The 576,716-nt window shown below is 41.1% G+C and overlaps 5 protein-coding genes, 1 non-coding gene and 1 pseudogene across 16 annotated transcripts in view; 4 read left to right on the top strand and 3 right to left on the bottom strand.

Annotated features, from left to right (window-relative positions):
* Window positions 1-3,473, top strand: part of DDX3X (DEAD-box helicase 3 X-linked) — a 13,185-nt gene extending 9,712 nt beyond the window's left edge. For 3 of the 5 annotated variants that reach the window (XM_040999743.1, XM_040999767.1, XM_040999760.1), the window contains 3 exons: window positions 196-349; window positions 584-723; window positions 901-3,473. In XM_040999743.1, the coding sequence (XP_040855677.1) occupies window positions 196-349; window positions 584-723; window positions 901-980 (374 nt within the window). In that variant the 3' untranslated portion in view covers window positions 981-3,473. The remainder of the gene's footprint in view (window positions 1-195; window positions 350-583; window positions 724-900) is intronic. The other 2 variants (XM_040999750.1, XM_040999776.1) reach the window with 2 other exon arrangements.
* A 25,533-nt stretch (window positions 3,474-29,006) lies between these two features.
* On the bottom strand, window positions 29,007-29,177 carry LOC121171800 (annotated as a pseudogene).
* Window positions 29,178-64,975: 35,798 nt separating this feature from the next.
* On the bottom strand, window positions 64,976-65,082 carry LOC121171829. Its single transcript, XR_005886166.1, has one exon. It is a non-coding gene; the product is annotated as a U6 spliceosomal RNA (small nuclear RNA).
* A 35,967-nt stretch (window positions 65,083-101,049) lies between these two features.
* On the top strand, window positions 101,050-102,753 carry NYX (nyctalopin). Its single transcript, XM_041003038.1, has 2 exons — window positions 101,050-101,098; window positions 101,221-102,753. Exons 1-2 carry the CDS (start codon window positions 101,050-101,052, stop codon window positions 102,618-102,620), a joined length of 1,449 nt encoding a protein of 482 aa, XP_040858972.1. The 3' UTR covers window positions 102,621-102,753.
* A 24,481-nt stretch (window positions 102,754-127,234) lies between these two features.
* Window positions 127,235-442,472, bottom strand: CASK (calcium/calmodulin dependent serine protein kinase). Of its 6 annotated transcripts, none has more exons than XM_040999655.1 (27): window positions 442,183-442,472; window positions 379,621-379,733; window positions 321,371-321,476; window positions 284,665-284,742; window positions 279,619-279,691; window positions 231,661-231,763; window positions 225,883-226,058; window positions 219,854-219,976; window positions 213,412-213,495; window positions 205,232-205,331; window positions 201,463-201,480; window positions 194,582-194,703; window positions 180,388-180,465; window positions 179,499-179,579; window positions 176,689-176,877; window positions 170,198-170,276; window positions 163,722-163,807; window positions 162,550-162,618; window positions 159,987-160,055; window positions 158,537-158,572; window positions 156,693-156,889; window positions 148,439-148,554; window positions 141,347-141,427; window positions 141,162-141,242; window positions 138,751-138,953; window positions 131,897-131,980; window positions 127,235-128,642 (listed from the first exon to the last, which is right to left on the bottom strand). In XM_040999655.1, the coding sequence occupies exons 1-27, from the start codon at window positions 442,239-442,241 to the stop codon at window positions 128,466-128,468; spliced, it is 2,781 nt and encodes a 926-aa protein (XP_040855589.1). In that variant the 5' UTR covers window positions 442,242-442,472; the 3' UTR covers window positions 127,235-128,465. The 6 variants fall into 6 exon arrangements, with proteins under 6 accessions (XP_040855589.1, XP_040855596.1, XP_040855614.1 ...); XM_040999662.1 differs by having other exon boundaries at window positions 141,347-141,412; XM_040999680.1 differs by lacking the exon at window positions 159,987-160,055 and having other exon boundaries at window positions 141,347-141,412.
* On the top strand, window positions 238,349-246,013 carry GPR34 (G protein-coupled receptor 34). Of its 2 annotated transcripts, XM_040999719.1 has the most exons (4): window positions 238,349-238,446; window positions 239,079-239,170; window positions 239,252-239,301; window positions 244,283-246,013. In XM_040999719.1, exon 4 carries the CDS (start codon window positions 244,373-244,375, stop codon window positions 245,495-245,497), a length of 1,125 nt encoding a protein of 374 aa, XP_040855653.1. In that variant the 5' UTR covers window positions 238,349-238,446; window positions 239,079-239,170; window positions 239,252-239,301; window positions 244,283-244,372; the 3' UTR covers window positions 245,498-246,013. The 2 variants fall into 2 exon arrangements, with proteins under 2 accessions (XP_040855653.1, XP_040855644.1); XM_040999710.1 differs by lacking the exon at window positions 239,252-239,301.
* GPR82 (G protein-coupled receptor 82) lies at window positions 267,744-270,837 on the top strand. Its single transcript, XM_040999732.1, has 3 exons — window positions 267,744-267,811; window positions 267,952-268,757; window positions 270,377-270,837. The coding sequence occupies exons 2-3, from the start codon at window positions 267,986-267,988 to the stop codon at window positions 270,505-270,507; spliced, it is 903 nt and encodes a 300-aa protein (XP_040855666.1). The 5' UTR covers window positions 267,744-267,811; window positions 267,952-267,985; the 3' UTR covers window positions 270,508-270,837.
* Window positions 442,473-576,716: the final 134,244 nt, after the last annotated feature.

Genomic DNA, 576,716 nt, shown 5'->3' with positions numbered 1-576,716 from the left:
GTCATGCATCAGGCACACAATTTTTCCAGATCTCAAGTATCCGAATCCATTTTGCAAGGAATGCCATTAAAACAACTTATATTATGAGTTCAGGTATTCTTCAGAGCATTCTAAGTTGGTTGAATAGGAGATAATGTCATAGGAAAGTTAGTATTGAAAACCGTTGTTCACTGTACTTTGTGGAATTCTTCTTAGGCCTTGCCACCTCATTCTTTAATGAGAGGAACATAAATATTACCAAGGATTTGTTGGATCTTCTTGTTGAAGCCAAGCAAGAAGTGCCATCTTGGCTAGAAAACTTGGCATATGAGCATCACTACAAGGGCAGCAGCCGTGGGCGTTCTAAGAGGTGAGATGCAGGTGGTGTGGAGTAGGAGGGGGTGGCGCGGTCACCTGAATTGCCCAGCTCTGGCCGTACCTCCAGTCAACTTGAGCATTGTGCAACCTTTCATAAACTGTCTGGAGTAAGGGGTGCAGCTCTCCCCTGTTCAGGTCTTTGGGAACTCTATGAAGGGAAAGATGGCTAAATGGGGAACTATGCTATTTCATCTTGAAGTGAACCAACATGAATATTTCCTTACAGTAGCAGATTCAGTGGGGGATTTGGTGCCAGAGACTATCGACAAAGCAGTGGTGCGAGCAGTTCGAGCTTCAGCAGCAGCCGCGTGAGCAGCAGCCGCAGCGGCGGAGGCGGCCACGGGGGCAGCAGAGGATTTGGCGGAGGTAGTGTTAATTTTCAATCTCTTTGTCTTTGGGAAGGGCTTTTACTTTGGGTCATCACGGGGGAAGGAAGCTCAACACTGCAGATTACCTTTTGTACCTTACAGCTGAGTTCTTCAGGAGAGAATTGTATTATCGAATGTCTGAATTAATTTCTTTCTTTTTCAAATCTCTCACCAGGTGGCTATGGAGGCTATTACAACAGTGATGGATATGGAGGAAATTATAACTCCCAGGGGGTTGACTGGTGGGGTAACTGAGCCTGCCTTGCCGTAGGTCACCCTGCCAAACAAGCTAATATGGAAACCACATGTAACTTAGCCAGACTATACCTTGTGTAGCTTCAAGAACTCGCAGTACATTACCAGCTGTGATTCTCCACTGAAATTTTTTTTTAAGGGAGCTCAAGGTCACAAAAAAGATGGAAGGAACAATCAGCAGCCCTGTTCGGAAGATGGTTTGAAGACTTCATTGCTGTCGTTTGGATTAACTCCCCTCCCGCCTACCCTATCCCAAACTGCATTTATAATTTTGTGACTGAGGATCATTTGTTTGTTAATGTACTGTGCCTTTAACTTTAGACAACTTTTTATTTTGATGTCCTGTTGGCTCAGTAATGCTCAAGATATCAATTGTTTTGACAAAATAAATTTACTGAACTTGGGCTAAAATCAAACCTTGGCACACAGGTGTGATACAACTTAACAGGAATCATCGATTCATCCATAAATAATATAAGGAAAAAACTTATGCGGTAGCCTGCATTAGGGCTTTTTAATACTTGCAGATTGGGGGGAAACAGACAACAAACGTCTTGAAGCATATTAATGGAATTAGTTTCTAATGTGGCAAACTGTATTAAGTTAAAGTTCTGATTTGCTCACTCTATCCTGGATAGGTATTTAGAACCTGACAGTCTTTAAACAAGCCATTCCAGTCATGATGAGGTGATGTATGAGTAATACATGCATACATTCAAAGCACTGTTTTCAAAGTCAATGCAAGTAAATACAGCAATTCCTCTTTCAATGTTTAGGCAGATCATTAATTATGAGCTAGCCAAATGTGGGCATACTATTACAGGGAAAGTTTAAAGGTCTGATAACTTGAAATAGGTTTTTAGGAGAATTCATCTACTTAGACTTTTTAAATGCCTGCCATAAATGAAACTGAAATGGTAGAATGGCTGACCACAGCAATGACCAGCCCTCACTTAGGGCCCTGGATGATTTTTGGTCTAATAACGCATGCTAGTGTTAATGTTTTTTGGTCAAGAGGGTATGAACAGGAAGAATTATGCAGCAGGCTTTATTTTAAATGCCGATTCACATTACTCTGTTCAAGCTGCGTTGAGATGTTAAACTGGCTTACTATAGACTTTGTAAAAATGGCTCCAGAAGAGTAACAAACTGAAATCTTTGAGATCACACAGGTTGGAAATATGTACATAACTGCACAAGGTGTCAATTCTGCTCTACAGTGCAGTTCAGTCAGTTTTAGTTGCATAGGTTTCCATTGTATTTATAGTCTGTTTATGCTAAATCTGGCCAAAGATGAGCATTGTCCACCACTAAAATGCCTCTGCCACTTTGAATTCTGGGCTAATTTTGTGGCCAGAATGCGGTGATCAAAACGCTCAATCTTTTTACAGTGGCATAGGAAGACGGCAAAAATTTCCTAAAGTGCAATAGATTTTCAAGTGTATTGTGCCTTGTTCTAAAACTTTTATTAAGTAGGTGCACTTGACAGTATTGAGGTCATTTGTTATGGTGCTATTTCAATTAGTCTAGGTTTAGGCCCTTGTACATTTTGCCCATAACTTTTTACAAAGTACTTCTTTTATTGCACATTCAGAGAATTTTATATATATGTCTTGTGTGCGTGTCCTTAAACTTCCAATCTTATTTTGTCTCTTGGAGATTGTTGAACGCAGCTTGTCTAGGAAGGGGATGGGACTAGATTCTAAAATTTATTTGGGACCATGGGAATGATAGTTGGGAAGAAAACTATTTGCACACGACAGATTTCTAGATACTTTTTGCTGCTAGTTTTATGTAATATTTATTGAACATTTTGACAAATATTTATTTTTGTAAGCCTAAAAGTGATTCTTTGAAAGTTTAAAGAAACTTGACCAAAAGACAGTACAAAAACACTGGCACTTGAATGTTGAATGTCACCGTATGCGTGAAATTATATATTTCGGGGTAGTGTGAGCTTTTAATGTTAAGTCATATTAAACTCTTAAGTCAAATTAAGCAGACCCGGCATTGGCAGTGTAGCCATAACTTTCTGATGTTAGTAAAAACAAAATTGGCGACTTGAAATTAAATCATGCCAAGGTTTTGATACACTTGTCTTAAGATATTAATGAAACACTTCAGAACACTGAACTGAAGTGTCCAGATTCTCAGATGTTTGTTGTGTGAGTTTTGTTTAGTTGTGTGTATTTTTTTTTTCAGTGAATGTCTGGCACATTGCAATCCTCAAACATGTGGTTATATTTGTTGTATTGGCATAATCAGTGACTTGTACATTCAGCGGTAGCATTTGAGCAAGTTTTATCGGCAAGCAATATTTTTCAGTTAAATAAGGTTTCAAAAAAATGTAAGAATGGATTTAAACTTGCTGAATGTAAAGATTGAACCTCAAGTCACTGTAGCTTTAGTAATTGCTTATTGTATTAGTTTAGATGCTAGCACTGCATGTGCTGTGCATATTCTGATTTTATTAAAATAAAAAGTTGAACTGCACAGTCTCCTTTTGTTGTCAATTGTTTAATTTTAGAGGTGGAAATAAAGTTGTGCTTTTGCCTGAAAATTTGTAAAATGTAGTTCTTTCTGATGGTGCTATTGAGATGCTTAGGACAATGATTGTAGTACTGAAGCGTAATGGAAGATGAAGTGAAGCAGGATTTCTGACAAAAGTCTTAAAGGCCCTTACTGATGCGCAAACATTGCAAACTGGCCTATGCTTTAATCCACCTGCTGAGACTACTTGGGTGAATTTGATATGAAAGGTAAACACGAGGAGTGGGTTGGATATGTGCGTTTTTTTACATGAGTGTTTCAATAAGGATGCTGAGTATCTGCTTAGGGATGCTATTGAAATTACAGGTTAGATTAAACTATACGAAGTGTTTGGGGGGTCAAATATTGGTGATTTTGAGTGGCAGCACTTTGGACAGTCATGGTCTAAGACAACATTTTGGGACAGAAGTTTGAAGCAATCGATATTGGGCATGAAAGGGAAGGTAGGGTCTTGGTGGAAAGAAGTGTTAGGATTGCCGGATTGAAGATCTAGTGGGAGGCGACTCGATGAAATGGAGTTCTAAGGCTAGATTAAAAGGAGTGAAGTTCTAGTAGAGATGCGATGATTGGTCTAATGTAAGCACTAGACTTGTCTTAACCCAAGTTCATGCGGGATATTATGTCGGTACATACTGAGGCCTATTGTCATGGTTCTTTTCATGGTGTTTTCATGTTGGCAAGAAAGTTAAGGTTTTTAGTTTTAAATTGGGATAATTTGAAAAATGGATGGGCAGATTTATCTGCTGCTTTTTGGATGGCCACATTGGGAACCATTTGCTAGATGGTGCAATCCGGGAGCTTCATGTGCTCTTCCATGCAGGAGTCAGGGGTCCAACACTTGGGCCATCTTACCTGCTGCTTAGGGCATTGGCGGGGAGCTGTATTATTTTTGTTACTAAAGGTTTATTGGCTAGTCAGAGAGGAAGATTTGTCCAAGTGGCTGCAATGTCCAGAACTGAGCCGAGCTGAAGCCAGGAGCTTCTGGTATGCCACATGGGTGCAGGGTCCCAAGACTTTTGGGGCATCCTCAACTGCTTTCCCAGGCCAGAAGCAGGGAGCTGGATGAGAAGTGGGGCCCATATGGGATTCTGGGGCATGCAAACCAAGGACTAGCCACAAGACTGCCGCAGCCCCAGGCCCAGGGAGCTGGATTATAAGTCAGCTAGAACATGAAGCAGTGCCAATATGCATGCTTGCGATGTAAGCTGGTGGCTTTATGCACTATATCCCAACACTGCTTGAAAGAGGGATAAATCGCCAGTTTACTCCCCAGATGGCTACAATGGCCAGAGCTGGCCCAGTCCAAGGCCAGGCACCAGGAGCTTCTTCCAGGGCACCCACGTGGGCACCGGGCCCAAGGCTTTAGCCCTCTGCTGCTTTCAAGGCCATTAACAGGGAACTGGATTGGAAATAGAGCAGTTGGGACCCAAACCAGTGCCCACATGGGATATCAGCCCTGATATACCACCATGTGGTACCCCCCCCCTTTATTTAATAAAGGTTTATGTATTTGAAAAGGAGACTGACAGGTTTTTCCTCCATCGGTTCGCTCCCCAGATGGGAAGCCAGAAGCTTAGAAGGATGCAAGCACTTGAGCCATCATATGCTGTCAGGTGCATTAGCAGGGGGCTGGGTTGGAATTGGAGCAGCTGAGATTTTTAACCAGTACTCTGATTTTGCAAGAGGCACCTTAGCCCACTGCACCTGACCTCAAAAGCTCCCTCAAGCTTTTATTTAAATGCTTTTACATCAGAGCTGTGTTCGTGCACATTTGAAAATGTCTAATTGTTGAAATGCTTAAGCCTCAGCCTTGTGCCTTTGCCTTGCCACTGTGCTCTGAGTGCCTGCTTCAATCACCATCCACAAGCTTGCCCACAAGCTTGAAGTCCCATGACTAGTAGTATTGTTGACACTCCCTGTCAGAACGCAAAAGTTCCAATTTTGGCGGCAACAGCACTTGCAAAGCTTAAGACTATCTTTGAGGTGTTTTTTTTTTTTCCTGTTCTAATCAGACATAATTCTAAATATGTTTCAGCTTGCTTTGTTTCATATCTTTTTAAAAAAGATTTATTTATTTTTATTACAAAGTCAGATAAGATATACAGAGAGGAAGAGAGACAGAGGAAGATCTTCTGGCCATTGATTCACTCCTCAAGTGGCTGCAATGGCCAGAGCTGAACTGATCCGAAGTCAGGAGCCAGGAGCTTCTTCCAGGTCTCCCACGCGGGCGCTGGGTCCCAAGGCTTTGGGCCGTCCTCGACTGCTTTCCCAGGCCACAAAGCAGGGAGCTGAATGGGAAGTAGGGCTACCAGTATTAGAAGCAGTGCCCACATGGGATCCTGGCACATGCAAGGCAAGACTTTAACCACAAGGCTACCATGCTGGGCCCTATAACAAATCTTAAAGTTGAGTAGAGTGATTCTTCCTGCTAAACTATAGTTTTTGCAACATTCATTTAGCCCTTCCAGTGCCTTTTGCTCTCCATATAGATCTGTGAATAAGCTTTCTGTATCCATAAAACTTGTGCTGGGATGTTGATGGCAAATGTGCTAGACCTATAGGTCAGTGTTGGGGAGAGCTGATGCTCTTGTGTTGCTGAGTCCAACCCTTAGTTTTAAGTTGTGTGTCTCACAGGCGACACTCTGGCCTGTTCATCTGAGTCATGTTCCTGTTTTGGATACATGTTGTGGAGCAGGTGACTCCATGAAATGCCACATTTTTGTGAAGAAAGTTCCTGCAGGAATCTTCACAAGTCCAGTTTTAGTCTCGGCGATCTTGGGCACTTCAGGCTAGCCCTCCTCCTCCCAGTGAACGTGACCATGAAAACTCAGGCCAGTGTTTCCATTGTGAGGCCCTAAGCATCTTGTGGAAGGTGCTCCTGTCTGGGCAGAAATTGCAGTACCAGTTTAGCTCAATCGTGGAAGAAACTTCATACCTTTTCTATTTATTTCTTTATGCAGAGTTATGGAGAGAGAGAGAGGGTGCTTCTGTCCACTGGTTCACCCCCGAAATGGCTGCAATGGCTGGAGCCGAGCTCATCTGAAGCCGGGAGCCAGGAGCTTCTTCTGGGTATCCCATGTGGATGCAGGGATCCAAAGCCTTAAGCTATTCCCTGCTGCTTTCCCAGGCCATAAACAGGGAGTAGGATTGGAAGTGGACCAGGTTGGACATGAATCAGAGCCTAAATGGGATGCCTGCACCACAGGGTGGAGGATTAACCTGATGTGCCCCTGTGGCAGCCCCAGGTGGATGTTGTAATAGATGGTATGTAGCCAAATGCGTAGAAAGTGTTGGCTTTATATTGTCATCATCTGATACCAGGAGAAACTCTAAATGGACTTTTTAAATTAACGTGAAAATATAATCAAAACTGTAATTGTAACACATGAAAAAGAAATCTTTTATGATGTGTTGGAGTAGAAAATGAAGCAAAACTAGTACTCAATAGACTAATAGAAAAGATGGATGAAATAAAGTTCACTTTAAGGCAAAAAGAAACTTGTGTGGATAGTACCCCCAAACATGCCCCACCCGGACAAACCACCAGGAGCAAAACATCGATGTAGATAAACAAAGAGTGTCTACAAACAAAACAAGAAACAGATCAGTCATGAAAACCAAAAAAATCAGCAGGGGATGCTTATAAATATTCACAGGGAAAGGATTTAAAAATGCATATCGAAGATACGGGAAGGTGTTTAAGCTCCGTCAGAAGACACCTATACTTCCTTATCGGATGAGGTGAGATCGAGAGCCGTGTCCCAAAGCAAGCAGGAGGCCACGAGCACTGTGCTGGTCAGCTGGTCAACTTCAGCTGTGGATCACAGCCACGCCCTTGTCTCAACGCTCCTCCTTGTTGGGCTTGAAACTACAACAGCCCGCTTGTTAAGAGTGCTAACAGTTGTCTTTGGTATATACATATGAATACCTTATCTCACTGCCCACATTTAGAGGCAACTTTCCGATGGATGTCCCTAGGAGAAAATGAAAACACCTGGGTGGGGGTAGCAGGAAGGGAAGGAATAGGTTAAGGGTCATAAATACCTAAAGCCTTCACTCCTGGGAATGGGCCAAAGTAGAATCAGGTGGAGTTTTCCTGATGTGTAGGACAAAATCCTGTTTCTTAGAAGCCAAGCCTTTTGAGTCATTGATGCCTAAGGGCAATTGCTCTCTGCAGTTCTCTTACAAGCAGTATTCAGAACACTAGATTTCTTTAAGGTCCCTAGAGAAGAAAGAGGATTGTGATTTGCACATGGCGGTTGCCTCTGCATCCCAAATGAAGGGAAGACCTAGGTGTGTCCCATTTCACAAACGTCTATAGGAAGTTACAATAGTTCATGCAAGTACCAGGATTCCTGAAGGAACTTGACATTAAAATATTTCAAGTGTCATTAAAATTCTCAGATATTATGGTAATTAAGGTGATGTGTGTTGAGAAATTATGCTCAAGTAGCACCTCAAAGGTAATCTTAAAATATAAATAAATAAATCTTTAAACACATACACACATCAGGCCTGGCACAATGGTTCAATGACTAAATCCTCAATTTGCAAGTGCCAGGATCCCATATGGGCAACAGTTCATGTCCTGGCTGCTCCACTTCCCATCCAGCTCCCTGTTTACGGCCTCGGAAAGGAGTAGAGGATGGCCCAAAGCTTTGGGACCCTGCATCCACATGGGAGTCCCAGAAGAAGCTCCTGGTTCCTGGCTTGGGTGTGAGCTCAGCTCTGGCCATTGCCACCATTTCGGGAGTGAACCAGCAGATGGAAGATCTTTTTCTCTGTCTTTCCTTCTCTCCATAAGTCTGATCTGCCTTTTCAATAAAAATAAATACATCTTTTTTTTAATCCATCTTTCCTTCTCCATATTAGTTAGGTTAAGGCTAAGCTATTGGATTTTATCCAAGCCTAAGCCTTGGATTTTATTCTTTGCCTTTAGGGCAGTGGTTCTCAAAAAACTGCTCTCTCAGGGCTCGGCAGCATGGCCTAGCAGCTAAATTCCTTGCCTTGAACACGCCGGGATCCCATTTGGGCACCGGTTCTAATCCCAGCAGCTCCACTTCCCATCCATCTCCCTGCTTGTGGCCTGGGAAAGCAGTCAAGGACAACCCAAAGCTTTGGGACCCTGCACCAATATGGGAGACCTGGAAGAAGTTCCTGGCTCCTGGCTTCGGATTGGCGCCACTTAGGCCATTGCGCTCACTTGAGGAGTGAATCATCAGATGGAAGATCTTCCTCTCTGTCTTTTCTCCTCTCTGTATATCCGACTTTGTAATATAAATAAATAAATAAATAAATAAACAAACAAAAACCACTGCTCTCTCTACCAGGACACACAGCACTAACTCCAGGGAACTTGTTAGCAATGGACAGGCATTGGCAGGGGATTCTGGGTGGCTCCTGTTTGTTTGCGAACCACTGCTTTAGGACATGTTATCCCCACCACTAGACGACAAAGCACGGAAGCCTGCAGGGGGCTCGCCAGCTGCCCCCACATGTCAGGACAGCGACAGCACGCATCGCTTTCGCCACTATAGCAAAAATTGCGCTGCATGACCACATGCCATGACCGCAAAGGAAGCCGGGAAGTGTAATCTAGCTGAGTGCATTGCAATACTACAAAGAGGAGAATGTCTTTGGGGTTAGCCAACCATCTCCAAAGTAACCAGCAATTAAGGACACCACGTTTATCAGATAACAAACCCCCTGCAATAGAGGTGGCTTTCCTGGAATTTCCATTTCTGCTAGTGCTGGCCTCTGGTGTCACGTGCTGGAACCACATAATTTTCATGATTGAGGCCTTGGAGCAGGTTTGGCATCTTCACCATCTAGTCTTCCGACCTCATCACTCTCTCATTGACTTTTATTTCGTTTTCCTCCTCTTGCTTATTTTTTCAAAACCTACTTAGTGTCTGTTCTAAAGCTGTTAGAGGGTTTGGGATGACGTTAATTTACAGATTAACTCAAGGGTAACAGACGTACACAATGAGTTCAAGTTGTCCTTTTCTGATCTTTTTTGTTTTTAAGATTAATTTTATTTTTATTGGAAAGGTAGATTCACAGACAAAGAGAAAGACCTATCCACTGGTTTATTCCCTAAGTGGTTATAATGGCCAGAGCTGAGCCCATCTGAAGCCAGAAGCCAGGAGCTTCTTCCGGGTCTCCCACGTGGGTGCAGAGTCCCAAGGCTTTGGGCCGTCCTTGACTGCTTTCCCCGGGCCACAGGCAGGGAGCTGGATGGGAAGTGGAGCAGCTGGGACATGAATGGATGCCTGTATGGGATACTGACACTTGCATGGTGAGGATTTAGCCGCTGAACCGTCGTGCTGGACCCTGGTTTTCGAATCTTCAGTGATGTTTTAAAACTTTTTAAAAAAGACATATTCATTTATTTGAAAGTTAGAGCATAGAAAGAGACAGAGAGATAGAGGGAGAAACAGATATCTTCCACTCACTGATTCACTCCGCAAACGTCTGCAACAGTCAGAACTGAGCCGATCTGAAGCCGGGAGCCAGGAGCTTCTGAGTATCCCACGAGGGTTCAGGGACCCAAGGCTTTGGGCCGTGTTTACTGCTTTCCCAGGCCACAAGGAGAGAGCTGGATGGGAAGTGAAGCATCTGGGACACGAATGAGCACCCATATGGGATGCCAGCCTTACAAAGAGTCAGTTTTACCCTGTATGCCACACTGCTGGCCCCTTGTATGAAGTTAGTTCACACATATTTTATTCAGTTCTATTATAAATGAGGCCTCTTGGGGCCAACACAGTGGCCTAGCAGGCAGATTTTCCACCTGTGGCAATGGCATCCCATATAGGTGTTGTTTCATATCCTGGCTACTCCCAGTCCCCATCCAGCTCCCTGCTTGTGACCCGGGAAAGCAGTGGAGGATGGCCCAAGTCCTTGGGACCCTGAACCCACGTGGGAGATCCTGAAGAAGCTCCTGGCTCCTGGTTTCTGCCTAGCCAAGTTGCAGCTATTGTTTCCATTTGGGTGGAAGATCTCTGTCTCTCTTGCTCTCTCTTTCTGTAGCTCTGCCTTTCAAAGAAATGAATGTATGGGGTTTTTTTTTTGTTTGTTTGTTTGTTTTTTAAAGTTTCAAAACTCCTGAAGATCTGCAAAAGAAGCTCCTAGCTTTGGATCAGCTCAGTTCTGGTCCTTTGGGCTATTTAGGGAGTATGCAGTGGCTGGAAGATCTTTCTCTCTGTCCATCCTTCTCTTCGTTGAGCTGCTTGGGCCCTGGGCCAGCCTCTTGCCTGTGGGAGATGAGGCAAGAGCTGCTGAGACTGCTGAGTCTTGGGCCATCTCAGCTTACATCAGGTCTTGGTGGGGAGTGGTGTTCCCATTGTCTCCTGGTCATCAGGTGCAGGCCAGGCCAGGTAGGTGTGCTTCCTGGGCCTCCCAGTGTCATCGTGCCATGAAAGGCTCTAGAACATGGCGCCAAACTTTTACTTTTGCTAACCAACAAACGCCGCCTGGCGGGCGGACTGCAGCAAAGGCCTTGACTTCTGTGCCGTAGTGCCTTACTGAGAAGTCACAAGGCTGCTTGCTTCAGTGTCTGCCCTGTGCACTTGCCCTGTACAATTAAGGGATGATCTATGTGTGGCGCCATGTTACAGGTCCACGGTCCCTAAAAACATGTAAGAGTAGGCTGTTGCAATAAATCAGAGGCCGCCCCCACAGCCCTTCCTTTACTCCTGTGGAAGAAGGAAGCTCTGCTCCACCCTGAAACTCTCATGTCACTACCACTTACGACTGCTGCTTGTCTGAGGCTGCCCTAACATTGCCCATGTCCCTTCTTTAGCAGAGACCTCGGAAACAGCTACCCTCCCTGCTCCCCTTCTGCCTCTGCTGTGACCCATGTCCATTTCTGCTTCCTGCTGGAACCTGTCTGTGGCCATAACTGGGGCAGGTGGGTTGCACGCGTGGCTGGGCCTCCCCTCCCCTCTGCACAAATGGTGGGTTACGTCGCCACCCCACTCAGCTGTTTCCTCTGCATCTCTTACGATGCCTGAAAACTAAACCCCTGTGCATCTTGGCTATCCCTCCTGGGCTGCCTCTTCTTGCAACTTCTGAGGATGGTTCATGGTTTTTCTCTCAAACATTAGGGTGTGGGGGAGCCTATAAGCTAGAGGGAGAGGCAAATCCAGTCATCTTGCGAGACACAAAAATATTCTCACATTTATTTTCCATCATATGAGAAATGCCTTGCATGATCCTTTCTGCAAATATTACAAAGTTTCATGTTTTAAAACAATATTTTCCTGCTAAAGAGCACACACCCTCCTCCCAGGGGGTATTTGAAAGGAGGGAGATAGAGATCTTGCATCTGCTGATTCATGCCCCAGATGTCTACAGTAGGCAGGGATGGGCCAGGCGAAGGCCAGCGAGCTGGGAACTGGATGTGGGCCTCCCACGTGGGTGGTCAAGAGCCAAGTCCTTGAGCCAGGACTTGCTGTCTCCCAGGCTGCGTATCGGCTTCAAGCTGGGAGTGGGAAGCAGAGCAGGCACTCAAACCCAGGCACCCCTATATGGGGGCAAGGCGTTTGAGGCAGCAGCTGAACCACAGTGCCAAACGCCTGCCCTGACTGTAATGTATTTAGCAGGAGACGTGGGACAGCAGCTCTGTGTGTGGGTGTCCTTGCTGGAGGTACAGCTGGCAGCTCAGTCCCGGCACACAGTGCGTGATGAAGCTTGGCATGTGGGTGGGAACATGACGTTTAGTCCTCCACCCGAGCTTTCATCATTCCTCACCCCCAGCCCCCGTTACACGGTCACTCCAGCCACCCTGCCACACTGCTTTCTGATCTGGTGGGGTCTTGCTTATCGGCTTTTGCACAACCTGTTCATTGCTGTAAAACACACTGTGCCTTCCCCTCCCTTGGTCGATCTCCAGTCTTCAGCGATTGGATCAGTCAGGAGCCTGAGAGGAAACACAAGCATGTTCTGCAAGATTTTTTTTAAAGGATTTATAAACACAAATAAATGAAACAAATTTGAAAGTCATGTTTTGCAGAGAGAGAAAGAGGGAGGAAAGAGACAGAGATTTTCCATCTACTAGGTCACTTCTCAAATGCTGGCAATGGCCAGAGCTGAGCCAATCCAAAGGGGAGGCCAGGAGCTTCTTTTGTGTTTCCCATATGGATGCAGGGACCCAAGGCTTTGGACCATCTTCTGCTGTCTTTGCAGACCAAAAGCAAGCAGCTGGATCAGAAGTGGAGCAGCCAAAGTACGAACTGGCACCCACAGGGGATGCCAGTACCACAGGGCGAAGGATTAGCTTATTATGCCACCACACTGACCCTTGGAAAGACTTTTTAAATCAATTAATCTGAGAAAGGCAGAGAGAGAGAGAGAGAGAAAGAGAGAGAGAGAGATCTTCCTCCATCTGCTGATTCAGTTCCCAAATGGCCACACTAGCCAGTTTGGGACAAGACGAAGAGAGGAGCCAAGAGCTTCATTTGGTGAGGTTTTCACCAGTGTGTTGCTAGTAAATGCCCTAAAATTTTTTTTTAAAGATTTATTTATTTTATATTGTAAAGTCAGATTTACAAAGAGAAGGAAAGACACAGAGGAAGATCTTCTGTCTGCTGGTTCACTCCCCAAGTAGCCACAATGGCTGGAGCTGAACCAATCTGTAGCCAGGAGCTTCTTCTGGGTCTCCCACACGGGTGCAGGGTCCCAAGGCTTGGGCCGTCCTTGACTGCTTTCCCAGGCCACAGGCAGGGAGCTGGATGGGGAGTGAAGAAGCCAGTGGAGTCCTGGTGCATGCTAAGCGAGGACTTTAACCTCTAGGGTACTGCACCAGGTTTGTAAATTTTTTTTAATTTTAATGTTTTTTAAGATTTATTTATTTATTGGAAAGTCAGATATACAGAAAGGAGGAGAGACAGAGAGGAAGATCTTCCATCTATTGATTCACTCCCCAAGTGGCCACAATGGCCCGAGCTGCGCCAATCTGAAGCCAGAAGCCAGGAGCTTCTTCCAGGTCTCCCACATGGATGCAGGGTCCCAAGGCTTTGGGCCATCCTTGACTGCTTTCCCAGACCACAAGCAGGGAGCTGGATGGGAAGTGGAGCTGCTGGGATTCGAACCAGCACCCATATGTGATCCCAGGCATGCAAGATGAGGGCTTTAGCTGCTAGGCTACTGCGCCGGGCCCAAGATCTATTTATTTTTATTGGAAAGGTAGACTCACAGAGAGAAGGAGAGACAGAAAAATCACCCATTCACTGGTTAAATCCCTAAAGGGCTGCAATGGCTGTGCTGAACTGATCTGAAACCAGGAGCTTCTTCTGGGTTTCTCATGTGGGTTCAGAGACCCAAGGCTTTGGGCCATCCTCTACTGTTTTCTTAAGCCACAAGCAGGGAGCTGGATGGGAAGTGGGGCAGTTGGGACATGAACTGGTGCCCATGTGGAATTCAGGCACTTGAAGGTGAAGGATTAGCCAATTGAGCCATTGCACCATGGGCATCTTACCCACCCAATCCAAAGCTCACCTTCCCATTCTGTGTTCCACCACCTATACCACCATCAACACAGACAATGTTTTCATCGGCCCTGTGGGAGCTGCAGCCCCTCTCCTTTCTGTTTCGCCAGCCCTGTGCTTTTGACTTTTCTGGAGCAGCCTGCCGATGGAATCGACCGTGTGGATCCTCGTGCAGGGCCCTCTCTCCCTCGGCGTGCCTTAGTTCTTCCACTGTGTTGCTAAGTGCTTCACAAGGCTTCCTTTGTAGCGTTGGGTAAATATTTCCTTGTGCGGTGTCTCCCAGTTAGGCTTGTCTACGGATACAAGGAAGGCTGTTTGAGCGGTCTCCAGGTGTGTGCGCTTGTGTACACGGATGTTCTAAGTGTGTGTGAACAAGCTTCTCTGTGAAAATAATTTTTACTTCTCCAGGGTGAAATACTGAGAAGTGACACTGCTTGGATCATGTGATAAATGTTGGTTGAACATTTAAATGTTGGTTCTAAGAAATGAACAGTAGTTTCTGGAGTGGCTGGACCATTCTAATGTCTGGGAGTTCTAGCTGTCCTGAGACCTCAGCAGCACTTGGACGGTCAGTGTGTGTGTTTAAAGGTTTCTGTACTTGAAAGGCAGAGTTACAGAACCAGTTACAGAATCAGAGAGGGACACACACACACACACACACACACACACACACACACACACACAGTGATATATACCCCTGCTTGTGGCCCGCGAAAGCAGTAGAGGATGACCCAAAGCCTTGGGACCCTGCACCCGCGTGGGAGACCAGAAGCAGCTCCTGGCTCTTGGTTTCAGATTGGCTCAGCTCTAGTTGTGGCAGCCATTTGGGGAGTTAACTAATGCGTAGAATACCTCGCTTTTTCTCCCTTTGTAATTCTGACTTTCAAATAAATAAATACATTGTTTTGAAAAGATGGGAGGGAGAGAGAGAGAGAGAGAGAGAGAAAGAGAGCTTCCATCCTTTGGTATGGATAAAGGGCTGGGCCAAGCCAGGAGTTCCATGCAGATCTCCCATGTGGGCACAGAGGCCCTGCACTTGGGCCATTTTCCATTGTTTTCCCAGGTGCATTAGCAGGGAGCTGGGTCTGGAGCAGGGCAGCTGGAACTCCGATATGATGCCACAGGTGTGTGGCTGCTGCACCACAACACCGGCCCCTCTGGTTATCTTTCTAAGTTTGCTTTGTTGATATAAATAGAGCTGCTCTAGCTTTCATCTGATCAATAATTGTACAGTTTTTTTTTTTGAAACTTTTGCTTATACCAACACATAGAAAATAGATTCTTGGGCCCGGTGTGATAGCCTAGCAGCTAAAGTCCTCGCCTTGAATGCACCAGGATCCCATATGGGTGCAGCTTCTAATCCTGGCAGCTCCACTTCCCATCCAGCTCCCTGCTTGTGGCCTGGGAAAGCAGCCAAGGACGGCCCAAAGCCTTGGGATCCTGCACCCGTGTGGGAGACCTGGAGGAAACTCCTGGCTCCTGGCTTTGGATTGGCGCAGCTCCGGCCGTTGTGCTCATTTGGGGAGTGAATCATCGGATGGAGGATCGTCCTCTCTGTCTCTCCTCCTTTCTGTATATCTGACTTTGCAATAAAAATAAAAATCTTTAACAAAAAGAAAAGGAAAATAGGTTCTTTACAGATAGGATAGACTTTGTTCTTTTTCTTTTTTTTCTTTTTTTCCCTCTCTTTTTTTTAATCCAACCTTATGGGGTCAGCACCGTGGCTCAATAGGCTAATCCTCTACCTTCAAGCGCCGACATGCCATATAGGCACCAGTTTGTGTCCCGATTGCACTACTTTTGATCCAGCTCCCTTGCTTGTGGTCTGGGAGGGCACTGAAGGATAGCCCAGTCCTTGGGCCTTTGCCCCCATGCGGGAGACCCGAAGGAAGCTCCTGGCTCCTGTGTTCACATCAGCTCAGCTCCAGCCATCGCGGCCACTTGGAGAGTAAACCAGTGAGTGGAAGATCTTTCTCTCTATTTCTCCTGTCTGCAAATCTGCCTTTCCAAAATCAATGAATAAACGCAGCCTTACAACTTTTTGCTTTTAACCAGTGGATTGAAACTATGTGCATTTAATGTCATTAAGATCCGGGTCTGCCATGTTATTTTCTGTTTGTTCTCGCTGGGTTTTTGTCCTTCGGTGTCTCATTTTATGCTTCTCTTTGGATTATCGTCAACCATTTCCATTTAATTAATTAATTTATCATTATTATTATTTTTAAAGATTTATTTTTTTATTGGAAAGGCAGATATACAGAGAGGAGAGACAGAGAGGAAGATCTTCCATCCAATGATTCACTCCCCAAGTAAGCACGATGGCCGATGCTATGCCGATCCGAAGCCAGGAGCCAGGAGCCAGGAGCCTCCTCCTGGTCTCTCATGCAGGTGCAGGGGCCCAAGGCTTTGGGCCGTCCTCCACTGCTTTCCCAGACCACAAGCAGGGAGCTGGATGGGAATTGGAGCTGCCAGGATTAGAACCGGTGCCCATATGGGATCCTGGTGCGTTCAAGGCGAGGACTTTAGCTGCTAGGCCATGCTGCTGGGCCCCTCCATTTAATTTATTTACTGGATTTTGAGTGTATTTCCCTGTAGAGTTTATTTTATTTATTTATTTATTTACTACATCTAGGGATTGAGACACATACGCGTGCGCACGCACACACACACACATTCATTCTCCTTCGCAGTCTACTTAGAAGTAATATTTTACCACTTCCCTGGAGTGGTGAAAGCTTCCCACCGGCTTTCCCGTGTTCCGCTTTATGCTGCAGATAGCCTCCGTATTAAATTTTGATGCTTTCCAAACTCCGGGCGCCGCTTTCCTGTACTGCGCTGCTGGATGTTGACCCAAGAGGAGAAAAACAGCCCACTGTGCTTACTCAGTTGGTTACCATTTCTATAGTTTTTCCTTCCTTCCTTAAGTTCCCCTGGTATCATTTCCTGCTTGCCTGAGAATCTTCTGTTTGCCAGCAGCCTACAACGGCTTCCCTTCGCCTGAGGACGGCCTCATTCTGCTCAACTTCCCTGAAATCAATCTCCAGCAGAGAGAGCATTGCGGGTCAACAGTTTTTCTCTTTCAGCACTTTACAAATGTCATCTTGAAGCCTTCTGGCCTCAGGGTTCCTAACGAGAAATCGAGAAATCGTGGCTCATTTGAGTCATTGTTTCAATTATTATTTTTTTCCTTGGCTTTCCAGAAGTTTGGTTGTGGTGTATCTGGATGTGGAGGTCTTTGGGTCCGCACTGCTTTTTGCTTCCCCAACCTTTACGGATCTTTAAGTTCATGCCCTTCATGGCATTGATGAAATTTTCATGCATTATTTCTTCAAAAAGTTTTTTCTGTACCACGCCTTTTCTCCCTTTCTTGGATTTCCAGGACATGAACATAACACTATTGTCCTCTGAGGTAGATTTATTTATTTTTTGAAGATTGATTAATTTGGACTCAAGATTACGGAGAGGAGGGAGACATAGAGAGAGCTTCCATCTGCTGACTTGCTCTCTTGGCTGGCTGCAATGGCTGGAGCTAGGCTTGGGCAGAGGCCAGGGGCTAGGAGCTGCATCTGGATGTCTCCCATTTGGGATGCAGGGGTCTAAGCACTTGGCCCATCTTCTGATGCTTTTCCCAGGGCATTAGCAGGGAGCTGGATCAGAAATGTAGCAGCTAGGACTTAAACTGGCACCTATGTAAGATTCCAGCATCTCAAGTGGTAGCTTTACCTGCTATGGCACAAGACTTTCTTAGAGATCTGCTAAGCCATGAAACTTGCTATGTTACACTGCAGCCCTTGAGCTAGGTGTTAGGGTTCTAGTGCCAGTTTGTTTTTCAAATACCTTACTTTTTTTTTTTTTTTAAGATTTATTTATTTTTATTGGTAAGTCGGAGAGAAATATCTTCCATTACGCTGGTCCACTCCCCAAATGACCACAACGGCCGATGCTGCACCTATCCAAAGCCAGGATCCAGGAGCCTCTTCTGGGTCTCCCACGCGGGTGCAGGGTCCCAAGGCTTTGGGCCGTCCTCGACTGCTTTCCCAGGCCACAAGCACAGAAACCAGTGATCATCTGGGGTGCTGGCGCCTGCAAGGGGGAAGGTTAGCCAATTGAGCCATCCTGCTAGGTCCTCAGTAAGGAAGCGATTCCAATCTGTTCTGTGTGCTTGCTGCCCTGAGGCCTGTCTGGGATCCAGACAGTGGTCTGACCTAGGTCAGGTTCAGAATCACTGGTGTGCTCTTGAGACCCACGGTGATCCATTTACCATTGGGCTCAGTATTAACTTGATGTGTAGCTTGATCATGACTGTTAGCTATTTAATAAGGATCATGGCACCAAATGTTAGTTATTTAAAACAGTTTAAGTTCTAGTTCATACAATATTATATTATTATGCGCAGCTAATTCCCACAACCTGGTTCTTTACCGTGAGCTGAAACCATGAGACGCAACGAGGTATCTTAGGAGGTTTAATCCAGCGGGGCAGGAATGGGTGTGTGTGTGTGGGGTGGTGGTGGTGGTGGTGGTGGTGGTAGAGCGGTGAGGAGGAAAAGGGGAAGGGGAAGGGAGGCCGGAAGGAGAAGAGAGAGCACCGCACCCGGAGGCCCTTTTAGTCTGCAAGGTGTAGGGGGCGGGGATTGGGAGGGATTGAGGGCAGGCACCAGGGGATTGGTGACTGCAGGTGAATGCCTGGGGATGATTGGTGAGTGGGCGGGGCTGAGGAAGGGGCTGGGAGATTGGGGGTGGGATTCTCAGGTGGAATGCCAGGTTACATCTAATTGGTAACATCTGGCTGGACTGGCGCGAATTCGTCAGCTGTGAGGAAGAAGAAATGGCGCCGGGTCCAGGGTGGGATATTCGAAGGAGTTTCAATGACCCCTTGCTCCAGTCCCCTTCTCTTTGCAATCGCTCCACTCTCCCTACCTTCAGGGGTACTTGTTAGGTTTTAAATGCATTTAAAGTTCTTATTTGCAGCTGATTCCCTCCGCTGAGTCCTCTTTTACCTTAAGCAGAAAACCCCAGATGCAATGATGTACCTATTTAGGAGGTTCTTTTATTCCAACAGGGTAGGAACGGGAGCGGGGGTGGATGCGGAGAAAACCAGAAAGGACACATCTCCTGCCATGGTGGCAGGACGGGGGCTGTCAGGGCAGGGGATGGGGACAAGATGGAGGACAGGGGAGAGCCAGGTAAGAAGGGAGGGGGACAGAGAGAGGGGAGGAGAAGGGAGGAGCTGTGAGCGGGCCCCATGGACTGGGGACTGAGATGGTCTGGGTAGGTGGGTGGGAACTGGGGGTGGGGGAGGACTTTGAGAGATGGGGGATGGGATTATCAGGCAAGACACCAGATTACAGCTCATGGGTGGATAAGCGAATTGCGTGAGCTGTGAGAAAGGGAAGCAGGAAGCGCTGCCAGGTCCAAGATGGAATGTTCGAATGACTGCTCACATGTACCCCAGTCCTGATCCAGCCAGTGGCAAGAAACCCTCTGGATCTTAGACTCCCGGTGCCGCCCCACATGAGAAATTCCTGCAACTGAATCAGCTTCCCAGGTCACACTGCAGAAGAAAAAAAAATCACCTACGAATTTTGCCATGTTCTTTCCTTTTCTTTCTTTCTTTTTTAAAATTTTTCTATTTTTTTTTAATTGGAAAGGCGGATATACAGAGAGGAGAGACAGAGAGGAAGATCTTCCATCCGATGATTCACTCCCCAAGTGAGCACAACGGCCAGTGCTATGCCGATCCGAAGCCAGGAGCCTCTTCCGGGTCTCCCACGTGGGTGCAGGGTCCCAAAGCTTTGGGCCGTCCTCGACTGCTTTCCCGGGCCACAGGCAGGGAGCTGGAAGGGAAGCGGGGCTGCCGGGATTAGAACCTGCGCCCATATGGGATCCCGGGTGTGCAAGGCAAGGACCTTAACCACTTGCGCCACTGCGCCGGGCCCTTCTTTCTTTCTTTAAAGATGTATTCATTTTAATTTGATAGTCTGAGTTACCGAGAGAGTGCCAGTCCCAGATCTGTCTGCTGGTTCCCTGCCCCAAATGACCACAACAGCTGGAGCTGCACCCAGGTCTCCTACATGGGTGCAGTGTCCCAAGGCTATGGGGGCCATCCTCTTCGGATTTCCCCAAACTATATGCAGCCAGTTGGAAGGGAAGTGCAGCAGCCGGGACACAAACCGGCACCCTTAGGGGATGCCAGTGCTTCTAGGCAGAGATTAACCTGTTGAGCCACTGTGCTGGCCCGTGGGATTTTTTTTTAATCTTTTTTTCTTTCTTTTGAGATTTATCTATTTATGAAAGAGAGAGAATGAGATCTTGGTTCACTCCCCAAATGCCCGCCATGATCAGGGCTGGACCATTCCAAAGACAGGATCCTGGGACTCCATCCAGGTCTCCCATAGGGTAGCAGGGGGCCAAGTATTACACCTCCCAAATGCTTTATCAGAAAGCTGGATTGGTATCAAGGAATAGCCAGGATTCAAACCAGGCACTCCAGTATGGAGCATGGGAGTCCCAAAGGACCCCTGCTTCCATTATGCTGTTTGTCTTCAGCTTCTTGGGGTGCGGGGAGGGGTGAGAGGTCCTTTGGCACCTTCTCATCTGCTGGGGGAACTGCAGCTGTAGACTAGGGGTTGCTTAGTGGCCAGGGTTGGAGATGAAGGCTACTTCTCTATTAGCTCTGTTTCCTGCAGGCTTCCTTCCTGTTCCTGGGTCACAAACAGGATGCTCAACCGGGAGCTCTCTCGGCCTCCATCTGCTGCCTAATTCTGGGATTTGATTCCAGGCCAGGAGACCTGGGTGGTAAAACATCCTTAGGAATGCTCTCCTCCTCTCCCCTGGCCCACCCCGCCCCAGCTGGCTAGGGCATCCCTTCCAGCTGGTGTCATTGTGGGTTAGCCTGCCATCGCTTCCCTTTGGCAGGCCTCAGAGGAGTCTTCATTGCCTCTGGTGGGAGACTACACCAAGGGAGACTCATGGCCCAGCATTTTATGTGGAATTCAGATGGACAAGAAATTTGCAAAAAAGCAGAGCCCGGGGCCTGGCGCTGTGGCCTAGCATCTAAAATCCTTGCCTTGAACATGCTGGGATCCCATATGGGCACCAGTTCTAATCCTGGCAGCTCCACTTCCATCCAGCTCCCTGCTTGTGGTATGGGAAAGCAGTGGAGGATGGCTTGGGAGATTTGGGACCCTGCACCCACATGGGAAACCCGGAAGAGGCTCCTGGCTCCTGGCTTGGGATCAGCGCAGCACTGGCCATTGTGGTCACTTGGGGAGTGAATCATTGGACAGAAGATCTTCCTCTCTGTCTCTCCTCTGTATATCTGACTTTCCAATAAAAATAAATAAATCTTAAAAAAAAAAAAGAGCCCTCCTGTAAATCCTTCCCTTGACTTCCTTTCATGTCCCTTAGTTCAACCTTTTACATAACAAAAGGGGTCTTAGTACCGGGCCCAGCATGACAGGGTAGCATGATAAAATAATGGTTAAAGTCCTCACCTTGAACATGCCGGGATCCCATATGGGCGCCGGTTCTAATCCCAACTGCCCCACTTCCCATGCAGCTCCCTGCTTGTGGCCTGGGAAAGCAGCCGAGGACGGCCCAAAGCCTTGGGACCCTGCACCCATGTGGGAGACCCAGAAGAGCTCCTGGCTCCTGCCTTCGGATTGGTGCAGCAGTGGCCGTTGTGATCACTTGTGGAGTGAACCACCGGAAGGAAGATCTTCCTCTCTGTCTCTCCTCCTTTCTGAATATTTGATTTTCCAATAAAAATCTTAACAAAAAAACAAACTAAAACAATGTTAGCACCGTGAATCAAAGCCAAGAAGATAATGTCCATATGATACCAATAATGAAGTTACGCTTCTAATGTCAATTTTCACTAGTGTCCTTTTTCTTTTCCTTGTTTCAGTATTCTATCCACATTGCATTTATTAGGTCTCCATGGTCCCTGCCAATCTGACAGCTGTTCGCTCTTCCCTTCGTTTGTTGACATTACAAATTTTGAGAGACACAGAGAAATAGACACAAAGGACTCTTGTCCGTTCGAATCCCCAGGACTCACCATGATTGGTGCTGGCACAGAGTGGAAATTGGGAGCCAAGAACTCCAGCTCAGTCTCCCACAGGAGTGGCAAGAACTCAATCACTGGAGCCATCACCACTGTTGGCCCTCACTTCCCCAGGGCCTGTAAGGACGGGATGCTGGAGCCAGGAGCCACTGAGGCTCAGGTCCCCTGGAGGAGGATGTGGCCCGTTTAACTGCTATGCTGAGCACTTCCGCCCACTGAGAGACTGAGACACAGACAGAGGGACAGATGGCGAGAGCACCTATGACTGGTTCCCTCCTCAATATGGTGGAGTCTGGGCCAAGCCAAAACTGGGAGCCAGGAGTTCAATCCAGATCTCCCACAAAAGTAGCAGGAACCCAAGTGCCTGAGCTGGCACTGCTGCCCCCTAAGGGTCCATATGAGCTGGATGCTGGAGCCAGGTGGCAAATTCAGGCACTCCACCATAGGAAAGGTGCATTTCTTTAAAAAAAAAAAAAAACTTTATTTTATTTTTATTGGAAAGTCAGATATACAGAGAGGAAGATCTTCCATCCACTGGTTCACTCCCCACATGGCCACAATGGCTGGAGCTGAGCCAATCCGAACCCAGGAACCAGGAGCCTCTTCCAGGTCACCCACGTGGGTGCAGGGTCCCAAGCCTTTGGGCGGTCCTCAACTGCTTTCCCAGGCCACAAGCAGAGAGCTGGATGGAAAATGGAGCACCTGGGACAGGAATCAGTGCCCATAGGGGATCCTGGTCTGTTCAAGGTGAGGCCACTGAGGCATCATGTTGCCCCCCTTTTTAAAAAATACATGCATATATTTTAATCATGTGTATGTGCCCAGGTAAGCTACATCTAGACAAGCCACATAATATTCCAGCACTCACAAGTTTCCTTTATCCTCTTCTTCTTCTTCTTCCTCTGCTTCTTTTAAAGATTTATTTATTTGAGAGCCAGAGCGTCACAGAGAGGGAGGAAGGGGAGCTGGGTGAGACACTCTTCCATCGTTTGGTTTACTATCTAAAAGTCTGCAACGGCTGGGGTTGGGCAAGGCTGAAACCAGGAGTCAGGGAGTCAGCGCAGGTGTCCCGTGTGGGCAGCAGGGGCCCAAGCACTTGGGCCATCTTGCACTGCTTTCTCAGGCGTGTTAGCAGGAAGCTGGGTCAGAGGTAGAGCAGCTGGGACTTGAACTGGTGCTCCGATAAGGAATGGATGCCCTAAACACAAGTGGTGGCTCAGCCTGCCATGCCACAGTGTTGGCCCACACACATTGTCTTCACAGGCCTGCATGCCCTCTGAGTAACATCGGTCCAAGAGGCCAAGCTGCTACGGTACAGGTGGCCCCCTGAGGGCTGCTGCTGCCCTCTTGGTAAAGGCATCGCTGAGAAGCCCTTAGGAGCCTTCTCAGAACCCTGCCAAGTGCTTGAGCTTACATTGTTAGCCCTGACGCTTTGTCCCCTGGCCCGTGTAGTCGAGCTGATTGCTAGGGAGGTATAAGCACACGCACATGCGTGAACATGTGTGTGTGTGTGTGTGTGTGTGTTGGGGACACCAGCCAGTTACTTGTTTTTTCAGTTGGTTGACTTTTAACAACAGAAAAGATTTATTTATTTCTGTTACAAAGATTTACAGAGAGAAGGAGAGACACACACAGAGAGAGATTTTCTATCCTCTGGTTCACTCCTCAGATCATTGCATCAGATGGAGCTGAGCTGATTCAAATTGGGAGCCAGGAACCTCCACTTCCTCTGCCCCCTGGGTAGCAGAGGTTCAAAGCATTGGACCAACCTGTGCTGCTTCCACAGACCATGAGCAGGAAGCTGGACAGGAAGCAGGGCAGCTGGGACACAAGGCAACACTCATTGGGGATGCTGGCGCTGCAAGTAGAGGATTAGAATACTATGCCGCTATGCCAGATTCTTCCCACCCTCCTCTTCCTTATAACTCCATTTTTTTCCTCCAGAACTGTCTCTCAACTATGACCATCCCAGAGGATGTCCTGGAGTCTGAGGGTGGCAGGTGCCAGGTGATAACTGCTGGCAGCAGCTGGAAGCTGCCTCTTCTGGGAGGGAGTGGCCATCAACAAGTCAAACTGGGTGCCCAGGCCAGCTGGGAGGACAGGAACAACCCAAGCAGTAGCTCCCAGGAAGTGAGTGGGGGGTGCACTCAGGATCGGTTCTCAGGCCACACAGCTCCTGGCTGCCTCTTCTGAGTGGTGGGGTGGGGAGAGGCTGGCGCTCAGCTCATGGGTTCCTCTGGGGGAGAGAACGCCATTGCTTCCCCTTGCTAACGGCTCTGGGAAGCTTGTAAACATTTGAATTCCTCTCTCTCTCTCTCTCTTTAAAAGATATTCTCTATATTTATTTTTAAAAGATTTATTTATTTTTATTGCAAAGTCAGATATACAGACAGAGAGGAAGATGTTCCATCCGTTGATTCACTCCCCAAGTGACCACAACAGCCAGAGCTATGCTGATCTGAAACCAGGAGCCTGGAGCCTCTTCGAGTTCTCCCAAATGGGTCCAGGGTCTCAAGGGTTTGACTGTTTTCTCAGGCCACAAACAGGAAGCTGGATGGGAAGTGGGGCAGTTGGGACATGAACTGGTGCCCATGTGGAATTCAGGCACTTGAAGGTGAAGGATTAGCCAATTGAGCCATTGCACCATGGGCATCTTACCCACCCAATCCAAAGCAGGGCTATCAGGATTAGAACCAGTGCTCAGGCCCAGCGGCGTCGCCTAGTGGCTAAAAGTCCTTGCCTTGAACGCGCCAGGATCCCATATGGCCGCCGGTTCTAATCCCGGCAGCCCCGCTTCCCTTCCAGCTCCCTGCCTGTGGCCTGGGAAAGCAGTTGAGGACGGTCCAAAGCCTTGGGATCCTGCACCCACATGAGAGACCTGGAGAAAGCCGCTGGCTCCTGGCTTTGGATTGGCGTAGCACCGGCCATTGTGGTCACTTGCGGAGTAAACCATCGGAAGGAAGATCTTTCTCTCTGTCTCTCCTCCTCTCTTTGTAATAAAAATAAATAAATTAAAAAAAAAGTTAAAAAAAAAAAAAGAACCAGTGCTCAAATGGGATCCTTCCCAGCACATTCAAGGCGAGGACTTTAGCTTCTGGGCTACTGCACCAGGCCCTAAAGCCTTCTTGGCACCCCCCAGTCTTGGATCAAGTCACCTACCCCTCCCGGGAAGTGCAACACAGTGTCCCCGAGGCCCGGAGAGGCCCGTGCCTGGCGCGCGCTGGGGCCACAGTCCCCTCTTGCCTCACTCTCATTGCTCTTGAGCCTGGGTGACTCAACACCGTTCCAGGAAAGGACAGGATCAAAGGTTCACACGGCCTTACTTCCGGCTGGGCTCTGGAGCAGAAGTTGCAGGCAGTGCAAAGAGGGCTGGCTGAGCAAAATGTGGCAAAAAGCTGGGGAAACAACCCAAGAGGAAGTGACTAGAGGAAGCATTCATTTGAAAGCCACCAACGAACAGATGCCATCTGCTTGCTTCCCAGCCCTGGGGCAGGGAGGGGGCACAGCTCCAGGAAGTAGAAGGCTGCTGGGCTGAGAAACACGTGTGTGTGTGTGTGTGTGTGTGTGTGTGTGTGTTGTAGGGCACACGTTAGCTTACTCTCAGGGACTCACACAAGTTCTGGGATTGGCTGCTGTTTATGTGGTCAAAAGGAACATAACTCAAATTTCTCTAACCCTACTTTTGTTTCTTGGCTGACATCAGGCCACGCATTATGTCCCGGCTCAGTCTTTCCCGGGCCTTAGTGTCAAGCTCAGGGTCAAGCAAAAGCTGGATCTCTGACCTACTCCACAGAGAGTTCATGCTGAACAGAAAGAAGAAGCAGGTCTTATGATTTAAAGAAGAAAGAGAGAAAGAGAGAAAGAGAGAAAGAGAGAGAGAAGGAAAGAAAGAAAGAAAGAAAGAAAGAAAGAAAGAAAGAAAGAAAGAAAGGAAGGAAGGAAGGAAGGAAGGAAGGAAGGAAGGAAGGAAGGAAGAAAGAAAGAAAGAAAGAAAGAAAGAAAGAAAGAAAGAAAGAAAGAAAGAAAGAAAGAAAGAAAGAAACTGAAAAAGTAATGTGGGTCTGGCAGAATGGCTTAGTGGCTAAATCCTTGCCTTGCCAACATCAGAATCCCATGTGGGCGCTGGTTCATGTCCCGGCTGCTCTTCTCATCCAGCTCTCTACTTATGGCTTGGGAAAGCAGTGGAGAATGGCCCAAAGTCTTGGAACATTGCACTCACGTGAGCGTGTGGGATACTGGAAGGATCTCCCGGCTCCTGGCTTTGGATTGGCTCAGCTCTGGCCGTTGTGGCTATTTGGGGAGTGAACAAATTGATACAAGATATTTCTGTCTCTCCTTCTCTCTGTACATCTGCCTTTCTAATAAAAATTAAAAAAAAAAATCTTTTGGGCCCGGCGTGGTGGCCTAGCAGCTAAAGTCCATGCCTTGAATGCGCCGGGGTCCCATATGATTGCTGGTTCTAATCCCTGGTGGCTCCACTTCCCTTCCAGCTCCCTGCTTGTGGCCTGGGAAAGCAGTCGAGGACGGCCCAAAGCCTTGGGACCCTGTACCCGTGTGGGAGACCCGGAAGAGGTTCCTGGTTCCTGGCTTTGGATTGGCACAGCACCGGCCATTGCGCTCACTTAGGGAGTGAGTCATTGGATGGAAGATCTTCCTCTTTGTCTCTCCTCCTCTCTGTATATCTGACTTTTCAATAAAAGTAAAATAAATCTTTTTTTAAAAAAAGTAATATATTTAAAGGTACACACACACACACACACGCAAAGGGGGTAGGGGGAATCTCATTTGCTGGTTAACTCTTCAAGTGCTTGCCGTAGCCAGGGCTGGGCCAGGTCGAAGTCATGATGCCTGAATTCCCTTTCCATCTCAAGTAGGTGGCCAGGACCCAACTACTCGAGCTGTCACCTGTTGCCTCCCAGGGTGTGCGTTAGCAGGAAGTTGGAACCAAGAGAGTGGAGCTGGGACTTGAACTCAGCCACGATGCTATAGGATGAGGACGTATCCCAAGCAACATATCCCCAGCTTGCTGTACTGAAGGCTGGCACAAGGGAGCCCAAGGCACTTTAGTTTCTCTCCGTTAAAAACAAAACAAAACAAAGCAAGACAACCTTAACCCTCATGGTCCCCTCGAATTGAGAATTTGAGTAACAGACTGTCAGTGTGTGCCCCACACCAACTGCTCAGTCTCGGTTTGCGACCAGGTCCCGGAATGCTGGGCGTCGATATGAATTCTAGCCTTTTGATTTCAACACCTGTCCTTGGTGGGGGTGGGGAAGTATAACCACTTCCAGATAGGAAGTTATTTTGGCAAAACACAGAAAGAAGATGCAGCTTAGCCTGGGAATACTAAAGCAGTGCCACCTCGGTCTGACAGTTCCCTTCAGAGAGACAAGGAAGCCAAGAGCAAAAGTCCCAGCTGCTCAGGTCAAATGGAAGCTTCCTGTTTATTTTTGTTCCTTACAGCCTGGAGGGCGGGGCCGGGGCTGGGGCGGGGCCCGGAGCGGAGAGAGAAGCTGTCCCATCGTTGTTCTCAGAATGAAAACCCGTGGGATCGGGCCAAATCGTGGTGTGGCCTGCTGCACCTGCCGCGCCCTCTCCTCCCACCGGAGGACAAGGCGGGGCTAAAAGCTCCGCGATAGTGATGGTGTGTGGGAGTCGCCCAGATACCGAGAGCGGGCTCATTCACACCAACCAGCGTCCTGTGAGATGGAGGGGCAGAGGCAAGCTTGTTATTTTTTATTTTGTATTTTTAAACGTATTTCACTTGAAAGGCATATGTACAGAGAGAATCTTCCACCTGCTGTTTCACTCTCCAAATGACTACTGTGGCCAGAGTTGGGTTGGTCCAAAGCCAGGAACCGGGAGCTTCTTCCAGGTCTCCCACGCTGGTTCAGGGTCCCAGGGACTTGAATCATCTTTTGCTGCTTTCCTAGGCCATAAGCAGGGAACTGGACAGGAAGTGGAGCAGCTGGGACATTCACTGGTACCCCTATGCGATGCTGGTGCCTCAGGTAGTGGATGAGCCTGTTGAACCACCACACTGGCCCCTAGTGTTTTTGGTTTTCTTTTACCCGTCAGAGCAGTGCTGAGAGTCTAAATGATGCAGTCACCGTCAAATAGGGACTCACAGGCTGAGTCAGGACCTGGCTGACTCTCGGGTCCTCCCCCGCCCCGAGCTACTTCCTCCTAAGTGTCTCTAATCACTCGGCCTCCTGCACCTCCAGCACTGCTGCTGCCATGTCTAATTCCTTGGCAATCCTCACACCCATACCTGCGCCATTTCTGCCATCTCCACGCTGGGGCTCTCTGGGGGGCAGGTGATCCCCTTGCACCTTCCAACATGGCAGACAAGCCCAGGTCATTGTCAAGGCAGGCGTGCTCCACCTTGGTCACACCTGTGGCGCAGGGTGAAAATCCATCCACCTAGAACGCGGGGATACTAAAAGGCATCATTCAGGACTGGACAGCTTGGGAAATGTGGTGGCTGCTTTTTTTTTTTTTCTTAATTTCTTTCTTTTTAAAAAGATTTATTTGTATTGGAAAGGCAGATGTGCAGAGAGAAGGAGAGACAGAGAAAGATCTGTCCACTGGTGCACTCCTCAAGTGGCTGCAACGGCCGGAGCTGAGCCGACCCAAAGCCAGGAACAAGGAGCTTCTTCCAGGGCTCCCACGTGGGTGCAGGGTCCTAAGACCTTGGACCAGCCTCCATTGCTTTCCCAGGCCACAAGCAGGGAGCTGGAAGGGAAGTAGAGCAACTGGGATACGAATCCCACCACCCTTTATAGGATCCCAGCACTTGCAAGGCGAAGATTTAGCCACTAGGCTACTGCTTTGAGCTCATGTCAGCTGCTTTGCAAAAGCGATTTGGCATTTTTGCATAAGGTTAACCTGAGATTTTCCATATGTCCAAGCAATTCCACTTGTCGATACCTCCCTGAGAGAAATGAGAACATAGGACCACACACAAATCTATGCAGCAGCAGCTGCAATAGCATTCCTCACTAGAACCCCAATGTCACAGCCACCCAAAAGCCTTTCAACTGATGAATGGATACTACACTTGATCTTAGCCAAAAGGCCGAGAAGCGATCAACTGATGAATGGATAAACAAAATGTGCTGCAGCCACACAATGACCTATTACTTTGTCATGAAAAAGCAAGGAGTGCACATGGTGAAACTAGAATGTAGTGCTACATTTTTTGGCATAAATGGCCACCCATTAGTGTGACTCAATTGATATAAAATGTCCAGGATAGGTGAATCTCAACTGACAAAGCAGGTTAATGGCAGCCAGGGACTGGAACTGGGGGTGGGGTGGGAAGTGTTTGCTAATGGGTATTGGCTTTCCTTTAATGGAGATAAAAATGGCTCTCAGATTAGATTTGTGGCCATGCCACAAAACTGAGTATACTAAAATCCACTGACATGTATTTTATTGTTTTAAAAAAGTGGTATTATTTGAGAGAGTGGTGAGGTGGTGGTGGCGTGCCCATCTGTTGGTTTGCTCTCCACCTGCACACAGAGGCTGGGACTGGGCCAGGCCAAAGCTGAGAGCTGGACAGACAATGCAGGTCTCTCCCTGCTGGGTGGCAGGGACTCAACAACTACTTCAGCCATCAGGAATGGACCCCCTCCTGGGGTTGGCATCAGCTGGAAGCTGGAATGGAGAGCAGAGGGGAACTCAAACACACTCCAATAAGGGATTTGGTGTCTTCCTTCCTTCCTTCCTTCCTTCCTTCCTTCCTTCCTTCCTTCCTTCCTTCCTTCCTTCCTTCCTATCTCTCTTTCTTTTTTGGAGATTTATTTATTTTTGTTGTAAAGGCAGATTTATAGAGAGAAGAAAAGATAGAAAAATCTATCCACTGGTTCACTCCCCAAGTGACTGCAATGGCCAGAGCTGAGCCAATCTGAAGCCAGGCGCCAGGAGCTTCTTCTGGGTCTCCCACATAGGTGCAGCGTACCAAGGTTTTAGGCCATCCTCCACTCCTTTCCAAGGCTACGAGCAGGTTGCTGCATGGGAAGTGGAGCAGCCAGAATATGAACTGGCACCCATATGGGATCTCGGTGTGCAAGGTGAGGATTTTAGCCACTGAGCCATCGCGCTGTGTCTCCCAAGTGGTGTCTTAACTGCTGTGTCAAATGCTTGCCCTGATAAATTGTATATTCTAACAAGATGAATTTCATATATACACTTGGTAAACTGTTACCAAAAGGTATCTGTGCTTTGGCCCACCTTCATAATTCTGATTCAGCATATTTGTGATGGGAGGCAGGAAACTGCGTTTTCACTATATCTCTTCAGTCCTGGAGAGAAGGTAGTTCCTAAGGAAGCAAGTAACATCCCCTAGGTCCCCGAAGAGTGCACAGTTGCAAATGGAAACCCAAGGATTTCTTAGTGAGGTTGTGGAGGTCAGCACACAGAAGGCCAGGAGAGGGCTAGGGTGTGCCCTGCAAGGGCTGGGTGAGTCCATCAGAGCCAGGGGTATGGACTGTATGCACACACAGGACGACCACATACCAAGCCTGGGGAATGGGCTTGCTATGCTGGAGAGGCTATGGTGTGTGCTGGGGACCGTTTGGGCACTGCTTGTACTGACCTGGAAGCTGAAACTGGAGGAGGTAGGTTTGGAGGGAACGGGATGAGGTCATTTCCAAAAGCCAGGATGCGTTACAGCAGGGGCTGTGGCGTCAAAGGCCGCTGCAAGTGACATAAAGAAATCAGAGAATACAGGCACAGGACTAGCCTAAGACTTGTGTAAAATTGCATCATGGGGAAGGACTGGCAATAGGCAGCTGGTTGAGAAACAGGATGGAAAGCAAGAAGTGACATGAGGAGGGGTTAGGTCGAGGTACTTGGTGGGGGACTGGAGCAAAAATATCCAGCTTACAATGAGGATGGGAAATTGTTGCCAGATTGGCAAATCAGGCATGTAGGAAAGGGAAGAAGCAGCAGACCACATGCGTGGTCACGGGTGTGAAAGAAAAAAAATATATGCCTGCTTCCAGGGCGAGGCCAAGACCTGGTTTGAATTTTACTTCTCAGGCTTGGCACAATGACTCAATTGGCTAATCCTCCCTCTTCAAGCGTCAGCATCCCATATGGGTACCAGTTCGTGTTCGGCTGCTCCACTTCCCATCCAGCTCCCTGCTTGTGGCTTGGGAAAGCAGTGGAGGCTGGCCCAAAGCCTTGGGATCCTGCATCTGCAGGGAAGACTTGGAAGAGGCTCCTGGCTTCAGATCAGCTCAGCTCCAGCTGTTGCAGCCACTTGGGGAGTGAACCAGTGGATGGAAGATCTTTCTCTCTGTCTCTCCTCTGTCTCTGTAGATCTATCTTTTTTTTTTTTTAAACAAAGATAAATACACTTAAAAAAAAATCCCACTTTTGTCACCACAGCTGTGGGACTTGAGGCAAGTCCCACGAGCCCTCTAGATTTTCCTTTTTCCCAATTATAAAGCTCAATTATACGAGCTACCTGCTAGGCTGTATTGAAGAGCAGCTGAGACCATCTGGTCTCTCTGGCATTCTCCACAAATGACGAGCTTCCCCGGGGCAGCCTGAAATCGTGCACTTGAGAGCAAGGAGTGGTTTTTCTAAATTTCTTGGGCAAATTCGAAATCACTACTGGAAAGCTCACATCCTGGCAGCACTGTGGTGATAGAGGAGGTAGCCCCTCCTATTCCACCGCTCAGGTCACATGGCTTGTTTGCGCGTGAGGAGAATCTGATCTGTGGAAAGCGAAAGTCCAATGGTCACCCTTTCTGGGTCCCAGGAATTGTGGACAAAATCATGGCGGCTGGGCTGGAAGGAGCGTGGCCATGAGTCCCAAGGTCACTTTCCTGGGCTTATGGCCAAAGAAAGGGTGGAAACTTGCATAAGCTGATGGGAAAACCAGAAGCAAAGGTCAGATTCATGTTAAGGACCCTAAGAGGAGACTATCCCACGTCACATCACCTCCCCCCAAGCAGCCACCTGGAGTGGCTTGGGGGTACAGTGTGGTGATCTACAGGAAGGCAGGGGTGTTACTGTCCAGGGCTGCCCCCCCACCTCATGGTGCTGCATGCCCTGGACAGAAGGTTACAGACTGACACTGAGGAATCAACATCTGTTGAGCTTCTAGAAAGTACTGCCCTGGGAAATAGATGATAGGGGTAAAAAAAAAAAAAAAAAAAAGAATTCTTGGAAACTCCTTGAAGCCAAATTTGGTGAGCTCACTGATGAGCAGGGTGGAGAGCCCCATAATTAGGGACGGCTAGGGCAGAAGCCTGGGATGCTCCCGGGCGGAGGAGAGGCTGCAAGATGGAGAAGGTGTGGCCGAGACAGGAAATCCAGCAGGAAACTGGCCTAAGTGCTGTGTCGAAGAAGGCTGGGGTGGCAAGAGCTTCAGATGTCCCGTCCGGGGAGAGTTAGGCTGATCCCTAGGGAAAAAGGCTGTGTTCAGAGGTACGCCTCTGGGCACTGAGGTCTGCCGTTGGCTGGTGGGGGTGGGTGTAAGCGGACACTCCCACACTCTCCCCCCGCAGGCCCCCCCCCCGCCCCCGTCCTGCCAAGCACTTAAGCAGTCTGTTTTGTGCAGGTGCCCAGAACAGTGCAGCTAGATCCCAGGCTGCCAGGAAAGCAGCTCTTCTTTCTGTGTCTCTTCCAGGCTCTCACTGGTAGGGCCAGGGCTAACGCAGTCAGCAGATACTGGCTCCTGGCTACAGGGCATCAAAACACCTCCAGTCGCTGCCATTGTCATGGCAACCAGGGTGGAGTGGCCCGATTCCGGTGCCAGTGTGGCAGAGGCCATGGGTGTGCCCAAACGGCCACACCTACTGACCCAAGGGCAGTGGGCAGGTCACCTGCACTGTCAGGCCTACCTAGTCCAGATCCGTAACTGGGCCAGGAGCGTGGGAGGGACAATTAAGCAAGGATGGCAGACAGTGACTGCACACACAGCACCCCATTCCCACATGACTTACTGCCACTTGTTCTTCCTGTGTGCGGTGCTGATTTTCGTTTTGCCCTGGCAGTTCAGCTTACAAAAGAAATGAAAGAGAAACAGCTCGTGCATTTGGCCTGAAAGGAGGTTTTGGGGGATGGAGTGACAGCAGCCCATGAGTGGGAAGGGGACATTGAGGGAGTCACTTCCTGATGCTCCCAGGTGCAGCCAGTGTTACAGAAATGCCACCTGCTTTCTGCGCGGCGTACTCACCCCGTGACGCAGTGTGGAGGTGGGAGAGCCAGCCTTGGTTTCCAAGTCGTTCTAAATTTCGTGATGTGAAACTCCTGTGTCTTCTGCCAAATTCTGTGTGTGAACGTTGTTTTGTCAAATCACTGACAGTTTCTGACACCATCCAAAGCTGCTGCCATCTGCTCCTAGTACCCCCAGCCTACCTTCCCCTTCAGTGCCCGGTAACATAATCTCCAAGCTCAGTTTATTCAGCCGTTTAAAAAAATTTTTTTAATTTGAAATACACAGCGACAGGCAATTATGTATATATGTATTTTCATCTAGAGGAGCTGTATAAGGAAGACTGACATACCACGAAGGAAGATACAGTGCAGTTATGCGTATGTACTTCTGAATAAAAGGTGTATCCCTACATGAAACTTAACAACATCGTGATACTAGGATGCTGGACTTTCTGCCATTGTCTGTATCTACAATGTCAGGATGCACTTCAATAGCAGAATATGGACTTGCGACTGTTGTTGAAGGACTATATTGCTGTAATATAGGGGAAAACAGTAAAAGGAAAGGGGGAACGGGGAGGGTGGAAGGGGAAATCCTTGAGCCTATGGAACTGTATCATGGAAAATAAAAACAATTGGCCCAGCGCAGCAGCCTATTGGCTAAAGTTCTCGCTTTGCAACTTTCAGGATCCCATATGGGCACTGGTTTGTATCCCGGCTGCTTCACTTTCCATCCAGCTTTCTGCTTGTGGCCTGTCCACTACATAGTCTGGAAGAAGCTCCTGACTCCTGGCTCCTGGCTTCAGATCAGCTCAGCTCCGGTCATTGCGACTGCTTGGGGAGTAAATCAGTGGATGAAAGATTTTCCTGTCTCTCCTTATCTCTGTAAATCTGACTTTCTAACAAAAATAAAAATACAAAGAAGAACTACAAAGTGACAGAGAGAGCGGGAGAGGGAGGGATGAAAAATACAGTCTATGGAGTAGGGAGGACATTTTAAAAATTAATTTATTTGATTGTTGATGCTATTTACATAGTTGAGAAGGATGTATGCCCATGTGGACCACTGATTAGTGTGGGGACGGTCGAGGCATACGGGAAAGTGGATGAGACTTCTGCTTGCCACTTTTTTTCCCCCTGTGCCTGGAGGAAGGGTGAAGAAGGTGTGAAGGTTACTCCCAGCAGCCCAACCACATCAGTACCTGGGGAAGGGGGATGGCCACTCACTGTCATCCCACGGTCCCTGATGTTCCCAGGGTATTGCTCAGTGGTTTTGAAGGTTCCGAGATGCTGTTGGTTTTGTTGCTTCAAGGATGAGGAATTCCTTCCGAGGTTCATTGGCGGACACGGTCCACCTTAGAGTCTCCATTCACCCAGGTACTTGCTGTCAAAGGTCTAATAGGCCTAACTTACTACACATCGCAGCTTAGCCTGACTACCTCCAATAAATTCAGAACATGGTAGCCTACTATTGGGCAATATCATCTAAACCCCAGCCTATTCTATAATGAAATGTTGAATGGCTCATGTAATTTGCCAAATACTAACAACCAAAATGGCTGTATGAGTGCACCCATACACCATTGCAAAGTCCAAAAATCCTAATTCAAATGATCCTCAATCAGGGACCATCTGTACTTTGCAATGGCCAGATCACAGGACAGGCACATGCTGTGAGAGGTGGCAGGGGTGGGGTGGGGTGGAGCTGCATCCTCTGTGCAGCCCAGTTTGGGGTCCATGCTTAGCCAAGTCACTTCTCAATTTCAAAAGCAGTCCTCAGTGTGCCAGCATCCTACCCAGAGTTCTTCTTCCGCTGCCACCTGCTAGAAAACAGATAACACCTAATATGGAAATGTCAACTTTTAAGACATGGTTTGACAAACATAAAAACAAAATCACGTTTCTGTGTTAATGGACAAGGTGGAGGTAGGAGGGGCATGATTAAGCACTGATTAATTGTGTGGTAAATCTTTATGGGGCACCTACTGCGCATGCAGGGTCGGCACCAGGAGGTGGCAGGAAGTGGTTGTTACAGTTGGACATTTGCCTGAGGAGCCACAGCACTGATACCAAGTAGAAGTACCGTTAGGCACCGCAGAGCAGCGCCTCTGCCAACAATGGACCATAAGCTATATTGCTGAGTGATGTCACGGCCATCTCAGCTGAAGAACACTCCCCGTGATGTTCCCACAGTGATGGAATTGCCTAGCAACACAGACTTCTGAATGTGTCCCTATCATTAAGCAACACGTGACTATATTCAGCGGAAGAGAGGGAGGCAGCAGTAATTCTTGCCCTACTCTCTCGATCAGGAAAAAAGGAACTTTATTCTCTTCAGTGCCCGCAAGGGCAGAGCTAATCACGTTCTTTATCCCCGTGCTGATATTTCGGAGCAGGCAACACATACATCTTTTCCCAGGAGAAAGCAGTTTCCCTCCTTTACGAGCTCCTTCCCAAAGAGAACTCGTGGGCCTAGTTTCTTCCTTATCTTTCAGAGGTTTCCTATGCATTTACCAACATATCTAATTACACCTTTCTTCTTTGTCTTCTATAAATGTTAGCCTTCCATATGCTTTCCTAAACCTTACAAATCTTTCTTGCCTCAGTCTAGCTGGAGTGGCTTCATTACACGGCCATACCACGGGGTTTGGGGCTAGCCTCGGATGGCTATTTTGCTTGCATACCAGACTTTATTAGAAACCAAGTTGCAACATATGTGTCTGTTTCTAGATTGTCCCACACATGCCTACATGCGCTGGCATCCCGTAGGGGCACCGGTTTCCATCCAGCTCCCTGCTTGTGGCTTGGGAAAGCAGTAGAGGATGGCCCAAGCTCTGGAACCCTGCACCTGTGTGGGAGACCCAGAAGAAGCTCCTGGCTACTGGCTTTGGATTGGATCAGCTCTGGCCATTGTGGTCACTTGAGGGGCGAATCAGTGAAAGGAAGATCTTTCTCTTTGTCTCTCCTCTCTGTATGTCTGACTTCCAATGAACATTAATACTTTTTTTTTAAGGACGAACATTTAAAGGTGGAGTTAGCAAGTAGAAGGGATGAACACAGTAATTTTCATTCATCTTGTTAACTTGCTCTCCACGGAGGTCATGCTCATTTACATGCAAAGCAGCTAGAAATGAATGTGTCATCTTTCCCACAGCCCTCTAAACACAGTATATCAGATCTCTGTTGCTGTGTAACGAATGACCAAAAATTCAGTGGCTTAACACAGCACCCTTTTATTAGCTCACAGTTTTAATAATTTTTAAAGATTTATTTATTTATTTATTTTAAAGATTTATTTTATTTTCATTACAAAGTCAGATATACAGAGAGGAGGAGAGACAGAGAGAGGAAGATCTTCTGTCCACTGGTTCACTCCCCAAGTGACCGCAACAGCTGGTGCTGCGCCAATCCGAAGCCAGGAGCCAGGAACCTCTTCCAGGTCTCCCATGTGGGTGCAGGGTCCCAAAGCTTTGAGCCATCCTCGACTGCTTTCCCAGGCCACAAACAGGGAGCTGGATGGGAAGTGGAGCTGCTGGGGTCAGAACCAGCACCCATATGGAATCCTGGCACGTTCAAGGAGAGGACTTTAGCTGCTAGGCCATGGCGCCAGATCCAGATGTATTTATTTTTATTGCAAAGTCAGATTTTTACAAAGAGGAGGAGAGATAGAGAGGAAGATTTTCTGTCCAATGATTCACTCCCCAAGTGAGCGCAACGGTCGGTGCTGCGCCAATCTGAAGCCAGGAGCCAGGATCTTCCTCCAGGTCTCCCATGTGAGTGCAGGAACCCAAAGCTTTGGGCCATCCTTGACTGCTTTCCCAAGTCACAAGCAGGGAGCTGGATGGGAAGTGGAGCAGCCGGGATTAGAACCAGCACCCATATGGGATCCTGGTGCATTCAAGGCGAGGACTTTAACTGCTAGGCCACCGCACTGGGCCCTAGCTCACAGTTCTGTAGGTCAGCAGTCTGCCTGGCATGGCTGGGTCCCCTTGTTAGGGTATCAGAAGGTTAAAATCAAGGTGTTTTCCTGACTGAGGTTTTGTGTGGAAGCTCTGCGGAAATACTGCTTCCAAGCTAGTTTGTGTTGGTTGGTGGGATTCTGTTTGCTCTGGTTTCAAGTCTGAATTCTGTCTCTCCTTGTTGGCTGCCTGTCAACCAGGGGCTGGTGGTTTGCAGCTCCTAGAAGCTTCCTGGATTCCTTGCCATGGGGCCTCCATCCTCAAGGAGCCTCAGGTTTTTGTTGTCTGACTTCCCTACTCTGACTTGTAAGCTCAGTGTTTGGAGGATCTGTGTGATTGCGTCAGGCCTGCCTGGACAATCTTACAGTTGCCTGATTTGGAGACCGAATCACAACTGCAAAGTCCCTTCTCAGCACCACACAGGTTAGTGTTTGAGCAGGTAAGTGGGAAAAAGTGCACTTAATAGCAGCAGGTGGTAGGCTGCTATGGGCCCAGCTTGGAATTTTACCTGCTGCACACACTGTTCTCATACATTTTGGGTCTTTCCCACTATGAGAGCCACAAATGAAACTCATCCATTCTTTCTATTATGCCTGAAAGTCTTCACATGTTTAAGATCCATTTGCACATGTGCTTTTTTTTGGGCAAGTACATTTATATATTTTTCTTTGTTCCTTTTCCCACTAGATGCCTGTGAGAAACAGCTTCACCAGGCCACCCAAAGGGTACGCTCAGACTCAGAAAGTGCAGTGAAAGCTGGATGGCATTAATGAGTCTGTGAGATTGAATACCTGATGGGCCAGCACACCTCGGGTGATTTACAAGCAAGCTGTTTATTTTCACCCACACAGGCCCCGCCCCTTGTTCCTCATTGGCTGAGTACTATAAGGTTACAATCTTCCTACATTTGCTTCAGCTGTTTTTGACACTACCCTCCTGTTTGCCCAAGAATTTTCAAGTGCACGTAACTTAGCTGTTAGGCCAGATGGTTGTCTACTCACAGCTAAATACCTTACATTGAGAAGGAATCAAATGTTTCCTTCTCCTAGTTTGTTTGAGTTGCCTCTTGAAACATTCATTCTTTACAACCCAGGTCAAACTTGTACTACGCAGGGGACTTCATCAAGCTCGCTCATTAACTCCACTTGACCGCTTTCTTGTGTTATTCTGGGCTTTAGGGTTTATTACTTATTCTTGGCTCCTGAGCTGAGCTGGTAAGCTTCCTTATTACAAAGATCTAGTGAGATGCAAGTACAGATTGAGTATCCTTTATCCAAACATTCTTGGGACCTGATTGGATGTTTCTGAATCTATGAATATTTAGGTACATATAGTGAGCTGTATTAGGACCCAGGTCAAAGTTCAGCCCTCACTGATATTTCACAAACACTTTATACACATAGGCTGAAGGTAATTTTATGATATGTTTTAAATAATTTTTTGCATGGGGTGGCCTGGCATGATGGCTTAGTTGGCTAATCCTCCCCTTGTAAAGTGCCGGGATTTCATATCAGTGCATCTCAGTCACTTCACTGATGATCCAGTTCCATGCTTGTGGCTTGCGTAAGCAGTGAAGTACGGCCCAAAGTCTTGGGACCCTGCACCCACGTGGGAGACCTGGAAGAAACTCCTGGCTCCTGACTTCAGATCGGCAGAGCTCTGGCCATCGCAGCCGTTTGGTGAGTGACCCAGCAGATGGAAGATTTTTCTCTCACTGTCTCTCCTTCTCTCTGTAAATCTGCCTTTTCAATAAAAATAAATAAATCTTTAAAGAAGTAATTTTTTTTTTTTGCATGAAACAAAGTTATGTGGTATGGCATTTTCTGCTTGTTTATACAGATAGAATTTTGGATTGTCAGATTAGGGATGCTTAATCAGCACCAAGCTAGCATCTGCAAATGGAGAAATCGATGCCTTGAATAGGAAGCTGAAATTTCGCCTTCTCACCACATTTCCCACGGCAACACACACCTCTGACATCCTTGTCTTTGTAATTTCCACCAATTTTTATAATTACTAAGTGAAATCAAAACATGTTGATTAGGTGTCTGCCATATGATCACGTACAGATTTGTTAGTTTTTTTTTTCTCTCTCTCTCTTTGGCAAAGGTTCATTGTGAAATTTGTCTCCAAATGTGTGTAACATCGTTTGATTTAGCTTATGATTAATATCGGATTTTAAAAAGGAAACACAGCTCATATGTTTATTAGAAAGACAGAGAGACCCTCAGCGACAGGGAAGCCGAGAGATCATTCCTCCGTCTTTCTGCTCTCCAATGCCTACAATAATAGCTGGGGCTGGACCAGGCCGGAGTCGGGAGGCTGAAACTCAATCCCGTTGTCCCATAGGGTGGCAGAAGCAAGCGCCTGAAGCATCAGCTGCCGTCAGGTATGTATCAGGAGGAAGTAGGAGTTGGGAACAGAGGTGGGACTCGATATGCAACGCAGTGTGCCAAGCCACATCTTAACCACCACACCAAATGCCTGCCCCTAATTTAAGATTTTTGTCGGAGAATATGTATTCATTTAAAGAGTCAAGTAGAATGAAAAGGGCTGTAATGAAGCCCTGGCCTAGCCTTCCCTGCTTCCTGTCTCTTCTCTTTCAAAGACGATAGTTTCAGTCCTTTGCTCTGTGTGTGTGCATAGTATGTGCATATGTTTGTACATAATAATGTGCATTGATATTTATTTTCTTTCCCTTCCTTCCTTCTTTCCTTCTTTCCTTCCTTCCTTCCTTCCTTCTTTTCTTCCTTCCTACCTACCTTCCTTCCTTCTTTCTGACAATTATAGAGAGAAGGCGAGACAGATTCTTCCATCTACTGGTTCACTCCTCAAATGGCTGCGATGGCCACAGGGTTGGGCCAGGCCAAGGCCAAGAGCCAAGAGCTTTTTCTGGGTCTCTCACATGGGTGACCGTCCTCTGCTGCTTTCCCCAGGGCATTAGCAGGGAGTGGAGCAGCCAGGACTTGAGTAGCCACAAATGGATGTTTTACCCACTACATCACAACACCAGCCTCTGTTATAGCCTTATCCTTTAGGTCAATTGTTCTATCATGTCCTTTCCATTTTGCTCATATCATGACCTTTCTTCTGCTGTTATAATCTTGCTTGTCATTATGTTTTGAACAGGACTTGGTCCTTCAAACTCATGTAGACATGTCAATCCCATTATGCTAACAGTTTCAGTCAATCAATGCTAATGCTTGATAGATGAGCAGCAGAGACATGATCTGATCCATGCATCTCAGAAGTGAGCCATATGCCAGGTTGTTATGTCATCGGGGTCGTGCCCTCGAAAGGTGGTTCTCATGAGAGGGGTGGCTATTGAGGCTGAGTCTGGCTTGCCTTCCCCTCCGTGCTCCCTGGCCCACCATGTGATTGTCCCTGTACCACCCTCTGAGCTCACCTGATGCCTAGTGCAATGAACCTGCTGATCTTGGACTGTGAACCTCAAATACGCCTTCAGCAATTGTGCCTTTCAGCTATTTCAGCTAAGAGAACGGAAAGCTGACTAACCCACCCACCCTCTTTGTTCTTTGGGCTCCTTCTATTTAAACGTCTTTTCAAAAACCACTTTAGGAAGGTTTGGGTAAGTGGAGGAGGGGAATACATGTGGTTGTCACTTAAACCAGAATTCCTTAGTTTTGATTGTGTAGCACCAGCAACCCAACCCCAACAAAGACTGTCTCAATGATTGGTTTCCTTTAAATTGGGTCATCTGACCCCTCCTCATAGAAGCCCTTCCCCCTACTCTCGCCCCTTGCTTCCCCAAGGTCTGTATCCCATATGTGCTTAGTAACGTCCATAGTGGCTGTGGGTCTATGTCCCAAGTTGGAAGTCTGATCACATAACCAGACAAACGTTTTCACACTTGATTTGTGACTGTAGCGAGCTGGCTTGATCTTTAAAACTCTCATTCCTGCATTTGAAGTGGAACATGCTTGGTTTCCAATATATGTCTGTTCCCAGTGCCAGCTGTGGAAGCAAATCATTTCCTGGGCTGTGTGTTGAGTTACTTTGTAAAATCAATCAGGATGATAATACTCATCTCCTAGGGTTGTCAGGACTGAATGCAATAAAGCGCGTAGTTCATCAGTGCCATTCGGAGTGTGCTAGAATCCTTGGTCCTGTGCTCGGAAATTGTATACATAGAATACCAGGTTTAGTTCTATGTTTAATGCATGACCTACATTGAAGTGAAAAACACGGATGAAAATGATTATAAAGCTCAGCAATAAAACACATGCTGCCAAGTACATTATTTGGGTTGTCTTGTTTTTTTTCTACCATTTGTCATTATGGGCCTAAAGAAAATCCATATGGGTCCACACAGATTTGTTGGGAGAACTCAGCTTGCTTGACAATTACTTATTCTTCCTCACAAGTTCACAGGGGTGTTTCACCCCTTTCTGAGTAATCAATCTGAATTCTTAGGGGAGGTTTTTTTTTTAAGATTTATTTATTTGTTTTTATTACAAAGTCAGATATACAGAGAGGAAGAGAGACAGAGAGGAAGAGCTTCTGTCCGATGATTCACTCCCCAAGTGACCCCAAACGCTGGTGCTGCACTGATCTGAAGCCGGGAACCCCGGGTCTCCCACGTGGGTACAGGGTCCCAAAGCTTTTGGCCATCCTTGACTGCTTTCCCAGGCCACAAGCAGGGAGCTGGATGGGAAGTGGAGCTGCTGGGACTAGAACCAGTGCCCATATGGGATCCTGGCGTGTGCAAGCTGAAGACTTTAGCCACTAGGCTACTGAGCAGGGCCCACAAAATTTTTTTAAAATCTTTTTCTAAAGACAAATAATGTATTGCTTCTCAGTCTTTTGGCTAGGATCAAGTGTAAAGACAAATAACATAAAGATAATGTCAGTATGGTAAGAAGGAAGAAATATTTAAAAGAATCCAAGCTTTATTTGTTCCCATTTGAAATTGGAATAATCAGCGACTAGCACAATGGCTAAATAGCTCAATGGCTACATCCTTACCTTGCAAGTGCTGGGAGACACAGAAGAAGCTCCTGGTTCCCAGCTTTGGATCATTTCAGCTCTGGCCATTGTGGCCACTTGGGTTTGAACTAGCAGATGGAAGATCTTTTTCTCTGTCTCTCCTTTTCTTTTCTCCGTAAATCTGATCTGCCTTTCCAATGAAAATAAATAAATCTAAAAAGAAAAACACAGCAAGAGATTAGAACAGTTAGAATGGGTGATGGGTGCAACAGTTAAGCCACATGCCATATTGGAATACATAGATTTGAGTCCTGGCTCCATTTCTGGTTCCAACTTCCAGCTAATGCATTCTCTAGGAAGCAGTAGATGATGGCTCAGCGGGGGTTGCTGCTACCCATGTGGGAGACCTGAATGAAGTTCCCTGCTCCCAGCTTCAGCTCCTGCCCAACTCTGGCGAATGTCGGTATTTGGAGAGTAAACCAGTACATGAGAATTTTATCTATCTGTCTCCTTTCTCTCTCTCTGCCTTTCATACAGAAACAACAAATGAATAAGTGAATAAATAAATTAGAATAACCAATAGATGCTCTCCAGCAATTGTTCCTAAGAACTACAAAATTTCAGATTTTCTTCTAAATTCTGTTCCAACTTTCTCTGTCTCTGTCTTTTTTCCATTGTATTTGAGAAGCAGAGAGGCATACAGAGAGAGAGAGAGAGAACATTTTTCTTTTTAAAAATAAAATAAAATTTTATTTTAATAATGTTTACATAATGTTATATCCAGATTTTGAGATCCCCAGACATCATCAGGAGTCTGAAGTCGATGCAAATGCTTGAGGGTGGTTTATTCAGGCTAGCCTGTAACCCAGCTTAGTGGGACTGGGGAGGGGGCAGCAGCAGCAACAGCAGCAGTAGTAGTTGAGATGAATAGTTTTCATCTATTGGTTTACTCCCCAGTCACCCTCAACAACCAGGGCTGGGCCAGGCTGAATCGAGGAGCCCAGAACTCAGTCTGGCTCACCTGTATGCATGGCAGGGATGCAAGTGCTTGTCATCATCTGCTGCTTCCTAGGTGCTCATCAGCAGGTGGATGGGTAGGATGTGGAGGAGCCAGAACTTGAACTAGGCGCTCTAATGTGGGATGTAGAAATCCCAAGCGACACCTTAACAACGTGCTAAGCATCTGCCTCCTGTCTCAACTTTCTTTTGTTTCTCCAAACTCATCATTAGCATTTTGAGCAAACTCATCAGCACTCTTGTGTCCTTTATGGAGCAAGACAATGAAAACATTTATTTAGTCAACCAGTTAACTTCTACGGTAGCAGACAAAGTTCAAGAGTTTTCGTATTGACTATAGCATTTTCATAAAATCTTTTTGTAATGTTAGAAATTACTTTTAATGTTTCAATTCTGTTAAGTCAAAGAGAGCAAGTTTTACTCAATACTGCTTCTTTTGAGGTTGTCAAGCAAACCTTTCTGTAATTACTCTACTTCTTGTTGTGCTGATGGAACTATGGGTTTGAGCCATGTGAAAACTGATGTTTGCATGACCTGAAACCGTTAGCATATAAGGTAATAGGGCAAGTGTTTGGTCTTGATGGTTGAGACACCACTTAGCATGCCTGTTGTTTGCACCTGGCTCTGATTCCTGACTCCAGCTTCTTGCTGATGTAGACCCTGGGAGGCCACGGTGGTGGTTTAAGCAGTTGGGCCCTTGCCACCTACCAGAGACTAGGACTGAGGTCAGGATTTCTAGCTTCAGTGCAGCCCACTATAGGCTCGGCAGTTGAGGGCATCTGCGGAGTGACCCAGCATAGGGAAATCCTTTCTCTTTCCCTCTAGTTTTCCATCTCTCTGCCTCTCAAATAAATTCATTGAAAGAAAAAACTTCTTAAGAAAAGGTATCTTTTTTTCCTGATTGAAAAAATACTCTTCCATTTTAACAGAAGAATTTCATGAAAGTTTTTTCCCACAGTCTACAGGGGCTCCAGAACAGGCAGAGAACTGATGCTTCTTTGGTTCTATTCATGAAGCCTCATATCCTACTGGGCAAAACATGGAGTCTGTTTATTCACTGAGTAAACAAAATGTCAGCTTCTAAGAATGATATATTCTTCTGTTATAATTTTTTTTTCACTACTAAAATAAAAATGATATCTGAATGTTTCCCCCAGTACTTCTAGCAGTCTGGCAACTCTTGACCAAATGAGCCAGGTAGACTGACAGCACCCTCCTGCCACATGGCAGGCAGCCAGTGGAGGTGCTGGTGCGGACTCCGAGACGCCCCTGTTTAGTCAGTAGGGCATTGTCACTGCTCTCTGTGCCTGCTGTTGATCTTAGCGTCCGTGTTGTGGCTCCTGACACTCACTTTTGCCTCTCAGGTCTCCTGCTATTATTTTCCCCTGATCTTTTCCTTGATGCTAGGTATCTCAGCTCGGGTTTCAGATTTTCCCTGGGTTGACCTTGACCCTGGCTGGCTCTGCTGTAGCTGACTTGCAGGTGTCCTGCTTGGGTCTGGCCTGAAGATGGAGCCTGCAGTATTGGACTAACTGGCCATGTGTTCCCAAGGGGTAGCAGTGTAAGGGACACGCTCTGTTTGTGATGGGGTCAGCGGGCTGGAGGCTCTCAGACCCCAAAAGCCTGGCCTTGTGAGAGGCCTGCCCTACCACCCTGCTCCATGCATGCACGCTGGCTGAGGACAAAAGGCTCGTGGCCCTTGGTCACAGAGCATCTGTAAGAATTGCCTGGTGCCTTCCCCATGGGCCTAGTGCATCCGGCACTGCAGCGTTCTCTGACCCAACTCCACCCAGCCTGTTTATCTGAAAGCCGTGCCACCTCCACAGGCCGCTTCCACTGTGTTGCCCAATGAGGCTGCACTTCTCCATCATCAGCCTTCACGGAGTGCTCGCTTCATGCCAGGCACCGCACTAAGCATTTTGCACAAATCATCTCCTGAAGCCCAGTCACAAGCCTGCGAGGGATTTCCCTTCAGGCCATTTCACAGAGGAGGGCACAGCACCTTCTGGAACTTCCATCGTTGGGCAGCAGTCACCAGAGAGCTGTTTGATTCATGTCCCCCAGCCAGACAGAATGACTCATCTGTCTTAATGCTAACTCATCATCCAGGTCATAGGTCACCTCTGAATTTACCTCCTTCTGCCCAGAACATTTCATTCCTTGGTCACTAGAGCTTTCACCCTGTTGTCCTCTAGCCCCCTCTTAATGCCTGCTGCCTGTTAATATTCAGCAAGAATTTTCCTTGTCTCAGTAGGACATGACTTGTGTCAGATAGAAGGGAGGACTCTGGGATGCCATACAACGTGGACCAACAGTCATTGTGCTCCAAGTTGGGGGGTGGGCAGAGGAGAGAGCCGAGCACTCCTTTCCCCACTTTCCTTCCAAATGTTTCCGTTCTCCTTGTTGAAAGACTGCAATTCATTTTTTAGCACATGCAAGGTCATGGCTTAATCAGCTGTCAATGTCCTCTGTTCTCCAAAAACCACCTACCATCCTTGCCTCAGCTGATTTGTGTAATAGCCTGGCCAACTTCCTCCCCTATGGGGTTCCTGCGGCTGCTGTAACACGTGACCACAGAGTCAGTGGCTGCAAAGCACATCCATTTCCTGTCTTTTAGGCAGAGAGCTTAGCAGGCCTGTCCCCAAGGTGGTGGCTGCATTCATTCTGGAGACTCTAGGTTCATTCATTCTGGACCCAAGGCCCTGGTTTCTCCAGTGACAGGTGGCCCACGTTCTTTGACTTTAGTCTCTCCCTCCATCTTCAAAGTCAGCAGCTGGGATCCTTAAATTTCCCCCTCTCTGTCTCTCTGGGACCTCTGCTTCCATGGTCAGGTTGCCCTCTCTGCCACTCATCCTTCAGCTTCTCTCCCTCAAGGACTCTGATTACACTAAGGCCTGGCTGCATAATCCAGGATCATCTTCCCATGGTCAGATCCTTCCCTTAATCACATCTCTGTTGTCACATAAGATATTTTATTTACAGGTTCCAGCAATGGCCCAAGACAGGAGACAGGAGGTAGGAGGACCTTGGTAGGTACCAAGAACCTGGCCAACCCTTTCTAAAATGGACTGTGGGACCCTGAGAATGCCAGCCAGGCATGAGAACCCTGAGGACCTGAGGAAAACTGCCCTCCTTCTCAGAAAGCTAAGGGCCTTTCCTGATTCTGCCTCTCTCTGCCCATCTTGCCCTGGCAGGGGCCGGGAGGACACAGAGGCCTGGGTGCTGGCTGTAAACCAGATCGTCTTACCCCTTCCCATCACAAGAGTGATGATTTGCAAAGAAAGTCAGCATTTGCACACGTGCACCTACCCCGCCTCTTGGCCTTGCCTATCTGCTAATTCTGCTTCTCACCTGGAGACTTGCCTATTGACCTGATGCCCATCCTTGGTCTAACTTGTCACTTAATCAAGTCCATTCTCTAGCTCTTCCTATATCAGGAAAAATCCATGTGCCATCTGTGGTGCCCTGGATGCCAACCACTGCATCCTAAGGATGTGTGCGTTGCTCAGGGAAAATGGGCTGCAATTGTTTCTCCACTGTTCTCTCAGCCCCTCCGTCCCTCCTAAGGCATTCTGGTTGTAATGTGTGGCATGCATCCATGTCCCCCAAGTAGGGCCTAGATGACTCACTTAGAGCTCAACTTTGTGGATAACTAAAGGGCTGTTTTTTTCTTTCCTTTCTTTTAAAAAATGATTCATTTATTTTGATTGGAAAGGCAGAGTTACAGAGAAAAGGAGAGACACAGAGAAAGATCTTTTACCTGTTGGTTCACTCCCCAACGGCTGGAATAGCCAGAGCTGAGCCAATCCAAAGCCAAGAGTCAGAAGCTTCTTCCAGGCCTCCCAGTGGGTGCAGAGTCCCAAGGGTTTGGGCCATCCTCCACTATTTTTTCAAGCTGCAAGCAAAGGGCTGGATAGGAAGTGGAGCAGCTGAGACAAAAACAGGTGCCCATATGGGATGCTGGTGCTTGCAGGTGGAGGATTAGCCACTGAGCCATTGTGCCAGCCCCTTGCATTACTCTTATATGCATACACACACTCCTAGTCTATAGGAACTATGAGACCAGCTCTTCACGGTGGAACCTATTCAGACGTTGAACATGTGTTCAACGTCATAGGTTTAGAAAAATGCAAGAATGCAAAAAGTCATAGGTTTAGAAAAAACATAAGATTTAATTCAATCTTCAAATTTACACATCATTTCAGCTTGAATTAAGTCATTTTGACTTTAAGTTCTAATATGTGCATTTTATTTTGAAGTTTTATTTATTATTATTTGAAAGAGAGAGAAAGAGGGAGAGAGATTGAGAGAGAGAGAGAGTTCCCACCCACCAGTTCACACCTTGAAAGCCCACAGTTGCTAAGGCTGGGCTAGGTTGAAACCATGGGCTGGGAATTCCCATGTTGCTGGCAGGAGTGCATGACTTGGGCTACCACTGCTGCCTGCCAGGATGTGCACCAAAGGAAGCTGAAATCAACAGCCGGATGCAGCGTTGAACAGGTGCTGCAAGCCCCCAGGCCAAATGCCCACTCCTGTGCATATACTTTCAATAGTGACACATGGATGTGAGAACCTGGAAATGGGGAAGGCCTCACCCAGAGGTTGACCCTGTGGGACAAACTGTAATAATAGAGCTCAGAGTAGCTCAACAGTTACTGTGAATTGCAAACTGCTTGTTTTCAAGCTCCAGCCTTGGCCTGGCCGCTCCCCTTCGAAGATGCTACGATTTTTTTCGGTCTTGCCTTTTGTTTCTATTCTATTGTTTCAGTGAACTGAACACAGCTTGTTTGATGAGTTGAAAACCTTCCCTTTTAGGATAGCCTAAAGTAGTAAGATAATAGGATTTCTATTCTTTCTGGTGTTTTTTTCTGCAGCTTCCAAATTTTCAACTTTTTTCTCCGCATTTTTGGATTTTGCAAATGGCTTTGGTATTCTGGAAAAGAATTCGAAAGACAGAAAATGGAGAGGTTTCGGGTGTTGAGCAGGGTAGAACTCTTATGGGTCAGGAGGTGGATTCCTATAAACCACAGCACATTTTCAAAGAGCGGATTCAGTCATTCAGTGGCTATTTACTGAGTGCCGACTGGGTGCCAGGCGGGGTTCTGGAAGTCAGGGGTAGCGCCAAGCTTTGACTTTCTGAAACCAAATATTTACAGTTCTCTCCTAAAAAAGCCCACAGAGAACTGCAGGATGGAGCCAGATGGACAACGGTTGCCAATGAGGAGAGGCTGCAGGAGGAGACTGACTTAACTCTGAATTGTCTTGGGATCAAAAAACTGCATCTTAACCTAGCTGTGAAGCGCTCCTGACATTTTGCACACAGGCTTAAGTAACAAGCTACGTTTCCCCCGGTTCATCAGCATCTGTCAGGATGACAGTTTTTGAGGTGAGTGTTTGTCACATACTGATACAGTACTTAAGTTTTTAAAAGTCCATTAAAAAAGATATATTTTATTATTATTCTATATTTGTTTAATTTTGAAAATCAGAGTTACAGATAGGAGAGACCAAGAGAAAGATTCCCTGGTTCACTCCCAAAATGGCCAAAATGGTGGAACTGAACTGATTCGAAGCCAGGAGTCAGGAGCTTCTTCTGAGTCTCCCATGTGGGTGCAGGGGCCCCAGGCTTTGGGCCGTCCTCCACTGCTTTCCCAAGTGCATAACAGGGAGCTGGTTCAGAGGTGGAGCAGCGGATCCTGAAGTGGTGTTCATACGGAATGCTGGTGTTGCAGGCTGAGACTTAACTTGCTGTACCACAATGCCACGACCCTAGAAATACATTTTGCAAAGCCTAGGGGTGGGTGGGGTGAGGGCAGGTGTTCAGTGGCCTCTGGTGCTCTGGTATTTGGTACTCCCCGAGCTGCCATGGGTGGTACTCTGGGTAGCTGGATTTGTGGGGCTCACTCAGGTGGCAGTCAGGGTCCAGGTTGGTCAGGGAGGGTCATGCAGGGCTCGCATCACACCTGCTGCTCTTGAGCTGCTTCTTGCGCAAGAGATGCAGGAGTCGGGCCTGAATGTGGACTCCTAATGCTCCCAGCCGGGTCAGGCGTTTTTTGCAGTGTGGCTAGTACTTTGAAAACCTGGATGACCTGCCTATTTAGTGCTTTATTCACAAGACTGAAGCTTCCCATGTTTGTCCTAAGCATGCAAGCAAAGCCCCTGGGGCCTACCGAGGGGCCCAGCCAGGCCCACCTGCAAGCAGGAGAGCCTTTCCCTGCAGGTGTGAGCGGGCTGGTGTTAGAGTTTTAGCAGTGTCCTCCTGCCTCAATTCCAGGCTCCTGGCTTCAGTCTGGCTCAGAGCTAGCTGTTGCAAGCATTTCAAGGGAGGAAACCACTGACATGCAATGTCCCTTTGTTTCTGTCTTGTGGTTTCAATTATAGATTCACAGGGTAGACCAGTAGCCATCTCCTCTTGGGTAAATCCAATACAGGAATTGCAATGGTAAGACTATTGCTCAGGGCCAAGAGCAAGGGCTAAACTGATTTATCCTCCCCCTGTAAACCACCAGCATCCCATATTGGCACCAGTTCTAATCCCTGCTGCTCTACTTTCCATTCAGCTCCCTGCTGGTGGCCTGGGAAAGCAGTCAAGCAGCCTAAAGTCTTGGGACCCTGCACCCGTGTGGCAGACCTGGAGGAAGTTCCTGGCTCCGGATTTCAGATCGGCTCAGCTCTGGCTGTTGTAGCCATTTGGGGAGAAGATCCGTGGATGGAAGATCTTTGTCTCTTGTAAGTCTACCTTTCCAATAAGAATAAAATCTTTTTTTAATTAAAAAAGAATATTGCTCAGAAAGGATTCTAGAACCCCCCTACACCTGGGGAAGAGAGTAAGGGATGTGACTGAGGCAGCACTGATGAAGCACAGAGAACTTGCCAGCTGCTCAATTGGAATGGAATTCAAATGTGAGAAGGAAGGGCAGGGTGCAGAGCCGCAGGCAGCTGGCAGAATCAAGCTCAGCCCAGGCCTGATTGCTCCGCTCGCCTAGCTGCCAGGGGCCTGGCCCCAGCCGTTCAGACTTGAAGCTTTCGGAGACTGATCCCTGATCTCAGCCTGACCGGGCGCTTCCTACAAAGGCTCCGTTGTTGCCACGTGTTTGTATGAGCGTGGACCGAGAGCTCACCACATTTCCTCCTGTCCAAGTTCTGGAGGCCGCCTGCTGCTTGAACTCATGTTGATGTGGTCAGTGTCCCACAGTTTCCCCCTGAGCAGCAGGCCAGGCCCCCCAAATTCAGAGGGCCGCATGTATCACTGACACCCACAAAAACCCATTGATCAACAAACACATTGGCTCACCGTCAGCAGGTCAGCATTAGTAACGGCTGATCCATGGCCATGAACGGCTGCTGTGATGATCCGATCCTGGGGTGGCCTTCTGCCCCGGGCTTGTGCTAGGTTCTTCAAGCACAAATGCAAAGACGCCCAAGGTGGGCAACACTTCAAGAGTTGAGGAGGGCAGTTGGAGGGGCTGAAGTGCTTGGTGAGAGAGAAGGCAGCGTTGAACTTGTGTCCACTTCTCCCGCTCAGGACGTGTAGATATTTTTTGCTTCTCTTGGAGTTTCAATTCATGGTTCTGGAGGTGCTCATGGAGTGGAGTGATTTTAATTTTCGTGGCCTTTCAGAAATATTCAGCAACATTAAACAATTTATATGGTTCTTCTTTTGGCATGCATGTAGGTCTGGTCATAGTGTGTGAAATATAGCAGCCTTTTAAAAATATTATTTGACTATTTAATGCTAATTAAATTTTCAAATGCTCAAATTTAAAGGCCGGCATGGTGGTATAGCAAGCTAATCCTCTGCCTAGCAGTACTGGCATCCCATATGGGTGCTGGTTCATGTCTCGGCTGCTCCACTTCTCTGACAGCTTCCTGCTTGTGGGAATGCCAGAGGATGGCCCAAGGCCTTTTGCCCCTGTACCCATATGGGAGACGAGGAAGATACTACTGGCTCTTGGCTTTGAACTGGTTCAGCTCCAGCCATTGTGGCCATTTCAGTAGTGAATTAGCAGATGGAAAATTGCTGTCTCTGTCCCTCCCCCTTCTCTCTATGACTCTTTCAAGCAAAATAAAAATAATCCTTTAAAAAGTCAACTTTATTTTCATAAAATTTGATATTTATAAATAATATTTGCCACTTAATTTAAAAATTTTAATTGTGGTACATACACATAATAAAACATCTTAACAATTTTTTTTAAAGATTTATTTATTTTTTATTACAAAGTCAGATGTACAGAGAGGAGAGACAGAGAGGAAGATCTTCCATCCAATGATTCACTCCCCAAGTGAGTGCAACGGCCGGTGCTGAGCTGATCTGAAACCAGGAACCAGGAACTTCTTCCAGGTCTCCCATGTGGATGCAGGGTCCCAAGGCATTGGGCTGTCCTCGACTGCTTCCCTAGGCCACAATCAGGGAGCTGGATGGGAAGTGGAACTGCCGGGATTAGAACCGGCACCCATATGGGATCCTGGCGTGTTCAAGGCGAGGACTTTAGCCACTAGACTATGCTGCCGGGCCCTTAACAATTTTTTTAAAAAGATTTTTTTTATTTACTTGAAAGGACGAGTTACAGAGAGAGACAGAGAAACAGAGAGGTCTTCCATCTGCTGGTTCATTTCCCATACAGCTGTGACAGCCAGTCCAAAGCCAGGAGCCAGACCAGGAGTTGCTTCTGAGTTTTCCACATGGATGTAGGCACCCAAACATTTGGACCATTTTCCACTGCTTTCCCACACACATTGGCAGGGAGCTGGTTTGGAAGTAGAACTACCAGGATTTGAACCAGTACCTATATGCAATGCCAGCAGCACAGGCTATCCCACAGTGCAAGCCCTATATATCTTTTTTTGATTTATTTACTTTTTTTATTGGAAAGTCAGATATACAGAGAGGAGGAGAGACAGGAAGATTTTCCATCCAATGATTCACTCTTCAAGCAGCTGCAACAGCCAGAGCTGCACCGATCCGAAGCCAGGAGCCAAAAGCCTCTTCTGGGCCTCCCACTCAAGTGCAGGATCCCAAGGTTTTGGGCCATCCTCGACTGCTTTCCCAGGCCACAGGCAGGGAGCTGGATGGGAAGCGGGGCTGCCGGGATTAGAACCAGTGTCCATATGGGATCTTGGCATGTGCAAGGCAAGGACTTTACCAGCTAGGCTACTGCACAGGGCCCACATGTCCCTGTCTTGACTGTGTTTGGCATATGGTTCACTGGCATTAAGTACTTTCACACTGTTAGGTCAGGCAGCACTCCCTTCCAGCTTCAGAAGCCTGTCATTGGGCACAAATCAGCCCGTCCGCTTTAAACATTAACAAGCCCGACAACCACTGCTGTTTAATTTTATTACATAATAGTGAACCATTTCTCTCTCTGCTTTCTCTTTCAAAAGACAGTTTATGGGGCCGACCTGATGGCTCAATTAGCTAATCCTGTACCTTGCAGTATCAGCATCACATATAGGTGCCAGTCAGTGTCCCAGCTGCCCTATTTCCCTTCCAGCTTCCTGCTTGTGGCCTGGGAAAGCAGCAGAGGACGGCCAAAGTCCTTGGGACTCTGCACCTGCGTGGAAGATCTGGAAGAAGCTTCTGGTTCGTTCCTGGCTTCAGATGACCTCAGCTCTGGCCATTGCGGTCATTTGGGGAGTGAACCAGCGAAACGGAAGATTTTTCTCTCTGCAAATCTGCCTTTCCAATGTAAACAAACCAACAAACAAGGAAACAAATAATGACTTATTTATTTAAAAGGCCAAGTGATACAGAGAGAAGGGGGAAAGCCAGCTGCAGAACTTGCTTTTGCTGGTCCACCTCCTCAAATGGCCTCATGGTCAGGGCCAAAAGTCAGAAGCTGAGAACTGCATCCAGGTCTGCCACGTGAGGGTCAGGGGCCCGAGCACTTGAGCCATCCTGCTGTGTCTTGCGAGCAGCACCAAGAGGGAACTGGATCAGAGGCTGAGCAGCCAGGACTCGAACCAGCACTCTGACATGGCACGCTGGGGTCGCCAGTGGTGACTCTACCAGCTGAGCCTCAGTGTGCCCCCACCGTGGACCGTTTCAAAGAGAAATCTTACTGAAATATAGGAAACTATTGAAGTATTTTAATTTCACTGCCTACTTTATATAAAATATTTGATGTAAATATATTGAAGGTATATATGATTATAATGCAGTTATATTTTACTTTCAAACCCTTTAGATAATTATGAGAAGAACATAAATTACGTGAGATTTTTAATTATAGTAGTATATTTTGTAAGCTTCTGAAAAAGATAATGATGTGAATTTTATGGCATGTGTATGCTAGCCTGTGAATTATGCATGTCTTTATTTTATTACTTACACAGACTCACAGGACACATGGATACATAATCATAATTCATTCTCATACTCGATGATATTTTACAGACTTCCAGCCATATAAAAATCACAGCTTTACATATATATTGATTAGTTTGATCTCTGTGGATATATACTTGTCAAGATAGGAGAACATGTTTTACGTTAGTTTGCTAGGCTGGTGTATGATTGAAAGACTTTCAATACAGAGCACAGCTGAAGCGGAGCTTTACCAATACATCAGGCATAATCTGTAAAAGAGAATATATACTACCAAAGGAAAAAAAATAGAATATAGTTAGAAATATATGCAGTATTTCTAAATTAATTTTTTTTTTACAAATCACATGAATTTTTTTGTTTCTGAAGATGGATTGTTTATGCATTTTTTTCCTTTTTTAAAATTAATTACATTTCATTTTATGACACAGCTTCATAGGCCCTGGGATTACCCCAACCCCTCCCTGGACCCTTCCCCCACTGTGGATTCCTCCACCTTGTTGCAGTATTACAGTTCAAATCTAGTCAAGATTCTTTTTTATTTTTTAAGATTTATTTTATTTTTATTGGAAAGTCAGATATACAGAGAGGAGGAGAGACAGAGAGGAAGATCTTCCATCTGATGATTCACTCCCCAAGTGACCACACGGCTGGAGCTGAGCCAATCCAAAGCCAGGAGCCAGGAGCTCTTCTGGGTCTCCAGCGCAGGTGCAGGTTCCCAAGGCTTTGGGCCGTCCTCAACTGCTTTCCCAGGCTACAAGCAGGGAGCTGGATGGGAAGTGGGGCTGCCAGGATCAGAAGCAGCACCCATATGGGATCCCGGCGCATTCAAGGCGAGGACTTTAACTGCTAGGCCACGCTGCCAGGCCCCAGTCAAGATTCTTTCATTGCAAGCATGTACCATGCATAGATTTAAGCATCTTATTGTCCAGATAAATTCAACAGCTTCTTGGGGAGACCATCTCTGATCTGAAAGCAGAGCTGGCAGAATATCATCCCGCAGGGTCCTCTTTTTAAATTCATGTCATGGACAGTTGCCAGAACACCAAATAAAAATGCAAATATCCAGTTACATTTGAATTTCAAATAAGTAAGGACTATATTTTTTTAGTGTATGCTTGTCCCATGCAATATTTGAGACATACTAAAAAAGAAGTATTCATTGTTTGTCTGAAACTGAAATGTACTGAATGTCCTGGACTTTATCTTGCACTGTGACACACAGCGGCCTTGCCCCAGTCAGGCCTAATCCTGTGCACATTCTTACTGTAACTCAACTTTATGCAATCTGTTAGCGGTTTCATTTTGGAAGCCTTTTCACTGTGAGCTGATAACAGAAAAAATACCTAACGCTTCTGGGTGTGGTTTAGCAAACGTTTCTCAAGTGAACATACATGTCAACAACACCCAGAACGGCACCCACATCGTGGGAGTCCCTCAGGGGTCTCTGCTGACCACAGGCCCCACCTGTCTTCTAGAAAAACTCACTTTGGAGTAATCATTTCCTTGCTTTTCTCTCTTTTTTTTTTAAATAAATATTTATTGCTTTCTTTTTTTTAAGATTTTATTTATTTTTATTGAAAAGGCAGATATACAGAGAGGAGGAGAGACAGAGGAAGAAGATCTTCTGTCTGATGGTTCACACCCCAAGCGGCCGCAATGGCTGGAGCTGAGCCAATCCGAAGCCAGGAGCCAAGAGCCAGGAGCCAGGAGATTCTTCTGGGTCTCCCAGGCGGGTGCAGGGTCCCAAGGCTTTGGGCCATCTTCCACTGCTTTCCCAGGCCACAAGCAGAGAGCTGGATTGGAAGCAAGGCTGCTGGGATTAGAACCGGCGCCTATATGGGATCCTGGCAGGTTTAAGCCAAGGATTTTAACTGCTATGCTATTGCGCCGTGCCTGCTTTCTTACTTTTTAAAATATTTATTTTTATTGGAGAGGCTGATTTAAGAGAGAAGAGATAGAAAGATATTTCATCTACCGATTCACTACTCAAATGGCCGCAACACCCAGAGCCAAGGCAATAAGAAACCAGGAGCTTTTCAGGTCTCCCATATGGGTGCAGGGTCATTAGCTGCTTTCCCAGGTCATAAGCAGAGAGCTGGAAGGATGGGAAGTGGAGCATGAGGGACATGAACTGCTGCCCAGATGGGATGCTGGTGCCATAGGCAGCGCATTAGCTTGCTATGCCACCATGCTGGCCCCTCCTTGCTTTTTCTTTATGCTGGAATCATCTATGCACACGTTCTAAAACAGTGTGGTTTAGCTTTGGTCAGTGTGGCACGTTTAGGAAAAAAAATAGTGTTGTGTGCAAATTTTCTTTTTTCAAGGTTTATTTATTCCTTTATTGAAAAAGATACACAGAGAGAAGGAGAGACAAAGATCTTGCGTCAGCTGGTTCACTCCCCAAGTGGCCACAATGGCTAGAGCTGAAGCGACCTGAAGCCAGGAGTCAGAAGCCTGGAGCCCCCTCAGGGCTTCCCACATGGGTGCAGGGTTCCAAAGCATTGGGCCATCTTCCACTGCTTTCCCAGGCCACAAGCAGGGAGCTGGAAGGGAAGCGGAGGACCGGGGCATGAACCGGGCATGAGCCAGTGCCTGTATGGGATCCTGGTGCATGTAAGGCAAGGACTTTAGCCCCTGAGCCATTACACTGGGCCAAGAGTTAGAATCTCTAACCACCAAAGATCATAGGGCACCATCATGCTCCAAATCATGTGGTTTTCACGACAAAATCAGCCACCACGAAGTTTGGGGACTTAGATACCCACTGTTGGTTTGACTTTTGATTCCACGGACTGACAGTGTGCCCTGAGCTTGGCTGGTACACTCATTCACTCCTGCATCTGCCACGAGCTGCTTGGGCACCGGGGGACTGGCTGGTCTGGGAGGGCCTCAGCTGCAGAGCCAATCTTTCGTCTACATGGCCACACATGCCCAGTAAGCTAGCCTGGGTTTGTTCATGGGAAGGTGGTGCGGTTCTAGGAGACAAAACACACAAGTTTATGTTTTATTTATTTGAAAGGTAGAGAGAGAAAGAGAGATACAAAGAGAGAGATCATTCAGTCACTATTTCACTCCCCAAATGGAACTCCTTCTGGGTGTGACAGGAAATCAAGTTCAGGGCAGCCATCATACGTTGCCACCTAATACGTGCATTGGCAGGTAGCCGATCAGTAGCCGATCCAGATCTGCGGCTGGATCCCAGACCTTCTGATGTGGGATACAGGATTCCCAAGTGGGAGCTAAACCCACCATGCCAGTGTGTGTCTCCGTTGGTTTTTTTTTATCTTCATAACAACACAATTGTGATAAAATACATCGAACATTACCCGCGCCATTCTGATTGCTGGTAGATATATGCTTCGGTGGCATTAAGCACACGTTTGTGCTGTAAACCATCACCACATCCCCAGACTGAAGTTCCTCACCCATGCCACAGCAGCTCCTGCTTCCTGTCTGCCCACTCCTTGTTGCTGCTCTTCTGCTTCCTGTCTCTGTGAGTTCAACTCTTTAAAAAAAAAAAAGATTTATTTTATTTTTATTACAAAGTCAGATATACAGAGAGGAGGAGAGACAGAGAGGAAGATCTTCCATCTGATGATTCACTTCCCAAGTGGCCACAACGGCCAGTGCTGGAGCCAATCTGAAGCCAGGAGCCAGGAACTTCCTCCAGGTCTGCCATGAGGGTGCAGGGTCCCAAAGCTTTGGGCCGTCCTCGACTGCTTTCCCAGGCCACAGGCAGGGAGCTGAACAGACCTTTAAGCCAGGACACAAACTGGCGCGTCTATGGGATCCTGGTGTGTGCAACGTGAAGATTTAGCTGCTGAGCCATCACGCTGGGCCTGGATATCATGTGGCTTTAATTTCAGCTTGTCTGAAGTTTCCAGTCTGAAGAAAAGGGAGTGCAAAGTAGCCATCCTCCATGTTCTTGATCTGCCTTTTCTTTGGCCTGCCTTGCGGCATCTGCCGGCTTACGTCTATCCGCTCAATTGGATCCACCTGCAATGATGGTGCGTGCACCTCCAGGAAGCAAGGCTGGAAGAGGAGGTGGAAACAGTTCTTGCTGACCCACATCAGTGTTTTTTTTCCAAGTGCAATATCTATAATTAGGCCCCTAATGACATTTTTCCTGGAGAAAGAATGAAGTCAATTTAGGAAAAGGGTTTTACAGCCCCAATGTGCCTGTTTCTTGAGATTCAAGATAACTTAAGGCTGGGTCAGTACTTTTCCACCTTTTCTGTAGGAAACCTATTTTTGGTAACACCAAGTCTGTTCTTCGTGCTTGGTTCCTCTTAAAGTAAAGAATAGAAAAGTTTTTGAAAGAAATATGTAAAAAGCTATTGTTTGGGAAAACACTTTTAATAAGAGAAAATCTTAGAAACTGAAGTCTGCCAAGCACAAGCCCTCATAGTCTTGATTCCATAAAATAAAAAAATATCAGAGCTGGCGTGATGGCTCAATTGGCTAATCATCTGTTGTTAGTGCCAGCATCCCATTTGGATTCCAGTTCATGTCCTGCCTGCTCCACTTTCCATACAGCTCTTCTTGTGGCCTGGGAAGGCAATAGAGATTGAGCCCAAAGCTTTGGGTCCCTGCGCTCACATGGGAAACCCAAAAGAAGCTCCTGGCTCCTGGCTTTGAATCAGCTCAGCTCTGGCCCTTGTGGTCACTTGGGGAGAGAATCAGCAGATGGAAGATCTTCCTCTCTGTCTCTCCTTCTCTGTGTAAATCTGCCTTTCCAATAAAAATAAAAATAAATAAATATTTAAAAAATGAAAATATCTGTGTGAACAAAAGTCCCATAGCTAAAGAGATAAATGAAGGCTCTCCCTCTCAAATCTTTGAAACAGATGTTAGATCACAGGCTAATCTCTTGAATATGCAAAAAGCTCTGACTAATCAATGAGAAAAGCAACTAGTAACAACAGCAAGCCGGCAGTGGCCAGGTACAGGAATAAAAAAAGAAAAAAGAATGGGCCCGGAGCAGTAGCTTAGTGGCTTACCTTGCATATACCAGGATCCCATATTTGGTGCTGGTTCATATTCCAGCTGTTCCACTTCCCTTTCAGCAATCTGCTTGTGGCCTGGGAAAGCAGCCAAGAATGGCCTAAGGTCACAGGACCTTGCACCCACGTGGGAGACCCAGAAGAAGCTCCTGGCTCCCGGCTTTGGAGCCGGTCAGTTCTGGTTGTTGTGGCCACTTGGGGAGTGAACCAGCAGATGGAAGATCTTTCTTTCTCTCCGTCTTTCCTTCTTTCTCTGTAAATCTGACATTCCAATAAAAGTAAATTAATCTTAAATAAATAAATAAGATAGGTCTTGGGGCAGAATCTATGTGGGAGTACGTGGGTTCTCCCATGTGGAACAGCAATCTCCATTGGCACATTCAAGATCTGTGGCTGGGAACAGGCCTGGATGGGGAGCTCAGGGGACGCCCCAGCTGGGTTGGGTTCCCACAGACAAGAGCAAGAGTTGAAATGGGGGCATTATCTGGGCTGGACATGGCTGTAGTCTTCCCCGGCATGGGTGTGGACTGGGTCTGGGGAGTGCCGGACTAGGCTAGACTCCAGCACCCACTAGTACTCATGATAGCCAGGGTGGATGTGGAATGGGCTGGGCTAGGTCTCGTCTCCTGCTGAACCACATCTGGAAACCGTCTGAGTGTGGACCAAGTGTGGTTGGGCTGTAACACCCAAAAATAAGCACCAGATTGGGTATGGGCTGGTTGTGCAAGGCCACTGTTCCTGTTAGAACAAGAGGTGGACGAAGTCAACCTGAGCCAAGGATCCGTCAGTGTGCGCAAAATCTGCCCACGGGAAGGTGATCTGATAGAGCAGTTTGGGGAATTCCTTTGCTAGGATGCAGTCCCTGCAGGTGAATGCAAGAACAAAGGCAAGGAACAGCCTAGACCAAACCAGGCTACAGTACCCCCGCAGCATACAAGTGGATCAGATCAAGCGGACAGGCCAGGCTGCTACTGGGCCAGGCCAGTTTATAACATCCACGGGCAGATCTGAGAACCAGGACGGGGTGCAGGAGGGGCTGGGTTGGGCCACAATCGATCAGTTTACGCTGGGGCTGGGACAGAAGGCTGGCAGGGCTGGGATAGGCTGTAGCAACCACTAGCAGGAGCTGGGGGCAAACTGGACTGAGCCAGGCTGCAGCACCTGCTGGTCTATGCTGAGGTGAAGTGAGCCATGTCAGTCTGGGGGTGTGGGTGCCGGGACCTTGAACCCTGGGGACGGGGGAATCATCGGGGTCCAGGTCTCCTAGCCTGGGTTTTTGAATCTGCCTGCCAGTGGGTGCCTGGTCCATGAGCCCCGGGAGTGGGGAAGTCCGATTGGGTCCAGATCACCTGGCCTGGGCTCCTGAGCCCACCTGTGGGAACTGGTCCTGCTCACTGGAAAAGTTGGTGCCCTGGACGGCAGGCCCTGATGCACGTGGAGGATATAGCAACCCACTGGGGCCTGCAGAAGACATCTGTTACTATAGCAGAGGAAGGAGAACAGAAGATTGGACGACTACCCCAGCCTAACGATGACAGCAAATATCTGGGTGAATGGAGACTCTAGGGTGGACTATGTCAGCCAATGGACGTTGAACATGTTCCCTCATCATTGGATCAGCGAGATCAACATTTCCAAACTATTGAAACCACCTGGGCAGAGCTCTCGGAGCATATGCCCATCAGCACCATGGGTCGATATTGGTTGGCATTTTCCCATCCCTGGGTGCTAGGGTGGTTGGTAGGCTGGGTATGGCTTCTCCTCCTTGTCTCCCTCTTCCCCCCAGACACAGGAAACAGAAATGGAAAGCTTGGAAACAATGACCACACCTACTTTTCCCTGACCCTCAGTCCTTTCCACCCTGGTCAACCAATGTAAGCATCATCTAAAATAAAAATAATAAAATAAATAAATAAAATAGAAACAAATGCATTTTTAAAAAAAAAAAAAGAAAAAGGAATATGAATGGTTTCTAAAATCTGGTAAGATACTAAATATAATTCGTACTTAAAGACCTATAAGTGAAAAACGTTTTAATGCAGCTAATGGGCAAAAAATCACATGATAGGGAGAAGCAGTTTTTGGTGTGCATGCAAAGTTGCAACTCCTTCAAGAGGTAGTTTGCCGATATGTAGCAATTCAGCAATATTTAACAGAACTTTTGAAAAGCACCCTGCTGATTCATGTGTGCTCTGGGAGATACAGGTGGTGGGTGGCTGAAGCACCCGGGTCCCTGCCCACCCACCCACAGGAGAGACCCAGCCTGAATCCTGAGCTCCTGGGTTGGCTCTGTGTACATTTTGGGGAGTGAATCAGTGGGTGTCTCTCTGTCCCCGCCTTTCAAATAAACAAAATAATTCAAAATTTTAAAAGACACCACCTCTTTGACCCCCAAAAATCGATTTCAAAAAATTTGGTGACTTTTTTTTTTCATTCAAGAAAATGGGTGAACATAGCTGTGGAAGAATGTTTGTGGAAGTACTGCTTGTACTGTTTGAATGACAGGGCTTGGTTAGTTACAGCACGCGTGTGTGTACTGTGGGAGCTCTAAGGACAGTGATGTGGAAAAATTTTAGTAGTGATCTTCGTTGAAGCTTTTCTCGAATGTTCTTCCTTACTTCCCCCTCCCTGCTGAAAGTGGGGCTGCACTTGCCGCCACCCTTTGAAGACAGGTGTGGCCACACACTTGCAGCCAGTGATATCTGAGCAGAGAAAAGTACACGGATCCTTTTCTAGGTGAACACCTCACGTGCTGACGTGTGACATTCTGTTTTCCCAAATCAGCGAGTGCGGGGATGTGTCTTAAGATGGCATAGGCTTTCTGAAGGACTCTGTTGAATATAGATGCCGCCCATCCGTCCGCCATTGGACATACACCACGAGTGAGAGATCAACATTTGCAATTTTTTTCTTTTGAAAAATTGATTTATTTGAAAGATAAAGTGACAAAGGCAGCCAGAGATCTTCCTTCCCCTGGCTCACTCCTGAAACAGCTGCAATTGCCAGGGCTGAGCCAGGCCAAAGCTGGGAGCCTGGAGTTCCACCTGGGACCCGCCCCACCGTGTGGATGGCAGGGACGAGTGCTTGGCCATCACCTGCTGCCTTCCAAGAGCATCAGCGGCGAGCTGGGAGGGAAGGACAACCAGCATGCAAAGTGGCACTCTGACGCGGGATGCAGGCATCACAGGCAGCAGCCTTAACACGCTGAGCCATTTGGAGTTTGAGATTCTGAATGCTTTTTCTTTGAGTTTGAGATTCTGAATGCTCGGCATATTCTGGCCTGTCCTGACTAATACAGTCTCCAAGGTAATTATTAAATGCAAAACATTGCAGTGCAAAAAAAGGAATTTCGTTTCAAGTACGTGCATGTGTGTTTGTATGCATAAGACATTTCTGGAAAGATTCGTGGGAAACAACAGGGCTTAACAAAAGGGTTGAAAAGAAGCAGAGATGGACTACACAATCTTTTCTTTTAATTAATTTATAATTTATTTAAGTATATAGATATCTGAAAGGCAGAGTGACAAGAGTGGGACACACACAGATCTTCCATTCACTGATTCACTCACCAAATGGCTGTGATATTGGAGCTGGGCCAGACTGAAGTCCACAGCCCGGAGCACTGTTGTGGTCTACCATGTTGGTGTAGGGATCCAAGCACTTGGACCATGGATGGTTGTGATATGGGATGCAGTCTGGAACTTCACCTGCTCCACTACAACATTGGATTCCCTTTAATTTTTTTTTAAAAGATGTACTTATTTGAGAGACATTGGTATTATGGTGTGTTGTGTTGGCTTTGTAGTTCATTACTAATAGCCTGCTATGACTATTTTTGTTTAATATAGTTGCTTTGTGTGGGTAGGTGTTTGGGAGGGTTCTCTAAGCTATATTTCCCAGAATAAAATTACTCGGTTAAGGAGTCTGGATACTTTTATAGTTCTTGCTATTTATAATCATTGCATATGCTGCATTGTGTTTTCAGTGTCTAAAAAGTATTTTCTTGGGGCTGGAATTCTGCTGCATCAGATTAAACTGCCACTTCTGACATCAGCATCCCGCAGCAGAATGCAAATTTGAGCTGTGGCTGCTCTGTTTTCTAGCCAGCTAGTGCACCTATGATAGCAGCAGAGGATGGTCCAAGTGCTAGGGTCCATGTGATCTCCCAGAAGGAGAGATGGGACATGGGAGATTGCCCAGAAAGAGTTCCAGGCTTCTGGCTTTGACCTGACCCAGCCCTGGCTCTTGGGGCCACATGGGGAACAAACCAGAGGATGGAAGATCTCTCTCCCTCTCTTTTGTCTCTCCTCTTTAACACTGCCTTTTAAATAAATATATATATTTTTAAGCAAAGGATCTAAGTGGTCAATTTTATTCTGTGGATTTCTTACCACATTTGCAAAAAGGGAGGTAGAATTTCTTGACTCCAACAACTGGATCCAGAGCGCCTAGACACGCCATTAAAAATCTGATTTTTAGATTGTAGAATTAAATGGTATGTGCAAGATCAAGGGCTGGGAGTGGGCCCAGTAGGGAGTCTGTGGGCATCTCTGATGGGCTGTGACTCCCACTGGTGAGCATGAGAACCGGAGCTGGGGGCGAGCCTGGCTGGAAAGGCAGTGGCACTTGCTAGTATGAGTGTAGGCTGGATAGTGGGGTTGATTGGGTTGAGCTAGGCTCCAGTATCCATGCAATGTGTATGAGAGCTGAATGGGATGTGGCACACGCTGGACCATCTGCTGCACATACTAACATGCACAGGAACCAGGATTGGGGGTGGGCCTACTGAGGGTTTTAGAGGGTCGCTCCAACTGGGCTGCAGTTCCTGTTGGTGTACGAGGGCAGAGTGTGTGGTAGGCAGGATTAGGTTGTGTTGCAGCATCCATTGGTTTGCGTGTGAGATAGGGCTGGGGACAGAACTGACTAGGTGATTGCAACCACCAGTGTGTGTAGGCTGATGTAGGCGATGGACTAAGCTGGACCCTGTACTGGCTGGCACACACAGGAGTCAGGTTGTGTTTACCTCTGGTGAAGTTTCTTTGGGGATTCTTCCCAACTGGATCACTGGACTCAGAACTGCAACCCCAGGGAAAATCACGGAATCTGCGGTCTGACTGTGGAGTACACGTGTCAGAACTGTGTCTCCACACAGCTGCTGAGGCCTGTGCAGTGGAGGGCATGCCTAGATAGCTCATGGGGGACATGACAACCAGTTCACTGAGGCCTGCAGAGGGCATCTAGTACCACGGAGGGCAGAACAAATTGGACATTTCTCCCGGACAAGGATCTGGGCAAATTGAGATTCTAAGGTGGACTATGTCAGCAAACAGATTTCCTCATCCTCGGAGCAATGAAATCAACAGCATCTCAGAACGATCAAAACCATCTGAGGGTCTTCACATCGGGGACCCTCAGATGACATTGGGTGGCCTTCCCCATTCTGGGGTACTGATGCAGTTGGGCTGCTGGGAGCAGCCCTCACCCCTTCTCCCCCACTTTCCCCAGATATCAGAGGGAAAAAAGAGATTGGAGGCAAGTTGTCTCACCCACTTTCCCCCATGCCTCGACCTTCCCCCCTCATCAGTGGTCCACATAGGCATGCATCCCTCTCAACTATGTAAATTTCAGAAATAAAATGTATCTATTATTTAAAAAAAAAAAACAACTCTGGCCTTTCTGCCTCCATATCTTAGTTCTTTTTTTCCTGTGGGCTTCAAGCTCAGCAGCCTCTTCCCAGGAGAGTTGAAATGGCCGCCAGTGTCTAACATTCTGTCCTCCTTAACTTTCAGAATCTTGGCAACGTTACAGACCCTCTGATCCCCAGGGTTCCACATCACTCTCTCCCAACCCCATTCCAGGAAGAGTTAACTGTCTTTAGGAACACGAGCTGGTCTGGCCAGCTGGTCGGCTCCTTATCACAGCCGCACAGGGTTGAGGAGGGGAGGGGAAGTTCCTGTAGGAGTGCAGAGACTGTCTTCAAAATCCGGCACCCTGGAATGCGGATGGTTTTAAATTATAAGAACCCTGCAACAGATGTCTTTCTTCTGAGCGTCTCCTTGTCTGCCTGAAGGCTGAACAACCAAGGAAGAAAACAGTGACCTCTGGTCCCTTCTTGGAGTTTCCATTGTCACAGGAAGAGCAGCTTAAGTCTGTCAACACACCTGGAAAGAATTTTTGTCACCACCATTGTTCTCTATTTTGATCTCATAGACCATCATTTACAATCCATTGTCTACTCTGCAAGCCAAACAAACTAGGTCTCAGGCTGTTATATAGTCTCCAAGTCCCCCGAGCTGTCCCAAACATCATTACGGCTCCCCTGATAGTCCCTGGCCTCTGCCCCCCTGTAAACAAGGAAGCATATGGGAATGGATTTTCAAAACTTGTGCGTGCTTTGCAATATTTGTTTTTGCACTCAAACAAACTTATATTTTAAATTCCACTTCTTATTTTTTTTTATATGGAATGCTTCACGAATTTGTGTATCATCCTTGCACAAGGGCCATGTTAATCTTCTCTGGATCGTTTCAATTTTAGTATATGTGCTGCCGAAGCAAGCACAAATTCCAGTTCGGAACAGAGTTTTTGGAGTCCCCTTCTTGAAGTTTCCAGATAAGTTTGAGCTGTTAGATTATCACATGGCTGTGATTTTTTTTCCCCCTCTTTACCACCTTAATCAATTTGTATGGCTTTGTTTGTATTGAGCTCTTGTTGACAAATCTTTTTTTTTTTTCTAGCAAATCTTCAGAGGACAAAAATTTCTCTTCAACCATACATCCCCTAAGGTGTTGTTATCTGAAGAAAAGGGTGAGATGGGGACTGGAGCAAAACAACAGATGCCCACTGGATTTCTTATAATCCAAGTGCTATCAAAGGCAGAGGTTAAACGTTTCAAAACAAACCGGTGTGATTTACTGCTTGTTTTTATTTTTTAAGATTTTATTGCCATGTGTTTTGACCATTTGGTAGATGGTGCTTTTGCTTTTTCTGTGAATCCAAACAATCTAAGTTGGTGAATAAACACTGTAAAATTCCACAGAACTAAGGAAAGGATGAATCTTTATTGTCTAGCGTAGGATCACAGTTTTTTTTAATACGCTTGTTTGCGAATGGTGTGATATGTGTGCACTTGAAAAGATTATATTAACTTGTTTCATGTTTATTCTTTCTCTGTTAAACTCCATCGTTTATGGAATTGTCTTCTAGAAGTCATGTACAATTACTTATTGAATAAACTATCAATCACATAGTATTTTCCAATTTTTCTTTTTTGCCTATTTTTTCCAGAAGTGGAATGTTGAAGATTCCTATGAAAAGAACATTTATCTTTTTTTTCCCCCTTGCCTTTTGGCCATTATCTTTTATGGACATTGTTGCAATGGTTTTTGTAACATGAACATTCAGTGTTTTTTTTTTTAAATTTTGAGTCTCATAATTTGATATACATCTGATCATTATGTAATAACCCTATTTATTGATTGTACTGCCTTTTGCTATGACATCTACTTGGTCTGCTCCCAAAAGAGTGATCCCAGCTTTTCTTCTGTTCATGTAGGAATATCCTCTTACCCTGCGCCTCTCTCGATAATGTTTTGGGTTTGCATGACTCCTGCAGGCAGCACATTATTGGATTTTGTTGTTCAGGAGTCGGCAAACTGCTTTTGTTTTACAGGAAACTTCAGCCTGTTTACATTCAAATCCTTTAAGTGATGACATTTTGCCACGCCCCAGTTCCTTGTAAGTTTACTTGAGTTTTTATTTGTTCTCTTCCTTTCCATTTATGGTATTTCTGTAGGGTACTTTCAACTTTTGGTTTCCTTTTCCATTAGAAGACAACCTTAACTAACCTGTTTTTCTAGCATCTTCAATTGTACAGAGCTGTTTTGTTCTAACATTGATGTAGCTATTCACTCAGGATACTTGGAATTCTTGTGTGGAGGGTTTTTTTAATTGCATAAATTTTATTTTTGATACTTTTTACATATTTGGCTAAGGTGTGAAGGGTCAAGGGCTTTAGGAAAGTGGGCGTGACCATTGCTTCGATTTGCTCTTTTTTCCTTCCTGTATCTGGGGGGGAGCAGAGACATCTCTCTAGCCATGCCTGTCCCAGTCCTGGTTCTCATGCTCACCAGTTGGAGTGGCAACCCAGAGGGAAGTAACCACTGTTTCCCTACTGGGCCCACTCCCACTCCTGGATCTCGCACTGTCCAGGTGGTATTGCACTTTAGCTCAACAAAGTTTTCCCTCTGTGCCAGCATCTGCTAGCTGATGCTGCGGCAAAGCCTGACCAACTCTCACTCCTTCTGGCTTACGCATGTACCAGTTGGTACATTCCACCCAGTCTGGCTTGCCTCCGATACAGCTGCTCAGCACGGTCAGTGCCGCTGTTCAGACTTACCTGGACTCTGCCCTGTGGAGATGTTAAAAGCCCAGCTCTCTGCTTCTCCCTGCCCCATCTATGGTTACTAGGTATTATTATGATCAATTTTATAATTTAATATTTTATCCTAAAAGAGATTTATTTATTTGAAAAGCAGAGTGACAGAAAGAGTCAGATCTCTTATCTATTGTCTTACTCCCCCAAATACCTGTCACAACCAGGCTGAAACTGGGAGATGGCAACTCCATCTAGATCTCCCACATGAGTGCCAGCAGTCCAGGCACTTGGGCCAGCTTCCTGCTTTCCCAAGCATATCAGAAGGGAGTTCGATCCAGAGCAAAGCAGCCAGGACTACAGCAAGCACTCGAATATGGGATGCCAACGTCATTGGCAGTGGCTTAAAGGGCTGTGTCACAGTGTGCACCTTGAGATTTTATTTTATTTTATTCTGAAAAAGGCAGAGAAGGAGAAGAAAAATCTGTCTTTCCAATAAAAAATAAAAATGATTGCTTTTAAAACTTATTTGTTTAGAAGAGAGGGAAGAAGAGAGAGAGAGGAAGAGGAGAAAAAGAGATTATCTCTCATTCAGTGGTTCACTCTCTAAATGTCTGGAACAGCTGGAGCTGGGCCAAGATGAAGCTGGGACCTTGGAACTCCTTCCAGGTCTCCCAAGTGGGTGGCAGGAACTCAGCTACTTGGACCAGCACCTGCTGCTTCCCGGGGTGCCCATTAGCAGCAGCCTGGATCAGAGGTGGGAGCTGAAGCCAGGTACTGCGATACCGGATGCAGGCATGGCAACCAGCATCGTCACTGCTCTGCCAAACACCCGCCCTATGATCAAAGCATTCTTGGATGATATGGAATAAAGTTCTGTCTTTGTTGGAAAAGCAGCCCGTGGGCCATTGAGGTGGTAGAAAGGCAGCAGGTCTAGATAAGGACAGAGCTGAGGCAAACAGGGAGCGTGAGAAAAGACCACATTGGGCCAGTGGGGAGCAAGAAACCACAGAACTGAAGGAGGCGGGGATGTCCTTAGCCATGGCTGGAGGTAGGCTGGGCAGAAGAGATGGGCAGAGGATGCTGGAGAGGGTAGGGGAAAGGATGGCTGATGGCTGCTGCCATGATACGCTGCATCACAAGACACTTGGGTTAGCAAGGGACAGCATCTAGGACAGTGCTTCCGGAAGATGGCTACACAGCCAAAACCTTCCTGAGCCTTAGTGACGTCATAGCTGTCCCTCACAGCACAGCCCCACGCATGAACAATGCATGTGCGGTGATGCTGGTGTGAACACCTGCCATGCTGGGCATTTTTTATAAAGCATGGTGTGGAGTTGTTTCTGTGCAGGAAGTACCATTCTGCTGCGCTAAGTATGTGAGTGCTTTATGTTGCTGCTATCCTACACTTTTCATGTTTACGTTAGCCTGTGCGCTCTTGGACTTAGGGCAAATTTTTGTTGTGAGGAGAATCCTTGTGTGTGCTACACCGGTGTGTCTCCTATGCACCTGCCTCCAGAGGCCACAAGGAGCGACCGGACGGCACTACCTGGTTCGGGCACTCTAGATGTTTGCACTGCAAAGCGGCAGCCTGATAGTACAACCCTGGGAACCGCTTCTCCGTACTTAGGCAATGGGGGCTAGCTTGCTTCAGACTCCTGGGCCACGGCCTCATTGTTGGCGTTGGTGAATCCATCCGCAGCGGCCACACCTGGCGGCTGGGGCAGAGTCTTGGTTTGGAGAAACTACGGATGGCGAATTTCAGAATGCGTGGGGGCTGAGAAGCATAAAACAGGAAGTACGGTGAACTCTGGAGCAGGCTGGATAAGCAGAAAGTGCTGAGTCACACACAAACATGCCTTGCACCATCCCCGCTTTTCGGGGACAATCCCTGAAGATGGGACAAAGCATCCCAGGAGTTGCCACTGCCAGGAGCTTCGGGCTCTTGGAATCCCAGTTCCAAAGAGTATGCATGCCTGGTGCACTGGGGCGGGCGGCTGGGTGCTGGATGCTCAGAGAGAGGCTGTCTCATTCCTTGCCACGTTCCAGGAGACGGCGACATCGTGCTCACCATCTGGTTTCCGGGGAGGTCTTAAGACACTGGGTACAAATGTCTGGGGGGAGGGGTGGTGGTCATGGAGGCAGTCACGTTGCTGCCCGAACACCCTAGCTCAGCATTTCACTTGATCGCAGCTGCTTTCTGGAGTTTGCGCAATGTTTAATGCCCACTCGCTGACCTTACAAAGAGAAAAAGGCAAAAAAAAAAAAAGGCTTGCCTTTTCCTGCATACATTTGCTCTCATCTGGGGAATTGGGACTTAATGTGGTTCATACGTTTTAAAAGTCTGAGCCGGAGTTCACAAGTCTTTGGAAACTCTCCAACTTTTTGGATGAAAAGCCGCGATCGGTGGTTATGACGTCATTACTTTGAATTACGCCTTTGCAGAAATCTGCCTGGCCGCAGAAAGAGGCAGGCGTGTCGACGGAGGTATTTAACGTGATGATTAAGGTAATTAATGATAGTTTTCACTTCTCTAGCATGGTACCTCTTCAGGGTCCTCTTTAAAAGTGCTTCCACAGGTTTTAATTAGGGCGAAGTCAAACAGCTCCATTTTACAAGAGGAGAATAAAATGTGAGAAGGGTCTGCTTGGGAGGATTTGGGCCCAACAACGGGCTGAAACCTTCTTCTCTTTGGTCAGTAACTGACATTCACCGGCTGTAGCATCAAGACAGCACAGGTTAGGGTCCGTGAGAAACCACTGCTTCTTCCGCACGACCTCTTACGATGATGTCGTCAAACAAAAATGAAGGCGAACAAAACCAATAAACCCACAAGGAATGTAATGCGCCCGCAAGGAGATTCTGATTCCCGGGTGCCCCTTTAATTGAACCGTTTTGCTTTCTGGGTTACGGATGAGCTCGTTGCTGATTAAACAATGGAAGGGAGACTTGCTGATTGGACCACTTTTTTAACGGATCATTTTCACTGTTGGATGAAAGAAATATGGGAGAGTTCATAGGACTGTATGAAAGGAGATACAGAGAACATAGAAACGTTTTGGGGGCAGGCATTTGCCTATGGACTGGATCACAGTGTCTGCTGCAGATTTCAGCTGTGGGAGTGAAGTGTGGGTCCCGGGGGTGGCAAGAGATGGCTCAAAAGGATTGCGTTCTTGTGGCCCGAGTGCGAGGCCTGGCTTCAGTGCCCAGCTCCAGACTTTGGCTCCACCAGGACAACTGCCAGCAGTTGGGGAGTGAATCCGTGGACGGGAGCCCTCCAGCTGTCTGTATCTTCTCTAATAATAATAATAATAAAAATTAGAAATGTTTCTTTATATAAAATATATTTAGCTACATATTTGAAAGGGGCCAAATGAGGAGAGCACACTTTAAAATGTTTACTCTTTTTTGTTTATTTGGAATGAAGAGAGAATATGTATCTTATTTCTCCTGTTTCTCTCTGCCTGGGCCTGCAACAGCCAGGGCTGGGCCAGGCCAAAGTAAGAAACTTGGAACTCCATTTGGGTCTCTCCTGTGCATGGCAGTGACTCAAGAACTCCAGCCAGGATGTTGCTTCCCAGGATATGCGTTAAGAAGAAGCTGGATGAGAAGCACGAGCGGGGCTCGAACCTATGCACTCCCGATATGGGTTGCTAGCATCCCAAGCAGCAGCTTATCTGGCTATGTCACAATTTCCACCCCACAGAGTCCACTTCTGAAAAGTTACTACAAAAACATTTCACGGGACACAAAAGCAGCAAGACCCCATTTGCTCACCACCAAGTTCCCACAGCTAAACAACTTTCTGCTGCTGTTAGTTTCCACCCCCCCCCCCCTTCCGGCTGCAGTTGGAGCATTTCAGAGTGCGTCACAAACACCATCTCAGTTCACCACAGGTATCTTTGTGCTTTGTCCTAGCGAGCAAAACTTCCAAAACTTTATGCACTCTACAAAACAAACACCATTAGCGCACTCTACACAACAGTTCTTCAATATCTGATATTTTCTTTTGAATAGTGTGAAACTGAGTAAAAATGGAATTGTTTGTTACGTCTTTTTTTTTTTAAAATGAAACAAGGTATATCCTTTCTTCCTCCTTTCCCCATTCCATTCATTTGTTGGGGAAAAAAAAGTAGAGTTGCCCGAGGAACTTTCTAGTCTATATGTAACTGATTGTATCTTTCATATCTTTTAACATGTTTCACCATCTCTCCTACTTCTTTTTTTTTTTTTTTTTTTTAAGATTTGTTTGTTATACAGTCAGATATACAGAGAGGAGGAGAGACAGAGAGGAAGATCTACCATCCGATGGTTCACTCCCCAAGTGAGCGCGACGGCCGATGCTATGCCGATTCAAAGCCAGGAGCCAGGAACTTCTTCTGGGTCTCCCACGTGGGTGCAGGGTCCCAAAGCCCTGGGCCATCCTCCACTGCTTTCCCAGGCCACAAGCAGGGAGCTGGATGGGAAGTGGAGCGGCCGTGATTAGAACCGGCACCCATATGGGATCCTGGCACATTCAAGCGGTGGTGGTTAGAGCCAGAGGTTTGATTAGCTCAGGGTTCTTTGTGTTTTGCTTTGTTTGGGGCACGAATAGCTCAGAGGTACATCACATCACATCAGGAGGCCCGTGTTGGCTGCTGGGGCCACTGTGGGAACATGTTAAGACTGATGGGTTGTGCGCCCAGCACGATAGCATAGCAGTTAAGGACCTCACCTTGACTGCACCAGGATCCCATATGGGCACTGTTTCTAACCCCGGTGGCTCCACTGCCCATCCAGCTCCCTGCTTGTGGCCTGGGAAAAGCAGTCGAGGACGGCCCAAAGCCTTGGAACCCTGTACCCGTGTGGGAGACCCGGAAGGAGTTCCTGGCTCCTGGCTTTGGGTCAGTGTAGCACTGGCCCGTTGCGGTCACTTGGGGAATGAATCACTGGACGGAAGATCTTCCTCTCTGTCTCTCCTCCTCTCTGGATATCTGAATTTGTGATAAAAATAAATAATCTTAAGGAAAAAAAGACTGATGGGTTGTAGGATCCACGACCTTTATGCAGGAGAGCGAAACTGTTAGCGCACTGCTTCCGGGGGAATTGGCTGTGACTTTGATAAAGAATCACGGACTACTGCAGTTGGCTTCCCTGAAACACCATCCATGAAGCAAAGGCAGAAGAGATCCGGGATGCTTTCCTTTTAGTTAGCAGTTTTCAGAACGACACCCAGGAAGTGGCAATGTCGCCACATCAGGGTTTTCCTGTTTAAGTATTGTTATAACCTCATGGATGTAAAATAAGTATTAATTTTCTTTGTTTTTTTTTTTTTTTTTTTTTTTAAATTCATCGCAGTCACTCTTCTTACACATGATTGTCCCACCTTTGGCAAATTTGGGCAACCTTCCATCGATCCTGTGGGTGTCTCCGATGTCCCATCCTTTGAGATAACACGCCTAGATTCCAGCATCGTGTTGTAGATCGCCTGCTCCCGAAGTGGCCAAGCCGTCTTTTCTGTAAGAAGTTATGGTCCCTTTAACTGGGGAATGATGAGACACCAACTTTGGATGAAAAGGAAAGAGTCGTGTTTTCAGATGATGTTCCAAGGAGGTGTCTTGGGGGTTGGGTGGGGGGGGGGTAGCGAGCAGCGTCCCTTGAGGAGGATGCCAGGTGACAAACGGGGTATCATCCTGGCATCGGAGCTACCTGCTGGGTCAGGAGGGCAGGGCCCTGGGAGATCATCCCCAGGGTGTGTGACCTTTGGCAAGTCAGGCCCTCCCTGGCAGCCCTCTTTCAACCAGCCCTACTGCGGCTCCAGGTGTATGACTAACATTTCCGGCTCCGGAGCACCCTGGGACTTTTCTGTGTGGGTGCAGCACCAGCGCCAGGCGAGGGAGCAGGCAGGGACCCCGGGACCGCCCCACCCTTGTTCTAGAGCCACGGCGCCCTCTGGCGGCCGCTCCTGGCATGGCGCCCGGGAGCCCCCGCCCCCTCGGCTTCCGGGGGGTGAGGCTAGGACATCGTGGCAGAGGTTTCGCAAGGACGTGACCTTAAAGGGGAAGATTCCCCTTGTTGTGGTTGCCAGTCGGGGCTAGCGAGTTGAACTAGTCTTCGGAAGGCCGGAAGGGGCGTGGGTGGGAGGCACTGGTGCCGAGACGCCCAGACCTGTGGCTCTCCCTGGCCCTCCAGCGCTGCCGCGCCACTGCGCCCCAAAATGGAGGCTGAGCTCGCACCCGGAGCGCGTCCCGGCTTGCCCTGCGGGCGACGTCACTGGGGCGGGAGTCAGAGGATCCTGTCGGCTGCCTCTGCCCCTTTCCCTCTTTCGGCTGCAGAAAGGAGATTGCAGCGCTAAGCGTGTGCCTGGGAACTGGGCTTGACGTTGCAAGGTTGCTAAAGAGACAACAAAGGAAGCAGTAGGGTGTGCGAGTAGAGTTGGGGATTCTAGCCACGCAATGGGTCCAACCCAAGGTCCAAGAGGAGTGAGTGCCTCTCTCGTCTTATTTTGTGCATCTCAAGCAGGCGGTGGGGCTGGGGGGTGTCTGTGCGGTGGCCATCGCTGTCTCTGGCTGCAGTCTCAGAAAAAACCAGGGCTTGGGAGGCACGAGGACTGATCCAGGCTCCCCTAGCGCCAGCTATCACCCTGGGGACACCCTGTCATCCTTCTTGAACTTCTCTACACATGAAAACTGAGGGGGGTGTGGACCAAATAATGGAGCTGTTTTCTGTCCCCTAAGAGGCGTAAGAACTGAGGGCTCCTGTCACCATCACTCAGCGACAGCACCTAAAAGGTCAGAGCCAAGGCCAGGGGCCAGGGGCCACGTCGTCTCTCTCTCCCCAGTTCTCCTTGAACTTGGATTCCCTTCAGCAACCCCCGTGGTGGCACCTGGGACAGGAATACACGCTCATGTACCAATATTTAAAAGTTGTCGCTCAGGCTAGTCATTCCCTAGAATATGTTCTAGCTTCCTGCCTTGGCAGATGTGCCCGGTCACGCTCTGAGAGACAAGCCCAAGCCTGGAATTCGTATATTTCTCAGTGTTCTGTGCTGCACGCTCAAGGTCATGGTCTGTCTGCCTTCTCTAGCCAGACCCTTAGCTCCAGTGACTTCTTGGCCCCGGATCTTCCTTATTGCTATCTAGCTTGAGGGCAGTACTGGGCAGGCGTTGGAGGGAGCGGGTGAAGGGTGATGGGGGTGTGGACTTGGTTCAAATGCCACCATCTTCAAAGAGCTGCAGGGCAGGTGGCTAGCCCTGAGCAGACAGAGCACTGGGAACGGACCATTTTCCCGGAAGTGGTAGCGCTTGTGCTAAGCCTAGCAGGAGAGCTGAGCGATCGGCAGGTGCAGTTACGGCACAGAAAAAGAACAAAGTCCCAATGACTATTCATTTGGGGGCAGGATGTCTGAAAGGATCACCAGGGCAGGAAGGCCAGAGGGCCAATCTATGTCTTCCAGGCGGCCAAAGTTTTGGGTGGCCACCAGTGGCAGTAACCCTGAGGGCCAGCCTCACTTGTCGGAGCAGGTTGAGACACCGAAGGCCACCCAAGGCAGCTCTGTAGCAATCAGTTCCCATGCCCTCCCTACCCCATGTCACCACCGTACCCAGCACCTCCTTACCAACAGCAAGGTGGAAAGCTTAGCTTCTCATGCCTTTCATAAGGTATTTTGTCTCCCTTCAGCAGGGCGTGCGCTAACAGATGCGCATAGAGAGAAATTCTCTCCTGCTTCTGTCCTTCTTCCTCCTCTTTCTTCTTTCTTTCTTTGTTTATTTGAATGACAGAGAGAGAGAGAGAGAATGAATTTGTCAGCTGGTTCACGCCCCCCAAATGGCTGCAATAGCCAGATGTCAGCCAGTTTTCAAGGCAGGAGCACGGAACTCCATCCGAGTCTCACCATGGGTGCAGGCGGCCAAGCACTTGGACCATCCTCTGCTGCTTTCCCAGGCACAACTGCAGGGAGCTGGATGGGAAGTGGAGCAAGTAGTGGACGCGACCATTGATGGCTTTACTTGCTGTGCCACAAGTCCAGCCCAAAAGTTTCCTTTGAGAATTGGCGCATCCACATCGTCCTGCCTGGCAGCCAGAGGTTGCTGTCAGATTGTCAGCCGCTCACCTTGAGCTGTGCACTTAGCGTGGGAACTGGCGGGGAATACCGGCTCGGCTCTGCAGCTGAGCTCGGTTCTCGGCAGGATGACATTCCAGTTGCCTACGGCAGTGGATTGATTGACAGCTCCCTTTGTTTCCATTGGCTTTCCCAGGATCTGTTTCGGGGGCGGGTGGGGGGGGGTTTAGGGGGTCCAAACTGACAAGAAGGGTTTTTCCTAGTTTTCTGGGCCCAGGTTTCCTTTTTCTTTAAATAAAGGCATGGAAGTGTAAGGCAGATAAAGGCATGGGCTGTAAGGAAACATGCGGAGGGAGTGACTGTAGAAGTTCCTTCCAGGTCTGGGCGGAGTTGGCTTCGTGGGCCTCTCCTTGGATGAACACCCAGGGTTTAGGCTGAAAACTCTTCCTCACCCATGCAATGGCTCTGTTTCCATGTGATGTGCGTATGCAGCTTTTCCAGCAGGTGACCTGTAAAGGCCAAGTGGGGGTTTGTGGGCCACCTGGATTTCCCATGCTGGCTCAGCACGCGCCTCCTCTCTCTTCCTGCCTCTTCAGGGGCGGGCGGGGGGGGGGGGGCGGCGGGCAAGTGTGTCAGCACCAAGTACCAGTGTGGGGCGCAAGACTACCGCAGCAGCTGGGGCCGGCTCCGAAAGGAAAGCCCTTTCTCTGATCTTTGCCAACAGGGTCCCCCTGGCAGTGTCTTCTTGGGGCCCCGTGTCAGTCAGTTGCAATTCCTATTCCGATCCTCCCTTTCAGAACACCCTCTAGCCTAGCCTTCCTAGCCCGGCCCCTGTATTGTTTTCTGGCTAACAGAGGTTGTAGGAAGCCAACTCCAGGGCAGCCAGAACTTAGCAGTTTCGCATGGGTACCTGGAAGCTCCGGTCCCACTCCCAACCCCTAGGCCTGGTGGATCTGCTGGGGCCAGAACAATGGGTGAGGGGTATCCAAACTAACAGATAGAAAGACCAGAGGAACCCCTCCTTCCCCCCTTGCCATCCTGGATACTATTCCATAAAGCAGTGCTTGTGGGATGTTAAAGGCTTCGGAATTTCCGTAGAGCCCTCTCTTGTTAAGATGCCCTTACTGAGTGCAGGGGTACAGGGTACTGACCCTTGAGATTCCAGCCACAGTTACGGTCGCGAGGGTCTCAGCTCAGTCCTGGTGGAGCTGAGAAAGCTCAGCCCACTTGAGAACAGGGTCCTGGTGGTGGTGGTGGTGGTGGTGGGTGGACTCAGACCAGGCGTCTAGTGTATTGGCATGGAAAGCCCCCCTGCAAGATCATCTACCACCAGCCAGCCCGCAGCAAGGAAGTCAGTCCACAGCCTCCATTTCGGGAGAGCATCAGGCACTTAAAACTGCCCTGACCCTCCTCCAGCTCTCACAGTTACATAACTGCGTCCTTGTTGAGAATGCTGACAACGCTATTTGGGCGGCAGGAAGCCAACTGATGGCTCCGTATTGCTTGTGGCTGGAGTTGGGGTCAGGGAACTGGGACTGGCGAGGGCTTTTGGCGGGAATGGGCCAGGCAGATGGAGGGGGCAGGAGGGCTGGGGCGGCCGAGGCCTGGGGCTAAAGCCGATTGGTGTTGTCAGCAAAATCTGTCCCTGGCTTTGGTGATTCGAAAGGCAGACACATTCTTTCATCTCTGTTAATCCTCATCTGATATAGAGGATTTTCCTACCATTAAATCAGAGAAAGGAAAAAAAAAAAAAACCACTCAAACCTGCACAAGCAGCTACCCATCTCACTCCCTGGATCCCCCTAAACCCACCTTCATCTTTCATCTGTTGAATCATTAGGAGTCTCTGTGGCTTGCCTGATTCAGGACATGGATGGGCTGGGATAGCGGAGGAGCGCTTCCAAGGAGGAGTAAACAGGTGGTTTTCCAGGATGGTAAGCAATGTTCCAGGGTGGCAGTGGGGCGAGGTGGGGGTGGGGTATTCAGGAAGGTTCTGGCCGCCCAGCATTTTCTTGCTGGCTGGAAGTGATGCCATATGAATTACTGTCAAGATTTACACACATGATTAGGCTGTTGGTTTCGGGGGTGGGGGAAGGGCAGGAGCTTCTGCCTGGCTGTTGCTATTGATCCCTCTGACCCCCTCCAGCCTGCCCCTCCCTCAACCAGGGTCATGAGCTGGGGTGGGGGAGGAAAGGATGTGGAGAAAGGAAAGGAGGGGTTGCCAGGGCCCCCAGGTCATCTGTGCTTTGTTCTCTCAGGTAGGGAGGGCCGCACAGCCAGGGGGCGTGAAAGGCCGAAGGATGCTGCGTCTGCTTCTGCTTCTGGGTGGTGAGTTCTTGGGAAGAATCAGAGAAAGCAGTGGGTAGACAGATTTGTTTGTTGGCAAAAAAAAAAAAAAAAAAAAAAAGCTACTGAGCACATGATAGGATGGGTGGCTTCTTGGCAACTTTCTTACTTAAGTTTCAAATATGAATTGATAGGTTGCAGTAAACCCAAATGACAATGGTTTTTAAACATGCTATTTTAAGCTCATTTGGTTACACACACACAAAAGTCCCTTAAAGGAATTACCATTCTAAAGGAAAAAGAAAAGGTGAAGTATAAATTGAGATCGTGGGATTATGGATGCTTACCCTTCTGCTCAAAGTTCTTCTTTGCCCTGTTGCTATAGGCAAATTTGATAAACTAAGCAGACCCATCAGAGAACATTCTCCCCGATTTGGGGCTGCTCACATCTGAGATACCAGAAGGAATAAGCTCTTGTTCTTTTTTATTTCCAGCAAACAGTTCTACAGAAAGAACATTATTATTTTTTTCCCTGCCCCTTGAGGGTGAATTTAATTATTTGACGTTGTAGTGGTCTATGGCACGGGCTGCTATATGGGTTGCTGGTAGAGACATTTTCCCAGCTCATCCTAAAATGGTACACATCAGATTTCCTTATTCTCTTTATTCCATCTTTTCCAAAAGTAGAACTCGCTGTATGCAGCCCATCAGCCAATGGGTATGCGCTGTGTACTTTCAATTTTCTCCAGGGATATTTGGAGGACTATAAGCGTATGGTCTTTGTCCTTGAGAAACTTGCATGCTTTTATAGGTGGTGTAATAAATAGATGAGGAAAAAATTGGAACAAGGCATAAGGAACACTGCGAGAAGTAGGACACGACTTCCTAGCTCCAGGGACTGCCAAAGGACAGGGGTTGGCATTTTGATAATTACTAGCAGCCAACTTCTTGCCATCATCTCTACCTAGAGATGATGGGAACCATCACTGACTCATTGGGACAGAACGTTTGCTTCTAAGACTCATTTCTCTGAAATGTGCACCAGGAACTCAGCCCTACGGGTCTGCACAGAACGGAGGTGATGCTCAGAGCCTGCAAGCTGCAGAACCGGAACTGTCCCCGCTACAAGAAACCTGAACTACAGCCAGGCTTCTTGTGACCAGCCCCAGAGCTCGGCGGTGACATCATTGGCTAACAATAGATGCACTTAAAATGAATGAATGCCTCCACATCCCCGAATGCTTTAATTTCAAACACACTGGAGCCATGCAGAGGCTGATCCTCGGAGTTGCAGGCAGACAACTTGGTGCTGCAGGAATGATTGGTGCCCTGCCCCCTTAACTGAATGAGTCTCATACAATTCCTTGGAGGGAGGGGATCAGAAGCGACACAGCAGGGGAAATCCTGACAGCAAGAGCAAAACGGCAGTTCTCCTGACCCAGCCAGGCTGGTCTCCTGGAGATGATGACAATCATCTCACTGAAAAGAAGAAATTTCCCCAGCGCCTCCCTCCACCTTAACCCCTTACTTTGCTTTCAGGACCCTTACATCTGGCTTACTCTACACTGTTGAGTCTCCCGAAAAAAAAAAGTGTGTTTATTTTTATTTTATTTAAGAGAGAGAGAGAGAGAGAGAGAGATATTTTCTATATGCTGATTCATTCCCCCAATTGTCTGCAACAGCCAGGGCTGGATCAGGCCAAAGTGGGGAGCCAGGAACTCCGTCCGGGTCTCCCATGCGGCTAGAGGGGCTCAAGCATTTGTCTGCTTTGGCAGGGAGCTGCTGCCTTAGCAGGGAGCTGGATTCAGAGTGGAATAGCCAGGACTTGAATTAGGCACTCCAAGAGGAGATACCAGCATCTGCAGTAGCATTTTAACTCCTGTGCCAAATGCCTGTCTCTACCCTGTGGGTCGTTAAAGAGAAACCAGATCTGTGTTTCTTCACCTTCCTGTCTTAGTGTTTAAGGCCCCAAATCTATATGTAGCTTTTCCATGAAACACGATCCCATTAAGTTTTTGAACAGCCCTCTATTCATAGATTTCTATATTTTTTTTGCACCAAAGTAGTTATCTTAGTCAAAAACATTTTTATTATACATTTAACAGACATATAGACTCATTACATATATATGTGGTCCTATATGATGCTTCATTGTATACAGTTGTGTGCAATGTCCAATCAGAACAAACACATTGATTTGACTTTTCAAGTATCTGACATTTCTTTGTAGTGGGAACATACCCATATCCCATCTTCTAGTTCTTTAATAGAGAAGTATAAATAGGTTAATATTATCTATTTTCACCCTACTGTGTAATGAGACCCCAGAACTTCTAAATCCTGTTGACACCTAGTATGTGTCAAGTGAAACTTCTTATCTCTCCCTCCTTCGTCTCTGATAGTCACATTGTATTTTAAACAAGATTTATTTATTTTTATTGGAAAGGCAGATTTATAGAAAGAAGGAGAGATAGACAGAAAGATCTTTTATCTGCTGGTTCACTCCCCATGTGGCTGCAATGGCCGGAACTGAGCTGATCTGAAGCTAGGTGCTTCTTCCAGGTCTCCCATGAGGATGGTTTGGGCCGTCCTTCACTGCTTTTCTAAGCCATAAGCAGGGAGCTGGCTAGGGAGTGGAGCAGCTGGGGCACAAGCTGGCTCCTATATAGGATGTCAGAGCAAGAAGGTGGTTATTAGGCAATTGAGTCATTGTGGTGCCCCTCCAGCTGTATTTTTACATATAATTGAAATCACCTCCCTTTTTTGGTTTGATTTCCATATGTGAGTGAAATTATGTGATGCTTGTATGTGTGCTTGACTTCCTTAACATCATGACCTCCAGTTCCATCCACGTAGTCGCAAGTAACAAAACTTCATCCTTTTTCCTGGCTGAGTCATTGAGCAATATACCACATTAAAAAAAAATTAATTCATTGGTGGATCGACACGTAGGTTTCCACTTCTCGGCTGTTATGAATAGTGCTGCAACAAACAAGGGGGAGCAGATGGATTTCATTTCCCTTGGGTGGACAGCCGGGAGTGGGGCTGCTGCATCATCTGGTAGTTCTATTTCAGCTTCTCAGCGAACATCCATGCTGTGGTCCATAAGGCTGCGCTGTTTACATCGCCCCTGACAGTGTGTAAGGCTTCCCTTTGTCGCGGTCCCTGCCAACAGTTTCTGTCTCCTTGCTGACAGTTCATCTTACTGGAGTGAGGTGATGCCTTGTGGATTTCAATGTGCCTTCCTCTGAGGAGGGGTGACGTGGAGCATTTTCTTCACCTGTCTGTTGGCCATTTGGATGTCTTTCTTTGACAAATGGCCCTTTAGATCTGTTGTACTTTTTTTTTAAATTGGGCTGTTCCCACCCCCCACCTTTTTTTTTTTTTTTTGCTATTGAGTTTTTTTTTTTTTTAAAAGAGATTTATTTATTTATTTATTTTGGAGAGGCAGATTTAACAGAGACAGAAGGAGAGACAGAGGGAAAGAACTTTCATCCTCTGGTTCATTCCTCAAATGGCAGCAATAGCTGGAGCTGAGCCCATCCAAAGCCAGCGGCTTCTTATGGGTCCCCCATGTGGGTGCAGGGTCCCAAGGACTTGAACTATGCTCCACATGCTTTCCCAGGCATGTTAACAAGGAGCTGGTTCAGAAGTGGAGCAGCCAGGATACAAACCAGTGCCTATATAGGATGCTAGCACCACAGGCGGAGGCTTAGCCACAGCACCGGCCCTCAGTTCTTTCTATATTCTAGATGTCAACTAGTTGTCAGATATTTAACTTCAAATATTGTCTCCTAGTCTTCAGATTGTCTTTTTGCTCTATTAATTATTTTCTTTGCTGTGCAAAAGCTCTTTAGCTTGTTGAAATCTCATTGGTCTGTTTTTGCTTTTATTTCTGGTACTTTTTGCATCTAATCTATAAAATCCTTGCCCACCCTCAAAAATTTCTACATTTTCCCCTACAACTCCCAAGTTCAGGTCTCACATCTACATGTGTAATCTATTTTGTGTGTAAATGGTGAGCTAGTTTCCCTCTTCAGCATGTATGGTATATTCAACTTTTCCAACACCATTCCTGTGTCAACAATTTGCTATAGATGCATGGATTTATTCCTAAGGTCTCTATTCTATTCCTTTGGTCTATCATTGATCTATGTATACGTTTTGTGCCAAATACCATGCTTTTTTTTCCCCAAAAGATTTATTTATTTTCATTGGAAAGTCAGATATACAGAGAGGAGGAGAGACAGAGAGGAAGACCTTCCATCTGATGATTCACTCCCCAAGTGACCACAATGGCTAGTGCTGCGCCGATCCAAAGCCAGGAGGCAGGAACTTCTTCCAGGTCTCCCACGTGGGTGCAGGGTCCCAAGGCTTTGGGCCATCCTCGACTGCTTTCCCAGGCCACAAGCAGGGAGCTGGATGGGAAGTGGGGCTGCCGGGATTTAGAACTAGCAACCATATGGGATCCTGGGCGCATTCAAGGCAAGGACTTTAGCTGCTAGGCCACGCCGCCAGGCCCAAAAGATTTTTTTTTTCAAGGCTTACTTATTTTTATTAGAAAGGCAGATTCATACAGAAAAGCAGAGACAGAGAAATTTCTTCCATCTGCTGGTTCACTCCCCAAGAGGCCGCAATGGCCAGAGCTGAGCCAATCTGAAGCCAGGATCCAGGAGTTTCTTCTGGGCATCCCACATGAGTGCAGGGTCCCAAGGCTTTGGGCCTTCTTTGACTGCTTTCTCAAGCTACAAGCAGGGAGCTGGATGGGAAGTGGAGCAGCCGGGATTAGAACCAGTGACCTGTATGGGATCCTGGCACACACAAGGCAAGGACTTTAGCCACTAGGTTACCGTGCTGGACTCAAGCATGCTGTTTTAAATGTTTATCTAGTTATTTATTTTCATCTAATTGAAAAGATGAGCAACACACACAGAGACAGAGAGAGAAGGAGAAAGAGAGGTAGAGAGATTCTCCGATTTGTTGGTTCACTAACCAAATGCCTTTTCATCTGCTTCTATTATTCTGTCTTTCAAGTAAGAGAACATTCATAAGAGATAGCTTTGGCTATTCAGGGTCTTTTGTGGTTCCACACAAAAGAGAGAGATTGTCTCATTTGTTGGTTCACTAACCAAATGCCTGCAATCACCAGGGCTGGGCCATTGCAAGAAAGAGCCCAGAACTTCATCTGGGTCTCCTACATGGTTGGCAGAGACCCAAACACTTGATCCAGCATTGCCACCCTGCCAGGATGCATTAGCAGGAAGCTGCATTAGATGCAGGACATCTGAGACTGAAACCAGCATGCTGATGTGGGATGTAGGCATCCCAAGCAGTGGCTTAATCCACTGTGCCAAAATGTGTGCTGTCTCCTTGTGCATATACTGTTTTAATTGCTGTAGCTTCGTAGTGTAATTTAAACTCAGACAATATAATGCCTCCTGCTTTATTCTTTTTGCTTAAGATTGCTTTATTTGGGGCCAGTGTTGTGCTGCAGTGGGGTAAAAACCTCCTGTGGCGATGCTGACATTCCCTATGGGAGTGCTGGTTTGAGTCCTGGCTTCTCCACTTTCAATCCAACTCCCTACTAATGTGCCTGGGAAAGCAGCAGAATATGATTCAAGTGCTTGGACCCCTACCACTCATGTTGGAGGCCTGGAAGAAACTCCTTGATCCTGGCTTTGGATGGGCTCAGCCCCCACCACTGGAGGCATTTTGAGGAGTGAACCAGTGGATGGAAGCTCTCTCCTCCTCTGTCTTTCCATCTGCTTCTGTCATTCTGTCTTTCAAATAAATACATGAACATTCAAAAGAGATAGCTTTGGCTATTCAGGGTCTTTTGTGGATCCACACAAAATTTAGTATTGACTTTTGTCTAATTCTTCAAAATGTCTTTTGGGGCCAGTGCTGTGCCATAGTGAGTAAAACTGCACCTGAAATGCTGGCATCCCATATGGGCACCAGTTCAAATCCTGGCTGCTTCGGATCCAGCTCCCTACCAATGACCTGGGAGAAGTGGCTATAACAAAAAAAAAAAAAAGACTTGACATGATAACAAAATTAAAGTGATTATAAAATAGGGAAAGAGACCAATGAGAAAAAAAAATCAGTAAAGAAGTCTGTATTTGTGCCCTGTTCATCCCCATATTTTGAATTTCTGATGGCACAATTGACCTCTTTCCATGTTACCTGTCTCTTTAACTTTTTTCTGTAGTAGTTATAATTTATTTCAACCTTCATGATAAAGACATGCATATTTATATACCATGCTTATAACATCAGAATCTTCTGAAATGGTTTGCATAGTTACTCTTACCTGTGAGTCTACCTCCTGATAGTTTCTTCTTCCTTGTTAACATCTTGCATCTTTTCTTTTTAAGATTTATAGAAAGAGAAACGGATGGAGGAAGGGAGGGAGGCAGAGCGCTAGAGATATCTTCTGTCTCCTGGTTTGCCAGGAGGCAGGAGCCTCCTCTGGCTCTCCCATGTGGATTCAGGGTCCCAAGGTCTTGAGCCATTTTGCGTTGCTTTCCTAGGCCACAAGCAGGATGGAAAGTGGAGCAGCCAGGACACAAACCAACACATATGTGGAATGCCAATGCCACAGTCAGAGGATGAGCTTGCTATGCCACTGTGTTGGGTCCCAGGCGTCTCTTTCTTTCCACTTGATGAACTCTCTTGGCTATTTCTTGTAACAGAGGTATGGTGGTTAAAATTTCTGCTTTTGTTTGGGAATGTATCTTTCCCTCCAGCATATCTGAAGGATACCTTTGTGAATTCAGTATTCTTGGATGGCATTATTTTTATTCCACTACCATAAAAGTCTCATTTTATCCCTCCCTGAACTGTAAGTTTTCTGTCCAGAAGAGTGTGGTCAGGTGAACTTCAGCCTTGGAGAATCCCCTTCCCTTGAACTTGGAGCTCTTGATTATATACATCTTGGGGACAGATTTGCAGTGATATATCTGATCAGTGGTCTTTTTTCCCTTAAAGTTTTATTTCAAATTTATTTTTATGGGCTCAGCACAATGGCTCAGTTGGCTTATCCTCTGCCTTGCATGCACCAGCATCCCATATGGGTGCTGGTTCCTGTCCCATATGGGTGCTGGTTCCTGTCCCATATGGGTGCTGGTTCATATCCTGGCTGCTCCACTTCCCATCCAGCTCCCTGCTTGTGGCCTGGGAAAGCAGTCAAGGATGGCCCAAAGCCTTGGGATCCTGCACCCATGTTGGAGACCCAAAGGAAGCTCCTGAATCCTGGCTTCGGATCAGCTCAGCTCTCGCTGTTACGGCCACTTGGGGAGTGAACTAGCGGATGGAAGCTCTTTATGTCTCTCCTTCTCTGTGTAAATCTGCCTTTCTAATAAAAATAAATCTTAAAAAAATTGTTTGAAAGGCAGAGTGAGAAGGAGACAGAGATCTTCCATCTGCTGGCTTATACCCTAAATGGCCACAACGGCTGGGCCTGGGCTAGGCTGAAGCCAGGAGCCTGGGGCTTCATGCGGATCTCCCACAGACATGGCAGGGACCCTAGCACTTGGGCCATCCTCTGCTGCCTCCCAGGAGCATGAGCAGGGAGCTGGCATAGAAGCTGAGCAGATGGGACTCAGACCAGTGCTATTGCATGGGATGGCACCATAAAGGCAAGGGGTAGTGGCAGGGAGGCTCAGCAGGACTGAATTTTACGGGCCTGACGCTGAGGGGCAGTCCGCTCTCCTTTCTCCCCACTCCACACCCCTTGGAGCTGGAAGGCGGCTGACGCAGGCGACTGTTCCCTCTTCCTTTTTTTAATGTGAGCTTTCTTCTAATGAGGCACTGGACTTGCTCAGCTGGCTTCTCTAGCCATTGTGCAGGTGACGTGATGTGTGTCAAACTATTCATGTTGGTATGCCTGCACGGAGGGCATCGCTGGAACCTCCTACGCAGCCGTCATCCTGGCCCTGCCCAACTCAATTCTGTTTTCCACAAACGTTTTGAAGTGTCACCATAATAGTTAAGTGGATGAAGCCACTAAGAGTAGGTAGAATTGCTATTCAACCTGATAACACCCATTCGTAGTAAGTACTGGTGTTTCAGTGAAAGCTTGCTTATAAGGGTAAGTTTTGCATTTAAAAAGCAGTTGACAGGAAAGTAAAATCGCAGTTAGACGCCATTCACACACGCACTAGAATGGCTAAATCTTGAGTGTAAAAACTTTGTTTTTATTTCAAAGAGCAACAGAGAGAAACAGAGAGGCAGGGAGAGAGAGAAAGCAAAATCTTATCTTTTGGGATTCATTCCCCAAATGCAACAACTGGACTGTACAGACCGAAGGCAGGATAAGTCCATCTGAGTCTCTCACAAGAGTGCCAGCAGACCAGCTGTTGGAGCCATCACCTGTGCTTCCCAGGGTATGTGTTATCAGGAAGTTAGGTTTGGGAGCTGAGCCAGGGCTTGAACCCATGTACTTTGATATGGGATGCAAGCATTCCAATTTACATCATCACTGCTGCCTAAATCCCTGCCCCTAGAAATGCTAAAATTGAAGACGGTCAAACACCAAGCGCTCGTGAGGATGTGGTGCAATCGCAGCTCCCACGCACTGCTGGTGGGGATGTTCAATGGTGCCAACACGTGGGGGAAGTGTTTGGCAGTTTCTTCGAAAGCTAAACATATTCTTGTCATAAGATTTGGCAATCCCACGCCTACAAAAATGACACATGAGAACACATGTCCATAAAAAGCTTTACATGGGACCTGGCGCGGTGGCCTAGCAGTTAAAGTCCTCCCTTGAATGTGCCAGGCATTCCATACAGGCGCCAGTTCTAATCCCGGCTGCTCCACTTCCCATCCAGCTCCCTGCTTGTGGCCTGGAAAAGCAGTCAAGGATGGCCCAGGGCTTTGGCACCCTGCACCCGGCAGAAGAACTGAAAAGAAGTTCCTGGCTCCTGGCTTCGGATTGGCGCAGCACTGGCCGTTGTGCTCACTTGGGGAGTGAATCATCACACGGAAGATCTTCCTCTCTCTGTCTCTCCTCCTCTCTGTATATCCGCCTTTCCAATAAAAATAAAAATAAATCTTAAGAAAAGCTTTGCATGCATGTCTTTATATCAGCTTTTGTCACATGATGCTACCAATGGGAATGTCTATCAACAGATGACTGAAGATGAAAGGGCTCCCGTGTCAGAGAGCACTGCTCAGCAGGAGAGCAGCCACTCACACTCAGGACAACATACGCGAATCTCACAAGCACGTCGCGTTCAGTAAAACAAACAAACAAATAAACCAAAAAACAAAAAAACTTTTGAGGCAGGCCATTGATGAGGTTCTAGAACAAGTGGAACTAATCTATGGGTTGGAAAGCAGATCAGCAGTTGTCTGGAGGTGGAAGGGTTTGGGGGATGGACTGATGCTAAGGCGGCAAGTGGCATGTCTGGCAGTATGTGTCAAGTTCATGAGTGTCACGGCATGGATCAGTAGTTCCCTGCTTTGAACAACAGTACTCCTCCGTAGGAATGCGGTGCTTTGCTTAGTGTTCCTGTTACTGGGTATTGATCCCAGGTTGCCACGTGTCTTTGTGCATTTTAGGCTGTGGCAAAACAAGTGCAGCAGCCTACTTGGTAGAGAAAAGAGGTTTGTTTAGCTCACACTTCCACAGGTTCAAGAGCATGGCGCTGCCATCTGCCTGGCTCTGGTAAGGGGACTCACGGTGAGAGCCTGCCTGTGCAAGAGGGAGAGCTTGCCATGGTGAGGCAGGAAGCAAACCAGCTTTGGGGGGCATGCTGGATTTGCTTGCAACAACCTGTTCTTGTGGAACTTTGAGAGTGAGAGGGCCCTGCAGGATGGCTCAGTGGCTAAATCCTCGCCTTGCACATGCTGGGATCTCATACAGGCACCAGTTTGTGTCCTGGCTGTTGCACTTCCCATCCAGCTCCCTGCCTGTGGCCTGGGAAAGCAGTGGAGGATGGCCCAAAGCCTTGGGACCCTGCACCCACATGGGAGACCCGGAAGAAGCTCCTGGCTCCTGGTGGCAGAATGGTTCAGCTCTGGCCATTACAGCCACTTGGGGAGTGAACCAGTGGGCGGAAGATCTGTTTCTCCTGTTTCTAAACCTGCCTTTCCAATAAAAATAAATTAATCAATTAAAAAAAGCGAGGGGTGCATTAATCCCTACTAAATACTACTCCCCTGCTGCATCACCTAATGACCTCCCATGAGGCCCTGCTTAAAGATTCCACATCTTGGGGTGGGGGGGAAGAACAACAAATTCCACATCTTTCAACATCATCACACTGGGGACCGAGCTTCCAGCACATGAACATGAGCATGAATGCAGGGAACATGCATCAGTTCGGGGACTGATGATCGCCATCTAGTTCCCAGAGCCTTTCTGGGAAATTGTCTTCTACTCTTCAGACAGAGCAGGTCTCTACCCTCGGGTTCCAGATGTTTCTATGCCTCATGCCTCCCTTTAGCCAGCCAAGCTACAGCTGGAGTCCCTGAAGTTTTCTTTTTGTGTTACCAGAGCCGGTTGCATGATGTGAGGAGCGAGTTCTGGGGTCATGTGAGGCCGCAGGCTCTGACACAGCCTCCCCACGGGCATTTCTGTTTCCCTCAGCCAGTTTTGCTTTGAACAATCCAGCACGGGGTCTTGGCGTGAAAAACCAGTCAGGGGAACATTTGCCAGGAGTGGGAGGGGAGCGATCTCAAAAGCCAAAGTGGCTGAAAAGATTTTGCTGAGACCAGGAAAGTGACCATATTTTCCCATGCTATTTTGGTTTCACGAGGCAACGGCTCTTTGAAAACAATGAGGACGGAGAAACATTCCAGTCAGCCTGTGGTTGGAAACTCCATGAGTAACCATTCTCCAAGCAAAAGCTCCGGGGTGAAAAATACATATTTGCAGGGGCAGAGGGATGACTAGAGAAGCCTCTCTCTCGGTCGCTCTGTGTTAGAGGACATTGTTATATGGGGCACCCGAACACTGCTGGCACCACCTTCATGCAGGGCCGAGGGTTGACCAGTTGACACAAAAGCTTGGCCCTGTTTCTTGTGTTTGTTCACATTCAGAGATATCTTGTAATATTTGATTAAAATTAAGGTAAAATTCACAAGAGATAACATTTACCATTTTAAAGGAAATGACTCAGTGGCATTCAGTACCTTGACCATGTTGTGCAACCTTCACTCCTAGTCCTAAGACATTTTCATTTCCCCAAAAGGCAACCCCAGATCTGATAAAGTTACTCCCCATTCTGCCCTGCCCAGCCCCTGGCAACCACGAATGGTTTCTGTCGCGTAAGGACTTGCCTGTTCTGAACATTTCCTATAAGTGCAATCATACCACAATTTGTGGTCTTCTGTGACTGACTGGCTTGTGTCACTCAGCACGATGCTTTCGTCCTTATTGTACCATATACCAGTCCCTTATGGCTTTTAAAGGCATAGTACTGTTCCACTACATATAACCCTTGTCTGTTTTTTCACTCACTGGCTAACGAGAATGTGCTGTTCCCACCTTTCTTGGCTATTGGAAGCAATGCTGTTGATTCAGGTGCAAGCATTTGGTAGAACATCCACCTTGCACTGCCTTGGGCGTGGACTTGCTAGGTCACATTGTAAATCCGTGTGACACCTTGTGACATTTTACACCACACAGACGAATGCCATCGTTATACGCACATGTAGCATACTTTGACTTCTGCATTTTCACGGGCTGCGTGTTGGAGCTTTAAAACTACTGCTGCTCGACCTCGTCCCTGAAGATTCTGATGTAATTAGTTTGGTGCATGGCCTGGATACGATGGGTTTTGAAGCTCTTCATGAAGAGGGGTGAGGGAAATGGGGGAGGGTGGAGCAGTGGCATAGCAAATTAATCTCCTGTCTCTGCCCGCACACCGGTATACCAAATGGACCACCATTCGAGTCCTGGCTGCTTCACTTCCCATCCAGCTCTCTGTCTGTGGCCTGAGAAAGCAGCGGAGGATTGCTTAAGTCCTTGGGCTCCTGTATGCACGTAGGAGACTCAGAAGAAGCTCCTGCTTTCAGATCAGCTTAGCTTTGGCTGTTGCAATCATTTGGGGAATGAACCTGCAGATGGAAGATACTCTCTCTCCCTCTTCCTTCCCCTCTCTCTGAACTCTGACTTGCAAGTAAAATAATACATTTTTTAGGAAAAAGCTCCTCACGGGGCAGTTGTTTGGCACCTGCATCCTGAGTGCCTGGCTCTGCTAGTGATCCACCTTCCTGCTGATGCACACCCTGGACGGCAGCGGTGACAGCTCAAGTACTTGGCTCCCTGGTACCCACACTGGAGACTGGTGTGAGTTCCTGGCTCCTGGCTTCGGTCCATGCTGACTGTTGCAGGCACTTGGTAGGAAGGGCAGGGGTGGAGGTGAGCCAGCACCTGGAAGATCTTTCTTTCAAATAAAAATGAAAAGAAATACTTTTTAAAAATTGCTGAGATGATTTTTTTCAAAAAGTATTATTTATTTGAAAGGCAGGATGATTGCTTCTCGGCCTTTTGGCTAAGATCAATTGAAAATCATGATGCTATAGACAAGGTGAGAAAGAGAGTGTGTGTTCCTCCCTCTGTTGGCTTATTCACCAAATGGCCATAGGGCAGGAGCTGGGTCAGGCTGAAGCCAGGAGCCTGGGACTCTTTCTGGGTCTCCCACGTGGGTGGCAGTGGCCCTTGCACTTGGGTCATCTCTCAGTAATTTCTCGGGCTTACTGGCAAGGAAGCTGGGGTAGGAAGGGGAACAGCCAACACCCAAATCAGCACAGGATGCACGTGTCATAAGCAGTGGCTTCATTCACCGCATCATATTATTTTTTAAACATTTATTTATTTTATTGGAAAGGCAAGTGTACAGAGAGGAGGAGAGACAGAGAGGAAGATCTTCCGTGCAATGATTCACTCCCCAAGTGGCCGCAATGGCTGGTGCTGCACTGATCCGAAGCCAGGAGCCAGGAACTTCTTTCTGGTTCTTCTGCCGGGTGCAGGGTCCCAAAGCTTTGGGCCATCCTTGACTGCTTTTCCAGGCCACAGGCAGGGAGCTGGATAGGAAGTGGAGCAGCCGGGATTAGAACTGGCGCCCGTATGGGATCCTGGTGCGTTCAAGGTGAGGACCTTAACCATTACGCTATCACACCAGGCCCCACATCATATTATTTTTACTGGAAAGTCAGATATATAGAGAGAAGGAGAGACAGAGAAGAAGATCTTCCATCCGCTGGTTCACTCCCCAAGTGGTCGTAATGGCCAAAGCTGAGCTTGATCCAAAGTCAGGAGCCAGGAGCCTCTTCCAGGTCTCCCACGTGGGTGCAGGGTCCCAAGGCTTTGGGCCGTCCTTGACTGCTTTCCCAGGCCACAAGCAGGGAGCTGGATGGGAAGCGGGGCTGCTGGAACACAAGCCACACTCGTATGGGATGCTGGCGCTTGCAGGTAGAGGATTAGCCAATTCAGCCAGAGCTTCCCCTTCTCCTGCTTCAGGTGATTCTAACCCACATCCTTGACAGTGAACTGTCCTGCACTTTTCTTTGCAGTCTACTGCTGGCAAGTGTCAATATTCTGACTGTTGATGTGTCATTTTCCACTCACAGGGAAAACTTTCCATACGGTGCTCTCAGACATTCTGCCTCAATGAGGTTTGAGCCTGGACCAAAGGTGGCGCATGCGGCCTCGGCCCGGCGCTTCTGCAACTATCTCAAGCACTTGTAATGCATCTCTTCCTTGCCACTGAAGATGAGGAGATGAGAAACATGTTGAGATTATAAAGCAAACGCTGCATGAGAAGACAACAAGAAGGGTGGGAGTGAGTGTCCTTAGGGTTTCTGAGAGAATGAGGACAGGAGGACACACCCTCAGAGTGAGTGTGTTAAGATGGAATATTCTGGAAATCCCCACATTTGAATCCTGGAACTCTGAGGGAGGCTGAACAGGGGCCAGGGCTGAGCCCAGGCGCCTAGGGCTCCACGTCTGCCTTCTCCATCTAATTCCTCAGAGTGAGAACAAAAACACAGCAGTGACTTTGAAGTTCCAGATGGGTCCTTCCCCAAGATAGTGGCATGAGAAGAGAGGACTAACTGCCAAATGAGTTTAGCCTTCTCACAAGCTGTAGTTTCTGTGTTAATTTTGTAAATGTTCTCTGGCCAAGGTATTCCTACAGAACTCAGCTTTGCATAGCCAAGATTTGCTTGTGGGATGAACAGCACTAATTCTGGGAGAGGTTGCATTTCACTTGAAATTGGAAAAATCAGGGCTGTCCTAAAATTTGGTGATTAAATCTTGTATGTCTTTTGTCAATGAATGTCAAGGATTTTCTTTTCTTTTAATTATGTATTTGAAGGGGGGGGGGAGAGAAAGAGATCTCTTATCTCTTGTCAAATGGTTATTGTAGCCAGGGCTGGGCCAGGCCAAGTTGGGGACCTGAAACCCCATCCAGGTTTCCCATGTGGGTGGCAGGGACCAATGGAGAAGGGAGCCTGTCTTATTCTGGCTCTTATTCAATACTCTATTTTTTTAAAAAGATTTATTTATTTTTATTGGAAAGACAAATCTACAAGAAAGGAGATACAGGGAGAAAGATCTTCCATCCTTGGCTACAATGGCTGGAGCTAAGCTGATCCGAAGGCAGGATCCAGGAACTTCCTCTGCATTTCCTATGCAGGTGCAGGGCCCCAAAGCTTTGGGTCATCCTTCACTGTTTCCTCAGGCCACAAGCAGGGAATTGGATAGGAAGAGGAGCAGCGAGGACACAAACCGGTGCTGATCCTGGCACATACAAGGTGAGGATTTAGCTATGAGGCTATCGTACCGGGCCCTTGTTCAAGAATTTTGTTGCAAAGCACTGACTCCTTGCTAGGTGGTTGAAGTGGAGCAGTTTGTTTAGAGATGTTAGGTGTTCTCAGGCTTGCTGATTGGGAGCCATACTGCTCAGAGCAATCCTGTACACAGATCAGTACTTGAACGAACACCAGTGCCTTCCACGGTCTGCACTGGCAGGCAGCTGGAGTCAGGAGCCAGCACCAGTATCAAATCTAGGCGCTCTGAAATCAGTGCAGTGGCTTAGCACGCTAACTTTCTACCTGCACACACTGGGGTCCCAGAAGGGAACTAGTTCTTGTCCCGGATGTTCCACTACCCATCCAGTTATCTGCTTGTGGCCTGGGAAAGCAGCAGAGGTTGGCTCAAGTCCTTAGGACCCTGCAAGAAGTTCCTGGCTCCTGGCTCCAGATCAACTCAGCTCCAGCTGTTGCAGCCATTGGGGAGTGAACCAACAGATAGAGGATTTTTCTCTCTGCCTCTCCTTGTTTCTGTAAATCTCCCTTTTTAGTAAAAAGTAAAATTTAAAAATATACAGACACTCTGATATGGGATTGCCATGGCACTGGGCACCCCAATCAGTATATTAATTACCAGATCAAATGTCTACCCCTGGTGCCTACTTCTGAATTCAGGTGACATTGGGTGTGTGACTGAGAAAGCCGAGTTACATGCTGGGGCCTTAACTGCAAGAAAAGTTGGGAAGGGAGCTTAGACCTCTGTCTTGAAGATACAGGACTTACAGTGTAGGAAATGTGCCTAAATGTAGAGTGTTTAAAAAAGGCTGGACCAGGCATGATAGCATAGTGGTTAAAGTCCTCGCCTTACACACGCCAGGATCCCATATGGGCGCTGGTTCTAATCCTGGGGGCCCCACTTCCTATCCAGCTCCCTGCTTGTGGCCTGGGAAAGCAGTCGAAGATGGCCCAAAGCCTTGGAACCCTGAATCTGTGTGGGAGACCTGGAAGAAGTTCCTGGCTCCTGGCTTCGGATTGGCACAGCACCAGCTGTTGCGGCCACTTGAGGAGTGAATCATCGCACGGAAGATCTTCCTCTCTGTCTCTCTTCCTCTCTGTATATTTGACCTTCCAACAAAAATAAATAAATGTTTAAAAATGGCTGAGTTGAGTCCAGCATGACAGCCTGCCTAGTGGCTAAATCCTTGCTTTTCATCCATCGGAATCCCATATGGTTGCTGGTTTGTGTCTCAGCTGCTGCACTTCTTAATCCAGCTCCCTGCTTTTGGCCTGGGAAAGCAATAGAGGACAGCCCAAGGCTTTGGGACTTAGCACTCACATGAGAGACCCGGAGGAGGCTCCTGGCTCCTGGCTTCAGTTCAGGTCAGCTCCAGCTATTGTGACCACTTGGGGAGTGAACAAGCAGATGGAAGATCTTTCTCTCTGCTTCTCCTTCTCTCTGTATATCTGCCTTTTGAAAAAAAAAAATCTTAAAAAAAAATGGCTGAGTTATCAGAACAGGTGCTTAGCATGCAACATAAACAGAGATGGTTTGATTGCAAGAAACCAAAATGCACTTGTCCCTGCAGGTGGCTTGGGTGGATTCTGAAATGGAAATGGAAGTGTTTCAGCAACAAGTCCAGCCAGGCCTTCTGGGAAGCAGAAAGTTGGCCAGCAGCTTCCCGTCCTATGGGCTTCCTGAACTCCATGTCTGAATTGTTCTTGTCAGATCTCATCCTCTTAGCCTGGGCTACCGGCTGCATGTTTGTGTCCAACTCCCCCTCGAATTCATATGTGGAAACCTGCTTCCAGGTGAAAGGGTAGTAGAAAGTATGCCTTTGGGAGCGAGGTCACAGGCAAGCCGCCCTCAGGAATGGGATTAGGGTTGAGGGAGACTCCTTGCCTTTGCTACCACATGAGGATGCTGAGAGAAGACACTGTCTCCGACCTGAGAAGCACAACTTCCCACCCTCCAGAGCTGTAAGCAACATGCGTGTCTTGTTTACACGCCACCAGTCACTGCTCACTTGGTCCCTTGCATGGACCAAGATTGCACATCCCAGATTCCTTGCCTGTCCCTTGGCTCCTGTCGCTCCATGACATTGGTCTACACTTGGCTTGGGTGCAAAGCCCAGCCTCAACACAACACGGATTTGTGCTCATGGGCCCTCACAGCCCTGTAGCTCAGGCCTATTCCATCTGCAGGGAGAAGGAATGAGTCTAATTAGTTCTGCTTGGGTCAGAGTGCTCACCCAAGGGGCTGACAGCTGTAGTTTGGAGGCAGCAGCAGACACATGTGGTTGTAAGAAAGCATGTTTATTGTTACAAGAAGTAGCCGGGAACAGTTGCAGTGCAACCCTCAAAGACCAGGAAATGCAATTCTTTCCATTCACAGTTGAAGAAACAAAAGCTTAGAAAGCTAGGCATGGGGCTACTGCAATGGCTCAGTTTGCTAATCTTTTACAAGCAAGCACTGGCATCCCATACGGGTGCTGGTTCATGTACTGACTGCTCTACTCCCCACTCAGCTCCCTGTTTACGTCCTGGCAAAACAGTGGAGGATGGCCGAAGTCCTTGAAACCGTGCACCCACATTGGAGATCTGGAAGAAGCTCCTGGCTCCTGGCTTCGGATCAGTTCAGTTCTGGTCATTGCGGCCACTTGGGGAGTGAACCAGCAGATGGAAGATCTTTCTTTCCCTATTTCTCCTCTCTGTAAATCTGACTTTCCAATAAAAATAAAGAATATCTTCAAAAAGCAAAAAGAAAAAGGCTAGATGTGTAGGATGGAAGACAGCATACTGTAGTGGGTGGGCAGACAGGCCAAGGTTGGCATCATTGAACAACTCTGAATCCTTCCCTTCTGTTGCAGTGCTGTTGCTTCCAGTGAAATAATGCATGTAGAAAATTTAGCCCTGAGCAAACGCTTACTGAAATCTGTTTGTTATGGAGCAAGGGAAATTTAGAAAGTTGAATTTGGGTAGTGTTACACATGCTCATTTCCCCAAGATAATATGTTTCACCATGGTTCCTAACCATGTCCATAGATATTCATTGTTAGTTAGAATTGAGTCCATTGTGTATGGCACAGGGGAGGGATTGGGTTTCTTTTTCACTTTCTGGGGATTACAATATGCAACTTTCGTTTATCATGGTCTATGTTGAATCTTACACCTCATGTTACTTTATGTATAATGTCAGATCCTTTATGAGTGCTCTTCAATTGAAGCCCTTTCTCATCCGTTATGCTGTGCTTGTCAAACTTCTCATTTACATATGTTATAAATTCCATATTACCTTGTCACTTTTGCTTTAAACAGTCACTTCTCTGTTAAGCGATGAAAGTGAGAAAAGAGAAGTCAGTTCTATTTTGTGACCTGTTAACCATTTCCCTTGCACTTCCTTTTCTCTTGCAGATCTGATTTTCATCCAGAATACATTTCTTCCAGCTGAAGAACGTCTTCAGTTTTTTGTTGAGCAGAAGATCTGCTGGAGATAAATTTTCTCAGATGGTGTTCAGCTCAAAATGTCTCTATTTTCCTTCATTTCTAAAAGCATTTTCACTGGATATAGAAATCTAGGGTGCTAGATTTTTACAGGTTTTTTTTCAGCATCTAAATTTATCATTTTATTGTCTTGTGGCCTGGGCTGGGACAAAAATCATCATAACCTGGGTGGCTTATAAATGACAAGCGTTTCTCAGAGTTCTGGAGGTTGGAAAGTCCAAGATCAAGGCTGTGGCAGATTCAGTGCCTGGTGCCTAACTCTATTCTCTCTTGAGTCTCTTTTGTAAGGACGTTAGTCCAAGTTCTGAGAGCTTCTGGATTATCTCTCAAGGTCCCTATCTTCTAATGCTTAATCTTAAGGGTTAGGATTTCAACATAGGGCTTTTGAAGAGGATACAAACATTTAGACCAGAGCAGTCATGTTTGTTTTGACTATTATTTATATAATTTTGTTGTTCTTGTTGTTGTTAAGTGATTTTAACAATTTTCTTTTGTTTTTATCAGTTGACTATAATGTGCTTAGGTGTTTGTGCACTTGTGTGTGTGTGTGTGTGTGTGCATGTATGTATGCACACTTTATGCTACTTTGGGAATTACTGAGTGTCTTTTTAACCACAATTTGGAAATTTTCTTTAGTCATTTTCTTGCCACATTCTTTGTCTTCTCTCCTCTGTGACTCTACATAATGGACTTTAGTCTGTTTGATATCCCATAAGCCAGTCAGGCTGTTAGCTCCCCCACTCAATGTTCTTTTTTGCTTTCTATGTGTGTTTCATTTTGGGTAAGTTCTATTGACCTCTCTTCAAGTTCATCAATCTTTTCTTCTGCAGTATCTAATCAGCTGGTTATCTTATTAAATTATTTCTAAAAGTTTTAGATAGCATATGATTTCATCATTAAGATTTCCACTAGGCTCATTTTTAGTTTTCAGAATGCTTCTAAAGTGCAGATTTTCTAATCACCTCCCTACTATACCTATCTTTCCTGTAAAATTGTTAACATAGTTAAAATGAATCATTGTTTGGCAATTCCAACATGTGGGTTCTCTGTAGGCCTGCTTCTGTTCACTGTTTTATCTTGATAAATGTCATGTTTTGCTGCATCTTCACATGTCTAGTACTACTGAATTAAATGCTGGATACTGTAAATGGTAGTTGCAGAAATTCTGTGTTCTCTTGATTTCCTTTGAAGAGCAGAATTTCCTTCTGGCATCCAGTTGAATCACTAGCAGATATTCTTGGCACTTGAAAGGCTTGGTTTTAGGCTTTGTTGGGGTGAGCCTATTTCTGTTTTGTCTTTGGGCTTGAGAAAATGTTCTTTACCTCTAAGGTGTGGTTCTTTGGGGTTTCAGTTGAAGGCCTGAGGCATTTTCCAAGCTCTACTAATAAACTGGTGAACCTTGAACTCTTCATTTTTTCCCCCATGCCTGGTCAATCGCTTCAGTCTGTGTTGGTACTGACCTTTAGTACTTGCTTTGGGATTCTACCAGGGTTATAACAGAGGAGTCTCATTTTGTGGCACCCCCCCTTTTTTTTTTTTTTTTTGCTGTTTTCCTTCCTTAACCTTAAATCACTGTGCAGATATAAATGCTGACCTTGACCTTGTCAGCTTGCTTTCTGCTGGAGTTCTACTCTCTATTAGCTGCATGAGTTGAAAATGCCCTGAGAGGGAAAGTCAGTTAAATGTAGATTTCACCTAGTTGGTTTCTTTTTTTACAAAAGTTCCACCCACACTGGTTGCTCCCCAGGGTTCTTAATGGGTTGCAATATTTAATCATTTATTTATTTATCAGACTTAAAATGAATAAATAAAATTGTAGAAATATCATATACAGTTGGTTTGAGATTAAGCATGAGAAAGTTCAACCTGAAGTTTGACTAGGGAGTGAACATCCGTTATCAAACATAATTAAAGCATCCCAATTATATTTGACAATGACAAGTGATGCAAACTGAACTTCACTTTGTTCTGGCCCATGTGATCTGCGGAGCCTGCAAGCATCTACAGTTTCACGCTAAAGAATCTGGAAATGACAAACGTGTAAAATCTGGGTGTGGACTTTCACTTTAGCACTTCCGTCATGAGTGCTCTAGGTAGCTTTTAGAAAAACTCTCCAATTGTTATTGTTTAACACATACCGATGCAGCAAGCGGCATGATCGAGTTTGTAAATACCAAGTTCTTGAAGTAAAATGTAAAATACAGAGTATCCTTTTTCAAATAGTAAGTCCCGGAATACTTCATTCATCCTTTAGTTTCAAACCCATGCAGTGAACTCATAGGCCATTGAGCGCATTGAGACAGAACACTGTACGTGTCTTGGGGAAGGAGGGAGGGTTAGGTACCATGGGACTATCAAAGCATGACATTATAGAAATACACATGGAAACAAAAATACTTTCTGCATGGGTACTATAAACATGCATTCCAAATAAGAATCAGCACAGCCCAAATATCGTCTTCTAGGAAACCAGAATCTTCTCTCTTTTAAATCACATGCATGGATGTTTTTTGTTAAGAAAAAAAAATGGGGCTTGGCATGATGGCTTAGTGGCTAAAGTTTACAATCCTTGCAAGTTCCAGGGTTCCATATGCATATCGGTTTATGTCCTGGCTGCTCCACTTCCCATCCAGCTCTCTGTCTGTGGCCTGGGAAAGCAGTGGAGGATGATCTAAATCTTTGGGAGTCTGTACATGCTTGGGAGACCTAGAAGAAGCTCGTGGCTCCTGGGCATCAGATCGGCTCAGCTCTGGCCGTTGTAGTCATTTGGGGAGTGAACCAGTGGATGGAAGAACCATGATCTTTCACTGTCTTTCTTTGTCTCTGTAAATTTGCCTTTCCAAAAAAAAAAAAAAAAATCTTACGGGCCCAGCAGTGTGGCCTAGTGGCTAAAGTCCTCACCTTGAATGCGCCAGGATCCCATATGGGCACTGGTTCTAATCCCGGCAGCTCCACTTCCCATCCAGCTCCCTGCTTGTGGCCTAAGAAAGCAGTGGAGGACAGCTCGAGGCCTTGGGCCCCTGCACCCGCATGGGAGACCTGGAGGAAGTTCCTGGCTCCTGACTTTGGATTGGTGCAGCAGTGGCCATTGCGATCACTTGGGGAGTGAATCATCAGATGGAAGATCTTCCTCTCTGTCTCTCCTCCTCTCTATAAAAATCTGACTTTGTGATAAAAATAAATAAATCTTAAAAAAAAGAGGCTGAAAAATAAGCAACATATTCACCTGGTCCAAAATTTCAAAGGTGAAAAGGATAAACCTACATAAAATAAAAGAATAATTAAGTTTCCTCTTATCCCTCTTGCATGTATTTTTTTAAGCACTGGCAGCTACTTTGCTGACTGCTCGCATCGTTTTTGAATAAATGACATCCTCTAGTGGTAGCCCTCGCAGGGGAAGGCATTGCTTTTACTGGACTCTGCAGACAGTTATTGACCCCTGATATGATGTACCTGCAGCTGTGCTAACCATTGTCAGGTAAAAACGGGAGTCATATAGTTGAGAGCGTGCTCTTCTTAATTAGAAAATAGTGAAGGACTACTGGTTAGGGAAGTCTGATGCCTTTGGCTTCACCAGTTGGAGAAGTTGAATAAAAAAATGTCGGGCCTCTGTCCAGTTGAGGTCTGGAGTTGAGGTTTTATTCTTGGCCTTGGCTCCCTAAAGGGGCATCTCCCTAGCTTAGAAGTGACCCTGTTCACAGCCAAATTCAGTATAGGCTTCAAGAAACTTTGTTGGATACTTGGTAGAGGGAACAGCTAAGTCTGAGACTTCCTGAACATTCTAACAGTAGAGCAGGTACAGCTTTCAACGGAACACTCAGAGGTCTGAGAGCGGCCCAGTGCAGTCTGCAAGGGGTCCAGTCTCCTTGCAAGCAGCTGAGAACACAGAGTGTCCGCAGCAGCCTGAAGAGACACTAGTGCTCAACAGAGCCGCAGAAGCAGCAGCCAGTGGAGTCCACGTGACCCTTTCGATGGTCGCACTTCCGGGCTGCTGCTGGGGGTCGTGTCTTTCCTACTAACACTTGGGTCTGGCCTTGGGGGACCTCCAGCTTCCAGGCCATGCCTTTAGGCTTTGCTGCCTGCAGTAAACCTACTTGGGGGCATGGAGTAGGGCTTTTACTAAAAATTTGTTTATTTTTATTGGAAAGACAGATTTTCCAGAGAGAAGGAAAAAGGGATCTGCCATCCACTAATTCACTCCACACATGGCTGCAGTGGCTAGAGCTAAGCACATCCCAAGCCAGGAACTTCTTCCAGGTCTCCCACGTGGGTGCAGGAGCCAAAGGCTTTGGGCCATCCTCAACTATTTTCCCAGGCCACAAGCAAGGAGCTGGATGGAAAGTGGAGCAGCGGGGATAGGAACTGGTGCCCACGTAGGATCCTGTTGCTTGGAGGTGGAGAATTAGCCAATTGAGCCATCACACCTGGCCTGGGAGCAGGGTTTTTGAAGTTGTTATGAGCCTGCTCTTCAAATGCTCAGAGCAAAGTCATTTATAAGCACCCTTCTTTGCTGGGATGATGTAAATGCATTTCTAGAGAGCAAAGGCTAAAGAATGGAATTCAACTGCATGATGTCCACAGTCAACTGTGATGAGATGTACAAGAAAGGTCACCGATGTTTTAGTATGCTAGCCTTACCGCTTAAGTTTTGAGTATTAAAACAAATTAATAGGCTTTTTTTTCATTCATAACTTCCTGCTCCTTAATTCTTCCTTCTCCATGGGGCTTAGTGGACTCAATGGGGATTTTCAGGAATTGAATTTTTACAGGGAGAGGGACTGTAACAATACTAACAGAAACAGAACACACGCCACGCTGGTCTATGTCTTCCCAAAAGGTACAGTAAGAATGTCAGAACGGTTGACATTTATTTTGATATTTGACTTAACCCAATCTATCTAAAATGTCATTTCCACATGCAAACAATATAAAAGAGACAGACACAAACTGCTTGGGACACACAGTGTCCACATTGAGGTGTCTGGCCTGAGTGCAGCCTCCGCTTCAGACCTAGCTTCCTGCTAACACACATCCTGAAAAGCAGCAAGTTCTGGCTCCAGTTTTTGGGCACCTTGAACCCCTGTGGGAACTGCAGATTGAATCCCTGGCTCCCAGCTTTGGCCGTGCCCAGCCCCAGCTGTTAAGGGTCATTTGGGGGAGTGAACCAGGGGATGAAAGCTTTCTATCTCACCTTACAGACAAAAACGGGGAGATAAATGAACACTTTGTGCAATAACACTTTGACACCTAGTGCATCTTGGAACCTCACAGCACATCGCAGTTCAGACTGGCCACATTGTGAATGCCCAACAGCCTGCGGCGGCTAGTACCTCTGTCTTGAGCCTAGCACAGGCGCGGCAGGAGGCCACCGCGATGCCCTTGGAAGATTCCTCACTGGGCATGCAGATCACAAATGGCCGCCACAATTTAGGAGCACACAAGCGATGCCAGGGCAGGCAGGAGCAAGTTCAGGACACGCCCTGACGCGGGGATTAGCTGTAACCGCAAAGCAAATGGGAAGCATCAGGGATGGGGAAAGGTGTGGAGCCGAGGAGCGGGCAAGATGCCATTTGCCGCAGAAGTTGGTGGGCAGCCTGCTGCGACCTGCATAGGTAGGATTTTATGTGATTTTTAACATGGGTGACTTTTGACTAACTGTTGCTTTTTTTTTTTTTTTTTAAATCTTTCCTCCTTTTTCTCGGCCACCTGCCCCACACTCTCTGCTCCCCACCAGTGGTGTCCTTCTGCCTGCCTAGCGCCCTGGCTGCGGGGTCCTGCACTCGCACCTGCCCGTCTGCCTGCTCCTGCAGCAGCTTGGAGCGCGGATGCTCGGTGCGCTGTGATCGCGCGGGCCTCCTGCGGGTTCCAGCAGAATTCCCGTGCGAGGCGGCCTCCATCGACCTGGACCGGAACGGCCTGCGCATGCTGGGAGAGCGGGCCTTCGGCACGCTGCCATCACTGCGCTGCCTGTCGCTGCGCCACAACAACCTGTCCTTCATCACTCCCGGCGCCTTCAAGGGTCTGCCGCGCCTGGCCGAGCTGCGCCTGGCGCACAATGGCGACCTGCGCTACCTGCACGCCCGTACCTTCGCCGCGCTTGGCCGCCTGCGCCGCCTGGACCTGGCCGCCTGCCGCCTCTTCAGTGTGCCCGAGCGCCTCCTGACCGAGCTGCCAGCTCTGCGTGAGCTCGCCGCCTTCGACAACTTGTTTCGCCGCGTGCCGGGCGCGCTGCGCGGCCTGGCCAACCTGACGCACGCATATCTGGAACGCGGTCGCATCGAGGCAGTGGCTTCCAGCTCGCTGCTGGGCCTGCGGCGCCTGCGCTCGCTCAGCCTGCAGGGCAACCGAGTCCGTGTGGTGCACGGCGGCGCCTTCGAGGACTGCGTTGCCCTGGAGCACCTGCTACTGAACGACAACCTCCTGGCCGCGCTGCCAGCCGACGCCTTTCGCGGCCTGCGCCACCTGCGCACACTCAACCTGGGTGGCAACGCGCTGGACCTGGTGGCGCGGGCCTGGTTCACGGACCTGGTCGAGCTGGAACTGCTCTACCTGGATCGCAACAGCATTGCCTTTGTGGAGGAAGGCGCCTTCCAGAACCTCTCGGGCCTACTCGCCCTGCACCTCAATGGCAATCACCTCACCGCACTCACCTGGGCCGCCTTCCAACCCAGCTTCTTCCTGGGCCGCCTCTTCCTCTTCCGCAACCCGTGGCGCTGCGACTGCCAGCTGGAGTGGCTGCGGGACTGGATGGAGGGCTCTGGGCGCATAACTGATGTGCCGTGCGCTTCCCCAGGCTCTGTGGCCGGTGTAGACCTCCGTCAGGTGACCTTCGGCCGCTCCTCTGATGGCTTCTGCATAGATCCCGAGGAGTTAAACCTCACCACGTCCAGCCCCAGCCCATCCCCAGAGCCAGCAGCCGTGACCGTCAGCAGGTTCAGCAGCCTCCTCTCCAAACTGCTGGCCCCTAAGGTTACCCTGGAGGAGGCTGCCAACGCCACGGGGGGCCTGACTAATGCTTCCGTGGTTGACAGCTTTCCCTCCCGTGGGGTGGGAGGCTCAGGTCAAAGGTCGGCCTTTTTCCTCACCTCCTGTCTCCTGACTTTGCACGTGGTGTTTGGCTTGCAGAGGGACTGACTGAATCTGCTACCTTGGGATGTCCCAAACCGTCTTAGCCAAAGGGGGAAAGTGTGGTTAGCTGGCTTGGGCGTGTTTGTGCTGAGAAGAGGAGGGGGCATAGGTTGGAGGTCCATGGTGATGGTTCGAGTACAGAGTCCTTTCTGCTGAAGGACAGTTTCCTTCCAGAGATGGCCCTAGGCAGGGGAGAACCCTGGGAAATACCACAGGATGGAAGGGGGAGGTCATGGATTTCCACTTTTGTCACATGGTCGCTTGTTGGGAAGGAGGCCCTCCAGTGGGAAGAGTAGGAACTCATAGTTCCTAGGGCTGGTCCTCATCCTTCCCCCATCTTCCAGGCAATAGTGCCTGCACCCTCTGAATTAGACAATCAAGTCACTGGCCAAGTCCTCAGAACTGTAACAATTCTGCAGGTGGGGCTATTAACCCCAGTCTTTTTGTTGTCTACCACAGTCAGCTCCCCTCCCCCTGTTCGTGCCCCTCCCCCAGGGCTTGGGAGACAGTACCATTTGGGGAAGATGGAAAGGATGTGAAGGAAGACAGGTGAGAGGAGTTAAACTTAAAAGGTTGGTGGTGATTCCTGGATTAGGAAGGGGGTGTTTAAAACCAAGATCCATTTCATTGACTCCACAGTTATTCAAGGGGAAAGTCTGCAGGCTGAACCAGAAAAGGAGTCGCGATAAGGAAAAGAGAGGCAGTGGGCTGTGTTTGTGAAATGCTAACATTAGAAGGGGAAAAAGAAAGCTCAGCGGATTTCTCTTCTGCACAGCTGTCCAGAGTCTTTCATAAGGTAACATGCACTGTGGGAAACCTCTCCAGAAGCTACAAAATCCCTCTTTCTTGGCATTCAGAAGACACAGAGATGTCACATTTTGGGACAGGGAGTTGCCAGCCCCTGCACTGATCCCATTAGGCATGGGGCATTACTATGGGCCACACACTTTGGGACTAGCAGCTAAGAGGCATGGTGGCAGGCAGTAAGTAGCAGGGAAGGTGAATTTGGAGATTTCTCAGGATGAGAGTTGGCCAGCTGCATAAGCCAAAGGGTGCATGCCCTGAGTGTGCCGGGTCTGGGCACAAGCTAGCCCTGTGTGCCACCCCAGGGGTCCTGCCGAGCGGACTTTTCTTGGGACAGAGGCTGTATCCTCAGCTGCAGCATTAGCAGCTCTTTCAGCCCAGGGCAGCAAGGGCAGGCTCTGCAGGCTTTTATTTATTTGCTTTTTTTTGGAAAGGTGGAGTTGCAGAGTTGAACGCTGCCTCTGCTGTCCTTCCACACCCATCTCTGTCACCAGTAGCTGCTCTGTCCCAAACTGCTCATAACAGGCAAACGCTCCTGGTAGACTGGGGCACCTTTGTTTGCAGGGATGGCTGCATTTGTCAATATTCTGGAAATCCATCATCTTCTTAATGTTCCGAGTTCTTCTCTGTATATTTGAAAAGGTGGATTTTCAAAGCCTCAAGGATTCGGGGTGCACCAATCTGCCGGTTCTTCCTGGTGACTGTATTCTGTGTCTCTACATAATAGTAAATATTAGCCATGCGGTAGGGCAGAAATGTTCAGTTGCCTGGGTCAAGACCAGCATTAAGAAGAAAAAACAAAAACAATAGAATGGAAAAGACACAAAAGAAGCATGTAGTGTTATAAGATTAAGCATGGTCTTGTGAAATCTATTTAGTTTGTATGCATTTGTTCCAACTACGTATGAGTGTGTGTCTACTGGGTTGCTGTGGGTTACTGTGTATAATTTAGATTTTACTGTGAGTTGTGATTAGGCAAATGTGAAAGGAATTGATCTCTATAGTATATGATTTTTTAAAAAGATTTATTTATTTTTAATGGAAAAGCAGGCATACAGAGAGAAGGAGCGACAGAGAGAAAGATCTTCCATCAGCCGGTTCACTCCCCAAGTGGCTGCAATGGCTGGAGCTGAACCAATCCAAAGCCAGGAGCCAGGAACTTCTTCCAGGTCTCCCACACAGATGCAGGGTCCCAAGGCTTTGAACCATCCTCCACTGCTTTCTTAGGCCACAAACAGGGAGCAGGATGGGGAGTAGAGCAGCTGGGATACAAACTGGTGTCCATATGGGATCCTGGCAGGTACAAGGCGAAGACTTTAGCCACTAGACTACTGTACTGGGCCTGTGTATGATTTTTTAAACTTTTTATTTTGAAATTTACAAACCTATAGAAAAGTTACAAGAATAGTAGGACACTCACCTAGATTTCCCAATTGTTAACATTTTGCCATATTTGTTTTCACTTCCCATGTTCTTGTTTCGTGCTGCCAGTTTGGGTGCATTGCAGAAATCATGACTCTTTACTGCTAGATGCCTCAGTGTGCAGTTTGTAAAAACATATTCTCTTATTCACTGTGCCAGGATCAAAATCAAAAATTTTATCCTCCATACAACACTGTTATTTAAAATACTATATATTAAAATTTCAGCAGTTGTCAAAATGATGTTGAAAGCAACCATTCTTTTCTATATGGGTGGAAAATGAGGTTACAAGATCATGGGCTTTTTGGGCACAACACTCAGAGTTTTAAACCCTTTGTTTGCTTTTAATCATGTTGCAACATGAATTGGTTCTTCACAGATGTCTTACTTTTCAAATGCAGTAATCAGTTGAGGTCAGAAATGTTGTTTGCTTAAACCATCTGTTGTGGCCATGGTAACGGAGCAAGGTGCTGAAGACTCCAGGAGACCAGATGTCTGCATTTGGGTAACCATGGACATGAACTGCAGATATGCAGCCTGGCTGACTGAGGACTGAGTTGCTCCTGGGAGAGAACTGTCCTTTATTTCATTTGGGAATAGGTTCTTGCGGATCAGCCCCTAAGCACTGCTCCAGTTCTGCCTGAGTGGTGAGATGGCCAAGTTCATAATGAGTGCTTGCAAGGCTGGCTGGTTTTGAACAAGTATCATCGCTTAAAACAGCCTCTGGGGAGACAGATTTTTATAGAGTTACCCAGCCTTGTCAAATTCTGGGAACGTGGGAGCTGCTTACTGCCAAACACATCCAGAGTGGCCCGGAATGCGTTTCCAGTGAATGTGCGTCTATTCTTGAGCTCTCTGGAGAGGAAAGGGTGAAGAGAGTTCCCGTTTGAGCTCATTAAGTCTCTTACAGGGTCACTGGCCAGTTAGCACCTTGGGCAATGTTAGGGACCAAGGATTCTGCGAAGCCAAGGTATGTGTATAGTTCACAGGGGCCACATCACACTGTGGTAACAAACAACAAACATCAGTTGCTTAATGAAGTTTGTTTCATCCTCGCGCTATATGGCTGAGGCGGGTTCCCTTTGGGGAGTGCGGGGGCAGCTTCTGCTCATTGCAGTCACTCAGAAACCCAGGCTCAGGAAGGATCTGCTGTCTCGGGACATCGTTACCCGAGCATGAGTCTCTAGGGGCTTGCCACAAGAGAGGAGAAGGGCTCGGAATCATGTATCCCTCTTATAGATATTTCCACCCGGATGAGAAGCACATTGCTAGTCACATGTCATCGGCCACAAAGTCACCTGGTGACACTTCATTGTGAGACGGAAGAGAACTGGGGATATTTCTGAACACTAGTAATGCTACAGCACATGAATGGCTCCAAACTAGTGGTTCACCTGGCAGAACCAAGTCTGTGCTTCTTGGAACTTCCAGAAGAAGTAGAGCTTGAGGGGGAGACCTGGTGTGGGTCCACCAGTCTCTGGCTATGCTGCTGAATGCAATATTTAGCCAATGAGAAGACTGGGGCTTCCTTGTACTGATTCAGGAAATTCAAAGGCCAAAAGTTTGTTTTTCCTTAAAAAAAAAAGTCTGCCAGCAGTGGACATCCGGTCTCCTGGTTAAGACACCACTGGGGACACTTACCTCCCCCACTGGAATGTGTGGCTTTGAGTTCCAGCTTCATCTGCTGATGCCAGCTCTCTGCTAATGCAGACTCGAGGACTTGGGCCTGTGGCACACACACGGGGCACCTGGACTGAGCTCCCGGGCTTCCAGCCTTGACCTGGTGCAGCCATGGCTGTCACAGACAATTGCAAGTAAACCAGCAAATGGAAGCTTTGTGTACATGCCTGCCTGACTCTGCTTCTCTGCCCCATGGATAAAGCAAACAAACAAATAAATCTGTACAAATTACTCAATTCCTGGATTGAAAGCTTTGGTGTACGTGTGCCTTCTTAAAAGGTTCTTTGTGGGTTTCTGGAAGGTTCCGGGCTGTGAGCTCCCTAAGAAGGCCAACAGCCCTCCCACCCACCGTCCTCTTGGTCATGAATGCTGCCTTCTAGAGGATGCTGGCTGCTGGTCCTTATCCCTTTCTCAAGGGAGGGGCCTCTCCTCTTTATTTATTTTTTAAAAGATTTATTTTTTTTTATTGAAAAATCAGATATACAGAGAGAAGATATACAGACAGAAAGATCTTCCATCAGCTGGTTCACTCCCCAAGCTGCCACAATGGCCAGAGCTGAGCCAATCCGAAGCCAGGAGTCAGGAGCTCTTCCGGGTCTCCCACGCGGGTGCAGGGTCTCAAAGCTTTGGGCCGTCCTCTACTGCTTTCCCAGGCCACAAGCAGGGAGCTGGAAGGGAAGCGGGGCAGCTGGGACATGAACTGTTGCCCATATGGGATCATGGTTCTTGCAAGATGAGAGCTCCTGTGCCGGGTCCTACTGTTTGATTCTCAGTCTTTAAGATGGCTTAGGTCTTCCTTTTTCATTGTTCATAGTCCCAAAGAGAACATCAGAGATGTTCATTAGTACAAAGGCCGTCCACTGGCTGCTGCACATGGCTGTTGGCAGAACCTGAAGGCCCAGGCCCTGCAGGGGCTCCTGCAGCCCCATGGCCTAACATTCTTCCCCACCTGCATGACCTGGGAATGCTACAGCCTTGCTGTGTTGCTAAGAGCAAACCCTAGAGCCTAAGATTCATTCTCGGCCTTTTGGCTAAGATCAAGTGAAGATTCGTTTGATTTGATTTGAAAGAGTTACAGAGACAGAAGGAGAGAGAGAGATTTTCCATCTACTGATTCACTCTCCAAATGGCAGAGGCTGGTCCAGGCTGAAGCCAGGAGCCAGGAAGCAGCAGCCAGGAACTTCTTCTGGATCTTCCATGTGCATGCCAGACTCCAACCACTTCAGCCATTCTCCACATTAGCAGGGAACGGACAGGAGGTGGAGCATCCAGAATTTGAATGCAAGCCTGTGTGGGATGCCAGAGTTGCAGGTGGTGGTATAACGTGCTGCATCATAATGTTCAAGACCAAACTCTCAAGGTGGACTTCAGTCTGGTGTCCCAGTGTTGGGGGGCCCATCTCCTCGGCCCCACAGAGCGTGGGGGCTGGCCCGGCCTGCAGCGCTCTGTTCCGTGTGGGCTGTCAGGAACCAGGACACAGTGAAGTCCAGCTCCTCCGCCTTTCTGCCTGCTAGCCTCAGGTCTGTCTCAGCCACGTGTTCTCCTTGGGAGCCTTTCAGGACTCTGAAACAGCAGACACCAATTCAGGGGACACGAGTGAGTCTGAAGAGACGCAGAATCAAGTGACATGTCTGGCCTTCAAAGGCCCCCAGCATCCGGGAGGCAGGGAGACGCGGCTCTACAAGCTACAGCAAAGCCCCTCTTCGTAAAATACTGTGAGTGTGACCCAAGTTTCCATATTCCAAAGCGCGCTCTGGGCCCTGCCGCTCAGGGCCTCTGCTTGGGTTGCCTAGCGAGCAGTGGGCTCCGCCCTTCTCTTTGCCCTGGGCCTGTCTGATGGCCTCACGGAGCCAAAGTCCAATTCCCACGTCTCCGCCCCAGGAAGGCGGAAGCTGCTTGCATCGTCACGCGAGCTCCCCAGGTTGCAGCCCTCTGAAATCTGCGCGTCTGCTCTGCTCGCCAGCTGCGCTCGGGAATGTCTGCTGATGCGTGTGGAGGCCAGCTCTGCCTTGCCCTCAGCATCACGAAGAAGGGGGGAGGGGCAGGAGCCGCGCTCCAGCACGTGGCCTGTGCTGCTTCTTCTTTTTTTTTTTTCCTTTCTCTTTTAAAATATTTATTATATATTTGAGAGGTAGTGGGGGTGGAGTGTGTATGTGTGTGTGTGGGGGGGAGACACACACACACACACACACACACATAGACCGAGAGTGATTGAAATCTTCCAACTGCTGATTCACTGCCCAAATAGCTGTAACAGCCAGAGCTGGGTTGATCTAAACCTGGGAACCAGGAGCTTCTTCCAGGACTCCCATCTGGGGGCAGGGTCCCAAGCACGTGGGCCATCTTCTGCTGCTTTCTAAGGAGCATTAACAGGGAGCTGAATCAGAAGTGGAGCAGCTGGATGACCATAGGTTGTTGTAGGTGGAGGCTTAAGCTACTCTGCCACAGCACTGGCCCCGTGTGGTCTGTGTTTCAAGCAGCAGTAACGGCTGGATCACTAGCTCCTCAATCTCTTCGCTTACACACACACACACACACACACACACACACACACACACACACACACACTTGGGCTGGGCTGATTGGAGAAGGAGTCTTCTGTCTAATTCCCTCCTTCCTGACCCAAGCACAAACTGGTCTTTGGCATCAAGGAACCTTCTTTTGGGGAGAAGGGCAGGAGCGAGGCACAGCCTTTCCTGGCCGACCACAGCTCCCCCTTGAATGGGAGTTGTGTCCCTTCCGTTTGGGTTCCAGGCAGAGAAGGTTTCAAAGCAGTTAGACAAACATTTGAGTTTCCCTTGAAAATTGGCTGACATCTACAACCGAGATCCTGAGAGGAGCAAAAGAAGTTTTGTTCACAGGTGGCCCGCATCCCGATGAGAACAGCCCACAGGGAGGCCAGGGGCCCCCGCAGGAACGTCCCAGTTGCTATGTTAGCTGCCTGGAGGCTGTGGCTTACACAGGGCTCACTCTCCATCCAGGAGCAAGCCATGGCATGGCATCAGCAATTATAAGCAGCATGGGAGGATATAGATGAGGACTTTTTAGCACGCATGACAGAGAATAGGGAAAGTATTATTTTATTTGACTTCTGCTTCAGCTGTGTGTGTGTGTGTGTGTGTGTGTGTGTGTGTGTGTGAAAACTTCATCTTTCCCTGTGGATTGAGAGCATGCCCATAAGCCATGGCCGTAGCCTGATTTGATTTTTCGTTTTCAAAAAGCTTGGAGCTGAAAGTATCGTGTCAGGGCTGCTTTGCACTGGTTGCTTATTCTCCTTCCAGCTAGTTGATTCGCTCGTACTCCCACTAAAAAGAGGACTGGCCTTACACTCTGTTGCAAGGCATGGTGAAGGCCAAAGAAATCAGACGGGGAGTTTTGAAGGTCACTTGCGCAACTCGCAGTTATACTTGTGGTGTGTTTGGCCCGGAAAGTCAGAGTGAGTTGTTCTGTACAGACCAGGCCACTAATGAGGGCTGCACTCCCACAGTGAGATTCTGTCTCTTTCCATGAATTAATTAACCATTAATGAGAATGTCCTTGGATGACTCTCTTGGTGTCTTGCCATGATACCTATTATTAAAGTGCTCCATAACATAAAACAAAAACAAAAACAAAAAACAGCCCACCCAAACCCAACAACCCCCGGGGTAACTGACTGCACAGGTTGTGCTAACGCAGGACAGACCTTCAGTCACTGTTGTGCCCTGTTCCTGATGTTATCTGATACAACTACCCTTCCTAAATGTCATTAATTCTAGTTCAAAATGTGTCTTTGTTCTGTAAATCAAATGGTTACTGTGCTAGGTGGGCAGTCCACACCTTTCATCTTATTTTTTTAATAATCTTTTTAAAAAAGATTTATTTATTTATTTTTATTACAAAGTCAGATACACAGAGAGGAGAGAGACAGAGAGGAAGATCTTCTGTCCGATGATTCACTCCCCAAGTGAGCGCAACATCTCGTACTGCGCCGATCCTAAGCCAGGAACCAGGAGCCTCTTCCGGGTCTCCCACACGGGTGCAGGGTCCCAAAGCTTTGGGCCGTTCTCAACTGCTTTCCCGGGCCACAGGCAGGGAGCTGGAAGGGAAGTGGAGCTGCCAGGATTAGAACCGGCACCCATATGGGATCCTGGCACGTTCAAGGTGAGGACTTTAGCCGCTAGGCCACGCTGCCGGGCCCCTTTCATCTTATTTTTATAACAATGCCTTTCATCTCATTTTTATAACAGTTCCGGGATGGAGGCATGGTATAGGTGTGAAAATCAAGGTTTAGAAAATGGAGTGATTTGGGGTGAACACAGTGGCTCAACAGGCTAATCCTCCACTTGCGAAGGCCAGCATCGTATATTGGTGCCAGTTCCTGTACTGGTTGTTCCACTTCCCGTTCAAGTCCCTGCTTGTGGCCTGGAAAAGCAGCAGAGGACGGGCCAAAGCTTTGGGCCCCTCCACCTGCATGAGAGACCCGGAAGAAGCTCCTGGCTTTGGTTTGGCTTAGTTTTGGCCACTGGGGCCATTTGGAGAGTGAACCAGAAAACTGTGGAGGGCTCCTTAAACAGAAAAATCTTTTTCTTTCTGTTTCTCTCTCTCTGCCATTTTGCCTTTAAAATAAATAAAATAAAAATTTTAAAAGACCCATTATATTTCTATATACTAACAAATGCATGCATGAAAAACAAAACATATAATATCATTAACAATCATTCTAAGGAAAATGAAAACTTAGGTATACACTTAATAAAGCATCACCAGGATCTGTGCAAAATGCTGATGAAAGAAATCAAGCAAAGCCTAAGTAAGTGGGGAGACCTAGCAGGTTCATGGACTGGAGGAATGGACCTGGTAAAGCAAACTAGCTGCCACTTCTCCCTGACATTTTCTAGAAGAGAAATAAAATTCCTTTCATAAGCCCAGCAAGGATATTTGTTGACATCAACAAGCTTATTCTAAAATGTGTACAGAAAGGAACAGTTACAACAATCTTGGCAAATAATATAGCGAGAGGAATCACTCTATGTGATACTAAGTCTTGTTATATAAAGGTATTTTAAACAGCTTAGGGGCCAATGTGATGACTCAGTTGGCTAATCCCCAGCCTGGAAGCCCTGACATCCAATCTGGGAAACGGTCATGTCCCAGCTGCCCCGCTTCCCATCCAGCTCCCTGCTTGTGACCTGGGAAAGCAGTCAAGGACGGCCTAAAGCCTTAGGACCCTGCACCTGTGTGGGAGACCTGGAAGCAGCTCCTGGCTCCTGGCTTAGGATCGGCATAGCTCGATGCATTGCCGCTACTTGAAGAGTGAACCAGTGAGTGGAAGATTTTTCTCCCTGTTTCCTTCTTTCTATAAATCTGCCTTGCCAATAAAAATAAATAAATCTTTGAAAAGTTCACGCAGAAATTTCACTGAAGATGATCTGTGGTCAGCAAATCGGTCCACAGAAAGCTATTCAACATCAGTCATCATAAGAGGGAAGTGCCCATTAAAACCACAGTAAGTTAACACTACACACTTATCATAATAGTAAAAAATGAAAATTGGTGACAACACGAAATGCTGGCATGGGCAGGGAGAGACTGGGTTACTCATAGACAGCCGGTGGGAATACACCAGGGTACAGCCACCCTGGAACAAGTCTAGCAGTTTCTTACAAAATTGAACATGCAACTGCCATATGATCTAGCAATTACCCTTCTGTGTCATTCATCCCAGAGAAATGAAGACTTACATTCACACCAAAACCTACGCCTGGATATAACAGCTTTATTCATAATAGCTAAACATTGGGAACCAGCTGAATGCCCTTTAATCGGTGGCTGGCTAAACAAACTGGCATTGTGTTTTGTTTTTGTTTTTGTTTTGGCATCCCCTGGTTAGGAGTTGGTCTCCAGATGAGTTAACGCACCATGGTACTTGCATAATTTCAGGTTACGAATTATTTGGAGTGACTTGAGCTCTCTGATTTCCCTAGCACATGGCTGACATGAACAGGACTTATGTGTGATTAACACAGCAGCTGCAGTGTTCTGGAAAGACAAACCCAGCATCATTTGTCTCACCTCGTTGTTGAGTGGTTGGGCTCCCCCTTTCTCATTAGGAAAATTCCTTTTGCCTCCAAGAGCTATTGTGGGGAATGCAAGTAGAAATAGCAAGGAAGCTGTGAGCCAAGGAAGCATGAGTCAACACTCCTCGAGGCTCTCGCAGGATTGGGCTGAGCTGTGAGTAACGTAAATCCCCAAATACCAGTGGTTCAAACAAGGTAGAAGCTTATTTGTCTTGCACCATGAAGTACAGGGATGAGATGGGGTGGATGAACTTGGAGGACATTACACTAAGTGAAGTGAGCCAATCGCAGAAAGACAAATACCATGGGCTCTCACTAATGTGTGGAATCTAAAAGGAACACAGCTACCTAAACAGAGGGCAGACTGGATGGTGGTTGTGAGAAGTGGTGGGATGGGGAGATGCTGGTTGGTCAAAGGATATGCAATTTCAAGCCCACAGGATGAATACATTCTGGAGATCTAATGTCCAGCATGGGACTCTGGTTAGCAACGCTGTTCATGTACTTGGCGTTTGTTAAGAGTAGAACTGGGGCACGGCACCATGGCCTAGTGGCTGAAGTCCTCAGCTTGAACGTGCCAGGATTCCATATGAGCGGTGGTTCATGTCCCAGTGGCCCCTCTTCCCATCCAGCTCCCTGCTTGTGGCCCGAGAAAGCAGTTGAGGATGGCCCAAAGCCTTGGGACCCTGCACCTGCGTGGGAGACCCAGAAGAGGATCTGGGCTCATGGTTTCAGATCGGCACAGCACTGGCCATTGCAGTCACTTGGGGAGTGAATCATCGGATGGAAGATATTTCTGTCTCTCCTCCTCTCTGTATATATCTGACTGCAATGAAAATAAATAAATCTTAAAAAAAAAAGTAGAACTGAACTGTTCCTGCCTCCCCCAGGAAAGGTAACTATGGGAGATGATAATGGAAATGTTAATTTGTTTGACTTTGCCACTCCACAATCATTATTAGTCAGTTTTTGGTCACTATAACCAAATACCTGACAAAAGCTTCTTGTGAACAAAGGATGTCAACTTTAGTCCACAGTTGCAGATCAGGCAGGCTCCTGCATCTCGCATCAGATCAGGAAAGTGGATGGAATTAGGATCACCTGGTGAGCCAGGAAGCAAGGAGACAGGGAGCACGGTTGCTCATGTAGCATCTTAATCCAATGGGATCATTTCTCAAAGACCATACCTGCAGCTATCACAATTGGAAAAAAACTTCCACTCTTAATTCCATTAGCCACAGACATTCAGGGATGCTATCTGCTGGTTCATTCCACAAATACCTTCAAGGATTGAAATTTTGGGTTTTGGCTGAGCTGGAAGCCAAGAACTCCACCCAGGTCTTCCGTGTGGATGGCAAGAACCTGGTGACTTGAGGCCTCACTGCTGCTTCCTGGGTCTGCATTAGCAGGAAGCTGGAGCCAGGGGTTGAACTCAGGCACTGTGATGTACCGTGTGGGCATCTTATTCATGCAGCCAAATGCCTGTCCACCTACACACTGTTTGAAGCTGTCTCGTTTTATATGTATACATACAAAGAGAGAACCCAGGACAAACTGATACTAACAAGTGCATCTGGGAGGGCTCATCCAGGGTTCACTGGAATTGTCTTGCAACTCTTCTGTGCATTTTCAATGCCTTAAGAATAAGTTTTACTAGAAGTAGGAGGAGAAGGAGAAGAAGCAGGAGGAGGAGAAGAAGAAGAAGAAGAGAAACTAGAAAAAAAAATGTGCTTAAAGATTTGTTTCTCCATCCGGCCCATTTTGGAATGCCTCTTACTCATATGTGAAGGGTTTTAAAGCAATGCTTAATTGTTGCATCCAACCCAAACCTCTCCCCAAGAAGTTCAGCCCAGACAACTCTGCTAAGCCGCAAGGCTTATTGAGGAGGCAGGTAAACCAGCCAGTTGGGATCAGCTCTCCTTTCCTTGAGAGAGTGCCCCCATGTGAGAGTTAGATGGGTTTTTATGGAAAGAGTTACACAGCCTTGGGAACCAGGTGAGTTGGGCAGCCACAGGGAAGAATGGGTGGACAATGGGTAGGCTATAGCAGCCACAGGAGGCTGCCATAGGAGGGAACAATGGGTGAATAAATTCTACAATATTGATTCCTGAGGTGAAGGTTACTAGCAGGGCACGTTAGCAGCGTGATCTGGCCTAAAAGGCACGAAACTGGCAAAGAAGTACAGAAGTATAAAGAGCAGGTTAGCAAACTTAGGCGGGCCTGAACCAAAGTGACTCCAATTTGTGACAGGATTTTACATAATGATCAGCAATTTTGAGAAGGTACTCTAAAAATGCAGAGCACTAAAAAGTAACGTTCTCTCCCTCAAAGGAAACCTGCGAAGATTAGAGGAAACCTGCGAAGATTAGATCTGTACTGGTGGTACAGATGAGGGAATATCAAAGAGAGGTGTAAAAGGTGAAAGTTATTTGACTTGGCTTTGAATGTGGCAAATGGGGGAAGGCATGCGGAACATTGGGATGCATTTCAGTTGGTGCTGTGACTGATGGGTGGATGGGTGGGGGTCATACCAAGAAAGGGAAGATAGAAGGAGAAACTGAGTTTAGGGGTGGAGGCAAGAAAGATGAAGAGGTTGGTTTAGGGTTGTTGAGTGTCATTTTGAAGCCAGCAAAAGTAATATTCTTCCTCATGTTTTTCTCTGAAATGTTAGGGATTAAGCATCAGCACGCACTTGTTTGGGTGGGTATTTCCAGGTAAGAAGGGGAGCCCTGCTTGCTGTTGTTGGCACTGAAGAGAAGAAAACTCCTTACTTCTCTCCCCCAGATCCAGCAGGTGGAGGTGTGACCGAGTATAGTTCAGGGAAACTGCTTTGGAGTGCCTTCAATCCCAAGAAAGTGACAGAAAGATGGAGGCATTCAGAGATAATTCAGCAAGTGATGCAAATGAGCTCACAAGAATGGGCTCTGGGTCCAGGCAGAGCAACCAACACTGAGACCACAGAAAAGAAACATTGACAAATTAAGCATTGCTCATTTCCAAGTAGACAGTATCACGGTTTCTGACATTTATGAGCTTTGTTTGGGAAAGCCATCATGATCTGTAACTATTTATGAATCAACTGATCATTTACAAAATTAATCTCTACCTGGAACCATTCTACCAAGAAGCCCTCATTGCCCTTTGCCTTAGTACACTGTGCACATTGATTGTGAAGGGAAATTGCAAAGGTCATGAAAAGATAAAAGATTTTATGGTATCGGTGAGTATGATGCTGAGTTACATTGCAAAATCCTTGCCAGATGAACATCTGATATCAAGAGAGACTCTTGGGAAAATTGATAAAGCCCCAGACCCTTTGCTCTGCAGTGACTTCAGAAGTTATATGTAATAACACCCCCTCTCTTCTCTCCTCTCCCTTTTCCTCTCTTCTACTTTTCCTCCCACTCCACCCACCCACCCCTCTCGGCAGAGACAGAACAAAGACAAAGAGAGGAATTCCATTCACTGGTTCGCTCCCCAAACGCCTCAAATGCACAGACTGGGGACAGGCCAAAGGCACGGTTTGCTGGCGTGTCCTGTGCGTGTGAGGGACCCAAGCATTTGAACCGTTGCGGCTGCTTCCCAAGGTGCCCATCAGCAAGAAGTGTGCAGTGTGGAGTGCACTAGGGACTCAAATTTGGGCAATTGATTTGGGATGAAGATATCCAAAAAGATATATATTTTTTGAAATATTTATTTGAAAAGCAGGGTTGAGAGAAAGAGAGAGAGAGAGAGAGAGAATCTTTCATCCAAATTACCAAAATGGCCAGGGCTGGACCAAGCTGATACAAGGAGCTTGCAGCTTCTTCCAAGTCTCTGAGTGCAGTGGACCAAGCACGTGGGCCGTCTTCTGCTGCTTTCTCAGGAGCATTGGTAGGGAGTTGCATTGGAATTGGAGTTGCTGGGAATCAAACCAGCACCCATATAGGATTGTGCTACCACAGACAGAAGCTTAATCTACTATACCACAATGCTGGCCCCACTCCAAGCAGCATTTTAATCATTGTGCCAAACATCCCCCACCCCATGCCATCTTTCTATTGCAAATGTCATCCATAAAGTAAAAGGTTTAATATCACACCATACAATTTTGTAATCTATCTATATACATACACACATATACATATATAAATATTTAATTCATCATTTTTGTTAGTACTACAGCGAGTTACAATCAAGCCATATTTTTGATGGGCAGAGGATCAAATGTACTTATTGTGTAATTTCCAAGTTCCATTCCCAGACAGTGTTTCCATCAGATCTTTTCTCCTTATTCCTTAGGACACACTTGCTATTTGCTTTAAGTGGATTAACTTTTATTCATCTTTTCCTGGTACAGGTGATCCAGGTATAATGAGCTCCCGGGACTATCAGGGGTTTTCCCAGAACGTACTACTTAAATTGCAGAAGATCTGCATGATTATCTCAGTAATGGCCAAAGCAATTACCTGATTTTCAAGACACCTTCCTGAGAACCATTCTTGGCAAACCAGGAATAGAAGATGAGTCAGCATCCTTGAATCATTCCAGCTTAAAGTGCTGAAGGATGTACTCGAGGCTCCTGGCTTTCGACAAGGTAGGTATTAATTGCAAAGGGGAAAATAATAGCTCGAAGGCTGGCACACGCTGCCTTAATGACGTGATTGACGCTAACACCATCTCACACGGAGCAAAGGGACGTCACGCTCCACGACACAACACACTGGGGAGAATCACAGAGCTGCCATCTCTTGCGTACAATCATGAAGAGACATTTAGGGACACCCCAAGGGAAGGAAGTTTGGGAGCTGTTCCGCTTCAATGACAGACCCAGGAATTGGCCAGACTCCTAGGGACAGGGCAACTAAAGATGACTTTTGAAGTTGATCCAGCACAAAGAGCACCAGTGGGGCAAGTGGTCAAACGTAAGTGTTCGGGATTAGCTCACACTAACGTGTCAGTGTTACTTTCTCGATTTTTAAAAACTATTTATGGGCCCGCTGGCGTGGCCTAGCGGCTAAAGTCCTCACCTTGAATGCACCCAGGATCCCATATGGGCGCCGGTTCTAATCCCAGCAGCTCCACTTCCCATCCAGCTCCCTGCTTGTGGCCTGGGAAAGCAGTTGAGGACGGCTGCACCCATGTGGGACACCCGGAAGAAGTTCCTGGATCCTGGCTTCGGATCGGCATAGTATCGACCGTTGAGATCACTTGGGGAGTGAATCATCGGATGGAAGATCTTCCCTTCTGTCTCTCCTCTCTGTATATCTGACTTTGCAATGAAAATAAATAAATCTTAAAAAAAAAAAGGATTTATGGGTCCGATGTGGTAGCCTAGTAGCTAAAGTCCTCGCCTTGGATGCACTAGGATCCCATATGGGCGTCAGTTTGTATCCCGGTGGCCCCACTCCCATCCAGCTCCCTGCTTGTGACCTGGGAAAGCAGTTGAGAACGGCTCAAAGCATTGGGACCCTTTTTCCACGTGGGAGATCCCGAAGAAGCTCCTGGCTTCGGATTGGTGCAGCTCTGGCCGTTGCGCTCACTTGTATCCTGTCTGTTCCACTTCCCATTCAGCTCCCTGCCTGTGGCCTGGGAAAGCAGTGGAGGATGGCCCAAAGCCTTGGGACCCTGAACCCATGTGGGAGACCTGGAAAAAGTTCCTCGCTCCTGGCTTAGAATCAACTCAATTCTGGCTGTTGTGGCCCCTTGGATAGTGAGCCAGCAGATGGAATATCTTCCTCTCTGTCTCTCTTTCTCATGTATATCTGACATTCCAAAAAAAAAAAAAAAAATCTTAAAAATGCTTCTGCCTGATGAGTGAGGCATATCCAAATTCCTTAGCTGTTTACAATTACAGAAGGGGACTTTTTAAAAAGTTCCTGCAGAATGGAATTAAACATGAAGTTTAGGGGTGCATGTTTGGGAGTGGCCATTAAGATGCTGTTTGGGGTGTTTGCATCCTGTGCTGGAGTGCCTGGATCCACTCCTGGCTCCTCTCTGGATACCAGCTTCCTGCTGATGCGGACCAGGAGATACAACAGGTGATGGCTTGAGCAGTTAGGTTCCTGCCTCCCAGTTAGCTGACTTTCAAGCATTAAATGAGTGCTATCTTCCCATTAACTTTTCTAACTTCCTTGTTAATATTTTAAAATGTTACTGATTTCTTCAGCCCAGTTCAGCCCTGATCATTGCAGGTATCTAGGGAGAAGTGAACCAATGGCTGGGCCAGCTGTGATGCAGCATCCTTAGCCACTGTCTGTGATGCCGGGGCTCCCCTGTGAGTGCTGGTTTGAGGCCTGCCTGCTCCATTTTGGATTCCTCTTCTTGCTAATGTGCCTGGGAAAGCAGCAGGTGGTCCCTGGAAACCCATGTGGGAGACCAGAACAGAGTTCCTGATTCCTGACTTTGGCCTGGCCCAGCCTCAGACATTTTGACCATTTAGGGAATGAACCGGTGGGTGGAAGATCTCTCTCCCCACCCCTTGTCTCTCCCCTTCTCTCTGAAGCTCTGCATTTGAAATCAATAAATCTTTTTAAAAGGAATATTTGAAAGAGAACAGAATGATAAAAGAGAAAGCAGTTTTACTGATGATTTGGATGATCATCAATCCGCTACTGTGTGAATTTGGGGTATTTACAACCGAGAGCTCAGTGGTCCGTCGGCTGAGGACACCTGCAACTGGGCTACTCAATCAGTGGGCCCAACACTTTCTACTAATTTTAGATTCTTCGGTTGGTTCAGAGAAGCACACTTACTATGTAACAATACAAAACCTTTATGTTGATGGTTCTTGGGTCAACATACTACTGCTGTATTATATTATGGATTGGAGCAGTGTCTGAAAATACAAGCTTACTGAATGTGCTTAGACATTAGCTTTGGGTGTTGTCTTTTTAACTGAAGTGGTCATTCAAGGGTTTCCAAACATTTGACTTGCTTGAGGCCTGAGACATCTTTCCATGTGATTATTTTTTAATATCAATTCTAGCTATGGTCTGTTAAGTATTCATGTCTCTTGTTCATACATTGGGAAGAGGGAGAGAGGCAAAGAAACATCCTGAAGTGTGTTTACTGCTAAATTTACTTGTAATGGCTGTGATTGAACCTGGGAGCCGGGAGCTCCTATGCGGGTGGCAGGAACCCAACGACTTGAGGCAGCACCGCCGCCTGCCAGGGTTGGCATTGGCAGGCTGCTGGAGCCAGGACATTCTGATTCCTAGGTGAAATGCCTGCTCCTCAGAGCTTGACAATTTTCTATGACTCTAATGGTTCACTCCTTCACTTGGCTGAAACTGATTTTGATGTATGATGTCTTGTTTCTTTCGGAACAGGTTGATATCTAGATGAGCTTCTCATTTACTTTTTTCCTCCTAGGATTTCCTTTTGTTTTCTCACTGCTTAATTTCCTAGGTGAGCAGCCTTTTTAGACAGGTCCAAGGATGTATCCCTTAGAATTTGACGTGGTGTTGTGCAGTAATTTGGAAAGTACTGATGCTATTAAAATGTTTAGTGCTTTCCTCCAAGATCATGCTTCTGTTGATTCCGGTCTCAAATTCTCAATGCAGCTTTATCTTTTCAAAAATATAGATCCTGTGGATTTTCTTAGTTTTTTTAAGTTGCTGTAATTGATGAAATAACTTAATCATAGTAAACAATGTGCTTAGTATGACCCCGACCTGCCTTTAAACACACACGCACACAATTACAAGCATCCTTTTGTTGTTTCCGTTTTCTCACTTTATCGTTAACAGACAAGAATGCTATTAATGCCTGTTTCTTAAGTGCCCTTCAGTGATTCCAGCGGCCGTCCATGATACTGTTAGTGAACAGGGACAATTTGATGATGTCTTTTTTCATATTTAATATTCTGTTCTTGAGCAAGGGTTTTTTTTTTTCAAAGTTATTTATTTTTATTGGAAAGTCAGATATACAGAGAGGAGGAGACACAGAGAGGAAGATCTTCTGTTTGCTGATTCACTCCTCAAGTGGCTGCAATGGCAGGAACTGAGCTGATCTGAGCCAGAAGTCAGGGGCCTCTTCCGGGTCTCCCACATGGGTGCAGGGTCCCAAGACCTTGGGCCGTCCTCCACTGCTTTCCCAGGCCACAAGCAGGGAGCTGGATGGGAAGTGGAGCTGCCAGGTCTAGATCTGGCGCCCATATGGGATCCTGGTGCGTTCAAGGCCAGGACTTTAGCCACTAGGGTACCAAGCTGGGCCCGCTGAGCAAGGTTTTAAAAGCACTAAGAAATAAGGAGGAGGCAGGAGACTAGTCGCTAACAGAACAATGTGTTTAGTATGGCCCCGGCCTGCCTTTACACACACACACACACACGCACGCACGCACGCACACACACGCACAGAATTAAAAAAAATTTTGTGAAACAAATGGAATAGAGTTACATTTATTATGGTACACTTTTTCTTTCATAAGATGCATTTTTATGAACTTTTGGAAGAGCTTTCCAGTGCAAGGATCGCAACATCTTTGAAGCAAAGCAAACATTGTTGCATTCTACTTTTCTAGTTTCATGTAGCACCCGGTAAATTCGTGTTGGGCTTCTAGCCTGACAGGTGCACCCAGAAGCGTTTGTAGCAGTTGCTTCATAGAAGCAGAATTCGGTTGAATCTTTTGTTTGTGTTTATTCGTATGACTGAAAATCATGTATTATGTAGGTAACTAAGAAATAACAATGCTAATGCTTTTACTGTATCACTTTTAAGGTGAATTACACTGACTGTGGGTTAAAGCAATTGTTGATGGGTATTTTATGTATTAATTTATTTCATTTGAAATACACACACACACACACACACATCTTTCCCATATGCTCATTCATTTCTAACAACAGCCAGGGCTAGTTGGGGCTGAAGTCAGGAGTCCAGACCTCCATCTGGGTTTCCCATATGCGTGGAATGACCCAAGTATTTGCGTCTTCATTTGCTGCTGGCCTAGGTGCCCATCAGCAGGATGTTGAATGGCAAGTGGAGTAGCTGGGATTCAAACCAGGCACTCCCATAAGGAATCTGGTGACGTCACCTGCTGTGCCAGACACCTGCCTCTCTTGAGAATATTTTCCATGTTATTTTTTCGTAGCGTTTGATTTGTTTGTTTTCCAGTTGGAACTGTTAAGAGTTTCATTAGAGGCTCAAACATTTTCTCTTGCTTTTTTGCTAATAGGTATTCATGTGATGTGTTTTGACCATTGTAGCCACCCATGTCTGCCACCCCAAGGAAGAAATAGGATGCTTCTACTGCCATGGAAAGTTCTAGGGAAAATTTTGTAGTGAGCTGCTGTTGATTGGCATGGCTGAGCCTCCCACGTGCTCAAGTTTAACACCTTGTGGCCTGAAGTCATCTGTGTGGTCCCTATAGAATGTCCCTTCAGCCAATTCCCTCCAGCATATGAGGCAGCATTGGGGCAGAGGTGGGGGTGGGTGCAGTTTGGGCGCTACTGCCATAAACACAGCAGTTGGTTTGTAGGTTCCATGTCTTGTGTACTCAGTCACAGACAATGTCACATATCCTCTTCTGGAATATTCTCTGCTAGAGCACTTCTCTCTGGCTGGGTTGCAAACTTGCACTACAATATCGCCGTTATCGGAGATTTGCTGCCATCATGACCTTGAACTCAAGCTCACTGGCTGCTAGCCTACAGCCTTTCTGCAGGCAGTGAGTGGCCGCGACAGTAGCTCCCAGAAGGACACCTAGTGTTATCTAGTTAGCTTATCAACTGGGAAGAGGCTTGGGCACACACATTCATATTCATTTCTACCAGCTGCACACTGACATGGTGGATGTGTTTTCAACACCATGAAGTTCAAAATCGCTCCATGGTAGCAATAGGCTTTCAGTCCTCCGTGTCTTTAGGCTGAGACATCTGAGGCAAGGTGCCGGGATTTCTCAAACGGGCTAGGGGCTCAGTTTCTCATGTCTGAATGTGGCCTAGATTCTTGGTGATCTATTTTGGTACCATGAAATCCGCTTGAGTAGATACCACTCATGATTTAGGTTTCCTTAATATGGGTCTTTTCTTTCTTCCTCTTTTTCTTTAAATAAACTAGGTAAGCCCCCTTCAGCCCAGGCTTTTTCTGGGGGTGTGTGTGTGACACATGCCAGTGTGGGACTCAGAAGTCAGTATGGTTCTTTGCTTGGGAAACGGCAGGGCGAAGACAGTGAGTGCACCAGGTGAGTGTGACTGTCAGGGCACCAAGCCCAGACTCCAACCAGCAAATATGTCCAAGCACCAAGCAGCAGAGGCACCAGGCAGAGGGACGGTTCTGGGGCAGGCTCCCCCCTACAGCGTTGGAAAGACATGTCAAACAGGCGCCTACGCCACTACAATCAATGTGGACTCCTATTTGTGGGAGACATCACAACTTGGGAATTTTCCCCTTTTCGTTTATACCAATGCTGTTTTGAATCTGTATCCCACCACAAGCAACTGAGCTTGAATTTCTCTCAGGATGCAGTCTGACAGCCATGGGCACAGACTGATGCTTCCAAGACCCACCCCAGGAGCCTGGCACGTGGTCCCTATGACCCCGGCCCCCAGTGAGGGGAAGGCCTGTGAGGGGCCTGTAGCAACCAGGCCATCTTTTTTTCTCACACCACTGTATTGTTGCTTGTTCCCATGTTGTTTGGCCTACAATCTGAGGAGACGACTGACTTTTCATGTTTTATACATTTTATTCATACATTTCTCCAACTTTGAAATGACAAAAGCCCAATTCTATGGTTTCCCATTACACAGCATCCTACAAGTATGTATATTCTACAAAGAATACTATGGGGTTTTTTTCTTCTTCCCCTGTCACACAAGAGAACTGATTGGGGTTTCAGCAACTTGGGTGATGCTGGCAGCGCACCAGCCTTCCAGTGCTCCGGGCGACAGGGTGCAGGGATCAGGACGGGAGGGCATGTGCTAAGGCATGTAAATAGATACACACAGAGAGAAAGAAAAGCAGGACATTTACAGAGAATCCGAACCTTTCCGACCCCTTCAGCTCCTGGCTGTTGAAGGACACCTTCACAGACGCTCTTGCAAGCTAAGGCTTTGCTGTACCCTGCAAATACTTACAATGGGAAGTGGTGAAATATACAACAACCATTCACATCTCTCTCGTTTTATCACTGAGACAATACTTCGAAACCTTTTATAAAAAGGCAATAATACATACAGAAAAAAGAACACGTTGGCGAAAGTTGATGCAAAACCACCCCAGAACTGGGTTTCAAAGGCGACGCGTCTACTCTGCAATGAAACGCCATGGGCTCGGCTTCTCAGCCTGGGAGGGTCGTGGCGTGTGTGGCCTTGGTCTCAAGTCACACTGCCTGCTGCACCAGGCAGCCGGCCGCCCACCTGTACACATGACTTTCCGGGACTCAGCTGACAGCTGAGACTGGAAATCAATTCTCCCTTAGTCTTTCTTTTAGTCTCCGTCTCCTCCAAATGAGAGAGAGAGAGAGAAAAAAAAGTAAATGGGGCCACTCACTGTGGAGGAGTTTTTACTCCCAAACACAAGTGTGTGCCCGGAGGTTGTGTATCTTCTGGGTGCATGGATGGTCAGCCCAGGCCTCCAGGAAGAAGGTTGGAACCCTGACAATGTTGCTTCAGTCACACGCCAGCCAGAGTGCAGGTGGCCCCCAAGTGTGAGCAGACCTCCAAGTTTCTAAGATAGCATTGTGCTTGGGGCTAGAAATGAGGTCTCCATGTGGTGACAAAAATCTCTCTTTCCATTTTCGTTTGCTCCGTCCATTTGCACAGGTTCAAGGGAGTTGATGGAAGGTTGCGTGAAAGGTGATGGGAATTCAGGAGTCCCTCTCCCTGCCCCCACCCAGAAGAGCTAAGACATGGGGGTGCCTGTGCTAGAGATGGGGCTGCCCTCTTCTTGTGGCTGGGCCTTGGGCCTTGGGCCATGTCTGCTCATCTACCCAAGCCCCAAAATGGCCAGGTAAAAGGCCGGATGGAAAGAGGTGGCAAGCACTTCCCAGATGGATGTGGCAGTAAGCCTCACTCCCTAAGCTGGACAATCTGATGCTTTCTGTTTCCAGGTTTAAGGCAAACTGAGGAGCAAAGCCCATCATGCACTAGGCCTTCACTGGTACAGCACGGTGAAGGGGACAGTGGACCGAGGAGGAGACCTTATTTCTAAAGTGATAAGAAAAGGGTGTGCTCCAGCAAATGAAGTGAGCCATGGGGAAGGTAAGGGGGCCCTTCTGTAAGCTGCTGGGAAAAGGGAAGGATCTTTCTAAGAGAAGAATCCACTAGAGGTGTGGAATGAGAGAAATGTGCAGGGACCGGTCATAGGTGGGATTGTAAGCCCTTGAAAAGAGGATGGAATTAGGCTGCGTTCAGTTGTGAAAAGTAAGACACACATCCTCCCTCCACACATGTGCATGCACACACAGTCACACCCAAGCCAGAATGAACAAGGAGGAAGGAGCACAAGGGGCTTGCTTTTGGAATGCTGACTGCAAGGTGCCACTGCGGTCAAGAATGTATGAATCGGGCAGTTTTTTCCATAGCCATGGCAGCAAGTTCTCTTTGCCCCAAACAAAGAAATGGGTCTGAAAGGAAAAAAAGGATCATTTTATCAGAGGCAAGAAAAACAAACAAACGAAAAAGCTCTGGGCTGCCTTGTCTCTGAAGGGTTACTTTCTGCTTCGGGTATCTCTGCTGTCCTGCTTCCTGGATGGTGGCTCAATCGACTGAACTTTTGCAAGAAATAAGCTATTGAAGGCTTGATGAAGAGGTAACTGTAAGTGATGTAAAGACAAACATAAGTCCTCCGTGGTGATGAGATTAAATGTTTTAAAAAGATACAAGTAGCACCCAGTGCAGGCCTGGTTGGCCCCAGCAGCCAGAGAAGGAATTGGATTCAGGAAGCGCTTTGCGTGTTGCGTTATGCGCCAGGGGACTCTGCCCATCTTCTGATATTCTGCCACCAATAGGATGGCCCGAGACCATGTCTTCTGCATGCAAATAGCCAGAAGTAGGTCAGCTATTTCTTTCCTCTCTGAGCAAATATTTCCAACTGTTTCACGTGACAGGAGACACTGAATCGCATTTGAAAAGCCTCCTGTGTTGTCTTGACACTGGGAAACTTCCAGATGAATTTAACTGAGCAACCTTTTTCCTTTTTAGTGTGAAAACTGAATATGTTGTATGTGCAAATGAACTGCTATCTTATGATGAGAAAATCAGGACATTTAATCATTTTAGCAAAGAATCTAACAACACAAACATTCCTCTTGCTTGGGGAGTGGGGCTCAGGATTTCAACTGACCACTCCCCTGATTTAGGAACCAAATCAGTGGCTCTGGTTTTTAGAAGGAAAAAAAAGAATGGTTTTGCTGATGGAATGGGAGCAGTAAAGAAGCTTTTTAGCAATTTTCTCTAATTGCTTAGTGCACGATTGTAATACAGCGGCAGCAGCAGTGGTGGACTGAAATTACTCCGAATTCGAAAATGTAAGTACTTCTGCTAGCTCACAGACACTGCTTGAGGGGAGAAGTGGATGAGTTCTGGGTGCAGACATATTGCCATCTGCACAACAGCATCCTACCATCAAGAGACGGAGAAGAGAAGACAGGCCGACAGGGCCTCTGGGTTTTGGGGCCACATCTCTCATGTAGCCTTGCTTTTTCTCTCCTCTGCTGAATGCACCCTTCCAAGCTTGGTGACTGGCTTTCTCAGAAGGGCATCATCAGCGTCCTGGGAAGTTAGGTCTCAAAGAGGCCAGTGGGCGCATGGGACTTCTCCCAGAGGGAATCAAGTTTTGGTTTTCCATATGCAGTTGTATTCTTTGTGCTTCACTGCTAAGAGGTAGAGGGGGCGCTTCACACTGAGAAGTGCCCAGATTGTGGTCTGCCTCCTTATAGGAAGGACCATCTGGCCTTGGCACTGGTCAGATTGAAATCAGCGCTGTACAACTCTTTGAAGGTGCCTCTCTATGTCAGGTGAGACCATTGTTAAGCCTGTTTCTGGTCTGGTGGTTTGGTCACCTCTCTGACTGACAAAGAGCATTGGGGGGTGGGGGTAGAGGAGGAATGCCAGTATGGTTTAATAAATCATAGGTGGGGGCTAGGGTGTTGACAACATAAAAGAAGCATACAAATGCCTTTTCTGCTTGGTCCTTCGAGAGGAGCCGCTCAGCTCAGGCCACACCCTGTACATCCTGCCAAGGCACAAAGTGACGGAGGCCATCTAACCTACAAGAAGCCAAAAATGATGGGATGTGTTCAAGGATCATGGGTTACTGTAAGCACCTGGCACCCTCACATGCTCACAAAAGACATCCTACCAGCCTCTGGCGAAGAGTCTGCGAACCCCCAGCCTCGATCTCCTGTGCTAAAAGCATATGACTGCATGGAAGGGTGATGAGATGGTGAATGTCTCTAGAGCCACAAGGACAGATGGGTCCCCTGTGCCAAGGGATACAGCAAGAGGAAAGAGAGACCACAGTGGCCCGTGGGCGCATGGCTCTCTGCGAGTCAGACAGACGTGGTCTGAGCTGTGCCCTGGCAGGCTGCTTGGTCGCCCTGCCAACCGATAGTCATTCGTGGGCCTTCGATGGTTCCGTGAGCATCTAGCAAATTATAAAATTGAAAAGATGATCACCTTGGAAACTGGAACAAATCACTTAGCGAAATGAAGGACCCAAAGGCATTGAATTATTGAACACATAAAAGGAAGTATATTTTTTAAAAAATTGGTCAGACTGTCCCGTTAGTGATCATTTTAAAGGAATTTACAGGGCTGTTATGGATTATCCTTTTGGAATAATTCAGTTTATAGCAAATGCCTAAACTGTTTTCTTCATTGCACAGTATTTTCTCTTAAAATGGGTGCTTTAAAACAATTACATACAGAGTAAAAATCCTCATTTCTTTGCTTAATTAAAACGTTAATACTCTTAGACAACACAGATCTGAAATGGTGAAACCAGCAATTCCCCCTCCCACCTTACAACAAATTAAATTGAGACAAAATTACAAACACATTTCACTACATGATTATTATTAATAAAAATCAGTTTCTTTTTTTTTTTTTATAAAGTTGCCCGAAATGCAAGGGATGTGCATAGGTTTACAACTTAGTCATAATAGCAGTTTATTCTTATTCCCCTGGTGTGCCCCGTGAACGGAATGTACTTTGCTGTAGATTACAGATTGCTCTGTCCAGCACAGACACACCGACAGCACAGACGCTCGCGACTGTCCACATGCATTAAGAGTCAAGACCCAACTTCAAATCTCTAAAAGGTTTACAGGGTGCTTCAAAGAGACAGTATCACATTATCTGGATGTTACATAAAGGACTTAAAAAAAATACTATTCTAAAAAAAAGAGAGAGAGAAAGAGAGAGCGAGCGAGAGAGAGGAAAAAAAGGCCTTTAAAAATTGATGACAGTTTTGTAATCACTAATTATTTCAAATAAATAAAGGAAAGAAAGATATCCAATTCATAAAATCAGACTCTAAAAAGAATGTAGTGTTCCACCCCCAGTCAAGGTAACAGAATCATTGTTTATTATTATTAAAATAGATTATAGAAAGCAGCATCTATTTTTTTGTGCAGTTTTTAGGGGCCTTGGAAATAAAAAGCTATGATTTCCAAAAATATAACATTCCAAAGGATTGAATAATACATACATTTAAAGATACATTTTATTAAAGTTTAGGAGAACTGATTAAAAAAGATACTGTCTCTTTAAATTAGTGTGTAATTGTTTTTTTTTTTTTTCCTCCTCCTACCTATTCGGACATGACAATAATTATAAATGTAGGTCACACTACAACTAGGTAGTCTCTAGGGACCACGACCTGCTGCCATGAGGCCGATAACAAAGAGGCTTTTCCATGTATGAGGTGGCTCCCAGTTATGCTCAGCTATCTGGGGAGAGGCCTAATAGACCCAGGAGACAGGGACCCACTGCGGGGCTGTGCACACGAGCTCCACGGCTTCCTCCAGATGTCTGATTGTCTCATCGATTTCATTGTTGATAATGGTGAGATCGAAGTAGTGTGCATATGTTCTCTGCAAGATGTCAGACTCCTTCTGCAGACGCTGAAGAGATTCATCCTGCACAGCGATGGGGGCGGGCCGGGGGCGGGGCAGGGGGAGGGCAAGAGCAAAGAGAGAAGAGTGGTTAGTGGGATGCTTTCTCTGCACAGGCTGCTTCAGCTGGGTGTTGTGAGACGTCAAGACAAACCCCGACGGCCCACCCCTGGGGACGAGGCCAGGGCTGCTGCTCCCTGACTGAGGAGAAGGGGGACCCTGTGATGGCAGGGTGACAGAGTTCCTGTGGGCAGCTGTGACCCTTCTATGGGCCACACGGTGGTCTGCCATAAACCACTAGAACCAGTTGCGTTAGACACTCTTCTGCAAACGTGGCAGCCTGTTCTGAATCACTTGCATGAAGGCCCACAGGGGCACGGCTCACCAAGAGCTACCCTCGACTAAGCTGTTGCCTCGTTTTGCTAAGGAAGGCTTGCAGGGCATCATCCTCTCCTTTGCCTGGGGACAAGGCCTGAGGTTTTTCAGCCTCCACACTCTGGGGTCCAGCTGTGTTTGCCACACCCCTGCCTTTTGACCACAAACGGAGTTCTTTTTTCCTTTTCTCTTTAGACATTCAGCATGTTCCAGGAATTCCATTACACTGAATGGCCTTCACGCAACAGGAATGGAGGCTGGGGCAAAAGCTTTTTGGATGTCACCAATAATGGAGGCAAAAAAAAAGCCATTTCCCAAATATCATAGCCAGAGGCACCTGCCCTCCCCCTCCCCTCTCAACTAAGTTGCACTGCAAGTGACCCAAAGTCTGCTCACAAGGACTCACCTGTAGCACAGAAACAAAAACCAAAACAAACAAACAAACAAACAAATCGCTAAAGGAAGAGAGAGGCTCAGCACCATGAAGGATGCTCCCTTGGCTACAGCTCCCAGGAGAGCTCTCAGCAGGTGGGACTGGGGGAGGGACCCAGAACTTTCACAGCAAAGGGGGCTGCTCTGCCCAGACAGGGCTCTCTTAAGGACCCCACCAGATAGAAACCTGCTTCTTGGACCTTCCCAGTTCAAGTCGGTGATGCTGACTGCCCCAAGGACGAACTCAAATTGGAAACCAGGAAACTCTGTCAGTCGAATTTACCATCCCCTCATCTGCCAGTCACCAGTAGGTGAACTACTGGCCTGAGTCTTGCACCTGTGCAGATATAGTTCAATACCTGTTGATTTACTGTCTTTCTCCCCAACTAGGGTTGTCTGTGTACCCTGAAACTGCTTGCCCCAGCACCAGGTACTGCTTTGCTCCTAGTAAGCGCATAAGAAATGCTATGGAAAGGATGAGCACTTGGCTGATTGAGACTGGGCATTACTGGGTTTTGTGAGTGTTACATCCCTAGTTGAGCCATTGAGCAAATGTAGCAGGAAGTACAGCCACAGGGTGACCCAGTCTGCACTCTACAGAGAATATAAGGCATGCTTGCAGGGCGCCGGAAGCTGGTATGCACAGTGTTCCTTAAGACTCCTCTCCTTTGAGGTCCCCCTGTTCTTTGCAAAAGATTTCTCTTGATGAAGCTGGGTGCCATGAGTGCAGCTCTCTATGAAGGGGATCAGAAGTGAGACAGAGAGAGAGAGGGAGGGCTTGGCCCCGGTGCTGCCTAGGGGATGGGCACACAGCAGAGCCGAGGATGCTCTGAAATGCGAATGTCCTCCTTATAGTACTGTCCTCTGCAGGAATTCCAAGCAGGACCAAGCATTAACTGCTGCATTAAAGGCCTCAGTTAACAGTCCTCTTCTCAGGTCAGATCAACAACATGTTCTGCTTGCACTTACATAATGCCTAGCATTTCCCCTGTGCCTTGACTTTGCAATATACACAATGCAAAACCTCATTCTAGGAGGAGTGCATTCACCCAAAGACCTGAACGGTGTTTCCTGCCAGCACTAAGGGGGGAAGGGGAGGGGCAGATCCTACGATGTCACTGTCTGCTCTGGGGGATTCTATGCTCATATCCAGTCCTGCACCGCCAATATCACTGGCAGAGGTTAGAACTTGCTCCAAACGCTGGACTGAGGAAAACAGTCAGGAAAAACGCATGGCTGAAAACTACATCAAAATTTTAATGTAGTTCTCTTAAAAAAAAATTAAAGCTCTCTCTTAAGGATCTTTCAAGATGAAGCTATATTTGTCAGTTTCTTCCTCGACAACAGTTTGTCTGCATGCTTGACGCACATGTGAGCAGGGCTTAGCTCAGTGACAGCAAAATGCCTTTGTGGGAACAGCAAAAGCAAGGATTTGGGGGAACAAAGTATCTACATTCTAAATCTATTAAGGAAACCAGGCACCATCACCTCCTAGCTGGTACTTACAGGCAATTTTCTGCACCATTTTGGCAGCTATGGAAAATTAGTAAAAGAGCAGGAAAATAGGCAAAACAAAAACAAAGCAAAGATGATAATTCAAGAAAAACATACGGCAACAAAAGGATAAAATTTAACCGCACAGCTGGGTTTCAAACATGCTTGTGTATTCAGCAAGAGGGGAAAAGAGACTGGTACACAGAAATTTAGCTTTTGCCAATGAAATGACCGAAACAAAAATCACTGGACACACGAGTAACATAGGTAAAAGTAAATCTTTCATCTTTTTAAAAGGCACATAAATAAAAAGGTCGCCATTTAGCTGTACTATAAGCGTGGGGGAGTTTTGGCAGGTGTTCATGGAATGGTCACTAATTCTCTGTTGATTTCTAAAAGTTGCACTTTGCATAGGAGACTTCATTTCTGTGTTTGGCAATCTCTAGGGGCCTGGGTAGAAACGCTATATGGGTTTCTCCCCAGGGGCTACCCAGGTAAACCAGCCAAGGCCTTCATTATAGCTATCTTCAGGCAAAGCACTGCTTGACTTAGAGCTGGTTGTGAGAGCTGCTTTAGCACAAGCCCTATCCGGGAAGGGTGTGGACTGGCAGCCAGGGAAGGCATGAGATGCCTGAGGAGCCGTGCGCTGCGGGGTGGGAGAGGGTGTACCCTATTGGGAAGGTCACAGGCTACACTTTTTGACCTCAGCAGACTTTGGCTACAAATGCAGATGGATATGCTCCAGGCTGTGCAGGGATCTTAGTAAGACTGGAATTTGCTGACTGTGATCTCAGAAGAGCTCCAGTGTTAACACTGGCTAATTCTTAAATGGAAGGGGGACTTTAAGCTCTGGCACTCAATAACAAAACAGCCTTGTGTAGATGTCTTACAGATGGGAACTTTGGCTCTGAATACAAAACACACAGGGATCCTTACAAAGGGGCATGCGGATTTGGGGCAACATGGTTTATTCTTACCTCATTTAAACCTGGAGTGATAGTAGGTGCGGCAATAAAAACAACAAAAGGAGCGAATTCCGCGGTTCTCAGGACCTTCAGTGCCTGTGTGGAAAGAAAAGTTGACCCCCCAATTGAGGCTTAAAAGAAGAAATGGCCAATGCAAATTTCATACAAGTCTATCCAAAGATGGACACAATTTCAAGCCCTTGATTCAAAACTTTGGTATTCTTAGATTTCCCAACTTTATATATATATAAAGTTATAGATATATATATAAAATTTCTTTTATTTGTTTTCTTTCCAAGGATGGACAACAGCTATCAGAAAATAAAATATGACAAACTGGACATTTTTTCTCATGAATCAATTGGATTTCTTTTTCTTTGTAAAAGTCGACACTACTTTGGTTACTGTTCATTTAAGCAAAGTTATGATTTAGAGCCTGAATTGAAGCGCATTGGGCAGAGATGTGGACCTGCAGATTGGCATCACAATGATCTGGAGTCCATTTCATCACATTTCAAATTTCAAGTCACTAACCAAGGAGCACCAAGTGCGGCCACCGTAGCCATGTGTGCTACATTCATAATTCGATAAGGCCTTTCACAGGTGCCCTATGGCATTCACAGGGGAGGGCACCCTGCTCACATCGAGAGCTGGAACCCTGGGCTTTTTGTCTTAATCCTGCCACTATAGCTGCTGTGTGCTGGGGGTCACGTGTAGGCCCACGAGAAAACACTGCACTCTGGGGAGTCCTGTCCAGTCCCCTTCCAAGGCATCATGCAGTGAGGCCCTGCAGCACCATGACCAGAAAGCTGGGGAGCCTATTTTGCTGAGGGATTCCTGCTTGAGCTGCATCCACAGCAGGACATGACACTCTGGGCAGGGGGTGGAGGGGAGTGGGGTGATGGTGATACAAACTCCCCTCCAAGGGAGAAAATTCAGCACACACAGGTGCCCAATGCAAAGTGATCGCCATGGAACTGATATGTATGTGCACATTTCTGGCTGTCCCTCACACAAGAATCTCATATGTCTATTCTGCTACCCTTCGGTTTGTTTCCTGAAGGGTCTTTCCATGTGGCTTTGCTCTGTGCTCGTTACTTCACCTTCTGCTTGCTTGATGGGAACAGTGATTACACAGGTTTCTTGTCTTGGATTTTGCTGCTTTCCCATCCAACCTCCCCCCTTCTACGGGAATGATCTTTTCTGAAATGCCAGTGCTATCAATCCCCTGCTGAAAAGTCTTGCATGGTTCTAAGACCAGCGATAAAACATACACTTCCTTAGCATGAAAGTCATGTTCTTTCCTCACAAGCTGGCCCAGGCTTAACCTCGCTACCTCTCCCAGCCCCTTCTCTAGGGGCGGTGGCGAGGTGGGGGGTGCTCTTACTGAAGCACTTTCAGCTGCAGAAAGGGTCGCCTGACCTTTGCTTTTCTTGCTCCCCTTGTCTGGCCCTCCTGTAGTCTTCCCTTTCCCTTTGGCTTGGCTCAGTCCTGAGTGCCATTGAATACACCCATCACCCTGGAAGCACAAGTCCCCAGGGGCAAGCAGCTGTGTCTCCCTCAGCTGTCTCCCTTATGCCGAGATGGCCCTTGGCACTTCACTACCTTCCTGATCAGCTTCCGAAGTCAAAACCGTACATCTCATGTGCACAATGCTGATGCTGCCTTTTGAGGCTGGTGCAACCAACCAAGGCACTCTGCTGTCTTGGCTGAGACAAACCCTGTGGCCTCTTGGGGGCACATACGCATGTAAGAAGTAAATTTGCTATTGAAGGTTCTGCCTGTCTTGTCTGGTGCAAGGCTCGCCTTCACTAGGGCTCTATTCCTGAACTGCAGTCACATGGCTCTCTTCCGGTGAGCTAAGGGAACCTGCTGTGTGGCACACTGTTTTATCCATCAAAGTTCCGGAGTCATTAAAGTCACATGGTTCACAGTCCCTTATAAGAAAGCTCTTCAGGCTTGTTTGAAAGAGGTATAACCCATAATTTCTCTGCCAATCCTTTTGTGATCAAAGACTTTGGTAGGCAACAGACAAAATGCCAAAGCCCATGTACAGCTCAACTGAGCTGAACAGCGATTTTCACTAAGAAATGTCCTTTTTGTCAATAGCATCTTGAGCCTTTTTTCCTTTCTGCCTGTGCCCATAAATCAGTTGAATGAAGCATAAGACATAAGGTTTTTCTCATCACCCCCACCCTGCTATGCATACCTATCCGCCCACAGCCAGCCTGTGGGAAATTGAGACGGGAGAAAAATCCTGCTTGCGTCTGTCCCTTAAGCTTTTACCCAAGTGCAAGATGGAAGTTCACACAGCCTGCATGCTGAACAAAACCCACGGATGAAGTTGAGAATGACAGCCCAGGTATAACAGGTGTTTTCCTCTGCTCAGTGACCCAGCCTGCTAGCTACCCAGTCCTTCAAATGCTTTCCGATATAGCCGGTTATGTGATGACCGAGGAGCAAACTCCTTGCTAAATATTACCTCCAATTGCGTTTATGCCCTCAGTCTACATATGTAAATATGAGGGTCGCTCTGCATTTACCACCAAAACCCATCAACGACGGCCATGTTCTTCACTTTGCCAAATGCCTCTTAGGTCTAGAAGTTGGGTTCTAGCACTCGAGCCCCTCTTCTTTGCTCTGGGTGCCTGAAAGTTTGGAGCCCAATTGAATGCTTATCACAGTCACACTGGTAGCCCCATGGTGAGCATATTGGCTTTCTACCTTTTTTTCATGGCTTTACCTTTTCTATTTCTTGCCTATATGATTTTATTTCCTCAAATTTTAAGGTGCTTCAAATTGACTGTGATTTTTTTTTTTAGCAGATTTCATTTCTTCAGTAGAGTCACCACACCACACCACACCACACCACACCACACATTTCCTCGCTTACCGTCTCAGACTTTGCTCTACTTATGAGTTTCAAATGGCATCTTTCCTTTTGCTGTAGTTTCAGCATGGCTGAGACTCACAGTCATTTTGGGGGGACAGGAAATGGAACTGTCTATCCCTTCAGGGACTTACACATGAACTCTAAATGTTCTTCCTCTCTGACTTCAAGTGAGACACAAATTTGCTAAATCAACAGGCAAAATTTTCAAACCCCAGTTTCTCTCTCTCTCTCTCTCTTTCTCTCTCTCTCTCTCTCACACACACACAGAGTTTAGAAAGATCATGAGAAACATTCTGGATTCAAAGGGCCAAAGCCACATTAATTTAACATCTCAAACTAAATCTTCAGTTTTCTCTTCTGGAGAGAAAAGGATTTTGTGGCTCTCCTCACCCATGGTCAAGAATTCATCTCAGGAATAAAAATTTACTTGACCAGGGATCTAAGGTGCAGAAATCCACAACATTAACTTGGTCTGGAAATTCCAAAAGAGAACACAAATATAAGTATCTGGGACATTCCGTACAAAGATCTCAGCATTTAAGGGAGAAAAGCTCAGGGATCCCAGAATCGATCTCAAGACACTCAAGCTATTTCTCACAACTGCGCCTGGTTTAGACCCTGGCTTGTGTATAGACCGTACTGATGCTGAGCAACACTGGGAGCTCTCTCTGCATGATGACCTTTCCTACCCTGGCCAAGAGAGAATCCACAAATATTCTGCAACTGGTCATTTTAAATGCTGAAAATGGATAAATAAGACTAAACTTACAATCAAAAATGCTTGCATTAAGCTGCGATGACACACTACAGCTATGACAGCTTCAGCTTAGGGGCGTGAGTTATTGGAGAGTCACAGCTCTGTCTCACTGAGAAATAAGTTCTGCAATTTTTCTCGAGTTTGAGTGTCTTCTATATTTTTCTCTGTGTTATAGAATTTAAATTGTGCTTCTACACAGAAGGTAGATCATCTTGATGATCCCAATGGTTACCTCTGCTAGGATGGTACAGCTTAAAGAGCTTGAGGTTTATCATAAAATAATAAAATAAAGAAAGCAACACAAACAGACCTCACTTGCAGTTGGCTATAAAACCTTGATCAAGCCACGATTACATTAAGTCTTAACTTCTTCTTGGACAAATGTATATAATGATCTCTACTCCTAAAGGGTCGGAAAGATCAGGCAAGGGGTAGTAATGCTTGGTAAAATACAAAGCACTGTAAGATAAGAATATAATCTATGATTCAAGTGAAGCAGGTTACTAAAACTAATGTCTTTACAATGCTTTCCTACATTTAAAGTTGGACCATAACACCTTAGTTTATAGTATTATTAGAGGTGGCCAATTTGATCTTAACTGTCCACAATAGCTTAAGATGGCACAGTGTTAAGTCTACACTAAGCAAGCTAACCTACAGGGCTGGGTGGACTCTATGAGTTCCATACAGTGAAAGTGGCATTGGCAGAGGTACAAGTGAGAGAATTTAAGAAAAAAAAAAAGTTAGAAGGTATTGTGTTACGTGCAGCTTTGGATGTGTGTTAAGGCAGGAATTTTGTCCTCACCGGCTCATCTTCTTAACTGTATTCTGAACTCCTGACACAGGGCTGGGCATATAATAACTGCTTAATAAAAGGCTGTCAAATCAAGTTGTCTGTAAGATACAGTAGAGGGGTTCGTCTAACAAGCTGGGGCAGGAAAAGGCATGGAGGAAAAGATCTTAAAGACAAAGTCTTCCTGTAGCAATGCGGCTCTCTGCTTGAAAGCAAGTCATTCCCTGTTTCCAGCCACAGGCATCCTGCCGCCAGGACAAGGGCCTTGGCTGGCTGGGGAGCATGGGCAGAAGGCAGAGAAACCCAAGTGGAAGTCCAGTCAGTGCACACTGTAGGCTAGCTCAATGGTTTGGCTGCAGGCAGCTGTGTAAGATCACGCCAGGACATTAGGCCAGATTGGGCAGGGTGGGGGTGCCTGGGATCAGGGTGGTTGAGCAACCAGACAAAAGGAGCAGGCCTTGACCAGCCCTACCCCCTGCCGGCCCTAAGAGGCTCAGAGACTAGGAAGCCTAGGGCCTGCACCCATGTGTGGGAGGACCTGAGAGATCACTATTCTGAGATGTAGGGGAGACACAGAAGCAGGAGGGAAAAGTGCAGGGGAGCTCATCCAGCAATTGGGGGAGCAGGGAGAGTGGGCCCAACGGGGCACGGGGGTGCTCAGGGCCCAAGTGCAAAGGGGAAGTCACTTCTGTGCTGTCCTGATGAGGTCGAGAGAAGGATGTCTCGCTCAGCAGTGCAGAGCAGTGCATGGCTGTGCAAGGACAAGGAGATGGGGGCAGCTGGGCACCATGAGGAGAGCGGCAGCAGCAGTGGTGGTGGTGGTGGTGGCAGCAGTGGTGGCGGCGGCGGCAGCAGCAGCAGCAGTAGCAGCAAAGGCAGAAAGCCCTCGAAAGTGGATTTAGGGAATGCAGAGGGAGTCTGAGGAGCCCTGCAGCCAGCATACTGCTAGAGACATTACTACCAGCAGAAAACGACGTTCAGGTGAAGACCAGTGTGGAACCCAAGGAGAGGATGTCGAAGACCAGGACCAGGATTGAGACTTTGCCTCTAGCCACCCCTGGCCAGAAGATTTTTCCAATCCCTAGTAAGGAGGGATTAGTAGTTAAACAAAAATCAATCTGTTATACAACATATATTTAGTTCTATATAGGTCCATGTTCATTGACTATAATGTCCACCCTATACTGCTCTCTTCCCTAGGACCCTCAGCATAATCTTTGTAGTTCCCCAAAGTTCCAAGTTCAAGAAGCCCAGCAAATGCTGTTAGATGGAAACAGGTTAACCCACCTGGCCATGAGCTAGGATCTTGAAGCCCAGCAACTGAGGTTCTAGGTCATACAGATCTTAGGTCACACAGATTCTGGCCATGCAGGTTCTGACCTCATGGTGGGGAGAGTGAGGGGCCCAAGCCTCATACGGTGGCCCTTGAACAAAGATATGTACTGCCCAGGCCAGGTAAGTCTCCTGATGAAATGGGAGCCTGCTGGAAGTGAGTAGGTCTACCATCTCAGTGAGTGTGGATGGACTCTACAGCACAAGGGACTTTTGGTACAGATCAGTCTTAGAAACGGCAGACTGGCAGTCACTAGTGCCACCCACAGCCTCTCCTCTAACTTCTCCTGACATCTACCCTTCCCAGACCCTTCCTAATGTGCTTTAAATCCAACTTTTATTTGGTTTATGCTCAGAGATTAAAAAAAAATTAGAGACTGACTGTCAGTATTTTTTATGTGAAGTCTTAAGCTTTTTCTTTTTTACGTATAATACATTCCAATTGCTTCTAGCATGAGACTCATCTACAAATCTCTTGCTTGTCTGCATCTGGCTCTGCTTTTTGCATCCCCTCCCAAAAGTCTTCCACCCCCCCCCCCCCCAGTGTTAGCTCATGATCAGGAGATAGCAGAGGCTGAGAACCACCACGGCTCTCCACCCTTGCTCCATGTGGCACCTGAGCTCACTCTCATGCCTGCCTTCATAAAGCCAGTGCTGGCCCTTGGGTCAGTTTCTTACTGCTGATTAACATAAGATGCTGGAAGAGGCTCTGGATGAGCTAGCATGAGCTTTGCCAAGAGAGGAAAGGTGGCTATTAGGGTAATAAAGGGCCACATCTCACCCTGAGATCAGATAACCGCACGATTTCTGCTGAGCACAGACCCATTCAGGAATGTTACTGAGCTTCTGAGGATAATGAACTTCCTAACAGAATGATCTCTGCCTCTTCAACAGATGGTATGTGTACTGAGTCCATGGTTAGATATTCTGCATTCTAGACCTAACCCACAATGCCTTGATTACTTATGCTTTCCTGTTGTTTATGAAATCATTAGGCAACCGATAACTGTCTGATAGCATTTTGGGGCTCAGAATCTGAGTTTATCAGCATGCACACTGGACGACAGGCGATCAGGGTGACAAGGGATTACCTGAGGCTCCACATCCAGTATTGCAATCAGCCCCTGCTCATGGATTTTTCGGATGGTCTCCAGTTTTGTCCCATACATTGCATCCTCATGGCTGCCATACTCCAAGTACTCATTATTAGAGATGTCTTGCATCATTTGGTCATGGGACACAAAGTAGTAATTCTTTCCATTTTCTTCATCTTTCTTTGGAGGTCTGGTTGTATCTGCAAAGTTACATGTCATCAGAGGTTTAAAAGGCTGAGCTGATGGCAACATCACTCACCGTTTGCCTTAATACAGTAGGGTAATTGAGCACAACAAAAACAAGACTGAAAAACAAAAGGGAAAACAACATGTGGCTATTTAAATTTAAATAAGCTGTCATTAAATAAAGTTAAATTTAGCCTTTAGTCTCATTAATCACATTGTAATGGTTCAATAATGACATACAGCTAGCTAATGGCTTACTGTCCTGGACAGTGCAAAAACCAAAAGCTGTCACTGTCACTGCAAATTCTACTGGACAGTGCTGGTCTTACCAGTACCTTGCAAAAAATAAAATGCTAGAACATAGCAAAAGGCAAATGATAATGAAAACCCAATGGACCTTAGTTGGATGTGGTCACACATTTATTATGGAAAACCCAAACCATGAGGGAGCAAACTGCCTTTGTTAATAAAGTTAACAAACTCTGGTAATAAAGTTTTATTGGGCTGCAGTCAGACATATTTGCTTACATAGCACCTATGGCTGCCTTCATGCTACAAGGGCAGAGCTGAGGAGTTGGGATAGAGCCTCAAAGCCTGTCACAGAGCTGCAAAGCCTCAAATGTTAACTATCTGGTCATTTTTAGAAAAAGGTTGCTGACCTCTGACTTACAGAAGTGTATATTAAAGTACATGCCAATAAGCCCTCACTCTGGGATACTAACAGGACTACCATAGTCCAGAAACCTAGTTGAGGAAAAGTTTTTCCAGATGAACCAGGAACATTAGTTTTAATTTCTTTTTTCTCTCCCTTCCCTCCTCTGCTCCACCCCACCTCATTTTTCTTGATGTCTGTCTGTTTTTTTTTTGAATCTTCTCCTTTCTTCCCAATTCCTTCTCCTATTCCTTCTCCTATTCTTATTCACTTTCTTCTTTCTTTTTTTTTTTTTAAGGACAAATTTATGTAACTTCTTGTTGTGCACACGAGCCCAAACCAGTGGGAAACTTCTCCTTTCCTACTAACTAGGTCATTAGAAATACCTATGTGCTCACAGCTATCAAAATGTGGCTATTTTAAAGAGGAACCACCTTTCTCTGGGCACGTCAAAAGCTCAAGAAATGGCAGAATCTGTAATCATCGCATGAATTTGTGTTACATAAATATCTGGGACTAAATGAGTAACATTATCAAAAGTAGGATTTCAAACCAAGCTAGCTAACTGGCCACTTAATAACAGCGAAGGTCATTGTTTGTGATCAAGAAGAATAAGACGAATATTAGCCATGCTTGCTATAGTCATGATCTAGACATAAGCGACCTTCAAAGGCCATTTCAAGGCATCTTATTTGAAAATCCCAAATAGCATGAATGGAAATGATGTCATAGGCATCTGTGTAAATCACACAGGGTTCTGGGATAAGGGTGGTTTTATGAAAGCATTTGCAAGCCCTACAGGATGGAGTCAATCTACGTTTTCTCCTACTGCTCTTTAAAATTGTTTCCTTTAGCTCTTCCCACCCTAAACACGACTCCATCTGCTAGAAAACTTTTGGAATAGAAATGTTAGACTTGAAAATCATGCTGATAATAATGACAATGCTAAGACAGCTCCTCCTTATCCACAATCTGCTAAGTGCTTCATATCATGAGCCCAAATCCTCGTTGCAATCTCTGGATAAGTTCACTTTACAGTTGAGGGAAAGAGGGGAGGAGATAGAAAATAAGAGGAATGGACAATTTGAGATTCGTGATTCTTCAGAGGAAACAACTAAAAGCAAACTGGGTTTTAAAAGTTAGAAGAACTCAGCAGCCTAGACATGAATTAAGGGAAAGACTGTCATATCAGAGAACTATACAACTGTTAAAAACTTTTTGGAGAATAATTGATGCAAGTAATGTTTAAGACATGTTGTTGGAAAAATTAGGTCATAAACGGAATGAATGAGCCTCATGGCATTAAAGAAATACAAACAGAATACATGTGCACACATATATACCACATATGTTTGCATTAATTCTGGAGGGGTATACAGCAAGCTGTGTAGAAAGCAATTATTATCAGGAGGGAAGGGCTAGGATTATTGTTCGCTAACTTCTTTTGGTGTTCTTTTGTGGGTTTTACAAATTTCCTATAATACTATTACCTAAGTAACCAGAAAAAATATACAATTTCAATTTTACAAAAATGACAGGAAGAGTATAAAGAGATTGAGACATTTCTTACGTGGAATAGGGTACGCAAACCGGTCTGGGTGCTTCGTGATGAGGGTGTTTTTTATGTGTCTTCTCCCAACACCATGTGCACCTGTGTCATTTTTTTTTAAAAAGAATGTTAAAATTGACAACTGTTAATAATGTTCACAAAATGATTTGAAGGGGAAAATAAGCAAGCCACTTACACAAGCTTACCTAGTAAGACAAGTGTTTTCCTTTTGAATGCTGGCAGTTTTACTACTTCTTCATATGTGACAAGATCTAATTGATCAAACACTAAAATATAAAGATTTAGAAGACAGGTAAATTTATGGAATGAATATTTCCCATATGTTACCTAAAACTTTACTGGCAACATTAATTTAGAGTAAAATCATGTCTCAAAGATATAAATCCAGCTTCTGATATAAGGCTTCCATGTGATTAAGTCATACAGCCTTGAGAAGAACATTTCATTTTTAAGCCCATGAAAGTGCATTTTAGAATCAAGTGCATCCAAAGATACGTTACATGCATAAAAGTCCAATTTCAAAAGATACTGCATGTTTTTTCATGCAGTATCTAACAAATCATATGAATTCACTCAAAAGCACATGCTGTTCATATTTCTACAATTCTAAGGAATCAGCAACACTAAGAAGAAAAAAGTCTAGAGACAGTGACTGACATGAATAGAGCATGAATGTAAAGTCAATCAAGAGAGGGGCCAGCTAGGTAATTTCTAGAGATGAATAAGAATGCATGGCCAGCTGGTCTTTAACTTCATGATTCTTTCTTTTGACAGAATTGAATGAAGGTGGCATGCTTGATTCTTTCAAAGTCAAGTTCTGTAATGATTTCATGAGTTTTTAAATGAGCTTCTCATGAGTTTTATTGTAATCCAGATATCCACTGGATGGAAAGTCATGGGTATATGAGCAGCAGAATATGAGTACCAGGCTTCCTTGGGCCTGGAACCCCGTTTGCTGTGACAATGGTGATCAATCAGGATGGAAAGAATCATGAAGTGGAGTTTGAGCTTGGAGACCTTTGCAAAATGGGAGTTCTCGAATCATTGCAGACTGAGAAAAGTACTTTATAACAGTAATGGTTTTTGGAAGCCTACCTCTTAACAACACTGTTACCAGAACAATTGCAAGCAATGTTTGCAACTTTCTTAACACTGTTACCAGAACAATTGCAAGCAATGTCTGCAACTTTCTTGAGTGGATGGCCACTCCTGTTGAAACTCAATATGTTTCCATTCTCACACACATTTGAAAATTCTCACAAGGCGGCTAACATCATACATTTATGTTTCCTGTAATACTTTGTGCATTGTCATACCCAAATGTTGTCAGGGACATGTTGAAGTTTCTTTTTTTTTCTTTAAAGAATAAGCCCTGGCTCTCAGAGGGTTTGCAATAAATTCAATGAAATTGATTTCATAGTGTAATAGAGGAATCTGGGATGCTTCAGGAAATCATTAAGAGAAGCTTCTACTGCCTGAAACATTATGGCCAAATGATTGTGACTATTAGCTCAGTCCTTAACATTTGTGATCTTCCCAGTAGCAAAGAACCTTAAAATGCAAAGTAAGATACTCTGGAATGGAGTAGATCAGAAACAAACAAAAAGCATCATAAAACACATATAAAAAATACAATATATTGAAATAAAGGTTAGTGCATATTAACGGGTATTTGGGCATTGCTTTTCTTTTGATAATCTGATTTCATTAAAGTTGACTGAAACTCTTTGAGGCACATTCTCTAGCATAGCTAAAAACCAAGAAATGTTGTCTATGTTCAGAATGGCAGTTTCATGAAATTAAAATGAATATGGGCTCTCTGTAGTAGAGCTAGCTAACTGTACTGCAGTGGTAATGGAGGATGAGAGTTGTAGAAACAAAAGCAGGAGTGCCTTTGGCATTTGCTTTTTGTACTGAGAGAGAGTTCCTTCAAGAAAATGTATGGTCATCAAAGAAGCTGATGTTCAGCAACAAGCTGATGTGTCTTAATATATAAAAATAATCAAACATCTCACAAAAGAGCAAAATGACGGTGACACAAGCTCTCTGAGTGGCATATACATCGTTCTCCCTCTACAGACCCTTAACTAATCCTAATGAGTTAAGACCTGTCATTTTTTTAAAGCACATAAGAATGAGTTAGATATTAACACTGAATGCCACAAACAAATGAACAGATAAGTTAAACATCAACATCTGAACTATGAACAAGTACCACGATGAGGTTACTCTGGTCTAAATGAAACCTTCACATGGACACAGGGATGAGAGGCAATGCAAAGGGTACTTCAAAATAAGAGATAAAAGGAATATTAGAGCACTTAAGGACTTTTTAAAGGTATTATGTTGCTTGCTAATAAAATAAAAAGGATTTAATAAAATAAAACTGTCAAAAACACAGAGGCATAGTCATTCAACAGGTTACTTACATGCACAGAGGCCATTGGGAGTGAGACAGCATGAAAAATGTACAGGGGTCATTGAAATATGGTTTTTCATATATTAGTAAAATAAAAATATAATATGCACAAAATAAACTATATCATGCAATTTTTTAAACACAAGGCAAATAAATCACATTAAGAAACAAACTCACTTTAATAAAAATTCCATAATATCCTTAATACAAAAGCCAGCGGGATTTATATGGTAGCATATGCATACAATTTTATTTGGGAATAGTTACAAGGAACTCTCTTCAGAGAGTGTAGATGAGAAAGTCTTCAGGTTTTTACTATGTAGCTTCCTGCACTGCCTGCGATTTCTAATCATGTGTATCTATGACTTCTGTTCATTATTTTTAAAGGCCAACAGGGTAGGGAAGTTACGGTTCATTTTTTGTTGTCCAAAGAGTGTGTTGTATTCAAGAAAAAGGAACAGCTCACTACGATCAATAGTATGAATCTACCTATGTGAGCAGAGAAATAGTGCATTCCAGGGCGGTAACATAAAAAAAACAAAAAACAAAAAACAAAAAAACTTGAATGAAGGTCCCACTGCTCCTTTAAAAAAAAACAAACAGACAAGGTAACAAAACTTAGCATAGGTTAAATTGATTAGTTTAAAACTGACTCTTGGAAATCTTGGTGCCAAGCAATGTTAACCTGTCAAGAGGACATTTTCTCCTAGCAGCACGTCAAGGCCTTTCACACTAAATGTATGTGGCTAAAAGTCTTTCATGCATTGCATAAAACATTATGTAACCTAAATGCACTATGGCCCATAATCATATTGATTTCCCAAGGATTCAAAAACACTACCTCAAAATGTTCATTCATATTACCCTGATTTCCTGGTAAGCTACTCAGTATTTCAGATATTGCTTTTAAAGATTCAGGTAACTACTATTCTAGTTGAATCTTTTTCATAAAACCACTGAATCTTGTTTCAGTTTAGAAAACTACCAATATCTTCAAATAATGTAAAAACTTCCAATTGCAAAGGGCACAGTATACTGGCAGCGTTGAGCCCACTAGTGCACCAGAATCCCTGCAGTGGTCAAAGCAGCCACCCAGGGTTGAAAGGAATGGGTCAGGAACAAAAACAGAGTGGTGGGGATGGTGGATGATGAAGGATTATCATCCACCCCAAGAGGGACAGAAACAGCTTAGAGTTGCTAAGATAGCAAGTGGATGTGGTATTGTCACATTCCCTGCTCCTCCAAGTCAAAGTTGTGTGCTAAATAACCCGACTTTCAAATGTGATAACAAAATTTATGTATTGGTCAAATTCAGTTTCCAGGCTAACTTTATAATGTTACATGCAGGCTACACTGCTCAAACTAAAGTCTGCTTTATCTATGCAGGTGGAATGTTTTGGTGACGGGAATGTAAATAATTCTAGTATGACTGTTCCTGTTGCAGATATCGAGAGAATTTCCAGCCTTCATTTTTTTATCACAAGCATAAATAAGTTTAGAATGTGATGATAATATTGGAGTCTTGCCAGAAATATGATGCACTACCAAAGATGTAAGCAGGAAACAAAAACACATGAACTTTAATTCATTGGTTACAATGGGGATAAGAAAGAAACCATATTTTACAACCAACTTCTAAAAAAGCCAAGCAAACCTTTAAGAAATACATGCTCATCTAGTTAGTACTTGAGGCAAAAGACCATGATATTCCCAGAGGTCTTAGCATCTGCCTTACCAACAAAGGTCAAAAGTAGAGACCTTCTTTATATGGGCAATTCCACATGTTGGGATGAAATTTCATCACAGCTAAGAGCAGAAGAGCTGATAAAATATCTGCCTTTCCTTCTCAACAACCGGATCTGTTATAAAGGCAGCCTTAACCAAGCACATGGGAAGGGTTGGATGATGAAGAAACAGGAGGAGACAGTGATAGCAAGGCATGCCAGGGTTGATCAGGGAACGTTACTCCAGGCAGTCCAGGGGAATAATGCTGGCCATCTGCTTCTGACCACAGATACTAAAAGCAGAGCTCTCCAAGGGCTTATTTTGTGAGGGTGGGAGCCTTCACAAAGTGATACCATCTGAAGAATCACAAACAAGCCTCAACACAAAGTTCAAGAAAGAAACTTAAAGTGGCTATGCAACGACTTTTTAAGGAGAGGTGACAAATGGTGAAATGTAGAACAGCCCCTTAAGCATGATGAGGAAGGCTCTGATGGCCTGAAGACCACTGGTCAGAAAAATGCAGAAGGTGACAAAAAAGTGATGATGGTAGCTCCCCTCTGTAGCCCTTCTTTGTCTTAAAAGGTTACCAGAGCTTGCACAGGCCAATGGTTTTGGATAGGAGGTAAAATGGCAAATGAGAGGGAAAAAAGTGATTTTGTTCTATCTCTGTTGCATTTCTATATCAAGGGCCACCCCTTTTAATCTTGATAGACAATGTCTACCAGAGTGCTAAAGTCTGAAATAAGGGCCAGTGCCTGGGTTCTGTGCTTCATTACATGATAGCCATTGGTCAGGCCCAGTGAGAAAAGAACCTTAGAGAGAAAAGATTCACTTCATTGGCTAAACTAACTCCCTCATTCTGAGGACCACAGGTGGTAAGTGAGTTATGGGAGCTGCATGGTTACTCAGGTGCACTAACTCCTGCGCCCACCCAGGCTATTAGCCTCTTAAGTTTACAGGTGCATTGTGTGTGACCCATGAGGTATCAGAGAATGGGCATAATGAAAGACGATCAGTGACGATTCTGCTCATTAAAGACTGGAAAAAGTGACCGTGAAAAGCCATTGGCTACCAGATTGGTTAGTGAGTCTCTGGCAAGGTTCTTTTTATAAAAAAATTATCTGCAAGAGAAAGAAAAAAGGAAGCAAAAGAGAGGAAGAAACAGAGAGAAAAGAGGAAGAGAGAGTGAGCAAGAGCTCTTCTGTGCTGGTTCACTTGCCAAATGCCTGCAATGACCATGGCTGGGCTGGGGCTAGGGACAGCAGCAGGCATGAAATGTAGTTCATCCACATGGGTGGCAGGAACTCAATTATTTGAGCCATCACTGCTGCCTTCCTGCTGCACTAGCTGGAAGTTGGAGTCAGGAGCTGGAGCCAGGAACCGAACCTAGGCACTCGGATGCAGGTGTCTCAAGCATTAGGGTAAATGTTTCTGCCCTGGAAGAATTTTTAAAGGATTGAGTCAACTGATTTCTTGGACAGCATTTGCATAGGTCCAGTCTTCTCCATTCATCTGCTTTTTATTTTTCTTCATATCTGATTTAAAGAATATTGCAAAATTGAATACTCAGGTTTACATGTCCTTCATTAATAGAGTATAAAAGTAATGATGAATTGACAGCCTTAACCGGTCATTTCTTCACTTGTCTAAGTCTAAATAAATTCCAGTGCCATGTGTATATCTATGTATCATTTAACGTTATAAAGTGAAATAATTTGTAACAAGTGTATGATGTGTATATATACATAATACCACATTATGTTATACATAATACCAACATATCTCCGTGTGAGCCTGTTAGACTGAGAAGCTGACAGCAACATTCTTCTGATACTGTTAGGGCATTTCTTTCAATACTAATACTTGAGCATTTGTACTTTAAAAAGTGTTACATTATCTTGAATTAGTTCACTTTAAATACTTCTATCCTTCGTAAAACAGCAAACCAAGCCATTACGAGACACTATCGCTCTAACAGTACAAAATTAGAAATGATACACTATACTGGAAATGAGAACCTAGTGCGGTATAAGTAACGTAAAGACTCATTTAAAAGAATCATTTCACTTTAACCCATATGGCCACTCACATTCATTCCACATTTCAAAATGTTTGCTTTTTATCTCTGAGAAATGAACAGTTTAGAGTTTCCAGTTTTTTTCCTAGTGAATGCTACTGCATGTTATGATACAAAGAAAAATGCATTTCCAATTTGTCAGAAAAATTACAGGGTTGAACTGGGAAGGCATGATTGGATTCACTTGCTTTTTTTGGCTGCATGTTTTATTTTTGGAGTTATTTCTGAAACCTTGGGAACTACTCCAATGCCAATGTCAGGGCTTTCAATTCCTCAGAAAAAGTTCCTTACAGAAGGAGGCATATTAAGGAGTTACAGAAAATAAGTATATCACCATGTATTTTTGTTAAGTTAGAGCCTATGAGTCTTCTGAGACAAACCATAGTTTTCTTTCTTTGTTATTTACTTCAGTTCTTAACAAAACAAATAAACATCTTGACAAGTTGAATGCAAGCTTCCACATTGACAAACATAGCATGAAGGGAAGGCCAAGACAATGTCCTTGGTCTTTCAGGAGCTTGGAAATACCATGAGAAAAACACTAATTAGAGAAACTGATTCAACTTAGTTAGTAGCCATGTCATTTATGCTCTTTCACATCAACCACTGAAGCATTTTTAGTATAGCTTTCTGTAAGAGTGTATTTTTACCCTCAACTAGCTGTCATGGGGCCACATCCAACGGCCAAAGACCCAGAGGGAGGTATTTGATCAAGGCAGATGCCAGCCCAGGAGGTGAGAGCTCTAGTGACTCAGTGGCCTTGTAAGAGTACATTTCTTGGGAGGAAGATTGCATGTGGTGGGTTCATTTAGTTCCAGAGGGCACTATTTCAAAATAGTATTTTTGTCCTTGGAAAGTATAGCTTTGCAAAAAAAAAAAATCTGGCAAACAGCTAAAACTTTAATTGGAGGTAGAGGGGTGTTAAAGGCTTTTGCAGGTCTCACAAGCTGGAATCTTTTGGACTGAAAACTCTGAAGACTGAACTGAAATGTTGCATAAATGTGTGCTTTGGAGACGGTTAACCAAACCTTGAGTAGCAGCTGTGCTTTCCCCTACCTGCATTGTGCTTTGCCAAATATTTATCCTTGTACTGCTTCTTTTTCTTTCCAAACCAAGTACAGCTGGCCTGCTGTTCCTGTTTGGTCTTCTCCATGGCAATGCAAGCTACTCGCCTAGTACACAAAAAAAGAAACAGCAAAATTAATAGCTTTTACAGATGAAAGTGAAAACAACCACTGCTTTGAAGAGTTTATATAAAATAGCATTGGAACCTTTTGAATCACTCACATGAAGGCTGCTCTTTGCTTTATATGATAATTTCCTAGAAATGCTTGAAAAATATGACATTGTATTCCTCAAGTGTATACTAACTGATAACATGGATTAGAGAAGCCTATAATGTACAGTGGAATGATTAAGGGATTTTGAGTAAAGCTAGATTATGGTCTGAACCCAAGCTTTGTCACTCACTAGCCGGTATTGTCAGCCATTTTTCTAAGAAGCTGATGTGGATTAAGTAAATTTTCCTACTGATACACAGAATTACATGATCATTTTATAGATGAACGGAATGAAGGAACAGTGAGGTCCAAATCACGTAGGTAATGCTGAGAGTGGGGAACGTCTGGTCCCAGGGCCTGTCATTTTATCCAGAACATTCCATTGGTAAGGTCTAGAGCCTCTCAGGGTCTGTTGTACAGGATTAGAACAAGAAAAAAACGTAAATTAAACAATGTTCCTAGTACAGTGCTAGGTATAGAGGGGGCACATAATAAATGGCACTACTGTATTTTGCTCTACTTGAGTATAACATCCATTATTGGTAACATAAGCAGAGTTACTGTTAAAAAAGTTGCTCTCTTTGGGTTACGTTAAGCAAATGCTTGCTGTCATAATGGTTTTACTAGTGAGCCATCCAGGAGCCCAGAAGTCATGCACATTTAAGGGTCCAAAATCACTATCAAATTACCACATAGTCCTGTTATAAAAGTCAAGTTATCTTCCAGTGAGGCTTTATTGATATATATCCCCTGCCAGCACCATATAAGAGTTCCTATTGTTTCACTTTTTGCCAATACTTTATTCATCCATTTTCAATTTTAGGAATCAAGGCGGGTAAATAATGAAACACTGCTGTAATTTTTAGTTAACATTGCATTGATTACTAATGAGATTGAATGTCTTTTCATATATTCAATGGCCATTGGATTTTCTTTTTTTGTAGTTCTGTTCAAATCTTATGCTCATTCTATTCAGTTGTCTTCTTCTCAATGATCTAGAGAAACTCTTCATATGGCCTAGATATCTTGCCTTTGTTAGTTCTTTCTGTTCCAAATATCTTCTTCCATTGTGTGGCTTGCCATTTTACAGTTTGGATTTTAGGATTTTAGTTTTTAATGTACCAGAACTCATTTTTGCTTTTTATGTGAAGGAGACTAATTTCCTTTTCTTCCCACTAAAGGATACCTAATTGTCATAACATCATTTATTGCAAAGTCTACCCCTTTCTCACTGGTTGTAGGGCTATTTTTGTTCTATCCCAAGTGTCCACTTACTTTTACAGTAGTGTTTTGGGTTTTCTGTTCTATTTAGTTAGTCTAATTGAACATCTCTAAACTTATACCTTATTTTCTTATGTAAGTTTTAAAATTAGCTTGTCAATTTCAAAACAGTTTGAATTGCACTGAATTTATGAAGCCAATTTGGGAGGAACAGACATATTTAAAATATAGCACCTTCCAGCTCATAAACATGGTGTATTTATTTATATCTTATTTAATCTCAATACATTTTATAATTTATTCTGCAAATGTTTTAAAATCTATTAGATCTACTCCTAGGTTGTTACTTAAAAACACGGCTTATTTGGTTTTATTTGTATTCTATTGTAATTATTTTGGAATAAATCCAAGTGCTTCATTTCCTCCTTAGTCTTAAGTCCCTTCTGAATTCATAGTTCCCCTCTCTTTGTTTCCTTGCAATTTAGTCGTTGTAGAAATTTTCCTGTAGTTTTGGTAGAGCCTGGATATCCTTGAGATATTTTTAGTATGTCCTTCTGTTCTTTGCATTTCATGCAAACAGGTAATTAATCTAGAGGGCTAATTTGATCCAGTTTCATTATGCAAGGATACTTTGTAGTACTGTTGTATTGCTTAAGATATGGGCAGGATATATATGGTGTCTTTTGAAAATTTTACTTTGGTTGTGGCTAGCAAACAGAAGTAGGGATTTTGGATATTTATTTTGTATTGACATTTTGCTAAGCTATCACAGTAATTCTATGTATCTGCAGACTTCTTTGAATTTCTACACCAAATGATTTTATCTGTAACATTTCCTTTAACAATTAATTAATGGTAATGTTTACTTCAGATGTTCTATTAACGAAGTTCCCTTCAATTCATACTTCGCAAAAGCTGTAATCATAACTGGGTCGGGGGGTGGGGAAGACTTTAAAAACTGACATAATACTTATACCAATCTATGGGCACAGTATTATAACCTGATACAGGCACAAAGTGAGTAATGACAAAATCAGGGTAATCATACATGCATTCCTTCTATGTGCTGGGAACCTTCAGACTCCATCAGTTACTCTGAAATGTATAATCAATTCTCCCAGTAACCCTTGTGTGTCATACAACTCTAGCACTAATTCCTCCTAGTTATCTGTATTCCGGCATCTGTTGTCTTAACTTTCTCTATTTCCTTTTCTTCTTGGATATCAAATTTTATCAAATTCCCTTTCTATATCCACTGATATTACCATGTGAATTTAGTGTTAAAACAGCAGATTAATTTGACTGGTTTTCAAATGCTGAACCAGCCATGCATTATCAATAGAAACTCTACGGGGTCCTGCTATACTACCCTTTTCATTTATTGCTGGATTTAATTTGTTCATATGCTGAGGATTTTTGCATATGTGATAATGACCGTATGTACTTTTCTATTCTTGAGTTGACTTCAATTTTGGTATCAGGGTAACAATGGCACCATAACCTAAGTTGAGAAGTGTTCTTTTTTCTTTTCTTAAAGGAATTATCCTCCATGTCTCTTACTCTTTCTTGTTCATCAATATATTTATCATTTTTGGTTGCAGGAAAAGACATATGCCAAACAATAACATGAACGGTCAGTGGCAGCAATGAAGTCAATCTCCATATATTACCAACATAGAATACAGAAGAGGTTGATGCAGGCTTTGCTTTGAGGATTCTTCTGGTACAAGCCAATATGTGCTGTCAGTCAGAACTATAGCTTCTCTGAGGCATACAATCTTTGGAAAAACACACAGAACTGAGGAATTTTTAGCCAGGTTAAAAAGACAAACTCCTGACCTTACCTTGCGAGGCTATATTATAACACACGTCAAAAACTCGGTGTTTTTCAGTTGAAAATTTAATAACAAAAAGTTTCCAGTAAAAATTTGTGGTGTGGCCCATGTGGCATACCAGAGGAACAGAACTTAATTATTATTATTTTGTCCGTCATTCAGGAAGTACATATTAATTCTTACAGCTTAGCAAACAGAAACCATGGTAAGGTTAAGGTTAAACTGGAGAGAAAACCTGAACACATATTTACCATTTTATTGATGACTTGGATGAAGATCTTATAGGCAAGGAAAGGGATGACAGATCCAGGGATTCAACATATATATATATATATGTATAAAAATATATATAAATAAACTAGACTGCTGTGCTTAGAGTAAGGAAGATGGGTCCAAATAAAACTGATTTCTCATTTAGGGGATGTAAAAATATGAGCTGGGTAGCAATAAATTTGAGAAAAACTCACAGGCTTAGCGGACAGTATGGTTTCCAATCTTTCTACGTAGCATCACATGTTTGCTAACAACCTAGTGACCAATGCAGTTTGCCAACAAAGCAAAATACTTTTCCTCTTTCGCCTGGAATGTCTTCCTGCACTTTCAAAGTCCTGCTCAGTGGGCCTCTTCCTCTCACCTTGCATCTCATTCTGCTTCCTGCAACTTTACTGGGTTCAACATTTTTTTTTGTGTGTGTGTGTGACAAAACGGAACATGATTAAAATGAATGATTTCATCCATTTTGACACGCATGTACAGCTCATGAAGCCATGATTAGGACCAAAGCAAGTCTTTTCATTATCTTTTGGATTTCCTTATGCCCCTCTGTAGAACCTCTCTTGCTCTACCTTGTCCCCAGGCAGCCACTGTCACTATGCACTAATTTGCATTGTCCAGAAGAATATATAAATGGAGTCACACAGTATGTCTTCTGCTTTGCCTGTCTTTTTTCGCAGAGTAGTAATTTCTGAGTTTTACCTGTATTGTTGAACATATTCATAGTTTTTTTCCTTTTTTTAAAAAACGATAGGTGGCATTCCATTGGGTGCATATAACATGATTTATTTATTCACTTACCCACTGTTGAAACTAATGAGTGTGCCTGCCGAGATTTTCATATTATTTTTTTACCCCTGGAAGTTCCTTTGATTCTTTTCAATTTTGTTATGACATTTAGCATTTTTTCTCCTGTTTCCTAAGGCTATTTTTTCAAGTTTTTGTTGATTTTAAAATCTAATGAGCCTAGTTGAGAAATCTTTCCTAGCTCCTAATTCCTGTAGGTGAGGTAGGTTTGTCACTTCTGTCACGTCCTACTTTCTCCTTTCATGCTGGTGATTCTGGCTGGCCACTGCAAAGGAAGTCTATGTGGAGGAGACTGAGTGCTTGTAATCACCCGATATTGTCAATGTCCCTTTTATCACAGTTATTGCTGCTGCCCATAAGTAACGATGTTCTAGTCCTTATTGTACTCTCATCAGTGCCACATGGGACACAAACTGGCATTGATTCCTATGTGAAGATGCTGGACACTCTTTTTCACCACCCTAGTGTTACACTGATACCTTTGTTCTATGTTAGTCAACCTTATGTGGATGAGGGTTCACTATTTTTTTCCCTCCCTGCGGTGGACTGTACCTAAGGGGATGCATAATGGAAGTGTATCGGTAGTTAATATGTTCATAGGTGGAAACAGAGAGAAATGTGTCTTCACGCATGCAGTAAAAGGATGGACTCACAGTGATACGGCTAATCATCTCCTACATTGCTGGGAGACACCTCAGTGGCAGCACAATGGACTTGTGAAAATTTACAAAAGACGCCCATTGTAAGACTGGAGGGGAGAACAGGGAGGGGAGGAAACGTGGGGAGGGGAAGAGACTCTAATGCCTGTTAAACGGTGCCATAAAACCACAAAAATAGATAAATAAAAGAACAATTAAAAGAAGAAGAAGAAGAAAAGACTATGTGGAGGGTGAGGATGAGGTTAGGGAGCAATTTTCTCCTTGTTTATACCATCTATTTGAATTTGTAGTACACAAAGGGAAAATTCCAAATCAAATGCATGGCTTGAGTTTCCCTGGTTGCTCTTGACTATGTGTATCTGGGCGCAAATCCATTGAAGGCATACCAGTGGCCATAGTATTTTTTTAGGGGAAGTATGTTCCCTTTTTGCTGTCATGCTCTGCTTTGCTTGGTACACGCTTCTTTATGGTTCCCCTGGTGTTGAAGGGGAGGAAGGACATGCTTAGTGTTTGCTTCTAATTTGGGAGTATCATCTTTTTGAAGTCGTAGTAATATGTGGGTATATTAGTAGATTTCCCAGCTAGTATAGGAACTAGGTGCTTTTGTTTGTAAAATAAAAGTTGACATTAAAAATCTTACCTATTTTCATATTACTTGAAACAGAGGGAGAGAAGGAAGGAGGGAGATAGATACTTTCCACTCCACAAATGCTGGGCCAGGCTTAAGGCAGAAGTCAAGAGCTCCATTTGGGTTGCCCATGTCGGTGGCAGGGTCCCAAGTCTTTGGGCTTTCTGCCTCCCATGGTGTGCATTAACAGGAAGCGGGGTAAGAAGCAGAGCTGGGACTCAAAGCCAGGCACTCCAACATGGGACACAGGTATCCCAAGACGTGTTTTAATTACCATAACACCTACCCAACCACCCACCACAGGCCTTGGGTCATAAACTTGGTTCTCTTGCACAGAAATATTCAGTAACAGCAAATGTTCTCTTGACAAAATGGGCATTTAAAAAAATCATTCTGATGAAAGGCTTTCATCTAAAAACTGGTCCGAGTTCCCCTAGTACCTTTCTAGCTATTCAATGCTTTCAAGGTCATTAGAAAACCATATTTCCTGCGGTACTTCCCCCTTTGTTATGGCAGAAGGACTGATCCAAATAACCTAGTCCACCATATGTGGGAACAGGAAGTAAATCCACTTTCCCCACTGCTCTTCAGTTATAAGTTATGAGAGAAATATGACTTACATAGAAGATCCGACTTGGGAAAAGAGGTCTAAAAGCCTCATATTTAAAATGAATGCCCACGATGTATGGCAATATTCAAGAAGACATTTATGAAATGTAAACATCAGCAAGAGCATAATGGCATCCTTATCAAAACCCAGATATCACTTCCCTGCTACTGCACCTTAAATTTGTTTCTGAAACAACAGTGTGAAAGACAATGCCAGATGGGAGGATGCTGCCTCGATATTTGGATCCACATTTCTTAAGTGTAAGAAGAAAGTCTAAAATTCCAGAGCTCTATATGTAAGAATATATTTGGGGAACACAGGATAGCTGAAAGAGGCGATCAAATATGAGGTTAATGGAAAAACATCTCTTTGTTAGTGGGACAAAGCAATTAGAAATGCTTGTGGATTCAATGCCTTTGGTCTCCTTTAGCTAGGTTCGAGTATTCAACAGGGAGTAGGAACTGGCAGCATACTGAACTCCTGGATATTTTGGGTTACATGAAACAAAACTTAAACATTAATGATCTTTGATATATTGTCCAAGGACCAAGAAAGGTCAGGTCACCAGCATTTTTCAAGTAACAGCTTAACTAAGCAAACTGTAACAACAGTACAAATATATTTTACTAAAATACAGGAAGGTATTTCAAAAAGTTTGTGGAAAAATGGAATTAAAAGGTGAGTTTGCTTTGGTACAAAACACTTTCAAGCCCATGCATGTGAGGGGTCTTCAAAACATGAGAGATGTGTATTATGAAAAAATTTATACACAGATTTCATTTTTTTTAAAACCGAAGCAAATTTATCCTTTAACTCCATTTTTTTTTCTGTGAACTTTCTGGAGTCACCACATTTAGTGATTTGTGACTCCTCTTAGCTGAAAATAGGGTTCAGGGGAGGGTACTGTGCTGTAGTGGGATAAACCACAGCCTGGGAGGCCCACATCTCATATCAGAGTGCCTTATTTCCTTTCTGATCCAGCTTCCTGTTAATGCACCTGGGAGGTGGCAGAGAGCAAGCACTTGGGATCCTGCCACCCACAGAGAAGACACAGAGTTCCTGGGATCTGGCTTAGAGCTGGGCTCCTGGTGGTGTTGTGGGTATTTGGAGAGTAAACCAGCAGATAGAAGATCTCTGCCCCTGCCTTACCCTGCCCCCATTTGTCACTTTTCCTTTACTTAAAAAAAAAAAGTAGGGTTTAAAATCCCTGTGTAATGTCAGCTTGCTTTCAGAGTTTAAAGCCATTTTTGAAAGAGAATTGGCAAAGCAAACAAAGCAGCTTTTGACTTCTCTTTTCTCCTAATGATGAAATATATTTTTCTTTCAAATACTGCCTAAGGAGCGGGCATCAGGTGCACTGGCTTTACTGACCTCTTGGGATGCTGACGTTGAATCCTGGATAGTCTGCTTTTGATCCAGCTGCCTGATGTGAACCCTAGGAGGCAGCAGGTGATAGCTCGAGTATTTGTATTTGTGACACCTGTCTGGAGACCTGGATTGAATTCTGGCAGTCTGGATTTGACCGGGCTTAGCCTAAGCTCTTGCAGCCATTTGGGCAGTATACTGGGGGACAGAGGATCTCTCTTTGTTTTTCTGCCTTCCAAATAAGATTAAAAAACAAAAACAAAAACCCAACCTGAGTGACATAGAATCACAGCACGAAAGTCGGCAGAGAGGCAAAGAGAAGGTACATTTAAGTAAAAACACCAGTCTAGAAGGAACTGCAGCAGTACACAGGAGTGGCTGTGTGGTAAGACTGCTGTGGTCCAAGGCTAAGTCACTTGACTCTCTCCAGACCTTCTTCCTTTATGTGTAAAACCAAGACCTGATTCTACGCCTGGTTTCTCACGGGACGCTGCGGACTTAGAACTCTTGGAATGATTACAAGTTTGATGGCCTAGCAAAGCAAGGAATAGCTCAAATGCTGTTTCACACCACAAAGCGAAGTTTCATTTCTATTATAAAACAAACAGAACAACAACAACAATAAAACATACCATTCCTGGAGTTCAGGGGAAGGAATGAGACCTGCAGTTCCATTTTTGGAGTTTTCCAGTTTACCCTGCCACCAATTGTGATCATCCTTACTAATAATCTGGATGATGTCACCAACTCTGAATCGAATGCCAGCTTCTTTGCAGGGGATGAGGTCATCCTTGGCTGGATCATATTCAAATTGTGCTCTTACATAGATCTATAAAACAGGAGTTTGTAAGAAAGGATGCCATGGTGCTGTGAAACAAAACAGTTAGCTCTCACCTAATAACCACATGTCACCATTTACAATACAAACAGGACCTCAGATGGTAAAAACAAAAATGATGCATGGAAATACAATGGAAAAAAAAAAAACACCACATCTACTACCAGAAACAATGTAATACCTTTAGATGTGTGCAGTTTCAAAACTTTGCTATTTTGATTTGGAGGGGACACTTAAAATACTTGTTTAGTAGAAACAGTGACTTAATTTTTAGTTATACTACAATGGAATAGGCCTATAAATGATTACCGTTTTTAAACCTGTCTAGGTTCTTTGGATGCTAAGCTGTAATGACCACACACATGTGGCAGCTTTAAGCTAAATATACCAGCAATCACAGTAAGCTTTGGCTCTAAAATAGCACAGGATAAAAAACTAGCAAGAATTCTGGAAGCACCTTACAAAATGCCTACATGACAATTCGAAGTGTGTCTAAACACTGCAGATAAACTTAAGTGTAATTCATGATTCTTTAAAAATTTTAAAAATGATTTATTTTTAAAAGATGAATTAGAGCTTATGTTTGTATTTTACTCTTCAGAGACAATAAAAATGAATTTAAATCTCTACTTTACCAATTGGAAAAGTGAAATCACAGAGCTCCAAAACATATATAGCTCAAACTCTGAGTTTTATGTCACATAAATTTACTTACAAACAGATTAGCATATAAGGAGTTAGCATATGGTAGTGTTTCGTGAATTACTGGATTTCTAAAAGCTTTAAAATAAGGCATTACATATCCAATGTTGGTCTTAACACTAAAGTGAGTGATTTCTATGAGGTGCTAATTTATGTAAGTTAACTTCAAATCTGATTATTTTTTAATGCCACATTTCAAGAAAAACTTGCACAAAAACCTAATATTTTGAATTAAATTTAAATATTTATGTTTTAAGTCACTGTAAAACCAACCTGAAGGTTTTGGAAGTGTTGTGTGATTTTTCTTTTTATTTTCTGCAAAAACAAAATCCACCCTATAAAATGAACAAAGCTCTCCATTTGCACATGAAATCCATACTTTAAAAGTGCAAGCAATTTGGAAGTTACTGGCTATTATTAGGAAGCACTTAACTTCTTGTTTCAACTAACAGGCATATCACGTTGTAAGGCCAAGGGATTTATGTCCTTCTTATTTTTCATTGTAAGTGGTTCTTACACAAATGCACATACAAATTGATGACAAAGTTTTCAACTTCAGGGAAGTAATGCTTAGAAAAGCTTCCCAGCATGTACTTTGTTTTAGCTACTTTTAAAATTCTGAGAATTTTGCAATCTTCAAAACTCTTCCATGCCCAGAGGCAGGCCTATAAGACCTCCAATGACTGAATTCTCAATGATCAACACAAAATTATCAGGTTGAAATTACAATAACCACCACAGCTACAAAGATGTGAGGGAAAAAAAATCTGTATAGAGAATTAGTCATGTGTAATGTGTTAAAATGAAATGGTACAAGCTTTCAATGCTCAAATGTTATGGTCCAAAATGCAGACATTATGGGATGGAAAGGGTTAATAAGGGATTGGCTATTAGCAGCTCAGTTTAGAGAAGTTTCTAGAGAGGATATCTATTCACCTGTCGTCCTTTTGGTTGGGTAGTTGATGGCAAGTCCTGCAGAATAAAGCCAACCCAGGAGAAAAATTTTCATTTACTTGTCAAGAGCACAAAGTAATTTGTGTGTTCTGTTACAATATGGTTAAAAAATGAGCTAGATTTAAGTTGTAGAGAGATAATATACATTATTCCATTTCTCAGAAATGTTGAGTTATCAAAAAGTCAAACCCCAGGCCATTGAGCAGCAAGCTGAAGAAAGCAGGTAAGTTTAAGCAGAGAGAAAATGTGTTCTTAAGAAATAATTCAGCATCTTCAACACAAAAGCCACTGCAAGTTAAACAGCCTATTAAAAAAAAGTTCCCAACTAAAAGGAGCTATTGCCCTTTTCAACTCTGTCACTGCAACCACTTAGATTTTCAAAAATTCCATTGCTGTATGGATTCTCACCATCTCAAAAGTATGAAATATTAACTTATCAATGAATTCCTTTGGTAGCCTATTTTAAAGGTAAAAATGATGCTATAAACAAATTTATTCCATCATTTCTTTTACTGACAGAATCAATACTATTCCATTTGAGATGATCTCTATTTATAATTTTACCTGATATAAATCTTGGCATATATATTTAAAGGGCAAATGAAAAGTCAGAAAAATGGCAATACTGCTGCATCATTGGAACCCTAATAATTTCAGCTGGGTCATAAACAGCAGTAGCAGCAATTTAGAGATTTGCTTACCCCCAAATATTGCAAACCTACAAGTGCTTCCATTTGTTTAAAATAATTAAAGACAACTCCTTCTCTATTGCAAAATAGATAGTTCTGAAAAATGTTACATTCCATGTTCAAGTTCAACATAAAGTACTTTGTGTTAAAGATGTGATAACAGCGTGGCTTAAGTGCAGTGTGAAGCCAGTTCCTTTTGCTTTTCATATCCAGGCAAGGCTTATAATTCACAAAAATATGTGCACGTACCACAATAACAGAGGGCACACCAATTCGTACACTTAGATAGCGGAAACTAAAACACGTTGCTGATATCACTTCGAATAGAAAATCATAAAGCCCGAGAATACCCAGACATCTACTCTGCAAAACCCTCACATTCCTTTGTCTTTCCCATAGGAAAACAGATATGTTCTGCAATTTAAAAAAATTTCCATTTGTTTCCTTTGCATAGCTTTGAGAAAAGTCTTACATTATATTAGGATGGCACAGAAATACTTTGGGAGTGACCAGAGTGGTCTTCAAGTATGTTTCTTCAGATTTAACTACTAGAAGTTTTTTTTTTTTGTAAGTGAGAAGAAAATGTTGCAGATTTTCCAGGAGTGAACTGCACTGTCGCTGTAGTAGCCTTGTGGATCTGCAGAAGACAATCTTTCCACTGAACACATGTAACTAGAACACTTATGGCAGGTGAGCACCAACAAAATTGTCACACTTGGCTGTGTGGGAGCTAGAGTTCTTACCGAAACAGAATTGTTAGTGCTGCTATGACCATTAGCTGGGGACTGTCTGGAAGTGGAGGGGGAATCTCTCTGAAATAAGACACAAGGTTCATTAACATAGAACACCGGCACAGAAACAGAAATTTACATCAACAGTTACAATCAGTCTGACAACCATTTCCTTTGAGGTTTGAGCTGTAAAGGTGTCACACTGACTTACTTGCATGATTTCACTGAAGTAAAGAAAAAAATTTTGCATTTTGAAGATTCACATATTTTAAGCCATGAATATGTCATTCAGTTATCATTTGTTTCCTGTCTGCTGTATTACATGGCCTCTGCTTTCTTTTAATGAGACCCAAAAGAGTGACTTGATATTAAAGCCCTATTGTGCTGAAGTGCCAACTGCTTAATTGTTAGTAAAGATTAGATTTGGAACTTTTTTTTTGGCAATTTTTAGATACTTTGGTGGCAGTAATTAACAAAAGGCTCAAAATGAAGAGAAACAAACCTAAAAGAAAGACTTCTCCACGTTGTAATCATCTTAGACTCTAGAACAGGTAATACTGGTAAAGGGTGAAAGATAGATTCACACCAGAGAACAGCTCTTGTTTTGTTTTAGCTCATCTTCACAAACTGATTAAAATAATCATCTTGAGCCTTAAACAATTTTACACTGCTAGTAAAGATCTGAGAAGCCACAGCCTCTCTCCCTACATCCATGCTCCTAGGCCGTGCTCCCTCTATTCAAGACACTCCAGAATCCTTTCCTGGCTTCATTCTCATAGTGTCTAAATCACCTTAAGGAGAAGAAAATTTGTGCAGTACATTTTCATTTCTGGTTTGGTAGGGTTCTTTTAAGCCCTTGCAATGTACATGTTTGCCAGATTTAAAGAGACTGTCTGCAATTTGTTCAAATGAAAGGTGATGGGATTCCTTAGAGGAGTGCTCTCACACCGCTGAGTGGATCTACCTCCAGGTGGCCCCTCGGAGCATCAAGTCAGCAGGGCCAAGGTGAGAAGCAGGAGTTTAATCGTTGGCCAAGGGCCCGGGTACGGTAGAAACAAGCCACAGAGCCTTTCTTAGAGAGGTAGTGCCCTAGTATGGAAGCAGGAGGGTCACAGAGTTGAGGGTGTGGCTAGCAGCAGCAATATTTTCTCTTCAAAGGTGAAGAAGGGAAGAGGGGTTTCTTACTCAAGAGAGCATAAACTTGACATGGATAATACTGGTCTTAGCCCCAAACTAGTTGAATCACTTCCAAGACAAGAGAAATTTGTGTTAATAACTAACAACACTTTCTTGTTAGTTAGCCAGGGATAAAACCCACTTGTATTGATCAGATTTCTTCCACAGATGAGAGGTGATATGAGCAACATCTGTGACTTTAGAATATTAAAATTATTTACATAAAATGTATGCATGACATCCTCTTTTTTCCCTAATATGGTCTGTGTCCTAGGCCACACATTTCAAGAATTCAAATTCTGGAGCAGAAGGAGTTCTGCATTTTGTTTTGAAACACGCTATTAATTGAAGTTCCATAGGAAGCCACCAAGAGGAGCTCAAGCCCCAATATAATGGACACCCCAATTTGTAATGCCTCACTAAAAGTACATATGACAAAATGGCAAATGCTTACACATATCTTCAATAGGTTAAGAAAAATATATAAAGCCTGGCACTTTGAGGGTGAAATTTACAGCTTCTCTAGAGGGTGCAAGAAAAATTCTAATGTTTGCTTCAAATTCTGCAAAGAATAAATCTAGTAATTTCCCATTAGCCTTAGAATTAACTTCAGAAAATGTGCACAGCAGTGGATAGGCACATGGAAGACCAAGCTCCAGTAAGTAACCTCAGGCTCGATGTGCATAAACCAAAGAGTAATATTGATCATGCCAGTTCATATTTCCGAAACAAAAATAGATTTTTGAACCTAACTTAATAACTAATACCATAGTGAGTAATATAGGTTAGAAGAACTACAGATTCTATGCAATAAACCTATTTTAAGGAAAAAACTTGCTTACGAGTCATATTCCAATTGTAAACAATTTTACAGAAGGTTACAAAAGCCTACTGCCCTCTAGTCAAGTGAGTTATCAAGTTATTACAGATCTTCCCATCTACAGACGTGTCAAATTTATTTGAGCAGCTCTATCTCAATGCAAATAGATTACTTCTCAGATTCTTGGAAAGAAGAACTCTCTGTGTGATTTCCTAGCAAGGGAAGTGAATGTACTTCCTGGAAACATTGCAATTATGTTCTTTGTTTTTTTTTTTTTTCCCCCTAAGAGATTTCATTTTTTTTTTCTAGAGTGAGTCTTAGGCTATTATTTGTAGCTTCTCTGTATTTCGCTTAGATTTCAGCCTGCAAAAAGTTCAAGTGCTGGGGAGACTGAAGGAAGCAGGGCTGAGTAGGTGGATGGGACCTACTCTGTTCCGTTATCTTTGTTGTAAAATTGGTGTGCAGTGATCTAACAGCACAGGCAGAAACAATTTCCCAGAAAGCAAAAACATTCAGCCATCAGCAGACAGTTAGTTAAGAACTCAGGAGAGATGGGGGTGCTTTGTTAAGAGTCATTACCTCACAGGATGAAGACTGAGTGCGGTAACTTGGCACGATCTTGAAGGTAATACTCCCCCGCATTTCCCTCTGGAGAGAGAAAAAGGAGAGCTCGCTTATAAACAAAAGTTTCACAATCAAAACACGTGAGAAAGTACTCACAACATGTGAAGGAAATCTCTTGGAGTGCGCTGAGAACACAGGGTCCTCAACCCAAGCCTCCTTAGAGAGTGGAGGCTGCTAATGTTAACAACAGAGGCAGCTCCCTGGGAGAAGCCCAGCAAAGTGAAGGCTGACTGCCTCGTTCAGATGGCAACAGCCTCACAAATCTTCCATGGCTACGTGTTTTTTTTTTTTTAGACAGGGATGCAAAGCGGTCCAAGTGACACGCCTTTCAAAAAGTAAATGTTTTTAAATTAAACTAGACAACAGAATAAGTAACCACATAAAAATTACATTTTGGATGCTAGATTATGATGGCATATTCCATCAAATTTGCTTCTGACTTGTTCATTTCAGCTGTATTACTGCGGTGAGTCTTGGTGCTTATTTCACACTAGATAGGCATTCGTAACATGGGCCGCTGCTATGCTGCAATGGGAAGAAGCACAAGGGGTCTGAAACATTTCCCTTTGGGCTCTCTGACAATGAACACAGATAAGGGGCTGCCATTCATCTTAAAAAAAAAAAGGCCCAAATCTGCATTTGAACACAGATATTGGTTATGTATGGCCCAAACTGGCCTGGTCTGCTACGACTTTACTCCCTTCTGTGCTGGAGACAAATGTACTGCAGCAGGCTGTGACTCAGCAACAGGAAAGTGGTTTCTGACATTGCTGATGTCAGGAAAGTTGAGGTCACTGAGGAGCCGGTTCGCACGTCTGTCTACTCACACACTCTGCACAGGTTTTCTGTACACATCTGCTAGATATGAAATAGAAAGTAAGGAATGAAAGGAGGGTGTTAAAGCCCACATTGCCAAAGGTAGGCCAAAGGGCTTGCAAACTACTGCATGGAAGCATTTTCCTAGTTGTTAGTTTTTACGACTACTCTATAAGTTCAAGTCCTCCCAAGTGGTGGTAGCAGAAATACTCTGATGACAAAGAAATGCCCATTATTTGTATATGGAAAAATAAGCGCAAGAACTGAAGTTAAATGCAGAAAGGAAAAAAAAACACCTTTCATTTACTTACAAGCATTTTTTGCAGCTGTTCCACTGTTTGGTTAGCCACACTGATGCCATTGATTTCTCGAATTTCATCACCAACATGAAGTGTGCCTAGGAAATTAGACAGATTTATTAAATCCAAGGCAGTGATGTAATTTGAGAAATTAAGTGAACTACTGAAGGTCAATATTCCAGAAAGATGTAGGTTTGGCTGCAGCAGGGCTATCTAACTCATGTAGCCAACTCACCAAAAGAGATATACCTACTTGCGGGAAGGCACAGCAGTATTGATACATGGCCATGGAATCTGCTTACTTTTCTGAGACAGCTAATGAGAAAGCATTTGGGTTCCGGACTGGGTTCAGATCTGAGTTTTTTTTGCTTCACTAGCTTTAAATTCTTGGAGAATTTACAAGGAGACATGACTCATTTTTCAGATATATAAATGGAGATGAAAACAGTACCCATGCCTTAGGATTGCTTTGAGGATTAAATGAATTGAACATGAACTTAAAAACAATGAGAAAACCCAATGCCAAAATGACAAGACCAAATCACTACCTGTTGAAGCTAACTCTGAATGTAAACGGCTTAAACTCAATCAAAAGACATAGGTTAGCGGACTGGGTCAAAAAAACAGGACCCATCTATCTGTTGCCTATAGGAGACATATCTCATCAACAAAGATAAGGGAAAGGACAGAAAAGGATATTCCAGGCTAAGGAAAGTAAAAACAAGCTGGTGGTATAGCCATTCTAATATCAGGTTAATATAGATTTCAATGTGAAAAGCATTAAAAGAGATGGAGGACGCCACAAAACGATTAAGGGCTCTATTCAGCAAGAAGAAATCTTGATAATAAATGCATATCCACCAAATGCCAGGGTACCTAGATACATGAAACAAATATTAATGGATATTAATGGACTTAAATGGAGAAAAGACTCCAATACAGTAATAGTGGGGAACCATAACACCCCATTAACCTCAACAGACATATCAATGGGACCAAAACTTAGCAAGGAAACAACAGAAACACAAAGACAATAGAACAAATGTACTTGTTATCTATAGAACCTTTTGTTCTATAGACACAGAACACACTTTTTTTTTCATCAGTACATAGAAAAGTCCAGGACTGACCATATTACATCCATAAAACAAGTCTCAGCAAATTAAAAAAAAACCTGAATCATACTATGCATCTTCTCAGACCATAATGGAATGAAATTGGAGAACAACAAGTCAAAATACCCCAGAAGATATGCAAACACATGGAAACTGAGCAACATGCTGCTAAATGAACAAAGGATTACGGAAAAAATCAAAGAGGAGATTTAAAAATTGCTTGAAATGAATGAAGGCATCAATACACTATGTCAAAACTTGTGGGACAAAATCTAGGTAGTATTAACAGGAAAGTTCATTGCAATTAGTGCCTATGTCAAGAGAGCAGAAAGGCACCAGGTAAATGGGCTAGCCATATATCTAAAGGAGCTAGAAGAACAATAGCAAAATAATCCCAAGGTTAATAGAAAAAAATAATCAAAATAAGGGAGGAAATAAACCAGAGACCAAAAGATCAACGAATCAAAAAGCTGGCTCTTTGAGAAAATCAACAAAATTGATTCCCTAGTCAAAAAAGAAGGAGAAGATATGAAACAACAGAATCAGAGAAAAGAAAGGAAATGTAACAATGGATAAGTTGAACAGACATAGAATAATCAGGAATTATTCCAAGCAACCAGATGCCAGCAAATTGGAAGACCTAGTAGAAATGGACAGATTTCTGGACACATAGAATCTACCAAAATTGAATAATAGGATAATCAAATATCTAAATAGCCCTATATCCAGGATGGGGATGTAGTAATTAAATTCACAACAACAGCAGCAGCAGCAGCAACAACAACAACAATAACAACAGCCCAGGACCAGACAGCTTCACTGCTGAATTCTACCAAATATTCCAAGAACTTACCCCAAACTCAACAAACTATTCAAAACAACAGAAAGAGGGCCCGGCAGCGTAGCCTAGCAGCTAAAGTCCTCGCCTTGAACGCACTAGCATCCCATATGGGCGCCGGTTCTAGTCCTGGCTGCTCCACTTCCAGCTCTCTGTGACCTGGGAAAGCAGTCTAGGACAACCCAAAGCCTTGGGACCCCGCACCCGTGTGGGAGACCTGGAAGAAGTTCCTGGCTCCTGGCTTGGGATCGGCATAGCATCGGCTCTTGCAGCCACTTGGGGAGTGAATCATCAAACAGAAGATCTTCCTCTCTGTCTCTGCTCCTCTCTGTATATCTGACTTTGCAATAAAAAAAAATTAATTAAAAAAAAAAACACCAGAAAGGAGGCAATGCATCTAAACTCCTTCTATGAAGCCAACATCACCTTAATACCAAAGCCAGATAGAGACACAACAGAGAAAGAGAACTACAGACCAATATTCCCGATAAAAATAGATGCAAAAATCCTCAATAAAATACTAGCTAACAGAATCCAACACTACATCAGACAGATCATTCACCTGGTCAGGTGGGATTTATCCCTCCTATGTAGGAATGGTTTAACATGCACAAATCAATAAATGTGATACACCATGTCAACAAAATGAAGAATAAAAACCATATGATCATCTCAATAGATGCAAAAAAGGGATTTAGTTAAATCCAACATCACTTCATACTAAAAATCCTAAGCAAGGTAGGCACAGAAGGAACATTTTACAACACAAAGCAATATATGAAAAACCCAATGCTAGTATCATAATTAAAGACTGGATGCTTTTCCCCTAAGATTTGGAACTACACAAGGATGCCTGCTATCACAACTACTATTCAACATGGTATTGGAATTTCTCATTAGAGCTACTAGGCAAGAAAAAGAAATTGAAAGAATTCAAACTGAAAACAGAATTAAAATTATCCCTGTTTGCCGATGAATGTTTGAAAGAGATACACTCAAACATACACATAAAATGATTGGAAATAAAAGGATGGAATAAGATATGTTAGAATAAATTTCACATAGAAAGTACTAGTAAGGACAGAACTGGTCACTAAGCTTTTTGTATCTATCTAATGCAATAACTTCAATAACATAAGCCAAAAGTGAATACTCCGTAAGTAGAAAACAAAAAAACTATCACAATGATAGGCCATTTCAATGATTATTGATAGGTCAAACAAACAAAAAAGTAGCCACGGTATGAATGCAAAAAACAACCCTAAACCAATTATTCTGTAGGGAATGCTGTGTTCAATAATCAAAAAAAGAAACATTCTTAAGTATACATGCCCCATTTACAAAAATGATTAAAATGCTGTGTCTAAGCAAGTTTCTGAACAACTCCTTGAAATGATGTCATACAGACCACATTGCAATTGGGTTAAAAGAAAATTACAAAAAAAGAGATAGAGAAAATCACCTTGAATAAAGACTATAAGAAATACTTCCAAATAAGAGCCAACGAAAAATATTAGAAATACAAATATATTTATAACTGAATTATAATAAAATTGGTGACTTTAATTGCCTTATATTAGAAAAAGAAAGAGGGGCTGGCATGGTGGCATAGCAGGTTTATCTTCTAGGTGTGGTGCTGGCATCCTAGACAGGCAACTAGTTTCGTGTCCCAGATCCTTTTTTTTTTAGATTTATTTATTTATTTTCATTGGAAAAGTAGATTTACAGAGAGAATGAGAAACAAAGGGGGAAACATCTTCATCTGATTGCTTACTCCCCAAATGGCTGCAATAGCTGGAGCTGAGCTGATTTGAAGCCAGGAGCCAGGAGCTTCTGGGACTCCCATGTGTGTGCAGGGTCCCAAGGCTTTGGGCCATCCTCCACTACCTTTCCAGGTCATATGCCAGGAGCTGTATCAGAAGTGGAGCAGCCACTATACAAACCAGTGCGCATATGGGATGCCAGTGCTACAAGGCAGAGAATTAGCCCGTTGAGCCATCATGCTGGCCCCATCTCTACTTCTAATCCAGCTCCCTGCTTATGACCTGGCAAAGCAGTGGAGGATGGCTCAAGTCCTTGATGTGTTGTACCTGTGTGGTAGACTCAGACAAATCTCCTGCCCTTTTTGGACCAGTCTTAGTCTGGCCATTGCGGCTATTTGGGGAGTAAATCAGTGGATAGAAGATTCTCTCTCTCACTCTATAACTCAAACTTTCAAGTAAAAAAATAATCTTTTAAATAAAAAGAAGGAATGGAAATAAATGAACTCCATGTCTAACTTTAAAAGTCAGCCCCAAACCAACAGAGGTAGAAAGGAGATTCTAAGAATTAAGATCATAAAAAAAAATTGAAAGAAAATAAACATACAAGGGATAAAATGAAAAAGAAAAATCCCAAATAGGTTTTTGAATAAACCTTTCACAAGGATTATCAAGAGGAAAAAAGGAAGGGCCACATAAAACACAAAGGACACAGTGACAGCACAGAGGAAAGGGTGAAGACTCCTTGTGCAATGATATTTAAAAGCTTAGAATTTTTTAAGGAAACTGAAACAGATGCAAAAACAAAAATAAAATTTCTCTTAAAAAAAAAAAGAGAGAGAAACAAGACCAAAACAACAGGTCCTGATACTTTCATAGGCAAATTGCATGAAGTTTTCAAAGTACAAATCGTTCCCATATTATACAGTCTTTCAGAGAACTGGTGAGAAGACACTGTCCAAGTGGTTTCTGGAGGCTGCAGTGACTATGAAACTAAAATTAGAGAAACACAGGAAAGCAAAACTAACTACACGCCAGACTCACTGATAAAGGCAAATATCAAAGTCCTAAACAAAATGTCAGCACACAGAACTGAGCAGTCCACAATGAAGAGAAAGCATGATAATTAACCTGGGTTTGGTTGAGAAACATAAAAGGGTGAGTTGGACATCTTTAAAGTTATTGATCACATTAATAGGTGACAGGAAAAGACAAGATTGTTTCAAAGGACACAGAAAATTCATCCGATAAACTTCAAAAGCTACTCACAATTAAAATGCTTAGTGACTAAGAATATTTAAGAAACTTCCTTAGTCCTAAAATGAGATGTATACTAAAAATCTACAGTACACACTGCTTTTAATAGGAAAACATTGGACCAATTCCTTTTACAAACAGCACTAGGATAAGGATGTCTATCATACCACTTGCTAAAGTCTACAAATTCTAGCCAGTGAAGGAATGAAACAAGACTTTAAAGAGATGATGTGAGCATCATTTTATTGAGCATGTAGTCAATTATCAAAATTAACACAGGAAAAAAAATATAGACTGGAATTTAATTCCAAATATCCTTCCATGTGAGTGCTGATCACCTCTAAGCCCATAAAGATTCCTCTGAGGGCCCAGCGTGGTGACGCAGTGGTTAAGGTCCTCGCCTTGCACGCCCGGGATCCCATATGGGCACCGGTTCTATCCCAGCAGCCCCGCTTCCCTTCCAGCTCCCTGCCTGTGGCCCGGGAAAGCAGTGAGGACAGCCCAAAGCTTTGGGACCCTGCACCCACGTGGGAGACCCGGAAGAGGCTCCTGGCTTAGGATCGGCATAGCATCGGCCGTTGCGCTCACTTGGGGAGTGAATCATCGGACGGAAGATCTTCCTCTCTGTCTCTCCTCTCTGTATATCCGCCTTTCCAATAAAAAAAAAATAATAAAAATAAATCTTTTTTTTTTAAAAAAAAGATTCCTCTGAAAGGAGCAACGCTGCGAGGCAGCATTTTGTATTCACTGTGGTTCCTCCAAAGAGAAGGCGGCACTCAAATGTCTTACTTCCTGCTCTCTGGGGATAAGAAAAGAGGTTTTTAAGTACAAAAATAACTATCTCAAAGTAAGTAGCCTGCCAGGAGAGCCATTTTTGGAACATTCCCTGTATTCTAAGTGCATTTAACTTCAGTGCTTTCTAAGAGAAGCCTAGATTTACATGTCTTAAATCTCAGCCATTCTTGAGAATTGTCTGAACTTCTTTCTCAAAACATCATTCTTCATCCATTTCAATTCTTAGTGATCTCCCGCCTCAGAATGATTACACGTTACTGCCGCAGGTACTAGGAATTTAATCACTGATTTGATATTTTTATTTAATTGTTAATATATTTACCCAACTCTATGATGTCCTAATTTATCAATAGCATCTCATTCCTGAATGAGGGCAATTCTCAAGCTGTTATTTAATTTTATATCTATCCATCCAACTATCATTCCAGAACATATGTCTCTCCTACATTCCTGATATGATACTTTATCTCCCGCAATCTCTAATAAATCATAGTTAATACAGAGGGATCCACAATGCTCCGAACAGAAGAGCTGTTATCCACTCTCATCATTATCTCTACATTGGAACACGTTCAGATGGAGCAGAATAAGCGGAGGCCAGCAGTAATTAAAACCGAAAATAATTCAAATAGATCTTTTATATGGATCAAAAAATATTTTCTTTGGTAGGCTACAGGAAAAAAAGAAAACAAAGGCAAAGAATGAACTATAAACGAAGCTTACCTTGCCTGTGAATCATGCCCCCATGCATAATTCTTGCAACAATACAATGATTCAGTTCATTCATTTTTAAAGTGATTCCCTGCGAAATAGTAAAAACAGAATTATTATGAGAAAGTGCTGCTTCTTGAATTTCTTATTTTGCTTTAGATACTTTTAATTAAAGACATTGGGAAAACATTAAAGAAAATATGTCCCATGTAAGTAGCAGGGGCCCAAATCCCTGGGACATCTTTGGCTGCTGTTCCTAGGACCTTGGCAGGAACCAGGATCAAAGTGGAGCAACTGAACATGAACCAGGGCTCACATGGAATGGTGGTGGTGCTGGCAGTGGCTTTACTCACCATGCCAGCCTCATGATTGTTCTTTTTTAGTTTTTTTTTTTAACCTGTAAAATAGATTTTAAAGAGAAAGGAGAGACAAGAGAGCTTCCATCTGCTGCTTCACTTCTCAAATGGCAGTAACTGCCAGAGCTGAGCTGCTCTGCAGCCAGGAGCTAGGAACTTTCTACAGACTTTCCACAAGAGTGCCAGGTCTGAGGATTTGAGGTATTTTCTGCTGCTTTCTCTGGCCATAAGCAGGGAGCTGTGTGAGAAATGGAGTAGCTGGGACATGAGCTGTTGTCATATGGGATACTCACATCGTAAGTGCAGGATTAGCCTACTATACCATCACACTGGCCCCAATGACTACACTTTTGACTTACAGTTCAGCATATGTTTTGTCATAGTTCCACAGAGTGATGTACAAATACTGTCATTTATGATTGTATTTGATTTTTTATCAATTAATTTTTCAGTTACTATAGAATTAATATAAATTTTCTTACAAAAAATATGAAAGATGGAGCTGACCATTATTTCACACACAAAAAATTGCCTTAGACAAATACACTGTTTGGAAGTTTTAATTGCTATAATATATATATATATATTTCACATCCTGCTTTTTAATAACAATGATCACTTTCCATTTTTCTGATTGCTTTCTAAAATTTATAGGTTTTCTTTTTAATTTGAGAGGGAGAGAGAAAGAAATAGACAGATCTCCCATTTGCAGGAAGCTGGAGTTGGGAGCTGGTGCTGCTAAATGAACTCTGTTATTCTAATATGTCATGCACATCATGACATATATGTCATGCTATGCTAAATTCCCTGTTCTTTAAAATCAGTTTTTGTGTAGCTGAATGCGTATTTAAAATGCACAATTGATAAACCTGACCTATGTATACCTATGTGAAACTCACCACAATTAGGACAGTGAATATATCATCTTCACATGCAGGCATCCATTTATCCCCATCCATTCCCTCCTTTCCATATACCCAAGTGATCACGAAGATGAATTTGCATTCCCTAGAAATGGAACCATAAGAGTGTGTGCTCTTTTTTTTAAAAAAAATTATTTTTGATGATGTTTACATAACTGACTGATCAGGGTGGGAAGGATCAAGGGTTTCTCTTTCTTTCTTACAGTGTAATCTGCTGAGTTCTTTCAGTTTTGGTACATGTAAAAATGTTTTTGCCTTTGTTTTTGAAAGATATCTTTATTGGGTTTAGAATTCTAAATTGAGAGGTTTTTTAAAAAACATTTTAAAGATATCATTCTTGGGTCCAGTGTAGAGGCTGAACAAGCTAATTTTACATCCATGGCACTGGGATCCCACATAGGCAGTGATTCTAGTCCCTGCTGCTCCACTTCCAATCCAGCTCCCTGCTTATGGCCTGGGAAAGACCCACAGGATGGTGCAAAGCCTTGGGAGCCTGCATCCAATTGGGACATCCAGAGGAAGCTCCTGACTTTGAATTGGCTCAGCTCCAGCCATTGTGGCCATTTGGGGAGTAAGTGAACCAGTAGATGGAATATTTCTCTCTGTCTTTTCTTTCTGCAAATCTGTATTTCTAATTAAAAAATCATTCTTAAAAAAAAGGACACAGTTCTTGTTTGTAAAGTTTCTGGTAAGTAATTGATATCAGAGGCTGGTGTTGTGGCATAGCTAGTTAAAAAGCAACCTGCTACATCCCCTATGGTGGCCAATTCAAGTCTCTGTTGTTTCAGTTCCAATCCAACTCCTTGTTAGGAGATCCAGGAATACTGCTCCCTGGTAGAAGATGGCCCAAGTACTTGGGCCCCTGCTACTGACATGAGAGATCCAGATGAAACTACTGGCTCCTGGCTGCGGCCTGGCCCAGCCCCAGCCATTGCAACCAACTGGGGAGTGAACCAGCAGATGGAAGACCTATCTCTCCCCAGAACCCTTCTCTGTAACTCCGCATTTTAAATAAATAAGTAAGTAAATAAATATGTTTTTTTAAAAAGAAACAGATATTAATCTTATCTTTACTCTTTATATAATATTTCCTTTTCATTGGCTGTTTTTAAGATTTTATCATGGGTTCTCAGGAGTTTAATTATGATATATCTTGGTATTGTTTTCTTTATTCTTTTAGTGTGCACAGGTTCACTGTGGTTCTTAGGTCTGTGTTTATGGTTTTCATCAAGTTTAGGATATTGTCATCTATTATAATTCTTTTTCTTCCTTTCTCTCTCCTCCCCTATAGGCTCCGACCAACTACACATATTAGGCTGCTTGAGGTATCCCACAGCCCAGTAATGTCCTTCTCATTTTTGAAAATTACTTTTCTCTGTTTCACTTTGAAATGAAATGTTGCTATCACTTTGAGTTCACTATTCTGAAATATCTCATCTGCCATTAATCCCATAGTACATTTTTCAGCTAATTCGAATATCTGTGGCAGAGCTATGTCATTTTTGATGGATGATTTTCCACACTATCTTTCACATTTTCTGGCCTTTAAAAAAAAATCAAAGGTAACTAGGCATGTAGCTTCTTTATCAGATGCAGATATTGTACATTTGATTTTGCTGAATGTTGAACATGTCTGCATTCCCATGAACATTCTTAACCTTCGTTCTGAGATGTAGATCAGCTTCTGGAATTACTTTGACCCTTTAAGGAGTTGTTCAGGAGGGTTTGGAACAATTCTTGGTCTGAGGCAAGACCCTCCCTGGCATTCTACAACACCCCATGAAATGGGAGGCTTTCCTGTCTGGCGTGGACAGGTGGTGAGCATCAGGCAGTGCTTCCTCTAATGCTTCTGCATGGTTCCTTCCTGACACACGTGGATTATCGCTGGTCAGCACTCTGGGGAATACCTGTGGGATCTTACATGGATCTCTGAGCTCTCCTTTCTCTTCCACACTCGCGCCTGTGAGCATCAGTTCCCTTTATCTGTCTAGACTCCCCACTGTTTTCCTCAATGCAGGAATCAGCTTGCTCTGCCTCCATTTCCTTCCCTACGATGTGGCCTGGAAACTCAAGGCAGTTAGGTAAAGCAGTCATGGGGATCACCTGGCATGCCTTCTGTCTCATAGAGATGGCTAGCTATCCTTTGAGGATAGATGTTCAAAGCGTTGCTCTTGATTTTCGTTTCCCCATGTAATTTTGTGTATGTTTTTGGTTGTTTCACATGAGAGGGTAAAATTAAACCTGGTCACTGTTCTTCCATCATGGTGAGAAATGGAAATTCTATAGTCATATTTAATGCCAGAATACTAGAGAGTAAATAGATCACATATTGTTTTCTAGTTACTATTGAAAGCTATTAGAATTAAACAATTTTTTTTTTTTTTGGTACTAGACCTGGTTGATCCTAAGAATCACAGAGGGAACATTTAAGCAATATTGCTTTTAAATTAATTTTACATTTAGATTCAGGGCCTTGACTGGAGCCTGGAAATCCATACTTTTGAACAAGCTCCCTCAATGGACAGTGATCTTGAATTTGAGACTATTGAGGGTAGAGACTATCTTTGTCTTTTTCATTGAAGAAAAAGCTGTCAGAAAGTTACATGAAAATATCTGAGACTTTGACTTATTTGGATCATTCCACAAAAGATGATTTTTTGCATGGTTCCTGTTTTGCAGTTCTTGGAACTGGTAGGTGTGCAATGTGAAAAATGGGTTCATCAAAAATATTTCTAGTTCTAACATTCAGTTGTAATATTTAAGTTTTGATTCCAATTTGTACAATTAGCACAATGGTTTCTCAGAGAAGTGTTCCTAGAAACATACTGTACCTGATTGTGTAAGTCAAATCTAATTTTATAAGGGAAATGATGGTACAAAGGCTGTCCTACCTGTGAAACTGATACAATTATGCATCCCACCAACATTACTGTTAACTTGTTATGAGGCAGACATTCTGTTAGGGACAGTTGTGAATGAATGAGGCGGATGTGATCTTTCATGATTAGTTATATAGTTCATTCACCTCAAACAAACTGAAGTTAACATCTATTACTTTGTCCTAAACATTTCTCTGTAGAGATGAACTGACTTAAGTTTTCTCTAAATCTGCAAATTCCAGGGAAGGAATTAGCTCAGCTCGAGTTATGTGCTTACTCCTGAACCTACCAGCTTGCGGATGGGGTGGTAGTAGTGGAGGGTATAATCCTGGTATATTCAAGGTTTTTTTTAGGTCGCTTATAATTATGGCAGTCCAAATCAATAGAAAAATAACTGAATATAATGTTGCAAATGGGGAAACATAGGATATAATGGGAGAGGAGAATGGGTACAGTGTATGGGGCCCAAAAACCAAATGATATTCTATAGGGCTATCTTGCAGTGAGTACTTAGTCAAGTAAGGCAACTAAGCAAGCAGAAAGAGTCCGATTAAATATAATAATCACTTTTGTAGAAAGCAAAAACTGCCTTGAGTCTCCTTCGAGAAAGCCTTTTCCCTTTTGCGATCATCTTAGCTTTCTTCTTCTACCTGGTCTGTTCCTAGGTGGTCAGCTCTCATACCACAGATCCAACAGCTAACAGGTTGCTTCAGAACAAGATGATGGACACTCAGGGCCCTCCTTTTTGGGTCCCCTCCATCTTACATTCTACGTTGCTTGGCTGCACATCACCCCTTGCACCTGCTTCTCTGTCACGGTCTTCCCCTTGCTAGCTTTGCCATACCCAGGCAGAACTAAGTTACAAGTCTGTCTGCTTAATGGAGCCAGCCTGTGGAAAGTGAACTTCTTATGTGCCACTGCTGCTCTGGCATGTAACACAGTGATTTGCACACAGTATGGGCTTACGAAGCAAGTGCTGGACAGATGATGCAATCTATGAAATGGATAAATGGAATGTTAGACTTTCAGAGCTAGGAGGAATATTGGGGATCATTTCCTCTGCTTTTGCAGATGAGCACACTAATGCCCACTGAATGTGAAGTGATTTGCATGGCTGCTGCCACCCATGCTTTTAAGACACAAAGCTGCTTGCCCCCTGTGTCAATCCTTCATTAAAGATTTAGCTTATTTTTATTAACTATATTGTTTATAAACACTGTATGCCATATTATTAATCTCTATTAATCCTTTACTAAGTAAGTACAATTTGCTGATTGTACTTATTTGCTATTTCTTAAATCTGCTTACTTCTTCCCGTCTTGGCCCTTGCTCAAAGTTCCATTATCTTGTGCTTATACTGCTGCAATACCAACAGCCTATTTGCTAGTAATTTCCCTACACATACTCACTTAAGTCCCCTCAAATACAGTCTCCAGAGTGGTATTTCTCAAATAAAAATTTGATCTTATCTCTCTGTTAAAACCCTTCTCATAGTCTCTCACTGCTTTTAAGATGACCAGAATTGTTTATGTGTCTTTGTGCTTCTGCTGTTCCCACTCATTTGGCTGCCTGTGGACCAACCACGGTGCCTTCTTCTCATTTTGAAACTGTGCTAAGCACCTTTTTCCTACCATGTTTTTCCTCCCATGTTATTTGGTCTGCCTGAATGGCATTCCCTCTTCCCTGCTCTATTCACTTAACATTAAGGAGTCTTTCCCTGACCTAGGAGAACTCTGTGAGCATGCAGTAAGCTTTCACATGAATTCAATTCCAGCTCTACTCCTAGTCACTGAGCAAATTATTTCAAATTAAGAAGGTAGATGTGAATTATGGGAGTTTTAACATGGCAATGTTAATCCTCTAGATCTTTTCTGAATTAGTCTTCTAATTTTGTTGAAGGCAAAAGGTATGAAAAGGAACACATTTATAAAATGATTTTTTACACTGTCATAGCAATTCATTTGAATACCAATATCAACACTTGAAACTGTCCCTTTGTTCGCTACCCCCAGAGGCTTATTGTACTTTGGAGTATTCTAACACTTCTCTCTCTCATTCTCTCTTTTAAAGCTGAGAAGCATCTGTGAAAGGTGGGGTGAGCAAAAGCTGCATCGCAAGACATGGTGTTAGGTAGAACAAGTCTAGGACGGGCACATGCTGTGAGGGAGATGGGAGTGGAGGGAGGAATGAAGATCTGGAAACTGATTTCTTTAGAACTTCGGTGTCCTCCTTTGCTCCTCACCTCCTGGAAAAATAGGTTTGAGCAAGAAGTATAGAGTGAAGTCCGCTGATCCAACCATGCTGGGATGCCACAAGATTAGAGAAAACTTTTTTTTCCTGCTTACCATGGGTTCATCCGTATTCTTTTGGAATTGCACCAGCCTGACTCTGGTCACATTCTCCATGTCCATGTCTCCATTAGCGCTTTCTGGAGAGTCGCCATTTAAATAGGGCGAAGTGGGAGGAGGAGTGACCCTCAATGCTTCATCACTGTAAACTTCATGGGCTACTACGTCGTGAGTCTGAAGTAAGGCCTGGAATTGTAGGAAGGAAGGAAACAATGACATTGCTATCCCAACAGAAATCTATTATGTAAACACATTGAAGGTTATTCTTCACCTCTCAAAGATATCTGTCATATAAGGTGAATTCAAAGCTCATCTCACATCTACACACAACTAGGAACCAATTACCTTGTAACAGTCATTGACAGAAGGATACTTAATGAAATCAATGAATGAGTCAGACTGACTCAATGAACGGATATTTTTGTTGATTGCCTGAGGTGAAGGTAATTGTCTGATATTATAAAGGTACGCTTGTATAAACTGACATAGAATAATTTCAAATAATTTAGCAGAAAGAATCACTGATGAATAGAACTGGCAAATTTGCATTGGAAACAGTAGCCTAGTGGCTCAAGTGCTTGCCTTGCAACCGCTTGGATCCCATATGGGCACAGGTTCTAATCCTGGCAGCCCCGCTTCCCATCTAGCTCTCTGTTTGTGGCCTGGGAAAGCAGTCGAGGATGGCCCAAAGCATTGGGACCTTGCACCCATGTGGGAGATCTGGATGAAACTCCTTGCTCCTGACTTTGGATTGACTTAGCTCAGATTGTTGTGGCCACTTGGGGAGTAAACCAGTGGGCTGAAGATCTTTCTATCTTCTGTCTGTATATTTGCCTTTCCAGTAAAATAATAAAATAAGTCTAAAAAAACCAGAAATAGTGCAATAACTGGTGTACTGGGGCCAGCATTGTGGAGCAGTAATTTAAGCCACTACTTAGGATGCTTTCATTTCATACTGGAGTGCCTAGGTTGAGCCCTGGTTGCTTAACTTCTGATTCAATTTTCTGCTAGTGTGCCTGGGAAAGTGGCAGATGATGGTCCAAGTGCTTGGTCCCTGTCACACATGTGGGAGACCAGGATGTAGCTCCTGGTTCCTGACTTTGCCCTGCTCTGGCTATTGCAGCCATTGTGGGAGTGAACCAGCAGATGGAAGATCTCTCTCCCTGAAACTCTGCCCTTTAGGTAAATAAATGAGTACATCTTAAAAAAAAACCTGGTATGTTGAGCAAATACTTTTTATCAACAGTATCAACAATAACACTTTTGGATAAAGATAATTTATAACACAGGATTTAGTGAAAGAAATTAAGCACACTTAAATGTGCCTGGAAAATATAATCTTCCAAATGATCATGTGTGATATAGAATTCAAAATCTAAATGTACTTAATGTTTTTGTTACTATCTGTTTTTCTGGAGTCCTTGCCTAAATGAAAAATAAGTTGACAATGATTATTGTGGATTCTTCATGCAAAGCCCATTAACAAAAGGAAAGTGATTTCTTTGTATTGATATGTGCATATTCATCTTGGTGAACTTGGCTAATAAATGTTCCTTGTTTCTCTAAAAAGGTATGTCTTTCCACTCATGACACTTTTGTACCATCATAAAAAAATTTTTTTAAAAATAAGCATAAATATTTGAACACCTCTGTTTTAAAGAAAATTTGCAGCTGAGAATCAGTATGTTTAGAGATTCATACAGATTAGATTCTCTTACATGCTAACTATAAATTCAGTTCTATTTTATTCTGTGATCTGTGTGGTAATTACCTGTAGAGGATGAAATGCAATTAGAATTGCTTTGACAGTATAAATCTTTGTGTATGAAATTAACTCATTTAATCAAAAAGCTTATCAAAGTTACAACTTGGCTAATTTTAAAGGCATACACACTAGGCAAAAATGGGCTATCAAAGTGATAATGTGAGAAAACAAATGATGCTGATTTACCACCAGCAGAGAATAGGCTCTGAGTAACACAAGAATACTTCCAAAAGGTTATGGAAAAATAATTAAAAGATAAGTTTACTTTCAAAATTCGTGTATATGAAAACTTTTTTTTAAAAATTTCATTTTATGACATAGTTTCATAGGCTCTGGGATTCCCCCAAACCCTCCAAAAAGCCCTCCCCCCATGTTGGATTCCTCCACATTGTTACAGTAGTACAGCTCATAACCAGTCATGCTTCCTTCAACATCAACAACAAGTTACAACATCATGGAGTTAACTGACATGGTATTGAGTGACCAATATGTTAGAAAATGCAAGTTCTTAACCACATCCTGTGACTACTTCATTGACATTTCAATTTTAGCTTATACACTGCTGGCTGCTATACACCTTAAAATGGTTATAGGGTACCATTCAGCTGTCTTGTGCCTATTTTCATTTTTATATTTAGCAGCTGATAGTATTCAAGCATGATTTTTTAAAAAGTGTATGAAAAATGTATATTATGAAAAGGCCATGTACACAATTAAAATTTTTTACATCAATATATATATACACATATATAATAATGAAAAATAAAATAGCATTATAATATAATATAATATAATATACTATAATATAATATAATATACATATCACAAACTCTATATCACCTAGTCTTGTGTAAGTATACTCTACAATGCTCAGTTATGAAATGCTCAAAGGACGCATTTGTCAGAATGTATCTCCATTGTTAAAGCAATGCATGATTGTGTATGGATAAACGTGTATTTGATAAAACTGGCTATACCTTATAAGGATTACTAAAAACTTTCTGAAAGTGGAATTTTAGTTCCTTGGAACCTTGTTACTTACCATGAAATGAGGTTGTGTTAAAATACGCTTTAGCTCCTTTGCGTCATTATTCTCAGGGTAACATGAAATTTCTTCCAATACCTGAAAAATAAGCAAGATATACAATAGTGCAAGTGTAACACAATATTTACAAAATGTGAAATTCTTGTAAATTAAAACTTATGAGTAGATTTCTATGGAAGGCAAAACAACTATTTTGAAAAATTATTTTGTTAAAATTTTATATATGAAAACGATATTGATGGTAAGGGAAACAAATTCCCATAGTAGTTTTGTATTACTCAACTATAAATCAAAAGTTTGTAGACAGATACAAAAGTGACAAGCTTATGACACATATCTATTACAGGTTCAAGTAACTTAATTAATTGAATGAGAATAGTGCCACAAATACTCTTCTAAGCTTGTCATCAAAAATCAATCTGCACTAGACATTAATAACAGCTTCCTTACATTTTAACAAGTATTGTAAATTCCTTTGAGAAGGATGACAAAGGCTTGAATAAAAATTTAAAGATGAGTACTAGCTAGAATAGTCACTTAATTGAGAACAACTGGGAACACTTTTCTTTGGAGCCTGGCAGGATTACTGTCATTCTCCCTACCCAGAGAAAACCAGGTCTCTGCCAACGGCTCTCGGTATTAAAAGCCAGGGAATCCAAGCCAACTGGCTTAAGAAACGGTCCTGTCTCTTTCCACTCAATGTTCTTCACTAATTAGTTGCATAAGTAAAAATAATGGTTTTAAAATAAAAAAGGTTCTTCCAAACCTCTCCCCTACTACCAGGATAGAATTGGTTTGTTTAATTTGATTATGTGACATGAATATTGTCTTTAATAAAGGTAGCAAAGCAATGATACCAAATACTTTCACAAAAGATATCACTTACCTCTTTGGCTCTCTGTACCGCATCGCTGGGGGGATTTCTGATCTGTGGCGATGACTTTGTGTTAATCTTGTCATACAGCTAGAAAGCAAAGAAGAAAATCCAATCAACACTCTTACAATTCTTTGCTAAACTGCAAAGCTTCACATATTCACTATTTCACTAACTAATATTTTAGCTCCAAAAGGAAATCTGATGAGTTCAGTGGAATCCCTTTGTTAATAATGTCTCAATAATGAAACTTGTCAGAAAATTAGTCTCAAACTCTTCTAAAAGATTACTTTTAAATAGGTAGACCAAAATTTGGACCATGTGGCAATTTGCTAGGCGTTTTAAATTGGTCAAAATTTTAGCAACTAGGTCCCCCCCCCCCCGTTCTGATCGAAGCAACATTCATTGACATGAATACCAAATAAGATGGGAGAACACTTTTTGGCCAAGGCATACCTGAAAGAATTCTTACAGAAACCTAAATCTTGAGAAAGGGCAAATTTTCTCACAAAAGTTTAATGCTTGTTTTACTAGGGCTGCTCTTTAACATGACTAGACTCTTGAGTTCTTTGACATTAGGTGTAAGCACCTAGCATGGGGCTGATTACACAGATTTTTAGTGTTTCTTTTAGAGACATTAACAATAGGGAAAGCTGGTATAGTTTATTAGGGGGAATTGGGTGTGGGGTATATGGAAAATCCTCGTAGTGCTTCACAATTATTACTCTGTAATTGCAAAATTATTCCTAAATAAAACATTTATTTAAAACTATTTGAACTAGTATGTAGATTATGAAAGGACAGTTATAAAAGAATACTTCTTTAGCTTGTTTCTTTAGAAACCAAATATCATTTTCCCTTGATTCTGCTTATGGAAGAAAACAACTTTATCTCAAAATTAAGAAATACATTTTGATTATATGTAGGTCTTTGAAAATTTATTTAAAAAATTTTATTACAGACAGCGCACTCCTACCAACTGGCTCACTCTGGGAACATAATCCAGGTTTTCCACATGGTGACAGGAACTCAAGTACTTGAACTATCACTCTTGCCTCCCAGGGTCTGCTCTGGGGGGAGCTGAGCAGGAGCTGGAACTGGGAGTTAATTCCAGCTACTCTGATGGATTAAATGTCCCACCACCCCCCACAGATTATTTTCTTTGCAGCGAAGTCTAGAAGGTGACATGCTAACACGCTGTGCTTTTGTTGAACACCAGATCACTGCTTGAACCACAGTTCACTATCACACAAAACTTCACGTCAGCAATACACCTTTGGTAAATATTTGGGAGAAAAAAAACTGTAGACAATGCTGCAAGGGAAAAATACAATGAACATGATTTGTACAGTATCAACCTGTCAGTTGCAAGCCTTAGCATATTAAAGGATGTTAGGATACCAATCCTATCCTGGCCAGACAGAAAATATTTTAGGCTTTGTGGGCCATTCCATCTCTGTCACAATCACTCAACTGCTGTGCTGTGCAGAGGCAGACATTAACAATCCATCAAAGAATGGGCATGGCCGTGTCTGATTAAACCTTATTTACAAGCACAGGTGACTGGCTGCTTTTGGCCTGAGGGCTGTAGCTTGTCAACCCTTGCTCTAGAAGCTTAAATCTGAGGTGGAATGGAATGACAAAATATATTTCTCATTTTGGTATTTGTTTTCCTGAAACTTGAAGCATACAAGGGAGCTTCAAAAAGTTCATAAAAATTAGAAATAAAAGATATTTATAATTATTTTGTTGCCAAAATATTTGAAACCCAAGTGTCATTCTTTCATAATATGCATTTTCTCATGAACATTTTAAAGACTTTGTATTGTGCATGGATTTCAACTTTTTTTGGCATGAAAATAAACTTATTTTAAAATTTCATTTCCCATGAATTCTTTGAAATGTCTTTGGATTTGTAAAGCTGTGATATGCTGCAGAGAGGGAAAAATGTTAATAAATTTTCCCTAGAGGAAACCCAGAAATTAATCTATTATTGTTTGTTTTCTTTTTCTAATGGAATTAGTTATCCCAGCTTAGCACTTTTTATTAGTTCCCCTCCTCCCCAGTGCAAAGGCAAAACAAGGAAATGTGACCAGCTATTGGGGGAACAGACTGTCTCACATGGCCCGCAGACAGGCCTGCCCTCTGCTAGTCTCTGGCCCCAGTTCAAATATAACCACACACAGCGACACGGATGTGCTCTATCAGTCTGCCTCAAGGATGTCAGCACAGTTCCATTTGGAGGTCACATTCCATTTTTTAAAATAGGTGTGTTAAAGAAAGCAGAATAAAGCTGCTGGTGGAAATACTGCATTCAAATCTTCCGAGATTATACTTTCCAGTACAAAGGTGAGAAAAATCAGCTCATCTGCCACTTTGTATATGCATGTATTCAAAGCATGAACTGTCACTTCTTATCAGATCATGATATCTCACTCACTAATGAGTTCTTAGCACCCAAACAGAAGCCCTTGTCTTGCTAACAGTTTCTTGTGCAATGTTTATCAAGATCAACACTTAAATTGGAATAGATGGCAAGACATGGGCTATGTGTCTCACTAACTTACGTACAGAGAAACCCAAATCTAAGGACCAGAATTTATCAGTTCAGACAAAACTATAACTTTTGGTACTAGAGTTTAGGCCCAGGGCCAAATAATGAATGGGCCTGGAGGGTTACACAGAACATTGAAGTTCATTAGCAATTACTATTTTATCACTTCACAGACTCTGAAAAAGCTTCCTGCTGGGAGTAAATTAAAGTTTGAGAAAGTAAAATATTTAGCTACAAAGTATGCAGTGAAATGTGTTTGTGATCTTCCCAAAATTTGTAATAACCATATGTACAGGACGTCAACAGTAAGAATCATGCTGACTTGCTCCGGAAACTGCCTTATCAGAAACTCGCTTCAGTTTCTGTGAAATGCCTGTGAAGAAGGTGGCTGAAAAGGACCAGAGTTACTGAGCAAAATAATTGTCTATATGCAACAGTATGTACATTTGAAATCCACCAAAATATTAAGGAAAGGTGAATTACTACTAACTAGGGAACTGACATTCTACCACTGTATGAAAGCATATTTTCTGAAGTTAGAGATGGGAACAAGTGTTTTAGAGTTTGAAAAAGGATTTTTCCTGCTTAATTTCTATAGAAACTCATTTTTAGATAAAAGAATATGAACATTCCCTTTTAAAGATCTGCCTGGATCATTATTAAACCTGACAGTTCAAATGTCAAGAACATCAGTGTATCTAATAGCAACGTAAAGATTGTGCTATGGCAATGCAGGTGTAAAAGAAACACTAAAGAATTTAAAACAGTCTTTTCAAAAGCTTCAGCAGTGGGCCTGGCACGACAGCCTAGTGGCTAAATCCTCACCTTGCATGTGCTGGGATCCTATACAGGCCCTGGTTCGTGTTCCCGCTGCTCCACTTCCCATCCAGCTCCCTGCTTGTGGCCTGGGAAAGCAGTAGAGGACAGCCCAAGTACTTGGGCCCTGCCACTCGAGTGGGAGACCTGGAAAAAGCTCCTGGCTTTGGAGTGGCTCAGCTCTGGTCGTTGTGGCCATTGGGAGAGTGAACCAGCGGACAGAAAATCTTTCTGTCTCCCCTTCTCTCTATAAATCTGATTTTCAATAAAAATGAAAACATTCTAAAAAAAAAGGTTTGAGTAATTATAATTATTGTTCATTTAAGGATGTACTTTCATTTTCTTGAATCATTATCAGTACAATTTGTACTATGTACTAGCTTTCCTGTTAAAAGTTCTGAAAACATGTAACTAGTCAAATTTTACAAATCTTAATCTGAACTTGTTTCTTATCTAGAAACTGTCAAATCCATGAATCTAGGGATTAAAAGCAGGAGAAGTCCCACCCTAGAATTTAGGTTTTCTCATCGGTAAGGGCTTAGGGTGGCTCATCATTATGGCCCAGTATATACTGCAGAACTCAAGTTAAAAACAGAGACATATGAGTTGGCATTGTGGAAACAGTATGGATATTTCTTTTAAAAATTAGACACAGGCTTGTCACATGATCCAGTAATGCTGCTATTGGGTAGCATTTAGCCAAAAGACTTGAACACAATAAATCAAAGAGGTACCTGTGCTACCATGTTTATAGCAACTCAGTTCACAATAGCCAAAATTTGCAATCAATCAAGATGTCTTTCAAGAGATGAATGGATAAAGAAATTGAGGCATAGATACAGATGGAGTATTATTCAGCTACAAAATGAATGAAATTCTATCATGTACAGCAAAAATGAACTCAACTGAAATAAGCTGGATCTAATAAAAATATAAAAAGGGGGGGAAGAAAGGGGATGGGAAATCTCTGAACCTGTGAAATTATATCATTAAAAAAATCATATGTTCTCCCTTATATGTGGGAGCTAAAATTTAAAAAACAAAAAAAGAAACGCCTGTGTGTATCAGTATTGCTGAAAATATGGTTTTCTTAAACTTTGTTTTTAAAGATTCGTTGATTTTAATTGAAAGAGTTACACACACACACACACACACACACACACACACACACACACACAGAGCACTCTTATGTCTGCTGGTTCATTCCCTAAATGACCACAATGGCCGGATCTGAGCCAATCCAAAGTCATGAGACAGGAGCTTCTTCGAGGTTTCCCACATGTGTGCAGAGGTCCAAGGACTTGGATTATTATCCTCTGCTGTTTTCCTAGGCCATTAGTAGGGAGCCGGTTCAGAAGTAGAACAACCACAACTAAAATGCGTGTACACATAGGATGTAGGTGCTGCAGGTGAACTAGCCTGCTATACAACTGTGGTGGCCCCTAAATATGGTTAATATGTTTGTTAAGCCAGTGGTTAAGAATGTTATGGTATGGGTCCACGTGATGGTGCAGTGGTTAAGGTCCTCGCCTTGCACGCCTGGGATCCCATATGGGCACCGATCCCGGCGGCCCCACTTCCCATCCAGCTCCCTGCCTGTGGCCCGGGAAAGCAGTCGAGGATGGCCCAAAACTTTGGGACCCTGCACTCATGTGGGAGACCCGGAAGAGGCTCCTGACTTCGGAGCATTGGCCGTTGTGCTCACTTGGGGAGTGAATCATCAGACGGAAGATCTTCCTCTCTGTATATCCGCCTTTCCAATAAAAATAAAATAAATCTTAAAAAAAAAAAGAATGTTATGTTATTATGGTTTAACGATTTGTTACATCAAAATTTACTGTATATGGGTGAGATGGTCATTTTTCATCCAATTACTGTTTATAGTTGTGTATAATTCTATAACTTAGGTCTTTTTGCTTTTTTACTTGTTAAATTCCTTATTCAGTGAAGTATTAAGAATTTTACTGTGGTGTGAATATAAAACATGTTATCTCAAAACCTAAAAGAAAAAAGAAGGGAGTGGGAAGGAGGGTAAGAAGAGAGGGGGAAAGGAATATCGTTATGTTCTTAGGATTGCATCTACAAATCACACAGAATGTTAAAACCTAATTAAAAATTAAAATGAAAATAGAAAAAATCATAAGACTAATTTCTAGTATTGCAGTGAATGTTAGCAAGAAAGTTTCTAGATTATTAGTTATCTAATTACGAAGGAAAATCACACTGCTAAGTCTTTGGTGGCAATAAGACCGTAATGAACTTTGAGGTGGGGAAGCTTCTTCATGTCTTACTTGGTTTCTATGTCCTTTTTTTAAAATAAATAAGTAGTTGCTTTTTTTTTTTACTGAAGAAAGAACATTTCTAGAATATCATTTCTTGAGTTATATGTCCCGAGAAAGCTTTAAATTCATGGCTTAGACAGTAAACAAGGTAAAAAGTCAGTATGTGAGGGCCAATTCAAAAATTTCTGAGAGAGTTCCAAAACATTTTGAATCTTGACAGCAAAGTTCTCCTAGGAGGCCCTTGTTTGGAGCTAGGTTTTTATTTGAGTGTGTACAAGGTGTCTTTTGCTTCAATCTTATTTCAAACATTGTACTTATAGGGATTTATTTTTGAATCTACGAAACTAAAACTCATTTGGCCACTTAGTTCAATCTAAAAAGACTCGATCTGTTGTGGAAAGTAAGAGGATATCACAAAGTCTGGCAGAAGTGGTTTTATGGGCTAATGTTTGCAGGGACACAAAGAGAACGCAGTAGCTACGTTCTTGGACTATGAATGTGGCAGGCCATCATATCAAGTATTCTTTGAGCAAACTACATTACTTGTAGGGGGAAATCCCTCCTTTCCTTGAGGATAGAATAAAGAACCAATGCTTGCTACACTTGGAAGGCATGTTGAAAATTCCCTTGCCTTCCGGTAAAATCACCTATGGTTCCATACAAAGAGAATGTGCAAACTAATTGACTATTTTTGATTTTCTAGAGTAAATTTCTAACACTGATTTCTGAAGTAATTCATGGAAACAATATGGAAAGTAGCCAATAATACTTTCATGAAAATCACACATTCCCTTTGCAAAGCTGTAGAACATTGTTGCTAACTTGGGATGCAGGAAGAACAATTGCATGGAGGCAGAACTAAGACAGTACTCCCTGCTACTGGACAGTCTTATTCTGAAAATTTGATTTTTCCTATCTTATAACTTTTTAACAAACACTGATACTGGATGGACAAACAAAATGTGATATGCATATACAATGGATTCTTAAATCACTTAACAGGAAGGAAATTTTGACAAATGTTACAACATGGACAAACTGTGAAGACATTATGCCAAGGGAAATTTTAAGCCAGATCATTCCAATTTGGTAATATATAATGCTTTCAAATATAAAAAGATACCAGATTTCTTTCATAAGAGATCTTTCATTAGTTAATAAAACAATTAGCAACAAAAAAATCAATGTTTCTAAGTTAGTAGAGTTAATAGTAAGTTCTTGGGCACAGAGTTAAATGTTAATTGAGTGTAATGGCCTTGTGATGTGGAATATTTTGGGATGACCACCTCTGTGGGCTTTTGGCAGTCTCTAGGGAAGACAATCTGGATTTGTTGTATTGATGTTGGGTCACATGGAAAATGCCAAGAGGAACTACAACTGCTGTCACAGTGGAAGCCATGCATTACAAATGACATTATGTGACCCACAGTAGCTCCAAATCCATGCAAAAAGAATTTTCAACTTAGAATAGCACAAAAAGGATGAAATGGGTTACTTTTTAAAAGAGGGAACATATTATTTCCTCTCTCCTGTACTTTAAAAAGCCTTGTTGAGATATCATTCATGAACCATAGACTTCATCTGTTGTAAGTACAAAGTTTGATGTTTAATTTATACAGTTGTAAAAGCCATCTTTTCAATCAAGTTCTAGAACATTTCTTTAATCTTTCAAAATTTTCTTGTGTCATATCTAAGAACTCTTCACTTAACCCAACATAACGAAGATCTACCCCGTTGTTTTTCTTAAAAGTTTTATAATTTTCAACTCTTACAAAGGGCTATATGATTCATTTTGAGGTCATTTTTGATATGTTATGGGACAAAGGCCTTAAGTTCATATCTTTGCATATGAATAATCAATTGGTTCAATACCATTTTTTTTTTAAAACGACTACTTTTTCCCCATGTTATTGCTTTAGTACTTCTGTTGAAAAACAACTGACTAAAATGTGATTCCTGTTTGGTCCACTGATCTATATGTCTATTCTTACACCTTTTATAATTTTGATCACTATAGTTTCACAGCAAGCTTTGATAGCAATTGTCTGACTTTATTCTTCTGTTTTCAAGGTTGAGAATTTCTATAGCAAATTTTAGGATCACTTTATCAACTTCCATAAACAAATCCTCCTGGGATGTTGCTAAGGGCCGCAACGAATCTATAGATCAATATGAAAAAAATTGTCATCATAACACCACTGAGCCCTCCAGCCCAGATCTTTACTTTCTTCCAGCAATATGTGATAGTGTTCAGTGTGCAAATCTCACACTTCCTTTATTTCATTTATTCCTGTCATATTCTTTGTGATGTATTTCTTCACTTCTAATTTCAAATTATTTGTTGCTCACATGTCAACATGTAGATATTTTATATCTATTTATCTTCTATTCTGTGGCCTGGCTGCATTTGCCTATTAGTTGCAGTGTATTTTTCGTAGATTCCTTAGGATTGTTATACATGTGAAATCATATTATTAGAGCATGCTTGCCCTTCTTCCTTTGCAACCTTCATGCTTCGAATTTCCTCTCTCATCTTACTGTACTAGTCAAGACTGCCAGCAAAATGTTGGGTATGTGTGGACAGTCCTTGTTTTGTTCATGTGATGCAAGTTTTCTACTGCCGTTTAACAAATAATCACATGTTTAGTGGCATCTTCCCCCTTAAGCTATTGGTACCTATATGAAAGAAAGAAGAAAAGCTACTTTTGAAACGCTTGTGACATAAATTTCTGGCTTTCAGGAATTTTGTGTCACATAGTATTTTTTCACTGACACTAATACTCCAATACATCCATGGAAACAGATATGGGACTTTCTACACTTGGATGAAAGACACCAAAGCCAAAGTAAGCAGCAATGTCCTTAGACCAACAGTCCCAGGAAGCAAGTAGTGAAAAGACCGCCGCCACTGGACAGGGGTCCACTACCCTGCTGCTTGCACACCAGCATTTGCCAAAGTTGACTCTAAATGCGGTGGGACTCAGAAAAGCTATCAGTGTCTCAGCCTCTGAAGGTCCCTAGACAGGATTTATTCCGGACATTTAGGCACAAATTGATAGGACTAAAAAGTCATAGGAAACTTAGTTTTGGAATTTCCTGACTGGTAATCTCTGTGAACAGCCAAACTTAACTTTGTATTAACTTATTTCTCAGTTCTCAAATTGCTCAAAACATTTTAGCAGATTGTGGTAGAATTTCCATATTTTTTCCCTTTAGGAAACTGTTGAGTTCCAAAAATATGCTTTTTGAAATATGACTCCTAACTTGATGTCATCTCAAAAAAATAAAATAGTAAATTAAGAGTTGTAGTTTTCCACTCCTAACTGTAGACCAACTGAAGAAATTTTATTTATCTTTCCTTAAACAGTAAAAAAAAAAATAAAACAATGTCAGTCATAAAAGAGAGGGAGAATTACAAGTAGCAACTTATTTCTAATACAATATTTTATAATATCAGCCTATTATAAAAGTCTATTTATAACTTATCCTAAAAATTTCTAAACTAAGTTGTTACTTGCAGGCAGCTTTTTGTTTATTAATATAATCATTGGTTAGACTTTCTAGTAAACACAAATTTCCCTTAAAAATAATCTAATTATTATTATTACTATCACTATTCTGGCAGTGTTTTTTTTTTTTCTTTAAATTTTTTTTGGTTTGCTTTCTGTTGTCCAGTTTTGTCGGCATAGGGCTTCCCCTATGTTTCCTTTTCTCTCTTTTCCCAGCTCTCCTTGCATTTCCCCTTTTATTTGATCATAGGATAGTCCTACAGGGTACCAAATATTTGGAGATCTCTAGACTTATTTCTAACTACAGATTCAACTACAATTATGTGCCTCCAGCAGCATTCAAATCCAGAAGCATTTTCCTCTCAGTAGAATTTGTTATTTTCCCCTTTGATGAAAACTATTCCAATAGAGCAGAAGCTGTGTCCCCTACAAATAAATAAAGTTGACTTAGGTTTTTTTTTTTTTTTTAATTATTTGAACTTGCTATGACTTTAAAGGTGAGTCTAGGAAAAATGATGACCTAGATGACTGATATTCTTCCTTAGTAGCTTTAAAGTAATACTCACTGTCTTTAACAGTTCAAAAAAAATTATGGCTTAGCTTGTTTTTAACAGTTCAAAACATTATGGCTTCAAATTTGGCTTCTTAGAGAGTTACTGGATTAACAGGAATAACATTAATATACTAAATTATACAAAATGGCTCAGTGGGATTACATAACCCTAATAAATTCATGGTTCATAAAAGGAATCAGTTTTGATTCTGCAAAAATAATGCAAAACCAAGCATGGATGACAGGGCATCAGAAGGAAGAAAAATGAATGGTCAGTCTGAAGTTTCTCAAGAGTTAGTCACATTATATTTTTTACACATATATATCAAACATACTTATTAAAATTTTTCCAATGCTTACCTTTCTCTATGTGGCAGTCACTAGTACAGCTAACTGATGATATCGTATTATCAGCATGTACCTCGTAGGCTATGACATGAGAGGTTAGCAAGCCCTGCTATGGGATGTAGAGTATGAAGGCACACTCTAATAATAGCTTATGCCATTCATAATTAAGCTTTCATTTAATGATGGCTTAGTTTGGAAATTCAGAACCACCTGCATCCAAACGATGCCCAAGCTTATGACCAGCCATATCAGCAGATTTCTGGGGCTCACGTGCAACATGCCACTAAGGCTGGAAGACACTCTGTCCTTTTAATGGACATAGGTTATTTTCAGAGTAACACAGTTTGTTTTCAAATTGAGCAGGATTGATGGGGCACATGCTAATCATACAAGAATTCAAATAGAATTTAACAATGTTCTCCCTAAGATCGACGAACCTCTTCTGAAATTGTGACAATGTCTACCCAAGAGTATAGTAGTTTTTCAAAATTAATGCTTCCAGTTAGCTCCAAGGATTCTGCTTGGGGAGAAGCTAAGTGACAGCCCGATTCAGTCTGAAACTCCAATTTGTACCTCAATGTCTGATTCTCCCTACACAAGCCAGCAATGCCCTTGTATCTTCTCTGCAGTCTCTAATGCCTTGTGTTCCGACACCTTGTTGTCTTAACAAAACCCCAACTCTGAAACCAATTTGGGTTTTCCTAAGGTCAGCAAATCTCCTCACCGATGACTTAACCACTGACTACACTGAAATAAATAAATTGCCACACACTGCTGTGGTGTCCTCCAAATTCCTCATTAACCAGCTTTACTAAACAGTCTGACTTCTACGGGGAATTCATAATTAGGAAGTTTCTGCATCCTGTGACTCAATGAGAATGAACAATAGATAAATATCAATGAACGGAGGTCAAATTTCAATTCAAATAATATATAACAATGATCATAAGATCAGGATAAAGGGGTGTTATAACCTATCCACAATGTAGAATGAATTTCAGGGTCTTTTTGGTACCCAAGAAAATTATAATAATTATTTAAAATAAATGTAATCTGAAATGTGGGGAGGGGAGTCCTAGACTACACAGAATTGTATGATAAATTTCAAAAATAAAAATTAAAAAATGTATTCTGAAATGTCCTCAATTTAAAGTATTTTAAATTCTGTAATGAGCTAGTTCATTATCTTCCTGAATATATTTCTTCACTCTATTTTTCCCACTATCTTGCATCTATGTAGGTACCTAACTAGTACTTGCCAATGGAGACTGGGCTAAAGTTGTAGAGCCCATTTCCAACCCTGACCCTGCAAGACTCTCCATGTTCTTTTTCATTTGCTGGCTCAGTGGAAAGGATGCAGTTCAAGATTTCATGACACTGAGAGATAGCAGACACACAATGGAAGGGACCCAGGTCTCTGAATGGCTTGTGTGGCGAAGAGATCTCTGTTACCTATCTGTGCTGGACCATGACATGAGAAGGAAGTTAGCATCTCTCTCTCTTTTTCTCTCTCTCTCCTCCTCCCTCTCCAGTAAATAAAAAAGGTCTAATTGTGGAGACCAGTATCATAGCATAGCAGGTTCAGCCTCCACCTGTGGTGCCAGCATCCCACATGGGAGCTGCTTTGAATCCAGGCTGCTCCACTTTCTATCCAGCTACTTACTAATGGCGTGGGAGACAGTAGAGGATGGCCCAAAACCTTGCTCCCCTGTACCCACATGGGAGACCTTGAAGAATCTCCAGGTTCCCAGCTTTGGACCAGCCCAGTTCTGGTCAATGTGGCCATATGTAGAGTGAACCAGTGGAGGGAAGATCTCTCTATTTTTTCCCTAACTGCCCCCTCACTATAACTCTTTCAATTAAAAAAAGATCCACAACCCCCTTTTTAAAAAAAGCCAAACTATAAACACCTAGTAATTACTTTGATTTGACCAATGTTATGAAATTTGGGAGATGCTGTCAAACAATAAACAGGTCTCTTCACTTTAGGATATCCCAGAGCTGTCAATATTTTAATATACACTGTGAACCTGTATAAAAGGTCCAAAGAACACAGTATTTCCTAAACTTAGTCAATAAATAGCCAATAAATTTAAAATCTACTTCTCGTTTCTACCACAGCATCCTTCTCATGCTTACACACATTTTAATATATTAGAGCAAGGTTCCAATAGGGTATGTTCTGGGAAATTTTGCTTTAGTGTAACTTGTAACATAAGGTGGATTCATCCATTAGCACTAAACAAGTTTAGGCACCCCAAAGCAAACAATTCTGTTATTAAGGGAAGGTTTATCTATCTATCTATTTTTGAAAAAGGCCAACATGTATTAATAGTATCAGAACCGCACAGTAAGTTTTCATTGCTGAAGTGTACCCAGCTCTGTAAGAACAGTCCAGGACGTTGGACTTTCCACCATTGTCTATACCCTACAATGTCATGATACACGTAAATAGCAGAATGATGGGCTGGTGGCTGTTGCAGAAAAGCTTATACTATTTTAATAATAAAAACAGTAGGAGATGGGGATTTGGGGAGGGTGGAAGGGGAAATTCTTAAGCCTCTGGAACTGTATCATAAAAAAAAATTTAAAAAAGAACATTATTTTACTTAAAATATGGCTTCAATGAAGGCAAACATAAATGAGAAATTTCTGTTCTGTTTTTGTATTCCAATTTGCAAGCAACACAGCCTGTTGTATTCAATGGTGGAATATACTTTTTTCTTTTTTAAAATTAATTTTATTTTTTAATAATGATTATATAGTAGATCATGGTGGGAAGGGTCAAGGTTTGGGAAAATTGAGTGTACTCATTGCTTTTGAATTTGCTATTTCTTCTTGTTGTTTCCGGGGGAAGGGGAGAAACAAAGGGGAAACCACTCATATGACTTTCCACACGTCCCAGTACCCAGGGATGAGGAACTGCCACCTCATATCAACCCAGAGTCTCAATGTGTACATATTCTGAGGGTTCTGTCCACGTGGTTTGGATAGTACTGAAATGCTGCCAATTTCACCGATCCGAGGATGATGTCACTCTCCCAATGTCCATTGCTCCATTCACCAAGATTTTTTGTTGTCATCGTTTGTTTGGGGTAGTTTTAGGGAGATATTGAATCTATGAAAACTTGGTAATGTCAAGTATGAAATACATGTAAATATAGTCTATGGCCTAACATCTCATTTCTCTCTTCTTGAACTCACACTTCAGGCATAATACTTAAAGATAACATTTAAAGCAATAAAAACTGGCTGTTGCTATCTATGGGACCTGTTGCTATTTGTAGATTCAATCACCCGTGGATTCAAAATACTTGAAAAAAAATTGTGTTTGTATGGAACATGCACAGATGTTTTTCTTGTCATTATTCCTTACATAATACAGCACAACTATTTACACAGCAATTACACTGTCTTAGGGATTTAAGTGATCTAGGGATGTGTTAAAAACACAGGAAAGGACATGCCTAGGTTCGATGCAAATACTATGCCACTTGATAAAAGGGACTTGAGTATCCACGGATTCTAGGGGTACTGGAACCACCTCCAGCAGGCATGCATGGCTCTAATCACCACAAAGATCAATGGATTTATCCAACAGAAATAAAGATACTTCAATAAGTTAGGGTTGTACTCTACTCTTTCTAAAAACTCACTACTTGCATATGTATGTATATATATGCTCTCCCTGCCCCATGGTTGGTTAGGTTATACTGTGTTTGTACTATACATACACCTTCTTTTTTGTAGCTTGCACCTTTAAGGATCTTTTTCAAATATGCTTTTTAAGTTTATCAATGTAAAGAGCAGATTTCATGAGTTCCACAGATATGATGCCAAGAATATGATACTTTCCTTCCTCCTTCCTTTTTTCCTTTTTATTCTTTTCAATTATTTTCTTGGTGATATCATATTTTCAGTTTACTTTGTAATCACAGGATCTGTACTCCTCTAAACAAAGAACTCCACAAGTATTTGAATCACAAATCTATGAATGGCTGATCTCCCATATACCTCACAAAGTTAAAGCAACTGTAAAAAAAGAGTTATGATAGACATCTGGGAATTCAGTTAAAGTAAAAAGGTAAAATATATTCTATTTATATATATATATATAAAAAGAAGGTGGAAAAGACAGACTTACATCTAGTAGTGTGTGAAGATGCTGATCCTGGAAAACACTGTGTAGAAAATCTAGGTCCTTTTCACTGCAGTCTGTGAGTGCGTGAATCTCTTCCAGGCTGTCCAGCACCTGTGAGACTGCTCCTAAGTGGGGAACAAACAGAAAACAGCCAGGGCAGAAAGTCAGTGTCAAACTAACCTTTGTCACTAAAATATTAACGCTTAAGAGCAATGAACCGCCATCAGAACTTGAAAGGCTAATCTCTTCAATGAAGGGTAAACTTCACTGAGTTTCATATCATGTAGGGACAGAACATTTTCAGAGAATTTAGGTTTGTAACAGTACATTTGTGTGTTGTTTATTAAAAAAAAACACTGAAGTTTGTATTGTTTGAATGAAGAAACTGAGCTCCTAGATGATCTGGGTGCTGCAAATTACATAGCAGGAAGAGAATATGGGATTCAGAACCCCAAAATGGATTTGAAACATTACACAAACAACATAATGGATTTTTTTTAACCGAATTGCATTCCCTCTAGCACTGGACAGCCAACTGTAGAACTGGGGACAAACCTTCAATTGGGAGCTCCTGCTTTTTGAGAAATTGGTTTAGAATTTTGAAGGTTCAACCTTTGGTTAACAGACATCTCAGTCCATTCCTCTATTTCTTTACATAGAAAGAGAATACAAGTTCTTCTCATTCTGTAAGGCCCATCTTATTTGGAAGACAAAGGCAAACAGAGTAGGCATGCTGAATAATACTTCCAAATTCCATGCTAAATTTAAAGGCTAGTCATTTTTGCAGTATATCACATATGAAAGTGTTGTCTTTTTGCTTAATTTTTTCCCTCTAACTAGGAATCCTAGTAGTTACCAGCAGGGAAAGATACGTGGAGAGCAGCAACAGAATCATTCCATATAGCTTTCAAGAAATGATCAGTCTAATTTACCCCCATAGAAAAGGCACTTATATGTACTCCACAAAAAGAGTCACAAGATGCTGGGCTATGGGACATACATGCATCCACCAGAGAAACTGAGAGTGAAGGGTCCCACTGTACATGTAAATTTTTGGATCAGTGAATCTCAACCAGAGGCAATTCTGCTCCCCAAAGGAACATTTCTTAATGTCTGGAGATATTTTTGTGTGTCACAACAGTAGCAGGAGGGTGACTATTGGCATCCAGTGAGTGGAGAACAAGGATGTTGCCGAGCATCCTACAATGCCCAGGATTGCATCCTTATAAAAAAATTATCCATTAAGGAACTCTATTTATAAAATCAACCTGAAGGAAAAATAGGGGAAGAAGATTCAGATGAGATTATTTATCATAAAAATGGAAAATAAATGCAATAATTAAGATTTCAAAAATTGTAAGATATCTATGTAAGATTAAATAACCAAATGTTCAACTGTTTGTGAAGAATTTTAAAAACATAAGGAATTCTTTATGATGTAAAATTTAAGAACACAGAATGCAAAACAATATGAGCTTTTATTCTTCTTGCTACATATACAAACACTCAAGAAAAACAGTATAAAATATACTAAAAAAGGAAACAGTAGTTATCATTATTTTCCAATTTGCACTTCATTCTGCTTTTGTCTATATGTTCCAAGTTTTTTTTTTTTTACAATATCCCCCCACCCCTACAAAGGTAAAGAAAAGAAAAGCTATACAAGCTACCAACTTTTTCATCTCTGTTTAATTATGTTAAAGATTTGGAGCTTGAACTACAAGTCATATGGCTATCCATGTAGAAACTGCTGTGATTACTTTAAAAAATTCCTTTGGGACCAGCACAATGGCTCAAATGGCCAATTCTCAGCCTGCAGTGCTTGCATTTCATATGGGTCATATGGGGTCTTGCCTGCTCTATTTCCAGCTCCTTGCCTGTGGAATGGGAAAGCAGTGGAGGATAACCCAAAGCCCTGGGACCCTTTCTCTCTGTCTCACCTTCTCTCTGTAAAGCTGCCTTCCCAACAAAAACTAAACAAATCTTTTAAAAAAAACTTATGATTTATTTATTTTGAAACAATTACAGATTTACATGCAGTTATTAAAAAACCCACAATGATTTCATGTACCTTTTATCCAGTTTCCTTCAACAATCTTGCCAAATTGTAGTACAATATTCCAATCAGGATACTGATGTTGACACAGTTGAGCCATAGAATATCGCATTAGCACAAGGATTCCCCATGCACATGCTATTGCCCCTTTTGTAGCCATGCATTTCCTTCTCACCTTCCTCCCATCAGTTGGCCTGTGAACTCCCTAAGGTGTACCACCAGACACTTCCTGGGTCACTTACTGTGTACTGTGTATACTTTTTGTTAAAGCTATAAGGTCCTTATGGCAAGTTCATACTTACAATATGAAAAAAGTGTACACTGAATTCCTAAGTACTTAAAAGAGCCCTCAACAAGAGTTAAGTGTGCTTTCTGCATGAATTTGAAGATGAGGAAAGCACTTGAGCACTTTGACCCTCTTGGGTCAAACAATAACTAAAATATTTATCAAATTTCCCTGTTTTCTTGGCCAGGTGCTGGGGAGGGGCTTCAGAGAAAACAGATGGGAATTCCCGGCTTCAAGGAAGGGGCTCTCCGGCTGGTGTGTCTAGCAGGCATATGACACCCTGAAGTAAATGACAGGGAAAAGTAGTGACATGTAAGCATGCTGCCAAGAGAGGAGCTGGGAGACTGCAGAGAGGGGCTGGGCAGACAAGATTTCACCACCTCCACATAGTTAGGAACCTGTGCTGCTAGTTCGAGTGGAGGCACAAAGGCATCTGTCCACTAGTACTTTCAGCAAGCAACACCCACAGTCTCAACAGGTTCAGCCCTGGCTGCTGCGACTACTTGGGGAGTGAATCAGCGGATGGAAGATCTTTTTCTCTGTCCCTCCTCCTCTCTATCAATTTGCCTTTCCAATGAAAATAAATCAATCTTTAATAAAGGAAAAAAAAACCCCACCAAAACCTCCCTCTGGATAAACTTTTCACTACCACAAAAGAAGTCAATCAACAAACAGGCCATGAGGTCACCTCAGAAGTTATGCCACACAATGGCTAGACTGTAGGCATTCTATTCATTTCTATATTTTGGGCAGCATTTTGCAGAGTATTGTGTTGAAAGAGACACTTGTTTAATTTTTTTTTCCTGAGAGGTTCTGCAGAATGATCAGATTGAAAGATTTAGCCAGAAAATAATTGCTTTCATTTTATAGCATAAGATTTCCTTAAAGTCCTAATGAGAATCAACTTCATGCTCATATCTGTATAGCAGTTTATAATCTCCATAATATTTTTATTTTCACTACCTTATGTGACCTTACAATAATCCTGTCCAGCAGGCAAATATTTTTATATCTGACAAACTGGAAAACCAGTATGGTTAAACTGATCTGTCCAAGAGACACAGGCGGTGAGCAGGAGCGTGAATCTTGGGCCTTGGGTCTGACTTCTAGTCCAGAACTCCTACCACATATGGGATTCCTTGAAACATGTTTTACCCTCAGTAAAAGCCCTGGAATAAGTTGCAATTGGTAATGAGTGGATGGCCAATTTCTACTTTCTCTTTCATTTAAATTTCACTGACCTAAAAGGTGAAATCTAGCTCTTAGCTGCAACTTGCACACTGTACTAGAAGCACTCATGGTCTGACTCGCGCAGTAATCAAGGTGGCATCTCAAAATCAGGCTGATAATCATACCTTTTCACTTTGAATACTTCTACTTTTTCATAGAATCTCACTGATATAAGCAGGGTTTGTTTTTTTGTTACGAAATGAGTCAAAAAAGTATAAATGTCAACTGCTTTAAAGTGTTTGCCAAGTCTACTTCTTTCAAGAGAAATATGCTTTAAAGGCCAAGAAAAGCTTTGGGTTTAGAACAATTTCATTACAAGAATGGAAAAAGTCTCATAAAAAAGTTGACTTAGTAAAAATATCCCAAAAGGAGGACAGAAAAAATAAACAGTAAAATGTTTAAGCTAAAAAGTTCTTAGTGTTAAAGGACACCGGATGTCTTAAATTTTTGCCTCTACATTTTACTACGAAAATTTTCAAAACCCTAGCAAGTTTGAAACAAATTACAAATCTACTGCCATGATCAGTTTGCTGTAGTTGGGTTATCATACATTTATCTGTCTATCCTTTCATTCATCAACTTAACGGGTTTTCATTTGTTCCCAGTTGATGACAGAGCAGCTAACATCAGTGCATTTCACCCCTGCACACTTCAGAAAGGATTTTAATATTTCTTTCTCCGTCTGGGGTAAAATTTTTGAAGAAAGAAAAAAACTGTTATATGTATTACTGGATAATTTTGATAAAACCATAACTTTTCTGCAGTTATTTCAAAAAAGATTTATCTGTATGTATTTCTTAACTTATATGGTGAACAATGAAAACCCTTATTACTGAGCAAATGCAGCATCTGAATCTAGTCTAGCTTCTCGTGGAAAGCAATCAACAACCTCTCTTTTATATCGTATTAATGATGCATCAACACAGCCCTACATTCCTATTTATATATATATTGTTATCGTCTACTCAATCAAAGCCTGTTCTTGAAAGCAGGATGCTTAAAAAATAATTTGCTTTTAAGTTACAATTCACAAATTTCACTGCATTTTGCCATTACTCCCCCCCCCACCCAAAAGTTATCTTCCCCCTTCAGCTTCCCTATCTCCTGTTCAACAGTTTTTATTCCCACTGAACAAAGAAAATTCTGGTTATCAATCAACTTATAAGCAATAACGGATTCTGTAATGCAAACTGTATTTTGGATTCAAGCATTTGTGCTATATCCAATTCAAAACTTACATAAAAACTTATATACAGGGATGAATATTCTACATTCTTCATGTATGGAATTACAGTACAGACCTCTCATATCTTACAGGTTAAAGGAAGCAAACTCTGCAGAATTACAGATTCTATGATTCTGCTATTATTTTTATTAATACAGTCTGTCTCCAGGGATAGGTGTTGTGGTGCAACACGTTAGGCTGGCACATGGGATACCATAGCCCATCTTGATGTAGCTGGTTTGAGCCCTGGCTACTCCTTATTTCCAATCCAGCTTCCTGCTAATGCACCTGGGACGCAGCAGACGATGACCAAAGCATTTGAGTTCTTGCCACTCAAATGGGAAAACTGGATGGAGTTCTTGATTGCTGCATTAGGCCTGGTCCAGTTCCAGCTGTTATGGGCATATGGGGAGTGAAGAGCCATTACAAAAGATTTTTCTTTCTCTGTCTACCTTTAAACAAGCAAATAAATCTTAAAGAAAAAGAAACAGTCTGTCTCCAAACAGCATAAATGTTCGGAGCATAATGTTCTGCTGGTTATTAGGTGCCCACTTTTATAACCAAGGCAAGCACTAGTAATACTTCTAATGTGGTCATTCGCAAATGATATGACAGGTCTGCTGATTTGAAAAAGGGGGCGGGGATGAGGGAGGGAGAGAGAGTGAGCGAGAGAGAAAACAAGAGTGAGAAAGAGTTAAATATAGATGAAAAGAGCTTCAAAATTTGAGTAGTTCTGTACAATGGTGGGCAGCCTCTAAGATGAACCCTCCCCATGTTTCCTGTCCCCTAGTTTTTGCATCATTGTATAATCAATTGCTTCCCCATAGAATGTGAACCGAACCTAATGACTCATTTCTGATTCTCAGAAGAGGGTACGGGGGACTGAGTCTTTATTGGCCAGTGTCCCACTTTTGCCCTTTTTGGTCACTTCTGCTGGGCACGCATGCTGCCGTATTGGGAAGAGCTCTCTGCAGAGCCCTGCAAACGATGTGAGTGAGCTGCCAGGAGGATCACCCTGCAGAGATCCTGGGTCAGGCACCCAGATGAGCTACAACTCTCCTGACCCATAGATACTGTGGCTTGACAAACACTGCTGATGGCAATTTATCACAAAGCAACAGTAACCAGTATCCTGCAAGATTCTGGTATTAAGTTATCTGCGGTTTTAGATATAAGCAACTAATGCTAAAAATATGACAATGAATTCAATCATTAGCATTCAGATTTTCTTATTATCTCTGAATCTTCTTGTATACTTTTCTTGCAGTAAATATAGCATGAACCTAAAAAGCTTTCCTGATTATTGAGATTTTTATGGAGATAATTATAGATTCACATGCATTTGTTAAAAGTAATATAGAGGGATCCCTTGTACAGTGTGTTTTACTCAGGTTCTCCATTGGTAATGCTTCACAGACCTGTAATATACTGAATTATCATAACCAGAATGCTCATACAATTCACCCATCTCATGCTGACTGCCTTGATTTTACATGTATTCCATTGTGTGCGTTACGTATTTTTTACATTTTAATGCTTCCACATATTCAAGTTACACTCCTCTGTAACTAAAATCTTGCCATTATGCTATTCCTTTATAAACCTTTCTGATGGCAAAGTTGTTAAGACACATCACTTCAGAGCTCCAGATTAATAAACTGAAAATGGACTCAGTAACAGTGGAAAATAAAAATCAATTAAGTCTACGTAATTGTCAAAGGAAAATTCACTTACCCTGACAGTTTTCTTGAAAGGAAACTATAAAACAAAATGTTACCCTTTTCCAAGAATTAAAATATTCGTGTTTGAAACTCATTTGTGAGATAATCAATATTAAATATAGTTAAAATTTTAACACTGCCTCTTTTTCCTCTGATGAAAGTTAAGAAGTTAATACTATTTGTGTAACTGTGCTTAAGGAAATCAATATATCCAACTTTTTATTTTACAATCAGGCAGTGTTAAAATTCATACTTCATATCTAAACACAAACAGCGAAGGAAGAAGTCAAGCTAATTATGAACCATGCAAAGCCAAACACTTTTGCATAAAAGATAAACCTGAGAGGAAAACAAAGGGATACCTACTTTCTGCTGCTAGAAGTCCTAGGAGGAAGGCAGCATATGGACAAACAACAAACAGTATGAATTTAGAGCAAGCAGGTTATCAAGCAATGCTTGGACCCACAGGAAGCTTGAGCCCCCAGCTGGCCCCAAAGAATCTTTGTGTCCCACGAGTATGAGCACTGGGACTGCTCACGATCTGACAACAAACACTGGGTTCTGATTCCGATTGTTTTGAATTGAAAAAAGGCAACAGAAAATTTGCATACTGTAATATTAACTAACAAAGCAACAATATACTGTTGATCCTGAGATTAAATTCAATGAATCTGTACATGCATGACAGATTGAATTCCAATAATTAAACCCAAAAGTAGCCTTAAAAGAAAAATTGTCTCACACTGTAAATAATGAAAATAAACATACTTTCCTTTGCTTTAGATGACAAATTAGGAAGCTGATGAGTTTTAAAATTATCATTGTAAATATTGAAATTTTCTAGATGTACATATTACTTTCAAATTAAATTCCTTTAATTAAATAAGATAAGGCTTAATTTATAGAAATAATAGTCTGCATTTTATGAGCAGGCAACTTTATCACTTTTCTTCAGACTCTGGGATTTCAGAAATCCACAAAATGCTAAGATTTTTGTTTGGAGCCAAATTAGGACTACCAAATTTGATTTTTGCCAATAAAAGGCATTAAAAAACTCAACCTTCCTATCATTATCATTTCACATGAAGAACAGAAAAGGTATTAGGCAAAGAAGGAAAACAGTGCATCTTAAGGGCAGCTGGTTGACCTCATGCTGTGTGTTCATTCTCTTTTGTCCTTTCCTTCCCCATTCCCCGCAATCCCACCTTGTAAACAAGCACATGTTCTATTATTTTGGTCTTTTTGTCATTGGCTTGGACAACCTTTCAGGCAATGATGAAAAGTGCTTGGTGTTCTGTGTTGTGAAACAAACTCACACAAATTTAAACAGAAAGACACTGGAAGGAGTAACTTGGCGAATATAAATGACACAGAACTTTAGCACTGGTACAAAACAGAGAAGAATTTAGGGTTGAAAATCATGAAATCATGAAAACATGAAAATGAAATGAAAACATACATGCTTTAATTTAGGAAAGCATAAAGCTATATATGATTCCAGATAAAACATACTACCAGTTTTCTGCAACAAATCATACGAGCATAATTTTTAGTTGAGGAAAATCAATAATTGCTGGCAACAGCTTTTGATAATTAGGACTAACCATAGTAGTAGAATGCTTCCTTTTAAGTGGTTTTGGTAATAGAAATTACTTTTAGGAATACGTGAATAATTATTCCTGATGGCTATGTGAAATTAGAAAAATATAAGGAATCTCCTCAAAGTATTACTTTTCATGTAGTGTAGGTAATTAGTATTTGGTATGTACATACTATTTTATCTTTTAGTTTGTGGTATACTTTAATATCATCTAAAGATGCTTATGACAGACACTTAGCATGCCAAATGAAGATAGGAACTATTAGAAGATCCAGAAATTTAAAAAGAAGTGGGGTGTCAATGCAAAAAAGGAAAGGGAAGAAGAAATATCTAATTATAAACTACTAATTTTAATGCTTACAGGCTACCTGGAAGATGATAGAAGAAATTTGTTGTTTAAATGATAAACTACTGGGGGCAGGGCTGGCATGATGACTCAATTCGTCAATCCTCTACTTTAAGCACTGGCATCCGATATGGACACCTTTTTCTGTCCCAGCTGCTCCACTTCCCATCCAATTCCCTGCTTATGCTCTGGAAAAGTAGTGGAAGATGGCTCAAAGCCTTGGGACCCTGCACCCATGTGGGAGACACATGGAAGAAGCAACTGGCTCCTGTCTTCAGATCAGTTCAGCCCTGGCTATTGTGGCCATTTGGGGAGTGAACCAATGCATGGAAGATCTTTCTTCTCTGTTTCTCCTTCTCTCTGTAAATCTGCCTTTCCAACAGAATAAAAATAATAAACTATTATAATCAGGAACTATTTCGACCACACCCTTTAAAGATTATTTTGAAAAACATAAGAGAATTGAGGAGTAAAGGTGTATTGACTGGAAGACATACACATCTATCCCTCTAGATAGTTCCTTTCTCCAAAGCAGGAGTGGGGAATGTCAGGCTCAAGAAATCATTTAGTCTGGCCCTACTAAGGTAATTGCAGATAGGACCTGATATTCAGTAAATGCACAGCAAGCTAATTTTTAAGTCGATAATTTTGTATGGCTTACAAAGGATAATATAATTACCCAAATGATCCTTGGAAGAAAAATTGTTCCTCACTCCTATAGGCCTATAGGATACATCTGACTCTTCTCAAAAGCAATGGTTAAGAAAGAGCTTATTAGTTCCATGCTAGGCTGAGGAAAAACATTAAGGGACAATAATATCTGCCTTTGAAGTCATCTGCAAGGACCATATTGCACTTTAGGCTCATTTCTGAAGCTGAAAATGGTAGTTAAAATCTTGGAGAGATGTATCCTAAATATATTAGAAGTATGCAACTGCATCATTTAGTTGCAATATGACATATGAACCATTACTGAATCTATGCTCGTGAAATAGATTCAACTATAACTTGAGTCTGAGAAGAAGATAGAACAGTTCTGGTTAACCGAACAATTTATTACAAGTGCAGGAAATAAAATAAATGGGAAGAAAAAAGACAAATACGAAATAATCAGGAGTGCTGGATATAACAACTGTCAACATAACTGTGTCCTTGTCCATCACACGGTAGGGACTCTGGCTATTTGCCAAATGAACATAAGAGCAAATACCAAGAGCCTCTTCTCTAAAAAGCCTTCTCTAAGCGAAGGTTTTTGGAAATCACCTTCATTCAAAAGAGGAAGAGCCACATCCTGGTTGGTAAAAGTCAAAAGGGGGAACTAGACACCTGCAGGAGTGGGAAATTTGGTTGTCTCATTTTGCACAAGGAATAAGCACATACTGATTGGTAAGAAATTCTGAGTTGCTAAATGTGTACATAAGTGACTGTGTATATACGTGGATAAACAGGAAGGAAGAAGTATAAACACTGACAGATGTTCATGGGCCCAGCAAGGGCAAGGCGTCAAGGCACCAGCACATTATTTCTCTTGGTGTTGCTAACTGTGAGATGGACACCTAACTCAGGCTTCAGGAACAGTCCTTGGCCTGGAGTCCAGTGTGAATATGTGAGTATTGAAGAAGTCAGATCAAGAATAATAAAATCATATGAGAAGCACAAAAGTCAACCACACAACTGAGCTGAGGCCAGAAGACACATAATTCAGGAGTTTAGTAAGTAAATATATAAATAAAATGTAAAAACTCAAACACACACACATGCATCAATATCTGCATCAAGTAGTGCTATCCTGAAGTCTGATGTAATATAGTCGACATGGGGGGAAAAAAACCTTACATCTGAAGTTTTTGTTGAGGAAGAAGATAATCAGAAAGATCCAAAAAGCCCAACTACAATGTTGCATTAGAGGAAGTGAAGTGTTGGGTCTGGAATGTGGAAAGGGGAAGAAATATTACTGAGGTAAAAGGAAAAAAGTGAATGTTGGTTTTGCTGTATAGGGAAAAGCAACTTTGGTATTAAGATGAAAAGGAACAAGACACATGTAAACAGAATTTGGTTGCTGACAAACTTCCTTAGTACCTAAGAGGATTTGCCTAAATTTACAGAAGTTTATTCAGAAGGGTAACAGAAAGGATGTGGATGTCAAAATGATTCACATAAAGAGGTGAATGAATACATGATCTCATTACCTGAGGAGGTAGGGTCTTCGGAGAAATCTGGCAACTCTTCAGGGGGATCCCCATAGAATGAGTTGAATTTGTGACTTGAAACAGCGGCTAGTACTGCACCCTAAAGCCAAGAGATGAAAAGCATATTATTAAAGCACAAACATTAAAAGATTCATTAACAGACACTTAAGGAGTATTCAGAAAGACAAATACTCACACACTGGAAATGATGGCTAGAAGAGAGGTGGTTTTTAAAATAATGTTCAATTCCCTTAAAATACACGTGCATATATCAAATACTACTACTGGGAGTTGCCAAAGTGTATGAAAGCACTCAGACCTTGAACTCAAGCACATACCACACAATGGACTATTCTGCAGTAATTATACAATGCTACTTCAGAAGGCTGTTTAATGAAAGAGAAAGATGTTTGTGACGAATTGCATGAAAAAGGTTTTAAAGCAATATATAGCACGATCTCATTTTTTGGGGACGACGACAACAATAACCCTGGTAATAAGGATGTTATAAAACAATGAACACCCATCGGAATGTTTATACTATTCATCTATTCTGGGTGGTACAATTATAAACACTTTTTTTTTTTCAATTTTTTTTACCCTTTTTTCTTTTGTAACAATGACTATGTTTGTCTTTTATAAGATAATTCTCAATCAGGCTACGTATCAGAATCAACTACATGTGACTCTTCTAAGTCACCTACAGCCTCCTGACTCTTAGTTGCGAGCCATGGCCATATTGAGTGCCTGCCTCCCCTTAGGACTGTTGAGTGGGAAAGGTTGGGAGTTGCTATTTCAGGGGCAGGAAGAACAATGAAAGTGCTGGTTTGGCTGTCCAGGTTTGTCACTTTCCAGTTATGTGATACTGAGTGAATAATTTAACACCTTTACACTTTCTTTTCTTTAGGTACTTTTTTTTAAGTTGTAAAGATGTCAAAACTGACATACAGAAATAAAACACAACAAAAATCCAATGTGTATCTTCCTCACAGGAATGTCAAAAGTCCTAATGTATTTGGGTATGCTTTGAAATGACAAAGGGTTTTGTAAATGCCCATCATTACTAACACTACTAACAGCTAGAACAGGAGCCAAGTTTTTTGCTGGTCTATGTAGAAGTGCTCTTTTACCATTTAAAAACAAAGTCACTTAAATATTATTTTAGACATTAAGCTCTTAAAATTTTTCTGAAAGGAAAGAGAACTCTTTTATGTTGAAGCATTTGTTAGTAAGTATCTATAAATAAAAACACATTTCCACAAAGCTCACTCTTTGGGACATCATGTCATAGTTTCTTTATATAAACCAAAAAACAGACTGTCCAAAGAGAAGCACAGAAACAAAACAAAACACAGAAGTGATCCTAATGCTACAATCCCAGGCAACTGGTAGACTGCCAGGGTTAACACACAAGTTCTCACACAGGATTAGGGCTACCACACCGAAGAAACAGTACTGTGTCGAGTTCTTCTTTCTAGAGAAGCTTGTTTTCACTTTATGTAGTATACATGTTCCCTAAATGCTGGGTTGAAATGGAATTTTTACATATCATAATCTTTCCCACGCACTGAAACCAGAGTTTTAAAGATGTTTTGAGCTCCAAATGAATGTCAACTGAGCTTAACTATGCTTAGTATTTCGAAGTCTGTACTCACCAATATTACAAAGATCCACAAATATTTATTCCATTAACAAAATACTATTTAATAATCTGCTGAGAGGCAATTTTTTGGAAACAATGGCACTAACTTCCTAATTCATGTGATTTAAGGGTACTAGTTTTGTTTGTTTAGTTCTCTAAATAAGCTCAGCAACCACACATGGCTCAAACATCCAATGCAAAATTACTACGTAAAACAGCTAAAATGATTCTGAAATAGTGCATGGATCCACAGAATTTTATTAGAATTTGAGAATCAACTTAGAGATGACTCACAGTGAAGATGAGGAAACTGAGGCTGAGAGGCACAGCATTTTGAGGTGTCACCTTAGACCTCAGCAAGGGCAGACAGAACTGAGGTGCATTGGCCACTCCCAGAATTTAAAAAAAAAATGTCTGCTACATCAGAGGACAACAGTTTTTACAATTTTAAAAGTAAAATTTTAATTTTATTTCACTTTATCTTTTTTATTAGGGATTTATTTATTTTTATTAGGCAGATTGATGGAGAGGAGGGACAGAGAGAAAAAGCTTTAATCCGCTGGTTTACTCCTCAAGTGGTGCCAACAGACAGAATTGAGGCCATCAAAAACCAGGAGCCAGGAGCTTCCTCTGGGTCTCGCACATGGGTATAGGCTCCCAAGGACCTGGGTCATCCTCCACTGCTTTCCCTAGCCACAAGCAGGGAGCTGGATGGGAAGTGGTACAGCCAGGACATGAATTAGCACCCATATGGGATCCTGGAGCTCAAATGTGGAGAATTAGCCAATTGAGCTACTGCGCTGGGTCCTATTTATTTTAGTTTAGTTTATTTAGTTGAAAGGCAGCTTTAAAGAGAAAGGGGGAGGGAGGAAGCGAGAGAGGTCTTCCATCAATTGGTTCACTTCTCAAAACAGAGGCAACAGCCAGAGCTAGTGAATCCGAATCCAGGAGCCTGGAGTTTCCTCTGGTTCTCCCACATGGATGCAGGGGTCCAAGGACCTGAGCCATCCTTCACAGCCTTCTCAGACTATAAAAAGGGAGCTGGATCAGAAGTGGAGCATCTGGAACACCAACCAGTGCCCATATGAGATGCTGGTGTTGTAGGCGGAGCATTAGTTTGATAAACCATTATGCCAGGTCTGGGACACCAATGTTTTCAAGAAATATTTCTTTATTGAAAGTCAGGGTAAGAGAGAGAGAGAGAGAGACGCCTGATGACAGGTGCTGGGAAATTTTTCTGGGTCTCCCACAAAGGTGGCAAGAACCCAAGCAATTGGGCCAATTACCTGCTGCTTTCTAGGTGAGCTGGACTGGAAATATTGGCAGGACCCTGATATATGATGCATGTCCTAAGTGAAAGATGAAGGTGGTGCCACATCTGCACAGTTTTTCTTCTATAAAGGTCTAGACAGTGAGTATTTTAAGCTTTGAAGGTTATGATGTGATTTCTTCTGTAATTATTTAACTCTGCCATTTTAGTTATAGACAATATGTAAATGAACGTACAATGCTGTGTTCCAATAAATATTTATACAAAAAAAAAAAAAAGAGCAGAAGTTGGATTTGGCCTTCTGGTTCCTGCTTTCCAATCTCTGTCTTACATTCTCACAATTGTACAGCCTGTGAGAATTACGATGACATAAAATCACATTGTATGTAAGTAGTTCTTCAACTTCTGTGGTTTATTAAAGTCCTGACAAAGAAGTTTTCTACTTGAAGGTATACTTCAATATATTTTAAGAGTGAAAATAAAGTTAAGAAGACTATTTACAATTTGTTAAAAAAAAAAACCTGAAGTTGTAATTGCTTATTATTAAAGTATTGGAAAACAGCATTGCTAAACAAACTTTCTCCGGCTGTGCACAGTTCAGGAATACAAAAGACCAATTAGTAATTCAGAGAAGCATGCAGCTCTAATTTTACAATTTTCAAAATCAATGAAGGAAAATTGTAGAAAATTACCAGAAATTTCCCTTGTTTTTTTTTTTTTTTAACATATGGAGAGAATAAATGGGCTTTATACTCTAAATTCAACTGCATGGTTTCAATTCATCATTTTCTAGACTGGTTACAATCATGTCACCTAAAGACAGAATATTGCATCCATTTATAGAGAATTTCTTCTGACATACTTCACGGCAAGGAGACATGCTTTCTAGGGTAGAGATAATTCACGAAGCAAAAACAGATAATTTGTCGGAATGATTTCCTCCTGATACACAACCTTGGACCCTCAGACTCCCCTTTGATGAATAAATTCCTTCAGGAGGTGACCCTCAGAGTCAGAGCTGGGATATTCTCCCGTGGGGACCCACGGATTTCCCATGCTGCCTACATCACAGTCTGTCCTAAACAACATACTTTATATCTAGTTCCATATTCAGGATCATAGGAATTTTTGGGGAAGGAAGTATTGTTTCTGGATAATTTCCACTTTACTTAAGAAATTAGAATGTCAGAGCTTAGTATGAAATACAAGGAGGAAAACCTTCAATGTTGGAAGTGTCTGGCAACTAAAAGGGAAAAGAAATTTTCCATTATTCACAGAGATAAGATAAAAAAAGAAAAGGAGAATCAAAAGAAGTGTGCAATAATAATTCACACCACATGTGGGGTTCTTTAAACTCTATGCTTTTGAAGATAATCTGAAAATGATCTTAATGTTTTCTGATTATCCAAATAATTTTAGGAGTTTGTTGCTTTCTGGAGCCTGTTGGGGCGGTTAAATGCCAAAAAGAAATGAATGAATACAAACAGGAGTAACTGCTGACTGTGGAGCACTGGTACTATTATAACCAATAATGAGTAATTATTGACATTTCAGCAGAGGCAGTTAGGTGAGTCAAATGAATAACTAAGACTTTCAAATTGAGGAAAAGGTTCAACTATGCTAGTAAAACAGCCACTATCTAAGAACACACAAAATGTACTTCTGCTAGGCAAAATCTAGACTCAGCTGCCACTTGCATCAGTTGATAAATTATGATTTGAACATACACTGAGATATCATATAACTATTAAATTTGTACTTGACAATAATGACTCTTACAAAACTCTCCATACGGTGGATGTAACAGAATTACCCACGGAGTTTTCTCAAGCTATACAACTTTACATGTACCCCTAGGGTTGAAGCAGACGGGATCCCCTGATTGTGTGGTACAGTTATCAACTGCTACTGATGGCAACGTGTCAAATCTTGGCAAGTCTGCTGCAGTGGAAGCCTGTATTTAAGAATATTCTGTCATAAGGTAGAAAAAGGTGGATTTTGTGAAATGTCCATGAAATGAAACTTATTATTTTAGATGTGTAATCAAATAATTTTATGGTGTATAACTCAGAGGTATTTAGTTGAAAAGACTACTCTCTCCATTGGCTTACCTCAGCATTTTTGACCATAACAATCTTAGAATGAATTAAGAAACAATTCCATTTTCAACAGCATAATAAACCAAAATAGTTAGGAATAAATTAAAAAAAAAACCCCTAACAAGTTAAACTAACATTCCTGAGAGAAATTAAAATCTAGAGAAAGAGATAACTAATGCTCGTGGGTTGGAAGACTCAATATTGTAAAAATGACGATTCTCTCCAAATTGGTCTACAGATTCAATATAATCCCTGTCAAAGGTTTAGCAGCAAATGACAAACGGATTGTGAAATTTACACGACCGTATAAATCTTCTACAGTATCCAAAATACTCTTGAAATAAGGGACAAAGATGGAGTACTAAACTTTCAACTTTAGTATCTCCTAGGGAGTTACAGGTAGCAGGGCACTGTGGTGCTAGTACAGGGCTACATATGTAGTTAACTGGAACAGAATTGAGAGTTCAGGAATAAACCCTTATATTTCTTGTCAACTGATTTTTGTCAGAAGTGTTGATGCCATTCAACAAAGATATAATAGCCTTCTCCACAAATGGTGCTGGCACTCATGTACCACAAGAGACTTTATCTCTATTTTCTATATGACAAAATGAAGCAGAAAATGGAAATAATTTGCTCAAAGTTACACAGCTACGATCAGACCAGAATCCATCCAGGACAATGAAGTGACAGAGTGTACTTAAAAAAAAAATGCTGTACTCTTCCTATTTCTTCTTGCCATTGACACCAAACATTTGTTTTCTCAGGCGAAATAATGAAAATAATTTTCAATTGACATAAGTGAACTTCCCTTTTAATCACTTACAAGCTGCTGTCTGCCATCTGAGGAGCAGATGCCGCATGGGTGGCTGTTCATTTGTGAAAAGGAGCTCTGAAAATCAGGGCAGATGCCAGTTCCACTCCAGAAGCTCTCAAGGGTGACAGAATGGGAATTAGCTCCTTGAGGACAGTGAGTGTAACACTGCAACACTGAACTACTCATAGGAATACAGACTCACTAGAGGCTGAAATAAATGCAATTATGATCCTGCTGATGTTCCTAATTCCAGTTGTTTGGTGGGTCTCAAGGCTTTAAATAGCCGTGCAAAGGGATGTGGTGAATCCACATGACCCCTCTCTGCTTGGCTCTGGCCAAATGAATCTTAGTCACCACTTCAGCTATTTTAAGTCCAAGTCTGATTTTGTGGCACTTGGAGAGGTACAGTATGTGCTTCTTGGGATGGGTCAAGTATGAGTGCTTGGGTGTAATGTCTGAACTTGGGCAGTGAAAGGTTCAGCCCCACAGAGCTGTTTCATATAAGGCCAAAAGCAGCATTAGAGTTAAAAAAAATGGTATTTCATCCACAGAATACCCTATGGTGATGGAAATACTGTTTCCTGCGCTGTCCAGAAGGGTAGCCAGTAGCTACATGTAGTGGTTAAGCACTTGAAATGTGTTGCTGTGACTAGAGAACTGGCTTGTTGTTACTCTTATTGGATTTTTATTTTCTTTAAGGGATTTATTTCATTATTTGGAAGAGTTAGAGGGAGAGGGAGAGAGAAAACCTTTTAGTTTGATTCATTTAATTTAAAATAGCTGAATGTGACTAGTGGATACAATGTTGGACAGTTCAGCTCTATAGAACAAAATTTTGCCCTAATAGTTTCCAACAAATTCACATAAATGTTCTTACAAATTTAGCGTAGTATACAGTCATTCATTAAATCCATTAAATTCATGAGTTGAATAATGACAGACAGGTCTGAAAATACCTAACAACCTCCAGCATTTTCTCCCACACCTGGAAACACTCCACTATTTTACATTGGGTCTTTCTCAGAACCTTTAAAAGTCAATAGTGCTGGGCCTGATATGGTAGCCTAGTGGCTAAAGTCTTAGCCTTGCACACCCTGGGATACTGCATGGGCACTAGTTGGTATCAGGCTGCTTCACTTCCCATCCAGCTCCCCACTTGTGGCCTGGGAAAGCAGCCGAGGAAGGCCAAAGCCTTGGGACTCTACGCCCATGTGGGACACCCGGAAGAAGCTACTGATTCCTGGCTTCGGATAGGAGCACAGCTCTGGTCATTGCAGTCACTTGGGGAGTGAAGCAGCAGATGGAAGATCTTTCTCTCTGTCTCTCCTTCTCTCTGTAAAATCTGGCTTTCCAATAAAAGCAAATCTTTAAAAAAAATGTGCCACAATAAACTTTTAAAAAGCCATAAAAATAAAAAATAAAAAGTCAGTTGGGCTCCTTATATCTGTGATGATAATCATTCTGTTTTTTGCTTTTTTAGTGAGGCGGAGAAGGGGGAGAATGGTAAGTGGGGAGAAAAACACATAAGAAGACTTAACAAAGCACGGTGAGAAAACTGATCCAAAAAGATTTTTTCGCAGCTCAAGATAGTCGGGGATTTTATTTACTGTTTTTTTTTTTTAAAGACTTATTCATTTGTTGGAAAGTCAGATATACAGAGAGGAGAGACAGAGAGAAAGATCCTCCATCCAATGATTCACTCCCCAAGTGAGCGCAATGGCTGATGCTATGCCGATCCGAAGCCAGGATCCAGGAACCTCCTCCAGGTCTCCCACGTGGGTGCAGGGTCCCAAAGCCCTGGGCCATCCTCGACTGCTTTCCCAGGCCACAAGCAGGGAGCTGGAAGGGAAGTGGAGCTGCCGGGATTAGAACCGGCGCCCATATGGGATCCTAGCGCTTTCAATGTGAGGACTTTAGCCGCTAGGTGACACCACCGGGCCTATATTTACTATTGTGTGATGAATAGTTATTCAATCCTACTCCCAATTCGAAGCCCGTGCTACATCATTGAACTTAACTAATAGTTTCTGTAAAAATATCTGACGAAACATAGCTTGATTCATATTTGACAATAATGTAACTATATTTCTGCTATGAATTTTAAAGAGAAATTTAAAACATGACTTATTGCACATGCATCATTTAGTTTTGTGATTCATACTGATATACAGGGATAGCCAATTTTTAAAATGCAAAATCTCACTGAAATGGTTGGTAATGTTGGAAATGAGAACTTAACCGTAATGAAAAACAATGGGCAAAACTAGAATATGTTTATGTGCGCTAACTAAGAATAAAAACACTGCCAACAACTGTATTTTTCTGGTGTTTTGTTGATTTGTTAAAGTTTACCTTCAGTTTCCTCCTTGCATTGAATTTCCTCAGTTGCTCTACTGTTTCCGGCAGATGAATCTTGTAGGCATAACGATCCCGCTCCTGGAAAGAGAACATGGGTGTACATAACCATTTAGAAAAGCAAAGCAGTTTCATCTGCAACTAACAGTAAAGTTCAAATTTGTAAATGTAAAGTTTGTACTGAATCTAGAAGATTAAAATTTTTATCCCATGATATTGGTGAATAATCTGAAATGAGAGAGAAGTGTTGAAACTGATAGTAAAATAACATTTTATTTTCAGCAACAATAAAGAACTGAATTAATAGTCCATTTAACTTTTTTTCATCTATGGCTACCTGGCTAAAATAGACATAATTATCAGGAAGGTATGAAATGACCTATGACATGATTTGCAAGCTAAAACAAGTATTTGAAGAATGAATGCTACAACTGACTTGACCTCCTATGCTGTCAGGAATAATTACACTACAAAAATATCATTTTGGAAGTAGGACAAGTCTTACAAGGCCATCCGATTTAACCATTTTCCTCACGTGGAATCCCCTTCAATTCATATGTGTTTGATTTTGCCCCAGCAAAAGATCATCATTTTACAGAAGCTCATTACAGTTGTAAGAAAGTATAACTTTGAAAATGTTCTTTTATAGCCTGGGCCTGCACTTGGCTTGTTTAGGCTGGTTCTAAGAGCAAATATATAACTTTTTCCGTAACAATCATGCTTCTATCATGAAGAGGGGAATTATGGATCTAATGAAATCCATTCTGAGCCAATACCTCCAGCTGCCCCAACTATTCCTTACATATGTTTCAAAACCATTGTTGTTCTTATCCCCATTTTGCAACTACCGTAATTTGTCAATGTGTCTTGAAGCTTGATGTGTGGCAAGTGCTCACTAATTTCACAAGTTTTTCTCCTGAGAGCAGACCACGTGCCTTTACGCCCTTGGGTCACGCAAGTTAACCTCCACACGGATATCAGTCCTCATGTAGCTCACAGTCTAGTGGGAAAGGATGAGGAAACACGTAAAAGGTGAATTACAGCACATGTAAAGGGTACCATGGAAGAAATTAACAAATGTAAATCAGCATAAAGGGGATTGAGTGCACTGCAATTCAAAACAAGGCGGTCAGAGTAGGCCCTGCTGAGAAAATGGCATTCAAAAGATGTGAGGGAGCATTCTGGGCAGAGAGCAGCCACACTCCCTCCAGGGGAGGAGTGAGTCTGGAATTTGGGGGAAGTAAGAGGACATCAATGTGAGTGACATCAATGTGAGTGAAGTGCTGGGCTAGATGCAAGGGGTCACAAGGTTGGGTTAGGCCATGAAGGCCTGTAGCTTTTATTCGAAGTGGGAGAACTCACCAGAAGGGTCTTGAGCTGGAATGATATGATCTGAGTGAGTTTTAAAGAAATATTCTATGTGCTTTGCTGAAAACAGATTAGAAGGCAAATAGGGCTGGAAAAAAAGACAAAACCAAAACCAAAAAAACAAACTCAGATAGGTGCGGCCATTGTATGGTCCTGCACATTAAGCTGCCACCTGTGCTGCCAGGCATCCCATATGGGTGCCAGTTTGAGCCCCACTTGCTCCAATTCTGATCTGCTAACAGACTGGAAAACAGTGGTGTATGACCCAAGTGCTTGGGGCTCTGCACCCACATGGCAGACTGGAAGAAACTCCAGACTCTTGGCTTTGGCTTGGCATAACTCCAGCCTTGCAGCCAGCTGGGGGAGTAAACCAGCAGGTGGAAAACCTTTCTCACTCCTTCCTTCCCCAACACCCCGTCTCTGTAACTCTACCTTTCAAACAAAAAATATTAAAAAAAAAAAAAAAAAAGAAGAGAGAGAAAGAGAGATGAGTCAGGAGACTAATACAGTCATCTAGGAGAATGATGGTGGTACATGGAGAAAATAAAACAGGTGAAAGAAACCACAGAGAGTGAAAACACATGTTTTCCCCTAAAAGTTTTACTGGGGTAAAAACTCAATAAACTTCATATTTAAAATGTGCACTTAAGGGCCTGATGCGGTAGCCTAGTGGCTACAAGTCCTCACCTTGCATGTGCCAGGATCCCATATGGGCACCGGTTTGTGTCTTGGCTGCCCCACTTCCCATCCAGCTCTCTGCTTGTGGCCTGGGAAAGCAGTCAAGGACAGCCCAAAGCCTTGGGACCCTGCACCCACGTGGGAGACCTGGAAGACGTCCCTGGCTCCTGGCTCTGGATCTGCTCAGCTCTGGTCATTGTGGCCACTTGGGGACTGAACCAGCTGATGGAAGATGTTTCTGTCTCTCCTTCTCTCTGTGTATCTGACATTCCAATAAAAATAAATAAACCTTTCAAAAAAAAAAGGATACTCAAGCAAGTTATGACATTATGTCTACAAATATAAAGCATCCCCCGTGACGGTGCTCATGCTCACTGACCTCCTTTGCAATCCTCCCTCCCTGTCCTGGGGCAGTGGTGGATCTATTTTTTTCTTTTGCCAACAGAATTTTATACAAGAAAAATCATTCAATATGTGCTCGTAACTGTCCAGCTTCTTGCACTCACTCTAATGATTTTGCATTGAATCCTTTGGCTATGTAAGTCAACTGCTCACTTCCTCTTGCTGCTAAGTGGTATTCCTGGGCTGTTTTCATTTTTGTCTTGCTACATATAAAAAGCTGACAGAATCATCCATGTACAAGTATTTGAATGAAAATATCTCATTTCTGTTTATTAGGTATTAAGGAGTACAATGAGGGGTCATATGGCAGAAGTGTATTAACTTTTTAAGAAACTCCCAAACTGCTTTTTCGAGATGATTGTAATATTTTGTACTGCCAGAAGTAGTGTGTGAGTTCCAGTTGCTCTACATCCTGGTCAACACCAACTTGGCATGTTTTCTTTTTTTATATATATTTTTATACTTATTAATATATAGAACACGTTTCATGGATTTCATTAGACTCACATCATGAGTGGATTCCAGAGCAGCCAATGGCATTGCAGTGGATTGTTAAAATAGTCCCTATTTAACAAAATAAACACTTTTCCCTCCAAATTTCCCGTTTTAGTCAGTTATTGATACCAAGGAATCTGATGTTCCAAAAACATGATGTGTTAAAATGACTACCCAGTCATGAAACAGAATGAACAGATTGCACCTTATGCTACCACTAGTGACAACCGAGAATCTTAGATGCTACATACAAAAGCAACTAACTAACTCTCAAAGCTGGAGCAAAGGAGATAAACTGGGTAGGGATCCCACGACTTGAGGAATAACCTTGTGGAACTGCCGGAATTTCTCTCCCCTCCTAACATATCCTGGCTTGTGTGTGAGCCGCCTAGAGCTTGCCAACTTCAAGGACATGAAACACAGACAAAATGAACTTCAAGAAAAGTCCACCCCATTTAGCCAAAGGACTGAGAATAAGAGAATGTTCTGTGTCTTTATGTTATATTGGTAGCATATCAAAATCTATTTCATAGCCTGGACATGTCTTTCTCTAACAAACTGGAAAGTTTACTTAATATCTGATGATGAAATCTATTTTTAGTAACTTTTTTTTGCTTTCCATTCACTAAAGTGAAGTAGTGAGAAAGATATAATGGAAAAGTATGTTTTCTATGGAATTATTCTTCAATTATGACTTTTTCCTCTTGAAACTATTATTCAAATGAAGTTGTTAAACAGGTATACTGTATTCATAAGACATTCACATATTACTTGGTCTAAAACTCAATTTTTCCTTTGATATAAAACAGTTTTTGAAGAGGACTTTATTTCTTGTGATTCTACCAAAGACAGATGAACACCACTTACAACCACAGTTAATGACTTACAGATGTACATGACCTAGTGTTGAAGTACAACACAACTCTGCTCTCACCAATTAGACAGCAATTTTAGGAAATTTTTCCATCTTCATCTGTCACAAGCAGTGACGTGAAACTGTAGTACAGATATCACTATAACATTGAGTGCTAATAATCTTCCAGCGTTTTCTCATGGAAGTTACTGATATTGTCTTGTCTTTTCTGGTGCCAGAATCTGTTACATGTTAAGCTTAGATTACTTAGTACAGGAACTATAATCAGTGGTTGGGACAAGAGTTTCCAAAGATAAACACGTTATACCCAAGAGAAGCTCTGATAATGAAAGCGATACAGTGACACATACTTTTTTCCACATGATTTAAAAAGTGAGTATAGTGACTGCCATTTTCATTGTGATTTCACATTTAGACTAGTTTCTAATGAAGAAAATATTCCCATTATGGAGACATGGGGAAAAGCAAAGTGGAAGAAAAATGGGAACCCATGCCCCTCAAAAGCCCTGTTCATTTTACACCTAAGAAAAAATAATAGGCATCGAAGAACTGCTTATTTATTCTATTTTGGAGAAAAATTTAGGATAGTTTGATTGGACAGAATATCAGAGGGCTGAAAGCCCATTTAAGAAATAACCTTTTTTTAAAAAAGATTATTTATTTGAAAGTATGACAGAGAGAGGGAGACACAAAAAGAGATCTTTTATTTGTTGGTTCAATCACAAATTGGTCACAACAGCTGGGCTGGGCCAGGTTGAAGCTGGGATCCTGGATCTTTATCTGGGTTCCCCAGGCCAGTGGGAGGGACCCAATGACTTGAGCCATTTTCTGCTGCCTTCGCAGTTGCATTAGCAGGGAGATGGATCAAAAGTGGAACAAAATGGACTTAAAGTGGTGCCCAAATGGGGTGCTGGTATTGTAGGCAGCAGCTGAAACTGCTGTGCCATGTCACCAGGCCCTATAAAGACATACAGTGGGATCCAAGAGCGATCCTGACAACCTCTTAACAGGTCATTTGCACAGAGCAGGAAGGGGACCCTAGAGTGGAGCAAGAGGACAGCAGGAGGCTTGTATCCCAACCCTGGAGACTCCCGGATCCTCACCAAGGACTATATTCTAACGGCCAAGGAGACTACAGGGAAGTGGAATGCGCTCATAGACCAAGAACTTTGCAGTCATCCATTCCCTATTGGATCTCCCACATGGGATGGAAGATGCCCAGATCCTTCCTCGTAGGATATAACGTCATCAGAACAACAGTCAGGAGCCCTGAGCGGTCCTCAGAAAAAGAAGACCAGTAAACTTCTTTTGGGACTCGGGAGAGGAGCTTTTTCTGGTCCTTACTTAGTTCCAACTTTGGCTCCCCACTCTCTCTTGCAATGACCATTAGGGTCGCTTCGGAGACCCCCAACAAAAATTAGATCAGATAGACAGAGACCAATAAGGAAAGCTTAGAACAGACAGGGAACAGCTTAAACTCCCATATACTTTACTAGGTAGGACACAAAAATTAGCTACTCTTCACTAAAGTATTGAAGATTTCTCGGCACACTCCTCCTAAAACTGTTCTGCTCCCCAGTTGTTAATATATGTCTTGTCTGAGTTATAAGCCTGTTTGGACTAGCCTAAAATTTGTGAAGTTCAGTAGAAATCATGCTTGAATACTATAAGCTGCTAAATATAAAAATGAAAATAGACACAAGACAGCTGAATAGTACCCTATAACCATTTTAAGGTGTATAGCAGCTGGGTGTGTATATACTAAAATTGAAATGTCAATGAAGTAGTTGCAGGATGTGGTTAAGAACTTGCATTTTCTAACATATTGGTCACTCAGTACCATGTCAATTAACTCCATGATGTTGTAAACTGTTGTTGAAGTTGTGTAGTAGCTTTTCATTGGAGAGGATGATATTCTGCCAGCTCTACTTTCAGATCACGGATGGTTCCCAATGAAACTGTTGAATTTATCTGGACAGTAAGATGCTGGACTTTATGCATGGTCCATGCCCGCAATGAAGGAATCATGACTGGTTATGAACTGTACTACTGTAACAATATGGAGGAATCCAATATGGGGGGAGGGCTTTTTGGAGGGTTTGGGGGAATCCCAGAGCCTATGAAACTGTGTCATAAAATGAAAAAAAATGTACTAGAATTTCAAAATTCTTTTATAAATATTATTTCATTAATATTGCTGCCATTAAGATATATTACTAATTTACATTTTTATAAATCTTATGTTTTATATAATCTCTGGGCAAGTAGCATGGTACAATATGAAATCACTCATATTCACCGAGGACCTATCATGTGCCAGAGACTTTCAAGGCAGTAGATCGACATGAACTAAGAGAAGAAAAATTGTACCCTTTACGAAGCTTTTATTTTTGGGGTAATATCTAGTATCCATTTGAAAACAACCAAATATTGTAAAGCTGACAATCGCACCTGAGATACAGATGAATACGCTGGCAGATGTTGTGCAGCAATAACAAGATGAACCAAAGGAATGAAAAGTGCCCAGGAAGAAGCAAAGGGCCACCCCACTACAGAGCAACGCAGTCCTGCCACTGGGAGTGTTCAGACAGGCATGCATGGTGATCCTATAAGCCCACGTACCTTCAGCCAGGGGTGATTCAGCGCTTCATAAACAGTGATCCTTTCAGCTGGGTCCAGCATCAGCATGCGGCGTACAAGATCTTTGGCACTTTCAGAGATATGGCTCCACTGCCTCGGATTCATCTAATGGGAAGGAAAAGAAAATCATATTACCACCAGTGACCTGGCAACTCTCGCTACTATGCAGCAGTTCCTATAGAGCTTCCACGTGACTCAGATAGTCAAGGAACAGCAGGCTCTTCCCTAAGGTCTGTTTTCTATGGAAGAAAGGGACAAATGCATTTCATCTGCTCTGATCCACTACAGGAAAATTTGCATGAGTAAACATCTTGTACATGTGTCCTTAATTGAAGCACAGAATATTCATGATTCTAGTGTCTATCTTTTAGATCTTCAGCTAAAGAGACTAGAATATTTTTATTCAGGAAGGAGTGAAATAATTACAACTCTAGTCTCTGCTATCACTCTGCCTTCCAAACAAATAAATCTTTAAAAATAAAAGAAAAACTTCAGGTAATATTTAAAAAATGTTTTTAGAAATTATGATCAGCAGTAGCTGTGAAGCTATGAAAAGTTATCAACGGGATATAAAGAATGAATTATCCCAAAAATGTACATTTGAAAGGAATATTTATGGAGAAAGAAAGAGACAGACAGACAGACAGACAGAGAGAGAAAAAAAAGAAAGAGTTAGAGACACTTCACTCCTTAAATGGCTACACTTCTGAGGCTGGGTTGAGTGGAAGTCAAAATCAAAAGCCCAGAGCTTCATGTGGGTCTCCCACATGGGTGGCAGGGATCCAAACACTTAGGCCATCATCTTCTGCTGATTTTCTAGGCCTTTAACAGGGAGCAGGAGCAGAAGTAGAGCAGCTATGACTCAAACTGGTGCCCATACAGGATGCTAGTGTCATAGGTGGCATCTTGATTGGTTATGCCACAAGGCCCCCATAGAATAAGTAATTTGTCTACTCAATGATTTTGGTTTTTTTTTGCATCTCTATCAGGAATAAGGCAACTAAGATACATGGTATCTTAAAAATAACAAAATGAATTATGAGTTGGTCAAAAGGCACAGGACTTGTGAGAAACGTGGCAGCCCTGTGAGGAAAGTGTTAGATGGCTCCTGGGAAAATGGACTACATCTGAGACCAGGAAAAAAAAAAATTCAAAGAGAGTGTTTAAGCTTGGGATTGGGAAGGCAAATGAGGACAGGAGACAGAGATGGGGTAGGGTCTGACTCCCTGTCCAACATCAGTAAGCTTACTTACTCTGTGAGCTTACGTGGGCTACCTGGTGCCCGGAACTTTAAGCAATGCCATAAGTCAATTCTGTGGAAGAAACGTGGAGAATAACTCCACAACAATTTAAATCCAAATGAAATCACTGTACAAATAAGTCTTACAATTTAGTCAAGCGTTACACACAACTCTGGCTGATGTGAGCTTTGCGCTTGTATAGGGGGAATGAGAAGTATCTCCATGTTGGAGACAGCACTTAAAACTGGAATGTGTTCCATTTCCTTCTTTCTGACAGGCAGAATTCCAAATGGCAGTCTGTTTTGCTTGTCAAACTGCATTAAGATGAATGTCATGACACTGGTTAAATATTGGCATCCTCCTGAAATTGTGTTTCATTCACCAGTTTGAAATGAAAAGGTGAGTGATGAACAGGGTGTGGCTGTGTTCTGTTTTCTCTGCCAGAGCTGATGTGCTCCTTGAAGCCTGAACAGTCTCAGCTGAACAGAGGATGAGCAGGAAATTCCCTAGGTCTTTTTAAGAGGGAACCCAATAGTGTTCTTCAGGTGAGAAGCTTGGTTAAAGTTAGTTTGGGAGGTGTGGAAACAAAACAAGGCTACAAAACAATCTCACTTTTTTGAAGGCATAGCAGCTTAGAATTCTCTGTGCAGATAACAACTGGCTATCTGTAACAATGACATAAGGTGATGTTGCATCTTTTACACACATTTGGAAAGTATGGTTTTGTTCTTTATTTAAAAAGTTACTTTAGGTCAAATGTTAGCAGACATCCCTGTGAAATAGTACAGAGAATACTATCAAGTACGGTAGCAAATGGGAACAAATAGTTCAACTAAAATCACATAAGACTAGCCATAGCCTATAAACTCTAATTATGTAAACTTTTAGACTTTGAGTAATTTTATTTTTGAAATATTATAGTGGACCTGGCATGACAGCTCAGTGGCTAAAGTCCTCGCCTTGGAAGCACCTGGATTCCACGGGAACCAGTTTGTGTATCAGCTGCCCCATTTCCCATCCAGCTCCCTGCTTGTGGCCTGGGAAAGCAGTAGAGGGTAGCCCAAAGCCTTGGGATCCTGCACATGGGTTTGGTTCCTGACTCCAGTTTCTTGCTAATGTATACTGTGGGAAGCAACAGATGATGGCTCGAGTTAATTGGGGTCCTGCCACCCACATGAGAGACACGGACTGAATTCCTGACTCCTGTTTCCCACGTCAGAATACCTATGTTTCATATCCAGCTTTGGCCCTTGACTCTTATTTCCTGCTAGGAAAGATCCTGGGAAGCAACAGATGATGGCTCAAGTAACTGGATTTCCGTCATCTATGTGGGAAACTTGGGATGCGTTCCTGAATCCCAGTTGTAGCCTGAGCCAGGGATCACTGTAAGCACTGAGGAATGTAGAAGCGGATAGGAGGTCTCTGTCTTATCCCTTTCTCTTCCACTTTCTCAAATACATACATACACATATAAATAAAACAATGAACCAGTATGTTGAGAACAGATAAAGCAAGGTTGGCTAACTGTTAACTATTAAAGCTTGGGGCTCATTATGTTATTATTTCTACTACTATGGTTTGAAATTTTCCATGATAAAAAAGTCAGAATAAATGCTGATACAATCATATCACTGTATATTAAAGAAGAAATAAACAGGGCCCTTTAGGTTCATCATAGTAGTAGAGATGAATCTAAACTTGAAACGAAGCTGCTGAGAACCCAGGTTTTTGAAAGCAAAGCCATTAAGATAAGTAAAAGATGAATTTATTAGCCCAGTACAAGAGCAAATAAGTTATTAAAGAGTTCAGAACCCATGTACATAAATTCTGATACAGCTGTCACTTTGTTTTTTCAATTTTAAACTATGTTTATTTATGAATTTATTGTTTTACATATAAGAAGATGAAAAGTTGCAATGCAACACAAGCTTCCATTTACATCAAGTAGAAACACAGAGGCTTTTCAGACTGAAAATCCTAAATTATTATACATTCAGTATTCCCTGTTCAAGGAGACAAAGACATAGAAAAGATATGTTTGCGTACTTTCTTTCACTACCATTTCTCTGACTTACATTTGAAATGAATTACTTCAATTATAAGAAAAAAATTTATTAGTGCAACAAAGTGGCATCCATAAAAATATTGAACCTATAAAACATAGCTATAAATTTTTAAGCAGTTTAATTCACTGATTCAAACAAGCTATAAAGTAGTATATACTACATTGTTAGGGCACCATGGGGGAGATACTTGTATTTGCTCCTATTTACTTTTGTTGATGATTTTGGAAAGATCATACTAGCCATTTCTGGACTGCATTTGTGTGTGTCAACATAAAGACAATCATGAGACCACACAAGCTCCCAACAAGTACAATTTGTTAAAATTTTCTGATAGCATGCGTGATGAGTCTGAAAAGAAAAATGTAAATAAAACATAATGGTTTGATTCGATTGTAAAACAGAGGAGTATCAATAATATGTTTAAGAAAATACAGTTTTCCTACAGCTGTAACTTTGAATCCGACTTACTGTAACAGTGTAGCATAGAATGGAGAGAATTTAAAATAAACTGATTTTTGGACATGTGCAAGTAGTCTGTTTCTTATAGAGAAACAAACATAATGATCCAATGTTTTAAAAATAGACAAAATAAAACACCAGACTCTGTTGGAATGAAGCACATTGCCTTGGAAACCAGGAAGTTAGCAACTCAACAAACACAAAAGAAGAATTCTATTATTAGCAAATGCTTGTAAGACAAAAAGGAGGTGGGAGATTTTCTTATATGGCACCTTCATCAGAAACTGCTGTGAGGATTAAATAAGTTAATATAATTAAATAAGCTTATCTTTTAATTCCACCTTCCAGGTACTTTTTTCAACTACTTCACATCTGATTTCACCTGACACAATCCAACAGGAAAGCCATGCTTATGCATTCCTCATAGTTATTCACAATTTCCAGGGATTGATGGGGTATGACTACTTACAAATATTTCCTGGGAGATTTAATTACCTTTTAAGTATTCATTTTATCCCCAGTTGCCAACTCACTCTAAGCCAACCAGAACAGCCTACATTCAAAATGACTCTGAAAACACAGTCTTGGCATATGGGTTTTCTTATTTTATTCCAGTTTTTAATTTATTGAAGAGACAAAGAGGGACAAAAGGAAAGGGAAGGAAGGAGAGATGGAGAAGAGAATGGGAGAGAGTGATCTTACCCACTGGTTCACTTCCCAGATGCCTACAATGGCAGGGGACATAGTGGTCCAAGTTGGGAGTGGGAACTGGGAACTCTACTTAGGCCTCTCATGTGGGTAGCAGCATCTTAATTACCTAGCCCAACAACATTACTGCCTCCCAAGAGTTCCATTAGCAGGAACCTAGAAGCAGGTGTCCTAATCAATGGCTTAAGTGCTAGCCCAAACACCCACAGCTGGCATTTATCTTAAATCAATATGCAGACAAATCTATAGGTACTTAAGGGATGGTGGTGTATAAGGCAAACAAAAGAACAAGTTTGTGTTAATAGCTTTAAAAGGAAAAGGCTGCAACTGTGAAACTACTTTACCTTTCATCCCCCCGCCAAGCTCCATGTATTAAGAATCTAATATGGAAAACAAAACTTTAGGGGCCTTCCAGTTTTGGAGTCTATAGTGTTAGGAAAATGAATGTCTGGTTCTGTGTATTCAGGCATGGCTGAAAATGAAACAGTGATTCTGCTAGATACAAAATATCACTTTCAGTAATTACGGGAGGAGAGGGAATTTCCCCCACATACACTGCCTCTATCTGATATGCACTCACACACTCCTCCATGCTTCCTCCTCCTGCATCCTGCAGGATGTGATGGCAAAGGGCAGAACTTTGAAGAGCTGGGGCAGTGAAGCCAACCTTTGGAATATTTATTTCCAAGAAATAAGGATTTTCTGACACAATCAATCACAATCAATGATGACTTACAACTTTGGAAATTGATTTACTAATATCAAGTCTGCCATAATACATGTGGCATGTAACACACAGCAGCCAAAGAACACGAATGTTTAAGTCACATTCAAATGTTTTGAAACTGGATTATGAAATGTAGTTTCAATATTGGCATTTTCAGTTTATTCTAAATGGCAAGAGTTTTGGCATATATTTTTCAACAACAAAATGTACTTATTTATGTATTTGAAAGGTTAAGTGACAGAGACAGATTTTTTTCATCTGCTGATCATTCCCTAGCTATGGGCCAGGAAGAAGCTGCAAGCCAGTAACTCCATCTGGGTCTCTCACAACAGCCCAAGTACTTGCACAATTACATTCTGCCTTCTCGGGTGTATTAGAAGGAAGCTGGATTGGAAGAGGAGCAGCCAGAACTTGAACCAGCACTCTCATGTGGGATGTTGGTGCTGCAAGCTTAACTTGCTGCACCATGGCAGTGGTCCTTGGTACACAAGTCAAATTTGGATGGAATTTCCATTTCACTTAACAAATTAAGCAAAGAACTTTAAAAATGAAGCTCTTCTCTGAAATTATACATAGAAAGCTCTTAGAAGTTTTTTTCTTCTGGATGATGGTAGAGCTAATAGGGAGTCAGAAGTTTATCCAAGGACTGAGTTGCCTCACAAGGCTACCGAATCAATGATGCAATTAAGCACCTCTCTTCTTCTGAGTAAGTTAGGAGCAGTCAGTCAGTGAGCAAAGACAGTAACCACAGAAACATTTTTCAGGACAATTGAACTACAATGGAAAAAGTAAGCATTCCAAACACACTACCTTGTATTTTCCCTTGATGATGCCTTCAAACAATCTTTCCTTGGTTCCGTAGAAAGGCAAGCAACCACTGAGCAGGATGAAGAGGATCACGCCACAGCCCCAGACATCCACAGGCTTTCCATAAGGCTCTCTTTTAACCACTTCCGGGGCCATAAAATGAGGTGTTCCAACGCGCCCTGCATTGAAGATGACAACAACAACAAGATTAAGGAAAAGTGTTTACGTAATACAGGGCTTTCTGCTTGAAAACTGCAAACAGAATAACAATCAAAATGAAAAGTTTACCAATATAAATACCCTCTCATCTCTCCCCTCCGCATAAAATGAAGCTCATAGATGGGACAACATTTAGCTAATTACCTCTTTGAGATATTGAGCCCAGCATATGATACTGGTGCACCCTATAGCATTATTTGCATATTTCTTGCTTCATAAAGGTAACGTTTTCTCAGTTGGAGCCGAGGCAGGTGGAAGAGGCAGCAGGCAGACTGCTGCCTAGAAAGGAGCTGGGAGGCCTGCCCTGGGCTGAGGCAAACAGGGGAGGAGGCAGAGGCGAGGAAAAAAAAAAAAAAAACACTGGAAAAAAGATAACTCTGATTGCCAAATGGAAATTCCCCAGTGAAACCTAATGCTGAGAATTTTTATCTGGAATAGGAATTTGAACTTGAAATCCTGTTCAACTGATTCTATGAGCTGACTGTAGCCATCAACAATGGGCTATAATAGGACTTTTTTCCTTCCACCTAGAATGGGGACAACGATCACATCACCCAAAGGTGAACCACGAAGCTTATCGCTATTGAATCTTCTCTGATCCTCATCTTTTTAAAAGAGCCTTTACTCCCTCACACAGAAAAACTAACTTTCTGGAAGGAATCTGTTATTAGATTCAACTCAGTATCACAACAGTTTTCTCCTCCACTATGAAACTAGCAACTAGTAACCCATAGGTTGGGCCCGGCGTGGTGGTCTAGCAGCTGAAGTAACCCATAGGTAATTCTTGTGTGACAGGGTACTACTTAGTAGACTTGGCAGCTCTTCTAGACGCATGCAAGCCCCCCTCACTTCCTCCTCTGTCCTCTCCCCATTATACTGAGTCCAAGATATTTTTTATTTTGAAGATTGCCCAATACTTTATCTAGAGTTCAGAACTGTGGTTTGGAGCTTAAAAAGATCTCACAGGCCTTCTGGTTCTGGTAGAGAGACTATCACAAAGTCTTCTTACTGATTATGCAACTGAGCGCTGGAGAAGGAACTAGTAGTGCTTAGCCTGCATTTCAGGCCTTTGCAGAATGCCATTAGTTTACTTTCCTACTCCACAATCTCAGAAAAGATTATGTTCAAGGTTCTAATGGTGAAAATATTTTAATTTAAAATGTACAGATCAGTGAAATGGTACCAGTTAGAAGGCCATACAGTTTTAAAAAGACTTCTGTATTGCCCCAGTTTGATTCCTCAAACAATGCAAAGAAGCTGCAATGATGGGAGCTAAGCCCCATTTATTAGCAGCCTGAACAGGGACAGGTCATAGAGAATGAGCCTTATTCCTTTGAGCAGCAGCTGGCAGGAGTCAGCAAAAGCAGTGCAAGAGTGTAGGGTACTGGTAGCAGGGCACCAGTCAGTTCCTGTTAATACTTCGATGTGGCTTTGAAACTCAACTTGACTGCTACCATTTCCTCCACAAGAAAGGGTTGCATGGCTCAAAACTAGGGCCTTCCCTTGGGAATAACCACAGCTACCATGTTCAGTCCCAGCCATCCTGATGAGTTTCTCTCCATTTATATGGCTTGAAGGCCAACCAATCCTACAGAACTAGTCATTTTTCTTGGGGGAAAGAGGCATGTCGTAAGGTAAAAGAATTTGTTCCTAGGTGATATGGGGAAAGACTCTTTTAGTAGAATGTGAAAAGGACCAGAGTTAGCCTTAAATTTACACCAAACTACTTGCTTTTGCTGTAGTAAGTTTTCCTTCTTTGTGACCATTTGACATTGGCCACAAAATTCTAAGAACAGGAAACCAATGACCAAACCAAATTAAATGTCACTCTTTATGAGATATATGAGATACGTATAAAACAACTGTATGTCATATTTTGTTAATAAAACATTTATAGCACCCCAGGGAGTTGTTCTGAATAGCTACATTTTCAGTAATTCAAGATTCGAGTCTTTATGCACAGTCCTTTTTTTACTTGATAATTTTATATGGAAACCTTTCTGCAATGCCTTAGCTTCCGTTACATAGAATGTTGTATGCAATTTAATTTTCTTGATGATGACTTGAGTTGTCATCGTGGATCTCAATTAAGAGCTATATAACACAAAGTACGCCCAGAAACTTTAGCAAGCTTGATGTTTTTATTTTTTTTTTTGTATTAAAAGTCTGTGCTTTTCAAATTTTGGTTTCTGCTCACTTTTTTTCCTGTCAAGCTTTCATTTTTATCTTTCATGAAACTTATTCCAGTTCTGGCTTTGTATAACATGTTGTTTATAACCTGCTATTAACTGGAAACTGACTAGCAACCAGAATCATTTATTAATAACAATTTTGTAAATGCTTGCAAGTCCCCAGACACTCGAATGCATGCTGGGGACATACAGAAGGATAATCTGTGGTCACCCTTGCCTTTCTTTGTAAATCTCAGTTTTGAAATGATTTTAAGTTCCTGTATCAAATGCTACATGGAAGCATATACCCAGCATATCGCCACATGGTAACAAAGAAGAGAAGGAAGAGAGCTACTCAACTAGGGATGATGTAGATCGGCCTGCTTTGAAGAAGGGAACATCATTGGCTTATTCTTATACAATAGTAGGAATTAACCAAATGACAAAAGGCATTCTAATGAGAGGGAACATTAGGGGCAAGGTATGAAGGATTATGCATCTGCACAACTATAAACAAATAACAGCAGGTCAATGTCATGCAGTGTCTTCAGAGATCTAATTGAGAGGATAATGAACAGGTTTTAAGTGCAGGAACACTTTTGCTGTTCTTTTAATTACTTTCTAGGTTTCTGGTTGCAGTCCGGATAAGAGAGTTACCCAAATAGCCAAGCTTAGGTAGGGGAAACAAATGTACTGAAACGGTTCTTACCATATATAGAGAATTTCTTTCTATTTAGAGGACTGAGTGATTGAAGTTTCCAAATGACAGGTTTTCTATCTTAAGGCTGATAAATACCAGCAAAATTTCAAAAGCACATTATAAAACAGAAGAGCTTTTTCTAACAAATCACTTATTCCTTGTTTATCTATATATTTTTAAAAAACCACCATAATGTTCAGTTATTTCAACAATATAACAAAAAGTATGTATGTTATGCAATGATACTATTGTGACCATCAGAAAGTATTTTAGTTCTAGAAATACAGAGAACAGTCAATTTTCTTTTCTTCTTTTTTTTTAAGTTTACTTTTGGGTTTTGGATGCGTCATTACAAACAGGCATGCCAACTACAGGCTTCCCCAGCAAGGTCCAGGCTGCTGGCCACTTCGCATGGGGCACACTACCACTGCCTGAGTGGGGTAGACCCTGCTGCTGGCCAGTGTGCCTACCGGTACATCGAGGGTCGCTAGGGTTGCCACCGGTGGTGATGTTCTCGCCCACACCAAGTCTGCCACCTCAGAGGTAAGCATGAGGATCAGGATCTCTCCAGGGCTAAGAACAGTCAATTTTCAATAACTAAATGAGTGGACATTCAAAACTTTGTCACAATATACAATTTAGGGGAAAGTTGATGGATTAACATGAAGAAAGTGCCCTGGTAAATCCCATGAATCTGTTTTTGCTGTTTGTAAATCAAGAGGCAAAATACAACAGAAGTCTACGACATTCTAAATACAAATAAGATACTGATTCACAGAAACACAAACAAAATTGTTCTGCATGGCTGCTCCATTCCATTCCACTGTATCTAATTAATTGAAAATATAACCATCCAAAATTACTCATCATCATTGGGTAGTCTTAACATAGTGGATGATCTGTACTAATACTGGAGTTGAAAGAATTTGTTTAACACCTTTTAAAAACTGAGAATTATTAGTTGACTGCAAGATGAATATGAGCCAACTCTCTCATAAAGTTATTTGAATAGCTCAGGCCATCTGAGAAGCCTGATGGAAAACTGAGAATCAGACTGAAAGAAGTAATATAATAACGTCATGCTATTGTGCATCAGACTAGTTGTTACCTGTAGTTATGGTGCTGTCTGGTTCTGTGCTTCAGATTCTGAATCAGTTTATATGAAGAATGGCTGAATTAACCTAGGGAAGTTAACTTGGATAAAACTTCGGGGGACATACTTGTTGTATTCAAGCATTTGGTATGGCTGTCATATAGCAGGATGAAAATTCTTCACAGTGACTTCAAAAGTAAGACTACTAGGTAGAAGTTACAGAAAGATTTTTGGTTAAAATAAGGACTGACTTTTCAATTCTTAGGGAATATTTTAAAATGAAATGAACTGTCCTGGTACATAGTGAGTTCTTTGCTAGCTAAAGAGTTAAATCACAGCTCAACCTTTTGCTGGGAGCACTATGCAAGAATTCAATCATTAGTTCAAGAGCAGAGAAGACATGATACCTTGTAATCATCAAACTGAATAACTCCATGATTAAAGTATGCTTTGCTACATGACTGGCTATATGCTCAATCTTTCAATTATGAAACAAAAGTTTTGAATTAGGAGATAAAATCAACAATCTGTGAAACTACACTGAACTTGCAGTTTTGTATATTATTGGAAATTGCTAGCTGGAGAATGTGAAACTAGAAGGAAATTTAAATATAGTTTAATTTGAGAGCAATGTCATGAATAGATGATATGAATAATGTAACCATGACCTCTGGAACATGTTTAAGATTATCTGTTATTGCTGCTTGATGTTCTACCTACAAAGAATGAGATGAAATGAGTCATCCTGTGTAACAAGTTATTATTTTGGTATTTGTTACTGTCAGCTATTGAATTTAACTTGAGCATTCTTGAAGCAAGACAGGTTTTAAAAGGTTGTGTTGATACTTTTCACATATTTCCTTTGTGAAGGCTGGCAGCACTCTGAGATGGAAGAGAAAGTACTGACTAGAGTACTGACAGTTTGTAGAATGGAGGTCTAAGAATCTGCTCAACTAAAGAACAAAATGAAACACAGGACAGCATTGTGGGCTGGACTCTACTGAGAGTAATCAATTAAAATCCAAGCATTTGAATCTGTCCTTAGCATTCACCTCTCTTTATTGGTGAAGAAAAGTTTCTATGTCTCTTCTGGATCAGGAATTTTCAAATTATATCTTGTCTCAGCTAATAGTAAAATCAGTCAGCATTCATATGTGCTGGCTGTTGGCAATTGATGGCTTTTAGCATAATTATTTAATAAATGAAAAAAAAAAGCAAAGAGAAAATGGCATCTAATTAAAAATTAGCCATAGATGTAAATTTTAAAGTGCTTTAGATTTTATTTCGTTTGGCCACTTCAACATCAGAAGCTTCTGTGCCCTAAATACTACCTTGAAGCACAGTTTTAATCTCTTTATGTAGGGCCTGTTTTTTGTTAAGCGCTGGGAATGCAAAAAGTAAAATGTCAGTGTATTCTCCAGGGACTAGAATTCTAACTATGACTGCAGAGTTAGTAAATTCAAAACTATCTGGTGGTGCTTCTTTGGGCATAGCTTGGTGGTATGAAACACTGAGATTAGGCCAGTATTTACTTTGAAAGCTTTATACCAGGCTGCAAGTCATCAGGTTTTAAAGCAGTATTCTAAAAATGGTCTTACCTCCAGCTACAAGTCCAGACTCTCCTAATTGAATAGCCACCCCAAAGCCCCCGAGTTTAACAGGTGCTGAGTTTTCTTTTGAGGCAAGAAGAACACAGTGGGGCTGAAAAGAAGAACAGATGAACAAAGACAAATAAAAAAATTAATTTGGAGTGAACAATTCTATTTACAGAAAACGGAACAACATGACAATATATGGCACCATTTTTAAAAACTTCTAAATTATTTTGGATGCTTGTTCCATTTCCTATTTTGGATTATTTACCTAAAGATTTACCAGTTATACTTAAAAATTTTCAAGAATCATTTGCTTCCAAGATTAGAATATGGTGCTAATAAAATTACTCAGCATGTATGTTCAAGAAATACAGACATACTCTTTTTTTGAATGTGTCAAACGATCACCCCTATTTTCTGACTTTAAATGTAGTATTTTCCTTCCTTTGAATAACAGCTTAGATTTGTTTAAGGAAACATAAGTTTTACACCCCCTGCCAAAATGTTTCTTAAAATTTCTGTCTTTATGTACAAAACTGCTATAACTTAGTCTGTAGAGGAAGCTAAAGAACTTTTTGTTGGTTCATCCTTCCTTGTCCCCTTCCTTTTCTTTATTCATTCCAAACCTGAGAGGAGTACTAAAAGGGTGGCTCAGATTTAATGACTCATAGCTTTTAAATGTTTCTTTATGTTCATCAACTTGAAAGACAGAGCTAGAATGAGAATGGCTAGGATAGTGGGCATGAAAGGAATCTGTGCAATAAAAGCAGGCTAAATCACCCAGAGAGGTGATTGGTGATATATGGAAGTGGGAGAGATCTTTACTCTTGACTGATGAGAACATTAGGATTCTTTCTGCCAAACAGATTTAAAGAGCTTTACAACAGTCTAGTACAAATAAAGGTGGACCCTCAAGTATAAATGTGTTTGAACAAACTGAGTAAGAAAGCAGCATCCCTAGTATGATTCTTATGTGGGACACAGCAAAAGGGTGAGCGAAGGAGAAGATGGGCATGTTTAAGCAGAAGGACATATAACTAAGACCCAGCCAGGGTTTTTGTGGAGCTGGGGTGGGCAGAGGGGTGTGGCAAGATGAGAGTGAGGTAGTTTGTTCTCCATCTGTGGTTCATTCCCCAAATGGCTAAAAGGGCTTGGGCTGGGTTGGGGAGGTCAAAGCCAGGAACTAGAGACTCAATATAGGTCTCCCATGTTGGTGGCAGGAATGCAATCAACCACCTCAGCCATCATCACTACTTCCCAGGGTCTGCATCCGCAGAAGTTTGAGTCAGGAGCCAGAGGTGGGTATCAAATCCAGGTAGTTAGATACCAGACAAAGACATCTTTGCAAAAAAAAAATATATATATATATGAATATATATATAAATATATATAAATATAAATATATATAAATATATATAAATGAATGAATTTGAAATGCTAAGTAACCCAAAGAGTGAGGAAGAGGCAGAGAAACAGAGATCTTCCATCTGCTGGTACACTCCAAAAAGGGCCATAAGAGCTGGGACTGGACCAGGCTAAAGCTAGGAGCCTGGAACTGCAATGGGGTCTCCCTCATGTGTAAGGTCCCAAATATTTGGGGCATCTTCTGCTGACTTTCCAGGTACGTTAGCAAAGAGCTGGACTGGAAGCAGAGCAATCAGGACTCTACTCAGCACTCCAGTGTGGGATGTCAGCCCAGCAGGACACAAACCCTTTAATTGCTAGGTCAAATGCCTGGTTCCTATGGACATGTTGTTATTATCTTCTTGCCAAAGAGAAGTAGAAGCTTCAACAGGCACCCCAAAGTACATCCTTTATAGTTTGTTGACTATATGCATGCTAAAATTAATGTTATACTGAAACCTATAAAATTTTCATCAAAGTGTGGAGTTGGCTATTCTCAAAAAATTATTACGTGAGAAGTTAAAATCGGAATTTAAGCTATTAAATAAGCAAGAAATCCATAAATACAAATGAATTGAATGTAAATCTGTGTAGTATTAAGTGTTAGATAAAACTACAGTGGTAAGCAGATGAGTCCTGGAGGGCTGGAGCTAGAGAGCTGCGATTTTAGTTGGTGGGGAAGTTAGAAAATGGGGAAATACCTGAACAGAAACAAGAATGAAGTGAAAGAGCAGGAAGTAAAATCCCAGGTTGGCAGGGCAGTTGATGCAAACACCCAGAAGCACAAAGAGGGCTGGTATGTCTGCAGAGTAGGAAGGAAGTTACTCTGTCTGGAACAGAATGAGCAAGGGACAGAGTGGTGGGAAATGTGACCGGAGAGCTGAACAAAGGCTGAACACCATGGCCAAAACTGTGCTTTGCGGTGTGAGATGAGAAACCACTAGAAAGTTTTGAGTAGGGACCACTATAATAAACTTTTGTTTTTGAAAGGATCAATACGGTTCCTCCATGAAAACTGTGGGAGCAAAAGAGTGGAAGCAAGGAGACAAGTTAGGAGGCACTGTTAGTTGTCTGGAGAGGGTGGTGAGCTGGACTGGAGTGAGACAATCAGAGGTGGTAAGAAGTGGCCAAATTCCATTTATGTTCTGAACATGAGTGTGGGAGAAAGAGTGCAGTCAAGTATTACAACAGGTTTCTATTCTAAGTGACTGAGTGAAAATGAAGATGCCGTTTACCAAAATGGGGGCTGCTGAGGGAGGAGTTGGTAAGGAGGATTAAGAATTTGATCTCATATATACCTAGTGTGAAATCTGACAAGATGGGTAGAAGGGAGGCTGGGATTAAATACATAAATCTAGAAATCAACAGCATATAGTTGATATCTGCAGATAATGTCATGAACAAAACTGTTTAGGGAATGATTACAGGTCAAGAGGTCAGAGGATTGAGGCCTGGTACATACCAGTATTTGGGCATAATGATGAGAGCAATCCAGTGAAGGGAAAAAAGCCAGAATGTCTAAACATGGTGGAGGAGGAAAACCAGAATTTAATGCCTTGAAGCCAAGTGAAGAAACATTTTCAAGAAGGGACAATTAATGGCGATCAGTGTTACTAAGGTCACTAAGGATGAACTGCGAATGGGTCACTAGTTTTGACAACTTGGAGGTCACTGGTGGGTAAGAGTGGTTTTGGTGGCATGATGGAGAGAAAAATTTCCATCGAACCAGGTTCAGCGGAAAATGGAAAGATGATGTGGAGATAGTCAATGCAGATACGTTTCAGAGTTTAATTGCATTAGTAATGCAGAAATTCAACGTAGATAGAAGAGAATGTGAAGCTTAGAGAATTTCTTTTTAAATTTTTTAACACTGAAAAGAGGATAAGCTAGATTAATAAACCCCCATCTACCCATCACCTGACAAGTTACAGTCATTCTGTTATTCTTTCTTCACTTATCCCTATTTATCATTTTTCTTTGCTGAAGTGTTTTATAACATCTTATTATTTTCCCTGTTAACAGTTTAGTAATTCTAACAGAAGGCTTAGAAATATCCATAATATCATTATCACATCTGATAAGAACAATGAACTTATTTTTGGGAAATACAGAAATAAATTGATAAATATAGGAAGAATAAGCAAGGATAAGCAAATGTACACAAATGTTCACCCATGAGGGAATCTGAGTGAGAGGAAGCTGGAGTTCTTTACCACGGTTGTAACATTTTTGTACATAAAATTATGTAAAAAAAAAAAAGTCCCATCCTATTTTAAAAGTTACCTAAAATAATTCTCTCTGTGGTTATGCTTTCACTTTGTCATATAGCGAGGAGGTTATTAGTATTATTTTTAATTTGAGAGACACAACAAGAATGTTTCCCATCAGTGGAATCATTCCCCAAATGCCTGTAACAAACCAGGGAGACTCAAGAAACTCAATCCCAGGATCCCATGCGGGTGGCAGTGACTCAATTACTTGAACCATCATCATGGCCTCCCAGGTGTGCACTAGTAAGAAACTGAATCAGGAGCCAGAACTGGCAACTGGATGCAGGTACTCCAATGTGGAACATGGGTGTCTTAACGAGCATATTAACTTTTAAGCCAAATATCTGCTTCAATCTGTTTCAATTAGACCTTGATTTTATTGTTTTAATTAAATAAAACGTGTATAAGTCTAAAGTAAAAAAACTATAAAATAGATACAATTAAGAAAGATCTGGCTTTTCTTTCTTTCCATCCTCATCTCTCTTTCTCCACTGGTAACTAGTTCTTTTTTAAATTTAATTTCTGTTTTATCTTTCATTAAGAAGCCATTTGAATAAGATTTATTTTTAAATAAGATACATACAAATATTTAAATGCTTCTGGTATTAATAGATAACTCCATAGAAACCTTGATGGAAGTTTTGTTTTTATGTTTTTTTAAAGATTTACTTCTTAAAAAATTTTTATTGGAAAGTCAGATATACAGAGAGGAGGAGAAACAGAGAGGAAGATCTTCCATCCGACGATTCACTCCCCAACTGGTCCCAAGCAGTGCTGAGCTGATCCAAAACCAGGAACCAGGAGCTTCTTCTGGGTGTCCCACACGGGTGCAGGGTCCCAAGGCTTTGGGCCATCCTCGACTGTCTTCCCCAGTCACAAGCAGGGAGCCTGATGGGAAGTGGGGCTGCAGGGGTTAACCGGCGCCCATATGGGATCTTGGCACATGCAAAGTGAGGACTTTAGCTGCTGGGCTACTGTGCATGGCCCTTGTTTTTATGTTTTAAAAACAGTAATTAGTGGACTGATGGGAATGGACTATAGAGAGGGCAATGACTGGAGGGAAGACAGGAAATGGGATGAAATAGCCAAAGAAGGTGGGGGGTGTCTCTAGGGACAGCAGGGAAGACAGATGCTGGGGTTCCTACAGAGGTAAGCAAATGAGGATGGAGAAAGATGAATTCTCTCCCTAGTATTCGTATAAGCTCAGTGAAATAAAAAAGCGATCATCAGGTCGAAGCGAGAAAGGAGAGAGTGTTGGTAGCAGTCTGAGAAGAGTGAACATGTGAAAAAAGTATTTTCAAAAATCACATAGTGAACTGACAAAGACAGTGGTTCTCAAACTCTAACAAGGGAATCACACAGACTGCTGGGTCTCTTCCCCAGTATTTCTGGCTCCTTAGGTCTGGGATAAGATCAGGAACATGCATTTCTATCAAGCTTGATGTTAGTGCCACTGCTCTAGTAACCATGCTTTGAAAATTGCCGGACTAAGGAAACGTCACAATTTCTGGCAGCACCAGGGGTCTGTTTCACAACAGCGAAGAGTTGTGAAACATTCTTGACTGATGAATGGATAATAAAATGTGATACATACATGAAATATTATGTAACCTTAAAAAGCAAGTCCCATGACAATGCTACAACATGAACGTTCCTGGAGCATATTACACAAAGAGAGATAAAGCATTACATACATGCACTATTATCATGATATCTTCTCAATGAAACATGTGAAGCAGCCAAAAACCATGGAAACCAAAAGGAGATCTATGGTTGCCAAGAGTGGTGTAGGGAATAGGAATTAGTGTTGAATGTATGGAGTTTCGGATCTGCAAAATGCAAAATTTCTGGAGATCTGTCATACAAGAAGGTGAATACACACAACACTACTGAGTTGTGAGCCTGAAAATAGTTAAGATGGTAAATTTAATATTATATGTTCTTGATAATAATAATAATGATAATAATAAGCCTTGCGGGAAGGAGGGAGTTATGGTTATGTTCTCAGAACCATACCTATGAAATCTGTTTTTCCTATATCAATAAAAATATTAAAAAGTGAAAATAAAAACCTGCCAGAACACCACAGTAAATCACCTTCCTTCCTGGAGAGGAAGTAAAAGCTATAGAATATTTCTATTGTGGTAATTTACAAAATCTTATCCCAGGTATCAGACGTCTAACAAAATAAAACCACTGGAAAGCTTTCCAGATACTTAGGGTGTCAGATAAAGCCCAATGAGTTAAATACTGCTTAGTATAAACAAAACTGCAGGATATCAATTATGAGAATAAACACCCTTCTTCATGTCAAATGACAATACAAAAAGCGAAATGACATTAAACTGCAGGAACAGCAGTTAAACAGATGAATAGATAATGGTTAAATATGGGACTAGGATCAAACAAACGGCAGAACCCCATCATTACTTTATTCAAACATGCAAAGAGATTGTTTTACTTTTGCTGGGAAAGCTTATTGCGGCAGAAACGGCGAATGTCATCACAAATCTCACCTAGTCTTTAAAAATTATAAGACTGTTTAGGAAAATCAACAAGGTCATAAAGAAATAAAATCAAACTAAAATGAAACAAACACAATTGAAGGACAAAATAATTTAATATAGGAATGTCATTTTATGTGAATAACAATTTCTAAAACAAATCCAGAAACAGAAATCCAATGCTTGTGCTTTTAAAAGTCCTTTGAGCATATCGTGTGTCAGTTCTTAGGAAAGATAGAAGCTGTTTATTTCAGCTTATAATTTCTAAAACTTTTTCATTTTGGGGGTGGTGCGGGGATCTTGCCTTAACTGTCAACTTAAAAGATATTTATCAACAAGGCAGCAAAAGATTGCTTAAATTTAAGTGTTGACTGAGGTTCAAGCTGTTGCATGACAGTGGAGCTTTACAGTATCTTCAGGGTTATCATTTTGAAAAAAAAAAAAAAAAGAAAAGGGGAAAAAGCAGCACTATCACCACTTGCGGATATAAAGAAGAGAACCCCAACCAATTGTACCACGACCGGATGGAAGAGCCAGCTGACTCAAGCGAGCTGAGTGTCTAGGGCAGCTTGGGGCTCAGTTCCTTGTACTGCACGATCGCCTGAGTCCTTGTGAGTACTTCTTGCTTTCAACTACATAGATGATGAGTCTTATTTAGTTAGCATATGGTTATCTCAGTATTCAAAGTGAAACCTTATTTGTGGGGCTAAGGCTGCTCTAATACGAGCGATTTTTTGCTTTTGGAACATAGGGCGAGCTCCTGAATGACACCCTCTGCCTCCAGCTGAAATGGGGCTGTCTTTGCAGCTAGTTTAAGTACTTCAGGGTATTCAAGCTATTTATGCGCCTGCTCTTAATGTGAACACTGCATGTGATGTCCTGCATGTGGATGTTGCTATAATGACTTGCAAGTCTACTTAAACTGATTATTTTCAGATGTAGTATTTTTCTAATGTATTACAAATTAACTGTAAGTTACTAAGTTGTACTGCCTCAATATTTAAAACACAGTATTACTGTCATCATATAATTAATGGCAATTACCAGACGAATGAAATTATTAAGTTTGGTATCCCAGAAATAAATAGTGACTATGAGAGAAAAGAGAAAGCGAAGTACACGCCAGTTAATTCAAATAACTAACTGAAAAAAAAATCAGGTATAATTAAGGTTATAGCAAACACTAATGATCATACTCTTATTTCCAAACTAATGCTGCTTTGAATTTTCATTCTGCATGTAGCATTTAATGCAATGTTTGAAGCTTGGTCTGAATAGATTCCATCATTACCGTCAAAGAAAAAGCAGTGAAAAGTTGATGCAGTTTCCCCATAGGTATGTATTTTAACTGAACATGATGTTTATGTAAACATAGCAACACATACGGCATTTAAAAAATCTTCTGTTCATCTATAGGGCCACAATGGAACCCGCTGGTCTGGCCCTGCTGCAGAGCAATGAAGCTGGTGGGTAGGATGGTGGTGGGGGTGGTTGTAACATGTTAAAATGAGGTCACCAACTTATGAAAATAATTTGGCAAGTAACAATGTTAAAAAACACTTTCAAAATACTGCGACCAGTTTAATATAGCACACAGGCCACAAGTACTGTCCACAGAGAAATTAATCTACTCCAGTGACACAGTGGTTTGCTTCCTGGCTTCTTTGGCAATTTCTGAAAACTTTTATTTACTATCAATAATTGTACAGATTGTGTGACAGTTCAACACATATATGCAATCTGTACTGCCCCAACCAGGGTAATTAACATTTCCTCTACTTTGTTATCACTCTGACTGGAGCCTTGAAGCTCTTCCATTCGCTCAGGAATATAGAAACAAGTATTGTGAACTGTAGTGCTATGCAATACCACAAAATTCTAATTCTGATGTGGCCCCTGCTTTCCAAGCTCCCTCTACCTCTCCGCTTTCTGTCCTTGTCTCTAGTAACTGCTCTTCTATATACAGGTGGAGATTTCTTTATCTTGTACAATGAGGGAGAATATGGAGTATTTGTTTCCTGTGTCTGAATTATTATTTCACCAACATAATGACCTCTAGTTACATCAATTTTGCTGAAAAATGATAAGATTTTATTATTTTTATGGCTGAATATGTTTTTCATTATACACATACACATATCGCTTTTTTCACATATTATAATTTAAATCCATCATCTGTTGATACAGATAAAGCAATCTCACTATTAGGTAAGTATCTAAAAGAAATGAAATTATTGTATTAAACCAGCTACTTGCTCCTCCACATTATTATTGCAGCCCTATTCACAGCAGAGAAAATACGGAATTTGCTGGCTAATTCCTAATACATCAAGCAAGTGCTAAAATACCAATATGTAGTGTTAAGAATAGTGAGTGAAGGACAATACGATGTGCCAGTCTACTTTAAAGGAGACAAAAATCAGTGATTAAATTTAAGATAGAAGCTAATCTGATAATGTGTTAATACAAATAACTGAATACTAGCTATCTAATTCATGGCCCTAAATGATAGCCAATACTACCAATTAAACATGTGTACTGCTTTTGTTTTAGTCTCTCTAAGCTTGAAACTAAAGCAAAGTGAGAAAGGTTTTCTGGCAACCTTGTTTACTATTAAATACTTACTTTACTTGACTTTGAGGGCAGGCAAATGGTTTCAGAATATGTGTTTAAAAGTAAGTTTGAGAAGACACTGTGGGAAATATGTTGAACATTTTGACGAGTGGTCTGTGATTCCATAGACTCTAGACTCATTTCCAAAGAAGTAAGCCAAGTGGTATAGTCTCCCAAAGGACAATGTAGACACTTTAAAAAGAACTGTGCCAAAATACTGATGATAGAACACACTAGATGAAGAAAATGCAAATTGTACACATTAGGAAGGAATAAGAATAACTGGTTCTAAAAGTCAGCTCTGAGCCTCAACCTGGACACTGCCATTTAAGAGTTATGTGGCTGTGGGTAAAAATCATACCCTGTTGTTCTTTCATTACCTCTTTTATAGACCTACCTTTCACGGCTACTGTGATAATTATGTAAAAGAAAAAAATACAAAAAAAAAATGTGCTTGATACAAGATTAGGTATACAGCAAGCACTAAACAAATGTCAGTTAGTGGTTTGGCTGTTACAGTTCAATTCTGACTGTACACTGGGACCTCCTTGAAGAGCTTTGAAAGGTAATGAGTGCTGAAGCCGATTCCATTGCAATTAAACCAGAGTGTCCGGGGAAGGAGTCAGAAAGTGCTATCTTTAAAAAGCAGCACGGGGGTTCTAATATGCAATCAGGAATGAGAAGCTCTGAGAATGCCTCCTACAAATCGCTTAACTGCTGGCAGTCTAGATCCTTACTGCCTTCCAAGACACCTTCTTTATACAAATGCCATCTTTTTAAAGGGAGACAGTATCTGCCCCTTCAATTTATGTCACTGGTCCTTACTCTGCATTTTCTTTTGGAAGTTAAATTTTTTTTTTTTAATTTGAAAGGCAGACTTAAACATAGAGAGGAAGAAAGACACAGAAAGAGAGATTTTCCATCTTGTGGTTTATTCCACAAATGCCATAATGGCCAGAGCTGAGCCTGTGTAGAGCCAGGTACCTAGAGACTCTTCCAGGTCTCCCATGTGAGTAGAAGGTCCCAAGGCTTTGGGCCATCTGCTGCTGCTGCTTTCTCGGGCCACAAGCAGGGAGCTGGATGGGAAGTGGAGCATACAGGACTAGAACAGGTACCCATGTAGGATGCTAGCACTGCTGGCAGCAGCTTAATCTACTATGCTGCAGTGCTGGCCCACCTTGCTTTTACAGCACGATCTGAGTTCCTCTTCTCTATTCGGCCGATGGCCTTTACTAAGTATGCTAAAGATGAATCACCACATGAGGTATGAACCTATCATCTTGCGGACAGAAAGATTTAGCAGTGACAACCTTTACCTAGTGACATGATACATTCAGGAGTTCAGAAATACAAACTACAGAAACCAGTAACTAAACTTAAGATAGATAATTTGCTATTAAAAAAAAATAAAGATGAGGTTAATTTTGTCATAGCCGCAACAGACTGCTGATATATCAATTGCTTCTGTTAATCTGTTAATGCACCTAAAATTTATTGACTTGGCAGAGAGACAGAGGGAGAGAACAATGCTTGTAACAGGCCTCGCATGTGGGTGGCAGGGAGCCAAGTACTCGAGCCTCTGTCTGTTGTCCCCTGAGCACTTTAGCATGGCACCAGATCAGAAGATCAGACACAGTGCAGTAGGTAAGACTTGCGCCAGGCACTTCTGTGTGGGGTGCAGGTATCCCCAGCAGTGGCTTAGCTTTCTGCACTGCCATGCCCACCCCAAGCTTTTGGATTATATATCACTGATTTCTACTATTCTCATGGAGAGTTTACATGTATATTTCTAGTAATATAATATAATTTTTAATTCAGCAATATTTATTGTGCTAATTGACTTGGTTCTTAGCCCTAATGGGGTTTAAAATCTAACATGGCAAAGCGGGGGTGGGGCGGGAGAAAGTCCTTCCATTTCTTTTTAGGTAAGTTTCATTTCAGCTCCCTGAGCTCTTTTCAAAATGATACCACTTCTTGTGTGTCAAGTTCCTTTCACCAATAGCTATGACCTGTAGATACTTGAGTCTCTGAGCCCTCTTTATGTAGCCACACATCACAGATCTATATACAGAAAACCCCTTTCCTCTTCCTGGTCATGCAGATCATGTTATCAGCTCTGGCAGCCTGCCTCCTTCCTACACTGCCCTTTGCTTTTACAATCTCGGACCACAGGAAACATGCCTGCTCGTTTCTATAAACTGTGTGAAATGTGTCTTCCTGCAGCTCAGACCCTGAATAGACTAGAGCCATTTCTCTTCCCTCTCTTCTCCAGTTCTGAGAACTCTGCAAATAAGCTCTTACCAAGGCTAGTGTAACTTCCTCTTCATTAGCCAGTTCCACTTCCTTGGACCCAATTCTCTTTCCAGTGTCCCTTCACAAAGCTTCAAACTTGACTGTTACTACCTACCAAAAATGATTTCTTACTGAACAAACTGAAGGTGGAGTTTGAAGAAAGGCTATATTCTTCAAAAGAATTTTCATTGTATATGCCAAATCAGGAAATGACTGTACTTCAGATCCAAGTTACCTTTATATCGAATGTGCATGCCTCTAAAAATGTGGACTGAGAGCAAGGTCTCTGTCCTATTCATTTTGTCTTCCAACTAATATTTGGCCAAGAGGGAAATATTTGCAGCAATGAGACTGAGCCAACAGCATTTTTAAAAGCTAATTCCTGTGAGTACCTGTTATATACCAAGATTACACTTTTCATACGCATTTTTCATTTTTACAAAGGAGAAAACAGAAAAGAGTAAGTTACTTGCCTGCCATTGGTCACAGAGTTAGGGCTGACTTAGAAAACCTTGATCTGAACATCTCCATGTTATGCCTGCTAAGAGGCTGCTGTAGAGAAATAGAGCAGCCGCTCTAAGAAAGGAAGTGGACACCTTCTGAACCCTCTCTTTTAGACTGAAGTCTTCACAGAAGTTAAATGCCCCGGAAATGGCTACCAGTAAGGGGTCCTGAGAATATTCTTTGCAGCCACAAACAAAAAACAGAATTCACACTCCATCCCTTAGCAGATTCTAGCAATTGTCTTCAATATCCTCAGGATATATATTTACGCTTCGGTGAGTTATTCTTAAAATCCTGGAACACACATCCTGTTTCCCATCTACCCTTGTCACTCTATGCTTCTAGTTCAGTGGTAGCTAATTGGCTGCAGCCAACTGATTTGTTTTTGTTTGGCAAATTTATTCTGTGCAGGAGTGTTAAGAGTCTGTGAAAGGAAACAGGTGCTGGTTCTCTTAGTCTATTGTTAACTGCACATTCTTGTTGACAAATGCTTTTTATATCCTTTTAGGCTGAAAAGCAAGAAATCTAAAAAGTCCCACATGGAAGGAGAGATCACTAGTTTATCTGTTGCATGCGATGTGTTGAAATGAATGAATGAATGAATGCAAATATGAGAGAGAAGGTTCAGGCAGAAGATGGTCCTTTAGCTGGGGTGAGCCAGAAATTAATGCTCATCTATGAAAAACATGAGCTGTCATTTCTTTTCAACTCCATCTTTATTGCCATAAACAACCTACTCGAGAAAAAATGATCTTTTGGTCTAGTTATTGCTTTCAATGTGACAACTGAAATAAGCCTGGAATATATGTCACAATAACAAGAGAAGGCTAGATACAGCATGACATATCATGAGATCCTCCTATATGTGCAGCCAGTCTTGGCGACACATTCATGCCACTATACATACAGTTGTAAATATCCAAACGGTTCACGGCAGTACACAAAGCCAGAAAACAAAGCAGTTACTGTTTTATCCTTTGAATCAAAGTGACTATCATTAAAATAGCCAAGGACTCAACATTTGTTGTTTCGTTGCAGGAAAAGTCTGAAGAGAACTAAGAACAGAAATATGCTATCTCATGACCTTACTGTCTGATTGCTAGAAGACACTGAAGTCACACTATAACAATGGCAACTACTTCGGTCAACAGCTGGTCTTGTTCCTCACAGAAGATGCACTTTCTAACCAATCACAGCAACCAATCACCACAAAACTTCTCCGGAGCCTCAAATGCTACCACCTGTCCCATGGATGAAAACTTACTATCTACTGTGTTAGCAACATTCTACTCTGTTATTTTCATCGTGGGATTAATTGGGAACATAATCGCCCTGTACGTCTTTCTGGGTATCCACCGCAAAAGAAATTCCATTCAAATTTACCTACTTAATGTTGCCATTGCAGACCTGCTACTCATCTTCTGTCTCCCTTTCCGAATAATGTATCACATTAATCAAAACAAGTGGACACTAGGTGTGGTTCTCTGTAAGGTTGTGGGAATGCTATTTTATATGAACATGTACATTAGCATTATTTTGCTTGGATTCATTAGTTTGGATCGCTACATAAAAATCAATCGGTCTGTACAACAACGGAAGGCAATAACAACCAAACAAAGTATATATGTTTGCTGTATAGTGTGGACAATAGCTCTTGGTGCATTTTTAACTATGATTATTTTAACACTTAAGAAAGGAGGGCATAATTCGACAATGTGCTTCCATTACAGACAGAAGCATAACGCAAAAGGAGAGGCGATTTTTAACTTAATTCTTGTGATAATGTTCTGGCTAATTTTCCTACTAATAATTCTTTCATACATTAAGATCGGCAAGAATCTATTGAGGATTTCTAAACGAAGGTCAAAATTTCCTAATTCTGCAAAATATGCCACCACAGCCCGGAATTCATTTATTGTACTTATCATTTTTACTATATGTTTTGTTCCCTACCATGCCTTTAGATTCATCTATATTTCTTCCCAGCTACACGATTCGCCTTGCTACTGGAAGGAAATCGTTCACAAAAGTAATGAGATCATGCTGGTCCTGTCGTCTTTCAACAGTTGCTTAGATCCAGTCATGTACTTCCTCATGTCCAGTAATATCCGTAAAATCATGTGCCAACTGCTTTTTAGACGATTTCAAGGTGAAGCGAGCCGAAGTGAAAGTACTTCGGAATTCAAGCCAGGATACTCCCTGCCTGATACATCTATGGCAGTGAAAATACAGTACAGTTCTAAAAGCACTTGAAGTAAACGTACTGAAATGAATGAGATCATATCACCGCTTAATTCCTCGAAGAACTGAAAAATTATGAAACAAAACTCTAGCATTTACAAAACTAAGATCTCCAACCACTGCTCACATTTTGTGGATTTTTTTTTTTTTTTTTTTTGCTTACCTGTAAAACAGTTCATGGCAAAAAAAAAAAAAGAGCTTAATTTCATCATTCAATTTTAAAACTACTTAAAATCTTTTCCAGAATACACTGTTAAGCTAACATTCTAATTATAGGCTATAAAGTTAAATTAAATTCATGGCTTTAACAACAACATTGTTATAGTGACAGTCTTCTGAAATCACTGAAATAGTTATTAAAATCAAGCACTTAAATATTAATTTGTAGTGTGTTTAAAAATAAGTTAAGAGATTTGGGACTGACTTGAACTGTCAGAAAATCATATATTCATTTGCCATTTTAAAAGCTTGTATAATTTGCTGTTGCATTCATTTATGCCTAAATCTCTAACAGATGAAATGATAACACAATTCTAGTAAAATGTGATATCAGCCATTCTCTAGCACTGCTTAGAAGGAAATGGAATTTAAATAATAAACAATAAAGTTAAAATAGATAAGCTAAAAATCCATTAGTCTAGTGGCAATTGTACCTTACTTAAATTAAAAAGTTTAAGCAATTCAGCCATCTCAGCCTGGCTTTTGCAGAATAAAATTGAAGATGTATATATTCTATGGCCCAGCAAGTCCACTACAAGGTATATAATATTACAGGATTAGCCAAATATGTGCATAAGAAAGTATATGTAATGATGATCAGTGAATTACTGCTTCTATTCCTGAACAACTAAGTATGTATCACTGAAAACAGAGAAGTAAACTAATTTATTTACAAAGCAGAGCTAGCATACAGCACATTCCAATGAAACAAACCACATCTACATATACTAACAAGGGAAAAATCTCAAAAATAATGTTGAGAGAAAAAAACACATGTGCCTGCATGCGCACACACACCCACACACAAACTGCAAAAGTGGTATCACATAAAATACAAAATATAGACAAAAATCTCACTCTTTACAGATTTCATATGCAATATAAATAAAATATGTATTATCACACAACACACACACCAACATAGAATTAGTATTTTTACAGCTGTGGAGATTTGAAGCAAAAACACAGCAAAATGTCTATTAAATGTCTCAGTCTAATTGGTAGGCATCTAAGTTTTTGCTTTTAATACTACCTTTGGTAAGTTTCTAAGTGTCCAAAAGATTTCACAATAAAGAAAACCTATAGATCAGAAGTAAAAGCAGCAAACTGATATGTTCATATATGATCAAAAATAAAACTAGATGGTAAACTCTAAGAGAAATGTATCTTTTATTTGGTTCACAACAGTCTTCTTGAAGCTTCCTTAGTGCATTGTCTGCTACACAGGAAAGTGATACACATTTGTTGAATAATTAGCTGAATAAATTAAAAGATAAATGGATGAAGGAAACAGAGGAAATGAAGAAATGGGTGCTCATTAAAAAAAAAAAAGCAATGGGGGCATACCTAGTTTCCCTAATAAACCTGGATATGGCTGTGTAAAACACCATCAAACTGCAAATGAAAGGGGAGGTGGTGTTCTCATTAAGCACGCATTCTCCAGTTTCATGAGCATCTGTCCACTTCTTTGGTCACACATACAACCAGAATGCCACTGGCTAAACATGTAAAAGCCTATAATGACAAACTCCAATGAGCCATCCATAAGTTTTCAGAATATAGTTTTTCTAGTCAAATTGCTTTTAAATGGAAAGGAGGCTATTCATTGGGGAATCAGTGTTAAACACCATTAAGATTTTTGTTAGAGCTAAATTTATTTGAATGAGATTTGGTTTACAGTTATTACTTTTTTAATTATATCCCAACAAGTACACACAATTGTTTGAATAAAGAACTGGTCAAAACAAAAGTGAGGGTTTTCAAAAGGTTTATGGAAAAATGCATATTATGAAAAAATTCTGCATGGATTTCAAACATTTTTTTGCACAAACAGAAAATCTTTTAATTTCATTCTCTGTACTTTTTGAAATATATGTATTTTTAAAAGTATTAGAGTATACGAATTAAAATTTGTAGAAAAATTAGAAGAAGGCAATAATGTTATTTTGCCATGAAAATGTTAGCTAATATCATTTAACATTTGGACAATAAGCTCTAAGAAAAAAGGATCTTTTTTTAATTGAAATTCCCTACTTTTCTAAATGCAATTCAATATTCCTGCTTATATGATGTAAAATTATATATTTATTTGTTTTATTTGAAAGGTATAAAGACAAAGACACAGAAACAGATTTTCCATCTGCTGGTTCACTGCTCAAATGGGTTGGATGAGGCCCGAAACTTCAGTTAATGTCTCCCTCATGGCTGCCAGGGACCTGAGTACTCCTGCTATCCACTCTGCATTCCAGATGTACGTTAGTAGGAAATGGGAAACAGAAGCAGAGCTGAGATGTTAACCGAGGCACTCTGATATGAGATTTGGGATTCCCAAATGGCATCTTAATGACTGTGCCAAATGCCTACTCTATGTTTTTTAAAAATATAGTTGTGTATTTGTTTTTTTGCCCTTTGATACAGATTTACATACATAGGAAATCATCCTTCTCCATATCATCTTTCATCTCTTATTTGTCCCCAAGTTATTTCAATGGTAGTCATTCATTTCACTGTTATAGGATATGGACGTATATATGGTTTTAAATTGTAAAAACCTTTCTTTTCTTTCATGTTCAAAATTAAAAATATTTCATATAATTAAACATTTAATAATCCCACATGTCTTTATTGTAAGCATACTGGTTGAATGGTTATTAACTATTAGTTTCAAGGAACATTAAAATACACATATTCCAAGTTTGAGAAATTCTCATTTTTAATTAAAAGAGATGATTTCCATAATTCCTAAAGAATAAGTATCAAATTAATTTTTGGTATAACATCACTAAAATGTATTTTGAAGAAAATCTGTCAATTTCATAATTGATAGTTGATTGATAACATGCCTCAGAGTAATGGGAGTCTTGAAAATGTTTTGAGATAGCTAAAAAATACGCTAAATTTCATCACATTTAAGTGTATTTGTTAAGAAAACCTTTTATTTTTTTTTTATTGAGCATTAGTGTATGCAAGCAGGAAATACTGTTTCTTAACCTTCCCCAACCTAAGGTTTAGTTCTCAAAACATACAGAAAAAGGAAATACACACGTAAATACACATTTTCGCCTTGCAAAAGACCTTTAAAACAAGTTTCTAAATAACACCTCACATATGCAAAACCAAACAAGGGCAAAATGAAGTGGCAGTAGAGTGAGACATCAACATCGGCCATTGTTAGTTTTGGCAAAGTATTCTGTTTGATGCTGCTTGAATTTCCAAGATCACATCAGTGGAAAAAGATAATTATTTTCTGGTACATAAGATTTTGGTTTTAAACATCTGAGGTTTTTAAAAAGCATCCCTTTGAGAAACAGAAGGGACAGAAATGGCGGATATGGGGACGAGTGATAGAGAAACACACGAGAGAGAGAGAGATAGAGAGAGAGTGATTGAAATTTATGACTCCCATCTGCTGCTGCCCTGCCAGAGCTGAAGGGCTGCTTTCAGGCAGGGGCAGCAGGGTCCCCACTACTTGGGCCATCACCACCATATTCCAGGGTCTGTATTAGCAGGAAGCTTGAGTTATGAGGCAAGGCTGAGTATCCAATGCAGATACTCTGATGTGAGATGCAGGAATGTTAACTGTTGTTTTAACCGCTACAGTAAATGCTTGCCTGTCTCCAGCTTTAAAAACTGTTAGCCTATACAAACTAACAAAAAATCTAAAATAGACAGACAACAACAAGGAAAGCTTAGAATCAGACAGGAAATGGCCAGCATGGATTCACTTATACCTCACTAGGTGGGACACAAAGATTAGTTACTCCTCACTGGGGTATTGGGGATTTCTCTGCACACCCCTCCTAAAAAAAATGTTCTGTACCTAAACTGATGACACATGACTTGCTAGAGTTATAAGCCAGTTCAGACCACCTGAGAAACAACCAAGGTCAGCAAAATCATGCTTCAACACTATAAACAGCTAAATACTAAAATGAAAATAGACACGAGACAGCTGAATAGTAATCTATAGCCATTTTGAGGTGTATAGAACCCGGTTGAATATAACCAAAGTTGAAATGTCTATGAAGAAGTCACAGGATGTGGTTAAGAACCTGCATTTTCCTATTAACATACTGGTTAATCAATACCATGTCAATTAATGCCATAATGTTGTAAATTGTTGATGTTATGTTGGGGCTTTTAATTGATTGGGATGATACTCTGCCGGCTTTACCTTCAGACCAGAGATGGTCTCACCAAGAAATTGTTGAACTCACTAGGATAAGATGCTGGACTCTATTCTTGGTATATGCTTCCAATGAAAGAATCTCAACTGAATTTGAACTGTAGTAATGCAACAAGGTGGAGAAATCCACCATGGGGAGAGTGTTCAGGGAGGGGTGGGGGAATCCCAGTGCCTATAACCTGTGTCACAATAATGCAATTAATAATAATAAAAAAACCTGTTAGCCTAGAGTAGTCATGTTGACATAAAAGTAGCACTAATATAATCATGACTAAGCTTAAAAAGTCATACATGAGAGAAGCACATGAAATAGAATTTTCTCAAGACAACACAAATGCTACCGATACATGTTAATTAGTGAATTCATTTTTAGGCTTCTGAAATATGGGTATTGAGTACTCAAAAAGTTTTAGATTTTGGAGTATTTCAGATTTTTGATTAGGGATGCTCAAGTGGTAGAAATATTCCTGAATTTGAAAAACTCAGAAATATGAAACACTTTTGGTTCTAGGTATTTTGATTAAGGGATATTCAACTTATATATTGGGAAGTTATATTAGTAGATATTAAAATATATTCTTATCCTTCAATAAAGAAAATATGGTGGTCAGGCAAAAGGACAAACTTATTGATGGGATAGAATACACATCTCTAAGCAAGCCTAGATTACATATGTTTGAGAACAGTATATTACATATTAATGGCTCTCAAAAGGGTAGAAGCAGGAACAAGTTGGAAGGAAAGCTAGCACTGTTGGCCACAGTGTGCTGGAATCCTGCAAAGGTGGAGTTATGCGTAATTTTGAAAAGTTTCCCAGGTGACCTCAATACATTCTCCTCCTTTATGAAAAAAAAAATGTCTGCTAATCAAGGTTCCATCACAAAAAGCATTTGGGAAGGAAGGAAGGGGTTAATAAAAGGTGGTGTACCTATTTCAAACAAAGCTAATTTCCATCCTTACCTTGTAACCACTAAAACATTTATACATAAATTGATTAAAGACTTAAATGTAAATAACAAGGCAAAAGTTTAAAAGTGCATAAGTGACTGTCTCATTTAAGGGTATAAAGAACTTTCTGTTAAAAAAAATAACACGAGTAACTACAAGGCAAAAATTCCTAAATCTGCCTGAAACATTGATGTTCTTGGCCTTACGCAAAGTACAAAGCAAGAAAAACACAACAGATATGACATTTACTGGAAAAGCAGTGATGAACATCATAAATTTATCAACATACCTGTGGTAGGTTTTTTTTTTAATTGGAAGGACGTATTGAAAACTTGGACTATAACCTGGATTATGTCCACACAAATGAGAAGGGAGCTACAGCATGCGCTGATTGGATGAAGGGGCGCTCTTTTGGCATTGCATGGCTCAGTTAAGTGACTGCTGTAGTCTTCTGATTAGTTTTCTGATAGACTTGGTTAGTTGGTTAGGAATGATAACAATAAGTCTAGGGTTAGAAAGAAGGTAAGAGGCTTCCAATAATTGAACTTTTACCTCTCATTTCCCTCCTTCAACTTCCCACACAAGGGGACGGAAATAAGGTAAAATTTGTGTGTCCTTCCTTATGCAAAGAGTTTTGCAGGCATTAAACAACTTCATCTTCATTGTATTGTAATGCAAGCTGGAACTGCATTTCAGGTTTGAATGGAAATTGATGGACTCCCACTCTACAAATGCTGTCTCTGCTAAGGCAATGTCTTTCATGTCAGTTTCATTCTACCCAAGCACAACAGTGATCACTGGGATGCCTTTTGTTTTGAAAAACATAACTTGCCTTCATTAGAATTTTGGAGCAAAAGCTTCTATTATCATTCATCAAAATGGTCTGGTGTTAATAAAATGACCAAAAAATCCTGAGGGCTGGTTTTCTAATGACCACACCTTATACACCATGTGAAAGCTCTATCTTAAATGTGGACAATGACTTAGAACAAACCAAAAAGTTGGATCTATTAAGGCTTATCTCATATCCTCCCTCCTGGAAGTTCCTTACCAGAAGTTAGCCTTCATTATGCTGGTGTGCATTTTCATACTTTTATAATGTATGTATGCACAACAATATGTACCCTTTTTGTTTTAGAAATTCACACAATTGCTGTGTAATACAGTCTCTTGTATTTTCCATTTAAATTATGTGTAACCGTGTGATACACATGCATGTTACACATCTTCACTGATGCAGCGCTTTACTGAATGAATACACAAGAGTTCATTTTGCCTTTTCCCCTAGCAATGGGGAAACCACTTAGGTGGTTTCTAGTTTTTCCACTATTATGGACCTACTTAATTGAAGACTTCTGTACACTTTGTGCCCATGTGTGGAGTTTCTCTATGATTTGTATCTAGAAGCTGAAACGCATGGTTGTGAGGATATGAACATCTTCAGTCTATCTCAATGTTGAAAGTGGACTTTCCAAGGTGATTTTACTAGTTTATACATCTATCCCACCACAAGTCAAAAATGACTTCCTGCTTACCCACATCCTCAGTAACACTTGGCTTTGCTAATTTTTGCCAATCTGGCAGCTGTGAAATGGCATCTCACTGTGATTTTGATTTGTACTCCCCTGGTTACTCGTGAAATGGAGTATCGTATCATTTACTTCTTTAAGTTCTTTCTTGAGTGAATAGTGTCTTTATATCCATACCTCTGTGACAACAGATTGCTTTCTCTCCACCCCCCCCATCTTTCCTACTTCTTTTTTTCAAATGTTTTAAGCAGTTCTTTACACATCCTGGATAGGAACCAATTGTTATGGGTTGCAAATACAGGTCATCTCTGCTAGTATGTTGCTGTCTTTTACTTTGCTATTGTTTCTTTCCCTGGGCATCTCAAGCAAAGTAAAAAACAAAAATCTAATCAATAAATCTAAAAACATGGATCCTTCCAGACACATTCCTCAAGGATCAGCCTAAAAAATTTACAAACAAAATTATAACTACACAATTTCACATTTTGCTTTTGGATGGTACAGCAGTCTAAACTGTTCTTTGAAAAATATGAAAATAGAAATGTTTTCTGAGTATAGACATATACAAGAATTTTAAAAAGATAAACAGTCTCTTTGATTGGAGATGATCTGATTAAATGTTTTAGCATAAACTAAAGACTTGGTCATTAGCTAGGGGGATGAGGGAAAATTGAAAAGAAAAAGAGTCCCCCCAAAACGTTGGCATTGTCTATCGAGCAGAGTCCAAAGGATGAATCTTAGCCAATGGATACGGTATCGTGAAATGGGGGTAGGGTACCTTTACTACAACCCGGGTTCAATACTATGATCCCATTGGTAAGGCCATGGCAAGAACCATGGTAAGGCTGAATCAAAAAGGTGCTTTTTGTTGTTGTTGTTTGCTTTTTTTAGCTCAGTAACATTCAACACTACTAAACAGTGAACGGAGAGGCAAACAGGTTAAAAGAGGAATCAGACTGCCTGTGACCAATTCCTGGCTCCATAACTTAACAATGTAATTATGGAAAAGATCTGGTTCTTTTATTGAGAAAACAGAAATAACAACACCCAACTCATGGAGCCTGTGGACAACTAAATGACTTAATAAATGCACCTGACAGGCACAAAGCATTCACTAAATGTTATCCAGACACCCAAATGCCAAAGGAAAGGTCAGAAAAATGCATACAGTGCAATGGCCAGGGGCTGAGAGTAAACATCTGAACTATAGGAGAAGCTGATTTGGATCAAATGAGGTAGAGGAAACAACTCTAGAAGGGCAATTTAAACTTCATTTTCATTATCAACAGCTGGGTCTTACGACAAGCGAGGCAGCGGATCAATTCCGTTTTATGCTAGTCAGACCCACACTCTGAAAACTCGAGCAAGTAAAAGAGCATGAGGGGCATCTGACAGGAATGTTAGATGAATCACATATCTGATCCTTGACTTTCTCCTGTATAGTCAGAGTGGTCAAGCTGATAACCACCAGGCATTGTGAGACACGGTCAAGCCACCTCCACTATGAATCTGCCACAACAAACAGCAAGCACTTAGGTGGGAAATGGCAACCACTATAATGTGTTAGTTTCAAAGTTTGCCCAAACAACATGTTTCAGAATGAAAGGATCTTAAATGCCTTCCATTAACACTGCTGCCTTCCACTAACACTGCCGGCTGAGGCCCTTCTAGACAGTTCTTCTCTACATTGCCTGCTTATTCCTGTGTCCTTTTACTTACTGAGTCTTTCTAGCACCTTCCATACCTCCTTCAACTGTTTTCCCTTCATGTACTCAGGAGGACCTCTTTCTCTTCTCCAATTCAGTTTTGTCTCTGCTTTTCAACCTTGTTAGAATTGCCTTTCTCACAATTTAGTGCTCTTTTCCTTTGTGTTCTCCAATCTGCCAGAAGCAAAAAATGCTTCAGATCTGTGGAAATTTGATTCACACTCAAGAACAACAGTGTTTCTTCTCTATTACTTGCAGCTGGCTGCAAAGGGAACTGATGAGGTTTGCATGCATGTTCACATTCAGTTCCCCTTTGCGGCTAGTGAGACTAGAAAAACACAGGAACACACCAGGTCAGTACCCGTCTTGTGGGGACAGATTACAGAGTTCCAAATATATGTGGCAAGTAGGGAGAGAAGGTAGTTTAAGTAAAAGTGAGTCTTATGGTCAACAGTTTTGACATTCAAGACTCCAAAATTCTAGATTAAAAAGTCCATAGATAGAAAAGGAAAAGCTGTTTACGGAGCAGAGAAAGTACAAAGGAAATAGGATGGGTTCATGCACACATTTAATCAAAGGAATAATCAAAACAACACGGCAACTCATAGACACAGCTGCCATGCTGCTACGAAGGAAAATTTCCTTTTCTTTTAGCAGCATTACCCTGGAAATAATGGACTCTGAGACATACATACTATATTAGTTCCCAAGGAAACAGCTAATTTTCTGTACTTCAAGGAAAAAATATTAAAGTCAGAGTAGAATATTAAAATTGTAAGTGATTAAAAGTAATGTGATAGACTAGAAATAGTCTGATTCCCCCTGGTTCCTGAGCTGAGGTCTATTACCCAGGCCTTAGAAGAGCAGGTATTTAGATATACTTAGACAAATACAATGAGTAGATATTACATGACACCTTAGCGAGACCTTCCAAATTCATTACACCCTCTCCAAATCCTGTGACTGTCACAATGTAAATATGCCCAGGGTGAAGACTACATGGAGGGGCTGGCACAATGGCTCAACTGGCCAATCCTCTACCTCCCAGCATGGCATCCAATATGGGTGCTGGTTCATGTCCTGGCTGCTCCACTTCTCACGCAGCTCCCTGCTTGTGGCCTGGGAAAGCAGCCAGGTTCTTGGGACCCTGCACCTGCGTAGAAAAGCTGGAGGAAGCTCCTGGCTCCCAGCTTTTTATCAGCTCAGCTCCAGCTGCTGCAGCCATTTGGGGAGTGAGCCAGCAGATGAAGATCCTTCTTTCTGTAAAATCTGCCTTTCCAATGAAAATAAATAAAGACTATGTGGAGAGAAGTCAGGACAGTTCAAGGGCACCAGGTTTCCAGACATGTGAATGTCTGCACCACCCAGCCTCAGCTGAGCTGTCAGAGGCCAAAGCGACCACAGTGAATGGATCCCCAAGTGAGACTGACACAAGAACTGTCTGCCTGAACTCAGAGAGCAAATTGCAAAACTGAGCGCAAATAAATGATTTTTGTGTTAAGTCACAAATTCTGGATATGGAGTAATACAGAGAAGTAGATAAATAATGCATATATACTATTGATGTGGAATCTGTGCTGCATTAATGTCTAAAAAGGCAACAATGAATACAGCTAATTTCTTTAATAGCAAAAAGGATCATGCTGGGACAGGTGGTTTAGCCTAGTGGTTAAGACACCCATATGCCAAAGTACAGTATCCAGGTTCACATCTTGGCTCTGCTCCCAATTCCAGCTTCCTGCTAATGCACATCCTGGGAGGCAGCAGTGAAGGTTCAATTAGTTGGGTCCCTGCCACCCACTTACGAGACCTGGACTGGGTGCCTGGTACCCAATTTTGACCTGGTCCAGCCCCAATACTGGGGGCACTTGTGGAGTGAAGCAATAGATGAGAGTTACCTCTGCTGTCTCAAGTGATAAATATAGATTTTAAAGGACAATGCCATCACCTACTTTATTCTGAGAATGTGTGGACATGCCTGTGTGATGTACTTTCTGAACCACTGTGTGGTGGGAAGCAGGGACGTTACGAAAGATTGACTAACCAATGAAAGGATTTCAGAAATGAAAGCACACACTCCCCAGCTGGAGAGAGCTGGGTAAGGAGGCGACCAGCTCTAGGAAGAAGTGAGGGCAGTGGAGCATAAAGGGGATTTCTCCCATACTTTTCTCAAAACGTGAAATATAATTTAAATTACATTCATTAGCAGACAGAACAGGTTCCCATTATTTGACTTTTAAATAATATCCATCAATTGCTATTATTAAAAAGAAATTAAGGGAAAACCAAAAAACAATGAGAATTTTCATATACTAAAATGTCAGATTTTTTTTTATCATTAACATAACCATTGTTGTCAATATTCTGCAAAGGTGACTCTTGTGATAATTGCTAGTAGGAAACCAAATAAAGTGAAACAACCCGCTAAGGATACATCTTACAGTAAAGGCACACAACTGGCACTGAGTTTGCACCTTACGGCCCCAAACCTGGGGCTGGTGTCATGGACAATGGATTAAGTAACCGTTTGTGACACCAGCATCCCAAATCTTAGTACCAGCTGCTCTTCTTCTAACCTTGCTCCCCTGGTAATGCACCTGGGAAGGCAACGGAAGACGACCCAAGTGCTTGGGCCCCTGCACCTGGGAGAAGTTTCTGGCTCTTAGCCTCTGCTTTATCCAAGCCCCAGCTGTTGGGGGCATTTGGGCAGTGAACTGGCAGATCAGGACTATCTCTTTTTCTATCTCTGCCTTTCTCTTAAACGTTTTTAAAGATTTAACTGGAGGAGGAATGAATTAAACTTTTAACTTTGTTCTTGATTACAAAACAGCACGATAACACAGGAAGCTCAGGCCCGGGGAGGGGAGAATCTTTTGTCACCTTTCTCTGAGACACTTCTGTGGTGCCAGTTACTGTACTAACATTGAGTGGAGAGGTGGTATTTCCCCCAAGTACACAAGAGGAGATAAAAATTGCACACACAAAAAAGTGTATTATAAAAAGCAACTGCATGGGGCCAGTACTGCGGCATAGCAGCTTAAGCTACCACTTGGGATGCCTGCACCCCATTTCAGAGGGCCAGTTTGAGTCCTGTTGTTTTTCTGTCCCATCATCTCTGCTAATGTGCCTGGGAAGCAGCAGATGGCTCAAGTCTCTGGCGTCAGTCTTGCCCAGGCCTGACTGTTACAGTCATTTGGAAGGTGAACAAGCTGTGGATGAAAGATCTGTCTTACTCCCCTCTTACTTTGCCTTTCAAATAAGTAAGTAAATAAGTAAGCAAGCCTTTAAAAGGGGTCACAATCCATGATCTAAACAACTACTTTTATTCTACCACATTTAAAGTGGTTTTGACAATGGTTAGGAGAGATAGTTTTGAGGATTTGTGATATTTTAAAAATGTATTGTATATAAGTAAAATGGAAATCTTTTCAACCGATTAGTGTTTACAGGCCTCGCTTATATGCCTCCTGAATCAGCCTTTTTGCTCTTTAAATTACTGAACTATTTACTGCAGTACCAAGCCTTTGATTATAACATAAATTAAAAACACATCACCTCAAACATGAAGGACGGATTGAAGAAATTGCGGGAGGATGGACGAAAAGGGAGAATGAGAAATACCGTTACAGTCTTAGATTTTTATATAGAAACTATGTTGAATCTATTCTTCATATTAAAGTAACAATATGAGAATTGATGAAGATTTTGTCATAGCAATTATCACATATTTGCTGTGATTCTGAGAATCTACTGTATCAATATATTCATTTAAATAAGTGTTTTTAAGCTACCAGTTTTGTCATTTTATTGGAGCTTAAAAAGAACCTAACCAAACTTCTCTATTGCCCTTCAGTTGGAAAATCAAGCTTTATGCTTCAGCTTCTGACAGCAGGTTTAATTTGGGCTAGTCTTGCATTGCCCTCTGCTGGCCAAAGCACCACTACAGAAGTGTCTCTTCAAGATTTGTTTTTCCCCAGGTTCAATGTTAACACAGGTTTCTTCTTTCAGAATGCTTCCCACCCTCCCAGATATTTCTGGAGACAAAAACTATAGATCTGCTATTATTTCCCAGCTTCAGTATTTTTTTTTAAAGTTAATGATGATCAGGTGAAAGGGGGGCATACTTGTTCCCATCTGCTTGTTCACCCTCCGAAAAGTCCACAGCAGGATCTGGGAACCCCATCCAGGTCTCCCGTGTTACAGCCAGGATCCCAGACAACCCAGCTGTCCCCTGCTGCCTGCCATGGTCCACGCCAGCAGTCAGGAGCTGGGTTCAAGGGCCGTGATGTGGGAGGCAAGCATCCTAAGCCTGCATCTTTAGGTGAAATATCTGTCGCCCTGCTTCAAAACTCCACTCTGTATGTTTACTAAAACCCACATTTGAGGCTGATCTGCAGTAAAGTGAAGGGGAGAAGTAGTAATGCGAAAATATTACAAACTATGTCAGCTACAGGACCATGTGAGAAGTACTTAAAAATAACAAGTGATAACTTAAATCTTAAAATCTAAAGTATCTCCATCCACAAAAAATTACCAACGTGCAACCATTGATGAAACAGCTGATTCAAAGAAAGATCATCAGCAAATGATAAAATCCAGTGGGTGAAATGGAAACAATAGATTCACAGAGTATGAAAATGTAATCTTTGGAGTACTTAGTGATTGAAAATGGATAAGAGCATATTTACAGTTTACAACAGAGAGCTGATAAAAGTTAAGCATCAGAGTGAAAAAAAAATGAAAACAGGTGCATTAGTGACAACTATTTTTGGTTCTTAGTGATACTTAGTTTTATAAAAAGCAAGGAACTAGATTCTGATAAGTATTCTCAGATATGATCATTATCAGTATAAAGCAGCATCTAAGAATGTAGGCTGTGGAGAGCGGAGCCGCGCCTCAAAGATGGCGCTTGCTGACCATTGCTTCGTGGCACAAAGGTGGTAAACAGGTTTTGGGAAGTTACTGAGGACTGGGCCGAGCACGCAGGGAAGCTACGTGACCTAAGTCATGATTGGTGTGTTTATCGCATGACGTGAGGAGCTGTGTATGGATTGGTTTGTGCTATGTAAAAGGGTGTGGGTAAGAAAATGGTTAAAAGGAGATTCCCCTGGGCATGCTTCAAGGTTATGCTGTAATCGCTTCACTGTAATAAATCTTACAACTGTTGCAACTTTTTCTTTCTTTTCTTTTCTTTGCTACTACGCTTGAAGTCTTGACCAATAAACTTTTTAAAGAGTCTTTACTGTATCGGGGTTTTGCTCGCGGGACGAGGGACCCCGATAGTAGGCTGAGTTTAATTCTAGGCCTTTCAATACACCAGCTGCAGTACCACTTATTATTGACTACTATATTATGATTTATCCTCTATACGCTAAACCTATTACCTAGAAAATGATAGTAATAATAGTACCTATATCCAAGATATGTTGAAATTACCTATGCAGTTTAGTAGCTATCATTTATTATTGCTAAATTTCTAAAAATGATTCTCAGGAAAACTTATGATTTCAATATTGGAGGACTTAATGAGACCTTATCTTTTCCCACATGACTAGGACAGGAAATGACATGGAGGAGAGGGCTTAACTTTCAGACAATTTGATCTCAAAATTTAAAAGAAGTAAGTGGTAATAGAAGGGCCAGGAAACTTTAGTTCTAGAAAGACAGTCGGAGTGGTGAGACTTCTGAGCTGGCATATGATGTCTTTTTAATTCCCTAAGTGTCACTGCCATCCAAGTTGGAGGGGGTGGTGTGTGTGTGTGTGTGTGTGTGTGTGTCCTGCAAAAATGTAACAGACCACATCAAAGGCTTCACATTCAGAACTCTATCTACCTCTGGCTTTTCAACACATTAACCAATTTGTCCTAAATGGATTAATTGAACTTCAAAATGTATACAGTATCTAGAAAATAAGAGGTACTGGGAAAAGTAAACATTGAGTTATTCATCATGTTTAGAATTTGGCAACAATGACTCTTACAAGAGAAAGTAAATCTCCTAAGCATTTGTTAAGTTTTTGGTTTGATTTTTGGCCACAACATTTATAAATTGGAATTGTAATTACATTAATAAGGGAATAATTTTACACCTTATTGTACACAATATTTTTGTTATCTTTCGAAACACTGTTATTTCTCTTTTCTTAAAAATGAGGAACTTAACTAATACCTATGTAATGAACATATTTCATTTGTTTCTCAAATTCCTGTAACCATGTCTATAGTAATTAACATTCATTTAAAAATCTGTAATACTTTTAAAAAAGCAAATTTATTTTTATTGGAAAGGCAGAACTACAGAAAGGAGAGACAGAAAGATCTTCTATCCGCTGTCTGATTCCTTAAGTGGCCACAATGGTCAGAGCTGCGCTGATCCGAAGTCAGGAGCCAGGAGCTTCTTTTGGGTCTCCCATGCAGGTGTAGAGTTCCAAGGATCTGGGCCATCCTCCACTGCCTTCTCAGGCCACAAGCAAGGAGCTGGATGGAAAGTGTAGCAGCTACCGGCATCCATATGGGATCCCCATGGATACAAGGCGAGGTTTTAGCCACTAGGTTTTCGTGCATGGCCGGAAATCTATAATGCTTTTGACACGGTTGAGTTTACTTTAGCGGTAATCTCTGCCTTTTGAAAATTCTTCAGGATTCTTTACTTAGGATTTTTTTCTTTTTTGAAATATGGCTAATTTATTTTGCCAAGGGCACATTAGAATGTGAATTAATTAATACTTCACCTTGTGCTAATGTGGTGTATCAAAACTGAACTCTTTGAATTTATAATCCTTAAAATATTATAATATGATGTGGAGCATTTTCAGAATCATTTCTGTCACATTTTCAGTTTCTGATACTATAGGTACGTTTATAATATGCTTTGAGTTTGTAGGCTAATATTTAAGCTAGTATGGCTCACATTTCAGATACAGAGCTGAACCCCGCTGATCTAAGGAAGACTGAGAAAAACACACAATTTGTTGTTAACTTCACGTCATAGCGCTTGACTACTCTACAGGCATCCGTGAGTCTAAACTGCTCTCTCTCATTCTGTGCCTATGTGTGTGTACTGTCAGTTTCCCTTTTCTTTCTGTATTCTGATAAACTCTTATATTATTTTTGTCTTTGTTTTGCTTTAGAATTGCCTGATTTTCTTTTAAAAAATTTATATCTCTACATGATCTTGTCCAATGTATTTTTCTACATTTTGACTGTGTTACTTGTAAATGGTGTATAATTGTGATAGGTTTTTAATAATAGTATGAATATGTTTGGATTTTAATTGGAAATTTTAGCCTGAATTAATATAGCATTTAGTGAAATCAATGATTTATCATTTTAAAAAAAAGGATACATAGAAAAGAATGATTGGTTCTGAAACATGATGTGAGCCAAGTCTGACTGATTCCAAGATTTCAAGTTTCAAAACTTGACAGTCTGCAAAGGGATTTTTGGCTTATCTAATCCAATACAGAAGTTTCTCCCTTCCCTAGATCTGTCCATTTCCTGTGTTCTCCACATGCCACCTCTGAGGGGATAATAACTCCTGAGACTCCAGTGAGGCTGCCACTGCATCTCTGTGCAGTGCGTTCCTCAAGACAACGACTCCACCAGTGTGTTCCAGCCTAGATAGCAGGAAAAAGGCTGAAGCTGAAGGCGAGCCAAATTTGGATTACTGGGTCCCTTTAGGTTGGGTCATTAGCACTTTCTTAAAAGGCTAATTACTAGTCTATGTTATGACACATTTCCAACCTTTGGGCTTCATCCTGTGCTGTTTTTATATTTGTTTTGAGAGCAATACTCTCCATCACTGGCTGAGAAACAGGTCTGTGGAATAAGTAGAGGTTCTTCTTCACACCCTAATTAAGGGTGGGACGCCCATGGTTAGAGCTGCTTGTAGCAGGTGGTAAGGGCCACAAGCAGTGCAACTGGAAACAGGGCTGTGGCCAGACACCACATCCTGAGAGAACAGGGGGCTCAGCGGGCCTTTAACAAACCACAGTTCTGAGTGACAGACAGAGCTGTGCCCCACTCCCTCTCAAAGTGAACCCTGGCTTGGGTGTGCATTGAACTGGATATGGCTTACTACTGGCTCACTTTGGAATGTAATGTTTCAAGGTTAACTATGGCAGGCATGTCTTCTCTTCTTGCATATTAGGCTCCCAATGCTCTGGGCTTCTGATTGGTCAGAAGACTTCTCAAAGGACCAACTGCAGCCTGTTTGGAAACTAGCTTGGATAACCTAAAATAACTTTTTGGTTGAAGCACAAAGATTCAGGTGTGACGAAGCTGTCAGGTGTCTTCTGAGTTCCGGCTCTGTGGCAAACTAGAAAGGAAACTGAATTCTAATCATGTGAATCGGGAAAGCTTTCACGCACCTTTGCTGTATATAGCCCTTCATGGATTGTCAAAATGACGATCACATGACTACTCTTTGAACTCTTCCAAGTAAATTCTGGGACCAGATTAAAAACTGCAATTGCTAGTCATACAAATCTATCTCAAAAGCAGAAACATAGCACAAGGAATTGAATGGTGGAAAACTAGTGTAACATCTCAAGGAGGCAGATAATAAGGGGTCAGAGCAGAACACTTGGGTGATGAGTGCTCGGCAGATGATACAGGAAGCCTTTAGAACTTCTGGGTAAAAACACTTGGACTTGGACAACAAACAGAAGCAGAACTTTGAAGAGGAGAGTGACGGGAAAGATGAGAACCATAGAAAACTACTGGTGACCTGAATAAGGAAACTCTAAAGAGGGTTGGGTGACCAACCGAAAACTGCAGAAGTGACAGAGCTGATTTCAGAGTCTAGATCAAGAAGGGCACTGTAATTATGGGTTTGTTCTTTGGAACTACACTGAGGGAAGCTAGGCTCTTGGAGAATCTACATGGCTTTACGATTCTGGATATTTTTCCCCAATTAGTCATGTGCTTGCTAATCTAGTATTTCCAGAAATTTATTCTTCTCCAGCAAATGCAAGGGTATTTCTTAGTTTCTTGGGAAATATTTTGATTTGGAAACTTGAAATGATTAAAATAAAAAAGTCTTTATATTGATACAGTTAGACTAAATATGTAAATCACAAATAATTTATAATGATATTGTCAGAAGAAACTGAGAGACATCATCTGAATAAAATCCAGAATTGTCATAGTTGCCATTACCTCCAAGTCTGGAAGGGAAATTCCACTTGAATGAAATTAAAAACTAGACCATACTTTTACTATCATAAAGTACCCTTTATTTATTGGCAAGAAAACCAATAATCATTGCTTTCTAATGTATCAAATGCCATTGTTTTAATTTGCTAGTTGTATCACTATTGGCATGCTAATTAACTTCTCTGAGCTTCAGTTTCCTCACATGTTCCTCAAAATGCGACTCTAACATGTCTGTTGGCTTCTAACACTTGGCACCAAACTGCTGCTGGCCACACATTCTCCTTCTTCCCCGGGATATTCATGGAGACTTTCAGAATCACTCTGACTCACTATTTCTTCCACTTTCCAATCACAAAGCAGTTGAAATTTGCACCATAAGTTACATATTAATCTAAATTTTTGGTTATGGACTCTAATTTCTGAGGGACTCCAAAAGAGCTTGTGGCTAATGCACTACTTCTGTGACCAACAGAAACCATTCAAAAACAGCAGAAATGCCAATAAATATTTATTGGATGAATTAACCCGTGTAAGAAAAATACGTAGCATTAATAACCAAAATAGTATATGAATTGGGTAGACCTAACATTTTCTAGGCATTCCTTCCCAATAAATAATCAGTGGGCTGATGGTGATTTTTAAGCTGTATTTCTGATTCCTCCTTTGCTTCAGTGGTTAGTATCTGTGGCAGCTAGTTTTTCGGATGGCTTCTTTGGTCACCACCTCCTGGTACTTGTCCCTCCCACACGGAATCAGAACTGACTCTAGGAGGTCAACAAAATGCAGGAGTGACAGTGGTGACTGCAGAGGTTATATCAAGAAAAGGTACTGTACATACGGGCTTGTTCTCCTGAAGAACTTGTTCTGAGGGAAGCCAATCACCATGCCTGAATCAGGTGATACTGAAATGAACTTTCAATCATTTTCACAGTGTTACGCTTTGAACAATAGTTTGAGTGTCTTCCAACAGTCCATGAGATAAAGGCCTTAAGCCAGAGTTTCATGTTAATAGATTAAGGATGGAATTTAATGAATTTATGCTGGCTGAAGGTTGGGCACTGCAAAGTGACTAGATTGGATCAGTATGTTAGAACGGGGTCGCCATGTCAGAGTCCAGGTGGCTTTTTCAGAAGAGACCACAGAGGGTAGACAATGAGTGTTCTCTTTGCCTCTCTGCTTCTTGACTTACAATGTGATGCTCCTTTCATGGGCACCCCACCATCTACTGCCCTCATCAGATCCCACATTAACAGGATGGCCCAATTGTGAATCTCCAAAATTGAGCTCAAATTAACTTCCCTTAAGAAGTGGTTTCTCTTAGATATTTTAATAGTAATGAAAAGCTAATATAGCCACATCTCATTTTCATTCTCTAAATTCTACAAACTGCTTTTGTTTGTTCTAAGTAATTCCTTCCTGGAACATGATACATTATCAAAGTAAATTTGATAGGCATTCTAGAAGCTAAATTACTCTGCAATCAGGAGTCTCCTGGATGAATCACTCTGCTTAACTAAATGATAGCAAGCATCCCAAAACGAACAGCAGAGTAAAATCCAGATACTTCCGGTAGTTTCACTTTTGTTTTCAAAATATCAGCAAGCCTTAGGGAGAAATCAGGCAACCGATATGAAAACAGGTACACACTGGGGATTACGAAACGGCAAAGTGTTTTTATTAATTTTAGATAATGATTTTTCTGGTTAAAGTGATCAGGCTTGATTAAATTAGATTTTTATTAACTTTTCGGGCTCCCACTGCTTTAGCTATGCAAGGAAGCGTAGCACTTCATGTACGTCTGGTACCTCTGTTGCTTCCCAGGCAGATCAGACAATCCCGTACATAAAATGGGCTCTTTAATTCTTTATGTCAGTGGAACTATTCATTTAGTCAGAGGCTTATTAGGTACTTCTTAGGATTGCCCACATCCATTATAAAGTGCTCCAAACAGCGTGTGAACATGCAGAGGAAAAGGAGAGGTAGAGGAGGTCAGCTCAGTTCAGTCTGTGCTTCCAGCGAGCCTCTGTGGGCCTTAGCTTCTTCAACTTTCAAATAAGGGGTCAAATAAAAAGAAATACATCTTTAAAAATAACAGAATAAAATAAGGGGTCTCAATCCATAAGTGGTTATAAAATTCTATTCCAGCTCTACGATGTTCAATAGGAAAGCTGCTGAGTGAGGAAACTTTTGAATGTCGTTTCCCTCCATTCTGGATGAAGATAGATCACAAATAAGTCTCATTCACCAATGGTTTTACTGTCTGCACCAACCGGAGAGTGGTAGCTCTATCATTAGCTGTGAGGAGTTAAGCCTTTCAATGCAACTTAGCCAATCATGCTAAAAATAGAGCTGAGATGTAACTAGTTCACGAAATAATCATAAGGAAGTACAGTATGTATATTGTCCACTAACTTCCTCCCTCTACAGAAATAGAGAAATGAGGGCTTTTTGCAGAGGTCGTTGCTACGTTTACCATAACTATTGAATTTCCTCAATACCCTGTTTAATTTCCTTTTTTTACTGACTAGAGTTGCTGTCATACAAGAATCTATTTACACTGATTAGTGATATTGAACAGTGAAGAAGACCAGAAAATTATCTGATATTTGGCATCACCACTTTGAACAATATCACCTTAGCTGGCATAAACTACACAATCAGGTAAGGCTGATTATCTCTTCATTTTCAGCTTAAACATTAACTGTAAAAGTTCTTGATAGGATTAAAATTTGACCTTTTTTTGAAAACTGACCAAGAAAACATACTGAGTATATCGATTATGTAGGCAATCGTTAGTAACTGTTAAAGTGGCAGAACACTGCCCTTTTGTCCAATCAGTAGAGATATAATGTGTGCAGGGATGATCTGAGGCAGACTTTCTACTGAAGGGAGTGTGGGCTTGGAGCCATTTTCTGGAAAGCAATTCTGCATCTGTAGCATGTACTTTTTATTTGATTTTCTAAGTACAGTGTTATTTTCTAAGGTTGAGAAACCAATTATCTTGTGGTTCTTATATCAAGACTTTCTTTTAATATAATCATAAAGGAAGCTGCGTTTATTACATAAGATCAAAATGTAACATTCACTATGTAAAATCAAATTTAACATATGATAACTGTTTCCTAAGAAATACACTGGCTCCCTTCACTTTCTCCTTGATGAATTTTTAAATCAGTGAGGTTACAGATCAAGCCCTGCATATTTATGATTGGGTCCAGAGTAGCTGCACCAGGATTCTAGCTCATCAGGGTGCACTGGATTCTGAGGCAAGCTCACTGCGAAACGTGGACTACTGTCTAAGTGAAAACTCAGAGACATAAACTAAAATAACAGAGACACTGATTAGGAGTCAAGGGCCTCAGTATTTGAAGTAAGACACTGTGCAGCCTTCAAGATTTCAGATCTTTGGACATGGATTATTCGGGTTAAAAACTATTTCAAAATTGTAATATACCATATATATTTTTTTGGAAAATCCCTATTTCCATAATCCAAGATGCAGAAAATAAATAAAACTTTGATTCTAAAGAAGGGTGGAGATTATAACAGGTGTGAGCATATGTGAATCTCAGGAGGTGGTATATGGTAACATGTTTATCAAAACAGAGAAGATGATTTCAACAAAACAGACGAAAGAGGTGGAGATGCTGTGCCCACAGGCTATGGTGAAGGGATTCAGAGAAATGCAGAACATTCTGACAAGAGCTTATGAGTATTATTTATACCGAATCTCCTTATTTCTCTTTGTTATTCTCAGTTGAAAGAAATAAGGAGGAAAATCAGAATCAAAAGGAGTTTATATGTACCTCTTCACTTCATTTGTATTCTTTGAAGGAATAAAGATTTAAAAATATAATTTAAATAGTAAAAACCACATCTACAATTAGGTTGAGATTAAAAGATCTTATCTGCTAAAAAAAAAATCTACTGAAAAATCTAGATGTGAAGTTGCACATGAGGACACATGAGGGCGCCCTAACCAACAAGTACAGTGACTAGCTTTGATAGGCATTTAAAGTTACCTAAAATATGATGGCTTAGCACTAAATATACTAAAACAGAAATAACTGATGCACTTTGGCAATGACCCTGGGTCTATCTTTGGTTGCTGTCTTTTCTTTATGTTCAATTCAGGACCCTGCCTGAGTTTTCATTCATATGGAATTGAGTATTTTGAAATATGCAAAGAGACCCTTTTTAATATAGGTTTTTTAATATAGATTATTGGGAAGTGCTCCCACCTCGTCATGAATTGACATCATCCTAAAACTACTTATGTTGAATTAATGTGCTTATTAAAAAGTAGAGTTCTCTTTCTATTATTGTAGCTACAGAATATTTTTATAATATTTTCCCTGGGTTTATTTTTAGGTCTATGCAAATAGGGGTTTTTTTTTTTAGGAAAAAAATCATCATCATTTACACATTGTTATACAAGCTAAGAACTATAAATTCCTCTAGGACAAAATGATAAATTTCAAGTACTTAACTATTTGCACCAAATTTTATTTTTTAGACAAATGCATTATCAGTTTCAATAATCAACCATTTGCTTTTACTTCAAACAATCGTGACCAGCAAAGGTAAGAAGACATCTATAACTTTCCCTTTTCACCCAACACATTTTTTCAATGAATTCTTCCCTCATCTGATGCTTCTTGTCTATTTTTTTCACTTTCAGTGCCAATCATGATTTTAGTAAATGTTTGCAATTTTGTTCTAGCTCCTGTGACATAATTCAAGAAGATCTGACATAAATGAGTTACAATTCAACATGTATTCAACCATCTACGATCTCCTCTGTGGCTTTACCAATCATTTACACCTTCCTTTGTATTGTTGGTCTCTTTGGAAACTCACTCTCTCAATGGGTGTTTTTAACAAAAATAGGTAAGAAAACCTCAACACATATCTACCTGGCACATCTTGTGACTGCAAATTTACTTGTGTGCGGTGCTATGCCATTCATGGGCATCTATTTCCTGAAAGGTTTCCAATGGGAATATCAATCTGCACAATGCAGAGTGGTCAATTTTCTGGGAACTTTGTCTATGCATGTAAGTATGTTTGTCAGCCTCTTAATTTTAAGTTGGATTGCCATAAGTCGCTATGCTACCTTAATGAAAAAGGATTCCATGCAGGAGACCACTTCGTGCTATGAGAAAATATTTTATGGCCATTTACTGAAAAAATTTCGTCAGCCCACCTTTGCTAGAAAACTATGTGTTTACATATGGGGACTTGTACTGGGCATAATTATTCCAGTTACTATATACTACTCAGTCGTAGAGGCAACGGAAGGAGAAGAAAAACTGTGCTATAACCAGCGGATGGAAGTAGGAGCCATGACCTCTCAGACCGCAGGCCTTATTGGGAGCACATTTATTGCATTTTCATTTTTAGTAGTGGTAACATCATACTACTCTTTTGTCAGCCATCTGAGAAAAATTAGGACTTGTACATCCATTACGGAGAAAGATGTGACTTACAGTTCTGTGAAAAGACATCTTTTGGTCATCCAGATTCTACTAATATGGGGGATATGGGGGGGGGGGCGGGGGGGAGGGGGGGGGGGGGGGGGGGTGTGGGGGTGAGGAGGGGGGTTGGGGGGGGGGGGGGGGGGGGGGGGGGGGGGGGGGGGGGGGGGGGGGGGGGGGGGGGGGGGGGGGGGGGGGGGGGGGGGGGGGGGGGGGGGGGGGGGGTGGGGGGGGGGGGGGGGGGGGGGGGGGGGGGGGTGGGGGGGGGGGGGGGGGGGGGGGGGGGGTGGGGGGGGGGGGGGGGGGGGGGGGGGGGGGGGGGGGGGGGGGTGGGGGGGGGGGGGGGGGGGGGGGGGGGGGGGGGGGGGGGGGGGGGGGGGGGGGGGGGGGTGGGGGGGGGGGGGGGGGGGGGGGGGGGGGGGTGGGGGGGGGGGGGGGGTGGGGGGGGGGGGGGGGGGGGGGGGGGGGGGGGGGGGGGGGGGGGGGGGGGGGGGGGGGGGGGGGGGGGGGGGGGGGGGGGGGGGGGGTGGGGGGGGGGGGGGGGGGGGGGGGGGGGGGGGGGGGGGGGGGGGGTGGGGGGGGGGGGGGGGGGGGGGGGGGGGGGGTGGGGGGGGGGAGGGGTGGGGGGAAGGGTGGGGGGGAGGGGGGGGGGATGTGGGGGGGGGGGGTGGGGGGGGGTGGGGGGGGTGGGGGGGGGGGGATGGGGGGAGCGGGGGGGGGGAGGGGGGGGGTGGGGGGGCGAGGGGGGGGGAGCGGGGTGGGGGGGGGGGGGTGGAGGGGGGGTGGGGGGGGGGGGGGGGGGTGTGGGGGGGGTGAGGGGGGGGGGGGGAGGGGGAGGGGGGGGGGTGTGGGGGGGGGGGGGGGAGGGGGGGGGGGGGTGAGGGTGGGGGGGGGGGGGGTGGGGGGGGGGGGGGGGTGGATTGAGGTTAGGGGGTGAATGTGGGGTTTGATATGGTGGGGGTGGTTGTGTGGATGGTAGGTGTTTTTATTTATTGTTGTATAGTTTTGTGAGTGGGATTTTGAGTTTAGTATAATATGTTTATTGATGTTGAGTAGGTATTGGTTTATAATATATTTTATTTGGGAATGTCATTGGTGAACTGTAACTGTAGGATTAACAAGCAGGTTGTTGCTTGGCTGACAACAGACACCAAGAAATATTTTTGGTTTTTAAAAACAAATCAAATAAATATATTCATAAAGCCCATTTTACAGTTTTTCTTATACTTGGAAGTAGAGATGGCAGAGACTTTAAGATCAAGCTTATGGAAAGGAGGCAACTGCATGTGAAACCAACAGATCATTTTCTCAACTGTGGATGCTTCTGACAGCGCACAGTATTTCACAACTGCAGGATAAAGAAGCAAATGGTTTATGACTTATCTGCTTCCTAATAGTTAAAATACATGAGTCTGTTGATGGCTAGTGTTTGCTTTCTTGTGAACTTAACAAAACTTTGTAAACAATTTGTCCCGACTTAAGTCCTATTCTAAATGCACAAATAGTAAATTCAATGTAAAAATCCAAAGTTTTATAAACCTTATTTATTTGATATTATCTGGTTCATGCTACTGGGAGAAGTAATAGTCGTTGACTCTAATATCTATTAAGCAGATATAACATACATATTTTTAAAATATTTAAATTAGCCATTGTCAAAATAAAAAGTTGTCATTGTATGCCCATCTTTATCATATTTTGTGTACTTTCCTCTGTATTCAATATTAATAATGCTGTTGTTAATGGCTAATGGTACTTGGCATGTAGATATGTTAATTTTTGTGCCACGAATGAACAAATGATAAAGCAATGTAACAGTACTGTAGTTAAGATACTGGTATTTGAACTCAGACTCCTGGGGATCAGTCCTGGCTCCACCTCTTACGTGTAGGCAAATCATTTCTCCTTTTAAAGTGTTGACTTCTTCATTTGTAGAACAGAAAATTCTGCTTCACTCATAGGTACCATTCTTAAATCAGATGATGCTACTACTCCGAGTAGCTATCACTTAGTGAATGCATGTGCCAGGCACTCCGCTTGTATGCTCTATTACTATAACCCTCACGACCCTAAAGGATGCCAATTTTAGTTAGGAGTGTTGCCCAAATGTTCCCCAATTCTTAAGTAGATATTTAAAGAATAAGACTTTTCTTAATGTTTCTTTCTTCAATGTTATCTTGTCAGTAAGACAACTGAAGGTGAATATATTCTGTGTTATACATATTATAATAAAAAATGTAAACAACGAATGTGTGCTCTATCTCCCCAGAGATTATAGGCAACTCTGAACTATACTAATTCTATATTTCTATTCCTGTGTGATACCTGCAATCTTACCTCAGACTGGAAATAAACAAGAACAGCTGAATAAAATCAACCATTAAGTGAACTGCTTGAACACTCAACTCTTTTTGCAGATAATTAATTCCTTTTACCCTCAACAACAACAACAAATTAAGTTTGCATACTACACGCTCAATAATCTTATCCAAAATACCTGGGATCAGAAGTATTTCAGTTTACAGAGTATTTTGGGTTTGGGGATAGCTGCAAAGATTTTTGCCCAGTGATTTAATCAGAAAACTGGAAATGCTTCAAAATATGTAACTCTTTGAACATCATGTCAATGCTCAAAACATTTCCAATTTCAGTGTTCAACCTGTACATTCAAGACTTTAATAATCTCAAAGCATGTTTTGTTCTAGAATTAGAACTGTAGAAGCAATTCTCTGAACAGCTTTCTCAAGAGCTAAATCACTAGCGGCTATTCTGGCACACTTGGGAAATTTTCACTAAAAAGGAATAGGGGGGAAGAAACCATTTTTATTTCCATGGTTCACTCAGATATGAAAATGTTGAGAAAGAGCCGAGCACATTCTGGCTCTAAGAACTTACAACGTATATCCTTTCGTAGTAGTGGCTGGATTTGTGGCTCATTAATTTTCAGAGACACTGGACAACTGGGAACTCCAAGTGACTTCCCTGGCTATAAACCCAAGTGTCCAACCTTGTGACTTCTTAGATGTGTGACTCACAGAATAACTCAAGGTTCACCAGGAGACTTCCTGAAATGCCCGGATTTCGCCACAGTTATAAAAGTAGTTTTATTTTTACCCAGGCTGTAAAAGCAAAACTCATCAGTCTTAAAAGACACTAAGAATTTTCAATAAATTGAAGCTACACTCTATTAAATCTCATCACACATAAGAGTTAAAGAATTACATGGGAAATTTCTAAAACTCATTAGTGAAAAAAATTCACCTTAGAGTTCCATCTCCTACTTAAAACAAAATAGAAAAAGGTACTAGCAAAGTAGCATTTCCTAAATGTCAAAGGGGCAAGCAAAGAGGTATGCAATTGCTCTTTATTTTTTCTGATAGAAAACTCCCATTGCCCAGTACTGACTCATGATCATCGTGTTCATTTATACATTACAGGGACCTTCTTAAACAGCTAACTGTAACTTCTCTTGTGTAATGGAAGAACAAGCTAGTTAATGTCATAGTATTTCATAGAAAATACCACTCGTTACATTTACCCCAATGCTAAATCTTGGATTTCAGGGTGTTTTCCATGTATGAGTTATAGTTAAAAACAATTTTAAAATTAAACATAAAAACTCAAATTTTGACATATCAGCCAATAAGATTGTACCCTAACTGTAGAAAAAGAGGGAAAATATTTATGCTCTTTATTCTATCTATATACACGGGCCATTAAGGCAGCTTTCAAGCTATTGATCAAGAACACAACCCAAAGATTAAGACTTGACAAGCAAAATTCAGGATAAACTACTCAAACTAGAGGTCAGCGTCTACTCCTCAGACGGAGGAGGCAGACGGTTCATCACTGTGCTTTGGGGAGCACACAGAGCCTCTCCCTGACCTGCAGTTGCCCGGGGTGGGAGACGTTACTGGCAAGTGTGGGAGGACTAGCTGAAGGAAACCTTGCTAGCAAACCACAAAAGGGAATACAGAGGAGACACTGGCAATTTGCCAAGCATCTCAACGGTGTAGCCCAATGCAATGGGCCTTCCAATCCAAGTGACACCACGGCGAAGACATCCAGCCAGCGATGTTTTACCTATCTGCGGAAAACATATCTCTGGCTGTATCAGACATGCTACTCTTGGCTCAGAAAACAGAACAGTGAAAGGATTCACTCATATTCTCTCTCTCTCTCTCTCTCTCTCTCTCTCTCTCTCTCACACACACACACACACACACACACACAGAGATCAAGGAGTTGATTTTTTGAAGAAGGCATAGTTAGGGAAAAGGGAATCATAGTAGTCAGAAACGTAAAATAAATTTGTGATGATTTTGTTTTGTAATTTTTCCTGAAATTTTTTTCCAAGCATGACTATAAAAATCTCACACTCACACTGCACGTACATTCAACAACCTTACAAAGCTGTGCCAGTGACTCATCAGTGCTAGCTAACGAGTAATGTATGTAAGTCATTGTTTTAACAAGAATTTGACTTTCTTTGTGCATCATCAGGGACTTCGGGGAGTTGATGGTATCAGATGTAGAAGAAACATCAGTGACCCAGAGCAATAGAGGAAGGAATACTTTGAGAAATCCACAATGCCATGGTAACCAGCGTTACGTGATGAGCATGCATTGAATAAAGTGAGGGCCTGTTTGGGGGAAACGAGAACCAAGACCAGGAGGGGCCTGAGGAGCAGTCAGGCATGTTCACAAGGGTTACGAGGAAAATCATTTAAAGGAAGCATACCAGAAACCCTTAGGTGGAAGGCCTCTTCTACTTGCATGTATACGCAACTGGGGTTTGCAGAGTTCTGAGAACTAAGAATTGAGCACCCAAAGTTTCTGGGTACAAATCCACTCAGAATGGAAAATGAGTGCGTGGGCAGCATGCCACAGCCTCAAGAGCTGCTTCACTTCAACTTCACTTATGGAAAGTGTACCAGAGGGCCTGGTTCAATAGCCTAGTGGCTAGTCCTCGCTTTGCATGCACTAGGATTCCATATGGGCATTGGTTCTGTCCTGGCTGCTCCACTTCCCATCCAGCTCCCTGCTTGTGGCCTGGGAAGGCAGCAAGGGACTGCCCAAGGCCTTGGCACCCTGCACCCGTGTGGGAGACCTGGGTTCGGACTGGCTCAGCTCCAGCCGCTGCAGTCACTTGGGGAGTGAACCAACATATGGAAGCTCTTTCTCTCTGTAAATCTTTCTGATAAAAATAAAACAAATGTTTAAAAAATGTGTGTAAGAGTGGGTCAAGGAGACAGAGGGTCTAAGGGATTCAGGTGCTGCACAGTCAGGCCCTCTGCAGCAGCTAGGGGAGATGAGAAAAAAATCTTACAAACTCTCAGCAGAGCCAATGACGGCACATAAGGAACCAGGAGCTGCATTCACCTTGATACTTGCTATTTCTTTCTTTTTTTAAAAAAGCAATTTTTTAAAAAGATTTATTTCTTTATATTGGAAAGGCAGACATACAGAAAGAGGAAAGACAGAAAGATCTTCCATTTGCCAGTTCACTCCCCAAGCGGCCACAAAAGCTGGAGCTGCACTGATTCAAAGTCAGGAGCCAGGAGCCTCCTCCAGGTCTCCCATGCGAGTGCAGGGTCCCAAAGCTTTGGGCCGTCCTCAACTGCTTTCCCAGGCCACAGGCAGGGAGCTGGATGGGAAGTGGAGCTGCCGGGATTAGAACCGGCGCCCATATGGGATCCCGGAGCGTGCAAGGCAAGGGCATTTAGCTGTTAGGCTACCACGCCGGACCCAATACCTGCTACTTCTTTATAACAGACACTGAAACAGAATGAAAGCTCTGACACTATTTTAGAAGAATTAAGGGGAAGATGATTGAAAAAACAGAAAGTTGGGCCCAGTGCGGTGTGGCCTTACAGCTAAAGTCCTCACATTGCACATGCCGGGATCCCATATGGGGGCTGGTTCGTGTCCTGGTGGCCCTGCTTCCCATCCAGCTCCCTGCTTGTGGCCTGGGAAAGCAGTCAAGGACAGCCCAAAGCCTGGGGACCCTGCACCTGTGTGGGAGACCTTGAAAGGCTCCTGGCTCTTGGCTTCGGATCATTGCAGCACTGGACTTTGCTGCCACTTGTGGAGAATCATCGGACGGAAGATCTTCCTCTCTGTCTCTCCTCCTCTCTGTATATCTGACTTTGCAATAAAAATAAATAAATCTTTAAAAAAAATAGAGAGTTGCATGTACATCTTAATGTTTGTTGTGCGGCAAAGCATGCAAATTATAACATTACGACAGCAGGTTTAACCAGGGGCAACTTTTGTGCCCCAGAGGTTGTTTGACAACGTCTGAGGACATTTTTCATTGCAATAACTGGAGTGGGGATACTCTTGGCTTCTGGTGGGGGGCAGGATCCTTTGAAGCATCCTACAATATCCAGGAGTCTCCCCCAACCATCTGGCCCACATGTTGCCACTGTGGCTGGTAGGCGACTCTGTACTATGAAGACACATCTCCCCAAATCTCAGGGAGAAAGTGCTTCTCCACAGGTTCCATTACAGGCCATGTGGCATTATTCACTCAAATCTAACCAAACAATCCTTTTCAGAAGCAATGAGGATGATTTCAAAAGAAACGCCACCCAAGAATTTCACTTCTTCTTTAGGGTAAGGGACAGCATATTTTTGGCTATATACAGAATAGCTGCACTTTGCTAGGCCAATTATTACTTTGTGTTGTCTTTATGTAGAATTAAGTGCAGTGTATGGAGATGCATACGGGCAATAAGTTGACAATGGGTAGATTTGTGATTACTTTCATGGTACTGACTTGATTTAATGAAGTTAGTATCTAGAAACCTGGAGAAATCTTGGTTTTGGTGTGTCTGAGAGGGTGTTTGCAAATGAGATTAGCATGTGAGTCTGAGAGTATTGGATGGAAAGACCTTGGGGTCTGCCCAGACTAAATGGGAAAGTGACTTGGGGCTTTTGTAGAGAAAAAGAAATGTGTGCATGCTCACACACTGGGAATTGCTCAATTCTTGTCTCGAATGTCAGTTGGTGACCTCTGAACTCCAGTTACCCCCTTGCTAGAACTTACATTTTAGTCTCAAACTGACTCCCATTCTTGGCTTGTCTGACACCAAGGCCTCTGGACTTGGATTGTGCCACTCTCGTCATCCCAGGCCCTCCAGCCTGCAAAGCACCTGTTTTAGGGCTTCTCAGCTGCCACCGTCACCTCAGTCAAACCCCCTTATAAACTCCTCAGATGCTTAAAAAACAGAGCAATGCCTATCAAGTAGAGAAAAATAATGATCACAAATGGTAAGACCTTTGGGAACTCTTAACACTTCGGAACCATGGCTAACAATCAATCAGGAGACAAGGTGGGAGGGAGCGAGAGAGAGAGGAGCAGGAGGAGGAAGAAAGGAAAGAGGGAAAGGGGAAATTGGAACTAATGTGGGAAGAAAAATGAGAATATTATTTTCTAGATAGACTGCTTTACTGGCAAAGACACTAATAAAACAGATTAAGTGAAAAAATCTAAATTATTAGCCATGTGAGGTGTATTGCATTCAAATTTTCACAAAGCTCACTATGTTTGAATACCCCTACTAAAAAGTCCTGAGTAAGTTCTACTCTCCGGAAAAAGCTATATTAGAGAATACTGCTGAAGTTACCTTCAAAATCCATCTGGAATCTGTCTTTTTTTTTAACCACCCGCATTGATCGTGCTCTGGTCTGAGCCAGGCAGGTGCACCTGCTGTCTCCCCTACTCGTGAGCAGAAAGCCAAAGAGTGCCACTAAAACAGAAAGTCAAATCATAGTCTGTCATCGCTCCAAACTGTGGCGACTCCTCATTTTTTTCTCCCAGGGCCGCTTTGAGCCCCTCTTGTTTCCTCTCTGATTTTACTCATTTTTCCTTAGTGACACTCATCTCTCTGGTGTCCCTCCAACAGGCCGCCTAAGTTCCTGTCTTAGTGCCCCAGCATCCGCGCTTCCTTTTACTCAGAGCTCTCTTCCTTCAGACAAGTCTTTGCTCTATGTCATCTCCACATGGCCTGCTTTGCCCACCCTATTTTAAACTGCAGCTCCTCCCTAGCATTCCTTATCCTCTGACCACTCTAGTTTATTTTTCTGTAGTATTTTCATCTGCTACCCCACTATACCAGTATAGTTTCCTTATTTCCCTGAACAACAATGTCAGTTCCATGAGAGTACTGAGTTGGGTTCACTGATGTATTTCCAATTCCTAAGACGCTGTCTATACAAGGATGAATGTCATAAGAAAAATATACCAGGGGCCAGTGTTGTGGCGTGGTTAACTAAGCAGCTGCCTACGATGTCAGCATGCTATATGGGTACCAGTTGGTGTCCTGGGTGCTCCACTTCTGCTCCAGCTCCCTGCAAATGGCCAGGGAAAAGCAGTGGAGGATGACCCAAGTCCTTGGGCCCTGTCACCCATGTGGAAGACTAGGATGAAGCTCTTGCTCCTGCTTTGACCTGGCCCGACTTGATCTTAGCCAAAAGGCCAGAAGTCATAAGAAGTTTATTCTGGGCCCGGCGCGGTGGCACAGTGGTTAAGGTCCTCGCCTTGCATGCCCAGGATCCCATATGGGCGTCGGTTCTATCCCGGCAGCCCCGCTCCACTTCCACCTCCCTGCCTGTGGCCTGGGAAAGCAGTCGAGGACGGCCCAAAGCTTTGGGACCCTGCACCCGCGTGGGAGACCCGGAAGAGGCTCCTGGCTTTGGATCGGCATAGCATTGGCCGTTGCGCTCACTTGGGGAGTGAATCATCGGATGGAAGATCTTCCTCTCTGTCTCTCTTCTCTGTATATCCGCCTTTCCAATAAAAAAAAATAATAAAAATAAATCTTTAAAAAAAAACAAGTTTATTCTTAAAGGAACTCTGAGAAACTATCTTATTGGAGACAGGGTCACCTGTGAAGAGGGAGAAGCCTTAAATGAGACCACTCCCAGCTGTTCTAGCCACCTCAGCTGAGGGCAGAAAAGGAAGCAAAGCCTTTGTGGAAACCAACCACATGGCCTCAGCCAGCAGCGTATGACACAGAAGTTAGCAGTCCCTTGAAGTTTTGCCCCAACTGCAGAAATGCAAGCAAATGAATGGCAGCTGTTGCCTGAAGTCACTAAGCTCTGGCATGCGTGTGTCTGGTATAGGGGGGAGCATATACACTTGCTTTATCTCCCTACTACCCCGTAATACTTCATGGCTCCAAGAACTGTGGTCTGCATCAAGTAAGAACTCAGATATTTTGCTGAATAAATAAGTCAGAAATTAAAATCAGAGGTGAAGTAATCTATTTGGATTTGGTTTGGGGTTATCATTATTTCAAATACTCATCAAAAGTTGACCTTATTTACCAGAAGAATCACAGTTTTCTATCAATAATTACCATATGATATCGATACACTGATCTTTCAAGAATGATTCATTCAAAATAAAACTGCCTTGAGCAAAATAATTTCAAACAGTGCTATTACACAAATCGATAATTTCTGATACATTTTAAGCCTACAGCTTATATACCTTATAATGCATACAAGGAGATATATTTCTGTACCTGAGTATCTCATAAAGCTAATGGAAAATGGAATTAAAAGCATGGATTTACTTTGGTGTTAAGGTTATTTTAACAATATATGAAAAATATATATTATAAAAAAAATCTATGCAAGGATTTTTTTACATCAATATAAACTCATGCTCTGTAAAAATATACTTATTTTGAGAGGCAGAGGAAAAGAGCGAGAGGAAAAAAAACAAGCCCGATTGCTGTTTCCAAGTGCCAACAGCCGTGGGCTGGGTCAGGCCAAGGCCCAGAGCCATAACTCCATCTGGGTCACCTGCCAAGAACACCAGCTGCATCCAGGGCTCCACTAGCAGAGCAGGAAGCGGAATCGGGTGGAGCTGACACCTTTACCCCAGCTGCTCCAAAATGGGATATTAGTGCCTTAACTGCTAGGTCAAAGGCCTATCACTAAACTCTTAATTCCACTTTCCACAAACTTTTTGAAGTCTCTTTGTATCTGTACTTTCCTACAGTAACTATATACAAAAGAATACCACAGCGTGCCACTAAAGTTGACAATTTCCTCCTTTTACCTTTCTGTACTTATTCTCTTTGGATTACTGAAGAGCACTTTTTAAGTAAAAGAGCTATGTATCCATTGGGTTTTCATAACAGTAGTATTATTTCTTCAGAAACTTCTCAAATATTTATGGAAACTTTAACTAAACTTTACTTGTTTCTAAAAAAATTTTAAATGCACTGGAGAAACCAGGCCTTTAGTAATCTATCGTAAGAGAACAAGCATCTCGCTTGGAGAGAGGCTATTGTCAAAGTTAGCCCATGGCCAGAGAGGCCTCAAGTGTTTCCTAGTCATTCTAGGCTTTGGAAGGGATTGGGGCTCAGTAGAAAGGCCTACTGGTCTGCCTGCCTGTCTCTATTTTCTGCTTGACACTGTTATAGCTGGGAACACAAAGTTTTCAATATATTTTCAATGGCATTAAACAGACAGGCTGAATAACGATAATGCTGATATTAATGTTTTCAAATTACGTTTAAAAGTTATCTGCAAATACAATGCCAACTATTTACATGATAATGTAGAAATATAAGCAATGGTTAAGTTCTATTTAAGATAACATTTTAATTTTCCTTCCAATTAATATAGTATACGATATTATTTAGTTTTCTCATTTTTATCTCTCTCACACACAATGGTTAAAAAAAATAATAAAATTTTAGACTGCTTGAAAGTTTTAGTAAAAACAAAGACACAGAAATTATAAAGAATGTTCCTATTAAGAATCAATACAGGGGGTCATATATAAAGCAGTTCAACAAAATGGTATTTGTAAGTAAACTAAAGATGCCCTCTTAAAGAGATCTAGTGCAGCTTTCCTTCAGATGGTGAAGTAAGAGATAAAAAGGACTTACTTTCACATCCCGGTGAATGATGTTGTTATCATGACAGTAGCGCAGAGCTTCCAGGATCTGTCTCATGTAATGGCTGTAACAAACAAAAGAAATCTAAAACTGTAAATATTTCTTATCTTTAGGAGCTTATATACAGTGATCTCCCATCTTCTGTAAACTAAAAATTTAAACTTAGGACAGCAAAAATCCACATTTTTCTAATATACATTTACTAGATTCCTATTAAGGAAACAGTGCTTGGAGCTACCCCAAAGATGCTGAATAAAGGTATATTTGCCAGCAAAGTTGGCTTTCTACCTTATTTACATTTATCTCGGAGGCCACACGATGGCAGAATACTCCCCTGTGTACAATTTCTTTATGTAACAGTCAAGTTTCAGTTGCAGGAATCTTTGAACAAAGCACAGTTGGAGGTTCATGTCCTAGTAGGTGTGGCTCCCCACAGAGCCAGCTGGGCCCTATGAGGCTCCCTTATCCGGAACAGGTGAAGAAAAAAGCAGGGACTAAACAGTTTTTTAAAGTCATTAAAAAGTAGTAATAGGATGCATTAGCAAAGGAGTGTGACAATACAAATGTTCCTTGTCTTACAATGGGTTTAATAACATCCCAACGAGCCAATTGCACAGGTTGAAAATGTATTTAACACAGCCAACCAACTGCACATGGAAAGTCAGCCTAACCTATTCAAAATATTGTCAAAAAATTTAGATCAACTTCCGATCTGACACTGAGAGAAAGCACTGTACCTCATAGTACCAGTTTGGGAAAAGACAATTCAAAATTTGAAATATGGTTTTTACTGAATTTGCACTGATTCTGAACTAACATAAAGTAAAAAAAAAAAAAGTAAAGAACTATGGCAAGATATGAAGTGTCTTAATATATTCATTACCACTTTAGAATTTTCCTTCTCTACCAAAGTTGCTCTATTTCTCTACTCAGTGCTCCATCTTTTCTTATCCAGTTCATTCATTTTGCTTCTGCCTTTCTCTTTTATTTCTATTATCCCAATTCCTTTCTCATTTTTTTTCTTTTTCTTCCCAGCCAGCCATGACAGAGAAATGCAAGAGACTCAGCACCATTTATTATAGTCACTGATTTCTTTCTTTCTTTTTTTTTTTTTTTTTCGCTTTCAGATCTTGTATTTCTGCTTTAAAATATAAACCACTATGGCGTGTGTTTGACTCTGTTCCTCCTTATAAGACTTCTCACAAGACTTTCAGGATCAAGAGATCTCTGGCAAAGAAAGAAAGCAAAAGCACCTCATTCCCCAAACTATTCAGATGGAAACTGGAAATAAAATCAGTTGCAACTCTAATAGAAGACATCAGGAAAGAACCAAGTTGGTTCTACAAGGAATTGCACATAAGATGGCACACCTACTAATGCTGTATCAAGGCCACTGTCATGTTATCATATCAAGCTGAAAATGTCTCAACAGTTGCCCATGTTTTATTGGGAACATAATTTTTCTCTCTGCTTCTATGGCTCTGTATTAGTAGGTTGGGTTAGTAATAAATATGTGAAAACTTTTGGAAAAAAAACTAGGCAGGTTAACAGTACTCACAAATCACTTTATATGTATGTTTATGATTCAAGCAAAAAATAAAATTCTCTACTTCTGTTTCATAATTGAAAGATATTTTAGGGCTATTCCTGTTGCCCAGTGGGTTAAGCAACTGTCTGTGATACTGGCATCTCATAGGAACACCAGTTTGAGTTCTGGCTGTTTCTCTGCTTGGGTCTCTGCTACGCACATGGGAGACCCAGATGGAATTCTGGGCTTCTGCCTTGGGTCTTGCCCAGCAACAGCTGTTGTAGCCATTTGCGGAGTGAACCAGTGGAGGGAAGATATCTCTCTCTCTCTCTTTCTCTCTCTCAGCCTTTCAAGCCCAGACTGGACTACTTAGATACGCAGTATACTATCACATCTAAACTAACTGTGCTCAGCCTTCCACTCAATGATTTCTTGGTGACACTGTATTTATATAGTACGTAAGCAGAATCAAAAGAGAACCAAAATCTAAATACATATTCTGCAGAGTTGCCAACTAAACTTGGCATCTAAAAGTTACATTTTCTGAAGCACCATAGTGATTTACACTTCCCTGAGGGTCAGAAAAGATAATTCTGGAAGAAAACAGCTGGCCAGCCAGCAACACATTGACCTTTCTCAGAGGGAGCTATTATGGGGGTGAGTGGCGGAAAAAGAAGGTCCCCCTTGCTAACTGTGGGTAAAAAAACTAACGTTACTTGCCAGGCAGACAATATCTTACCCCTGCATTGCCCTTAACAGAATGTGTCTGGCTAATTGCTGTGAAACACAGTCTAGGATCTCTGAGACATGGATGCTTTCCTAGAGAATGCCACACAGCTGTCCACCTTGGAGGGGTATAAAATGGAGACGTTCAATAACTGAGATGTTGCCCTGTGCTCAGGGAGAGGCTTTCTTCTCTGTGCCAGAAATGGATTTCATTCTTTCTTTTAAAAAGGCTTATTCATTTTAGACCAGAGTTACAGAGAGATACGAAGAGATTTTTAATCTGTTGGTTCACTCTCTAGATGGCTACAACAACTGAAGCTAGGCCAGGTTGAAGCTAGCAGCTCACCCACATGGGTGGCAAGGGCCCAAGCACTTGGACCCTCTTCCTCTGCTTTTCCCAGACCCTCAGCAGGGAGCTGGATTAGAACTAGAGCAGCCAGGACTTGAATCAGTGCCTATAAGGGATGCTGATGCCAAAGGCGGCAGCTTTACCCACTATACTACAAGGCTGGCCACTAGAAGTAAAATTTTTGATGGGAAAAGAAATGACATGCGAGAGCTGCCCTTGATGGCTCAGATCTCTTTTTGTTTTAGCTGGGATTTTGTTTCCCTATATCCTTGAATTACTTAGCTGAGCTTGGTATGATGTAAGAAGAGGTCTCTGATTTGCCAGGTTGATCTGATAATTTGATCCTGTGTGTTAGCCCACTCCACGACTCATCACCCATGAAAGGACAAAGGTAATCACTAATTGGGCTATACTAAGGACGGAACACTATGTTATTTTATGCCATGCTTTGCTGCTCCTCTTGATGCTCAGCCAGTTGGAAAAAAAACCTCACTGATTTGATTACTTGCTATTTCAGAGCCTTCTTATGAACTTTGTATCACTGGAATACTGATGTAACCTGAATTTCCTAACAATGAATTAGAGTTATAGAACAGGAAGTAGGTTAGACGTCATCTGACCAAATGCTATATACACCAAAGGAAAAATCTACCTGCCCTTGCTGCATGATCAAGAGTTCTCGGTAATAGAGGACATCCTTAACAGTATTTTTCAAGCCTTCCATCCCTCCACACACCATTTTATTATTATTAGGAAGAAAATTCTAAAACGAATTATCCAAACAATATCTTACTGCAATGTTAGTTTTTGGTGGTTCATTCTGAGAAATTCCCTTTGCAAAATCATTTTTTTTTTGTCATAAAACTCAAGGTTAGGAGAGACAAGAAGCAATTTCATTGTTGGGACATCACCTCTATGCAAGTATCATTTTACCTATCTTTGTTCAGTGGCAAAGCCAGGCTTAAAATCAAGGAGAAGCAAAAGAAAAAAAAGAAAAGACTCACGAATAGAATGAAAGTGGTGCTGGCTTACTAGCAACTTGATCAGTATATATGCCAGGAACCCCAGTATTACTGTGGTTTGAAAGAAAAAAAATACTATATTATAAAATTTTGGATCTCTGGCTGTTCCTTATTTTATGCTGCTCCTGCAAGTTAGCAATCAATATAAGAAAGTACGAAAGGTGAATCTCCCTGAATTCCATAAGAATACAAACTTCAAATTGGGTTAAGAGCTCCCAAATTAGGATGTACTTTGAAGATGGTACGATAGAAAAGAGGGTATTTTAGCCTTGTTCTACCACATATACTCTAAGATTCTAAACTAGTTATAGTTAACATACACATATATACAAACTTTCATTTGCTTCTTTTTGGCTTTAGAAGTATAAAAAAGTAGCTACTGCACATTGAGCATATTCTTCATTCTGTGCTACAGATATGGTGGCTCCAGCCTTAAGACTGGACCCTTTGTTCCTCAGCCAGGAGGCTGTGTGGCAATGAATTTGCAGATAGTCAAGCCACGTCAGGTTCAAAGGTGTAGTAAGACGATTTTGAAGTTGTTTCCAGCTATACCTATAATGTTATAATGAAAAAATTAGAGGAGGGGCAAAGTTATTATCCTTTAACATACATGTTTCTGAAGTGCTAAAAGTTTAGTAAGTTCTAACGTGTTTCTGGGTTCAAACCCTTCAGTACGGTTGGTGAGTGAGGAGGGGTGATGTATTTCATGTATTTACAAGGCAACCCACTGGAGTAGAGATTTATGATATGAGGGAATGTAATCAAAGCAGACAACTGTACTACTGTAACCATATAAGCTAGAGGCTCAGCACATGCTTGGCTCCTGAGATTTTTCATATTTATTTCTTATCTGGAACCATTAGGACTTTATAGCAACTATACTACTTTGAAACTGGCCATCATTTGATTGGGAGAACACACTGGCCTGAAGCAAATTTATTCAGCAGAAAACAGCACTTTAATTTCAGTTGCTTTGACTGTACTGTGCTTTCTCTCGGATTAACTGATCACATAAAATTTTGCTAACATTAAAAGGCAAAATGATGAACTAATGAGGCACATCTTCCAAAAAGTAAAAATCAAACAAAACCCCCAACTTGAATTCTACATGGTTCCTGAGCTGTCAGATCTTTACTTGTACAAAAGTCCTCAGAAATGAAAAAGATAGGCATACTGATGTGAAAATGTAAATGTATGCTAAAAGAAATAAATTCCCTGGTGCAGCATGTTGCATTTCTAGGAATTGTTCAGTTCCACTAATACATTCTAAAATAGATATGCACATTCCTTACAGCAAAGAGCAGCGGTATGCTCATTGTCACATTGCAGGAAGGTCTCTTCATGTGACGGCTCTGTCGTTTCCCTCTTCTTTGTCCACCTGTACCCATGGGGATTAGATACAGACTACATACCTGGCTACAGCTTCACTGTACACAAAACCAGCATCAGCTCGCTTCACAATTTCAAAACACAGATCCGCTCCATCCATACTGCAGAGAAATATGAAAAGTAAGTAAGAACAGAGGAATTTTGGGATAACATGGCAAGTGATACACTGTAACTAAATTAATAGTTGACTGATTAATAATAGGAAGTACTCAAAATTTTTCTTTCAAAGAAAAATAGACCAAAATTATAAAGTCATTATAATCGTGTTAACATTAAAAGTTTACAGGGAAAGAGGAAGAATAAATAACATTTGTTTGAATCCAATAACACGAGGTATAGAAAATTGACTGTGAATCTTCTTTAGGCTATCGTAATAAGAAGTCTAAGAAAGAAGGCTGTGGGCATAGTTTAAAGGCAAATTCCCAAATTATCTATGTCTAGTCACATAAAGTAATACTAAAAAATATTTTGCTTTAGTTACCTTAATTAAATGGGAAATTTTGTCTACATGCTGTAGACTTAAAAGATGAACCAATCTAAACTAATTTTTGCTTATACTTTCATTATCAAAGTTAACTGTTACACATTCCAACATATTCATATATTGGTGACACAGTGTCACTATCTTACTCTAAAACTTAAAACAGTGTTCCATCTTGCCGGACAGGTGAGGCTTCTGGTCTTGCCATACCTCTACTATCCTTACCTACCTCACCCAATGCTTTAAGAAAGTCTTATTCTGTAGGCAAACAGTCCTATTATTACTCCCTGAATATGTCATTTTGTTTATTTATTTTCCCACATGCTTCTTATATTTAAAACCAACCTGGAAGCTCCCTCAATGAAGCCAAATTAATGCCTTTGCTTCACTTTAATAATTCTATATATTCCACATCATAACAGTTCACATTTTCATACACATAGAAACATATATTAATAACTTATATTTTTATGCTTTAAGGCTTATAAAATGTTTTAACATCCATTATCTTATGCTTTCATTTATTCAGTAGCTCAAACTCTAATATAACTGTTCTAAGAACTGTACTGAGGAAACAGAAAGTTCTACAAGGGGTAATAAAAGAACTGTCTAAAATATCTCTTGGGAAACACTTCCTGCTTTGTTTCCCTTCCCACAAGCCAGCATCATCCTCTTAGGTCATTTGTCTAAGTGAGTCCAAAAGAATGTAATAGGGACAGGATTCAAATTCCAATCTAGTCATTTCCACTGTTCTTGCCATTGACTGCAGCTATACTAATGGAGTGTGCAAGGAACAAATTGCAGACTCAAGGCCTACAGTAATTCAACAATAAACCAAATCACAAGAATACTAATATTCCTCCTTCAATAGCCAACAGAACATTTGGTACCCAATAGATAGTTCATGAACAGCTGAGTGTGTTATTTGGGTCTTACTGTGATGTCAATGGAAGTACCTTCTCATTTACACAATGTTTTAAATGTTTATGTAGTTTCCATTTCATAGCTAATGAACATGTTCCAATGCTGGGTAGGATTCTTCTTCAAAATAAGGTTTAGGATAAGTTCAGTCTGAAGTGTGGGAGCCATCAGTTTCCACCACCAGAAAGAAATCCTGGAAAATGTGATCATGTGAGCTCTGATCACCCACACTATCCCTACCAGAAGAGTTTTGGATATGCACGCAGCTGAAAACATTTTTAACAATTCATGCTCTCACTACCCAGCAGGTTTATCTTTGCCTCTCCCTCTTTGTTACTAGAGAGGCTGTATGTTTCTCATTTCTTTGTATTGTGGGGAGAAAAATAAATGTTATTTGTAAAACTGGCTGCATATTCAGCTGGTTAGCTGATATGTAAAGGGCTAACAATCATCTCATAGTAAAGATAGTAGTTCTGTTTAGGTGTTTTCCTTTTTAATTGTGAAATGTGAGTTGAAGTACTATTCAAATTAAATAAGAGAGGAGATAGGCAAAGCACAGTGAGAAACTGTTTAATAAAGCAGTAATAATGTGGGAGTTATTTTGAGAGCTAGAGACTTGTAGAGGGATCTGGAAGGTAAGAGATAAAGGAGATGCAGGGCAAGTAACAGCAATGGTGGAAGGTTAAAACACAACACAGAGAACCAGTTCAGTCTGTGAGAACTAACTGGGAATTATTTGCTGCTCTGTGCTACACTGACCACCATGGATCAAGCCAATTTGTTCAGTCATGTCTGAGACAGCAGTAAGTCAGATGACAGTTTCGACAAATATGCATGCACACACATGCTAGTTCGGTTTCTACTCTCGCTGACTGACCTAGTTATTCTTAGATCTAATATCGTACGATTTTAAAATCTGTAGAAGTACATATTTTCACATCTGGCAAAACAAACCTCATCTCATTATTCTTTGTCAACATTTTGTTATGAATTTTTCTCCCAAAGGAACTTTCAACCTGCAAAACTGAAGATTTTTTTTTTACTCTGATGGCATTATATTTCTATATTAACTTCTAGGTGTTTGTATCTTTTCTAATATTCTCACCCATGAACATGCTATGCCTTCTTATTTCCTTTCATGTCTCTGCATTTTCAGGTTTTTTAATAGACTTGTTATTATAAACGGGGTCTTAAAAAAAGGATTTATTTATTCAAAGTGAAAGTTATAGAGAAAGAGGGAGACGGAGACAGAGAAATCTTCCATCCTCTGGCACACTCCCAAAGTAGTCACAAGGACCACTTAAGGTAGGAGCTCCACTTGGGTCTCCCATGTGGGTGGCAGGGGCCCTCTTCTTGCACCTCTCTCAGGTAAGTAGTAGGGAGACGAATCGGAAGATAGGAATTGGGAAACAAACCAGTGCCCATGACACTGCAGATGATGGCTTAACCTACAACACCACAAAACTAGCTCTACAAATATTTTTCGAACATTTTTGGAATATTTATAATCCAGTTCATAAGCAGGGATATTCTCCATTGAAGGGTTATTCTACAGGAAAGTCATCACTGTGAAAGTACTTTTCTCTCACTACAGCTATCTGATTAATTATTACAACATTAATTGCTAGTAAAGTAAAAGAAGTAACCAATTAATTTTAAATTTTATGATACAAAAATAAATGATAGACCAGTGTTTTGGTTTGTCTGATTAATTTTCCACCTCCAATTGTCCAAATGCCATATGGGCCACCAGTTTATGTATCAGTTGCCTGACTTCCCATCCAGTGTCCTGCATATGGCCTGGGAAAGCAGTTAAGGATGGCCCAATGTTTTACCCTGTACCCATGTGGGAGACCCAGAAGAAGCTCCTGGCTTCTGGCTTCGGATCAGCTCAGTAGTGGCCATTGTAGCTGCTTGGGGAATGAATCAATGGAATATCTTTTTGTCTTTCCTCCTCTCCATATATGTGACTTTCCAATAAAAAATAAATAAAGCTTAAAAACACTAAAATACTGTTATTTATATGAATTCTATTCCTCACAGAAATTTAAAACACACACACACACATTCATAACACACATAATCCTAATAACGGCATTCTGAACAAAACTGATGACTCAATTTACTTGATAACAGAATTAAAAACAATGACAAGATTCTTTTATTGCCTTCCTCTTTCTCTTTCCATCTTTGGGTGTTTCAAGTGTGCTCAAGAACTTTCAGACAACTTGTTCTGAATTACTCCACTTTAGTTAGAAGAAGTAAAATGAGAGGAAAAAATCTGTTTATGTAAGCTTACAGGGAGGGCTTCAATGCTGCTCACATGAAAAAACCAAGGCAAGTTTACTCAGATTTATCAAAAATGAGACATAAATAAGTTGATTCCCCTATTATTTTGTCTATTTGATTTGATAAAGTCTTTATAATAAACAAGCATTTTTTCCCACATGAAAGACCTGGAAGGAGCTCCTGGCTCCTGGGTTTGGATTAGACAAGCTCCGGGGATTGAACCAGTGGATGGAAGAGCTCTGTGTCTCTCCTCTTGCTCTATATCTGCCTTCCAAATAAAAACAAGTAATTTAAAAACATGTAATATCTATTTAATTAAATACCCCCAAACCAAATAAATCAACCAGACTATACGTCTAGATGCACAAACCATGAATATCCTCTGTACACTAAAGGAGATCAGAATACGCCACCCCAAAATATGCTGTCTTAGAAGTATTACTTTAAGCTGAAGGCAGAAACTCATGCCCTATGATTTCATAGCAATGTCAAAGTGCTAGAGCAACTTCTAAATATTTACTCTCAATTTCTGTACCTATGTCATCACTGACCAGTAACAGATGGTAGACTGGCACTCGTGCGAACTATTCTTTTTCAAACATGGCTGTAAAGGACAGACCAAACCTGGATTTCTCTGAAAATGACAAATGCAACAACTATAAACTAGACAGTTTTTTTTAAAAACATAGGATGCAAATTTGAAAAACCAAGCAAAAATGCCATCAGAATGGAGCTAAAAGAAAACTGAGCAGTCTAGGAAACATAGTAATAATACCATCTTGCAATCATAAATAATTAAAGCTAACATTTTTTGAGTGCTTACTGTGACAGGTATTTTCTAAGTTCTTTACATGCATTAACTTAGTGAATGGCTATAAGAAATCTAGGAGGTAGATATTACAACCATCCTTATCTTGCTTATGAAAAAACTGAGAAATGGCAGAAGTAACTTGCCCAAGAAAGAACAGTGCTAGCATCAGGATTCCAACTCAGACAACCAGACATGAAAATAATAATCATCACCTATTCCCAAAATGGTTACAAAGAAGGATGCTCCCTAACTCCTGCTCAAGGCTTACAGCTACTTCATGAAAGACAAGAGAGAATAATTAACTGGGTAAAATTCTAAATAACTAATCCATTTTTTGCCTATGAAGGAAGAAACTGGATTGGGGGAAAACTCTAAGGTGAATTAAGCTCTCCTCTCCATCCATACACCATGACTGGGATACAATCGTATTCTTCCACTTTGAACCTTGCAGGCATCACAGAAATACTTAGATAAGATTGGTAACTACAACAGGCAAGCAGATAGGAACATTCAACTTTTCAATGGAGGAAGGGGTTAGTCACTGTAATTGGAACTTAATTGCTTAATAAAGCAATTCTGATAGATTGCTAAAGATATCAAAATGACTGAGCATATCCCCAAATGCATATTTACCAATTTGATTTCTTTCCAGGGGAACTCATAGTTCCCACCCTTGCCCATTTGTGTATGAGGCTTATTATCTCCCGCTTCATCTGAGTGAACTCTTTTTAATCAACGTTCAAGAGAACGTAACCCTTTTATGTGACTATTGAAACAAATTAATTTTATAGTGTTCTTAATTTTTGTTAAAGCTATTGATGTTTCCCTTTGTGAATCTTAGCCTTTTGAAGTTTTAAAAGCTCTCCAAAGATCTGTTAAATAATTTCATTTTTTGCAAGCTTTCCTATGATTTGATTATCTTACAGAAACTATTCTGTTCGTAGTTTTCTCTCTCTCTCTCTCTCTCTCTCTGTGTGTGTGTGTGTGTGTGTGTGTGTGTGTGTGTGTGTGTGTTGGGTGAATGTAAATTGACTTCTGAATAGCTAAGTAGTTTTCCTAACGTTATTTCAAGAATCCTGTTTTCCTCATTTTATACATACATAAATATTGTAAGGGTTTATTTTATTTATTGGAAGGGCACAGTTACACATACATACATACTGAGAGAGAGAGAGAGAGAAAGAGAGAGAGAGAGTCTTTTGTTAGCTCATTGGCTATAATGGCCAGGGTTTCACCAGGCCAAAGCCAGGAGCCAGGAACTTCTTTTCAGTCTCCCACATGGGTGCAGAGGTCCAAGTACTTAAGCCATCCTCCAGTGTCTTCCAGGCACATCAGCAGAAGTGGATCGGAAGTGGAGCAGTTGGTATGACAACTGACTCCCACGTGGAATGCTGGCTTTGCAGGTGGCAGCAAAACCTGTTAACACCACAATGCCAACTTCTTTCCTCTGTTTACTGAACTTTGCCATGTACTGCTGGAAGGATTCCTACTAAAAAGGAAAGTCTGCTGCTGCCTGGCTAGACAGTGTTTTTCCTGTCCTGCACTGTATTTAAAGCTTCACTTATTCATTTATTTACTTGAAAGGCAGAGTAACAAAGAAATAGGGAGAGACAAGACGATAGACCTTCCCTGCATTGGCTCATTCCCCAAATGGCCGCAACAGCTGGGTCTGGACCAGGCCAAAGCCAGGAACCTGGAACTTCAATCTGGCCTGTGGGTCACAAGACCCAAGTACTTTGGCCATCATCTGCTGCATTTCCAGGTGTATTAGCAAGACACTGGATTCGAAGTAGAATAGCCAAGACTCAGAATCAGCCCTTATATATGGGATGTGAACCTTGCAAGTGGTGGTTTAACTGGTTACACCACAATGTCTCCCGTTTGTAACCTTCTAAAGGAATCTCACATCAAGTATGATCAATGTTAGTTTTATGGGTCTGAGTGTATGTGGGTGCTTCAGATTAGTGATGTAGCATGGGTTTATCTTTTATACCAGAAAAAATTACCTTTTAATTTCATTTCCACAAACTTTTTGAACAACCTTTGCACACAGTGATATATTTTGGGAATAGAGCTCAAGTCCAAACATAAGATCCATTTATATTTCGAATACATATATTCCAAGTACATTTATATTATATATATATCCTGAATATAACTTAATATAATATTCTTAGTACACCTGCAATTTCACTATGATCCATCACCTGAGGTCAGCTATGTCATTTGCCACTTGTGATACCATTTTGGAGCTCAAAAATGGTTGGATCCTGGATTTTTAGAGGTGAGCAACCCATATAACAATCTTACAAACTGCTAAATATGTCCTAGCCTTCCACTTTGACCGCAAGGTAAGATCTTGAGAACCTGGAAGGTGAGGTTCTATGAAGAATTCTTGGGTTCCTCAGAGTTCTGCTCATCAGAACACAGCATCTGGGATATCTGGCTCTTTGCCTGCCTCACTTTTTCCCCCAGTGCCAGCTACATCCCTAATCTTAGAGTGAGTTTTCCTAGGCCATGGTTGTTATCTCAAGGTGTAAGAGGAGCCAGTCCAATCACATACTTGACAGTTACTTTACAAGGCTACTTCTCCACACATAAGAATAGAGTCTTCCGCTATCCTTCTTCTATTCATTGCCGGTATTAAACTTTGGGACACTTCAGGTTACTTGTTACAGGGGACAAAAAATCAACTCTGGCTGAATTAAGCAAAAAAGGATTTCATTAATAGGACACTGAATTGTTCACAGAATGGTACGGAGGACTCTAAAACCAAAACTGGTGTTATACTTAGAAACCAAACACTAAACTCATTTCATAGGGACGTCACTGCTGTCCTACACAACTGCTGGTGCTCACACCACTGTCCCTGCTAATAATGTTATTTGTTAGATAATACTCTGAGAACCATGAGTATTACTCACCTACTAATCATCCCTTGTACCCAAGTGTTCCACAGGGTCCTATTCTTCTCACTGGTTATTACATCATGGGTTGGTAAGATTGACTCATGAAACCCGTGTCACATGCCATATGCTAACTGCTAAGGTAAGCAAACAACTGGCATCTTTGGCTTCTGTAGTGGAAGGCAGGCTTCTTCACCCATCAAGACATTTAGCAGAATTGATACTTTAGGTATTGGAAGAGGATTCAGATGCTAGAACAGGCAAAAACAATGAGAAATGGCACCTCCATTCTGGTTCTAAACCCTAATCTACACTTTACTAACTGATGGACCTCGAACATGATACTAAACCTTTTGGGGTGGACAATGACTTCTCCATAAAAAGCTAGGATTTGGCTTAGTGATCTTTAAGATCTTTTCATATCCCATAGAATTTTGTGTTTATGGAAAACACAGTCATTTTTAAGATTTTTAAATTTATTTTTATCGGAAAGTCATATATAGAGAGGAGGAGAGAAAGATCTTCCATCTGCTGGTTCACTCCCCAAGTAGCTGCATCAGCCAGAGCTGAGCTGATCTGAAGATAGGAGCCAGGAACTTCTTCCAAATCTCCCACGCAGGTGCAGGGTCCCAAGGCTTTGGGCTGTCCTCGACTGTTTTCCCAGGCCACAAGCAGGGAGCTGGATGGCAAGCAGGGCCACAGGGATTAGAACCAGCACCCATATGGGATCCAAGCATATGCAAGGCGAAGACTTTAGCCACTAGGCTATCATGCCGGGCCTGGAAAAACAGTCTTTAAAAAGAATTTTCTCATCCTAAAATTGCAATAGAGGCTGGCATTGTGGCTTAGTGAATTTAGCTGCTGCTTTTGATAACAGCAGCTCCTATCAGAGTGTCAATTTGAGTCCTGCTGCTCTGCTTTTGATTCAGCTTCCCACTAATGTACGTGGAAAGGCAGTGAAGGATGGCCCAAGATCTTGGGCCTGTGCCATCCATTGTGGGAGACCAGGACGGGGTCTCTGGTATCTAGCTCCAGCCTGACCCTGACCTGGCTGTTGCAACAATTTGGAGAATGAATCAGCAGATAAAAGAAATTTCAATCAATCTCTCCCCCATCGATCAATCTCTTAGCTCCTGCACCCCACCATCTGCTTCATATCCTTTCCCTCCTCCTCTGGAACTGTTTCAAATAAATAAATCTATTAAAAATCAAATTGTGATCTAAGATATTATCAAGTTTTACAACTAAAGAGTGGCTCTATATCTGTCTAGATATCAAGGACGGATCTGTCACACTTTCCAAGATCTTATGTTTACTATTCTTTTCTGAACATTATTTTTTATCTAATTGTTTCAAGGATCTAAATTATTCTAATCCATGTAGTTTGACAATGGTGCCTCCTAGTGGGTGAGGAAATTTCAGCTACAAGGGATTGCAAATGATTCTAAGAGCAAGGCAGTAGATGACTGGTTTTGTTGTTTATAAAATGCCTCTGTATAGTTTTATGAAACCACTTCCCAAAGGCAGACATATGACAACAGCTGCCCTGTTCTGTTCTACCATGGTAAAAATTTTAGTGTTAGTCCTCAGTGTTCTCACTAATCCTTGCTGCTAAATACTCAGACTCTAACATTAAGGTGAGTCCTCCAGAAATAAATTATGAGTCACATTATAGAATCTTGGAAAACAGAACTTTAATTAAAAGAACTTGCATTAAAGGGTAGACATTTAGTGCAGTTGTTAAGTCATGATTCAGGACACCTGCATCCTACATCAGGGTGCCTGGTCTGAGTCTTGGCTACCCAGAGTCCCGTTAATATGTACTGTGGGAGGTAGGAGATGATGGTTCAAATGGGAGGTAGGAGATGATGGTTCAAATAGTCGAACTCCTGCTACCTATATGGGAGACCCAGGTGGAGCTGTGGGTTCTAGGGCCCAGCATGGTCCAACTCTGGCTGTGGTGGGTGTCTGGGAGTGAATCTGCACATGGAAGGTCTTTTTTTCTCTTAGAAAAGAAAAAAGAACAGGGAAAGGGGGAGGGGAGAGGTGGGAAGCGGAAGGGAGGGCAAGGCAAGGCAGGGCAGGGCAGAGCGGCAGAGGAGAAGGGAGGGGAGGGGATGGGAAGAAAAGCAGTGGAGGGGAGCAGAGGAGAGGGGAGGGAAAGGGAAGACTTGCTTTAGGTTGGTAAGGGGGCTAGCATCTCAGTCTCTTGATTTTCAGACCACTATACAGCTCCATGCTTCCTCTTCACCTTTTAAAAAAGATTTAGAAATTTTTTTTTAATTGTAAAGTCAGATATACAGAGAGGAGAGACATCTTCCATCTGCTGGTTCACTCCCCAAGTGGCTGCAATGGCTGGAGCTGAGCCAATCTGAAGCCAGGAGCCAGGAGCCTCTTCTGAATCTCCCACACAGGTGCAGGGTCCCAAGGCTTTGGGCCATCCTCTACTGCTTTCCCAGACTACAAACAGGAAGTTGGATGGGATGTGGAGCAGCAGGGATTAGAACCAGTGTCCATATAGGATCCCAGGGCATGCAAGGCAAGGACTAAACTACCACGGCGGGTCCCCTCTTCACTATTTTGAAAGAAGAATTTTCCCTTGCCCTAACAGTACTTACGGGGATGTTGAGAGGATGGTGACATTCTACTTCTTTAGGAGGATTTTTAAAATATTACTACAAGTCATCACAACTTCTTTCCCAAGTGGCCAACAGGCACATAGGCTACCATGGTGCTAGGTGGAAACTGAGTTTCTAAGTTACCATTATTAAATGAAGCCAGTGGAATTGAATGGAGACACTGCTTGGTAAATGGTCCCAGTTACATTTGCATTAGGCAGCCTAAGGGCCCATATTCTCGAACTCACTCGTTTCTTCAGATTATGAGACTGACATGCTGCCTACTGCACCAAGGAGGCAGCTCTAAACTCACTCTTTTCTACACAGTCATCTCCGCTCAACCTTTTAATATCATTGCTTATAATAAATACCTGTGGTGTAAATGTCTTACACATAATTGTCTATCTATAAGATATATTAATGCAGCTGGCTTAAATACTTTTTAAAAGTTTTTTAGCCCTTTGATTAGTCTTATTTTTAATTATTTATTAATTTAAAAAGCATGTTGACCGAGGGAAAGAGAGGTAAGAGCAAAACAGGGAGAATGGGAGAGGAGGAAGGAGGAAGAAACTCCATCAATGGTAGCAGGGGCCAAAGTACTTGGCCGTCATGGGCCTCCTTTCCAGGTGCGTTAGCATGGAGCTGGAGCCAAAGAGAAGCAGCCTGGATTTGAACCAGAATCATGACATAGAATGCATAGCTATTACAGGATTAAGAAGATTAACTTGCTGAACTATAACACCGGTCCTTGCTTACTTTTACATATATTGGAGCTGATATGGAAACCACAAACCGAATCAGTTTGCTTTGTATTCCTAAGTTTTTATTACTCTGGTGTGTATTTATGTTTTTCTTAGTACCCCTTAAGTTTGTCTTTACATTTCTCTCACTAGAAATAAGTCCTCCCTCTTGCTTCCTTTTGAGACAAGTACATCTGTCCCTGCCCACAGCAATGTTCAGTAAAGCTCCTGGCCTCTAAAAGAGGGAGCACCCTTCATTTCAAATGAAGTAGATGTGAAAATGGTAACAGATGCCTTCCAGCTGCTAGTGGAGTCCAAGTTTTAGGATCATTTTGTAACAGTTTCACTTATAATATGTTTCCTGTTTATCTGTCTCACAGAACACCTAAAGAACTGTAAATGAACACACCAGCCCCAGTGTGGCCTGGCATGTGCGGAAGATAATGTTAATGCGGAGAATGATCTCACCTGAAGCAAACACCTTGGGAATTACAAAGTAATCATGGAGTTCATGACTGGCTTTCAGTTTCCATTCTATTGCCATTTGTACTCTGAAATCAAACTAGCTGGTGCTACTCTTTATTCTAGGCAAGTTTTGAGCTAAACTGAAAATGTTAATGTTGGCATTTATACAACTGTAAAAGTTTATATATACACACACACACATACACACACACACACAAAAGCAGAGGTGTAAACATAGGTATCTGCCCAGGATTGAATTGTTCCAACTTAGCAAGAAAAAAAATTACTGTTTCCCCACAAGAACATTGCATATATCTGTGAATGACTTCCACATTGTAGACGTTATAACGAAAAAAAAAAAAAATTAGGACTCCTTGAGTATTCAAATAACATCATGGCCAATCTGCAAACAGCAAGAAACTCTTTATATGGAAAAATGAAAACCAGCAGTTAACCAAATCGATCCTATGAGATTACAGAAGACATAGACATTGAGATTTATTATTCTCACAGAGTATGACTTTTGTGCTATTCATTCCTCTGAGATTAAGATATTGAAATTTCCTGTTAAGTGCAGGTACGCTAATAGCAAAGATTTACTATATTGAACTCTTTGCCAAGCACCCACCATTTTGTTGTACAAGTAATAATTTGTTTAATCCTCATAAAAACACTAGATGTGCTATTTTGTAGTTGAAGAAATTAAGGCAACTGTTACATAAGTTGTTCAAGGTCAAGAATGGTTACAAAGAAACAGAACCAGGATTTGAACCTAGGCAAACTGGCTCTAAGATCTTGGGCTTTTAACCTCTACTCCTGAAACTCTACAGTAAGCAACATTTGTTAATGACAATGAAGATGATAGTAGGACAATCAAATGTTGTGATTCTCAGAGTACTTTCATTTTCATATCATTCTCACAAGTTGGTAGGGTTGAAAGTGAGGTACCAGGCAGTAAAGTGAGTCCTTTGCTAATAGTAGTGACTTCTAAATTCTATCTCTAGTTCAGATTCTTCCTCCGGGAACAGACTCACATAGGCAGCTCATACTGGACATCTGCAGGTAGGTAGCCTATAATCACCACAAACTGATTTTCTCTGCCCTGTCTGATTTCTGAGGGGGAAAGGTTCTTGCTTTTTGTCTCTTGGAGTAAGGCCTCTCCTTTTTATTATATTGAGTTAATTACTGCTTATTCCTGAACACCTAGAATAGTACTTGGCACACCATAGGTGTTCAATACATATTTGTTGGATGGATTAAAATCCTTCACATGGTGTCAAAAACTCTAGACACAGAAACTTCAGTTTTCTCACCAGTAAAATTGGTATGCCACTTGAGTCTGCCTGGTTGCTGACGCAATTAAGAGATAACAAAAAAGAATACAGCGTAGCATGTAGCTGTCCATGTTACCAATGATTTTATTATTACAAATCCAAATTCATTCTCTTATCTTCTATCCTGTCCAAAGCAATAACCTACCATCGTTAGAAGTACCCCAAACTACACAAGCTGACTTGGATTTTTGGCTATTCCACATGCTCTTTGCCATGTATTTGCTTTCCACACTATACTAATTCTCCCATTTAGAATTTAGGACAAGCAAGGAAACAGCAGTGGGCTTTTATTTGCCTCTGGCTGGACATGGGACAGACCTCTGAATTTAAAAGAAGTTTATCTATAGTGGGTCAGACCAATAATTTTGAATACTCAGTTCTAGAAATGAAGAGAAGTTGGTATTTGGCATGGCAGTTAATGTAATACCTGGGACAACTGCAGTCCATACCAAAGGGCCTGGTTCAAGCCCTGGCAACTCTGCTTGTGATCCAAGTTCCTGCTAAGATGAACTCTAGAGGAAGCAGGTGCTGGTTCAAGTATTTGGTTTGCTGGACTGAATTAAGCGCTCCTGGTTAAGTCAGGCACATGAGGAGTAAACTAGCAGATAAAAGACCTGTCTACATAGGCACGAAGGTCATACAGATTTTGGAACTGAGGAGTCTGCTTTAGGGCACTGTGCAAGCCCTGAAATAAACAGGCAAGATTAGTCTCTACAGAGTAAAGAACAGGTGAAACCCCAAGGAAAGAAGCAAGCAGTAACTTCAGTTCCTCAGCTCTTTTTTCCCCCTTAGCTCCTATAAGCTCTGACTTCCAGGTACAGAGAGAGGAGAGGAAGGGGAAGAAGGAAAGCAGAGGAGAGGGAGATGGGCAAAGAGAGAAAGATATCTCCCCTATACACTGGTTTGCTTTTCAAACAATCACAACAGCTGTGACTGGGCCCTGTTGAAGCAAGGAGCCTGGAAATCCATCCAAGTTTTCCCCCTGGGTGGCAGGGATTGAAAGTGGAACAGCCTAGACTCAAATTGGTACTCATACAGGATGTCAGCATTGCAGACAGAAGGTTAACACACTGCACCTCAATGCCAGTTCAAGAGATTTCTACATGCTTATATCTGTACTTCTTTATTTAGTTACATCCTTGCCATATCACCTGGCAAACTCCTGGATAACCTTTAAGTCTGTCTCACCTCCTCTAAAATGGCTCCTTTCTTTTCCTCCCTTCCTCCCTGAATTGTAATCACTGTCATGTCTAGCCATTTCTGTCCCAAGCTTCCAGCCACATCTCATAGATAACAGGACAACAGTACAGATCTCTGTTTTTCCTTTAATGCTCTTTCGATCAATGTGACACTCACTAAGGAAACAAGGTATCAAAGACACTAAATGGCACAGAGCAAAGAGAGAGCACATATCAGCAAGGAGTCAGAATGGGAGTTGTGCACTGCATGAGCACCGGGCATCGTGTGAGGAGTAAAGGAATACAGTGAAGGGTGGCGCGCGGAAGTACTAAAACCCTTCAGCTCCCCATGAAATTGTTCATGACTGACTCTTTCCTCGGCTTCAGTGACCCCATACTGCTGTGGTTTTCCTTCCATCTCTTCAGCTCTTCCTTCTCTATCTCATTTCCTAGCTATTTCTCCTGTTGGACAACCTTTAAAATTTGAAGCCAGTCCTCAAGTCCTCTTTTTCATCTTCCTCTGAAGATTCTTCTAAATTATCTAAGTCACAGCTGCTTCCAAATCCTCATATCAATCCAGGAACTTTTTTTGTGTTGCTAATCCACACATCCTACTTTCCATTGAACAAGTTCATGAGATGTCTCACAGAGACTTTACGCTCAATATGTCCAAAATGTATTCTACCACTTACTCCCAAAGTTGTCCAATGTGCTCAGTGGCACCAGCACTGGCACTAGCACTGGCACCGAAATCAGGCAGAGACTCAATGACTCAGAGACTCAATGCTGATTCCTCCTCCTTTAACTCCTATATCCAATCATTAAACCCTACCCATTCTTATTCCTAAATATTGGTAGACCCAGTTTACTTGCTCTGTTCTCTGCTGACACAGAATTATCCCAGCCATTAATGTCCAATATTGAGCCCCTGTGATGGCCTCCCAACTCTCCCCACACCCAAATATGTTCTTTCCAATCCTATTACCATAATGTAGCTCAAATAATTTTTTAATATCTAATCTGATCATAACCTTGTGCTAGCATTTATATCTTTAAAATAAATCTAGAGTTCCTGCCATGTTTTAAAAAGCCCATACAGATTTTGCCCCTACTTCCTATGAACCACTTGGTCCCTTAATGGTGTGCAAAAGTAACATGAAGCACATCTTTTTAAAGGCTAGAAAAAAAAAAAAAAGAAGAAAGAAAGAAGAAGGAAAAAAAACAAGCATATTTTCTCTCTCTCCTATTAAAACTCAATGACACTGCCTACTATCTTTTCTTAAAAAAGTAAAAATCCTTTTCTACTTTTAAGTATTGCAAATTCTCTTGGACTCAGTGACTATTTTATGAGTATAAATAGTCTCTACTTAATAGCATTCTGTTCACGCACACAGATATGGATGAGGACCATAAAATGAATCAGAATTTATCTATGACTTTCTTTGTCTAGACTTATCACAGATGAATAATTTTAAAGTACAATACAGATGAATGCTAATTAATGTAACTGAGTAGTTCAATCCTTTACACCATAATTTAAAATGAAAGCCTACAAAGCTCAAAGTTGATGGCAATGCATAGTAGCACAATATTTATGGAAGGAATCTGACATTAACAACACTCTGAATTGCAGGTATCAGTAGGAACGAAAAAGGTATGTGTATGTTACTATGAAAGGATCAATAGTGTTTTCATATTGTTAACTTACAAAGAAAATAAAGGTTCAGAAGAGAATATTTGAGAATATATAATAAATTGGGTAATAAATAGATACATATCTTTTAAATAGAAGGTCACTTGAAAAGTTCCTTGAAAATGGAATTAAAGGATAAGTTTATTTTGGCACAAATTAAAAAAAATTTTATGTAAGGATTTTCAAAATCCCCAAAGGACAAATATCATATGTTCTTTCTGATATAAGGCAACCTTCACGCAAAATATAAGATCAAGAGATATGTAGGTAAACATGCATGTACATATAGTCATCTAGAAGAACTGTGTAACAGAGACTATGAGATGTGCAGATATAACGCAGTATGTAGCTCTACTTCCAAATCAAAAATGGACTCCTAATGAAACTGTTAAATATATCTTGAAAACAGGAAGCTGGATACTCTACCATTGTCCATACCTACAAGGTCAAGATACACTTAAATAACAGAATGATGGAGTTATGATTGTTTTTGAAGGATTATACTATTGTAATAATACAGAGAAAATCACTGGAGGGAAATCCCAGAGCCTATGCAACTGTATTGTAAAAGATAAATACTATAATTCATGAAAAAAATACATCTGACAGAAGAAAACACTATGCAGAAAATGAAAAAGAAACAAACTGAGCAGAGGAGCTGGCCAGCACTGTGGTGTAGCATGTTAAGCTGACTCCTGCAATGTTCCCATCCTAAACAGAGTGGGTTCATGTCCTGGTTGCTTTGAATTCAGCTCTCTGCTAATGTACTTGGGAAAGCAGCAGAGGATGGTTCAAGTTGTAAGGCTATTGCACCCACATGAAAGACCTGAATAAAGCTCATGGCCACTGTCACCATCTTGGGAGTGAACTAAAAAGTGAAAGATATCTACCTCTGTCTCAAACTATGTACAGACTTCAAAATTCTTTGCATCAAAATAAACTGAACATTTAATTTCATATTCAATGAATTTATGGAATTACATACATTTTCAAATGAGAATAACAAAAAAGTAAAACAAAAATGAATGAAAAAGGTATTTTTTCTAGGTTACAGAGGTGACTAGGGACAAGGATGCAAACCACATCATTCCAAATAAATGTTATTCATGGTTTGCTGCAATCATGTACATGTTTTTTTTTTTTATAATCTAAAAACAAATTCAAAGCAAAAAGAAGAAAGAAAATCCTGAAAACTAACAATAAGCTGATTCAGATAACATCATAAGATTGGTGGGACATATCAGCATGGATATCATAGCTGTGATATTATACTAGTTTTGCAGAGTGCTTATGTTGGAAGAAATAGACAAACTCTACAAGAACTTCTGTTTCATTTGTGATAGTTACATGAGAATCTACACTTTGTTAATAAAAACAACAATTAAATGGGACATATATAAAACAAACTAAATCCATATACATCGAGCTTGTAAAGTAAGAGAAGAGATATTTAGAGTGGCTTTCTAATCCAGGGTTTTGATTGTGTATGTCTGTGGGATATAACCAAAGGATGAAAAGAAGTACCAAAAAATCCTTATCTGCATTCAGTAGCCTTATTTTTACTGTGTGCTTAAACAGGACGAAGCAAATAGATATGGCAAGAAATCCTTATTTTTTAGAGCTACAATAAGCTAATATTAAATTTTCAGAATGAATCCCTTATTTTCAGAGACACAATATACTAATATTAAATTTTAAAAGTAAAACCCCTATATTACAGAGAATTTCAAAGTAGAATGCAGAGTCTCATATCACTCTGCTCTAACAATGAAAAAGTCATTGGTCATTCTTATTTTACTCATATGCTATTACAGTATTCACTCCTCTACTAAATTGGGGACAAAATTCAAACACCAATTAAATGTTATGCATAAATATTTCAATATTTATCTCCACAAACTAAGGGCACTTTTGTAAAAGCACTGCAAAACTAAAATTTCACATTAAGACTCAATAATTTCTTATTATCTAATAACAGTCTTGTAAAATATATTATATAATATGTAAAAATATGGGATTTGGGGGAGAAGAAAATTGGGGTGATGATCCAATCATATCTAGGGGTATAAGATTTCCATATCTGGGAAATCAAGATGTCAGAATAGGTTAAGAACAAGTTTAAACAGATGGACAAAAATAGCGGGCACACTCCAGGAATAGGAGAAGACAGAACAACAGCAGAGGGGTACCTGGAGACTGACAGACACAGGAAAGCAATGGATACAATGGTGCTGTGGTGCAGTGACTGATATCCCAGTGGCATTCAGTGAACGGCAATCTGAAATGGCAGCTGGAAATCCACCAGCAACAAGGTTCCACCCAAGATAGGTCCGGGTAACCCTCCGACCTGACAGCCAGCAGATCAAGAACTCTAGCAGTGGTGCATCAGGTGCCATTCTGTACAGTGTGGAAAAACTTTAAGACCACAGGGACAACAGTGAGCTGCTCATGTGCTGAGATTGGTGAGAACTCACTGAGCTCAGTGTGTTGCCCTGGTCCCAAGTTGAAAATAATACTGACTTTGGCATCGTATGGGTCAAAATAGGCCCATATGGCCCTCAGACCTAAGAGTCAACAGGTTCTGGCAAGATCGGCACCAACAACAATCTAAATATATAGGATACTGGATGTCTCCCTAATCCTGGGACCTGCTCCAACCAGAAGCAGGGGAAAGGTTTTACAAACAATGGTGCAGCTTCAGCATGGTATCATAGGAGGTGGAGAATGGTGAGCCAGGAGCTGGGAATATGGAGACTATGGTGGAAGTCTAACATAAAAAGCCAGGCCTGGAACTTGCTGGAGGGAATGGCACAGGTGACTACAAACAAAGAGCCATGTGCCAACCACAATAAGTAAAATCGAACTGTAGACTTCTGGGTGACAGAGCTTAGAAACCTGTCTCAAGGAGAAGAATCTGCTAACCAGAAGTACAATGACCAAAAGCAAAGGAATAGACAAAGGCACAATAAGTATTACTGAAGACTCCCCTGCAAAGGAGCAAAAAGCTTTGCCAACCTAAGAGCTAACTGAGGAAGACATCAAGAAAATTAGGGCTACAGAATTCAAAATACTTGTTATAAAGCTTATTATCAACAATGAGAAACACCTTAATGCAGGAATTCAAGGAATTCAAGGAATATGTCACATAGGAAATGAATCAAATGAAAGCTGATATATCAGAAATAAAAAATACAGTGGAGCAAATTAAAACTACAGCAAAGTGTCTCCAAAATAGAATGGAGGAGGCAGAAGAAAGAATCTGAAAATTAGAAGATATTTGCTGTCACTAGGAGGAAACAAACAAAAACCTGGAAGCAGAACTGGGTCAAGCTAAAAAAAAAAAAGTATTCAAAACCTGAAAGACATCATTAAAAGGGTCAAATATAAAAGTTACAGGAGTCCTAGAAAGTGTAGAAAGAGAAGCTGGGCTTAAAAATGTCTTTAATGAAATAATGAAAGGAAATTTTCCTAATCTGGAGAAAGAATTGGGAAACAACATCCAGGAGGGGCACAGAACTCCCAACAGGGGAAACCAAAAGCAATCTTCATCACGACACATGACAATTAAGCTCTCTTCAATCAAACATAAGGAAAAGATCCTTAAATGTGCACATGAAAAAAATCAATTGACATATAGAGGAATGGCAATCAGACTCACAGGAAACTCTAAGGCTAGAAGAGAATGGAGTGACATACTCCACATTCTAAAAGCAAAAAACAGCCAACATAGGATAACATACCTAGCCAAAACTTTCCTTTGTCTTTGAAAAGGAAATAAAATTCTCCCACGGTCAAGAAAAGTTAAAAGAATATGCCTCTTCCAAACCTGCCCTACAAATGATACTTCAAGATGTTCTTGACAGAGAAGAGGAATAGCAACCACCAAAACCAGCGATAAATGTGAAGAACATCCCAGTAAAATAACAACAGAAGACTAAACCAATGAACAACCCGTTGCTGAAATGACAGGACCAAATTACCACCCATTCATATTAACTCTGAACATAAATGGCTTAAACTCATCAATCAAGTGTCAGATTAGCAGTCAGAATTAAAAACACAAAACCCATCTATTTGTTGCCTGCAACAGATATATCTCACCAAGAAAGATCAGCGGAAACTGTATCTCATAAAATTTGATTTTTTTAAGTTTCATTTCTTCAAAACTGTTTCTCATTAAATTTTTCACTGACTCATAGCATAATTTTCCTCAAGAAAGTCCTTGATTTTCTTTTTCATTTCTTCAGTGACACATTAGTCATTCAGTAGCATGTTATTTAATTTCATGGCGTTTTTAATTAGTTTTTTTCTTTCTGTTGTTGGTTTTGTTTTGTGACTTTTCATTTAAGGGGATGCATAGTAACTGTGTAATGCTGACTATCATATCCAGATGTGAGGATACAATGTAATAAGCATCTCTACTTCCAGATCAAAGATGGACTCCCAATGAAACTGCTTACTATATCTTGACAATAGGATGTTGGACTCTCTGCCACTGTCCATGCTCACAATGATGGACATATAACTCTTTATGAAGAACTATACTATAATAATAATATAGGGGAACTCAGTGGGGGTGGGGGAATAGGACTTGAGGAGGGAGGAAGGGAAATCCCAGTGCCTATGGAACTGATTCATAAAATGATAATAATGAAAAAAGTTTAAAAAATAATTTCCACATGTTATCACTGAAGATGTTAAGTTGATCACTTGGTGAAGGCAGCATCTGCCAGGTCTCTGCATGGCAAAGTGACTATTTTCCCCTTTTCATACATTGTTAATTGAAAGTGAGTCACTAAGTGCAGTTCACATTCTAGGGTAGAAGGAAATTATTGACATACAGTAGAATTTGTCTGAAATGCTCCCCCACTTATGTACTTAACTGTCTATTTTTTTAATCACTATGAACTCGTATATATTTATTTTGTGCTGTGAGATATAACCCAATACTATGTTATTTATTTTGCCACTCAAGTTGCTCTATTTTGGGCTATTGATTGCTGTGTCTCTCTGACATACTTCCATCTTTTTGAATATCTCTTCACATTTAAATCCTCTAAGATGCCTTCGGCTTCTCATATTTTCTCAGCCTAACCCTATTAATAATCATTTCTTGAAGGACATCTAGCTTCTTCTATGAGGGTACTTGAAACAGTTCACAGCAAGCAAAATTAAAAGACAACTTTGTTTTGGTGCCCTCAAACTGTAAAATTCATACATACCAAGGATCTTAAAAAATGCATATGATTAAAAAACCATGAATTACAAAGTGTTTTTGCAACAAAATAAACATCCTTAAATTCTGTTTTCCGCAAGCTTTTCCAAGTACCGACATCTTAGAGCAGGAGATTTAAGTGAAGACTGGACATGAGTATTTTTACTACCAGTGGTGTGTCACTGCTTTAGCATCTCTAAAAGAACACAGCAAATAAACATATGTACACTATCTTTTATATGTACAGATTTCGATAATCATTTCCTATGTATCTTACCAGTGTGAATACATACCTCTGTGTTGACACATAAGATGAATGTGAGTATATTATAGCTTCTGACTCTAATTCAGACCAAATTTCATTCTAGCCTTCCCTCTTGCCTATTTGTAATTTCTCATAAAGAATTTTAATATCCCATATATTTTTAAAAGATCAATAAGCAAAAAAATCATAAATATGAGTACTAAACAATACTTAAAATGGCAAACTAAAGAACATGGAATGAGGTGAAATAAATACTCACACTTTTAAAACATTTGACCACATTAGTAGCAAAATAAATGAAAATTCAGAAAAATGAAAATACAGATACTCTCATTTACCACAGATGTGAGCAAAACTGGTAAATCTTTATGGAGAGTAAAAAAGAATTTAAATATACTGTCAGACTTATGCTTCTAATAATGGTAGACAAGGTAAATCTCCCATTGAAGAAACTAAAGTTGGAAAACCCATTCTTGAAGGCTTCAAAACTTTAATCAAATTGTCAAGAACGTGGTTTAGCACCTTAAAGGCTATGAATCACAGCCCTGTTTGCCCTAAGGACATCTGTGCTTACAAAAGACATCTTTAAGGAAAAACAAGTCCGAGTTCAGAGGAATTAGATCAGCTCTACCAACCAATACAAAACTGTGGTCTCAGAGAGGGACAGAACTGAAACCAACCAATCTCTTCAAAGAGTTGCAACCCGGCTTTAATTATGGGTGGCCTGAAACACTCAGTCTTGAACCTTGATAAACTAGTGCCTGAAGATCCTTAATACCAGCAAAGCAAAGTCCTCTCTAGACAAAAAAAATGCATCATACTAGGCCAGCAGTGGGGAACCGCCAGCTCTCGGGCTGTATAAGCCCTGCACAATCACTTGCTCTGGCTTTGCTCAGAAAAACAGACAGGAGTCAAAATCTGATAATTTTCTATGCTTGTGAATCACATGCAAATATGCGAACAGCCCCTGGCAGAAAAAGGTTAGCTACTCCTATATAGATTATAACTTTCAAACAAAATTTTCTGCATGAAGTCAAAATGAATCAAGTACAAAAATGGCTAAGAGATCATGACCAAAAACTGGCAAAACTGACAGACAGTAAAGGTAAACAAACTCATGGGGATTTTGTGTACTGAGTTTATCCAAACAGATGATGAAGCAATAAAACATACTATATCCCAGAACAAAGAAAAAACCTGAACTTAAATTTTTCTTGCAAGAAAATAGATTAAAAAAATACATACAAAAACAAAAAAGAGAACACAGGGATCAGCACAGTAGGCCAGTGGCTGAAGTCCTTGCCTAGGCTACGTAGGGATCCCATATGGGTGCTGATCCATGTCCGAGCGCCCCATTTCCCTTCCAGCTCCCTGCTTGTGGCCTGAGAAAGCAGTAGAGCACGGCCCAAGATCTTGGGATCCAGAACCCACGTGGGAGACCTGGAAGAAGCTCCTGGCTTCTGGCTCCTGGCTTCCCATTGGCTCAGCTCAGACTGTAGTGGCCACTTAGGGAGTGAACCAGTGGATAGAAGAACTTTCTGTCTTTCCTTCTCTCTATAGATCTGACTTTCCAATAAAAAATAGGGCCTGGCATAGTAGCCTAGTGGCTAAAGTCCTCATCTTGAACGTGCCCAGGATCCCATATGGGCGCTGGTTCTAATCCTGGTGGCCCTGCTTCCCATCCAGCTCCCTGCTTGTGGCCTGGGAAAGCAGTCCAGGACTGCCCAAAGCCTTGGGACCCTGCACCTGCGTGGGAGACCCGGAAGAGCTCCTGGCTCCTGGCTTCGGATCAGCTCAACTCCAGCTGTTGCGGCCACTTGGGGAGTGAACCATCGAATGGAAAATCTTCCTCTCTGTCTCTCCTCTTCTCTGTATATCTGCCTTTCCAATAAAAATAAATAAATCTTTAAACTTAAAGGCTAAATGAACAGCAAATTAGTGCTGAAGAGAAAATTAGAGACCTGGAGGAGAGGACAAAAGAAGCAAAGGATGAAGCATGAAGAAAAGACATGTACAATGCATAGAAAAGAAGAGAAATGCAGAATACTACAAGGTATGCTTCTATCTATATTAAACAGGGTCACAAAAGTGATGACAAGGAAAGAAGCAGAGGTAACTGAAGAGATAATGACTAAATTTTCTATAATCATGGATTATACCAAAACACTAAGAAACTGAAATAATCAAAAGCAAGATTAAAACACAAGTACATACACACTCCAAACAGAGAAAAAAAAAAAACTATAGAAAACAAAAGATGAAGGAAAGGGACAGGTTGGTAGCTGAATTTGCAAAACCAATATCAGCCAGAAGATAGTGGAATAATACCTTATGGAGATATTATGCCACTCTCAAATTTTCTTTATAATGAATATTACTCATGATTGAAGGAAGCATATGGAAACTCAGATCTACCCCAAAAAATCAAAAGTTTGTACCCAGCAGATTAACACAAGGATAAAGAATTGATAAAAAAAATTAGATACTGAATGAATCTAAATGTGTGTTGATCTAAATGATTAAAAGTAATTAAAGAAATTCATGTGTTCCTATATACAAATATAACTTAAATATATGAAAATAATAGCCTATTAAAGAAAGCATTATATGGAATTGTGTGTTCTACAGTGCTCATAATGTTCAGGAGACCAATAGTTATATTAATATCAGAACATAATGAATGATGGCTGTGCAATGATGTAACAGAAATGAACGCTTAAACTTCAAAATTCAGAAGGAAAATGCAATAAAAATGTCCAATTGATAAATACAAATCAAAGAGAGACAAAGAAATATGCAATGGACTATATAAACTGAAAGCACCTAAGAAGATTACAGATGTAAATCAAAATATAAACAGAAGAGAACAAAGATCGAGCGGCAGTAATAAAAAAAAAAGCCTAGCTATATGCCTTCAATAAGAGATATACTTAAGATATAATGATACAAAAAAGTCAAAAGTAAACCTATGAGGAAGAAAAAAGCTCCCAGAGGATTAACCTAAACTAGACAGATAGAAATAATAATGTGTAGAAATTGCTGAAATGGAAACAAGCACTAAAAAACAAAAACAAAAACAAAAAACCCACGATAAAAAGGTACAAAACCACAAGCTGTCATTTAAAAGGAAAATAATATCTAGCAAAGCTCAGAAAGAAAAAAACACAAATTACCAGTATAAAGATTGAAAAAGACATGACTGCAGATCTTGCAGAGATGTTATCCAGAACTTTATGTCAAAACTGTTTTGAGAATTTAGGTAAAATGTATTCATTACTAGGAAAATGCAATTTAATAAAAGCGACATAGTAATGACTGTAATACCTAAATAAATCTATAACGATATGCAGAATTGAACAGGAAATGAAGTAAAATTATTCTCACAAGAAATTCTTGCCCAACTATGGAGTTGTGTTCTACCAATCGTAAAAAGGACAAAAAAATCAGAGACCAAATCTCAATTTGATGAGGTTAGTGGAATCTAGGTATTAAAAAACTGATATGGACAATACAAAAAACAGTATAATCTTCTCAAAAACATAAACATAAAAAGGGTCAGACAAATCTAGCAATATAGAAAAAGGATAATGGAGATCATATACTATGAGCAAAGTTGTTGACTTAAGAATTATGACAATTCATTGCATCAACACATTGAAAGAGAATATCAAGATCATTTCAATATATACAGAAAAAAACATTTGAGAAACTGGTCATCCATTTATGCTGAGAAAATGCTTAGATCAGAAATAAACAAAGGTAAATGCTATCAACATCACATTGTATGTTTTATCAGTGGTACTAAAGGCAAAATAAAATACAAAAGGTTTGAAAAGAAAAACCAAATTCTCAACACATATGATATGATCACCTATGCAGAAAACCCAATGATTCTACAGGTTAGTTATTAGAATTATTAATCAACTCTGATCAATAGAAAGGAATCCAATATTAGCACAAAGGAGGAGAGAAAGAGGGAGGACACAGGAATAGATGGCTTTCTCTTAAAAGTAAATGCCTGGGCGGCCATTTGGCCTCCTGGCTGAGATGCCCATTCCCTCCTAGCAGAGTGCCTAGATTTGGTGCCAGCTCTGATCCTGATTCCAGCTTCCTGCTAATGCAAACTCTGAGAAATAGTAGTAATGACACAAATAACTGTTCCTGCTTCCCACATGGATAACCTGGTTTGAATTCTCAGTTTCTGGCTTTGACCCCTGACCGTTGTGAGCCATCTGGGGAGTGAACCAGCAGACTGGAGCTTATTAGCTTGTGCATGTACGTGTGTTAATTATCTCTCTGTGTGTGGGTCTAATAAACAGAAACTTTAATGAAACCAAATATCTGAGAAAAATCCAGCGTAAATGCTGCTGTTATCTAACAAAGACATCAGGTCAAGAAAAAAAAAATGTAACATACATGTACATAAGCTCTAAGAGAAAAGTGTAGAACTTTATCAAAAGAAATGAAAGAGCTAAATAAATGGGAAGATACAAAATATACTCAAGAATTGGAAGATTTAATAGTGTAAAGATTTCAGTGATTCTGAAACTGCTTTAAAGCTTTGATAAAATACTTTAAATTAAAATTAGAAGTCAGAAGGACCTAGTGTACAATATGCCAGAAGTTACAAGGCTGTAACAAATAAACAGCATGTTCTTGGCATGCTAGACAAACAGGCCAATGGATTGAAACTGAATTTGGAAGCAATCACTCAGCATACACCACCTAACAATGCTTTGGTCGATGATGGGTTATATATATATATATGAGGTCATTTAATAACATGGGCTGGTGATGTTGTAGTCATCTTAGTGTAGGTTCATTCTACAACATTTACACGATCACCCAATGACACATTCCTCAGAATATATCCCTGTCATTAAGTGACACTTCACTGTATTTTATTTATGGATATTTCATTTATGGTAAACAATGAATTATATTACTTGAGGATGCTTATTTGGATGAAGGAGATACAGAAACATGTAAGTGAAGTCAAGCATGAAGTTATTTCTGAGAGGAGAAGGGGGCTGTGATCAGATGAGGGAAATCAGGGGTTGGTGAGCTGTAGGATTTTTTGGGTTATAGTCACATGGTTGTTCATTTCACAATACTTCCCTGGGCTGTATATGCACATGCATGCATTTTTTCAACATGTGCTATATTTTTAAAAAGTTAACTCCATGGGCTGTGATGGCTTAATTTGTTAATCCTCTGCCTGTAAGCGCCAGCATCCCATATGGTACCAGTTTCTGTCCTGACTGCTCCACTTCCAATCCAACTCCCTGTCACAGCTGGAGAAAAGTAGTGGAGGATGGCCCAAGTCCTTGGGATCTTACACCCACATGAGAAACCCAGACAAAGCTCTTGGCTCCCAACTTCAGAAGAGTTCAGCTCTGGTCATTGTGACTGAGTGAACCAGCAGAAGGAAGACCTCTCTCTTCCTGTCTCTCCTCTTAAACTCTGTTTTTCAAATAAAACTAAATAAATCTTTTTTTTTAAGTTAAATCTATGTGTGATCCATGTGTGCATATTTATATATATATTTTTTACTTAGTAATCCCACCCCTAGAAACATATTTTGAGAGAATAAAGCAGTTGGGGTAAAGAAGTAATTACATTTTAGGCTATTCATCGCAACATTTCTAAAAAGAAAAAAATCAATGTAAATGTTCAAATATAATTGTTTAATTAAATATAGCAATACATAAATTTAGACATGTTAATACAGTCTTTAAGATATCATGTTCAAAATATTAATGGTATAGCAAAATGGTTAAAATTAAGTTGAAAGAATCAAGCAAAAAGTCATATATAAAATGACCTCAAGTTAATTGTAATAATGAGCAGAAATATGAGAGCATTTCAAAGTTCGTGAAAAATAGAATTAAGAAGTGCTACTATTTTAAATGGCAAAAAATTTGAAGTAATTTTTTTCAAAATACACATTTCTCATGAACTTTCTAAAGGCCTCAGCATAGAAGCAAGTGTTTATGCTCACTAGTGAACTTTTGTGAATGTTACTGGTGTTATCATAATTTCGTATTATTTCTAAAAGTATATAAGATATGTATACAGTCAAGGCTCTTTACACTAAAAACTGCCTATAATTTTTATTTCTAAATGAACAAATCATATTTTCCAGATATTAGACGATTAACTGAAATGCCATATTTTATGTAGGTATCTGTTTATTGAAAGCTGATTTAGGGAAGGCATTTGGTGCAGCAGATGCTACTTGGGAGCCTGTATCCCATATCAGAGAGCTCAAGTTCAAACACTGGCTCTGCTCATAACACCAGCATCCTGACAGCGTGCATCCTGCAAGACAGCAGGTGATGCTTCAGCAGTTGTGTCACTGTCACCCACATGGGAGATTGTGATTGAACTGCTGGCTCCTGGTGTCTACCTGGTCCAGCCATAGCTGTTTTGAAGACATTTGGTGAGTGAACCAGCAGATGAAAGGTCTCTCTCTTTCTGCTTAACTTTCAAATAGAGAATAAAAATTACGTGCATAGATGTACAAGTAATAAAAAAAAAAATCAGAAACAACCCAATACCAGACATGCTTTAAACAACAACTAAAATAAAGAAAAAGATTATTTTATACTTTACTTCCTTAAAATCAGGTTTTACAGATAAAAATATTGGAGTGACAAGTTCAAAATGTATTTCTAGGAATATAATTTATTTTTAATGCAGGATCCACATTTTAAAAATCTACTCTAGGGCCCAGCGCGGTGGCACAGTGGTTAAGGTCCTCACCTAGCATGCTCAGGATTCCATATGGGCGCCGGTTCTATCCCGGCAGCCCCGCTTCCCATCCAGCTCCCTGCTTGTGGCCTGGGAAAGCAGTCGAGGACGGCCCAAAGCTTTGGGACCCTGCACCCGCGTGGGAGACCCGGAAGAGGCTCCTGGCTTTGGATCGGCATAGCATTGGTCGTTGCGCTCATTTAGGGAGTGAATCATCTGACAGAAGATCTTCCTCTCTGTCTCTCCTCTCTGTATATCCACCTTTCCAATAAAAACATAATAAAAATAAATCTTTAAAAAAAATCTATTCTATGCTGTAACCTCTCAATCCAGGATTCGTTTACAAAAAGATATGGCTACCTAAAATTTGTTCTTCCAATACACATCCAAATTATACTGTAAGATAATTCAGTTTTTTTAAAGAACAATAAAAATCCAAACCCTAGAGTTCTTTATAGGCAGTTATATTTTTGTTTGCAGATACAGGCATTTATCAACTCAAAACCCTTTTTCTATTTAGTTTGTGGAGAAGAGTTAACAGAGCATGCCTAAACTGCTTTCTCATGCAAGGTATGTTTCTAGGGCTGATCCTTGATGGCCATTTGGGAATTTAGGTTCCTCCCTTCCTAACACAAAAGAATAGCTCCCCATGTCTAAACTATGAAAACATAATTTATGATGAACATTTGCTTTTTTTCTAGGACTCTGGAAATTTGACACATATCAGCTAGCAAGTGCCAGTATGGCTGCCCTCCAAAGTGTGTGCCCTGAGTCTCTTAACGTCTCACACGTCATCATAACCCAGCTGACAGAGGATCTCGGGGATCCTGTGCCTGGTTTCTCCTGGACTTCTTCCAATACACCTTTTCCTGCAGCTGACTTCACTTTAAACCCTTAGTTGTAATAAATCCCAGCTATAATATGATTATATACTGAGTCTTTTGAATCCTCTTAATGAGTCATTAAGCCTGGCGGTGGTCTTGGGGATTCCTGAAAAATAATTCTTCTCATTTTAACTAAAACTAACTGAACCTTTTGATATGGTGAGTCAAGACAATTTTTAATGTGTTGAATGACTTAACAGTGACTTATACCATCACTTATAAAAGCAAAAAAAAACCCAAAAAGATCAGACAAGACTAGCTAGCTATAAAAATATGAGCATGTTTTCAAATGAATTAAAATGTTTCAGCCCAGATATTTATAGTGTTATTTGAGAAAAACATATTTTTCCTTAAGTGGCAAGTTTCTGGTGAAAAGTAGTCAGTTTTTTTCTGTCAGTATAAGTAAATTTCAAAAATAGTCCCTTTTCCAACTGCAAGTAAGTGACAGATCAAAAATAATTGTAAAATAAAAGAACTTTCAGTTTATTAATTCCTAAGTTTCAAAAACATAAACTGTTAATATTATTTTTAAAAATATCAGCTATTGTTTTCACATCAGATGTGTTTTTAATCTGTAATTAATTGCTGTAAAAGTCCCCACATAGTATATCTAAGTATTCTATAATAAGATAATTAAACTCCTTGGAATGCTAATTTAGGATCTACAGTTTAACTCAAGCACTAGACATTACTAAAAATAAGCCTGAATGTGTTACTTCAAAACAAAAAAATAAAAGAGCCTTTAATTTGGGGGGAGTGAGGGGATGAAGTATCTATCTTTGAAGCTGAATCTGCCTTTTAAAACGTGTTGCAGCAAATTGCTGCCAACAAATTGAAATTCAAGTGTAATCCCAAAGCCATGGGATGTAGCTCACACACGTGCATATATCTAACAAACTACTGTATGTGTTGGGTGAATGACAAAGTCATCTCCCAGTAGTATTCACACCACTTTACAGGCCAACCATCTCTCAATCTGACCACGTCTGCTAAATGCACCACATCTGCTGACGCTGAGTAAGGCTGTGGCCAGCTTAGCCTGTTAAGCAAGCTGCACAAGGGACTTTCTCATCTATATTTTGAAATATACTGCTCTAATATTTTCCAGCTCAAAGATTCTGGTACTGTGAGTCTCTATATCAGCACGGATTAAACTTACAAATCATTTGTAATTGAGTGGGTATCAGTCAGTTGTAAGGATTTTGCAACATGCTAAGTTAAGTAACATGATCGGGGCATACATTATATCCCTAGGAAGAAAACAGGAATGCTGGTTAATACACAGTCTGTGGCACGGATATTGACGTCACATTAGGAATCTTGCTGATAAACCAAATATGTTGTTTTGTCTAGACTTTACGTAAAAGATAGGGGTTTCCCTAAGCAGTCAATAAACAGCAAAATTAACTGATCATTTCTCCTTCTTTGTCTATTCTGTGTCAGTATGATGTGAGAAAACTATGAAAGCATCCAGAGAACTCAAAACCTGAATACCAGGAGTAATGGCAGTTATTGCCACCAAGGTGAAACTAAGTCTAGAGTTGTTTAGCCTACATCCTAGCTACAGAAGTAATCTCTCACCTAGCCAGTAGGGGGAGGCACACACAAGCGTACTTGCTTTGCTCTTTGATGCACATGACATCACATAATTGATGTTTTTTGTTTTGCCTGAAACTCAGAGATCAGAAGGAAGATGTGAAAAAAAAGGGGGAAGCACAACTGTTGAAGCAAAGTTATAGAAAAATGGAAGAACAGTCATGGGTTTCTACTTTATTTCTGGTTCTTTGAAGAACTAAGCTACTGTAGTTACGAATTTGTAATCTACCTCAAGATTCCCAAGGAAAATAAAATAATTCGAAGTTTAGAAATGTAATTTAAAAATCAAAGTCAACGAGGGAAAATTGAAAAGTAAATGTATATAAGATATTATGAAATTTACTGATACTGCTGGGAATGACACTATACTAGTGGAAAACAGTGAGGAGAAGCGGAAATGGGGACTGTAACATGGAACTGCATCATGAAAAATGAAAAGAAAACTGAAGTCAGCATTGTTGTGCAGCAAGCTAAGCCACCACTTGGTGCACTGATTCAAGTTTTAGCTACTCTATTTCCAGTCCAAAATACTGCTAATTTGCCCGGGAAGAAAGTAGAAGAAAGTTGGCCCAAGTGTGTGCATTCCTGCCACACACATGCAAGAGCCGGGGAGAATTCCTGACTCCTGCTTGAGCTTGGCACAGGCACAGCCACGGTGGTCATTTGGGGCAGTGCATCAGTGAATGGAAGAGTTCTTTTTGTCTCTCTGTCACTCTGCTTTTCAAATAATTTTTTTTTTGAAAAGTCAAGAAAACTGAGGCTCAGAGAAGTTCAAGACTTAGAGCAACACAATTAGAAAAAGTAATAGAATTGGGATATTGACACAGGCTTTACAACACTGGAGACTATCTCTCTACTACACTATCACTCAGGCTCCTCTGACATAATAGCATACATGGTAACCTTTAGGTGAATCAAACATGTTTATTGTTTTAGAGAATGGGTGGAGAAACATCTAATCCACAGGCCATATAAGAACCTGTAAAATTATTCAGTTTGTTCCTGCCAAGGCTACTGCAGGTGGGACTTAAAATCCAATAAATCTATACAGCAGGTTAATTTCTCAGTTAATAATTATGCATGGCCTCTAAATGATGTTATAAGTACCCAAATGGCTCTTGACAGGAAAAAAAAAATTCCCTACCCCAGCTTTACAGTAATAATAAAACCTGTTATTTAATTTTTGTGGCGAATACTAGAAACAAATCTCCTGAATAATGAAAATTGTAAACCAGAGTAGTGACTTCAAAAGAATTACAAAGGATGGGTGTTTGGACTATTGGTTAAGTCACTGATTAGGATGTGCACACTGCACATTGGAGTGGCCGGGCTTGACATCTAGCTCTAGCTTCCGACTGAAGCTTCGTGCTTCTGTGCATTTGGGGAGGAAGAGGTGATGGTTCAAGTAACTGGGTATTCGCTGCCCATACGGAAGACCTAGACTGAACCCCTAGCTTTCAGGCTTGCTATCTGCCCCACGCCTCTCCCAAATGTTGCAAGTATTTGGGGAGTTATCCAGCAGATGGGAAGGGTCTCTTTTTCGAATTACAAAAAAAATAAATAAATAAAACAATTATAGCATCTGTGCAGGCGCAGTGGCTCAATGGCTAAATACTAGCCTTGCACATGCCAGGATCCCATATGGGTGCCGATTCATGTCCCAGCAGCTCCATTTCCATCCAGCTCCCTGCATGTGGCCTAGGAAAGCAATCGAGGACGGCCCAAAGTCTTGGGACCCTGCAGCCACGTGGGAAAACAGGAGGAGGTTCCTGGCTCCTGGCTTCGGATTGGCCGAGCTCCAGCCATTGTGGCCATTTTGGGAGTTAACCAGAAGATGGAAGCTCTTTGTCTCTCTTTCTCTCTGTCAATCTGCCTTTCCAATAAATAAATCTTTAAGAAATGAATTATGGTATTTTAAAATAGGAAGGGGCACCAGAGGTCCTCTCCAGCCCAAAATTAAAACCTTATTTTTTGTCCCTATGGAAAGACCACATTTTTTAGCTTCTCCATTTCCAGGGAGGAACTACATCTGGAGATGGCTTGTGAAACCACCTATTCATTCACAAACTAAGCACAATTGTGAAAGAAGCTTTCTTGACTTACAGGTGAAATATATCACTTTCTGATTCTTGTTAGAGTCTCTGACACTACACTGAAGAGCACATACACTTCTTATATCAGGTGATCTTTCAAATAGCATTGTTTATGTCCTACCTGTAGGTTTCTGCTATGAGGATTTGTAGCAGAATAAGAAAACCAATACATCCACGGTGGGATGAAAGACTCTAATTGTTTCTTTTTTTTTTTTTTTAAAGTATTCATTTATTTATTTGAAAGGCAATGACAGAGAGAGAGAGAGATGGAGGAATGGAAGAAAGAGGAGAGAGGAAGGAAGGGGCAGGGAGGGAAGAGGAGGCAGCGAGGGAGATTGAGATGTTTCATCCCCTGGGTCACTCCATGAACGACAACAGTGGGGCTGTGCCAAGCCAAAGTCAGAAACCTAGAGCTTCTTTCAGGTTCCCACATGGGTTCAGGGGCCCAAGCAGTTGGATTATCTTTCACTGCTTTCCCAGGCACATTAACAGCGGACTGCATCGGAAGTAGAGCAGCTGGGACTCAAACTGGTGCCAATATGGGATTCTAGTGCTGCAGGTGCTGATTTAACATGCTATGTCACAGCAACCCCTGCCAAGTTTTTAAATAAATTTCTGGGGTCAGCATTCCATATGAGCACCTCATTAAGTCCTCTCCGCTCTACTTCTGATCCAGCTTCCTGTTTATGCACCCAGAAAGGAAGTGGAGGATGGCTCAAATGTCTGAGCCCCTGCCATCCATGTGGGAGACCTAGATGGAGTTCCAGGCTCCTAGTTTCAGTCAAGCCCAGTTCTGCCTTTTGCATCCATTTAGGGAGTAAGCCAGAGAGTTGAAAATTAATCTCTCTCCCTTTCTCTTTCTGTTTGTTGCACTAAGTCTGCTGTTTCAATGTATATATATATATATATTTTCGTTGTTTTTATTGGAAAGGTAGATCAGATTTACAGAGAAGGAGAGACAGAAAGATCCTCCATCTGCTGGTTCATTCTCCAAATGGCCTCAATAGCTGGAACTGAGCCAGTCCGAAGCCAGGAACCAGGAGCTTCTTTCAAGTCTCCCACATGGGTACAGAACCCCAAGGCTTTGGGCCATTCTTTAGTGCTTTCTCAGAACACAAACAAGAAGCTAAATGGGAAGTAGAGCAGCTGGGATATCAACTAGTGCCCATATGGGATCCCAGCACTCACCAGATGAGGATCCAGCCATTCAGTTATTGCACTTGGCCCTCAGTCTGCCTCTGCCTTTCAAATAACAGTGGTGTGTGTGTGTGGGGGGGTGATGGAGGAGCGTGGAAGGGGAAACCCTGTGCCTATGGAATCACATTATGAAAAATAAAAAATAGCAATTAAAGAAAATTAAATAAGTGTTCAAAAAATGAGGAAAGGAAGGAAGGAAAGAGAGAAGGGGGGACAGGAAGGGAGAGGAGAGGAGGGAAGAGGAGGGGAGAGATATGGAGAGGAGGGGAGGGAAAGGAAAGGGAGGGAAGGGGAGGGGAGGGGACAAAGGAAAGAAGGAAGGAAGGGAGGGAGGGAGGAAGGAAGGAAATGACTCATGCTTATGGTCTTTAACTTGGGAGTTGGGTATTTCTGGTAGTGTCCAAAGGACCTTCCAGGGACTATGGTGCAAAGCTAATTTTAAAGCAACCAATTTCCCTATCTTTGTTTGCCATCATTTGACTTGTATGAAAAAAATGCCTGTGGTCTGCCTATTTGCTTTTGTATTATCTTCTCTACAATCTGTGTCAAAAGACACAGGTGAAGCCTCCTTGTGAAGCCTGTGCCACCCATGGCTGAGGAATGCACAGCTCTTCAGAGAATGGGGAACCCTAGAGAATGAAACAGAGTGTGGGAAAGATAGGTGCCACCTTAATTCATCCGGGCAATATCCTCATGACAAAGTCGGATCCATTTGAGAATTGGCAATCGATGCTAAGATGAGTGTCTTAGGGATGTCTCTTTCCATTTTACTTATATTTGGAAAATGAAGTCCTATATTCTTCTAATTGACCAGGAGTCTGCTCTGACTGGACAATGAGGACTAGCTTTACTGTGGAGGTTGCACAGCAGACATTTTCCAAAAGGAATGAGATAAATGTGCAGCTCCATAGTTGTGACAGAAGCACATTTAAAACAATACTCAAGACCCTGAAAATGGCATTCTCACAGTAGAAACGTTTCCGTAGCAGCTTAAAATGTTCTGTCAACATTTTTCTGTAGCACCTACTGTTGAGGTGGGTACATGGGTTTTCACAAGTCTTTTAGCAGGGTTCCTGGTGCAGGTGTCACTCTGCAACTCAGTTTCCAGGCTCTTACTCCTCTGCAAGTGCTGCAGTGTCCTGCTTCTCACTGCGAGAACTCATGGGAGAAAGAGCATCGCACAAAGGCCTTGTGGCCTTGCTTGGAACACTGCTGACTCCTAATGAACGCTCAGGGTTTTGTAGACTGTGGCAAACAACTAACTGGAACATTCATGTCGTCTTCACCTCAGTAGTCACAACTAAAGCCACGGTAATCTAGACCTCATGGAAGGTGTTGGTGTTACTTTGTCTTAAGGGCCATCTTAGTTTCAGCTTCTTTGCTTCAAACCTGCATATCTATGAACTATGATGAACATGGGTGATGCCTCTTGCAGGGGTAGCTTATAAAATGATTCCTATATTTAGGTCTGGTGAGGGGTGAATTCCCCTGCCTTGGTGGGTTGGATCTGTTGACTTCTTTCTAACAGAATTTGCTGAATGTGATATTCAGAGATTAGATTGTTAGGTAAAAGCCTTCACTTTGTTCACACTGTTTCTCGACATGGTGGGTGGCTTGCCTGCTCTGATGAAGTTAGCTGCCATGATACGGGCTGTTGTATGGATAAGAAACCAAGGGAAGCCTAGGCCAACAAGCTCATAAGGAACTGAGCTCTCAGTCCAACAGCCCAGGAACAACCCAAGACTGTCAGCAACTACCTGAGTACGCTTGGAAGCAGAACCACACACATCTTTTCGCCTAAGAGAAGCCTTGCAAAGACTTCAACCAGGGGCCAGTGCAGTGGCACAGCATGTTAATCCTCCAATGGGCACCAGTTCACATCCCAGCTACTCCACTTCCAATCCAGCTCCTTGCCTGTGGTGTGGGAAAGCAGAGGAAGATGGCTCAAGTCCTTGGGTCCCTGCACCCATGTGGGACACCTGGAGGAAGCCTCTGCTTTGCATTGGCTCATTTCTGGCCACTGCAATCATGCTGCCATTTGGGGTGTGAATAAGCATGTGAAAGACCTCTCTCTCTCTCTCTTTCTCTGTGTAAAACCTGTCTTTCAAATAAAAATAAATAAACCTTAATAAATTTTTTTTAGCCCTGGCTAACACCTTAATTTTACTGCCCAGGAGAGACGCAGAGTCAAGACGACTGGGCTAAGTTAGATTCACATCTTAATGTACATAGACTGGGATGGATGCATATTGTTTTTTTTTTTAAGATTTATTTTTATTTTATTTTTTTTATTGGAAAGTTGGATATACAGAGAGGAGAGACAGAGAGGAAGATCTTCCGTCCGATGATTCACTCCCTAAGTGAGCCGCAACGGCCGATACTATGCCGATCCAAAGCCAGGAGCCTCTTCAGGGTCTCCCTCGCGGGTGCAGGGTCCCAAAGCTTTGGGCCGTCCTTGACTGCTTTCCCGGGCCACAGGCAGGGAGCTGGATGGGAAGCAAGGTTGCCAGGATAGAACTGGTGCCCATATGTGATCCCAGGCGTGCAAGGCGAGGACCTTAACCACTTGCGCTACCGCACTGGGCCCGCATATTGTTTTAAGCCACTAAGTTTTGGCGCAAGTTGTATGAATAATACTTTCCAGCTCTGGAATCTAAGTAAATCTTCCTTATTCTCTCTCAGTGAAGACCATGGATTATAAGTCTGGACAAAAAGTTCAAAGACAAAACCCTGGTGGATGTACTCCCACAAATTTTACCCAATCTCTTTGGACAATCGTTCAACCCAGTAGTACTACCCTCAGCTCACATTCCTCTGTTTTACTAATAAAAATTCAGAAATGTGTCAAGGGGCTTGTGCCAGAATTTTCCTCCTCACTTGGCAAAATGGTGAGTCTATCGAAAGAGGTAATGAAGTCAGTTACTACTTGATTTGTAGCTACCAGAGAGGACTGCTACAGCGAAGCTTCATTCCTCATCTAACCCTACTTCTCTTCATTAAGACTCCCATGTTTTGAGTCCACTGGGTCCTCTTAACCCTCTGAACTTGATTTCCTTTTGCAGCGTCTTCTCTCAAGAGTGCTGGAAGTATGAGGGCAACTGAACTTTTCCTGTGTTAGCTTCCTTTGCCATGGTGGTCCTTGACATGAAATCATTTTTTTCCTGTGACTTGAGGCCTTTCTAGACAGATGAGTTCACCACTGGCTTGAAGCTTTAAGAGAAAAGTGTTAGCATTACCCAAATCCAACGCTGTTAAATACTTTACCCTTAGGAAATTAAATGTACACTCACAATTCAAAAACCATGTAAAGCATTCCATCTGAGCTATATGTCTCCAATAACTCTACAATGTGTGGATGTTTCAGCATATGACAGATACTGGCTTCTCGCTTTAGATCTGCAAAACAAACATATAACATGCTTCATTAGGTAGGAACAAAAGACAAATAGAGTGAATGATGAATGAATGGATATGATCTATGGGAACATGAAGACTTCTCTAACTAAAGAGATGAAATCCCCCATTTAACTGAATCTAACTTTTAACTCCTTAAAAATAGTTAATATAACTTTTAATATTTTAGATAGTTTAATCTCATATACATTATAGAAACAGCTCTTATAAGAAATGTTTATATTCTTTAGTACAAATATTTCCCTCCAAATTAAAATATATTAATACACAAATACTTTCCCCAAACTGTTGTAGTCAAGTTTCAGCCTCCAAATTTTTAACTCTTCCATGATATGCTAAAAATTAACTCAGTATATTCAATCATCATTTTTTTAGCTTCTCTAAATCATATAATCATATAGGAATGTATTATCTGTTCTTTAGCCCAAAATACAGCATTCATAGACACAGCAGGATACTTATATGGAATCAAAAGCAAAATATAGTATGGTTTAGAAAGATCAGGCACTCTGCCTAAAGTCAAAGCTAGACTGTTTTTTTTTTAAACATCATCCATAAAATGTGTTAGATAATTCAGGATTCTATCTAATTCAAAGTATAATTCTAAGGAACAAATTCGAATAATGTTGGCAAGACAATTGTGTAAATACCATAATACTAAGAATTTGCTCATGTGCATCATTCACTGTGCCTATGTAGAGCAAGATAATCAAAGCTTTCTAGTACCAATAATGTGATGTTTTACCTGGTTGCTGAGAATAAAATCCAACAAAATATTTATGTATCAAACAAAAAGGGACAGAATAAGGAAGAATCAAAGCTAATGATGTACCTTACAAGCAAAATCGGTATCTCTTTTCTGATTCAGCAATTCAACTAAGTCTTGTTAACAAGAACAATAGCTATAGATGGAACCTTGGAAGACATATAAGGGTAGAATGAAGAAAAAAAGTCGGTAAATTAGACAAAAGAGAAAAACCTCCACAAAAAGAATTAAGACAATATTATGAAAGTTAAGAGAATATGGGGAATTAGTAGATGAGTGATCAAAGATGAATGAAAGCTGAGAAAGGTCAGCAAGATTCAACTGTAACAGAATGTGAGCATTCCGGGTAAGACCAAGTCCTATGAGGTCAAGGTCAAAGTTAATATTCACGAGATGATTATATAATAATAACTTAAATTGGAAGGAAGGACAGGTTTTGAGGGACAGAGAGAGGAAGGGAGAGAAATATGGTTATCTTATAATTGTGTTCTATGAAATGAAATCTACTCTAATTAATAAAAATTTAAAAATAAAGTTTAGCACACCCCTCACTGAGCTAAGTACTTAATGATCATTGTATTTTAATATCCCAACCACCCTAACAGGTAAGTCTTTTACAACTGAAGAAACCAAAGTTTAGACAAAAGTTAAAGATAACATAGCTATCATGGGGTAGGCTTTGAACTCTAGCCTCCCTGATTTGAAGTCAGCAATACTGTCAGAATGCCACACTGGGTTTCAGTCTGATCACATTTGAAGAATCTGTCATTAAAAAAAGAGGTGGCAGGGTCAAAGATTTTACTTGTCTGTTTTTGTTGTTAATTTACAGCAGGACTGGAGAATATCTGGCTTGTGGGCCATATTAGACCCATGAAATCAGTTGCTCTGCCCCTGTCAAGGCAGCTGCAGGTGGAACTCAAAATTTAATAAATCTATAGCAGATACTTTTTAAGTTGACAATTTTATATGGCTTGTGAATGATGTCATAAATATCCAAATTGCCCCTGGCAAATAAAAGGTTCTCCCTACCTTTGCTTTTTAAAGGAAGTATTTGTTGTGCAAGTGACAGTGATGGGAAATGCACAGGATCCAGAATCAGAAAACTTGGTGCTAGTCCTACCTGTCTCTGCAACTTGATGGCTGGATGTTCACTTTTACAAATGGCTTCCTTACAGCCAATGAGTGGGAATAGTGACAGAGTCTACTAATCAACTCCAAAGGGCAGCAGTAAGATTCACATGAGAGGCTGGATTGAAAGGACTATGTAGTGCACAGCACGTGGTGCTATAGGCTAACAGGGCTCAATGTCAGCTGCAAAGGAGATGAGAGGGACAGGAAAGATGCCTCTACATTCAAAAACAACTGGGAAGGCCCTGCAGAAGAGTGAAGTGGGATACAGCTGCAGGGTCTGTGCTGGGAAGGCATAGCCACAAGAAAGGCTGTTAATAAGTGTGCTGGAAGACCAGGCTGGGCAAGACAGCATCAGTCAAAATGCCTGCAACTGTTTCTCTCCCTACAAGAATGTTCTGCCTCCTGATTCTATGAAAAGCTTACAAGCTTTATCTCTCCTTTTACTGTTTACCTCAACTTTCTCAACTTATTAGAAGCTGCCCTTTCATCTCTGTTTCCACCTTAATTTATTATTTCATTCTTCTCTATTATGATCAAAAGCCCAATTTTTAACTCAATGCTCTAACAATGAGATCACCAAGTACACAGATTTAGTATTTCCCACAAGGAAGGCTGAGCTTTTTTCCTGTTTTCACTTTATTTTCTATTTTTCTCCTTTCATGTTAACTACAGTGTTTCAATTCCCACATTTACTATTTGCCATATGATATATCTGTTATAATCAAAGCTTGAAAGCAGAAACAAATGGATGTTCAAAAGACTCGTGTATTGAAGCCATACATTTCTCTCAGTAAACAGCTGAGCAAGTTCTTGGTCTAGTCCCTTATCACATGCTCACCCTCACAAGAAAGGCAGAAATTGCTGAGAGTCCTGCCTTCAAAGACAAAAGTGATTTAAATGTCACTAGATCTGACATTTCTGGAACTACAATTAGAACGGAGATTGGACTGGAGTAACAGCATAAAAAGGTACTTGGAATATTAAGAGACAAGCAGGCAAAAGACAGCTCGCATCTGAGATAACTATGGTACTATTTTCCAGAATGCAAGCAAGCATCAATGAAATAGCCCAAACAGCAATTCAAAACTAAAAAAACGAAACACATTATTTAAACATTCAAACTATACATTCCAAGATTATTAAATACAAGGGGTTTATTTCAAAACGTGAATGTGAATTACAAGCATTGCTACCGAGTGCTATTAAACCCACACTAACATGGGTACCTAAAGTAATATTTGCCAGAAAATAAACTCATGGGGCAGAGAGAAAAATGGGCATTAACAATATGATTTAATTTCATTATTTGACTACTTACTGATACTAGCACAGAACATGTCTGCGAGTGACATGGCCCAGAGTCACCTCACCAGCTCTATTTGGAAGTGCTAGATCTGTTTCCAGTAACTGCTAATTCTCTATTATCCCTGGTACATATTTTATGATCTCTCAAGGAATCTTTTAAAGATTTTTTAAAAAAATATTTCTGCTGGGTCCAGCATGATAGCGTAGTGGTTAAAGTCCTCACCTTGTGCGCCAGGATCCTATATGGGAACTGGTTCATATCCTGGCTGCTCCACTTCCCCTCCAGCTCCCTGCCTGTGGCCTGGGAAAGCAGTTGAGGATGGTCCAAAACCTTGGTACCCTGTACCTGCATGGAAGACCCAGAAGAGCTCCTGTCTCCTGGCTTCAGATCGGCACAGCACCAGCTGTTGTGCTCACTTGGGGAGTGAATCACTGGACGGAAGATCTTCCTCTCTGTCTCTCCTCTCTGTATCTGACTTTGCAATAAAAATAAATACATCTTTAAAAAAATTTTTCTTATTTGAAATGTAGGTTGGCAGAAGACAGAAACAGAGAGATCTCCAGTCTGCTGCTGGTTCACTCTCCAAATATCAAACCTGAAGCCAGACCCAAGTCACGAGCCGGAAACTCCATCTGGATCTGCCATGTGTACAGCAGGGACCCAAGTCTCACAGCCATACCTGTTTCCACCTAGAGTGTACGTACACTGGCAGAAGTTAGAATCAGAAGCAGAGTAGCCAGGACTTGAAGCAGGTACTAAGACATGGGAGGTGGGCATCCTAGTACTACAGTATCCTAATTGCAGTGCCAAATATCCACCCCTAAAAGTTTTAGTAATCATCTAGTTCTATGTCAAGTGTCCTAAATTTATGTCCCTATAATTATTCAATCAATTTAATTGTCTTTAAAAGGGGCACTAGTAATACTGAAAGTAATATTTGATTTCCTGACCCAGATTGGAAGCACACTTATGTGGATAAGTCTTAAGTGTTCCAAAATCTGAAATGTTTTCAGGGTTTCAGAGTTTGGATGCGTGCATTAGTGATACTCAGGCTGGACTAATCTCCCAAGAAATCTGGACTGTCCAGCAATACTGAAGTGAGTAAGCCTCCCACAGTCTGTCTGTCAAACTGTCCCAGAAGTAATGGAGAGTTGGGAAGGTCATTTCAGGTGGTCTATTTTCAAAATAACTTTCCTAGAAAGTATTCTTACTATCTATTTTACTACTATTTCTTCTTCTAACAAAAAAATTCTTTATAGTGTCTTTAAGGAGTAGTAGTTGGATGCTACCTTCACAGTATTACAATTCTGCAGCAAGCATAAATAATTTGAGTATTTGCAAAATACAACATGAAACCACCTATAACATTTTAAATTTTCCACTAGCCATGTTATCAAGGTAAATAGAAAAACAGGTAAAAGTGATTTGAATAACATACTCATCCAATCTAATACATATAAACTATTGCCTCAGCATATCCATGTTAAAATTAGTGAACCATGCTATAGTTAGATGGCACTGTATATTTTGATGTGTTTGAGATCCAGTTTGTATTTTATACTCAACAACACATCTCAATTAGATTTAGGGGAGAGAGGGAGTGTGTGTGTGTGTGGGGGGGTATTTTTGCATTTACATATCAAGTGGTTTACTCCTTAGAAGGGAGCTGGATGAGAAATGCAGCAGCCGGGACTCTAAGGGGCACTCTGACATGGGATGCACTCTAAGTGGTGGCTTAACACGTTGTGTCACAATGCTTGCCTCTATTTTATTTCACTTCTTCTTTTGATTTGCTTGAATTTATATGCTTTCCCAATTGTAGGTTCTTCTGTAACTGTTACAAAGATACGCTGTCATTCAAAACAGTATGTAAACTCAAGAAAGTGTTTTTTTTTTAATCTCTATAGACAAGATCTCCATTTTTTTTTTCTAAAAAAAATTCTATCATGTAATAACTAAATGTAGAACTTGGACATGCTTTTTTAGCCAAACCCTTCACTTTTTCTGTAGTTCTAAATTAACTTCTTTGCCTAATTTATTACTCAATAGTTTTCATCCACTATAGAATAGTATTAACTAGCCCTCTGTATACTCCAAAAATTTATAGATTTTATTACTAGTCTAGGCAAGCAACATTTGAGAGTCTACTATGCATTATTTGAAACTTCAAAGTGCCCCTGTTAAGCTGTCATTTAATGGGGAAAAAAACCCACCTATAATCAATCTACCTATCTATAACTTTAATCCCCATCTTAGAGGAAGAAAACAAAGCTGGGTGTTCAAAGATATTGATAAAGTAAGTTGCTGAAAATCACACCACCAGCAAAGTAGAGAGAGCTGAACTATTAACCACAATCCCAGCGCTTGGATCACGCCCCAGGGGCCCCAGGAGCTGCACAGTTTTTATCTAACTAACGCCATTCCCCTGACAGTGCTAATGCAGTAACAGGCTATCAGGGCAATTGAGCAACAGGCTATCAAGGTGGTGACAGAGCCAGTTTATTCCAGCTGCACTGTCAACAGTGATGGTCAGAAAACAACACATCGATTTTTTTCCAGACAAATATGTATCTGTGTTAATTCCTAAGCAACTTCCAATTTCAGAAATTTACATTTAAATAAAATTCAGAAAGAACTAGTTTCCAAATGCAAATAAGAAACACTCCAATCTATTCACAGATTGTATAAGCATTATTGTGTTCGTTTAAATAAATATTAATAGCAAAATAAGGAAAGTCACTAATGATTGATTCAAAACCTTTTCCTTGGTCTACTGAAATTATAAAATTTCATAAAATTATAAAAATATAAAATTCCATGTGATATTTTAGGAAAGGGTCCATGCAGAACCCTACAAGAATTATAGTAGGAAAGTCAGTTTCTGCTGCTGAGTTCTACCTTCATCTAATAATTAATTTGAAGACTACAGATCCCTGCTGTCTTTGGTACTACTACAAGTCAGGTTGGCTTTAATGAGTTTATCTTCTTATGAATCAGGAAAGTTGATCTTCTCAACTATGGATCATCAGACGCCCAGATAAGTCTAGGCAAGAATCTGGATTAACTGTAAGCTTGTTATTTCTTTGATCTTTTACATATTTTCCTACCACTGCTATACATTTTATCTTTTTTTTTTCTTTTGCAAATACAAAGGAAATCCAAAGCTTCTGATTCTTTGAATTCTCGCCCATTTTAAAAATCTTATGACCTAAAATTTTATCTGGCAGACAAATAAAAGGAAGGACCCTATCATTGAGAATGCTGGATCGTTTTTTAAATTCTTTCTTAAAAAGTTCTCTCTCTCTCTCTATACACACACACACACACTCTCTCTCTCTCTCTCTCTCTCTCAAGATCCCAATGACATTCTTTACAGAATTAGAAGAAACCAACCCTAAAATTCCTACAGAATCACAAAGACCCAGGATAGTCAAAACTATCTGAATAAAAAAGAAAATCAAGCTGCAAGCCATCACAATACCTGACTTCAAATGCAATTCTAGTAATTAAAACTGTATGATAATAGCATAAAAACTGACACAAAGATGGATAGAACAGAGAGCTCAGATATTAATCCATGTACATATGCAGCCAAATGATTTTTGATGAAAGTGTCTAGACCATACACTGGAGAAAGGATAATCTCTTCAATAAGTGGTGCTGGCAAAATTGCATGTATGTATATACATACACACACACATATATATACAAGAATGAAATTAGACCCCCTACCTCTCACCATATATAAACCTCAAGATGGATCAAAGACCTAAATTTAAAAGCTCAGACTGTGATGCTGCTGGAAGAAACTACAGGTGAAACACTTCAAGACACTGGTGAAAGACATGGACTCTTGGATAAAACTCCAAAAGTACAGGCAATGAAAGTGACACTAGATGAATGGGATCACACCAAACTCGGAAGCTTCTACACTTCAAAGGGAACAATCAATAAAGGGACAAGCTGCCAAACAGAATGCCCAAAAATATTTTTTTTTAAACTACCTGACAAACACTAATACCCAAAATATACCAGCAACTCAAAAAACTCAACAAAAAATAAAACTAACCCAAGTAAGAAATGGGCAAAGGACTTCAACAGTTCTGGAAAGGACAAATACATCAGCAAATACATGAAAAAAATTGCTAAACATTACTAATCATCAGAGAAATGCAAGTCAAAAACCACAATAAATGGTTTTTCATTTGTATATATTTTTTCTATAATAATAAATCGCATCATCAGAAAAAAGCATGACATTTGTCTTTTGGGACTGGCTTATTTCACTCAGTTGGCCTATTTCTCCAGTTGCATCTATTTTGCTGTTTTGATTGTTGTTTCTAGCCCTTCTTTATACTCTGTGGAACTGCATGTTTTTTCTGCTTTTCATGTGGTAGAAATCATAGTTAGTGGTGCATTAACCCTGTGATTTGACAGTGGATTTAAATTACATATTTATAAAAATTAAAGAAAAAACAAAAGGAAGGACGGAAAAGGACTGAAAGAGGGAAAAATGAAATAGTTATTGTCTTAGAATTGGACCTGTTAAACACATGAAATCTGTTCTCCTTATATTAATAAAAACTAAAAACACAAGATGGTCACCTCACCCTTGTCAGAATGGTTATTATCCAAAAGATAGATAGTAATAAATGTTGAGGACACGAGAAAAGAAAATTTTTATCTGCTGTTGATGAAAATGTTGGTGGAAACACAGCCACCACTGAAAAACAATATGGAGATGTCTTAAGCAACTAGGAATACACTTGCCATCTGAGCCAACAATTCCACTACTGGTTATAAAATCTAAAGGCATGAACACACTATATCAGAGAGGTACCTGCATCACCATGCTCATAGCAGCACTGCACTGTACACGATAGTCAAAATATGGAGCCAGGCAAGGTATCCATCATTAGGTGAATGGCTAAAGAAAATGTGGGATGTGCATACAGATGCAACATACACATTGCTTAGCTTTTAAAAACTGAAATTCATCATCTGATTCCAAATGGTTCTAACTGGAGGATATCACATTAAATGTGATAATAAGCAAGACACAGACAGTATTGCATGTTTTCCCTTACATGTGAGAGCTAAAATTGGAAAAATAAACTTTAAAACAGGGGGGAAAATGTTTTGCTGCAAATACGATGTTTGATCAAATCAATTATCTTAATTAGGTTAATCATTTGCAAATTAATGAAGTTTGGTGATATGTTACTCAATGAGTTTTAACTTCCAAATGTAATGAATAGCAAAGAAGCATGCCCTGTTTAATGCCAAATTTAAACTATCCAGAACACCATGTATAAATAGATGTCACTTGTAAAAGATAATCAGGCCAATTATGGGAGAACTACTTGTTTTCCCTCTCATCTTTCATTAAGATGGGTTGGCAAATAATTATCTAAAGTGCCTTTTATTTCCTGGAGATATAATTTTTAAAATTATAGGTCATTCCTAATCAATGTTAACATATTATAAATCATTAAGCTTACTAATTAGATATTAATAAAGATTCCAAGTGACAATTTAATAATCCTTACTAGTATTTATCTTCTTAGGTATTAAATAGTCCTGAAAGAAAAGGCCTGGTTTAAAGAAATTTACAATTATTATAAAATCAGAAAACATTACTATTATAAAAACTAGACATCTATTTCAATACTCCCTGCTTTTCAAAGGGAAATTACTGAGATATCAGTTGATACCTCATTTAATTCCAGTATTAAAATGCTAAAAATCACACATGTTAAGATACGAGGAGACTTTGTGTGATGGTAGAATGCACAGATGTAAAAATCCATTAAACTGTACACAAAGATAGGTTCATTTAATTGTGCATACATTATTTAATAAAATTTATAAAGCCCAAAAAGATAATGCAACCTGTCAAACAGTATTATTGTCATGCCTGTGTTTTTGTGTCACTTCCATTTAATTTGTAATTTAATTCACGTTCCGATAACTGAGGAGCTCAGTAAAGACATCCTTACTACTCACTTCTCCCATAAACCTTTCTCCAGTACAAGGTAAACACAGACAACAACGGCAGCAGAGTGAAACTCCCCCCAGAGTACAAACTATGGTCTGTTGCAATATATAAATAAATGAATGACAGAAACCATGATTCCCTAAGGCATGCTGGTAATAATTATACAGGGTTTCTTTTTTTAAACTGTTTTATTGGAAAGGCAGATTTACAGAGAGAAGGAGAGAAAAAGAGAAAAATCTGTTAAACCATCTGATGGTTCACTCCCCAAGTGGCTGCAATGGCCAGGAGTCTCCCACGCGGGTGCAGGGTCCCAAGGCTTTGGGCCATCCTCTACTGCTTTCCCAGGCCACACACAGGGAGCTGGATGGGAAGTGCAGCAGCTGGGACATGAATCAGCACCCATATGGTATACCAGTGCTTGGAGGTGGAGGATTAGCCAGTAAAGCCAACATGCGGGTCCCTATAAAGGGTTTCTTAAAAAGATTCATTTACTTAAGAAGAGGTAGAGTTAGAGTGAGTGAGAGAGCAAGAGAGACAGAGAGGTGTTCCAACTACTTGTTTACTCCCCAAATAGCTGCAAAAGTCAGGGCCGGCACAAGCTGAAGCTGGGAGCCTGGAACTCCATCTGGGTTTACTATGTGGGTGGCAGGGGCCCAAGGACTTGGACCATCTTTCACTGTTTTTCCAGTCACATTTATACGGAGCTGAATCAGAAGCATAGCAGCCGAGATGCAAACCGGTGCCTATATGGGATGCTGGCACCACAGACAGTAGTTTTATCTGCTGCCCCATAATGCCGGCCCCAAGGCTTTTCTTTTCTTTTCTTTTTCTTGTTTCTAATAGACAAAAGTTTCTCCAATCAGTTGTAGAATCCTCCATCAACAAACTGGATAAAAATATTTTTTGAAAGTTTGTATTAAAGGAAAAAAAAGCTAAGTATCAATGTGAGATACATTTCAAAAAGGACCAAGAAAATCGGTAAGTGGTTTTGATAAAAGATTTAAAAATATCTTAAGGGATATGAATAACTGCACACTAATGGCCGAATCACTAAATTACTTTCCATATTATATTTCTTGTTCTACTGATAAATAGTAGAACAGTGGCTAACAGGTATGCAAACCTTAAAATAACTGATTGAGAGGCATCAAAGATTAGTAGCAGAAACTTTTTGTTCCAACGAAGAATCACTCAGAAAAGTGGCAGAGAGGATATTTGTTGTTTGAATTGGATTTCTAGACTAAGGGAAACAGAGCATTCTGAAATGGTCAGATTTTCCCTTGTTTTAACAAGATTTTAAGAAAAAAAAAAAAAAGAATATACTGTCCTACCCTTAGAGCACTGTTTTCATTTATTCTTTTCTAGAAAACCAGGAAGTACCATACTTTCACACCTGAACATGAAGCAGTCACCGAGATCAGCGGATACTAGGTGTTGGAAGGCAGCAGCAAACACACACAAACTATTCTATCCATATCTATTATACATCCTCCACTTCATCTCAAAACCTGTGTCTCACTGAATCTAAGACCTTCAGAAACAGGTGACAGTTAAGATAGCCAACATCACATGTTTTTCAATAGTCTGATTTGACTCGGAAGGAAAATGGGGTTCGAAGGCATGAGATGTCCTAAGCCATGTGGCCAGGCAAAGCTTGAATCCAAGATGAATGCAGATTTCTAATCTCCAACCCGGCCCTCCTTCATCATCCCACTGTCTACATGCATGAGCATGCTGAAAAGGTCCACATCCTGAGGCATTCTACTACAGGTGGCATATTCACACTGATAAAACACTTTTCAGTCAATGACCCCCAAAATGTCACCTATGAGGACACTCCAAACAGTTCATGTAGAAAAAAGGAAATTAAGAGACTATTTTGGTTCAAGAAAATGGAAATCTTCATATAGATTCTCATAATACATATTCCTTGAACTTTCTTGAACTCTAGTACTTGTGGCTAACTGGTAAACAAAATACTCCTTACTTACTAAAGCAAAATCACTGACATATCAATCTATACCTGATTTAGCTGAATGGGAAGTGGAGCAGCTGGGATACAAACTGGTACCGATATGGGACCCTGGCAGCTGTTAGGCAAGGAGTTAGCCACTAGGCTATGGTGCCAGGCCCGCTACAATGTATGAACATGTTCTAGTCAGAGGCACTGGCCCACTCTCCAAATGGTCAGGGCTGCATTGATCTGAAGTCAGGAGGCTGGAAGCTTCTGGTCTCCCACATGAGTACAGGGTCCGAAGGACTTGGTTCATCTTCCGCTGCTTTCCCAAGAGCATTAGCATGAAGCTGGATTGGAAGTGTAATAGCCAGGACTCAAACTGGCACCCATATTGGATGTTTGCACCACAGGTGGAGACTTAACCTGCTATACCACAGTGCTGCCCTCTGCATGGTTACTAAAAATGTTTTTGCACCAAAACAGATCTATCCTTTGACTCCATTTTCTCTGAACATTTTCAGGTACCTTTCTGTAGAGAGGGGTGAGAACACAGAAAGCAAATTTGGAACAATGAACAATGTTAACAACACTCACATGAAGGAATTTGGGAGAACATATTCAAGAATTCTTTGTGCCACTGTGCTATTTCTAACATTTTTGTAAGTGCAAAATTATTCCAAAAATAAAATGTTTTAAATAAATGACAAAGAAACATATCCCTCAGCTTTTCTAAATATATAATTTATTATTAACTATACCAAATTTATTCTTTCTGGCTGTAATTTTGTATGTTGACTAAGCATTCTCCCTTATGTCACTATTATCAATGACACGCTCCCAAAGTTTTTCTTTGAAAGAATAATCAAGATTCAAAATTTAATTTAAGCTTCAACATAATCTCTTAAAATCAATATATATATATGTATATGTATATGTGTGTGTGTGTGTGTGTGTGTGTGTGTGTGTGTATGTATATGTGGATCTTGTCTTTCGTTAATAAATCAGGAAAAATTTCCTTGGGTTAAATGATCACATTTCTTTTCACGAAAAATGCACATATAATTTCTTCCACTAGAGGGAACAAAAGATCATATTATAGCCAGTTCAGCACTAGAATATCACTTAAGATCTCTGGCTAAAGACACTAATGTATTTTTGTCTTGACGCTATTAATTCCTAACACAGAGACAAAATGATTATTTCTTTCTAATACATTTAATAGAGCCATCATCTAATTTATTGAGTACCAATTATGAATCAGGTCCTACTTTAGATATGCTGACAATTTAACCCTTACAACTCATAGATAAATGAGGAGATTAAGACAGAAAGCAATTTAACTTGAAAACGGAATTAAAACACTGTGGAATAAGGTGGTTTTGGCCCCAGTACCTATGCACCTGCCAGTATGCTTCTGAGGTATATAAGTACTCAATTTAGAAGATGATTGTTACAGGAAAGCTATTTCTCTATACTTACTGTAAAAATGGAATCATAAAGTCTTTTTTAAAGATTTCTAGATCAATTTTTCTGGTTTGTATTTATTTCTAATTAGTGATTATTATTATGATTATTATCATCATTTTATGATACAGTTCCATATGCTCCTGGGATTTCCCTTATCCCCTCTCCAATTCCCCTCCCCGACATAGTTCCTCTATATCATTACTAAAGTATAGTTCTTCATACATAGTCATAAGATTTCTAAATTCATTTTTGTTGGAAAGGCAGGTCTGCACAGAGAAGGAGACACAGAAAGGATCTTCCATCCACTGATTCACTCTCCAAGTGGCCGCAACAGCTGCCTGGAGGCAATTCAAAGCCAGGAGCCAGGAGCTTCTTAGTCTCCGACGAGGGTGCAGGGTCCCAAGGCTTTGGGCCGTCCTCCACTGCTTTCCTAGGCCACAAGCAGGGAGCTGGATGGGAAGTGGAGCAGCCGGTGCATGAACTTGTGCCCAAATGGGATCCTGGCACATGCACGGTGACGATTTTAGCCACTAGGTCAGAATCATAAAGTCTTGATTACAGCAAAGCTCAATCAAAGCAAATTTCAGTCATGAAATTGTAATAACTTAAAAAAATAGTTTAGATATTTCATTTCAAGCAAATTAATTATATTTTTGAAAAACCAGTTTTCTATTCAGACACAAAATCATTAAAAGTACAATGACTAGGTCCTGGCACTATGGTTCAATCGCTAAAACCTTGCCCTGCACACTCCTGGATTCCATACAGGTGCTGGTCCGTGTCACAGCTGCTCCACTTTCCATTCAGCTCCCTGCTTATGGCCTGGGAAAGCAGCAGCAGAAGGCTGAAAGCCATGGGACTCTAGGTCCATGTGGGAGACCCAGAAGAAGTTCCTGGCTCCTGGCTCCTGGCTTTGGATCGGCTCAGTTCCAGTCATTGCGGGCACTTGGAGAGTGAATCATTGGATGGAAGATCTTTCTGTCTCTCCTTCTCTCTGTAAATCTGTCTTTCCAATAAAAATTAATCTTTTTATTTTTAAAAAAAATATTGTGACTAGGTGAGGCTTCTAGAATGGCTATGCAGCATGGGGGAATGTAGAAAAGCATACACAGTTGCCCCTTGATATTGCAAGGACATTTAGATCCTAGACACACACCCTCAGATACTGAAATCTACTGATGCTCAAATCCCTTATATAAAATGGTATAACATTTGCAAAGAACGGGCCCGGCGGCGTGGCCTAGTGGCTGAAGTCCTCGCCTTGCACGCCCCGGGATCCCATCCAGCTCCCTGCTTGTGGCCTGGGAAAGTAGTCAAGGATGGCCCAAAGCTTTGGGAGACCCTGCACCCGTGTGGGAGACCCAGAAGAAGTTCCTGGCTCCTGGCTTCGGATCGGCATAGCATTGGCTGTTGCGCTCACTTGGGGAGTGAATCATCAGATGGAAGATCTTCCTCTCTGTCTATCTGACTTTCCAATAAATAAATCAATCTTAAAAAAAAAAGTTTGCAAAGAACCATTCAACACACATCTTTCCATGCACTTTAAATCACTTGTAGAGTAGCTAATATCTAATACAATGTAAAACTGTATTGTTTAGGGGATTATTACAAGGAAAAACAGCTGTACAATTTCAGTTTAGATACAAATTTTTTCAAGTATTTTTGATCTTCTACAGTAACTCGCCAAGAATAATGAAAGGCTATGACATTCAAGATACAGACGGCAGAGGGGTGAATCTATTCTTTGGGGGCTTAGCAGTTGAATGGCACAGGAGCTCCTTGAGGTGGAACAGTAGTACCTCGGGGTAGATTGGGCAATTGGTGAACACTGACAGATTCCGTTTTTCACAGCTTCTTACTGTAGAAGGTCTACACTGAGCGGCTGAAGAAGTGCATGGCAGCATCCATTCCTCTCACGGAAGTCCACCTAACAGCAGAGCATTCTGGTAAGAGGGCAGGTAGCTTCCCTCACCCACACAGTTCTATGTCGCAAGAGGACTAACAGAGATAGAGTTGTCAGCCAAGCAGTTGCTCCTATCTCCTTCAACTTCTTAGGGCAGAAGTATTTAGCACTGGCAGATGTCATGCTGCCTCAATGGCAGCAGAGCAAGAAGAGAAAACCCAAACTACAGCTTCACAGGAAAGGTCTGAGTTGAAGAGGCAGTGAGGAGTGAGTTCTGCATTTTCTGCAGCTCCTACTCCATGCTGCTGAGATGCTGTTGAGGAGAGGGTACAGCTCCCTGCTAATGACCTGGGAAACAGTAGTGAAAGGCGGTTCAAATGCTTGGAACCCTGCCACCCTTGTGGGAGACCTCGGTGAACCTCTTGCCTTCCTGGCTTTGGCTTGTCTCAGCCTTGGCTATCGCAGTCAATTGGGAAATGAAATGGCAGATGGAAGAGCATTGTGTCTCCCTCTCTCCGCTAACATCAAACAAATCTCAATAACAAGCAAGAACAATAAGGCCTGCAATCTCCTTCCCCTCAATGGCTCCTGGAATCACTACAGTTTTAGATATTCCCTGTTGACTCATCCCTATCAATACATACACCTCCTATCCAAGGTAGACTATTAGAAAATTTGTCTATATCATACTGATCTGCTAAAGGACAAAAGACCTACACATATGGACTTGCGTTAGTCTCTTAGAAAATGTCGCTGTCCTTGTATGATCACCTATAATTAATTTACTTGTATTCACAGAGTACACAGGCAACTAACACTTCACTCTTAAAAAATAAGAGCTAAGAATCACCAGATACTTGAGGAAGGCCTCTAAAAACAAAAAGCCTAAGATAAATAGGGGGAAACAACCTGTTTTATGGGAGAAATATTTCCTGTGTAAGCAAGGCAAAGAAAAAAACTCGTTAAATGTACAGTATTTTGAGATAGCTAGAATGGGGGTGGTGAGCTGGTGCTGTGGGTTAAGTAGATGCTCGCAATATCAGCATCCTATATGAGCACTGATTCTTATCCCAGCTGCTTTACTTCCAATTCAGATCCCCGTTCAGGTGTCTGGGAAAGCAAAAGAGATGATGGCCCAACTACTAGGGTTTCGATCACTCAACTGGGACGCCCAGATGGAGTTCCTGGCTCCAGGCTCCTGATTTTGGCCTGGCCCAGCACTAGCTATTGAGCCATTTGGGGAATGAACCTGTGGATGACAGATCTATCTTCCCTTTTCTCTCTGTAACTCTGCTTTTTCAAATAAAGAAATATCTTTAAAAATCAATGGTATAAAACCCACAAACCAAGAGTATGGAACTATGTAATAGCAATAATTTAAGAGAACCATCAAGTTAAAAAAGAAAAGCCTTTAAAAAATGAGTCAAAACAAGACTTAGTAGAAGGGTTAGACAATCTATTTCAGGAAATCTCTCAAAGTAGAACAGAAAAATAAAGAAATAAAAAAGGGAAAGAGGGCCCAGAGCAGTAGCCTAGTGGCTAAAGTCCTTGCCTTGTACACACTGGGATCCCATATAGGTGCCAGTTCTAATTCTGGCAGCCTCGTTTTCCATCCAGCTCCCTGCTTGTGGCCTGGGAAAGCAGTCAAGATGGCCCAAACCCTTGGGACCCTGTACCCACGTAGGAGACCCAGAAGAGGCTCCTGGCTTTGGATCGGCTTAGCTCTGGCCATCGTGACCACTTGGGGAGTAAATCAACAGATGGAAGATCTTCCTCTTTGTCTCTCCTCTTCTCTGTATATCTGACTTCCAATAAAAATAAATAAATCTTTTTAAAAGGGAAAGAAATGAAGATCAATTCTGTAAGTCCTGCCATTATGTGAATAATGCCAATTCCTGAAAGAAGAAACCTTAAAGAACATTATCTAAGAAATACCACCCTTCCCACCAAAAAAAAAATCTCTGAACTGAAAACCAATGAATTTCATTTTAAAAAGATTTCTAGATTTCTAGGGCCAGAGCAGTGGTGTAGCATGCTAATTCTCCACCCCGCAGTACTGGCATCCTATATGGGCACGGGCTTGTGTTTCAACTGCTCCATTTCCAGTCTAGTTTTCTGCTTATGGCCTGGGAAAGCAGTGGAGGATGGCCCAAGGCCTTGGGAACATCCATCCATGTGGGAGAACTGGAGAGGACTCCTGATTCCTAGCTTCAGATCCCTTCAGCTATGGTTGTTTCAGCCATCCGTGGAGTGAACCAGTAGATGGAAGACCTTTTCTCTGTCTTTCCTTCTCTCTCTGCAGAATCTGCCTTTAATTACATATTAATAAATCTTTATAAACAATAGTATGGTACCAGAACGTTGGCATAATACATTAAGCCATCACTTGTGAATTCCATCACTGGAATTCCACATATGAGGGCCAATTTGACTATCAGTTGTTCTACTTTTGATATAGCTTCCTATTAATGAACTTAGAAAGGCAGAGAATGATGGCTCAAGATTTGGGCTCCTGCCACCCATGTGGGAGTCCCAGATGGAGTTTCTGACTCATGGCATTTCCTAAGTGTTGCAGCCATTTGGAGAGTGAACTAGTCAAAGGACGATATTTCTCTCTCTCAAGGGGCCACAGTAAAGCACATCATTGTAAAATTTCAGGGTGCAGAGGTAAAAGTATCATGAAAACATTTTAAAAAGGGAAAAAGGGTGAAGCACCATTATACCTTTAATATGTTATTCAATTAAGTATGGTAATAACTTTAGAGGTAGATGAGCTATTATATGTGATTATTAGATAAGGGAACTTGGGCACAGAAAGGTCATACAATACGCTCATGTTTCTCAGCTGGTAACCAAGTAGACCAGTTACACTGTTCAAGCTTTTATCTGTACACAACATTGTAAAAATAGGCTGAGAGAAAGTGACTTAGGATTTAGGATTCCACACCCAGCCAAACTATAAATTAAACTGTAGACAACAATAAAAACATTTTTTCAGTTATCTTAAATAGTATACCTTTTTTTATTTTCCTGGAAGGCATATTCTCCCAAAATGAAAATAAAAACAAAATCTCACAATAAACATAGGAAAACAGAGACTCCAGGAGAGAAAAAAGGCAAAGAGAATTCCCATGAGAGAGCCCAGCAGTTCCAGACAGCAACAAATTTAGAATGAAACAGATGACATGTTCACAGGCAGGGTGTCATTTGTTGCCAAGAAAAACATTAGATGTGGCAAACTATCCAATGTGAATGAATGCGCTGAGAGAAGTTATAGGGCTCAGTGTGATGGTCTGGTGATGAGTTAGCAAAAGTACATAAGCACCTAAGCAATCAAAGAATACAAGTGAATTATTTATTCCAAGCATAACCAAATGGTAAACAAGAAATCAATAATCACATTATATTAATGACCCAGACATGCATAATATTATTTTAAAAATGGGGGCAAGAAAATGAGGAACCAGGAAGGGGGTGGGAACAAGAAAAGAAATATCTTTCTATTATCTTTACTATTATGTAAGACAATAATTGATTAAAACTATAAAACCAAGAAGTAGTAACAGAAACAGATACTGGTTACCAAAGGAGGGGTAAAAATGCTGAAAATGTTCCTCTCACATTACTTACTTGTAATCCTGGAATGAATTAGGGTAGTGACTGATTTTTTTATTGTTACTGTAAGTACTATGATATTACTTATAGTACTTGGATAAATGTAATGCTCAACTATGGAAAGAAACAAAAATTACTTTCTATTCAATACATAAAAAGTTATACATTTATGAAGACTGAAGAGAAACATGACATAATATGCAATTGGTCTCTTTTCTCTCATTGATTTTGTGTAACATACTGAGCACTGGGATTGTTGGGACTGGGTTCAACCATATCTTTACACAGGTGCTTCCAACTACTAAATATTTATCTACATATACATGCACAAACAGCAACACACAGATTTGAAATAAGAGAACACACACAGAGAGATACACAAAAAATAAATATGAAAACAAATGAAAAGAGGCAGAGTTGTGACCTATATCCTGACAAAGTCCATCTTCCTTACGAAATCTACTAAGGGGACACCAGGGAGGTCTGGTAAATTTTGTTGTACGTAGTTCAGCACTGTCATAGCCTTCACCTTTTCTTGGACTTGGCATTTTACATTTTACAAACTATAAAGGTCCTTGTCGGTGGTAATAAAGTTGATAGCTGCAAAAGTATATTACCAACAGTAAAAGTAAGTAATTTCTAGCTCTTTTATTTATTGCTTAACTTCATTTATTAGTCAATTTAGTGTTTGCTCTCTTCTATGATATTACAAAAAAATTTTTGTTCAAACAACAAGACATCTTAAATGCATTGTCTAAATGGTGGCAATGCTCATTCAGGTCTGGGATACTTAGCCGTAAACAGAAGCCATGGCAACAGCTCAGTGCTGGCTCTTCCACTTTAACATAAGCACCTCTTTTTACTGTCCCAATTCATAAAGAATTTGATAACTGTTAATAGAGTACTAAAAACCACCACTAAAATGGTCTTTTTCGTGTTTCATTTCTTGGTTAATTATAATGTTCAAACAGACCACTGGAAATAACTTCCTTTTGAAATCTTCAGTCTTGCCCATTTTTGTATTCTCTCTCTCTCTTTTTTTTTAATACAGCCTGAGTCTCATTAGTGTCATTAGTTGTGACGCCTGCTGAGAGAAAATGCTGACTGCATGACCATGGAATCATTTTTGTGAATTAAGAAAAGGGTTTTGTGAGATTAGTTCTCTTATAGTATTTATTTTCTGAGAAGCCTTCACAGTAGGAAATGCTTTAAAGCAGTATGGTTGGTCCTAGATTACCAAATGAAATGAAAATTCTTGAACCCAGTTCCCCTCTCTTCTTTCAGCCTTTTAACCTCTGTGCAACATATAATGCACAAGGAAGCACAAAAAGACCTTAAGAAGCTCCCTTTCCTGGGCAGACTAGACAAACAACATTACTTAGATTTAAGGACAAAGGTTACTCTTGAATGAACCAATATAAAATGAGTAAAAAGAGATTAGGAGTCACAGAGGGCACATGAGAAAAGGGGAGAGAGAGGAAGAGAGGGTATCATATGCAGTGGTCAAGAGCAACTGCTTTAACAGGTCCAAGACAGAAGTAGCAACATTATCATGGATAGGTTTCAGGGCCACGCTCAAGAGAATAAACGAAGAAAAGGAAAATCCAAGGTCTAGTCACAGATACTAAGCCAGACCCAGGACACTGGGACATACTGAAGACCAAGACTGTTCCCCTAAGAACCAAGACAGGGGGCCTGATGGCGTGACCTGGTGGCTGAAATCTTTGCCTTGCACGCCCCGGGACCCCATATGGGTGCCAGTTCTAATCCCGGTGGCCCTGCTTCCCATTCAGCTCCCTGATTGTGGCCTGGGAAAGCAGTTGAGGACAGCCCAAAGCCTTGGGACCCTGCACCCATGTGGGAGGCCCGGAAGAAGTTCCTGGCTCCTGGCTTTGGATCGGCATAGCATCGGCTGTTGCGCTCACCTGGGGAGTGAATCATCGGACGGAAGATCTTCCTCTCTGTCTCTCCTCCTCTCTGTATATCTGACTTTCCAATAAATAAATAAATCTTAAAAAAAAAAACCAAGACAGGAAGGATGATGCTTACCTAACACAGATAACCAACTTGTGACAAAGGATTACAAATTGGGTTGTTTTCAAAAATCTGGGCTGGTAACATTACAGGCCTGCCACAGAAACCTTCAAGGGCAAATTCGGCACCTTAAGAAGAGAGGCTGTTAAAAAAAAAAAAAGACGATGAAGAATACTGGAGTGCAGAGAAGTGAGGTATAGGGAGGAAAACTGGTGAAAAGAAAGTGGCTGGAGTACCACCAGTACACCTTAAGAAGAAAGGGTCCTGAGCATTTACAAGGAGAGTGTCATCAGAGCAGTTCACATTAGCTGGTGCATGCTGACTTCACAGGGGCTGACATGAGCAAATATTTAGAAATAGCACATATTGATGTGACATATTTTCCTGCCTCACATTTTATGATATCTAAATATTTTAAATGTTGAGATGTATTTACTAGGATGTTTACAAAACTGAAATGACATCATACTTAGATAAACAGCAGATAGCAAAAAAAGCAAAACACAAAAAACTTTCTTCCTAATGTTCTTCACAAAGGAGATAGGGAAAATGGTTTATGCTGGATCTTTTGGTCTGGATCAGGAAAAGGTATATGTTGAAAGAGCATTTTTAAGTTCTAAAAATTTATTTTTTGGAAGAGAAGGCTGAAGGAAATAATGTTTATTTCTGTTTACCCCCACAATGTCATGCACTACACTTGATAGATGGTAAGCACAGTACACAACACGTGCTTACCAAATGTTATTTGCAAGATTGCATCCCACGGGAACATCCTAGAGCTATTAAAGAAACTAGGGGGTACAAACCAAGAAAAAGAAGAAGAAGAAGAAAGAAAAAAGAAAAGAAAAGAAAAGAAAAGAAAAGAAAAGAAAAGAAAAGAAAAGAAAAGAAAAGAAAAGAAAAGAAAAAAAGAAAGGAAGAGAAAAGAAAAAGGAAACTGGTGGTGGGCATTTGGTGCTTGGGACCTGTGTGTCCCACATTGGAGTACCTGGGTTCAAGTTCCAGTTCTGTTTCTGATTTCAGCTTTCTGATATTATGCACACCTTTGAAGTCTGCAGGCAATGGTTCAAGTACTTGGGTCCTTGCCACCCAAGTGGATGACCTAGATTGGGTTCCTGGCTCCCAGGCAGTTGGGAAGAGAACCAGCAGAGGGAGCTCTCTCTGTATGTATGTTTTTCTGTCTTTCAAAGGAAAAAGATCATCTAAATATGCTATGGAGTGAACTTAAGAATAAGTATCACTTAGTGAGAAGGCAAGATACAGAACAGTATGTGGAATGTGCCATCTTTTGTCCCCAAAATAGGGAACTGTGTGTATACATGAGTGTGGGTTACACAGCACTTAGAATTTTAAAGAAAAAACAATGAGGAAAGAACAAGGATAGAGAATACACAGCTCTGGCAGTATCCTGTTTTATAATTTGCCTTTGAAAACATGCATTTTTTTTAACCAAATTATAAAAAATTAAAACAAAGACTTCAAAACCCTAAAAATAGAAAGCAAAGTAAAACAAATAGTCTGATAATATTTAGCAAGTTGACAGCTAAACCTCAAGTAGAAACATTTAAGTAAATTTTTATTTTAAAACCTTTTTCCACTCTGAAGTAATTTCAGATTTAGAAAATCACTGAGATTTTTGCTTTTGTAAATCTAACTACTACTTTGCCTTAATGTAATTCTGTGCTCATAGTACTTTAACACTCTTAAAAAAAACTGTCTAAATGCAGAGACACAATAAACATGATGACCAATGACAAGGCTCCTAACTGAGCCTTTTGAGATGTCCAATCAGGTGCAGATAAAAAGAAGATGCTATCAGAGCTTTTCCACAAATGTTGCTTTAAAATATACCTGATTTGACCATTGGGGGAAAGAAAAGCAGTGAAACTGTGACTCAAGAAAGACTGTTCTATAAAACCTGGAAATGAGCCACAAATGTGCTGCAGCCCAGACACCCAGTTCTGAATCCAGTCCCTTGGTTGAGACAGCAGCACATGCATGTCAAAGGCAGCACAGTATGATGGTGATGAACGAGAAGCTGTAGGAGTTCTACAATTTGCATGTGAGCTTGAACAAGTCTCTCCATCTCCTTTAAGCTTCAGTTCCTTCACCACAAGAATAGACACACCATGGCCCTGTCATAATGATAGGACTGTGATAAGAACTGAAGAGGTATCAAACCATCTCACACCACTAAAAGGCTAAACAAATATCAGCTATAGTTAGCATATTTTTTGTATTATTAAACTGCACCACTGAAAACCTCTATTTCAACCTCACAAATTTACGTACTTAGCCACACTGGAAATACAGCAAAAATCTGTCAACCAGAACATTGATGTAAATAAATTAAGCACTGCATTATATTTGACCAAATTCTGTCATAGTTTGGCTCTATTTGATAGTGAAGTGATTAGAAATGAGATTCAATGAAATCACCTTAAAATCATAATAAGGACTTCCACTTCTAATGACGAAAATTTAATTAGAATAGAATGTTATTGAATTAGAAAACTGAACAAAATGTATGCATCAAACATTGTCAGACATTGAGGCCATAGGCAGTAAAGCACTGTGATTCCTATGGGAAGGGAAATAAACAGAGTGAGAGTCTAATGATAGCCTGGCTTCTTCCTGGAAGCCATTTGCAGTCTCCAGCACACAGGGAGCTGACAAGGCAGAGCATGGCAGCATCGCTGGGTTGACAAGACAGAGAGCACAGTTCAGAGAGCATGAGAGAGATGCGATGCTCAGGCCAGAGAGAAGAGATCTAGGCACAGGGAAAGCTCAAAGATCTGCACAGAGAATACCATGACTCTTAATAATAATTTCTGCATTTATTCCCTGAAATGCTATATATAAGGCTTGGGAAAGAGAGCTAGGAAATATCTGAAAGAGGTGTAACCAGACATCACAGAAAGAACTTGCAGTGTGTGTGTTTCTAGTTCTGAATAAATGATGGACTCCCAATGAAACTGTTAACATATCCTGACAATAGGATGATGGACTTTAAATCAATCTCTATACCTACAGTGTCAGAATACACTCAAACAACAGAATGATGGACTTGTAACTATTGTTGAGGGACTAAACTGTTGTTACAATATAGCGGAAAACACTGGGGGGAAGAGGAGGGAGAGGGGGGAAGGGGAGTTCCCTGAACCTAAGGAACTGTATCATGAAAAATAAAGTATTATTATTTTTAAAAATAATGCCCAAGTATTTCTCAAACATAATGTAAACTATAAACCCAAGAAACCAGAAGGATCTCAAGCAGATTAAAACAGGAAAAAAAAAGCATGAAGTCACAGCAGCAATAAACCGCTTAAAACTAGTAAATAAAAAGGGATATACTGCATAAAGGTAAAAGTAAGATAAAAAAAGTCACCTATTAATGATGACAGTCAATTCATCCAGAGGACATATCATCAGTAAATTTATATTCACCTAAAAGAAGAGCTTCAAAATGCATAAAAGGCTCAAAAAGTAATACAAGTGTATGCAGAAAAAAATCCACACTTATAATTGATCAAAAAATCAAGATACAGAATAGTAGAATGATGTCATGAACTAGAAATAACTGATATTTATATGATACTACACATAAGGGCACATTATATGTTCTAATCAATTTTTTAAAATATTCTATTCAATATTACATAGAACATTTACCAATATAGTTCATACTCTGGGTCTTTTAAAATGTCTTGGGGCAGGCTTTCGTCTAGTGGCTCAGTCACTGCTTGGGATGCCTGTATCCCATACTGGAGAGCCTGTGTGCAAGTCCCAGTTCCCCGGGAAGCACTGACAAGTGTCCAAGCACTTGGGTACATGACATATCTGGATTGAGTTCTGGGCTCCTGCCTGCAGCCTGGCCCAGCCAGTCCCAACTATTTTGGGCATTTGGGGAAGGCACCAACAAATGGGAGCTCTGTCTCTCTGTGTTTCAAATAAAAAAATTTGCTGAAAGCCTCAATAAATTTAAAAGAACTCAAGCCATACAAAAGATATTCACTTACAGCAATGAAATTAATTCAGAGTACAATATTTGTGTTTAAATATTTGAAAACGATATCAAATATTGCATGCTAAGTAACCCATGGGTCAAAGCAGAAATCTGAAAGGAAACTATAAAGTATTTTTAACTGAGTAAAAACTAGAATTTTACTAAATCAGAACTTGGCCAAAAATGTATGGCACTAAATACCCATAACAGAAAAAAGAATAAATCTACAATTTAACCTTTCAAAACTAGAAAAACATGAGAAAATTAAACCAAAATAGTTCATGACAGGACAATCTAAAGATCAAAGTGGAAATAAAGAAGACAGAAAAACTAAAACAACAAAATTGAGTGAAAGAAGATTGGTTCTTGAAATAGATCGGTGAGACTAATAAATGTCTACCCAGACTGATTAGAAAAAAAGATATTAACTAATAATATTAAGGACAAAGAGATACAACATCACTAAAAGTTTTAGAGTATAACAAAGATACTGTTACAGACAACTTCATGCCAATAAATTTACTTACTTAAAGGACAAATTTCATGAAAAACAAAATACCAAGCACTTTAAGGAGTAAAGTGAGTAAACCCGTATTGCAAAACATAGAATTTTTAGTTAAAAACCATCCCTCAAAAAAAATTTTAGAAATAACATCGATGATAAAGAAATCTTTCCAAAAAAATTGAAAAAGAAGGAAAACCTTTCAGCTCACTCTATGTGGCCAGCATTATCTTGTTACGAAACCAGGGCTGGTGTTGAGGTACAATGGGTTCAGCTGCCTCATGCAATGCTAGAATCCTGTAAGGGAATGGTTTGAGTTCCAGCTGTTTCACTTTCAATCTAGCCCCGATAATGTAACTGAAAAGCAGCAACAGAAGACCCTAGCTTTGGGTCCCTGCACCAATGTAGGATACCTCAGCAGAGTTCCTGGTGCCTGGCTTCAGCTTGGCCTGTTTGCCAGCCACTGTGGTCCACTTGGAGGGGAGGAGGTGTGAACCATCAGATGGCAAACCTCTCACTCTCTGTTTCTCCCTCTCTTTGTATAACTCTACCTTTAAAATAAATCTTAAGAACAGGAAAAAAATCTGTAGACCAATATGTACTTTCCAGGAATACATGAAAAAACTAGAAAATCAATCAATATGGCTCATGTTAATAAATCAAAGAGAAAAAAACCTATGATTATCTCAGTAAGTGTAAAATGACAAAAATCCAACATCCATTTATGACTTAAAAAAAAACTCTAAGCAAAGTAGGAACAGAAAGAAATTTTTTCAACTCACAGCCAAATAAAAATTTAATGGAAAATGGTCAAATGTTACTTCTTCTAAGATTAAGGAATAACAACACAACATTTGCTCCAATGACCTCTACTCACCACTAAACTGGAGTAGTGTTTTAGCCAGTGCAATAAGTCAAGAAAACCAGACAAGAGGAATTCAGAATGGAATGGAAGATGTTGTGCTGATGTTAAGACTTAATAATCTAGACATATATATGGATTCAGAATAGAAAGTGAAGGCATAAACCAACACATTATTTTCATAAAGGTGTCAAAATAACTCAATAGGGAAAGGGAACAACTGGCTATTCATGAGTTTGAACCTTTACTTCACTCAATATAAACAACTCTTAAGACAAAGTGGATCACAAACTTTATAGAAAATATGAAAATGATAATTTCAAAAGAAAATCATGAAGAACATCTTCACAAATTTGATATAAGGGGAGTTTTTAAGACACTGAATCCATGAGCTATGTGAAAGGAATACAAAGATAAACTGGACTTCAAAATCCAATACTTCCATTTAGTATTTTTAACAGAAAATGTGAGGCTGGGAGAAAATACTTGCAGCATGTGTATTTGATAAAGAAATATATTTAGAATATTTAAATAATTCCTATATCTTGACATAGAATACATATCTCAAATATCTAAGGTCTGAAAAGGTCCTTCAATAATGTTATATAAATGGCCAATAAGCACAACATCTTTATAGTTATCAAAGCATTTCAAATTAAACCTATAAGAATTGCCATGGCATACTCAGCAGATGATGGTATCATACACAAGGATATAGAAAAGCTCTAACTATAACTCCTAAACATTAGGGATAGTAACAAAATAGTACAAGCACTAGAGAGAAAAGTTCGGCAATTATTTGATAACCTAGTAACAGCACTCTTTATATTTATATAAGAGAAATGAAAATATCTATCAATTTAAAAGATTTGTATGTAAGCATCCAAAGCAACTTTACTCATAACCTCAAACTGGAAATAGTTCATATTTTTCAACATAAAAATGGTTGTTTTATACAATGAAAAGAACATTATTCTCCAATAAATGAACTAAGTATTGATATACAACCAGATATGGGGATGAATCTCAAAACCGTTAGGCTGAGAAAAAAAAATGTCTTTCACAACATTCACTTTTAGAACTCAGCTACTCGATGCTATGAGAAAGGCTTTGAATGGAGAGACCATATAAGTATGGCTAAGGGTCTCAAATAAGATCTCTTATCAACAGTCAGTATCGGTATCCGGATGGAAGTTATTGAGCTTTCAGATGATTTAAGTCCCTAGTACTTTTACCTTCCCAGTTCATGCCCCAGATATCACGGAAAGAGAAATATCTATTGCTGCTGTGTCCTATTGAAACTGTTGAGCCTCAAACTTGTCAACACATTCAATAGCTGTTTTATGTCATTAAGATCTGGAGTAATTTGTTATGAAGCCATAGTCCCCGGAAAATCACACTGGGAAGCAGTGAAAGTTATGATGAAAACTAGTTATTACAGTCCTATGTGAAAATTACAGATGACCTTAATTTTTTTATGCCAGTATGACATCTTTAATATAATTCTGCATCTTTCCATTTCTTGAAATATTACTTTATTTTAAATGCTTGTTGAGCATTTACTATGTATAAAAATTCAAGCTCACTTAGAAGTAACTCTCTCAAGATCAAACTAAATTAATGGCAGAACCATTATATGAACTAGTCTTGCTGAAATCAACTCCCTTGTTCTTACAGCACTGTAGCTCCTCTTTCAGTAATGTCACAACAGCTATTGGGACTGTTGACTAGACTGACCAACTCGAATATTTTTACCACACCTTTCAAATCTTCCTTGTCTAGCCAGTCCCATGAGTCTCTTGTTCTTGCTATTGCTTTTCTTTCTCAATTCCTTTTTCCATCATGTCTGCTATATGTCATGCCTCCCACTCTGGTACAATTCACCCATGCAATTTTCCTCTCCTAAGCTGTAGGCTAATTAATGCTGCTGTGGGAAATCATAGCCGCATGTTGATGAGTGCTGCTACAAACTCCTCGCATCTGGCCTCAGTTAGGCCCTTGAGGCAGCCTAGCAATTTCTGCTCCTCACTCCCTTCCATTCCTCTAAGGTGCTATTACAAGTTCACTTATCTCCCTACTACCTACTCTCAGTAGGTGGCTCTGCTTCCCACTTTACCAGAGAAAATCAGGCCACCACCTGAGGGACTTCCTCTGGTTCATCCTTCAGCCTCAGGCCCACTCTATCTATACCATCTTTCCTTTGATCTCAGTGGAAGAAGAGCCCATCCCCTACCCACTGCCTATCAGACATCTCATTTATTCAGTATATCATTCTCCTTCCTACTAGCTCTTTCTCTGCAGCATCTAGAAAGATACTAAACTCCTACCCGATTTAAAACTGCACTCTTCTTCCACATGTCCTCCACCTGGGACTGTTCCTCTCTCCTCCCTCTTTCCATTCCAGCCTCTTGAGAATTAGCCCACACTTCCCGTCCCCTCTCCATCACTCTCCAGCCCTTCTTTAGTATACTACAATCTGGATCTGACCTCACTGCAACATGGAAACTGCTCTGAACAATGTTCCCATTGTGCCCAATTCCTCAGACAATTATGCCTTCCTTCATAGCAACTGACACCACAGAACATCTTTTCTGTCCTAGCTTCTCCAACAGCATCCTCTGAGAATTCTCCCGCTTCTCTCTTCCTCTTCTTGTTCCTGTCTGTTCATCCTTTCTGCATTCCTCTTGATCCCGACCTTCACCATCTGCCTTTTCATTGTGACCCCTTTAGGTTTTTCCTTTAAGCAATCTTGAGTATTCCCAGGGTTTCCTGCGCTTAACCCACAGGGTAAAGATTTTCCAAATCTTGCTATCTTTTGCTCAAACCTTGGTCCTAAGTTTAAGACTAAAATATCTGAGCAGCATGTATGTATTTTAACGGCTCTTCATGTGTGACATGTTTAAAACTCATATATTATCCCTTATCCATCCTTACCCTTCGATAGTGCCTATTTGAATAAAATCGACAGTATCATTAAGCAGTTACATCAACAAGAAAGATGAGCACTTCCTAAAATTTTTTAAGTCCTATTTCACCAAGTCCTAGGGATGGACTCTCGTTAATGTCATCTTTTAGTCCCTCTCATCACTCAGAGATGCTGCCAAAGCTTTCATTCAGGTACCAATTTCTTGTGCGGACCACTGCAATTTCCCAGCTGGTTCTCCCTTTTTATGCAGCCTTCTGCACAATACTTCTTGATTGGACTACCTAAAATACAAATTTGTGTGATTTTTTTGCTTGAAAGCTACTAACAGCTCCTCAGTGTCTGGAGAACAAAGTTCAAACTTTGTAGCCTTGCACACAAGGCATTCATAACCTTACTGATGGACTCTTTCAGTCTCCTCACATGTTCAACTTGAATAAATCCAAACTACTCGCACTTTCCTAAAACATCATGCTAATCATTCGCTGCTCCCTGCCTCTGCACACACTGTCTTGCCCTACCCTTACGGAGTCCATTTGTGAATTCCTTGTCTCATTACAACAGAAGTTGTCACTTCTTTGTACTATAGTGGAAATGCTTACATTTATATATTTATTATACTATGTGTGACCTGATTGTTGCTCTAACAAACTACCTTAGACCTTGTGGCTTAAAACAATAGAAAGCTATTTTCTCAATTTGTAAAAGTCCAAAGTCTGCAATGAGCCTTAAAGGGCTAAAAATCAATGTGGTGGCAAGACTGGTTCTTTCTGGAGACTCCAGGGCAAAATTTGTCTTTTGACTGTTCTAGATATCAGAGCCTGCTGATACTCAGTGGTTTGTGGCCACATCATCTCAGTTTCTGCTTCTTTTATCATACTGTGTTCCCCTGCATGCAAAACTGCCTCTACTTTCCTTTTGTAAAGACCCTTGCAATTTACCAGGATAATCCAGGATATGCTCCCCCATCCCAAGACCCGTAATCTAATCACAACTACCTGTTACCCCATAGCAGCAGACCTTTGATTTAATCACACGGTCCTACTGCCATATAACTTAACATTTTCACAGGTTCTGGGGTGAGGACATGAATAACTTTTGGGGACAGAGGAGCATCATTCAGCCCTCCACACACTGTAGCCATAACATAATGACAGCAATAGCATCCCTCCCCTGACTACACTGTGAGGGTAGCTTCATTTTTGTCTTCTGCATATTTGACATACAGTAGGAAGTTAATAAAGGTCTGTAAAATCTAACAAATATCTCATACTGGGAAGTAAAAGGACTGGCTTTGTACCATGGGTGTAAATAACAACCACTGGAAAATCAAATGTCTGAATTTCAATTCAATCCTAGGGCAACAGGGAGAGCCACTGTTAATTATATGTCACTAAGATCGGAAAAAATGATGAAAGCAGTAATTAACAAAGATAAAAAATGGCAGTAGTTAGTAGAATACATCAGAGGTGGGGTGGGACTGGAGAACATCCCATAAGAAGAGTCTTCAGTAGTTTTATAATGAGAAGATGAGGGCCTGACTTAGGCTTTGATCACTGAAAATGGAAAGAGAAAGAAAGATGTGACTGATATTATTAAAAATGTCAAATCATAAAATTAGTTCTTGTAACTGTAGGGCAACATTACAATGTGTTGGCTAGCATTTATATAATGTACACCACTAAGAAGATCCATCTGATCACATCCTTTACTCACACTATTCTTTTAAAATTCATTTTCTTTTCTAAAACTTGCAAGTTGAAAGTGAGAGTTAAGAAACATCGAGGGAGGAAGAAGTAGAAGAGGAGAGGAGGGAGGGTGATTAGAAGAGAGAAGAGAGGAGAAGAGGAAGAGAAAGGAGAGAAAGAGAGAGACAGAGAGAGAGAGAGAGAGAGATAGGTAGGCAGGTAGGTAGGTCAATGTTCCATCTGGGGGCTTGCTTCCAACAAAGGCTGGAATGGCCAGAGCTGTCCAGGATGAAGTCAGGAGCCATTTCTTAGGCCACTAGCAGGGAGCTGGATCGAAGCAGAGTAGATGGGACAAGCACCAGCACTGATACGAGATCCCAGTGTCCCAAGTAGTGGCTTTACCTGCTATGCTACAATGCTGGCTCTAAAATTTACTTTATTTTCAAAGAACCACTATATTAGCCATTATTTTAACATACAGATTGTTACTTTATTTTACCAAAATTCATTCAGACATTCAACATTATTTTATATGTTCAATTTAAGTAATATGTAAAATCCTAGTACCACAAGAAAAACATAAACGTACTTCCAAAAATTCATTAAAGAAATAAATTAAATCTATTTTTGTACAAAAAAATCTTGAAATACAAGCATAACTGTTTTGTTACATTCAGTCCCATGAACTTTTTGATGATCCCTAACATGCAAGGTGGACTAATTCAATACTCTAAATTAAATCATTACTTTATTGTAGGAGATCATTTTTCAGGATAATTTGATTATAAAAACTTAACTTGGGGGTTAGCACTGTGTACGCTAAGCATCTACCCACAATACTGGCATCCCATATGGGTGCCATTTCTGTCCCAGATGCTTGACTTCCAATCGAGCTCCCTGCATATAGCCTGGGAAAGTACCAGTATCTGGGTCCCTGCACCCATGTGGGAGACCTGGAAGAAGCTTCTGGCTTCACAGTGGCCCAGACCTGGCCATTGCAGCCATTTGGGGAATGAAACAGCAAATAGAAGATTCTCTGTCTTTCCTCCTTGCTCTGTAACTCTACCTTTCAAATAAAATCTTTAACAAAAAACACTTAATTTTGCTTAACAGATAAATTCAAAGAATAATTCTTGATAAGCTATGTTACTTACTTATTAATCATTTAAGGGAAATAACAAACAGGAGGAAAAAGAAAGCAAAATAAAACAAAAACAATGCTAAGTTTTATGGATGGGGCTACTTCATACAATATTACAGTATGTCTTCAAAACTACAGTGGCTAAGGTCCTCGCCTTGCATTCGCCAGGATCCCACATGGGCACCAGTTTGTATCCCAGCAGCTCCACTTTCCATCCAGCTCCCTGCTTGGGGCCTGAGAAAGCAGTCAAGGACGGCCCAAAACCTTGGGACCCTGTACCTGTGTGGGAGACCCGGAAGAAGTCCCCTTGCTTCAGATTGGCTCAGTTCCAGCCATTGCAGCCACTTGGAGAGTAAACCAGCAGATTATTTGTCTCTGTCTCTCCTCTCTGTAGATTTGATTTTCCAATAAAAAATAAAAAATCTTAAAAAATTATACTTCTGATCATATATACATGCCAGAAGTCAATTTATTGTCTCTCAGCAGCAAATCCACCCTTTACCAGCTACTCTGCACTATTGGAGCTGGATTGCACTGCAAACATTTTCCAGCTATACAATAATAAGCTTTGTAAGATGGCACTAGAGTGGCACTGGAAGAGGGGCGTTTTGCCCTTCTGGTCATAGAGCTTTCCTCATCACGCTTGTGTAGTTCGTACTTCATTCACAGTGCCCAACAGCTAGCAACACCTTTTCACAGGCGGCTTCTTTCAGAAAACCCTCTGGTGGCAGAATCCCCTGGTCAGTGTGCAGCATCTATGGAGGTCAGGCCTGTCTGTGAGCACTGCTTCTCTCAGACTCCAGAGGGCAGATCTGCAACACATCCTACCGGCATGGTGTCTCAGAAAATCTCTCTCATCCCATGAGCCAAGGCCATACTCTCTCCAACAAGGTTCCCACCTAACCCTATAAGGTGGAAAGTCAAATCTCTTCTTTGATTCTAGTCCTTGGGGTAGTGGCTGTTCCTGTATCCGTCAGATTTCTCTAGTTCTTATTAGCCAATTCTTCATTACAAGTCCCTTTAAGTAATATGAAATTAAATGTTACCTGTTCAAGTTGAATTGTTTCATTTCTATAACTTCAGTGGACCCACTGATAAACTATTGATATCCAGAAAAAAATTGCAACCCAAACTGCTATTATTGGGTTGTAAAAGGACTTTGATGAGACTAGTTTAAAGTTATAAAATACTCTCTCTTGGGGCCAAATGTGATGGTTGAATTGGCTAATCTTTCCCTTGCAAGTACTAGGATCTCTTATGGGCGAGATTCATGTACCAACTGCTCCACTTCCCTCCCAGCTCCCTGCTTGTGGCCTGGGAAAGCAGCAGAGGATGGCCCAAAGCCTTGGGACCCTGCACCTGCATGGAAGGCCCAGAAGAAGCTCCTGGGCTTTGATCAGCTCAGCGCTGGCCATCGTGGCCATCTGGGGAATAAACAAGAAAATGGAAGATCTTTCTGTCCTTCCTTTTCTTAGTAATTTCTGCTTTTCCAATAAAAATAATAAATCTTCAAAAAATATTCTCTATAGACATCCAGTAAATTCTTTGATTGCCCTGAACCATAGAAATTAAACTGGTCAAATATAAAATCAAAGAGAAATCTTTTTATTTATTTTTATTGAAAAGGCAGATTTACAGAAAGAAGGAAAGAAAGATCTGCCATCCACTGCAACAGCTGCCAGGAGCCAGGAGCTCTTCCAGGTCTTCCACGCAGGTGCAGGATCCGAAGGCTTTGAGCCATCCTCAACTGCTTTCCCAGGCCACAAGCAGGGAGCTGGATGGGAAGTGAGGCAGCTGGGGTACGAACCAGCGCCCATTTGGGAACCCAGTGCATGCAAGGTGAGGACTTCAGCCACTAGGCTACCACTCTGGGCACAGAAGGCAACATTTTAAAACGCATTATGAAACCAGCACTAGTAAGCAGGCCTTTTTTCTTTTCTTTTTTTTTTTCCACTTTGTCCATCTATATTTGCCTATTGTGATGAAATTAAACAGTTCTATGCTCAGCTCCAAGGATTTTTTTCTTACATGAGAATTTTATGTTGCATCCCAGGCCTTGGCTGACTGGTCTGTTCTTCCAGACTGCTTTATACACCTACACCTCCTACTGAAAATGAACAGCACTTCACAGCCACAAGGTAAGTGCTTGGCATTCCCCTACTATATTACTCTTATGAGACAAATGCTAAGGCTGCATGATTACAAACTGCCCGCCTAAAATAATCTCCTATCATTTGATTACCAAAAAAAATTAAAATTCTGTTTTAATAAACAGTGCCAGACTGGATTTTAAATAGTCTTTTTCTAACTGTAGAACACATGTCCTTATTTTAGTCTCCTATTCACAGCGACTAATTATGCACTGCTGTAGTATGTATCCTGAAATGCTACTTAATAAGGGCATTCGATCCTGTGGTAGAATTTTAGTACTGTCTTGGAATGCCACAGCACCAACTAATAAACCTTACTCAAACAGTAAGGCAATAAAATTTAAGTTTAAAAATTACTTGGTGTAGAGCCCAGTGCGTAGCCTAGCAGCTAAAGTCCTTACCTTGCACACACCAGGATCCCATATGGGTGCCACTTCTAACCCTGACAGCCCCACTTCCCATCCAGCTCTCTGCCTGTGGCCTGGGAAAGCAGTCAAGGACTGCCCAAAGCCTTGGAACCCTGCAGCCATGTGGAAGACCAAGAAGAGCTCCTGCCTTCGGATTGGCTCAGCTCTGGCTGTTGCGGCCACTTGGGGAGTGAATCATCAGACAGAAGATCTTCATCTCTGTCTCTCCTCTGCTCTATATATCTGCCTTTCCAATAAAAATAAATAAATCCTTTTTTAAAAATTACTTGGTGTAGCAGATTAAAGATGGCTAGAGATTTTTTTGTCATCTCTCTCCTCCAGAAGTGACAGCTCTTCTCTTTACCTTCAATCGAGAGGGTGCTCTGTGACTTCTCTAACCAATAGAATGCAGCTTAGTAATTATCAAATTGCATTTAATTATTCTTGGCTTACCTTTAGTAATTATTATTATATAATACGACCTCATGAATAATTTCGATCATTTTAAATTTACATTGGTAAAACTATTATTAATTTTTTCTCACTGAAATGTTAGTAGTATATTTAGGCAAATAAGTTTTTTAAAATATGATGTCATGAATGTACTCTCATTAACAGAAAACTCTAAAAAAATTGAAGGACACTTAGTTAATACCTGTTAATAATCTTTTTTTAAAGATTTATTTATTTTTATTGGAACGGCAGATATACAGAGAGGAAGAGAGACAGAGAGGAAGATCTTCTGTCCACTAATTCACTCGCCAAGTGACCACAACTACCAGTGTTGAGCCAATCTGAAGCCAGGAGCCTGGAGCCTCTTCCAAGTCTCCCATATGGGGGTGCAGGGTCCCAAGGCTTTGGGCTGTCCTCGACTGCTTTCCCAGGCCACAAGCAGGGAGCTGGATGGGAAGCGGGGCTGCTGGGATTGGAACCAGCACCCTTAGGGATCCTGGTGCGTTCAAGGCGAGGACTTTAGCTGCTAGGCTATCATGCCGGGCCCAATACTCTTAAGAATTTTATTAGCTAGCTTGCTGTTAGAACTTGAAGAAATACAGTAACTCCCATGGGCCTGTTTGACTTTCTATTTAAAAATTGTTTGAAGTTTGTTTTCTGTAACAGTGTTAGAAGATAAACAGTCATGTCTTCACATAGCCTAGAAAAACTACCTTCCAGCAGCTTCATTTCAGTGGCAGGGAGGAAGGGTGAGAGGAAGATGAAATAATTAAAATAAACTCTAGGAAATTGCTGAGAAGGGATTGAGGTAGGCAAGATGAACATAGCTCCAGAATTACCAAAGAATGAGTCACAGCACAGCAGAGGGAAATTACTGGCCACCTACAGCGTGCCAAGCGCTAAGCAGGGGTGCCTGCCAGACACGAGCATCTCTAGCCCGGCTCTCTGAGTGCAGGCTTACCCCTCCTCATTTGATGGCTAGAAAAGCACGGGTTTATGGAATGAAGGTCACACAGTGTAGGGGAGATATGGAATGCATGGTATGTCTGTCTTCAACTCTTACCATGCTTTCCCTACATTGATGGATCTGTAAGAAAACTCGCTAAGCCTTTGGCTTATTCCCTTAATACTTGACAATCTCAAGCTTTCTTTGGACTTAATGAGAACTCAACAGATAGCAATGTTCTTCACTTAGTCTCATGCAAGAGACGGGTACTGTCCAATGACTTAAAACAAGATGACCGTATAAAAAACATAAAATGGTTCGTTTCCAAAGGTCAGTGAAAAACAGTGAATGAATTAATAATTAAGGAAGGAATACAGGAGAAACTTTGTAATATTTTCATTCATGTGTTAAAGGTAAAAACAAATACATACATGTAGTGGAGACAAATTGGCAAAGTGTCTCAGAAAACCAGTGCTGCTTACTGACTTTATGCACTAAAACATGAGTCATTTGGCAATCATTCCTCAAAGAGTAGTCTTAAAATCCCCTGGCAGTTATTTCTAAAGGGTAAACAAAACAGATAAAAATCTACCACACTGATAGGAAGGAAATCTGAGGGCGCCAAGACAAAGGCAAATACCAGGGATGATGCTAGACCAATCAAATAGACTAGTAAAAATGTTTATCAAATATTTCAGAAGTAGCACTTCTATGTTTTATCTTAAGATTCACATTGCCAGTACTGTGGTACAGTGGTTAAAGCTGCCTCCTCAAATCCCAGCTGTTCCACTTCTGATCCAGCTCCATGCTAATGCGCCTGGGAAGGCAGCAGCAGATGACCCAAGTGCTTGGGCCTCTGCACACATATGGGAAACCCAGAAGTTCCTAGTTTCTGGCTTCAGACTGGCCCAGCTTCAGCTACTGTGACCATTTGGGAAATAGGTCAGCAGATGGAGGATTACTCCCCTCCTCTCTCTGCCTTTCAAATAAGTAAATATATCTTTTGTAAAAAAGATACATATTGCCTCATTTTGAAACAAATGCCTCCTGTCATTAATTTTCTATATTATTAATAAGGATAACAAAACATTTACCTGTGTCTTGTGTCATTCTTATTCCTTAATTTTTACTATTGGGGATGAGTATTTTATGTCTTAAAGGTTACTAGTTTTATATAATACCACTGTTTCTTTCCTATTTTTGCCCATCTTAGTACTTAGCATCACATACTGAACTGGCATTTAATGAGATGCCCCCCTTCTCAAGAAAGAATGCTTTTGTGAACTGACAAATCAAACCCCCAATATGCAAAATCTAAGTATCGAAATAGTCTAGACATGTCTTTATCCAAAGTTTCGTGGCCTGACAAAATGAAACTGCTTCATGTTCTTGCCCTTGGGACAATAATGCCTACAAATGTTTGTTGGCAGAATTGCAAGTGTCTAGACAAATGATGTTTCAATGAATTCATTTATACAACGCACGCCCAGGAGCAGGAACTCAGTAGCCTCTGCTGTACCCCTGTGCCGCCTCGTTCTCCCATAGTAACCATCATCTTCACTGCAAGCATCATGGTTTAGTTGTATTGTTTTGGTGTTTTAGAGAAAATGGAATTATAATTTTTTATGCTTGGCTTCTTTCAATTATCATTACGCTCAGAAAAATCATCCCTATTTTATGTGTAACAAAAGTTCACCCAGTCTCATTCTTTGTAGTGTTCTATTGTAAGAATATATGACAATTTATTTATTTGTTTTTTGTTTTTATTAAAAAGTCAGAGTTACAGACAGGGAAGGAGACAGGAAGAAGAGAGATCTTCCATTCATTAGTTCACACTCCAAATGGTCACAACAGCTGGAGCTGGGCCAGCTGGAAGCCAAAAGCAGCACTTCTTCCAGGTTTCCCAGGTCATAAGCACGTAGCTAACTGGAAGTAGAATAGGTATCCATGTGGGAGTGTCGGTGTTGCAAGCAAAGGCTTAATTTGCTATACCATGGCACCATCCCCAACAATTTATGATACTCTATTGCCACTGGATATTTCAATTATTTCTAATTTAGGACTACTAATTTCTGTTAGGAATTCTGCTACAAGCAGTCTTGAATACTATTTTTTTAAGATTTATTTTTATTATTTTTATTGGAAAGGCAGATATACAGAGAGGAGAGACAGAGAGGAAGATCTTCCGTCCGATGATTCACTCCCCAAGTGAGCTCAACAGCCAATGCTATGCCGATCCAAAGCTAGGAGCCTCTTCCGGGTCTCCCACGAGGGTGCAGGGTCCCAAAGCTTTGGGCCGTCCTTGACTGCTTTCCCGGGCCACAGGCAGGGAGCTGGTTGGGAAGCGGGGCTGCCGGGATAGAACCAGCGCCCATATGGGATCCCGGGCGTGGAAAGTGAGGACCTTAACCACTGTGCCACCGCGCCGGGCCCCGAATACTATTTTTTGATAGAAATATGTTTAGGCACTTCAGTTGGGTATGCCTACGAATGGAAATACTAGGTAAGTGTTGGTGGGTATTGTCAGTGTAGAATGTGGCCAAACAGCTCTACATTTTCATTGACACTTGCAATTGTCTGTCATTCTCATCCTCTAGCAATTTTCTTAGAAATATAGTGATATGGGCCCGGCGCGGTGGCGCAAGTGGTTAAGGTCCTCGCCTAGCACGCCCGGGATCCCATATGGGCGCCGGTTCTAATCCCAGCAGCCCTGCTTCCCTTCCAGCTCCCTGCCTGTGGCCCGGGAAAGCAGTCGAGGACGGCCCAAGGCTTTGGGACCCTGCACCTGCGTGGGAGACCCGGAAGAGGCTCCTGGCTTCGGATCGGCATAGTATCGGCCCGTTGCGCTCACTTGGGGAGTGAATCATCGGATGGAAGATCTTCCTCTCTGTCTCTCCTCTCTGTATATCCGCCTTTCCAATGAGAAAATAATAAAAATAAATCTTTAAAAAAAAAAAAGAAATATAGTGATAGCAAATTATGCCTTTAGTTTGCATCTCTCTGATGACTAAAACTGTGCATTCGCTCATCATTTGGGTACTTTTCCTGAAATCTCTCCAATCTGTTGCCCATTCCTGAGACTTCCTGATCTTGTTTCTGGGATTTCTCCAGAATTTGCTTTAAAGATACCTAAGCTTGACTTCTTATAGTTTGAGAAGCATGGCCTACTACTATAGCAAATTACATGACCTCAGTAGAGCAAGTTGCAGAACAAGTTTGCACAACAAAGTGGTTGGACGAACTAGTGTGTTAGCCAGTTAAGAAGGGGCATACAGGGCCTGGCGTGATGGCGTAATGGTTAAGGTCCTTGCCTTGCACTCACCGGGATCCCATATGGGTGCTGGTTCTAATCCCGGCAGCTCCGCTTCCCATCCAGCTCCCTGCTTGTGGCCTGGGAAAGCAGTAGAGGATAGCTTAAAATCTTGGGACCCTGCACCCGTGTGGGAGACCCGGAAGAGCTCCTGGTTCCTGGCTTTGGATTGGCACAGCTCCAGGCGTTGTGGCCACTTGGGGAGTGAATCATCGGATGGAAGATCTTCCTCTATCTCTCCTCCTCTCTGTATATCTGACTTTCCAATGAAAATAAATAAATCTTTTTTTTTTTTTTAAAGAAGAGGTATACAAACCTAATACAAGAACCATGTGTTTTTATAGTCCATCTTTGGAGTCCTAGCCAGGAAAGTTTAACATCACTTATTTACCTAGTACTACTGATATAGTCTTTGCAAAAGACAGAAACTTTCCTTCGTTCATCAACTATAGTATCATTTCAACTGCCGCCTTCCTGGAATCTTGCATCAATGCACAAAACGTACACACATTTCTTTACCTATTTTATGACAGGCACAAATGGTCAAAGCTGTTAAAAACAAACAGCCAGAAAAATTAAATTCTTGCTTCACTTCATACACATGCACCACTTTTCTGATTGAACGTATGGGGCATATAATGTCCAGACTAGCTAAGGGGCTGGCATTGTGACACAGTGAATCAAGCCTTCAACACGGACATCTCACATCTGAGTGCTGGTCAGCTCCCTGCTAATGTGCCTGAGAAGGCAGAAGATGCTGATTATTTGGTCCCTGCCATCCACATAGGAGTCCTGATGTAGCTCCTGGTTCTTGGCTTCAGCCTGAGCCCACCCTTGGCCATCATGGCTATTTGAACAATGAACCACCATGTGGAGACCTATTTCTCCATCTCCCACCTTGCCTCCCCCCCACCACTTCTCCTCACCACTGTTACTCAGCCTTTCAAATTAATATGAATCTTTAAAAACCAAACCAAACAAACAAACAAACACAAAAACAGTAGTTGAGCACTGGGATAAAATGCATGCAGACCAGCAGCTCAAATTTGGGGCAGGGGGGGAATGGATTTTGGAATTCAAAGGACAGACCAACTCAGATTTACCTAGTACTATTACTTACTATGCATCATTCAGTAAGTTTTCAAAAATTTTTAATACTCAATATGCTCAACTGCAAAATGTAGATAATGGATTTTTTAAGGGTTTCTCATAATATGTAAGGAAATAAACAATAGCTAACATTAAGTCTGGAATTTAAATAGTCTGTTATCAGTGCATGGCAGCACTTGAGAACATGCTTACTCACTTGGCCCATGTAGGTACCAGTTCATGCCTCAGCTGCTCCACTTCTGACCCAGGTCCTAGCTTATGGCCTGGGAAAGCAGTGGAACATGACTCAAGCAACTGGGACCCTACAAGCACATGAGAGGCCTGGAGAAAGCTCTTGGCTTCCAGCTTCAGATTGCCTCAGCTCCAGCCATTGCAGATATTTGGGGGAGTGAATCAGTGGCTGGAAAAAGTGAATCGCTCTGTCTCCTTCTCTCTGTAAATCTGTCTTGCAAATAAAAATAAATAAATCTTTTTTAAAAATTAAAAAGTACAAATCCACTTTTCCCTATAGTTACTGCTCTCTTTAATGTGCACTACTAAAATCCTTTATAGTCAATTATTCATGCTACCACAGACATATTACAAATAGAACAGTTCATATAAAAATATCAACTTAAAAAAAAAAAAAACACTTGGCTTAACCCCACTTGCAGGCTCATCAACTTTCTACGTAAGGCTTAAACTCTCGAGTAAACCTAATAATCTGACCACAAAGGAACCAGGCAATAGCAAACTGAGGCAGATTGTGGAAAGCTAGTATAATGAACAAAGAAAGGAATCCACTCTAGAAAAATTATAAATGAACAGCTTTGAATTTTCTTGAATGTGTTGACTTTTTATACTTGGACATATCTCTCTTCAGAGTTCCTTGGAGGCTATGCTTATAAAGGTGTCACAAAAGATAATATTTCCCATGTGCTATAGGCATCGAAGCCAGGGCAATTCCTGCATTTCTGCAGCAAGCCTCTCATTTTCTTGCACCTAGTACAATAAATAAGAGTTCAGCACAAATTCTATCCCAATGTTTATTTCTACAGATGTAAACACAGAGGAACATTGTTCACAAAAACAGGCAGTTGTAAACTCTATGACTTAGCAATTCTAACAGGTGTGTAACCAGGAGAAATGAAAATACATGGTCACACAAAAGCATGCATAATTCATTTCCACTGTTTGCTGCAATTATGTTTTATAAATACAACAAGGATACTGAACGAATAAGTACTGAACCACTTGCCCCTTAGGGAAAAACAATTGTGTTCCTGTGAATTACCAGTCACAATATTTTTGTCAAATGATCAATACATAGCCATATTCTATGTATGTTTATTCAAGGACACTTTATGTCACATACTATTGACAGAATAATATTGAACCGATGCCAGCAACCCCCCAATTCATGCCTGAATAAAGCTTATCTAACAAATACTTTCCCTGCAAGCTGAGTCATAGCCTTCTTGGACTCAGGAACACTAGACAGCACTGCTGAATCCAGCACTGCACTTTGGGGCCATTTTAAACTGTCAGAAGCACAAAAATGCAGCACTAAATAAACCTTAAGAAGGGTACTCATTTACATTATGACAGCCAAAACCAAAAAGCAAAATGCCCCTTTCTTTTGAAAGTGCATGCTAAATGATTTTTTTTTGTCACATTACTCATGTGTGTGAGTGACCACAGAATACCATGAGTATTACTTCGGAGGTCACAAAAAAAATTTGTGAGTAGACAAATTTGTAGATAGAATTTGTGAATAACGAGGATCAACTATGCATCAATGTTCACTGTAACATTATGTATATCAGCTAAAATTGATAAAACACAAATGTTTATCAACTAAATGCATATACAAAATCAGATGTATCCACATCTAATGTCATATTAACAGACAAGGAGAATACATGTTAAGTTAAAGACATCAGACACAAAGATCTCATATTATGTAATTCCATTAAAATGAGATGTCCAAAATAGGCAAACCCATAGAGGCAGAAAGTAGGTCAGTGGTTGCCAGAAGTTGGGGAAGGTGTAAGTAAGGGGTACATGTGAAAAGCAAAAAGTCTTCTAGAACTAGACAGTGATGACAGATGGACAACTCTGAATAACAAATTCTGAAAGCCACTAAAATTGTAAAATTTAAAGGGATAAATTTTATGGGATGCATATTATAGCTCAATAAACTTATTATTTACAATAAACCCTGAACAACATCTTTTAGGGTCATCTCTTTTTGAATTATATGCCATGAATCATATGATGATTTAACGGAAAAACTACTTTTAGTGATCAGCTAACAATTTGATATAGTCTTCCACTAATTTTGTGGAAAGCAAAGCAAGCATCAATTAAAGTTGAAAAATTCAATATGTGTTTGAGAGTTACTTTTTCAAACAGCAACACCAGTTTTCAAACTTTCCCTTTGTTTGGCATCCTGGAGGTTTCTACACATATTGTAACACACTTTATACCACAATAAGATTCTGGATGAGTAAGAAGCAGCTCTATTGAAAAGTAAAAGAACAAACTATCAAAGGGGCTATGAGAAAAGATGTGTATCCATTACAAGCTTTTCTTAAGGCTTTTTTTTTTTACCAACTATAGAAAGGAAAAATAGAAGTTAAGAATTTGGAAATTGGTTCTGGAAACGCATCCGTGCCGGGTATTGTGTAGAAGTGGTCGTGACCACTCAGGAGCACTTGTACCCAGTCTGGAGAGCACTTGTTACAAAATGAAAACTCAAATGTTAGTTCTCTTCCCTTCCCCTTTCTTTTCACCAGCAACATAAATCCAGCTTCTATTTCTTGGCAGGTAACACAGCTTACCACTTGAAATCTACAACTCTCATACTATCTCAAATATGTTTTAAATGTCAAGCCAGTGGACTGCCTCCTGGATTTCTTTGTGTTCCCTTCAGAGCACTAATCACAGAATCTAAAGGTATTCAGTACTTCAAATCATCTCTAGGTTACTGATAATACCTAACAGAATGTATTTGCTACATGAAGAGCTTTTAAACTGTATCATTTAGAGAATAATGGCAAGGGGGAGGGGGGGAAGAATGCACATGTTTAGTACAGATGCAATTTAAAAAAATTACCCTGTAGCTAATTGAATCCAGGGATGTGGAATCCATGGATACAGAAGGCCATCCGTAAAACCTAAAATTTTACTAACAACTACTCTTTTCAGAAGAGACATAGGCATAGCAATATTCATGTGTAAATCAGGAATGAAATAATAGTGAACATATGAAGTACTTCAAAGTTCTCATAAATAGGTGTTGAATTTTACCTCAAACCGTCTGAGCCCGAAAAAGCATTAAAAGATCCTTGCATTCTGTGTGCTCTGGAAAATAGTTCACTGAAAAGACAGACCTTCCACACACGACCTAGTTAAGACTCACCATGGCTCCTGCATTACTTATGATACGGCCAGTTACAGATGCTCCAAATTCCTATTCTTTGCCTCACAAATCATTAGTCAAACTGCCCTGTCTCCACTGATAAATCAAAACAAAATGCTCACTAACCAAACCTTGCTTACATTTCTCTCTTTTCCTCTTTTCTTTCTGCTCTTGTTTATTCTTCCCCATACAAGAAAAAACTGTTTTTGGTCTAACCTTTAAAAAGGTTCATATATCTTAGTTTTCTCTATTAAAGTAGACCCCTACTCCCTATTGCAATAGTTTCTTTCTCCCTTTGTAGTTAACTATTTTGAATAAATTTCCTCCTTACTAAGTCAGAAGCTGTTTTTTATGACATGCATGAATTGTATAACACAGATTTCTTACAGAAAAACAACCGTAATATTAAAACCCATTTCCATACATAGGAAAATGGCAACTCAACAATTCCATGTGCCCCAAAACTGAACCTCATCTGCTTGTTCAACTATACTCCCAAATTCTTCTCATACCTACCAAACAAAACTTTGTATGGTATACTGTCACCTATATATTTAAGGGTTATGTATCTATCAAAAGACACAAATGTCCACTATTATCTATCTTTATGGATTCCTGAGGAATTCTCTAAGTCCTATAATGTAAAGGCTAACACAATACAAATATGAAAGAGAGGTAACTATTTATATAACAGAACAAAAAAGCAGCTTGAAAAACAAACACAATTCCCACATACAGTGGAAAATGCTAACCTGCTTTACTTGAGGATAAAAAATGAGCAAACTCTCTCATTCTCGTATTTTTTATACTGTTGTATTTCCTGAATGTGACATTAAGATGATATTAAGATGAAACTGACTACAGAAGCCAAAAACTCTGAGAGTTCAAATATATAAACCTGACAGCCTCTTCATTTAAAGATACCTAAGTTATAAGAGATGAAAGAGCCAGATTAAGCGGCATTTATGAATAAAATGCTGCATTACAGATATGGACAACATATTAAATGTAATATCAAGCATGTTTATATCCATAATAAGATTGAGTCACTTTAGCAGTCACAGGCTTTTAGAAGCAGGTATCGGCACTAAAGCACACTCTATTTGTTCTGAAAGGCAAAATAAGAAAATAGATAAAAATGAAATAAATCTGGGTGTTCTTTATGCAGCTAATGGAGCTCAAGGATGTCATTATAAATTGCATCAGCTCTAGAGATTCCTCAGCAGTTTCGCCCAGGGTAGCAGGATGTAATCAACAAGGTGATAAACTTCAGGTTGGCAAACTTTGTGCCCAATTTTAGTAATGCAGAAATGTGTGCCATGCTTACAAAAAAAATTTAATCATCAAGATAGTTGCATTTGATCTAAAGTTGGCTCTTTCCACTGAAAAGATTCAATATTTCACTTCATCCCGAAGCCCATCATTAGCAAAACAGTGAAAGATGCACCATTAAGGCTGTTTGCCAGAACAGCACTTACACTGTGTCTATAATCTACAGAAATACACAACTTTCTACACACAGAATGTTTGCCTAAAAATAAAACCAAAAAACCATAATGGGAAAAATCTGCTTCAAAATCTATTATTAGCAAGTCCTAGTACTACAATCAGAAACTGTGAAAAGGAGGTGTTTCATTGAGAGTTATTCCACTAGCTGGAGGCTGGTCTCCAACAGTTTTGCTCAAACTTCCCATGATATACAAAATATTTTAATGTTTTTGAAGAATCACTACTAAGGAAAATAATTTTAAAATATTAGTCTAGTTTAGAGATTGCATCATTTTTTTAAAGATTTATTTTATTTTTATTGGAAAGGCAGATATACAGAGAGGAGAGACAGAGAGGAAGATCCTCCATCCGATGATTCACTCCCAAAGTGAGTGCAACGGCCAATGCTATGCCGATCCAAAGCCAGGAGCCTCTTCCGGGTCTCCCACACGGGTGCAGGGTCCCAAAGCTTTGGGCGGTCCTTGACTGCTTTCCCGGGCCACAGGCAGGGAGCTGGAAGGGAAGTGGGGCTGCCGGGATTAGAACCGGCACCCATATGGGATCCCAGGCATGCAAGGCGAGGACCTTAACCACTGCGTCACCGCGCTGGGCCCAAGATTGCATCATTTTTAAGAATTATGGTAAATAGGTGTTGCTGCTGTGTTACATGGAGTTAAGTCACTGCTTAAGATATGGGGTTTCACATCAGAGTGGACTGTCAGTTCCAGTCTTGGCTGCTCTGCTTCCAATCCAGCTCCCTACTAATGTGCTTGAGAAAGCAGTGGATGATGACACAAGTGCTTGAGCCCCTGCCAATCATGTGAGACCTTGTGGTTCGGGTCATTTGCAGAGTGAGAAGATATCTCTCTCTCCCCCCCTCCTCTCTTATTCCATCTTTCAAATAAATTAATAAATCTGAAAAAATTATGATAAACACCAATGCTCAAAAATTATCTGATAACTCAAAAAATAAAATGGAATTGATTTCACATGGATATGACATGGTGCATAAAGGGCAATTTATTAATGTATGGAACTTGTAAATCATAATTTAAGATACTTAATCTGTCATCAGAACTTAAAAATAGATGATCATGGCCTAAAGGCTTAAGTCCTTGCCTTGAACACTCCGGGATCCCATATGGGCACCAGTTCTAATCCAGGCAGCTCCACTTCCCATCCAGCTCCCTACTTGTGGCCTGAGAAAGCAGTCGAGGATGGCTCAAAGCTTTGGGACCCTGCACCCGTGTGGGAGACCCGGAAGAAGTTCCTGGATCCTGGCTTTGGATCGGCATAGCATTGGCCATTGCGCTCACTTGGGAAGTGAATCATCGGATGGAAGATCTTTCTCTCTGTCTCTCCTCCTCTCTGTATATTTGACTTTCCAATAAATAAATAAATCTTAAAAAAATAGATGATCAAATTTTTCAGCAGCTAAATTCTATGGCATATCTATTGCAAAATTTAAAAGATAAGCCTTAAGAGCTTGAAATTTACTAGATGACTTCTAACCATGTCAATTACAGGCACAGAGGATGAAATGGTAACACCAAGAAAACACAACTGCAAATAAAAATTTCTGGCAAATGTTTTCTGTATGCAAAAGGAGGAGACAGAGATTTATTAGCTAGACCAGCAATTACTCCACAAAGAGAACATAAATTCCCCATGTAAATTAAATCTATTAAATATTCATGTTTCCTGAGGAAAGCAACTGCCAGTGTTTGATGATGGTATCAGTTACATCAATCAGGGTTTGCCTGTGCAGAACAATTTGGATTATTTGGAAACTGAAACCTGTAGTTGAAGCATTTTGGTTTTTTTAGGGGCTTTTTCTTTTTTTTTTTTTTTTTTTGGTTTGTTTTACATACACTTCAAGATATTTATGGTCTATTTTTTTAATGGAGGAGCACACAGATCTCAAGAAAATTTCCTAAAATAATTTAATTTTAAAATAACTGTAAATGAGCAGAACGTTTTAAAAACAGTACAAAGGAGCTTTGTGTACCCTTCACCCAATTTTCCGCTAATGGCAATACTTCATGTAACTGCAGTACAAAATCAAAACCAGGAAACTGACATCAGTTCAAGCAAAGGCCTTACTTTGCTTCCACCAGTATTAAAGCCGTGCAAGTTTAAGTGTGTGTTGAGCTTTTCAGTTTCATTACCATGTAGAAATTCACAGGACTGTTTGTGCCCCCAAATTTCCCCACGAAGAGCCATACACTAAGCCCTTTATAGTCACATTCAATTCATCTTGCTATGCTGCACTCAAACTCTGAAGTGCCACACACCTGACAATCACTGATTTTTTTTTCTCTAGTTTTGTTATTTCATGACTTTGAAAGTTAAATAAATGAGCTCATGGAAAACATAAAAAAAATAAGGCTCATGAAAAGATAAGGCTTCCAAATTTGAACTATTATGAAAATTTGTAAAAATTTTATTAGAGGTCTTGATGTGAACATAAAGTCTCATTTCTCTGAAATCACAATTACTGGGTTTTACGACAAGTTTATGTTTAGCATTTTAAAGGAACTGTCAAATTATTTTCCAGGGTAACCACACACTTCATATTTCCACCAGCAATGAATGAAACATCTCTGTATCATTCCAGAATATGGTATTTATCACTGTGTATGGTAACTCTTCTGTACACAATGTTATCATTGCAGTTTTAATTTTCTTAATGAATAATGATGTTGAATCCATTCTCATGTACTTGCTTAATTTGCATTCTCCTTTATGGGGAGGAGCGATGTTTACACTGGATACTTTGCTTTTTCACTGCTGAGTAACTCTCTTTTGTCATCTATGAACTGTGCATTTGGTGTCCTGTCTAAAAATTCTTTATTTTCCTCTAGAACCCAAGCATTTTCTTTCAAACATTATGTGGTTTTATGCTGTATATTTAAATCTATAATCTATTTTGAATCAATTTCAGTACAGGACATGGGGTTTAGTTTGAAGTTCAATTTTGGCCTAAGGATGCCCAATAGCTCAACTACCACTTGCTGGAAAACATTATCCTTTTTTCAGTTAAATGAGCTTCAACCTTGGTCAAAAATCATCCAGATGAACTTGTATGAACAATCTTATCCATATGTGTCTATCCCTTGGCCACTATCATACTGTATTAATCTGTGTGTGTGTGTGTGTGTGTGTGTGTGTGTGTGTGTGTATAATGATTCTTCCCACATCATTATAGATTTCAAAATCATTTGAGCTATTCTTGTTCTTTTTCCTTTCCAAAAATATTTTAGGGTAAGCTTTCTATATCTACAAGAAAATCTTTCCAGAATTTTAATTGAAACTGGGTCAATCCTAGAGATAAATTCAAGGAGAAATGATAACTTTACTATGCTGAGTTTCCTAATCCATACACAGAGCATATTTATCCTTTCTTCAGAATTCTAATTTCTATAATCAGAGTTCGTGGGTTTTATCATGCAAGGTTGATATGTTTCTGCAGGATTCATATTTAAGCTTTTCCTTTTTTAAGGCAATTACAAGTAGGATTGTGTTTTGAACTGTGATTTCCAATTGTTCTCTCATAGTTACCTGAAAACATATTAAAAATTGAGTATTGAATGGACCAGCACAGTGGTATAGCAAGTTAATCCTTTACCTGGTGCCATCAGCATCCTTCAAGAACAGTCATAAGGCCATCATTGTGCCTTAAGCATATACTGACACTGTAGGTACCAGTGTCAGGGCAATGGCAGGGTCAAGCATCCTATCGCCAAGATATATTTAACAGTTGCACTGGGGGCCCACCTATTGATTTTTAAATTTTATTAGTGTATGATTCATTTACAGAATTCATACATTGCTCCATCATTTTTATTTTCAATGTCATTATTGATGTTTTCTATTTGGTAAGATTGTTATCACACTTTTTAGTTTTTCATATAAAGCTTCCTTTGTTTCTTCAAGCATATTTAGAATACTAACTTAAATGTTTGTTTCAGGAAGTCGAACATAGGTTTTATCAGGGATAGTTTCTATTTATTGCCTTCTTCCTTCTTGCATGAGCTATATTTCTTTATTTATTTGCATTCCTTATAAAAATTTATAGAAAACTGTATGTTTTAAATAATATATTAATATGTATTCTAAAAATCAGAATATCTTTCTCCAGGGTGTGTTGTTGCTATTTATTGTTGTTCTTTGTGCAGTGGCTTTTATGTGTATGGGAGGAACAAATTCTGCAGTCTGCATTTGTTGTGTGTGGCCACTGCTTGGTTTTAAGTCTTTGCTCAAGGGCTTTGCGTAAGTATGAGGCACACCTTCCATGCTCAGTCAGGGAGCTGACATGTCTACTTCTCTCACACAAGCTGTGAGCCACAGCTGAATCTTGAAGGCCTTCTTAAATCTCTCAAGAGCATGTCACACAATCCTGATTTTCCTGATTCCTTGAAAGATGTTTTAGATTTTTCCATAGACATTTCACTCATCAGTTTTATTTTAAGCATTTGCTTAGTTTTGGGTTTGCCCAAACTATTACCTTACACCTCAGGCAACGGTGAACTTCTAAAACGGTTAACTTTTCAATCTCTAACATTTTCAAGAAATGCGGCTGCAGTCAAAGATTTTGTTGTTGTTGTTGTGTGCTTTGTTTGTTTTTACAATGACCATGTAACAACAGCCTTGCAAGGGAACTACAGGGAACTCTTCCAGAGAACTACCAGACAAATTCCAAAAAATAACAATATACTAAGAGTAAGGTTTTGAAGGCGTCCCTCCCTGTTTTGCCTCCTCTCATGGCTGCTAAGGTGCTGGTTTTCACCAGGATTGTCAACTGTCTGTTTTCAAGGTTCCTGAGGGAGCCACAGAGGGGAAAGGTATGGGCCAAATCTGAAGCTCACTCTTCTTACCAAGAATCAGCCACTTTCTTGAATAAATTCTTCCTGGATGGCTGTAGGAATTACCAGTTTCCAGAGTTCTGAAAAGGTTGATTGTGGAATTTTCCCTGGATTTCTCCTTCTTTTTATAGAGTTAAGAATCCTGAAAGAAAAAATCCTTCATCTTCTAATTTTACTGGTATTACATGCTATTCTGGGACTTTTAGAGGAAGATATTTTTGGAGCTTTAGCAAACTGGAATCTAATCCATATTGTTTCTAGAATAAAACGAATCATATTCTAAAATAAAAACTGTCATTTGTAGACATTTACAAAGAAATGAGTTCTATCGAAAACTCGGGGGAAAAGCATTTGCTTTAGCAGTAAAGAAGCCTGCATCCCATTTAAATGCCTGGGTTTGAGCTATGCTTCTAGTCCCCGATTCCAGCTGGCTACTAAAGCAGATCAAGGAAGGCAGTGAGGAAGACTCAAGTAACTGGACTTCTGCCGTCCATGTGGATATCTAGATTGAATTTCCAGCTCCTGGCTTCAATCTGACCCAGCTCCAGCAATTGTGGGCGTTTGACATGTGACCCAACATATGAGAGTGCCCTCTCTTTCCCTACCTCTCAGATAAATGATTTTTTAAAAAACCTTTATACAAAAGAAATAATTCAGAACTCTGACAATTCAGTTTTCTAGTTCTATTCATCTACTTTCCTTTAATTTCCTGATAATAATTTGAATTAATTTTGACACCTATTTTTAAAACACAATGTCTATTTTAATTAGTGGCTCAGTAGAGTAAGAGACAAAAACTGTATTAATTAAAAGCTCTCAAGATAATAATCTAGGAATTTCATTTATGGAAGCTACTCACGTATTAGTATGAAAAAATATCCTCCAATCCAAAAATAGTATCCTAATACAAATTTATTCAGCTTTAATTTAAAAAATTTCTTATCCAAAAACATCAATTTCACTTTTTCATACGTGTAGAAGAAGAGATTCTGAGCCATTTCAGGAATGTTATAAAAGCTGTGGCATCTCCGGGAAAATGTACATATGCAAAAAGTCTTCAAAGCGTCTATAGAAAATGTGTACTATGAAAAAAACTATCTGTGGATTTTAAAAAAACAAACTATCTGTGGATTTTAAAAAAACTTTCTGCACCAATATAAACTTATGTCTTAACTCAAATTTTCATAAAATTTTTTAAGTAAGCTTGCTTATAGTTTCAAGAGATTACTGGATACTGGATATTCTTACCCTGAAAGTTTAAAACTTCCTATTGAACAAAATAATTTTTTTAATTGAAAATAGAGAAGCTTAAAATAATTATCTCATTTTCAATGAAACAATAAGATTTAAAAATGCTAAAACAAACAGTGGTCTACAACTAGTATCAATATTTTAGAAGTTACTTTAAATTATTCTGGCAATGTACAGGAAACAGGGCTGGGGGCAGGCTTGGTGGGCATTACTGGGAGTTGCTCCAAATAAGCTGCAGTTCCCAGGGGCGTGTGTGAGGGCTGTGTGTGCTAGTCAGGGTTGGGCTGGACTGCAGCATCCACTGATGTGCATATGAGATGGGGCTGGGGACAGAACTGACTTGGTGAGTACAACCACCAGCGTGTGGATAACTGACTGAGCATGACTCTGCAATACCTGGCACACACATTTTTCCATCAAAAAGCATTCTATAAACAATGATTGGAAACTATTAAAATGTCTCTTAAGAACAGGTGTCCTATTTTATTAGCCTTGCATTGATTTACCCAAGTAAATATTATATGGTGATTTTAATGAAGTAAATATATATGGGGACTTTTTATGAAATTCAGTTCACTCAAAAATACACAAAAATACTGAAATAATGAATAAGATCAAATAAGCCACAAAATAAAAAGTAAAACAAAATAAAACACAAAATGAAAGAAATAGACTTTAAACAAAATGTTGCTTGAGAGACTAGCATAATTCAGGAAAAAATAATAGTAAATATACACAGTTGTAAATCTTATTTGAATGTATTGGCTGTCTTTTAGTATGCTACATCTAAAAGACTATTTCTTCCTAATACAGCATCTTTTTCTATGTTCAGCCATGAGTGAAGGAATTAATTCTAATAATATTTAAATGGACTGGAGAACAAGTGGATTTCTTTTATGTAAGAATGTACGTATGTATGTATTCATTTATTTACCTACAGTGATTGGAAAGATTTACAAGTATGAAGGCTCAATGAAACAGACAGGCTTTTTTGCAGAACAGGACTGAAAGGGATTGATACAGTCAAAGTTACAACTTCAGTGATAGGCTCCCCGACATTAACTAAAGATAAGACTTAAAAGAGGAATACCAATTGTATGCCAAGCTCTCACTTTCTTCTTAACCCTGGAGTTTGAATCCCTGAGTAGGTGACAATGAACAGAGGGTTTGGCCTCATATTCTGGATCTATAGCTCCAGAGATCTTCCTGAGAAAAAAACTGTCAATAACTACAGGCAAATCTGTTGCCAGCCATATCTGTATGTACTGGCTACATGCCGTACCCAAAATGGCGCCGGCCAGAGAGGCTAGATCTTGGTGCCTGGTGGATAGTCACGTAGCTTTGGCAGTACCACGCATGCGCCTAACGCATGCGCAGTGAGCTGCGGCGCGGCAGGCACGTAAACACTGGGACTGACGAATCCAGTCGCCCAGAACCCTGCGTAATCATGACGCCGACCTATCATCGGCGGAGGCGGGGCCAGACAGCACATAAGAGCAAAAGGCCTACCGGGATTCGCGCTTCCCTCTTCATGTTAGTGTGCACAATAAATTTTACCGCAGGAGACTTCACTCGCGTCTGCGTCTTATTGCTGGGCGGTAAGACACGTGGGCGCGACAACTGGTGCCGGGAACTCGGGACCTGGAGGGGGCCTCCCGTTTCGAACGGGTGGAAGTCAGAACTGCGGCCAAAAGACAGGTAAGGAGCTCTGAGAGGGAGAACTTTCGGGTGACTAGGAGCATAAATCGGAGGTATAGGAACCACCGCTTCTGGTTATAGACATGGGCGCACGGTTCTCTCTGGTGAAATTTTTGCAGAGGGTTTATGCCCTCCGTAAGGGAGCGGTCAGAGAGAGTGACAAAGCCCTTCAGTCTGCCCAGGATAGTCTCTCAGAAACAGAGCGGGAGAGGAGAACCGGTTTGAAGCAAAAAATAGAGGTGAAATTGAAAGCAGTATCTTCCTCATCAAATTCGGAGACGTCCGACGCGGAGGAAGGGTACAAGCGGGATAGGCGGCATAGGCGCTTAGAACGCAAACCCGCAGGAGACAGAGGAGGATCAGAAAAGGAGAAGAAAGAGAATGGCGGTGCTACTGCGCCGGCCACGCTCGGCCCATGGCCTCAGGGCTCTGGAGCCATTACACTAATGGCTCCTCCTGCTGTGAAGCCATCTGCCCCGCCCATGAGTTGTGGCGCCGGCTCCTCCTTCATCGATCCAGCCACACGCCGGGAACTTCAAAATATGTTCCCCGTCTTAGAAGAAGAAAGGGAAAGAGTTTACAGACAGGTAGATGCAGCATTAGTGCGAGAATTGGCCATGTCTGTAAAGCAATATGGTCTTCATGCCAATTATACTTTGTCCCTGTTAGAACGTATGGGGGGAATGAATATGACTCCCTCTGATTGGCAATTTGTGGTGAAGGCTGTTCTCCCTAATATGGGATCATATCTAAATTGGAAGGGCCTATGGCAGGAGCTTTTGGCTGAGACCGCCCGCGCAAATCAACAGCGCGGCAGTGAAGCTTTGTCATGGACTTATAATATGCTTTCCGGACAAGGCCAATACTCTGATGATCAAAATAGATATCCATGGCCAGTGTATACCCAGATCTCTACTGCAGCTATAAAGGCTTGGAAGGCCCTTTCACTTAAAGGGCAAGAGAAACTGGGCATTACACAGGTTAAACAGGAGCCGGATGAGCCCTTTGCTGATTTTGTGGCACGTGTAATGCAGAAACTGGGTGTCAAATTAGTGACTGGCATCCCTTATAATCCACAAGGTCAGGGGATAATCGAACGTGCTCACCGCTCTATTAAGGAATTGTTGCAAAAACAAAAAACCACCTGGGAATCGCTTGGCCTCGCCAGTCAGAGCCCTCGGGCCACTCTAGCCCTGGCTCTCTTCACCATCAATTTTTTACAGCTGGATGAGAAAGGCCTTAGTGCTGCAGATCGTCATTCCCTCAACACGGCGCAAGAGCAATCTTGGGTCAAGTGGAAGGATGTTCTGGAGTCCAAATGGAAGGGCCCAGACCCAGTTATTAGGCAGGCTCGAGGAGCCATTTGTGTGTTTCCACAGGACGCCCCAGTTCCGGTTTGGGTTCCAGCTCGATTGACTCGTTCCTGTCCATCACCGCCTTCTGACGTTTCTGCAACCGCTGGAGTGCTTACACCAGGATCTGACTTGGGGAAGATTCATGCAACCCCGCAATCAGAAACTCCTCCTACAATCCCACAGGACAATGGTGCCCCGCCCAGTGCAAACATGGCTGATGGTGCAACTAAGGGTCTGTATGGCGCTTGTGAGGACCGTGATTGCTGAGCCACGATGAGGAGTTCTGAGTGTTTTTCCACGACCCTTACCGGTCGCCCACTCAGCCCGAGTGTTTCCTTGATTTTTTCTTCTTTGGATTTGCCTTTTCTCCCTTATGATGATATTAAGGAGAATGTGAGTAATTTTTTATTCCCCCTACAGGACACGCTTTATTTTCAAGCATTTCCTGAGAATTTTAGTGTCAAGGTTTATGTGTTATTCCTTTTCAAAATGTTTCAACGGCTGCTAATCTTTCTTGCCAGCTTTCTTCTTATCTTTTAGGAAATTGGACGAGAGAATTTGATATTTTACAGTTGGAGTTGAGAATTGCCATTGTCCAGATTAATTCTACATGGGTGGATCCTGTTGTTGCTGAAACCCTGGCCACTTGGATTTGGAACATCACTTCCCATATTAAGGAATGGGTGGGAGTGGTTGTGCTGATTCTGCTCTTGTGTGCAGGCTGTGCCTTATGCCTTTTTTGCCTGTGTCGTCTGAGACACCGCACTCAGCGAGATCGTGTGGCAATACATCAAGCCCTACTAGCCATGCAGTATGGTGACTCCCCCATGGTATGGTTGAGCATGCTTCAATGGGTTTAGTTAAGAGCATGGACATCATGGCTCCTGCACCTCAGGCCATTATGGCATTGCACTGAGTTCGAGCATGATGCACCTGACTAGCCCTTGCACCTCGCAGGACTTATCCATTGCACGCGAGAGGGTAGTCAATCTTATAACTAACTTGTCGAGACATTGCTCTTTACAACCACCGTGGTTGTAGCCCATGACGGGTAAGATAGACCCAGACAATTATCGGTCTAAGACAGGGACTACGTCAAGCCACGCAGCCTCCCTATGACGGATCGTGCGCCTTGAGTCTACAACCTAAGACAGGCCCATACCAGCTTATTTTTCTATTGTATAAGAAGGAGGGAGATGTTGCCAGCCATATCTGTATGTACTGGCTACATGCCGTACCCAAAATGGCGCCGGCCAGAGAGGCTAGATCTTGGTGCCTGGTGGATAGTCACGTAGCTTTGGCAGTACCACGCATGCGCCTAACGCATGCGCAGTGAGCTGCGGCGCGGCAGGCACGTAAACACTGGGACTGACGAATCCAGTCGCCCAGAACCCTGCGTAATCATGACGCCGACCTATCATCGGCGGAGGCGGGGCCAGACAGCACATAAGAGCAAAAGGCCTACCGGGATTCGTGCTTCCCTCTTCATGTTAGTGTGCACAATAAATTTTACCGCAGGAGACTTCACTCGCGTCTGCGTCTTATTGCTGGGCGGTAAGACACGTGGGCGCGACACAAATCAGCAGATAATTCTCTCCCCAAAATTTGTTTAGCTTGCAGAGACTTAGGATTAGATATCATGACATAAATCAAGATACGAATATTTTATTATTTGCGGTTTTTTATTATTTGTAACAATTCTCAAGGGAATTTGGTCTATATTACTCCAATTTAACATAGTTAATTGAGTAACTAATTAAGGCTTATAATTGTAAATTGCAGTCTTACTAAGTTTATAAGCAGTATTGGAACATTTAGCGGTAATAAAGGCTCAACACATTTCGATGTTTAATGAAAGCTTTATGCAAAATTATCTCCACAGGAAGATTTTTGTTTATTAGATAACTTAGGTACAGGAGAATTCAAATACAAAACAAAATTAAAGGCAGTTAAAAGTTTAAAGAAACTTAAATTAGCTGTAAAGTCTACTTAAAAGGAAATTGTGAATTTTGCTAAATTTTAAAAATAATTTATATTCAAAAGCAATTATAGTTCATTCCATAATATTAAATCATAAAATATAAAATCTCTGATACTGCTACAGGATTTAATTGATATATTTCAACACATACATGAAAAAATGCACAGGTTCTCTAGCAATTAAGGAAATTCAAATAAAAACTACAATGAAATTCCACCTAACTGTAGTGAGAATGGCCTGCAAACAGAAATCTACACATACAACAATTGCTGGTGATGTGGGGGAAAAAGCACCCTAATCCATGGTGGGTGGGAATGTAAACTGGTACCATCACTATGGAAGTCAGCACAGATTCCTCAAACATCGGAAGATAAATCTACCACATGACCCAGTCATCACACTACTGGGAATATATCCAGATGAAATGAAATCTGTGTAACAGAGAGGTACCTGCAACCTTAAGTTTACAGCAGCACAATTCATAATGCCAAAGACACGGAAACAACCCAGATGCCCATCAACAGACAAATGGATAAAAAATATAGTTACTAATCAACCATAAAAATGAAAAATGAAATCTTGCTGTTTGCAAAAAAATGGACCTGATTCAGCTGAAAACCACCGTGCTTAGTGAATCAAGCCAGTCCCCAAAAGACAAATGTCATGTTTTCTGATATGTGACAACACTCAGGGTACACACACAAAGACACAAAACTAAAAACTCCACTAGGGAGATAAGCATACTGGGAAATAAGAGATGTATTTAACATGTATGCTTACTCCCAAATAATAGAATTCTCATGACTATTATTAATTACACTTTACCCTTTTCCTACATTTGTGGTCTCAAAACACATTTATAAACATTAGAAAATTAAGTCTGTATCAGTGAAATGAATAACAATGCCATTGTAGCAAATAATAAGAGAAATAACTAGAGGGGACAAATAATAAGAGAAGGCTAGGAGGGGAGCAAGGGGGGGTAGTGTTGGGGGGAAACGATCTTCTGTGCATGTAAATCTGTATCAAAGGAAAAAAACTATATATATTTTAAAAAGATTTAACAATTCAAGTGCTAAAAATAAATCAGTTAATGATTCTTACAAGTAACAACTTCTAAGAATCTTCCATTATCATTACATGGATAATAGTATGTCAAAGGATCACAATGTTTTCACTAATCCATGATAATACACAGTAGAAAAAGTGTAATCTATAGGCATGAGAGTGAAATTCTGAAACATGATTACTGCATATAGCCTTTGTTTATGCTCCTGAGCAACAGTAGGTTTTTCTGATTTTTTTGTTTTCTGGGATTTTGCTGTTGTTGTTCTTTGTTATTTTCTACTTGCCATTTGTTGATATGACTACCTACCTAACAGAATGTTAAAACCTCTGGGGAAAAATAAATAAGCCAAAAATAAACAAACAGATCAATAAATAAATAAATAAATAAAATAAGGGTTTTTTTAAACTAACAATTGTGCAAAAATATCTGCAGGGTCAGATTAATCTGGAGCTCAAAATATATGGTGCTCTTTAGCAAAATAAGAGAACCAGAGAGAATATAAGTACGTCTTAGGTTTCAATCTAAACCATCAACTGCATTGTTCCTGGGATTTAAAAGGAAAGGACTAAAGAACTATTTGTTTTTTCTTGGACTGTGGAGAAGTCTAAAATTAAAGTCTATATTTTTCATGTTAACATCTTGAAACAAAAAAAGGTTAAAACTTGATATTCTATTTATTTTTAAGATACCAATTTGTAATTTAGACTACACTCAAGGATTTAATGGTGCTACTAAAATATGTAAAGATTTCAACAGATAAATAGTAAAAAGACCAAAGTCTAGAAAGAAAATAGGCTAGAGTTATAAGCAATAATCAAATGAAAAATATACAACTTCACTCACATAAATTTTAAAATAGTCACAAACTCTTAAAAGTTGTAACAGTACAGATCTTTCAAAAATTTCACATATACATCCTATATGACTTAGTTACAGCAGATTATAATTCCAAACATAGTAAGTTATTCACTTGAAGGTATCTTAAATCCTTCTGAACGAATCTGCAATTCTCACCTTTCCATTATTTCCCTCTTCCCTTCCCATTCCATGTCCCATTCACCCTAGAACTCAAGCCAAACCCCAAAAACCACTAGGTGCATATTTCAGTTTTTGCCTAGTCAAAGAAAAACCTAATTGACATTACAACTCTAGGATTTACTTTTTGAAATACTAGGTTCTAGAACTCTGACTAACTGTAAGAGTTTATACTGTCTCCACCCTCTTCCCTCTACATCACCCCCTCCACTTTCCCACCCCCAGATGAAGGTTAGGTTGATAAATGGATTTGGGAGGTGAAATAAAGCCAGACATCAAATAACTTACTTGAAATCCATCTCTTACCTTCTGTACTTAACCCTGGACTTGATGTGAACTTGGCTACATCAACAATTTTTACAGCAAATTGCTGCCCAGTTTCTCTGTTGATACATCGCCGTACAACACTGAAGGGACCCCTAAAAAATGAAAAGTCAATTTTAATTCATTCATTTTTCTTAAGTTCTTATTTCCCATCATCATCATATTGTGTTTATTTATCTATTATAACCATTCTATCTTAGCTTCCTGATGGAATACAGCTTTCAAAATAAAGTTTAAATAATGCAAGTTTTACTATGCTTTTCTATAATTCACGAGGTAAATCATATTTTTAAATATTATTAAATCAGAAACACAGAAGCCAAATAATTGAATTTACAATTCAAAATCATTTTTTGAAACTCTGAATAGAATTCTTACATCCAAAGCAAGAAATCATTATAAAAGTGTATACATATTGTAAACATATTATACAAAATAAAAAGACTATAGACGTGGCAGTGGATAGAAGAACTTCATTCTTTTGAACCAAAAACTGAAGTCACTCTGGATATCTTCCTCTTGTCTTTGCCACCACTTATCTAATCTTCAATAATAAGTCCTAAGGAAGTTATCTCAAATATTTGTTGAAGTTGCCTCCTTTCCTCTAGGTTCCATAGCACTACCAGGATTACTGGATTCATTCTTACAGCAATGTTCTGAAAATGAAAATTCCATACTATGTCCTTGTTTAAAACAAAGAATTTGAATAATGTGTATCTAGTTAAAAATCAAACTACATAAATGTTTTACAAATAAAAATAAGAAAGAACATACTGCAATGAAACATAGGCAAAAGACTTGCACAGGCACTTCACAGGGAAAGTTTTTCATAATCTGGTCTCCAATCTCATGTGAAATCAAAGGGAAATCCTTGATCCTCCTAAAATGTCCAGTGAGAATTGTTTTCAATTGCTACAGGAAACGAAACTATTTCTACCAGCGAAGTTACTGGTCCAACTATTCGCTAACCTAATCCTCAAGGTAATCCAAACTGGTAGCTATCATTACCCGTGCTGCAGTTGGATAAGCTGAGATGACTAGGTGGGAATGTCTGGGCCCAGGCAATACACACACATGGTCCATGTGATTTAATACTTGTCAAGTAATTTATCTCACTTGATCTTAGCCAAAAGGCTGAGAAGTGATAAAATAATTCATCTTAATTAAGATAGTCCAAAGGACAGATTTTTGTATTTGAATCAACTATTAATGTAAAATGCCATAATAATATGCTATTGTAATTTATTTGAAGGCTAGAGTACGTTCTGAAATACGGGTTTTTTCCACATTCTACAAGGGTTAGTTTCATATTTTTTTAAAATCAATCCATAATATTTATATAGCACATACTGATCAAATCATGGTGATCTGCACTTGGAGCCTTTGAGCTCTTTTAATTCTTCATATGATACATGAAGTTCCTAGTGAACTACAGTCACCCTTTGTTGTGGAAAACTAGAACATGTTACCTCTAAGGATGCTCTGGCATCAATGAACTAATCTCCCTTTACCATCTTCTCCATCCCCCTCCTCCCAGCTAAGATGGTTGCAGTCATTGAATACACACACTCATGTATGTATACATGTGTACATTTCTCCCTTTCTTGAGGGGGAAAAAAAGCCACACTCTTCGGGTAGTGAAATACACCTGGATAGAATCGCTCAGTCAGCACAGAGTGAAGTTCTTCATTTACAGTAGAATGATTGCAATACTGTCCACGTTAAAGCAAAGCCTGTCCTACTTTCAATTAGACAACACATGAATTTACTCCAACCCCAACTCAAACATTTCTCCAAGACCACATGAATGCCTTCATGAGGATATCAATTATACTGCAGCTTCAAATCTCTCTTCAAGAAACCTAACAAAGCTAACGTGGAAGGAAAAGAAAGCATAGCAGTGCACCTTTCAGAATTCAAAAGAAAGAAGACCTTTCAGTAACTACTCAAAACTGTTCAAAGAAATTCCTTTGTAAGAAGACAACATAAAAAGTAAAGTAGGACTCCCACAAATGTCTTCTTTCTCAACCTGGGTGTGTTACACATGATTATTTATCTGGCAATAGCTAGCAGTTTCAGTAAATGCTTAAGGTAATTGGTTTTTGTCCACACATATAAACCCTTGGGATTCTATTTACATATCCATTTTGTGAGGTGGTTTAATTCACTACTTCTTCTTTGAAAACTTTCTGAAAATTGTACATGGAATTGTTCAGGGTCAATCGAATCAATTCTTTGCTTTTTTCCTGATTGCACAAAGGTCAAGAAGAAAGCATAGCTCTCCCTGCCATCGTTTTAGTAATAGTAAAACGAAGTGAATTAGGGAGAAAGAAGGGAAAAGGGAACACCAAGACAAAAAACATAGAAATGCTTTTAGGATCTGTGAATAAAAGTAAAACAAAAATCCTCAGTGCTTTAAGCTAATTTTATGTGGCAAAGGAAATCCGTCTATCTATCAACTCTTGGGGACTTGAAAACAGGTCACAGACAAATCATTTTTAAGGAGGGTCCATTAACAATATCCACACAATTAATAAAGGTGACTGAAATTCAATATCCTACAAAGATATCAAGTTAAATTTTAAAGTTTTCTTTGTGATTTAATTTATCAACTAGAAACTCAGTAGAAAATCTGGCTTCATTTCACATCTTATAAAAGGAAAGAAGCGAGAAGGCATGTGTAACCACACCTAACATATCATACCTATTAAATTATACTTGAATGAGAATTTAGGGAACAGTAAATTTCAGGAAGCCTAGGTTTCATTCTGGCCCATACACTTTTTATCTTTGGGACACCCACAACCCACATAGAATGGCTGGCTCAAATACTAGCCATTAGGTCCCAGTTTCCTGTTAACCCACATCCTGGTACATAGCAGGTAATCGCTCAGGTACTTGGGTGCCTGTCACTCTCATGGAAAACTCAAAGCAGTTCTTAGTTCTGGGCTTCAGCTTGGCCCAGCCCTAGCTGTTGCAGGCATTTGGAGAATTAACCAGCAGATGGAAGATTTCTTGGCTCTTTGCCTTTCAAATAAAATGAAAAATAAATAAAATTCTAAAAATAAATAGATCTTTCTAGATCTACGTTAAGTGAATCCTTGAGTATTTATATGGAAGGAAATATTGATACACTTCTATGCTATCATCGCAAATTTCTTTCTCATATCTCTGCTAAGGCCAGAACACTAAACAAAAAGTAATATTAACTGACAGGATTTTAGATTTGGTTAAATGTATGTTCTTTACCAACTTTTTATAAACACTAAATATTGATTGGGATTGTAACATAAGGTTTTACTTGAGGCAGATGGCTGCTTACAGAAGTCTATGTTTTTAAGCAAAAGGTCAATTAAGCCAGAATATGCTGCAAGTGAATAAAATCATCACATCTTGAAAGGTTTTAAAAAGAATACAACTACGTCCCTATGGCAGACAAAGAATCATTTCTAGGTTTCATTTATGTGAAGAAAGGTTAAGTCTTGGAAATAAGCAATTCAGATTCCAAATGCAGATTAAATCAAAACAGGAGAGCAGAACTAAATTCCATAATTTGCTGGCTTGCAGGATAATAGGATAGACTGATCACTATGCATCTAACTTATGTCCCACCCAGATCCCCACTAGAAAGATACAAAAGGTTTAAATAACATAAACACAGGGCAAACAAGTGAAGTGGCCTCAGTCAGAACAAGAGTGAGAGGCAAGAATCAGAGGGAGTAATATTAATTGATATAGTAGACTTCAGGGAAATTGGAATGCAATTAGAAAATAACTACAGACCACAAAAAGCTCATCAACTGGTAGCACCAGGGTAGCTGTGGAACAAGAAGTAAAAGGACATGGGGTCGAAACAACAAGGTTTGTATGAAATGGGTTAGAGAAGCTACACAGCACAGGTGAGGGCAGCTCCCTCATCCAAACATAGGCATTCTCCGGATGGGGTAAAATGGGGGTCTCAGTGCTATACAAACAAGGTCACTAAACTGGGGACTACACAGAAAACAAAAGGATGGTGTGGTCACATGCACACAGGATGCAGACTTCAAATGATCATTAGTAACCTCAGATATTACAACTGTGAAACTAAAAAAACTTTCAGAAAACGAAAGTTTTTTTAAAAAAAATAAATACACAGGTACCTGCAGGAGAATGCATCGAGATCTTGACAGCAACACTACAAGCAAGAAAATTGCAACACCTTCATAATCACAAAGGACAATAATTTCTAACCTTGAATTCTACATCCAACCAGCCAACCAATCATAAAGACAACAGACATAGAAAAAAAAAAACAATCATCCACCATGTACAATTTTTAAGGAAATAATTGTAGGATGTGTTGTTATAACAAAAGAGCAGACCAATATTCAATGCAAAGACAAGTGAAGAAAACCCCCAGGGGCCTAGAGTGATGGTTCAATTGGGTAATCCTCCCCTTTCAGGCACTGGGATTCCATATGGATGCCAGTTTGTGTTCCAGCTGCTCCACTTCCCATCCCTTTCTCTGTTTGTGGTCTAGGAAAGCAGAGGAGGATGGTCCAAGGCTGTGGGACCCTGCACCCATGTGGGAGACTAGGAAGAAGCCCCTGTCTCTAAGCTTCAGATCAGCTCAGTTCCAGCCACTATGGTCATTTGGGGAGTGAACCAGCAGATGAAAGATTCTTTTCTCTCCTTCCCTCCGTAAATTTGCCTTGGCAATAAAAACAAAATAAATCTTAAAAAAAAAAAAAAGTCCCCAGAAGTGTAAGGAGGGCAAAGCATAGGCCAACAGCCAGAAAACCATCAATTCAGATCCAGATCTGTGGATTCCCATGACCATTGATAACATTTGCAACCCGGAAGAAACAACGACCACCAAAGGCTAGCAAAACTGGATCCATATTCTCTTGGCTTGCTTTTCCTAGCCATGAGCTGATAATAGTCCTACTCTTCTGTGCTGCTGGAGAGGCAGAGGACTCTTATTTCATTCACAGCAGCTTCTGCTTTTCCAATTCCTGAGGGCTGAAGAGCCAGAAATGCAGGGCAGCCTATGTCCCCCACCACACTCCTGCTGGATGCTCAGTAGCTAGCCCTACCTTGCAGTGATGCTCTGATGGCCTGCCTGGGAAAACGCCTAAGTCCTGGATTTACCGTGACCTTGCCAACAGAGTTCCCAAAACAGGCCTCTTAAACACTGTCAGTGTCTGATGCAAACCTGCCAAGATCCTCTTTGGCTTCTCTTCTGAAAGGCTTATAAGCAGCAATACTACCATTTCTTTAAACAGTTAAGTCGTGTTTGCCATTCAGTTTTTAAAGGTTAAATATTATAATATTTAGGGATACACACATATGAGAGAATGCTATAGAAATAAGACCTGACAGAGATATTAACATTAAAACTAGAATAGCAGTCTGAGAAAGATGAGGTTTGTGATTTGGGGAAGGGCTTTTGAAGGCACTAGAAATACCTATGGGACTTCAAAAAGTTCATGAACAATTTGCATTATGTACTTTTTTTTTTCATTTCATTTTAGTTGAAAGGCAGAGAGGGCTTCAGAGATCTTCATCTGCGAAATGTCCACAGCGCCCAGGACTGGGCCAGCTGAAGCCAGCAGCTGGGAATAAGCCGGACCTTCTGTGGAGGTAGCAGGCACTCGTGTACTTTAGCCATCATTGCTGCCTCTCAGGATGGAGCTTGGCAGGAACCTGGACCAGGAGCAGAGTAGCTGGGACTCAAACCACGGACTGTGATATAGGATACAGGCACCAAAAGCAGCATATTAACCACTGTGCCAAATGCCTGCCCCCACTTCATTTTAAGACATATTTATTTTCTTTAAAAGGCAGAATTACAGAGAAAAGGAGAAAGAGAGAGATCTTCCATCCATTGGATCACTCCTCAAAAGGCTTTAACAGGCAGAACTGGGCCTTTCCAAAGGCAGGAGCTTCTTCTACATTTCCCACATGGGTGCAGGGACCCCAGAGCTTGAGCTGAATTGGAAGTGGGGCAGCTGGAACTCACACTTATGCCAATAGGGGAGCCAGTGTCGCAAGAAGAGGATTAACATGGTATGCCACAGCACCAGCAGCTCCACTTTATACTTTAATTCCAATTTTCCACACACTTAAAAAAAAGACATATAGAGAGAGGAGAGACACAGAGGAAGGTCTTCTATCCATTGATTCACACCCCAAGTGGCCACAATAGCCAGAGCTGTGCCGATCTGAAGCCAGCATCCTAGAGCCTCCTCCAGGTCTCCCACATGGCTGCAGGGTGCCAAGGCTTTGAGCTGTCTTCCACTGCTTTTCCAGGCCACAAGCAGGGAGCACCAGGATTAGAACCAGTGCTCACACTGAATCCCAGTGTGTGCAAAGTGAAGACTTTAGCTACTACACTACTTCACCGGGCCATCCACACACTTCTTAAATTTCCCTCATAGCATACCTGTATTTTTCTCTTCATCACAGGTTCATGGGTTTTCCTTTCATTGTTGCCATTATTTAAAGATACACATACATAATTTTACACACACCCCCCCACACAAATTTCCTCGATTTTTTAACGTGTTTCTAATGGTGGAAGGAAGGTGCTAATATTTTGCTATTCACAGTATCAAAATGCTTTCATTTCCATACTTTTTGACTTCTATAAAATTTGTACCTCAAATATAATAAAGTTCAAATCATTAGCTGTAATATTTTCTCTACTTGAAATAAAGTTATAATAATATTTTAAGTTGCTACATTTAATCTTCGGGATGACATCTTTAACACAAAATTCTAACCCCTAAGAGTTTTACAAGCAAAAACAGATCATTTCTTAGGAAACCATTAATAAATGAGGGGAAGGGCTGGTACTATGGCCCAGCAAGTAAGCTGCCACTGGTGATGATTCTGGCATCCCATCTGAATGCCAGTCTGAGCTCCACTCCTGGCTACTCTGCTTTCAGTCTGGCTCCCAGCTCCTTAGGAAGCTCCCTGGGAACAGTGACTCGAGTCCATTTGGCCAAAAGCTTGGACCCTTATCACCCCTGTCGGGGACGAGATGGGATTCCTGGCACCTTGCTTCAGTGTGGACCAGCCAACTGTTGTAGCCATTTGGGGTGTCAATATCACAGGCCTTGAAGTTCTATTACATTTATAATGAACCGTATAAATACATCATGAGATATGTAGGAAAACAGAGTTAAGAACAAAAAGTTTCGAAAAGGGTAAGGAAGCAAAGCCCAAGAACCCATTCTTACACACACACCATCAACAGGCTCAGCTGATACAGATTTGACTGGCACTTTAGATTACATATTTGTGAATTCACCTACTTAGAAAAATTTATTTGCAACCTTAAAATTAAATCTCTAGTGCTTTGGCAGTTATTTACAGACATGCATTAAGTGGGGGAAAAAAACTTCACCTGTTACACGTTTCCAGATGAATTCCAATAGAGGATGCTCGGCCTTCTTATTCCCACTCTCTTATGATAAAAAGTTACCTTTTGAATTCTTTTTAGTTCATTTAAAAATGATTTTTGTTGGGTCTGGAGTCCTTGCCTTGCATGTGCCAGGATCCCATATGGGCACTGTTTCTAATCCTGGAGGCCCCACTTCCCATCCAGCTCCCTGTTTGTGGCTTGGGAAAGCAGTGGAGGACAGCTCAAAGCCTTGGGACCCTGCAGTCATGTGGGAGACCCGGAGGAGGTTCCAGGCTCCTGGCTCCTAGCCTTGGATCGGTGCAGCAACCGCCATTGCAGTCACTTGGGGAGTGAATCAGTGGGCGGATGGAAGACCTTCCTTTCTGTCTCTCCTCCTCTCTATATCTGACTTTGCAATAAAAATAAATAATTTTTTTAAAAGAAACAATTGCTGTGAATGAAAGCACTTAAGGGTACAGAAGACAGAGCTCCATAAAATCTACATAATCTCCAATCCCTCCCTCAAAGGATTGCTGGGAATACATCTACAGAAAAACTCTAAGAAGCCCAGAAAGAAATAAAAAACAAATGAATAAGGCAAATTTATGGTGCACAAAATCTTGCAGAAATATAAACACAAGCATCAAATGCTATCAGGGCCTGCCCTACATACATATACAGGGTTTTCCCCTACTAGCTTTAAAGTTGGTCCGAGAAAAGCATCATTTTGATTTCTAAATTAAGAGTAATACAATTCACATTTTGTTATTATTTTCTTTTTTTAATTTTTATTTTTCATGACACAGTTCTATAGGCTCAGTAATTTTTCCTTCCATCCTGTTCATTCCCTCCCATCCTCACTGTTATTATTTTCTAAATGTGGGCCCATAGTTCAAAACTCAGACCAAAGAAACTACTGAGTACAGAAAAATCTTGTTTGAAACTTGCTCCTTTCTCTTCTTTTCTCAAAACGATTTATTTATTTCTATTAAAGAGCCAGACTTATAGAAAAGATACAGAAAGACTTTCCATTCACTGTTTCACTCCCCAAGTAGCTGACAAAATGGCCAGAGCTGAGCCAATCTGAAGCCAGGAGCTTGTTCTGGGTCTCCCATGTGGGTGCAGGGTCCCAAGGCTTTGGGCTAACCTCTACTGCTTTCCCAGGCCACAAGCAGGGAGCTGGATGGGAAATGGAGCCTGTGAGACAAAAACTGTCTCCCATGTGGGATCCTGGTGCATACAAGGCGAAGATTTAGCTGCTGAGCCATTGCATCTGGCCCTTCTCCTTTTCTTCTAGTGTACATGAACTTAATTACTTAGTATTACCCTTACTGCAATTGTCAAGTTCTCTGTGCATAATCCTGTCTTCATAAACCAAAACTATAATTATGAAAGTCTAGAAGTATGAAATTATATTGCAAATCATATTTTAAAGGGATATGTTCTATTAATAATGCCACAACACAGACTGTTTTCCAAATGCTACTTTATCTTATAATATTATAGTTGCAAGCCATTAATCACAACTCTTCATCTAAGGTTAGGATAGGTTAATATTTGGCTTAGAAACTGCTCTCTTCATTAACAGCCTCCCTCCACCCCCGCCTACAATGTTACTTCTATGGAATAGTGCTGATCTCTTCCTATTCAAAACCATGTTTTAAATATTTCTGTGACCAGCTAAACCCACTTTTTAATCAAATAAGATTAAATTATGTACATAAAATTCAGTATGTCAGGGAACAAAATCTAAAAGCCTGTCAATACCTCACTCTCTGTTCATTTTAGTTGTGTTGGGAAAATGCAAAAGATTGCAGGAAACAAAAATGTGATTAGCTAACACTCTAAAATCAGCTTTCCCAAATTGGCTTCTTGTGGAGTTCTTTAAAAATGAAAGCTTTCATGGGCTGACACAGTGGCATAGCAAGCTAATCTTCCACTTGTAGTGCCAGCATTGTGTCCAGATTGCTTCATTTCCTATCCAATTCTCTGCTTATGGCCTAGGAAAGCAGCAGGGAAGGCCAGGGACCTTGGGTCTCTGCACCTATGTGGAACGCCCAAAAGAAGCTTCTGGCTCCTAGTTTCACATCAGCTCAGCTTCGGCTGTTGTATATATTTGGGGAGTAAACCAGTGGATGAAGACTGCTCTCTCTCTCTCTCCTTTACTCTCTGTAACATATGACTTTCCAATAAAAACAAATAAATCTTAAAAAATGAAAGTTTTAGTCACATCAGTCTGAGGAACACCTTAATAAAATACCCTCCTCTTACCCCATATGCATAAACATGTTAGTAACGTGGCTTTGTGTTCAAGAACAAGCACCTGCCCTATACTTCCTGCCAAGAGAGTACTTATTAATCAGCAGTGTTCCCTGACAATCACTTTGGACATGATGATATGAACTGTAATATTCATAACAACATATGCAGATTATGAAGTCAGAAGAATCAGATCCTAAATAACTTTTTTCTGTAACAAATATTTTCCCACCCAAACATGGCACATAAATTGTTGATTAAACTCTTAAGAGGGAGTAATCTGATTGTTTGCTTAGTAAAGAACAGAAAAGATTTACCCATGCAATTAAAATGCTTATTCATTAATACTCCCAAAAGCAACTTACTTTAGTACAATTGCTAATACAAGTAGCACATTCAGCTTGTCTTGGTCTTTAAACCAAACAGAAAAATATAAGTAGTAGAAGAAGAAAAAGAAAAGAAAGAAGAACTTAAAGGCAAAGCATGCAAAGGAAATAACCATTTACACCCAATCATTTACTTCAGTGCAGGGCAGTACAACATTCATTTTTATCAGAATTTCAGTCATCAGTTTTAGGTCTTAAAAAATAGATGATCTGGAAAATAACAGCTTTAGGAAGAAAAATCCGAAAATAAAAAGTTTAGTGGAAATAACCGTCTAGAAAAGATATTAAAATAAAATATTAAAGCCCTTGGGGAATCCTTAGTTGGGCAAGAAAGCCTGTGCATGTCACAGAGTACACTAGTTAGTAGTGCTAGTCAGTAACCAGTTTGCCAAACATGGACTAACTTTTCTTTTTCTTTTTTTTATTTTTTTTTTATTGTTGTTAACATTGTATTATGTGATACAGTTTTATAGGCACTGGGGATTCCCCCCACCCCTCCCATACCCCTCCCCCCATGGTGGATTCCTCCACCTTGTTGCATAACCACAGTTCAAGTTCAGTCATGGACTAACTTTTCAATACTCATATAATGATTTGCTTCTCATCAATGAGGTGCATAATGAAGCAAAGAGGATGAGAGGGCCAGGGCCATCACATGTTTGAAAACATCTGGGAGTGAACTCCTGAGTCTACTTATCTCCTCTTTGCCTATCGCAATTGAAGGAACTTTGTATTCATTCCAATATATAACCAAAAATTATGGTGCCATTCATGACCCTTTTCTTTCTTTTATATTCCAATTCTAAATCATTAGGAAATGTCAAGATTGTCCATCTTTTAGCTTGTTTCAGGAAAATTTGCAACTGATTGTTGGAACAATTTCATGACAGCTAAATTAAAATCCTCATCAGATAATTCCTGTATCTAATTCAACTCAATTAGGCATCAGTTGAAAGTCTTTTCTTATTCAAATTGTGGCTTTCAATTGTACCCTGGGTATTTTGGCTCTTGTCAGGAGACTCTTGATCACAGGATCCTTCCATTATATTTTTCATAGCTTTTATTTATTTATTTATTTATTTGAGAGACAAATGGGTGGAGAGGAAGGGAGGGAGGGAGGGAGGGAGGGAGAGGAAAAATTTGAGGGAGAGGGGAGAGAAAGAGATGAGGGCTTGATGTGCGTGTATGTGGGCTGGAACTGAAGTCCAAAGACAGCAGGTCTTAAACAGGAGTGGCAGGGACCCAATCACTTGAGCCATCCATCACTGCCTCTATGAGTCTGCATTATCAGGAAGCTGGAGTCAAAGCTGGGATCAGGAATTAAACCCACTGGGATATGGGCAGGCACTTTAACCTCCAGGCCCCCTGCACTGAAGTAAATAATTGGGTGTAAATGGTTGTTTCCTTTGCATGCTTTGCCTTTAGTCATTCTTCCTTTTCTTTTTCTTCTTCTATTTACATTTTTCTGTTTGGTTTAAAGACCAAGACAATCTTCTATTTTAGCAGGCAGTTACCTTACTTAGTTTTAGCATACAGGTTCTAGGCTACTTTTGTTGGTCTTAGTTTCAGGGACAGTTTAGTTTTCTATGTCCTCGTAACGCTATCTGGATGCTCCTCCTTCTGGGGCTGTTGGGATTCTCAATCAATCCCTGTTGTGGGGGTGGAGGGGAGGGGTGGGAAGGTATTTCTCAGGGCCACTTGCTATCACTGGGCAACTCTGAAGGAGAAGCATCAGAAGCCACTATGCCCTGGTGTCCCTTTGTCATTGGGTAGAGAGCAGGGAGACACATGGCTTTAATGTCCAACTGCTACCCAAACCCTCTGCTGCCTGCTTAGGCCAGTGAGGGACAGAAGAGGGCAGAGCTTATTCTTCACTTTTGCCACTACTATGGGGCCTGAGTTATGCCACCTGGACTGAAATGGTCAGAAATTGGCTGTTGGTGGCAGATCAAACCTCCTGCTGGGGATGGGGTTGTACAGCAATTTCTGGGACGGCCAAGCTGTGCTGTTCCTGCTGTAGGCAGATCAGACTGAGCCAATGCTGAGCCTTGGGTAATGAATGCTCTGAGAAGGTCTCTGTTAGGCTTCTCCTTTCTGATCCTTTCGCCAGAGAAAGCAGGTTCCCCCCCTCCCTTTTTTTCTGTGCCTAGTGGTAATTCCGGATGGCAGGCCTTTTTGGCATTCTGTCCAGGAACAATCAGAAATTGAAAGAAAACCCAGCAAATTCACTATCATTGTCATCACTCAACTGCTGAGGTTCCTAGAGGCTCTTGCTTTCTTCTTTCCAATTTCCAGATTCCTTCCACTGCTATCGGATAATTTCCAACGCAGCTTAGCTGCTTCTACAGGGGAGAGTACATGGAGGATTGTGGCATTCTTTAAAAGGAAGTCCATTTGAAGCTAGCATTAGGAGTATATTATATTTAAATTTAGGGGACAAGTTATAGTTCTTCTCTGAGTGACATATCCAGTGAAAAACAGGAGCCATTAACTCATCAGATCCATTATGTAGTTTTCCGTTACTTCTGGCTCCATCACTCCCCTAAAAGGGCCTTCAGACAAATATTATGGCACAGTGGGATGAGCCTCAATTTGGGACATCCACATCCAAAATCAGAGTGTGAATTCAAGCAAGTCCTGGCTACTCCACTTCTGACTGAGCTCCAAGCGTATGCTCTTAGAAAAGCAGACTCCTGTCATCCACATGGGAGACCCAGGTGAATTTCCTTGCTTCAGTCTAACTCAGCCCTAGCTACTGCAGTCATCCTGGGAATGAACCAGCAGACATAAAATCTCCCCGTCTTTTCTATCATGCTGACTCTCGAATAAATAATTGTGTTTCTTTACACAAAGAATTTTAGGGTCCCAAATAGGTAATCAATATTTGTCAATCTTTCGGGGCATGGGGAATACCAAAGGAACCAAAGCATGCTGGACTGTTCCTTCTGCCATCTCCAGCAGCGCGTGGGGACATACGCACACACGTACACTTTCATTCTCCCTCCCAAGTTTCCTGAGTCTAAGACACCACAGCCCACTAGGCTACTTCTCACGTTACAGTCATGGCACACTGTTTAATAACAAGCTTACAATATTGTTTTATATATTACACCAAGAGTGAAGAAAATTGGGGGTTATGAAATTCTACATAAATAAGGTCACACATAATATAACCCAAGATCACTGTTAATGAAGATGTACTGATTGATTAAACTAGTTCTGGGGAGAAATTTTCTGCTACTCATCTAATGTGTAAAACTGTGCCTGCTATTATATTGGAAAGTTAAGAAACACTTTTGGATGGACAAATAGGTAGATTCATTTCAGGATGTACACTTAACAATTTTGCAGTGATTTCTGTCGATCTAAAAGTACAGCTCTTTTAGGAGAGATGTTCATTTATGAGAAATAAAAAAGGTTAACTGATTGATGCCAACTACCAAAAGCTAAACAAAAGTTGTAAAATCATGTTAACTTTTAAATACTTCTTTAAAAATAAATTATACTCTTTAGTGATGTTGACTGCCAAATAAAAATCCTTATAATGTTACCACAATTAAGATTCAAAAGGTAGATAATTTTACTTTTAACAACACCTTTAATGATTTAAATCAGGTCTTCTAAACTTGAAGCATTTTGTAAAGCAGTATTTTATAATGGCGGAGAACCAAACAGCTCCTAAAATTCAGGAAAATTTTCAATCTAAAGATTTATAAAAATCAACAGTGAAAATGACTAGCTAGAATTAATTCAAATGTTTCATTTGTATGTTTCAACAGTTAGCTAAAAACTATTGACTTTGTGTTATTGGGCAAGACTAATTGTGAGTCCTGATCAGAACAGACTATCACTAGAAGACATAACTGAGAATAAATTACTTCTATTATCTACATGATTATTTTCTTGTGAAATTATAGGAAGACAAACTCAATTTAGGCAAAATTTCATGGTTCCTAATTAATGTTGAATTCAACACTGTGCATAAGCTTAAATCATAGACATTAGATAGTATATAATACATAGACATTAGATGAAAGAAGATGAAGGAGCTGTACCTGACACACATGCACAACAGGGAACTTTTGAGGGGGTGATCTGGTAGCAGAAAAGTACTTCTTTACTAGTCCTCTAAAAAATATCGTCTCTCTCAAACCAGAAATGTCTCACCTCACTACCTACCAAGAAGAAGCAGAGAGAACTCTTCTTCAAATCATAGGCAAACAGGACACCCAGACCAACCTTCCCACTGCAGAGCAAAAGAGAATCTGATGTGCACCCAGCATGCACGTGCACATACACACAGCTCACGTGCTTTTTGGAAGAATCAACTATCTTACACGTTATTAATAAAAAGAAAGTCACACCTAGACACATCATACAAAATAAAGACAAAGAACCTTAAAATAACCAGAGCTAAAAAAGAACAGACTTTTTTGAAAGCAGAGACAATTTGACAAGTGACAGATTTCAGAAGACAACTGAATGATATATTTAACTGACATAAAGTGCCATTCAAACAATCCTATACCCAGAGAAAATATTCTTAAATTATGGAAACAAAGACAAACACAAGGAATTTGTCACAGCATACCTACCCCCAAACAAATCTCAAAGGATAGTTCAGTGAGACAGAAGGTCAGAAAAGCAGCAAAGAATAAAGAGTACAATATGACAAAAACATGCAGATAAATCTAAACATCAGCTGCGTAAAGTGATTATAATAATGTTTTGAACAAAGAATCAGAGCATAGGCATTTTAGCCTAGCAGTTAGGGTAACATATGTCCCACATCAGAGTACTGAGGTTCAATCTCCAGTTCCAGTTCCTAACTCCAGCTTCTTGTTGATGCAGACCCTGGGACACAACAGTGATGGCTCAAGTCATTGGGTTCCTGCCACCCATGTGACAAACTTGCATTGAGTCCTGGCTCCTGGCTTAGGGGCCAGCTTAGCTTTGCCTGTTGTAGACATCTGGGAAATTTATCACTGGATGAGACTGATCTTTCTCTGTCTCCCTCCTCCAACTCACTCCTCTCTCTCCACCTCTCAAGTAAACAAAAAAAAAATGTAGTAAGAACTGAAATACATAGTAAAAATTAATATCTAAATCAGAAAAGGATAAAGTTAAAATGTCCTCACTGCACTGGCTGAGATAAAAGTGATGAGATTTATTAACATTATACTTTTGATAAGTGCATAACACACACTGTTTTCCTAAGGGTAACTCCTCAAAGAATTGAAATACACTACCTAAATTCCAAACTAAGTGGGAGAAGGAATGCAATGATGAGAAAACAATCACTGAGAATGGAGAAACTAAAAAGTGAGACAGAACAGACAGGAAAACAAAGTGCATACTAAGATGGGAAGTTTAAATCCAAATATATTACACTACTGTGTGCCAGCAGCATAACAATACACGTACAATAAACACAATATAAAGTACATAAACAGGATAACTTTAAAGGAAAATGGAATAATGTAGAAGAATTAGAAATACTAAAATAGGTTTGGGAAAGATTTTCATAGTAAATGTGGAAGTGTGGGGGAAACCTCACTAAGAAGGTGGCCTTGCTCAAGGACTTCACACTCTGGGGTTGACTGAAAGGCGCATGGCCCCAACCACAGCTCTGCTGCTTGCCTTGGCGCTGCTCGTTATCTTCAATATATTGAATGCTTCCTACATTTCTCACCCCTCCATTCCCTTGCAAGCCTCCAAAAGCATTCTCTCACTCAGGACTTGCCCTAATGGTGACAACAACAGCAGTGCTACCAGTCACTGGAATGCCAACCTCTGTACTAAGTGCTCTGCAAAAAGTCTCACACAATTTTGTTCACAGCCCTAGAAGAAACACGCTATTATTCCTGGTGCTCACTGCAGAGCTAGAATTTTAACATGAAATCTGTCTGCCCTTCAGCTCTGTGAGCTTTCCACTATCAAAACTGTGTCTTGTGCCAGCCACTGTTGCCAAGGATAAAGAAAAATAAAGTTAAAGAGATAAAGGTTACATAAATGGTCAGTAGATGCTCTTAGACACATTACAGACACTCAACAAGCATTTGGCTGCCTGAGGATTCACAGAGGACATTTTGTGATCAAGGATTAGCTACCAAAACCAAACAAAAAGAGCCACACAGAGTACCGCAAGGTTGGCAGCCCACAGAGTAGAAAGCTTTCAATAGCTACACCTGGCATCTTTTGGCCTTCCTTGGCCTTGGCTTTAGTTTGTAATGGTTATTTGTTTTATCATCCTGGCACATCTAAGAAATGTTACTTTCTCTTAATCTGTAGGTAATAATGTACTGTTCGGTGTCACTCCCTTTCCTTAGGCTGCATGTCTGCTTTTGGAGAGATGTTCCTCACATAATGAACGTTTCAAGGCTACTATAAAGGAAAGCTGAACTAACTTCTCCAGGCACAGTGGAGTCATGAGACTCGTAGGTGATGGCTTATCCTGTCAAGGTATAATGTACTAAATCAGGAACATCTCCAAGACCTACAATTAGGCTATAACGGAACTACTTGGCTCTCCCAAAACACACTCGTTCTCTTTGGAGACAGTAGTGATGTCAGGGACAGAGGACACAGTAGTCTCCAGTAGTGTGAGGAAAGGTTAGTAAGAATGAAGTTAGGTTTTCCAACATTGTACTAACAAATTGCAACAAATTTAATGGCTTAAAAAGAAGGTATTTATCACCTCACATTTCCGTGGGTGGGGAGTTTAGACAGCTCAGCTATGTTCCTTGTTTAATGTCTCACTAGGCAGTAAGCATGGTGGTAGCAGGACTGGGCTCAAAGACTTGGCAGAAGATGATTTCTAACTTCATTCTGGTGGGTGGTAACCGTGGGACTAATAATCCATTCCCTTGCTGGTGATTACCAAGGGTCCCTCATGGCTCCTAGAGCACACCTACAACCCTTGCCATGCAGCCCCTTCAAGTCAGCAATGGAGATTTTACATCAAATTCCTCTCACCATCTGGATCACTTCCATCAAGAAATGTCTATTTAGCTGATTGTCTTATAAAGTTAACACAGCAGCTACTAATGGGAAACAGCATCATTGCCAGACATGGAAGGTAATCTCAAAATCAAAACAGAGGCTGATGCCATGGCACCAGCAATCCATATGGGTGCTGGTTCGAGTCCCAGATGTTCCACTTCCAATGCAGCTCCCTGCTTTAAGCCTGGGCAAGCAATGAAGAATGGCTCAGGTCCTTGAGACCCTGCACCCACGTGGGAGACCTGGAGAAGGATCCAGGCTCTCGGCTCCTTGCTTCTGGTTTCAGATCAGCTCAGCTCCTGCCATTGCAGCCATTTGGCTGGAAGATCTCTGTCTCTCTTCTAAGTCTACCTTTCAAATAAAGATAAATAAATCTTTAAGACTCAAGTAATGGCACCACAAAAGTCTACAGAAGCACTGTTGCCTTCCAAAATATTGTGAACTTGAGAGGTATTCTTACGTAAGTATATAGTCTTTGAAAAAAAAAGACTACTGATAAATCAGTATTAAGTAAAGTCCATCTCTTGTTCAGATTTCCTGTTTTTTTTTTTAAGATTTATTTTATATTTATTGGAATGTCAGATATGCAGATAGGAGGAGAGACAGAGAGGAAGATCTTCCGTCCAATAATTCACTCGCCAAGTGACTGCAACGGCTGGTGCTGCACCAATCTGAAGCCAGGAGGCAGGGACTTCCTCCAGGTCTCTCACATGGGTGCAGGGTTCCAAGGCTTCGGGATGTCCTCAACTGCTTTCCCAGGCCACAAGCAGGGAGCTGGATGGGAAGTAGGACTGCTGGAACAGAACCAGCATCCATATGGGATCCTGGCGCTACAAGGCAAGGACTTTAGCTGCTAGGCCAGCACGCTGGGCCCTATTTCCTGGTTTTTTACCTAATTGTCCTTTTACTATTTCAGGATTCTATCCAGAATATCACATTATAGTTAGTTGTCATATTTCCTCAGGTTCCTCTTTCCCATGTCTATTCCTCAAACATACCTTATTTTGGATGACCTTGACTGTTCAGATCATCACATGGGACTAACCTAGAACTAGTTTTATATAAAGTGTCTGACAGAACAGCTGATATACCAGGAACTTTCTACATATTCTTTATATATCCTGATATGATCAGTCACTTCATGGCTAAAGAATAAAATAAATAAAAAGCTATAGAAAAGTCTTTTTGACAAATAATAAATTAATAAGGCTAAACTGATGCCATGTGAATAACATCTAAAACAGTTTTTGAAAGCTTTTTATCCCAAATATTTAGCCATTTTACAATTACCCTCACATTTAGTAGGAAGAAAGATGAAATGAGCAGTTTGACCTTGACCCAACTCTGACTCTACTCAAGAACAGCCTGAAAAGAAAATGCAAAGTTACTGCTGATCTTGCTTTCTTCCTCAAGAAAAAATGAGAATCCAATTATGCTGCCTAGAAAGACACATTTATACTACTTAACATTAAGTGCTCCAAACAAAAAGCTAATACTTAAGTAATACTTCAGAAAAATGCATGCCAGGAACCAAGACTTTAAAGCAGTGTATCTGTTGTGCAATTTATTGCAGGACTGTAAGCAATTAGATTTTTCTCAAACATCTTTTTTACAGAGGTGGTTACAACAGAGGAGAAAAAATGTGTTCTGCTGCACAACCCTATTTTGTTTGTGTGGGATCATTATTAGTAAATAACACTGAAAGTAGGAAGTAACAAAGAGTTTTTCAGCTAAAAAGATGGTAGATCACAATTCTCCCTCATAATAGATCACAAAGGCCATTAGCATTCCAGTTGTAGAAAAATCCTGCTACTTACATAGTATTCAACTACCAAGCTACAATCCTTAATGATACTATAGCTTGTTACTTTCATGTAACAGAGTAGACTTTTTTTAAACTTATACTGATTCCCTACAAATACTGAGCTGATCAGTAATATAAATAATCTAAGTACTATTTATCTGCTGCTTTCATTGCTTGGACAAATTAAGTAAATCCAATACCAGCTAAGGAAATCACATTATGCTAAAAAAAATTCACTCATAGGTAACACACTATTGGCTAATCATTCTTTTTTAAAATTACCACTTAGCTTTAACTTTCACTCTGGTAGATAAAATGTATTAGAGTTTTTGGAAAATATGGTCACTTGTGTTGACTTAAGTCCATTTTAGAATGCCTGGGTTTGATTCTCAAATCCACTTCTGATTCCAGATTTCTATGATTTTATTTTAAGATGTATTTCATTTCTTTGAAAGACAGAGTGACCGAGAAAGAGATCTTCCATCAGTAGGTTCATTTTCGAGATGGCTGCAGCAGCCAGGTGTGGGCCAGGCTGAAGCCAGCAGCCCAGAACACAGCTTCCTACTTACTGCGCGCGCTGGGAAGTAGTTCCTGGCTCTCAGAGCTTTGGCCTGGCCCAGTCCCAGCTACTATGGGTATTTCTAGTGAATCACAAGATGGAAGGTGTTTCTGTCTCTCTTTCAAATAAAATGAAAAATAAAAAAGACAACTGTAAGGCTGTGTCAAATTAGCAAAAGGGTTGTTATTTCAACCACTGTTCAAGATTCTCTAGCCTTGACATATTTCTTTTTGCAGAACAGAGACAAGCATGACTGGCAACAGATACTTATCAAGATTAGTACCAGGTGCAAGGGTACAATGTTTAATGCTTCACAATCTTAACAAACCATTAAATAAATTAAACTATCAACCACAGTACATAATGTTAAAGTCATTACAGCAAATAAGTGTTTACTGCTTTATCTAAAATCTTGAAGAGATTTCTACCCTAAGCCAAAAAGTCACTGCTCATTAAGATAATGGTTTCAACAGCATATTCTTCGAAAAGCAAAATTCTGTATTTATATATTTATCTGCAGGGAACTAATCAGAGACAATCAATATCTGAAAACCACCAGACTAATGCTTGCTAGTTCTTTTGTAAGTTTCCATGAATTTTTTTTGTCAGATTTTCTCTTCATGACTCAGTTTCTGGAGAACTTTACCCATTCAGAACATCTTCATTTACTCTACGTGATCGTCCCAGTCCTCAATTACATCAGTCTGCTGCCGCTTATGCTCTCTGACTGCAAATTACTAGGATGTTTTGAAGAAATTGTGTTAACAATACTATCAAAGTAAGGGGATGTTCGTCAAGAGATCAGAAGGGAAACACAAACACATTTTAATTGAGATGTAATAATTATGAAGGTATAATTAAGTCTTTTCAAAAAGATTTATTGATTTATTTAAAAGACAATTATAAATAAAGAGGGAGAGAGACTAAGACCTTTCATCTACTGGATCACTCCTCAAATGGCTACAAAGGCCAGGTTAAGGCCACACTAAAGCCAAGAGCTAGGGAACTCCATCTGGGTTTTCCACAGGGGTGGTAGGGGCCCAAGCACTTGGGTCATTTTTCACTGCTTTTCCATGCGCATTAGCAGGGAGCTGAACTGGAAGTGGGGCAGCTGGGACTTGAACTGGTCTATACGGAATGCTGGAATCACAGATGGTGGCTTAATCTACTGCTCCACAACACAGGTCTCTAGGCTTTGTTTAAAGCCCAAAGCCTTGGGATTCGCCACCTGCATGGGAGATCTGGAAGAAGCTCCTGGTTCCCAGCTTTGGATCAGCTCAGCTCCAGCTGTTGTGACAATTTATGGCGTGAACCAGCAGATGGAAGATCTTTCTCTGTGTCCTTCCTTCTCTATGTAAATCTGCTTCTGCAATAAAAATAAATAAATCTTAAGAAAAGGGAAATTAATATACCGGAATTTCACTACAAAAGAAAACACACAGTGGTGGAATCCATAATTAATAAAATTTTATACTTAAAAACCATCAGGGCTGGGAAATACTCTCTCAAAAAAAAATAACGAAATACTGATATTTACATCTAAGTAGTCAAAAACTTCCATAAGTCTAAAGTGTTAGACTTCTCAAGGTGTAACAGGATTACCCATTGACATGTTTCCTTTACCTTAGTCTTCCAACAACATCACATTAAGAAGGACAACATTATCAGTAACTAGTACTGTATTAGTAGTATACACTAATATATTATTAGGTGCTGTGGTTTGGAAACTTAATTCCCAACACAAAAGTGTTGAGAGGGAAGGCTTGTAAGAAGTGATTTGATCATGAGTGCTCTGCTTGCAGAAATGGATAATGCCATCGTCGTACAAGTAGGTTACAGGGACTTGCTGTAGCACAATCTGCTTTTCTCATGTGTATCTTCTCCTGCCACAGATGCCTTCTTTCACGTTATGATACAGTAAGAAGTCCTTTCCAGATGAATCACCTCAATGACTAGCCAGTCTCTAGAACCATGAGTCATATATTTGCTTATTATAAAGTACTAGAGCTACAATACTCTGACATAGCAGCATAAGACAAAGACAATACAGATAGTGAATGCTCACTAAGTGACAGTTGTTTGTTACATAACTGGTACTGCCTACCAATTGCAGGTAGCATTTCTATGTCTATTTTCTGCCGCCGTCCAGCAGCGACACTAAAATGGCGAGGAACACTCTCGAGGGTCTAGAAAAACAGGAACCGCCACCGCAACAGCACACACACCAAACGAACACACACACAAACGAACGAACGAACAAATGAGCGAATGAAAAGGGCCTTACTGCCAAAAGTGGGCTGCTTATATACAGTTCTCCACCAATCATTTCTCCCCATGGGTCCACTGGGTACTACCTGATAGGCCGGTAGCAATGACATAATCACAGTGAGGGCATCAGCTTATCCCCATGACTTCCTGTTTGCCTACTTGCGGAACCAACCCGCCTCCTGGCCCTCAGCCAGCCACCATTTTGTGACCGTCTATCATACATGTGGGGTCAGCCACTCCCCACAATTTTCAGCTTTTGAAAAATTTTGTTTGGGGCCAGGCTGAGCATGTAAGGCATTCTACCATCCCATGTGGAAATTTCAGTTGCTCTGCTTCTAGTAGAGCTTCCTGCTGATACAACTGAGGAACAGTGGTAAGGCTCAAGTACTTGAACTCGTACCACAAATACAGGAAACACACACGGAGCTTCTGGCTCCTGGATTCAATTTGACCCTGCCCTGGCTCTTGAAAGCATTTGGGAGTGAATCAGCAGATGAAAATTTTTAAATTTCTTTATTTCCTATACTTATTTAAGAAGTACACGTATGTGCACAGATATACACATACACACAAACACACAAAGGAACTGAAACAGAGACAGAGACAGATCGCATGCTCCCTAAATCTGCCAGTTCAATCCCCAAATACATGAAACGGCCATAGCCAAAAGCAAGAGCCAGTCTCTCCAGCATGTGTGGGAAAAACTTGAACAAAAGAACAAAGTAGCTGTGAAAACTCTACCAAGTATCTTTTAGGCAAGTAAACCACTAGAAGTACACACAGAAGTACATTATCATATATGTGGTACTGGGGAAATTTGAGATACGAGTGTCCAACTCTAATTTTGCAAATGACTGTTATGTATATATTTCAGCTAGTCACTCCATTCAAAATTAGCTCATTTTTAAATGGATAGTGTTAGAACTGGACAAATACATCCATTCTGATGTAGCTTTAAATTCTGATGCATAATCGAATTCTGTCTTCCAGAAACACCATGAGGCACTAGAGGTATTCATGGATTTTTCTTCTGAGCCTGTCCATTCCACAATAGGACAATCACTTTCTCTGAGCAGAGATCAGAATTTATGTGTTTCAGTTTTAAATTCATTACTATTAGTTCCAACTCTCTAAGGCTTTCCTCAATTAGGGAAATTAGACTGACCTCCAATCTATTTTTGTAGGGGTGAGTAACTTCATTTACCCAAAGATTTAAGATTAACAATCAAGAGCCAAAGAGAAATCTCATGAGACGACAGCATTTCCAGAAGTGGAGAAAACATGATCAGATTCCATCCCCAGTTTCCCAACAGATACTAAAAGTAAGAGAGAAACCTATGGAAAAACACATGAGACCACTAGATAGATCAAAGCTCTGAGGAAGAAAGTGTGACAGTAAATATTAGATATACTTACACCTCTGTTTTACCTTAAATACTCATTACCTTAAGGACCCTGTGATACTGGACCACCTATGCAGAACAAAAGCAGCTATTCAATAAGATACATGCTGAACTGAACACTGCTAAATTAGACATAACCACAATGGATTTGTTTAATACAGATAGAATAATCTGAAGAAATTATTTAACCACTCTACACCATCAGTTTTTTCCCTCTTCCCATAATACCAAGGTAGGTAATAGAACACAAAAGTTCACAGTGAAGATTGTTTTACAATACTGTGAATTACAGTTGCTTAATTGTATACATAAAAATGGTGAATATGGCAAATTTCATGTTACAAATAATTCACTCTAAATTTTGAAAAGCTTAGCACAAGCCAGCATCTGCCCAGGTTGTCTTGTAACTATGCTCCTACGTCCACAGGCAAGAGCTGTGACTAGGCGCAGGCCGGGCTGAGCCAGGCTGCAGCACGTACCAGTGCATGCCAAGATTGGGGACAGGCCATCTCACACTGGGCTGCAAAAAACACTGGCACAAGCAGGACCCAGAAGTGGAAGTAGGCCTGGTAGGGGAACTTAACTGACTCCCTTGTTGGGCTGGTGCTCCCACTGCTAGGCCTGCCAGCTGAGATTTGGAGAAACCAGTCTGGAATTTGGTCAGTGGGGCTAGGTCACAGCACCTGCTGGCAAGTGCCAGTTGGAATACAGTACCCTGGGGCGGGTGTGGAATCTGGAGCTGGGAGTGGGCCTAGTAGGGAAACTGTGGGCACTACTCTGCTAGGCTGCAGCTCCCATTGTAAAGCACGAGAGCCAGGGCTGTGGGTAATGTAGGTTGGTAAAGGCAGCAGCAATGAAGAGAATGACATCTCTGAACTATCAAAAACATTCAAGTAACACCCTCATAGCACTCTTCAAATCAATGTTTCTCAGGTGTCATCAAATGACTAACTAACTCCATCCCCAGGTCCTGATGCAGTTTCATAGCAAGAGTGGGCCCCTCCCCTTCCTCCTCTGTGGACACAGGAAGAGAAAAAAAATAGAAACATTTGCCCCACCCACTTTGGTCTATATCTTGACCCTCCCCACCTAAACAGACACACACACAGGCATGCATGCCTCTCAACTATAACAATATTAATAAAATAAGAAGTTTAATGGGAAAGGAACAAAAACATATGGCAGAATGCATTTTATTTTCATGAGACATTAAAATATGTTTTTAGGGAGGGGCCAAGGCAATGGCTCACTAGGCTAATCCTTCATCTGTAAGCATCAGCATGCATATGGATGCCAACTCATGTCCCAGCTGCTCCACTTCCCATCCAGCTCCCTGCTTGTAAGCCTGGGAAAGCAGTCGAGGACAGCCCAAAGCCGTCCTTTGGGACCCTGCATCCACATGGGAGAAGCTCCTGGCTCCTGGGCTCTGGATAAGCTCAGCTCCAGCCACTGCAGCCATTTGGGGAGCAGACCAGCAGATGGAAGATCTTACTCTCTGTCTCTCCTTCTTTCTGTAAATCCCTTAAAAAAAAAAAGATAATAATTTCAAAATTAACTACCACATATTTTAAGTGAAATAAGTATAATTCTTGAATCATAAAGGACCAACTTTTTCACTATTAGAACTAATCATTATCAAATAGCACAAAGCCTCCTTAGAATCATGCTAGGTTTCTGAAAATTGTTACATTTACATGTTATGAATTTTTTTAGACTTTTTTTTTTATTGGAAAGGCAGAATTACAAAGAGGAAGAGAGACAGACAAAGATCTTCTATCTGCTGGCTCATTTCTCAAATGGCTGCAATGGCCAGAAATTAACCAATCTGAAGTCAAGAGTTGGGAGTCAGGAGGCTCTTCCTGAACTTCCACGTGGGTGCAGTGTCCCAAAGCTTTGGACCGTCTTCGGCTGCTTTCCCAGGCCACGTGCAGAGAGCTTGATTGGAAGTAGAACAGCCTGGACAAAAACCAGCGCCCATATTGGATGTCCACACTTGAAGGCAGAAGATTAGCCAATTGAGCCATCACAGTGTCCCCATATTATTATTTTTTAAACATTGTGAATTATAAGAGAATTTACAGAGAAAAAGACCCCACAGTGATTTCTCCAAAGTAAAGGATGTTTTTTGTAAAGCGAACTATTTGAAAGGCAGATTTACAGAGAGAAGGAGATACAGAGAGAAAGATCTTCATCTGCTTGTTCACTCCCCAGATATCTACACGGCCAGAACTGAGCCAGTCTGGAATCAGGAGCCTCTTTCAGATCTCCAAAACGGGTACAACGTCTCAAGGTTTTGGACCATCCATTGCTTTTGCAGGCCACATGCAGGGGACTGGATGGAAAATGGAACAGCCGGGACATGAGCTGGCACCCATATGGGATCCTGGTGCTTGGAGATGTAGGATTAGCCAGTTGAACTACATGTGGCACCAGGCCAGGCCCTATCTCCTATTTTTCATGTACCTGAAATTTTCAATTGCAAAATGAAAGACTAGATCAGGTAACATCTGGTGTCATCTATATATCTAACACTTAATATATTGTTAACTGTGGCTTACTTTAGGAAAACCATGTAGAAAAGCCAGAATTACCCCCACAACACACACACACACACACACACACACACACACACACACAGAAAGAGAGAAATGGACACAGACATACAGGCACTCTAGACCTCAAAGCAACTGTTCTTCACTCCATGCTGTTCTTTATTTTTTTCAATTTATTTATTTTTATTGGAAAGTCAGATATACAGATAGGAGGAGGAGAGACAGAAGAAAATCTTCCATCCGATGATTCACTCCCAAAGTGGCTGTAATGGCCGGAACTGAGCCGATCTGAAGCCAGGAGCCAGAGAAACAGTCTTTCTGTTGAAGTGATTATATAGGTTTTTGTGGCAACCTAAAGTGATTATATAGGTTTCCTGCTAACCTATGGCAGCAAGGTTGTCTGAGCCTACACTAAATAATCAAAACACCATTTTGTTAGCTTTTGTTAACTTCTGTCAAGTACTGAATTTGTGGAATTTGATATAAAATATAATTATATATATCTGACATAATTTGAAATGTTCCTTCCATTTGTAGTAACCTAAAATGGCAAGCTGTAGTGCATTTGCTGTAGTTACTCCCAAACTTTTTGTCAGTCATGCACTAGATAGCAGGGCATGTTTTTAAAAATTCTTTTCCAAGTGTAGGCACTTGTTCCAGCACTTAAGATGTCTATGTACTGGGCTCAGCGCAATGGCTCTCAACGGTTAAATTCTCACCTTGTAAGCACCAGGATCCCATATGGATGTCAGTTTGTTTCCTAGATACTCCACTTCCCATTCAGCCCTTTGCTTATTTCCTGGGTCAGCAGTAGAGGATAGCCCAACTCCTTGGGAACCTGTACCCATGTGAGAGACCAGGTAGAGGCTCCACGCTCCTGGCTTCAAATTGGCTCAGCTTTGGCTATTGCCTCTATTTAGACAGTGAACCAGCAGATGGAAGATGTCTCTCTGTCTCTCTTCTTCTCTGTAAAAATCTGCCTTTCTAAAAAAAAAAAGTCTTAAAAAAAATGTCTGTGTCCAACATAAGAAGTCCTGGGTTGACTCCAGCTTTGGGTCAATGCAGACTCTGGAAGGCAATGGTGATGGCTCAAGTGATTGGCTGTCATCCTTGGGAGAGACTTGGCTTGCATTCCTGACTTCTGGTTTAGCTTGACCCACCCCCAGCCATTGTGGCCATTTGGAGAGGGAATCAGCAAGTAAGAGAGTTCTCTCTCTTTCTCAAAATATTAGGCTCTCACTGCCACTGTACAAACTGTTTCCTCTGCTGGAACATTCTTCCCCTTGTCCAATTCTATTTTACTAATTCTGTAACATTTAAGTATATAAAAATTGTTTTTAATTCCCCTCAGATCAATTGAAGCTCTCTCTCTCCTCTTGGTGTACACAAAGCACAGGACCACAGCATGTTAACAGAAAGAACAATGCATCAAGAATCACAAAACTCACTGACAAAAGATTAAAGTCTGTTGTGGTGTTTGAAAACTATCTCTACTCATCAGGTAGCTATCCTGTAATTCTCGCTCTTGAAGTAGGTTCAGATCTCTCTTTACAATCTGTCATAGCACCTCTCTAGCTCTGCTTCACAGCATTCAGTACCACTGAATTTTAAACAACTGTTTATAGAATTATTTAACATCTGTCTTCCTCTAGAGATTGCCAGTTCTATGACAGAAAGGGCAGAGTCATTTATTCACAGCTTTATCCCCAAGGCCAAAAGAATCTGGAACATAGCAACTGCTCAACAAATTGTCTGGAATGAACGTTCCCCAAAGAACCACATGATTTTTTAGTTACTTGACAGGCCAACAAGGATCCTTGAAAATTAGTCTTCTGACTTACCATGCTTCAAATATGCAATTTAATTTTTCATATACATTATGACCCATAATAATGACCAAGCTAAGAATGTGAAATAATTCCATTTATTACTTTCATGTTTACCTCACTCGTTAAGTTGATCTCCCAATGAAGAGACTATGCAATTGCTCATACATTATAGAGTCAAACTTCTTAGACTCTCAGCTTTATTTCTATAGATACTGATAATCCTGGCAAGTGTTTTACACCGCCGAGCCTCAGCTTATATCTATCTATAAAGGATAACACTATCTACCTTCAAATTGTTGTGAGCATACCATGAATCAAGTGTAAAATGTTTACATTGTATCTGTTATTTAATAAGCACTCAACTTCAAAAAAAAAAAAAGTATTATTCAAGAGACAGGACTGTGGTACACTGAGTTAAGCCACAGCTTATATTGCCAGCATCCCATATTGTGCAAAAGTTCAAATTCAGTTGCTCCAATTCTGATCTTGTTTCCTGCTGACGTGCCAGGGGAAAGCAGCAGAAGATGGGCAAACTGCTTGGACTCTGCCACAAATGTCAGAGACAAGGGTAGAGTTCCTGGCTCCTGGCTTTGGCCCAGCCCAGCCCTAAACTTCACAATCATTTGGGGAACGAACCAGTGGAGAGAAGACCTCTTCTGGATCTCTCTGTTACTCTGCCATTCAAGTAAGTAACTATTTTAAGAATTATTCTTAGCTATTATTAAGTCCTTCATGCCAGATATAACTGGTGAAAACTGATATTCAAATATTTATTCCCTTTGCATCTCATATAAATTGGAAAGACTTAAAATTATAGCAAATGCTCCAAATTAAGGGCAGATACTTATGTCTCTGACACATTCATTTTTCAAAATTAAAAAAAAAACACAAAGTGAAAACATTGAAGAAACCTAATTACAGAAAGCTAGTAAGATAGAGAAGTTATATTACTGCACAGCACATAAGAATCCCCATTGAAATTTGTCTTTTGAGGTCAATTTTCAGGCTAGGATACTGCCAAAGGCAGAGTTTATGAAGTCTACATCTTACTAAACTTGAGTGATATTGATTAAAAGTGCATAAAGGTAAATTTAATAATATATGGATAGCTCTAAAAGTATTTATTTTTCATTTACATGAGAAAAAAGTTACATATCATCCAACACATCCCATCACTGGAGAATATAAACTACTCATTGTAGGTTCGCCTCAGTGCAGATGATAATCATAACCACAGGCAAAGTACATCACCTGGTGGCAGAAATTAGAAAGTGGCTGGCATCATCATTTATTCTATTTTAATAGGACCACATAGGAACTGCACTGACCATTTTTTTCTAGACCATTCATTCATCCATTACTGATTAATTCCCTTTTTGACAATTATGCACATGTATTTCTTCTCCCATAGTTTTCCTTGCCTTTTTCAAATGTTCCTGCACTTCCCAAAATCACTCCCCAAGTCCTAATTTCTCCCAATTTATGAGTCTAAACAGTGAATGTACCCCAAGCTGCCCATCAACTCTTGGTATATTAGTCTGTTTTTCATTACTGTAAAAAATGCATGAGGCTGGGTACTTAAAAAGAAGCACAGGTCTATTTAGTGCACTGATTTGGAAGCTGAAGGTTCAAATAGCACAGCACCAGCTCTGGTGAAGGACCCTAAGCTGCACCACCTCATTGTGGGTGGCATCTCAATGAAGGGAGTACATGTGAGTATTTAGGATCACATAGCCAGACAGAAAACCAAACAGCAACTCAGGCTCAGGCCCTGGCTTTCATAACAACTAACTCTGGCAAATAACAGTTCAAGAGACCCATGAGAATCACCTTAATCCCTTCCAGAGCAATGCCTCTAGTGACCTAAAGACCTCCACTAGGTTCTATCTCTTAACAGTCTGCCACCTTCCAGCACCACTACCCTAAGGACCAAGTTTACAACATATGAATCCTTCGTAGACATGGTTAAACTACATTCAAACTCAAGCAGTTGAAAAAAAAATGGAAAAGCAAAAATTTTCAGAAAAATTAGTTTTAAGAACGAACACTTCAGTCTCTCATCAATGCATGACTTTTCAAATTAGTTAATCTTGTTAGCTGATCGTAAAAACAATGGTAATATATGCCAAATGCGGCTGTAGTTTATGGAAAAATAGGAAAATTTGAGGATATGGATATCCATTGGTTTCCTCTCTCAGCTTTTGAATTCATTACTACGAAAGACCAAATAGAGCAAACTATTTTATGCCTGCAGTCAGCCTAAACTGAGAGTCTAATTACAAAGCTTGTGAGGGCTGCAAACATCAACAGCCTCAGTACCCTCAAACTTGGATAATTATAAGCAATAACTCAGAGAAGTAACTGTCTTAGCAGATGAGTCCACAGCCTCAAGCTGTTTTAAGACTTCTCTTCAGGACAAGGAAGAAAATCAGCCAGCAAAAATCAGATTAAGAGGACTGCCTACCTCAAGGCAGCTGCCTATTAATCTAAAACCTAAAAGAAAAGGGCAGAGAGGAGAGGACAGTAAACACAAGAATCTTCAGGCTAAGAAACTAGGTCTAGACGGTGGCTTCTCCCCTTTGGAGCTTCCTAAAAACAAGATAAAAAGTCTGTATGGTTCTTTTGGAAACACTATGGTCATGGAAACCCAAAACTATCCCACAGCAGCCAGCAACTATTACATCTCTAAAAGAATTCAAAGCTCCACACTCTCACAGTATATTAGCTGTAACAAATGGATTTTTCAAGAAAACCATGTTCTCCAATGAGAGGTCAGATGGAACCATGAATGAAGGATGGACAACAAAGAAGCACCAGAGAACAATCTTAAATCTATTCTTGGACAAAGGAAATTCCCTTACATTAGTCACACCATCTGATTTCTGCTTTGAATCCAGAGTAACCACAACTACCCTGCCTTTGGCAATGACGTGACACAGGGAATTACCGTCATTTTATTTTGGTTTCCCAATCAATGGCAAAACAGTTCCCACTATCATTTCTTTTGTTGCTGTTGTTGTTTTAAGCAGATTTAGTGAGAGAAGGAGAAACAGAAAGCTCCCATGTGGGTCAGTCCCCACATGGCCCCTAAGGCCAGATCTGAGTGGATCCAAAGTTGGGGCCAGGAGCTTCTTCCACACGGTTACAGGGTCCCAAGGCTTTAAGTCATTCTCCATTGCTTTTCCTGGTCAAAAGCAGGGAGCTGGATGGGAAGAGGAGCATCTGGGCCATGATCCAGAGCACATAATGGATCGCAGAACATGTAAGGAGATGATCAACCAATTGAGTTGTCACGCTGCACCCCCTCCACTGTCATTCTGATTAATCACAGGGGTCTCCAAGAATGCTGGGTCCTCCTCAACAGTTTATTTCCCAGGAACAGTGAAGTCCCCTGAAAAACCTAAGGGCTGTCAGATAGGCCACCCATGACGCCAGGGCAGGGAGTCTACTTTTCCTGCACAGTAGGATCTGATAACTACTATACTTCTATTCTCTCCTTTTGGGAAGGAGAACTTTTATTATCGTTATTTTTATGTCTTGTAAACAATGGAGGGGGATATTTGTAGGATAATAAAAAAGTCATGCCTAGACCTAATGAATAGGACTATATATATATCACCAAGAAACCGAGGCCTCAAAAACTGGATACAGTAACTAGATAATACATTTGAAAAAGTTTTATTAAGAAAGCGGTTGGGCCCAGCACAGTGGCCTAGCAGCTGAAGTCCTGACCTTGAACACGCCAGAATCCCATATAGGCACCAGTTCTAATCCCAGCAGCACCACTTCCCATCCAGCTCCCTGCTTGTGGCCTGGGAAAGTAATCAAGGATGGCCCAAAGCCTTGGGACCCTGCACCTGCGTGGGAGACCCAGAAGAGCTCCTGGCTCCTGGCTTCGGATCAGCACAGCACCAACCACTGCAGCCACTTGGGGAGTGAATCAGAGGACGGAAGATCTTTCTGTCTCTCCTCCTCTCTGCACATCTGACTTTGCAATAAAAATAAATATTTTTTAAAGGGGGGGAGGGGTTGGAGCCCAGCACATTGGCTAATCCTCATATTGCAAGTACCCGGATCCCATAGAGGTACTGGTTCGTATTCTGACTGTTCCACTTCCCGCTTTGGGACTCTGTATTCACATGGGAAACCCAGAGGAACCTCCTGACTCCTGGCTTCAGATCCACTCAGCTCCTGCCACTGTGCCCATGGGAGACTAAACAAGCAATGGAAGATCTTTCTATCTTTCCTTCTCTCTGTAATTCTGCCTTTCCAGTAAAAATAAATAAATCCTTTTTTTTAAAAAAAAAAGGAAGGGTTGGCATGTTTTTTGCAAGGGACAATGAATGAATGATTGTGTATTAAAGTGGGGTACTGTGGCAATTGTTAATTATCTATCCAATAGTCATTATATCTTTTCTCCTTGTAATCAGAATCCAAATGTTGTTTGGTTCTGGTGTGTCCAAGCAAAATTTCCTAGCTTTGTTGGATGAACTGGTAGTATGACATACCCTAGAAAATGATATAAAAGTCAACTTCACTGGGTGTGATTTTATGTCGAAATTATTTAAAGAGGTCTTACTCAGCTGGCAGGGCCCATTTTGCTCATCCCAGTTTTCCAAAATGCCCTAAACACAAATTGGATGACTAGAGAGTCTCAGAAGCTATTTTGTAACCTGGAATGTATAAAAATTATGAGTGGTTAGAGGGAAAAGAAATAACTAGATTTCTATTCATATTAAGTAATTCAAATACATGAGCCAATTCTACAATTTTGCCCATTCAAATTTTATCAAAATCTGTCTTTTCATTTGGAAAAGATAGGAAAACCTACTTACCTCATACAGTGGATGTGAAGACCATAAAGAAAATGAGCAAAAATTTCCATGAACACAATAATAAATATAAAATATATATTCTATTACTTAAAACTAGCATTAATAATTTGTTATCCATTAGCAGGAATACTCAACATCTAAAATTCATTTTTTAAAAAAGAGGTTTTATCATCATTTGAGGAGGTATAGAGAACTCTGCTAATAGTTCATTTTTTATGATTTTATGCCAAAGAAATAATGAATCAGAGTGGAGGGAGCACAAAATTATCATGAGTGTCTTCCAGTTATCTCTACTGCTTTTTACCAGGCAGAAATAACACCTGAATGCACATAAGAATTCAGCTTTTAGCCTTCTGGAATAATCTTTCAAACAGAAACAAGAAACAGTAGTCCTCTTATGGTGATGGGAGTTTATCACACATACGAATGCTTCCTTAAGAAAACAGGAGACATCACTCTAGCTCTACACTCTAGCAGTTACAACAATGTAAAAACAACCTACTATATAGATTGCCTACTAAATATAATGATCTGTCGCTATTACGATGGGGAATAACAGATGGGGAATAACAGAGAGCTTCTGACGTAAAGGAAAGAAATAAAGTGACCCAAGAAGTTTTTTTGAAGTTTCAGGGGTTAGAGAGGTTTTGGTAATAGAAAAAAAAAACTCAATTAACATGTCCCTATTGGTGGTGATTAAAACAAGAGGTCTATCATACATTTTTCCAGCTGAAGTCTACTATATTCATCAAAACTTACTTTGATTTATTTTTCAATACTATAAAATCACTTGGAAAATCTAGAAATACAAGGTGAAAAAGACTTTTTTAAGAAGAACTGTGACAATGTGGAACAAGGCACAAAAATACCTTTAAGGTCAAGCCTAAACAGATCACTTTTGGAACACATTCCACACTCAATATATAAATGCAGCAAAAATCCCAACTGCAGAAAGTAAAAGGCATATATACAGGTAGCACAACTGATAAATCTAAATGCTAAAGGATCACAAAGTAAAAATAAATAGATACACATAAGCAAGCAGAGTTAGGAAATTTCAAGTTAAAACCTGGTTATGTGAGGGCCCAGCACAGTTGCCTAACAGCTGAAGTCCTCACCTTGAATGCACCAGGATCCCATATGAGCGCCAGTTCTAATTCCGACAGCCCCACTTCCCATCCAGCTCCCTGCTTGGGGCCTGGAAAAGCAGGCAAGGACAGCCCAAAGCTTTGGGACCCTGCACCTGTGTGGGAGACCTGGAACAATTTCCTGGCTCCTGGCTTCGGATTGGTGCAGCACCAGCAATTGCAGCCACTTGGGGAGTGAATCACTGGATGGAAGATCTTCCCGTCTCTCTTCCTTTCTGTATATCTGACTTTGTAATAAAAAAATAAATCTTAAAAAAAAAAAACCTGGCTATGTGAAAAGAGCTTCCTTCAGAAAAGTAGCTACCTGCCAGAGAGAAAATCACTAGATAAAATATGTTGTCTAATCCATCTTCCTTCTTGGCTTACCTGGACAGAAAAGTCTTAGTAACTTTCTAAAAGCCACTCTACATAATAGATATGCTGTAGGAAACCTTTGACATGACGCTCATAAACCCACCACTGAGAGACATGCTAGTAGCTCTGACACACATTTCTCCCCTTCAATGACTATTCACAATGACCACAATCTGAGCTGATTTAGCATCACACAAGTACAAACAGGTTTAAAATATATCATATATTGTCCTATTCAGACTTATGTGTATACAACTCTCTAACAAATTGCATTAGATTTCACCAAACTAAAAGAAAGTGCTGAGAAAATAGGTCAAACATTGAAAGCTGTATCAAAACTTGACAAAGAAATACTGCATGAGTTTCGAGATGAGTTACACAGAAGAGAAATCAGAAGGCAAGTTTTTCGTTACAGGTATAAACCAAACCAAGTTCTCATAATTTTTTCCGGCTCCCTCCAACTCTGGTTTCTAAGCAGGAGGCATTTATTTTTTTCCAGCTCAGTCAGTGTCTTTCTGTCTATTTGTACAAATGCTAGATTCCAAACCAAACACTCAAATATTTAACTCTTTAATACCTAAGCAAATAAAACTGAATATGATACAGCTCTACATTTCTAAGATAAAAACATGTATATATTCTAGATACGTTCAGGCATAGAGTGAAATGCTAATTTATAAAGTTTAAGAATCAGCTTGGATTCAAAAGATGCAGTAAAAAGATGCAGTAAGCAATATAGCATGCATGGAAAAAAGTTAGGCCTTTTTATTCTTTTCATTAAAACATTTGAATTTATTTCAATGTGCCAGGCAAACATTTAAAGAAAAGTTTAAACAACATTCTTTTTCAGACCCATACAAAGCAGTGTTAGTTTTATAACGACTTTAAGTCACCAATGACACAATCATGTTTTATGGTATCAAGAAAGACACCACTTTTCCTCAACTAATTCCAGGTAAATAGATCTGGTTCTTTAAAAAGAAAGGAAAAAAAAACATGCAAAGCAGAATATATTCTGCAAAATATAAATATTTCAGTACTTCACAGATTTTACAATCTCTAATACCTTCTTTTTCCATTTCATTTCTCCTTCTGTTAGGGGATGAAGAAAATAAGAGAAAAGAAGATTCTGACATCTTCTAAAGATACATGCTCTGAAGTTTCAGACTTCACAGCAGCCACAGGTATCTTCAGATTGTCTGATAAATTTGGGGATGCTGGCTTTGTGTCATTCACTCATGCTCTCTAACAAAATCCACCCAATAATCTAAAATCAGGAGAATGAAAAGGGGACTTGGAATTAGTACTTTAATGAGCAAGGGAAGAAAATTTTAAAAGAAGGCCCTTGAGCTAAAATAAAAACAAAAACAAAATCACCTCCCACATTATTCTTTGTTATGGTGCAAACCTGGCATCACTCTGAAGTGACTTATAATACAAATAAATATTGAGAAGATGAAATAGAATCCATGAACACCAAACAATATTTTGAAAGTAAAATTTATACAATTGTCCATTTAAGGATAAGAACATTTTAATACAAAAAAACTAACATAAACACCACTGAATGAAGTTTTCCACCAGCAACATTTGCTTCATAGCAACTTCTATTAAATATTAATCCCATATGTTTCACACAATTCTTAAGGGTTGTTCATAGTATTGAGCAGTATAATACACGATATTTCACTAATTGATCTAATGCTATGGCCCAGGAAAAAGCAATGTTACATCAAAAGCAATAGATTTATTCTAGAGAAACACTGGCATGAAAAACACCATAATTCAAGGGACTGGGGCATTATCATAATGAATTCCCCAATAAAAATGTAAAAATGATGGTGGCAAACTATACTTTCAAGCTTGACAGCTCTGTAAAACCTGGTTTAATTACTTCCTTGTTAGAACACCCTGTATTAATAAACTGCTTAGTAACACCTTGACATGCATTAAACTGCCTAGAGAACCACTATTATCCAGATCATGTCCAGCTGCCTTCAAATTTGCAGTTGGGGAGGATTTGGGTTCTTTTTTCCTTTTTTAAAAGATTTATTTATTTTTACTGGAAAGGCAGATTAGATTTCCACAGAGAAGGAGAAAAAGATCTTCCATCTGTCAGTTCAATCCCCAATGACTACAATGGCCAGAACTGAGCCAGGCCGAAGCCAGGAGTCAGAAGCCTCTTCCAGGTCTCCCACACAGATGCAAGGTCCCAAGGTTTTAGGCATCCTCGAGTGCTTTCCCAGGCCACAAACAGGGGGCTGGATGGGAAGTGGAGCAACCAGAACATGAACCAACGCCCATATGGGATCCCAGCACTTATAAGGTAAGGCTTCTTCCATCGTGCTACTGTGTTGGGTTCCAGGACTTAGATTCTACAGAAGGGTTCCTTGAAAAATACCTGCTTCTCAAAAACTCTGTTCTTACCCAATTTCCCAGTTCTCTTTGCCTCATGTGTGTGTAAAATTGTAATTTGTTTAACCTACCTTGTCCCAATTCCCAAGGACCTTATTGACCTTCCATTTCCAAGACGTGGGTCCATTCAATCCCTATTCTAATTATTAAACTAAAAAGGTCACTTTTCATCTATTGCTCTGAAGAGTACTTGTTACACAGGAACAAAATGAGAACCTTACCTAAGGGTGCAAAAATCTATTTAGATCCTTACATTCTCATCTCATACTGGAAATCAAAATGAATTTCAGATGAATCAAAGAATTAAATTGAATCAAAACAAAAAAATGTGGGTGCATTCTCACATGATTCTCTATGAGAAGGACTTTCTAAGCATGAAAGAAATCAGAGAACTAGTAAAAGAAGCGGGCAATGCCATGGTGTAGAAAGCTAAAGCCTCCACTGAAGGCGCTGGCATCCCACATGGGCACTGGTTCATACCTGCTCCACTTCTAATTCAGCTCCCTGCTTATGATCTTGGAAAGCAGTGGGAGATTACTCAAGTCCTTGGAACCCTGCACCAATGTGGGAGGCCTGAGAAAAGCTCCTGGCTCCTGGCTTTGGATCAGCTCCTCTCTGGCTCTGCAGCCATTTGCAGAGTAAACGAGTGGATGAAAGATCTCTATCTATGTATCTTTCTCTCTCTGCTTCTCCCTTAACTCTAACTTTCAAATAAAAATAAATACATTTTTAAAAACAAGGAAATTGTAAATATTTATAATTATGACTGGTGGAAGCTCCGTTAATCATCTTTCACTTAACAAAATGCCACAGACTTACCCATTCTCTGGTCCCTCCCTGGAAACTTAATGAATATGCACAGTGTGCGGATTGCTCAGTATTGATAGGCCACTATGTCATACAGCTGCCCATGAGCCCCACACATTAAGCTGTCTCATCAAAGGTTATTTATGTTTATCCCCACATGTCCTGCTGTTTCTGCCAGTTCTATAGGCGCTAAGGTAATTCTTAATTATGTTATCAAACATAAAAATAAAGGAACACACTGCAAAGATCAGATCAGAAGTGATGTTTAAATAAACGTGAGTGATCAAACTGCATAAGAATTTGGTGGAGGAAGATGGGATCTATAAAATAACTGAAAGAATGCTGCAATCAGCTAACAGTAATTTATAACTCCACTTTAAAGACATTAAAACTGGAAATTACTATGCACTTTGAATTATATACTAAAGAATACGTAGCAGCTGTCTAATCAAACTTATTCAAAGTAAAGGATGGCTTAATATCAAAGGATGGGTGATTAAATGTGTATACAATTTAAAGCATCAAGTGAAAATGTTGAATACAATGCTGAAATAACATACAGGTTAAATTGTTCAAGAGTTTTGGAAACCCATCCATTTTCAGCTATGAGATCACATCCTATCCAAGAGGATTCTTTTGCATTGTTGCGAGTTTTTACAAATGCAAACTCATTAGGAATAAGAAAAGAAAATTAGAAAACATACCAATGATAGTAAGAGATTAATATCATTGGTGTATACTTCAGGTAAGTTAGCAAGAGCAACACTAAGCAAGTGAAAGAAAAATGGAGGGAAAAGCAAATTGCCTATTTATAAAAAGTACACAAAAAAGAAGTGTGAAGAAACTAAGTATTTTCCCTGGTTAATATAAAAAGAACAAAATAGTTCAATGACATAAATTTTTTTGCCTACAACGTAAGAAAACTTACGCTATATTGTAAAACACACAATGCACCAGAGAACATTGTCTGCTGTGGAAATAAAATATTTTAGTAGGACTTTTCTAGAAATCAAAATGGCAATCTGTATCTAGAGGTTTAAAAATGTTGACACTGCTTAACCAAGCAATCCCATTTTAAAATTTCTTTATAAGGAAATAATCCGAAATCTGAATAAAGCTTTGCCTGTAAGATATATCTTGAAGTATTATTTACAATATGTTAGAAACTGGGGAAAAACTTTATTTAGCAAAAATTATTATGTCAGGCAATGAGGATGAAGTAGTAAACAATACAATCCCAGACTTCACCGAGTATACAGCCTGTTGGGAAAAGCATACAAATTATACAAATGATTATCTTAACTCCAACAATAGGGGAATTACCAAATAAATTAGGAGACATTCAAATGATAAGCTGATATACAGCCAGCTGAAGTTACTTAAGTAGGATTATCAAAGACATGAAGGAATACTTACGCTTAATTAAAAATCTATCAAATTATAAATGGATATAATTAAAAATCTATCAAGTTATAAATGGCTATAGAAATTCACTGAGAATCTAAGGGGGAGGACAATATTCATGCAATGGTAGAGTAATGACCTCAGTTACTGATACTAGCTAGGTGAGAGCAGCAAGTTCCACAATTTAAAAAGAAAGATTTATTTTTATTGGAAAGTCAGATACACAGAGAGAAGAGACTGAGAGGAAGATCTTCTGTTTGCTGATTCACTCCCCAGGTGGCCGCAATGGCTACAGCTGTGCCAATCAGAAGCCAGGATCCAGGAGTCTCCAGGTCCCCCACACAGGTGCAGGGTCCCAAGGCTTTGGGCCATCTTCGACTGCTTTCCCAGGCCACAAGCAGGGAGCTGGATGGGAAGTGGGGCTACTGGGACACGAAACAGCCCCAATATGGGATTCTGGCACGAGCAAAGTAAGGACTTTAGCCATTAGACTACCATGCCATGCCCAAGTTCTACAACATTTTAACTCAGGGCTGCTTCTATCCCCTCCAACCACAATTCTACAGCTTTGCAGAAGCCAATGTGGAAGCTGCCAATCAAGGAAGCTGAATCAATTTGGAGTTCAAGAGAAAGCTCCATGGCCAGGAGCAATGTTGAAAACAATACAATTATTAGTAAACAATTCAACATCAAAGCTGCATGAGCCTGTAATACTGGTTAGGATAACCAAGACAATAAGCAAAAAAGTAAAAGTTAAATCTGAGAAATGAGACAATCTACGGCCATACCATCCTGAACGCGGCCGATCTCATCTGATCTCAGAGAAACGAGACAGTCACAGGGAGCATTAAGCTCTGATATATTCTGGGGGTTCTACAAAGTTGTATATTTGTGCATGACTCAGAGTGTGCTCAAGACAGACTGAAAAGGGTCCATTTCTCTACTACTCCTAGCTGACTAAGATCTTACACAAGTGCAAAGTGAAAGACAAATCAGTTGTCCAAACTTCAAATGTATACCAATACTCATACAGAGACTCCCTACAAGAAATGACTGAACTCTTACTAGCTCAAATTACTTAAGGAAAACTAGTCCATTGCCACCAACCATCAAGCATGGAACCTAGGGGAAACCTCTAGCAAGTCATATTTTAAAACAAAATCAAGAATTAAAGAATAAATAAATAAATAAACTTAGCAGACTTCAGCGGCCACACACTACAGGAAATACAGACTGCAAAATTAGTCCAGGCAAGTCATTAACCAAATAACACGAAAACAAAGGAAAAAACAACAATTAAACAACCAGCTCTTGAAAGGGGGATCAGGATCCAAAATTAATATATTCAGTTTTCTAAAATATTCACATATGAATAACAAAAAACATGAGATGTGCAAACAAATAAGAAGAGATGACCTAAATATAAGAAGCAGCTAAAATAAACTGTCCTTGTTAGTGCCCAGATGTTGGTCTTGGAAGACAAACACTTTAAATTAACTTTCTAGATATGTTCAAAGCACTAGAAAGAAACAGTTGTAAATAATCAGTGGAAAGTGTGGTAACATTGACTCATCAGATAGAGAACAGCAATAAGGAAAATTATATACTTAAAAAAGAACCAAATAGAAACTGAACTTAAAAGTACAATAACTGAAATGAAAAGTTCACTAAAAGAATTCAACAAGTTTAAATTCCCTAGCTGCAGGAAACTACCTCAGTTGGTTTGTACCTAGGCAAGTGTTACACTGTTGGGTGAAAAGCAGAGAATAGCAGGCAGGTATTCTGGGCCTGATTAATGTCAAATCTGTGTTAACTATATTAGTGTGCCAAAACAGGTGCCTATTTTACTTTTTTTTTCTAAAATAAGTAGATGTGGGCCTTGGTAGGGGAACTGGAATTTGTGGAACTACCTTGCTAGCCTGCAGCTCACACTGGGAAGCACAAGAGTCAGGCTTGAGGGAGGGTCAGGCCAGGCAAGGCTACAGCACTCCTCAGCATTTGGATAGGCCAGGTTGGGGGACAGGTCAGGCTGAGCCAGCCCACATTACCCACTGGCATACATGACAGCCAGGACAGAGTGTGGGAAATGCCTGGCTGTGCTAGGCTGCCACAGCCACCAGCAAGAGCTGAGAATGCAGGTGGGCCATGTTAGGCAGGTAGAAGCACTCAGCTGCAAGTGCAGGATTGGGGACTACAGATGGGCCTGCAAGGGGAACTCCAATGGTGAGCAAGAAGTGGGACTGTGGGTGCACTGGGATAGGCAAGGCTGCAGCACCCTTCAGTATGCATGTGGTTTGGGATAGGCCAGACTGGGCTAGGCTCCAGCACTCACCAGTACTTGCAAGAGCCAGAATGGGTATGGTTCAACCTGAGCTAGGCCATAACACCTACCAGTTCACGTGAGAGCTAGGTCTGAGGGTAAGCCAGGCTGGGCTACGATATAACACACCAGTGAGAACCAGAATGGGTACAGCCAGTCAGACTAGGCTGTGGTACTTGCTGGTGAGCACCAGGACTTGGGGGCTAACCTTGTCAGGCAAGACCACATCACCTGCCAGCACATGTAAGATCCAGGGCTGGGAGTGGACCTGGTAGGGGAACTTGGTAAGCACAAGAGTCAGGACTGAGAGTAGGACATATCAAGCTAGGTTTGGCTGAGCCCCATCAACCTATGTGTGAGCCGGGTCTGGCAACAGGCCAGGTTGGATTACAATACTCACAAGTTTATATGAGAGCTGGGTCTAGGGATGAGCTGGATTGGACTAGAATGATACACCCACTGGCAAAAGCTAGGACTAGGGTAGGAACAGACTGAGTTAGGCAGCAGCACCTGCTGGCAAATGCTGAGACTCGGGGTAGGCCATCTCATACTGGCCGGCAGCATTCACTGGCACACACAAAACTAGGGTTGGGTTAGGCCTGTTGGGGGTTACTGGGACTTCTCCAACAAGGCCATGGCACCTGATGACGTGTTAAGACCATGCCTATGGCAGGCTGTGCTGGGTTAGGCTGTAGCACCCATCAGTTCACATGAGAGATAGGGTTTGGGGCAGAACTGACCAGGCAGCTGCATCCACCAGTATGTGCACTGGCTGCTGCAGGTTTTAGACTGAATCTGATCCTGACCTCCCCCCGCTGGCGCAAACAAAGAATCTAGGCTGAGACCAACCCAGCCAATGTTTCTTGGGAGACACCTCAACTAGACTGCTGGACTCAAACCCTGGCCACAGGGAAAAATCGTAAGATATATGGTTCAATCTTGGAGCGCATGTTTCAGGACTTGGCCTGTTCAGTTGCTGATGCCTGTGCAGATGCACACAGGGACATGACAGCCAACTCATCTAGGCCAGCAGAGAATGTCAACTGCCTCGTCAGAGGTTGGGAAGTGGAATAGGTTGGATCACTCTCCTGGCCAAGCTTTGGAACATGTTCCTGGGCCTGGGGATGCACTGAGGTGGACTTGGTCAACCAATAGATATTTCAAAGATTTTCTCAACCCTGGTGCAACAAAGCTGACAATGGCAACAAAGCTGACAATGTTTCCAAACTAACAAAATCACTAAAATAACAACTTTGGAACACTCTTGGTCTCTAAGGCATCATCAAATGACTGTTCCCCATTCCTGGATACTGATATAATATTTCAGCAAGAAGTGGCCTTCTCCCCTTTGCTTCTTGCAGACACAGGAGGAAAAAAAAATGACATATGTCTTACCCACCTTCTTCCTTGCCTCGACCCTCCACAATCTAACTGGAAACCCATATGGGTGTGTACCCTCTCAACTATGTAAACAACGCATTTTTTAAAAAGGAAAAAAATTAAAAATAGGAAAAGTAAAAAAAAAAAGTTTAAATTTATGTAAGAACTCAGCAAATCTCAGATCTATAGGTTATGCAATCTAAAAAACAAAATCTGTAAGATAATACAACAAAATATAGGTAGCATATGGTGGCATTACTAATTTTTAATCTACATAATTTTTTAAAAGTCAGGAATTAATCCATTTGTTGTTCCAATAAAACTAAAGACCAGAGAGGTGAATAGACTTGTCCAGGTCACAGTAACATTTTGAGCTTTCCATGTACTAAGAAGTTTCACAATCAAGAAAAAACCAACCACAAAGAAAAGAGTCCCTTCAGACATCACATCTGTTGTACCAAGTATGAGAGTTAATATTTAGAATCAAAATAGGGTTACTTATGTCAAATGGTGAGACAATTGAGGGCCATGAAGGCAGAGTGAGGGGATTGGTTTTCACGCATATTGCATCAAACGATGAGAAATAGCATTAAAGATTCTAGCAAAACCATAATCTTACACCAAACAACTTCTATGAGAACTCACTCAAAAACTATTCAATCTTGAACTCATACTATTCTTGTTGCTGATTCTTATGGCCAAGATAAATTATTTCAACAATGAATATAACCTTCCTCATTTGTATCCTTTGCATCCTTGATTATGTCCATGCCTCACCACACAGGTCATATCCCAGGTTGCAATTTCCTGTCATTCCTGAATAAGTTTTGGAGATCTAGCCTCTTTTGAGGTTGACACAAGCATGTATGATCCCTTTAATAAGCTGTTGGTTTCACTTTGATTGATAGTAGAATACTGAGGATTTTTACATCTATTTTCATCAAGAACTTTAGCTTCTGATTTTTTCTTCTTCGGTCCTTTGGAAGTGGCATCCTCTTCTCTCCTGGTGTGCGAGGTTTCTGCTAAGAAATCTTCTGTGACTGTACTATCTTTACAGCCCTATGCTACGGGGTTTCTCTTGCAGGTAACAAGTTGCTACTCTCCTGGTTCTATCAAAATTATCCTCAATAATTTAATTAAATTGTGTCAATAAAGATCTCTTTTCCAGGGTTCTTTAGACTACAGAGATCTGAACATTCAATTATCTCCTCACACTTGGTATGTTTCGTTTCCTAGCATTCCTTTCAGTAAGTATTTTCTTCTTTTTTGTTTCTTCTGAAAATCTCATAATGCACACATTATTTTACTTGATAATGCCCCATAATTGTTGCAAGCTACATTCACTCTTTTTAATTTCATTAATTAACTTAATTATTTGCTTATTTATTATGAGCTGCTGAGACAGAGCATTCCCATTTGCTGGCTAATTTCCCAAATGCTGGGGCAGTATCAGGCTGAAGCCAAGAGTCAGAAGCTCAACATCGTTTCCCATGTGGGTGAGAGACACCAAGGACATGGGCCCTCACCTGCTGCCTGCCAGACTGCACATTGGCAAGAATCAGGAAATCAGTGTGGCCTGAAACCCAGGTACTCCAACATGGGATGCAGCCATGAGTGGTATCATAGTTTCTAGGCCAAATCTCTGCCCACCCCCCTTTTTATTGTTTAATCCTATAACTGGGTAATTTCAAATGATCTGTGATTAAGCTTATTGGTTCTTCTATTTCACTGAATCTTCCATTGAGATTTTTCTGTACAGAGATTTTTCAGTATAGTCACTGTTCTTCAGATCAAAAATGTTTACTTCTTTTTGGGGAAGGGGGAGAATGTTACATGTATTCATTAAATCTCTAATTTTGTTCAGTTGTCTATGTTCTCTTGTAGCTCACTGAACTATAAGACAATTATTTTGAATTCTTTAGCAAGCAGTTCATAGATACTTAATTTTTAAAATTGGTTACTGTGCTTCATTCTGCTTCTTTGTGGTGTCATGTTCCCCTGATGTTCTATCCTTGCTGCCTTGTGTTGCTATATGCACATTTGAAGAAGCAGTATCCTCCTGCAGATTTTACAGACTGGCTTCAGCAGAGAGTGCCAGGCACAATGAACTCATCCAGAAACTTTCAGTGGGATTCCTGCTGTAGTTTTCAGACAGGCTGGTCTGGAGCCTGGATCTACTGGGGCAGGTCTGGGGTTAATGCACTACAACAAGGCTGGAGTGAGATCACGGGAGCCAACCTGGAGCTGCAGTCTACTAAGATGGACCTGATGGCGGAGCCGATAGGATCAGGAGTGCAGCCTGTGTTCACCGGGCTCAACATGAATCTTGCGTCCACGGGGTCAACCTGAAATTTGAGTTTCAATGCTCAAGAGTCAGCCTGAAACCTGGATCTGCTAGCATGGGCCTGGAACAAAGTCAACTTGAGACAACAGCCTGCAAACCTGATATAGCATAATCATCTCCTTAGTGGGTAAATATCTTTTAACCTTGGGAATATTTAGAAATTAACTACACAAAAAGAGGTTTAAAAAAAAGCCTATTAAGATTATAAACCAAATTTACAAAAATATGCTTCCACTATGCTTTCAGTTAATTTGGTCAGGTAAGTATATAAACATTTACACCCTAATTCTGGAAGAAGGCTGAAAAAGCACAAAAAGAATTCTGCACTTATGGTGCTTTAACCAGCTCTACTGGACCAGCAACAAAGTAGGAGTCAAGGATACATGGCAAGAAAATCAAATGCCAAATCCAGGGAGATACTATATAACATAGAGGCTAAGTGTTTTTTCTATAACATAGCGAGGTTAAACACTTGGCTCTGCCCTCACTGGCTATGAAAATCTCTTAAAACTCAATAAATCCTAAATTTACTTATAAAACATTAAGTAATTTTTTAAAGATTTATTTATTTTTATCGGAAAGTCAGACAGAGAGGAGGAGAGACAGAGAGGAAGATCTTTCGTCCAATAATTCACTCCCCAAGTGGCTTCAATGGCCGGAGCTGAGCCGATCCAAAGCCAGGAGCCAGGAGCTTCTTCTGGGTCTCCCACAGGAGTGCAGTATCCCAGTGCTTTGGGCTGTCCTGGACTGCTTTCCCAGGCCACAAGCAGGGAGCTGGATGGGAAGTGGAACTGCCGAGATTAAAACCGGCGCCCATATGGTATCCTGGCATGATCAAGGCAAGGACTTCAGCTGCTAGGCAATCACGCTGGGCCCAAAACATTAAGTATTAATGGGACCTACCATATGCATTGTATTTGTTTTGAGACTGAAGTGGAAATAATTTTGGATCTCCTAGTATACCAATCAGAATGCAAAAAAGAATAAAACTATACAAAAGTAACATTTCCACCAAAGCATAATCTGCCTTTCATCCTCTCTGGAGTTTTTTGACTGTGGTCCATGTCTGTGAGTGAATGAGTGAGTGAGAGAGAGAGAGAGAGAGAGAGAGAGCCCCAGACGGAACCTCAGTACCTGTAGATTGCTATTGTGTAATAGAATTTCCTGTGATGATATAAATACAGAAAAGTTCTAAATCTCCATTTCCTATCATGGTGCACTATCCACACAACAGTTACTAACAGGCTACAATGTGGCTGCAGTGACTAAGGCACTGAAGTTTTAAGAAAATAATTTATTCAGATATAATTTACATTCCATAAACTTTACTCTTCCTTAAAGAATCCAATCCAGTAGCTTTTTTTAACATATTCACAAAGTGATGGCTCATTCAGCAAACTCTAACTCCAGAAAAAAATTTTTGTAAATTCAAAAAAAAAAATGCAAACCCCTAAGTAGTCACTCCCAATCTACTCCACTCCCCCTTTCCCTGAGAACTACCAATCTAGTTTCTGTCACAATACATTGACCCATTTTTAACATTTTCTATAAATAAAATGTCTTCTTTTGCATCTTCTTTCACTTAGCATCACGTTCTCAAAGTTAATCCATATTGCAACATGTACCTATTTCATCCATTTGATGCCTGAGTAATATTCCTTTGTGTACAACTACCACATGTACTTATCCATTCATCTACAGACAGACATTTGTGCTGTGTCCACATCTTAGCTTTTATGGATAATGGCTGCCATGAATTTTTGTGCAAATGTATGTTCTCAATTACTAAGTATAAATCTAGGAATGAAACTGCCATAAAAGCATATAGAAAGTCTATATTTAGGGCCCGGCATGGTGGCCTAGCAGCTAAAGTCCTCGCTTTGCACACACTAGAATCCCATATGGATGCTGGTTCTAATCCAGGCAGCCTGACTTCTCATCCAGCTCCCTGCTTGTGACCTGGGAAAGCAATCAAGGACAGCCCAAAACCTTGGGATCCTACATCCGTGTAGGAGACCCGGAGGAAGCTCCTGGCTCCTGGCTTTGGATCGGCTCAGCTCTGGCCATTGCAGTCACTTGGGGAGTGAATCATCAGATGGAAGATGTTCCTCTCTATCTCTCCTCCTCTCTGTATATCTGACTTTACAATGAAAATAAATAAATCTTTTTTAAAAAAGAAAGCTTATATATAAATGTCTAAGGAATTACCAGCGTGTTTTCACAGTAACTGCAGCATTTTACATTATAACCAGAAATTTATGAGAGAACCAATTCCCCTACATCCTAGGCAACACTTACTATTTTTCCATCTTTTTTATTCTTTGTTATTCTAGCTGGAGCCACTTTTGTGGCATAGCAAGTAAAGCTGCCACCTGCTAGGCCAGCATACCAGGGCACCAGTTCAAGTCCCTGTTCCACTTCAGATCCAGCTTCCTGCTAATGCACTTGAAAGCAACTGAAGACTGCCCAAATGCTTGGGTAGCTGTATTCATGTGATAGACTTGAACGAAGCTCCTGGCTCCTAGCTTTGGCCTGGTCCAACCATGCCTTTTGCAGCCATTTGCGAAGTAAAACAGCGGATGGAAGATCAATCTCCCTGACTCTAAATTTTAAATAAATAATCATTCTAGCCATCCTAAATGGCACATAATTGTGGTTTCAATTTACAATTCCATAGTGACTTGATGATGAATACCTTTTCCTGTGTTTTGGCTATTTGTAAATCTTTGAAGAAATGCCTATCCAAAGAATTGTAAATTTTACTTAATTTTAATTAATTTGAAATAGCCACATCTGGCAGGTGGTTAACATATTAGCCAGCTGCTAAAATCTGGCTCCTTCCTTTGCTCAAAATTGACTAGAACTGGCTAGGTGATTGAAGATGAAGTCCAGCTCCGTAACTCACTGTTGACATGCCTCAAATGGAACCGTGAGTAAGTCAGCAAGGAGAAAGCAAAAGGCAATCACTGCAACACTTGGAATGAAGAGGGGCTCAGCCCAAAGAAACTCAGGAAACTTTCAAAAATTACTATTGATTTTGAAGATGACTCAAACATGTCCAGCACTTGCAAGATTCCAAGTACTGTGTTCCAAATTCGCAGTCCTACTTCTTTTACACAACAACCCTATCTGACAGATTTCACTACCTCCATTTCACAAATGAGTGAAGTTTTAGACTGATACAGTAAGTCTGTATTAGTATTAGTAATGTATTAGTAAGTCTGTTATTATTAATTTACTCAGTATAAAAATTCCATTTCAACTTTACATACTTCATCTGATTTAATTATAACAATGACCCCAAAGATTTCACTTACAGAATCCAAGTATTATTTAGGATTCATCAGTATGCTCGGCAGATACTATATAATTCTATTGTCTCCTAACCTCTCTCAAAGGGTTAATGTAAGAATTACATGATTTTCGAGCAGCAAAATGTATTAGCACTAAAGGAAAATATGAACTCCTGACTGTGCACCTTATGAGCCAGAATTTTCTTTTGCAATGTGTTTGCCTACTTCCTCCTCTTCTTTCAACTGATTAAATAATTATATATTGAACATCAACTATGTACTAAATATTACCCTAGATAGTAGAGGTACTAAAATGACTATAACAGTCAAAATCTTCACCTAATTAAGTTTAAAATACACATAAAAGAAGTAATATGATTTTAAAAGAACAGACGATCCAATAATTTTATACCACACAGTGGCAATAGTGCAGGATCTATTTCATAATGAACCTGACCTGATACTGAAACATAAGCACCCTTAAATGATACTCTCTGCCTAGAAAATCTTGAGTATGAATATTACAGTCTTTAAAATGGCTCAAAAATCACACATTTGGCAAACCTTGTCTACAGCACTTTGGAAGTAGCACCTAGTTACCAAGCCTGACCAGTGAACCAAGGCGAATTATTAAAATGTATCTCCAACTCCGTAGGGTTGTCCCAGACTCATATACAAGGAGCTTTGGGGAAGAACAGCACAACAAGAATCATTGGACTGTGTCTCTTGCCTTGAACGCAGCATGGCTTACCGGGCTTTCATCACCACCTGCCCCAATCCCTGTTTCAGGAGGGTAAAAGAGAAATGATGAGGTTGTTCATATTATTTTTGCAGGTGGCTACTGTGATGGATAGAACAATAACATCACTTTCTTTAAGAGAGTTCACGTGTTATTCACTGCTAGAAAAACAATTTTTTAAAATATTGCATGTCAACACTATATTGCAGAAAACAGTAAAGCTCAGATTCTATAGAAAGGAACTGGTCTTGGTCTCTGCTCAATTCTCTCTTTGTACCTCATCTCTGGAATGAGCACGCTGGGAAAAAGGTATGAATTAATAGGAAAGCCTGAATGAAAGGACTAAATCATGTCCAGTTTCAAACTCATTGACTATCTTCCATGTTTTACCTAATATTAACCCAAACATTCAACCCAGATTAACTGAAAGAAATCATGGACCAAAACAAAACAAAAAAACCAGTAATATAGCTGAGTATCATTTAGCTTAGAAAATATTCATAGAAAATGTAACTATAGGATGACAGCTGCAAACCAACCTTTTTACCTGATCTTGTTGCTACAGCCAATGGAGACTATCAGAAGGCCTTTTTTCAAAAGCTGCTACATTTGCATCAGCGATATGAGTAGAAAGACTGTATTAATAAGAACAATGGCAAAATTCAGTTGCTGTATTTTATATGAAGCCAACTACCAATTACCTGAACAAGAGAAAAGTACAAAGGAAAAACCAATAGTGCAACATGACGTTACAATGACAGATAAAAACAGCGATCCTTGGCTGGAGACGGGAAAGCTTAAAGAAAACTCCTAAGAAATATTCTAAAGTTGCCCACAACACTTGTAGTATCTGTAAGGTTACTTCAAAAGGTTCATGTAAAATGTATATTGTGAAAAAAAAACTATGCATGGATTTCAAATGTTTTTAGACCAAATTAGTTTATCTTTTAATTCTATTCCTCTACACACTTGCAGAAGTAGTCTCATACACGCAAATATCCTAGTAAAATACAAATGACTATTATATTTCAAGATGAAGACAATTAAATAACTTATAGCTCACATCCATTCCTCAACTTCAGTCACAAGTTGGACTTTCTTTGGAGGGAGTAAAATGGCAGTGAGACTTGTGAAGAAAAAATGAAGATTATAATAGGTGATTACATTAGATTACACTAAAGTACGGGAAGATCGAGGACATCCTGGCTCAGCATCAGTGTGGAAAGGTCACAGGATTGTTAAACAGGCTTCTACCATTACCAAACAGAAAAGGAAAGGGCACTGCAGTATATTATTTTCACTCACAAGGCTCTTGTCACTGAATTAATACTTTGGAATAAGAGAGAGAAATGGGCTTGTAGAAATAGGATGGTTTGGCGTAAAAGCAAAGAGAGGTGTTCAGATGATTTCAGGTGCTCACAATGGAGAATTAGGGGCAAGAAAAAAAGCACCAAGGCTGATGTCAAGCAGGGATCAGCAGGCTTTTGTGTAAAAAGTCAGATCATAAATAGTGGGGCTTTGTGGGCTCTACCATCTCAGTCGCAACTATTGAGCTCTGCTCTGCAGCAGGAAAGCAGCCTTAGCCATCCTGGAAGAAACGAGCATGGCTGTGTTCTGAAAAACTCTCTGCAGAAAAACAGGCAGCTGGCCAATTTGGCCTATGGCTAAAATGTACTGATCCTAGATCTAGAGTGCCAAGTTGGCACTTCTCAAAACTCAGTGAGCCTCAGAAATCCATTCCAGGGCCTGTGAAAACAGCGATAGCTGAGCCTACCACCAGAGCTTCTGATGCTGTGCAGCTGCGACGGAGCCCAGGGATCTGCATCTTTATCAACTTCCCAGCTGTTGCTTATGACTCAAGAGGATGCTCAACGTTTTAACTAACTGTCAAAGTTTGCCTCCCATTGGCTAGAAGCCTGGCACTCATAGTCAAGTTCCAACTTGAAAACTCAATCAAAATCAAATAATTTAAAGAGAAGCAGGGGAAAACACAAATGCTTGGAATTTTGTTCATTCTTGTTACTTCAGTGTAAATTTTATCATTGCCTCATCAGTAAAATAAACACAATTCCCCCTCAATCTCTTTCTTCAACATTTACCCCAACATGCTCTTAAGTCCAATAGATTTGAGAAGTATTAACATCTATGTCATGGGTTGAATAGGATTTGGCTCCTGAACTAATGCAGGATTTTAAAGTCCTAAATTAATAGTACTAAGAGGGTAGAAACGTATGATGCTTGGGAGGTGGCCATAGTGGGGAAGTACTGAGGTCACTGGGGTTGTGTGCTTAAAAGATATTGTCCTCAGAAGGTTGGTTATAAAAACCTGAATCAGGGGTCCAGTAGCTCCCCCTACACCCTAGTTCACCAGGTGAACCTTCATGTATATTCCACCATTGTTATCCACTGCCCTCATCAAGGCCAAATCAAGGCACCACCCAATCCTGAACTAAAAACCCTCCTTTCCTTTCTAAGTAGACTTTGTCAGTTCAGTACGGTAACAAAAAGCTTGGCTAGTGCAGTCAATAAATCAACCCCAAAAATACAATCAGATTTAAAATTAGGTTTAAACAAAAAGGTAAATGATGCCAGCAAAATCGATCTCTAATTCAAAAAGCTTCATTTCAATAAAATTGAAACACATATACATTTATAAGGCAATGTAAGAATTTTTTTCAGAGTTGCCATTTTATGTCCGCAAGAATCCCATGAGGCAGATAACACAGCAATTACCATCCTTCCTTTACAAGATGAAGAAACTGAAGGAAATAAACCAAATGGTGATGACATGCAGATTACTTAAAATTTTTTCTTCAAGCACTAACTTTGCCTATCAAGTCTTAATTTGCATTTTTCAAATCCAAATCAAACGAATCTCTTTAGGACTGTCTACAATGTGTCTTCCTTGGGAAAACTATTCCAGTAAGATCTATCGGTCCATATTCATATTTGTAGGTCTAATGCTGAAACCACCCAGGCAAGTCTAACCAAGATTTCTGAACTTGAATCAAAGGGCAATTTAAAGCCCACTCAACCATTAGCGCACGCAGGTGATAGATTATGGAAGTGTGGTGATCCAGCAATATAACAGAAACGCTCATCAAAGAGCAAAATATTAACTTAGATAATCCAAAAAGTAGAGCAGCAAGCCTAGGATGAGAGCTCTCCAGATTTCCAGGCTCTTTCTGTAATGATAATGAAAGTGTTTGCATTTGAATAGGAATTTACGCAAACCACTTTCACACCCACAAGAGGCAAATGTTTCAAAAATAAATAGAAAAGCATAACCCATGATATGCTGGGTGGAGACACCAAAATACTATATACACTAACCATAATGTTCAATAACGATACTACTCTCACTCTAACCTGTGATCTGAATAGGCCAGTAAAAATTTGTAAGTTTATACAAAATGATTATAAGAAAATCCTCACTGAAAATAGTGTTTTGTGTTTTTCATTTTACAAGCCATCTAATTATATCACAAGTAACTAAATTAGAGATAAAAATGACTTCTTAAAAAGATAATCTCAAATTTAATATGACATTATACTGCTGGAACAAAAACTCAGTTAAGATATTAAGCCTAGGGCTCGGCACAGTAGCCTAGCAGCTAAAGTCCTCGCCTTGCAAGCACTGGGATCCCACATGGGCACCGGTTCTAATCCCAGCGGCGCCGCTTCCCATCCAACTCCCTGCCTGTGGCCTGGGAAAGCAGTCGAGGACAGCCCAAAGCCTTGGGACCGTGCACCCACATGAGAGAGCTGGGAGAGGTTTTGGGCTCCTGGCTTCGGATCAGCACAGCTTCAGCCATTATGGCCACTTGAGGAGTGAATCAACAGACAGAAGATCTTCCTCTCTCTCTCTCCTCTCTGTTATCTGACTTTGCAATATAAATAAATAAATCTTTTTTTAAAAAATGTTCATTTCACTATATGCTCCTGATGGAACTGAGCCTGTGTTTAGCACTGGGAAAGTGTACATTTGGAAATTGCCGGAACTTACATATGTAATTGTCAAACTAGTTTGAGTTATCTTGGAGATGCTCTAGAAATAAAAGTAAGTATGCTGCACTTTGTAATCACTCACCCACCCACGCGATTCGCTCCTGAGGCAGCTAACATTTCTTGTATAAATAAGGAGACAATGGCTACACTGTTCCCAAAGGTTATCAGATAAGGTCTTAGAGGTTTGCCTGATGAGTCACAAAGCAATGGCGATTCATATATTTAGGATCACGTGTAGAAAGGTAAAAAAAAAAAATCTACAATTTTTAAAGATATATCTATTTTTATTGGAAAGTCAGCTCTACAGAGAGAAGTAGAGACAGAAAGATCTTCCTTCCATTGGTTCACTCCCCAAATGCCCACAATGGCCAGAGCTGAGCCGATCTGAACCAGGAGCCAGGAGCTTCCTCAAGATCTCCCACACGGGTTCAGGGTCTCAAGGCTTTGGCTATCGTCTACTGTTTTTCCAAGACACAAGCAAAGAGCTGGAAGAGAAGCAGAACAGCTGGGATTAGAACAGGTGCTCATACTGGATCCTGGCGCATGCAAGGCGAGGACTTTAGCCACTAGGCTACCATACCGGGCCCTACAATGTTTTCTAAAAAAACAATTTTTAGTCCGTAAGGTGGCAGGAATAAAATAGTAATCCATACACCATTACCACAGTGGGACTGGAGACCTCTCATTTAATAATAAAATCTGCATCTGGTTAAATAATAATACTTCCATTCCACATTTAACTATAGCTAGATACTTTATACTCAGGGTTAAAAGCCTGAAATACATACTCAACACATATTTTGGATATCTTTTAAGCAACACAAGAAAGAGAGAGAGAAGAATACAATTACAGTGGTCATTCCTGTTGAGAATCCAAACATTCAAACCAACCATTACAAAGCCAAAAAAAAAAAAAAAAGGAAAGAAATTATATTAAAAGAAAGCAAAAACTGTGTATTGACATCCAAAAAAAAAAAAGTAGTTTAAAAAGTAGCTTAAGTGCTATAAAGTAAAAGTGTCTTATTATCAACAGATGCGGATGACGCAAAAAAGCCAACCAACCAACTTAGTTACAGTGTGGAGGCAGTAGGACTAGGAAGCGGATAATACACCCATCCATTCCGCAGAAAAACAGGAAGAAATTCACCTCCCCAATGTGGAGGGATTTACATAAACAATGGTTTAGCAAACATCAAAAAATTAAATTTAAAGTATCTAAAATTCACTTTGTCACATCACGTAAAGCTCCCATTTAATTGACACTCAATCACAAGGTAGGGAATGAAAAGTACCTGATCTTAGGAAACCAAATTATTTCATATGAAAATTATCCTTCAGGATCTGCAAACTGTAACTGTAATAGAAAAGAAATCTACTTTTCAATCCTAAACACGTTCATTCTGAGAGATTCACAAACAGATAATACAAAATGACCGACATCTACTAAAATGAAACCAGTACCTCGCTTTTCAGATACATCATGCACTGAATACTAAGCATTATATTCACTGTGATGGATGCCTTCAATTACCACCTGTCATCATCACACCTTTTCTTAGTCCTCACCCAGTGTATTGGCATTTCATAATTATTGGTCTTCCCTATTTTGAAGCTTCCATGTTATCCATCCATTCTAATTCTTCCATGAGTTACACTTCAGTTATCCAACTCAGTTAACCCCCAAGAACTCACTGACCAACAGTTTCACTTCCACACTGATGACTCCCAAAGCTTTAGTTATTCCATACTTTATATTCCAGTTCTACCCTGGTATTTCCAACAATGCGCAACTGGAAATGGCTTGCACTCAAAGTGTTGCTGCAAATCATGAATACTAGGCAGCAGTTAAAAAGCAGAGACAGACACACTGATTGATATGGAAGTATCAATAGATCTGTGATTTAATTTTTTAAACAAACAAGTTCCAGAAATATGTTTTAAAAACTGAAAAGGTACCTCTGGAAGATGGGACATAAATATTAGGAGATTGGAGAGTTACCATTTACCTTTGTACTATCTATGAAGGAACTGCTAAAGTTTCGGAAAACATGGAATTAGCAAACAAGCTTATTTTTGGAACAAAAAAAATTTGAAATCCATGCACTATTTTAGCATTCATATTTTCGATGAGATTTTTAAAAGCCATTTATATGCATAGATTGTAAAAACTTGCACCAAAACATAATTAGCTTTTAATTCCATTTTTCTAAATACTTTTTAAAGTATATTCATGTTCAAGTATGTTCATATTTTTCAATTTACTATACACATTACTTTTTTTTTTTATTGTTGCTTACATTGTATTATGTAGTACAGTTTTATAGGCGCTGGGGATTCCCCCCACCCCTCCCATACCCCTCCCCCCATGGTGGATTCCTTTTATACTTCACTTTATAAAATTAATATAAAGAAAATTCTTACATCTCAAAACTGAAAATACACATTGCCTTCAAGTCAAACCACCTTCCAAATTAAAATCTTCTCCATGGCAAGTCAAAGGGAGGCTCTCATTATACTTGCTTGGGATCTACAACCAGTAATAGCACAGTGGTTGCAGAATAGAAAGGAGAACAGGTTCTACATCTTCTCGAACCCTGTAGCACAAACCCAGAGCCATGAGTGGTGATTCTAGAATCTGTCCTATCAGTTACCACTACAAAATTTTAAAAATGTGGAAACAATACATTCCATTAGCTTGTTGGCTGCAGTCAAGTGCCTGCTCTGTCTGCAACAATAATTCAGTCTTGGAATTATTTAGGTGTGCAGTGCTGATGGGCAACCAAGATGCCAAGACTCAGCAGCTGTGGGAGTAGTTTTCAGAGATAATTCTGGTATTCTTTATTACAAGATGTAGGAATAATTAATCCATGGAAACCACACCAAATCCACCACCTACAAATACCTATCTCTGAAATCTCATTACTTCTGGTTTGGCATGTGTGGGAAATTAACCAACTATTCTGTGTACTGGTTCAGGAGAATTAGAAGGAGAGCCAAAGAGGTAGAGAAAGTTAAACAAACTATATATTGAGTAGATGTCCAAGATTTCCATATTTCCATTGTTAAAGCATACAAAGATTATGGCTGGCTCCATAGCTCAACAGGCTAATCCTCTACCTTCAAGCACCAGCATCCTATATGGATGCCCGTTCATGTCTTTGCTGCTGCTCTTCTGATCCAGTTCCCTGCTTGTGGGCTAAGAAAGCAATAAATGGCAGCCCAAGGCCTTGGGATCCTGTACCCATGTGAGAAACCTAGAAGACACTCCTGGCTCCTGGCTTTGGATGAGCTCAGCTCCAGCTGTTGCAGCCATTTGGAGAGTGAATCAGCAGATGGAAGATCTTTCTGTTTTACCCTCTCTGTAAATCTGCTTTCAAGTAAAGATAAATGAATATTTTTAAAAACACAAAGCTTTATCAATTAGTTTGGTCATAAGCATTGAGACTTCCTTCACTAAAGACCCAAAAATTTTATCTCTGAAAGAATGAATTGTATATACAACTTTTAATAAGCAGTAGTAAATTTAATTAGAAAGTCAAACAACTAAAATTTACAGTAAACAAACTCTGAAAATTAAGACATTTTTAAGGGAATCCAATGCAGCATTTTTACAATTTGAATCAAAGCGGAATGTAACCTGAAATGAACAGACTCTACAACCAGTTAGAATCGTACGTGATTTTGGGCAAATTACTCACCACCCCCTCTGGATCACAGCGTTGTCTATAACGTGGGTACAAAAGATGAAATAAAGCATGTAAAATGTCTAACATTAGAAAGATAAATGTCAATTCTCTTTATGAAGAAGGTATTAACTTATGAAAGTTTTTTTGAACATTTAAATGCTCAAAGTTGCTCTAAAAAGTGCCCTTACCACATTTAAAATGTATAAACATTTAAAAAAATGCAGTAATTGAAGAACAATTTCTTTCCTTTTTTTTTTAAGATTTATTTATTTTATTGCAAAGTCAGATATACAGAGAGGAAGATCTTCTGTCCAATGATTCACTCCCCAAGTGAGCACAACGGCCGGTGCCATGCCAATCCGAAGCCAGGAACCAGGAAACCCCTCCAGGTCTCCCGCGCAAGTGCAGGGTCCCAAGGCTTTGGGCCATGCTCGACCGCCTTCCCAGGCCACAAGCAGGGAGCTGGATGGGAAGTGGAGCTGCCGGGACCAGAACCGGCACCCACATGGGATCCTGGGGCATTCAAGGCGAGGACCCTAGCCGCTAGGCCACGCCGCCGGGCTCAAAGAACAATTTCAAAAAGTACGGTATACTTGTTTGTTTATTTATCGACAGGAGCTAAAATTAGAAAGGGAAAAAAAAATTCAACTTAAAGGAAATATGCAGGAACATGATTTACGGGATATTGGTGAAACAGTTCATCAGGTGAAATCATCGTGCATACAAGAAAAAAAAATGGAGAGAGGGTGTATAGAAGTATCCTATGGTCATGGATGTTAAGGGAGTCCACAGAAAGTATTTACAAGGGCAACTTGTAAATGACATGTCCTAAGGCAATGGATTAGAAGCAGACACAAAGACTTGGAGAAGGCGGTACATGTACTGAACAGTGATGGAGTTAACTCATATCCCTATCAAGTGGTCCCACAGTGGAACTCCATCATCGGGAATCAGCGTGGCTTCCCTATGCCCAATGATGTCTGCCATCTGTAGGAATCCACACTGTTCTGGTGAAAAGGTGTTTTCCTCTGTGGAAATGCAGCCTAGTTCCCACCACCTGGATTCTTCCCAGGCTACCAGCAACGTGCATTCCTTTACCTTGTGAAATGGTTGTCGCTGCAATCCTTTTCATGATGCATCTACTCAGTTCTGGAAAAATCTCGGCTCTTTTGGTTCTTTCCTAACCAGTTTACCTACAACGTACAGCTCTAATTTCTAGGTAAGACTTTCCAACATCATGTAACATTCCCATTATGACAGTAGAAACCCAAATAACTGACTCAATGAATACAAGCGAAAGCCACAGTAATTAGTACAGGTGAGTATAGCTTTTTTTCTGTCAAATTACATATATTTACATATTAATCTAGTATTTAACATAAAGGGTGCATCTCACTCAATTTTCTGGGAGATGGCATTCTTGGAATTACAAGAATGTAATATAAGGCCTACAAGCAACTTAACAATTCTTCTTTAATTGTGTACAAGCACAATTCATACAGACTGATTTTTTTTAAGGTTTATTTTTATTCGAAAGGCAGATTTACAGAAAATAGGAGACACAGAGAGATACAGGTTCACTCATCAAGTGACTGCAACAGCCAGAGATGAGGAACTGATCTAAAGCCAGGAGCCAGGAGCTTCTTCCAGGTCTCCCACATGGGTGCAGGGTCCCAAGGCTTTGGGCCATCCTTGACTGCTTTCCCAGGCCACAAGCAGGGAGCTGAAAGGGAAGTGGAGCCTCAGGGACAAAAACCAACACCCATATTGGATCCTGGCGCTAGCAAGGCATGGATTCAGCCATTGAGCCATAGCACCAGGTCCAGGAGTGATAGCTTAATATTAAATTAAATCACTACAGCAGAAAGCCATCAACTCCTATTGAGGCAATCCTTGTTCTGTATTGTTCCAAACATCAGACAATCATCATGTTAGCATGAGATGAATGTCATAAATCAATGTGAATCTTAAAAGCCCAAGAAATCAAAGCCAAATACAGGCTAAAACTAAAATCTTCCACAAGGCTAAAATGCACAGAAGGTAAAAATCCTGGTTTTAGTCCATTAGCTTCATTAGCTTTAGTCCATTACCTTCCCCCAACCAAAGAAAAAGCTTATCCTACTTTGTAAAAAAAAAAAAAAAAAAAAAAACAATTGTAAGCCTCCAAAAAGCTAACCCCCACATACATAATCTAAATTTTAAGCCCATTAACTCTCAATCATAGATGCACATAAGAGTCACTTAGCTTTAAAACACATATATGTTCAGCAACCCTAACCCACTCCCAGAGTTTCTGCTTTCACTGCTCTGACACAGGGCACCTGTACTGATCTTTCTTCGAAGCTCCCTTGGGGATTTTAACATGCAGCCAGGTGGAGAACCACTACATTAAACTTACGTAGCCTATGGTGACAAATGCTCTGAGGTTGATAAACACACTCCTTGCCTTTTAATGAGATCTTATTAAAATGACTCAATTCATTCCACAGCCAATTAAGTGACTCCCACATTGCAGGCAGCAGGGTACGTGGTTTAGAAAGATGAGAGACCCATTCCCTGCCCTCAAGAAGCTCCCTATTAGCTGGGTACAGAGGCCCATAAATAAGTAACTGGAATTAAATACTGTGAGTACTCGGGAGGTGTAGGCAAACACAGCATGCCTCACCAAAGTGCTTGTCTTCCCGGTGAGCAAGGGGCATGCTGCAGCACTCCAGTTGCAATAGAGGGTCTACCAGAGCAGGAAACTCACAAGTTCCAAGTTACTAAATAGCCAAACAACCAGGGCAAACATTCACCTACTCCAGGTGAAAACACTGTGCATACTCTCTCACAAACTGCGCTACAAGAAAACAAGCATTTTTCTAGGTTTTAATTTAGATGAACTGTCTTAAAATTTCCTTACTGTATTACTTTTACTTGCACACTTACCTATAAAAGTATAAATTTGTAAAAAGATACTATAAATAATCCTGATCAAGAAAAAAAAAAATGAGTCCTTAAGCTGTATTTGCATAATACCTTTCCTTTGCAGTAATTGATACATTTGCTAAAGAAAGTTTGAGGAGTATAAAACATCATTAAGGAAGACTGGCTGGTTTCAGTCCTCTGAAAGACTCTACATGGAAAATGTTACGGAAACAATGATATTCAATGGATTTTAAATTTTTGTGTGTGTGTGAAACTGAAAAGTAAGAAACAGAAAAACCTGAAAGAATGGCATCCTTCCAATTTACAAATCAAGTACAAGAGTCCCGCAAAGGTGGTCTGCACAGGAGTAAAGGCCACAGCCCTTGCGAAGAAAACATATACCCAATGATGATCTAATACTTTAAACACTCATCAATTCTTTATGACGTCCCTTTCAACCCAAGAAAAAACTCACAGTAGTGAGTCTAGATTCAATGAGAACTTCCATATATGCCACCCAAGTAAGGCCTAGTCCGGAGCAGGTGAGTGGGTAGTCAATTAGTCTTGAAAAGCGAAATTTGTTTTAAAATAGCTTAGCGAAAATTTAAACCTGTTAAGACCCAGTGCTGAAAAATGACTTGCGATACTAATCTAATAAAAAAAAATAATAAAATAGCATTGAGCTTAGCTAAAAATCAACAAAAAGGTTGTCATTGCAAGTACACATCTTCAATACTCTGGTTTCTCTTCAGAAAACAAATACACATCTTCAAGGCTTTTCTGTTGCGATCCAGACTGAACAAATTCCAAGTTAAAATGTGTGCTGTCAAGGTCCCTGCAAGAAAATCTCAAGCGAATTTCAATTTCCAGATCAATATATACTGAGACCATTTACCAGAGAAGCCTTCAACCTTTACACAGGATGAGGAACACTATCATTACATTCTTTTAACACCAAGGCTGTCTTGGACTCATTATTTCATGAAATGGCATTTTATAAACGGCACTGACCAAGTCAGATTTTGTAGGATAGGAATGAGATTTCTCAGTTCACAGTAAAAGTAGCCATATAATACCTGTTACCTCCAAATGAGCCCGCTCCGACTGCTAAGGCCATTCTTAAACATCAGAAGAGATGGAGTCAATTCTGGCTGAAAATGCTTGATCAATTGTAAGTCAGCAGAATGCTGTCTGTTAATGTGCTGCTCATCACTTCTCATCACTTGTGATATCCGCAGATCACACTGTCACCTTCCCAAACCATAAGGAATCAGAACCAGTTACCAAAACTGATTCAGCGATGACTATTTTCCATCATCACAATATAATTAATGTTTTAATTTCACATTTTCTAATTATGACTTTGCTGGTTCATTTACATCAGCTACAAACTAACACACAAAATACATCACTCACCCACACACAGTCTCATTTGGGGGCTTCTGGGAGACACCTAATTTCCCTTTGCTGGGTGCTCCTCAGAATGAAGAAACTAAGGGAATTCTTGATACATATTTTCTCTCCAGAATTGTGCTATTTACATGTGGCTACTGAGCACCTGCACTGTGGCTGATCTAAGGAAGTGAATTCTGAATTGTATTCAATTTTCATGAATCATAAATTTAAATTTACAAAGAGAGACAGGCTTCAGGTACTGGAAAACTTTCACCTATGTTTGCAAGAACCTGGGTTTGTGAATCCACTTTCACACATGCAAATTTCATTAAACCTAAATACAGATCAGGTAATTCTGATGAAAATTTAGCTCCACAGGAGAACTGAGACATGCTGTTAGTGTAAAATGCACATTAGGCTTCAGAGATTGAGTGTAAAATAAAGGATGTAAAACGCCTCATGGAAGGTCTTTATATTGATTACATGCTGAAATGATAACAGTTTGGGATCTACTGGGTTAAAGACAATAATTGATCTAAATGAATCGCACATTTGTTTTTAAATTTGTTTCAAGTGGCTACTAGAAACATTTTTTAATTGCATATGTGGCTCTCATTATGTATTTTTTTGGACAGCACTGCTCTTAAGAGCACTTCCACAATCACTTTACCAGACACGTTTGGAAATCCTCCTGCTGACAGACAGGCTGGTGCTATAACAATAGGGGCAAGGAGTATCATGTCCTCCTATCAACTGGGGCTGAGTAAAGTGTGTAGCAAGCTCTAGGCACAATTTCACCCTGTGAAGCAACATCGTGATACTTCAAGATGGAAGGAGGGGGGAAGAAAGAGTTATCAGCACTCAAACAAATTGAAATTGAGTACTGCAGACAACTTAAAAGAGAAAGAACCAACTGCTCTAAGGTCTTGGTTTCATTTCCCAACTGCAGACCTTAAAATAGACAACAAAGCACCGCTTGGGGAAAAAAAAATAATAATAATAAAGGGGGGGAATGTTCCAATGTTTGCTATCAGGCAATGCTTATGAAATGAACGAAAACTGCTCTTAAATCTTATCCCCTCAACTTCGAAAGCCCCAGAATAGATCTGAGCTAGGAAATCAACTTCAGCTCGCCAGCATTTCCTTCACGAGCAAATCAGCAGGATTGTGCACTTGGAATATTGTTTGACAAGAATGAAAAGGAAACTATTCAAAACAGATTTAGGGAATGGACAATTAGATGAGGAACTGCAGATTTAATTCTCAATCAGCACTGTGATTAATCTGATTCCCCGCTTTTCCCTAGTGTAATTATACGACACAGATGAAAGGATGAGCATTTGGACTGTCAGTTCTATATTCTAGACCAGCCCGGTGACTCAAAGCAGACGGCTCGACCACGCTAACCACCAGCCCAACAACAGTCGAGGGGAGCCTCGAGCACTGATTGAACAGTTATTGCATAACGAGGCATTAAAAATTCGAGTGTCCCCCAACTCTTTCCACGGTCGTCTACACCCGGTGGAAGATTTTGCTGAAACGGAATGCACCCCGTCTTGAAATGACCCCCCTCCGATCCGGGCATAGGGTGAACACAAAGGCATCTAATATCCTGCACAATAGACACACACCCCACAATTAAAAAGCCCGGACGCTCTTTCTTTCTCCCTGCACGCGAGCAAAGGAAATGCAAACTGCTCTTTTCGCAAATGGTCTACGGTACCAGCAAGGTAACAATAACCCCAACTGTCCCCAGGAAGCAATTATAAAATCATTTCTGCCTCGTCCCTGTACAACCGTCAGATAAAATGCAGGCAGCCGGCCCTACGCCTTACGGGGTGGCCGGCCTCGGCTCGGCTCGCCGAGAACCCCCTAGACCCCCGCTTGGCAGGCGATCCAGGTACACGTCTATAAATACTCCAGGGTGAGGAGGACGAGGAAGGCAGAAGGGAGAAGGGAGGCAGGGCAGGGGGGCAGGCCCGGAGCGGGTGCGGGAGGACCCGGGCATCATTGAAATGCATTTTTCCACACTCCCGCTCCCTCGCGTGGAGACTCACTTGCCGATCACCTCGCACAGCTCGTACACGTCCTCGAACAGCACGTCGTCGTCGGCCATGGTCCGGAGGGGGGCAGCGGCCGCAGCGTGGAGGGCTCCGAAAACGGGGAGTGGGGAGCGCCTAAGAGCTCAGTGCCCAGCCCGGGCTTCTCCTCCTCCCTCCTCAGGACCCGCGAGCCCCTCGGTGCTGAGGAAGCTCGAACGGGGCGGCGAGGCCAGAAGAGACTGCAGCGCCTTCCTCTGCGGGCGACCGCCCCGGCGCGGGCGGCGGGGCCGGGGCGCGGGAACGAGGGCGGCCCGGGCCCGGCGCCGCCCGCCCGCCCGCCCGCTGCTCCTCGAGCTGCTCGGGCCGCGGTGCCCGGCGTCCGGATCCTCGGGGAGGGGAAGGCGCGCTGCCGCGCTTCTCCACTCGTCAGCCCCACGCGGGCCGCGAGGCCGCGACCGCTCCCTCTGCCCGAGAGCGGCTCCGGCGCGGCGCGGGGCAGCTCGGACTACAGCGGGGGCCGCAGCAGGACCATGGAGGGGAGAACTGCCGCGGAGGGAGGTGGCGGCGGATCGGCGCTGGGGACCAGGAGGCGGCGGCAGAGGCGCTCCCTCCTCCTTCTCCTCCTCCCGCCGCCGCCCGCCCGACAGTGGGTGGGGGCTTCGCGGGCCGAGCGCTCCGGGCGGACGGGGAACCGCGGCCGCCGCCTCCGGCTCCTCCCCCTCGGCCTGGGCAGCCGACCGGCTCGCGAGCCCCGCGCACCCGCCTCGCGCAGACACGCCCTCCTCCCTCCCACCGCTCCCGGCCCGCGCGGCCGCCCCAGCCTCAGGCCCCGCCCACTCCACCCCAGAGGGAGGCGGCGGCCGAGGGAGAGAGCGCGTCGGACGGCAGCGCGCATGCGCGCGGCGGCGGCCACGTCACTGGGAACGGTCGGCCGCTCTGAAGCTAGAGGGCGCGGGGTGGCGGGGCGGGGCGGGGGGTTGGCGAGCGAGGTGCGCGGGCTGCGGCTACCGAGGCGGGGCTGCTCTGGGTCGTTAGCTCCGCGGCCGGCCGTGAGCAAGCCGCGAACGGGGCCAGGGACAAAAGGTGTACGGTGGCACGCACGTTCTCCGACGAGATACTGAGAACTCCGACCGCTGCTGTCCACACGACCCCCCGCCCCGCCTCCTTCTTTTGTAATCCCCGGAAGCCTTTCCCAGTTTTAGCTTGGGGGAGAAAAAGGCAGGAAGAGGGTGCTAATGAATGGGAAAGCAAGGTGGAGAGAGGGTGTCACTCCAGACCCTGTTTGGCAGCGGGAAGCTTGTAGGTCCACCCTTGGCATTCTTTAAGGAAGATAAGGCTTGGGGGCGGCAGCGGTGGGGGTCGCCCAAGCATAGGATCCCACCAAAAACTGTCTAGGAAGGTGTGCAAAGACAAACGGTCGTGCACAGAGACAGCCTCTCCCGCGTTCTCCTGCAAAACTATCCAGCACCTACCGCCACCACAGACAAGGTACAGAGAGGTCAGCCAAAGCAGGGACACATCAAGACTTTTCAGCCCCTTGATGTTATGGGAAGCCGAAGTTCCCGGCACCTACTCTGCTCTCCATACTGCCTAGACATGTTAGACTTCTCGGGATGAAAATGCAACTACAGGATCAGCCAGGGAGTGAGGTTCTGGGTGTTGCCGCTGTGCTAGATTGCATTCAATATGAAGATTGCTGTTCAACTGAGCATGTGCGGAATGAGTCAACGCCATCAGACAGGTATATGCCTTAGTTGAAGACCAATAAAAAAAAAAGTCTTTGTTCCTCCGCACAGCAGAAGTGTCCAATTAGTTCATAAGTTCGCTTGCAGAAATCATCTGGTAAAATCCTCCGTACGGTAATTAGAAAGTATTTGCAGGGTGCAGCGGATGGAGTGGAAACTCGCAGCCTATTTTCTGCTCAGAGATATTCCGTGCTAAGCCTTGACCACTGCCTCACTGTTTGTCTGCTAAGGATTTGGGGTGCTAAATCTGTTTTTGATACATGCAGATCAGAAGAAAGATAAAATCGCACGAGGTTTTTCTTCTTTCCGGAAGAGCTCGTGTCTTCTCCCAAGAAAGGAGCCTCCGAGCGGGTGAACGCCCGCTGCTCTGAGAGTAAAGCAGTTCCAAGTCATTCCCCCCGACTCCAGGCAACCTGTTCACCTTTCACCTACTGAATAAGGTGTCACCCCATTCTGCCGCGGCGTGCACAGCTACCCTCAGAAGTCACCTTGTCAGCTTCCCTTGCTCCTGGCTCAAGTCTGAGTTATGCCAACACTTGGAGACTTCAACCCAGCGTTTGCTACCTTTCTTAAGGACCCACGCTCAGAGCTAGAAAAATATGGTTACAAAGCAAAAGAGCAGGTAGAGAGGGAAACAGCATCTGCAAGCATAAGACTGATCTCTGATCATGAAATCACAGCTGGTTTCTGTCTGGGAAGAGCCTTAGAGGTCAGCTAGCCTAACTCCTTCGTTTCCAGATGTGCAGGATGCGGTAGAGGTTCTGCTAATAGCCATACGCCCACCCCTCCATTTTTGGCTCACAGCTCTGGGTTTGAGATGTGATCAGAATCACCTTCAACTGGAGAGGTGAGCCCTACCTAATTCATTACATCAATAAATGTAGCCCCCTCTTGCCACAGTGGTTGCAGTAATTTAATCAGCTCTTGGCATTCCCAGGTCACATGTCTGGAATGCTTCAGGGTCTTTGAATCCGCATGGAACTTGTGACTTTCCTCGTCTAATTTGAACTTGAGCCTCCCTGCTTACAGGATGGAGTAATACAGAAATTTTCTGCAATGCACATTTCTCTGACCTTGGACCTTGTATGATGGCTGCTGAAGTCACCTCACTGCTTCCAGGCCTAAAATAATCAAACTTAGAGCAAGCATTTGGCCTAGTGGTTAAGATACCTGTGCCCCATATTGTACCACCTGAACTCAATACCTAGCTCTAGTTCTTGAGTCAAGCTCCTCCTAGTACAGATCTGGCAAAGCTGTCTCAAATACATAGGTCCCCTTCTCCCACTTGGGGGGCCTGGATGGATTGCCCACTCTCAGCTTCATTCAGCCCTGGCCATTGAAAATATTTGAAGTATGAGCCAGCATATGGGGGAGGGCTCTCTCTCTCTCGCTCTTTCTCCTCCACCCCCACACAGCCTAATAATAACTAATCATTTTAAAAGAAGATAATTCCTCTCTGGGTTTTTTTTTTCCCAAAAATCCAATACTTTTTCAGCAAATAAATGCCACTATAAATGGTCAGTTGTCAATGATTTTGTTATTTTAGTTTTCACAAAGGAAATATTAAACATAACATGGTCAGATTTTTTTCAGATATTGAAAACTGAATATTCAAGAGTATGAACAAATGATACAAGATGTCTTTCAAGTAACAAATGTGGAGATTGGTTGTTGCTAGCATTAGATCAGCTATTCAAAGAATTGTGAATATAATCTAGGTTCATTCTTTCCGTTCTACAGTCCTTCACAGGTAAACATCTCAGCTTCACACTTGTCGCCTTATCATCACAAGGGGGCTGCTAAAATCTCAAACATCAAAGGCAGGAAGCAGCAGGGCAGGTTGAGAACTTTTTGCCCTTTCCCATACCTTAATTCAAACAATGCAGAGAGAAAATGTGGTTTTCCTATCTCACTAACCTGTGCAGAGTCACATAGCAACCATAACCTGCAAGGGGAGCTGGGGACAATGGTGTTTAATTTTTCCTGCTTCCTCTGCTAAGGTGGGCAAGACAGAAGGAGCTGGGGAATGGGCTTCAGCGGTCAAGCAGCAGTATCATGGTTTGAACAGGACCTGGCTCCCCAAAGTCATGTAGACACTGAAGCCCCAAAGTGTTTTGTTAGTGTCTCTGTGTGGTTGATCAATGAAAGATGGAGGCTGGATCCTGTGATAGTAAAGGAAGCCATCTTTTGGGAAGTGGCTGGATTGGACAAGGTTGCTAGGGTAGAGGGGCATGATCAAATCATGATGCCTTGTAAAGAGAGACACTATGAGATGGAAGAGTGTGCCTCCTGTCTGTCTGCTTCTTGCCTCACCATGCGATCACTCTCTCTACCAGTCCTGTCCTAAAGAGATTCCTGAACCAATGGAGGTACCCTGGTGTTGGACTACGAACCTTCAATCTGTAATCTGAAATAAGCCTTCTTCCCTTCTAAGTGGCTTCTCTCAAACAAGTTAGTTACACTAAGAAAAATCTACTGTCAAAGCAATATTTCTCGAGCTTCGTCATAACATAGGTGTAACTCTAGGAAACACATGAAAAGCTTTTACGAAATTTAGAAGCATCAAAAAAAAAAAAAAAAAAAAACCAAACCATGGAGACGCAGCTGGGGGCACACAAATTTGATTCCCACTTGTCAGTACAAATCCTTGATGATTTTGAGGTGTTGGGCTTCCTCAAAATCACATTGGACACTGAAGTTGTAGGACTCCCACACAGTTGCAGCAGTGACAGACACAGAGAAGGGAAAAATACACTCTGCAGAGAAATATTAGCAGGAAAGTCACTCAGAGGTCAGTGTGGCACAGGGCTAATTTAGGCAATTTGAGTTCAACCTCACTCTGTAGCCTGATTCTTTTAGTATGTAAATTATTACTGAATTAATGAATAAAATTAAGAATGACACTGCTCTTCACCGGCATAAATAAAGTTAGTGTCTCATGGTATAAACAGGATGTTCTAAGCTCAAATAAAAGACATCATTGTCTCTCCAGAAAAAGCTTTGTATACAAGGGTATTTCGGAAGTTCATGAAATACAGAGTTCATGGAATTAGAGAATTCAGAGATATGTTTATTTGGATGCAAAAATATTTTTCATAAAAATTTCATGAGAAGTAAATTATGGAAAAACTATGCATGGATTTCAAAATAATGTTTGCACCTAAATAAAAGTATCTTTGAATTCCATTTTCCTGTGAAATTCTTGGAGTATCCTGGTATTATTGAACTTACATTTGATATCATGTTCCAAATTATTTATTTTATATTTATTCAGTGAATGTCTGTGTTAGCCGGGGCTGTAAGTACAAATAAGGCACTGTTCCTGACCTCTCTGAGGTTCCTTCTAAAAGAAAACAAGGATCAGGCAAGTAATTACCCAGACAGAGTGATGGTGATTAGCATTTGGGAAGCCTGGAGCGCAAATGTCCTGGGGATCTATGGGTCAGGAAGGGCCCAACCAAGGGAATGTTGAGACAAAGCTGAAGAAAGCACTAAAATTAACCCAGTGAGAGGCTATTTGGCTGTAAGTAGATGGGAAAATGTGATGTCGTAGACGTGAGCAAGAATACACTCTTCTGGAGACACAGATTAGCTTGGATCACAGAATATAAGAAAAAGACACCAGAGGAAGCTGGAAAAATAGGCAGGAGCCAAGTACCACATGCATCAAAGAGCCCAGCCGCTAAATGACTGCAGATTTCATCGTTATTAAAGTCTTAACATGTATACTGAGGGACATCCCCCACCCAAACCCCACACATGAAGGGAATTCTGTTCTTGGGTCATTCTTTCGTGCGTGGTGCATACTGTCCTCTCCCTTAATTACTTTTAAAACTGCAGCCACTCCTGTCGTAAATGTGAAATTCTTTAGAATGTTCCATTCCAGTCCTCCCTTTCCCCCCTCCGTGTGCCCCAAGCCAGGTTCAGTACCATCTTACTTCAAAAGCTCATGTCTGTGACTTCAGAGGACTTTCCCAGAAGCTGTTGGAAGCATTTTCTCCATCCTGACTCCTCCCATCTGACTCTTAGTCATCAGCCAGCTACAGGTTGTGCAGGAATGTGAAAGCCCAGCTCCCTTGCCTGGAGAAGAAAAGACAACTCGGAGAGGTCACTTGCTCTCCAGAGCTCCCCTGTGGGACAGGATCAAGTTGCCCTTCACAAAACATCGCCTGAGATTGCAACATTCTGCCATATGCCATTGGGACTGCATCACTCGGAATTCTTTTCATGCCAAGTTACAGAAAACTCAAACAAACTAAAAACTATGTGGATAAACTATTGGCTTGCAAGATGACAAAATTGAGATGTATGCTAGCTTCAGATGAGGCTTGAACCCGCACTTGGAGGATGTCACTGAAGACCCACGCCGTCCCAGTCTCTGCATTCTGTGATACTGGCTTTATACTAAGGTGCCACAAGGTAGCCCCCACCTCTAGGTGTCCTCTTAGGTAGCAAAACAGATGCTACTGTTGAAAATTCCTTTTTTTTTTTTCAATTTTTTTTTTATTGGAAAGGCAGATGTACTGAGAGAAGGAGAGACAGAGAAAGATCTTCCGTCTCTTGGTTCAATCCCCAAGTGGCCACAACAGCTGGAGCTGAACTGATGTGTAACCAGGAGCCAGGAGCTTTTTTCAGGTCTCCCACACAGGTGCAGAATCCCAAGGTTTGAGCTATCCTCTACTGCTTTCCTAGGCTAGAAGCAGGGAGCTGGAAGGAGAGTGGAGCAACCAGGACACAAACTGGTGCCCATATTGGATCCTGGCACATGCAAAGCAAGGATTTAGCTGCTAGGCTACTGCGCTGGGCCCAAAACAGATACCACTGTTTCAGATTTCATTTCTTCATAGAGCTGCTTCATGAAAACCTCAAGGGAGATAATGACAAACCTTCCCCTGCTGCTAGGCTTGTATTTTATCCTGGTGACTTGTTAATCACTTACCCTTTTCTGCAGTGTACCCTCCTCAGATACTATAGCAATCCACTGCTCCACTTTTTCACATTGAGTTCTTGCATCCAACTGCTTGTTCTGTCCTGCTCATCGTGGGGAACCCCAACACACATCCAAGAAAGAGAACACTCGGCATCTAGGACAATGCCTAAAGTGAAATAAGTATTCATGTTAGCTTTTTTCTGCAAGCCCAAGATGCAGGACACAGCAAGCGAGCCACACAAGAGGCCTTTATTTCAGAGAGGGAGTTAGCATGGAGCCGAAGTTGAGAGCAGAGAGAGAGAGCAGAGAAGAGCTGAGAGAGCAGGAGGAAAAGAGAGAATCAAGGAAAGAGGCAAATTTATAGCCTGGAGGTGGGTGTGGGGAATGCCAGGACAAGGATTGGCAGATGCAGCTGTGAGTAGACACCAGGGAGAAATGCCTCAGGGGACTCGTGGAGCGCGCAGTTTAAACCTGAAGGTCTATAAGCCTAATTAGGCAAGTGGGCCTTAAGGGGGCTGAGATCTAGGAGGTTTATGGTAGCGCTTAGTGACCAAGTATTCAAGAGGATCAAGACCTATAGGATTTAAGGCGGCACTGGGTTAGCAGACATTCCAGGTGGCGCTGAGGCCAAGGTTCAGAGTCCCTCCTTACAATTCTAATGGCATTTGTTAGGGTGAGTGTTTGGCCTAGGCGTAACCCACCAGTTAAGATGCCTGTGTCCCGCATGGGATGTGCAATGGGTTGGAGGTATCCCATCCATTTTTCACTGACATTTTAAATTTACGATGGGATCACTGGGAGAGTGAGCTCACTGTATCCAGAAGCAACTATAAATGCTTCATGTATTTGTTTAAAGAATCACTACTACACAGAGAACAGAGAGCTAACAGAAATAGCTAAGTGATGAATTCATGGAGGCAAATGCTTAACTCAGAAGGAGCAAGATTTTCAGAGAGGAGGGGAGATTCAACACTATCAGAGATGAAAAGAAGCCAGAGTGCATGGACAGATTAAAAAAACAAAACAAAACAAAACAAAAAAACAAGAAGAAGCAGGCGGCACTGAGAACAGGGGCATGTATTTGGTGCACTGGTTAGGAATGGCCACACCCCATATGGCAGTGCATGGCTTTCACCGCTCCCTCTGCTTCTGATCTAGGATCCAGCTTCCTACAGCAAGTGATGACTTATGTGCTTGGCTCTCTGCTGTCCACATGGGAGATCGGCATTGACCCTGGACTGCTGGCTTTGACAGGGCACCACCTCAGTTGTGGACATTTGGGGAGTAAACGGGTGGATGGAAGAATTCTGCCTCTATTTCTTGTCTCTCTCCTTCTCTCTTTCTCTCTCCCTCCCCCATCCTTCCCCTCCCTCTTTCTCTTTCAAATTCAATACAAATTCATTTCTAAAAGTTAAAAAAGTAAGGCATTGGATGTATTTTGTCTACTTGAAAATTGTTAAACTATCTTTTGTGTGGAAAAGCAAATTAAAATCTCACACAGCAGTGGAATTTTTCCTTCTGTCTTTATGAGAAATTTCAAAAGGGAGCATAGGAAATTAAATCTCCACCTCAATTTCTTTTGCTTGTGCTTCCTGATGCAGTCTTTCCGGGATTCCATTAAACTATCATGGTAAAAATGTGCCCTCATCTACAATATGTACAATTGGTGATATGTATGGAGCTCAAGCTTGACAAAATTGCTAGGGGTCATGTATGTCACCAAGGCCCTAATATAAAGGAGTGTAATTTACTATGCTAAGTGCTCTGTGGAAAAGATTAAGTCACTAATAAGTCACCAGCATAAAATACACAGGAAGCTTTGTCATTATCCTCCCTGAGACTTGCATAAAGCAGATCCTTTTTGGGAGGGGAAAGTGATGACTCTGGTGACACAAATCTATGAAACTCCCCAAAAAGCATTTACCATACTATCATGCTAGATTTTCTTTTGAAAAATGGAGTCTCTCACTGAAAAAAAAAAATCTTTATTGGGGCCCGGGGTGATGACTCTGGCTAAATCCTTACCTTGAAAGAACTGAGAGCCCATGTGGATGCTAGTTCATGTCCTGGCTGTTCCACTTCCCATCCAGTTCGCTGCTGGTGGCCTGGGAAAGTAGTAGAGGATGGCCCAAAGCTCTGGGACCTGCACACACATGGGAGACCCAGAAGAGATTCCTGGCTCCTGGCTTTGGATCGGCAAAGCTCCAGCCGTTGCGGCTCCTTGGGGAGTGAATCAATGGATGGAAGATCTCTCTCTGTTCTCTCTGTAGATCTGCTTTTCCAATAAAAAATAAATAAATCTTAAAAAAGAAAATTCTTTACTTGCAAAGATGTTCTATAATGTCCAGATCATCACTAATATGATGTTTTTCATTTTGGCATGGGAAAAAAAAATAACGACTGTTGGCAGCAATTTTCAGGTCTGATAGGAACCCTTCAGTGATACTTTGCCTCAAGTGTCCTAATCAAATATTTCCCATTCAAGCTTATTTACCCTTGTTATTGCTTCTAAATTGTCTTGTAAGTGGAGACAATAACCAAGAAAGCAACCTTTGAAATGATGACAACAAAACCAAACTCAGGGAAAAATAAAGACTGTAATGTCCTATAAAGATGTAATGGAAGAGCCATGCATTGAGAGCTTGTTACAACGAACTCACATTCTGCAGAGACGTCCCACATATCTCATTTAATCCGTAGTGCAACTTTATAAAGTTGATATTAGCACCCTCATTTTACAAATGAGGAAACAGACTTGGGGAGAGAGGTTGAATAACAAATCAAGGATCACACACATTTAAAAGTAGGCCCAGTGATTTAACCAAGTCTGCCACATCTCAAAGACTGAATCACCATGCACTCTGTCATTAGCTTTCTTGTGTTTCTCTAAGACAGTACATCTTATTTTCACTTTTCTTTCAGATTAAGCAAGTATGCCCTAGGCAAAGAGTACAAAGAGTTGAATAACAACAGCAATAACTATAAAAGTTTCTGCTTATTGAAGTTTTATTTAGTGTCAAGTGCTGTGCTAAGTGCTTGTCAAGCATTTATTTGCTCATTTAATGTAGCTTTATTGAGCCTTTAATGTGTACTAGGCATTGAATGAAAATATGATTCTTATCCTCCTGAAGCTTCATGTTTGTGAGGGAGGAAGCCATAAATCAAACAATCATAGAAATAAACGTAATTATCTTGACACGAATCCTAATGCCATTCAACTAGGAAAAGGGTAGTCATTCAACAAAATGGCATTTAGACAACTATATCTTCACAGGCAAAAGATTATAATTGGATCTTTACCTTACATCATATTCAAAAATTAACTCAAATAGATCTAATATCTAAATATCAGACATCAACCATACAAATTTTAGAAGAAAACATGGAAAGATTTCATGATATTGAATTTGTCAGACATTGCTTGGGTATGCTCAAAGCACAGAAAGAAAGCAAAATTAGGTAATTTGTGTGCATCAACATTTAAAGCTTCTGTGTATCAAAACTCACTATCAGTAGAGTGAAAACAATCTATGGAATGGGAGAAAACATTGGAAAATCACACATCTAGGTGATTAATAGCCAGAATATGCAAAGAACTCTCACAACTCAGCAACAACAAAACTGAAATAACACAACTAAAATTACACAATGGACTTGAACAAATGTATTCTTTTTTTTTTTTAAGATTTATTTTTATTATTTTTTTATTGGAAAGGCGAATATACAGAGAGGAGAGACAGAGAGGAAGATCTTCCGTCCGATGATTCACTCCCCAAGTGAGTGCAACGGGCCGATACTATGCCGATCCGAAGCCAGGAGCCTCCCACGCGGGTGCAGGTTCCCAAAGCTTTGGGCGGTCCTCCACTGCTTTCCCAGGCCACAGGCAGGGAGCTGGAAGGGAAGCGGAGCTGCCGGGATTAGAACCGGCGCTCATATGGGATCCCGGGCGTGCAAGGCGAGGACCTTTAACCACTTGCGCCACTGCGCCAGGGCCCTACAAATGTATTCTTCAAAGAGTATGTACAGGGCCCGTGTGAAAGCCTAGTGACTAAATCCTTGCCTTAACTATGCCAGGATCTCATAATGGGCATTCCTTCATGTCCTGGCTGCTCTACTTCCCTTCCAGCTCTCGGCTTGTGGCCTGGGAAAGCAGCAGAGGATGGTCCAAGGACTTGGGACCCTGCATCTGAGTGGGAGACCTGGGATCTTGGCTTTGGTTTGGTTCAGCTCTGGCCATTACAGCCACTTGGGAAATGAACCAGCAGATGGAGGATCTTTCTCTCCGTCTCTCCTTCTCTGTGTAATTCTGACTTTCCAAAATAAATGAATAAATCTTTCAAAAAACAGAATATGTGCAAATGAACAAAAATATTGCAAAGGAGGCTCAATATCACTTATCATTTGGGAAATGCAAATACAAACCATGATGAGAAAAAATAGATGGAAGAATGAAAGGGGTGGATAGAGAGAAGGACAGGGGAAAGAAGAAAACAAGGATGGATGAAAGGAAGAAAGGAAGGAAACAGTGAGAGATTCAGGGAGGAAGAAAAGAAAGGAGTGGAGGGAAGAAAGTTTGTAAAAATGCAGAGAATTGGAACTCTTGAGTGCTGTTGATGAGAGTGTAGACTTGCATCTTCTGTTAAGACAGTATTGTGCATTCCTGAAAAAAATTACAGATAGAGTTACCAATGATTGAACAATACCATCTGAGTATATATCTAAAAGAAGTGAAGGGGTGGGCATGTAGCTTAGTTGGGTTTGATACTCAGCTCCAACTCCTGACTCCAACTTCCTAATTTAGATCCTGGGAGGCAGTGTTGAATCCTGTAATTCATGTGGGAGACTTTGGGTCCCTGGCTCCTGGTTCCAACTGTAGCCCAGTCATTGTGGAAATTTAGAGTGAATGAATGGATAGAGATCTCTCTTCCTTCCCTTTCCTGCCACTGAAACAGACAAGTAATTGAAAGCAGGATCCAAAAGAGATAGTTGTTATGGGGGAAGCAGTTGAAGGTGCAGAATGGAAAGGGAGGAGATGGAGTGGAGGGGGAATCCCTACATTTATAAAACTGTATCATGGAAAATAATAATAAACAAACAAACAAAAGAAATATGTGTAAGCTCTTATTAATAGCAACATTATCGTAGCTAAAAAGTGTAAACCACTCAATTGTCCTTTGGGAGCTGAATTATTGGCAGAATGTGTTATGCCCATATATGGAATATTACCAAGGGGTTCTTTAATATATTGTAACATGAATGGATCTTGAGTAAATTGTGCTAAGTGGAATAAGTCAGTCATAAAAGGTATATTTGGGTGTATGATTCCACTTACATGAAGGATTTAAAATAGTTATATTCGTAGAAAGTAATGTTGTAGTTGATGGGAACATGGAGAAGGAAAGAGAGAAGGTTATTTCATGGGTGTAGAGTTTTGCAAGATGAAAAGTCCTCTGATTGGTTGCACCACAATGTGACTATATAATACCACCAAACTATACCCTTAAGACTGGTTAAGATGGTAATATTTGTGTTCTATGAATTTATTATAAATAAAGTATAAAATATTTTTAAAGATTTATTTATTTTTATTGGAAAGGCAGATATACAGAGAAGAGGAGAGACAGAGAAGAAAATCATCCGTCTGATGATTCACTCCCCAGGCGGCCACAATGCCTGGAGCTGAGCCAATCCGAAGCCAGGAGCCAGGAGCTCTTCTGGGTCTCCCACAGAGGTGCAGGGTCCCAAGGTTTTGGGCCGTCCTCCACTGCTTTCCCAGGCCACAAGCAGGGAGCTGAATGGGAAGCAGGGCTGCCGGGATTAGAACCGGCGCCCATATGGGATCCTGGCGCGTGCAAGGCGAGGACTTTAACCACAATGCTATGGCTTCGGGCCCAGTATAAAACAATTTTAAGAGTATGATGAAAATATTTACCTCCTTTAATCTAACTACCTTTATGAAAAGGCTTTTTTTTTTTTTTTGTGGTCCTTTTATAGAGCTTTAGGGAGGCCAAGCCACTTTCTTCCCAAGGTGACACAGTTAATAATGGAAGGACATTTTCCAAGCCTAAAATTCATGTAAAAAACTGTTACTCAAATTACTAGGTCTTCAAACTAATGAGCAAAACTACCTCTTGGATTTGATCCCTGCAGTTGATGAAACCATAGAACACCAAATTTAGAGTGGAGTGTGGGTACTAGTGGGTGTCAAGGTTGCTGAAAATGGGCCTGTCACATGTAAGTATGTCAGTCCCTCTCCTCACCCCCGCCAATGAAAAGTGCTTCTAAGTGTGGAATCAGGATAGCAGTTTGGTTTTCCCCGTTTTTATTCCAAAGACTTTCATTCTGCACCAAAGATAACACCTTAAACCCACATGGAGGTGGAGCCAAGAATGTTTTAGTACAATCTGCCTTAATAGCTGGTTGGCAGGGCAGAATGACAATCTAGGGGAAGACTTCATAAGACAGAGCCTTTTGTTATATCCCTGGGTTCCAGTTTAATCACAGATTGCATTTTGCTTAAATAAAGGAGCTGGTGGAGGTGAACTAGGGAACATTTTGTCTAGGGAAAGGAGATAAATAGTAACAGATGTGCTGGCTGGATGATCATGGAGGCTGCTTGGGATTACGACCTATCACAGGTGCTTAGGTACTTCTGAGCAAAGTCACTATATTGTTCAGCAGAGCCACTCACATGGAATGGTTGAGCAGATCAAAGTTGAAGCTATTGTGAGGACTGAACTCTGGGTCAAAGAAGCACACTCACGGGCCCGGCGCGGTGGCGCAAGTGGTTAAAGGTCCTCGCCTTGCACGCCCGGGATCCCGTATGGGCGCCGGTTCTAATCCCGGCAGCCCCGCTTCCCTTCCAGCTCCCTGCCTGTGGCCTGGGAAAGCAGTGGAGAACAGCCCAAAGCTTTGGGACCCTGCACCCGCGTGGGAGACCCGGAAGAGGCTCCTGGCTTCGGATCGGCATAGTATCGGCCCGTTGCGGTCACTTGGGGAGTGAATCATCGGACGGAAGATCTTCCTCTCTGTCTCTCCTCTCTGTATATCTGCCTTTCCAATGAAAAAAAATAATAAAAATAAATCTTTAAAAAAAAAAAAAAAAAAAAAAGAAGCACACTCAGGTATCCAGGAATGCTGCAGTGTATCACAAGAATGGAGCTGGGATGGGCAAAAGTGCTATAGGCTTAAGTGAGACAAACAGGAGCTGAACTTTGTTCCAGTGATGGAACGTGGCCCCACCATCCCATCATTTTACCAGAGGAAAATGAAAATCGTAGCTATAGCTCACACTTGATTTCACAAGCAGATTATAGCTTCATTCCCAGAAAGCCCAAATCTCTAGAAATTCTTTAGGGCCATGACTTGAGAATATAAAAAGGATGGGAAAGGATTATGAGTATTTTGAAAATGCACTTTTCCAATCTAATGTGATGCTTTTCAGCCAGAAGAAAAACAAACTACTCTTAGCCTGTGAGCTATTTTTCTTACAATTACTTGTTCTGAAAGCAATGTACCAAACATTTAAAAGAATGCTAGACTCCACGATGATCTGGAATGAATGTTTTAAGAAGACAAGGAATGTAATTTGGGTAGATTTATCACATAAAAGGCCACATAGACCACTTGAAATAGTAACTTGTGGCTCTCAAGACAAATAGTGTCTCGTTGCTTTGTGAGTACTTCAATTAAGTGAATTAGTAGTAGGCTTGTAGAACGGTCTGCTAGAGTGCTCAGCATTTAGCCTTCTAAGACATGAAGGGTCATTTTTTCAACCCTTGGGTTATTGAAAGTCATAAAACCCACCATTAAAAGTCACTACATACCATCATACACAAAAACACACTACCTAGGACTTTGGTCTTGCTTAGGTCAGACTTGAATAAGAGAATTTCACATTGCAGCTAGCTTAGAAGCTGAACTTTTAAGTCATTAATTCTTTTTTTTTTAAGATTTATTTATTTTTATTGGAAAGGCAGATATACTGAGAGGAGGAGATCTTCCATCCAATGATTCACTCCCCAAGTGAGCGCAATAGCCGATGATATGCCGATCCGAAGCCAGGAGCCAGGAACTTCCTCCAGATCTCCCACACAGGTGCAGGGTCCCAAAGTATTGGGCTGTCCTTGACTGCTTTCCCAGGCCACAAGCAGGGAGCTGGATGGGAAGCGGGAGTGCCAGGAGTAGAACCAGCGCCCATATGGGATCCTGGTGCATTCAAGGCTAGGACTTTAGCCGCTAGGCCATGCTGCCGGGCCCAAGTCATGAATTCTTATTCTTTGTGACCCAGAAACAGGACAAATACTGAGAAGGGAAGTGAAAGACTCCCAGTTAAGTCATCCTTTATGACTAGAGTGCAGAGGCAGTTTTGCAGCACCTTAGCTGACACTTGCGGGAGGTCCTGGCTGCTCTGGGAGACCGAGTGCTGAGGCTGTGCTGGAGAACATGGTTACAGGAGAATGATGGATGCAGCATCACTCTCAGGAATGAAGAGATGGAACACATTTTGGCAAGGACAAAATTGCTTTCTTTGGCAGATTCCTGTGAAACCGGGTTTGAAAGCTAATTTTGCTTTCCTTGTCTACCTAAACATTTCCTTGGGTTCAAAGAGTTGAACTTAATGTCGATGCGATTTGCTAATATTAGCCTTTCATTCTTTCTTTTAGGGCTTACTAAGTGCCTGACACAATGATTAGCACATTGAGACACGTTGGGAAGAAAGACACAGAGGAAGAAAACTTCATCCAAAGATCCCATGAAATGGGTTCAGAGTTATACATTAACACATGTGCTAGAAGGGAAGAGACCATTGTGTGTAAAATGGGAACTTGATTTAGGTTATGTAGACTGGGATTGTGAGAGCAGGAGATCAGGTAAGGCTGCCCCAAAGGAGGCATGAACTAGGTCAAGGGTTGAGTTGGGGCTGGGAATGTACAGGCAGAAAAACAAGTATGCACGAAGGCTCCAGGGGATGAGAGACAAAGTCCTCAAATGTTGAAATCCCGATAGACAAGAAAAGAAACCCTGCAGTCTAAAAGATAAGAACTACAAAATAATATAATTCCAGAAAAGTAATCTTAAAATTATTTGGAAGACATTTATTTAGATTTGTAAAGAAGGGTATTTATATGAGAAACAACTAAAATCTGCCAGAATACTTCTTAGGTCACTCTACACAATGAAATAGGCAATACTAGTACATTTTTCTGTGAGCATCAGAATTTGGGTATGCTTACACCAGGCAGGCAGGCTTAACAGAAGCAGACAAACCACATTCAGAAGGAAATAAGTCAGAAAGCAAAGCATAGAAACACTTCTCAATGGTTGGTAGCTATGTATACTCAGCTTTATAACTGTGATCATCTGAAACTCGGCATTGAACAACATAGGTTTTTTTGACAAGAAATGTCTATTCAGATCTTTTGTCTATTTCATGACTGACTTCTTTGTTTTTTTGTTGCTGAGGTTTTTTTTTTTTTGTTCCTTACAATTCTTGATATTAATTCTTTGTCAGATGAATGGTTTTCACATGTTTATCCCATTTCATTCACTGTCTTTTCACTTTGTGAATTGTTTCCTGTTCTGTGTTACAAGCTTCTCAGTTTGATCTAATCCTATTTGCCTATTTTTGCTTTTGGTGCCTGAGTTTGGACATCTTGCCCCCAGAATCACTGCTAATGTCTTGAAGTATTTCCTGTGTTTTCTTCTACTAGTTTCAGCGTCATGGCTCACATTTAAACATTTTACCCGTTTTCAGTTGGTATTTGAACATTTAAAAAATATTGTTTATGTGGGAAGCAGAGACCAAGAGTGAGACAGGCAGGCAGATGATGCTCATCTGTTTGTTTCTCTTCTAAAAATGCCACAATTGTAGGAATGGGTATGGGTTGAAGCCAGGAACCAAGAACGCCTCTATACGGGTAGTAAGACTCCAGATTCTTGAGCTGCTCCCCTGGGGGGTGCCCATTAGTAGGCAGCTGGAATCAGAAGCCAGAGCCAGCATGAACTCCAAACACTTCAATGTGGGATGTGTATGTTTCAGTTGCCTGATTAAACAAAATGCCTGTTCTTCGAGTTGAGTCTTGTCAGGGGCACAAGGTTGTCAAGGGGAGGACCAATTTCCAACTTTCTACACATGAGCATCCAGTTTTCTGGCACTGTTTGTGGGAATAAACTGTCCTTTTTCAAGCTATGTTTTTGATCAAAAACTGCAACGTGTCATTGCTGTACATACAGTCATTCAAAGTCAGATACAAAATTTTATCTTTCCCAAAAGCTGACCTCCACAAAGGATAGCTCTTCATTTATGGAGGAACTTCGAGCATTTTTACTTATTCACTGTTTACATACAAAAATCAAATGTTTTAATAATGGGATTCAATGAAATCAAATTGGCTTTACAAATGCATAAAATGGGTTAGAACTGTCTACATGTCTTTCCACAATGTAGGCCTTCAGTATTACAATGACACAAAGGTGAAATACATAATAAATTGTAAAAAAAAAAAAGTGCTGGTAATTTAAAATATTGGGAAAAAATGAAAAAAAGACAACTAAAAATAAAATACAGTATTGCCAGGGTTAGGTTATGGGCACATAAGTAGTCCATGCAAGATGGTCAAGTTTTCCAAACATTACCTCATTCTGAGGCCTGGCATAGCAATGACTAGGGCATGGCTCTCCTGGGAGAACATGTTTGCATTCATTTTCTACATGGCTTTGCTCTTTTGGAAATTATCTATAATCCCATTTACATTAATATGAACATTGTCTATTAAATTTCCCCATGTTCTGTGCCATGCTTCTGTGCTGTTTCGGGCATGCAGGAATCCTGTTTTGCATGTATTCATACATAGACCTCAAATTTGGCAGAAGCAATATTGATGATGGAATAGCAACACTGTTTTTCTTAAGTGTCTCCTAATTCTACTGTGTTACATAATTATTTCAAACCAGACAGTAACTTCAAGCAAATGTGGCTTTAATTAATTAAAAGCTCCTGGAATTTCATTAGCTGGAAGGAATGCCAATATAGACAAACGCTGCATTTTAAACCAATGTGTTCACGATCACCACATTGTGTGGCCAATCTTTTCCCCAGATTTCAGCTTTTTATCCATCTATATAAATCTTTTTAATGGAAATCCAGATTTTTGTTTTTTAGGATTTTGGCTATCAAGATTTCATCGCTTGCGAATTTAGTCTCTTGCGATTGTGATTTTTGACATTTTAGACTTTGGGGATTTTGATGTTTGGGGATTTCAGCATTTGAGATTCTGATATTCAGAACGGTATCTTTCACCACCGTGAAGACATAAGATGTATTGTAGGAACTGAAGGAAGCCTATCGTGGCAGAAGCAAAGGTGCATGAGGCAAATGACCCAAGGTGAGCTTAGGGACAGAGTAAGGATTGTGATCTTTCTGGGAAGCCACTGATGAGTTTTAAAGAGGGAATTGTCATGATCAGATTGGCATGTTAAAGAGATCGCTTCTGCTGGAATAGAGAATATATCCAAGGGGATCAAAAATGGATGGTGAGAAATCATTGACGTTTGCAAGTAATACAAGCTGATGATGAACTGCGTGATGGTAGTGTGTTAGATGGTCTTCATTTCTTTTCAGGGCCCTGAGAAGCTGAACTATATGAACAACAGAAACAGAAGCAGGATTCCATGCCCTCTGGTTTTTGGTTGACTTTGGTCATGTGGGGACACTGTAGGAATCTAGACATTTGGGAGAGAATGAGGTTAGCATATTTATTTTCCCAGTTCCTTTACTTCTACCTTCTACCTATGACTCTTTCTAGGTTCCTGCAACTTCTACTTCAATTCTTCCAGGCCCAGGGGTGGTGACCGCTGTGCTCTTATTGCTAAGAGTTTCTGTATTTTCTACTTGGTTGTAGTATCTCTGCCTTCACCCCTTTGTATATAAACCACCCCCCCCCATAATTCTCCCTGTTTGTGTTTATCATGTATTTCCTTTTGGTACCTTCACTAAGGTAGGTGGTAGTTATCTATGAAGAGAAATGAACAGGTAGAAAAATAAAGTTAAAAAGTTAAGATCAGGGAAATTGTTACTTCAGATATAAAGTATTACAGTCAAAGCACCTATATTTTTATTATTAACTAAAAAGATGTCATAGGCTATGAGGTTACACGAATAATATTCATGTTCTGAAGATATTCTGGCATTTCCTTCATGTACATTTTAGAATTTGTCTTACTGTTGAAGGTTTAACTAGAGCATTAATCATCACAGGAATTCTGACTTTAAAAAGGTGCAAAATATTAATAACAAGAATGACCAAATAGTGATAGGAAAGTAATATATATGGGTTGCACTTTAGCATTCCTTTTTTCTTCTTCTCAGTTTTCCTGTCTTCTGTTTCCACAAGTCTGTTAAAAAACATTTTTATGTGTGTGTGTGTGTGTGTGTGTGTGTGTGTGTGTGTGTGTATTCTGTTTACTAGCATTTGAACAAGTGTTTTCTGACTGCTAGATTGGAAGATGTGATGGTAACCTAGTCCCTAATATGTCCATTCCCTCTGTGACCTCCCCACGCAGCTCCAAGGAGGTGAATTGAGCTATGAAGTTTTATAAGCTTCTTGGGGGTGCATGGAGAACATCCAGCTCATTTTCAAGTTTTCATTGCTCTAATTATTTCTTACATTATTAAAAAAAATGTTCAGCATTCTTATGGATCTTCTCTGTATCCTTTTCAGCTCCCTTTAGTTCTGGAAGCGAATACAGACAGATTACTGTAATAATATTTTAAAAATGTGTTTGACAGGCACAGTGTGGAGGGTGAGAGGCTCACACCCAGTCATTCGTCCACAGTGGCCGCCGTGACCGGGGCTGGAATGAGGCTGAATCCAGGAGCTGGGAACTCAGTTCAGGTCTCCCACAGGAGTGATAGTAACCCGATTACTTGAGCAAGCATCACTGCCTCTCTGTTGTCTGAAATAACAGAAAGTTTAAATCAGGAACCACAATTAGGTATCAAAACCAAGTGCTCTGATCATGGGATTTGGAACATCTCAACCTCTAAACCTAAACCTACTCTTTAATTTCAGTCTAAATTTTTAGAAAGTCAAGAGACTTTAGGAATAATATCTTTGCAATGACAGAGGAGGCATGATGAAGAGATTTCTGAATGATTTATACTTACCAAGTGTGTTACAATGAACATGTAGTATTCCAATTAAATAAAAATGCAAGCTAAAAAGGCAAAATATTTTAAATTTCCATGTTTTAAAATGCATACTCCAACATTAACAATTAACTCTAGATTTTTGCACAGACTCAGAGAACCAATCTGCTTCACAGATGAAAAAATTGTTTTGAGCCAGGATGGACTACGCAATTTGTGGGACACAGTATAAGGTGAAAACATAAGTCCCTTTTCAAATATTACACAAAGAGAAAAAAACAGCAGGGAAGATATAAAATGGAGTACGGGCTCCCCTCTCATCACAGAATATTATACATCTGAAAAGATGGCCTGCCTTGGAGCTAGCCTAAGAGATTATTGCTACACACAGATAACAATGCATCAGGCAAAGTGTATAAATTCAGACCAAGTTTTGCAAATTTAAGGAATGAGAAATAAGCTACACATGTGGTGATAGTCTCCTTTGTTACTTTTACTGTTTTCTTTTTTTGTACAGTTTTGGTAATAATTGTTAGTCTGACTGTTTTCACCAGATATCAACATTCATTTAATTTTTTTAATTATTGTTTCATTTTATGACATAGTTTCATAGGCTCTGGGACTCCTTCCACCCCTCCAAAAAGCCCTCCCCCCATATTGAATTCCTCCATATTGTTACAGTAGTACAGTTCATAACCAGTTATGATTCCTTCATTACAGGCATGGACCATGCAGAGAGTCCAGCATCTTATTGTTCAGATGAATTCAACAGTTTTACTGGGAGACAATCTTTGTTCTGAAAGTAGAGCTGGCAGAATATCATCCTCTCCAATGAAAAGCCACAACACAACTTCAACAACAGGAAGAAACATGGGAATTTGCAACATCATGAAGTTAATTGACATGGTACTGAGTGATCAATATGTTAGAAAATGCAAGTTCTTAACCACATCCTGCAACTACTTCATTGACATTTCAGTTTTAGTTTATACACACCCAGCTGCTATACACCTTAAAATGGTTATAGGGTACTATTCAGCTGTCTTGTGTCTATTTTCATTTTTATATTTAGCAGCTTATAGTATTCAAGCATGATTTTCACTGAACTTTGCGAGTTTTAGGACAGTCCAAACAGGCTTATAACTCTAACAAGCCATATGTTAATGATTGAGGAGCAGAACAGTTTTAGGAGGGGTGTGCCGAGAAATCTTCAATACCTTAGTGAAGAGTAACTGATCTTTGTGTTCTACCTAGTAAGGTATATGGGAGTCCAAGCAGTTCCTAAGCTTTACTTATTGGTCTCTGTCTGTCTATCAGATCTAATTGTTTTTGGGGGGCTCCACAGCAACCCTGATGGTCATTTGCAAGACAGGGTGTGGAGCCAAAGTTGGAACTAAGTAAGGACCAGAGCCAACATTCATTTTTAAAAATGTGAAACATTCAATTGCCTGGGTCTTTCCCTAGAGTTAGACAATTCATATTATGTAATAAACCAATTGGGATAAATAACTAGACTCAATCTCTGTTGTTTCTGCAATCACTCGACCTTCTCAGGTTACCATCAGCTAATAGAAATATTTTAATGAACTCTTAGAAAATTTCTTTCTCTTGAATTAGTGGCAAATATGAGCTCCCAAGACTACTGACGCTTCTTCTTGCTGTGTTTGAATGACTTTGAGTAGCTTATTTCATCCTGCTGTGAAAAGCAACTACTTTAATTCTTTAAAATCTCAATCCAAATTGGTACCAAACAAAGCCAACACTTGAAGAGCCTCATATAAAAAAGGCCTGAGGTTCTGAGGATGCAAATCTCCCCCCCCAGTTCTTTACCCTCAGCTTCTCTTCAGTTGAGGGGTCACCTCTTTTCCAATTCCTTTCTTGGTTCCCTCCCTGCTCCAGTCACTGCTCTGTGTTTCCATAGCAACCTGAACATACATCTATCATAGATTTTCCCACATTATGATAGAATCGTATCTGGGTATGTTCTCTGCACCAGGCTGTTGTAGACACAGAGATGAACTGCTTCAATCCCCCTACAAAGAAAGGCTTTTCTCTCCAACCTGGAGAGATGCACTTTATCCCAGGTCATATTCTGCAGAGAGCCCCCTTCTTTTTCCCTGGCAGCCCACAATCAAGGAATGTCCAAGCTTAGTGGAGTCCAGTCCCAACCAGTTTAACCAGGTGTGGGACAATTCTTGCTCCAGAGCTCCCTGCTGGGTTGGGGGGAGACTATCAGACTTGGGTTGCAGTTCAACTTCTCTTTGGGCTCATTCTCACTCCTGCCATGTTCCTTTCACAAATATCAATCCCTGAGACCTCCATGTGCTAACTTCCATTTCCTCATTCCCTTTTAGAGAATCCAGCCTATAACAACTCTGAGTTCCTTGTCATATTGCCTCTGTGTTTGTAACTTTCAGTATAGTACTAAGCCTCTGTACACACCCAATAAACGCTGATTGAACAGAATAGTTTACTCTGGACTTAAAAAGGTACAGCATATTTTCTCTCTGTCACAGGGAATCATATGATGAAAATCATTGTAAAGCTTTTTAATGTTGTTAAACACACAACCAATAAAGAAAAATGTAATAAAGTAGTACTGAAACATCTTTAAAGAAATTTTTCAGCCAAAATAATCTTTATGTGTTGTCTGTGTAATTTTTTAACATGATAACATCAGCACTTTAATGTGGTATCAGACTTTGCCAGTTTCTTTATATACAGTTACAACAGTATCTTTGTTTAAGCTTTGGGATAATGTTTATTGTTAGAAATGGAGGCAATCCTCAAAGGGCTCTTTAATGTGAAGAATGTAGCTTGGGTTCTGAGTTATGGGTTTTCCTTATAATACATTTGTGTTTGTTTGCCTTTAAACAAAATACGTTAGAGGAGAAATCAGATTGGGGAAGATTGAATGAAGCAGCGAGGAGAAGAGAGAAACAGGAAGCAAGAAGACAAAAAGTCAACAAGTTGTTAGCAATGTCAAGAGGCTGTGAATGACATTTTAGTTGCTAAATCCACTCCTGCTGCAATTAGGATCAGGAAGAAAGTTGAAAGAAAAATCACAATAAAACAAAGCAAGTGTCAAGCGACATTCCCCCAGCCACCCTTTCTGGATATGTGTTTCACTAAAGCCACACAAAAAAAGGAACTAATAATCTAATATCATGCTAAGTACAATGGCTTTGACTGTTAATTATTGGCAGTAAATTAATCTAAACTCAATGAATGTTGCAGCTCAAAAGAAGCCAGAACTCAGAACCCAGGGGAGAAGGATGTTTGAGTGCAGAAGGGTGAGAAGAGACAAATTGGGGTAAGATTAAGTCTGTAAGAATTAAAGAAAAAGGATCTGAGGTAGAGCTTGTCTGTTCCTAAAAGCAACTTTATCGGTTTGCAAAAATAATATCCATGTTTTCCTTTCAAAGGATGTAAATTTGGACAAAACTAAATGTTACCATTTTCAAATCTTTTGCAAGTGTTTACTCAAAGCTATGTTTCAATTAAAGGGATAGAAGCAGTAAAAAGACAGTGTTTTTGAGGCTGGAGGGAGGGGAGGGAAGCATGTATAGCTGGAGGCACAGGGCATGTTGAAAGCAGGAAAATTGTTCTGTATGATTATGTCCTGGTGGATATACGACATTATGCACGCAGCAAAGCCTACAGAATTGTACAACACCATGAGTAAATCTTAAGCAGGGAGCTGGATGGGTAGCAGGGCTGCTGGGACTCGAACCGGCTCCCATATGGGATCCTGGTGCTTGCAGGGTGAGGACTTGAGCCACTAGTTGACTGTGCCAGGCCTGAGTCCCTTTCTTCTTAAGCTTCTTGGAATAGAGGTTGTCTGTGACAGCTAACCAGCTATTGGGCACTAAGAGGTAGGCACTTTGGTATATAGTATCTCATATGATTTTCATAGGAAATTCACCAGGGAACGATATGGTATCTGGAACAAAATTGGGCTCTTGAGAGATTAGGGAACATGCACACTAATCAGAGGCAGGATTTGACCCCAGGTCTGAGTCAAGACAAACCCCGTCTTATAACTAGTGTGAAAGATGCATACAATAGACCTTTATTACCGACTGAAGCACAGTTGATTCAACCCTGAACTACATCTCTTGCGCTCATTTTTGAACCCTGAAACTATGTTCTAATCTTGACTCAAATTCCAGCTCTAATGTTTACTATTAAGTTCAACCTTGTGAATTGCTGATATTTGACTGTTTTTAGCTTATAGAAATTTCTTTTACTTTGACCTGATAACTATGTAATGTGGTAATGTATTGTTAACCTAATCATTTAGGGTTTTTGTTTGTGGGCTATCATTGTGGTATAGTAGATTAAGCCACTGCCTGTGATGCTGCCATCCCAGATGAATGCCTGGTCAAGTCCCTGACACTCTTCCTATATGCCTCCTTGCTAATGCACCTGGGATAGCAGTGGAAGATGGCCCAAGTGCTATTCCTGATAAAGCTCTTTGGTCCTGGCTTCAGCCTGGCCTAGCCCTGGATGTTGCAGCCATTTGGGTCTCTCTCTCTCTCTCTGTCTCTCCTTCTCTCTCTGCTTTTCAAATAAATAAATAGCCGTAAAAGTCCCATGTTCTTAATGTATTAAATCATACTTTTGTGGATTAAGTATATAATGAAATAAATATTTCGTTATGAAAGGTGTGATGATGAACAAGTTACTGCTGTGGGTAACTGGGGTGCATCATGTACATTCTGAGGGACTATGTAAAACATGCCTTAAAAACAATCTGGAGAACCAAGCAAGGTGTCAATTTATCCATTGATCCCTGTCACTTATTGGAAGAAGAGCATTCCCGGGTTTTTCCAACTTATATCTCATGTAGTTCAAAAGTGTTCTTACACCCAGAGGATGTCCTCAAGAAAAAAATGAAGGATGCAAGACCTGTATTGGAATTCTTAGGGATAAACTATGGCTGGGGCATAGGATGTGAATAGAGAACTGACAACTACCATTACATAAAGTGTGACCACTAATTCTATGGGATTTTGGTAAGGGTGAGAAATATGAGGTATCTTCAAAAAGTTCATATACAATACTTACAATGAAAAAAACTATACATGATTTTGCTTTAATTCCATTTTCTCATGATGTTTTTTTGAAGTATTTCTGTACATAATACAGAACTGTCAAAAAGTCACTTTGGTTGGAGGATAAGAGTTAGATTGAATAAAAAGATTGTATGTTGTCTCATAGATTTGGAAACTCAACGGTTTGATCTGTAGGCACTTTATCTGCAAATATAAGCACACCTTATATTGGGTATATTTGACCTTCCCTTTGTGTACATAAATGGGATCCTACTGAACACATTGTTTTGCATTTGAGATATATATATATCTATGCACTAATAGGTTAAAAAACTCAAGATATATATATATCAACATCTATTATCAAGATATATATATATATATATTGAGTTTTTTTAATCTGCTAGTGCACATGGCTGTTCTTCATTCTTTTGGTTATCCCTTGTGGGTAATTATACTCTAGTTTTTCACTATAACAAAATGCTGTAATGGAGATCTTATATTTATACTGCTGTAGCCTCATGTAAGTATGTCCGCAAGATAAATTCCTACCTATTGCGCTCATTGTGTCCAAAAACACGTACATTTTCAATTTTGATAAATATTGACAAATTGGCCTCAGGAGATTTGCTTCTGTTTGCACTCCTACTAAGAATGTGTACATTGCTATTTCTTCACACCCTGGGCCATACTGCTCAGCATTTTCGATGCTATTTTGAGAGGAGAGTACATTTGGAAAGCATTTCAAAATCGTGCGATGAGCTCTTGCTTCTTTTCAGTTGAAACCATAGTGATAATAGATGACATAAACTATTTATTGATTTGGTCAACCACTCTAAAAGCATTGTTTTAGGAGCTCATGTGGCAACGTTGACTGAGAATTAGGTACCGATAATTGCATTCTTGAGGATTTGAAAGTAGAAGAATACTTCAAAAAGTTCATAGAAAAGTGAGTGCATGAATAAGCTGATTTTACCAAACAAAAAATTTTGGAACCTAATGTACAGTTTTTTCCCATGGACTTTTAAAATATTCTTCTTTGGCATAGATTTCAATTTTTCTACTTCAATATAGCTTTTATTTTAATATAGCTGTTTATATTTTTATTTATCTGCCTCAAATATGCTAACATTAAAATGTTCCATTTCCATGAGCTTTTTGAAGTATCATCATAGCGTCAACTCATGCCACTTCAGTGGAAAGCAGTAGTGTGCAATGAGAGAAGATAGCAGCTTGCTATTGGTGACCTGCCTAAATATGGTCATCTTTACCACCTTGTAGCAATCCATCCAAGTAGACTGGAGATACTGGGAAATTCATGTTCCCCTGAAGTATCAAATAGTCAATAAATGAGAGGAGTTGGTGCGCAAATAACCCAGCTTCCTAGCCTCTTGTGTGGAATACTAAATGTATGTGCTCCATTGCTTCCTACGATTCCCCAATGAAGTTTGCCCAGAATTCTAATTGCCCAGAGTGATGACAGGCAGTTTTGTTGGCCCTTTCTTGTCTCAATTCACCACTTGTACCACTGGGTGTTTCACTTACCTTCCAAATCCCCAATTTTGCAGCACTAACCCCCGAACTCTAAATCTGAAATGCTCCAAAATATTGAAATTTTGAGCATAGATGACACTAGTGGAAAATTCTATATCTTGAAACTTCTTTTCATGCACAAAAATTACTTTAAAATATTGCATAAAATTGCCTCCAGGCTATGCGTGAAATGTGTGTATGAAACGTAAATGTATTTCATGTTTAGACTTGGATATCATCCCCTTTGCATGTATTCCAAAATAATAATAATAATAAAATCCTGAAATCTGTTTCAGAGTATTTCTTTTTTTTTTTTTTTTAAGATTTATTTTTATTATTTTTTCATTGGAAAGGCGGATATACAGAGAGGAGAGACAGAGAGGAAGGTCTTCCGTCCGATGATTCACTCCCCAAGTGAGCGCAACGGGCCGATACTATGCCGGTCCGAAGCCAGGAGCCTCTTCCGGGTCTCCCACACGGGTGCAGGTTCCCAAAGCTTTGGGCTGTCCTCGACTGCTTTCCCAGGCCACAGGCAGGGAGCTGGAAGGGAAGCGGGGCTGTCGGGATTAGAACCGGCGCCCATATGGGATCCCGGGCGTGCAAGGCGAGGACCTTTAACCACTTGCGCCACCGCGCCGGGCCCCAGAGTATTTCTAATCCCAAGCATCTCCGATAAGAAATACTCAACTTGCAGTCTTTTGCTCAGGATCTGTTTCTGACTTCAAATGTAAGACCTATGCCGAAACTACACTTCGATGTATTGTCCTGTAGTTAATGTTTACCCTTACATGAAATTTTCATAGTCTCTGCAATTTATAATCCCGGAAACAATTGCAAAAGAGTGAACTCCTAAGAGCCTACTTTTAGAGGATCTCCTGAATTCAGAAAGTTTTGTAATCAGCAATGGAAATTTTAATCTCAAATGATTAAAGGATGTTTCTCAAAATATTCGCCAGGCTATTTATTCTTCCAGAGCTCAAACATAATCTTTCTCTTAAGTGTCGAGATTGTCACTCTCATTTGAATGTTGCGCCTTCTCCCTCTAGTCTTCTGGATGTGACAGATGCATGTGCCCTTTGTCCTCCGCAAGTTTAAAGTATACAACAGTTAGTACACACGGCTTCCACTTTTAAATCTTTACAGTCTTGTATCTCTCTACCTGACTGCTTTCTCTCTTTCTTTCTCCCTTCCTCTCTTCCTCCTTTCCCTCTCTCCACCTATTCTGCTCAAGCAATGTGCGTGCAAATATTTCGGGTTCATTTGAATTCTCCAAGCTTAAACCCATCAAGTAAACAGTCAGTGACCAAACTGAAAAGGTTCTTTGTCTGCAGTGGATTGATTAAACATGGAATTCCATAAAGCTACTATACTCCTGTGAACTGTAAGGCTACAATACATTGAGTTAATTTGTTCTAACAAAACTTTCTAGGTTCCTTTATATGTCATGACCTTTAGATACAGTGCAGTGGCATGTTCTGTGGTAAAATAATTTCATTTGAAAGAGAGAATGCAAATTAGAAATTTTCTTTTCCAATTTTAATTACTTAAATTGACTCTCCTCAGGGGTTGTGAGGTAGAGGAAGGGCCAAAAAGAGAGGGCACGTTTCAGAAATTGAATTCTTCTAAACAGTGTGGGTGGAAAAGATGTATGTAATCGTAGGGGCAAACACAGATCTGAACCACTGTTGTCATAGCACCTACAGGGAAATTTTTAATTTCCGCCTGAAAAATAGGCTAAAATAAAGAACTTCTCACAGCAGTACTGGGGGAGGGTGCTTTAGAACAGATCACTCACCTAGTAAGACCTAAAACTACCCATCAGGCTGTACTAGATGGTTGAGTTAATGAGCAAACACAGAAAGGCAGTGCTGCAAAGACAGCATGGCATTCTCAACTGAGGGCTTTTCCATAGTAGGCACTTTCTGGTTTCAGCTAGCCTCAGAGGGCATAATCCAAATGCAGTTAAACCTGTTTTTTGGTTCAGAAAGAAAGCAAGATGCCTTTAAGAACAGAGCAAACAGGGGAAAAGAGGAGCATCTTATCTGACCTGCAGGGCCTGCTGCTTTATTTATGCTTGCAGTTTCCATCCTCACCTGGCCCTCCCCCTGTAGCGTTAAATACCACCAGGCTGCCTTGGAGAAGAAGGGATCAAACAGACCGAGATCCACAGAACTGTCTGTGTGTAAATCCTGGAAGCCTTTAATGCAGATGCAGTCCGCAAGCCCTGAGCTCTGAAAACCTTTGTGCTGAAAGTTTTAGGAAAAACTTAGTTTTCTTGTCACTAGATAGGCACTATGTGGGGCGTGATGACTTATACCTAAAATCCTTTTCTGTCTCATGTTTTGCTATTAAGTCAGAGACAACCTCTATACCACATTCACCTTCCAAGGTTTAACTCGAGAAAACCCCAGGATGGTTACTTTCTTTATGCTCTAGTTAAAAGCATAATGACATAAGGGTACCCAGAAGTTCAGGCAAAGATGCGGAGAAAAGAGAATGCATATTCTTTATGAATTTTTGGAAACCATGATTATGCAAATGTATATACAATACATGAATGTATTTGTTAACTTTCACGTGCATAGGATATCTTTGGAAACACAGCAGAGACTGGTGAACTGGGTGGCTGATGATAAGAAAAAACAAAAACTTTTCACTACTTGTATTCCTGTAAGCCTTTTGAACCATGTGAGTATGAATAAATAAATAAATAAATATAAGTGTATACATATGCACACAAGTATATGCACCTGCAAGTTTCTTTCCCTTAGTTTTACATATATGGCAATCTGCATCTTGTTTTTCCCACTTGACATTTGAAATCTATTTTGATGTACTAAAGAGCCCCTCATTTTAAAGGGATTTATAGCATTCTATTGCAATGCTTTATCATGGTTTATTTAAACAATCCTTCACTGATGAATAAAATTAGAACATGTCCATTCTTTTATTTTACAAATCCTGCTGAACAGTATAACTGTATGCATTTCATTTTTCTAGGAACAAACATAAAGGTACTTGAAAAAGGTCACAGAAAATGGAATTACAAGTATGAGCTTATTTTGGTGCAAAACATTTTTTTCCCACAATATGTGGACAATGCACATTATGCCAAAGCTACTCATGGATTTAAAAAAAAATTACACTAAAACAAATTCAGATTTTTATTTCATTTTCTACAAACTTTTGGAAGTGTCCTTGTATCTGCAGGATACATTCTAACAAGTAGAATTCCTTGGTTAAAGGTCACATGCTTTCATGCTTCTGATAAATATGGTCCAATTGTACTCCCTAGAGTTCTCACCATCTGTTGGTGCTGTATTCTCTTCCAGACACCACCATGTTTGAAACAAGGAGTGTGCTTTTGCCTGCTTTCTGCTTATCTGCCATATCTAGGATGTGTTAATGAATAACTCTACCCTTTTTGCCATGCAGCACACAGGGTATTTTGTTCTTAGTCTTGTTTTTTAAGATTCATTTCATTTATTTGAAAAGCAGAGTGACAGAAAGAAAGAGATAGCCTGTCTGTTGACACATTCTGCCAAATGGCAGCAAAGCTAGGTTAGACTGCAGCTGGGAGCCAGGAACTCCAGCCACGTCTCTCATGTGAGTGGCAAGGATGCACCTATTTGAGCCACCTCACCCTGAGTTCCCAAGTCAGGAGCTAGATTGGAAGTAGAGTGTGACTCAAGCTGGCTCTCCTGTATGGGATGTTGATATCACAGAAGGCAGTTTCACCTGTTGCACTGCAATACTTCCCTCTTTGTTCTCATAATAATTTAACAAAAGAAACAAAGGATATTGCAATCAAAAATTTAGCTAAAACCTTGGCTGAATAAACGTACTTCAAAAATTCATAGAGTTACAATTTTTTTTTAATTTTGGTGCAAAAATTCGAAATCTGTGACCAGATTTTTATGATATGTATTTTCCATGATGGGCTATTAAACCTATAAGTAATGTATAGTGTATGTTACAGTTAGCTTTAAGAAAGAGCGAGTCTCCCTCAGTGGAGTTGACCTAAACCAGGAAACCCTGTAGAAGCTAAGGATTTTCTCTGGCTGGTCACAGAGGGGAGGAACAGAGTGAGACTTGGACTGACTCAAAAGAGCAAGCATCCATGTAAAACGTCCATGGAGCTGCATGTCTGTGAAGTCTATGGGATGGCTCCAGACAATGCGTAGCACGAAAAGGGAGATATGTGTCCTACAAAGCAAGTGCGAGGCCAACAACTTGCCCTGCTAACAACTAGTGTGTCATCACCCTGAGCTCCAGGTGAGACGTGTAGCTCCAGGTGACACTTCACTATGATCCCGGTGAGGTGACACTGAGCAGAGGAATCCAGGCATGCTGTGCCCAGGCTAATTTGCCACATTGCAAGTTACTGAATATATGTCATTTTAAGCCATTGAGGTTGCAGTAATTCATGACATAATGCTGCAAAACTAATAAAGTGCATGAATTCTGTCTATGTGATAGTATTTGCTGTGTTTTTAACACAAAGCTAGCATAATTTAATTTGCGATTCATTTTATCTAATGCTTATCTTCCTTCTAGGAATTAATTCTTTAAAGCAGAAGAATGTGCAAAGAACCTTACTATTCACTCCTTTTATACATTTAGAGCCTTGCATTCACTAAATGCCCAAAACTTGCTGCTAAGGAAATATATTTTCCTTTCTTAAAAATAATTATGTTTAGGCCCGTCGTGGTAGCCTACCAGCTAAAGTCCTTGCCTTAAACGTGCCAGGATCCCATATGGGCATCGGTTCTAATCCCGGCAGCCCCTCTTCCCATCCAGCTCCCTGCTTGTAGCCTGGGAAAGCAGTGGAGGACGGCCCAAAACCTTGGGACCCTGCACCCGTGTGGGAGACCTAGAAGAAGTTCCTGGCTCCTGGCTTTGGATCAGGGCAGCTCTGGCTGTTGCGCTCACTTGGGGAGTGAATCACTGGACAGAAGATCTTCCTCTCTGTCTCTCCTCCTCTCTGTATATCTGGCTTTCCAATAAAAACAAATAATTCTTAAAAAATCATGTTTAGTTTGTGAGTAACTTAATTGTTCTAAGTGACAAAATCTGACTTAAATAGCACTTGTGTGACTTTTGCTAAATTTTATTTCTCATGAAAGGCAGAACTAATCTCAGCTGAAGAGGAATCTGGGCATTTTATTTTCTGATTTCTTCAGTTTTCTCTTTTATCCATTCCTTCTGAATGCATTTGGTATATTTGCTATATCCTGTAAGCCATTCATTCCATGTAAGATGATCAGGTGGTAGTATGTTTTCTAAGTAAAAACCCATTAGGCGGGCCTGGCGTGGTGGCCTAGCAGCTAAAGTCCTTGCCTTGAACACGCCAGGATCCCATATGGGCGCCGATTCTAATCCAGGCAGCTCTACTTCCCATCCAGCTCCCTGCTTGTGGCCTGGGAAAGCAGTGGAGGACAGCCCAAAGCTTTGGGACCCTGCACCCGTGTGGGAGACCCGGAAGAGCTCCTGGCTCCTGGCTTTGGATCAGGGCAGCTCCAGCTGTTGTGGTCACTTGGGGAGTTAATCATCAGACGAAGATCTCCCTCTCTGTCTCTCCTCCTCTTTGTATATTTGACTTTCCAATAAAAATAAATAAATCTTTAAAAAAAAAAAACCCCATTAGGCAACTAGGCTTTAATTTGATACTAGTAGTATCCATAAGAAAAAATTATGAATCAAGAGAGCATATAGAAGCTTAATTTGAAAGTTTATGAGGGATATAAGACCAACCATTATATAGTAATAATTATCTGTGAGTCAAGTGTGTTAAGTCTGCTGCCTTAGAGTCTTAACTGCTGAAATTATTGCTTTAACCTATTTTTTTTTAAAGATTTATTTTTATTGGAAAGTCAGATATACAGAGAGGAGGAGAGACAGTGAGAAAGATCTTCTGTCTGATGATTCACTCCCCAAGTGAGTGCAACAGCCAGAGCTGCCCTGATCCAAAGCCAGGAGCCAGGAACTTCTTCTAGGTCTCCCACACGGGTGCAGGGTCCCAAGGTTTTGGGCCGTCTTCCACTGCTTTCCCAGGCCACAAGCAGGGAGCTGGATGGCAAGTGGAGCTGCAGGGATTAGAATCGGCGCCCATATGGGATCCTGGCACGTTCAAGGCGAGGACTTCAGCTGCTAGGCCACGCCGCCGGGTCCTAAATGTTGAAATTATTGCTTTAATCTGTTTTCTTAAAAAGTCTTAATGAATGATTATTTATTAGAAACGTATTTGAGGAAATGGGATTGTCTTATAGCAAGTTAACCTATGATCCATGTGTTGCCATCCATGTGGGGGAGACCTGGATGGATTTTCAGGCTTCTGGCTGTGACCTGGCACAACCCTCAACTACCATTTGGGGAGTGAACCAGTGGAACAAAGATTCTCTCTTTCGCTCACTATGCCTTTCAAGTAAATAAGTAAATCTTTGTAAAATATATTTAGTGAAAACAATATAATAAAACACATTTGTTTACTTTTTAAACCTGTGATTTTTAGCATGCACTATTTGCTTGATGCATTTACAACTTTGTGTCCTAGTTCCACAAGATAGCATGCATTCTTATGCTCTGAGACATTGGAAAATATCTATGTGAAAACAGTTGAGAGAGAGAGAGAGAAATGGTTGTCCCTCCCCAATGGTTGCAATGGTTGGAGCTGGGCCAATCTGAAGTCTGGAGCCAGGAGCTTCTTCCAGGTCTCCCACTTGAGTGGCAGGGGGCCCGCTGCTTTACCAGGTACATTGGCAGGGAGCTGGATTGAAAGTGGGGCAGGCATGGCTCAAAGCATCACTCATATGAGATGCTGGCATCATCAGCAGTGGTTTAACCCACTGTATCACAATGCCGAATCCAGTACCGAGTCATTTGAATAGCTTGAAAGGGTTTTTCCTTGGGTAATAGCTAACTCTCATATGAAGATACTTCAAAAAGCTTGTAGGAAATGGAATTCAAAGATAGGTTTATCTTTGTTGTGAATTTTCAAACACGTGCATATTTTTCCATAATATTCATTTCTAATAAATTATTTGCAGGTCCACTTTATACATGGATTTCAAAATCCTTTTAATTCTTTTTCCATCAAAAAACTCACCTTTTTATTTCATTTGTCCATGAGCATTTGAGGTACTCTTACACAAGGTTCAAGAAATATGAGGAGCAAATTTCTGGAACCCACTTCTATTCCTGGATTCCTTGATGGATTGAGTCTAACCTTATACTTGTGTATAAAGGCATCAAACATGGTAGTGACTTCTGTGTGTATTTTTTTTTATCCCAAGGCTATTAACTATTTTAAAAATTGTGTTTGATGATTTAAGTTTGCTAAACGCAAGGATGAAAGTTTCAATGCAATATGCTCCTATAGTGGTCTATTAGCATCTAGGCAACAGATTTTGGCTGTTACCTACATACCTCACTTTCCCCATTGGAGTTTAGGGGATTTTGCAGTTAATCCTCTGAACGTGCATTTACACTTGATTAAGAACAGGTGGTGGTGTCTTCGATTCCCGAGTAAGACTCTTATACATACAGAGGTTAACGATTTGCTGACAAGCCAGCAACAAAACCGGGACACCAGCCCTCATGGCTGCTCTCCCGACCCAGTGTTCTCTGCTTCCCCCCGTCATGCTTTCGCCTTCACAGTGATACTCTCAGGGAAACTGGTTTTCATTATAAACCACATGCCTGCTTTGGGGGACAAAAATGGAAAAACAGACAAAGCAGATCCTTGATCATGCTATTTTTACTGTACTATTCACATCGTCGCTGATCAAAGCTTTCATCTGTAAAACCATTGCTATTTAGTGTGTCTCCTTTTGTCTATGTGAAGATGTTTTTGAGAATGAAGTGGGTGCTAATATTTTTATTTTTGACAAATACCTCTGGAATGCTGTTGCAATCACAATATACACAGTTTTTTTAGCAATCTGCAATTTAAAGGTGAAGGGCTGCATGCAATTATCCTCCCAGTAAAATTAAACAGAACAGAGTAACAACGAAAATGTGTTTTAGGCGCTGAGAATTACATGAACGGAGCTCCCTTTTATAACAGGGTTAAGACTGCTAAGACGCTGGGAGGTTTTATGCAGTTATGACTGTCAAACAAAAGTCTTAGAATTTGGGGATCCATCAAATTGCCTTAGGACCATGATGTACAATTTGAGTAGCCCCACTGGTACAAAATTTAAAATGGAGAGGAGTAATTGCAGGCCCCACTTTGAAGATAGCAAATAGGAGAATTTCACTCAAGCTGCCACCCCTCTCTCCAGCTGGCAGCCTCATCTCCAGAATCACAAACAACAGCAGGTAACTTCAACAGAGTGTATCTCAGGGTCTCAGCTGTGAGAGAAAAAGAACGTTCAATTGTACCAACACATGAGAAAAATGTCACAAATAATGTGGCATCAGTTTTGTAAAGAATATTTGAAAATTGTTATTGGACTTGGAAAAATACAAAATCGATCCAGAATATGGAAAAGTCATCATTATCTGTTGTGACTAGGAATTGGACAGCTTTATAAATTAACATTTTGATTAACGGAAGCATCATGGTACCACATGAAGATATGTATGTGATTATGAATCTGAGGAATGACCTCTGTCCATTCATTTGACCTCTCTGAATTAATGTTTTCCTGTGAAAAGGGACAGTGCAGAATGCAATACGGATTTTTTCTGTATCACAAGCTTATCACAAATAACAGGAGTGATTATATAGTATAAGATTCGGTCAACCTTGTACTTAGGTGACACAAATACACATATAACATGAAAGCTAAACTGTATGTAAATACATCCTTGATAAAGCAAGCATGTAGCAATAATGAGTTGCAGTGCACAAACCAGTGGGTGCAAGGAATGACCTTGGAATTTTTCTGAAATGTCACTTCAGTCACTTTTGGCTATCCCTTCCCTAAAGGCTGTTCCCTATGGCTGGCGGCTTACCCAGTCAAGGTATTGCATGTGTGGCAGTGGCTGTCTGGTCCTCTGTGACTTATCCACACGGAGACTGAGGCTTGACCCTGACAAGTGAGGCATGGGCATTGATGGGGAGCAGGGAATATGTGGCCCAGTTCTAGAGATCCATTCAAAGTTGCCTTCTAATCCCTCTCCTTTTCCCTATATGTTTCTTTAAGAAACTCTATACAGATCTACCAATTTTTTTTAAGACTTAAGTTTTTGGAAAATGAAAACCAGGAAGATTTGCAGACTTTTTTTTTTTTTAACTTTCTGTCTTCCTCCTTACTTCCTCTGAGGCACAGAGCTGGTTATCTGATTGAGGGTGGAACTAGAAGACAAAGGGCAAATTTCAAATTAGTTCTGCAAAACATCCCTAGTCATTTATTGACTTAATTTATGGCTAGGGAGCAGCTACTACAACAGAAGCTCTCAAAAATGTCATGGAATATACATGTTAAGAAAAAAGGCTATTCTTGGGGTCAACATCATTGTGCATCAAGTAAAACTGCCACCTGTGATGTCGGCATATCCAGTTTGAATCCCAGCTGCTTTTCTGCCAATCCAGTTCCCTGAGAAAGCAGCAGCAGATGATCCAAATGGGCCCTTAATACGTCTGTGCAGACTGGGATGGAATTCTAGGCTACTGGCTTCAGCCTGGCCCTGCTGTTAGCCATTGTAGCCATTTAGGGAGTGAAACAACAGATGAAAGATCTCTCTTTCTCTGTAACTCTGCTGTTCAGTTACGTAAATAAATCTTTTAAAAAGCTATTATAAATTAATTTTTAAAAATTTGGCAAAATTTTAACTTTCCATTATTTTATGTTTTTAAAGATTTTTTTTTTTTTTATCGGAAAGGCGGATATACAGAGAGGAGAGACAGAGAGGAAGATCTTCCGTCAGATGATTCACTCCCCAAGTGAGCGCAACGGCCGATGCTATGCCGATCCGAAGCCAGGAGCCTCTTCCGGGTCTCCCACGCGGGTGCAGGTTCCCAAAGCTTTGAGCCGTCCTCGACTGCTTTCCCAGGCCACAGGCAGGGAGCTGGAAGGGAAGCGGGGCTGCCGTGATAGAACCGGCGCCCATATGGGATCCCGGGCGTACAAGGCGAGGACCTTAACCACTGCGCCACCGTGCTGGGCCCTATTTTATATATATATTTTTAAAAAGATTGATTTATTTTTACTGAAAAGGCAAATATACACAGAGGAGAGACAGAGAGAAAGATCTGTCTGCTGGCTCACTCCCTAGGTGGCTGCAACGGCTGGAGCTGAACCAATCCAAAGTCAGGAGCCAGGAGCTTCTTCCCACATGGGTGCAGGGTGCCAATGCTTTGGGCCGTCTTCAACTGCTTTCCCAGGCCACAGGCAAGGAGCTGGATGGGAAATGGAATAGCCAGAATGCGAACTGGAACCAAAGGGGATCCCAGTGCTTTCAAGTGAGGACTTTAGGCTCTAGGCCACTGTGCTGGCCCCTCTTATATAATTTTTAAGGATTTTGCCACATTAATTTCAAATGCAAACATTATATTTGTGCACATATACACCATTTTTTCCTTGAAATCATACATATTAATATCACAAGATGAGAGATTCACAACAGTGACAATAACATAGGGAAAGAAGAGTACCTTGTCATTATATGGTGTGATTCAGTGTAAGAGTTTATACCTAAATATCAAATTTTATGACAGTCACACAATTTTTATACTCTATATTATTTTCTATAAATAAGAGAAAGTGTGCTATTTGTTTTTCTGTGTCTGGCTTATTTCCCGCAGCATATTGATCTCTAGTTTCAACCATTTGCAACAAAATAGCTGAATAGTGTTCCATCATGTACATATGCCACATTTTCTTTATTCAATCATCGGTTCATGGACCTCTAGCTTGATTCCATATCTTTGCTTTTGTGAATTGAGCTGCTGTAAGCGTGGGAGTGCAAGTATCTCTTTTATATTCTTATTTCATTTCCTTTAGATATATTCTCACGAGTGAAATAGCTGGATAATATGATAGATTTTGTTTTCTGAGGAATCTCCAGGCTGTTTTTCATAATGGTTAGAATCAATTTTCATTCCCATAAACAGTATATTAGGGCATTTTTTTCTCTACAACATCTGCAGTATGTATTAATTTTGGGTTTTTGAATGATAGCCATTGTACCTGGAGTGAGGTGATACTTCATTGCAGTTTTTATTTGCATTTCCCTGATGACTGGTGAACATTTTTGTCTGTGGCCACTTGTATTTCATTCTTTGAAAAATGTCTGTTCATATCCTTTGCCTGTTTCTTAACTGGATTGTATGTTTTATTGTTGTTGAGTTTTTTTTAGCTCCTCCTATATTCTGGATATTAATCCTATATCAGATGCATAGTTTTCAAATGTTTTCTCCCATTCTGTTGGTTGTCTCTTTGTTAATTGCTTTCTGCTGTGCAGAAGTTTATCAGCATGATATAATCTCATTTGTCTATTTTTACTTTTATTGCTCATGTTTCTGGGGTATTATCCAAGATTTTTTTTTTTTTTGCCTAGACTGATTGATTTTACAGTGTTTTCCTCTAGTAATCTGATGGTTTCAGATCTTTTACACCAAAATAAATATATTTTAATTCAAAATTTTCCATGAACTCTTTGAAGTTTCCTTGTATATTGGGTACTATGCCATAACCCTTGGGATACAGCAATTGAACAAGACAGATGTAGTCCTTGCGGAGTTGCTTACATTCTTGAGAAGAGAGACATTAAAGGGTAGCTTAAATCATGGATTCTATAATTACAGTTTTGGTAAAAGTGCCACAAAGGATTGTCAGAAATGATTACAAGAGAACTCACTGAATCTTGGATCAGTGAAGGGTTCTTTGAGGCAGTACCACTGATGCTGAGCTCTGAAAGACAAATAACAGCCCGCTTGGGGTAAGGTAGGGTGTCCAGGCAGAGAAAAGGGTAATGGAAGGGTTATAGCCTATTGAGGCTAGCAGACATTTCACACCATGGCACAGGTGTGTGAAGAAATACAACATTGCTGGGGAGAGAGGGGAATCAAACTCAGATTTAAATCAAGGAAATGATCTAACTAAAGTACATAATGTATACCATCTCTCTCCTGTATGCTTGATCCTATTTATTAAATCTTTTTGTCAATTTCATGACTGCAATTTGTCACTATCCAATATGAAACTATGTCAATTATCATTATTTGTCAATATCCAAAACCACTCCAGATGTTCTTGGATTTCCACACAATTATGTGAGAGTTTCTGGCTTTCTCCTTTGCCCAGATTTTAAGCCCAACATGGAGTGGGAGTCTAGGAACTCCTGTGTAAACGTGTATGTTGACTTTTCTTCACTCGATACAATCAGAAATGATGGAATGGATGTAGGAGGACGTAGAAGGCCAAACACTAGGCTGGTACAGCAGTCCAGGTGAATATGGCAGTACTGGGATGATACAGATAACAGGGATTATGTGAAAGTAGGTGCATTTAAAAAATACATAGGAGGGAGAATAAATGGAATTTGCCAGTTATTCACATGCTGTGTGGCACAGTTAGGAGGTGTGGACATTTAGGGAGAAGATAGTGACTTCTGATGGTATTACCACTGACTGAGATATGGAACACTGGAGGAAGTCCGGGTTTGGAGAAAGAGAGCTGGGGAAGATTTTCTGTAGGAGGGTGCATCATTAAAACAGTATTTTTCTGTTGAGGGTTGACATCCTTGGAATTGAAGCCTAGCAATTACTTGGCTAGACTGCTTGCTGGGTTGATTCATATCCTGATAATTTTCTACAAAGTATTTGCTTCCTTGATATGTCCTTTTAGGTATTCAACATCTCACAGTTAACAGGTCCCTAATAGAGTTTCTGGTTTTCCTACTCCTCCTCTAATGTCCCTCATTTCACTCAATAACTGTTTTTTCCAAGTACTCTGGCCAAAACCCTGGAAACATCCTTAATTCCTTTCCTCTATACCACTCACATGCAACTAACCAGCACATATTACGGTTTCTAACTTCAAAATATATCCAGAATTCAATGACTTTTCATCTCCACTAATACCCATTTGTTCTAAAACATTGTAATTATAGCATTTCTTTGCTGAACTATTCCAGTATCCTCTTCCAGGCCTTTCTTCTTCTACTCAAGCTCCTCAAGAGCCCATCATCCTCAAACCAGTCCAAGCTAACATAGCAAAATAAACCTGATCATTTTATTCCTCTGATCAAAACCCAGTGAGATTCTCCACTCTTATCAAAGTCAGAATCCTCATAATAACCTGCAAGGTCCTACATGACTAGCGACTTCTCTGATGCCATGTTCTACCATTCCCTCCATTATACACAACTCTCCATCCACATTTGGCCTCACTATGTTTCTCAAACACATGATCATGTTCCCAGCTTCAGGTCTTTGCAAAGTCTACTCTTTGTGTCTAGAATGCTTTCTTCTCTACATGTGCATGGCTAATTTCCTTACCTGCTACTCAAAGGATACCATATCAGTGAGGCCTTCCCTGACACTCTATTTAAAATAGCAGCCTCATCCCCAAAGTTATCTTTACCCTCTTTCTGTGCTTGATTTTTCCCTATAGCATTAATAACAATTGAATAATTATATATTAGACCTACTTATCTATTTCCTTCTCCTTCTCGCCATTAGATTAAATGCTCCTCAAGGGTAGGATTTTTTTCTCCTTTATCATGTCTACAGGGCCCAGCTTGGTCCTTAACATCTAGAAGGAGTTTCACCAGTTCTTACAACCAGTCTGGCTGCATCTCAGAGTTGGCCGTAGATTTGGAAGAATCATCACCTTTGTCCAGCTGGGAGGATCAGGGTTTTGGAAAAGTCTCAGGATTCAGAGTTTCAAATTCTTTTGGCTCTTCTATAACATTCCTATCTCAATGAGTAAAATTTGACTCTTCCAATAGAGCCTTAATTGTAACAAAAGGATCAGAGCATAACATAGAAATCAGTGCTGTTCAACCAGCTGTATTCAGCTTGACTCATGACTCTCTCCTCCTCTGGATCCCAGTGGATTAGAATCTCTACTGCACTGGGTCAGTTTTAGCTTAAAATCAGTAGGAGAAGGTTTTATGAGCCTTTGTTATGCATTCTTTTCCAACCCGGTAAGCCCTCATGAAAACAGTATTGGTCTTGGTTTGAGGATGGCAGAAGCCAGCAGTGAAATCACATTATTCCAGTGGGGTCCTGGGCAAAGCCAGGTGCTTTGCAGATCTAGAAAAAGATCAATTCAATCATGAACTCTGGAGCAAAAATTGCCATTAGAATCCCTCATGATGCACAGTTGACCAGTTACTAGTCTCTCTGTGACGATGAGTCATGGGCTGGAGCTGCCTTAGAAGATCTTGGCACCAACTCCAAAGCTGAGGGGGATACTGATGGCCCTGCAGCTGGGTGCTGTCAGTTGACTGTACTCCTTGAAGCTGAAGAGCGAATTCTTTCTGGGAGGATGATCTGAACAGCATACCTCTACAACTGCCACATTTATTTACTTAAAGGTTATTTTGTCCACCGTTTGATCTCCAAGTTGGTCTGTCATAAGGAAGTAACAAAACTTGTGTAATGGAGTTTGTAGGCCTGACTTCAGTTGAAATGGTTGGTAGGAAGATTTTCTTTTCTCTTTTTAATTACCCTTTTTGGTTGAGGAGACAACAACCAAAAACTAACTGGGCTTTATAAATTTGCTTGAGATAACTGCCTCACCAATAGGAACTTTTGTGCATTAACCAAAGCCTTGTCTTTTAAGTGACAGGTAGGGAGATCCAGCGCTCAGGGAGAGCATCAACCTTGATGATACATTTTTAAATATCTCTTACAACAAATGCAAATGAAAGGTTTTACAATTTTAAATCATCCCCACCAATGCACACTTCAAACAACCGACCAGCAGTTATTACATCATCTTAAAAAAATCCTCTTGTAATCAATTATACTCATTACACCTGAATAATCATTACCAATGATGTGTAATTTAAATAATTTCTGCAAGATGATTTATTTATGACTGTCAGGCCTGCTAACAACTTTCCAAAGCATTTCTCAGGAAAGTGATATTAAGTTCTCATTGCAGACATTTCAGACCTCAGGGAAATTTTAGTATTGCCTTGGGATGACTGTTGCAGAGGAAGAGCTCATGAAAACTGCCTGTGCCTTGCTGTTCCTTATCTTCCTCTAAATGGGTCATGTTGGGGAGGAATTGTCTCCTTCTTAATGCTCTTTATGTAAGCTACCAAATGTAACTTACTCACTCAGATATCATTACATTTGGCTACCAACTCCTCCTCAAAGGCATTCATCCAGAAACCCATGTGACTGCTGATTATGGCTTTAAGCAGTTGCTTTGCCCTTAATACATTGGCTACCATTTTCCTAGGCTAGGATTGGAGGCATCTTTTTTTATGACTGATCTAATCATTATGGTCAGATTCCAATAATCTCATAGGAGCTACTGTATGCAGCTTCACTCCTATTTAAGCATGATAACAAGAGATTAAATTTTGTTCAAACTACCTTGAAGTAAAGCAAGATTTATTGGCACATAAAATGGTACAATTAAATGAATGGGTATTCAAGGATAAGAACCAGACAGGCATGGAGACTGGGATTGTCAGACACAAAAGAGGTCTTACCAACTCTCATGACCCAGTGCACACTTTCTTTTCTTAGTAAGGTGGTTTGATACTGCCTGGCATGTTTTTTTCACACTTCCAGAATTTCAGTTCATGTGTGGCTTTGTCTCCTTTCTTGTCTTGATTTGATTTTCTATCAAATATTCAGTTTCTCAGTGTCCTGATTTCTGAGTTCGACTTCATAGTATCCCATTTACCAAGAGAAACTACCTGATTGGCTCAAATCGGGTTAGGAGTAAACTCCTGATCCAATCAGCTGGAACAGAGGATGACAATGATGTAACACTGGACATAGTAAGCTTGTCACTTTTATCATGGAAAATAACCCAGGTTTTCTAAAGAGAGAATCTGGGTGGTGAAATAATAATTGTGGTGTCAACTCAAAGTTAGGATTCAGTTTCTTGAGTCCCAGAAAGCAATTAGAAGAATAAGAATTTGCATAAATGTGCGAATAACTGTGCTATGAAAAGGTAGTGTAAGCATAGTGTCTAATAGTATGGAGTCTGGAGTGAGACCTAATTATATCTATGTGTTTTACCTGTCTCTGTAATTCAGCTTCCTCTTATGTAAAATGAGAGGTAATGATACTTTTAATGTTGCTGTCAGTCAATATATATAAAATATGAAACATGTAACCCATTTATTTATTTAGGGTTGCTGACACAGACTTTATTGGATGACTAGTAAAGCATGTATGCTAGCGCCTTCCTCATATTAAGTGCTAAATAAGCCCCCGGTTTTATGATCTTAGCTATCTATTAGTAGCAGTAACAATTATTTACATTTTACTGTTCTAATTTATACAAGGTAAATATTATTCATGTTATCTTATTGGTATCAACTGGTTGACAAATTGTGTGTGCAGACAGATATCTCCAGTTCCATGGTTATTTGTGGGGCATTTGTGTTATTGTTTGTCACAAGCCACCTTTCTTATTTTAATCACAAAAGTTTTGACTTTTGTTATATCCACATGTCATATGCCCTGTTACTTAAACATACTTACAGTTTCTTAAAAGAGGAAACATTTTGTCACCACAATAAATGAATACCCTATGTTTCCTCTTGCCTTAAATAGATTATCATAGAGACAAAACCAATGGAAACAGCATAATATTGTTGGATTCTAACTGGAAGTACTTGCACCTTAGAGCCTGAGGTTGGATTTTTGTGGGTTTTTGTAAGTATTCTCAAGTGTTAGAGAGTATTAAGGACTAGCACACTGAGTTGAAACTTTAGTGATGATATAATCAGAGGATTAAAAAGAATTGAATAGGGAATAATGCACTCAATGTGTGACTTAATGTTACTTAATGGTAGGTGTGAGGGCTGCCAAAAGCCATCCCTGGAATTAACTCTCTTACCACCAGCAGTAAAAGTTTTACACAATAGAAAACCACAGTTCTAAAGGAACTAAAAGCCTAGAAGCAGGGAAAAAACAGGAATGGTGCTTTGTTATTTTTCCTTTTTTTACTTATTTTTTATTATTATTATCATTTTATGAGACAATTCCATCAGCCCAGAAATTTCCCTTATTCCCTCCCCAATTACGCCCCCCCCCACTGAGTTCCCTTTTATTATTACTACAGCATAGTTCTTCATACACAGTCATATGTCCATCAGTATGGGTTTGGACAATGGCAGAGTCCACCATCATATTGTCAGGATATAGTAAATAGTTTCATTGGGAGTCCATCTTTGATCTGGAAGTAGAGATGCATACTGCATTGGAACCTCACATCTGGATATGATAGTCTCCTTTACACAGTTACTATACACCCCCTTAAATGAAAAGTCACAACACAAAATCAACAACAGGAAGAGAAATACAAATTTACAATGCCATGAAGTTAAATAACATGCTGCTAGATATGATAGTCTTCATTACACAGTTACTATACACCACCTTAAATGAAAAGCCACAAAATAAACAGTAGGAAGAAAAAGAAATTAACAAAACCATGAGGTTAAATGACATGCTTCTAATGACTAATGTGTTGCTGCAAAATGGAAAAGAAAATCAAGAACCTTCTTGAAGAAAATTATACAACTGCATAATCTATGAGTCATTGGGGAATTTGATCAGAAGAAAGTGTTTTGAAGAGATGAAACTTACAAAAAAAAAATCAAAATCCATGAGATCCAGTTTCCGCTGATCATCATTGGTGAAATGTTTCTTCTGTAGGCAACAAATAGATTGGTTTTGTGTTTTTAATCTAGTCTACTAATCTATGATGTTTGATTGATGAGTTTAACCCATTTACATTCAGGGTTGGTATGAATGAATGGTAATTTGGTCCTGTCATTTCAGCAACAGGTTGTTCATTGATTCAGGCTTCTGTTGTTATTTTACTGGGATGTTCTTCATACTTGCCTTTGGTTTTGGTGGGTGCTATTCCTTTTCTCTGTCAAGAGAACATCTTGAAGTATCATTTTTAGGGCAGGTTTGGAAGAGGCATATTCTTTTAACTTTTGTTTACTGTGGGAGAATCTTATTTCCTTTTCAAAGACAGGGAAAGTTTTGCTAGGTACATTATCCTGGGCTGACAATGTTTTGCTTTTACAATCTGGAATATGTTGCTCCATTCTCCTCTTGCTTGTAGAGTTTCCTGTGAGAGGTCTCCTGTGAGTCTGATTGCCATTCCTCTATATGTCAATTAATTTTATTCATGTGCACATTTAAGGATCTTTTCCTCATACTCAATTGAAGAGAGCTTGATGACCATGTGTCTTGGTGAAGACTGCTTTTGATCAAGCCTGTTGGGAGTTCTGTGCCCCTCCTGGATGTTGTTTCCCAATTCTTTCTCTAGAGTAGGGAAATTTATCTTATTATTTCATTAAATATATTTGTATACCCACATGTCAATTTTGAATCCTCTTTGTCACCTGCTTGATGGTGTAGAAGGCACGGGAAAGAACATTTCAGTGCCTGTCTAGCACAATACCTCATCCTGTAAGTATTCAATAAATATTTATTGAATGAGTGAATAGCTTTGTGTTCCTGATCATCTTAGAGAAACTTGAGCCAGGCATTCAGGTGTGGCAGGGACACTATCTGGGAACGAAGGCACCAACAAACTTGGTCATCAACAGACAAACCAAGTCAGAGACTAGTGGGCAGAGACAGGGATGGAACTTCATGGTTGCCAAGTGGAGTCAAATACAATTAATAGCATTGTTGCAGGTATTAGTGGAGGAAAAAAATTTTTTTTGAAAGAATCCTTACAAAACATTCCATGCCCTTGGTGTAGCACCATAAAAATGGAATGGTTCACCCAAGTTTATGATTCCATTACAAAAGGAAAATAAAGCCATTAGTAAATCCAAGGAAAGATATTGGCTATACATTGTTTTGTCCAAGTTAGTTTACAGAACATATTGAATTGGGTTATGTGGCCCTCAAGAGCAAAACCTATGAATTATTTTTAGTGGAGTTAGAGCAAGTCTAAATAAAGTACAAGGCTGTTTGCTTTAGGTTGCTCTTTCTGTGTGTAGTCCTATCAGCCTCTATATATACTGGACATGCTCGCAAGGTGCAGTGCTTAGAATGTAGGCAGCATTACAGGTCAAAGAGTTGTGAACTGAATATTTTCAGAGCAGTGGCTCAAATTGATTTGAAGTAGTTCCAATCAGGTATGGACTCTGTTATTTGAATTCTGGTTGTGTCTCATCTCAGCTGTGTTTATTAGTCTTAATTTTGCTGAAATGGTGCTGTATAACAAGTGACTGTCACATCTTCCTTTTTTTTCTTGCTCCCAGGCTAGTCTGTTGGGTTCAGCTAGGAATAGCTGGGCTGGTTTCCAGGGTACAGGTTGGATTCAGGTCTGTTCTTTTTCCGTCTCATTCTGGAGAAGTAGCTCCCGGTATGTTCTTAGCAAGTGGCAGATGTCAAGAAAGTGAGCCAAACTATACAGGCACATTGAAACACTTCTACTTGTGTTATGCCAACTAGTATTCCTTTGACCAAAACATATGTCAATGTAGCAGGGAAATATACATCTCATGTAGAGTGGGATGTGGAAATATGGAAAAAATTGAAAGCAAATAATGCAATCTATCATATGAGATCGTAGTGGAGATAACAAACCTCTTTGTGACTCGGTTTTCATCGTCTATGAAAATGGGCATCATAATGTTGTCTGGTTCAAGAGGATTCTCATATGAGTTGGAAACTTACATGAGCCAATACATGTAAATGCCTTTGGAATAGTGCCTTGCATATAGTAAGCACTCAACCAATGTCAACTTTCATACTTCAGCTATTTTCTAAAGGAAGAAAATGTGAAAGTTATTGATTTCTAGGGCTCCAAATTCCAGCAAGTTTTGATGTGATTATATTGTTCTTACCAAGGGACATAGGAGCAATATTAGCCAAGATGAGAAAATATACATGGAATAATAAAAACCTTAGATTAATCAGAAGTTAATTAGCTTGGCTCTAAAATTTTTTGAGACTATCAGGGGACATTGGCAATTTTGCTTTCTCTGTAAGACCATAAGACTTGGTTTGGAAGACAGGGCTAGGATGATGTTTCCACTATTCAGGTATGTCCATGAACCCAATTTGAAACATCTGGTACAGGTGAAATAATGAGATTGCTATTATCATCAATTAGGTAACATAGAAATGTTGCACTGATAAACATAAAAGCACTATATTAACAGTATTGCTCCTATTTTCATCTCGTTTGTGTTATGGAGAGAGGAATTAAGACTTAAGAAAAGACCCAAATTGCACAAGCTTACTTGTAGAAAGCAAAGAATATGATAGTTGTCTTCTATCTCAAAGTGTTACATTTGCACTTGAACAAATTTCCTTTAGCACAACACCTTTTGGGGAAAAGAACAACAACAACAAAAAAGGACAAAAATAGGTTTATACCAATTATATAAAAAATTGCAAAAATTACTTTCCAGTGTATGTCCCAGTGTCAGTAGCTATTAACCCAATTTATTCTCTTTTTCTGTATAATTTTAGGGAAAATACCCTAAGACCCTCCTAGAAGAAAATACTGAATTGTCTAAGCATCATTGATATTCTGAGAATAGCATCATTGCTATTCTTAGACAAGCAGAAAAACTAGAATATTTTCCAAAGATGTTGCAAAATTTTCTAATTCATCTCCAAATTATATGTATCCTAATAATGCAGGTGTTGCCATTCATCAAAGTTACAACACATTCATAAAATGTGACAGTTTTAGTATGTGTGAGAAAATGTGAGTTACTGTCACGACAGAAAATGGTTGATTCAGTACAGAGTGTTTAAGTGTTGGAGCCAGAGAATCAGATTCAGATTCTAGCTCTGGTACTTCACAGCTGTGTGACTCTGCAGAGATAACTTAAATTCTCTGGGCCTCTTTGCTAAGAGCTGGTGCTCTAGTCCGGGATCTCAACCAAGGCCAGCCTTGGGATCATCCCAAAGCAGGTGCAAAATGAATGAATGGAGACACCTCCAAATAATTCCAGCTCAAGTGCTTTGAGTCATCTCCAGCTTAATCTGAATCTGTGTCCCTCACTCCCAATTGCAGCACATAAACATGTCATCATTGCTGACCCCTATTCAGATTCATTGCTAAGTCACAGAATCTGTGAGCGTTACATGTTAGGTTCTTGGGAAAAGTAGAGCCAACAAAAGAAGGTTCAATAGAGTTATTACAGAGTTTTGGCACACATTGTTACGGCAGCTGAGGCATTCCTTCAAGGTGCCCTGTGCTCCTGGAGACCCAGGAGTAGGGTGGGGTCCAGGAGCCCGAGAACAGAGAGCTGAAGGTGCAGATGCCAGCCAGGGCCCAACACTCCGACAGTCTAGAGCGGCGAGGGTGGCAGAAGACCCATGTACCCTCTGGCAAGCTGACAGGCAGAGCGCCCATCCCCCTTCCTGGGCCTCTGTGCCTGCTCCAGGCCCTCGCTGGACTGGGGCGGCCACCTGCCTGAGGAAGGAGCAGCTGCTTTTCTCAGGCCTCTAGTCCAGATGCCAATCTCTTCCCTCGCAGACACACCTGGAGATAATGGCTGAGCAACTACACCAGTGCCCTGTGGTCCAGTCAAACTGACACACAAAATGAACCATCACAAGATGTTTTGTTACAAATAGGTAACTTGAACACATGTTAAAAGAGAGAGAGAGAGAGAGAGAGAGAGAGAGAGAAGAAATAGAATTTAACAACACCCAGAGGGAATCAGGAAAGTGACTAGGCAAAAATCATTCCAGAGTGTCTTGCTTGAGGGAAATGGCCATCGTTACTCACGACATGTGCATGGGAGAATCAGAGAGGGAGAGAAGCATGAGCATCATTAGGACAGAACCCTTCCGTTTGAGATGAAAAGCTTGAGAGCAGACTGCCTAGCAACATGCTCAGCACCATGAGAAGCAGCCCTGTAATTCTCAAAGTCTCAGTTCACTGCAGTAAAGATGGCCCCAATAGGAGTTGAGCAGTCCACAAAAATTGTGACTTGGCTCAAATACAGTCCTGCATGTGGAGGTGCCAAAGAAAAATATGTACCAACATATTGAATGCTGATGAAAACCTGTGAAATAATGAAAATGACTACTGATGCCTTGTTGCAAGCCTATACACATGAGCTAAATTATGACTATTCAAGAAATACAAACTGGAAAAATTATGAGACTGAAGAATTGTGTCCAGAATGAATCCATTCTGAGAGGAGCCAACAAAAATGCGCTCATAGCCAGCAGCCTTAGTATTCCTCAAACACTACTTCAATAAAAAACAATCAGCTGAGATGCAGGTTAAACCAGGAGAACCTGAGCTTTAACAAAAGATTTTTCAAAAAGAGCATCACAACAGGCAAGACTTCTTCCTTTTTTTATTTTCCAGTTTGAGAGGCACACACACACACACACACACACACACACACACACACACGGGCGGGGTGAGGAGAGCAAGCCTGCACTCAATGATTAACTCCCTATATGTCTGCACTGGGGTCAAAGTTGAATCTCTGTGTTGGTAACTGTATCCACTACTATTTGAACCCGAAGTCAAGAGCCAGAGCTGCGATTTAAACACCGACATTCTGATAGTGGACATATTCTAAACAACTAAACCAAACGCCCACTTTCTCTCCTTTCTTTTTTCTTTTTCTTTTTTTTTTTTAAGATTTATTTTTAATTGGAAAGTCAGATATACAGAGAGGAGGAGAGACAGACAGGAAGAGCTTCCGTTTGCTGATTCACTCACTAAATGACTCCAACGACCAGAGCTGAAGCCAGGAACTTCTTCCAAGTCTCTCACGTGAGTGCAGAGTCCCAAGACTTTGGGCCATCCTCCACTGCTTTCCCAGGCCACAGGCAGGAAGCTGGATGGGAAACAGGGCTGCAGGGATTAGAATTCGCTCCCACATGGGATCCCAGTGTGTGCAAGGCGAGGATTTTAGTTGCTAGGCTACTGCACTGGGCCCTCCTTTTTTCTTTTTAATTAGTGGTGATTACATCAGGCAGTAACACTTATATTTTTTAGACTCCTCTGGAATCTGCATCAGGAAGCGTATCCTTTAAGAGCACTATTTGGAAAAGACTATTTGGTGAAAGCAGGGATACACATCAACTTTTATTCTTTACTGCTCATTTCTCTACATTAAACAATTTGGCCTTTTAAAATCCTTTTTCTCTTACATTCTGATATAGTACATTGATTTGTATTCACACCATACATACAATATCCACAATACAATGTAAGTATTCCTAATAATGATTTACTCATCTTTATGTCTGCATTTCCCAGTTCCTTTAACTAAACACTCCTCAGTTCACCTCTTCACTTAACTGTTTTTGCCAACTAAAGAGAAAGCGAGAGGGAGAGGAGAGAGAGGAGAGCCAATCCATTATGTAGGGTGCTTTGAAAGAGTTTTAAGCGCGAATGAGCATCAACCCTTTCAATTTTAATCTAATTAATTTGGTTTGTGACTTTTGTTGCCAGTAGTAACATTCAAGTAAGTGCCTGATAAGCTATTTTGAATTAGTATGATTTCAATTATGAAAAGTTTGAAAGGAAAGACAAAGTCAATGTCAGATAACCTGAATAGTATGTTGCAGACTGTGGAGGAGGAAAATTGAAATTTTTTCACATGCGGCTGAGAAAATTGGGATAGACTGCTGTTTGTTAGATTGGATTACATGAAGAGGAGGCGTTGTAGGCCCTCCCCTCCGGAGTGCCAGTGGGGAGAGAGGGAGGTGGCACCCAACAAAAGATTCTCCCAAATCTTGTTCCTCACCAGTGTCTGTCAGCGTCATCCCACAGCAGCCCTTTTTCATATTGGGAGATTTTGCACGTACAAAGGTATCTGAGTCTTAATTTCTTTTTGTTCGAAAATTTGCAAGCTGGCTGATCTTTAAGACCTTCTTTAGTTCTTATATTCTGTGGTTCCTTCAAGTCATTGAAAAGAGGCTGCAGGATGAGAACTGGAAACAAAATAGTTTAAATACATCTTCATAATACGCCTTCATGCATTAGACAAAGTCAGGAGCAAGTGCAAGGGCACTTTATTGTATTATATTGTTCAGCTCTTCTGATACTCTTGGTTTGCAAGGGTAATAGCACTTCTGTTCTGCTACAATTCCTCAGCAAAATAAACAGTGGCGTATTTCAGAATCACCTGTGCCTCTCAAGGCATCTTTGGGCTTTGAATAGCTGGACATTGGAGACTTGGTCCTCAGTGCTTCGTTGTTGCTGCCCACACACATTCTTGCTCTCACCATTCTTATGCATGCTCACAGCTTCTTGCCATACACGAACAATACTCTGCCTGGGGATTTTCGCCAGCCACCGGCGCTTGCTTAGTCTTTGCACAAGTGAGACTGGAAGTGCTGAGGTGTTATTGTTTCCAACACTATCCTTCAAGAAGTGAAGGACAGGAGTCAGTGGATAATTGCTTCAGCTGCATAACCCTTGATTGGGACAACTGTATCCTAAAGGGTCATCCAGTAGTCCCCAGTAAGGGTTAAACCTAATTGTTAATTCAAGTAACTTCATTAATTCATTCTGCATTGCCTTCCGCTGCTTCCTTGTCTCTCCTACACAGGTTCTTTTTTGTGATCAGCACCCACTAAAAATACTCCCAAGTAGACGAGTTGCATTCCTGTGCTTCTTTTCAAGTTTTGCTCCTATGGAGAATCCAAGCTTATCAGTTGGGATCCTGTTAAGAGACAAAAATCCCATCAGATATTTTAACAGAGAATTTAATACAAAAATTGTCAACTAGGCATAAAATTGCTGAGTAGGTATTTGTATTCATTTTCCTGGAGCAGCTGTAATAAAGTATCACAGATCCAATACTAGAGTGTTGAGTGGTTCAGCAGGAGAAAGGTGCTGTGTGCAAGCGCTGGAGGCAGCAAATCTGAAACCAAGGTTTGTTTTTTTCTGTGGCCCATAAGGGGGACTCAGTCCCAGGCCTCACCTAGTTTCTCGTTGCCTCAGGCTTTCCCTATGGATAGAGCTTAACAGGGAAGAGCTAGAAAGCAGAACTGTGGTTTGTAGATTTCCAGTATCAGCAAGTGAAGTGTAAGAAAGGTTGGCTTTGGAGTTGAAAGAGGAGAGTTTCATAACTGCCACACCTACCGTAGACAATGACCCAATTCAGAAAAGATTTCTATTCAAAGGAAAGTAAAGATTAGGACTAACAGCATCAACATGTGTGCTTGATTAATGGTAGTTAATGAGACAGTATCTGAGTGAGAGAGAAACACCTTATGCTAGGGGTATGGCTATAAAGTGATACGATTGAATTTTAACAACATAACAGGACCTCAGTGCACGAATGAGAGCTGTTCTCTTCGAAGTAATTTCAAGGGGATTTTTTTTTCAACTCATTTTTATCAATATAGTTGTGACTCAAAAAAACCTTTGGAACTCCCTCTTTGTGAGCTTGTGGCCCGAGCTTTCCAGTCAATTCGTGTTGTCATTCATTTTTTGGAGGGCGAAGTAACTTTTTTGGAAATAAGTTGTAGTGGCATCTCAAGCTAAACACGGTGGAAGTATGTGACATGATTACCTGATCAGGTTCAGTCTACTTTTCTGACAGATTGGAAAGTGGTTTCTAGGAGGCGATACATCAAAATCAAGGTGTAATTTCTTATGTTAAAGTGGTATCTGGCTGGTGGTCTCTGAAGTTATAATTCTCAATTTGTCAGTAAAATAAACATGAACGTAGCAAAAGATGAAGGCTTGCAGTCAAGGAAATCAAACCTAATATTTTGTAATTTGTCAACTCTGCCTAATTTTACTTAACATAAGGGTGATATTCTTGTCTGAAAAATAGAATTTGCGATCTACTGGTACTTCTCTGTCAATTACAGAAAAAAATCTGCCAAGGTGGTAACGGAGGTCATTTCACACTGTCTTCGCTGCTTTTTCTGTGACAGCATAATCAGAATGGGCCTACTAGAAAACATAACAAGTGGGGAGCTCTTATGAGACAGAGCATTCTTTCTCACTTAGGTCCTTTTCTGTTAGTGTAGCTCTCCTGTTATTTAGTAAAGATCAAAAATCTTTCAGAAAACTATTGACAAGGAAGTTGGGGGAGTTGAGGGGCTTAATCATATCTCATTGCAGTTGAACAGACTGGAACAATTCGTTCCACAATGAAAACTGGTAATTATAGTTTTCCATGTTCTTTATGGACTTAGAGCAGTTCAGGGATAGAAGAAGGTTTCAACTTAACACAACAGAGATGTCCAGGGTAAAATATCTTATGGGCATTGAAAACTGGATGGAGCACAATGAACATCAATGCAATTGAACTTTGAAAAAGGGAACTGAGAGACAGGAAGGGGAAAAGGAGAACTTTTGGTAAGAACTGGGCCAGATTACTTGTGTTCAATCTCGGGATGATCAGACGGAAAAACCGTTACACAGAGAACTGTGAAGAAACGTACTTGAAGACAAGAAAGCATCACCCTGAAGTCTCCCGAGAAGAATGCACCTGTGAAAATGACATAATATTAAAATCGGTCAAAAATTATTTTTGTCAAGATGTGACTTCTGTGAAAGAGGAGCAGATCCTTCAGCGAAACTAACTGTAGAAATAAACTGTAGGAGAATACAAGGAGCATTGTTATAAGAAAGAAAAAAAGCTTAAAATCCAACTTAGAGAATAGCGCAATGGCAAAACAAAAGAAAACTCCCCTTTGGGGATGGAAAAGATCAGGATTTAAACTAAAATTTTAAATTAATAATGCAGAGAATGAGCATAATTTTCCCCAGAATATAGGGATTGCATAGAAAAAGGTGGACGTGTCTGACAAAGGGAACAATTATAAAACCTAAAAATTGTAGAAAACTGCAGAGAAGCAGACCAGTATGATTAGAACACAAGCAACACCCAGACATAATTGGATAAAATGTTCATCAGTGGCAAGTGATCTGATTATGCAGATTGAGAGTCCAGATTCTTTGAGGGAAAAAAAAAAAGTAAAAAGAACCATCTAGTTAAATCTATTGTGAATTGTAAGGAATTAAGCTTATCTTATAAATATCTAGATATTTCATTAGTTTACTTAAAAAGAAAGGGTAAAAGGCAAGCCAACTCTGGAGTTTTCAGCTAGAGTAAATTCTGAAAGTACAGAGCAATGACTGAAATGCTTGAAAATAAAAATATTGGGTTCAAATAGTCAGTTTTCTTCTTAAAGGATGTGGAAAATATGTTATCCATGGTACTTACTGAGAAGTAATGACTTGAAAAATGTATTCCACTGGTATGCACATTCACTATTTGGGTTATGAAGGCTTATCATATATATGTATATATATATACACACAATATATGTAACTTATTAAAATCCTGTAATTAACAACATATAATAAGAATTGGGAAATGGTATGGTAAGTGGGGAGAAATTTGAGACAAGATATCAAAACATAATTTTACTTAGAAAACTAGAGTGCTAGTTTAAAGATCGTTCTTTCAAATTCAAATATTCTGCCTAATATGAATGTTTATGTTTTCTAAATGGCCAAATAAGATGAGCACAAACAATGCATAGATTATATGTGACTAAAAAGGAAAAGAAAGAAAATGAGAAAATGTCTCGAAAGCCATAAAACATCAGCTATAACATAGATTGTTAAAACTTCTTCATATCGAAATGTGATCAGATTATAGCATAAGATCCACCTATGTATTGCTTCAAACAAAAACATTAAATCTTAAAAATAAGAAAGATGGGAAAGAATTTGTCTTTGTTTACAAGTACAAATAAAACACAGGCAGCTTTATTAATTTTAGACAAGGAAGAGTTCAAGGCCAAAAGCATTATGAAAAGCAGAGATCTAACAATTATGAACTTTATATACAGATTTATTTAAGTGTCAATACCATATAGCAGAAATTGGGGACTGGCACAGTAGTGTATCAGATTAATCCTCCACTTGTGGTGCCAGCATCTTATATGGGCACTGGTTCTGCTCCTGGCCTCTCCACTTCCGATCTAGCTCCTTATAAATGGCCTGGGAAAGTAACAGAGGATGGCCCAGTGCCTTGGGTCCCTGCATCCACATAGGAGACTCAGAAGAAGCTTCTGTCTGCTAGCTTTGGATGGACTCACCTCTGGCCATTGTGGCCATATGGGGAGTGAACCAGTGGATGGAAGAAATATAAAGTAAAAATTGTCAGAAACTTATTGACAAACTCACATAAATAGCTTTGATATCACTGATATCAGAGAAAACACAAGATGTATAAAATTTAAATAATATAATAAAATAACTAATAAAATATATAAAACTTCATAACTTACAGGAAACAGATTCTCTTCTGAATTAGGAACCCCATAATTTAAAAAAATTAGTATTACTAAGCTGCACAGAACTTTTAAGTGTATTTCAAAAGAGAGAATTATGCCATACCCTTGAGCACAATGCAAGAAACCTAGAAAATAATGACAATAATTTAAACAATCCTTAAAACATTTGAGATTTCATGGTAGTCTATTAAGTTACTCTTGTTTCAAAGAATTTCTTAAGTCAGCTCTAACAGTAATGGTACTGGCACAGTATTTATTTCCACCCGTTTCCTGTGACCTCATTTTTCAATTGGCTTAAGTCTTGGGAGGGCAAAATGTACCCTCTAATACACTAAAAAAAAAAAAAAAGAAAGAAAGAAAAAAAAAGTGAAAGGAAAAAGTAAATTTGGAACTCCCAAGCCAGTTCATTTGGGAGACTTTATTAAGTGAAATTGCCAGGCGTTTGAGAAATCATTTCTTCCCCAAACGTTTTTTGAGTACTTTTGACTACCAGGTTTTAAAAGCTGGAGACAAAATGATACCTACACTCTTAAAAGTTAAGCCACGCTTTTGCTCAAATTTTTGGAATCTATCAGATTAAATTAGTCAGAATCAGAACAAAAATTTAAAACCTTTATTTTGTTGTTAAACAGCAGTGGGGACCCGGTGCATAGCCTAGTGGTTGAAGTCCTCACCTTGCATCCACCAAGATCCCATATGCGTGCACGTTCATATCCTGGCTGCTTCACTTCCCATCCAGCTCCTTGCTGGTAGCCTTGGAAAGCAGTGGAGGACCGCCCAAAGCCTTGATACCCTACACCTGTGTGGGAGACCTGGAAGAAGCTCCTGGCTCCTGGCTTCAGATCAGTTCAGCTCTGGCCGTTGCGTTCACTTTGCGAGTGAATCAGCAGATGGAAGATCTTTGTCTCTCCTTCTCTCTGTAAATCTGACTTAAAAAAAAAAATCAAATAGCAGTGGAATTTTTGATAAGAATACATGTTATATAAGATAAATAACATCTTATACAAAATAAAATAAGTGATTATATAGGGTATATAATGGTATATTATTATGTATAGGATACACAATGCTATATATATGTAATGCTATATGCCCTATATATAATATATCCAATATATTTTTGATAATATTTGGATTTCATGTAAAAATAATATCTTTTGGGGAATGGTTAAAATTGTGAACATTTATTCAAAAGCACATTGTTTTTACTTAAATAATTTGTTTATGGTGAGAAATATGTGGAATTAACATACATCTGGATCATTGGGGAAATTATCCATTATCTTCTCTTTTGGGAAAATTTTCATATCTTTTCAAAGTTGGAAAACTATAACAGAACGCATATATCTCTAGTATCATCAATCATACATGATCGACTTTCTTTCTCCTCTTCTCTTTTTACATATAATTTCCCCTAAACAATTTGAAAGTAAATTGCAGACAGATACAATGATGCTTTACTTCTAAATACGACAGGGTATGGCTCCTAAGAAGAGAACCAGAACTTGCATACATAATTACAATGCTGTGATTATACTGAAGAAATTAGTATCTTTAAGATAATATGATCTAATTTGAAGTCCACATTGAAAATATCCCCAGTAATGACCTTTAACAGCTGTTTTCTTTTTTTAAAATCTAGTATGCTTTCAAAGATCACACATTGCATTTTTAAAAATCTAAAACAACCATTTTAACTATTTTCTGAGGCCGGGCCAGTGGGGATGGCAGTGAAGGGTGGGGCGGTTACGACAACAACATTCTTGAGGAGTCAGACAAGTCTTGTGAAATATCCTGCAATCTACATTTATCTGATTGCTTGTGTATGCTTAGATTCAGAGCATACATTTTTTTGGCATGGAGTTGCCAGGGTGTCATGCTCAGTACGTCACACTGAGAGGCATGGTGCCTCAGGTTTCCCGTCATTCATTGCACTAAGTTGAAGCTGGCTAAGGTAGTGTTCAGCAGATTGCTTCTTTAGACCTTTTGCTCTGTTGTGCATATAGAGTGATGTGTGCTGAAGGCAAGGCTGTGTGTGTACTGTTCTCCCACAACCTGTCCCCAAGGCTTGAGTCAGTTACTACAATGGTAGTGGTAAGATAATAATGTTCTCATTTTTATCCTTTTTTCCCCTGCATTTACTAGCTAACATTCTTCTGGGGGGGAAAAAAGAGGAAAACGGTTTTTTCCCTTTATTTTTGATAAAAGTTCGGTGCTATAATTTATTATTATTATTATTATTCACTTTTATGTTAAAATTGGCCCAATTTTTTTTTGCTTGTTTGTTTGAAACAGAATACAGGTAGGAGTCAAGGAAATACAATTGGTCCTACAGTAAGGAAGGAACGATCAGATGGACCCAGTGTGATGGCTCAGTGGCTAAATCCTCACCTTATATCTGCCAGGATCCCATATGGGCACTGGTTCATGTCGGTTGCTCCGCTTCCCATCTAGCTCCCTGCTTATAGCCTGGGAAAGCCATGAAGGGTGGCACAAAGCCCTGGGACCCCAAACCCACATGGGAGATCCACAAGAAGCTCCTGGCTCCTGGCTGCAGATTGGTTCAGTTCTGCCCATTGAGGCCATTTTGGGAGTGAACCAGGGGATAGAAGATCTTTTTCACTGTTTCTCCTTCTCTCCATAAATCTGATCTGCTTTTCTAGTAAACATAAACAAATCTTCAAAGAAAAAAAGAGATGACCAGAGATAAATTCCTGAAAGCCTCATGATATATTTCAACCCCATCATGCTGTAGAGCCTAGGATTGTTCTTTTTGCTCGTGTCAAGCCAATGAAGGTTCAACTCCCACTTCTCTCAGCTTCTTTAAGGAAGTCTTCCCATACACCTGCTCACATAGACTGCTGGGAGCTACTTTGTTTTCTTTAGGGTAGTCTGGTCCTGCCTCTAGACCCGGGCTTGGCCCATCCATCTAACACAGTAGCTTGTTTTTCTCGTTTGCTCTCATTCTGAGCATGCTTGAGTCTAATCTCAGATTCTGTTACTTTAGTATGCCACCAGGCTGATTTTACTTAGAAAACAAAAAGAAATTAGAGTCCTCCATATCATGGGTTACCCATCCACGGATTCACCCAACTGTGAATCAAAATTATTTTTTAAAGATTTTATCTGTATTGAATATGCAGACTTTTTCTGTATTACTTCCTAAACAATATAGTCTGCTTACTATTTACATAGCTGTTGCATTGTATTTAACATTATAAAGAATTTAGAGATGAGTTGAAACATATAGGAGGTTTTGTGTGGACTATACACAACTAGAATATCACTTTATATAAGGGACTTGAGTATCTGTGGATTTTGGTGACCTTGTGAATATAAAGTATTTGTACTAGTTAGGATACTGGTACAACTGTTTTAACAGAGGCACACAAGCTCACAGAGACATAAACAAGATGAAAATCAATTTCTTCTTATTACAAAAATCTTTGCAGGCCACTGTGGCATGTTGGATCCACAGTCATCATGGATGTGGCGTCTTCTTTCTTGTTAGTTCTCTACATTCTTTGCTTCTGACTTGTGTGCAAAATGTTTGCTTCAGCTTCTATTGTCATATCAACATTCTAGTAAATAAGAATGAAATTAAGTGCAAGGAGAGAGCAGACTTCTGTTCCCTGAGGGCACAAGTTGAAAGTAGAACATAGTACTTCCATTCACAAATTGTTGCGTAGAACCAGATCACTTATTACATCTAGCTGCAGAGGCGGCCCGGTGATGTACTGCGGGTACGTTCTGCACCGTGGACGTCAAGGAGAATGGGTTTAAGGGGATAAGTGACAGCCCGTAGGCACAACATCTTCTCAACAGAAAATTTAAAACACAAACATTTTAATAATACAATAAACAGTGCCAGTTTTTAGTCAAGCTCCACACCCTCCTGCTCAAGCTCATGTAAAGGGGATGCAAGATGGAAGCTATCAGATTGCATTGCTATACAACTAACTTGTTCCTTTTCTGACCCACAGCGACTGTGCGTATTCCTGATGTTCACTCAGATAATCTGTCCGGGGAGTTATATCGAGCGCACTGGGGATAGAAGAACTATGAATACATCACATACCAGCTTTAGAGAAGTTACTTTAAAAAAAAAAAGATTTATTTATTTTTATTGGAAAGTCGGATACACAGAGAGGAGGAGAGACAGAGAGGAAAGTCTTTCCTCTGATGGTTCATTCCCCAGGTGGCTGCAACGGCTGGAGCCGAGCCAATCCGAAGCTAGGAGCCTCTTCTCGGTCTCCCATGTGGGTGCAGGTCCCAATGCTTTGGACCTTCCTTGACTGCTTTCCCAGGCCACTGGCAGGGAGCAGCATGGGAAGTGGGGCTGCTGGGACAAGAACTGGTGCCCATATGGGATCCTAGCGCATTCAAGGTGAGAACTTTAGCCACTAGGCTATCACGCTGGGCCCATTACAAACTCTTTTAAGTTTTTGCATTAGTGTGGGTTTTACAGAAAGAAACTGCCACGTCACAGTACAGATGACCCTGGCTATCTTGACCTAAGTGAAGAAATAAGTGGGTGGGAGCTGGATTAGTCTACACTTCGTGGGGGTGAGTCACCATCAGTTAAATGTCTTTTTGTTTTCCTTGGGCCACACCCACATAATATTCAGGCTGATGTATGCATGAGCACAACCCTCTCCCTTCTCTGTGTGTTTCCTCAGCTTCCTTACAGTTAGAACGTCATTTCTTTCCTCGCATTCCTTTCTCTGCCTGTTGCCTTCCATTTCTTCTAGTTCCAGTAAAACTGCTGGGGAATATTGGAGCTAGGGCTGGTGGCTGAAACCGCTGAGATCATTTTTTTTAGATGATGGAAATGAAATCTCAAGACAGTTTTTTGGCGTTGATATGACTGCGAACAAATATCTCGTGCCCTACCCCTATTGCCAAGGGCCTTGCCCAGCCGTTCCTTCTCCCTCACAGGAAGGGCAGGGGTGATAGTACTGATAGGTTGTCATAGCAAACACCTGAGAAGATCAAGGACTTTACAGATGAAAATTCTTCGCTTGAATTAAATTCAGTAGGAAACTAATGTTGGGGAAGGTTTTGCTTCCATTACTGGGTCCTAAAATAGTGAACCTCAATCACGAGCAGCAGTCATGAGTCATGGAATGAGTAAATTAAAAAAAAAAAATGAGTCAATTTTTAAAAAAATAAAAAATAAAAATAACAGTCTAACAAATATTCCACATTTAAGGGATAGCTTTCTTCCAATAAAGATAGTGATTTTTTTCAAGAATTTGAGGTGAAAAATCTATAGCAATCTGTAGTGCTTAGGCACTGTTTGCATGCTTAATGAGTACAGGCTTCAAACTTACATTTAAAAATAATTACAGGGGGATATAGGGAAGAAGGAAAGGGGAGGGAACCTCCATGTTCCTAAATCGGTATCTTGAAAAATGTGAAATCTACTCCTTTTGTGTAATTTAAAAATAAGAAAAAATTAAAAAATTAGATTTCAGGGGCGAAGTCTTGCAGTTCAGTGTCGGATTCAATAAGCAACCTGAGTAAGTTTTTAACGGCTTAGTGAGCTAGGTGAAAAACAACGAAAACTCACAGTGTACTTTCAACAACGCAGGACAAGTGTGTGATAGACCTGACCACATTCCGGTGCTGTTATGGGGCTGGTTGTCAATATGAGGATTCTGTGTTGTCAGGAACATGAAAGTAGAGCGAAAGGAAGCATGAGGACACATCCACTTCAATTGTTCTTTCACGTGACATTTATTGGGACCTCATTGACAGACATGGTGTCAGGTTGCGGGGATAGATTAAAATTCTCCACGTGCCTGACAATAACCTGGAAAGCTTGATTGAAGCATTTGCCCAGATGGAGCGCATTTGCATGGCACGGGGGTCCGTGATGAAGGAATCATCTGTTTCACCTGAAGGTGATACTTCAGGCTGACTTTCCAAACCTAAAGTAGATATACAGAAAAAGGGTAAGTGGGGTGCACAAGTAGAAGAGTATCATGAAGGATCATATGCCATGTTAAGGAGTTGAGATTTTATCCAATAGGCTATGAAAAGCCAGCACGAGCTTTAACCAAGGAAGTCAGAAATGTAGATATTTGAAGAATTTTCCAGTGAAAGGACAGGCAAGGAGACAAGTACAACTGGAATATAGTGAGAGAGAACTGTGCCAGAGTGCTAGTTTATGGGGTCAGAAAGATTGCCAGAGACCGGACCATGTAGAGCACGATGGGTCATAAAGACATTGGATTGTATCTGAAGCCTGTTGAGTGTGGGTAAGACATGACAGCGCAGATCTGAAAGTATCATAGTGACTACTAAGTGCACTGTACTGAGCAAGAGCGGAAGCCAGAGAGAAGGCAGAACACTGCAGGAGTCCAGGGAGGAGCCGATGGAGGCTTGAATATAGGGAGTTTTGGTAAATTCATCTCTTTATATATCTACCACTCTAATCATTACATACAATAGTTGTATTATTCTTAGGATGTCCTCGAGATGTCTTTTGGCAGTCACAACATCTCTCTAATACCAACCACTGTAAACTACCGACCTGCCTTCCGTCCCTAAAGTATGTTTTTTTCCCCATAATTTCATGCAAATAAAAAATGGGAACTTATAGCCTTTTTTTGGTGTGTGGTTTCTTTCACTAAGTAAAATGCCTTTGACATTCATCCGTGATAAGCATGAATCAATAGGTCATTCATTGCTTTTTTTTTAAAGATTTATTTTTATTATTATTATTTTATTTTTATTGGAAAGGCAAATATACAGAGAGGAGAGACAGAGAGGAAGATCTTCCGTCCAATAATTCACTCCCCAAGTGAGCACAACGGCCAATGCTATTCTGATTCGAAGCCAGGAGCCTCTTCCGGGTCTCCCACGCAGGTGCAGGGTCCCAAAGCCTTGGGCTGTCCTCGACTGCTTTCCCAGGCCACAGGCAGGGAGCTGGAAGGGAAGCGGGGCTGCTGGGATAGAACCGGCGCCCATATGGGATCCCGGGCGTGCAAGGCGAGGACCTTAACCACTGTGCCAACGCGCCGGGCCCCATTCATTGCTTTTTACTGCTGATTAGAATTCCGTTGTGCGGATGTACCACAGTCTGTTTCTCCATACACCAACTGGAGAGCACTCGGATTATGTCCAGTTTTTGGTGATTATGAATAAAGCTACTATAAACATTTGTTTTCAGGTTTTGTATGGATATAACTTTTTCATTTCCTTTCAATCGATACTGGGAAATATGACTGAATTAAGTGCCAAGTTCATGTTGAACTTTATCAGAAACCACAAAGCCATTTTGCATAGTAGCTGTGCGATTTGCATTCTTGTTAGCAGCGTCAGAGTATCCCAGTTGTTGTGCAACATCTTCAGCATTTCATTTTATCATTTCTTGCTTTAGCCATTCTTTTCTTCTATTTTTATTTTTTCTTATTTTTCTACTTTTTTTTTCTATTTTCTATTTTTATTGGAAAGGCAGATCTACAGAGAGGGAGACAGAGAGAAAGATATTCTATTTGCTGGTTCACTCCCCAAGTGGCTGCAATATTCAGAGCTGAGCTGATCTGAAACCAGGAGCAAGGAACTTCTTTTGGGTTTCACACATGGGTGCAGGGTCCCAAGGCTTTGGACCATCCTCTGCTGTTTTTCCCGGCCACAAGCAGTGAGCTGGATAGGAAGTGGAGCAGCCGGGATATGAACTGGTGCCCATATGGGATCTTGGCTGATGCAAGGTGAGAACTTTATCCACTAGGCTACCGTGCTGGGCCCTGCCTTGTTCTAATGGATAGAGTGACCTTGACTTGAATTTTCCTAGCTCCCAATTATGTTGAGCAAAGTAGAGCCACAAATACTTATGCAATGGATTGGGGATGTGAAAATGAGGCTTTAAGTATGATTTCAAGGTTTTTGGCCTTGGTGAAATAATAATGAAAGAGGTGGATAGACCTCAGAAGCAATTAATGTGACATGACTTTTGTGACTTGGAAACAGTCATTAGCAAAGAGAAAATAGTTATTGCTATTGGGTAAAACAAACAACAAAGAAAGTGAGAGCACATTCCTATATGCCAAAGAGGATTTAAAAAAAAACTTTGATGGGTGGTGTGTGGGTGGAAAATGAAAGGTGTCACCTTCAAGGAAAGACATGTCAGTCTTGGAAAAGGAGCTTCTTGTAACATCTCCAAGATATGATTCATTATGAAAACCTGAAACCTGTTTTATAGCCTGGGTGGGTGGTGGCTGAGGCAGTTGTTTTGACTGACACAGAGAGTAGAAAGAAGCGGATGGATTTGGATAATGGAACCTGGGCCCTGGGCATAATGAACCATGATGTCATCTCAAATAAACAAATCTAAGGAAACAGACTGGTCTGCACCCAGCAGAGTTACAGGAAAGTTGACAAAGCAAGAGGAGTTTTCAGAAACACTCTGTTGCCCAGTTCTCCACCTGATTTCTCAAAGGGACCTGTGCGACTCATTGATAAGCGGACTTTGAATCACTGTTGGTTCAAATGTACGTGAGGGTAATTTAAGAAACAATAGAGATTATCTGGGAGTACTTGAGTGACACCATGGTAACCTGTTTTCAATCAAAGACCTAGAGATTTTCCCACCATGTCTCTGGCATAACGAACTGCCTGGTTTCTAATTCTGCTTTAGCTTCTTTATCAGTCCCCTTTCTTCAACTTCCTGTTTTTGTTTATTTTAACCACACACACAAAAAATAGTTTTGTTGCTTCATTTTACTTTGCCAAAAATTCGAATAATTTTCAAAAACTATGGAAGAAAGTAAAAGATTCATTCTTTTACTTTCATCAAGAGATAGAAGGTGTGCTATGACCCTATCTGTGTGTCAAACAAGAACGACAACTGGGCAGACATCGTGAGATTAGCATAGATCTCAAACACAGACCTTAGAAATGGTTCCTGCAACGGAGCTGGAATTGCAATTAGTAGAACTTAAAAACCGGTGTGGTCAGAAAGGCAGACTGCTGAAGGGAGCCCTGGGAAATCAGTTATCCCAGGAGTGACAGTGATCATATCCAAGCCTGCATCCTGGAGGAAGAACATCAGAGACTTCACACCACACTGAAGGAGGGAATAAGATTTTTTAAAAATTTATTTATTTTTATTGGAAAGTCAGAGAGGAGAGACAGTGAGAAGGATACTCCGTCTGCTGGTTCACTCTCCAAGTAGCTGCAATGGCTGGAGCTGAACTGATTCGAAGCCAGGAGCCAGGAGCTTCTTCCAAGTTTCACACGCAGGTACAGAGTCCCAAGGCCTTGGGCTGTCCTCCACTGCTTCCCCAGACCACAAACAGGGAGCTGGAAGGGAAATGGAGCAGCTGGGAAATGAACCCATATAGGAAGATGGCCCAAGTATTGTAACCTGTGTGGGAGACTCAGATGGAGCTCAAAACTCTTGGCTTCAGCCTCAATGGGGAATGATGCTTCTGGCTCCTGGTTCCTGTGGCCCAGCCTAGCCATCGCAGGCATTTGGAGAGTGAACCAATTGGATGGAAACTCATTCTCTCCATCTCTTCTCTGTTTTTCAAATAAGTACATCTTAAAACAAACAAACAAACAAACCACAAGTTAAAAGGGAAAATCTGCATCAGAAACCAAAGAAACGTAGGTAAGTTGGATTTTATTAGGTTAAAACCTTCTATGAGTGTGCTTCAAATGTCACTATCAAGACAGTGAATAGATATTTCACAGAATGGGAAAAACTAACAACTTTTGGATCTGATAAGTGATCTGCTTCTAGAATATACAAAGAATTCCTGCAACTCAATAAAAACAGAAAGATAAATGACATAATTTAAAACAGGTAAGAGATCTGAATAGGTATTTTTCTTTTTTTTTTTAAGATTTATTTATTTATTGGAAAGTCAGATATACAGAGAGGAGGAGAGACAGATCTTCTGTCCGATGATTCACTCCCCAAGTGAGCGCAAGGGCCGGTGCTATGCCCATCCGAAGCCAGGAGACAGGAACCTCCTCCAGGTCTCCCACGCGGGTGCAGGGTCCCAAGGCTTCAGGCCGTCCTCCACTGCTTTCCCAGGCCACAGGCAGGGAGCTGGATGGGAAGCAGGGCTGCAGGGATTAGAACCGGTGCCCATATGGGATCCTGGCACGTTCAAGGCGAGGACTTTAGCTGCTAGGCCACACCGCCGGGCCCATGAATAGGTATTTTTCTAGAGAAGATATGTAAATGTCCGTCAGGCAGATAAAGAGAAATTCGACATCACTGTCTTCTTCGGGGAAAACCAAAGCAAAGCACAGTGAGATGCCAAAGCATACACACCAGGGTGACTGCACTCAAGAAGTAAGGCAGGGACAAATGCTGGTTAGGATCTGGAGAATTTGAAATCCTCATACAGTGCTTGTGAGAATGTAATATGGTACAGCAGTTTTGGAAAACAGACTGTAAATGCTTTCATGGCTAAACACAGAGTTAACCTACGATCTGGCACTCATGCTCCAGGCCATATATGCACAGAAAATGAAAGCTTTCTCATGCATGTTTATAGCAGCACTATTTATAATAGCCAAAAGGTAGAAATCACCCAGATTTCTTTCAACTGAAGAATATGTAAAAACAATGTAATATATCCATAAGATAGCATATTATTTGCTCGTCATACGGAATTGAGAACTGACATACTCTACAAGTGAATGAAACTTGAAGCTACTATGCAATGTGAAAGAAACTAGCGCTGAATATCCCATATTAACTAATTCCAGTAACATGATATACCAAGGATAGGCAAATCAAAGAGACATGAGATTAATATTAGGATAGAGTTGGGCAGGATGGGGAGATGAAATGATGGCTAAAGATGATCAAGTTTCTTTTTAAAAAACATTTATTTTATGATACAGCTCTAAATGCTCAAGAATTTTCCCTCCCCAATTCCCCTTTTAGCATAAAAAAGTTCAGTTAAATGTGAGGGTGACCCATGCCTGTAAGTATACTAGAAACTATCAAATTACAAAATCATATATGAACTACATATCTTCCATTAAACTGTTACACAATTCTATTTTAGTGTCCACAGAATAGATTAGAACAAGCATACCTGACATGTTATAGCTAACCTTAAACAAATACTTTTCTCCTTTGTTTTGTAAAGTATTCATTTATTCAAAAGGCAGAGTGATATCTTTTGTCTGCTCGTTTACTCCCCAGATGTCTTTAAGAGTTGGGGCTGGGCCAGGCCGGCGCTGGGGGCTAGGAACTCTGAATCTTCCACATGGGTGAGAGGGACCCAAGTGCTAGATGCATCATCCGATGCTTCCCATGTGCGTTAGCAAAAGTTGGATTGGAAGTGGAGGTGGGACTTGATCCCAGGACGTTGGTGTTCAAAGTGGCAGCTTAACTTGCTGCTCCGCAGTGCCTGTCACTTTTATTTCTTGAACAGTGTAAGAATTTTAAAGCTGTGTAAGAATTTTATAGGGAAATCCCAGAGCTTATGGAACTGTATCATAAAATAATGATTAAAAGAATTTAATAACTCATTACCTCATTTTATTCTTTTCTGTATTTTTATGTTACTGATGTCAATATTTAGTTCTTCATATTAAGTCTTTGCAAAGAATATTAAAATATTGTTTGAATGTTAAACGAAGCACAGTCATAGTTGGTCACATATTTGTTCTCCCACATGTTCTTCATTGCTTTTTGCAGTTTTCTGCTTCCATCGGCAAGATCCTTTAGAATTTGTTTTGGTGGGCTTTTGCTTGAACTTTCTCATTTTTATTTGCTAGAACCTTTATTTTGTCTTATTTTCTGAAATAGCTTTGCAGAGTGTAGAATTCTGTGCTGCTGCTTCTTTTGTAAGCACTTTAAAGATGTCATTCCGTTATCTGCTGGCTTCCATGATTTCTTTTGAGAAGACAGTTATTGGTGTTATTGCTATTTTGGTTGTATTGTGTCTTTACCCCCTTTTCTGGAAGCTTTTAATGTCCTTTCTTTGTGGTGAGAGAGTCTTATTATAATGTTCCTTTGTATTTATTCTACTAGGAGTCCATAGAGATTCTTGAATTGATAATATTTTGTGTATGTATTCAAAAATCTTGTTATTTCCTTTTAATTAATTTATTCAAAGGCACAGTTACAGAGATGGAGGGAGGGAGAGAAGGAGAAAGGAAGGGAGGAGGGAGAGAAAGACTTCATTTGCTGGTTACTCCTCAAATGTCCACAGCAAACAGGGTTGCCCTAGGCTGCAGCCAAGATCCTGAAACTCCATCTAGATACTTCATATGGGTGGCAGGGACCCAAATCCTTGGGCCATCATCTACTGCCTTCCCAGGTGTATTTGCAGGAAACTTGATCAGAAGCATGGAGTAGCGGGGACTTCAACTGCCATTTTGATATAGGATGTGGGCATCCTTAAGAAGTAGTTTACCCTGCTAAACCACATTGAGCACCTTTGGCTAGTATTTCCTCAATCGTGTTTTTCATTTTCTCTCTCTTACTGGGACTCAATTACACATCTAAAATTCTTTCATTTTATCACATCTTGGCCTTTTAGATTAAGATCAAGTTCCATATGCTTAAAACGTTTATAACTTCTTTGGGCAATCTTTGAATTCTTGTCTTCCAATTATTCACAACATACAACAGATTACTGTGAGCTGTAGCCCCCTACTGCCCTGTGGCGTATTGGAATCTATGTCTCCTGTGCAGTTGCATTTTGGTACCCATTTTCCAACCCTCTTCTGTGCCCCTCCCTCGCCCTCCTGTTAGCCTCTGGTGATCACTGTTCTCCTCTATGACTGCATGAAATCAGAATTTTAGGTTCCATTTATGAACAAAAAAAAATTACTATTTGTCCTTCGGTGTTTGACTTATTTCACTTCACACCATGTCCACCAGCTCTACTTGTGTTACTACAAATGGCAAGGTTTCATAACATCTGCTGAATTCTTAGTTTTATTGAATGTACTTTTCTGTTTCTAGAATTTCTCTCCCCCCTCCTTCTCTGTCTCTAATCTCATCTCAGTTTGCTGGAAAAAAATTATTTGTTCTCTGCTTTCTTTCTTTTTATACATTAAAAAAATTTAAAAAAATTAATTACATTCATTTTGTGACACAGTTTCTTTTTTTTTTTTTTTAAAGATTTATTTTTTATTATTTTGTTATTGGAAAGGCGGATATACAGAGAGGAGAGACAGAGAGGAAGATCTTCCATCCGATGATTCACTCCCCAAGTGAGCGCAACGGGCCGATACTATGCCGATCCGAAGCCAGGAGCCTCTTCCGGGTCTCCCGCGCGGGTGCAGGGTCCCAAAGCTTTGGGCCGTCCTCGACTGCTTTCCCAGGCCACAGGCAGGGAGCTGGAAGGGAAGCGGGGCTGCCGGGATTAGAACCGGCGCCCATATGGGATCCCGGGCGTGCGAGGCGAGGACCTTTAACCACTTGCGCCACCGCGCCGGGCCCGTGTGACACAGTTTCATAGGCTCTGGGATACCCCAACCCCTCCCTGGGCCCTCCCCCCTTGTTCTTTGCTTTCTTAAATGTATAGTTCAGAGTTAATTTTAGGTTTTGATAACACTAACATTGAATCACCTATTTATTTGAATCCTCATTTTAACCTAGTTTTTCATTATTTTCAGGCATTTATTCATGTGGGTTTTTTTTTTTTTTTTTTGGAAATGTTAAGAAATTCTTCTTTAGGGAGGGCCTTGTGTGTGGTGCTTTGCATCACTGCTGCAGACACCCACATCCCAGTTTGGAGTGCTGGCTCCTCTGCTTCTGATCCAGCTCTTGCTACCGTGCCTGCAAAGCAGCGGATCACGGCTGAAGGACTTGAATTGCTGCCACCCCCCGTGGGAGACCTGGATGTTCCTGGCTCTTGGTTCCAGTCTGGCCCATTCCCGACTGTTACTAGGGCCATTTGGATAGTGAACCAGCAGATAGGTTATCCTTTCTATACCTCTCTCTCTCTTTTCCTTGCCGTCCCCACCCCCACAGCACTGGTCTGTCTTTCTTCCCCTCTGTGATTCTGCCTTTCAGTGTTAGAAAAAAGTGCATTGAAAGGTATTTTTAATTGAAGGCATGCCATTGTACATGAAAATTATGGATACTTTAACTGCTGTTAAATTTTCCCTGGCAGGTAAACACCATCTTGTTGATGGTCTAGTCTTTGTCATGGTTGGTCTATTTTCATTTTTTTTCTTACTCATAGCATACCATCCTTATGTTTTCGGGGTTTCCTCTTCTGGAATGCTGTTATAAAATTTCATGTATGTTAAGGCACATGCCACTTTGTTGAGCCTGAACTTCGTTCTCCAATTCTCTGGCTTTGTTAAACTGTTGAAATATTTGATGAGCTCTTTTGCTTCCTCCCAGATGTTTTTGTCAGGATTTCTGGGACTCTCACCTTGCGTGTGTACACAGCTCAGGAACCAGAAAACGTGTCAAGGTAAGATGGCTCCAAGACTTTTGGTTTACTTTGCTCTTCCTCATTTGAGTTCTGATCTTCTTGGCAACACCACACGCTCTGGTCTGCAACCTGGAGGGATGTCTATAAGCCTCTGGCCACTGCTTTCTGCTGGGCATCTACTCTCAGGTCAGTTAATTAGCAGATGCCCTAAAGGAAAAGTCACAGGCCAATGTGTTCACCTCAATATGCCTCTCTGCTCACAGAATTTGACCTTTAGAGTCTTGTTTGCCTTACTGTTCACCAATCCTTTCAGATACTTTATGCATGCAACTAGCTCTTATAATGAATCTTGGCAGGAAGATTATCACAAGACAAGTTTTAGGACTAGAAGATGATGTCCCTTACTTTGTGTTTTGTGATATTTTTCTTTCTTCATTTTCCACGCCGGAAATATGGATCTCTTTCTTTTAAAAATGTATTTATTAACATTTTATTTCTGGACAATTTTAAATGTATAAAACATAAGTTGTTGGGTATAGTATGAAGAATTCTCATATACCCTTCACCTCATTTCTTCTATCAGCATCCCAGTATATGTCTCACACTCTCATACTTAACAAAACCTGCCAAGCTTTCCCTATTTAATTTTATCTACACTCCTTTTATGCTTACCACCCCTCCCAGCCTCTGATAACATTCTGGTTTCAGATTGAGAGTTTTTTTTTTTTTTAATTTTAACTTCTACATACAATGGAAAGCATGCAGTATTTGTCTTTCTTCATCTGGCTTATTTTACTCAACATGATGCTCATTTTTTTTTTAAATTTAAAATGTAAAAAAAGCCACATTTGTTGATCCCAGAAGGTCTGTTTTTTTTCTTTTTTTAACTTTTTGCTCATCATTAAGTATTCTGCTTCCCCATGCCATTACCCATGTCATTTAGCTTCGATATTTCAGTTCCTCTCTGGCCAATTGCCTGCTCCTGTAGAGGTACCAGGAAGAAGGCACACTGTTTCCTATTTTTTAAGACTGAAGGATTAGTGGGGGGAGGGGTTGGGGGCCTTACCTCCAGACTCAGCTTTCCCAGAGTTTCTTTCTGCACTGTTTTTACTGTGGTTTTCACTGCTCAAACCTATCTCCGGAAACCGTTCTAGTTCTCCCTCCCCAAATTTCTTGCCGCAAAAATTTCCTGGCTAAGCAAAATGCTGGACTGTCAGCTCCTTCCTCCCAGTTCCAGGGTGTTTGGTCAGGGACTTTCCTCATACTTTTCAGATCCTGCCTGCCCTTGGGGCCTGTGACTGCACCTGTGTAGGAGAGCTAAAAGGCATTAGGATCGGGTGTTGTAAGACACAGGGCAGTAAGGATACATGTTTCCACAAGTCTTTCCAGAATCCCCTGCATCCATCTTCTCATATCTGAATTTAGGAAGCACTCCCAGAAAACTGGGTCAAAAGGTATCGATGCGTAGACAACCATGTTCTGATGTCTAAACAGTGCCTCTCATGCCAGTGTTCCTTGGAATCCTGACTGATTTAAAATTCTGTGTCAAAGACAACTCCCCCCAGAAATCCTGCCTCTGTCTCGCAGACATGGATGACACTGTTTGTTCAATGTGCTATTATGCCACTGGTTAGAAATTAGTGCTCTTTTCTCGTGCAATTTCTTTCCATGGCTTTTAGTTATTTGTATGTGCAGGGCATCTTTCCTGCCAAGATGCTTTAGCTCTGAAAAGATATATGCATCTTGCTCATCTTTTTAGATCTGCAGCACATAACATAGTGGCTGTGCACGACAAGAGCCCAGTGAATGTTTTTGAGTGAGTGAAGGTCTTCAAATTCTAGAACAGAGCAGTGTTAGCACAGCATGAATTAAAGTGTGAAGAATTCAATTGTTGCTTCTACCAATAAGAGAATGGCTTGAATTACATATTCTTCTTCTTCTTTTTTTTTTTTTTGAAATAGTCATTTGTTGGAACAAGATTGTATCTGGACAGCCAGACATTGAAATGAATGCCAGGAGGGACTGGGAAATTTCATCATTCCATCTGTACTGCAAGACACATGTATGGGTGGGTCTGTTCTGAAGTCATGCTTAGAAGTCGATAAGTATGTCCTTGGGAATTTTCTGACTTAATTCAGACAGATGCTTTCTCTAAGTAGTATCGGCCTTTGTTTAGACAAACTAAAAGTCAGGATGGCTCCATTTTGTCTTTTTTTTTAAAATAAACTAATCTGTGTTTTTTTCTGCATTCTTAATGGGTGTTTATAGTCAGTTTTATATATTAAATGCTATTAATCAAGAGAAGTAATTTGAGTTAAGTTATTGCCCTAAATAAGTAAAAAATGAGAGCGTAATTGGAAATGGCTTCCCTTTTACTATTTTTGTACTGTTCTACTTAATATTTGGCAGATGGAGTATGAATAGAAATGCTTAAGTTGGAATGCTTTATGGGGTTTTAAACTGTTGTTAATTAGTCGTGAAATAATTTTAATTACTTAAACATTCCATTCTGACAGTGCTTCAAATATGTGCCACATTTTGGCAAACTATTACAGACCATTATTTTGTAGATTATTTTACTTACACTTACATTGCTGGGAAGGAAAATAAGGTGAATATATTTACCATATTTATCGAGAAGGGATTTGACAGAGTAAAGAAAAACTGTTTACCTCAAATTGGGCTGTACAAATCTTGAAACCCTTGAGATTTTTGTCAGCAGCTCAAAGCAACCACATTAAGAAAAATGGAAAAAAAGTGTGAATGAGTAAGACTAATTGAGTCTAAGCTGCTTCTGAGCTTGTGTTACTCTTTCTAGTCTTTATTTTGGCTTTTTATTTTTTTGTTCTTAGCCTACTGAAGAGGTGATAGCAAGAGTCATCAAAAGTAGCCTCTTTACATTTTTTCCAGCTTTATTGAAGTATGATAGACAAATACAGATTGTGTGAGTCAATTCATATAGTAACTATTTTGTGTGCGTGGTAAGAGTACTTGAGATCTACTCAGAGAAAATTTCGAGTATTCAATACAGCACTATTTAGCTCTAGCCCCTGGGAACTATCCTTCTACTCTCTGTTTCTATGCATTTGACTTTTAAGAATTCCAAGTGCAAGCGAGATCAGGCAGTATTTGTCTTTCTGTGTCTGGTTTATTTCACTTAGCGTAACATTCTCCAGGTTCACCCATGTTGCACAAACGGCAGGATTTCCTTCTTCTTTAAGGCTGATAAAGTAGACCCTTTTTAATACCTCTGGGAAGAGTTGCTGAGGAAGGATAATGTTATAAATCAGGCACTGGGGAGCAGAGAGAGATTCATTCGTTTGTTTATTCAATCAGTCAAATATTTGTTGAATGAATAAATGAAAGATCAAGAAAGCCTAGCTTTCAGTTTTAAGGGATTCATAACCTAGTGGGAGATAGAATATATGTAGTCAAATGACTATACATCAAAATGTTTGTGGAAAAATGGAATTAGAAATGGTTTATTTTGGTGCAAGGGTTTTTAAATCTGTGCATTTTTCTTTTTCATGATACACATATTCAATGAGGTATTTGAAGGTCCCTGTTGGATCATTTAAGAGCCAGTTGAAGAATGGGTGTAGAAGCTTGGAGCACTTCTTAAAAAATGATAGTATTTGAGATCTGGAAGTGTTAAGCCACTGTTTACAAAGCCAGCATTTCATATCAGAATGCCTGTTTCAAGTCCTGGCTGCTGCACGAATCTTGGGCCCTACTAATATGCTTGGGTAAGCAGGGGAAGACGGTCCAGGTACTTGGGCCCATATCTCCCCCACTGGAGAACTGCATGGAGTTCCTGGCTTCTGGCTTGGCCTGGCCCAGCCTGGACCTGTCTGTTGTGGCCTTTTGGGGAGTGAACCAACAAACGGAAAATCTGTCTCTCTCTGTCTCTCCCTGCCTCCACAGTGATTAGATCTTCAATGAACTCTTCGTCAATTTCTCAGATCTGTTCATTTCTCTATTTGCACTGTTGCTGTTCCAATTATCTGCATTGCTTCCCATCTACATAGCTGTAATCCCTTCCTAATTTGCATCCCTAACTGCCATTTGATCCCTCCTTGGATTATAATGTCCTTTTAAAGACATTATGATACAATCAAGATATTCCAGAACTTTGCGTTTAATCACTCCTCAACCTCTGTCTGTACCCTCTTCATCTGAACATATAATGGCTTCTTAAATGTGACAATATTCTCTCCTTATGATGGCTCTTTGCCCTTAGTGTCCCTTTCTATGTCCACATGCTATGCCCCATTCTTCTCTAGAGAGTAGTTTTGCACCTCAATTCTCAACCTGCAGAAGCCTCATAGTAGATTACTGTGAATATGGGGGTGAGCACTGAGCAATAATAGGGTGTCAACTGGCCTGGGGGAGGAGTCTCAAGAGACATGGTGCAAGGCCGAGCCTCTATTCCAGGTTTTTCCCCAATTCTTTTGACACTGACAGTGAGTGGAGGCAGGGTATTGAACAAGTGGACCAATAACCAAGGTCAAGTCAGCCAGAAATTGGAGTGTAGAGGGATATGAACTCTAAAGCAATCTGGAACATTGGAGCATTATAAGAACGGCAAAGGGGTAAAGGCTGTGGCTTCTCAGGTCTCGGCTGTCTCCTGGTTTTGTCTTGGCTAGCTTCTCTGTACCACTCCTGCCTCCCAAAGGTGGCCAATGGAAAATTATCCCGATGCTTAAGAGGAGTGTTTTGCATTATTTTTGCATCTCGTTGTGAAATTTAATAAGTGCTTCTGCAGTTTGAAAAAGTTTATATTTGAGAAACTTTTCCAGTAGCCTTCATCTCTAAATTAATTTTGTTTTATAGGTAGACAGGGCTAATTAAATCATTCATAAGCATGAGCTTCTAGAATAATTCCTCTTTTGCCTCATGCCGTGTAGAATTTTAACATAGTACCAGATAAATTAGTTCTGCCTCTGTGGTGTTTTCCATAACGAATGTTTTACAACTGTTCAAAAACATAATCAGTCATTAGAGGACAGTAGTGTTCGCAGCTGCATTACAAAGTTGCGTGGCCTAGATTTGTCATGTTACCAGCTTTAATGTTGTTGCTATCAAACTCATATTAATAAAGATTGAATAAACTCATTTATTCAACAACTGTTTATTGAGCATTTAGTGTAAGCAACACATTGTTTTAGGTACTGGAAGGAGTGTAAGGATGTAGAAGACTCACTCTAGCTCCTAGGGACAAACTGAGAGGCAAAATAAGATACACAGAAAAAATTAAAATGGAAAAAAAAGAAAATGTAATATGTCTCATTACAGAGATATACAATTCAGTAGTTATTACACTGAGTGATTCTTTAGGTATACAGAGGGATGTGCGATGAAGGGCGAGAGAAGGAATGTCTAGGGAGAGGCAGATCCATGAGCAAAAGTTCAATGGTAAGAAAGTAATGGGTTTATTTAGGGGAGTGATGATAGAGTCTGAGAAATGTTGATTGCAGAAGATCATCCCATTTAAAAAAATTATTTATTAATTTTATTAATTGCATTGCATTATGTGACACAGTGTTATGGGCATTGGGATTCTCCCCCACCCCTCCCTGAACCCTCTCCCCATGGTGGATTTCTCCACCTTGCTGTGTTACCACAGTTCAAATTCAGTTGAGGTTCTTTCATTGGAAGTATTTACCAAGCATAAAGTCCAGCGTTTTATTATCCTAGTGGGTTCAACGATTTCTTGGTGAGACCATCTCTGGTCTGCAGGTAAAGCCAGCAAAGTATCATCCCAATCATTTAAAGGCCCCGACATAACATCAACAGCCATTTACAACCTTATGGCATTAATTGACATGGTATTGATTAATAGTATGTTGATAGGAAAATGCAGTTGCTTAACTACATCCTGTGACTTCTTCATAGACATTTCAATTTTGGTTTATATTCATCCTGATTCCATACAGTTATCAGTTTAGCCACAGTACATTTTTTTTTAGGCTGGGTGTGCAGAGAAATCCCCATAGCCCAGTGGGGCATAACTAATCTTTGGATCATCCCAATTTCTAAAAAAGATTATTTATTTTTATTGAAAAGTCAGATATACAGAGAGGAAGATCTTCTGTCCGATGATTCACTCCCCAAGTGGCCACAATGGCTGGAGCTGAGCCAGGCCACAAGCAGGGAGCTGGATGGGAAGTGGAGCTGCCGGGATTAGAACCAATGCCCATTTGGGATCCTGGTGTGTGCAAGGTGAGGACTTTAGCTGCTAGGCTACCATGCCGGGTCCACAAGGATTTTAAAACATTGAAGTGTGAGATGATTTTGTTTTCCACAATATTTCTTGAAATGAGGTCTATAGGAGTGATGTACAGGATTTATGTCTTTACTCTGAGATAATTTTTGATGACTACAAAGAATTATTTCTACTCCATATAATCATCTACTTTCTGGGTCATATGAGACTCTGCTTGGGTTTTTTTTTTTGATATTTATTTTTATTGGAAAGGCAGATATACAGAGAGAATAAGAGAGAAAAAAGATCTTCCATTCGCTGGTTCACTCCCCAAGTAGCCAGAATAGCCAGACCTGGAACGATCTGGAGCCAAGAGCCTCTTTCAGGTTTCCAATGTGGGTGCAGCCAAGGTCTGCTCTGCTTTTCAACCCAATCTTTTACAGCAGCATTTGTCTGGAACATTGCTGGTTGGCAGGACAGGAGAAAAAAGACCATGGAAAGCCATGCCGTGTGCTTTAACACTTTCATTCGGAAGTTATGCTTTTCATTGGCCATTGTATATTCAGCATGATCTGAACATTAATTTCTAAACTCAGAACAGTTATCATTTCTGAGTCCTTGATGTCTCAGTGATTAGATGACACCAAATAGCACCACAAGGCCATCTTATTAGCACTCCCCAGGCAATTAGAAGCTGCTGGAAAAAGATGGGATCCTGATTTCTTTGCTCTAATGAAAGCCAAATGACATCATTGGTGTACAACAAAGATGTTCCAGACGTTTGAGTAAAGATGTGGGATGAGTTAGTCATTACAGGTGCATTTTAGCAAAAGTGTGCCAAAAGCAACAATGACTACCACTGCTGACGCTAAGCCTATACCACAACATTCAGGCTCATGTTTAAGTTTATGATGGAAATTAAGTTTAAGCTAATTATTGCTTATAACATTAAATTAGTATTGTTAATTTAACTTTTATTGGTTTGGTAATTTTTATTTTATTTGATATGTGAAGTTAGTTTATGGCTGTATAACACATTTTTATTTACTTTTTAAAGCTGAGTTTATTTATTTGTATAGATACAGGTCTGAGTGGAGTGTTCTAAATTAGATAACAGTGTCCAGCATTGTTTATGGAATTTCCTCTGATAATTTGGTTGAATTACAGATTAATTAAAACTTGATTTTGAGTTTGACTTTCAAATTTGTCTCTTTCTCCTGATGTACCAACGAGTGATGCCAAATACATCATGAGTTTCTAAAAGAGCAGCTGAGGAAGTATGTCTTCATATATTTCAGTTTGTTCTTCCTAGGAAGAATTTAAAATACAGTATGCACAATGAGGCTGGAATAAGGTTTGAGATGAGATTAGACATTTATGCCTAAATCTGTGCTGGACCAATGACATGAAATGACTCTCATTTCATTTTCAGAGTTTCCATAGTTGCACCAATGATCTCTGAGCGATTTTTTTTCCATATGAATTTGGATGAAATTTTCTGGATCAGTTGGGAACTCCAGAGTAGTCAAGTGGGGCTACAATATTGCAGGTGGCATAAAATGTCCTTCCCTTCTCTCTCTCCCCTCCCCTCCCATCTCTTCCCTTCCTTTCTCTTCCATTCTCTCTCTCTCTCTCTCTGTCTCTCATTCTCTCTTTCTTCTTTCTTTTTTTATTTCTACAGATTTATTTATTTTTATTTGAAAGGTGAGTTTATACAGAGAAGAAGAGACATAGGGAAAGATCCCTGATCTGTTGGTTTTCTCCCCAAATGGCAGCAACGGCCAGAGCTAAGTCAATCTGACACCAGGAGCCAGGATCTTCTTCCAGGTCTCTCATATTGGTGGCAGGGGCACAAGCACTTTAGGCATTTTCTACTGCTTTCCCAGTCTATAATCAGGGAGCTGGATCAGAAGTGGAGCAGCTAGGACTAGAGCTGGTACCTGTATGGGATCTCCTCTTTGCAGGTGGAGGTTTAGCCTGTTGAGCCACCATGGCAACTCCACTTTTCTTTTGAGTAAGCATGCACAGATGACCTCAAATAAACCACTACAGGAACCATAAGGAGCTGCACCTCAACAGGTTAGTTTGCACTTTCTGATTCCCCACACTTCAGAGATACACAACCTTTCTTTGAACTAGGATGCTTCTGTCCATTTTCTTTTCATTGCTTTTTTGAAGATGTATTTATTTATATGAAAGGTGATGTTACAGAGGGGTACAGAGAGATCTAACAATTAGCCAATTCACTCCCCAAATGGCAGTAATGACTGTGTATGTGCCAGGCTGTACCTGGCACAAAGCCTCAAGTCTACTGCTTGTCATCTTCTGGTCCCAGAAATCCGTTGGCCCTGCACTGGCCAAGTTACTCTGCATCCTCCACGTTCCCTTGAGTGGAGCCCCTGTTTGCCTCCAACACCATGTAACATAAATGTAAGAAGTTATGTTATTCCTGTGTTTGTAATTAACTAAAACACTGATAACATTTAGCATTTTTCCTCCTTTAAAAAGATACCCATACATGACTAAAGATTGAAAAATAATGAGCCAGGCAACTAGAATACATCAAGGAATCTTATGGATATGAATGACCTGGTTGGAACTGTGCGTAAAAAACTGATCTGGAAACAATTAGAATGTTTACTAGAAAAAGAAAGAAGTGGAGAAGCGGAAGAATTTGATTCAAAAATTCAGTTGTTGGGCCTGGCGCGATGACTCAATGGCTAAATCCTCCCATATGGGTACCTGTTTGTTTCCCAGCTTCTCCACTTCCATCCATGTCCCTGCTTGTGGTCTGGGAAAGCAGTAGAGTACAACCCAGAGACTTGGGACCCTGCACCCGTGTGGGAGTCCCAGAAGAAGCTCCTGCCTTTGGATTGGTGCAGCTCTGGCTGTTGTGGCCAATTGCAGAGTCAACTAGAAGATGGAAGCTCTTCCTCTCTGTCTCTCCTTTTCTTTGTAAATCTGATCTGCCTTTCCAATAAAAATGAATAAATCTGTTTTTTAAAAAAGAATTCAGTTGTGTTTCATAAAGACTTTAAGAGAATGGAAAGTACTATGGTTTGAACGGGAATTAGATCCTTGACTATGCAGATGTTTAACCCTCAAATCTTACATTAATAGTGAATTAATGCTAATGGTTGATGGATGCTTCAATTATGATGGCTTCTGGGTGGGACTAGCAGCAGGTTCTTATTAGGGGTGTGTTGTTGGAAAGTAGTTCTCAGGAGAAGGTTGCACAAACAGAATTGGGCCTTGCCTCCCTCTCAGCTTCCTGGATCACCATGTGGTTCCTTAACAATCCTTACAAGATGCCGAAGCCATTAGGGCCAAAGGAACTGGACTGTGTGCTTCTAATACTGAAAATAGAAATAAGCCTTGTTCCGTTTTAAAAAGGAACTCATTTTAGCTTATTTTCACTGTAGTGCTAAAATCATATTAGTAGAGAAAAAAAGGTTATGTGGAAGAAATGCTGATAGAAGAGAATTAATGAGAAATTTGAAGAGGCTAATTTGATGTGTGAATGCAAGGAGAAGGAGTCAATTCTCTTTTGAGAGTTCCTTTCTTTGTAAAGAAACAAAAAGCATGAGCAGAAACTGGAAAAAGGGAGAAGGAATAAATTCAGTAAAGACAAAGTTTTTGATTCTAGACATGAGTTTCACTGTTAATAAGTTTCAAATAGGTTAATAACTTTAAAATATGTAAAATCAATGGAAAAATTCTTTTTAGTGAGGGGTATTAATAGAGTAGTTTACCCATAAATAATCTAGTTTTTCTGTCTCTAGCGTGTAGTTTATTGTTTTGCATGCAGTATGCAGTAAATAAGTGTTAGATGGATTAAATTTGTTGATGTGCTGGAAATAAAAGTATTTCAAAAAAGATTCATTGCCTGATTTCCATTTCTGGCATTGTGGCTAAATAATAGCTTTGATGTGTCCTGTTGCTTCAGAGTAACTGTTCTTCATAAAACACCATTGTTTTGAGACATTGTTGGCATTACTCAGGGTAAGGGGGTATTTTGGGGATCACTACTAACATACCATGAAACAGAGCTTAGAGTGGCAAGTCCTGGGTGTGAGAACCATTGTGAGGGTCACAGATGCCCTGATGGTATATAGTAGTGGCATTGCAGCTGTAACAGTTACATTTTATATTTGTATTTGCATATTTATGTTTTATATAAATATTTATGTTTATATTTGCTGTTTATAATAACTAGTGTCATTTTAGGACAATGAGAACTTAAGGAAGATTACTTAGAGATACTGCCCTACACTGAAGCAATCACTTGGCTCCTGAAAGCAACAGACACAAATGCTAGCTAGAGAAAAATCTCGGATTTTGCTCTCAAAACCCCCATTGAGTAAACTGAAGCAATCAGCTTACAATCAAAGATTAGGAAACCTATGTTGAGGAAATTCAGAGTGAGCCAAAGTCAGCATAAACACCGTATTCGAAACTTTGAAGGATGTAAATATTAGAATGATCAGGTATTGAACACAGAATAAGTGAATATGAAATATGTAAAGGATTGAAGTACACAATAACAAGTCTAAGCATTCAAGAAGATACTATCAAGAGTGACCAGGAAAAAAATGAGGAATGAATTATACCAATTAGAAATGATGGTTGAAATAAAAATCTTAGTGATAGATTAAAGTGCATGTTAGAAAACTTAAGAGAGCTTTAGTGACTGAGATATAGAAAGAAAAGGAGATGGAAAATACAAAGAAAATAAAAAAATAGATTGAGGAAGTAGTCTTGTAAGCATCTATTTTTGAGTAATAAAAGTAGAGAACAGGTAAGAAGAAGGGGAAAAAAAAACATCGAAGGGCTGACACACATGAATTTTCCAGATCTGATTAAAAAGTATATATTCACAAACATGGGAAGTATGACACACTCCGAACAAGGTAAATTGAACACTATTAAAATTACAGTGGACTTCCAACAGCAACATTGGAAATCAAAAGTAGTGGAATAATATCTTCAAACTACTAAAGAAAAATATTTTGTCAACTTAAACATGTGTTGCCAGAAGATTACCTTTCAAAACCAAGAGTAAATAAGTCATTTTCAGTAAAGAAAATCAAAGAAAGTCCACCTTTAAGATACTTGCATTAAAAGAAATTCTAAATTATGTTTTTCATACATTAGAAAAAAAATATATATGCCATAAGCAAAGTATGAAAATCAAGAGCTATAGTGAACAAACATGATCGTAAACAATAGAAAGAATAAAGTAAGTGGAGAACAGTACCTTATCCAGAAAGGGAATAATCAACATTAAAGTGTTCAAGAAGTGTGTATCATTACACTTTGCATGTTAAATGGTAATTCTAAAAATTCAAGGGCAAGTACTAAAAGAATAAAATATAAGGTGCAGAAATTCCACACCAGTGGAAAGTTAAAATGGAATAAAAATTCAATGGAACAGACTCAATCAATCTGAAAAGCATTAAGAGAAAAAAGAAGCAAAGTGAATGCAAGTCACATAGAAATATAGATGTAAGGAATATACAGAAAAATGTTCATTTATATGAATGAATGAATTAAACAACTGATAACAAAATTGATAAGATATAAAAATCCTGAGCTTTTATGCACGTAATCTGAAAATATGTGAGTATAATGTGAATAATTGGTAGGGTAATAGGAAAAAAAATGAAAAGATTACCATCATAGTGAAAGATTTCAATATACATTTCTCAATGTACATAAATAAATAATTATATGACAGTTTTGAACAATTTGTTAATGAACTTTACTAGGCACTTAGAGAACTTCACACTTAATATTTCCTTATGTCATGTGAAATATTCACAGAAGTTGGCGTAGAAAGCAAGTTTTAACACATATCAAATTGATACCACATAGGCCACATTTGTTTACTGTAATGACATTGACCTAAAAGTCAATAATGTAAATTTAAGAAATTCTAATATATTTGGAATTTACCAAAAACTTTTCCAAATGAATCAAAGTAGAATCCTTAATGGAAATCAAAAAATACTTAAGTAATAATATATCATTTGGGGGATATAGAAAAGCCAGTAATGAGTACAGAAAGTACTAGAGCCTTGAAATATTTATATTAGGAAAGAGAAGGGTTTTAAATCAATGAGCAAAATAATGAACTGAGCAGCTAGAAAAATGACACTATTATAAATAAAAAAAGGAGATTAAAAAGTACAGTAGGTGATTAATGAAGACAATCTTAGTTCGTAGAAAATACTAGAAGAGAAGGTAAGCCTTTACCAGATTAAGAAGAAGGAGGCATTAATGCTAGGAGTTGGATTAGGCATAAATCTCAAAAATGAAAAAGTATATACAACTGTAGGTACAGTAGAGACAAAAAGCATTAATAAAATATTATAAGGATTTTTATAAACACTGTTTCCAATCAGTTTAAAAATGCAAAATGGAAAAATTACCAGAAAAACATAACTCATCTAAAGTATTTAAAAAAAAATTGTTGCATAATTACTCAAGAAATTGGTTAAATTAAACATTTTTTTTCCATAAAAAGTGTCTCTACATGATTTTACAGCTGAGGTTTTATTTTCTTTTAAAAAACTGTAACAAAATCATTCTAATGCCTCACAAAGTTTTTTAAAATGTAATTTTTCTGGAGCATAGTAAAAATTACACCTGCAGTGTTGGAATCCTATTTGGATTCATATCCTAGCAATTCCAGTACCCATCCAGCTCCCTGCTAATGCACCAGGGAAAGCAGTGGGAGATGGCTCAAGTGCTTCGGCCCCTGCACCTGCATTCGGGAATGAGGAAGTGCCTGATTCACTTTGGATAGGCCCAACTCTGTTGTAGCCACTTGCGGAGTGAACCACAGATTGAATATCTCTGTTTTTCTTTCTTCTCTGTGCAACTTTGCTTTTCAGATCAAAATAAAATTTTAAAAAGCAATATATTTAAGACACAGGAGGAGACAAAAGAAGCTCCATATAATAGTTCGCTCCCTCAGATGTTTGCAACGCCAGGGGCTGTTCCAGGGCGGGCAGCAGGAGCCGTGACTGCCATTGGTGTCTCAGGTCGTGCAGAGACCCAGGCACTGGCGCTATCACTGTTGCCTCGGAACTAGAAGGAACCTGGAGTCAGGAGGCTGAGTTAGAAATCAAATCCAGGTACTCCTGTGTGAGACATGGGCACCTGGGCCGCGAGACTAAATGCTCCCTTCTTTATTTCATACAAAGACTGATGAAGTCTTAAGAAAGTGCATATAAATACCCTAAGTTATTCTATACGTTTAAAATTGGACAAAGATATTACAACAATAAAGAATTAGAGACCAATCTCATAACTGAATGTTTGCAGAAAGCCATCTCTCTCTCTCTCTCTAAATGTATATATATACATATATACATATATACACATATACACATATACATATATCTAAATGTGAATACATGAAAAACTGAAGTTCAATAAAATTCCTCAAAAAACAAAGCAAAAATCCTCAGAAAGAAAAAACAAGTGAAATTGGAGCCCTACCTCACAACATACACGGAATTCAGTTACAGATATGTAAATTAGGCAAATAAAAAAATCAAAACACATTTTTTGACATTAGATGTTAAAGAATATACTTCAGATGTAACAGCATAAAAGGATCTCTTAAACAAGACAAAAAGTTCCTAATATAGGAACATAATTGATATAATTTTCTTAATATTAAGCATTTTTGTGTATCCAATGACAGCTTAAAAGCAAATAAGGCCCCAGCACCATGGACTAGCAGCTAAAGTCCTCGCCTTGAATGCGCCGGGATCCCATATGGGTGCCAGTTCTTTTATTTTAAGTATTTTATTTATTCTTTCATGTGGATAAAAGGCCATATTAAAATTGAAAGAAAAATACAACATTGACAGTTAATGATTCACAATTCTATTTTTCACACGTGAGTCTTCTGATTGCAATTTGTATCTAGAGTTCTTGAATAATCCATTATTTCCTCATTACAATTCTTGTGTTACATTCCTGTATTCCGAGAAAAACGTTCCCAAGGAAACCTTTGATCATATTTGCTTAATAGTTTTCCCTCAAGAAATGCCAGTCAGCTGGGACTGCTGTAAGATTTAAAAAGCTTCCAATCAAAAAGGTTTCACCTTGGGAGGGAAAGCCTTTCTAATGCACGTCATCTTTCTTCCCCTTCCGGGTCTATAACCACCCCTTCCTCTTTAGTTTGGACATTCTGGGAAATGATTTTCCAAGAAGTATCTTTAGTTATAGACATCTTTTGAAATATTCCAGGGTTTTTCACTCGGGCACACAATCTGCTAATCACTGCTGAAAAAGAAATGCTACAACCTTGGGGACACCATCATAGGTAATAGATACTAACAGTCCCTGATTTGAGCTGATCATCAACCCACCTTCCGTTCTCTTTCCCTTTGCTTTCAATAGCTGAAATGCACCTACATTTTCACTGAGCAAATGGATCCAGGTAGGTATTAAGTTCTTCATGTGCACACTCCGCCTCTGTAAGTCTAAGGTTTTCCAGGTCTTCTTTCACTGGAGTTCCCAAAGTATGCCTTACTACTGAGGATGCTGTGCAGGTAACTTCAATAAGCACAGAGAACAAGAGGGAAAGAACGAGGAGTTTGGGGACTGCGTGCATGCCGAGCTGACTTGGGCTGTATGAGAATGTGAATTCAAGTCTTGTAAGTGTTCATTAAGACCTGAAGCTCTCTGGGTGTTAATTAGCTGCTCAAATTCAGAATCATTTATTCCTCACGACCTCCCCCTATTGTGAAAACTCCCACACGCTATGCTGATAGGGCAAGGCATGCATTGCTACTTCGGCCGTAATCATCTGACAACATCTCCCCCACCTCACTTGCTGTGATCTTTGTTAGGATGCTGGAAGCAGTCTTCAGAGTTGGAAATCAGATACATTTGTGTGTGTGTGTGTGTGTGTGTGTGTGTGTGTGTGTGTATAAAATGGTGCCCTTAGTACAATGTTTCAGGTACATTACGGGTTAAACAGACTGTTCTGGTTTTACTTGGAAATCTAAACAACCTTTCTGTGACATTTCTTCTAGAGGAAAATGCACTCAGAGTTCCAAATAATTGACTTCCAACATGATTTTTAAAACACAACCAGTGCCTGAGATGAGAACTGCCTGTTCTGAATGCTACAAAATTAGTTGGTTTGAAAAGTGACTTTTTCCCCTTCCTTCTTTCCTTAGGCTGGCCATACTTTTTTGATTCTTATTTCATGGGTTTCTCTACATTAATTAAAATAGATTTTTCTCAAATTATGCCAGAACATTTGTCTTTTCATGCAACAATATTGTCCAACAGCTTCTTTGAATAATATGCTCATGTTAATGCACTATTTACACAGTATTAAAGAATTTCCACTTTAAACAAAGAAACTTTATTTATTTGAAAATCAGAGTTGCAAAGAGAGGACACACACACACAGACTTTCATTCATTGCAACAACTGAAGTTGTGGTAGACATCTTCAGGATCTTCCACATTAGTAGCAGGGCCCTAACAGTCGGGCCATCTTTCACTGCTTTTTTAGGCCATTAGCAAGGAGCTAGATCAGAAGTGGAGCAGCCAGGACTTCAACCAGTGCCCACATGGGATAATGGCTTTGCAGGTGACTGCTTACCACATTGCAGCACACTGCCAGCCCTAGCATCTCCACTTTGAAACTGTAGCCCTACTTGCTAAGGGCTTTTTGCTTGCAGTGATTATATGGAGGTTTAAAGTATGAAAGCTAAATGTAAAATCCCACTACTTTGTAAGGTTCTCCATGGAACTTTAGGGTTCCCCAGCACAAGACTGGGTCTAGTTCATCTTTCCTTTGCTTTTTTTAATGTGATTCTGCCCCATTCTAAGTTAGCAAAAGATATATATATGGCTGTGAGAAATTTAACTCATCATAATTGTCTTTCCTGACTGGTGCAATTAATCAGCTTAAAAATCTGGATTATGTGATTAGTATTTTCAGGAATAAGAAAATTGTTTACATCTTTGTGATAGAGACTGCTGGCTTACTCATTAAACCCACTTAAAGTGCCTTTCCTAAGATTCTCTCTAGTAAGAAATGCTCTAAATTCTAGGCAGTGTCATGTGAGTAGAAGTAAGTATATCACAACTACTTCTCATGTACAGTGTCCGACATTCCTTCCCTATTTGTTGGATAAGTATAGAAGATTCTGAGACCCAGGAGAGGATGGCCCATCTCAAGGTAGAAGGCCACCTTTCTTTCTTTTTTTATAAAAGATTTATTTATGTTTATTGGAAAGGCAGATCAGATTTACAGTGAGAAGGAGAGACAGAGAAAGATCTTCCATCTTCTGGTTCACTCCCCAAATGGCCAAAACAGCTGGAGCTGAGCTGATCCAAAGCCAGGAGCCAGGAGCTTCTTCCAGGTTTTCCAATGCAGGTGCAGGGTTCCAAGACTTTGGGCTGTCTTCTACTGCTTTCCAAGGCCACAAGCAGGGAGCTGGATGGGAAGTAGAACAGCCAAGACATGAATCAGTACTCCTATGAATTCCTGGTGTGTACAAGGTTAGCATTTAGCCACAGAGCTATATTGCTTGGCTTGCGAAGGCCACCTGCCAAAAACATTGTTATAGCCACCAGATCATTTGAAGCTGAGCCTCAGTTCATTTTCAGTGTGGCTTCATTACACAGGAAAACTAACTAAATCATGGACCATACGAATGAACCTTGTCTCCAACTTGTTCCTTCTCTCAAGGTCAAGTACTAGAGCTGAAAGTTCCAATCCTCACCATGTGCACTGTCATTCTAACCATAAGCCCCTTTCTACCTCCACCTTGAGACTATCTAAGGGTCTCACCATCAGTCATGTCAGTATCATGAACTAAAAGTATGAATGAAAGGGGCTTATTATGAATAACAAAAGAAAGCCCTATCAGAGATTTCCAAGGGTTTTTGAAGTTTTGTGCCAGGAACAGGGAACAAAGACCAGATGTATTCTTCATCACATCTCAGGGGCAAATGACAAGGTCAACCTTTTAACTATAAAAATGTGTTGTTTCATTTTATTGGTGAAGGAGTTTTTGGGCTGGGGCTTTCCTCTTCAAATTCATGTTAAGAGGGAAGTTTACATTGGTTTGTGACTGATCATTAGCCTGCTTAACTATTTTAAGTTCACTCTTGCTTTGTATCATCTTGCACCCAGAATTCTTTACTTGTTGAAATAGTTTTTGTTGTTTTTATTTTTCTAATTATAAAATGCTCATATGTTAACAAGGACATTACAGTGAGAGACAGTTGTTAGTAACATTATGGCATGCCACACAGTGGTTAATCTGATGCTTTGGATGACTGTATTACATATTGGAGTGCTTCGATTTAGGTCCTAACTCTATTTTTCACTCCAGCTTCTGGCTACTGCTTGCCCTGAGAAGTAGTGGGTATTGGCTTAAGTATGTGGGTCTTTGCTTGTGAGGACTGAGTTTCAGGATCCTGTTGGGGGCATCTGGGGAGTGAACCCATGAATGACTGTCTCTCTTTCTCTGTATATCTGTCTTTTAAAGAAAAAACTGGTATATTTATATAAAGTATTCTTGTATTTACATATTTGCATAGAAACATTTTTTTTCTGCTTGCACAATTGGAATTATATTGCAAACAGAGCTTGGTAATGTGTTTTTTCACTTACCTTTGTATTACAAACATTTCTAACATCCCTCAGTAATACTTGAAAATATTCTCACAGGAACAACATGTTCACATATATACTATATTTATAGATATATGCAGTTTGCTTAGATATTCTCCAGGATCTCAATATGTTTATTTTTATATGTTCAGTGGTATAAACAGTAATAAGGTGACCATTTTTTAATGTAAGTAATTGTGTGTACTGCAGCTTTGTTTAGGATAAATTTACAGGTGTCTCCATTCACATTAAATGCAAAAATTTAATTTGCCTGGCTATTTATATTTTCAGCAAGCTGTGAATCTTCATAAAGAATAATTTGGCACTAGGATGCAAAAATGAAAACACCGTATCTTCTAACCTGGATATCCTACATTCGGAAGAAATCCTGGTTAAATTATATAAAACAACAACAGCAACAAGCAATTTATGTAATGTTGTCTATAGCACTGCTTACTTGTAACAGTGAACCATGGAAAACTACCCAAATATGTCAAATTAGATATGTGAACTCATGAGTGTTAAACAGAAATGGAAAAAAGTGATGTGAGTATATAGCTACTTGAAAATATGTACACAAATAATGTTAAGCTAAGAAAAAGAACAATGAACATGAAATATACATAGGAAACTAAGGTTAAAAGTGCAGTGATAAATATTAGGAGAAACTTTAAAATAACATCAGTATTGAAGACTTAAAAGTATGGGAGCTTTTTCTGCCAGCTTGCTCAAGTGTTGTGCTATTTTGTCTTTTAAGCTCATTCCCTCAAGTCATGTCAAGCAAAAGGAGAATTTATTGCTTGGATAGCTGCATACTGGAAGCAGCAGATGGACAGACATCAGCAATTAATGTGGTTCCAGGAATACACCTTCCTCCCTTAGTTCTGTTAGTCTTTGTGTATCACTTTGCCTCTCACAAAGATTTCACCTAACTTGGCCCTGATTTTGTTTGCCCATCTTCCAGCCCCTGCTTCCCATGACTCTGTCAAGTATCCAAGGAACCTTTGGGAGAGCAGAATTTGGCTTGAAGTTTGAGAATCCTGAGGGGATGACCCATCAAGTCCTCCTACCTGGTTTTATCCAAATCATCCTACCAATGAACACCGTAGTACATGGTCAGCTTGGAACTTCTCATCTGTGGAGCTATAAGGGATGTAGTTTCTCCAGAAGTTAATGAGGGTACACTGATGTTTAGCCAATGTAAATGTGTGTGTGTGTGTATAAGTCATTGAGTCTCTAGATGTTTGCAGTTGAAGTATATCAAGAAGATACTTGGTGTGAGACTTGTCCTTATGCCATTGAACCATCAAAATCTGTATTCTGTAAGAGTTTTAATGACTGAGGCATAGTATTTCGCTGGATTCTCTATGGGACAAGGTGGTAAGATGAAAGGTGAGGGGCCCAGTGTGATGGCTCAGTGGCTGGGTCCTTACTTTGCATGTGTCAGGATCCCATAGGGACACCAGTTCATGTCCCAGGTGCTCCACTTCCCATCCAGCTCCATGCTTGTGGCCTGCAAAAGCAGTTGAAGGATGGCCAAAACCTTGTGACCCTGCATATGCATGGGAGACCTGGAAGAAGCTTCTGGCTCCTGGTTTCGGATCAGCTCAGCTCTGGTCTTTGTAGCCAATTGGGGAATGAACCAGAAGACTGAAGAATTTTCTGTCTCTCTTTCTCTCCATAGGTCTGACCTGCCTTTCCAATAAAAACAAATAAATCCTTAAAAAGAGAAGAAAAGTGTAAAGAAATGCTGAAAACATGATTTGTCTTATTTGTTTGAAAGGCAGGAGTAACTGAGAGAGAGAGCGCAGAATGCAAAGAAAATAATCTGTCTGCTGGTTCACTGTGCAATGGCCATGAGGTGAAGGCAGGATTCCAAGAACTTGGGCCTTCTTAAGTCCACTTGTCTTGCAATAATTCTACACCACGGAAGCAGGGTAGTTGTAATGCTCAGTTAGTTGTCTTTATGAAATTCTTCTAGCTTGTTTGCTGGCCTTCTCTATCTTCTTAATTAAATCTAGCTTACACATTAATAAATAATGAATTAAGCAGCTCTAATTATATCAGTTAATTGCTCAAAAATTCCATGAGTCTCCATTGTCTGCCAACTCCTCTCCCTGATATTCAAGCCCTCAAAATGCATCAAAGGATGCATTTCTCTCTGAATTTTGGGCCTCGTTCTCCCATATTTTCTTACCTTTTTCAGGAGTTTCATCCAAAATAGACTACTTGCTGTTCTTCAAACACAGGATTTTTTATTCATCCTGTGTTCCCATCTGCTGTACTACCTACCTCACCATTTTGCCTCTTATGGGAAGTATACATCTTAAATGCATTCTGCATATTTTCCTTATTTTATAACTTCCTGAGTCCTCTAGTGAGGAAAATGACTAAATGCTAAACTGTCAATGTCAAAAATTATGTTCCTATTGAGCATTACAGCACTTGGCAGCAGCAGGAGGCTCAGCCTGCCAGCCCAAAGAACCGGGTCCTTTCATTGACATGTTACAATTAGCACCCATGGAGACAGCAGCTTACGCACATTCCACGGTAACTAGTAGTTGAGAGTGTCGTTATGAAGTCATTTCCTAGGGTTTAGTGCCTACCAGCTAGAAGGCAGAATTACACTCTGTAAAAAGCAAAATTGAGGGCATTTCCTGATAAATACAAAGACCCGTCAGGGTTAAAATAAACAAAGTTGAGGCAAGAGGTCATATACAGAATGTAAAAGACAATGAAGAGAACAGTGTAGGAAAGAAGCAAACAATTATATGAGGACATCTGAAAAGAGCTTTCTAACCTTGTCAGTGTAGGGTTCCTATTGCCAGAGAGCTTGTCTAGCTGCTGACACTTGGTTGCTTTTATCTCTAACAAGTCAATTCACTAGATATTTCTAGGCTTTCTAGTTTGAAATACTGGGTAGCATTGCTTTCTAGGCATGTAGCCAAATTCATCAGTCTATGCAGCCAATCTTTTTTGTAGGCATCATTTCATTCCGCCAGAATGACCTCTGCACTCCTCTTGGAGTATCGGAGTATTTCTCCTGATAATGTGGATATTACTTCTGTAAGCTGCCTTTTCAACACTCACTTGACTGCATCCTGAATCCATTTCGACTTGGCAGTCTCACAGAACCTACTATTTTCATAATAGGTAAGCTCTCTTGCTTAATATTCAGTTGTTAGGTTGAAAGGAATTCTGGAAATGTATGTATTAAAAAGTTATATTTGACAAAGTTTTATTGTTTGTCTTCAAGGCACAAAGTAACAGAACTGATATCCAACCTCTCCCAAGTAAATTCTGTGCTGGGAAAATGTTTGGACAGTGACCCTCCACATCGGTTCTGTCGATTACCTATCCGTGCATTGGTTCCTGTTTGCACACTGTATACTCACTTTTCTAACCACTCTACTTGATGTTCCCACTCAACTCCTTGGCTAAAAGAAACTGGAAGTTTCTTTTTTATTCTTCTTTAAAGATTTACTGAATTTATTTGAAAGGCAGAGTTACAGAGAAAGAGATGTGGCCCGGGGAGATCTTCCATCTGCTGATTCACTCCTTGAATGACTACAAATAGGCTAATCTTCCAGAAGCCATGAGCTCTCTCTGGGTCCCCCTTGTGGATGTTAGGGAGTGAAGCACAAGGACCATCTTTTACTGCCTTCCTAAGTGCATTAACAGAGAGCTGGATCAGAAGTGGAGCAGCTGGAACATGAACTTGCACTCTGATATTGGATTCTGGCAATGCAGACAGAGGCTTAACCCTCTGTGCTACAATGCCAGCTCCACTCAACATTTATTCTATTCTCTTTTTCCAAACTCCTCGGTATTTTTTTAGTTGCTCTGCTTTGCTTTTAGCCTTGATCGTTGCCAAATTAACAAGAGTGACTCTCTTACTTCCCTGATTAAATATCTTCAACATCCTTAAAATTAAGTACAGTATTTGAAACCTCTTTGATGATATAGGCGCAGTGAAGTACAAATTTCTCAGTTTGACTTTCAAAACCCATTGTCACGTGGTTCCTACCTATTTTTCCTGGCTTATCTTTCAGTCTTCTCTTGCTCTTATTTAATCATCCTAACTTGTCATTCCCTAGATCTTTGAAATTCACCCTTATATGCCCCACTGCAAGATCGTTCCTAATATGATTCTTATTCTCTTCATGCCTTTCATTAACTTCCTTTGTCAAAATTCCCATCACTACCAAGGATCTGTTGCAAAGGATGGGGCTTTAAATTTGCACCAAATCCATGTATGTCTCTATGTGAATTTGGATAGTATTTGATATGCTATGTGTTGTGTACATCTCTCAAAGTAGTTGTTAAATATAAAAATAATTTTCAAAAACAATTTCTCCCTCTAAACAAGGACAATATTATTTAATTATTGGACCTCTGAGAACATGTAGAATAGTGGTACGCACAATTAAGTTTGCAATTAATGTTTGTGGGCTTACGTAGCCAAAGTCCAGTCAAGTAAGATTAGTAAGGAGGGAAGTATACAGCCAGGGAAGAAGGGAGAGATGCTAAAGCCCAGCTAGAAAGCTATTGTTGTAGTTGAAAAATTTATAAAGCAACATTTGAGTCCCACCCATGATGGGAATGGAAACGGGCAAGGGGATGAATATGAATGTCCAGGCAAAGAACGCATTTTAGAAGAAGGCAAAAGGAATACAAATAATACTGAAGGCTGGGTAGATTGAGGGCTTCTTGAATGAAAATAAGAAAATCAGAGAAGAATGGTTTTGAGATGGGAACAGGGACAGGTTGGAGATAGGAATGCTGTGTTTTAGGTAGTGAAGAAGAGGTATGAAAGAATCAGACTGAAGGGCACAAAAATATGGCATTGCAGCCTTGGAGGGCCACCAATGTGGTGGTGCTGTTTGGGAATACCAAGAGTGAAAGAAATTTCACAAAAAGAAACCCTGTAATGCCAATGAGGAGAGCTGGCAAATACACCCTAGTAAATGTTCATATGAAGCAAATTTTGTCATATAATTTTCCATTTTATGTTAAGATTTTCTTATATAAATCATACCTGGCACATAGCCATCGGTTTTATTGTAGCTGTTGAGATGAACCAGCTGTGAGTTTTCTCTCTTTCACCCAGATCTTAAATGTGAGTGCCGGAAACTACTTTCTGAAACTTCTGATGTTGCCTCTCAGAAGGCACCAGATAAAGTAGTTACTTTTTAACTAACAAGCAAGACGGAGTGTACAAATATGAGTATTAGAGATAATGAGTGGAATTCTGCATATCAGAACGAAGTGTACTTTGAACTTGGAGTTGTAAGTAAGGAAGAATGCGTAACTGGGATTAGAAGTACACAATTGCATTGGGACCTGGCAAAACAGTCCTTGCCAATCCTGTGTTTAGGTGTGAGCCAGTTGAGAAACTCTCAGCTTTCTGGAGAAACGTCAGAAAGCTTTCTAAATAGATGCAGGAAGCATTCATTAAGCATCTATTATGCTGTAGGCCCTATGATCATTTTTTTTTCACATTTAATTTCCTCCCAAACCTTGTGAAACAGACATTTCTTCAACTTCAGAATAGAGAATCCTAGAAATTCTGAGCTAATGCATCTTAGACTATCTCTTCTGGAACCACTCTCTTCACTACCGTACTAGAGTCCTCAAATCTCTGGCTCAATGGAAACTTCTGATTGGCTGAGCCTGAGTCATGTGCCAGTGTTCCACTTGCCAGGATTGGGTTTTGTGGCTTTGTGCTTGTTTCCTTTAAGGCTCATACAGTAAGACTGCTTTTCCCAGTAGAAAAGAAATGGAATGTTGGGAAATCTCTAAACTGTCCATGAAAAATCTACTTAATTGAGGAGAGTGGGTTTATAAGTTCAAGGACACCGATCAGCACAGGGGCTGAACACAAACCATGGTCTTCTAATTTTGATTTTTCTGTCCATTATACTATAGCTGCTTTATTCTATTTGAAAGAAAACAGATAATTCATTTCCCTCTCTTTTCCAGAATTTTTTTTTAAAGATTTATTTATTTTTAGTGGAAAAGTAGATCAGATTTACACAGATAAGGAGAGACACACACACAGAGATCTTCCATCCACTGGTTCACTCCCAAAATGGCCATATCAGCCAAAGCTGAGCTTATCCAAAGCTAGGAGCCATGAACTTCTTCTAGGTATCCAAATACTTTGAACCATCCTCTACTGCTTTTCCAAGCCATTAAGTAGAAAGCTGGATGGGAAGTGAAGCAGCCAGGACAGAAACCAGTGCCCATGTGGGATCCCAGCACTTGCAAGATGAGTCATTGAACCATTGTGCTGGGCCCCCTTTTCCGGAATTCTTACACTGAGTAAAACATTTTTCTGGGTACTTATAATGAACCAGACACTGTGCTGGTTATTTTTCATCTCTATAGATACCTTTGAAGATGGGTATTACTGGGAAGCATTAGTATTGCCAGTTTTACAACCTAAGAAAATTGAAGTTTAGAGAGGTTATAAGAATTGGTCTAAGAGTTTCAGCAAATAAGGACCTTAGTTTTTGTTTCTGTTAACATGGTGTCATTAGTGGCTAGAGCCAGGTAAGGGTTTGAGCCTTATTTGTCTCTGCTTTTTGTGACACATCTAGCTCCTAATTTAGTGACTGGCACATTGCAAGCTCTCCATCAATGTCTGTTGGAAGCGTGAGTGTATATGCCTGAGCTGACTAGAGGGGCAGGGCAGAAAAACTTTAAAGAGTGATAATGAGTACTATCAAGGAGATGTTTGGAATGGAGGTGAGAGGAAATCCTATAACAAGGTGGGAGTGTCTTTCAAGAAATTGAAAACAGGAAGGCAAATAGGCTGTGAGTTAAGACACATTTAGAAAGCTTCTCCTGTGGGAATTCCACCTAGGAGTAGCAAAGCCCAGTCCTGTCATCTTAGGTCTGGGAAACCCTGTGGTGTCACTCATGTGCCAGAGTTCATGTGCGGGATCTGAGAGCAGCTACTCTCTAGGGGGCTTTGCCTGACACTATCCCCTTCCTTGGCTTCCTCCCAGCCCCTGGCCTGCTTCCCTCACTCCCTTTCCCAGCTTTGCTGGAGAGCAAATTCTTATGAAATCATTAACACATGAATCCTCAACTGCTCATGGGAAATCCACCTTAAGCCTGGAAATCATTTTAAAACAATATGTTTGGCATGGGTGAATGAGTTCTTGATCGTTCTCTTTTCTTTATGTCAAATATCCATTGGGCTTCAAGTGTTGGAAGCTCTCCTTCATGTATACTCATTATCTCTCTCCACTACTTCCTTTGCCACTGCCATTGACCAGGCTTGCCTTACTCATCTCAATGATAGCCAGCACCTCCCTATGTTTTTTTTGGTTCACTCTAGTTCATCCTCTTCATTGCTTTTGTAAATTCTTCATGAATTTTGAAGTTCAAATGATTTGTCACTCCTCTTCAATTCATCTGAAATTTTCAAATTTCCTCCAATTATTAAAGTCAAAGTCAAGTTATTTAGATTTGGCTCCCTCTTGCCTCCTTTCAGTTTCCAGTTCTAGGCACACCCTTTGCTCCAGGTACAAGAAACTATTTTCAGTTTTATAACCATAGCTGTATATATTTAGGACTTGATCCATTTTGGATCAATTTTTCTATATTTTATAAATTAAGGGTCGGAATCTGTTGGCATGTGGACACACAGTTTTCTTGAACATCGTTTGGGGGGAATGGTGTTGTTTTCTCATCAAATGGCCTTGACACCTTTATTAAAAATTCATTGGCCACACATATGAGGGTTATTTAAGACTCTGTTCTATTCAATTGGTCTATATTTTTATTATTGTGTTAGGGCAGTGAGTTTTGATTATTATAGTGTTTCAGAAAGTCCATCAATATTGTTTTGACTATTTGGGTCCCTTAGGATTTCATTTGGTTTTTAACAACATCTTTCTGTTTCTGTAAAAATTTTCTGTGATGTAACATTTATATTTTAAAAATTCTTGAGATAGATGGAGAAACATTAGCCACTGTGAAGCAGAGAAGGCACGTTCCAGAAAACAGGAGAGGACAGGAAGAAGGCAGAGGGGGCACCTGTAACTGACAGACACAGGAAAGCAGTGGACAGAATTTTGTGGTGTTGCAGTGACTGATATCCCAGCAGCATTCAACAAGTGATGATCTAAACTGTACCAGCAGCTGAAACTCCACCAGCAACCAGGTGGGAAGGGACTTTCACTGGGAGCTCAGGAGATGAACCCAGACAAAGAACTGGCCATCCTGCTGGTCTGTTTGATTTGACCAGGAGAAGAGACAGAGTGGTGCAGGAACAAGGTGGATTTCACAGCCCAGTCAACCCTCTAGAGCCGAATTTGGCACCATTTTGTTTAAGGAGACAAGGGCTATGGACAGTGCTGTGCATTCACTGATCTGGGAGTGAACTCATTTCTGGCTCAGTGAATCGCACAATGTGGCATCCTATAGGTTCCATCCAAGATAGGTCCGAGTAGTCCTCAAATCTGATGGCCAGTAGATCAAGAACTCTAGTAAGTGGCACTACAGGTGCCATTCCTTACAGTGTGGAAAAACTTTAAGACTGCAGGGAAAATATTGAGCTGTGCTGACCTTGGTGAGAACTCACTGAGTTCAGTGCATTGCACTGGTCTCACATTGAAAATAATACTGGCTACAGCATCATATGGGTCAAAATAGGTCCGTGTGACTCTCAGACCTAAGAGTTAACAGGTTCTGTCAAGATTAGCGCCACCAACAACCTAATTATATAGGACACCTGGTGTCTCTTTAATCCTGGGACTTGCTGAACCAGAAGTGGGAGAAAGCTTGTACAGACAATGGTGCAGCCTCAGCATGGTATCACAGGAGGTGGAGAGTGGTGAGCCAGGAGCTGGGGCTATGGAGACTATGGTGCAAGTCTAACATAAGAACCGACACCTGGAACTTGTTAGAGAGTGGCACAAGTGACTGCAAACAAAGAGCCATATACCAACCACAGTAAGCAAGATTGAATTATAGACTTGTGGGTGACACAGCTTAGAAATCTGCCCTAGAGAGAAGAATCTGATAACTAAAAGTACAAATAACCAAGAGCAAAAGAAGAGACAGAGGCACAATAAATATTACTGAAGACTCCCCGGTAAAGGAGCAAAACCCTTTGCCAGCCCCAGAGTTAACTGAGGAAGACATTGAGAAAATGGGGCATACAGAATTCAAAACACTTATTATAAAGCTTCTTATCAGCAATGTGAAACACGTAAAACAGGAGTTCAAGGAGTTTAAGGAACATGTCACACAGGAAATAAATCAAATGAAAGTTGATAATCAGAAGTGAAGAACACAGTGGAGCAAATTAGAAGTATCAGTGAAGAGTCTCCAAAGTAGAATGAATGAAGCAGAATAAAGAATTTCAGAGTTGAAAAATATTTTCTGTCACCAGGAAGAAACAAATAAAAAGCTGAAGGCAGAGCTAGGTCAAGCTAAAAAAAGTATTCAATAATTGAAAGACACTATTAAAAGGCCAAACATAAGAGTTATGGGAGTCCCAGAAGATGCAGAAAGAGAAACTGGGTTTACAAATATATTTAATGAAATAATAAAGGAAAATTTCCCTAATCTAGAGAAAGAATTGGGAAACAACATCCAGGAGGGGCACAGAACTCCCAACAGGGGAAACCAAAAGCGATCTTCACTACGACACATGATCATCAAGCTCTCTTCAATTGAGCATAAGGATAAGATCCTTAAATGTGCACATGAAAAAAATCAATTGACATATAGAGGAATGGCAATCAGACTCACAGGAGACCTCTCACAGGAAACTCCACAAGCAAGAAGAGAATGGAGTGACATAGTCCAGATTGTAAAAGCAAAAAAATCTTTGGCCCGGCTAACATACCCAACAAAACTTTCTTTTGTGTTTGAAAATGAAATAAAATTCTTCCACGGTACGGAAAAGTTAAAAGAATATGCCTCTTCCAAACCTGTGCTACAAATGATATCAAAGATGTTCTCTTGACAGAGAAGAGGAATAGCACCCACCAAAACCAAAGGCAAATGGGAAGAACATCCCAGTAAAATAACAACAGAAGCCTGAATCAATGAACAACCTGTTGCTGAAATGACAGGACCAAATTACCATTCATTCATACCAACCCTGAATGTAAATGGGTTAAACTCATCAATCAAACATCACAGATTGGTAGACTAGATTAAAAACACAAAACCAATCTATTTGTTGCCTACAGAAGACACATTTCACCAATGATGATCAGCGGAAACTGGATCTCATGGATTTTGATTTTTGTTTGTAAGTTTCATCTCTTCAAAACACTTTCTTCTGATCAAATTCCTCAATGACTCATAGACTATGCAGTGGTATAATTTTCTTCAAGAAAGTTCTTGATTTTCTTTTTCATTTCTTCAGTGACAAATTAGTCATTCAGTAGCATGTTATTTAACTTCCTGGATTTTTAATTTCTTTTTTTCTTCCTGCTGTTTATTTTGTTGTGGCCTTTCATTTAAGGGGATGTATAGTAACTGTGTAATTGAAACTATTATATCCGGATGTGAGGATACAAGGCAGTATTTATCTGTACTTCCAGATCATTGATGGGCTCCCAATGAAACTGGTAAATATATGTTGACAATAGGATGCTGGACTCTCTGCCATTGTCCATGCCCACAGTGATGGACATATTACTGTTTATGAAGAACTATACAATTGTAATAATATAGAGAGGGGAGAGGGAACATGGGGAGGGGGTAAGGGAAATCCCAGGGACTATGGAACTGTATTATAAGATGATAATAATTATAATAAAACTGTTAAAAAAAATTCCGTATCAGTGCTACTTTAGCTGCCTACCTATTCCATCTTCACTTATAGTTATTACAAAATAATTAAATTTTATCTTTTGATTTCTTTGCTTTGTTGATTATCTTAGGAGCTTGAAGTTTAACGCTCATGCATTTGTGAATTTTCAAAATGTTCTATTATTTATTTATAATTTTGTTCCATTGTGTTTGAAGGATATGCTTTCTTTCTATGCTTGTTGATTTTTGGATTTCTGTTTTATTGCCTAACAAGTGGTCTTTACTTGAGAATGTTCTATATGCATTTCACTGTTGTTCTGTTCTTGTTGGGTGGAGTGTTCAGTAGATATCCCTTTTTAAAATGTAAATACTTTTGTTTCAATAGCTATCTTTTAGATGCTGATTGATTTATAGTGTTGATCAAGTCTTCTACTTGCATTGATCTTCTGAGTAGTTGTTCTTTCCATTATAGTGACATACTTCTTGTCGCTTTTCATTTCTGTTCATTTTTGCTTCATGTATTTTGGTACTGTGTTGTTAAGTGCATATATGTTTACACTTCTTGGATATTCCTGCTGGCTTGACATTGTTATCATTATGCTCTCATCATTCTCTCTAGTAATATCTTTTGTGTTAAAATCTTTGTTCATGATGTATTAGTAGAGCCACTCTAGCTTTCTTGTGGTTGCTTTTGGGCATGTAAGTATATTATATACTGGACATTTTAGGTAATGTATTGTAATAACTTGGATATCATTTCTCTCTTCCCTTGCTCCAAAGCTTACTATTTTTTTTTTGTTAAAAAGATTTATTCATTTTTATTACAAAGCCAGATATACAGAGAGGAGGAGAGACAGAGAGGAAGATCCTCCGTGCGATGATTCACTCCCCAAGTGAGCTGCAATGGCCGGTACTGCGCCGATCTGAAGCCGGGAACCAGGCGCCTCCTCCAGGTCTCCCATGCGGGTGCAGGGTCCCAAAGCTTTGGGCGGTCCTCAACTCCCTTCCCAGGCCACAAGCACGGAGCTGGATGGGAAGCAGGGCTGCTGGGATTAGAACCAGCAACCATATGGGATCCTGGGCACATTCAAGGCAAGGACTTTAGCTGCTAGGCCACGCTGCCAGGCCCCCAAAGCTTACTATTGTTATCTGGTTGTTTACTTAATGATCAATTAGATATTTCAGTAAAATTCATTTGCCTCCCCACTCCCACATTTCAGTGGGCTCTGTCTTGTGAATGTCCAGGAAGTGGGGGAGTGGGGTTTAATTTTTATCCACGTTCAAATTTGAGATTCTAGGTACTGACATATATCAGGTAAATTTATTCAAAAAATAAAAAACAAGCACACAAATGCATGCGAGCATGAGTTGTAACATCCAGGGAGAAATCCATCATTCATGAATGGGAAGTGGACCCGAAAGCCAAAAGGAAGAAAACACATAGAGCATCCCAGGACCTCCTCCAGTTGTGGTCTCCGAGAGAGAGAGAGAGAGAGAGAGAGAGAGAGAGAGAGAGAGAGAGAGAGAGAGAGAGACTTCTACAGCAATAAAACCACCTTGGAGTATAATGTAGCTCCATAAAATTACATGTGAAACTGAACATTCTGGCATCTTCCCTCCTTAGGATGCGAAGGCATCCTGAGAAAGGAGAGTTTGATTGACAAGCAGGAGGATGGAATTACATGGAGCAGGAGGTAGGGAGTGGTGGCTCCAGCTCAGCAGATCCCATGCTAGCTGCCTGCCTATTCCAAATCATCCACAGTCCCTGTGTCATTCCTGGATGGCAATGGCTTTGAAAAGGCTTTTTAAAAAACTCTTCTTCCCTGAACATACTCAACTCTTAGGCTTTTCTAATTACCAGCTAAATGTTGTATTGTTTTCAATGATGTCCTGGAACATAAATTGCTTCTGACTAATCCAATCAAATTTAGATTCCTCTAATGGGGTAGTTAATGAGGTCAGTGTCTTAGATTTGTTCTGACCCAGGGAGAGCTCTGCTCAACTGTTTTTATGCTTTTCCCTAGCAAACTATTTGGCCTACAATTTAGCCTATATCTTCAAAGAATCTGGCAGTCCTTTTCCAATCAGCTTTCAGTATAACTTCTAACGTTTGAGAGTGCCCCTCAGCCTGAATTTATCCACACTCTGTTTGGACCAAAGTCAGTTCCTTTGGTATGGGAATTGGAACTCTTTTCTATGACCTGCATCTCTCCTCAGACGAAATCTCCTAGTGAGAGCTCTGCTTTAGGAGCTGATTGCTTGGTGGATAGAGTTGAGGAAGAAGTCTCAGTTCCCCAGTCCTGTCTGTTTTGGTGTGGAAACCTCTTTTGCAGGAGCTATGGCAAGGACAGTTGTGTTTCTAATATTCTCAGTAGCATTGAGCCCAAGGTGAAGCCTCTATTCTGTTATTGGGTGTTGGAAAGGAGAAAGTAGAATGTGTATCACTTCCTTCAGTCACCTGGAATTCAAGTTCAATAGTGGCTTGTTAGGGGTAATATGTGCATTGCTGTTGTGCACCTGCTGAATTGTAACCCTAACCCTTCCCAGCTCTCTCCATTTAACATTGAGTTCACAAACTGCAGACAACAGATATTAATTTGTATTCTTAACTTTTCTAAAATCAAATCCAAATCTGATTCTAATCTCCATCCTACCTGATGAGAAACACTACTTCAGATATGCACAGGTGCTTGTCTTTTAGGATGGATTGAAGACTGATGTATAAATCATGTGATTAATATTGCACTGCTCTTTAAATCTAAGTTCCTTTCAGCTCAACAAGCCACTGAGTATCATTCCTGGTATTTTGGGGCCATGGGATGTATCCCTGTGTAGTTTGTTAGCCTTTCCTGTTGAGATTCTCTACGAGTGAAAGATCCAGACTTGCTGATTATGTCAGCTTGGCATCACTGTAACTGCATACTTGACATAGGCTGCTTATGAAGAAAGAGGCTTGTTTTGGCTGGTGATTTTGGAAGTTCACAGTTTAAGCTTCGGTGAGTCCTATTGGTAAAGCCATCTGGTGAGGCTGGAAGTTGACAATTGCAGGTGTGTGGAGGAAATGTCAAATGGTGAGACAGGAAGTAGACAGAGGTTAGGCCAGACTCTGGTTTGTGTAATAAACCCTCTCATGAAAACTACCTTCCACAGGCACCCCCACCATAACCTTAGAACTTCCACTTAGACCAATTTCCTGGACACCACATTTGGATCAAGTTTTCTTTTTCTCTCTCTCTTCTGTCCCATCTCCTTCTTTAAAGATTTATTTTGTTTGTATTTGAAAGGCAGAGTTACATAGAGAAGAAGAGACAGAGAGGTTTTCCGTATGCTGGTTCACTCTCAAACAATGATCAGAGCTGAGCTGATCTAATGCTGAGAGCCAGGAGCTTCTTCTTCTTGGTTTCCCATATAAATACAGGGGCCCAAGGACTTGAGCCCTCCATCACTGCTTTTTCAGGTTATAAGTAGGGATCTGGATTGGAATTGGAGTGGCTGGGACATCAACTGGTACTCATATGGGATGCTGCCACCACTGGGGGAAACAGTGTGTTACACCATGCAGCCAGCCCCAAGCTTTACTCTCTCAGTACTATCAACACATTACTTGAGGTTTACACTTATTATTTCTATAAGTTTTGAAACCACATAATTCTGTATGACTTAATCTCAACTTGATTCCATATTTAAAGACATTACTTAAAACTGAGATCACAATCACAGGTGGAGGACACAGTTGAACCCACAACAAAAATGAACATTAAATTATTATCAGTAACTTATAGATGAATATCAGGGAACCTGACTTTCTCTGAGAGGGAATCTTCAGAATCTCAGGAATAAACTGATGGCAGGGGTGCAGGTGGCTAGAAGAGAATGGGGTTGTACTACTCATAGCACTGTGTATGTCGAGGATGGGTATGCTTTGGCCCTGTGATTATCTGCCACTTTGAGCATAATAAGGAACAGGGAGCTAAGAAGACAAAAGAGCTACCACTAGACAAAGAAATAGGAACTAAGTAACTTTAGTAAATTCCAGTTGAGTACAGAGCAAAAGAAATCCTGGTACAATGATCCGTGATTTGAGTCAAATGTCTCTATTTTGAATAATTTTGAGAGGTGATTGAAATCTTGTATTCCTAAGTTTATAAATTTCTTCTAGTTTTTTTCTTCTTCTTTGGCTGTTCTGTAATTGAGCTACTAAAATTTTTAGCATTTTTTAAAAATAGGATTTTCTTTCTAATTCTGAAGAACCCTGGGTTTTAATTCTTTCTCAATTGTATCATCTTAAATATTTGAAGATTAGAAAAACTGTCAAAATAAAGTGTTAAAGAGAAAATTAAATCCGAGGCGAAATTAACAAAGACTGTTTATTCATCAGCTTGCAATAAGGGAACTCTTGTGCAGGTCCCTTTCATTTAAACGGGAGTTCAAAGGTGTTTGAGAGGAACATCAGTTTTGTAGTACAAACAGGAGATACTGCGACAGCCTCTGATTGATGAGATTAGTTGGGAGGGAAAGAGATTTTCTAATGGTCTTTAGGTATACAACTCACGGTCCCTGCTGGTTGTAAGGGGACAAGTGGACAAGAAGGAGGATTGTTCCTTGTTGTGACAGAGATTTCTGTGGCTGGTCACTTCCTGGAAGGAAACAACATACGGGATTTTTTTCCAGTCAAACTGTCCTTGTGGCTCTTATGGGAGTGATGACAGTTTCCCCCAAGTAGCGAGAGCTACAGGTAATGCATATTATTGTAATGGGATGTAAAGGATTGAAAAAGAAAGGCTGCTAAATGGCAGGTGGAAACAAAGCTGAGTTTATTTGCTTGCCCTGCAACACTCAAATACTAGCTCAGCAAGACTCTCTACAGAACTTAGGGTTTCCATAAAGAGAGAAAAAGAAGAGAGCGCACCAAAGGAAAAAAAGATTCTGAACTTAAGTTCCCAGTTGACTTATAAAATAGAATATAAACACTTGGACACTGGGGTGATCAGTTTCGGATGTCCCATCACTAAGTGGCAGAAAACTGAGTTGCAGACAAGTCCATGATGACATGTGTTAAATTTCAAAGGGTTATTCATTCAGTGGAATGCTCACATACAATGGCCCAGTAATTTTTAAAAACAAGATAAATTAATGTGCCAAAGTTAAAGGAAATTAGAGCCCCCCCCCCCAAATGCGTAGTCTTCCAAATGTAGCCTCTATACAATGCTTTATTTTGGCATACTGTTTTTTTTTCAAATTTTCACCAAATGCATTTCTATTAGCTATAAGCACACTGAGCATACAATAGCCAGAGATATTTTCCATGTTTTTACATGATCTTCATTTATTAGGATATAATGGCTATGTAATATTTTCTCATTCTTATAATTTATTTATTTGCATCTCCAATTTTTGAGCCTTTAGTGTTCCCAATTACCTGTCTATATAATATCTTTGTTGATTCATGAATATTTCTAATCTTGCTTTCTTTCCTTAAGATGAATGCCCTGAAAGTGAACATTCTGTATCAAACAACATTAGAAGGGCCAAATTTCTTTCCAACTTTCAGTGAACATGGATGTGTAGCAATTTTAGCCCAACTTTGCCAGCACATGTTGTTCTTGTCATTAAAGAAATCTTGTGGGAGAATCAAGATGGCGGAATAAGGCAAGGACACATTTAAACGGATGGAAAAACATTTAATCAGGATGAAGCAGAGAGGACACATTCCAGGAAATAGGAGAGGACAGAACAACAACAGAGGCTTACCTGGAGACTGACAGACACAGGAAAGCAGCGGACAGAATTTTGTGGTGTTGCAGTGACTGATACTCCAATGGCATTCAGTAATGGCAATCTGAACTCCACCAGCAGCCAGAATTCCACCAATAACCAGGAGGGAGGGACTTTCACTGGGAGCTTGGTAGGTGAACCCAAAGAACTGACCATCCTGCTGGTCTGTTTGATTTGACCAGGAGCAGAGACAGAGCAGCAGATCCCAGACAGGCAGTGCAATAACAGCGTGGATTTCACAGCCCAATCTGCCCCCTAGAGCTGAATTGGGCACCATTTTGCGTAAGGAGGCAAAGGCAAGGGACAGGACTGTGCATGCGCTGATCTGGGAGTGAACTCATTTCTGACTCAGAGAACTGCATCAATGTGGCATTCTACAGGTTCCACTCAAGACAGGTCTGGGTAGCTCTCAGACCTGATGGCCAGCAGATCAAAAACTGTAGTAGTGGCACTACAGGTACCATTTTGTACACTGTGGCAAAAGCTTTAGGACTGCAGGGGACCACAATGACCTGTGCATGTGCTGAGCTTGTGAGAACTCACTGAGTTCAGTGGATTGCACTGGCCCTGCAGAAAAATAATACCATCTGTGGCATTGTACGGGTCAAAATAGGTCTGTGTGGCACCCAGATCTAACGCTGAACAGGTCCTGACAAGATCAGCACTACCAACAACCTAATTATATAGGATCCCTGGTGTCTCTCTAATCCTGGGACCTGCTCCAACCAGAAGTGGGAGAAAGTTTGCAGAGACAACAGTGCAGCCTCAGCATGGTATCACAGGAGGTGGAGAGTGGTGAGCCAGGAGCTGGGGTTACAGAGTTCTTGGTATAAATTGAACATAAGAACCCAGATCTGGAAGTCACTGGCAGGAGTGGCACAAATGGCTGCAAGCAAAGAGTTGTGTGCCAACTGCAATAAATAAAATCAAACTGTAGACCTGTGGGTGACACAGCTTAGAAACCTGCCCCAAGGAGAAGACTCTGATAACCGAAAGTACAATGACCAAGAGCAAAGAGAGAGAGGCACAATGAATATTACTGAAAACTCCCCTGCAAAGAAGCAAAACCCTTTGCCAACCTCAGAGTCCACTGAAGAAGACATAGAGGAAATGGGGCATACAGAATTCAGAAAACTAATTTTAAAGTTCTGATAAAAAATGAGAAACACATACAAGAGTTTAAAAGAATTTAAGGAAACAATGTATCAAATCGAGGCTGATATATCAGAAATTAAGAACACAGTGGAGCAAATTAAAAGTATCGATGAAGAGTCTCCAAAGTAGAATGAAGGAGGCAGAATAAAGAATTTCAGAGTTGGAAGATACTTCCTGCCATCAGGGGGAAGCAAACAAAAAGCTGGAAGCAGAGCTGGATCAGGTAATAAAAAAAATATTCAAGAATATTGTCTTTCAAGACAATATTAAAAGGCCAAACATAAGAGTTATGGGAGTCCCAGAAGATGCAGAAAGAGAAACTGGGTTTACAAATATGTTTAATGAAATAATAAAGGAAAATTTCCCTAATCTAGAGAAAGAATTGGGAAACAACATCCAGGAGGGGCACAGAACTCCCAACAGGGGAAACCAAAAGCGATCTTCACTACGACACATGATCATCAAGCTCTTTTCAGTAGAACATAAGGAAAAGATCCTTAAATGTGCACATGAAAAAAAATCAATTGACATATAGAGGAATGCCAATTAAACTCACAGGAGACCTCTCACAGGAAACTCTACAGGCCAGAAGAGAATGGAGTGACATATTCCAAATTCTAAAAGATAAAAATTGTAGGCCTAGGATAACATATCCAGCAAAACTTGTCCTTGTGTTTGAAAATGAAATAAGATTCTTCCACGGTACGGAAAAGTTAAAAGAATATGCCTCTTCCAAACCTGTGCTACAAATGATATCAAAGATGTTCTCTTGACAGAGAAGAGGAATAGCACCAAACAAAACCAAAGGCAAATGGGAAGAACATCCCAGTAAAATGACAACAGAAGACTAAACCAATGAACAACCCATTGCTACAATGACAGGACCAAATTACCACCTGTACATATTAGCCCTGAATGTAAATGTAAGTTCAGTCAAATGTCATAGATCAGTAGACTGGATTAAAAAACAAACCAATCTATTTATTGTCTAGAAGAGACACACTTCACCAACAAAAGTCAGTAGAACCTATATTGCATGGGTTTTGATATTTTCTGTTAGTTTCATCTCTTCAAAACACTTTCTTCTGATTAAATCATTCAATGACTTATAGATCATACAGTAGCATAATTTTCTGCAAGAAGGTTCTTGATTTTCATTTCTTCAGCTACAATTTGGTCATTTTGTAGCATGTTATTTAACTTCTTGGTGTTGTTAATTTCTTTTTTCTTCTTGCTGTTTATTTTGTTTTGTGGCTTTTCATTTAAGGGGCTATATAGTAGCTGTGTAATGGAGATTCATATCTAGTAACATGTTATTTAACTTCATGGCATTGTAAATTTCTATTTTTCTTTCTATTGTTGATTTTGTATTGTGACTTTTCATTTGAGGGGTTGCATAGTAGCTGTGAAATGGAGACTAACATATCCAGATGTGAGGATACAATGCAGTATGCATTTCTACTTCCAGACAAAGATGAACTTGCAATGAAACTGTTGACTATATCTTGACAATAGGATGCTGGACTCTCTGCCATTGTCCATGCCCATAATGATGGACTTATGACTGTATATAAAGAACTATACTTTAGCAATGATCTGGAGGAACTAGGTGAGGGGCGTGTGGAAATTGGGGCTGGGGTAAGGGAAATACCACGAGCCTATGGAACTGCATCATAAAATGATGATGGTGATAATAATAAAATGTAAAAAAGGAAATATTGCAATTTCATATGAGCATAGAATGATACCTTGAGACTACTTTAAATTGTAATTGTGCATTTTGGGAAGAATAGGATTTTCACATGTTTTCCAATGTTAATTACCTCCTTATGTACTTTACTCATTTGATACATTCAATCTTGAACCTAAGCAACACTGAATCTACCTGTCTCAATGGAGACTTCTGTTCTTTACTGTCTGTCTGCAGTCATTATTTTTTAATAACTTCCTTCTCTCAGTTCAGCACCTGCAATGTATCTTTAAAGATTTATTTTATTTATTCATTTGAAAAGCAGAGTGACAGAGGGAGACAGAGGCTGAGGCCAGGTATCAGGAGTCAGAAACTCCGACTTATTCTCTCACATGAGTAGCAGGAGCCTGACTCCTTGGGTCATCTTCCATTGCGTTCACAGCTGCATTAGCAGGGAGCTAAGTCAGAGGCAGAAAACCTGGGACTCAAAATGGCACTCTGCTATGAGATGCTAGTATTAAAAATGGCAGCATAAACTTGCTATATCACAGTGGCAACCCCTACCTGTGTAATAGAAGTAAAATTCTTCATTGTGTTTATCCCTGATGGAAAGGCAGAGTCTCACTATCAAAATAGCCCTTCAAGAAAATGCAAATGTCTTTCACTTTTGGATTTTTTTTCAGCCAAATTAAATGGTAGGCTTTAACAACTAGGATCTGTTTAGTCAACATGGGTGCCTGTTAGCAATGCCCTCTACAAAAGTGCTTCTCTTGAATCTTCTTTGATTTGCCAACATTTGCAACCCATTGATCTCTTTGGATCATTACTCTTTGTGTCTCTCTACCCAGCACCCCTTCCTTACCCTCATGTAGAACCATTGGCTTATTTTTCTGCAATGGAGGGGATAGATCGGTGATTAACCGCAAACACTTTTCCCAAATATTTTCACTTCTCCACAAATTCTTTGTTTCTGTGATGATTGATTATCCAGTATTTCTGCTATAAGAGGAATAAATGTGCATGGAGTCTTGAACATTCAGCCTTAGTTTGTGATTTCACATAAATACCATTATTCAACCACTTCCTAGTGGGCACCCCAAAGTCATAAAAAGTCAGACAATAAATATTTTGGGCTCTGCCAACTACATAAGAATCCTGTAATTTTTTTTCTTCTCCTACCTGCTCCCATCAATATTGTTCTTTGTAAATGGCCCTGAAAAAAATTAGGACCTGTGTTGGGGTGCTGTGGATTGAGCCACTTCTAAAGATGCTGGCTTTCTGTATCAGAATGAGAATTTCAGTCTCAGCAGCTTCTCTTTTGATCCAGCTGCTTCCTAATACACCTGGGAGGATAGAGGATGTCTCAGAACTTGAGCCTCTGCCACTCACGTGGGAGACCCAGAGCCGAGTATCAGCCTTCTGACTCTTAATGGCCATCTGGGGGATGAACCAGTGAATGGGTAGATCTCTCTCCCTTCCTTTCTCTCTCTCTCTCTCTCTCACACATTCTGCCTTTCAAATAAATATTTTTATATGTAAAGATTTATTTAGTTATATTTGCAAGACAAATTTATAGAGAGAAGGAGAGGCACATAGAGAAGGGTCTTCCATCTACTGGCTCACTTCACAAATGGCTGCAATGACAGGAGTTGAGCCCATATAAAGCCAAAATCTTGGAGTTTCTTTCCGGTTCTCCCACGTGGGTGTGAGGAATCAAAAACTTAAGCCATCGTCCACTACTGTTCGAGGCCATGATCAGGGAGATGGATCAGAAGTGGAGCAGCTGGGCCATGAACTGGTGCTCATATGTGGATGTGGATGCAAGCATTGCAGAAGGAAGATTAGTCTGAAGTGCCACCACACTGGAACAAGGAGATAAATGGCCCTATCAACTTTGAAAGAACTAGAAGACATCTCTGGCTAGAGTTGCTCAGTACTGAATGAGCACAGCGCTAATAAATTCTTATGATGATTAAATCAATCTGGAATAAAATCATTCTCTTGTTTAAGCAGACAGCAATGCACTGTGTTTTTGGTAGGATAGTTTAGGACAAGTAATGTGATTTCTCTGAATGGTAAACCCTTAATTCTACAGGAGAGGTCCTGAACCATTGCTAGTGGCGTTTCCTGCTGGCAAGCAGGGTTTGGAGACCATACTTCCAAACTGTCTGCTGTCCTTGCTCTTCCCCTTTCTCTCACCTCTGCCCAAAAGTAGCTTACTCTTGTCTGGGTCCTGACATCTTTTCTATCCTCCCCCCAAACCTTTGTTCTGCATTTTAGAATGCCAAATGGAGTTTTATGTTTTTTTTTCCTCAGTTCTCTGTCTTTCTAGCTCCTGGGGGATTAGGGTTCTGTAAAGCAATGCCAGTGAACTTAGACTGGTTTCAGCTCTCAGCCCAACCCCTCTCTCTACCCCTGTTTCATGCCAGAAACTTAAAGCTTACTCTGACCTTGAATGGGGAGAAGGGTGAAAAAACCTCTTGGAAACAAAGAACACCCACCCATTGCCTCTTGGACTCTTCAATGCAACCTTTTGAGGTGGGGACTGTCAGCATCCTTGCTTTCTACAGTAGAAACATTGAGACTCAGAGTTTTGTTGCCGAAGGTCAAACAGCTGCTAAACTGGGAGGTGATGGAGGCAGGATCCAATCTCAGTGTTCTCCGTTGCTGTGCATTCTCACATGGAAGAGGGGCGTCTCCTAACTAATGCGATGTACCTTGAAGAAATTGATTCTGCATGAATTTTGCTGCTTAGCAAGTAATAGGTGCTTCTGCAATCAAAGTTCACAGAGCTCATATTTTCTAGCAGCAAATATGGAATATGGAAATGACTTTTCTGAGAAATGGAGCTTGGCAACCAGAGCCAATGTCAAAACATGTAGATTGAGTGATCATGTGACCCAAATGGTTTGAACACTAAATAACATGGTAGATGCATCCAGAAATACATCCTAATTGTACGAGTCCAGGGACAGTATTTAATCTGATTTTGTAAACAAAATGATAAGCAGCCAGCATTATTCAAAATTAACTGCCATATTCTGAATTATGCAAACTAGCACTATGAGAGGAAAACATTAAGCAGAAATGTACCAAACTCTTGTCAGCAATACTTTTACACAATCTGAGTCTTCGTGGCTGCCTTTTACAGTGTTTTTCCTTCTTACTTGTGTCCATGGTTTTCTTCATGTGCAAGTTGCTGTGGATCCCAGCTGCAAGAGCTGGAAGCCCCACCAGGCTGAAAAGTTTAGGCTGGCATTACTCAGGGGCCAAGGCTTCATTAGTGGCAATACCTTGCAACCATATGGCAATAAATAAATTCTGTAACAGGAAAGAAGCACAGAAAGCAAGTCATTAGCTCCCTGGCTCCTCCGTAGGAAAGTTGTGTTAGTCATGCCAGTAAGGAAAATCCCCCCTCCCTTTCTCCTCACCTTTGTATAAATCCTGCTCAGTTGAGTTTCCAAGGCCACTGCAAACTCGGAAGCAGCAAATAACTTAGATGGTGAGTTTCTTATGGAATTAGAAGTACCACCAAACACAAAGACATAATGAAACAGAAAACAAGTGGCCACACAGCTAGTCGATGGATTCAGAGGCCATCCTGTTGCAGTCCAGGTTTCAGAATGTTTCCAAGGATGAAGTAAGGATACAAACAGACAGATGTGGAAATAAATAAGACTTTGCTTAGTTTCTATTTTTGAAGCTGGGCAAAATAACAACAACAAACAAAACAAAATGTAAAAATAAAGGTGAACTTGGTCTGGGCATTTAATGTTAACTGAAGCATGGCTTTCCAGTATTGAAGGATTTCAAGGATAGAAATTCATTCCATTATAGAAAAGGGCTCATTATCTCCACTACTTCTCCGTTTAACAATTTGCTTTAGCTTGTTCTTCAACATGGAAGGAATGCATGGCACCTCAGACTGGATTGTTGCAGCACATCCATTGAGGTCCCCATAGCTAAATCAGGTCAAATATCCCTTATATAAAATGTTTAGAACCAGGTATGTTTTAGATTTGGATTTTTCCCCCAGATTTTGGAATATTGGCATATACATAACAAGGTATCTTGGCAATGGGGTCAAAGTTGAAATGTGCAATTCATTTATGTTTCATAGATACCTTACACACAGTGCCTGAAGGTGGTTTCTTTTAAAAGGCTTATTTATTTCATTGGAAGAGAAGCAGTGGGAGGGAGAGAGGGAGGGAGGAAAGAAGAGAATGAGAGGGAAGAATGGAGGAAAGAAGTGAAAGAAAGGAGAAGGTGGAAGAGAGAAGGATATGACTTATTCCATCCAATTAGCAATTGATAAATACTTTGAAGTCATAGATTTTGCTCATTATGTCTTGGTCAATGCCTAGTTCAGTAGCCTGTAAGCCATGGTTTACCTTCACCTATAAGGAGACCCAAATCACTTTTACCAGGCTACTCATGGGATCGTGTCAACAGCTCTGTTGTCACATATAACCTCACAGGCAAGACTTGAACCACACCTAACTTTGTCTATGATCATGGACATGACATCTTGCTCTAGGGAGAAGCAGTCAAAGCGTTTATTGAGGACATATAAACACAGAGGACTTTACAAAAAGGACACAGGCCATTGTTTCACACAAAGTCCTAGGTTCTACCAGCTCAGGTAAATGCCTGATGTTGTCTGGACCAATGTCTCCATCAGCACCCACAACTGCAAAGCAAGCCCAACAATTTTAGGCCTTTTAGGGTTCTACAGGCAATACATTCCTGGTTTACACATTTTTCCCTAAGCATATGTGTATGGCTGCTTCACAGATTGGCTCACCTTGAATTGGATCACCTTACCCCAAAGATGCAGAATCTAATTTGTAATGCAATAGGAACTCCTGCTTTTGCCTTTCTCCCATTCCTTCGCTGGAGAGGCTTTGGCAACTCCTTGTTAGGCCTCCTAGAGTCCTGGAGTCTTTGTACCACTCACAATGGTTCCAAACTGTTGATGACTCTGATGAAATTATGACATATGCCATTGGAAGAAAAAGTGCAGCTTGTACTCCAAGTGGCCTCCTGAGGATGGAGACTGTCATGCCCTGAGCCTTTGACTTTCCATACCCATGTCCCTATTATGCCTTGGGTCATGGAAACAGCACCTGAAAGCTTGGCATGAAAACTGAAGCCTCCTTGCTACTAGATGGAACCAAATCTGAGTTTTCTGGTATGTTCCATCTGCACGAGATAGTCACTTCATCTGTCTGCATTGATTACCAGATGCCATGATGCTGCAGGAAGTCATCCATCTTTAAGACCCAATTGGTTACCTGGGAAGCCCCTTGAGATTGTCGAATAAATAATAATAAAGGGCTTTGATATGCCTGGTATTTGCATTATTGCAAATAAGGGAAACTGCTGCTTTTCATCTCTTAGCTTGATGCTAACTGACCAAGGATGTTATCTCAGCACAGCTGGTTAAACTTAATAATGAATGCCCTGGCCAGCAATTATCCACATTTACATGTTTATACACTAACAGTGTATTATAATGCACTAATGTTTGCACACTAATAGTGTATTCTACATCTTTATATACTAATAGCATATTATTATACAATAATAGTGTATAATTATACACTATTGTCATTGACAATAATTTATCTCTTTGCTTGGCTCATGGCAGCAATAGCAACTCCTTGCCCAAGGTTGCCCTCTTTGGCGTAAGGAACTCTGAGAAGTTCTTGCCTCATAGATCCTCAAAGCATAAATGAATGCTGCCCATATCGTTGTACATCCTAAAGCCACGAAGTAATTCCTCACCAAGATATTCTTTATCACTTTCAGAGGTGAAGGAGTTACCGAGAGTGACCAAAGTACTCATTCTGCTTCTCAAAACATGCAACACTGGCTTCTTGGATAAGATAGCCAATAGAACTTTCACTTCTTTTTCTTAAAGATTTGTTTTTTATTGGAAGGTCAGATTTACAGTGAGAAGGAGAGATAGAAATATCTTCCATTTAAATGGCTGCAACAGTTGGAGCTCAGCCAATTTGAAGCCAAGAGCCAGGAGTCTCCTCTGGGTCTCCCACACATGTGCAGAGTCCTAAGACTTTGGGTCATCCCATCCCACTGCTTTCCCAGGTCACTAGGAGGGAGCTAAATGGGAAGTGGAGCAGCTGGGACAAGGAACTGGCACCCAAATGGGATCCTGGTGCTTGCAAGAGGAGGATTAGCCAATTTATCCATAGTGCCGGATCCCAAACTTTCACTTCTTACACAGGCTTCAGGCTACAGGTCTCCTAGAATATCATAATGGCTTACATATATAAGCTCAATCAACTAAATGAATCATGGCAATTCCATTCATCAGTCAAAAATCAAGTATGAATTATAATAAATGGTAGAACTCAATTTTTGATGTATGACTGCTGAAAACTTTCCTTATAATACGGCACTGTTCTTTTCTACAGAATATTTGGGCAGGCCAATAAGAAAGCCTGAGAATGCCCTGCTTTGGTGTTGGTGAGAAGATCAAACTATATAAGCCCTGGCTCATGTGTGAGAGCCATCCCTGCCTCATTCACTAACCAACACTGAATTTCAAGCCAGTTTCCCCTGCTTACTCTCAAGCCATTTTTGGATGTCCTTTGGCTCCTTCTCTACTCTCCTCAGAATGCCTCATTACATGGAGCAATAAATCTTGTATGCTTTCAGCGTGTGTGTGTGTGTGATTACCAGTCTCCAAACCAAATTTTGCAAGGGAAGTCCATATTTTTTTTTTTGATAGGTGACCACAGCATGTATAATGGCCTCAGAATAGCATAAATTTATTTCTTGGTCATTCGTATTTCAACTGGATGTTTATCACTAATTATTAATCTTCCTCAACATACAGAATCATTGCACCTTATGATTCTGCTATGTCCTGACACCTTATCTTCATTATCTGCAGTTAGCCGTGGAAAGGAAAAAACAGCATGGAGAGGATACTCCTGTTTCTTAACAGTGTTAGTCCTGAATGAAATACCTCACTTTTGTTCATATTCTTTTTAAAAAAGATTTATTTTAAAAAAATATTATTGATATACAGAGAGGAAGAGAGACAGAGAGGAAGATCTGCTGTTTATTGATTCACTTCTCAAGCGGCCATGATGGCTAGAGCAGTGTCGATCCGAAGCCTGAAGCCCCAGAACCTCTCCCAGCTCTCCCATGCGGGTGCAGGGGCCCAAGGCTTTGGGTAGTCTTTCGACTGCTTTCCCAGGCCACAAGCAGGGAGCTGGATGGGAAGTGGGGCTGCCGCTATTAGAATCAGCGTCCAAATGGGATCCTGGAGTGTGTATGGTGAGGACTTTAGCCACTAAGCTCTCATGCCAGGCCGTTTGATTCATATTCTGTTGGCAACAACTAGTCATATGGTCTCAGATAGATGATAGAGAATATTGGGAAATACAGTTCTGTGTGTCGTAGTAAAAATTCTACACTACTGAAGGGGAATAAGAATTTTAGTGAACAACTAACCATTCTTGCCACAAAAATATAATCTATATCTATATAGGCTTGAAAATCTGAATGGAGTATGACCCTACCTTGGCATAATGGAGAATGTGTCTAGGACAGCCTAGTGTCCAGGAAGGGGACAATTTTTATAGTGAAGTTCTTGGTCACAGGCGTTTCAGGTGTTTGCATAGCTCAATCTTTGCTGTTCTTGAATTCTGTGTTCTTACTGTCTCTTTATTTTCTCTTCTCCTTCCAAATTCATAAAGGCTGAAGTGTCAGAGAATGGGGGAATTGGGACAGTGAGACGGGGGTGTCAGTCAGACTTATTTGACCATATTAACAGGGGTATGGGCTAAGAGAGGAGGACCAATTCTTCCTTAGATCTCTCTCGCAATCCCCAATTCAAATTCCTGGGAGGCTTGTTAGGAAAGTGCTGGTTGCTCTTCTCAGCTACTTTCATTCCAAGGGATCAGTTTTGGAATGAATTTAAAGACAAATATTCCTTCTACTGAGAGGAACACCCAAAGAAATACTGAGTTATTTATTCTGAAAAAAAATTTAGAATTAAAAAAATGTCTATGTGAAAGAGATCCCAACTGCTAGTTCACTTCTCAAATGCTTGCTACCCCAGAACTCGGTCTAGATCTCTCGTGTGGGTTGTGCAAATCCAACTGATTGAGCCATCGTTGCTGTCTTCCAGAGTTTGTATAAGCTTTAAGCTGGAATCAGGATCCAGAGAAGGGAGTTGAAATCTAGCACTCTTTCCAGTATGGGTTGCTATAAATATAATATTTATTATAACATATTTTATACAATATATTGTATATAGACTATATAAAATCATAATATGTAATACACAATCATATTCATATGTAATATGCAAAACATGCAATATATAAAAATTAATTTGAAAGGTAAAAGGACACACACATGCACACACACACACACACACACCCCACATCTATCCTGTGGTACAGTCTCTAAATGACTACAACACCCCAGGCTCTGTCAGGCTGAAGCCAGGAAACAGAGACTCCATACTGTTCTCTCACATAGGTGACAGGTACTCAAGCACTTGCGGCATCTTCTGGTACCTTCACAGGAACATTTGCAGGGAGCTGGACTGGAAGCAGTGCAGCAGGGAGTTGAGCAGGCACTAGGATCCAGGATGCTGGTGTTGCAAGTGACAGCAGAACTTACTGCACCACAATGCTGATCCTATGGGCGCATTGATCTTAACTAGTATCTTAAGCACTAGGTCAAACACCTCCCTCAGAAACATTTATTCTATATTTGTGCCTTCCCATATCAGCTCTCCTAGCATGTATATTTTATTTTTTATTCCTTGATTTTATTTGCTAAGAGCCCGAAAACAAAAGTGCTCTGAGGCTCCAAGATCCCTGACACCGCCACCCAGATTATCCTTACCTTTACAGGGCTTTCGGTTGCTGTTCAAGTAATCACACCCATGGTGTTCACGCTTATGTAACACATTTGAACACTGTTCGATGAAGCAAGATATCAATAACAAGCTAACAAAATCATATCGAGTTGGGGTTGAATGAGGGGAATCAGTGAACCACAGGCCTCTCTCCTGCTCTCTTTTGGCATATAGATTTAACATCACATCTGATTTACATCCACGCAGTAGCTAAGCCCACCATATGCTGGTTTCAGTTTTTCAGAAAAACATCCTCTGCCGACCCATCTTCCCAGGCCTGTCTCTTTTTCACTTTAATATCCTTTCAATGATTGAAAATCAGATTTTCCCAGTGACTGTGCCTTTTGTCCCGAATGATAAATGATGGTTTCTGTCTCCTCCCCTCTCTGTCTGGTTCTGAACGTTGTTCAAAATAAGCCGGCTCTTTGTGCTGAATTTTTTGCTGCTGTCAGGGGATTTATGTAGGATGTGAGCTTAGCTATGGCAACTGCAGCGATTGGATAGCGGCTCCTTCTGAGCTGTGTGCATAGCACAAACCCTTGTGGGGTGTTTCCTCCCCCCATTAGCTGCAGCTCTTGTTTGGGGATTTAAAACCTTCATGTATTTCCAAGTAAGAGAAAGCATGAAGAAATTTTTGGCAGTGTATGGTTTGGCAAATCTATATTTCAATTTGCTAGATGTGTGACTTTGGGCAAAACACTTAACCTTTTTGGGTCTTAATTTATTTATTTGTAAGATGAAGAGATTGGGTTTGGGAAAATTTTAAGGTCTCTTCCATGTGTGACATTCCACGTTCTCATATTTGGGGCCTTATGTGGCTTGATTCAAATAATATTTAACAGCTTTTTTCTCTAAGTAGGGAATCCAAGTGAGGGAGGGAGTCCTTTTGTATCCCATGTCCAAATAGTGAATATATAACATTCCCTCATACATAGAAGTATCCAATTTGAACTCATTGTGTTCTTTCCAAACCCTTTCATTCCTTAGCATCTTTTATCTTGGATAACTGCCCAATATTCACGTAGTTTCCCAACCTTGAAACTTCTGAGTCATCCTTACTTCTCTCAACCAGCGCCTTCCATGTCTTCTGACCTTGCCATTAGCAGTTCTCAGCATTTGCCCTGGTGAAATGAGTTTCTTGGAGACTAGGCCCACTCTGCTCATAGCGTGCTCACATAAGACAGAAATCCCTAGTTGAAAAAAAAAATGCTGCATCTAATCAGATGGCCTGCGCTCCCATGCTAGCTCTGTCCTTGGCTACCTGCTAAGAGACTCATCCTAGCTTGACAGGGCAAAAGTAGGAAGTAAGGACAGAATGAGCCCCAGGTATGAGTGTGACAGTACAATCAGTAGCCTCATGAGCTTTCCAAGCCATAGTGCTGTTTTTAGAAAGTATTCGTAATTATAATATCAGGCTCTCTGGTGCTTAATGCATGAGAAGTTCTTAGTCCAGTGCCTTGATGCATCCTAAGTGCTCAACCAATGTTATTAATTATCACCACTTGTTTGTAGTTATTATTAGTGCAGCAGACTCATTACCAGTGTTGGCTTCCACAGGGAGTGAGGTTGAGAACAGCACACTGCTGGTCCAAACCTTCTCTTAGTTGCCCAGACATGTACTTTAGCCACCTTTGCAGTCATAAGGCTTTGACTTACCCCTGCCACCTTTTCACGGGTTTCTATGGTTGTGATGATGTTAAGCACTTCTCCACCTCTTCTGACAAAGCTACCATATTGTCAGCTAGGCCTTGCCCATTGAAGCTCATTTTCCTCAGGCCCTCATCTGCTGGCCTTAGCTTCAGCCCTCCTCTCGCCAACATTGCTAATTATGCCAGGCTGTGTTTTCCAAAGATGGTGGTGACCGAAGCTGCAGTCTCCAGGCTTTTTAATGACAGGAGCTGCCACTCCTCCCTGAGAGGTGCAGTAACATTCCCCCTCTTCTTCTTAAACAAATGTTTATTTATTTTTACTGACAGAAATAGATGGATAGATGATGGACAGATCTTCCATCTGCTGATTCACTCCCCAAATGCCTGCAATAGCCAGTGATAGGTCAGACTGAATCCAGTAGCCAGAAAGTCTTTACACATCTCTGACATGGTTAGCAGGGAACAAGCACTTGGGCCATCATTCACTGCCTTCCAGGATGGTTTAGCATGAAGCTGAGTTGGACACGGTGTAGCTGCCACTGTGATATGGGATGCTGGTATTGCAAGCAGTATCTTTAAAAAAAAAAAAAGATTTGTCTACTTTTATTGCAAAGTCAGATATACACAGAGGAGACACAGAGGAGACACAGAGAGAAAGATTGTCTGTTCAATGATTCACTCCCCAAGCTGCCACAATGGACAGAGTTGCGCTGATCCAAAGCCAGGAGCCAGGAGCCTCTTCCAGGTCTCCCACATGGGTTCAGGGTCACAAAGATTTGGGCTATCCACACTGCTTTCCAGGCCAAAAGCAGGGAGCTGGCTGGGAAGCAGGGTTACTAGGACTAGAACGGGCATCGATATGGAATCCTGCCCCATGCAAAGTGAGGGCTTTAGCTGTCAGGTTACCACGTGAGGCCTGCAAGCAGCATCTTAACCTGCTACAATACCTGAGTCTAAGTTTCTTCTTGAATGCGAGAAGTTCTAACTGACTCACTTAATATAATATTTTATCATTGATTTATGCATTAAGATTAATAGTTTATAGAATGTGGCAATAATGATTGCTGATAGCTGGAAAGGGCCATGCAGTAATTGTCTAGGTGTCTTGGAAACCTCGCTCAGTGGGTGCTCCTTTCCAGGGTGCTTCCTCTCAGAGCCTAGTTCTCCAGTTGTGAGAAATGGAAGCAATATGCAAAGGTCACCTGTGGGTGCTCCACACAACAGATTCAACTCAGTCTGTCATCCAGCCACAATAGGCTAGACTGTAGCCATACGAATTCAGAAGTTACTTGGAAGAGGTTCCTCCAGCCTCAGCTGTTAGAGTCCCTCTCAACTCTCCAAATCATTCCATCTAGAAGTAAAGAAGAGATTGTTTCTGGGACTGGCATTGTGATGCAGCGGATTAAGCTGCTACTGCAATGGCAGCATCCAGATTGGAATGCCAGTTCATGTCTTGGCTACTCTACTCCCTGCTAATATACCTGCAAAGGCAGCAGAGTGTTCCAGGTTCTTGGCTCAGCCCAGTTCTATGATGCTATTTGGAGAGTGAGCCAGCAGATAGAAAATGCATTCTCTCTCTGTATCTCTCTCTCTCTTGCTCACTCTTGCTCTCGCTCTGTCACTCTTATTTTAAAATTAAATAATAATTGTTAAAAAAAAGAGAGATGACACCATTGGGGCTGGCATGACAATCTGAGCAGAGAATCCACATGCTATAGAAAATGGAGGCTGTCTTTGCCACTTTATTTGCCCTCACCTGATACCTGTCAGTTCCTGGGTGTTAGTCCAGGTCTGGGTTCTTTCCATCCTCCATCTCTACTGATTCTTGTTTCACTGGAATCTATGCCAAGGTTTCTTACCTTCCAATTCAGTTTCTCCACTACCAGGTTCATTTTTCTTGAAAACAAGCCTAATCACCTGATCATGTCTATTTGAAAGTGCTGAAAGTAGCCTTTCTATTCCCCACACTCCCTAGCTTGGCAGGCCGCCTCCTTTATAATCTGCTTTCAAGCAAACTCTCCTGGCTCATCTACCTGACACTTAACAACTAGAATTCTGGACTTCTGCATCCAAACTTCCCCCATTCCCTGCACACACAATGCTCTTTCGCCATCTGTGATATCACACTTGGTATTGCCTGTTTGGAATGTCTTTTTCTCTTCTTCCTCCCTCCTTCCCCCCCTTCTTTTCCTAGTTAATACTCATGTCTTAGTGTCCTATTGTCAAATGGCAAAGAGCTTGAAAGCTCACTGGCTAAATGCAGCAATCATTTATTATTTGTCACAAACCTCTGGGTTAATTGAATAGTCTCATCTAAACCCTCTGATGCAACTACAATCAGCTGGCAGCTCAACTAGAGTAGCAAAGTCTATGATGACTTTGCTCACATATGCAGGGGTATGGCACTGGCTAGCTGTGTTGCGTCTCTCATCATCCATTGTCTAGCATGGGCTTCCATACATAGCAGAAGAAGCATTTAAAGGAATCAAAAGTGGAACGTACAAGAACCTTTAAGGTATTGGTTCTATAACACTGAGTCCTTTCTGTTGGACAAAACATGTTGCAAGCCAGCCAGATAAAAGTGACAAAGAATGTGAAGGCTCTTCAACATTTTCTTTAAAAAATGCGTGTTACCAAGCTTATTTTCAACTTTTTGCACAGATATTTTAAAGTATTCCTGAAGGCTCCAAATCTTAGTGGAAAGGGATGCAACATCTTGATGCTGTACTTATCATAGTCTACATATCCTTCAAGTTAAAGTTCATTTGTAAGCATTTCCTATTCATGAATTATGCTTTAATTCAGCCCTTCATTCTTTCATTTACCTAGGTAATGAATCACGCAACTTCATTTGTTAAGGATTTATTTATTTTTTATTGGAAAGGCAGATTTATGAAGAGAAGGAGAGACAGAAAGCTCTTCCATCTATGGTTCACTCCTTGAATGGTCACAATGTCCAGAGCTGGGCCATTCCAAAGCTAGGAGCCAGGAGCTTCTTCCAGGTCATCCACACAGGTGTAAGGTCCAAAGACTTAGGGCCATCTTTACAAGCAGGGAGCTGGATGGGAAGTGGCGCAGCCTCGATATGCACTGATGCCCATATGGGATGCCATGCTTGGAAACGGAGGATTAGCCAATTGAAGCACCGTGCCAGGCCCTAGGCAGCTTCTTAATAAGCAGAAATAAAGAACAAACGAAGAAGCAATTTTCATGGTCTCCATCATCTCCAGTTGCTACTTCTGCATAAAACTTATCATGCTATATTGTAATTGTTTGTCTATGTATTTAAATATCCTAGTAGACTGTAAGGTGCCAGAAGGAAGCAAAAGTGTCTCATCTCATTTTTGATAGGATGACAAAGTGCTATTTTAAGGCTAATAATATTGTTTGTTTCTTACTGTTCCTTTCAGGGTAGTGGTTTCATCTACAGTGGAAGATTGATTTTTGATTTAGGGAGAGACATCCTGATGAGCTTTTCGTCTTTGCAAAGCCTGAACTCTCACCCATTCCACAGAGAAGTTAAAGGCAGAGCAGAATTGCAAATCTGAACATGCCTCTTCATCTAATAACTTCTTTAGTGGTGTTTTCCATGTTAGGAAGGAAATTAAATCTCTAAATTAAGCCTTAGGGGAAGGCTGAGAAGGTTTGTCCATAGAAAAACAGCGATCAAGGTTCTTTCTTCTTTGGATGTCATAATCACATTTCCTATAGTGAAATGTTGTTTAAACACGATGACCCAACAACTGAAGTGCACAGAAACTATTTCTTTCCTGTCCTGAGAAAATACGGAAGGATGTTTGTACTGGTTCTATAGTTTACACAACCTGTCAGGTAGTTACACAGTGGCAGGGGAGGTTGAATGACTTTATTTTGCATTCTGCCTTTTTCTTTGACTTCTCTTTTTCGTGTTAGCTTCTCTGATTATCAAAAAAGCAAACAATTCATGTTGCCTAATGCACAGGTACATACACAGAGAGATGTAGCTATATATCTCAATATATACACATATTATAATAACCTATGCCAAATAAAGATTCATACTTCTCTTTTTACATTCTAGTAGAATGGCGATTCTAGCATGTAAAAAGTCAATGCACACATATTTTCACTTAGCATTATTAGGAGCACTTTCTCGTTTCATTAAATGTTCTTTGAAGAAGGAATTTCCAGTAATGTAGCATAATTTATTTAAACCTCTTCCCACAGTTGAATCATTTGTAGCTACTGTGAATAGTGTTCCAAAATATTTTCATGAGTGGATTTTGTGTGTGTGTGTTTATCACTATTTCCTTTGTGTGTTTCTTGACTCAAAGGGCATGATCCTATGCAGGCAATGAATTCACTGCACAGAAAGTTTATAAAAATCCACATTGTTTTTTGATTGAAATATTAATTTTAACTCACTTGAGTATATATCCATAAGTAAGGTTTCTGAATCATATAATAATCCCATTTCTATTATCGCTATTTGACAAACCATGAACTTACATTTCAAGAGGATTGTATTTATTTATGTTGTATCTTTTCCATTTTTCTTCATGGCCAATGCATTAAAGTTCAGTTGATATCACATTGTGATTTTGATTTGCATTTTTCTAATTATTAGATATTTTGAATACTTTTTCATATATCTGCTGGCTATTTGTCTTCTTTTGCAAAATGTCTGATCAGGTAACTTTGTTCATTTTGTTTTAAGGTTATTTATTTTTATGCTACTGACTAGTTTGAATTCCTTCTGTATTTTGGATGTTACCATATATCCACTATATGATTTGCAAATATTTCCCCCTTCATTTTGTTTCTCTTAGCTTTACAATGACTAACTTTGCTATTAAGTTTGCTTTGCTTGTTTTGTTTTGAATCTTCTTTACATTTATTACAATTATTATCATTATTATTTTATGATACAGTTCCATAGGCTCTGGAATGTCCCTTATCTTCCTCCTCAGACACCCTCCCCCCACACACTGATTTCTCCTATGCTATTACAATAGTATAGTTCTTCATAAGCAGTTAAAATCCACATCTTTCAAATAGAGTAGGAGAACCAATTTCTAAATATGTTCTTCCCATATATTGCTAATTCCATTAAAAATCACGTTGCTAAAGCAATAGTGAAAATAGCATGCTGCTGTTTTTAATTTGCTCTTTTTTCGGATGTATTGATGTAGAGTCCCTTTCAATAAATCTTGGTCTTCATCCTTTGCAGCTTTACAACCAGATAGATCACAGTATGTCTATCTCCTTAGGTTCTAAACATTTGTATTCACATTTTCTGAGCTAGGATTTTGCTTTTTTTTTTTTTTTAATGAAAAGTTCAGGCACCAGGTATTTCCACGGCAACTTCTCTAATCTCTCCAAGTGAAATTTACTCACACAGAGCAAACAGTGCACACCTACTGAAGAGCCTGCAGGGGTGACAGCAGGGAGCCAATAGTGACACCTCACTGCAAATGACTTGAAATCTTTGAGTGTCTTGCTTACTTCCAAGCTTCTCTTTCCCCTCTCTGTCGCTCCATGGTCTAGAGTCCTCTTTGCATCCTACATGTGACATTAAATCTCACCAACTACTCTATCGTCTTTGTCTCTTCACTACCTCACCTAACCAGAGACCCTAATTTGTTAATCAGTTAACCCCTTTTGAGTCTGCACCACCATCTTCACACTTGCAAATGATCTATTAAAAATATTTTTTCATACTATAGTAGAGTGTGTGTGGTGGTGAAGAAGTCTGATGTAGCAGCTATTTAAAAAGCCACATGTTTTCCACACTGTTTCAAAAAGTATTATGTAAAAATTAATAGCAACATTTTAAAAAATTTTATTTGTTTTGGAGCCCAGCTCAATGACTTAGTGACAAATCTTTGCTTTGCCTGCTCTGGGATCTCATATGGGTGCTGGTTCGTGTCCCAGCTGTTCCACTTCCCATCCAGCTCCCTGCTTGTGGCCTGGGAAAGCAGTGGAGGACGGCCCAAGGTCTTCAGACCTGCAGCCACATGGGAGACCTGGAAGAAGCTCCTGGCTTCAGGTCAGCTCAGTTCTGGCTGTTGCGGCCACTTGGGGAATGAAACAGCAGATGGATAGCTCTTTCTCTGTCTCCTTCTCTCTATAAACCTGCCTTCCCAATAAAAACGAATTAACCTTTAAAGATTTTATTTACTTTCATTTGAAAAGGCAGAATTTACAGAGACAGGAGAGAGAGAATGTCTTCCATTTGCTGGCTCACTCTCCAAATGGCAGCAGAAGCTGGAGATGAGCTGAGCTGATCCAAAGCCAGAATCCAGGAGCTTCTTCCAAGTCTCCCACATGCAGGGTCTCAAGGAGCTGACCTTCTTCTGCTACTTTTGCAGACCACAAGCAGGGAGCTGAATGAGAAGTGGAGCAGCTGGGGCATGAGCCAGCTCCAATGTGGGATGCTGGAATCACAGGGCGAAGTATTACCTTCTTGTGCCACTGAACCAGCCCCAAATTATTAGCAAATTTTAAGCTGACATATTTTTTTAGAGTAGGTTTTGAATTTTGAATTTATCTTCATGGTGTTACAGATGTTGTCTTTAGTCAGATTTGGCAAATGGCAAAATAGGTGGGACCACAGGGTTGCGTTGTGGTGTAGTCACACAGAAGCCCGAACCGATTCTGTGGCGAGCAGTGAGACTGACAGAGGCATTCTGAAGTAAGGGGTCAAACCTCCACATCCATTCACATGGACAAGCTCTTGGACATGATTTCCCTTGAGGAAGTGAGTATACCTTTGAGAAGTTTCTCTTTACCAAGGGCAAGTCCTGGGTAGGAGACTCAGCTTCCAACTTTAAGCAACCAGCTCTGGCAAGGGAAGGATAGATGCCTTAGTTCTGAAGAAGAATCTAGAAGATTTTCCTCAGGGTCTTTATTGTTTTTGAGATTTGCTTATGTTGTAATCAGTTGTTTTACTCTAAGATATGCTTAAGAATTAAGGCTAGGGCTGGCATGGTAGCATAGCAAGCTAATCCTTAGCTTGTGACACCAGTATGCCGTATGAATGCTGATTCAAGCTCTGGCTGCTCCACTTCTGATCCAGCTCTGTGTGAATGGCCTGGGAAAGCAATGGAGGATGGCCTAAGTCCTCGGGCCCCCACGCCCACTTAGGAGATAGAGAAGAAGCTCCTGTCTTCCGGCCTCAGATCGGCTCAGCTTTGGCCATTGAAGCTACTTGTGGAGTGAACCAGTGGATGGAAGAACTTTCCGTCTCTTCTCTCCATAAATCTGCTTTTCCAATAAAAATAAATGTTTTTTAAAAAAGGATTAAGGCTAAATATAGGTTTGGAGTGTAAAATTAGGGAGTTTAGAGCTGAATAGAATTTGGATCGGAACCCTAGTACTGGCCATTTTGCCTGCATGAATTTGTGTAAGTCATACTCTTGGTGCCTTGCCTTTCCATCTGTAAAACAGTGTTAATTTCTGTCTTTCTCCTTCAGGACAGATGATGGAGTTTAAGTGAGATTCCAAATAGTAGATATTTAGCACAATACGTCTTGGTACTACATAGGTGCTCAATTCATGCTGCTTTTCCGTCTTCATCCTTACCCTCTATAACATTTTTGAACAATGTATACAGTCCATATACCTAGTATTCTTTTAAACATGCTTGCTTTCATCTACTCAAAGGTGGAGAGTAGAGTCTCTCTCTCTCTCTCTCTCTCTCTCTCTCTCTCATACACACACACACATTTGCCTCTCCCATATAGGCAGCAGGAGCCAAACTACTTGAACCAGCATCTATTGCTTTTCCACACACAACAGCAGAAATTTGCATTAAAGCAGAGTAGTTGAGACTTGAATCAGTACTTTGATATGAGATGTGGGCACTATAGTGACACCTCAATCCTCTATGCCACAATGCCTACCCTTACTTAATATTATCAAACATTAAGAATTAAGTTAAAGAATTCAGAAGCTTGGGTTGTAAAATTAGTAGCCTGGACCATATGATCACTTAAAATATTTGGAATTGGGGACAGGGAGAGAGCACTTTTATCTGCTGGCTCACTTCCCAAATGCCCACAACTGCCAGTGTTCCCAGTCTGGGAGCTGGAAACTCAGTTCAGGTCTTCCATGTACGTGGCTGGAACCAAATTACTTGAGCTAACACATTTGACCCTCAGGAGCCACATTAGTTGGAAGCACAGTCAGGAGTCAGAGTTGGGAGTCAAATGCAGGCAGTCTGATACGGGAAGCAGGAATCCCAACCAATTTCATAATGTCTAGCCCAAACACCCACCCCCTGATCTTGAAGTTTTATTTCAGTATTTCAAAGTTCTGTCCTCATGTTCTTTGACTGAATGAATTAGAGCGCAGCATAAAATTAATTCTTATCTCATTAGTATTTTCATTACCATACCTTGGTTTTAACGAGCTGCAGTGGCTATTCTGGCACTCTGTTTATTCAGATGTTTCTGGTAATCGAAAGAATTACATGAAGAGAATCTTTTTGACAGTTTCAGGACCAATGGCACCAAAACGATAATCCTTTGCTGCCAGCTTCTTGTGAAGGAAATACTGATCCTGTATCTTAAAAAAAATCCTGCTGCATTAAGAACACAATGAAAATCATTAACTGTTTTCCACACATTAGTTTTCTTTCCATATCCAGATCATATGCTATTTTGTTGGCAGGAATGGTCTGTCCTATTTCTTGTAGGGGAGGCCATTGATTGGTCATGTACAAAATCCCTGTGGGTGTCATCATGAGACTCATACAAACTCTATGTCTACCTTAAAAAAAAAGATTAGTTATTTGAAAATCAGAGTTAGAGAGAGAGAGAGAGAGAGAGAGAGAGAGAGAGAGAGACCATATGCTGGTTCACTCCCTAGTTGAACGCAATAGCAGGAGCTGAAGCTAAGCCAGGCTAAAGCCAAGTCAGGCTGAAGCCAGGAGCCTGAAACTCCATCCGGGTACAGAGTTTCAAGCTCTTGGACCATTTTCTGCTGCTTTTCCAGGAACATTAGCAAGGAGTTGGATGGGAAATGGAGCAGCCAGGAATATGGGGCACAGAAGTCACTGGCGATGACTTAACTCTCCAGCTCCCATAGCATTCTCTTTCACATGCATTGATTAGTTGCTGTTATAGCAACTGAGTCAATTAACTCAGTGTGACCCTAAAGATAGTCTATGTACTATGTGGACTTCCACAGCATCTCATGGCACTCTGCTTGGGCTGTCATGAGAAGATACCACAAAGTGGGTGGCTGCTCATAGTTCTGAAGGCTGCTGAAGCCTTTCTTTTTGGCTTGTAGATGGTCAACTTCTTATATTCTCATGTGACTTTTCCTCTGTGTGCGCATATGTTTGTGCCTGAGGAGACAGGGGATGGAAAGACTTGTGATATGGACATTTGTCCTTTCAGGTCAGAGTCCTGCCCTTATGAAATCAATTTTATTACTTTCCTAAAGTTCCTGTTTCTACATACAGTTACATTTTGGTTATTGCTACAACATTGGTATGAAGGACACAATGAAATCCATTACAATCCCTAAACTTGTGTTTGGGACTAGTTTTCTTGGTACTCAGTAATCAAGTCAATTCTTCACTGTTGTAATCCAGGGACAGCATTGCGGCATAGCCACTTGGGCTGCTGCCTGCAAGAGCAGTTTGAGACTTGGCTGCTCCACTTCCTATCCAGTTCTCTTTTAATGTAATTCTGCCTTTAAAATACATTAAAAAATAAATAAATCTATTTTTTTAGGAAAAAAAGAGTTAACTACACATAACTTCACATGCACCAAGTTGCTGTTTACTTCTAGAAGAACTATTCAAGAATAATAAGTATATGTAGACCCCACATTGTCAAAAGGAAGAAAAATATCTTCAGACCTGTTATATTTGGTTATTCTCAGTTGGAGATCCCTTCTGATGGTTACTTGTGTGCTGTTTCAGTCTTCATCTTTTAGTTCCTATTTTCTGTTCAAATTTCTTTTGTCATGATTTGCTATGTTGTGACTGCTTTTCAGAGATACAACTTTTCTGTTTCATTTAGGTTGAAAAGTTGCTGTGTGTAGCTGTTTTATGTGAATTTTGCCTCTTCTCTCAGAGCAAATAAGTTTTGTTTATTTATTTTCAAGGGAGCTGTTTCTCAGAAAAATGATTCCCTACAGGTTTGTGATGGTTTTAATACATCTATAAACAAGGCCATTTCCCCAGAATTGCCATTGTTACTTAAGAGAATTCTCTTATTTGTCTCTATTCAAACCTATATTTGAAAATAATTGATTTTTATTTTACTTATTCAAATCTCACTTTAGGTGATATTTACCCATTTCCAAACCCCATGGAAAATTTGACAGTAGGTGTCCACAGCTGGGTGAGGCTACCTGTTCTGAGCTTTGTTTGATGTTTTCCCATTCTGTTTGTATGGAGCCGGGTGGCAGAGCAAAGAAGAAAAGATGTTTGTACTTGATCCCCAACATAAGAGTCTCTAACAAGTATTTACTTCATTTCACCCTGAACAAAGGATTCGTGAGAAAGAATCCATGCTCATTGTGCCCTCAATTGCAATACCGATTGCTTGATATCTGGGACAAGAATGGAGCTTTATAAACCAAGGCTGCTCAAAGGGAGGTTTATTCCATGTGGTTAGGGAACTAGTTTCTAATAGTTCACGGTGAGACAAATAAATTTCAACTGCAAAGATACCAATGTGCATATTCAATCAAACTCATCTTCAACAGTCTTTGGCCTTGCGCTGTTTAGTATGGTGGCTACTACCTGCACATGCCTAACTAGCACTCAGTATGTAGCTAGTTTGAATTGAGATGTATTAAATGTAAATTAAACACTGGATTTAAAAAATTTTAGTATGGTAAGAGAAATAGAGACTATCTTATTAGTAATGTTTTTACATGTTGCAATGTTATTATTCCACATATTGAGTTAAATTAAATACACTATCCAAGTTAAGGGGTCATTTGTTTTGTCTGAGATGATCCCAGGCCTGATTCCTGTGTGTGCATGCCAGTACAGGGTCCTGCACAGCCTGTCGCCCCAATCGGCTTACACATATGTTGGTGGTGCAATTGCTGGGTCAGTTCTGCATCCAGCCCTGTCTTCTACAAGAACCAATGGGTATTGCAGTCCAGCCTGATTCTGCCCACCTCACACTGGGTCCTCACACAAACCAGTGGGAGCTGCAGCCTAGTCAGGGTGATTCCCAATAACTGCCACCAGACCCACCCCCTGCCCTGGTTCCCATGCTTGCCAGTATGTACCACAGACTGGTCCAGTCTGTCCCACATCCCATTCAGCTCTCCTACATGTCAATGGGCATTGAAGCCTAGTTCAACCCAATCAACCCCACCATCCAGCCCACACACATGCTGGTGGGTGCCATTCCGTCCAGCCACTTCTGCTCCAGTCCTGGTTTTCATGCCCTCCAGTGGGAGTGGTAACTCAAGAGGGAGGTGCCCATTGTTTCTCTGCTGGGCCCACTCTGGGATCATTCGTTTTCCAAGTGGTTCTGCAGTTTAACTTGACAGAATTAGCTCCCAGTGCCAGCCTCTGCCAGCTGGTATTGTGGCAAAGACCAACCAACCCTCATCCACTCTGATCTATGCTTGCACCGGTAGGCACCATCAATCCAGCCTGGCTTTTCCCTGATCTAGCTCACATGAGGCCCACAGCTGTTACAGCTCTGCCTGGTCTGGTCTACCCCCATCCCAACTCATGCTCTCCAGTGGGAGTCTTCCACTTCTTAGCCTTTTAATAAGACTACTAGAAAATTTGAACTCCAGTGTTGTCTTTCCTGTGAAACTACCCCACTCCCTTGCCCTAAGCTAGGCCTTCTGTCACATGACTTTTGCTGGCACTTCTCTCCTTTCCCTGCATGGGAACATACTGTCACATTGTTAATGTGGTCCATGAGGCCTTCTTTACTCAAGTCCCTGAAACTCAGCACGTTTGCTTTCTTCATCATCATAATGATAATCTCTAGTCAATTGAATGCATAATGTAATACTTTACACTATTCCTCAGATTGGTGCTGCAAGTCAGCAACACAGTTTGAAGGGCCAGTATCAATCACCTAATCAGCAAGCCATTTTTGGTTATTTCTGTTGCAAAATGGTTTCTTTGGGAAATTACAGATGTAATTTTCCTCCTCTCTAAAAATGTTTCCTGGTTATAGTTTTCTGTCCCTCAGCCTCTGAGTCATTTTTAAAAAGATTTATTTTTATTGGAAAGGCAGATATACAGAGAGAAGGAGAGACAGAAAGAAAAATCTTTTCTCTGTTGATTCACTCCCCAAGTGGCTGCAACAGCCAGAGCTGAGCTGATCCGAAGCTGGGAGCTAGGAGTTTCTTCCAGGTCTCTCATATGGGTGCAGGGTCCCAAGGCTTTGGGCTACCCTCTACTGCTTTCCCAGGCCACAAGCAGGGAGCTGGATGGGAAGTGGAGCAGCCAGGACATGAACCAGCACCCGTATAGGATCCGGATGCATGGAAGGCAAGTATTTAGCCACTAGATTAACTCTCCAGGCCCCTGAGTCACGTTCTTGGCTTCTTATGTGTGGCCTTCAGAATAGAGGCCCCCAGAGGCAGTCCCTTAGGGAACAGTCACCCTCTCCAAGAGGACTGTGGGTAGTTCAGCAGCAGTGTCCTGTACGTGGGGGTAGTAGCAGCAGAATCCTTTCTGGTCTGTGGAGGGATTTGGGGTATTGTTTTAAGCCGAGTTTCCCAGGCCTCCTGGCATTTCTATGAGCCACCTAATATCCTTTGGATAAATTCCTTTTCAGTATAAATCAGCGTGAGTTGGTTTCTACTGCTAACAACTAAATATACCGATTGATTCAGGATAATAAGAAATAAATACACAAAATGAAGTTACAATTCAACATGCTACTATGAAAAATGTCACAAAAGTGACAGATTCATTGCAAAGTGAGCCATGTGGGAAATATGCTATTATTGAAGAGGTAATGGTCCCAGCTACTTGCTGCAGTAAGCTCAGAGGCTTTGCAGAGGAGGTGCCTTGCTGCAGGCTTGGAGAGGGGGTGGGCACATAGACTCGCTGCTGCAAGGGATATTAGAGAACTGTACTCTGCATCCAGTCATGAAGCAGATGTAACTCTAAAGCATCCACAAAAAAAAACCCATTAAAACAGAAAAAGCCGATATGTATCTGAAAGGAGGCTTGCTGTCTAACAAATCAAAGTAAAGAATGCCAGGGCAAATGTTTAGTGAAGTGATTAAAACATCATTTGGTATGTCCATTTTCCTAAATATGTGAGTGCCTGGATTTGAGTTCTGGTTTTGTTCCTGATTCCACTTTCCTCCTAAAGTTCACCCCCCTAGAGGCAGCAGGTGATGGTACAAGTAGCTGGCTCCCTGCCACCCATAGGAGAGATTCCAACTGGGTTCATGGCTCCTGATGCTGGGCTGGCCAGGGCCGAGCCTTAGCTATTGTGGCCACTTGGGCAATGAACCCATTTAAATCTAAACTTCAGATAATGAATAATTTGTGTGCTCTAAACATACATTTTATATTTTTCATAATTTATTGTATTATTTAGAAATTTATGATCTTATAATTTTTAAATTTAACTGCAGACTTAAATTATTTGATAATCTTATCTGAAAGACAATAGAGAATTTGGCCAGAAGAGCCTGGAATTATAAATAAAAGCTTTGCAGAATTACTGAACATTAAGTTTGGGTTTGAAGGAAGCCTGGAATATGGGGGAAAAGTTGATGAATGAAATAAAGAGGGGCAGGCAATTAAGATGTCATTGGGATGCCTGTACTCCACATCAGAATGCCTGAATCTGCATGTTGGCTCAGTTTTAGATTCTAGTTTCCTGCCAATTTGCAACCATGGAAGGCTACAGGAGATTACTCAAGTAGTTAGGTAACTTTCATTTCTGTGGAAGACATGGACAGAGCTCCCACTTCCTGGATTTGACCTGACCCATCTCCAGTAGCTGTGGACATTTGGGGATAAATTGGCAGATGGAAGATCTCTTTCAAATATTCAAAATAAATAAATTTTTAAAAAATGATGAAAAAAGCAAATTGTTTTTTTCTTTTAAAAACTATTTATTTATTATTTTATTTTGATAATCTTTACATAGTTGATTAGGGCACAAAGGGTCAAGGGCTACAGGAAAGTGGGTAAGACCATTGTTTCCACATTCTTTTTCTTCTTTTTTCTGTATCTGGGGTAAGGGGGGAGATAAAGAGAGAAGCCCCACCCAGCCTCCCACCCACCCATCCCAGGTCCCTGATGTGGGGCATGCTCTGAGGGCACTGCTCAAGTGGTTTTGATAGTTCAACAGTTCTGAATTGCTGCCAATTTTTGCCATTCCAAGCATGATGAAATCTCTCCAGAATCCACTAGTTGATATAGTCCACCTTAGAGTCTCCGTTAGTCCAGATTTTCACTGCCAACACATGGCTGGGGCAGTTGATTGATTTGTTCTGTCCTCCATCCTCTTTTGTAGTACCAAGTGTCCTCTGCAGGTTCCGATGGACTGCCATATCCTCCATGTGCACTTGGATATGCTGTTGATGAAACATACAATTTTCTGGATGATTTTCTAGACACTTTATTGCAATACTTAGGGATAGATATAATTAATCTTTCCTTTTTATATTTGTAAAGCAATTAATATCCAAGTTCAATAATTTATCTAAGATCATGTGACTGTGAATGGCTGAAGCCAGATTCATACCAGGGAAGTATATTGGTTAGATTTTTACACTACAGTGAAATATCTTAGATAATCTATTTATGAAGAAATGAGATTTATTTTGGTTCATGGTTTTGGAGGTTCGGGTGCAAGACTGGGTAGACTCCAATTATGGTGGCATTCTTGGCAAAATTCCAAGGTGGACCAGGTTGTCAAATTACAAGAAGGCTCAAATATATCTAAGTCTTCTCTTACACAGCCACTAGGATTTAATCCCGAAGGTTCCCTGCTAATGACCCAATCAAATCCAATCACCTCCCAATGGCCCCCACCTCCAAATATTATAATTGGATTAAATATCTACCCTCTCAGTATTATTACATAATGTTAACACAAGACTTTGAAGACCAAAATTTCGTGGGCTTTTGGAGACATTGAAAATAACATGCAAGCAATAACAGGGAGACTCTCTCAAAGCCTCTGATCATGAGAAGGAGATAATACACATGTAGAAAAAGACAGGCTTTCTTGTATGAAGCATTAGATCCTATATATTGGGTATGTTAAGAAGCGCTACCTTTGAAAGCCAAGATGTGCTTTTAATTTGATTTGATGTGCAAGAATAAGGATGTTGGGCCCGGCGCGTGTGGTTAAGGTCCTCGCCTTGCACGCCCAGGATCCCATATGGGCGCCGGTTCTAATCCCGGCGGCCCCTCTTCCCATCCAGCTCCCCGCTTGTGGCCTGGGAAAGCAGTCGAGGACAGCCCAAAGCTTTGGGAACCTGCACCCGCGTGGGAGACCCGGAAGAGGCTCCTGGCTTCGGATCGGCATAGCATCGACCGTTGCGCTCACTTGGGGAGTGAATCATCGGACAGAAGATGTTCCTCTCTGTCTCTCCTCTCTCTGTATATCCGCCTTTCCAATCAAAATAAAATAAATCTTTTTAAAAAAAGAATAGGGATGTTATTTTGTGCATGAAATATACAGTTTGGTATCAGATGGATAAGCAGAAAGAACACAGAAGCATCTTTTTTCAGTGATTTCCATTTGAGTTGATGTGGGCTTGGTATGGAGTGAAAATGTGGAAATAACAGAAAAGAGACATGGATTGCTGGAAAATCCCTAATGCTGAAAGTGAGACAATGAAAGAAGAGAGACAATGAAGGTGAGAGAAGGATGCACTGATTCTTACATACATTATTTGTAGAATGTTGTGGTGGCTTTAAAGTAAGGTCACATCGTAATCTAGTTTTAGTGTTTTTGCAGCTGTTTTGTGTCTTGACAATTACATAGTGTGCTGTGGGTCCTGACTTGTATGCTATGCCTTCAACGACTTTTGGTCATGGTCTTTATTTTTCCACTGCAATGAATTCCAAAGTTACTGTTTCAATCACTGGCATTTTCTTTAGGGAAAATTAAACAAGTAACCATTTATGTTTTTTAAATAGATGGAAAATGATCTAAAACCACATGCTTCTTTCCTGGAGATATCCTTGCCAAATTCTTGGACTGATCATCTAAATATTTTGACTCAGTGTTTCCTATTGGATCCTGCTGTCTTATGACTGGAATGTTTAAACTCCCAGATGTGGAATTTACCCAGCAATATATTATTCAACAAAACTGTTACTCTGGTTTATCCACATGCCCTAAAGGCTGAGGGATACAATGACTTTGGGGTTCAGTGCATTTTAATACTGTCTCTTCAATAGGAAAACAGACTACATTCTGTTGTTGGACAAGTGAAATGCACTGAATACTGTTTTTGCATGGAACACCCAGAATAGCTTCCATATTTGACTTGCTGTGAACATACCAAGTCTTTAAGCCTTCACCCAGAGTTCTCACTTTCAGGAAATCTTTCCTTGGTCCCTTAACTCTGTGACACTACTGTTTGCTATGCTTGTTTCTGGCATATGTGTTCTCTGTCCTGTTAGATCTTAAATGTCATGGGAGCAAGGGCCACATTGTATTCCTTACCTGCATCAGTTCACATTCATTGAGCTAATGAAGAGTTCATTAAATGTCAAAGATTGCGCTCAGCATCAGGGTTGCAAAGCAAATGAGGCATGGTATTTGTTTTTAGAGGAGCTCGCAGGCTGGGTGTGAGGGGTGACTGGTATAAATGAGTATGTGTGTCCATCTTAGTGCCTCAAACATTAATGAGTAATAAAAGATCATGAGAGTACAGAGTGAATGAAAGTAGAGAGGGAAAGTTTTCCTCAGTCTTTTCCCTGCAAGTGCCTGGAAATTACTTTAGGGAAATAGTTTTTGGGGAAAGAAAACAAAACCTAATTGGATAATGGTGAGAGGCGTTCTGCACACCTTTCTTAGGGATGGGATGATTTAGGAAAGAGCAGATACACTTCAAAATCAGATTGGTCTGAGTCTGAATTCTAGTTGTGCTGATTCACAGTTGTGTGATCTTGGGTTAGCTACTTACTTACTTTCTTATGTATAGAACAGACAATGCCCAACGAATACCCTAGTTGAGATAGCACCAGCACAATGCCAAGCATGTATTTAGAACTTACTAGATATCTGGTAAATAATGCAATTATCCTTGCTGTTTTTGCTTTTCAAAAAGAAAGATTTTGGATTTTTTCTCCATCCATACTAGAACAGTCTGTTAAGAGGATGTTGATTTTCTCTGCCTAACTTGAAGATTTTTAGCATTCATTTCTTTTATGTTTTGTTTTTTCAATTTCCATATCCATTTGGGGTACTGTTAGACTCAGTGTTTGGTAAGGGGGAGAAACTGGCCTTCATCTTGAGCAAATAAAGAAAGACCATTAGAGAGAATGATGCTTTGAATGTAGAGATTAGTTTTAGAACAGAAATGACTATATTACTGTGAAAATATGGGAGATAATATGGTGGTGGGGGGAATCGGGAA

This window comes from Ochotona curzoniae, unplaced genomic scaffold, assembly GCF_017591425.1.
Source record: "Ochotona curzoniae isolate NIBS_2020 unplaced genomic scaffold, NIBS_Ocur_1.0 contig_1274, whole genome shotgun sequence".
Classification (NCBI taxonomy): Eukaryota; Metazoa; Chordata; class Mammalia; order Lagomorpha; family Ochotonidae; genus Ochotona; species Ochotona curzoniae.
Note: the sequence above shows the minus strand (reverse complement) of the source record. Positions and strands in the feature narration are given on the sequence as shown.

Coding starts and splice junctions, on each gene's coding strand:
- NYX (XM_041003038.1), top strand. CDS start 101,050: ATGCCATTTGCCGCAGAAGTTGGTGGGCAGCCTGCTGCGACCTGCATA. Junction 101,099..101,220: donor GCCTGCTGCGACCTGCATAG/GTAGGATTTTAT, acceptor GCTCCCCACCAG/TGGTGTCCTTCTGCCTGCCT.
- GPR34 (XM_040999710.1), top strand. CDS start 244,373: ATGGCAACTACTTCGGTCAACAGCTGGTCTTGTTCCTCACAGAAGATG.
- GPR82 (XM_040999732.1), top strand. CDS start 267,986: ATGAGTTACAATTCAACATGTATTCAACCATCTACGATCTCCTCTGTG. Junction 268,758..270,376: donor TTTGGTCATCCAGATTCTAC/TAATATGGGGGA, acceptor AATAAAAAGTTG/TCATTGTATGCCCATCTTTA.
- CASK (XM_040999655.1), bottom strand. CDS start 442,241: ATGGCCGACGACGACGTGCTGTTCGAGGACGTGTACGAGCTGTGCGAG. Junction 284,743..321,370: donor CTTTACATGGTTTTTGAATT/GTGAGTGTACAT, acceptor ATTTCTCTGCAG/TATGGATGGAGCGGATCTGT. Junction 226,059..231,660: donor GTCTGGACTTGTAGCTGGAG/GTAAGACCATTT, acceptor TCTTCAATGCAG/GGCGCGTTGGAACACCTCAT.